Below are 513,494 nucleotides of genomic sequence, written 5' to 3'. Positions count from 1 at the left end.
ATAATTTACATACTATACAACAAAGTGTATATATAGATATAATATATAAATACATTATACGACATTGAATATACCTTACCTATTATTTCTAGCCATCTAAGTGCGATAATTAAACATGATTATGAAATCTAAAGTTGATAGACTAATTCGTTGTCATTAATAAAAGATAAATAAAATAGAATTGTGAATCCATACATTGTTAAATTTTTTTATACATGTGAAGTAGCTGTAATTCAACATCTATGAAGTTAATTTAATATTTACAAATTTAATGCTTTTTTTGTTAATTAACAGCGAAATCCTAGCATTGGAAAAACACAAATTCAGATAATCCATGGATGAAATTTATCCTGACAAACTTTGAGCGTCAGATGTAGTCACCCGCGTCTGAATAATTTGACGCGAATCGTAATAATTAATTCCAGCAGCAAAGCAAACTCGCTAAATTAATGAATTGTAAAATTACACCCGGTAAGGGGATGTAGGTCGGATTAGTTGCGCTCACACGGATGTCTTACGGTTGGAGAAGCCGGAATCAGCGGGGTAACATTATCTTCATCCCGGAGTCTCGAGCGCTCCTTAGCTAAGCGTTTCACGAATACGCCATACACGCGCGCGGTATTGATAAGATAAGGGCATAAATACCAAGTGGGAAACTCCGTTCCCAGGTTCCCACTCCGAAGTCTTAGTGCGATATTTTCGGAAAATCAATAGTTAGCGGCACTCGCGGTAATTTAACTTGGTTACTTTATCAAGTTAACGTATGTGCCGTACGAGCTTTAGATAAATAATGGGGCATGCCGCGCTCCCACCGTATTTAGGACGTGTACCCGTGTGTCAAACACTTGACGGGTTTCGGAGAGATGTTTGAGAGATGCTGACGCGTAATTAATATTGACTTACGTCTGCATGTCGCGCGTTTGCCATACTCTCAACCGTGATAAGGTTTATATTCATACGTCACGAATACAATCATTTGAATACGATTATTCGTATTTATACGTCAACAATGGTATTTGCTCGGTAATGTTTTACATCGAGAAATTCGTTTCGTAAAGAACTTTGCTCATTTTGAATTAATCCAGGCTTAGTCATCGAACATATATAATTTTACAGATAATAATGGTAGTATTAAAGAAAGAAATAGTTTTAATTCTCAAATCCCGCTGGAAGCAATTCTGACCTCCTAATGACATTATACAGCAATATATCGAAAAATATTCAACATTTGTTTGTTTACCGCCGTCACTACGAGGAGGTGTCTTGAAGCGAGGTGCAAAAAGACATCTTTAGGAAGGGATAAAAAAACAAGAATTCTGGGAGTCATGTTTAACTATAAAATGAAAAATTATCAATTAATTGCAAGCGTGAAAAAAACATCATATAAGCATAGATAACAAAATGAATACACCTTACATAACATTGATGAAGTTTTTTTATGTATATGTATACATATATAGAATAGTTTTCACGATTCATGATTCTAAATTAAAAAAAAAAAGATTTGAGAAAATGCAGAATATAAGTGATGTGTATCTCTCATCTTAATTATGGAAGCGCTTAACGTAGATACGTAGAAGATTAGAACATTAGCCTCTCGTTAAATTTTTCGCGAACGAAGGAGCCGAGCGTATAGGATTCGTCAAAGGACGCGTCATTAAAACGGGAGAGCGCATCTGATGCGCTTCCGGTTTTTACCGTGAAGACCGTAAGTCACTTCCTCGAAAAGTTTCCTTCGGGATCCTATATTTCAGTGGCCTGTAGCTTCTAAAAGGCGTGGTTAAGAAATTTTACTTCAAAGCGACGCACCTCAGTCGCGCAAGTGGATAAAAACTTTCCGACCCTCAAAATCGCATGAATAAGTTCCACTCGTGTTTTTTTCCCTTTTTTCCGTACTTCGAGCACGCGACATCACGAGGGCATTTGCATTGTGAATGCTAAGTGCGTGTATGTATGTGTGTGTATGGGGGCAATAAGCTTAACGTGGGTTTTTGTACGGTAAATACGTGGGCGACGACGATACGTCTCCCGGTATCCGCTATTTGAGCAACAAGTGTGTCGAAGGAGGGGTTTCAGGGAAGTACGTTACTCTTTGCGCGCGATAAACTTTGACACTTGGTGCCGCTGGATTGACGGGGAATAATCGCTGTCAAGAGCAAGAGGCAGTAAGTTATTGATAAAGCAATAATAGGCACCTCGACAGACCTCACACTGCTCGTAAACGAGTGTGTTTCTAAGTGCTGAAACAAATGACATCTTGACGTCTTTTTCCCATGTATAATGTATAAAATAACTTTTATACAATCTCTGTTTTTCTTTTATACGCTTCTTTTAATATATCTCCTGAAGATTATTCACTAGATCGATATCGCCATCGTCAGAAACGCGTCTTGAAATTTGTGTACTAACGTGCATATAAAAAATCGCAGTTCGAGTTTTTTTGCGAGTTTTTAATAGAAATTATTGATCATAATCATGTAAATGATAGTATATAAGACAATGTAAAGTAAATTTGCAAAAGTGAGTGATGTAAAACACTGTATCGTACAGAAGTCCATCCAAAGGCGAGGCAAGAATTCATAACTGTCCATCTATCTAGAAATTATTGATCGGCAAACCGTGGATGGTAATCTTCGTGAGTTAATCCGTAGAAAGAAAGAAAGAAAGAAAAAGAGAGAAGAAAGACAAAAACCCGAATAAAAAGGGATATAGCCATTTCATCCAGGTTATTATTATTTACGACACCGATCCGGTTCATTCCGATGGCGACCGAGATACACCAAGACATCCGTCAAATATACTTAGAACCAGGACACCCCGTCGCCGATTCTCGCGAGGCGGTTGAACGAGATTTAATAGACCGTGTCGCGCCGCGCGAAGAAAATCTTGGCCGCGAGATCGACCTGCCGGGGAATCTCGCCGGGATAACAGATTAAGAATTAATATCTCGAGAGTAGCCGGTGCCGCGAAGGAATATTGCCTTAGGTACGGTGCGCACACGCGGAATGAAAATTCTCCGCTTGTCAGACTGCCAGAGAGAAAGAAATATCCGGCGGTAACGGAGGGAGGGCAGCCGCCCCGGTGCCGACAGGGAATTCTTATTTCCTTTTCTCCTCCACCTCCTCCCGCACCTCTTTCCCGCTTCCCCGCCGCGTAAAGCGCGTTTTGCTATCCACACATTGTACCCTCCCCGGTTCAATATATACCCAGGGCGAGAAGACGCTCCCCGAAATTCACACTGCTGAAGGTGAGGAAGGCTCAGGAGGGCCGTGACGGCGCACGGGGTAAGACACGTGGCACGCGGGAAGAGGAAGTTCCAGATGTGCGAAACGACGAAACGGCGCCTCCTTGTTCTTCCTCTTTCCGCTCCGGAACCCCCGAAAATGGATAAGCTCGACCTCCAAATGGGCAAACACTGATAACGAGCGTCGTTGGCAACGGAGGTTGTCGATAGCAACGGGATACGGATGTCTTCTTAGACCAAAGAAACGCGAGCCAAAAGATGATACCAAAAGAAGTTATTATTATATAAAAAAATTAATCTTCCTAAAAATAGATTAAATTATTAATTGTTATAAAAAGCATATCTCTTTCTAAAAATATAATTGATATTTTTTAAGACCTCGTTTCTCTCGTGCGCGTTTAACAATACACTTGGATCTCTTTTTACAGCAAAATTAAATTGGTTCGCGAATCTAAAATTAAAAGAGCACAGAGTCACGACGTCACGACATCTGTCCCCCTATAGGTAACTCTGCGATTTCTGAATTTCCGCGTAATTTCCAGTGTATGCAGCTTCATTTCCAGCCTCTTATTAACGTAGGGGGAATTACTGACGGTATTTAAGCCGGCCGAACGGGGGAATCGATCGGCGACTGGTGATTAATACAAATTTGCAGTGTACAGTTTATTAACGCGAGATGAAATCGAGCGATTCGGAGAAAAAAAAACACGACGCGATAATTTCGCAGGTGTTTTTCCACCCGGCGGACGAGCCGCGAGCAATATCCGCGCTATTGCGGTCGATGGGGTATTTAATCAAGTAGCGAGATTGATATTAAACACATACGTACACGCGGGAGAGTAATATGTCGTAATACGCGACGCGCGAGGAAGGTGCACCCCGGCTGTACTGTAAATAAATTACACTTCGCAATTACACAAAGGACGTAGAGTTCTCGTATCGATCTTGCTCGAACTCCTCGTTATTGGCTCGTAAAAAGAGAACCCCCTTCCCGCCCGAAAAACATTAAAGTCAGCAGGGAACGAGTAGTAAAGCCAACGTATCCCCCCAAAAGGATGTATTATTCATGCCTCTGTGCGAAGCCCTCTAAGGAAAGTCCCTGTGGAAGCGTCCCTATTTCGGCTCGTCATATACACCAAAGAATATATGATCTCCGAACAAGTAAAAAGAGAGAAAAAAAAGAAACGAAGTCACGATGATCGAATATCACCCGTGATCGATCGTCTTTAATAGAAAGTTATGCTCATGTATTAATGTCGAGTGTTTTGATGGATGTAACCGATTCGTAAACAATCGACATGTTTCCCCTAATAAACGTGTAAGCGCGTAACCGAACGGTGCTGTTAACTAGGTAATTACATTAACCGGTTACTTGTATTGATGTCAAGTGTTTTGATGCGTAACAAATCGCGTAAACAATTGAAGTGTTTGCGCTAACATAATTTTAAAAGGGCGTATATAGAGTTGTTAACGTAATAATAATGTTATTGATAATAATTTAATTATTATTATTGAATGTAATAGTGACAATATATTGTTGAAACATTCATTATTCGATTTTACTCGATAAAAGTTCGCTGCAGTTTGAAAGAATCTAGGCAACGATAATTAAGGTCAAAATATTTCCGAATGCGAATTTGCAGATTGAATTTGCACGAGATATTTGAAAGAGAAATCGATTTCGTTATTTCTAGAAAAATACCAATGTCGTCCAATTATTAAGTTCCATTACCTTTTTAATCACTCTGCTCTTTAGTACCTACATGTCTGTTTACTTCTGTTCTGTCAGAATACATCCGTAATATATACATACATATAAGTAAACACGTATATACATCAGTTGCACTTTCCACAATTATTATTAACGACATAATAAAATACGATGACATACGGCAACACTATGACGTCGACACGCGGCGGCTCGTAGGAAAAGCCGCAGCGCGGCTGTAAATCCTGCTTCCATCTGTACTTTATAAATCATGGAAGAACGTGTCCGTACCTGAGTAAAATCGGCAGAACGGTCGCGATACGCGACATCGCCTCGCGACTTAGAGCGCGACGTCGCACTTTCCGGAGCCGATTTTATCTGTTTTTATTTCTTTTTTTTTTTCCAAATCGGGATTTCTCCGAATCTCGGGAGACCGCGCTCGGGAGACCGCGTCTCGATCGTCATTATACGAATTTCTATCCGGGGAAATGGAACTTATCGATTCGCGCACGTTCATCCACCTATAGCCGAATCCAACGGGCGATATCGACATCTCTCTGATCGCGCGTCCCTCGAAAATCAATATAAACAACGTCCGTTTTTCATTACCGATCAGAAATCCCGAGTCGGTTTTCATTTCCGGCATTAAAAAATGTTTTAATTTGACTTTTTAGCGGCACTTTCAACGAAGTAAAAATCACGTCGAATCGTAAAAAACCTTTCCGATATTGCAATATTATTAGCGTCCCTCGTCTGCGGCCGTGCACACCCGACCGCTTCTCTTTCAAGAGACGGTTACTCTACCACCCGTTTGGAGGATTAATTACACGTCGTTTCATCTCCACGGAAGCTACTTCGGCCACCTCGTGGTGCCGGGGGTAGCTTCATTGCCAATTCCAATTCGAGAAAATCGCGGAAAGTCCGGTACACTGTGCAAAGTTGCTCTCGACCCGCTTCCTCGGACTTACCGCGCCTGCAGCCTTTACGTTCGCCGTCACTTTCCAACGCAAACGGAACGCCTATTCCCCGTGCGCTTTAACGTCGACGATGCAATCCGCGGCGAGCGACAAAATTAGACGAAACGGCAGCGAAAGAATTAATTTGATATTATACATTGTCCGACCGCGTGACACTCGTGAAAGGCCGTTCTCTCCTGGCAATCGTTCCGCTACGCGGAATAGTTGGACGTTTGTTTGAAGTTTATCCAAAAGGTAATTCATTTCAACTGCCTTTTTTTTTATCCGCAGGTGATCGCTTTTTGTTTCTAGCAGCGTCATAAATCACCGCGCGATGTGAAACGTTAAATAAAAAGCCGTCTCTTGCATTCTGAGCTCTGCTGGAAATGCAATAATGTCTGGATTATAACTGGGTAGTGAAGAGAGAACACCCGGAAGGGTAAAAGCGCTTGTTACAGCTCGCAAAAGCATTTTGCAATATAACGCAAATAACGTTATATTAATATTGAAGCATACAAATATAGCTTATGATTAATTACTATTTACAATAATTTCGTCTTTTACGACAAAATAGTGACAGATTATCGGAAAAAAATAATTACATTTTATTATTTTTATATATTCTATTTCTATTATATACGCATGTAAATAATATAACTTAATTCATCGTTAAACTCGTTTCATTTCAGTTTCAATTCAATTTAAATAATATAATTTATATTCATATAATAAAGTACAATTCAAAATTATTATTAAATTTTACGAAAGTAAAATCAGTTCGTTCGCGTTTCTCCCGAATGTCCGTCTCAGTTTTGGACTCGCACGAAACGTTTTAAATGAAACGAAAACGTTTTAAAAATCGTTTCAAAGTATTTTCTGGGCGAATTTATGGACGGCGGAGATACACTCAGGATGCAAGAAGCGAATGGACCACCCTGCACCTAACATCTCGTTGTTGAAATCGAATAGGAAAACAATCGGGGTTAACGACGGAACGATTGCCCTTAAAATAAGTAACAATTTTTGCCTAACGAGGCAAAACAAACGGATAATTTATCCCTGGGTCTATTTATCCCGCTGGGATCTCCCCAAGTCCAGCCCGCGCGCGGTCTCACTCTCTCTCTCTTTCCTCCTTTTTCATAAGCTAACTTTCAATTTGCGGGCGCGAAAGCGAGTACTGTGAACCCACATTCGCGGGATGGCGGTGCCATCCTTGAAATCCATTTTCACGGATAAATGAAAACTTGCTGAACTTTACATCTCGCGCCACTTTGCATACATCTGAAAAGTTTCGTGGAAAATTAAAATTTTCCCGCTACCTCAGCTACCGCCACGAAATTTCAATTGGCTTGTCAGAAACGCGAGTCCGGGCACCTGGATTTTAATTAATGCGGCAAACCAAGATCGCAGATAGATCCCTTTAGATAGATTTAAAATTGTCATACCGTTAGGGTGGTGTATAAGCGTATTATTATCCGTTATGAATTTCGCGGAAGATTTATGAAAACATTTCCGAAATTAATTGCTACATTAAATCGTGTATGACAGATATTATCGCCGTGGAAATGATTCACGCTCTGTCATTAATTATACAATAATTTCACGGTTTTCATAGACGGGAAACGAAATAAAATGCGAGTCATTAAAATTCCCTTGGAAAAAAAAAAACCGCTCGAAACTTGTCAGACGTGAGTTTACCGTTTCCTCAGAGTTTCAGCTTCTGTCAGTCCTTAAGAGATGAAACAGTTGCAAGATGTAACGAACACGGAACTCCAGTTTTCTTTTCCGCCATTCACGCTGAAGATTTCTAATCCAAATTTATCTTTATCGCTGCTGGTGTATATTTACGGAACACCCTATGCATATCATACTCTCTATATATCTCGGGAAACAAAATAAACAAAAAACTGTTGTGAATATAAATCCGCCCCTCGATTTTATGAACACTTCTGTTTCGAATTTCGTTTATTGCAGGATCGTTGTTGGCTGTCAACAACGCGGCAACAACGGTCCTATATTGCGTTTACAAAATCCGTCGGTAAACATATCTCATTCGATATGCGTAGAAAAGTGCGACTTGTGTGTCGGACGCGAATTTAGAAACATATTTTACCATTTCCATTTCCATTATTTTGGGATTAAATCCAGAGATTTAGTCGCCAGTGTCTGATTTAACAGTAAGGCAAAATAAGAACAGCAATATAATCCTAAAATGGGGGGAGTATTACGATTCGAAGGGATTAACACTTTCGCGAAATATCAAAATTATCGGTTAACAACTATAAATTATACGCGAAACAAACCATTGGCCAATAAATCGCGTGATAATCATTTGTTTTCTAAGCACTCTAAATCTAAATAAATCCCAGAAATAATGAATATTTATTTATTAGGACCTTTATTTTGGAATGATCCAGAGATTTAGTCGCCAGTCTGATCAGGGCAAAATAAGAGCACATAGTAATATCGAAATAATCCTAAAACAGAAAGTATCGAGATTCGAAGGGATCAACCTTTGCAAAAGAGCAAAATTATCGGTTAACAATTAATTACACGCGAAACGAACATTCTGCATACAGTAATTAGTTCGCCACAATCGCTGATAATAAAATAATTTACTTTCTAAGCATAATAAACCTAAATAAATCCCAGAAATAACGAATATTTGTTATCTAGGCTCATTCAGGGATATCCTGAAAAAAATTAATTCATTATATCCGTGGCGCGACATGCCGTCGCGCAAAAAGCGAAATCAATATCGTAACAAAGTGCGTAGAAGCCATTCCGTCGTTGCGTCGGGCGACCCGGTGATTTTCCAGTAACGAACAGCCGCATTGAGAAACACTGGTCCGAACGACGCCACGTCCTGCTGCCCTTTAGTCATCGAAACCGCTCCTCCCTCCCCGGCAGCCCTTAACGCCGGGAGCCCTCGGCAGTGGTGCGTTAAGTTCGGGGGAGGATTCGTAGCCCTCGTGGGCTCTCGCCAGCCGTCCGTGACGACGAGGGTGAAGCCGGTGAAGAACGCTGGGCGCGCGGCGTGTCGTACAGTCATGCGTGAGACCGCGTCGGAGTGAGTCACTTCGCCCCGCGCTTTCACTCGCTTCTTTTCCGCGACGCTCGTCGTCCCCTGCCGATTTCGCGTAGTTGCGAAATCCGTTCGTCCCATCAGAGAGGAGAGGAGAGCGAGTCGTCGACACAGGCGCGCGCGAGATCGAGCGATCTCACCTTGCCGAGTTTACTGCGTCTTTGCCGGCCGCGCGCGCGCGCGTGCTCCGAGAGAAAATCGGGAGAAAAAGGCTGAGGCGAGTTCAGGGAAGCCGCCGATCGGGGGAGTTCCGATCCCACGAGCGGCGCTTGCACCGCTTGCAGTTGCGCGCGAGACGCCGTCGAGGTGACGTCGCGCTCGAGCGAGGTAACGGTAACGGCCCCTACGAGGGGATTCTCGGCCACGGGGATCTCTCGCGTGTTTACGCGGATCTGATTCGATCGCCCGTCAGTTTTGGGGATTGAAACGTTTACGAGGCGACGGGACGCGTAGGACTACAGCTGCACCGGTAACAGCGGCGATAACCTCTTCGGAACCAGGCGGTACGTGCTGTGATGTATACGTGTTTGCGTTGCGTTTGTACTTTCGTGACGTATATGTCCTTTTTTTTTGGTCGTTCCGCTTGGAGTTTTTATTTTGTAGTGACGCGCCGTGTCCGAGTGTCGATCTCGCGATCGTTCAACGTGAAGTTACTTACGCGGTAAAGACGCGAGAAATTCGCCTTTGTGCGGCGACGGATTCTCCATTTTGAAGTTTTCGACGCGGTCCGATTCTCCGCAAAGTTCAGTGACTGAATCTCGGAGATTCTGCTCGAGAACACTTTCTATCTTTTCAATCTCGTTTGTTTCTCTTTTTTATTCGCGATCTCGTGATCGATTACGAAGCGGTTGATCGCAAACGCGCCGTGTCTCGATAATTCGTCTTGGAAGTAACTTCGTCGTTTCGTTTCACGGCGACGCATTTTTTCCCACAGTTTATCGGATATATCACGGAAAATACATCGCGCTCGCGCGCGCATAAGGATTTCGCAATCTGTTCCGTGAGTAACTCGCGGAAGAGATCGATTCGCGATTATCGGCTTGGCCGGACGCCAAATTCGCAATTCATATCCGCGCGCAAGCGGTCGATTTCTAATCGTAAATTTTCGATTCGCGCCGGTGAATATCGCGGGGAATCAATCGGCCGGTCTAACCGTCTGAAATTCGCGTCAGACTCGCTCGATTACGAAATTTCGCTGCAACTCGATCTTCGGCCGCTCCAACTTCTCGCCGACTTCCCTCGGAAATTACGAAGCCGAGAGGTTTTTCAATTCCTTTTACGGATTCGAGCTCCGGCAAACTTAATTTTCTCAATTCTTTTCTTTTAGAAACAAATTGCTTCTTTTTTTTTAATCTCAAGACTGAGAAAGCCGAGAGGTAGTTCGAGAATATTTAGCGGACACTTCGGTGTATCGCGTATTCTGTATGGCGAAGTAATTATCGGGTTAAACAAACGCGCGCATGAATATCTGTTTTGACTCTCCGATTTGTAAGTATAGTAAGATTGAAATTAAAATTGAAATTCATCGAATGTCGAGGCTACCGGGAAGGTTGAATAATTTTCACGAAAGAAACGCGTCGCCGTGCGCCGCCGGTTGAAAAACACTGGTCGAAACTCGAAACTGCGCGCGTACCACATAGGGGGAATCGTCCTTTTTTTTACTACGCAACGCGTCTGCCCTTGAACAGGCTAAAGGAAGAAGGGAACTCGGCCGGGAGCGCGCCCGCGCGCGCGCGCGCACATATATATACAGGACGATTCACCGTTCGGTGACTTCGTGGAAGCGGTGATGCAACTCGCTCCTGGGGAGAGGAAGGAAAAGTCCGCGATGACGGTGTAACGGCGCGGTTCTAAGTCGAGCTTCACCTTGCTAACTTCAAGCCGCCTCGCCCTCCGCTCCCCACGCCCTCGTCTCGTCCCTATTGGCGCGTGTGTGTGCGCGCGAGCGCGCGCGATATACCGACATACGTATATGGTTACGATGGTGTGAGTGAGATCGCGCGTGCGGATCGTTCGCGGTCTCGGCGGCAGCCTGTAGCTTCGTCCGCGGCAAGCATCTGGTGGTTGGTATTCGCGCGCACCGGAGAAGAAACCGGAGGAAGAGGGATCCCGTTTACTACTCGACGCCGACCGTCCCGGACCGACGATGCGGCCCCTCGGGAAGTCGTCGTGGCGATGGGCCATCAGTGAAGTAGGTGAGTACGAACAGTAGGAAGTACGTATACACCGCAACGTGCGAAGACAGCGTTCCTGGCCGCGGTCGTCGCCATTTTTCGAAATTAATTTTTCGCATCGGGTGAGCTGCCGGCTAAAAAAGCGTTGAAACTTTGCTTTGCCCCGACTTGGCATAACGGTAGCGTTCTCATTGTTGAATTACAAGCGTTTTGTGAATAATTCTTCAAAGCATTTTAAACACATAATATTATTATAATATAATAATATATATAATATTATTATAATATAATAATGTATAATACTATTATAATATAATATATATTATAATATGGATAAGAAATTGAGAGATATGTATTAAAAATAATAAATAGAGATGCGCGTTCAAGACAAATTTAATTAGAAAAAATATAATAAATAATTTAATCGTAACATTTAATTTGAAAATAATTTATTTTATCTTATGATTTAAAATACATTTTTGAAGAACGTTTATATTAATACCTAGGATGATTCGGTTTGAGTATTTATCAAAAATTTATAACCAAATGAGCTACAGTTAGGATCTAATAATCCAATCCGATTTGCATCACTCATGAATATATAATCGTACTATTTTTGATATATGTCTGCAAACGTCTGCAAAGCAGACGTATATCATAAATAGTAAATAGGCGAATGTACATGCGTATATGTGCGCGCGATTGGAAAAGCAGCAATTTTATTTGTCATCAGAAGCATGCGCCGCACAACGATCTGAGAATGTATAAATGAACATTTATACCGCAAGGAAACTCATAATTTATTTATGCATTAACTCACGTAGAGCGTTAAGAATTTTTCTGCGAGCAAGTGGAATTCTATATACGTTTAATACGTTCCCCTCTGTTTCACGGCTGCACGCATTCGCAAGCCTGACTGACATTTAACTAAAAGTCGGCGGATGTTGTTCACTTAATCCAGGAAGAGAAACGCGTTTCTTCAAAAGCGAATTGACGGTAATAGGGAAGTATGCGTCTTCTTCGTATAGAGGATAAGAAAAATGGCGCGTGCAGCGTTGTACAACTCGCGTGTGATTAAATGGAAACCCGGGATCGCTGTCTTCCACGTTGATAAATCGCGTCTTCGGAATGAGCGCGGGAGGAACTCAAAAAGATGCTCCGAGAGAAACCGCGGGGCATCCTCGCGATCGATGCGCGAGGACAACAAATGATACTGCTAGAAGGGGAGCGCGCGATATCCTGGAAAATTGATTTTTTTCCGAATTGTCGAAGTGAAACGATGAAGTCGGAGGTAATACTCTTTTTCTCTCCTCTCCCCCTCTGTCTCTTCAGGTAATACCTCGGCTGCGTGCGGAATTTTTCAGCGACTTACTCCGCGACGTTTCATTAATATGATAAAATGGAACATCACGAAGATTCTTACCCGTTCTCTCTTCCCCGCGCCGCCGCATTCCGCGCTGCGAAAGGCGGGGCGAGAGATATCGAGGAAAGATAATTTCAACAAATGGATTTCGCGCGACGTCAGTTTAACGACACGCTTCCCGTTAATAATTTCGTTGCGGAAACGTGATTTTCGCTCTTCCCCTCGCACTGGCGGATGATAAACACATTTAATTTCGATCCCGCTGTAAACTGGATGTTCCGACAGACAAACAGACAGACAGACAGACACGGGTAGCGGGTTTCTCTCATTCCGGAGATACGAAATGCCTCGAATTGTTTCCACCGACGTAACGAGATTGCGTCAACCGTTGCGTACCACGATCGTTGCGCGCGGGCGAAGTCGATGGAGAGAAGCGCACGTAGATGACGTGCCCGCCGACTTGGGGCGAAGTTACGTTGTAATCTTCTTACAACCGCGGAGAAACGTCGGAACTTGGACGCGTCGGTCGCGTCAATAAACCATTAGCACGAACGTAAACTAAAAGCCGTATACCTACGGGAACTGCAACGTCGCGTCGTGGCCGTCGAAAGCGCTTTTTCCCTCAGTCCCGAATTCGCGCGTTTGCGGGAGGGAGGATCCGATTGTGTCGTGAGTTTGAAACTACTTCGATTTTTTTGTTTTTAATACGATCGGCAATGGAAATTTGGCCGCACTTTGCCACGAGATGCAATATTCATCTAGCTCTGGCATGCTATTCTCGACGTTATTGCTCAGATGAATCATTTTAAATAAAATAATTATTACTGTTATTATTACGTAATAGTAATTATATATTATTATCTATAGATTATTATTATTATCTACTCTCTAAATCTGAATCAGTGAATAGTACTGTGAATCAGTGAATAGTCACTGATTCAGATTTAGAGAGTGTAGATCAAATTAAGGTTTTCATATGTGTATCTCCTGTCGCTGCGCGAACGACAGAAACGCGAAATTAATTGATCGAAATACAAACTTAGAACTTTCTTCAAATCCAACAATTAATTTTGTATAAAATAAATTTATTTGGCTTATATAAATAGGCCACGGATTTGATGATTTAATTTTAATAGTCTTTATCTTTATCTTTAAAATATACTCTGGACTGCGCTTTGAGTTTAAGTTTAGCGAGGTATGAGTTTAGTGAAGAGAGTAAGTTAACGAGAATACTATACAGAATTTTACAAGGAAAGATTATATCAAAAGCAACATTCTTAAAGCGAATTTTAATTGGCCATTCATTCCTTTCATCTGTCACCTTAAGTAGATTCGATAATTAAGTCGTAAATTACTCGATGTTCTTTACAGTTGATCCTAGTAAAATTGTCGCAGGAAATCCGTAAAAGTTAATTGAAGAATCATTTACAGCGGAATGTTACTCCCGGAATTTTTATTATCTCTTCGTAAACTTAGACTTAAAACGATGAACATTTCCAATTTGGAATGTAAAATAGTTAGAACGTGAATAGACTTATGATTCAGAAATATGAAATTTATTCTCTATTTATTTCGCTACACAGTAAAGTCCCCTATTATGAGATAGACTCCTAGAGGTTTCTGCTAAACTAATAGGCTCTATCTGTTGGTTCCATCATGTACTTATTGCCCTTAGAGTAAAACCTATTTAGTGGAAAATTCATTATTCGATCGTGCGTCCACTCGCCTACTACATTTTTCAATTCTGCATAAACTTCCGGCAATCACGCAAAATAGATGTGGTATCTTATAATAGGGGACTTTCCTCTATTATTTATCGAAGGAACAATTCTAAAAAAACGTATATTGCAAAAAAAAAAAATTACGGTATATTGAAGATTTTTGATACTACAAAACGAACTGTCGCAATAAAGCGGCGTAAGATTTTTAGTTTTATTAATTTTGATTTTTTTTACACTTATATGTGTATTGAATCACAGTCAATTTGCACATCAATACGATGCGAGTATACATATAATTATCACCCAAAATCCTTAATCTTGAAGAATAGCATATTTCCAGCTATAACTTTAATATTATATAATATATATATCTTATATCTTTTTTACAATCTATGTTGTATTCTACTGTATTCAGTACTATTTTTATCACAAATTCTTTTTTGCTCGCTAATATAATTAATTACTCGAAGAAAAGGGTGATAATAATTTAGCGCGGTAAACTAATTTTACCGGATTATATATTTATCGCCATTTAAATATTTGATCGTTTAAATACCTATTCACGTTCCTATATGTGCGTGTGTATAAGTACATTCACCTATAAGTGCCTATACTATATTCTATCGCTGCTTTCGGAAAACGGTTAAAAGATTGTGATGGACTGGTGTCGCAAAATTGGTTATTTCAGTTGTTTGCCGTGGAGAAAATTGAAAAAGCTACGATCCGAGGCAACGCAGCCATGAAATCGCGCACGTTTAAACGGAATGTATATGTTCACGGTTATTCCGCGACAATTCCTTTTCGCTCACGAGCGGCTGTTATTTGAGTATTTCTTGTGAAAACGTACGTATGCATTCAGAATTAAAAAGATATATATATGTACATACAGAATTTCACATGATTTTTCGCTTGACCTTTCGCGTCGCGCACACCGTTGGGAACGATTTCTACGTTCGCGTTCACGTAATTAGTAGATAATGCAGGTAATGAATGATAATTAAATGGCATTGCGTCACGGTTAAACGCGGCGATCCTTGCGCGTTGCCTAGTTTCCGTGGAGAAGTGATCGTAAAATGGGACAAGAATTAATCGATGATACATTTCATTGTGGTTTTCAACGAATTTAACGATTTTCACTCTCCTCCTCCCTCTCTTCCCTATTTCAGCTTTTGTGCATATTATTACTGTAATTCAATCCCTCCGGGCGAGAACGCAATAATTTACAGTTCACAATTCGCAAATTCCGTAGTCGCGTTATTCTCAATTGTAAAAATTTTTCACTTGCAAATTCAAACTGACATGGCTTAGAAACGTCCGATGTAATCCGGACACGGCTCTGTACTGAACGTGCCATTGAATATGGTAATTCAATACTGATAGTAATAAGATAATGGTTCTGAATGAACCGGTTTGTACTAGAAACATGTATTTTACATAATATGGAAATGTCGAGATATTATGATGAAATTAGTATTCCATGAAAATTTCGTGTAATTTCTTTTTTTTACTAAAGAATTGAACTGATTAATATTCTTATTCAAATGGGCTAAATTGTTACGTTGATAGCAATCTATAATGATATTTCCTTCTATAAAGAAAGACAAGATTGCACGAAATTTGAGTGTACTACGAAGTGTGGTGGAAATAGAACTGGACGTATAAACAACAAGAAATTAAATGACACAAAATTAAATGACATAAAAGAGAAAATACCATTCGAGAAATCTTTAATAGCAATTTCGTTATATAATATTAATAGCTGAAGATTGCAACTTTTAAAGATAATTCTATTAACAATATATTGGAAAAATGAGATCTTCTTATCGTCGATAATTTCGTGTTATTAAGAGTTTATAAAACATATCTGTATTACAGAAATAATGTCAGAAAAATTAAGTTCGTTAGCTTAAAATTAGTTAACTTAAAATCTTTCCACGATATAAATACAAAACATAAAATTACGATTTTTTGCGCAACAAATAATAATAATAATAACCTTTCGATTATTTTTATTTTGTCATCTTTTGATTAATTTTATTTTAATAATAATTGTAACATACTTTTAGAAAGCATTCTGTTACCGATAAATTGATTAATATCGGATTATCTTTTTGATATCACTTATTGAGCTTTTGAGGAATTATATCGCGTATTGTGTGTCAGTTAAAAATTTTCGAGCGTCGCAATTAGTCGTTTTTGATGATTTTTATGCCGTTCTTTCTGCAAAACGATGCATATGCGCCATGTGTATTCATAACGTAACGCACAGCGACATATGCCAAACGGTTAAAAGCGCGTGAACCTGTATTACGTTTGCCCGAAATTCGGGTGTATGCACAAAGGTAACAGCAATGTGAGCGCGGGCGAAATCGCGTCACGGTCGTCGCGTCATCTCGCTTGCTACTCTCGTTTGGCGCGGCGCTGCTTGCTTTTCCGTTCACGAGCGAACGCGGTGGAAATAATTGCTTTCGCCGTATTGTGCAACGCGATCGTTTCTCTCGTATCGAAGGTTTTCTTTGAGCGTACGTAGGAGAGGGCGGGCGCTTTGTGGGGTTACACGTGGAGAGAGAACGTTGGACGTTATACGAGGTGTATCTTAATGCACACCGCGGTCCCTGCACCCGGGGGGACACCCAGCATTTTCTCATTTCGCGCCCGAGACTGTTATACCCCGCGGAAATACCGCTCCGCGCTCTCCGTGAAAATTTCCTTCGCGGTGTTTAATTATTTTTCGACCTAAAACATTCCTAGGACTCCGGCGCGCGTATATTACCACCCACTTCGCTTAAGAGGGTTTCCTCTTTACGTATAGTTGAGAGAGAAAAACTGGAAGCGGCTATAAAATTCGCGGAGAATTGTAGGTAGTCCTACTCCCTGTGCATACATAATACATATATCAGGAAGAGGTGGAAAGTGTAAGATCGAGAGTTGATTTTTAATTCAACGTACAGATAAGCGATGATCCATAAAGATCGACACGAGATACAATTACTTATTTTTTTTACACTGGCAATATTAATAATTCATATCTGCTCGAAGCAGAAGATAAAGTGTTGTTCGCGTGAAACGTGATACAAATACTACGATGTTGATAAAATATCGACACCATAAAAATATAACGCGGTGTTACACAATACACATACACGCACATACACACACGGCAAAAGCAAACTAAAGTGTCAAATTTCAAGTAAAAAGTACCGGTATTTCGATAGTGATGCTATTGTTGATATCTCCCTTAGTATCTTATAACTCGGAATAGATTCATTCTTTGATTAGGTAGATAAAAGAAAAGAATTTCATCGTTTCGTCAAGTGTAATATACTTTGTGGAATACGCGCACAGATTTGAAGACTCATACGTAGATGTAGATCGCCGGCGGAGTTGGCCGCGGAATTTCCGCTAGTTCAATTTAACTTTTCTTCGGCGAGCTAAGCGCGCTAACGAACAAATTAAGCCCCAATTTGCATGCGGGCTCGCGCTCGCGCTAGCGATCCGCGGCGACGCTGACGACTACGTGATCTCGGCTGGGTTGCGCCGATCTTTTTTTTTTCTTTTCTTGTTCTTCCGCACGACGTAATTGCCAATCACGCCCGTCGCCTTTTACACCGCACAATCGGTGCGAAACACGTCACTTAACGCCGTTTACGCTCTCGATCGAGCCGCGCGACGCGATATCGCCCGTATCTGATACTATCGGTCTCTTGATTAGTTTCTTTTATCGGGCTGTGTTCCGATTGCCGGAAAATCGATAAAGCGATCGAGGGCCCGAACGAAAGGGCCGCACGAGCCCGCTTCCTTTTTTTTTTTTTTTTTTTCAATAAATGAGTTATTCGGCATTCAGTTGAATAATAGTCTATCGACCGATGCAAGATTTAGTATCCGGATAACATACACGGCGAACAAAAGCGGGACGGATTTATATTAGTTTTCACAATCGTGATAATCGGTCGTATTCTGATCATCGTGGTTTTCACAAACGTTGATACGCTTTTTGAATGAAGGATTATATACATACGTACCCCCTTTATCATCACGATGAATTCTCACAATGCTGCAATGTAAAATGAACGAACATTATTAATATGACATTTGACTCTGATTATAATAATTTCATTTTCTTCTTTGCTCGAAATTTCCTGGCGAGGATACCAGCAGAGGTTTTCATCAGAGAATTATATCAGAGAATTTCTTTAATAAGCACATCTCAGGATTGATTACAATAAGCTAAATTTGGACTGTATCTTCTTACATTTTATTTAAGATATCAAATGTAGTTAAAAGAGAAATATATTTTGTTTCATTTTGTTCTATAAATGACTTTGTTCTCACCGAGCGAGGGTTAAGTAAAAACTAAGTAAAATTTCACGAGGTCGTCCTAGTACTTCCGCTTTTCTCCAACGCGCCTTCAAGCTAAAATTGCCCGGTTCTTGCATTCAGAATGTCAATTGACGTGAAACACTAAAAGCGTTCTTCTGCATCTTTACGCGCGACAATGCCCAACGAACACTTAACGTCGTTACGAGTTTCGCTCGGAATACTCCTTTAACGAATTTATCCGTGTCCGATTTCTTTCTTTTATTGTTTTCCTCTTTACTGCCTCGTGGCGATCAAATTATGCGACGACGGAAAATTAGTAAGGCGCAAGAGCTAAAAATATCTGAATCGTCATCCATGTTGATTGCTATTAATATATACGAAAACGTTGAAACGCAGGGCGCGGTTTGCCGTAATTTTTATCTAATCAATGATTATTGCAATACATTTTTGTTTCCCGAAAAAAAAAAATAACGCAATTAAACGCAGTTGAAGGCAGTTTTGACGTCGAAGCATCCCGTAAATTTAATCTTGCATTATATTATGAGCGAAGAATTTAATTAATTCGTTTGCAATCAACGGATAACAATTTGTACACTTCGCATCGGGGAAAAATGCATTTTTCTCATTCTACATTTTTTTTCTGCGTTCCACGACGCTTTTAAACGAGCAAAAATTATTCGCGATACGGCCGTCTCTTTCAGGGAGCCTTTCGAGATACGCGAATTTAATTTCGTCGTGGATAAATATCACATTACCCGCGCAATGATATTTTCTTTTGCAAAAATTATAAATTGATTACGAAGAAGATATATGTATAAGGAACTATTTTAGATAACTATTTAAGGTAACTCTCTTTCTCAAACGTTTTCGCGAAACGGGAAACACTTTTCGTAAAAATATTTATCTCGACGGGGACAGACTGGGAGAATATTAAAAAACTTCTTATCAAAGACATATATCTTACATATATAAGGGACGCCGTACGATGGTCGGTGCTTCAGTTTCTGTCCGTCGTTCTCGTATTTGCTCTTCGGCGCACGTTCTAGGCGCGCAGCCTCGTGATCAAAGGAGCTACTCAACGGTACCAATAATATTGCAACAGCGGCAGCCGCAACGAACATCAGTTCATCAATATTACATACTCGGGTTTGCGGCTTTCATCGTCGTGTTGCGTCTTCTGCAGCTCTTTATCGGGCCGTTGCATTACACGCGGCTAAAACGCGATCGTCAAGAAGAATCGATAGCGCGCCGCGTCCCGGAGATATAAAGGTAACTCTCTCACTCTCTCACTCTGTCTCTTTCTCTCTCTCTCTCTCTCTCTCTAGGAGCGCGTTGATTGTTATGCCGCGCCACGCGGAAAGGTCGGCCGCGGTAATTGCGTATCATGAAAGTATCGCTCGTTTACACGTTTACTAGTGTACACAGGCGCAACGAGAGTTGCGATACGGACGAGCGACTCTTTCGCGAAAGCAACAGCTGATGCTGCGTAAACACGTACGCCGAGCATTTCTTATAACACCGGCGAACTCCACTCACGGAGCGGAGTTATGAGTAGTTTCAACACCAGATAGTCGCGTGATATCTGATAGCTTATCTTTCGTCTGCCGTCTTTTGGAGCGAAAGAGGAAAACTGCTGGAAATATATGAGGAAAATTGTTTAGAAATTCTCATTCTCTCTTTCCTCTTGATAAAGATATTTAGATTACAGGCCGCTAAAAATAGAGAGGCTTCCAGATAATAACTTTGCATTATCAAGATGTTATCTTTTATTTTTATAAATCCAGGTTTGATTTAAAATAAAATTGTATACATAATTTTGAGCAAGAAATGATATTTCTCTGTAATAATAAATTGATCGACGTATATCAATCCAAAAGATAGAAATTCTGATCGCGGTGATTGCCGTAACGCTTCAATTAAAATTAAAAGCGAGATTGATAAGCACGCTATATATGTGTAACGCGTTCCAATGACATCATCGTTAGAAGAAGTGGGTTGAGATTGAGAGTTACAGGTATAGACACTACAGACAAGCTTTCAATAACCTTCGAGGCTTTGTTGACGAAGTCGTTCATACATTCTCGCGTGCGCTTGTATCGATAATTCCACATCGATGTGACATCTCTATTGTAAGCAGTGGCGTTCCATTGTAAGCAAGCCTTCCATTATAAAAAAGGCATGTGTGTATCGCGAATTTTATTTCTAAGCGTGCAAACAAATTTGTTTTTTTCCTAACATTTTATATTTTTTTTATTCATCTTAAGCTTTATTAGATTAATTCAATTTAGAAAATGTTGACATTAATTTATCACCAACTTCGTAATTATAATAGAATTTAATTTAACTTTTAACGCCGCACCGCGTAATATATTAAAAAATAAAAAACTAAATAAGAAGTCTATTATTTTTTTAATTTTTAACGCCGCACCGTGTAATATATTAAAAAACTAAATAAGAAGTTTATTAATTTATATTAATCACATAAAGAAATTCATCAATTTAAAATAAAATTGCATAAGGAGAAAAATACAAGCATTAAATCAAAGTTACTTTTAGATTGAAACGTTTTTCATTTCGCGATTGAATTAGCTTCGTAAATTACTTTTGTATGATCGTTTGCGAAAAAAAAACGCAATGCAATTTCATACTTCAAATTCCCTATGCAAAGAATTTTATTGAAATATATGTAAAGCTCACTACAATTATTTTTAGCAGTAATGTACGGTACATTTACAATTGCGATAAACAATTGTAGGTATTCTTCTTTCTTTGAACTGTGTGTATTTTCACAAAAAACTATGCATACGGACGCATACGGATAAAAATTATTTCAAAGATTATAACGAAGGACATTTGGGCATATAGAGGTTCACAATTATCTAAATTTTAGTATATTCAAATTGTACATTTAGCGAGATTGGTGAGGTGCGTGATATTAATCCCTACGATAATATTGAAAATATGAGCTTTACATTGAACTGGATCATATTTAGTATAAAATATGGGGTATGAATGCAGACTTGTATGCACTTGGAGTGGATAATCTCTCTTTTATCTTGCAATTCGCAGGACGATGTGATTCCGCGAAATCTATTAAAATGAAACCTGGATATCCCGTTGTCGCTACGGGGAATTTCGCGAAGAATAAACATCGGTATTACGTTAATTTGAAATTAACATTAAACGGATTTTGCGAATGATGAGATATAATGCGGCGTAGCCTTTTATGCCGGTGTTTAATTACGACCGCATCACCCCGTTTTCGAATTTTCGCGTCGTTAATTACCGCGCGTAAATTAGCGCGAAATTTATTTCGCTTTAACGAATGGTACGGCAGGAATGAAGAATCGGACGCGTCTGTAAAACAAGCGCTTCGTCTTACAAAGTTAATTCGAAAAATTTGCATTCTGACTTGACTTTGTTCTAATTTTATCTTCTTAACTAATTGATATTTTTGAAGAATAATGAAATTCGGTTTGTTATACAAATAAGTACAAACAGGTACAAACAGATTGTCTATATTTCTTAGGGTCACTTAGGAAGGGAGAACAGGAATACGGTACAATATCGTAAAATTGTTTGTACTTTGAATTTTATATATCCAGCAACTTGTGCAGTTCTGACAAAGAGACGGTACATGGTATCTATATATCTTCTCGCGGATGATTAGAGGGCCTTTTCCACCATTAATGGATAGGTATAAAATTAATTTCGTCAGCAGAGAGTGGCATCTACTTCAGCAATAAAAGCGTTTACCGCCATTTTAAGCAGGACCGCCATTAAAATGGAGGAGAAGCTGTAATGAGGGTTACGAGCGGATTTTGGAAAAGCCGTAAATTTAATACTCTCGAATGCGCGCATTTGAATTAAGCCGTATGTAGCTCAGAGCGTTGCTCCAGATATCATCGGCGGTTTGCGGCTTCAGACCGCATTTTAGGGCGAGAACTTGGCATAAAATTCCGTGCGTAAGTTTCGCCGTGAGCTCGAATGTCGATCGGATTGAAACATTGGTTGAATGTGCAGCCCCGCCGCGATTTTGATTGCAAACTCTTGGAGCGGTAAGAAAATCAATGAAACGAGATACTAAGAGAAGGGATAAAAAAATGTTAATTAATATGTATATAATATGTAAGATATATTATACGAGAGAGAATATTCCTGAAAGTCGATTAATTAACTGCACGAATAAGTGACGTAACGCATAACACTCGTCTAAGGATAAGTTTTCTGATTTCCATAATAATATTCTAAGGAAATATTATATATGTATGTATATGTATATATACACTATACCGTTCGGGGGTTTGAAAGCACTACCTTCTTAAGAAAAACAACAGTGGTGCCAATAAAATTCTTTAAGTGAAATTTTTCCTTGGAAAATGATTAGAAACAAATAATACTGTGTTTAATATAGTTAAAACAAGCAATAAAGTTTCTCTATATATATGACGTTTTTCTTTATATTATAACACCACTGTTGTTTTTCTTAAGAAGGTAGTGCTTCCAAACTTTTGAACGGTAGTGTATGTGTGTATATATGTATATATATAAATTATCGTGTACACGATTTCCGTCCCCATTCATTATTATTCTTGGCGCGTACACGAGAAGCTCGAATTACAAACCGATGGGTGCCCATTAAAACTGCACCAGCGGATGTTAATGAACGTTAATGCTAGAAACAACACGCGGACCTCGCGACAATGCAACGTTCGTAATGTTCCCCACTTGTACGTCGGGGTTGATCATTATATAGTTTCCCCCGGGGCTCGGGACGGGGGGCGGATAGTGGCCGGCCGCATTTTTGCTGAAAATGGAGGCGCACTCTCGATTGTTGGGTCCAAGAAGGCGGAGGTTAACGTGCAGTTACCTCGAACCGCGCGCATTGTCTGGAGAGCGAGTGCGATTGAAGTGCATTCATCGGCGATTGCATGCCGGGCGATGCACTTCGTTCTTTATCACCGCTGGTTTCGCTAGCTCGCGCTCCGGCGGTTTGAAGGCTCTCGTATTGTCATTGATTTATAAGTCTCTTGCGATAATTGAAACGAGATATTCAGTGCTTTATAAATTATAATTTAAGGAAGAAGTACGCAATCTACGATGCGCCGCTTGTATATTTTTCAGATGCAGTTATATATCTCTTTTTTGTATCAATCGATTTATTATTCCACGTATATAAATATTAAAACAATATTAATATGGATCGTCAGAAATTAGTATTTTACGTTTTACATCGAAATTGTATCAGATATTTTATGTTTTATAGGATATATCAAATCTCGTAAACTATTGATTTTTTAATGATTTTACTCTAATGCTTTTATATCCAGAATAACAAAATAATGTAATGTAACTGTGATATTAAAAGATATTATAGTTCTATTTGAAAAAGTGTCGATTATGTTCACATTTCGTAAAAAATATATGCTATAAAAAATTATAAAAATTAATAGAATATTGCATGCATTATATTTCCTATCAAAACTGTAAAACTTTTATTTAAAATAGTAGTTTTCTCGCTCTTTCTCTCTTTGTTTCCAATATATTTGGAGATTTTGACGTTTTTTTCCACTGCATGCATGCTGTTTTTTTTGTTTTTATTTTAAATACTAGGAAAGCATTAAAATATTTACGAGCTTTACAAGCTTACTCAGATATAATTTTCTGAATCATGATGACGCAGTGAATATTGTACAATACGAAGGAACCTGTATACAGATACGGACATATATTCTATGCCGGAATTACTACCGGAAGCATTAATGTTTCTAAGTGAGAAGATAAACAGGAGGTGTATTTAGATATTTGCATCTAGACACAACGACAACAACATAGCCATAGCTGTGAATTTATTTCCGGGGAAAGCGATATACGCTTCGCTACTGTGCTACTGTGCACCGCCCGATGCCGCCGCGCCGCGGCGCGCCGTCTGCTGCTGCAGCTTTCCGATGCATAACAATGTAACCGCGTGATCCGCTTCCCCTCATCAAAATAACGACCGCATAATGCAACAGATAGCACCTGTTAACGCGTCTCTAAATACCGACCTAATTATCATTTGTCAGGCAAGACGTGACGCGGTCTCGGTCTCATCCAGCACAACATTCTCAAAACTGCTAATTAATTAACCGTTTTTTCTTCTTCTCTGTGGGATGAACAGGGCGTCGCCGGCCGTTAACGAGCAATTTAAGGGCACTTAATGCAGATACGGATCTAATTAAAAAAATTTCAGGTACAGGCGACGTTTCCGCAGTTAGTTTCCGGTGCAAATGCGAGAACGTGACTCCGTTTTTCCGCCCTGCCCCAAATTAGCTCGCGAGCGCTCTTCAGTTTAATGCCCCCTTCTTGACCTCGCCGTCGCGCTCGTGGGTGGAACCGCCGTTTAACAGGTTATATCACAAAGGGCTAATTAATATGATAGCGGAACAGAAATTAATTTTTCCGCGAACCGCCCGGTCCACGCCGCTCTTTCGCTGATAACGCCAATCTTGATAACAGGGGATTTTTAGCTGTCCCTCTTTTTCTTCACTGACCAAAGCTAGATTAGATTAGGAATTTCTAATTAACAGTCGCTGGGGTACGCCCATGTAAGATCGGCTCTGTCTGACGTTACATGCTGCCGGCTTTGGCATAGATAACATCGCGGGCGCAATTGCATCGAGCGTCGAGCAAGCTTTTGAAATTCTTAACACCTTGGCTGTCGAAATCCGCGTTAGTAAATCTCCAACGAAGTAAAACGCCAGGGGAAGTACTAACAGGTGGCCATTTAAATAAAAATACGTGTAGCTCGAAAGTTATCCGTTACAATTACAGCCACCGATATAAAATTAAAACGATAGGGTGTTAACATCTTGACTGGATAAGGAAATAACGATTTAAACACACATAGAACATTGAAGCTTTTAAAAGAAATCTTAAAATTGAGATATAAGATTGAAACAAAATATTTAATTCTCGAGATGTATATTATTAAAGATTACTTATTAAAGTTACTTCTAATGATTATATTATTATTATTATTAATATAGGAGAAGACAATTTTATTATGAATTTAGATCATTGAAAAAATAGCCTTCTAGCATGATGGTTATATTAATTATGCAAGCGCATTGTATGAATTATAATGTTTAAAACTTATATTTTATATAATTTCAAGAACATATCCAAAATATAAACTCTTTTCAACGCGTTTTGATCGTGCGTCGATTATTATATCGCAATTTCAGTTTTGCAGCAAACGCCCGGAGAAGTGCATTGATTGCTGTCTCTAAACGAAATTTGTGATATTTCAACCGGTAAAACGATCCATCGCGTCATCCGGCAGGCGGTATTCGTGTGAAGTTTATACTTTTTCGAATATCTCCCAATGCACCCTTAATTGTAGCCGCTCCCTACACTCGCAACGATATTGAAACTCCGGGATATAAAAAAAAAGAGATTGCAATTTTTTGCGACGCGAGATAGCCCATTTTAATCTACCCACTGGAGCTTACGACCTCTTTTTTTTTACACAAAACTAATAATTCTACAAACGACGTGACACACGAACGACAGATGTTCAATAAAAACGATTTGAAGATATTGAAATTATTAATGCTTTAATAAAGTTACATCCCGAATGAATAAATCTTCATTTAATTGACTTGTGATTCTAACAGAACTATTGTACTTTATGGGAGAAGGTGCTATATGTGATTACATTAATAAAGATCGAGATAATATTATTTTTTAATTACCTTTACCAAGAACGGATTTAGCCACCAAGAAGGGGTTAGGGGAGGTCATTGCCTCGAGCTGTCTTTGTAAGATAAAGTCTCTCAGCAAATCAAAATTTACGTCGCGATCACAAAATATAATAAATATTAACGACATTACATTGACGAGCGGTAGAGATAAATTTGGTAAGAAAAGTAACTTGAACAGAAAAATCTGCAAGTGAAACGAAATTTCCTGACATTGTCAAGTCTCTTTAAGTTAAAATAAAAAAAACTTAATAATGCAATGTGTTCAGTATTTTGATAAGTGAAACGCGTTTATTCTTATATACGAGAGTCAAAGTCAATTAACACACTTTAAAATTTCCTGAAAAGTTCGAAAGCGCCCGTTGCGTGTAACGTAAATTTCCATTTTCCCTCGATATCCCGCCGGCTTACAAAATTTATATTCCAAACGGAATAAAGGCCGGGCGCAATCTACGATACGTGCGCACGCGGCGCGAATACGCACGCGGCGCGATACGGTATCTAATATTTTTTGCTGACAGCGCTTTTGCGGGAGCGGATTTTGGGATCTATGATTTCGCGCGAATTTTTGGGTTATCTATTGCGCGATATTATTCGTAATAACCGCGAAAAGCTCGGGGAGAATGTGCATCGCGCGAAGGGGCGCGATGAGAAAGCCGCCTGGCAAAATATGATAGCGGCTTTAAGCCGCATGAGATTTTTTTCTCACGCCGCGCCTAAGAAAAACGCAACGGTTCCGGGAGTCGGGCGGGCACGGATCTCTATATAGCACACGCACGTATCTTCTGCTCAGTCGATGACACAATATATCTTCCCTTACACGATGGGATCTTCTTGCGAGAAAAAAAAATGCTGCCGGGTTCACTCGGGTTAATATCTTCGGGGTGAAGAAACTACTTCGATAAAGAGAAAATGCGCGGCTTCCACTCTCGCTAACGCACGCAGAATTTCTTTCTTTTAATTCTTCTCGGATATTTTTTGCACGAATCTTTCCACGATCGTGTTTTTTTCGAGTTTCTAGAAAAATAAACAGTGGACGAGATACGAGTGAAATATTTACTAGAGCGTAAAAATACAATAAAAATCAAATATACGCACATATATTTCCATGAGAGAATTTTATTTTATCGTCGGAAATAGAAAAAAATAAATGATAACATTTTAAATTAAACAGACATTACCTTTCGGTGATGCTTGAATTTTGTTCTAAAAAAAAATATACCGGATAGAGAGAGATAGTTAAATATCTCCGAATATAGGCCGAAGCACAGACTTTTGCATAACTCATAATGCATAAGCATAAGAAAATGGATTGGTCTATTTCTTTATGCACATGTATATGGACCAATCAATTTTCTTATGCTTATGCATCATGCGTTATGCAAAAGTCTGTGCTTCGGGCTTAAGCTTTAACAATGTGTAATGTGCATGCTGCGTAAGCAAGGAGGAAACAAAACAAAAGCGATCCGCTAGCAATCGATATCCCCCTGTGTTACCTTTGGCCCTTGGTCACTTCGTTTTTATGAGCATCCTGCAGCTGTAAACGTTGCACTTTATATATATATAGATACGCGCTTCGTGCACCGCAATTTGGTAGGAAAGGAACGCGCGGGCCACGCAAGCAGTTCACGCTGCTGGACGGTCTAACTTTCAGAGTTTCAGGTCGCTCGAATAGCGGAACGCGAGCACGTACATGTGTATGCGTTGCGAATGTGTGAGAATTTCCACGCGCTCTTTAAAGATATCCCCAGCCATCTGGACCCAGTTTCCACCTGGTTCCCCAGCTGCGTGCATAACTTTCAAGTCACGCACATTCGTACGATTCGAAGGGTCAGAGTTATAGTCTAGACTCGTGAAAAATCTCGCGGAACTGTCCGGAAAGTTAAGAATGCAATATCGAGATTCAGCTTGTAACTTGTACTGACATCGCTGAAAATTACAGTTACATACACGTCCATAAAAGTGTAATTATTGTCTGACCTCCAATCTAATTTTTTTATCAATTTTCCGTAATGAAAGCATCGAGATATGTTATCATTTATCAAAAAGGTTTAATAAAGAATTGTCAATCAAGAAAGTATAAATCTGTGATTCAAGTAGTTTACTTGAAAATTTATTAATTAGCTAAATCTAATAATGTCCTAAAAAAGAAAAGTATTATTACTTTCTTGGATAATTCCGGAGTATTTATTAAATATTTTAGAGGCCGATATCTATAATCGCAAAGAAGGTAAATGTATTCTTTAATTTATTCTTTAAATAATAAATTTAATGTTTTTTTTTAATGGAGTAAGAGCATTACTTTATTTCAAGTGGAATAATATTGACCATTCAAATTGTCGTTAAAGGAAAGAAATAACTCGCATATAACGATTTGCTATTAACAATATACATTTGTATACATACCAATCAGACTGAAGGAAATTTTCTCGACGTTTAGGATTCAAGCAACAGTATTTCTCCGTTTCAAAATGCTTTTTGAATCTAGCCGCATCAATCGTTATCTTGGACGACGCTAATAAATCCGGAAAATAAAGCGCAAAATATGCAATAATGATTATTAACCATAACTTGAAATGTAAGGGACAGAATTATCGTGTGTACATACTGTATACATTTATTCCGTTATATTAAATATTTCATATTCATAGACGTGACATAGAATGCTTGACACAGCGTTCCGCGCTTGTTTATTTGGTAAGCGCGTCGTGTATACACAAAACCGCCGTACTACCATTAGGCCAGTCAAATTAAACCAAAAAAAGGCTTTTGCTATGAAAGTGATGCGAACTTTTTTATTCCTCTTTAGGCGTGTTGGGGGTGTTTAGAAAAGCTTATTTTTGAGTTGTCGTATCATGAGACCCAGAGCTTTTTGAGGGCGGGAGGGGGAACCAAAATTTTCGCGGTTTTTTGCATTTATCTCGTTTCGATTAATAGATAGCACTTTTTCGCTCGTGAGAAAGTTGTAGGGCTTGAAAAAAACGAAGAAAATGAGCGGTGACTCGTTCCGATTCGTCAAAAATTGAGCCCAGGGGAGCCTCCGGAAGTCGCGCGTGTCGAGCCGAGCGTTCGGAACTCGGCGCGTTTTTCGCTTCTATCTCTTTTCTGATAAATGCTCAATTTTTGACGAATCGGAACGAGTCACCGCTCATTTTCTTCGTTTTTTCAAGCCCTACAACTTTCTCACGAGCGAAAAAGTGCTATCTATTAATTGAAACGAGATAAATGCAAAAAACCGCGAAAATTTTGGTTCCCCCTCTCCCCCTCAAAAAGCTCTGGGTCTCATGATACGACAACTCAAAAATAAGCTTTTCTAAACACCCCCAACACGCCTAAAGAGGAATAAAAAAGTTCGCATCACTTTCATAGCAAAATGTCTAATTTGACTGGCCTACATTCGCGCACCGAGACTCGAGCAGGTAGGCAGTAGCGCGAGAGCTGCTCCGCACATTATTACCCCACGATCCACGAGATGCGATCGCGACGAGTTCCAGAAGAAAGCACGATTATTTCTTACACATTTAGTAACAAGTAACTCTCACTGGTCCATTGTATTAATAAATCTCTACAATTTATAAGATGAAACGATCCGTAAGCGTATCGTGGCGAAGGGTATCGTGCTTCTCTATCGAAACGGATATTTCGCGCGATTTATACTCGTTCAATGTACGAATCTTGAACCGTGTACTTTGTCACGATGAGACACGGAGAAAAGTACGAATTGAAAAGAAAGTACAAAACTATAGTATATAGACAATAGGAATTATAAATTATTTTTTCTTGATATTTAGTATCTTACTATTAACAACGCTTAGATCGAAATGTGTTTTACTTTTAAATGTGTCGAGCTTTGAATTATCCGCTGATTTTGATTTGTCTGCCATTTTCGGGAGAGATAGCGCGTGATACACGAACGGCAAGATTGAATAATCTAACGGAAAGCCATAATATATTTATTCTTTTTTTTCTATTGCTGAACTGACTGCACTAGTTTAGAATTTATCTGTTTCCTTTCAATGTGGAATAAAAAAAGATAAATTCTGAACTAGTGCATCCAGTTCAGCAATAGAAAACAGACCCAATAATTGAATTGAGTCAGGTGAAACGAATACTTGATATGTATTCAATAATGAATAAAGCATTACATATTTTAAAACGACATTTCGGTTAGCACGCAGCCTTGTTTGTCGGCATTTGTTTTTTCGCGGCGTACATCGCGCTATTGTTTACAAAGGGTCGCCGCCCCACCACTCGCGCCCCGAGACTCGAGCACTCGGTAGCGAGCGTGTCGTCGCGTTATTATTCCACGGGACACGATCGCGACAAGGAGAAAACATAATCGGTCTATGCACGCTAAGAAACGAGGAACGCTTATCGTCCGATAAATTCATACAATTCGTAACGAGAAACGATTCGCAAACGTATCGAGGCCGCGAAATTCGAGCCGGTAGACGGAATCACGCGATTACCTATGAAAAATCAACGGTGGTCAGTTCGCGAAAACGATTAATTTTCATTGTTACAAAAGTAGATTTTTCGCGCGTATTATTCATCGTAAGTATCGAATCGATAGACACATCGGAGATTGTACCGTTTCCTTGCGATATTTTCAGGTGATAACTATTTATACTTGAATTTAAAAATATCTCGTCTATAGTACTCTTCGAAATCTTCGCTGATTCGAATATAACCGTTTCATTAAATGGAGAGCGTGTAGAAACATGAATCGACGGCTCGAACGTTTCCAGTGACTGAAAAAGTCAGGATGTATATCGTTCGTTTATTTACAATATTTCGTATCGTAAATACGGGAGTGTTGCAACGAATTGTAATTACGTTTCTACCACGTTTTCATGAATAAATGTGTGAGTGTAACGAAATCTGACAAGAGGAGGAGGTCTGTGCGAGACTTCGGGCGACGGAGTAACGCCATGAGATAATTTATTTTTTATATTATTTCTTTTTCTAAAGAATTATATAATTATTATATAATTATATAATTATTTTGCGAAATATCTATTTGAAGTAGACGTATATATTTATGTGAAATAATGAATTACTTGTAAAATAGTAACAAGTTACAAATAGCTATTAATCTAGTTGCGCTACTTTATTTTCCTTCTTATCAAATATTTCTCAAATAAAATTTGTGGTCTGCGTTTGGGTCTCTCTGTATATTTCTAGCATTAATGTGATACAAACTGACATAAGAAAGTAGTAATTTGAGATTTTTTAAATGTATGTTTTATAAACGTAACTAAAATACGAACAAAAAATATTTCACTGGCAATATATATCGCAATTAATTTTATTTTACGAAAAGTAACAAGTTAAAATTAGTAAGCCAGTTTTATGTATATTCTAATTTTTCCTATCCTATACATTTCTATTTTTTGTGAATCTGATTTTATGTGCAGCTCGAAATAAAGGAATTTGATAAAACATGAGATCCGGTAATTGTATTATCGCGCATGTTACGTCGCGGAGTCCATAATAATCGTAGAATATTTTAATAGATTTCATGAGGTAATCTGTTCGCCTGTCACAATTGACAGAATATACATGTACTCTTATTGCGCTCCAACCAAAATACTACTCGTCTCAAAATATGAAACTTTATTCACATCAGACTATTTCATTTGATATGCTTTTTGATACGATATTTACGTAACGCCTGTATAATACATATGCGGGCCTTACTGCGTTGTTGGTCGATGTCGTTTCTGACGTATTTACTTTCCGAGATAATTTATAATATTATTAAAATATTATCACATTTAATTGTGAAGTTATGCACACATATCGAAAATTGCAACATGACATAATTTAATCGAATATTCGTGAAACCGTAAGTATTCGATGTAGCGAAATTTTGGTAGAAAATCGATTGTGAGAGACCAATCTGAAATTTGCCGTGACAAAATTTTATCATAAATGTTGGAAAATCATGTATAAAGTCATAAGTTATTCCCTTCTTTTTATAAATTGTGAATATCATATATAATTTTGATATTCTACTAGGTGCAATCACGTAACAATTCCGCGTGTTGTAAATTATGAAACACATCATTTTCAGTTTCATAATTTAACGTAGCATAATGCAGCATTGTGTGTGCAAAAATTATAAAACGTCTCTACTGAAAATATTTGTTCTCATTTTCCTCCAGAATGGTTTCAGTTTACTGAATGATTCTTGTTTACGTTTATTATTGAAAATTCATACTGCTACGCAGATGGTAAAAATTGAATGTAATATTCTACTTGCAACTTCAACATTTCACTGATCGCTATATATTGTTTATCACTTTTTGTTCGCTTGTATGAGTTTTAATGCGGATTTGGCTTAACGGTCTGGAAATATTCCTCCGTTCAAAACAAAAGCGTTTCATATGAGAGAGCCAATAGTCCAAACGTAATCGACATTACGTTGAGAAAATATGGAAATTGCCCGTTATAAAAGAAAGCGCGATTCATAAGTTATGAATTATGTCATCTTCGGGAGATGCGAAGAAAAGGCGGCCAGAAAATGTCATTCTCTTGTCGCGACTTTGTCTCGTTACATCGGCCAATTTCCCAACGTAAAATTCCGACGAAAAGCGTTATTGCGGGAAGGGAAAAAACCGTGGCAGCGCTGTAGGATGTGAAAAACGTCATGAGTACGTTCTTTTTTTTTTCTTCTGGCGGTACAAAGGATTTACGGATTAATACGACGAAGAAATCTTGCGGTCGCGTTAACTCCGTTATCGCGTTGTCCCTCTTCTCAACACCCTAATTTACATCCGTGTGTACGCGCGAAAGCTCTCCGAGCTGGCGTCTCGAATGCTTCCTGCTTCATTTTTCGTGCTTCCGCGAGACATAATGGGCGGCACATGCGCTCAGTGGCGCGCTCGCACACGCACACTCGCGGAACCGTGAATATTTATGAGGCATTCGGCGGCGGAGGGTGGAAGGATGAAAAATCACTGGCAAATCTCCGAGCGGGCTTTGTGCTGCTCCACGAAGTCGAGAATTCATCGGGAATGCGTCATGCGATTGCTGGAGACGTACGTCCGCGTCGAGCAGAGACGGCGATCCGCGACGATGTATCTCGCCTTCAGGCGAGCGAGTGCTGTTATTTCCGCGAAGTACGAAATCGATAGGAAGACCTCGAGATAGACCGGAGGTCTCGTGTGAAAAAGAAGATCAAACAGCTCCTCGATTCGAAGAAAGATTCGTGCGAGTAGCGGAGATTATCACATATTCATACGTAATTTTGAGAACCTACGGTTCTTTTTTAATGGAAAAAGTCTCAGTTGAAGTCGCGTAGCAATCACTTAGTAATTTATTATCTTTTCACATTTTCATCGGCTAATTTTTTAAATGTTCCTTCTAAAACTCGATCAATGTGATGATTTTAAATCTTATATTAACACGATTAATTTTTTTATTGACATGCTTATTTTATCAATGAAATCAGCGAATAAGTGCTAACTACATTTCGTATTTGATTGACCCCGATAGATTTCTCTGAATCAATCATTTTCCTTGACATGCGAACGAAGTGTCATGACAATGAGTTATTGCAATCGGATGGAGTTATCACACGTGCTCGTTCAGACAGTGCGTAAACATTGTTTATTTTCTAATCAGATTTTCCACTTGTTGCGTGAAATTAATGTTGAAGTTACATATATCATGGGAAGTCAAGATCAAAAATATATTTTCTTTACAGCTGAATATTGACATAAGAATAGCTTCTAACTCTCATTTGACAAGTCATAAACATTTCATGACGTATTCGTTGTTGTTGTATCAGAGTATCGATCTCGCGTGTGAGATTATATCTACACTATAAAATTTGCGACACGTCCATAAATAATCCTACATAAACACGTTAATGTCATTAACATTATTAAGTTTGTATAATATATTTGCATACAAGATATCGCATGAGATTCATCTTAATTTTAGTTATGTAATAAAAATTGCATACTTAAAAGTTTATGCCAAACACAACGCGGAACCATGATTCAAGGATGAGTTGAAGCAAGTAAAAAGGTTTAGTACAATATAATATTTTTATACATATATGACCCGTATTCGGTTTTTAGTGCCGATAAGTTCGCGGATAGGATATAAAAACTCCCGCTCTATAGGAACGAAGCGAAATATAGATCGCCGAAGGTACAACTTGAATCTCTAAATAGTCTAAATCATGCATAAAAATTTCCGAGCAAGTTTCTTTTTCCGAAATACAAACGTACGTGACGTAAGAAACGCGAAATCAGGATTAGAGAGGAAAGGTATATACGGACGGAGGAGAAGCCATATTATTTCCGCATGCGTTGTACAAAAGGGGAAAAGGATAAACCGTTTTAGATAACAGTAACAGTGCTGGACTGTACAATTCCCAACGCGATATATTAAACGACAACGATATGGGGGGTTTGCGGGAATCCCGATATAATAATTAAAATACACACCCGCGTAAAAAAGTCAGGATAAAGCGGGTGGACGCGAAATCCGTCCCCGCGTTGGTTCGTATTAAACGCAAACAGACCGGCAATTTGAAATATAAACATTCGCCCCGTGCGTCCTATATTCTAAATATAATGGACCGTCTCTCGGCCCGCGCAATAACCGCTATATCGCTATCGCATCCCGCACGATGCAATCGTCGTAAATGTCGGACCGTAACAGTGTCCACCTCGTCGTCGTGCGCGCGAGTACGGATGCGGGGTCGGGTGCGGCGCTCCGTATGCCCTGTTAACAGTTGCAGAATTTCGTAGCAAACGTGGCAGCATTCCCCGCTACACAAAAGCCGGAAAGAGCGAGAGAATAAACTCGTCGGAATCTTCGGAGCGTGGCGATATTTCACAGCGGCCAGTGGAGAAATTCCGGTTACGAACGTCGAAATTGCGATATCGGGCACAACACGCTGTAACGAACTAATTGAAGGGCCGACGTATCCTCGGACTTCGACGATGCATTTGTTTATTCGCTCGTCCGTTGCCCGGCTCGTCCTTTGTGTAATGCCGGGAAACGTCCGATCTTAATTGCCCGGCATTTTCCCGGGCATACACGTTTATTACTGTGTACTCCGCCGGGAGATGGTTTATTAATCGTATTGGATTGTTATTTCACGATTAGTTCGAGCGTTCCGTATCAGGAAAGATGCATCGTCCTTTAAATGTAGCAATTATGGCTTTGGGAAAGGATAACGTGCCGTGGGAATTGATTAAAGAGAAATACTTTGAACTAGCGAGAGATAAAATTGTGTAAATATTGGATAAATTTCAGATAATATGTTATACGATTGTACGGGTCTTAATTTATGACCGTTGGACGAATTATCGATTTAATTAAAATTTATAACTTTTAAACTTTTGGAATCTCTCTTAATCGATAATTTATAAACATTTCGTGCTGCTTTAAAACTCACAATCAAAACAGATCATTATAATCATATTGAACAGTTAAAAGCGTAGGATATCATACGTGACTTTTTTGTAGCTTGTGATTTAGCTTGAATATAAACAAGTTTCATATTCTTAGCAAAAATGTGCTTAATGACCTGTCAATTAATCTTTTCAATTATTTATTACTAACGAAAAAGGGTTTTCGACATGTTTTCCTGTAAGATTGCAGTAATTGCTTCATATACCGTTTAAAACTGATTACATGATAACAATGGACAACGGTGATAATAATAAATTATTAGCGGGTTCTATTGTTGAATATTTGCCGTATGCCATTGCATGATAATTCAAGCTTTTGAAATATCCCAATTAAAATGGACAGTAACGAAATAATAATGCTGCACTGCAAATGTTATTTAAGCTGATTTACATGCGACGGCTTTCATTTATCGAGGTAATTAAGTTGCCCGGCATATTAGTTGGCTACCTTTCGGATTATCTGATTGCAGAATTTTCAGAAAGAAGGATAATCGAAAAAGCCGATCCATCCGCTCCTATCGAAGAGAGTTCCATAACTCACCCTACTTTCCACTCCCACTTCCGTTCTCGCCTCTTTTCTCTTCTTTGCAAACTTTTAATCACTCCGCTTAACAACGTTAAAATCAACATCTTTTTAAAGTCTGCTTTTTACGAAACTTCGAATTCTTAATTCCGAGCGAATTGCAGTTCGATGAAAAAATTGTAGCGACCTGATTTTTTTTTGTGTATATGCGGGAAATCTATATACTGATTACTTTGTAGAAAAATTAGAAAAATTGCATCTTTTTAAATTCAAACCTTATATAGCCCACTTAAGTATAGCAAAGTTTAAATATTAAATAGGAATCTACTTTTGCAGTGATATATGACACATATCTTATTCCGCGAACAATTCGATTTGAAATGCGATTACTGGATATATATATTCAGAAATAGCGCAAGCGAGTGAGAATACCATAAATTTTAAAATGTTCACGCATTCCACATTGCTTCAAATATCGAACTTTATTATCGCTGTACTTTCTTTTGATATACCTTTCGAGATATCTTGTAGAAAGCGGGGATAAACGCTCTATAGAAGCGATAATAAAACCTTCGCGAATCGTGCCGCAATATGGGAGCTCGAGGAAAATGTTATTTGTCCTGGCTGGATTTTCTCTTCAGACCAAGTACCAATTTTCGGACAATCGAGGTATTGTTCGGGGATCATCGCGGAATCTACCGTTTGAACTTCAAAAAGGGGAATCGAAGGAGGATCTTGATCGTGTTCTACTTGTGTGCTTTTATGGAAGTAAAATCAGAATACGAAATTACTTTTCGTATACGTGAGCTCATATTGTACGCGCTGTTTTACCCGTGCGCTTTATACAATTTTGCGGAAGCCGTTTAATTGAAGGATTTAGATGCTCTTTTCCGTGCTTTAAGCGGCCTCCCCATGCTGTTTATCATATTTTTTTCAACGGCCGAGCAAAGAGAGAAAGAGTTACCGCGGTGCTATGCCGTTACGAGATCCTCTCCCGCGGCGTGCAAAAATATTCAATACCCTCTTGTCAGACAGTTAGTGAAATATTGCGCACGCCCGGTATTTCGCTATGCATTTCGCGAGACCAACTTACCGCGGACCTGCTACGGCGGTTTTCATAGGATATTTGATCGCGACAGCGATTGTGTTCACGAGCCCGGTTAGACGACGGTGAAAAGACGTCCACGTCGCGAAAGTATTAATTACGCGGGAAAAGAACCTCGCCGACGGGAGTTTTGATAATTAATTAAACGCAAATTATTTGTCGGCGGCTGCCAGGCTCATTCGTCGCAGTTATACGTTACATCGGTTCTAAGATTCCACAATAACATTCCGGAAACTTCCACGCTTTTATCGAGTGTCACGGCAATTAATTACGCGAGGTTATTTTTAATTTTGTTCGTTAGAACGCGAATATAAAATCGGAAATAATATTTAGCTTAGAAACGAGCGATTTAGTTACGATTTTGATAAATGTTGTACAATTTTTATCATTGCGTTTATCTTTTTTTTTTTACCATAATATAGAATGTAAAATAATATTTTCAGTAATATGCATAATACTTTAATTAAAAAGGTAAAGTAAAATTATTTTAATTAATTAATACGTATATAATTAAAAATGTATTTCTAGTACATGGAAAAATATAAAATTCTGTAATTTTAACTAAATCATTTGAAGCACGTAAATATTAAATACCCTTTTTATTTTTTAATATAATATTGAAGATTTTAATATAATATTGAATTAGGAGAGAGACGATATACTGGGACAGACACATTCACACACACATGTTGCATAAAATTTCATTCTATATGAGCAATTGCGAAAATTGCAAGAATTCTCAGGTAACATTTAAAATTTTGTCCAATAATCTAACTTTTTCTTCTTTCTTTCTGCAGCGCTTAAAAGGCAATAATTTTTCATGAATAATAGGAAAAGATTTTAAAACAAATGTTAATAATTAAATATGCGTTCAAATTTCCTTTCTTATAACGTACTTCTTTGGTACGTTTAGTATAACCGAAGATTTATGAAAGAAAGTCAATTGGAATAATTATAATGAGATAGAGTACATGTAGATACAAAATAAACATTTGTAATGTATTATGCGATTTATCTACTTAACTTTTTAAGTGTATTTAAGCTACCACAATTGGATAAAATTAAATTACGTCGATCTCGAAGATGCTCAACGAGGAGAGTCAAAAGAATTATTTCTATTTTAACAAAAAACCTTTTTCCGGTTCAGATTTTTCCATCTCAAGACTCTCTCGTTACGTGTACACTTCCCTTTCTCGCATGAAGGTTCTTTTCCCCCCTTGATCTCGGATCTTCGTTTGCTGCATACGTCTCTCTTTCCATCGCTTTATTATGACGTTCCATCTCTCTTCCTCGCCTTAGCCCCCCTTTTTCATGCTTTGCTACTTTGCAACCCCACCTATCACATTCTCCGGGGTTTCCCCACCTTCTCTCGAAGCATCTCTCCTATCGTATCCTCCCTTTCGCATGTATCCCCCCTTGTGTATCCGACCTCATTCTTCTCGCACGTTGCTTAACTTCCATCCCATGGATCCTTTTGTTCAAGTCCAGTCCGTCATTCTTATTAAATGCAATTCTAACGAAAAATAATTAAAATTACAGTAGAGAAATGCTAACAACGTTGTTAATTATGACGTTAACAAAAATGAATTTATTGTTATATATTCATAGCTGTAACATGTGTATTTCTCTGCTCGGTGAAGTGTCTGTCACAATTACGAATATTTATATTCTTGAGAAGGATCACATTTAATAGCTGGCTTTTTTACAGTCAATATAAAATACATACATATAGAGTGTAAAATAAACTTCGAGACTTCACGCCACAGACGATGAGAACCCCTGTTCCTGGATCTTAGAGATTGTCGTGTAATTGCTACGTAATATGCGAAGAAATATGAATGTATCGCGGGCGCGATTTGGATTAATTATAAATTATGCGAATTATTTCTCGAGATAGGCGCGCCAGATATCGCGAGGGGTGGCGGCTGTTTATCGGCAACGAGGTATCTGCATGCAAGGAGCAAAATGCGCCGCTCGCATTGTACAGCGGAACGGGGCGACAGAGAGAAAAGGGTCGCGGCAAACGGCGGCGATTTTATATTTCGCAGTTTTCCCCGGGAAAAATTCCCCGGTTGCGATGCCGATAGAGCGACGGCACCCGGCAATTACGAGACGCCTGGCATACCGTTACGGAAGAAATATTTACGCTGAAAGTAACGCGGCGCGGCGGAGCGTAGAAACGCGAATAAATAGTTCACCAACAATGCCTGGCTCTCGTCCGACTGACAGGCCTACTCTATAAATCGGGCGGTTGAAATAATATTTGCCCGTTTGCGCGCATTATTTCCGTCCCAATCTGCACGAGAGGCACTGGGGGAGCTTTCCTTTTAATCTGTTCGTGAGAGAGGCGTCTTGTTTTCGATCGAGATACAGTTCTCCAAAGTGGAAAGTTCTACAGAGAAAATTATGTGAGTTAATATATTCGTCGAATATTTCTTTTTGGCAGCTTTCAGCCTCTATACTTATTTCACGAAATACCTATACTCTTCGTATCCATCGAGGATATTCTTGACAGCTGTAATTTATATTCAGAGTATTAAGAATGAGATCTGGGGGATATTAATGGGATATCTATAAAATGTAATTTCGCTGAAGATATTATCCCGTCTTTATTTGCCAATTATTCTGCATATTTTATAAAGTCACACAGATATAAAGATAGATAAGATTATATTCGTATAAAGTATAGCGTTTAATCCACCGCGCGTATAATCGCTATAGCAAGAGGACATTTTCTTGTTTCGTACGACAATCGCAGCGTGGACACACTGATGGGTCAACATACTTTCATATATCCGTCTGATAATAGAATTTTGCTCGTCCATTAATATCGTCTTAAAGCACCGTCCCGGAAATTGCTCTCCGAGAACCGGGAGAAATAGCGTATCTCGGTTATATAAAGCCGCCGGACGCTGTAAATCCGTCGTGCGGTTGCTTAACTTCGTGTATCGGCCGTATTTATTCTTAAAAACGAGATTACGTCGTACGGTAACAAGGTTTAGCCCCGCGCGCGTAATGCGATACGATGGGCGTGTCGTAGAGGGTGCAACAACAAAAGCACGGGGTAAAAACTTGAGACGCGTGTGCTCGCACGTCTCGGGATAGAAACTGAGGATATAGTACAAGGGATAGTAGCGATTTATATATATACATAATATAGATGTATATAATGTATACATATATACATACTTATACATATGTACGTTGAATTGAATATATATATATATATATATATATATATATATATGCTGAATTGGTCTCTCTTTTTTAGTCTACGGTGTGCAGTCGAGGATTACGCGTATCATGAAAATAAATTGTGCAATAGGAAATGCTAAGTTTGTCCGGCTAAAGCCTTATAAAATCTGAGTATTATTGAATCTTTTAAATTTTAAATAATGACGATAACGAAAATATAACGCAAGATTTAGGTAAAGAGACATGGAACCTATATAGAGCACAACATTAATATTTTAGGGAAATGCCAATCTCAATCAAAGATATTTTTCTCTAAACTCTTAGGCATATGACAATTTGCACAGATCAAGTCACGAGAATTAAAATTCTACATAATATGTGAAATAATATGATCCTATCAAATATACTGGAGTCAGAATTAAAACCGTCAAGCGTAAAATTATTACTATTTAAATATTATGATTAATATTATTGTAAAATTAATAATATGAGTTGTATGCTGGATCAATTACTTTCATATGCATGTGCTCGATATCCAATTACCTTAATAGAAACTGATTTTCAGTGACCATCGTACGCGGACTGATCATTATGTAACAGCGATGAAAGTCAGTGTCATTGTAAACCGATATCTTCGGATATCTGATCGGACATGCCTGACTTCGTCATCGATCTCTTTGAAGCATATTGCGTTATACTACCTTGGCACTGTATATTTCCACTTTTATGGAATAAATGCTATTCATCCTTCGGTAGAAATATTAATGATCTTTCGTGTTGTTTTAGGGCAATCGCTTGAGGACAAATTTAAAAGCATGGTAACGTAACATAGACATTAATTCGATTCTCGATCGTAATTTAATTTATATATATATATTTTTTTTTCCTAGATCGAAGAATATTTACCTTGTCAACATTTTAAAATTATGCTAAAAACAATTAGTTGCATAAACTCGCTCTATAAAGTTGGCGAACCAGGAGAGAGAGAAATCCTGTTATAATATAAAGTTACGAAGTCAGCTACATTCTACGGTGGTTCGTGTCTAAATGGTTATATTATGTGTCGTTGCCGCATCTGCAAAATCGATCCGGCTATCATGTAACACTAACGCTTTTAGCTCTCAAGCATTCAGATTATGTTCACAAAAAAATCTAAATGATCTGAAATTACATAAACACGATGAAATATTACGGTGTATATTCGAGTCCGTACAATCCGTAGAAAAGTGTCGGAGATCTAACGAAATCCAGACTACATAATTGATCGACTCTCGGATCGCGTAACACGATTAGATCCGACGTTTACATAAATACCAGCGTGAGCGAGTATAACTATCCATTATTTACATAAAAGCCACCGCGGTTCGCGCAGTCGTTCGCAGGCCGACTTCAACGCTGCCCTGAAATATTCCCGATGACGAAACTCCGCCGAGGAGAGGAGACGTATATATCGATACCGCCTCATCCTCCCCGGCATCCCTCTTATCACACGAGCGCGCTGTGATAACGACGTGTCTGGGCCGTGGAACAATGAGCGCGAAGGGAGTCGCTCACCCGCGACGATCCGTATTTCAATACACGGCGGCCGCGTATGCGGCATAAATCCTGGAAGAATTATCCGACGACGAGGCGAATTAAAGTTATACCGTACGCCTCCGCGCGCGCGCTGAATTAATTCGCCCGAAACGTTCATACATTTTAACGCGCTATTGTGCCGCTATGTCGCGCGTAACGTAATACGCACAATAGATTGTAGCGCGGTTTACATACTGGTTATAAATGTTGCAATTGCGCCGATGGATATGCATTTGAATCCGAATATAAATGTTGCAGTCGCGGCAATAGAGTTTCTCGAGCGTTTCTTTCGACTTCGGCCATAAATCTGCGCGTCACTTTAAAGTCGATTTTCTTGAATTTAATCGAACGCTTTATTTGATCATTCAGTTATACAATATCTCTCTATTAAATTATATCTCAATTAATTATATCTAATCGGCACACACGCGTATATGTGACCCTTGTTATGAAGTGGAAGATAAAACAAGTGTCTTTTCACTTTTAAGAGCATATCTTCGAGAGGAACGTTCGTTTTATGATCTCGGTTATCGCGCCGGCACTCGATGCCGGCGCTTGTTCCGGTAACGAAGTGCAATCTCCTTTGGAACGCGCGCGCGCGCGAAACAATGACGAAAGAGTGGCGCAAGGGTAACGATCGACGAATTCCAAGTCAAGATGTTTCCCGATTCCGGAATAGTTTCGCGGGACGCAATAAATTCCTGAAGGATCCTACGTCGCGTCGGCTCGATCCGCCACCGCAGGCAGGAAAATTCCAGCGGTGACGCTGCGGGATCTAGACGTCGTCGTCGTCGTCGTCGGGATCCACGACTGCACATTTTGGAAATTCGGTCCGGGCGGAAGCCGTGCGGGCTGAATTATTAATCGCGCGTCGAACTTTTCCACCGTCATTCCCGTGTAAAACGCCGCTCACGAAACCTCCCTGGCGACTTCTACGCGCGCTCGCCCGATTAATCTCTCGTTCTTTTAAATCCTCGTGTTAAGGCAAATTGCCAATTACACTTCGATCTTCTTCTCGCGGCGACAGACACGTACCGGTATATAATTTATCTTCGCAGATCACCGTTCTCTCTACGTGACGTTTGTAACGTTAGTTATTTATTACAGTCAATGAGCTAACTAATTTTACTGCGTGCGATTACTCGCGTAAATTTATTTTTTATTAAGACGGAGTATAAGCTGCGCGAACGAAATGAACGGTTACGTCTACTTGTTATCTTATCCTAGTGTTAATAATAACTATAATCTGATTTTAGTGTACTTCGGAAATTAGTTTACGAGCTAGAAATTAACTTGCGAAGCGCTCGACGTAGTTAATTCTTTGCGAACATCTTATTGTCCTACTTTTGCCTAAATTCTCGTCTTTACACTGCATGGATGGATCTTTAAAAGATGAAATTGAATATGTACAAGATAGAAAAATAACAAGTCGTCAACACGAGGCTATAAAGTCTAAAGTTAGTCCCCCAACAGTCGAGCTATAAGCAGTTATGTATATCTGCGGCTTTTTTTTTTTTGGTGAGTCAACGAGTCAGAATTATGACCGACCTAAATCATTTTCCTAAATCATTTAGTTACTATACATCGTTAAAATTTTATGAAAACGTACAGTAGAATCACCTTCATTTTTTTTTAAATTACAAACATAAGCAAGCAAACTTGGGAAAATAATGGTTGCAAAGAGATGAATATCTTTTTGTGTTTCAATAATTTATTGAAAATTCAAGTTTTTGCGAATTAAGTTTGGAAATCCAAATCTCCATCAATAAACTCTTATTTCACAATTTAAAGAATTGCGAATAACTATTGAAATATCGTCTTTCGTGTCGTAAAAAATAAACTTCTCACGCATTCCTTGATTCGGATATAATATAAATACTATCACCGTGTATAAATCTCAATAATCGCGATTTTATCACTTTATCTCATAGTTCATCGTTACGATCAAGATTATGTTGGGAATCCGCGTCGACAGCGGCAATTCACGATAAACTGGTGGTGCTAGCGTGGAGAGAGAGAGAGAGGCAGAGAAAGAGGGGAAGCGCCTTCCGGCTTAAAGCCCAACAATGTGCGCGGAATCGGTCGCCGATCAACAAATTCCGATTCTCGCGGTGTATCTGGAGCCGGAGGATCCGGAGGAGCAGTTTGTGGGGCGCGCGCGATAAATTCCGGAAGGGACCCCACGTGGGTGGAAATACCGGCGACGACGACGACGACGACGACGACGACGACGGTGGCGCGATCGAGACATCGGATCCATTGTATGCTCTTGCTTTACCCGCAGAAACCCGATCGGACCGATATTGCGCGCAGTATGCGATATTACGCACGGCGCCATGGTTACGTGTGTAAAGGCACGACGAATGGGTGCATGTATATAGATATATAGATATGTACAAATATATATATATACACTGATCTTGTACACGCTCTCGCGCGCGCCGATCGCTTTGTATTTCGTGGGGCGAGCGAACGAGCGGAACGAGCGGCGCATGCATACCCGCAACACCGCTCGCTCACTTCACCCTCTCCAGTCTCCTGCGAGAGCCGCCGAGATTCGTGTTTGCATAAATCTTAAGCTGGTATCTATTTGGCGCGGCAGATGCGCGATGCAGCGTGTGTCGGAAGACGTACGGCGTACGTCCCGTTGCGTGCCGCAATGCGTCGCCGCACGGCACGGCACGGCACGAGCGCAGCCGGAAACGAGTTATCGAGCATTCGCCGATAATTCGAGCGGAATAACGATTTTTGGAAGAGTGGCGATCGCGCGGGAAAGAGGGAGGCAGCGATAAAAAAAGAAAAGGCGTTTCACTATACGGGTATTTTTTCGAGCCGGTAATGGAGAACTGTTCGGAATTAGAAGGACATAATTTTGTTCCGAAAGTAATTGGCCGGATTAATTCTCGTTCGATAAGGATTAATTTTAGAATCGAATTCTTCGACGTGCTATTTTTAAATGTAATATATCCTTTTTGTGTGAAATTTACACAGATTTTATTTATTGCGTTTAATCGTCACTTTGTTCGTTTATCGCGATGTTGTATTTATACATTTATTTGACTTCAAAATCGACTTTCGTTGTTCGATTAAAGTTTTTTAGGATATTTATCTTTTTTTGTATATTAATTAAAGCGTAAAAGTCAAGCGCAGATTAAAGTATTTTATTATACTTTTATGAGAACCTTTATATAACTCTTTGAACTATAAATGGTTTTATGAACAAACTTGTGAAATATTTAAGTCTCAGTCTTGGAGGAAATATCAAAGCGACAATTGATAATTATCCGACATTTGGTAGTAAATTATTTTCTGATAAGGATTTTCCATGGACATTTAGACACTGCCCTGATTTATGATTTCACTTGCAACGTAATAACAGACGCACCGAGATAATACAGACATTATCAACAAGCTTGTCAAAAATGAGTAATATAGAGGAGACTAGAATGAACAAACAAACTGTTTATGAGTTTTGAGAGGAAATCGTTTGGAACGTTCAGCAGTTAATTACAATGGAATATCATTAAAGAGATCACCGACCCGAGAAGGGAACTCATGATGAAGGGACTCGCTGTCCCCTTTTATCTACGAAGAGCTCAGGATTACCAACGAAAGAAGATTTGAAAAGTCGCGGAAACAACGATTGATTTTGCAACGTCAAATAACGGGCGTCGGCAAATCCTGCTTTATGCCGAATAACAGCATTGTTGTTACGCATAAATAGCGTGAAATTCGTTCAGCGCGAGCAACAAATATAATTAAATTTTATTGCGTATATGCATAATTGCGCGCGGCACATGTAAAGCGTCGCAAAGGTAATTAATGTAAATGAAATTTGCGGATGTAACAGGCGCGTGTAACAACGTAGCGCACTCGTGCAAGCAAGAGGTTGCAGAGTTGCTTTAAAGGGCACGACAACGACGGATGGACAACCGCGTGATGGATGAATCGCAATTACGTGGGCGTGGAAAGAAGAAAGGGAGATGGATTTGAGTGACGAATAGAGGGAGGAAACTGAGCGATACTGAAATTAGGGAAACGGAAGTAAAAACGCAAGAGACACGTAGAAAAAGTCGTAGGAACGAAATGAGCAAATACTGTGATCTGGAAGAGATACAATGTCACCTAATATTACTAATTCATATATTCCATTAATTTATATATATCATGATATATTATCTATTAATAAATAATCTGAATAATATATACAAGGAAGCGATGACCAAATTACAAATAGTTCCATTAATATGTAGTGCTCGATTAGCAAATAATTGCGCGACGATTAGTTGTGGTTATTAAAGTAATTATTAATAGTAAATAATTTGAACGTGATTTTAAGGATGGCACGGTAATTTTAATCGCGTAACTGTCTGATAGAATAATCATCGTTGCCGTACGTTTAATTTACATTTAAAAAAATGCGATTAATTAAACGTGTGCTATATTACATTAAATCGTATTAAATCTCATGAGAAGGAACATTTTGTAATAAAAACATTGCGAAGCCGAGTATTTAGTCCGTTCCGTGCGAGTCTGGTCAGCTTGCACGCGCAAAAGTAATTTTCTGTCACAACAGCAAACTGTGTTATACACACAGCTCGACGTTGCGAATTTTTGTTATTACAAAATACAACGTTGGGGCCAGCGCGGAAAGTGCGCATTCCGCGGGAGAGCCAGAATTTTATTGTTGCGCATACGAGGAAAGATTAAAAGTCTGTATTTTCTGGGGAAATTGCGGGCAGCGCGGCGGCTGGTAAGGATAAGTGAAGTGAAGTCCCCTCGCCGAAATAACACATAGCAAATTTCGCGGCCTCATTTACATACATCTGCAACGGAGAACTCCATACTCCAGCGATAATCATGATGTATGGCGCTGTTGTATCATTTGCCACACATTACGGTTGGTAAATTTGAACCGTGCTTTTTACTTTGCATTATCCCCGGGACATCGCGGAAGATTGATGCGCGGGTTGCAAGCACGGGCCCGGCAGACCGCCCTTCATGCTCGCCAGGACGCCCGAATGTTATCAGTTATTACCGCTGGCTGTACCCGGCGACGACGGATAGATAACGTATTCGGTCGCGAGACCGGGCACTGGCTGCTAGGTGCCATTATCTCGTTCAAAGAGCGCCATCAGGACTAAATCCAAATCCCGAAGCGAAGGCGGCGTGTTATTTTGGCGGACGAAAGGGGGATTGAAACGCTCCGAGAAAAATTGATGTTGCATGTGAGGCTGGTTTCCGGGGCAAACTCGTTTGGCGGTAACGGGGTCGTTGCACCCCCTCGGTGATTACCTTCAGCCTCAAAATCGACTTCCGCGACGCCCTTTTCGAGTTTCGATCCATTAACCGTCGCCACGCGGTGCTACGTAATCCATCGCTCGAACTCTTTTACGGAGAAATTGATTGAAATGAGAAATCCTATACTTATGATTTTTACATATATGTATATATATATATACTTTTATAGTTAATTTAGATGCAATACTTCCACTACATATGTCAGCAGAGTCAGTAAATCATAACGAGTGCCGTTATCGCGTAATTCCGTACACAATGCTTGCATAAACCAGGATCCGCGGCTGGTATTCCTCCAGGAATAATAACCTATCAATTTTTAAGAATTATTGTTAAGTAGCAAAGTACTTAAGTCGGGTAATTTGCCTCTTCCTCAGAACATTAAATATCTTTCTATAATAATTTAACCTTCCATTGCTCTCATGTTAGGCGAGCGCTAACATCACATCTTATTTCTTCAATTGCATAGATATGGCATAAAAGTTGACTCTGCAACTTTTTGACTTTTCATTTACAACCTTTTAGATTCTCAATAATACGAGAATTATATGACCGTTATGATATGCAATCAAATAGATTAAACTAAATTGTCATTTACTACACGGAAAGTCAAGTCGCGTTCGAAGTAGCGTATAGTAAACGCTTCTGGCTCCGTGAATGAAAACGCATCGTACTTTTATCGATTTTGACATTCACTTAGAACGTTCTCTTCCCGCAACGAGACGTAAAGTCCACCCTTTATTTGCGCAAGCGCACCTAAATTCGCGTATAGTGCATCCGGCCATAACGGTGGATGATCTCGTTACTTGAAGGAATGCGGTGGGTCGTAGACGCTAAATTCTCCGCCACCCGTTTTAACGGATGGTATTGTAGCAACACGCGTACACGCCTGCTCGAGTACGGTATCTGAACTCTTTTTAATCGCGATGGCAATTGATAACTGATCGATCATTTCATCTGCTTGCAATATTACCTAATTTACAGGAGAACATTTTAACTTTGCACTTTTTACATCGCTTCATTAACTTTCCAACGTCGTTCGGCTGGAGTACGCGTTATATACTGCGAACCAGGTCAAAGAAGATTTCAACTTTCACGAGCGATGACTTGTTTTATTACGTATATATATCTTTTCTTCTTTATTTTCGTATCACAGGTAGATAATTTGTAAGTTGGAGATATATTACGAAAGTATACGGTAAGTTTTTAAGAACGTGATTAATTTGCATTTATACGAGGTGTTCCACTTCATGCCGCATTACATTTTAATGCGGATACATCACCTGGCCAATTTTCTCGTCATTTTTCCCCTCAACGAGGTTGTCGAATCACCTCCTACGAAGTTATCGATAAAATCTTCCCCCGATACGTAAGTCGACGGCTCATTCGCTCTTGGGTAATAAATCGATCATTAATCCCGCGTGAGAAACCGGGTGAGTTTTTTTTTTGAAAAATTCGGCCGCACGCGAGATACGCCGTAAACTTGACCCACTCTTAACGGAAATATCCTGGTCTCGTTTTTAATAACCTACCCGAAGGAGATTCTCGTCGACGTTGTTTTTCCGTGAGACGTCCTGCGTTGCCGTCTGTCTGTCGGCGTTACGAAATTATGCGATAGCCCGGGAGTCCCGCGACAAAAAGAACCGTGTAAAAGAGCACGTAGAGCAGCGCGCCGGGGGTAGACTTTCTCGCTATTTCCGTGTTCGCTGTTTCTCCGCAAACGTATCTGGGGCGGCGGCCCATAAATTCTCGCCCTAATGACACCAGGACGCGGGAAGAGGATGAGGGAGGGAGAGGGTTAGAGCGAACCGGTAACAGCCAGGGACTCTGTGAAGCACTCGGTTCCGATGCGGCACGAGTGAAATAAAGTGGAGCTTCGACAGGTCCCGAAGGACGCGAATGCGTCACTCGGTTTGAAACTAATCGATTATTAAGCGCTCCGAGATCTTTATAAATAGCGAAAGGTTAAAATTATTCTCCGTCATTAAAATTCGACGATAAATTGGAAAATATTAACAATTATAATTAATTGTAATAATAATCGTACGCACTTCGATACGTATTTGCGAAAAATGGGAATCGTCCTGCGACCGTATAATTATTTATTACATTGTATATTAATTTACATATTATTACATTGTAATTAAAATAAAAGTGCGAATACAAATTATTAATTAGCACATGCTAGTTAAGTCTGGATAATCAGTCGAATAAAAATCGCGATCAATTTTATTATATTCGCCGACAGCGCTATTTCCTCGGATTATTTCCTCAGCTTGCCAAACGGCAAATATATTTGAAGAATTAGAACGGTTCGGAAGCTGAATAGCAACGAGCGAATCTAAAAGCTGTTGGGGTAGGCGAAGGGGAGGGCATACGTCGAACCGAAAGATCGATGTTGCTCGAACGAGATTTTTCCGTGCGATATGCGTGGAGCAACAGCCAACGATCGGATTAGAATAAATGTGATCTCCGCAAAGCAGGGAGAAGCGGCGCGCTTGTTCCAGAAAGCTTCGCGGAAAGGCGTTTTCATTTTTATTGCGATGTGCGGGAAAGAAGCTCTCTTCTCACCGTGGTCGGCGGAGTGCTGGAAGAAAACCGACGGGTGCAGGAAGTGCTACTGACAGCTTCGAAATACTTTACAGCATCCAAGTGGTCCATACGCGCGAGAAAATAACATATTGCGCGGTCGCGTTATAAAAATAGTGGCTCTCTCTCGCTCGTCCGCCTTTAATCTTTTCGCGTTCTAAGGGCTACGCGATATTAACATAAATGACGGACGTATATACGTGAAGCACAAGCGGGAGAAAAGCGGGGAACAAGGAGGAAAGTGGAGAAGAAATAGTTTACCCAAGCAATTTGTTTCGCTGCAAGTTACGTTTCCTCTAAATTGACAAATTCAACAGCTGGCGATTTAACTTTCGCGAAGTAATGATCTTCGTTGGAAATTGTTCCGGGCTGAACGACTCTCAAGCGAATTGTACTCTCCGAAGGCAAATATTTTCCTTCGCGTATGAGGACTTTTCTCTCTCACGTGTGAAACTATATTTCAAATTGTACCGTAATTGATACGATATCTTTGTCACGAGGTAACGCCAGTAAATCCAGCGCGGGATTGCGATTGTGAACGTAAAATTTACGAGTGCAGTTTCTTCTTGTTCGTCAATGTTGTTCGAACAATGACCCCGAGAATACTTCTCGTGTAAAATCGCCGACCAGTCACGTTCGATTTACCGGCGCCGCACTTTTTCATCTCCTTCCACTCGCCCTCTTTCCGGTCGATATTATTATATTCGTTCGCGGAGTGTATTAACTACGGCGAAACAACTTGGGCGACAAGTCACGGTACAAGATGTTATAAAATTCATATTTCTAACTCTGAATTCAAGCGTACCCGGGGCCCTGGGTGCAGGTTTGATCACCGAGATCTCCGAAGTTTCCTCGCGGCGGGCGCTAAGAGACGCTCGTTAAAGGGGCTCGCAATGTCTGATAAAAATTTCAATTTATACGCAAAAAAGTCCTCGAAACTTAGATGAAGAAAGTTCATAACTGCCCATTAGCTCGTTTGCCGTGTCTGCGGAAGCGAAGGACGAAGGACGCCTCGCGACGACCTTTCCCGCCTTTTTTTTCTCTCTTTCCTCGAGCCTCTTTCATCCCTCGTACAGGTCGTAAAACGTAGACATCCGCGTGATACTTGTTCGGGAAATGATGATCAGCGATGGAGTTGTAGCAAAAGTTGCCGCGGCAAAATACGCGAAAGTTATTTACTCAAAATAGCTAACACGTTGAATTCTGTGGGTTATGATATTACATACAATATCAAGACTGTATACGCTCGTGTATGCGGAGTGTTCTCTAAATTTTGCATGGAACTTTAGGAGTGTTTCGGATTCTCCAGAGGTTTGGAAACATCTTACAGTCTCAGCAGAATTTGATCGGACGACGTTGCTTGCTCGACAACTACACTTTACAATTAAGTTTTTCGTTAATCTTTGCCTTTGTAAACTATTTCAATTATATTGATGTACACGTCTTTCGTAATCGCAATTTTTTTTACTGTATTTTTAATAACATACTAACTCCTGTTGAACACGTTGAGATATAACCTTAGCTATTTTCGAGGAAATCGATAATAATATAAAATTTGATAAATGCAATTGGATTTATAATTAAAAGAATCGATTGCCTTGATTACCTCGATTTCTGGCTTTTTAATATAGCCATATATGAATATGATTTAACGAGTCGAAAAAAGAGTCCGCGACGGTTGATTAAATTCTGCAGCCATTTATTAATTCATACCATCAAAAAGAGAGTTCTGCGCGTACTTGACTCTAGCTATTTTATTGAGCTAATATCTGCGAAAATTTTCATTTACTGCAACGTATAGAAGACGAGAAAAATTTGCGCACAATTTCTCGCTTTTACTGTCAATCTACTGCTATAGCGATAAACTCTATTATTTTATTTTAGAGGTATTATTTTATGTAAAATATTTTTTATGGACATTGTTTTCAATTTAAGGCAAGATTTACTTGATTGCGCGCATAAACGTAGGTTCTTCGTCTACGTCGGAAGTAATGTCATAGCTAAAAGACGCGGAAACACAATAAACACGCGCGGATACGATCGATCAGGCCAATTAACGTGCGTTTAAATTTATCTATCGACGGCTCTTGTCGCGGCAATTAATTACTTATTTAATTAACCGACGATGTTTCCACAACAGTAACACGCAGAGATGGATCGAACGAGAATGTTTAGCGTTTGTCGAATATTCGAGGCGATCGATCATTGTGTTTGAGGCGTCGCCGCTTCGCACCTGGTTATCGCGATCGCGATTACTCGAATAATTAATAGCGAGTTACATCGTAATTTATTATGTCGCTATCTTGTTCCGCCGATCGCGGAACTCATACGCGGTCTGTACTTTTCGACCGGCGCGAACAAAATGATTATGTTTTATCGTACATTTCCGCGGAAGAGGACGCGAGCGCGCGCCGCCATTAAATGTAAAGCCGCACACGTATCCGTTTTATTACGAGAAATATGATTAATGAATCTCTCGTCGCGCGCGAACGCGCGACGTTAACGCGCGCCCGTTGGAACATATTCATTATTAAAACATTCGTTCGTTAAAATCTGAAGAGGATCGCGCTTGTGCGCGCCGAGTTACGTAATTACGATACAAATTATAATTTTCGGCGGAAAAAAGTTCGGCGTAGTCAGACGGAAGTTTTAGCGACACACGGTAATTAACCTCTCAAACGACGAGCAAATTTAAAGGATGAGACAAAAAACGGTTTCGTCCAATTTGAAATAAACGCGATTTTGTCCGATGGAAATGGAGCTCTGCTCAAAAATTCGTCTGGAACGAGCTCTATTTCGTAAAGAATTAATGACAATTAAGAGATGAATTAGAAGAGATGAAGAGATTAATTTGGACACGCCAGAGATTTATCCTTCCTTTATTGTACAATCATGCGTCAGATTACTTGCATTGTTAATGAATTAATTTTCGTCATAAATATTACAGAAGCATCAAATCGCTGAAGAAATCATGTTCTCCGTATTTATTCACATTTAAATTCACAGGCGTTTTAGCATAATTTTTACTGGAGTATTCATTATGAAGCCTAAATTACTCAAAGAATTCGTAAATGAAGAAAAGCGCAGGAAATGTAGCGTACCCCGCATAGCTGAAATAACAAGTCGAGTGCCCTTTGTAGGTTCGTATTTAAAGGGTTAATTTCCTTCTCAGCAAATTATATAGCGCATGTTATATTATTACAATAAATTCCTACCTTCTGTCTTTGGCACCTGAGACATTTAAGAAAAGAGTTTTCGCGAAAAAGTAACGAAGCGATTACGGCGCGTATTACGGTTTTCGTAAAAAATGTCTCTGAAGATTCTTTCGTTGGTGCTGGTTAAGAGGTCAAATTACCATTCTTTGCATAAAAATTTCCCCCGGAGGTAAAATGTAACTCCGCGGAGATGTATTCTCGGTTCAAAGCGACGGAGAAAAAAGCCGCGTAATTTTTACGTGCAGTATATCAGAATAATCAGAGTAAGGTTACTAATATACGTACTCCGTATCGCGAAATGTATTCTCTGCCGCTGTACACAATCGAGCGCAGCAGGCTCGCGAAAGCGCGTTATGACGATTCCGGGTTTCCTGTGCGAGAGGGAACAATATTATCTGCGGGCGATCGTTGTTCGCGCGAATATTCGTGGGGAAAAGCACGAGGTGGTCATGTACCCCGTAATCAGTGCAAAACGTTAAGCTGGAGTTAAACCTGGATGCATTCTGTATTAGACCTGCACGTATGTACATCTCTGCGCGAATTAACCTTTAACACACGTTAATATCGCATCCATTTCGATTAATTTTTTAAAAAGCTCGAATGAAGTCCGTATCACCGGTATTGCGGTAGATACATGTATTTTTATCCAAATACTTGTGTTATTTCGTTTAATTAATCTTTATATCGATGATGCATGTAGCTTCCTAAATACAGTTGATTGTGGTTCGTATTTGCATTAATGATAATTGACGTTATAATACCGGCCGTTGTTTAACGTGTCGAATCAAAATATTTGAAAAATATCTTATTGGAAACGTGTGAGTTTGGAGAAATGTTCACATTTCCATTTCGTGTATTATCTATCCTTGGAAATATATGATACATACGTGGTAATTGCGTGAGATGTATCTGTAAATAATTTTACCAGTTAACTCGTAGGCTACGAGAGTAAAAGAGGCGCATGTTTATTGTGCGAGAGCCTTGCGCGATAAATGGCCGTTGAATCCCAGAGGCGGACACGACGTTTCGGTTTAAGAATTAAATCCGCGACTATACGCGCCGACGACTTAGTCCCCCGCGATTTATCGCGCAACCTTCGGGGTCTTTTTAAAGCGCACAAGTGGGTCATTGTCTTTGAACAGGCGACTGGCACGGAAACCAGATTTTTTCGGTCCCCTCCATCTCTCTCGCAAGCGAACCTTGAAATAACGGGGGCCTGTTGTAGAGAGACGTCTATCTGAAAAACAGCTGGAATTCTTTTTTTTTCCCCCCCCGTTTTCCTCTGTTCTAGGCCAAGTAATTGCGCGTCGAGTTAGAGAACAAGTTAGAGAGAACTACTGAAATAGAGACGCGAGATTCTGTCTTTGAAATTTCATAATGCAAAGCACGATCGAGGTACAACACGAGACGGAAATTACATTTCGCAAAAAGCAAAATATTTACACAAACGAAGTGTTGATCCTAATTTATCTCCTTCGAAGCGCGAAATTGTGCGCGGCAACTCCAGCAATTTTCTTCCCACTTTTTAAAGCAAGTCCGACGGGCTCGCTTTTGGGATCCGTTTGCAGATGTTTTTTCGTACTTATTTTTATCTCCTTGATATCCTCCGGATCGTTTCCCTTTCAGAAGCGAAAAAGTACGAAAAAGTCGTAAGGAACGATATTTCGTGAATTTCTGGTGCATTTGGTCCCATGCGATTTCTTCCTTTTCGCTAAAGAACGTCTTGAAAGAGAGAAGCGATTTCAAGTTGTCGACATGTCCGATAAGTTGTCGACGCAAAAATCTTATCTACAAATCTCGTTCTCTTTCCATTGAATTCGTCGATCGAAATTTTTAAAAGGAGAAATATAAAAATCCGATCAGTTTCAATAACAGTTCCGTTAAATTATAGAATAATATAACAATAAGCGACAAGATTTTAATATATCGATTTTTTAAAATGTAGAATAATTTGTCATCTTTTACTCTGTTTTAAAAAGCTTTGTGGAAAAAAAAGTTTCCGGTGCAAACTCGGTTTGTCGGGCTGGGGAAAATTATTTTTTCTAATTGCGCTCTCAGACTTTCGGGAGTTTTAATCCGTTTAACGCGCTTTGCCCGTCCCTTAAATGGCTTCTCTTCAAATCTAACTCAGGATAAAGTGAATACGATATTTTCTAAAAGCACCGGTGCATTATTCCACCGGAAGCAAAGCGGATCTTAATACGTATGCACTTTGCGCCGGATATTTCGGTACTTTTTATCGCGCGCGCGATAATATCGCTTTGAGTACCGAATCTGCATAGCCGAGATTGTAAAATATACCGTACCGCATGAAAAAGTAAATGTGAAAATACGTACTCGGCGGCCGGTATTTAATGCGCCAAATGCGAGCTAGCGTGCATTAGGAGCGAAAAATATTTACAGACCGCGCGCCAACGGTAACGAATCATCCTTAGTCGAGGAATAAAACAAAATATCTCTTTAGAGATTTACGCGTTTACCCTGCGGAGCGATTACACGTCGGACCTACTTTACACGCTCATGTGGAATTCGCGGAAAGCGAATAGCTTTCTGATAACGCAACCTGCGGGTGAAATTCATCAGCGCAGAGATACCTTGTGCGTTCTTCGTGAAAAATATCTCCAGTTCTTTTTTTCTTTCAAACACGAGGCGTGGCTCGTATTTTCCATTCAGCTCATATTCTCATTAGGGGCTTCAGCCTGAAAGCAAAAATTCTATTCTACTGGAAAGTTTTATTCTAACACGAATATCGCTTGCGATAACGGCACGGAGACAAGAATCCCATGCACAGTCACATTTAACGTCGACGAGGACGAGAACGCGGACGTCCGTCTCTTCATATCTTTTTCAGCTCTTTCTTTTTTTCATACGACGAAAGAAGCGTCCCCGGAGAAACGGCGTCCCAGACGGTTGCCAAGATCACTTCCGACTCGCGCCAGAGCTGCGAGGGAAGAGAGCGTCATAGGAATACTAAATGCGCGTCGAGCACGGACATTTTTCGTGGCACGCTCTCGCGCCAGATACGCCATATTTTCAGCCTCACTCCCCTACGTAACCCCTGACCCTGTCGCGAGAAATACATACGCCCTTTATCGCACCGAGTGGCGGTGGCGGCCCCGGCGGTGAGTATCCACTCTTAATTTTCTCGCCGCGAGGAACCCTCGCTTCGGCAAGATCTCTCCCGCTTTTTCTCGCCTCGATCGTGCTTAAATATTTTCATTGCGTTCCCTTCGAACGCGGCTCGTTCAACCACTTTATTCCTCCTCTTCCTCCTTTCTGCTTTATCCCCCGACTCACCCTGAAATATCTCGCTTCTACGCGCCGCTGAGATACCCGACCCTCTCCTCGTGTTGTTTCACGTTCCGCACGGAAGGACCATTCTCCGGATGTATAACCTGTTTTATATCTGTGTGTATATATATACACATCTTTTGTACACTCTCGGTGCATTCGTAAATAAATGCTCGCCACCGATACATTACGCGCCTTCACGTGCATTACGTCTCGGTTCCATATCGCAGAGCGATGGATCCTGTTTATAGCGAAATACATGAACGACACGTTGCAGGGTGGATGTAACTGTCTAGTGTACCTGAAACGTAATCACACCGAAATTTATGTAGGACAGAAATTAAAATCGCGATTATGTAAAGTTTATAAATTTCAAATTGTGAAACGAGAGAGGATAGCTGGAAAAGAGAGCACACACGAAGCGAACGTATAAGAAAAAAAAAAACATTTATTGTCAGCGTACAATAGACATTATCAACATCGTATTTTAGCCTGGAAAATCACTCATTATGAATTAAACATATCATTTACTCAGAGCAAGTTTCGTGAAATAATATACATTCTGAAACACCACTTCTCTCCGTAACAATTACGAATAACGGGAGAATGACGACGAAACTGTACTACACGGTAACTGTGCATGACGCTGGATGTTTATCGAGTTGGAATTTACCCGGGATTATATTAGAACTTAAGCAAAAAGGCAATTATACGAAGATCATTTGGGCGGTCACAATCGCGCAAGATTAGGTCGAGTACTTTTTGCAGTCGCGTGCGTGCTAATGTTCCATTATCGAGCGGGAATGGTCCAAGAGTTAAGAACCGCTTCCCCTTTTTGTCCGCTTGACAAACGTGGCATGAATTCTCGAGCTCCGATTCCGATGGGCCCATAAATTATATAGAAGTAATAATAAATCTTTGCGTAATTGAAACATTTTACTTCCATTCCGTTATTATTCCACCGGGTGCCTTTAGATTTACGCCGAAGTGATGAAAGCGACTTGAAATAAGGAACGCATCGGATTTTTCAAGTTCAGGATAAGAGATCCCGCGGCGAGGCATTGAGGTCATCTTTGGTGGCTCGCACAATGGTAATCCTGAAAATAGTCGTGCAAAATTTTTGCTCATTGTCAGGTAAACGAAAAATTTAACGAGTTTACAAAGCAAGAGCCCCGCAGATTTTATAGAGCGCTTTAATCTTAATTGCAAGTTTTAAACATCATATTTATATTGTAATTAAGAGTATAAATATTAACTTATATAAATTGTAGTTGTAATTGTGATATGTGCTAATTGAAATCGAGAATGAGAGTGCTCTCTGTGTAAAAGCTCGAGAAATCTAAATATTGAAAAAAACCATGAATGTAAATACACGGTTATGCATGGACATGTGCACTGTGCATGGATAAACGGAAATACAAATACGCGAACGGACTTTCATTTTCTTCTTTCTGGATGTTAAACAAGCGCCGTTAAGCTTTTAAAACTTTATGTTGGTATTAACAATGATGAAAAAATATACTTTTATGCCAGACAAGTTATGAACTAGAACATAAAAAAGAGAAAATATCTGACATAGACATGGATACATTTGGTAAATGGAGTTCGCAGCTTTCACATTTGCATGTGTATCCGCATAACGAGTACCTTTTGTTATTTAAACAAATAATGTTTTGCTAAATAACAGCAAACAACTTTCCTCTTTCTCTCTCGCAAAATACATTTAGACATGATCGCTCGAGGCATGATTCCGCAACCTAGAAATGTAGCCGAACAATCTCAATGTAAACCTCGAAGCCCGAAATTGTGCTTGACGTTTAATGCTAAGTACACCTATATCTCAGAAACGCGCGATAGCCTCGAACGCGTGCTTTACGTCGAGCGAATAAAATTCGAGGAACAAACGGCCTCGTTTGCGCGCTAAATGTGACACGTGTATATATACGAACTCGGGATTAAAACCTAGTTCTTTTTTTATTAGTGAGCCGCGGTAACCCGCAGCAGCCGGATTTAATCCCAAGAGCTCTCTCGCGCTCAAAGATTAGAACTCCTACGTTTATTCCTGATCCTGCACACAACAGGCGTTGCAACACTTTATTACCACGCGCCGGGGTATAGTGGCATCATTAATTTAACCCGCTGCGCCGGGCTGCTTGACACATTGCCGAGGCGAAAATCTCATCGATAAATCTCGCCGTCTCTCAGTCTCCGCGCGCTCGGCGGGATAGCCACTTTTCAATCAACGCCGCGCTTGACGCGAAATGGGATAAGTCTGGTCAATAGTGCATTAATATCACTTTTGAAGGGCTGTGTGGAAATGACAGAGCTGCCGCGAGACGTGACGCAGAGTCGGGAAACCGATCAAAAGCTCATTTTAGCGCGCGCGCGCGCGCGCGAACGTGCAGCACTTTAACAGCCGATACGGAAAGTTTTTCCCTTGAAGCGGGAAAAATCCGTCATTTCGCTTGTAAATACCAATAAGAACATTACGTTTCAGACACGACGCGAAGTACCGTCGACAGTTTTTGAAAGTTTCTGCGGGAACTGAAACAGCGGGCTATAGGAAAAGGGGGAAGTCTGGAAAGGGGAAAAAGTGGTACTGCGTCCTAAAAGGGTGAGACACCCATAAAAGAAGAAGAAGAAGCGACAAGAACGTTACGGTAATGCTCGAGGATCATCCTTTTACGCGACGATTACACAGACGGCGTTACGCAAAAATGAGTTAAACTACCACCAAGTAGTAGTTTCGAGTAAACTTTATTTAAAACGCAGAGTTTTCGCGTTGCCCCGACTTGGTCGCGCGTGTAATTCTGTTTCTTTTTGTTTTTTGTTTTTTTTTTGTTTTGCAACATCGTCCACCGTGAAATCCCCTCCTCGTAACTTATACAACACTCCATTTACTTCGACATAAATTTTTCAGAACATGTAAAAGTGCATGTTTGAATTCGCGAATGTTTTCTCTCGACCTGCACATCCAGCAACGTGTCAACGTTACGGGAACAACACCCTCAACACCCCGGGCCGCGCCCGCCCGCACCACCACCGACCTTTCGCGAAGCTCACGCTAACAATCCCCGGAGCCTTATTGTTTCGCCGTGGAATCCATGAGGCGTACGCAGTTACCCCCACACGTGTGTATGTACGTGGCGCGATTGTATTCCGGGCTTGCATGCGCTCCGCGAAGACGTCCCTCTCGGCTGTTGTGTTGGCTTGGCGCGCCGGGATTCGCGGACGCGACGTTTCGTTCGTTGGACGAATGCGGCATATAAAATATTTCGCGTACACACTCCGCCGCGCGCATTTTCCCCGTCTCGCGTCGCGATCTTCGCGTCGGCACGTCCGCGGGCCCGCGGGCTTTCGGCAACGCGGCAGCGCATCGCGGACGGACGCTGTCGCGTCATGTCCGGAACGGCGCGCGGCGCGAAAAACGCGCTCCGCGCCGGCAAGCGGACGTTTCGTTTCGTTTCTGAGAGTCTTTGATACGTTTCGCGCGGCCGAATAAATTTACTCGTACGTACGATGTGATACGTCGCATTTATCTTTCGTATTTCGGTACACGGCGCGGTTTATTCCGACGGCACGGTTCGAAATATGGGACGTTATCTCCGATATTCCCCTCCGCGCGAGCAGCAGCGCGGGGGGAGGAATACGTGGATTTATGCGCGTCGGCGAAGAGCGAAACGTCCTTTTATCTATCCTCTTACGGAATGGACGTAGAAGGTCGAGGAAGACGGGCGTTCTCCGCGCGCGCGCGCGCGAGCTTCTCCTTTGGTTGCTCTGTCTATCGAAGTATCGTATCGCCTGGCTCGCTGATCTCGTCTCGTCTCGTCTCATCTCGCTCGTTGAGATCTATCGTATCAGTGACATATCGGTTCTCTTCCTGTCGATGCCGTATATACGTACGTCGAGGCAACACCCGCCTCCGGCACGGAGTGAAACCGGTTTCAGATAGACTTGTCAGATATTCGACAAATCCTGGCGCATCGCGTTCGTTTGTCGAGTTTAACTTGGTTTATCCTTTTAGTTTATTTCTTCGTTCATTTAATATTTTTAGCGGAGACAGACGGCAGTTACCTTCAACGTTATGTCGACAACGAGAAAAAATATTCCGTGCAGAGTCGTTAAATAAATCGTGCGATTTTTCTTCGTAAATGATGTTAATATATGAGCTATTTCTGTCTTGCCATTGTTTATCTTGCAATTAGTAAAACGTCTACCGTTTTGCTGTAATAAAAACGATATCGTTCTTATTTTTTATCTCGAGCGAGCAATCGCTCGGGGGGGGGGGGGGGTTTTAATTTGCAACTGTGTAATTTTTATTATTGTAAAATATTGCGGTGTCACGAATGACGACAGTCATGACAATGGGGAGAGTACCGCTTTGTTATAACAATGGAGATAAGTGCGATAATTATCTCGATTAACCCTACTTAACTTGTAAGTACGCTCACGGAGTAACTAAGAACCCCTCAGCGTTTTCAGTAACTGTAGGGGAAAGTACTTAATCCTCATCCCAGCAACTTTTTTTCCTAATCAAGAAGGAAAGCGATTTTCACGAAAGTAATTACTTAACAGAGAATCCTCTGGTAAATATAGACCCAAGTATCTTAGAAACCATCGAAAGTAACGAGCTAATGAACGAAATGGAATGGACCCGCGGCCTTAGGCTTTTCAGTCAGGAATATAAAAATAAACGCGCGCGGATGATACTGTCGGACGTGGGTCAAATAACATTCCACTTTTATAAATCGGAGCACATTATTTTGCAGCGTATTGAATATGACGTAAACTTTTTTTTTTTTTTTTTAGTTATTCATGTTATTATCTGAAATATTTTTTATTGAAAAATAATGCGGTAAACATCGCGCTCTCTCTTTTATAATTTTTATTTTATTTTACAAATAAAATTAAATGACGAGATACACGTGTACAACACCGAAATCGATACTCTTTCGTGAAACCCAGCGTCAGCGCAAAATTACGTGGCTCAACACAATCGTGTGTTATCGCCTTAGGTTTAACAGAACACCGTATCCCGAGATCGTCTTCGAAGATCGGCGTTCCGAGTGATTTCGCGCACGGTCGTTACCCGCGCCGCACGTAACTATGACGGATGTATATTTCATTTTAGTGTTTCTCCTTCTTTCGTCTACGTATACGTTCATTCGCGCTCCCGAGCACGCGTCCGTACACAAAACGTGCGCTCGTGTGCTTTTATCCTCCGCGCCGAGTAGCAGGAGGAGAGAGAAACCTACGTGAGAGGCAGTATCAACGTCTCGGCGCGATATTCTCACCGTGAGATATTTTTCCGCGCGAGACAAACGCGAAAAGAGACTGCCATTGTTGCGTTTCAAAGAGCGGGCCCTTGCAAATTTAATCATCCGTAAATCATCGCCGTTGCGCGAGAGAAAGAGGGAGAGAGCAACCGGGCATTTCTCAAAGTGAAGCGCGGCCGTATCTCCGCGCATATTATTATCATTATTTTATGGTCTATTCAGGAACTTCAGGAAAGTTGCGCTATACTTTTGACTCAGAGGGAATCCCTTGATTCCCGCATCAGCAGAATATTACGATCGGCTGTCTCGTCATTTAGTTTGACTACTTCTATTCAGTAAAAGATCTTCCTGATCATCGAGGAGACCGGGTGATTTTTTCAATTTTCATATTTAAAATTGGAACTGTCATTGCGCTTTTTGATGGGACAAACGTAGTAAATTCAATCTGAAAGAATTCAAAAATATTTAATATTCTTTTATTTTATTTAAAACAAATTTATTTCGAATGTGTTATCGATTTGACATGTATAAATTTATTCGATGAACTTTTTAATGCGTAGAATAGCTGTTATGAAGCCCGGTGCGATAACAATCTACGATTATTCCCGGGGTAACTAAATTCGATTATTTGACAAATAGATAGTTGCGATCAGATTAATCGTTTCGTTGCTATTTAGTCGCCTATACTTCCGCACGTATATGTATTACTTCGAGCGACACGAAAAGAAGATCGAAAATGTTTTTTCGACACCTTCGAATTCGCTACCACTTTTTTCCCTTTAAAACCGGATACACGTCGCTGCTCTCCTCGTGCCTGTAAACTATATCGCCTCGAGAAAATTCTCACCTAGAGAGAGAACGATACATCGTGCTCTACGTGGTAAAGTGCATTCCTACATGCAACCGGGTGAGAAAACGGGACCGGTCGCAAACGCAAACGTGCGCACTTGCTGCAACATTTTGCATGCGTGCGCTCCTATCATCGCGTGTGACGCGCAACGATCCAAATAAAATATGCGTAACTCATTATCCGTCTCTCTCTCTCTCTCTCTCTTTTTTTTTCTCTCTCTTTCTTTGCCTGTTTATGCGCAAAGTCACGTTTCGTGGAACGAGATAACGGACTCGGTTAATAAATGCAGCCCACGTCGGTCCAATAGGTCGAACTTAGGTGCCAATTATGCTCCGGAGTCGTCGTGGTTTTGCTAGCCCGATCTTCCGGTCGCGCTTTTATTTGCTCGAACTTGCAGCGAATTAAGGCGCCTCCCGAGACTCGTTCGTGCTCTCGTTGCAAGAGTAACGGTCGGCGACAACGATGAAATTAGTGCGTTCCACGGTGCTGACAATATTTTCCGTGAGAATTTTCCTTTCAAGAGGAAACATCAGAGTCCGATTGAAATAGTTTTACCTTTAAACTGTCGTAAATTACTGCAGTTACTTTGACCTTTAAAAGTTTAAGTTTGGCGTGGAAGAGAGAACATTTTTATTTGCCCATACAAAGACGTAATAATGAAGAGAAATTTTGAGATCTGTTTTCCCGCGATCATGTCTAACAACTTTTTCATCGTTGGTCGCATTATTGAAAAAAAAAATTGACGTTTAATCATCAAGGTTTTGCATAAGGAAAAAGCAGTCGGTAATATCTTTAAAATTAATTCTTTTATCGGAAGACAGAATGTAAAGACGATAGTTCAAAACTACAAATACTCAATATCATATCAAAATTAAATTATATTAAAAATTATGCGAAAAGAAAAATATGTTTTTTAAAAATAAATATACATTTACTTTCAAAACTGCTCGAAATTATGTGTGTACCACTTCGATGTGTATTTTTATACGATTTTTCTATAGATTCTCGGTACATTTTCTGTTCGCAATAGTAATGCGCGCGATGCGGGCGAATATCTCCATTTTTTAGCAACTTCGTTGTTAACATATTCGTTGTTGCGTAACCGTTTCTTTCACGAAAGAGATAAAAACGCCGACGAGAACGTGGGATTCCATGAGGCAAGGAAGTATAAGGGCGAGAATTCAGCCCGTTCCTCCACGTGAACAGATATTTCTATATATACGCGAAGAATTCAGTCCTTCTTTAGAATTTACTTGAAAAATGCACGCAGTGTTCTTCCGCTCAAGGAAGAATTGCTGGAACATTTGAAGTCTGTGCGTTGATTATAATTCTGTCGCGGGTGATGATGTCGCGATGAAATAAAATTGATATTCAGGCGACATTAACACTCAAGGGGAGAACATAATTTGTGCCTTATGTAACAATACGACATGTTATTAATTAATTCAATTACGCTCCGCTGTTATTTTATCATCAAGTTATTATTTTATAGAATTTAAAAACATTATTCTACATTAGTGTAATTAAAAATATATATATTATTTATGTTAAAAATTCGTTCACGCGTGGACAGTTACACACATGACAGTCGTAATAATTTTGATATTATTTTTCCGCTGTTAAACATATTTTTCATCACGGAAAATTCGCGGAACTGCATTACGTTACACAGCTTCTGGGGAAAAGTGTTTCGAAATAATATACTCGACAGCGAATATATCGTACGAATCGATTTTAGTAGGATAGGCGTAACACCAAGCGAAGAATTTCTTTCTTTCGCCTCGTTAAAGAAACGTTACTTTTCGCGGTGAGGCAGAACGACCGCGTGTGTCGTATATTGCCTACTCGTGGGTTTTTTTTTTTATACGGGGAAGTTAATATCAGTGCGCAAGGAGAGAGAGAGTCCACTTCGCTAACGCTTTATTTTCCCAAGCGGAGAGCTTACGAGGTCTACATCGTCGAATAATCGCCTATGGGCCACCGCGAAAGAACGAAATGTTTACTCTGAAAATATCTGCCCCTTTCGTGTGTGTTGCGTGTGTATCTGTGTTCCGTACGTGTATGTGTGTGTGTGTGTGTATTATACGAGAGCGGAACTCGCGCGTCAGCTGCTCGCACGGTCCAGAGCTGAGGAGATTGTCGGGCCGTGATTCTCCCCCGTCGTTTAACCCGTTTTAAACTTGCATTTCTTCTCTTCGCGCCTTCCTCAAGCAGATCCTGGTAATCGTTTCTTACTTTGAGAAATCGCAATACCGCTCTCTTTTTCCAAAAATATTACAGCGCCGTATCAGCTGCTGTTGCATTTCGAATCGGATCTGGCTTCGCATAACGATCTCCGTTCAAAGTCATGTGAATAAAGCATTTTCAAAGTCTGGCAGATTCCTCCTGGGACAGTTTGCGTAGAATATTCTATTTGGAGCCAGCCACTATACAGTAAAACTACAGTGGCACGGCGAGTCTCGGAATGTTAAGTATGTATTGTATCGTATGAATAAAGAAAATTTATTTAGCCGGCATGCACATGCATACTCGGAACAATTCAGTTTTCGTTTCAAATTCAATTGTCGTTAATTTAATTTTATCATTAAATTAAAAGATATTCCTACGTTAAATTTATGGCACTTATTTTCCGTACTGAAAACTCGATCGCACCGCTTTTCAGTGACTTTTTAATTTTTATTAATCTCATTATTACTTCAACAAATAAACCTTGAACTATAATAGAATTCTGTCAAGCAATGAAAATTCGATGATCATGAAAAAGTATTCGCAATCAAATGTTCGCTGGAATAAAATTACCTTGAAATTCGTTAATGCCTATACGCCTGGCAAAATTTAGCCAATTAATTTAGCAGCAACCCCCTACAGATTCGTAATTCGAACATATAAAGCATATTTCATTGTTAACCAAAATGTTCGTATGCACCCTGTTAAATTAGATCTACGTTTGGTATAATATTGCATTATTCGCGCCTGTAAGTTTGGCTAATTTTAGTATCCGATGATCAACGATAACTAGTTTCATTTGCGCCAACCGCATGTACGATTCGACCCGCATCTTCGAATTCATAGCTTTGCGAATTTAAATCGTGGTTCCCGATCGTGTTTTGCCCACCAGGACGATCGTGTTCGCGCGGGCCAAGGATTAATTAAAGTGAGTCAGTAAGCAAAGACCGAGAATTAATTAAATTTAAATAATGCCTTCTGTGTATGTGTGGGAGGATCCGTCCGTTAGTATATCACGGCCGTAATAATGAATTCAAAAGCGGCGTGGTCCAGTTGCGCGCGCGCGAGCGCGCACGAATGCGGCACTCCACGGGCGCATTATTCGACTTTATTAATAAATTAACATGAATTAATCGCATCGACATAGCGCACGCCGCGCCGCACGGTTGGATCTCGTTACCGATTCAGTATCATTGACAATTAATTGCTTCCGGGTCACAGAGCGGCGGCGGGCTTATTAAATATCTTTCGCGAGCGGTTTTTCGCATGCAAAACGGAATGCGCATCGGCAGCATTTCGCGAGAGCTTTCTCCTCCGCTTCTGCGTCGGCGAACGAATGATAGGGAGATCTCGAAATCCGTTGCCGTAACATCGCGGAGTATGTCTGGGCTTAAGGGATATCCTGAGCAAGTGCCCTCGGTAAATACGGCGAGAGTTTGCCGAGAGAGAGAGAGAGAGAGAGGAGAGTTTAGCGAGCCCGCTCGTGCGCGAGAAACTATGAAAAAGCGCTTAGGATAAACGGGGCGTAACAGTGGCCGGGATACGACCAACTTGCCCAATTGCCGCGGAAATCGGAGCGTGGGCGCAATCATCAAAGCTCTATCCGCCACGCGAAATGCCGGTAACGACACGTGCGTCATCGTCCGACCCCTTCTGCGGAGCTGCATAATTTCCCAGCGGGCTCGAATACCGCACATGACAAATCTGAAAGAGCTTTTGAAAATTTACTTTCATAAGATATATATATTTTTTCAATAATTTAGGTTCTTTTCGTTGGACTGGCGCGAAAAAATTTTAAATTATTAACGGTCGAATTTTTGTACGGAAAGATCGATGTAGTTTACTGAACACAAATAGACCGCGAGGATACGACGAGAACGTTGGGAACCGTTGTGCCAGATCCCGTTTTGCGTTTAAATGGCAACGATAATAAGGCGACAATGCAGGGGGAATTGTTCACTTATTAATATTTATAAGTGCAGTTTGCGTGCGGTAAAAGCGTGACTGTGGAAAAATATTGTAAATCTCTTATTGTTGGTAGAGCTATAAGGATAGAGAAGGCTTCTTTAAAATAATGAAATAATACGGCCACATAATAGAAGACCACGTTCTTTTGTTCAAACAAATTATATTCCAAAAGCATTATAACGGTATTCATACTATATTATATCCAACAAGGTGGATATAATAAGGAAAAAGGAACAAATGACGCGTCGCTAAGTATACACTGTGTGCTTGTGATATCAGGTTTTGCGCTGTGCATCTGATGTTATATTTCACGAATAGAGGGTTCTGCATCAGCAGCTTTATAGATACATGTATATGTATATAAGTGGAAAAAATGAGAATATTATAAAAAATAATGCGATCTCTTTTTCAACGTAATTCCGCAGAACGCGCGGAAATTAATTTGATGAATTGCGAATCGCAATTCCGCGTGTGCGTTCGCAAATCGCGCGTAATGCATAAAAAAATTATTAGCCTAATGCATCAAGCTTTCATTTACGTAATTATTATAATAACGAGATATTGCGAGAGCACTTAACTTAACGCGGGGAATACAAATTGAATGCTGTTATGCGTGAGATTGTACGTCGCTGTAACGTGTACGTTATTCCGCGATCTCTCTCTCTCTCTCTTTCTCTCTAAAAATAATATAAACCGATCGCTTTTCTATTCGGTAAGGAGTCAAACGTTATTTTTGCTCAACATGGCGCGGCTCGCCGCAATTTTCTCGTGTATATACATTGAAAAAATTCGATAAATCAAATGTCCCATCAATCGAGAAAAATAACTCAACGTGTGCGTCACATGGCGCGCGAATACAGCGAGGTTTAACAGGCGTAGATAAAAAAATCCCGCGGTGCGGGCGCGCACCGTCGAAGGCAAGTTCCGTTGCGACGTGTGGGCGGAAAAAATCCCCCGGATTCGCATTGCACGCTCGCTCATTGACATGTTACGTAGCGGAAGCGGAACGGCGAGAGGGCGGGCGCGGGCGCAAGAGAGAAAGGAAAGAATAACGGTGAGGGACGCGAGGAGCGAGGATAAAAGGGGCACCCCGCAGTCCTTCACTCGAAAACCCCCACGCGCGCATCATTGTGCGCCATTCGTGACGTGCGTCCCGCAGGTATTTTCGTTTCCGACGTGAAACGGCCGCGCGCAAGAGTGCCCGTTATTTCTGGATGAAGTTTCCCTCTTCCCCAGCCCGCGCCCGTCTCAGGTCGAATTTGTTTTATTCGACGCGGGAGCGTCGCCGATCGCCGCGCGCGCCGCTTAGCCCTTCGCTTCGCGCGAGAAGCCGCGAGAGTGTCTCGGACCTCTTCCGCCTCTCTTTCTCTCTTTCTCTCTCCCTCTCGGCTCGACAACCGGAGACGCGGTGAAGCTAGTCTTGCGTAAAATCAGCGCTTCTCCGGAGGTAATTGGTTTCTGTCGAAGTTCTTATCTCCGGGTGCCCTCACCCTCTCCTCGCCACGCTTCGCCTCTCGCCTTCAGGCAGGTATCGGTACGCGCAGTGGTGCTTAAGCAAACGTAGATCCGCCAAAGCGGAGATTCTACGAGACATCGGAATCCGCTCCTGGAGTATCACGTTCGAAATATGTGCAATGCGTTTGTAGTATAATACTTCTCTTCTGAGTCGCGCAAATCGACGAGTACCTTTTGCGCATTCGCATATTTTCAGCTTACACAGCTCGGAAGAAATTGCGTGAATGATTCACGAGAGTGCGCATATTTTTTGGATGTTTTTCTGTCGCGTCAAATTGCTTTGAAATGTAAGTAAATGAATTTTTCATTGCCATATAGGATAGTGATCTGATTTGCCGGAGTAAAATTTAATGAACATTTTCTAAAAATACATGTTGTACATAAATTTTTTCCTCTAGACTAGAGAAATGAATAATAAATCCTTCCTGTTAAATTATAAGAAAACTAAAAAAAGTATGAATTTTTCGTTACGTTCGAAAATCATAGTTACTGTCACAATAATGTAATTAGAGATAATCTCGTTCAATCGATAATAAGATTAGATTCAGATATTTATTTAGTAATTTTATTCCGCTCGTTATATTTTGCTACTTGCGCGACAAAAATCTGCACAATTAAGCACCACTGCGCGATATTTTCTTATAACATAATCGATGTCGCAGAATAGATTGGTGCAACGTTGTGAGATACTGAGATGGTATCGTTGCAAATAACTGCAATCAATTGTCTTTCTCTTTTTTATTTATTTTTCGTAAGCGGTGTCGCATAACGTGCGCGGCAGCCGGCAAGATTATTTCTGTAATAAGAAAACTCGTAGAAAAGAAACGTAGGGAAAGGGCGGGGAGGGGGTTAGGAATAAAAGCGGCGACGGACAGAAATTATTTCTTGTATAAAATCGGGAAGATTAAAAAGTTTAATGAACTATCGGCAAAGGAATTTACTCGAGAGCGAGCACAATTTACGTTAATGATTGCGCTTTAATTAAATAGATCACCTTTGCCGAACGTTTATTTTTTTCTTATTTTCTCCTTTGTTTAAGTAGCGGGGTGTTTTACAAAGCGTCGCTGTTTAAATTTCCCTTCCTGATTCTCGGTGAAAAAAGAAGAAGGAACGAGAGAAAAGACGTTAATGAAACGCTTTATTCGTCAGATACAAGGGACTGTTTAGATTAGTTTTTTCCGACTATCGACGTGGCTAATTGAAATAATGTATTTAACCCGTCGCATCGCTGAATTGTCTAGCACTGCGACGCGACGCGACGCGCAATCAGCGTCGAGCGAAACGGTTAAATAAGATTGCAGCAAGCTAAGAATCTGTGTGCTACGACGTTATACCGCACGGCATTGCGACGGTACTAAGCTTTATGCGCGGGAGACCCGATTGCCTGTGTTGTTGGTGATGAAGGGGTCGGTCTGGAAACTTCTTAGAGAAGGTACCTAACGCTCTGCACCTAAAGATCCTGGGTCCAAGTACATTAGCCCGGGGAATGGTCGCGTGGAGTGTAATTTACACCCGGGCGACTCACAATCGAGAAAGCACTCCCGTCGTTCGGGGCCCGGAATCACCCGGAATTAGCATTTGAGTCTCGCTTTTCCGTTGATTCAAGAATAATATCCTTCGGGGGGGATATTACACGCGCATTTGCGCAATTAAGAATTTATTACCCGACGGGGATACGTGAAAAACGTATCTCTCCGACGCGACGGGCGGTTTTACATTACGGAAAACTTTTCGCGACAAGATCGATGAAATCTCTCTCGGAAATTTCAAAGGGAAATTTTGACGTCACGCGTACGGTAGAACGTCCGCGGGACGTTCGCGGGATCTCCGGTTTCACCGGTCCCACCGACCGCCGCGGGTGATCCTGATACGCTTTAATCGCGAGGGACGGCCACTCGCGAAATTCCGGAAGATTTTCGCGAGACATTTTTTAATAACGCTCGATATAGAATTCGAGATACGGCACCGTTTTTAGATCTGGCCTGCGCGCGCGACTACTGCCGCAAGGTATCAGAGACGTAATCTAAATTGTGTTCCCGCGGGAGCTGATTCCCGTTATTGCATTCGTTGTCCCGCGGGACTTTTTTTGCGCGCTATTTCACGAAAGCACTCGACCGTATGAGAGCGCGGTATCGGAGGATGGCGCGGGGGAGAAGCTTTAATTGAGCGATTCGACCGCGTAATTTAGAGATTAAAAACATTGGCGCGCGGGGGAGGAGGGGGGCGGAGGAGGGTGGGGTACGTTGCACGCGAGCGAGCCGGACGCGCACGCTCGCGTGCATTAAAATCCCGGCGCTGTAATTCTTCAACGTCGAAATGAACCTCAGCGAATTAAACTGACGTAAATCGGTGCAACACGCTCGACGAGGAGAGCGGGGCGCAGGTTGTATAATATGTCGGCTCGATCCGACAAGCTTGCATCTACGCCTGGCGTTTACTCGGCTATCCTGTTTTACACGCCAGTGTTACATGCGATGCACAGGTTACCTTGTGTATTCATATCTTCTGATATTATTCGGTATTCCGCGTGGCGGTATTAATCCCGGATACCCATTTACACGATATCGTGTCTAGTAAACCATAAATAAAATACGTGAGCGAGAAAAAGAGAATGAAACAGAGGGCGGTATTCATAGTCGGATCTTATATCTAAGATCATCTTAAGTCTGGTCGAAAGCAGTCTTAAGACTCCGTCCAGCCAATCAAATGACCGTATTAGCAACTTAATAAGACATTACTTAAGACGGTCGTGAAATAAGATCCGACTATGAATACCGCCCAGATAATGGGAGAGAAAGTTTATGTTAAAAGATAGAAATATTTTATCTTTTAAAGTCTTAGGACTTCAGAATCTTGAACGGATCGATAATATTTTGAGACATGTGTGTACGTGCGTGATGATGACGTTATTTCGATAATGTTACTATGCAATTTGCCAAGTAACACGCGCGTGTGCGACGCGCGATAAAAGCATGTCGTGTATTTTAAAAATTTTCACAACAGTTAATACCAGTTAAAAATATTTTTAGTCAATCTGAGAAAAGGCGTGTGTATTCATTTTTCAACTCACTTTAGCAACTCCTCTGTTTGTCCTATGACACGCGCATCTCGCTTTCGGGAATGACGCGAATTAACGAGCGGATAAATATATGCTTCAAATAACGAATACGTCTTCCTCTCGTTTGACATCCTATCGCATCCTTTTTAAATCTCTTTTTCTCTACCAACACACTCGCGCGCGCTGGCCATATATCCTTCACCGAACGGCAAATTCGCGCGTACTTTTTCCAAGTTAATTGATAAAAAGCTCTTTTTCCCTATTACTCGTTAAACAGAACTGACGGGGAACACTTTATCTCTTTCATCGTGTCTATCATAATATCCGACGTGTGAAATATCGTCCCGAATAGACCGATGTTAACAAGCGTTGCGTTTCTAAAGGGTACAAGCGTATATTTGTACCTTTGTACTTGTCATTGCGGATATCGGGCTTGCGATAATGAGGTATCGAATAATATCCAGTACAGATCGGCGAAGTTTTAATGGCCAAGGTGTGCCCCCATGCGAAACAACTTTCAGCGGTGACTATTATCGCCGTCCGGTGAAACCCGCGAGATTAGCACAGAAGATACGGTGGGAGATAAATTTTGCGGAGGACGCACACACACACATAACGCACACACACACAGACGCTCTCGCGCAATCGGCCGGCAGTACAACGAGGATACCGTGAGAATACCAATGCGATTGGTGCTATTAAGAGGCTCGTTGATTTACCAAAGTACCGACTGTACCGAGGCGCGTGCGCTTCCGATCGATCGGGTCGGTCGGTCGGTCGATCGCCGTAAGAATTTCTCTCGATGGCACAATCCCCCGCGGATCTGCAATAACGCTCGCGGCGCGCACGCAATCCGTATACGGAAATCAAGATGCGAGGGCACGTGTGCACGGTGTGTACCGTGCGCAGATCAAAGACTTCAATCGGACGCTTCTCAGGGACGAGGGTAAATGCGAAACGCGGCTCAAAGGCCGGCCCCGTAAGCTTTTATTACTTCTGTCGATCGAACTTCGAACGACGCGCGATGCTCATCACCGTCGAGATTACACGCGGGAGTGTGTCTCACAGTGGGTGTATCTCCGATTCGAACGTCGCGTCGTGACGCAAATAGTTTATACGAGCTGCGATTGAAGCGAGAGAGAGAGAGAGAGAGATCTCGAACGTGAATAAGGCGCGACTTTATTCGGGGATTTTTCGGTGGTTCGGAGATTTCTCTAATTAAACAAAATCTTGCCTCGAAGATGCATATAGTTAACAAGATATTTCATATTGTAACTCCAACAACTCGGAAGAAATGCAGCGTTCAATTAAGTTGCATGCCGGAAAACTTAGATCGTCCTTAGAAACCCTTTGCTTCTTTTAAAATATGGGTGCCTCGATATTTTCGCCGGGGCAAAAAGTCGACTCTAAATTAACCAAAGAATTTGCCATTATATACGCGATGATGCGCGCGATTTTCTGCTTTTCTCAGATTATTTTAATAAAAAAACTTTTTTGCACAGGGGAGTCCCGTAAAATTTTGATCCTTTATCCTTTCATGTCGCCGAGTTAAAAGCTATCAATTTCATATCTCGTTCATATCTCTCGCTGTTTCGAAAAACGACCCCCCCAAATTCGTATTACCTTTGAGGCAGTGGCTACATTCGGCCTACACACAAAAAAAATCAAACGTTATTGTCGATCTCGCCGTTGGATTGGAGCCGGATGTATTGCCATTGCGCATTGATATTTCCGCTTGCTCTTTACAATACAATTTCCCGCGCGTCAATCAACGAATTATTTAACTATACGGGATGCGCCGACGAGAATCCCGCGTCGATATTAGGATTATCGATAGCGATATTTAATTGCCCTTTCGCCGCTTCGTTTTTTATGAATGAAGAAGCATTCCGCTCACGTAAATGGGGGAGAGCTTCGCTTTACAAACTGCGAAGAAAACCACGATCACGCGATAATACAACTCTCGCATTTAACGATCCCGATTGAGCTCCACGATGGCGGGCATAATGAGATGACTCGCGAAAACGAGTTCTTTTGAAGGCTAAAGGGGTGATATTACATCGCTTCGCCTCCTAATCCTGTAATTAATTACATTTTCGGTCCCGTTGACCCTGTTAGCCGTTCATTGATCCGTCGCTAATAGGGTCCGAGGAAGGCCCATATTTATATATTTTTTATGTAAAGCACGAACAGTACACCACGTACGAATGCTGAAGCCTCCCATATTGATTTAACAGAGTGTGCACGCGGTCGAGGCGATACGAGGGAAATTGCAGCAGCACGCTTTTCACTGTTTGCGAATTGCATCTGACGTTTGCCATAAACTAGTAGTCGTAAAAAACACGCGTGAGACACATAGGCTTAATAAAGCGACGATTGACGGTAAATATCGATTCGGAAATTGAACATGGATTTTTTCCCAGGTTTTTTTTTTTATTTGAACGCTCTTTTGCACGCTACTCGGGTGAAAAACCGGGTGTTAATCGACAACGATTTTCTCACGCTAGATCTGTATTTTCCAGTTCATTATCATAATAGGCCACCATTTAAATGCGCAATTTCGAGCAGATCGGGGAAATTGGAGGGCCGTTTGGATACTTGGAAAAGAGAAATAAATATTATATTTTGTAATTTATGACAAATATATATCGATGTATATACATGCACACTCATATGTAGATAAAGAACTACAAAGTGGATGTAAATGTACCCGAAATATGAGATGTGCTGCAAAAAGATGAATTGACTACAAGATGATTATTACTATTCGATCTAATTTGCAGCCGCGCGAATCGTCGATTGGCGCCATTAAAATTAATTAAGCTCCGTTATGGAAGGAAAGATATGCATCGATTAAATGGCTTTACCCATAGATACTGGAGTACAATACGGCCGTTTGTTTTGCTCGGCAGGCTATAGTGCTGTAGGTACAATAACCTATTCGCCACATGTGGCGAGTGGCGAACGATATTGGACACCGCCTGCAATAAAGAGTTAGCTCTCGATGCCTTTATTTATTAAGGGAAAGATCTGAATTTTTCATGGACTCGTCTATAACTGTTCGGGAAATTCTTCTGCGGAATTCCGTTTAAACCAGATTTCAAATTTGCCAGCGTGTCGACCTGCACCGTCGATCAGCAAAGTGCCCTTTGAAAAAATTATGTTTGCGACCGACACGTCGCTCGTCATCTATCCAATTTTTATTGGATTGCATTAATTTATTATATATATTTTTAAATTCATTATTACATATTATTAATTGTCATCGACTCTCGCAACATTCTTACCACATTCTTTCGTATTTATTTTATTTATATTTCTGAACGTAACGTGTTTAAAAACAAAGACGTGTATATAGTAACGTGTTTATTCTTGAAAACTACATTTACAGTACAGAAAATTTATCACAGAGAATGCGATGAGTTTGTAAAAGACGTCTTTTGTCTTCTGTATATAATTCTACAAAAGCGTCAAATGGCTCGTGATCATAACTTAGAATATGATCAATAATCTCCGAGCGGCTGATACTCCAATATGCGCAGGCTTTAATATTTGCGACAATATGTGCGACAATATGTGCGACCTACATGTGCATAAATTATATTGTTTGTACGCCGCGCGAGTTAAGCAACGATATACGTAACAAATACGTACATTAAATTTCTATCTTGTCGCTCGTGCTCGACGCCGTTTATTGGCGTCTGTCAATTGGAAGCGGCGGCGCTTGTCCCCCGCGGGATGCGAAGCGTTTATTCTTCTCGGCTGAGGATACGTTAACCGTTCCACGATTCAATTGAGATCGCAAGTAGGCATTTGTCGGGACGAGCGAGCAAATTAATTAGCTCCGGGCGAGTAACGGCGAGTCCGCCAATCGAAGCCGCGCGTTCTGAATAAACATGCTCCGACACCCTTGCCCGCCGCGCCGCCTTGCCAGAGACCGTCCCACCGACCGACCGGCCGACCGACCAAACCCACTTTCCGTAACGTTGCGCAGACCTGTTGCTGTATATCGCGTAATGTCGTGCAGCATGCACCGCGCACCGATAACACGGCCTATTTTTGGTGCGCGTCTTGAACCACCGCGAAAGCCTCTCGTAAAACGCCGACGGACGGGCGGCGGCTCCCGGCTCCGCGCCGCGCGTTGCGCCATAGAATCGCTTTTAGAATCGCCGCTTTCTGAAATCGAAAATCGCCGGACTTCCGGCGGGAGCCGAAGGACTGGATTAAAGGGACAATAATTGAATCCCATTAAGATGTAAATGAAATTTTCATTTCTCTCCGTCGCTTATCTCTCGCGAGAATCGGAGACTCCGTCTCCTTTTTCTTTCCGCTCGCGCTCGCGCTGAGATAAAACATTTACTTTTCGCAACGTGTGTCTCGCCCCGGTCTTCCTTCCGACTTTTAGTCTCGTCGCGACGAGAGAATCTCCCCTCTGACGAGAAAATTTCGCAGATTTTTAACGTGGGACGTAATTACTTATGCAGCGAAGCTTGATATATGTATATGTTCGCTGCCGTAAGTCGGGTACGTCGGGGCCCGTTTTTTCTCTCGCGAAGCGAGTTTTATTCGTTTTTTTGTTATAGCGAATCTCTGACGTAGCTAAAAATTTTGTCGAGAGTCCACGACATCCCTTTCAGCCGGTAAAAATAATTAAAATAAAATTCCGCGCGGAACGTTTCGCCCCGGTTGAATTTTAATGAGGGGTTCTTTCACCGATGTGATATATTGATATTTTTTTGAACAAAGATCACTAATAACTGTTAAGTTGTTATGTCTACAATAGCTGATCTGTATATTGAAGGCAACGAAAAAACAGCTTTTAAAGAATATGCTTTGTACGAAAATTATTAAAAAAAAAAAAATGTAAATATTAATAACAACTGTCAGCCACTCTTTTCAATTTCAAAACGAATTATTAACGTATAGAATATCTCTGCTATCCGCATGTCCCCCTGAAGCGGTTTTTTGTTTTGCAGAGCCGCATCTGTTGGGGCTCTTCCCGTGTGACTTTCTTTCGAAGTGGGGTATGTGTTCGACGTGCGTTTTACAAACGTTCGAAATTCGACACACGTGTGTTATGGACACCCCGATATGTACACCTGACCTCTCATGCGAATATTAACAGCAACGTATGGTCGATATTCCGGCGATAAGCACTGACGGCTGGCTGAAACTCGCAACCGCTCTGCAGTTCATCAGAGATCTTGGCACAACAAACACCGCGTCGTCTTTCTTTCAAAACTTGCAAACTGCACGGGCCATGAATCACGACGTCTTGTAAACGTATCCACCGCTCCCCGTTCCCCTTCCCCCCCCCACCCCAGTTCCCATACGCACCGGAAATAAGCTCCCCGGCACGACGTCAGTGAGCCGCGGTATACTGTTTCATTGTCGATAGCATCGACTTCCGAATCTCGGTGGTCGACAAAGCTGCGCGAGTTTCGCGGAAAATTTATTCTTCGCGATTATTCATCTCACGCGTGAATAGCTCACTTCCTCCAAAAATTAAAATAAAACTTTCCTTTGAGGGAATGTTTGCTCCAAAAAAGCGCAATAAATGAATGATAAATAGATGAAACAGCTGAGGGTGATATAATAGCTGAATAATGAAAAAGAGCCGAAATTTATTGCGAGAGTAATAAATGAGATTTGATAGTCCACGATTTTTTATTGGTAGAAATTTTACTATTAATTAATGAGTCGGTATGTCGTTTGTCACTCTTAACTTTTAAACAGATAACTGCAGATCTTTAAAACAAATTCTTAGTCTTCTGGAAACTAACATTGCGCTGTATTTTTACAAGTTTTATAACAATTATTGCCTCAATTATGCCATTTTATTTCACGAATTGTTAACCGTTTTACAATAATTTCAAATCTGCAATATTTTTGTTAGAAACAATTGGAAAAAAAGATTTTAAAAGCCGTTATTAAGCCATTTCTGCGTAACGATATATTCCAGATATTTTTCGCGTTATTACATTCGACTCAGTCATTTGGACTCTTCTGTCCGTGCTTTAACGAGCTATATTCCTATTGCAAAATGTACTTTTAAATTGTATTTGCTCTCGCTGCTGATTGAAACGAAAGCGCTCGGCTTGTCACGCGACCAGCGTGAAACGTATTACCATTGTGAATATATTATTCACAGATCATCAAAAGTGGATACAAAATAATAAATTAATACCGAGTCGTATTTAGCCATTGGTAAATAACGGCTTTATAACAAGCCGTAAATGAAACGCACACCGTATTTTCAACTCTCGAAACGGTATAAAGGGTATTACACTGCAATGATCAAGGGAAAAGCTTTCGAACGCTTTCAAGTGCTTTCTCGTGATATCACATCAATATTTTTATCAAGATCTTTCTCGAGAAGGAGATATCTGCAAATAGGAATATTCGATGGGAGGGAAAAAGGGACACTTTAGAGTTATAGACTGTCTCTTTGCATTTTTCGATCAAAAACAGCGCGTAAAGATGTTTTTTTAATATGATTTTATATAATGAGTATTTTAACACCTTATACATAGAAGCATATTTCGTAACGTAATATACATTATTTAAAATCATTCTTAATTAGTATATTTTTTAATAATTATATTTCTCTTATGTAGGATTTTTAGGGCCTACTCTTGAAAAAACAAAAAAAATAAAAGTATATTAATTCTTGTGATTTAAATTTCACAAAAATTTATTTAAAATATATGCCAAATAATTATTTTGTATAATTTGCGAAATTTTTAATCGACTTAATCGGCGGACAGACGGTTAAGTATATAGAAAATATTCCGTGAAATTATTAGATTAATTCGGAAACTAGACGCATAATTTTCTTCGCGTTCATAAAACAAGGAAGAACGGACGGGAGAAAGAGGTAGAGAGTGATGTTACAGAATACTCAAAGGAGTAAGTTTGATTATCAAGATGTTATATTGGGAGATAGATCCATGAAAGTTTCGCAAAGAGCGAGAGAGAGGAGAGAGAAAGAGAGGCCGCTGTTCCAATTTGTATTAATAACGTTTTCAAATGCAGGCAAATGAGCGTGAGATGTACGGAAGTCGGTGAAGCTCTCGTCGTCGTCGTCGTCGCCATCGTCGTCCTTTACGTAAACGACAAACTGCAACGTGCACAGGCGCATCATCTTCCTTTCTCCAGTTCCTCCGTGCATCCTACGCAATGCTATTAAGCTTTCGGCTTCGGCGAAGAGAGCACTTTCGTCTTAGCTAACTGCAATTTAATTTTAATTATGGTCGAGAGAAGCCGGGTTTCCCGCTATAATATCCAGCCCCAGGGGTAGCAGGCGGAGCGCCATGAAATTTTTATCTCATCGAAATGCGCAATAAATCCCGCGATAAAAATCCGCAACGGCCGCGCCTTCGCGGACCGAGGAACGAGGCGCTTAGCGGTGGAGCGAGGAACGGCGAGAAATATTCTCGACTTACACGAAGTGTCGCGTGGTATAAGAAAAAAAAAAATGCTTCTCACGGGACGCGGATTAAGATTTCACAATATTCCAGAAGCAGCGACGGTACACGCAGATAATGTCATACTAATATAAAATAAACATAACACAAAATTCCATTCACATACTAACGCATGTTCGACGTTCAACCTTTTTTTTAGGCACAAAACCAAAGAATGCAGTCACGATAAATTGGAATTGTCCTCCGTAAACTTAACAATACCGATATCCGAGAGTCCTCTTAAAAATGCTGAATTTACATCTCTATGTTACGGAGGGATATCGCGCGAGCAATTAATTACAAACTTGATATCCCTTAACTTTCCGAATCCACGTTGTAAAGTGTACTCCCCGTGTATTACATTGACACCTGCTGTAAGAGAAATTCTATCGGGACCAAAGGGGGCGATCGATCGATCCGATCGTGGTAACGAACAGGACGTTTCCGGCAGCCGTTCCTCTCGCACGAAGCACCGCGAGTTTTATGCTTTTATATAAACAAGGTGCAGGGAGAAGAGAGGAGAAAAGCCTCGTTAACCTTCTGCCCTTTTCCTCTCTTCCCTCTCTGTAATTTCACTTCGCTCCACCGTCAAAGTCCGAAAATTTACGCGGCTGAAATTTTCTCTCTCTCTCTCTCTCTCTCTCTCTCTCTCTCTCTCTACCGCGCGCGCGAAGTTGAAATCGCCACCTGGAAATTACTTCGCCGGGACGGTAAGCGGACCGGATGGCTGGCTGGCTGGCTCTGGCCAGCTATTTCGACTGACAACTTAACCGGCTATAAGAGGTCAGCAACTGCATCTCGCCGGGCGATGTCGGGCGTGTAATAGGTGCGCCCCGAAAACGCGCTCGCCCCCGTATGTCGGATCGATTCCGACCGAAAACGATGCTTATCGGAATTATGAATACCGTTTTCTGGACATGGAAAGCATCCAACGGGCGAGCGCAAATAGACGCGATAGCGCCCCGGTAGCTGAAGCTATTACGATTTCAAAGTGATATCTCTCTTTCCTTTTTCGTCTCCAAGGGGCACTTAATTAAGCTACGGAAATACCGGAGTTGCGCGTAAATGGACGTTACGGGGGAGGGATAGAGGTAGGGGCGATTGGAAAAGTTTCCACAATTTTTTCAAAGCTATCTGGCAAGGCTGCTAATCAACTTCGTTTAACTGCTTCAAGCCGACCGTCGCCCGTCGCCTAGGCAAGAAGGAAATCTTTCGAATTAAGACGGAAGGAAATGATATATTGATTAAACGGAGTGAGAGTGTGGTAAGAAAGAAACGTGTTCTGAGAGTATTGATAATCTAAATATCCGAAAATATACCAATTTAGTGTAACGTTTTACGATGCAATTACAATGCAATAAATGTCGGCAAATGACGCGCTTACACGTAACCGCGGTGTCGTGCTGCCAAGGGCAGTCCTGGGGGATGTTCCCACCCACCCCGTGTATTCGCAAAGCGATTATCCGATTGAGGATTCGATTTGGGCGAAGTTCAAGCGTGCGTTTCCGCTGGATCTGTTGCAGACATGAGCATCCTTCTCTTTAATGGCTTTCTGTTACTGGGCTTTGTCGTGGCCACGGTGCCGGATGTTCTGGTGCTGGGCTCGCCGGGCCCCACGCAAGTCGTCGACCGGGACCCGTCCGTGAAGAAATGCCGCTACAACAGGGCCTACTCGATGCTGGAGGCGTCCTGCACGAATCTGGAGTTGCACGATATCCCGACGAATCTGAAGGCGGATATACAGGTAAGATTTACCAATAAACATCGTAAATACAATTTATTCTTATGTTCTTCTTCTGGCATTACAACGTAGGATGTTTTTTCAGCCTTATTAACAATTTTCTTCCATTTACCCCTTTCACTCGTGTGTCAGGTCTTTTCTGTTAAATTCTTCGCAACAACGGGTTTTTCCGTGGTAGGGCTGTCAGCCCCACGCACCAGCCATCGAACGAAATCGATGAAATATGTGGGGTGACAGTCGGGGACTCGAACTTAAGACTCATCCACTACTACTTTTACAATGAGCCACGCGTCACCCAGTATCTATTCGGATCTCATGTTAAATTGATATAATAACTATACACATCTTTGTACGATCCAAGGGTCGAAGGATAGGTACTTTACCTTCCACATCGAGAATCTTTTCATTATCTGCAACAATTCCTATAAAATAGAAGCTAATGAAAGAGTTTACGATAAACTTCTCTAAAAATTATAGCTATAAAGTCCTTTATTTCTCTCTGTCCTCTTTCTTTTCTCCTCTTCGTTTCTCTTTATTTAGATTTTTATTACACGAAAGAAGCAAAAGGCTCAATATTAAAAGATTTTAAGTGAAAAGTCTCCACGTTGCTTTTGTACAATCGTTATATTTTTATTATCTTAATCGCTAACTTTATATCTTAATTCTTATCGTCGGAATGGTACGTGTAAGATAAAAGAGCGATATATTGTAAATATAAAGTTTTCGGGATATCTTATATATAGACACTCCCTTTCGCTCCCTTGTCAGTTTCACGTTATTTCCGTCAAAGGGGGTAAATCTGGCACAGCCTTAGTTTACAAAGGATGCACAAGGCTGACTTGCGAAACGGATTGATGTCCCAGCGGGTTAACGCATGCGCTGTCTTGTAACGCGCACTTCATAATAGCATTACAGGAGTTTCGCTTTATCAACGTCGACGATAAAATGTATATATACTTGTTGATACCTTCTTCTCGAGCGCCTTTGTTGATCACTATTTTACTTTTTAACGATACTTCCTTCTACGGTAATAGATCGCGCGCGCGCGCGCGCTTTCCGACTTCATGTAATATTAACGCGATGATGAATCTATCTCCGGGATCTCCCTCCGTACCGTACCTTTAATTCATTCATTGTTAGCGACATTACGTACGAATAATTAATTACCCTTTCCCGTCAGGTATTTCGACGGTGTATCAACGGTTATAAGCCTTTTGTAACCGAACCGAGCGAGAGATTGTATATGCATCTTTCTGGAGCTTAAATCTTTCCACCGTTTTACGGAATGCTTTATATGTCTTCCATATGCCCTGCACGTTATTTTCCTTTTTCTTTCTTCAACTGATGTCCGTCCGATACGACCGCATCCTGCAAATCCCCGTACGTCTGCAACTACACTCCTCGTACTTTGGTAAACTTACCTCCCGATGAATCCGAGGCAAAACTCCAGACATGCTAAATCCGGAGATTGGGTTGTCCAGGGTCACGAGGATGGATGCGTTCCGCAATACACTTGAGAAATTTTAGTCGGGTAGAGATATTACCGATGCTCCGGTATTTGATCTCGCGTATCGGATGTCCCGATGGAAATTCGAGAGCGACGGAATTTCACTGCAAATTTTTCTTCGACTGTAATTGAGTTTTCTTCAAGGAGACATTTCGCGCTGATAAATAATTTTTCGCAAATAGAATTTTATAAATTCGAATAGATAAATTCTCGGTTTTCATTCAACTTGAAGCAAATCTTTATTCAATTTGAATCAAACCTTAATAGAATTATTTTTTTTTGTGGTCGTCGAACTATTTTGCATCAAATTCTTATTAAGAGCAAAATTAATTGTGCTTTGAAAGATCCGTCATCGATAAATTCGAGTATATTATATTATGTGAATGTATGATCGTATGGTTCTTTCGTCAGTCGTTATAAATATACATATAATCGCATTTGCGAGAATTATATGTGAATCTGAGCAGCCGCATATATGAATCAACGCGCATAAAGAGCTGTTTATATATTCAATCGACAAAGCAGACTCGTACGCAGAATTTAACGGACGCAGAAATGCCAGACATACTAATTTCGGAGTTGGGTCCGCGCGATGCAAACCAATGTCAACAGAACATGATATCCTTTTACGAAACTCCAGAATGTTTCCCCACATGTCTCAAACGCAACGAAGAAGGAATAAAACAGATTTTTATCCCGAATTATTCATTTTACAAGCGGCTTAAATTGAAAAATTCTGATGAATTAAGTATCAAGAATGCAAACAAGCTCATTTTCTAACTTTAAATCTATCTCAGTCAAATTTATTTTAAACTGAGTTGAGAATATCTAATATAATTACATGAAAAAGTAATTGAATTAATGATACTACCAGACTTAAACTGAATTTTGGAGATTGGTTCGAGTAATTATTGATTCGTGCCGAGAATTTATTCATTTTACAAGCGGCTTAAATTCAAAGATATTTTCTAAAGCATCAAGAATGTAAATAAGTCAGTTTTCCAACTTTAAATCTATCTTATTTTAATTTATTTTACTGAGTTGAAAATATCTAATATAATTATAAAATAAATTAATGATACTACGAGACTTAAACTGGTCAATTTTTGAGAACAGTTTGACCGATACGTGTCAAGAAACTGTAACGAGCGAAAGATTGACGTGTTGCGAGATTGATTAAATTAATATAAATAAAAGGCATTAAAATATTCATATTTCTTCATTGCATTTGCATATCAAGGGGTCGCGTCAAAGAAACCATTATCCGTCGTCCTAACATCTCGCGTCCTTGCATTATTGGGTTAGCTATACGCCATTAATTCTTCTCGCTGACCGGCTAATCTGACAAGTGCATCTTTACGGAAACAAAGATCTTATTGATAAATCCCGACCTCTTTCCTTTCAACGGCATTACCATTTTTCATTCCGAAACGTTTTTTACTAACAGAAATCTGATAACTAACGTGAATGTTGTGTTAATTTCCATCTGAATAACACACTGTATACCTTCAGAAATGAGATGATATTTTTATTTATTAATTTTATAACGATATACGCTCACACATTCACATAGTATTTATCATTTGCGTGTTATTAATAATTATAATTTAATGTATCGATTACCGAACTCCGATAGCGAAGTTATATAAGATTTTAACTTTTTCCAATCCAATTTAATTCATGTTGCATACTAATTATTTCTGTTTACGCAGAGAATAATCTTTCTATAAACATGTTTTCTCGTTTTCTTTTTAATTCTTTTTACATATGCATAAGTTTTGTCTGACAATATTTCTTTTATAGGTGCTCGACGCTACCGTGAATCGATTGAGGGACTTGACGAACGACAGCCTGGCCTCTTACACGAGCTTAGCCTACATCTATCTCAGTGACAATTTCATCCAGACTATCGAGGAAGGGGCCTTCGCCAAACAGCGGTACCTTGAAGTGCTGGATCTTTCGACAAACGGCTGCGACACTCTACCGAAGAGCCTCTTCCAGCTACCGTATCTCCGCACGCTCTACCTCGCTCACAACAAGCTCACCGACTCGGTGTTCAAGGTGGAGGTCACCTCGCCCATCAAGCTACTTCAGTTGACCAGGAACAGGCTCACCAAGATCCCGCGTATCGGCCCTCAGGCGACCCTTGTCACTCTCAACGTGTCCGACAATATGATCACCTCGATCGATACCGAGGACCTGGCGCCGCTCTGCGAGCTCAAGAACCTCGATCTCTCCCGGAACGCGATCAAATTCAACAGCCTCGGCTGCGAGTGTCAGACGTTGAATGCCTGGGTGAAGTTACGTCAGATCAAAATGAAGCCTGAATTCTTCAACTGCACCGACTCACCGATCGAGGATTGCACCGTCGTGCAATTTAGCAATCGGACGTACGAGCTGTACAACGAGTGCTCGACCATCATACAGCAGAAGGTGGAGACTGAGAAAGCCCGCTCGGTCTGGATACTGGTAGCCTCGTGCGTCGCGGTGTTCCTCTTCATCGTCTTCGTGGTGCTGTTCTGCGTGCACAAGCGGAATCGCAGGCGGCGCAGGAAGCAGAAGGAGCAACAGCAGCTGACGGCGAACAACGCCAACACCGAGCTGCTGAACAGCAATCTAACGACCGGTAATTCGTGAAATAATCATCGAGAAACGTCGTACAATATAAAAATTGTGCAAGATCTTGTGTCGATGTCGAAAGAGTAAAGCTTTTATGCGAACTGCGAGAGGATGAAAGTTAAAGATCGACTTTGAAAAAAGAAATTAACGATGTTCAAATTATCTGACGACCTGTTGGTATTTATTGAGAGTTTAATCAACGGATTCAAAGAGAGAATTTAATCGGATATATCGACAGATACGTGCCTAACAGTTTGTATCTGATCATTAAATACGCATGCATTCACATGTTCAATAAATGTGAGATTGTAGCTCGAATGCTCCTGGCGGCGACTGTCATTTTCAAATACATTTACAAGTTTACAAGTTTTTCAGAAGAACTGTTGAGATATATGTTAGCCTCTTAAAGCGATATAATACAAAAGCGTTACCATCCAAAATATCGAGCGAAATGGATACTCAGATTATTTAAGACTCCGAAGAGAAGCACATCGAAAGTAATCAACGGAGAAGATAACTTCGCGAAGACTATGCTTACAAGATATAAACGCGTTAACTTATAAAATGTGTAAATGTTCTATATTGTGTTCACGTATATATATAAATAATAGTTACGATATATACATATAAGATCTATATGAATGTGATGGATTTTCAAGGACTCTGCGTGTTTTGAACAAGTTATATCATCTCACTATACTCTTTGCGACGATAGGAACTACCGATTTTAATTTCGGTCGAACGAATCTCGGAACCTGGTCGCGCTCATTATCGTGCTTTTGTGGATGTAATAGTAAAACGCCAAGGGTACATTTATTGCACGATTTACGGTACTTAAAGAAGAGCTTTCTTTCAGAGGATATTGCGACGTCAAAGTGGATTCTTTTATCCAAGTGTTAAAGATACGATGTTGATTTTACTCCCTCTGTCTCTTCTTATTTCACAATTTTGTATGAAGGCATTCTTATTTATTTCTTATGTAAGCTAAGAATAAGATTTTATGTGTATTTATTTATAAAGATATATAATGTATAACATCGTAGTAGCGTAACAAAATCTATGCAGTCTTATTTCTTGAAACCTTCGAGTTTCCTTTCGTTCTATTTCTCTAAAACATTTCCATTATGTGAATATCTAAGTACGTTACTGTAAATTGTTGTATACAATTTAAAAGATAAAGTTAAGTTACATATATATATAATATATATATAATATACTATATATATTATATATAAAATGATGCGGAGAGCCGCGCAATCCATTTTCAGAATGTAAAAGAGTATTACAGATTCGCATTATGGATGCGAAATGTCGCCCAGCTTAGTTCCTAATATTTATTTCATACGGGTGCAGAGGATCATTTTTTATTTCATCGTGATATCGTAAGGCGAATAAAATAACTGTCGTACCATCGAAATAATAATGCAACACTCACCACGTCGTGACGCGCGCATTACGATATGTCAAAGAACTTTTATACTAATTTTCACGTTACCTTTTAATATGTACGAAGAACCTTTGTATATGTATTGTATGTACAGAGAAATATTAATAAAACTCGAATAAAAATTATCCTCAACAAAATTTAATCTTTAGAAATCGAGGAGACGATCTCTCGGCTTCAGACTGACTCTCAAATTTTTCTCAGGATATCACTTTGGCGTATATTTAAGATTTCTAACTCGAAAATTGAAGACATCGTAAAAAAGATCTATTCGGATTCTAAAGATTAACTTTTACATTTATTTATATAATCTTTGATACAAATTTATATATATTGAATAGATACTTTTCAAAATTCAGCGAATTAAACTGTCAATAGAAATACAGTCGATTTCCTGTGTTTCAAAGATTGTCGGAATTGAATCTATTTTAAGATTTTTTTCCCCTCGACCCTAACTTTTATTCCAATGGCATACGCTTAGAAAATACTGTTACACATTCTATCTTATTTAAATACAAGTAGCGAAAGAGTTAGGGCAAGAGGAGAATCCCAGTTAGAGGAAAATAAGTTGATTTGGAATAGGACTTCTTAGAATGAAGGGTATCAACTGTATATTAGTGCAAAAAAGTGACGAAACAAGACACAATTTTATTGGCAGAATACAATACATTTTTAAACTGACGAGTTTTATTACAAAATCGGACTAACATGAAAATATCTATCGACTCTTAATGTGGTTCACGCGAATGCCTTTTCAATATGATAAAATAGCGTTCTCATACAAAGAGAAGGAAATTTTCCCTACAAACCGGCTCTGTGTACGTACCTAACCGATTCATGTACATAAAATACGAACAATTTGTCCATTTAAATCTTTTCGGCTTTTTTTTACGCTCTCTTACCAAAGACTTAACTTACTCTAACTTAACGTTCGCCTAAAACCAGTTAGCTGCTGTCGCTATTATGAAAAATAATAATCACGAGTATATTTGTACGGTTAATTTGCGATTTTTATTAGTATAAATGATATAAGGTTGAATACAATTAAGAAAAATCATTTTGAATGCACAGGTGGGCGCGATTGTAGGAACAAATACGTTTCCCATACCTCCCATGAAATTATCGGTAGAAAGATCTGTAGAAAGGTCAATTGGACATCGGCAGCATTCGTACAGTTCGATACACAATTTTGCGGGTTCTCGCGGCCGAAGAACACACTCCTACATTAGCATAAAAATATGCGGCGTTCAATTAAATATTACTTGGTCGGAGAATGAAAATAACATTTAATCGAACGTTTAATCGAGCGTTTTCTTCGGGATTCATTGAGGAGTGAAACTGTCCCATCTAATTGACAGACGTACATCTATCATATTTAGCTTTCCCACAGTCTCATATTACTATCTCATAGTACCTTAAAAGAACAAATACTGGTAACCCGATCGCTCTTTTGAATGTTTTCTACTGGACAAAATAAACGAACATAAACGTAATCAGTTATCACAAATAAAGAAATTATTAATCATTAAAACACACTCGAAGTATCGCTGCTTCGGTATTACAATTTGATGGAAGTACAGACAAATGCGCACAGTGGTGGTAAACCTGAACTTGTAACGCAGCACACAATAGGGAGGAAGAAGTTGAGCTGAATACAAGCGTACCATTAGTATCCGTCTGTACTCGGTAATCGTTGTATGGCTGTGGGTTTAACGGAATATAATAGCACAATTCCCTTTTTTCCTTTGTAATGAATAGAGATTGATAAATGCAAAAAAAAAAACGTATTTCATTCACATCACGAAACCCATTTGTTAAGTTTGATTTGAACTCTTGTCAGTTCAAATATATTATACAATATCTTCTCATATATGTATACATATATAATATATATTCTATTACATAAATGTAAGGAAAGTTATATAATGTTTCAACTGCAATATTCATCATTTCTGCTTTTATTCTCCTTCTCTTCGAAGTGAATATCAGACAAATGAATCTTGTATCTCATATATCTCTGATATTGTACTCTAAATTAATTTCTTTGTGTTAATGGCATGATCTCTTTTTTTTCTTAATTTTTATCAGTTTCTAAACGGCGCTTACGGAATAAGAAGCCCCATTATCATACAAGCTTTTAAAATCTTTTAATGTTATTCTTAAACTTATGGTAAATTTATGTTCACATAATGTGGCAACGCTCTTCACCTTGGGGATCGCTCTGAAACATAAAACGTACGTATATCTCATTAACAAAAGGAAACGAAAGAAACGTAAAATAAAATGAGTAATCACCGCGGACCCCAGTTCGCTTAATCCACTGCGAGAATATCGGCATGTCCATTTAGTCACAGATATAAGCAAATGAATCTCATTGTTATATGTTCACAGGGTGAAAAAGATATGCGTATGGAGAAAATACATGAGATATATATCTCTCGGTAACATTACTCTAATTTTTCTTTACAATCTCTGGCATACAATGACCTATTACTATATTAACATATGTGCAGTAATGTAAAATACACATAAATACGCTAAATCAGATTTATGTTATTTATAAATGTTACTACCGTTCGCATTCTAAAAGTAAAGTAAGCGCATACAGTTTCTCAAATGACTCTCGGCGCCAATCCGATTACATATATATATATTAATAATTATCTAAATTATTATTATATATAAATAATTATCTAATAAATTATTATTAATAACGCTGTGAAATTCGGGAGTAATTAATGTATAATATAAAAAGATGAAAATTATCCACACTGAAATGCAATATAAAAACTCAATCTAAGAATCTTGCATTCGTAGAATATATTAATATGTAGAATATATTAATCAGGATATTCAAAATTTAATAAGATATAAAGGACGCATGATCAAAATTTCTTTAAATCACAAATTATCATTAATATTATTAATATTAAGTTGAATTCCGTGTAAGATAGAAAGCTTTAAGTATTGTCTATGTAGATAATATTTAATAACATGTATATATTTGACAATAATATTTTAATTAAAGACAATGTGGTTAATTAATGGGATGGTAATAGTCTTATATAACGAAGATTATATTAATTCTCGTAAGGCATGAGATTTTAGTTAAGCGGTGAGCATCCAGGCAAAATGCTGCATGAAAACCAACAAAATATGAAGCGAAATAATTCCTATTATGAGTGCGGAGAACATTATCGATAATGTAATGTTCGAACATCTGATAGGTTATAAAACAACTTACATAAAGTGCCCATCAGAGTCGTGTGCCCTCACCCTTTAATACGGGTAGAGATATCTTCTCTATGGAACAAGAAGTGAATTGTGAAAATGCTACCCCCCAAAATTAGTCTATAACTGCAACACTTATTCTGTATATAACGAATCTCCAGAAACAAATGGGAGGTAAGTAATGTCTGAATATCTACTGTTTGGTACTACTGTTTGTATAAATATTGAATTGACCTCTGTAATGCCTTAAAAACTTGGAATAAATATTATAGCCACATTGTCTTCTTCGATGTTTAAGAATTAAAAAGCATCACTCTTCCAAGATCTATTATTCTACTAATATCTTTTTAGTTTCCCCACTATGGAAGTCTTTTTTGCATTACAATTGCGCTGCTATACAATTTGCTAAATAGAATTTCGTGCGCCGGTAGTATATCAAAATAATGCTGCAGTTAAAATATAACGCTAACGCATGTCAGCATCGTATATTATATTACATTCAACTTTTTCCCATTTTTTTTCTAACGTCTATTCTCGTTTTCGAAAAGTAATTTAAAGCTTTCATTTCACTACAACATTCAACGTGATGTATAATGCAATAAAATGTTTATTGCATCCTTACCTGCTGATGATGGAGTTCTTCTGTTGGTCGGAATCCCATTTCTCTGTGTCGGGACAAAGTTGTAGATAACTGCTGCCTCTTGCGCTCAGATGTAGCCATTTCCTATTAGAAAATTTACTTAATCCTGCATCGTATTGTATTTAATATTAAAATTAATCTTTATATGCATATAATAACGCATTATATTGCCGGAAATATCTAATTATCTCATTCAAGAGTCTTTTAACGTTATTTTAATAAAATTTATTCAAATTTTATTAATTAAAAATATTTATTTGGTGAAGAATGAGAAATGCACATTTATAGATTAAATACATAGCAAATGGGACGCACGTACCTCTCCTTCAATATTTGTCAGTGTTGTAGTCATGTTATCTGCTACGAACCACTTCTGACCCTTCATAACAATGTTGGATGGTGGCTCGTGTGTTGCACCGATATCAGCCGACCACACCATCACGTTAGCACCTGCATCGAGCTTTACGCTACGATGAAACTTGAAGGCAGTTTCCAGAGAACCGGCTTTGCGAATAATCTGCCATCCACCCAAGCTTATTTCCTGTTATAAAAGTTATATTCGATAAGAAGTTCGAGTTTACTTGAATAAAGCTAAAACGCGCATCGTTGCATCTCCACAATGTCAGAGCTTCCACTTACCTTACTGCCCTTATTGGTGAGTTTTACGAATCGTCCTTGGGGATCTGCTTCCGTAATCTCTACGTCACCCCTAGCAGTACCCGTGACGCTATAATCATTACTGCTGCGTTCCTCGGTTTCCTCCAGCAAAGTGCGTTTCCGTTTGCCGCCTCTAAGAGGAGTATGTCTAGACGGAGTTGCTCTACCAGTAGACAGAGACGTGTTCGTCGACTGCATAGGTGTGATGTTCATTCTGGAATTGAGGTAAGTTCCGCATAAATTAATCTTATCACGTAACATTTGCCAGTCAAATTTACAGAGATTATGATATTGACTCACCTAGCCTCTTCCGACTCGAGCAGCTTGCGATACGCAGCGATTTCCAAATCAAGCGCCACTTTAATATCCATAAGGTCCTGATATTCTTGCAACTGTTGAGCCATTTCATCTCGCATACGCGTTAATTCCGCTTCTAACGCAGCCAAGCTTTCCGTGTAACGAGCACGTTCGTTCTCTCGTAAGTTTTCCAAGTCCCTGTCGAGAAGCATTTCATGTTATTTTGCATATTTATTTTATAGTGCTATTTTTACTTATACACAAGTAATATTAATCAGATAATATTTCTCTATTAATCCTTAATTTCTATATTGTGCTTTTCTTGTTTTTCTCAAAGTAAAGTGTGAATTAAAAAAATTATATTTATGTATTAACAAAAATAAAATGTTTTTATAAGAGAATCTTGTAAAGATTACCTTATGCGTGAATTAGCGGAATTGAACGCTGCTTCGAGTTCGTTGATTCTTGTATTAAGACTTTCGATTCGAGAGCGAGCCTGTCTTAATTCCTCTGTTGCTATGTTAGCGACTCCGCTATTACGCTGAGCGTGAGATGTCAAATTCTTAAATTTATTCTCGTACAAAAGCTCGATCTCCTCTCGATTAGCACGCATCTGCCCCTCATACTGATCGCGTAATTCTTGCAGGGATTGCTGCAGCTTAGCCTCATATTGCTTCGAGAGACGACCGTCGATCTCCGATATTTCAACCTAAAATGCAATTACAAAGGAATAAATATTATTTCGAAAGATTCACTAGAAGATCAACAGGAAAGTACACTATTAAATTAGAAGCTGTCACATCGATTAGAAATTTATTTGCTCTTTCTTGTTCCGGTCAGATTTTATTATATCGCTGGTCTTAAAGCAATATTTATTGAGTACTTTTAGAGATGACAATAAATGATTATTATTTATTTATCGTAAAACGTAAAACGCGTTCAAGACACAAATTATAACCCTTTTTTGTATATTATACATAAATTGATAAATACCACATAAATATGCAACGTAACTAAAGTAAATTGTCATTTCCAGGCAAATTTTCGAATCAGTTTTTTTTTCCAATGCCTGCCAAATGTCAATCGAGAAACTTTTCTTACTAACAATATTTTTACAACAACACAACGAGGCTTGAAGGGCTCTATTGTTTCGCTTACTTGTCGTCTCGTACGAGTCTCTGAAATTTCTTGCTGATAAACTTGGTCCTTGAAACTGATGTCTTCTTTGAGGCTCTGAATATTGTTCTCGAGATCGATTCGCTGGAGGGTCTCTTCCTCCAGGTGCTTACGAACGTCGTCCAGCAATGCTTTCAATCGAGTCTCTTCCTTCTCCCATTCCCGCTCCTTCTCGGCCAGCTTCTTGCGCTCCGCTTGCGACTGATTGAACTGCGACTGCAAGTCGTTGCAGCGCGTCTCGAATATCATTACATTTCGTTCTGATATCTGCAGGTCCTTAGTCTTTTTGTCCAATCTGAAACAAACGATAAATATCAGTCACACAACGTTTATTTCTACTAGCGATATACCTTTCATCTTTAAGTTTATGCTACATTTCTTTAACAACTAACTGTAACTTTTAGCAGTCCGATCGCCCATCAAGATTCTCTGCAATCTGCAAGTTCTTACGTCAACGCAGGAAGTTTGCAAACCGCAACCGTGTTCGCTCGATTATGCAACGGCAGATACCATTCATTTATCATTCATTCATTATTTTAAAAAATATATGTGCACTCTATTAAATCTAATTACGTAACATCTTGCTTTCTGTGTCAATACAATATATTAATAAGAGAAAGCAAAGTATTGATAGAGAATCAAACGTTGTTTCTGATTCAAGTAGTTTTAACGTTTTAATCGAGACGCGAAAACAAATTTTTGTGAGGATTTATGAGCAAGAACGAATTTTTCCCTGACAACGACGAGTTTCTACGAAGGTTCTTTAAACATAAAATACTCCGAACCGACATCGTCTTGCTATCCTTGGCCTACTGCCTTAAAACAGGCAACATCGAATGATGCTATATCTATTCTCGTGGAATCACTTTTCTCGCTACGTTATCCTCGGAAAGCGTCAATTCGTAGACGGCTTCGCCAGGAATCCTCGTTTTACATTAAGTTGAGAGTACAGTTTGGGAGATTAAAAACAATAGAATAGACAGACAAAAGATAAATTAAACCGTATATTTAATTTACATTAATTTCTCACGGAATCTGTATCTTCGTCCCGCGAAATTCCCCAATTCTAGATAATACGGCAAGCGCTATTTTGCGAGATAATAGACGCGCAAGATCGCGTCGTGGTACAATCGGCATTCTGATTCAAATTCGTTTTCGTTTACGACATACCGCCGCGGCTCGCGAGGAGGAAGCCGCGCCGCGCGCCGGGTAGGAGAGAGCACGGCGCGCTTCTATTTCAAGCGATGCACGACCCACATTGAGAATTTTATTTTCTGCCATGGTGGCCCGGACGTTGTCTTTAATATTCACCCGGTTTCCTTCTCCCCGATTCTCAAGGCAGAGAAAAAAAAACGTGCGTTCCGGAAAGTACCCGTTCATCAACTCGAGAAATGCGCCGATCGCTAATTAACTTGTAGCGGCTTAAGTTAACGATAACGCCTAACGGTATCAAATTGGAAACGTGAGAACATTAGAATGCGATTTGCCGCAAACTGCGATCACTCGCTCTCATGAGGCCTGTTTGTTTTAGCTGAACTTCTCGCACAGTTCATTTTTCCTCGTTTTCTTTTCACATTGGAGAGAAAAAGAGAAAAGATGAACTGTGCAAGAAGTTCAACTAAAACGAACAGGCCTATGATTTTCTGACTAGTTCGTAATTAAATATTAAAACAGATATGTTTTTATTGTTCACAGTCATTGGTCATAGTAATCGATTCACCATTTGCGTCGATGAAGACGCGCTCAAAGTTGCTATTAATAAAATTGTATATCGCAAAACTGCAGCGAAAAGATTAACAGTAAACAGTAAAGTCCTGTCACATTACGAACTCCTTTATTATTATTTTTTTTAAACCGATGCCGTACGTTTACAAGCTGGCCCAAAACAAAGTTGGATACCACCGTTCTAAACAATTGCTGGGCGAGGAAGGGAGTCTCGAGTCGGAGATTTATACGCTTCTTATAGCAGGAGGGTGATGGTCGTCGCCCTCCAGTTCTGTCGCAGACCAATCGGAACGAAAATGCGAGGCGACGAGACGCCTTCAAAAGACTTGCGACGTTACGTTGCATCCAGCTATGCACGAACGAGCGACATCCGTTACACTCGTTACAGTGTCACGGGTCAAGTTTAGCCGCGGATCTATAATCTTTTGCAAAGATACTCGCGCGATAAATTGAGACGCTGATTGTGAGAGCGTGCAATTTTTAAATTTATAATTATATTCTTACACATTTTTTTATTAATATATATATATATATATATAATAAAAAATTTTTTTATACTTTATACATATTCAACATATAAGTGTTTCTCAGATGTCTTTTTTTTTCATAATCCTTTTTACAAAAGACACGAGGCAGAATATCCGCGAGGCAGAATATCTCGTTAAGAAATTGACACTACAATTCTAAAACAAGATTAAAAAGACATCATTAGATTCACAATACCAATTTCGATTCTCATAATATGCTGTCTCCTCCTTCGACTTCCTAAAATTTGGACTTCAAGACTGTCTAATTTATCCAGATAAGATGGGCCCTATACCAGTTGTACACAGACTCCTCGTATACGATCTTAAACCAGTGTTGGGCAAATTTTATTCTGAATAACGAGTAAGAAATAACAAATATAATAAATTTATTCGTTATTCGTGAATAATGAATAATTTATTCATAATTCGTAATTTTTATTCAAGAATATAACGAATAAAAAAGAAAATTATCGGTCATGAGGAATGATGTACGAATGGAAACCTAACGTTGACCTAACGTGAAGCTGTAATTTATATTTATTAGTGTTTTTTAAATAATAAATAAAAACAAAGAAATGAAATACATTTGCAATCAATAAAATAAAAATTTGTTTTAATAGAAGTTTGTCGTTATTTTCAATTAACAAAATAAAAAACAGTATAAAAGCAAGTTCTATTTATAAATAGAAAGAGAAATATAACGAAAAAGGTATATGGTCAATTTTAGTTCCCCAAAAGTGTACACTTCAAAAAGCTAGTTGATTTATAAAAAAAGCACTATAAAAAATTCATACAAAAATGTATTTTTTATTTGAAGTGCTTTTATTATTTACATGGGCTTTCAGAAACACACGTTTTTCAAACATGGTATCAAATAACCAGGAAAAGTAAGATTTGGCTGTATTTAACATTTGTGATAATTTTAAAACAAAGCTTGTATCAATTCAATATTAACAAAGCTATTTGTCTTGTTTTTATAATCTTCGAATGTCACGCAGTTTGACAAGTGTAAGCATAACGTAGCCAAAATCAGTTAAGGTAAGTCAGTTAATTTACATACACAAATCGACTTATATTTTTATTTATTTTATTTTAGAATAAAAAGTAACAAATAAATATGTTTCACGGTGAATAACGAATAATTCGAATAATGAATAATTCAATAATACAAAAATAACGTTTAAAAAAATTAATTGTGTAATCAAATAAAAATATATTCAATTAATGTACAACATTGTCTTGAACTTGTAAGATCGCGACCCTCGGCGACTCCGAAAATGGCGAGGCTTTACACGCGCCCGCTCGCGTGCAACGCCCGGCCTCACGCGACGCCTGACATCGCTAAAATGGCTGACATCGGACGCGTGATGTCATGCACGATTCCAGGCGGCACCGATTTTCGAGGCGACAATCAATTCGCGACCCTCAGAATTTCGCGTTTGCTTGAAAACGCGCACGTTGCTTTACTCGCGGCTGCTTTACTCGCTGCTTATCCGCGACGCGCGGAATCCGAGATTATTAGCGTCGCTCGGCCTCGGAGTACAGATTACGACCGTCTCGTGCTTTCGTCCGTGTCGCATGAGGAATGCGCGAACGTGTTCCCTTATCGTTTAATTGGATCACGTACTTCAACGACAACGTTACTCCACTTTTGGTGAGAGGAAAAACTGAGGAAGATATCTCTCTCGGAAAAATTCGAAGCGTTTTTCTCATTGCCAAAAATGCGAAACACGGAGTTCTCGGAAGAAAAGCTTCAAAGAGAACTTCAAAGAAGCCTTGAAGCTTTGAAGAAACACGTTAAAGAAAAATCTAGAAATATACCAAGAATTCCTTCAGATACATGTATTTTAGAGATGTAACGCTTTAGGTTTTTTGATGAATTTATTTTTCTACCGAAAACGTTACTTCAATTTTATATTTGAAGCTTATTATTTTTATAACTGCAACTGCAGCATTCGTTTAAACGTTTAAAATGTAAAGAAAAATTCAAATTGTTTCGAGAATTCCTAAGTGAATAAATAACGATAATTCTGAGAATATTGTAAGGCAGTTATCATTAAATAATATTCTTAAATATCTTGAGTTTTCTATTAGGAGATGCTCGCGTCATGCCGCAACCTTTTTTGCTCATTCAAGGACCACTGAATTTTTACGTACACTAAAGCACCGCGGGAAGAGAGAGAAAGAGACAGGGAGAAAGACAGAGGCGTTTGAGTGCCGTCTGTCGCATAATGAAACGCCGTATTCCCAAACAATTTTGGTCGCTGACACAATTCCTTTCGCGAAGGTTCGCGAGATGTAACGGAGACGAAAGAATCGACATTGTCAATGCATAATGTAATAAAAATAATAGTAAGCGACAGCAAAGTCGTGATGCTATCTTGTTGAAAGCACTTGCGGTATTAACATTGCTATCGTCGAAAACAACATGACCTTTAGCGTGAAAATGAGCCTCATGGCCGTGACTATATGTCCCAGGGGCTCTCAACCTGTACTTAACGAATTACAACATCCATTCTAATCGATGTATGTACAATTAATGTATATTCGTATGCTTCTTGCTTGCGTTATGACTGATCATTCGTTGATTATTCGTGGAACGGCAACGCTATCTCAAAGCAGCTGAAAATGATATTTTAAACTTTGATACATCAATGTCCGATGAATAATAATAACAATAATATAATGATTAATATTACAATATCATGTTTCTAATAATAATAATAATAATCTAAGTCGTGATACGTGAATATTTAGATAGGAAGCACGCATTCCGAAAATGCCACTATATGCAGGCAACTTCATATACCAAAGCATTTATGCCGCCAAGTGTACAAGTAATCTCAATATCTACTTATCTTCGCGCGATAACAAGTAACATGGTTTCATCGTGTTTGTTTTGAGAAGAAAATGTTATTTCAAAGGTGCAGGTGGACAAAGTTTGAGATTACTAAACCCTTCCCCCCCCCCCCCACCTATCCTACTCTACCCACGTAAATTAGGCATACCAGATGCATCATGGGGAATTGCCGGTGTGTTGCAACCAGTCGTAACGGTAAACCGGGAAACACCGTAATTTCGTCGTCGTGGTATATCAAACCAAACACGTTTAACTTCGACTATCGTAACTTAAGAAATACGGCACGCGTGACGATAATTATATAGAACGTGGAATTATCGCGCTCTTACGCGCGTACAAATATGCAATAGTTGCGCAAAAAAATCATTGGGCATGAATAAGCGACGAGAAAAGCATTAATTTCTTTCTTTTCCGTCTCGATTCTAATTAAAATCTCGCAGATGGATAAGAAAAACTTAGCAACTTATCGTCTTTTATCATTTTATGAATTAAAGAAATTATCTATTTCATGAAACGTATCTCTCATGAAAGATAGAATAAGACGTTCGTCGTGTTTTCCATTCCTCCTATACCTCGCTGCTTTCTCTTGGAATTCCAGTGAACAAAGGTAAAGAATCGATTAATCCTATAATGTGGAAGATCTGATAGTCGCCGGGAGAAGGAGAAGGGGGAGGCGGGGGGAGAAGGGGGTGTAGGTTTATCGCGGAAAAATTTCACTCTCGCGCGGGTCGAAAGGATCGATCGTCTCGACGGCGGGACAAAATGTACCCGACGTATAATCCCAGTTAGCCACGATCGTACCCGTCGTGCCCGTCGTACGTGACGGGCGGAATCGAGTCCAATGTTTTTAGGTCAGGTGATAACGCACCGGCGCGCTGACATCACCGCCGCATAGTAAGCGTGACGCAACCGCTCGTAGTAACGTCACGTTTACGGAGGAGCCCAGTCACGCCGTACCGGCTCCGTTCATGCTTCCCCCGAGGGGGAGGGCCCCCGGCCGTCGGCGGCCTCGTGTGCTCTCTCACCTCCGAAAATTATTTCCTCTCTATGTGAACGTCGCCTTCCTCCGTTTTCTCCATCAGCTACGCTTTCTCTTTTTCTCCCCCTCTCTCTCTTTTTGTCTTCTTTCTCACTCTACCTCCCCCGCTTTCTTGCATTCTTTCAATTTTTCGCGTTTCCTTTGATTCTACTTCCCCACCCCGAGCCCGTGTCGGACACTCGAGATTTCGATGCATCGTTTTGGAGAGAATCTTAACTCTGTTGACAAACACGCTCGACGAAAATACACGTGACGCATCGATGAGCGTCTGCGCTCGTTAATCTAATCAGAAGATCGGCGTCGATGGGTAATTGGGTATCGATGCGATTCTTTTATACTCCGGTGAATATAATACCCCTGGATCAATTAGGATCGAATGAGTTCTATACCGCGCGATACCGTCATAATTCATAATCTATCATCGCTGCCTGGCACGCAAAACAAGGTTGAACGATATAACGCGACGGCACAAAAATATCGATCAGGACAGGTTGAGAATGTTCAGCGCGCTTTGTAACACACGTTGTAACACACGTTGAGATTCAAAATTCTCGTTGGCTTGATTTTACTTTTATAATTTATTCGTTGTGAATATTCGTTTCTTGTAGCTTGCACGCGCAAAAATATCGAATAAAATATTAAACAGTCGTATAAAATCTTCCATGTTAAATAGACAGATATATTACGGATTCTCGGATCGGTATAAATTATTTAAATTTATATCGATATTAAGCAATAAGAAATAACGGGCTATTTGCGACGATGATCATAAAATAGACGCATGATTATACGTTTTATAGCGAGTATGTGCAATTTCCGGTAAATTGACGCTTATCTGATAATTCCCCAGGAATTATCGACTCAAGGAATATGTGGTGAAGAGAATGACTAAAGTCTACAATATTCAACGACAAAGTGAACTGAAATGCAGTATATAAGCTTAACCGTAACCCAAGTAGATGTATAAATTATATAAAATGGAATAATTTTTTCTGCATATTGATATCAAAGTAATACTAAAGTAACATGCTAATAATATCTACTACAGTGATAAAATGCAATTTGCATTTCCTCTGTTAAAGGAATTATACGTGTCCTAAAAAAACACAGAACTCAATATAAATATAACCAACTTTGAATTTTTGCATCATCAATATTTGGAAAGTGGAATCGTCACTATGAGTCATAATATACTCACTTCGCGATATACCCAGTGTACACATTCCATGTAATAAAAGATAATTTAGAATACACGTATAACTCAATTAGGAATTATGCCTCTTTGCCTCTTGCCTCATTTGTCATAAAAAAATCAAACGTTTTTAGATCTGATCTAAAAAAAATACCTAAGTCGAAAATGAGAGGCTCCAATATAATTATTCCAGACAATCTCTATTGTGAATTTTCCTTTGTGCATCATGTAGAAAATACGAAGTAATTAAGGAGCAGAGCGGGGAGGGGTTCAGTTTACAGAACTGATATCCATTTCTACTAATATAGATTAACTCTAATCTCGGTTTAACTTACTTTTTATTTTTTGTTCTAGCTCTAAGAATTATATCTATTTCTACTGATGCAGGTTAAGTTTAATTTTGGTTTAGCTTACTTTTCATCTTTTACTAGTTTTAAGGGTTAAAAAAAGATAAAAAGTAAGTTAAATCAAAATTAAAGTTCATCTATATCGATAGAAATGAATGTAAGTCGTTTAAAAATATCCTATCAGGAATAGGGGGATATTTAATGGAGAGGTTTTTAAGTGTGTTGCACAAGACAATCTTATTGCCGTATCTTTAACCTTTTTCAAGTTATATGACACAAAATGACCTAATCCTTAATTTTCTTCTCCTCTTAAGGCTGCGTTTGGAAACTTTACTCGGGTACACACCGCGTCGTTCTATCTTTGTTATTTACTAAAAATTGAACAAGAACAGAACGACGCTGGTGTGCACCCGAATGAAGTTTCCGAACGCAGCCTAATCGAGGAATATGCGAGACGAAGACCGGAATCGAACCCGGGAGTTAGGACATTTCCGTTACTAATCATTCGCGTTCACAGTGCTCACACGGAGCTATGCGTCATCTCTTTTTTTTTTTTTTTTAATACGGAGGCTGTATTGAGGTTATGGACCGGACGCTTGAACGCGATTGCGCGGATATTTTTATTCTGCGCATGTGCCAGAATAAGGAGTACGAACGAGGATCGAGAGGGAAATTGAGTATAGCACGGTTGCCGATGATTCACGCCTTCGCGGATCGAAGTTTCGGCTGTCTCGAACCAAGCTCACACCCTTTGAAATCTCGGGCCTCATTGTATTCAAATCCGAGTTTCACCACTTTGCCGACTGCAACACCCAATTGTGCATCCAACAATCAAAAAAATTCTCGCAAGGCGCAAGGCGCCAACATAAAACATTTTATTTCTTTTTGAATTTCCATAGATGATGTTCTATACCATTATCAGCGGAGAAAATCTCCGGATGCTCAATCGCGTCGATATTTGTTAATAACGATCCCGACTAATGCCATCTTACTTTCCTATCTATTTTGCAAGTAAGAGACAACACGGACAGATACCAATAAAGTGCTTATCACTAGACTCGGAGTATAAAATGCGACATATACACACATACATACATATATATATATATATATTGTTAGTGCTCGACTTACTTGTTCTTGAGATCCTCGTTATCATCCCACAGACGTTTGGTATCGATCTCGAGCTTGGCGCGCTCCTTGGCGGTCTCGTCGAGGAGCTTCCGCGCGTCGGACAGCTCGTGCTCGTACATGGCCTTGATGTTGGTGACCTCCCGGGTGACGGTCTCCTGGGTGGTCTGCACCTCCCGGATCAGCCGGGAGTTCTCGGACTCCAGCTGGCGCACCTTCTCGATGTAGCATGCCAGACGATCGTTGAGATTCTGCAGATCCTGCTTCTCCTGCAGCCGGGAATAGCGGGTCGGGCTGAGCGGGCTGCCGGGCCGCTGTCCGACGATCGGCGTCGACGTGCACGGCGGCGATTGGATACCGCTGCCCGACGACGACGAGGCGGCAACGGAGGCGGTAGAGGCGGCGGCCGCAGCCGCCGCCGCCGCCGCCGCGGCGGTCTTCTTGCTCGACTTCGTTGACATTATTGTTGTTGATGTATACGTCTCGTCCGGTATGCGTTCGGCTCTCCTTTATGCACGCGGCTTCACGCGCCTTGCGGTCTCGGTACGGAGCACTACGTCGTTCCCGGTTAGGCACCCTCGCGACACTGGATCACTGGATGATGACGATGATGATAACTGGAGGGAGGACGGAGAGAGAAAGAGAGAGAGAGAGGGGAAGACCGGCGCGTCTCCCGGGCCTATCGGATCGTCAACTCGCTGCCGATAGCGTCAGCGCGTCCCGTGCCGATCGAACGATCGCGCGTATCTCCTCCGTGATCGACGACCTCGCACACCTTCGCAGTCAAATGCGCACTACTGATCAACCAGCGCAGCCAACGGTCGGATTAGTGCGCTTGCGACGACGCCACATCACAAGCCGGGTTTCGCGCCGCCATTAAGCGGGAAGGAGCGCCGAGTGTGGCTATTGGCCGCGGCGCCGCAGGGACGCCACGCGACCGGCCAATCGCGCCCCGCGAAACGGCCGGACGCGCGCAGTGCCGCGCGCCGCGATTGGCCGCGTCCGGCGCCGACGACGCTCGAGTGTGGCCAGGGATGGCCAGGGACGGCCATGCGGGCCAATCGCGTCGCGAGTAATCGAGAAGACGTTGAATAGAATTCAGGCGGAATCGTTGAATCGTGATTAACGGACTTTTCGGTACAATTTAAATCTGTGCTCGTTTTAATTTACGTTTAATAAGTCTTTGTGTTTTCCGCGTATCGGATGAGACGGTTATCGGTTATACAACCGTGATCTCTACATTTCTTAAGAAATTATTTTAAATGAAGAATTTATTTTCAGGATACTGATGATAAGGATTGCCTGACATAAAAATACTTTCACAAAGATTATAAACTTTTATAAACTGTAACGAAATTAATTCCTCGAAGATAATCGCTTTCACAATTAAGAATTTATCGCGAGAGTAGCCTTTTGATAGTTTCAAGTTGAGTGGTGATGGTTTTTAAAAATAAGAAACTGCGTTTTATAAATAAATATTGCATTATGATATATTTTAACAACCAGTGGTAACAAAGGTAGGTGTCTCTTTTACGTATTTATAGCAACAGAACAGCACTCTCGTATGGTACAAGCTTCGGACCCCTGTATAACTGTTCATATATATTTATATTAATATTTGTATGTACATATATATACATTCTTTGAACTCTGAAAGGGTTCCTAACGTAACAATATATTCTTAGAAAAAAATTTGTTCTGCAGGCAACCGATGTAACTTATAAAGTTTACGACTTTAGATGACTTTTATGACTCTAAATAGACATATATGCATATGTATATACGTATACATACATATGTATATTACATGTATACACGTATATATACATATGTATATATATTATATATGAATAATATACATATATATATGTATAAATGTATATATATCTCTTGTTAAAGAATATGATTCTCTAGCGACACGATATATTAAATATATAGATATAATCTGTTACATCATCTCTTTGCGTTTTAGATATCTATATATATAATAACTATTATCATATACATGTTAAATTCGATAATATCTCACGTATAGCTTCTCTCCGCTACACACCGTGCTTTATTTGGTTTAACAGAGGAGTGTCGCTTCAGTCATCTTTGGTAGAAGCACGCATGCTTTTCTTTCTGCATAACGCTATCTCGTACAAGATAACACAAAACGTTACAACGCGTCTGTTCCCTGAGTTGATATACAACCGCATTTCAGTCTTTACCATTTTGTTACTTCATCTCTCACAGCAATTATTACACATTGATTAAGACAATCGTCTCACTAGTATAAACACAGCAATATCTAATAAAACGAAAAGAAAGTTTAAGGCCGGAAATGTGTTGCTTCTTTTCATAAATCCCCTGTCATGTGGAACGAAAATTTCTTCTTCTTCTCACATGATTTGTGTTTTAAAACTTGGAAAAATGTAGTACAAACGACAAAGGGGATAAACCCGAGATAATTTACAATTCATCGACGAACTAATTCCTTCACTTATATAAGTCAATAATTAGTCAACTTCCGAATTACATCGATCACGAATTAACGATAACACATTAGATCACAAAATTATAATAATCTGACTTAATTAAATCTAATTCATTTTCTCATCGCGCTCTCTGAATTCTTTATCGCAACTCATTCATTTCCCATCATTCTCAAAATTGTCACATATGTCAAATACTACACAAATACATCCAAGTGTGTGACGAGGTTTCTTACGAAAAACGTTAAATACTGAATAGAAATTCTTTTCGATTTTATCTTATTATCTAGTCAATAAACATCGTCATTTCTTTTTGTAATAGTCATCTGAAAAAATTAATTTAATTTAACAGAATATTTAACGCATGATTATATAAAACAAAAAAATTTCTTTAAGTTGTATAAATATGTGTCGTTATTCTCAATAACACTATCCGTAAAAGAGTGCTAAAGTTATATAATTTTCTTTTTTTAACAAATCGTACTTTTTTTTAATATGTTATTTTTCCTCTTTTTTTCGTTATTGAGGTACCACTGGTAATAATAGTTGCTTTTGTTCTCTTCGCGTACTCGCGCGTCATTTCAATTACATTAATATCTTTAATGTACTCATAGTTAAATGAGTTTTTGAGGCACATTCACCACATATACACTCGTCTTAAGCAATCGCTAAAATTTTCTTCGTATTGGCTAGTTAATCGCTGTCGTCATCCCTATGATTATCGATCGCAGAAGTGACGTTTGGAAGAAAATTTTAACGGAAGTGTGTAATAAGTTATAATAACTTACAACGTTTGTCGTCCTCGCACTATAATCACAGACAATCCCAGTTTGACGCAACAAAACGATTCACCATCTTATTCGCATCCGCCTACTTACATTTCTCTGTCTCCCTCTCTTTCCGATAGCGGTAATAAAAATAAAATTCTGTACACTGCGTAATGGCTTCTGCCCACGGGACGCGGAAACGCTTGCCGCGCGGCAAAACGCGACGCGGTAGCCAATAAACTTTTGGTTCTTACGGAAAAACAACGTTGATTGGCTACCGTGTTGCTCCTTGCCGCGCGGCAAGCGTTTCCGCGTCCCGTGTGCAGAAGCCATAATAAATTCTGTACATTGCGTAAATCCTCGCGGAGAAATGTTGATACTTTGTTGAGACCCTGACCACAGTGATATAATATCGTGTTATACACGTCCACTTCTGGTATCTATTCAATTCATCATCGTAAGAATGCACTTTTCAATTATATAATTATTCAGATAAAAAATGGACCAAGATTTAGAGAAGATGGGATGGCATAGTCATGTTATAGCTAGTTATATATCTACGTACGATATCCTAAAACTCTGGTGAGATAGGAATGATGCGATGTTCGCGTCCAAAATGAACGCAGAAGGCAGCGGTGTTATATACCGTGTAAAATGCATAGGAAACAAGGTGTGAATTCATTGGAGCGTTACTGGACCAAGCATAAGTAGGAAAACTCTACTCGACTATAATCGTGGCGAGCCGTTTCGGCCGCTTGCCAGCTTTATGTCTCCTATCGACGCCCCTTTCGTCATGCGCGGCCTGCGAGGACGACTCGAACGACTCCGTGGAATTGTCAGAACCTATATCTTTGTCCGAATTTATTATCTGTTCGAGTTTACGTTTTCGCGATCGGGTCATTGGCCCGCTACTACTGCTGCCGCTAGCCTCGCTGTCAACATCACGTCGATGTCGATGATGCTTCTTCGTCGGAATCACCTGTTGACACGACGAGTCGTGGTCGGCGTGGTTGCGTTTGGCCCGCTTCTTCGCGGTCCGCTCCAATTCCTGCAGGAGTGAGTGTCTTATCGAGGAATTCGAGTCGGAAGAAGAAGACATGGAACTCAGGTACTCGTTAACAACTTCGTCGTTAAAGTCGAAGACGCTTGGTGACGAGGTGGAAGTGTTCGCAGCGCTCGCCGTGGCGCTTGGTAGTTGCAGCAACTGAACTGACGACGGACTCGAGGAGGAGGAAGAAGACGGTCTCGACGTCGAGGAACTGGAATTGGAACGTTTGTGCTTGCGACGCTGAGCCAGCTTGGCGGCGTCGACCGCGCGCAATCGAAAACCCTCGCGATCGTGGACTGACGTCGAACTGGTGGCTACCGCGCTGTCCGCGTGAACAGTGTCAGTGACGGGCGTTACCGGGAGAATCGTCGTGTCGTGCATTGTCAACCACGGATGGTACACCAGAGAAGCCGCGGTAAGTCTGTTGTTGGGATCGATCATCAGCAGACCTTTCATCACTTGCTTCGCACCGGGGGACACGTGACTCCAAGCCTCACCGTCGAAATTAATCTCACCGGCTTTGATGCGCATCGCCACGTTAGGTGTGTCCGTGCGGAAGGGTGGGTTGTCGGACAACATGAAATACAGAATAGTCCCCAAGGACCACATGTCGCAGCTCTCGTCGTATTCTTGGTTGGCCACAACCTCCGGAGCGGCGTACGGAAGCGTGAAGCAGGGCGTGTGCAGTGGCTCACAGCTGTTCTTCATTCTCGCGAATCCAAAGTCAACTATTTTCACCGACGAATCCTCGCCTTGGTGCACGTACACGATGTTCTCTGGCTTGAGATCACGATGCACCACGCCGCGCGAATGCATATACCGCACCGCGGACGCCAATTGTCGCATCACTCGCTTCGCCTGCCGTTCCGAGAATGGCCGCGGTCGTTGCAACAATTCCCCGCCCGAAAGCAATTCCATCACGATATAGGTGTGAAGTCGATCATGGTGGACGTCTATTAGTTTCACCACATTCGCGTGACGCTGGCACGCACGCAACAGGCTCTCCTCCCGGCTGCAATCCACTCGCCTGCTGACGATCTTCACGGCGTACTCCTGCTGGGTCTTGCGGTTACGACACCGTCGACAAATCGAGAAGCTGCCATCGCCCAAAGCTGGTCCCGCTTGGTCCAGCTCGTACGTCTGGAAGAACGTGGACTCCTCGAAACACGTGCTGAGCAGGTCGGACAACAAAGGCCGCTGCGAACTGGTACCTTCCTCGCCACCGAAGATATCTCTGCTCACCACGTTGTCGGTGAACAGTATCGAAGGCGCTACGTACGAATAACCCTGTAAAATCATCCGAGTGAGAAATTTTCAAAATAATTAATAAAAACCCGCGATTGTAACGGGATATCTAATTACATATTTGTCCCGAGATAATAACAAAAAAAAATTAAAGAAGCCTACCCTGAAATGTTTATCAGGATAGTCGCCATCAACGACCGCCGGGCTGTCAACGGCAACGTTCATCTTCGTGAATTCGTCTGAAAAATTGCTGGTGTCCAATTCGTGCGAGATTTTTGGAACCAAAGGCGGCTTGATCTGTTTCTTTTCCAGACCTTCCCAAGTGAAGGCCGGTGCCGCGTCCATAAAGAAGGGATGCTCCTTAAGCTCCTTAGCGTCGCGCGGCCCACCGCCCAATCTCTGTCGTGGGTCTTTGACCAGCAAACGGGTGATGAAGTCGCTCACGTTGGCACTCATGTGGCTCGGCATCGGCGGCGGATCGTTCTTCAATATCCTCCTCGAGATTTCCTGCTGGTTGTTCTTCTCGCCCTCCACCGTAAAAGGCGACGCACCGGTCAGTAATTCAAACGTTAGCACGCCCACACTCCACCAATCGACAGCCTATGAAAATGCCATCTTGATTGTAATAGATACGTTTAAACGAGTATATACGTGACTGCATTACTGTTAATTATGTCCAAGGCACAATCGTATCTCCCCTCTTTTACATGTTATTATATACTTTTATATAACTTTATATACTTTTATACGTATAATTTTTAAGTATATGTATCTTTTTGCTTTCTGAACATTTAATTTAACAATTAGTTTGTTGCTTCTTAGCAATGAAATATTATATATAATTGTAATGTAATTATACGTATAATAATTCACGTATTATATAAATTTAATTGCATAGTTAGGGAGATATAAAACAGATAGTGAGAAAAGGAGCTGCCAAAACGGATGCGGGGATGAAATAACACGCGGGTCGGTAACGCGAAAAGGTAGAAAGGTTTCAACTCACGATATCGTGGCCGTTTGGGCCCGCCTTTACCACTTCCGGTGCCATATACTCGATGGTTCCGCAAAACGAGTAAGTACGCGCGTTACCGTTCCTCTCGTGCGGTAGGAACTCTTTGCTGAGACCGAAATCCGTCAACACGAGGTGCCCTTCCTTGTCCAAGAGTATATTCTCGAGTTTGATGTCCCGATAGATTACGCCAAGCTGTAACATGAAACATCAAACAAAATTCATGTAGATTCGGTTTAATTTATCTCCGTTCAGTTCATCGCGGACTGGTTTTCGCGTCAAGGGAAAATCTCATTGTTTGTGCGCGCGCATAACATTATTATATTAATACGTACATCATGAAGGCGCTCTAGCGCCAAGATAATTTCGCCGATATAAAATCGTACTGCGTCCTCCGTGAAGCAGTCGTGCTGATACAGGTGCGTAAACATTTCACCGCCGGCGACGTATTCTGGAAATAGAAATAAATATCTTGCATATTCGAAATTCTATGTTCTCTACGTGAGAAAGAAACGGAGCAAGCTGTTCTTCGTCGCGTTATCCAGTAATGTGACACGCGACAGACGAAATAAAAGGGAAAGACATCTTTTATTCTATCCGTAATATAAGTATGAAATTTTACATATATATATGGCTATACCAAATATTTTCTTTTATCCATTTATATAATATCTCTTACTTTCTCAAAGATAAATAATTTGTTTGAGAGTAATTGTTTATTATTTTGCAAAGGGAAGATATATTAACTTCCATCGTTTATTCAGTGAAATTTAATTTGGGACACACATACGCGTAGTATTATTATGTTCTTTCTTTTTTATTATTTATCTTTGTTTATCCTTTCTCTCTCACTGATAGATTTGTTTATTTTTTTTTCTTTTAGTTTCAGTTTCTCGTCGAGTCTCACCCAAGATCAAACAGAGTTTGTCGTCCGTTTGAAACGCATAGTAGAGAGTTATCAGGAACGGGCTGTCCCTGATAGCCTCCAGAATTTGACGCTCGGACTTGGTGTGCTCTGTCGTCTTCTTCTTCTGCACGATGGAGGCCTTCTTCAGCACCTTCATAGCATAGAGCCGTCCGGCGTCAGCACCGGTCCTCTTTCGCACCAGGAAAACCTTGCCGTAAGCTGTGCGAAAACGAAACGATCGACATTAAAAGCGTGACACGCGTCGCAGTTTAGGGAAGTTAATAATAACGGAGATCTCGAGAAATATCCGATACGGGGGGAAAAAACAGTGCGGCCGTAAAAAAAAGTATCTAAAATAAAAAATCGGAAATCAACTTACGTATATACGCAGTGTAAAGAGAGAGGTTTAAATTTGATGCCTGTAACGGTACAAATATTACAGCGCGTTACAAATGATCCGAGGGTTATTACCGTTACCGATAGCTTGAGTATTACTTATTTCCGATATTGTAAATATTATGATCCAGATACGGATACAAATATTGTCAGACGTTAAAGGGCCACGTTTCGGAAAAGACATTTCGTCGAAGCGCTCTCTCACCTCCGGTGCCAAGGACTTTCAGCAGATCGAAGTGTGTCATGTCCACTTTCTGGCTGCTGTTGTCCGCTAGATTTACTGTAACAGAAAAAAAATGACACTTTCATCAGAAAGGTTGGCATCCAATAATATCGATTGCGACACCCGTTATATCCTGGCAATTCGGCAGGATCGTTGCGGATCCCCGCTCGCGTGCTCGCGCACCGTGAAGCGGCTTTTACGAAATTTATGTAAAAGAAAAAGAACCTCTGAAATCGCGAAAACCGCGCGTGCTATACCCGGTGATCTAGTCGAACGCGCGAGAGAGATCGAGAAAGTAATATCGTTGCGAAATGCTGAAAACAGTCGAAATTGCGAGTAAAGCCCGAAATAATTTCGTGTATTTCCGCCTAATGACGTTTGCTTAACCCTCGGTGGTCACGATTCTTTTTTAAATATTTTTTATAGGATTTTTTTTTAACACGATGCCACTCAAAAAGTTAATTTTTTATAATGAGAATACGTTCTACAATGTTTAAACTTAACTCTAGAATTATTTGCGATCCACATAAACTGTTAGTTTTTGAACAGCACGCAGCTGTTTGAAAATTGGTTGGGGTCACTTTGACCTCGTGCGACTACCGAGGGTTAAAAAAGCCGGGAGCACACACCGTGAAAAAGACTTTCAATAAAATGAACTCTCAATTTGAGCTTCGCCGAGTGAGTCTAACGGCCGAACTGGAGTACGCTAATTAATAAATTTCTTCATTCCTAACGGTCACATTCTCTCCCCAACGCGCAACGTTCGCGTTCCTCGGCGACGCGCGGGTTGTCGCGCGGTGCGCGGGTTCCCAGACGCCGAGGGGGGCGAGGCAAGGGAGAGATTGCGGACGTTGTGACGCGCGCGAGGCTGACAAGGCTTCTCTCGCGAGACAATGAGGTTGCTCCTGGCATTCATTTTTCTCTCGACGCCGCCGCGTACGACGGGAGAGAAAGAAAGAAGGAGGAGAGGAGAGATAGAGGAGAGGAGAAAAACGTTTCTCGGCGCGTTCGTCGCGTGGACGACGGGGCGCGGAATGGAATGCCGCTTATTCGACGTGTGACACGCGAAGGTACGAACACCTGCGACACGCGGCTAATATATCGGCAGGTGCGACGACGCCGCGAATACACACGTGAGCGATTCGCCGCCCGTTGCGCCTCGCCTCGCCTCGCCTCGCTCACGCGTGGTTTATCGCGGTAGTTCGCACAACAAGAAACACATGTCGCTTGTAATTGAAGCAACGAACGGCGCGTCTAATGCACCTAAAAACGAAGGGAAAACAAATTCGTATGAAAATTACGAGAATACGTGGCGTTAAGCGCCGCGCTGCTGGTCGCGCGAGTTTTCAAGCCGCGGCTTTAAGGTGCCTTTTCATGTGCAGCATGCCCGCAGCAGCAAATCAGTTACGTGACCAAAATTTAATAATAATCAATATATTGTATGTCTCACTCAACACCAATTTTTTCTTGTTATGACAGAGCTATGTGTCCCGACAGGAATGTTTTTTTTATTAGGAATAATTATGACTACTTAATTGTGACTGGAATCATCAGAGTACGTGTTCTCTTTCAGCTGTGCTCTGCTGTTGGTGGTTCAGTTGAACTTGACGGCGATGAAGCAAAATATCCAGTAAGAAATTTTCAACCAGTAGCAGCGAACTACTGCGGCAGAATGCCGTGCATGAAATGGTACCTTTAGACATTCATATATTCCGAGGCAGCGGCGTCGCGATTACTTACGTTTCAGTTACCGCGTTACATAATTCGCGAAACAACTGTATCTATTCCGGCGAACGATAAGAAGCCAGACCGGTAACGATAATGACCAGTAAATAATGCATAATAACGATTTTATCGTTATTTCTTTCTTTCGTTATCCGCCATTTACTGTCAATCGGCATCGCCAAGAGGAAACACGCTCGTTTCGGTTTTGATTCCCCGCAAGAAAAACAAACGCCGCTCGTAATCGGAAAGGAACTGTGAATAATTGACGAGGTAAAAATATAAATGAGAGTAAAATTCCGCGGCGCACGCACGAGCGAGATATTATAGTCTCGCTCGCGATATGGAATCTACTTCGACTCGGTTAACGTCCATTTCTACCAATGTAGATTACCTTTAATCTTGTTTAACTTACTTTTTATCTTTTTTTCACTCTAAGAACTAGGAAAAAAATAAGAAGTAAGTTAAACCAAGATTAAAATCAACATTGGTAGAAATGGATATAAATATGTTCGCGTTTAAGTAATATTTACTTGCAAAGGATACGTTTATAAGATTTATACGTCATATCGCGGCTAACGAGCACATCATGTGGGAAAATTTCAAGGGGACAGCTGGGATTCGCGCCCGATTCCGGGGGGCCACCCAGAACGCGAGTCTTTATCGTCGAGACCACCTTTAAACCGATTCAAGCAGGCTTGAGCGCTGAAGCTGCACGTGAAATTGCACGTCGTAAGTCGGAGCGACTCTGCAAAGTACATCCGTGCGGAGTGTCCCAGAACTGCAGCTTTCTTTCTGCCAGCCACGACGAGTAGCATCGACCTGATCGTCGACCTAATCGCGATCTCTTACCCCAATTTCGAGCCACTTGCATAAATGACTATCATCTACCGAGTAATGTCGCTTTACGTTGATGGATTTTGCCCCGTATCATTTGTATACACGTGTATCTTTGTTATACTTTTGTTTGTCCTTCGCTTATCTTTCCTTATCTTTTATTATCTACCTCTTTATTGCGAAGTAATTAAGTGGGTCACAAAGTTCACGGACAATCGGAATCGAGAGAAAAAGAGAGTGGGGGATTTATGCAATATCTTCCGTGCTTATAATTTTATCTCTTGACTATTAAATTCGTAGTCAGTTTGAGTAAATTTTAAACCATTCCTAGGTCGCCATTGCTCCTACTCAAAATAATATCATTAATTTAATTGAAACAATGTTAATTTAACTAAATCAATGGAGTTAAAATAATACTGTTTTCCATTAAAATAATAAATTTCGACATACATGGTAGTTTGAATTGACAAAATGTTATTTAACTCAAGATATTAAATTTCATACTTCAATATTTAACAGTGTTTCCGCGAAACTATATATGTTATTCATGTCGAAAATAATGAAAAATACGCGATAAGATTCTCGGTGTGCAGGGAATGGAATCTTAAGAGAACGGCCCCGTGGCTATATATTAGGAAAGGATGACTAATAAGGCTATCCCCCCATCGAGCTCATTTCGTTGACTCATTCGACGGTAATGCAAAAAATGGGAATTTCAAGATTGTGGCTACGGCCGCAAGTGGGTCACGATTCTGTTACGGAAATTATAAACGGCGTTGCCACTTTCACTTTTGCATCTTCGCGTCTCTATATCCTTCCGCGGATTTTTTTTCTTTTTTTTTTTACGCCAAGAGAGAAACCCATTTCTCGGTAGGGAAACGGCGAGCGAAGCCGGAAGATCCAACGGCTAAATCGGTACGAGGAAATCATCGCTGGAGGGTTAATGCGATCTCACCGAGACCGTGCAGAAATCTCCGATACTCGTTAAAACCTAGGTATACATGTGCCATTCAGATAGTTCAGGACTAATCCTTTTCGTAGAAGTTCTCACGTTAAATAATTTATTCTTATATATAATGGTTTGACCATCTAATTAAGTCATCTCCAAAAATCCTCGTCATAATAAGAGCATAAGACACGTGTAGCCTAACGAATCGCATAATTCATCAAGATTTAATTAGTATCTCAATGCCTCCTTGCGTTTCGGAATCGCCTCAAACTGTTTTCGAATCGTTAAATGCTTGAGAATGTTCTTTTTCAAACGTAGCAGAGTAAATTATCATCAAATATTCCTAATCTATAAAGGAATCGGAGTATCTATGAGTCGCAACTAGGTGAACTAACATTTACTCGAGAACAAAATGGATCTGAAGAATATTCCACGATTGCGTAATCGCGTTACGAGAATCGAGAACAGGTGACCAGGCGGTGAAAGCACACGGCTACACAGCGGACGTGGTTCGCGGAGGTTCGCGAGGCTCGGGTGAGTAGGCCCGGGCGTCATTCCGGGCGTCCCCGGCCCTGACTGCCAGAGCCTGAGAGAGAATGCATGTCAAGGTAGCGTAGGAGATTCGCACCAGCGCGGCGTACGCATGTACCTATCTACGTACGTACGTACCTCGCGATTATCGCGAGCTCGCGGATTCGCGCACGCGACTAGCGCAAACTAGCGCAAACCCTCCGCGCAAGGAGAATCACGGACGTGGAATGACCCACTTTGCCGGAGGTGCGAGTCAAGTTCGCAGGGGACCTCCTCGCGTGCTCCCGAGGACGGTGCATCTCGTCGAGAGACGACCGATTCCCGATTCCCCTTTAGCTCCGATCTCCGATTCGGCGACGGCGGCCTCCTTCCTTCGAGCCGGCTGGCTTGCCGACTCGAGGCGCGAGTTTCGCCTCTCCGTTACCTCGGAACGGCATTCCGGCCCCTCTCACTCGCGTGAATAATGAGTTCCCTTTTTCTGACGCCCGACTGCACCGAGGGAAAAACAATCGGAGAAGGATGTGTACCGTAATCTCGCGGTGCCGGGGATGCCAATTTGCGAAATTGGCCTCGGTGCAAGAAGCGCCTCGGCAGATTTTCGTATCCGTCTCTCTCTTCCTCTGAAGTACACCGTGTCTTTTTCTCCTCGCTTTATAATGCATTAGATTAAGCGAAATGAAAGAATTTTAACGACGATATCCCTCTCTTTCTCCCACCTCCTTCACCGGCGTCGATTCCCGTTACCTTGTGACTGAGAAAGCGAGATTAGGCGATTCAGCGTCCGTTTCGAGTTCCAAGACGGTTCTCAAGGCTCCTCCGGTGTTTCGTGTCATATTCCGGCTTATTACATAATAGATGGAGATTCCATCGAGTTCCGCGGCCGCCGGATGTCTTGATTTTCTTCGAAACGACCGCGCGGAAATCGTGCGGAAAATATGGGAAGAGGGAGGAGGAGAAAAAGGACCCTCCCCTCCGTTATCGTACAATTTGCGACGGGCGTACCCACGAGCGCGACGGTGCGAGATACACCGTCGCGGAAGTTCCGCTTTTGTCTGACCCAGATAGTCGGCATTCACTCGCTATTTCGTAACGGGACCGACTACTTTCTTTCGCCGGCCGCGACGTCGGCTCGACTACGCGTGTATGCACAACAGCGTGTGTGTGCGTGTATATGTATGCGTGCATGTGATAGCAGTGTGCACGAGAAATCTCTTCCCCCGGTCGTCCCCTGCGCTCGTCGCTCGGAGCGTGTTGCGCCCGAACTTTTGCCCTTCGTGACTGAGGAATTTCTGTGGCAACACACGGGGGAATGCCCGTTTTTCAAGTCATCGACAGGTTCATTCGTTTATCAATATGGGCTCGACGCCGCGATATCGAAATTGATGAAAAGTGTCGACGTAAAACGTCGATTAGCTGCAGCATCGATTTCGTAGTCATACATTGTTAAATATTAAAGGATGAAATTTAAATCAATATCTTGAGTTAAATAACATTTTGTTTTTGTTAAGTACCATGCGTGTCGAAATTTATTATTTAAACACAAAACAGTATTATTTTTCCACTATGGGTTTAGTTAAATTAGCATTGTTTTAAAGTAAAATTGGCGATATATTGAGTAGGAATAGTGACGACTTGTAAGAATAGTTGAAAGTGACTCAAATTGAGTATAATTTGACACTATGAATTTAACAGTGTAAGAATTGATCGCAGATAAACGATCGTTTCGAAAGTGCTATGTACGTCAAAAAATTTAATTTGATAATTAATTTAATTATAATTAATTTGATAAACAAAGTCAATTACAGGTTTCATCGGCAAAGCGTGTCGCTGAATACGAATTGTTATCGCAAAATCGAAATTTCCATCTTGACCGAGTAAAATGTTATAATGCTATGAGTAAAACAAATGCCAAAGTGTACCCGAGAAATTAAAAGTAATAAAGAGAAACTCTCTTTTCAATAAATTCCTAAACATTGTAATTAAAAAGAAAAAGAAAATTATTCTTTACAAAAATATCGATAAAAATACTTATAATATAATCCGTAATTGGCAATCAAATTGACATTATTCTGCGAGAAAATGTTTTTCTCCTTTCCTCGTCAGATTCTTGACAAACAAAGAATCTGTCCTATATAGTCGCAGATTAATTAATATATAACAATAAGACAAAAAGAATCTGTTACGTGGCGCAGTCATTCCGTAATGCGAACAATAATTGCATAAACAGGCCACCGGGATCTACCCTTCGCGACGTTAACGAAAAACGAGCGGACGGCGAGGGAGGGAGGCAGGGAGGGCGGGGGAACCGCGTGGCCGGTATACCGTGGCGCAACCGTTACTTGGTACCGTACTGCCTCGGTGCTACATACATTCCACCATTCTACTCGTGGCGACCGTGGCTGCAGCGCGGCACGTGTGGGGCAGTACACGTGCGGCTCGAGAGAGAGAAAGAGAGAGAGAGAGAGAGAGAGGTTACGTCGAACGGTAGCGGTAGCAACCGCTGCCTCAATTAATTGAAACGATATGGAAACGCCGCGCCGCGTCGCAAGCATGAGCGGCGAAATCGAACGGATGGGCACGGCCGAGCACGAGGCTCCATTCATCGCACAGATCAAAACTATCTCCTCCGTTCTTGTCGCGGGCTCGACGAGATCGAGAAATTCAACATCCCCCGCGGATTCCCTGAGAAACTCCCTCGAGGAGAATCATTCGCGAATCGGGGGGCGAAAGTGAGCGCGACGAAGAAAGCACTTTCGAAATGTCGTCCCTAATCTACATTTACATCGATAAAGACGGTTCTTCGACGGCGAGAGATGTTTAAACCACGTCGAATATTTTATTTCTCTCGTGGAGAATTCAATAGGCCGCATATCGCGCTACGATTTCACCAGGACACTGTCATTGTTCCGTATACATGAAAGACGCGTGATTGTTCCTTTCACGTCTTTTCTTTTTATCGCGCTTCCATAATAAGAACTGATACACGAAAGTAGCCGTGGGGGACACCGCCGTGATAAGATCAGCGGCGTTGCGCTCTCTCGTGCAATAATCTCTTTCAAGACGTTCGATTACCTCGAGAAACACCCGATACGGACGAACCGCGGCACGAGCCGCTCCAGATATCCATTCCCGTGTTTATCGGTTTAATATCGTGCACGACGGAGGGGGGGAAGGGGCACGCTTGATATTGATCTGTTGCGATTTTATATTTAGAACCTTACAACTTACAACTCGCGCCGGATCGGCTTGTTTACTCGCCGGTACACATCTCGACCGGCGCGACGGCGGCGGGGAAGAAAAAATAGTCCCCGTCGCCGATCGCCGTGCCAACAACGGGAGATCCCCGAGTCCATGAACTCCGGACTCCTCGACTGACGAAAAAAAGTCGTGTTGAAACGGTAAATATAAGTATGGGACAATGCGTTAACGCATATACACGTAAACACCGTAAAAATATGTTTTACGTTGTTGCTTTTGAGGTACATTTTAGTCCTCCTGGCGCTATTTCCGACAGGCATTGAGAGCGACGCGTGTATTTTGTTAGAGAAGAAGGTCTCACATACACGCGAGGAGAAACCCTCGTTTAATAAGTATACTCTTTATCACGATTCTATGAATCATTTTTGCTAATGTCGTTAATCGCTATGCGTTCGCAGTACCGAATTAACCGCAACTAAATTGAAATCAATTAAAAGAAATGTGGACAGATCTTAACAAACGTAAGTACCTAACGTATGTAGATTGCGAAGGATAGAAGGCAAGTAAATTATCATGTTCAAGATAGAAGACTATAAGATAATCGTGATTATACACAACATGTATTATTTTCTATCTAATTCGAAAGGAAATAAAAATAATAACTTTTGACTGCTTCTGTACAAGGTGATTTTTACATAAATACATCTAAAAATGCAAATAAGCTTTTTACAATGCCGATCTAAATGCTACAGTCTTCAAGATTAGCATAAAAAGATTAATATATACCCATGAATTGTCTGGCATCAATCAATAATAACAAAAAGACATTACGACCGCATCAAAGATCAAGTGTAAAAACATGGAGATTCTTCCTGATCATTAGCCTTGCATGAAAGACATTAATCGTTGATAACGTATAAACGTAAACGTGCAGATTCAGCGAGGCGACATCCTTGAAAAGCATTCCGCGTCTCAAGTTTAAATGGCTAAGCGATTTTATGATTAGAACACTATCTGCGCTAGATAAATATATCCTATATCAATTGCGGACTTCCCAAAATATAAAATAGTAATTTAATAACAATTAACTGATGTAGAAGCTAGTGGCAAGATATCTTAAAAACATATAATGTCTCAGAAATAGAAAAGTGTATTCATTGCTTATCGAAAGATAACGAATTAATTAAGATAATAACGAACCCAGGACCATTGTGTATAACGCGCGCGCGCGAGAAAGAGAGAGAGAGAGAGATATATACGGGGGATTCACACAATTCTCAGAGAGGTTTATTTTAAGAACTTTCATGGGAAAAAAACGGTTTGATTTATTAAATAGCAGTTTATCAATATGAGGGCAAACCCCCGGATTAATCCTTGGTCTATTTTCCTCCCGGTAAATAGTTGAGCGTCTCCCACTTCGCATGGGAGCCCCGCGCGTATCGCGACACTTAAATATTAATTCGCCTCACGGCGTAATTATGCCAGAGGAAAGCCGGCCGCCATATCGGCCGCTCCGCGGCAACGGCGGTGACATAACGTACGTACCGCGTATTACGTGCATGTCACCCGCGTTGTCTCTCTCTCCCGTTGCATCACCGAGTTTATCGACAAGTCGCGCAAGAACATCCGCGACAACGGACACAGCCAGCGTCGTTGTCGTCGTCGTCGTCGGCGCGACGCGAATAATTGATAACGAGAATAATTCGCTCGGACCGTTTAATATTTTAACCTTCCAGGTGGGGGAATTCTCGAGACCGTGGCAACACAACGGCTCATTTCTCCCCCTCGTTCCTTATCTATAATATTTCTTCCCCCTTTCTCTCTTTTTTTTTTTCTTACGAACGCGTTAATATTGCATAATAGTTCGCTCCGTCGAACGCGAGCGACTCTGAATTTCCGAAGGCGTTGCAAATTCTTTTTCCGCGCTCAGCGACGCGATCGCGAAACTCACTGCCTTACTAAGCATCGCTGCCAGATATTTTTATCACGCGATATACACCGCACAATAATGTCCCCGCGATGATTATAAGTGTGCGCACGTGTCGGTGAATGTGTTACGTGATGGTGATGCAGTGATTCTCAGACCGCGATTGCAGATCTTTCCGACGCGACGCGACGCGACGCGGCGGATGGTTTCCAGTCACTGGAACGTGTAATCGATCTCTATATAGTTTGCGATCGGACAATATTAGATTTCTCACTGACTCAAGTTATAAACTGAAGTTATAAATAACTTTATTCACACATGTGATAAATCAAAAATAAACCTCTTCTCCGATCTCTCGCTCGACGTCTCTTTTCGAGAGAAGTCGATGCGATTTTAATAGAAAATAAAAAATATAACACTCGAATCTAAACTGTATATATCTCAGAAGCCTAAAAAATGTCGCAGAGTTCGGCAAAGTGTATATACATAAGTATTCTGTGCATATAGAAAGTTATCCTTCGGAAAGACATTAATACAGATTCGCGTGTCTAATTTGAATTTACAATTTGTAAATCGTATAACACACGTGTATTCCCCAATGTTAAATTAATCGTCTGCTAACTAGTTATTTAGCATACACGTGCAATATGCTGCTATTATCTCACTGATAAATAAATATTTATTCAGCGAGGCAAAAAGTTATTTATCTGATTGAAGAACGTATAATCGCATTGATATTAAATAAAATTAATCTTAGAAGAATGGCACTAATTGTAAGATTTATCCTCATATCTCCCGATATTCCATTTCGATTAATATTCTGATTAATATTGATACAATTATTTGTCAAGGATTATTGTAACATTTTTTTTGCGCGCTAGCAAGAAATATACTGAATCACTTAACTTAAAATGCAAATAATTTAGTTGTTGTACATTTACCTCAAACGTTAATAATTTAATACAGCGATGGAGAACTTCGATATAACACAGAGAAAAATTGTCAAGACTTTCCTATTATCTTTCTCCATTTCACTTTAAAACTTTCTTTCTCCAAAATCTGTCTAATACCCTTATTTTTATATCAGGCCTTTCTTCTTTCTTTAATTACATTTTTCTACGCAAATTGTTGTAAAAATGCATTTCAGAACCAATCGACCCGAGCAAAATCCCAATGTCACAAATGTAGTACGGTCGAATGCGATTATTGTCGAGTACACATGAACACATGCGCGATGCGGGCTCTATAAATAGAAAGATGCTTGGTGCTATATGCATACGCGAATTGCTAAATTTAGACGCTTTCAGGGATTTTTGCAGGACGCTCGTGCACACCGCCAACACGAGTACCCAAACAATTAGCGGCCAATTTGTACGGATTAGCTTAACCAGTTTTTGAAAAAGCTGCATTCGTAATAATCGTACGCTCTAAATCTAAATCGTTTCTCTCAAGAGCTTCTCCCGCGTAATTAACAGACTGTTTTAATAATTAAAAATATTCTCGCAAAACGATATAACTTTCACTTTTTAGAGATAAACGAAAAAGTAAAATTTATCTCTCATATATTCGTGACAGCAAAAATTCTTGTTTCTTCTCTTTAAGTTAAGATTCCGACCATTTTTACGAATATGTCTTCAATCTAAATGGAAGAATATCTAGAAGAATTCTGGAGACACAGTGCTAAATAATAAATTCTAAATGGAAAGATACCATCAATGTTTCGTGCTATAACCGTCGCGATTCCGTGGCGACCTTAGAACCATTTTCCCCGTTATCGATGCCAAGAACCGAAATGTGCCACGTGGCCTACTTAATTTGGCGCCCACACGTCAATTTTTTCTCTACCTATAGTAATCATTAATTATTCGCGAGTTTTCCATTAAATTTCTATTTTTAATCGAACTCTATCGGCTTCGAATATTACTTGTTTGACAGTCGTACCGTTAAAAGTAAAAAAATGTACAGCATTGATTCAAGTGCTGAATATTAAAATATATAACTTTTTTGTATTGACGTGTATTGCATTTGGTCTTAATAATTAATTATAGTTATAAATAATAGAAAATGTATCTCAAAAGTGAGATCATGTCTCAGTCTTTATACATTTGACAGAAAAACTACATATATCGTCTATATAACTTTCTCCATGACAAAATAATTCTTTATTTTTAAACAAAAGAAGTACAGCAATGTAATAAATACAATGTAAAGCAATAAATGTGCAAAATAATATATACAATATATATAAGATCACACGACATTAAACTTTAATAAACCTAATTTTTAAACACAATTTTAAACACATTAAACGCATTAAATGACTATATTTATTTCCTTCTTCTTTTACACTACTTTTTGTTTACATATATACGCACTAATCTATATTATACATTTCGTTTTGTCAATTATTTATATATGAATTTTATTATTTCGTCAATCAGGAACGCGATACGTTCTGGAATAATTCAATAAAATACGAATAATAATAACGAACAATAAGCTTAATTACGAAGCGCTAATTATTCGCGATCGAAATACGGGGGGATTAACGTAGGGATTAAATTTTGGAAAAAGGTTTTCTGTTTGCGCCACACACACAAGAGTTCTCGAGCCGAAACTGGCCGAAGTGAAATGTGAAAGTAATATGCATGCTCCTGAGCACATTACTCTCGCGAAACACGCGAAATCTTACTAAACGAGTTACGCGCCACACTAAAAACCAATTTCACTCGCTCCGAGAAATACAAGGAAAACGAAGAGTTCGCTTATCATCGATTACGGATTAGGGACACTACCACACTATATCTAGAAAACTCGCGTTACCCATATATTTCATCATTATAATTGAATGATGTTATTTATTATTCGTTTAACGATACGGCCGAACCATGAAATTTTTATCACTTCTCGCTTGCTGCTCAATTAATTTCACACGAAATCAATGCAAAATAAATGCCGCCGTGATTAGATGTCCTTTGTAAGAGAAAAAGAAGTATTGTCTTAATATTTACTCGTGCGCATTGAATCGTCCATTTAATGCATTCCTCTTTAAGATATATATTCTACTTGATATATTCCAACTTAACAACATAAAAAAATTGCAAAAATTTTACGGTTTGCAGAAGAGCAGCTGTACGTAATTAGCATAACCAGTTCTGCAACAAAAGCCGAAAGTTTGTATATAATGCAATTATGGAAATTATCGGGTAACGGTAACTAAGTTCGTCGTAAAAATCATCTGGTACGTTAATTTCTCGGATAAAACAGCAATCCGCGGCACGGAGCAATCCGCACGCTATCTTTGTTAGGGATGGGGGGGGGGGTCTGCGTGACCGTCCCACGTGCCACACTGTCATGCAAAATATCTGCATTAGGAGGCAGGTACGCGTCTAATATTCGCGTGCCCAAGAAAAAACGAATGCGACACGACTGTGTCTCGCTTGCATGCCGCGTACAGGCACACACTTCGCGCATGATCGCTAATTTAGTCAATGCTAATGCGTTCCATCGACGATGACACCAAGGTTTAAAACGGCCGTCGATGTAAAAACTGCTCGCGATAATAACCTGATTGTATCTTCTCACGGGCAAAAAAGTGTGGATAATAAAATGCGCAAATGAATGTATGCAGATGAAAGTGTAGCGGATAAGTGTGTCGAAGCTGTTAACATATATGCGGTTAAAAATTACGCGCGACGATTTAGCGTCCTTCTCCAAGGCAGTGAAGAATCGAGGGCAAATAAATGTGATATTTTAATAATAAAAAAGAAACGGAATACAATTATAGCGTAATTCGAAAATAGGCACGAGCAGCAACGGATCATTGTTAAAACTATGGCACCCCTGATTAATTTTATTATTTATAGCGAGCGCAATTTGACAGATTCATTGTCAATTTTGAGCGGAAAAACCGACACGAGACAGAGTTCCCAAGAAATCGGTGACTCCCTAAAAATTTGTCGGGTCAGCGTTCTCGACATTCCTTACACGTTATACATACATAAAGCTCGCAGAAATATGCTCGACCTCCAGACAATGTTTTTTCACGCGATTCTCTACCATATAATTTCCTCTCTCTTTTCTCTTTACATTTTTTTAAAGCTTATTATGTTATTATATACGTATAAAGCTCCTCCATTCACAAATTTATAATAATAATTTAATTTAGAAATATAAATATTAATAAATTATAATAAATCAATATTATTTTATATATAATAAATTTGACTAATACATTTTATGACATATATAATTATTCATAATAAATATTTGAATGTATTATCTACATATTATTCACATTAAATTTTGTTATATCAGAAGAGGGAGGAGGTCTTTTTATTTATAAACTTTTATTTTTATCCATCACTTACAAAGTGAAAGTTATTTTTAGCCTTTCATGAAATTTTGCATTCTTATTTCAGACAGGAAAGATTTTCTGAATACCATCAGGTCTGAAAAAGACAACAAAGATAACAAAGAAACTTAATCGGAATGCATCCTAAGGGTTTGATTTATGATCCCTTGTTTTTGACATTCTCTCTTTCTCTTTTTTCAGAAAAATTTTCTTTGAATTTTTTTTTTAAACTTAAACAAAATACCTGAATTCTCAAAGAGACTTCAAAACTACAAAGCTGAAATTGTTATAATTTATAGCCTTCCTTTTTTTTGAAACTGATGCCGAATGTTTTCTTAATTGCTTCGCATTTTATATTATAATAATATATATAATTAACAATTATTAATTAATTATGAGCAATATAAAATAAGAATTAATATACTATAGTAAAGTAAATAACATTATTTAAAGAACATTATTTATGGCGTTTAAATCGGAAGGGATTTTATTTTCGCAAATAATTTTATAACTTAAGGCTTAAATATCAGGTTGCTAGGAAAGTTCTGGCCGTTTCAGGATTTGACGAAAAATCTGTTCACTGGAACATTCGCAAAATTTCTACCGAAATCTGCCTGAGCGTTGGCGAAAGGTCATCGATGCGGACGGTGTCTACTTTTTGAATTAATCAACTTTTTTGGTTTTGTACAAAATAAACGTTCATGGTGTGGGTTCCCAAGGCGGCCAGAACTTTCCTAGCAACCCAATTAAAATTGTGAGTGTCGAAAATTTAAAAAAAGCTGTGTCCGACTGACCTGTCTTGGCCATTTTGCAGGAAAAAATTGGATCACCCAAGTTTCACAATGTCACAAACAATATCACGATACTAGAACTTTTTTGAGTTCTGGAAGAAATCAAAAAATCCGTTTTCGCGCATTGCCTCTCCCTCCGCCTACGATAATCGGAAATTCTGCTGTAGAAACCCGAATTGAGAAGCGGCCACTTTTAGCCCGTTCGATAACGGCTTTCCTGCAGCGTAGTGCATTCGCGACAGTTCAGGTTGCTTTCCGCTACACGTGCACCGGTCGACTGAGGCGACCGGACTGCAGGCCGCCGTTAAAATTTCTAAAGACCTAATAGCTTAAATTGTCCCCACCATTCAGAACTTTTCCTATCTCTAAGGGCCTAACTAACACAAGCCTTGGAAAATTCTATCCCCTCCGCTCACCGTACTGCGTTAGAGCTTCTCTTAAAATTTCCAAGAATCTACCTGGTTCCCCCACTACTCATTATATCAAGTAAGTTTTCTCTGAAGAAGAAGGACCGAAACGGTTCTACGGAACTTCATAGAATATTTAAGCTGCCGATGTGCAACTAATCGAACTCACTATTAGAGGACTTGAAAAGATTAATTACACTGGATATATCGGACGTAATAACAATTTTTTTTTTTTTACATTACAAGAGTTGAATTTTTTCTTCGAATTCTTGAAAAAGTTATGTGCACCATACAGCTGAATATTTTATACATTTCAATCTTTAATCCTACAGAAAGGCATATTTTGTCGAAGTGTCGAATCGCCTTCGTTGCAAACAAACATTGAAATCATTTTCGCGCGACTCTGACATCGAAATCCATACACGCAGAGCTATATCAACCTTATTTGCTTTTATCATCTTCTCTTATCTCGAAGCAGTCAATACGCGCTATGTCATAATGGAAAGACCAACGATAACTATATACTGCGATTGTCCACAATCATGAAAATGTGAAATGTTGCATCGAAAGCGAGACATTTGTTAAACAACTCGACGATTAAATTGTCGTCCATTGCAATTGATTGAAATGTAAATAAATTCGACTGCTTATCGTATGAAGAGCTGAAAATTGGATAAAAGATATTAAAAAAAAAAACAATCTTAATTTAAAAACAATCTTAAATTAAGATTCTTCAACAGATTCAAAATCGAGTCTTTGTCAGAATTTTTATTTAAATTTTAAAATTATATTTAACTCTACGAAACGTCATATTTCAAATAAGCAATTCATATACATCAAAACTTGATAACATTGTCGTATATATCGTGCATCGATTAATCTTTACATTACTTGAATAAACATGTTACAAAAGCAGCTAGAAATCGTGCCCATAAAAACTAACGTCCATCGTATTAACCGTATCATAAAAATGTGATTAACAATTAGGTTCATATCAACAATTCTGAACGGCATAGCAATCTCTCTTCTCTCTCTCTCTCTCTCTCTCTCTCTCTCTCTCTCTCTCTCTCTCTCTCTCTCTCTCTCTCTCTCTCTCTCTCTCTCTCTCTCTCTCTCTCTCTCTCTCTCTCTTCGTTCGAAACGAAGATACGCAAAGTTGCGCAAAAATCTCGTCTTTTTATGGCCTAATAATTCCTCGCTTGATAAATGGTGTGTGGCCGCATAATTTCGCGCTCAATAATTGAAGTATTTGCTGGTCGAGCGAATATTACAATACAGCGTTTTCGGTGGAGACACTTTCGTAATAGAAACAAGGCAAATATTACGCCACTGGATGTATCGGGTGTACGTACGTAACCGTACTCGGTACCTCTGGGCAAGATAATCGTATATCGCGTCGCGTCGTTGAAAAATATTACAGCACACAGCACCGTTTTAAGTTTACGATGAATTGCCGTGTACTTGCATGGAGAGAACGAGCAGACGACACTTCCGTCGATACATATTTTCGAACCTATCACATTTTTATCCTTCGCATCTAATTTCTATATACTTTTCTGATAAAAATAAAAGGAATTGTGTGCAAGAGACGTCCGTCAAAGATATTCATTTCGGTATACTCTTTCACTAAAATTATATTTTATTATAAGCTTAATTATATACTCAAATTTAATTATTAAACTCAAATTTATTTAAGTCTTCGATGCTCAATCTGGCGAGATCTCTTAATTTCAAATTGCGATGTAATGTTAGTCAGTCGCATTGTTAATCGCTAACATCCGTTCGCGTGCCCGAGGGGAACAAGGAAAAATACATAAAATATACATAAAAGTATTTGGGTAAAAATAACATGAAAATGGAAGGACAGAGGGATAGAGTTTATCACTTCGTACCAGTATTTACCGGTTTATTCTTCAACCTTGCATTATTTATAGAACAACAGCTGTTTGAATCCTTTGTATCGGTAACTCACGTCCCGTATGAAGCACGCGTTATTAGAGATTGATCGAGTCAGTTGCGTTATGCTTTTCCGGCATCCACGTGGAGACTTTAGTCTTATTTTCTCTTTCTTCATTATGACCTATCTTTCACGGCCATCCGGCGGCACGAGTATCTGTCGCTCGTTGTAGCTACGTGCCCAATCTCGAATCGGTTTAGCATCGTACGGAATCCTCTTTTATTTCCGAGAATTCTTTTTATAGGCACGTAGTAAGTACATGTACACGTGTAAATATGCAAACAAACGCCGCTTGTCTCGCTCACGAACTTCCTGACCGATTTAGAATTTTTCTCAATCAGGAAGTCTCATTAAGAAAGTATTCTAATTTACTTTTAACGATGTCCCAAATGTATTTTTAATTTGCCCAATTTTATCTTATCAATTCTTTAAATATCATTAAATAATCTGTAAAAATTAGAGTGTTTCCGAAATTCTTACTAAAGCGAGATCCGTACAAGATTACCTAAAAAATCAAGTATCTTATCAATCTTCTCTTTGTCGAAATCCTTTAGTTGCTGTTTTTTTTTTATTTCCGTAGAACTAGGAAATTATTGATGTTCAGATAGGGGCAATCATTCTTGTCGACCAGATGTGCCGTGTAATTGAGAGACTCTCTGCAACATGCTGTATCGATGGACACTCCAAATCGCAATCGTTTTGCGATTGCAATATTAAGTGGCGCGTACGATACAACGTGCGTGAACGCCTGTTGCGCCAAAGTTTTATGAAACTTTGGAAAACGCGGGCTCTCGAACAATTGTTTTTCGCGTCAAAAGTGCTTATTGCCAGTATGTTTGCGTACATGTTGATCATTTCTGTTTAATTTCGAATGTTTATACAACGCGCGTCTGCAACAAAAATTGTGTAACGAACGACCGTTACATTTTATCACGCAAAAAACCACGCTGAGTTAATTCTTATTTTATCAAGCTCTTTTTCGCGAAGAAAGCCTGGCACGATGTGCTCACGTTGCACGAGCGGACGTTATATTCACGTAGGTACATGTCACATCTACCCGTTTATTTTTAGCGACATGTGATATTTTTCTTTTTACGTGATACGATTCCTTTTCCATAATTCTCAGCGGAATGTATGCGAAAGAAGAAATTGCATTTGCAGAGAACGTGTCAGGCGTAAAACATACTTGCCGCGTTACTTTTATCACCGATTGCAAGATCGATCCGACTTTCATAAACAGTTTCATAAACGGCGGCACAAGCGCCTATATATTGTATTTTCACGATAGCATAAAACGTTATATAATGCACGACGGCTTGTATCATTGAAGAAGGGACAGGGAGAGAAAGAGGCTATTCTGTGAAAACGTCTGTAATGTTTGTAATTGGATATTTTTGCCCTGGCTCTCGATACGGCTTCTCGCATTGATAATAGCGGTTTATTTTTAGATCTCCCATAGCACTTGCAGATGCGGTACGGTTGTTGAGCGAGCGACGAGAATGAGCTACCACCTTTCCGCGTGTCGATTAACTTGTTCGCAGGCAAAGAAACGCCTTCGGGTTGCTGCCTTCGACATTCAACTCTTTCGTTCATAGATATTGCGCGAACAAAGAATACGAAACGGGACGATTTTTTGTCGATTTATCGACACACCGTCCCCCCGTCCGCGAGCTTCTCGCATATGTCAAATGTCGAACGAACATTGGAATCGGATATAATATTACTGACGCGAAAAACAATTCTCTAGTGGCGCGGATGCGCAACGTTTTAGTATAACGATAAAATTAAAACGTCGCGCTGTTTCTCGGAGACTCGAAACGAGCTTCCCTCAATTGAGAATAACAACACGGCTGGTTTCGAAAGTGCGCAAAACCTGAGCGTTTCAGCCGTGTCATGTCTCTCGGTGTATATACCAGGAGAAAGTGATTAAGATCTCCCCTCCCCCTTTCCTGTCGTGATATTAACTCCTCACCCTTTCGCTAAAAAACACGTATGCCGGAACTACCGCAAGTATTAGGGAGTAAAATAAAGAACGTTATTATTTTCTCAGTACGAAAATGTGTGACACACGAGAAACGATTCGGACAATGATTTAGTATGTTCCAGGAACATGTAAGCGCAAATTGTGAGCGGAAATAAAAGAAGGCAAGTGTATGTTGATAAAGAAATGATTATATTGATTGCTGAAAGTCTCTGTGAACTATAAATGTGACGGAGGAAGCGCGCGTTCTCGCCACACTTGGCGCAATCTGAATCAACACGAGCCGTGATCTTTCTTTTTCGAAACGTGATCTCTCTTTTCGGGACAAACACAAACGTCTATAAAAAAAAAAATTTTTTTCACGCACGAAGGACAATATCGCGCGGCAACGGAGCGTAAGGTCGAAGTCCGCATTATATTCGCGTCGAGAAAAGTTAACTGTTGGGTGCTCGCGCTAAAAAAAATCATGCGCACGCGCCAGAAAAAGCTCGTCATCGGATCGTCAAGGGTTCTGTGAATAAAAGATCACCCAAAAAAAAATAATCTCAGTTTTAGCGGAATCCTCTAAATTTTAGCGGATTTTACTCTTATATATGGCCTCAAGAGGAATCCTCTAAAATCAAGAGGAAAATATTCTAAGCACAATATTTTTACAATTAGAGGAATTCGTCTTGCATTTACAATCTTGCTCTTCTTAATATCATTTTCCTCTTGTATACAGATTATATTCCGTTTCAAGTAAACATATTCCTCTTAATACAAGAGGAAAACCGTTAGAATAATATGTAATAGATTTTTGATGAATAGTCCACTTTATTGACAGAGGAATACTCTTTCTGTAAAAGTTTTTGCTTAGAATATAGGATTACAGGAAATTTCACTTTGTAAATAGAATACTTTTTTTTGGGTGATAGTGAGCCTAAAACAATACGTACCTACTGGTCTTAATGCGTGAAGCAAACGTTATAAAAGTTTGGAACCTTGATTCAAATCCTTAAGATAGTACAATGGGAATTGGGAATATCTCAAGAACAAAGGAATCTGAAAAGACCTGTCATGGCTATCATTAATAAAGTTGAGAGAATAATATTGCGAAGACTATAGAATGTAGGGTTTGAGGAAGTTCTAGGAAAATCCTAGTTCTTTCTCTTTGTTCAAAGATTGCCTTTGGATTGCCTGAAACTATTGAAAATAGAAAGAACATAAAACCCCAGTGAAAGGATATTTTTGTATGTTTGCGCTTTTCTTTATCTTCCTTCTTTTTTTATCTTCCCTTCTGTTACTTTAGTCGCGAAGAAAATACTAATCCTAGTCATATCGGACTACCTGCGGTGTTGAAACAGATTTTTGCGATAAAAGTAAATTGAAGATATTTTATGGTTTAACGGAACCGCTGGGGTTTATGATTTAGTCAAGATTTGGTCAAGGCTTTCGAATATTTAGCGACAGGTAGGAACCATCCGAAGTTTTAATAGGCTTAAAAATTAAGCTGCCTGAATCTGTAGCTATGAAAATTCGTCTAATGATTTTTGGCCTTCATTATATACCATTTCCATTATAATGGCCCACCGAAGATACTTTGAATATAAAAAACGGTTTTTTAACGATTCGTTTTCTTACATACAGGTAAGATGGATGCGCAGCCACCATTAGTCCTAGATAAATTTATTAAAAAATATGTTAATTGATGTACGATAGTTCGAATAAACACGTTATGTAGTGACATTAAAAGCTATCACATTTTAAATTTATGCAATTTGAAAAAAATAATCAAATTCTTAGAATAAAATATTACAATACAGTACGTATAAAATATGTACATGGCCTTTAAAATGACAGCGCTTTTTGGCTTCGTCGTTATCAAAGGTTATATTTTAAGTATACTAAATTATTCGCCTAACATAGCCTTTGAACTAATAGTTAATAGTTTTTGCCTTAAACCGATACCTGCGAAGGTGTTATTGATCGTCAAAGATAATAAGTTGTCAATTTTATTTTATATATTCTATATACTTTTTATTTAGCGTCAAAAAAGATAAATAAATGGAAAACTTTTCTAAATCGTGTGTACAACAAATTAGCACGATAGATATAATTAGAAACTGTTAATTTTTTTAAGATTACGAGCGTTGCGAATGCTGTGCCGCAACCCAATAGCAAATGGGGAAATATCAAACAATCAGATCGATACCTAATGGGTTTTAAGAAGCCTACGGTTTATTAGCCGTACTTACATATGTATTTACGACCTGTTGAAGCCATTGCTAAATATCACGCACAGTAAACATTCGCCGGTCGACATAAATTCCGCGTCTTAAAAGAATATTGCTTTGCCTTTCATTTATTCACTCACCTTCCCATTCATCGTATCTATTTTTCAGTTTAACGACAAACACGCGTGGCATACTTGACACGAAAGACGACTGTTTTCGAACTATCGAGGGATAATGACAATGAGCCTACGATCATTGAAGAATTACTAATCGACGGACGCGCAAAGTACAAACGACGAAAAGACGTGGCTTTTTGTGAACAAAAGGATCCGTAAGACACGGTGATATAACATCTCTATCATCGACAGGGGGTGGTTTTACCTGTGTCATCAGATATTTCCACATCATCCCAGTCCTCAACGATGATGGAGGGGCTCGTTGCACACTCAACATTCGTCGAATCCTCTTCGGTGCAATCGATTATTTCGGAGCTGTTGTTGATATAATCGACCGCTTTGGTGTCTCCGTGAACGCAGAGGACTGCCTTCGAGTCCTCGTGAGCGCAGGCAGGTGCCTCGGACTTGACGATTGTCTTGGAGTCTTGGACACGGAAGATCGCCTCGGAATTCTCGCGGGCATAGGCAAGTTCCTCGGAGCCTACGCGGCCGTCAACGACTATCTCGGAGCCTTCGGCGACGTCACGCTTAACATCTTCAGGGTCCTTGGCGACGTCGTCCTTAGCCTCGTCGGAGTCGTTAACGTCAAGGTCGTTTATATCCTCGACCAGGCCGGAAGAAAAAGAGGATCCTTGCCTGCTCTCCTCCCAGTGATCCGAGCGTCTGGCCTCGTTGATGATCAAGATGCCAGCGGGGTCGACGCTGAGGAGCGCCCCGTAATGATTGTAATTACTGAAGATTACGTCGCTCAGGTCACCGCAGTTTTCCTCGAAATAACCGCTCTCCTTCTTCGACGGGACCGAGACAGTGTCGGTCGCCACGAGACTCTCCTCTTCCTCCATCGCGAAACGACGGACCCGGGGGGGTACGATGCGTGCCGCGTACGTCACTGTCGTCGCGGCGCGAAGCAATGTCAGCGGGAATGAAGACAAAAAAAAAGTAGGAAGAAAGAGGCGGGGGGCGGTGGATCGGCGATCGACATAAGTCGAACTTTTTCGCGCAACGATCGCGAAGCGTCGCGTCGGTTAAACGAAACGTAAACGCCGTCAGTTATCCTACTGACACACTTAGGGAACCACCGCGCAGCATGCGGCGAGCGACACGCTCGCAGTCCGGCTGTGGCGGCTGTTCGCACGATCGTCGGACAAATGCCGGCGGGCCTTGACCAGATTCGCGAATATCTCGCCCCGTTTTTCCCCGGGAGTGCGAGTCCGCCGAGGACGTCGACGCGTGCTTCGAAAAGCACGCACAGATGCGAGCCTATTCGCGACGTGTTGATTCCGCGTAGTTTTTCATCAGTCTGACAGAACGAATGAGATATCTGTCTCTGCCCAGAGTATCCGTGTCCTCGTTAAGTCTTATTGTTAGATAGAAACTGCAGGAGTTCTCGTCAGATACTCCGACCGCGTTTCCAGTTGATGAAGACGAGGACCAGGATGAGGATGAGAATGTCGGTCACGGATACGTCGACGCCGGATGGTTCCGGGGTCGAAGGTCGCCAGTGTGCGACACTGCCGAACGTTGACGCAACGGGAAACAATTTCGGACACCCCGTCGTATCCAGTCCCTCGGCTTTAAAAAGCTTCACTTTCACCCGTACAGTAACAGTCCGTGTTTCGATAACGCGCGAGATCCACGAAGCGTGTGTGTCCTCGCGAAAGTCTGCGGTCTCGCCGTGACAGGCGCACGACGCTATGACGAGATTGTCGGTGTCCGTTGCGCGTTACGCACCACAATACGAGCGGAGTTACACGAGGCGCGAGCGAGAATCCACACGATGTACCTACTCGCCGCGCAGGGTCGTTGTGGACTGAAGAACCTGACCGACGGACCCTACGCGAGAGCCAGAGCGCTTTATCCACCCCACCCGATTCCACCCACCCTCCCTCTCTCCCGCTGCCCGGCCGAGTGCTAACAGCTGATTTGGAAAACACCGAGGGCCCCCTCTTCAGGAACGGCTCTAGCGCGACCCCGCGCCCCAAGGTTACATAACGCGACTCTCCGAACGCCGAACTGCTCTTCGCGCAGGCAGAAATTTCGAGAAAATCGAAATTATATGTAATGGTCGCCGCGACGTGTAGTATCGCGGTCGTACGGTAAGAAAAGGAAAACAATGAAATATCATACGCCAAGCACGCGGAACTCCCGTGTTTCTCACAGGGTGGATAACCCTTTGCCCCCTATGCGCTGCGCATTGGCTGCAATATCGTACTTTGCTTCGTATAATTAATCTAATTAGCCGAATGAAAAATATGTCATTGTACGTCAAATACTGTAAAAAATACGATATATAAAATCGCATGAACAACAAGTGTATACATTTCCATTATAAATCGTGTGATTTTAACACTTATTTTTTTTATAGAAGTTTACATATCTCTTTTACAGTATCATTTTTATGGTAAAATATGAAAATTCGAGTATTTCTCAATATTTACTCGATATCGTTAATTAGAATATGTTACATGCAAAAGCAATTATAAAGATACATTAAAAAAGGATTTTTAACACAAACAATCTTTGACAACAACTAAAACGAAAGAAATTTAGAGAGGATTCAAGATCACACGGTATTTTTCAAAAGATATAGCTGGGATATTTTATCTATTCCTTTTAAAATAATTTGGTTAATAATAACAAATAATTAATAATTAATAAAATAAAAAATTTTTAAATAAGAATCTTGTTTTCTAATGCTATGAAAATAAGACTCAAGAGTTTTAGGATGTATTTTGAAGTATGTGTTTTGAAAGATACCAATGCGTTTGAAGCACTGATAGTGAGCGCTAATTTTGTTTTTAACATATTTTTTCGAACGGATGTTTACTCACGAATGGTGTATCTCCCAAGAGGTTCTCAAGGTTCTCAACCTTTTTTTATCAAGAGAGCCATATTAAAATATTTGTGATCACCGAAGGGTCGGATAAGTTTTATTTTGGAAAATCATATAAAAACAAGACATCTTCATTTTAAAATTCTCTTATATTATAACGCTGAAATTTCTTGGCCTTTGATTTCTTGGCTGTGCCAAAAAATCTTGATCATCGGACGACAAAATAAAAAAGAAAAATACGAGCATTTTGTTGCGACAATTATTAACGTTTATTAACATGAGACTTCACGAGGGCCGGATCCGGCCCGCAGGCTACAGATTGAGAATTCCTAGTGTGTACATAAAAGTTGTTTATTCAAATGAGCATATACGAGCGAAATAAGCCGGTATTTCGAAAATTTTAGAAATACCGCCCATTGCAAATATTCGAAAGCTTCGAAACTAGTTGTTGACTTTTTGCCGGAGTTTTACGTTTCGGTTCCCTTCCCTGCAATTCCCTTTCAAAAATTCACACACTAAAACGATCAAATGTTGACTGATCATCGGATGACAAAATAAAAGAGAAAAATACGAACATTGCGAGAATTATTAACTTTTACTAATATGACTTTATGATAAATAAATTAAGTAGCAAAACGTAAGATAAACGATATAAGATGTATAATGTAATAAATTTCCCTGGAAGAAATACAATAGATTCTAAATTTGTTATATTAATAATAGATTCTAGATCTAATTTTCTCGGTAAGAAAAATCGCGTTTCCGAAGGTTAAGATATGAAAAATTTATGAGAAACATTTAATATTACAATTCTGTAGGTGATTTACAGAGGCTATTCAATTCATCGTTTACAATCGTAAATTTACAAGCCGATAATGCGCTCCGCTTCAGCGTGCTCAAACGCACGGGGCTAAAGTTCAGAAAACCATCGTCCTGCTTACCTTTGACCTTTAGTAAATATTTCATGGGGCTTCAATGGTGGAGTGGTAAGTATGGAATTTTCCCTTTGGCTCAACTTTCAATTTGCCCGAATGATTTTAAAAGTTTATCCGTGATTGCTGGATTTACGCGATCCTTATTTAACAAATAACGCGATTCTTGTAATCGGTTAAAATTAAATTATATAAAGATTATAATTTATAATGATATTATTACATTGAATATTCCACCAGTACAATATCATCGTAAATTATAATAAATATGAAATGTCAATAAAAATTGGCAATTATTTGCTGCGAATTCCTATCGTTCGAAGCCCAATGCAAGTTTTCTTTCAATAAACTAAAAAAAAAGGTACACATTTAAAATTATTTACTAGACAGGAATTTCGTAACCATCGCAGGTCTTTTGCGTTTAACATTTTAGCGTGCAGTGAGCGACAACTGTTAACGAGAGATTATAATGAATTACGTACACCATAAATGATGAACCGGAGATAAAATTCGTCAGTCGTCAATCGCGCGAATTTACGGTTAAAGAGCTTCGGTGTCACGATTTAACGGCGACATTTGCGGTCGATTGGATAACATTCACGCGGGTTTGTCACCGGGAAGCCAACGTCGTCGGTGGAAACCGGCTCCGGCGATATCGTCTATCGAAAACCCGACGACGAAGACGACGGCGCGCGGCCGGCTTCGCGGTTTTTTTTTCTGCTCTCGACGAGAACAGGATTCGCGGGTGCGCTCGTAGCCCGTAGCCAAGACGATTTAATCGTGTTTCGCGTGATAACAGCGTGACTACTCCAGCATTTGGTCTTTTGCAAATAGCGAGAAAGATAGCAAACGGAATTCTCGCTGCTGTATCCCGCGGTCTAAAAATTCGCTTTATCGAAAGTAACAAATATAACGCGGAAGATTAAATAGAAATAATATATAGTGATCGGAAATTATATAAGATATATGAAAAAATCAAGCCCGTGTGTCTCAAAAAACAGTGAAGAAAGTTCAAGGACCAGCTAAACGAGCAATCGAGAGATGTTAAAATTATGTACTAAAAAGTTATAATTGATATAACTTTATCTCTCGAATTATATTATTATGTTCCGGCATGGGCAAAAAGATCTCTCAAGAACATGCTGATTATTGTTGCCGTAAACTACTGTACGCGAAGCGTAAAATTAAAATTGGCGAGAAACTAAAGGATGATTTTAAGTAAATTTCAAGAAATTCAGAAATAAAACTTCCGTCGTAAATCATTGACAATTTTTCAAAGTAAGTAAAACATATTAGATTCAGGAGTAATGGAAAATCAACTTCAGAGGATTCACAATCTCGCTGCATTTCATCATCATGCATTCATTCTCCTCTTTATTTTCCGAATAAAGAGTTAGAATTTCCAGAAGCGACGAATACCGCGAGTCATTCCGTGACTTTGCTGCTTCCTTCATCTCTCTGTGTTTGTAAAAACTCGCAACAATTGTTGTGAATAGTAACACGGGCTCTGGGTGGCACCAACGTAACATTTAAAATTAAATGTCAAGCATATAAAAAAAGTTCGAAGAGAGATCTAGGCGGGGGGGGGGAGACGGCGAGGAGCAAAGCGGAATGTTCACTCAACGAGTTCGTGTGCATTTTAACAGGTGGCGGCACGTCGTTTCTGTTGAATAAATAATCGGTTACGACGTTGAAAACCGTCGAGATACGCCGGGCCTTTAATCGTTGACGCCGGTCCACGATGTAATATTACTCCGTGCTATATACGATAGCGCGCTAACAACAACGACGATAGTACGCTTGATCATATATATCTCACGTGATCGTCGCACTCAATTCTCTCCTCCTATTTCCTTTTGTTTTTCATTTTAAAACGGCACACGTGCGCGCGCGCGCGCGAAATACTAGGATTAAAATTTATTAAATCGAACACTTAATCTAATTGCAGCACTTGATTTAATTAGTTTAACAGTGGTAGAATTATTTAACAGCATGTAATTATATAATTGATATTAATTTGTTAAATGGAAATTCAACGAGGCAGGTATTTAATATCGTTGAGCTATTTAGGTCATATTTTGGAAAAAAATATAGAAAGGAAACTATGAGATACTACGATATACAGATAAAACGATGTTTCCTCGATGAAACTATACCTAAACAAATGATGTTTTCCTGGTCCCAGGCTATAAGCATATATTTGGCTGCCTCGTGACAAACAATTTCACAGCGTTTCTACGTCATTATATGTAACTTTAGTGATGTGAGATATCTAAAAAATTGTAATTTCTCTAAACTATAATCTAAATATACCGTGACGCATAAATATTAAGCAATGTTATATAATTTACCGCACTTTTGTTTGGTGTACTCGCAGGTGAATGTTACAATAATTAATAATAATATATATTTTTTAGATGCACAATATATATCGCACATTTGTTACAACATAACTCAAAAATTGTCATTTTTTAAATTGTTTGTCAAAAAAGAACGGGTATTTGAATAAAGAGCTAATGATACTTTTACTGCTCTACAAGTTATTACAGCAAAATCGAATTTAAAAATGATATTACAAAATTTTAATGATTCAAAACATTCAAACTCATTTTCTGGAAAAATTTGTTTTTAGAGATCTGTTATTGTTGTAGCAAATGAGTGATATATAGGTGTATGTATAATATATAAATATATTATATAGATATATATTTATGATACATACAATTTATTTAAAAAAAAATATATATATACATTTATATACACATTTTATATACAGTTAGGAATATTTATTTATTACCGTGAAAAACCTACCTATATAACTTTCTAGCCAAGACGATAGTAAAATATACGATGATAAAATACTCTCTTAACCAACAATTCTCCGATAATTCGTTATCTACAGATGAGGATGGACAGAGACATTTGAGAAAAAGGTTCAATAATTTTAAAAAAGGGCAATAATTTTCTTTTCCTTGTCATTGTGTAAACAACTTAACAAGATTACTTTTTTTACTTTCAGAGGATCAGAGGTACGTTCAGAAATATCAATTAGCAGGTATGAGAACGAGAAGACAGGTAACGATGAAAGAGACAAAAGCCTTAGACCAACCGGCCTCAACAGAAGACATCTCGTGCTGTTTTTTTTTCTAAGAAATAGAAAGTGTCTGAAGTTACTGATCAACAAGAGATATCTTCTAAGCTAAAACGAACAATATACGAAAAATGCGTTCCTAACAATTAACGGATGAAAATAGCAAGGTTTCTACCGATATTTCTTTCTGTAAAGATATCGACGAAAAGAATGTCTTTTGGAGACAATAAGGCAAAAGGGGAGACATTTTAGTAATCTAAACGTCTTATACCTTCCTTCGACCAGCCGGCGCCTATATCTTTGACGTCTGGAAAAAAATTTGGAAAAGAGAAATTTGGAGAGAGAGAGAGAGAGAGAGAGAGAGAAAAGGAAAGAATGCAGCCTAACGAATTTTAGTGGCCATTGTGAGACCGGGATTATTTCCTTGATCTCGGATACCCAAACCCCGAAGCATTGCCTTTGCCAGATCTGGCGGACGCGAGTGAATGATTTTTGGCGGCGGGACAGCGCGTTTTTGACCGGATCAGACCTAATTTCTCGAACGGATTGCGTCTGATTATGTTTACATACCGCGGTTAAATATAGAAAGAGCCTATTTATCTAGCGGCGGGAAGCCACGCGCGCCTCTCGGAGGCGATCTTGACGCAACAACGCGATCGAGAGAGCGACGCGAGAGAGTTCTTCTCTCTTTTTTTTTCTTCTTTTTCTTCCTCGTTCCTCTTCGTCAAGCGGGAACGATTTTCAAACGCGAGACCGGACACGCCAGCCGGCGCAAAAACTCATCTTCTCTCGTCGTCGCAAGTTTTAATTTTATACGACGCGTCGCGCGCGCGCGCGCGTGTCAGCGGCGCTACGCCGCTGTTATTCGTCTGATCCGAAACGTTTCATAAAGTGACACACACGCCGATATATTTCCTCGCACGATGTATCCTACGATGTTACTATCAGAGTACGGAGACGCGACGGCGACGCGTGTCAAACGGGTTGCGTAACGGAACGTATTCGGGCAGCGTCAGTGACATTGAGAAGCGAGTCCGAGTCCGATAAAGTCCGTGACGATGAAGTACCGTAATGAAGTAATGATGTTCGCGGTCGCGGTGGAAGATATATCGAAGCCGAGATGCGACTTTTCGGACGGAGCTCGCGATCGCGAAGCGCGCTTCTATCGTCGAACGGAGATCCAAGTCAGAAAGAGAGTCGCAATGATGGCAAAACGACCTAAAAATCGTCATTTTTACTTCATTGCGACTTGCTGTTCTAGGAGAAGGGGGGGGGGGAAGAAATCGCTCGCACGATCGCACGATCCACGATTCGGCGGCGATCAGCGGAGATCGCCGGAGCTTCGACACCTTTACACTCTTTACCAGGCTCTCGCGAGGTGGCGGAGAAAAAAGCAAGTAGCATGGACGTACCGAATATCAACTCGTGGGTGACCGTCTGCTCCGTGCTGCTCCGTGGCATGTCGAAGGCGGGCGGGGGTGGCGGTGGAAGTAGCGGCTGCATGGCGTTCTCCATACCCTCTCGCTCTCTTCCTCCGTTCGCTCGCTCGCTCGCTCGCACTCTGTCCTCTGCTCCCCCCTTACCCCTCCCACTTGTCACACTGTTATCGTCGTTCCTGCTGGAACGTCACGATCGGGAGAACGAGCTCTCGATCCGCGCTCAATCGACGCGCATTTCGCGGCGACGACACGGTACGCCCATATCCGATCCGCGTCGGGAAACGTCTCTCGCGCACCGTGTATCGCGGTACGCGCACACGTGTGTCCGTCTCGCGCGCGTGTGTGCCCGCGGACGTACGTACGTATATATATACGTACCTGTTTGTGCGAAGTGCGCGATAATACGGCGTAGAGGAGCGAGAGCACCGATTTTTCGCGTGCAGAAGGTGCAGCAGGTACTGCAAGTCGGAGCGCGCACCGGCGCGCCTCGTCGCGCTCGTCGCACACGTATATACGGAGAACTCGCCTCGCGGAAAGTCACACAAGTTAGCGCCGCCGCCGCTGCCGCTGGCGCGGCCCTTTTTACATGGTCACCACCGCAGACCGCCCGATTCGCCGCGCCCGAATGGTGCGGACGACGGACCCGCAGCCGTGTGTGTCGTCGTGTCGCCGGACGACCCCGACCAACCCCGACCCGTGCACGTTTTCGCTACTGCGCGCTCCGCGCAGTCCGCGCCTCTCGCGCAGCCGCCGCGCGCCTCCGCTCATTCGCCGGCCGCGCGCTGACCACTCAGGCGCGTGTCAACCCGGTTTCGCGCCCCCCGATTCCCGAACGGATTCCTCGTTGGAGAACGTTCCGTCACGGCGGATTACGGAGCTCGACGCGCGGAAAGCGCGCGCGAGACTCGATCGAAACGCGTGTGCGTAAACGTATAAACGCGTCCAATAAAATGCGCGCCTATCGCGAGGTTATACCGTTATCGTTTCGACGGAGCTTGTACACTCGCGGCGGCGTATAACGGTCGAGATGCATTTATGCCGTACCTTTTGGCGAATGTTGCGTCCCCAGTGGTGTACGTCCAACTGAAATCGCGGCTCGATCCTGAGCTAAACAAAAGTACGAGGAATCTACTCCGACGTCTCCGACTGTCGCTGTTGCAACATTCGATATATATTTCGTATGATGGCTGATGCGATATAGATGCAACCATGTTCCAAGCCAACTGTTCCGTTCATGTAGATACTTGATGTCGAAATCGACGAAATAAAAGACAAAGGGAAAGATGTGGTAGCGTAGTTGAACGAGCATTTAAATACGAACGTAATTTTGTCGAGCAGAATATAATTGAGTTTTTGGAAGTTACTTTTTTCATCGATTGCTCGCGCCGAAGTGCTCGACACGGCCCTGCTCTCGACGATTTCGTGCGATTTCTTATCTCTCTCCGCTGCTTTTTTTTTACGAATCTTAAACGAAGCAGTTCCGAAGTGTCGAACGCAGCCTTCGATATTATTTGCCGTGATCGCGAAAGGACCGTAAGTACGCAGCCGGGATATCTTCTGCGATTCCATCCTCAGAGGAGGGCATTGTATACTACGTTCTCGTTAATTCTAGGTATCGATTTTTCCTTATTGATAATCAAGGTCAGCACGGCGAGCGTTTCATCACGTTGATCGTAAAACAAGAGAGAAAACGAGAAAATATACGCCGTCAGATTGGCACCACAAGTCGGATAATTAATTCCTTGATCGTCAACACCAAAATAACGAGAAGAAAAAGAGGTGCAAGAATTGATAAAAATATTTCCCTTTTTAACAGGATTACAGAATGTTATCCTGCCTCGAGCAAACTTTCTTGCGGAAGTTTCATACATAGGAAAACAAAAAATTCTGTATAACTATATATATATACAAAGTAAAATGTCAGCCTATTAACTTCTAAACCCTTTGACGGATCTAGATCAAATTTTGCACAGTTACTCTCTAAACCCCCGTAGAAAATATAGTTTGTTACCATGAACTCCCGATTTCATTCACCTACTGATACTTTGCGATAATTTAAGTTTAGTGCATTATTATACAAGTAAGCATTGCGTAATAAAGTGCACATGAAAAGTGTTCGACAAAAAAGTTAATGTAAAAATATATCCTTGAAAAATTCCACAAAAATATTGAAATGAAAAAAATGCACCAACTGACAATAGAAAATTATATTTACACAAAATACGCACTTAAAAAAATTATTAAAGCGGAAATTAATATTAATTATTATACAAGTAAGCATTGTGTAATGAAGTATAAATAAACTGCAGGATATAAGAAGCTCAGGCCAGGTAGTTAAGCTAGTATGTTATAATAAAAAAAAACCTGTGCGAGAACACTTCTTAATTTAGTATTTCCCCGTTCTCTTTTCGTTTTAACCCAAGTATCGACCCGTTGCCGGACGAAGTTATGTAATACGTAAATGGAGCGAGAGTATAAAACTATTAGGAGTCTCCAAAAACTAATTCTCGGTTTCGACTATATTCCCAGCCGTCGTATTTGGTAAACGAGGGGGAAACGCGTTTAAAATGCAAACGAGACGCGCTTTAGGTGATCTCCAGATCTCAACGAACCGAGATAACTGTCGGCGGAATGAATGCCGGCTTACGGTACGGCGTACGGCTAATACAATCGGAAAACCAGAAGTTTATCTTTGAAACGGAGTGGCACAAACTCGCTGTCAAATTCGAGTATCCGAGTACTCGCGCTATATCGCTCTCGATCGTTCTCTTCGCTCAGTTAATCGCCGAGTTACATTATAAAATATGTAATAGATAGCAAAAAGAAAACAGAGACGAACAGTATCATTTAATAAGATATGAGATCTGGAACAGGATAGAATCTTGTCGTTCGGACTGGCTTTCTCGTTTCACCAATTGACGTAAATTTTTCCATATACACTAAATGCGGTCTTCGTTAATCATTGCTTTTGTTTCTTAAAAAAGAAACGCTTTTGAACCTATCATCTTGTAGCTTATATAAGATATTACATGAAAAGAAAAACTCATCGTTTCGAAGATCTCCTATAAACACGCGAGAAGTTGTTTGTCCCTTCGAAGTTTATGAATTTTCGTTAGGAGTGACAAACAAGATATCGAAAGTAAACGAGGGGCAAGATCCTCTCTCCCGTTGGCCAGCAGTTTCGTAACAAAGCCACGATAAATATTTCGTAACAATGTTGAACCTCAGAGCCGTTCAAAGCAGCAAAGTAACACACGCCATGAGTGCGATATCGTTCGTTTCTCTTTTTAGCCTGCAGTCTGACAATGAGAAGCATAAATGATCGTCGGATCGCACAAACTTGTTCAGCATTTCAGATCAGAAAACTTCGCATGACGAAAGGGCGTATCAATCGTCTACGATTTAAGAAAAATAATTTGTTTCTCCCGGAATCTTATAACAATCGCGAAGGCAAATATTGATCTTAAGTTACTTGACAAAATTTTAATTACCGAAGGGCGGAAAGAGAGAAAAAAAGACCCTCCTGTCTTTTCTTGATGGACTTGTCCCTGGTGAAAAAATTTCACATGCCTATTTTTCAGAAATTTTGTAAGAATGGAGAGACTTATAAAAAATCCTGAAAAAATATAAAATTTCTCAGATACTTTTAGAAATAATTGGACGAGAATTTTCGGAATATTTCAGTATCTATATGTGAACATTTCTGATAAATTGCACAAATTTTCTCATATTTATTTCGATTCCTACAAAGATGTGTTGGCAGGAAAAATCTGAAATATTTTACTATTATTTTCTGTTTTTTTTTAAATCTGAAAAATTATGAGCATTCGAAGAAAGTCTGAAAAATTTTCTAGAAATTCTAATTAATAATATAAAAAGTTCTGAGACATTTTTCCACCAGGGGCATCTGAGTTAAACTGTACACATTCACGTTTTTCAGTGATGGTGAACGCCCGATATTGACATCATTTGATCAGGGTTATCTGATCGACACTTGGCCGAGTACGATCGCCCCGTTCGATAGTGGCGAGACCAGTAGCAAGTGAAAACTGTGAAAAGACTGTCCTCATCGTGCGTAAAGATGTTCGCCGAATACGCACCCTTCACGACCAAGTACTTCTATCACATACTCGTTATCGTCGTCTCATTTATCTTGTTTAAAAAGTTCTTCGAACGACCAGCCAAGGGAACCGCACAAAGTGGGACGTATGCATTCACGGCATCTGACGAATCCACGGACCCGAGTGAAAGTAATGTCGCAGCGGATAATTCTACGTGCGAGACGTTGAGTGGAGCGTGATTGTCGGTCATATTCGCCTCATTTTGAAAAGAAAAACGCGTAAAAACGACGAAAACATCTCATTCGGAGCCTTGTCGCTCGAGATCTTAATAACTTTTCTTTTTTTGTGGGCCTGTGTAATTAGCCATTTTATTGATGGTAAATGATAGAGACCTTCGCGTATCGGATTGCAAAGAAACGACGTAACGATGACAATTAAGTTAATGGTCACGGGATGATTAAAAAAACGAAGAGTAAAGTACTAGCAAACTTAGCAATATGCCAATTGTAAATTTTACGAAGTTAAATATCATGTTCAGAAATTATAAATTTTGTTAACACTACCGAAGCAGTCAAAATAACTTGTTCGTTATTTTTTCATCAGGATTATAACAGTTCATTTGTTGAAATTTTTCGCGACTTTTGTCGCAATATATAAATGATTAAATTGATCAATTTACTTTCCCCCTTCATTCCTTGTTTAAACAAATTTACGATTTGTCGTTAGAAATCCGTATTCTTTCGTATTATTCCGAAATAATTTTATGTATTTCATAAGGACGCAATAGCTTTCATTTTCTTTTCTGATTTATCGTCAATTCATACGTAGACTATATTCCAAGATACATACTTCGATAAAATATATTTTGATAAGATAAATTCTTTCCAGAAATGGACAAAACATCGTGTGAAGTGGAGGCCGCTTTATCGCGCGATCTCAAGCACATACCGTATCACTACGTCCGGAAGTCCGAAAAGGAGTTATTAGCCCGTGCGTCAGAATTTTATCGAATAGTTGCGGCGAGGCGGACCTTGAGATTCTTCAGCGCGGATCCCGTCCCGAGGGAAGTTATCCGTGAAATTATAAGGGCCGCAGGTACACTTCGGTGACACTTGCCAAGTGAGAGATTTCTTCTAAGATTCAAGATTCGAGTACTCGCGGGAGAGCACCGCACGATTCGAAAATAACTCAGCGTTTCAGATTTTTTCAAGATGTGAACAGATATTGTATAAATAAATAAAAAACAATCCATAGGATAAGTTATGCGTTAAAATACCGAAATTGAAATTTAATGCCGTCGATGGTGATCCGAGAAGTTATAGTGTTAGTGCGACTAGTGCTTAGAATAAGCTGAGCCAAGACGCTGTTCCACTTAAGCTCGCATCTTCCAAGCTACATACTCACGTTTCTTTTTATTTAGGTACCGCTCCCAGCGGCGCGCATACAGAGCCATGGACCTTTGTTGCGATATCTAATCCGACAACGAAATTGAAAATCAGAAACATCGTGGAGCAAGAGGAGGAAATCAATTACAAGAAGAGGATGGGTATAAAATGGACGACTGACTTGTCTCCATTAAGGACAAATTGGATAAAGGAATATCTGACCACAGTTCCATACCTGATACTTGTGTTCAAGCAAACTTACAGCACTTTGCCAAACGGACAGAAAAAGATTCATTATTATCATGAAATGAGTGTTTCTATCGCATGTGGAATTCTCATTACCGCTATACAGGTGATTTTAATATCTTCCTGCGATGAATATTAGCATCTCAAATCTTTTGCTCCGAAGAGTCTTTCTTACACAATTCACGAAAAATATAGTATCTATATATAAGTTAATTTATCAAGAGAAAAAGAAGTATCGATCCGAAAAATGATCCCTGATATACGAATATGTTTACAAAATTTTGAAGCATCCCATAATGAGGGTGTAGCTCGTGAACTTTGCTCGCGATATTTTTCTTGCTTAATGATTGAATTTATATTTAATTTAATTTATCATATTACTCTTATAAACACAGTACGCCGGATTGGTGACCCTTACATCCACGCCAATGAACTGTGGACCGGCTATACGCAGCCTCCTTGGACGTCCCGCCAACGAGAAGCTCGTGTTACTTCTGCCGGTCGGTTATCCAGCCAAAGACGCCACTATACCTGATTTACAGCGGAAAGATCTGTCCGAGATCTTAGTCGAGATCGATTAACGGAAGTAATAAGATAGATAAAACGCGATTAACTTGCATCTCACTGTCTCACTTGCGCTAGAAAAAAAATTAGAATATTTTATACGTTCATTTGCATGAAGAAATCGAGAATGGGAATATCTGAAATAAATAGTCCAACATATATTTATGTTAATGCTATTTTTATGAAAAAATGTTATATTTTTCGGATTACTAACTTTTTTTCCTTATATCTTACATTACATTTTTTGTGGATAGCAATTATTTACTATAATCGTAGAATCGTAGTGCCCCTTGGCTTAAAAACATCGCTGCCAATATTACAAAGTAATGATAATATTCGAAAGAAAACCTAATCCCTGAAATATAGCACCTGTTCGTGAGTTATGTCGTTTGTTATATTTCTTTCTCCTGCAGAGACAGAGTCTCGAAAAAGTATACAATGGCACGCAATAAGACTGCTCTAAACTTAATGATCCGGTTTGTATAAACTAATATGTTTATTTTCAAATTTGCATATACATAATGTTAAAAATAAGCGATATAAAATATAAATCCATCGCTCTCTAAGTCGGAAAGAAGAACTTAAGGGTGAGTCGATAGAGAGAAGTTCAAGTGTATCTAACGATAGTACAATTAGGCGGTCGTAAGATCGATGAAATTGAAAAATGAGGTTTTACATTAATCAACGAATACCAAATATCACCCACAGCGCCGTCTTAAATTAAGTACATTTAATATATAAAATATAAAAATACTGAGCTATAAATGACGAAGAACATGTAGAATATAATTTTCCTCCAGTACTTCAAGTCTGTATATGACAGCTATGTCCGCTACTAATAGCTATGTGTAAAAGCTTTTAGTATCATGATACATACAGAGAAACAGATAATATTCTATTTATCACTATTCATGGAACAAATACTATTAATATCATGATCTAGAATATGAATTTTTTTTCCGTAATTCCTTTTTTCCTATGAGACCCGGGCCCGGACCGGGTCGATAGCGAGGAGTTAAGAGTTACCGTGAAAACTCGAGATCGCCAAATTTTCATTAAATTTAAGCAATTGCAAAAGTTCTGAAAGCAACCGAATTTCAAATATCATTGACTAAGAGTAGAGCAGAATCTAGAACTAGGAGAGTATTGTCCTATTTAGCGATCTTTAATTAAATCTCTATTCGTTCGTTCACATTCAGATTAATAATATCGCTGTAAAGAGTATATATACATATATATATATAGTATATATGTATATATCATATATATATATATGTATATATAGATATATATGTCAGTTTCTAAAATGAGCAAAAAATACACTTTGTTCAGTACGAATGTAAAATCTAACGTCGTCGGTAAATCGAACTCCGTCTTTATCTTTAAAATTAGTAATCTCTTTGTCCGTTCCGCTTATGGAACCTTGCTAACAGTTGGACTGCGACGTGTCTTTATACATCTATTCGTAGAAGCTATCTCAGTTAAATTATAAATACGTGTTTCCTTACATCTTTATCTCGTTGAGATCACCAGTGCCTGAGATATCTAATGTAGTAACGCTATATATAAACGTATCCTCCTAATTATTATTATCGTTATCGTTATCATTAACATAATTTAACGGGGGGGAGGGGGGGAAATCGATGGATCAATGCAAATTTCGTAATAAATAGTAATCGATGAAGTTGCCTTACTGGGTTTTTCTTTTTTCTTCCTCTCGAACAAATTTGCGCGCAACACGCCGTATATAATACTACATGTGGTGAGCCCGTGAATACTCTCCTAATTCTCCTAATAAGATGACCGCTATACCACAGCGCGACGGATACAGCTCCGTGACTTATCTATGAAAGTGGACTTAATCACGGTGATGAAATTCGGCTATGCATAGGCGGCAAGACCAGGAGCCCTCGGGAGGTGATGCAAGAGCCGGAGACAGACAATACATGTGGTAGCCACGATCACAGTCGTCACAGAACAGCAACTGATCCTATTTCAGTTCGCCAAACCGTTAATATCAGGTGAATCTATGGTCGTATGAAGCGCGTAATGCTACTACATTTATTTTCACCGGGGTTTTCGTTAATACCAACAAATACTCGTCCGACAGCGCGTCAATCCATGAATAAACGTCAGAATTATTTATGAGAGGAGATGCGATTGCTTAAGAAAACGAGACGCGAAATGACAATGCGAAGAAAAGAGACTCTCCGATCCTCTCACGATCAAGATCGAAATAGATATCGTGCCGTTCGTTCGCGCGCGCCTCCATTACCGGGCGTGATAAAGTCATTGCTTTACGAGTTCCGCGAAAGAGAGATTGCGGGATATATATGTATATACTTACATCGTTGTCCGAGGTGCCGCAAATAGAGCAACATTTGCATTCGATACACTGCCACCTGTACTTGCGAACAGAAACGATCATGTTTGCAGTGAATTGCAAACAAGTTGGATGCCCTATAACAAGAACGTACGCACGTCAAGGAACACGCATTTGGGACGGAACGAGGAGATCGGTCGTGGGATGCGAGTAGAAAGGTGCCAGGACAGTTATCTTGTGCCGAAGAACAGTGAACTCCAAGCTATTCATTTTACTTATTTATTTTTTTCTCCCGTAAATCATCTACTTTTTTTTTTCGATGCTTTCTCATCGCAAATCGAATTTTTACACAAGTGAGAAAGAGAGCCAATGACAAATCTGGTCCACAAAAAAAGATACGACTCTAGGATGTCTTTCACCTTTCCTCAGCACTAAAAACGTCCGGAATAATGATACGTCCTCATGTTTCCGCACAGAATATTTTATTTCATGATATTTGTAATTTCCTTTTTTTTTTTTTGATGTTGCATTTTGAACATACTGTTATTATTTGGAATAATAGGTGGTAAGTAATAGCAGGGCGTACCTTGGAATAGTTCACGTTCTTTCTTGCGCAGCACAATATAAACGTCGCAGATGCACACTCTCCCTCGCTCCTTTTCTCTCTTTCTCTTTCTCTCTTTCTCGCTCTCTCACACTCTCGCGCTTTCTCGTAAATTCTCTCTTTCTCTCATTGTCATGCACACAACACGCAACTCATATAACGTATCACATTCTTTATATATATTATATATATATGAAGCCATATATATATTTATATATAACTAGTGTGACTTAAATACTATATTTATAAGCCTCATTGGGTATTGCTTAATTAAAACTGCCTAATAACAAATCTTCAATTTTATATATAACAAGGAGGAACTATATATCTGCATGCTTCCATTGTTTTTTATACCATGTGAGTTTTTCTTACGACAATCTAAGGATAATATAATATCAATTTATACAAGAAAACTAAAACGTAGTATCCTCTAAGTCTGCCATATTTAGCTATACCATGTTAAATAATAGAATATCCTACGTTGTATCATATGCTATATGTAAAGAAGCTGTAACGTATCTCTGTCGATAGCCTTCTACATTCGAGTTACATAATATATGGTATATTAGAAAGTACTCTGTAACACGAAGCTCTACGATTAAAGAAGACGGCTGGTTTCACGGCTGTAAAATCATTTCCAAATACTCCAGAAGTAAAATACATTTTGTATAAAAAAGGACAGCGTATACACGCGTCTATACGCGAGTAGGAAGTAAAATGTTGTACGAGACGTTACAACTTGTGTGGCGTATGAGTGTAAAATAAGCGACGTGTAAAAACTGCGACATACTTATATCATAATCAGTGAAAAAATGTATAAAATAATTCGAGTCTAGTTTTCGAAGCTAGTTTTTTTAACGCCGTTCTCGCGTTCTTCACGCCTGAAAAACTCATAAGGTATTACATTAAATTTCATACACGGTATCCTGTTTGTCCCTAGTCAAAATGATATTTGTACGAGTATCAAAGCTTGTACAAAACTAAGCTATGTCAGATTTCTACAAGAAGAATATTAGTCACGACGTTTTGTTTGTGACGCAATTGTCAGAGAAAGGAAGCCTAACTAAAAACGGTCGGTAGTGAAAAGAATTCCATTTATGGAAATCTATAAAATGTAAGCTTTATCCCATAATCTTCGTCTTGCTTGTTAAATATGTAATAAATATATTGCGTCATTACAAATAACGGTAATAGCAAGGAGCGGTTATACTACATTAGGTCGGAGAAGCTAATGCCCACAACTAAAGGTAATTAAGAGGCGGCAGATACAATGGAATGTGAGACACATTAGAAAGAAATCAACGAGCAGTTCTGATTAAACAAGAACGCGCGCGATCGCGTTTTTTCCTCTTTTTTCCTTTTTCCTAAATCTTTATAACGAAATCTGATAATACATCATCGCGACCACATCGAGCACTCTGTTATACATGTGTTAATTAAAATCCACGTAAATAAATTCACTACCTTAAATTACCATCTCACATGTAGCGGTTCACGTGACGAAACATTAATAATCTAGTAACTCGCTAATGTGAGGACGTAAAATGAGGTCTCTCGAGTAATAACTTGTCTAAGAGATAACGAGGATTGTCTGAGAGACAAATTGTTACTCAAAGTACACAGCTCTGCTATTCGAACGAAAGATTTTTACGCGGCGCGCGCACCGTGTAAAAAACGTTATCTTGGGCGTTATAACGAACGTCTCTCTCATTTCCGTGAATTCATTCCTCCGTGATTTTTCACTTTTGAGAGACGCGATTTTTCGATTGTAAAAGTAAACGTAATGAACACATAAACGAGTCGTTAAACAAGTACCAATCGAAATTATTCAATAGATAAAAACATCATTCTCTTGCGGTCGTTATATATTCGATCTTTCTATTCGGAATTTTTCCAAAGTCGCGGAAGGTACGGAGATCCTTAGAATTGCACTCTCTCCTCTTTCGTTATTCCACTTTCGGCGCTGCGCTCTTAGCTCGCATCGTCTAAAAAACCTCATAATATCCAACAAACGCAAAGCCACCAAAGTATTTACAAGCGTTCGGGAAAACGTAGAAATATTGAAGTGACGCGCGATCAACATCTCTCAGTATCTTACAATAAATACGTTGCTTTCATTAAAACGATTCTCATGATTGTGCTGGATATATAAAGTATATATATATATATATATATATATATATCTATATATATATATTGCATCTAAAATTCTTCTAAACCTGCCGGTGCGTTTCTCACGCCGTGCATCGCCTCCCTTCCCTTTTGATTTCTAACACAATAACGAAAATATCGGGATACACTGTCAAACAGAAGACAAACACATCCTCCGCAATACGTGCTCTGGTGGTACTGTGCAACAGGAATTTCAACAAATTTTTTGCGTACAATTCCGCGTAAAAGCAAAACGAATCGTCGATTTTGCTACTCGACGTCCAATCACGCATACACACACACGACGAAAATTTGACTTCTCTCAGACTGACGAAGACTTTTTTTTTGTTTCCTCGTAATTATTACGCATTACCGATTCAATATCTTAGAAACTAATCATTGAGATACTATAAATCACAGCAAATTCGCGTAGTAAAGGAATTCCTGAAAATTCCTATTACTCAGATGCGACAAGTTGCACCATTGACAAAACGATGTTTTGTATTCCTCGCCTTTGACTAGTGTATGTAAAGCTCGTAACCGTTTGATCCTACACTGTGCAGATAATTGAATGCCTTCTTTCCTTCCTTCCTTAATTATTGCACCCATTTGCAACAGCAATGGTTTCTTTTCTACTACCCTTGGCGGCAGTGACAAGACGCGTCACGCGACAACTGTAACCTTATACAACTCAAAAAGTCATTCCTATTATCTCGGTAAACCTAGGGCGTATTGAAGAGCATGGATCTACAAAAAGCCGATAATGGATATCTCACACTTTTAACGGCTACACGTACATCTTGTACGTGCTCGTTCGTGATTAACGCATTTAACGAAACGGTAAAGAAGAGAGATTGTACAAATGTAACGGATAAACATCTCGATTGCGCGTTTAACAATTGTAGGTACGTTTTGGAATATATACGAATGGAAAACAGCGAGGTCCTCTTTGCGTAAGGAAGGGCACGTACGCTTGCTTGCTTGCTCGTAAAATTAACGAATTACTTAATGTCTTTCACGATATTAACATCTGAAACATGGAAGTATAAACGATTACATATAGCATAAAACACGTATATATATATATATATATAATATATATACATATATATACCCAATATTCTCCGTAACCATCGCGTCGTTAAATGATCTCCAAGTCATATATCATCCCGTAAATAAGCTGCTGATCACCTCGCACGTTCGCGCGTGTCGCGAGGAAGCGTACGCAAGATATTGCAACAAGCCGATTCCTTCTCTCTTTCCTCCTTCTTCTTTTTTGAGTTGTATTTGGCTATGTGTATGCACAAGAACGCAGTGTGCGTTCTTAATAATTTCGCAAAGAGACGTAGAAAATAGAACCGTCGTTCGTAGAAATGTACGACTCTCACCGCCAATTCGGAATATATCGATTTCAATGAATACATGTGACTACGTGATTACCATCGTCGTCGTCGTCGTCGTAGTCGTAGTCGTAGTCGTCGTGGTCGTCGTCGTGGTCGTCGTCATCGTCGTCGTAGTCATCATCGTCGTCGTCGTCGCACGCCGGCGACAGTGCGAGTTAATTGTGATTCGTTCGCCGGGTGTACTTGCGCTTGATCTTTTCCTCTGGCTTACCTGAGCGGCCGCAATCGCTGCACGACACCAGCTCCTCGGAACCGCCGGTCTTCTTGTTCTCGCGCGCGTCACCCAGGCAAAAGTCGCAGTACGGGGACGGCTGGGCCGCGGACGACTTGCCGCCAGGCTTCTTCTCCGCGGTCGGTCCCCCGGGGGTGGGCGGGCCGCCGGTCGCGCCCGCGGTCTCCGCGGACGGCAGCGTGGAGACGGCGGTGCCGCCGGGCGAGGACGCCGCCGGCAGATGATCTTCCTTGGTCGCCGGGACGGTGGGTGACGCCGGGGCGACGGGCGCCTGCACGGCCGATTGCAGCTGCTGCTGCGATTGCTGCGGCTGCGATCCCGCCGTTCCCGCAGTGGGTGCGGCGGTAGGCGCCGCCGGGGAGGGACTCGAGGTATTCGAGGAGGTAGCGTTCTGACGACCCCGACGTGTACCACCTGATCACAAACCGATCAACATACCCAGTTGCGCTTTGCCGTCACAAGCTGATGACCATGCACACCGGCTTTATATAATAGAGACAATAGACAAATTCATAGTCGACTCTTTCTCACTCTCTCTCGCTCTCGCTCTAGCTTGCTCTCTTTTTCTCTCTCTCTTTCTCTCTTTTTTTTTTTATTCATAATCGATTCGGTTATGTCGAAGCATATCTTTGCGAGGACTGGGAAATAGAGATCCCCGAAATAGAGTCCGAGGCGACTCGATGAATTCATCTGAATGTATACAGAGAGTCCCCAGATCGGTTGTCGCGCGTTTCGCAATAAAAGGGGCAAAGATAGAAATCAGAAGAATGATTACGATAATCTTGGAAAAAACTAAAGTTACAAATTGTAGACTCTGTGTCAATTTTAATTTGATAATCTCACACAGTTATCACTAATACTGTTGTAATATAAAAAATCAAAAAGTCGCAAAAGAGAAATCGAGAGTAACGATTGCAATCGGGACACTCTGTATAATGTCAAAGTAATTGCTATACAACCTGTTTATGTACACATACGTATGCGATGTGTACATAAACAGTCTGTAATGCCTATTAATTTTGTCTTATCGCATTCTTCATATAACGGAATCAATTATTCTAAACTTCACAAGACTCAACCGACTGTTACAACAAAGAAAACAAATCTGATTATATGTAAGTATAACAAAGTGCATATGTCAATCAGTACATTCCATCACCAGCAGCAAAATCCAAGATATATAACGACGAAATATATATATATATCGATTCCAAGTACAGACAGATACAAACAAACGGCTTTTCAAACGTATTCGAGCTACAGGTAATTTCAAAGATATAAATAGGTATTTGATTTTCAACGAAGCCTCAACATTCATTAATAGGAGAATCGAAGCCAAAATCGCTCTAGGAGTAATACAAGCGTCAAAATAGCAAAGAAAAGAAGAACTCTTACACTTGTTAGGCTCATTCGTAAAAACTATAATCATGCCGAAGAGGGATTACAAAAAGAGCTACTGATAAAACGAAAAGAAGAGAATGAAAAAGGAACACGCATACACACATACAAAACGCTCAAGAGCCACGACGTCATAATCGCACCGAAAAATACCAACCTACAGGACTTGATGATCTTTTTCCTCTCTCTTATGTATATAAAAAAAAAAAATAAAACATTTCGCTATAATATTGTTTAGAAGCATGCTACTGCAAAATACATGCAGCACAAATAATTATCGCTTTCTTATTCATTAAAACATTCCCATTTTGATATGTAAAATGTATCCTATATGTACACAAATAAAGAAGATATACGCAAATATTTAATTATAAAATGCAAAATAAAATCGCTTATATCATACTGGCTTGAATATTATTTATATCCGTATGACATATATGTATAGATAGCTTGACACATAATATGTAATCGAACATCGCAAGAAAGTATAAATTCAATACATACATATTTCGAAATAGAAAAATTTAAAAATTAGAGAAGAAACGTCATGATATCTTATTTGCAATGCATGCACACACATTTGCAGTACATGTAAAAAAAATCTATATATATATTATAAATTGTTATATTGGGATAAGTTCTCGGATGAGTAGTTGCGTGATCGGGACAAGAATGAAGATAATGGCAAATGGGGAAGGAGGCAGCGGGAAGGGGGAGGCAGAGGCTGAATCAGGGGTAAGAAACGCGGACTTAAAGGAAAGTGAGAAAACTGAGCTGATTTTGGCTCCAACCTGGCTGGTTCGAAGCAGCGGTGTCTGCAACACTCCTAGGTTCAACTTCGGCAGGACTGGGACTTAGTTCCTTAGCAGGATCACCGGAGGAAGTAGAGTGGGAATGACCGTAATGGTAGACCAGACCGGGTCTGGTCTTATACCGTGCGCTGCATACTGCAAAAGTGCAAATACTGTTTTCCCGCAATCCATCCAATGCAACGTCCAATGATAAGACAGACCTTTCGTTTAACGGACGATCAAGGGAGGTAGTACGGGACAGTAAAGCTGACAGGGCGGGGTCAGGGATAGCATTTGCACACCTTCCGCACCAGTACACATCCCTATCCACCTACGAGTCTATATGTGGACAAGCAGTGAAGGAGTTCCAGCCCAAGAAGCAAAACTAATACGATGCAAGGCTTGATGCTTGTACTCCTACAGAATGAGCTCGCTACAGTGTGAGCCAGTACATTCTTGCTCTGTTATTATTGCAGGTAGAGCTAGTCCGAAGATATTTGGGCCGGTGACATTTAGCTCGACTGTCAACGAGAATAAGTTCAATGCTCCATTAAAATTGTGTCTCTAACACGAGCTTAGTATAACCAGACCAAATGTCTTTAGATTATCTGCTAGTCTAACAGGAGTGGTTTCAAGAAGTAAACAGATTGCAGGCACATTCGAGTTAATTCATAGACTTTGTGTTTGGAAAAGTTTGACCAAATTAGTAATGACTATTATACTCCTTCCAGATAATAACGAGATTGTTCAAAGAGTTATTTTAATTCTCTTTTTATATCTTTTTCTCTTGTTTACTTATGCTAAATACAATCGAATTCCAATAAATTTGTGCATAATGAGTATATAAGCGAGCTCTCTAAGAAAAATATGTAAGGCAATTCTCACATGTCTTTACAAAAGAGTTAGTGACTCGAGATTCAAAAATTTTACTGTTTGAATTTAAATGTTACGTGATGATTATAAAGTACCGAATGAAATTCAAGCTTTTGATTGGCATAATAATACCGTATGTTAGTAATTCATCTTTTAATCAAAGTGAAATATAGTTAAGTTGAATGACAAAATGTTAGTTTAATTAAACTGCGATATGATAAATCTTTGATTTTAATATAATAATAGTTATAAGCTGTCTGCACGGAACATTTTAATTATATATCCATCCTTTAATTATTTTTAAGCCGATTAGTAAATGTAGAGAAACAATCAAGAGCATAGACATATAAAAAGCGTATACTATTTATGCACAAAGTTTTGGATATTTGGAACGTACGACTAGTCTCTGCCTTGCACTCAGAATCATACCATGACTGCCCATACTCAAGTAAAAAACAAATTAAAATAATGAAATATATTTCTCGCATAATAAAACCTTTGTATTTAAATTTTTGTATATGTTGGTATTTAAATTTGGAAAAAAAATACCGACTATTATATGATTAATCAATCTCTCTGAACAAACAAGATTAAGTCATCGCGATAATGAGAAAATAAGACTAGAAAGCACCTTCCCGCATTACATATAGTTTGTTACGTATTTGAGTTACCATTGCCTGGACTACCATATTGCGTAAGATTATTCAACTATATATTACCATATATTCAACTGCAATTAATTTAACAATTTAACAATTTATTTCAATCTTCCATCATATTTTATATACCATAATCAAGTTGTAATATATATTGATATGAATGTAGGTGAACAAAATTAACAAATTTTTTAACGGAAAAAAATCTATTCATTTGTTTATAACTTATTTAAAATAATAAACGTCAAAACAATAATAACGATAATATTTATAATAAACTAATAACAGGAAGAATGGTCATTTGTAGTTGTATCTATGATTAAACTTACGGTCACAAACGAACGGTTTATCAGAGTCAACAGAGTCGTAGTTGGTCTTTTTACGTCCACGGCCACCACCCTGCGTTAAATAAAATCACATTATTAAAATCACATCTACAGACTGATCACAAGATTCACGTAGAGTAATTTGTATAAATATAATTTGCCTTAAAAAATATATATTTACAATATAATAAATCGGTACAAATATATGGATTATATTATATTGATATTTTACATTTAAAGTATCTATTATCTATTTATATTTGCCTTATGACTTACTTTTGTACGTTTACCGCCCGGAGTATCTGTGGAAGGTGGATGACTACGAGCAGGATGATGACCACCTCCACGAGTTTTTCTGCGTTTTCGTTTACTGCTATAACTTTCCTCGTAATCATAGTCGCTATCAGGATCAGGTTCGTCATAGGCATCCATATCTAACATGTCTTGCTCATCATAATACCAAGCGTCTTTACTGTGTTCGTCTGAAAGCATTCAATTTTTCATTTACATGAAATATTAAGACCGGTCTAAGTAAAATAATTGAAAAAGATGTCCAAGTAAAATAATTTTGATATCGATAAATCAATTTATATACAATAATTTGACGATTAATTTTATGTACCTTTAAGTGCTACCGAATCTTTGCTATCGTCATTTACATGCGTAATAGTTTCCACCCCTTCCGTTCCATCTTCCGTATCTCCCCTTGGTCCTCGTTTTGGATGTAGATAATGCATTAAATATTGCCGGCGTTTCTTTCGCCATCGTTTGCTTGGATAAGTATAAATCTGGCCGTGCAATAAGCCAGGTAATCTTTCTCTCGAGGACATAAAAAGTGCAGAGTGATTTTGCGCAACACCTGCGATTTCAAACAAGCTCTTGTACTATTGTTTAAAGACAAAATCATATCGATAAGTTCTCACAGTAATCTTAATTATAATTAATATATTGCAATTAATGTAACTACTGAAATATAAAATTAATTGGTACTAATTAATATAAATTAGGTTAACAAATTTTCTTTCTATATTTACAAAATATCATTGTATTGCTCGGTTAACTAAACTACGAATCGATACACTTCATTATCCAATTAAGTATAAGAGATACTCGATGTGGTAATTAAAAAATCAATATTATTTTTTCTAAAGCAAGCCTTTACATAATATAGTTGACATTGACAATTTCATTTTTTTTAGATAGCGACGTTTACAATGAGTCTGACTGAAAATCAATACCAGAGCACTGTCGTTAATTAGCCGATTGTTTGATTTATTCTACAACAGTCGTGTAAACGGTGTAAACGGGCTCGGAATCTTACCGGTCTGCGAGTCGAGGAAGGGCATGCGAAGACGTCGTTCCCGGCATAGTCGGCTATTGTAATTGGAGGAGTTCTCAATGGCCTCTCTGTAAGCCGTGTCGTTGAGGAAGCTGCAAAGCGGATCGATAGAGTTATCTCTCGGCCGGATAAACCGCGGCGGGGGGGGACCTGACACGGCGGGGGAAATACGCACCTCTCGATCTTGCTCAGATTACTCTCGTTCACGACTTGTATCATTCCGCTGTTGGTGTGAGCCATGGCTGGCGAGATCGCCACCGTCGTCATCTTCGGACAGTTCTCGCGTCCCCACGTCCCCCGTCGCTCGCGCGTTCGAGTCCCGCTACGCTACGTTCCGTTCCACGACGCCGTGTCCAGCGCAGTAGCGCCGCTCCGCTCCGGTTTCTTCCCGGAAGTGGAGCACCGCGGCGGTCAAACGTCGCACCGCGCGATACACGAGGCGGCGAAAATATATCTCTCAATAACGACGCGAATGATATTGGCGATAAACGTTACTGACGATGCGTAGAATTATTATCGCGCTAAAGGGAACATTGTTGATAAATAAAACTTCGCGCGTCCCGACTCGGCATCGTGAACGGCATCGTTGGTGTATTCGAGGCGCGCGCATCCTATTCGGATATTCATGTATCGTGCTGGAGAATAAAAAAAGCCAATAGTCTCGCTCGTTGTATTAGTGCGAGCTGCGGAAGAGAATTTAGAAATAAACACAATTTTCGAGATTGCCGTGTTCAAGGTTTTTAATTTGTTGTTATTTGATTGTCTCTGTATCGATACGTTATCGAATTTTGAACCGTTCGAATCCTCAATTTTAGAGAATTTCAGAATCATGAAATTAAAAATACAATTTAAAAAATTTTATTTAAAAAATCGACTCTCCGTAATGTTGTTAGCACTATTACATTTAGCAAATTAAAAATACGGAGGTAGAAAGGAGATATTTGGAGTAGTGAGATCTAATTGTACTGGAATGTATATTGTAAAAGGATTAAAAATCAGGGACTTACTCTCAAATATGTGAAAAAAAAGATACGGCAATATTTATCTTATATTATATAAATATTATTGATGTAGAGAGATGAAAATAGACTATGTCAATAAGAATTTTTAAAACTATGATCAGTTAGATTAGTCAGAGTATTGATAAGTTTTATTTATTAATTAGTAATATTAATATTTTAAACCATGATTACCATTATATAATAATAAAATGAATGTTGTAGGTAATTGATAATATATTGTATATAAATGTAGTAAAACAAAATGTGTACAAAGGATCAAATATCTGATCACATAATAAATGCCGCACATTGTGTAAAATACACATAAATTAATATCACTAACTTAATTTTCATATTTATGGAAACAGAATAATCGAGGTACAAAAAATTAAAATGTATATTTTCTTAAATACAGAAAAAATTTGGACAAAACATGGATTTAAAAAATGGATCCATGTTATCGTTAAGTTTATTATTAATTTAGCAAGATGTCGTGCAATATCTAGAAATAAATAAATTTGTTTTAATACAGATTGCTGAATTAAGATTTTAATTCGCCGCTTTGATCTCTCGTTTCTTTCAGGACTTTCAACTTCGTGATTAACTCGTCCACTGCCATTTCACCGTGAACTACGTTGTCCCTCGTTCTTATATTCACTGTGCCAGCATTACGTTCCTTCTCTCCCACAACTGTAACAAGATTCACGTTATTAGCTGTTATGGTAAAATAAACGGAGGCAGCAAGTAATATAATTCGAAATAAGATATTTCATAATTTTATTCATCAAGAGCTTAATACGTACCGAGTATAAAGTTAAACTGTGCAAGCTGAGCATTACGAATCTTCTTGTTCAGGGTGTCACTCGGATCGGTATCGATTTCGACCATAACGCCAGCGTCCCAGAGTTTCTGTTTCACTTCGTAAGCATAGTCGTCGAATTGCGATGCTACCGGCACAACCATCGCTTGCCGCGGAGAGAGCCAGTACGGCCACTTACCGCCATACGATTCAGTTAGAATTGCAATCATACGTTCTACGGAGCCAAGAATAGCTCTGTGTATGATAACCGGTCGAGTTTTTTCCCCAGCTTCGCTGCAAAATACATGATAAAAATGAATAATCCGTACTCCAACTTTTTTAATCGAAATTTAATGAAGCTTTTTTTTATAATGGATACTTACTTAACGTAAGATAGATTGAACCTGATTGGCAACTGGAAATCTAATTGTATCGTAGCGGTCTGATGAGGCCTTTTAAGCGCGTCCATGATGGTTATGTCGATTTTAGGTCCATAAAATGCACCATCCTGAGGATTAAGGACCCACGGTTGGCCGAATGCGTTCAAGCTCTCCTCCAATGCTTTCTCCGCCTCATTCCACATTGCTATGTCGCCCAAGAACTTCTCGGGTCGCGTGGACAGGCATAAATTGAACGTAAAACCAAGAACGGAATAGACGTGCCACAGAAAATCGAGAGCGCCGCTCATCTCGTCTTTAATATGCTCTATAGAACAGAATATGTGCGCGTCGTCCTGCTGGAATCGTCTCACTCTGGTAAGGCCCGTTAACGCGCCCGACAGCTCGTTGCGGTGTAGAACGCCGAAATCCGCCAATCTGAGCGGTAGCTCGCGCCACGATCTGTTGCGAACGTCGAAGATCATGCAGTGACCTGGACAATTCATAGGCTTGAGCGCAAAAGTTTCCTTCTCCACGTCGAAAGAGAACATATTTTCCGCGTAATGCTGCCAGTGTCCCGAGGTCTGCCACAGTTTGCTGTTGTAAATGTTCGGGGTGACCACTTCCTGAAATCCTCTCTTCCTGTACTCGGAGCGAATGAATTCGACCAGGGTATTGTATATGTACGCGCCACGCGGTTGGAAGAAGCAAGAACCGGGCGAAAGTTCGTGGAAGAAATACAGCTCCTGCTCCTTTCCGATCTTCCTGTGATCTCGTTTGGCTGCCTCCTCCTGAAACTTCTCCCACTCCTTCAATTGCTTGGAATCCGGAAAGCTTATTCCATACACTCTCTGCAGCGATTCCGCGTTAGCGTTCCCCTCCCAGTACGTGGACGAGTTTTTCGTGATCTTCATGGCCTTGATCTTTCCCGTGTGCCTAACGTGCGGTCCCCTGCACAAGTCGATCAGCGGACCGCATCTGTAAGCCGTGGTGGTGGGCGTCTGTATTCTCTCGTTTATAATCCGCACCTTGAATTCGTTGTACTTGAACATTTCCAGGAGATCCTCCTTCGTCATCTCCAGCCGTTCAAACGGCTGTTTCTCTTTAACTATATTCTTGTACAGACCCTCCAAATATGGGAAGTCCGTGTTGGAAATGCCCTTTTCGCCCAGGTACATGTCGTAGTAAAAGCCGTTCTCGATGGGAGGACCGTAACAGAGACAGCCGCCGTAAACTCTTTCCATAGCTTCCCCGAGGACATGAGCGCTGGAATGCCAAAACACTTGCTGACCTTCCGGGTCGTCAAATTTCAGGAGTTGCAGCTTGCAATCGTATTCCAGAGGTCTGTCCAGATCCCACAATTCATTGTTGACTTTTGCGATTACGGTATTATCTGCCAATCCTTGGCTAATGCTTCTCGCAACGTCGTAAGGAGTTGTACGCCAGGACTGCGCGGGTATCTTCTTACCATCCGGCAGAGTCACAGTAATATCTACAGGAGTTTTTGCCGCTATTGCAGCCCCGTATTCCGTTTTCAATTTATCCCATAATACGATACGGTCCTACAAAAGACAAAAATTATAAAAATAAAGACGTTATACATATAATAAAGTATAAAAACTAAGATACCGCAGAATATTATTATGATAATATAAACAATACATAATAATTATTACAGAAAAGAATTTAATTTTGAATAAATTCCTGCTTAATTTTATTTTCTAACGCATCAAGATGCGTAGAAAGATATTACAGCTCAAATTTTAAAATTATATTTACAGAAAACTTAAATGTCGTTTAAATTTTGACGTGATAACCGAGTAGATTACCTGAATGTAAGAGGGCCAAGGTTTGAGCTCCGATACAGATTTCTCCACTGCAGCATATTTCTTCTTCAGTGCCTTCATTGACTTCGCCTGGAAAAGATAGTGTTCGAAATAAAAGCCGAGTCCGAGTGACGAATTGAATGACGCAAGGGATCGCCGCGTGTCAGGTGAGAGCGTACGTCAGGCGATATACTTTGCGTGAAACAATGCTCACAGGTTACGTCAGATTATCGATTCTGATGGTCGGTTACATGTTGCAAACAAGAGGTATGTTTTAACGCGACTGTATTGTTAGACGGTGGAATAACGACGCATTTGATAGCTAACGGTGTAACGATTGTGAGAGGGGGAGTCTCGGGGAGGCAGGGAAAAAAAAACGTCTTAACCAACCCGAACATGTGTCCACTTAGTACCGCCGTAAACGGTCCTACAAACGTGAAAACGTAAATTCGTCAGCATAGTTTAGCGATACTCGGAAAAACGAGAAAAGTTCGAGTTTTATGTAAAGTGGGGGATTCGTGCCTTATCCTCCAAGGTCAGACTTTGCACGTCGGCTACCACGTTGTCGCCCATGTTGGAGAAGTCTCACGTCTCACGCTGTCCCACGCGATCAAGCTGCCGGCACCGACGAGATACTATTAAAGACCGACAATCCTGGGTAAATTTTCGTGACTGCCCGGGGGCCCGGTGGTAATTGAAGAATACTGACATTATCGACTGTTTTGGCTATTCGACTATTCCGAAAGAAGGAGTTTTACCTTATATAATCACTGTTTTATCATCAGAAATGTACAAATCTTTTATCATCGACGAGATGGTAATAGCTAAAAGTGCATGAAAGATAAAACAGAAATTAGCATATGAGTTGCCATAAATAAGAAAATATTTTATAATTTTTTCAATATTTGTATCTTTTTATTAATATTTTATAATTTGTTTGAAATAATAAACAAATTATAAAATATTTTCTTATATATGGTAACACTCTTATAAATATATGTATATGTATACAATACACATTTCATATGTGTGTGTGTGTGTGTGTGTGTGTGTGTGTGTGTGTGTGTTAATAAATAAATCATTTCCTTTTATATGTATATAACAGTATATTGTAAAGTATTTTTATATAATTGTCAATTAAATAAAAAATATAAATCTTAAAAAAATTATAAAATATTTTCTTATTTATGATAACACTAGTTTTCCGCGAATTAGAATAGAAAACGCTAAAAGTTATTACTTAGTAACATTCTAATCAGTATATCAGATTCCCGATTGCGAATGTATCTTATTAATTCTTAATGCTGGCTCATATCACAGTACGCTTGCACGGTGCGCGAGTCTTTATATGTCGCTTCTCCGAAGTGCCGCGTATACGTATAAGAATATTTTATGAATCATTAACAAACAAAGATAAACGAGTGTTTTTATGAATATATATAGAATAGAATCATTTATTTACTTCAGTTTACAATGCCAAAAGAAGGAAACAATTGCTTTTATGAAACATGTATATCAATTGCTAATTTAGTGTTAAATTATTTTATTATTTTATTATTATATACACAAGGTATTGCAAGGCATAAAAACAGTGATTGCCACTTTTTCCATAAGATTCGATATATACATATGTATGTATGTACGTATATATGTATATGTAGTTTTAACAACTATTTAAAACTTACCAATAAATCCTATCACGCAGATATATTGTATATCATATATTTGTCAGATATTCATATCATATATTTATGCGATTAATATTTAATTGTATCATCACTCTAAGTACTAGTTCTTCTCCGATTACAGAAGTTAAGCAATATGTAAGATATGTTTACAATTTGGACGAATGTCCACTTGGAAAAACTATGTAACATTTACAAAGAAAAGAAGATTTCGTTACTCTTTCCTCGCTACACTTATGCTTCTTTCATATATTCCGCCAATGCTTGCTGTATGTTTTTATTTTTATCATCAGGATTACAATAATGTCATTAATATGGTTTTACGTCACTTTACGGATTATATAATTATGACAAAAAATATACGTCATTTTTATTTATATCTACTTGAATATATTATGTTTCTTGCAAAAGGTATATTATTTATAAATTTCGTAATTTTGCGTCGGATTTTTCCACTAGGCTAGATCATCACACAATCGCTATTTATTAAGCATGTTAATTATTAATCATTCTTTATCTTTCACACAGGCAGACGGTAAAATCGGCCATTCAATACATTTTTTCTTATACTTAAATTCTTATAAATGCAAGTACTATAGTAAGTCTTCTATTTCAGAAATAGTCAATATTTTGCGTGCTTTAAAATATTAAAAAGCTTACTTCTTTTGAAACAGATTTTTCATGCTTACTTTGTTTTGAAATACTACATCTAAATTAAATAATTACATGACGTTATAATAATTAATATACTAATGTCTAGATATTACCTTAAACGTCTGGTCATGAGTATGATCAGCCAAATAGACGACATCCGTTAAATAGACGATATTTTACTATTTCCAATAATGTTATTTCTTTATGAAAATTATAAGTTAAGATATTAAATGATTTTTTTCTGAAGCTTAACAAAAACGCGATATTATTAAATAAAATCTGTCCAGTAGCATCGTCTTTTAAATAAATATATATGTCTATGACCTGCGTGTCTCATTATTGTATGCGTAAAAATACAGACAAGGCATACAAATCATGGGGATACATATTTATCTATCTAAAAAATAATATTAATTACATAAATTTTATTTAATAATACATTTCTTATTAAACGATCGATAAAAAGAAAAGTTTACAACATTTTTACTAGTTTATATTAGGGCATAACTTTTGTTACTTGGCGCAAATTATTGAACATTCTCCGTGTATACGTATATGCCTAATGATAGAGTATTAAAATAATACATATTTAAAACAAAAGAGTGATGAAAAAAATTTTTACAGATATATTATATGAATTTTTTAGCATACGCGCCCGTTAAGTATGGTAGGTACATATACATTATACATATACATATATATTTTGAAAGCCAATTAATCGCATTTAACATCAAAAGACCTACGGAATATAATTATTTCATTTCTTGCATTTTCTTTTTGTTCTCTATGTAATCGACATTGCATTATCGTGGACGCCGTGTAGATAGATTCAACCTATATTGTTCGTCGAATAGCTATATATCAACATATCGCGAGAGCAGATGTCAATTGTTTCTTCGCGACGCTAGCTGCAGCAAGCACGTGTAGGAATTATTTACAGTGTTTCGATAAAATTGTGCTCAGCAATTCTTATAACTGTATTTAAGTGTTGGTGTAGTGTTACGCAGTAGAGTAAGTATTAAGACTACATCTGAAAACAAGTAAGATTTTAACAGTTTGGTAATTTTAGGCAGGTAAAAATGTCGACTACTCGGCGTAAAGTCGGAAAGACTCATTCTAGTACTTGCATTTATAAGAACTGCGGTATAAATAGCAGAGAAAATATATTAAATGTTCGATTTCATCGTCTGCCTGTAGAAGATAGAGAGCGATTAATAACATGGTTGGTAAATAGCGGTTGTGATGATTATGCGGAAGAATCCGATGCAGAATTGCGAAAGTTCAGAATATGTAGTAGACATTTTCCAACAAATATGATATATCCAAGCGGAAGATTAAAAAAGAATGCGGAACCATTATTATATTCTGTCGATTTTGATGATGATGAATCAATAGACGAGGATATACCATGTCAGGAGCATTATGGGCAAATACGCATTTTAAAAAGAAAAATAGCAAATATAAACGCTCAGATAATCCAATTAAAAAGATGTAATGACAAATCGAAACTCATGCTTAGAGCAAAACAAGCCGTAATTGTTCGTTTACGAAAAAAAATTATGACAGGTAATTTACCAGACAACAGTATTTTGAATGCCTTATTTCGACGAGTGCAAGGTTTTCTTTTAACATTTTTAATAATGCAACTTTTTCACAAGGAAAGAACTGTGTATAATGACGAAGAAAAACAATTGGCTAAAAAAATGCATTACACTTCGCCAAGTTTATATAGAAAAATGCGCGAGGAGTTTGGTTTTATATTACCTTCAGAAGGGACCATAAAAAATTGGTTTAATGTAGTAAATTTATGGCCTGGAATTTGTAGTACCATGTTCAATTGTTTAAAAGCGAAGGTAAATTGCATGGACAATGACGAACGCAATTGTGTTTTACTTTTTGATGAAACAAAAATTAAAAAAGGTTTTGATTTTCACGAAAAACGACAAAAAATTGAAGGCTTTGACGACTTGGGATCACTGGGACATAACACAACCGTAGCAACAAGTGTATTAGTTTTTATGGTACGAGGTTTGTTACATAATTGGAAACAGCCTGTAGCGTATTTTTTAACCGGTGGAGCTCTAAATAATACTCTTTTAACATCTGCATTAAATCAAGTTATAGGAGCAATATCAGATACGGGATTAAAAGTGCGTGCTATTGTTTGTGACCAAGGCACTAATAATCAAAGTGCTATAAAACATAAAATTTCTATAGATCGTCCTTATTTCATGCATGAACAACAAAAAATATATGCAATTTTTGACGTACCACATATTTACAAATCTATAAGAAATCAACTCTTAAAATATAATATTTTATACGATGATAACAAAATAGCATCATGGAATGATATACGATTATTATGGCGATTGGAAAATGATAAAGCGACAAGAGCTGCTTGCAAATTATCGGAAAAACATGTAAATCCAAATAATTTTGACAGAATGAAATGCCGTCTAGCTTTACAAGTATTCAGTCGCAGAGTGTCAGCAGCTTTATTAACTGCAGGAACAACAGGAGGAATTGATACTGAAACTGTAATGCATACTGCTGAATTTTTTAGAATTTTGAATGACAGTTTTGATTCTTTAAACAGTCGCAGCTGTAATAGTCCAAATCCGAACGCTTGTGCTTTATCGCAAATTCGGCTTGATGTGGAAAATGATCTCAAACAATTATTAATAGATTGTTCTAAGTGGCGCACTATTACAAATAATGGTCTCAAAATACCGCCATGTTTTGAAGGACTACAAATTAGTGTTAAATCTATTTTACAATTATGGGATGATTTGAAAAGCGAAGGAATAAAATTTTTCATGACTTCTAGAGTAAACTAAGATCCGTTGGAAAATCTATTTTCCATGACACGTATGTATGGTGGAACATATAATCAAAATCCAAGTGCAAAGGCTTTTCGATTATTATTACAAAAAAATATTGTATTAAATTTATCTAAACCTGCACAATCTGCAAATTGTTTGGATGATGAGGATGAAATTTTATTTCAAAGTGTAACAAATACATCTACATCTGCATCTGCATCTACATCTACATCTACATCTACATCTACATCTACATCTATTGATCAAATAACATCTAATGCAGACTTAACCGCATCAATTAATATAGCTAACGACTTCGAGAGTGATGATGATGAAAATATATTGATGAATGTCGAAAAAATTGTTGTGGACGTATCAGATGTAGATAATGAAACTTTAGAAGCGTCTGCTATTGAATATTTTGCAGGATTTGTTGCTAAAAAATGTGTCATGAAATCAAATTGTGAACAGTGTCGTGTTTCATTTATTGACACAAATCACGAACTGACAGACGCAAGACAAACATTAATATTTTTCCGTGCATATGAAACTAATGATGGTCAGGAATTAGGACATTTATGTGTCCCTACAGCAGAGTTTTCATTTGTATTTAAACTAATGAATGCAATATTTGATGCAGGTTATCCTAATATTAGAGGAAATTATAACATATTAGATACTCTGTTTCCATTGATGATACAAGCTGTACACATAAAGTATCCAGGTTGGTTTCAGCATGATACTTGCAGCATCCATCGAAAAAATCTTGCATATTATATGATGAAAGTTAAGATACATAAAGATGTAGTTTGGTTAGGACAGCGGCTAAAAGTTCCAAAAAATCGCCTTCAACGTAAACCTCCACAGAAATTGATAAATTTACAGAGTATGTAATAATATTAATTTTACATTTTACTCGCGGCATTTTGTGCGGATCGAGTAAAATGATCGCGGCTCTTTGAGCGGAACGATTTATGAAATGTATGTGTGTATATAGAGTGCTTTTCATAAATTGTTCCGCTCAAAGAGCCGCGATCTTTTTACTCGATCTGCATAAAATGCCACGCGCGAATAAATGTCATATATAAAATTTTTGAGAGCTTCTTCCGTTCAAAAAACCGCGATCTTAGCCGTTCGGAATCGGCGTTAAAATGTAGGTCCCATATACAATGTGTATAATACACGTACGCAACACTTGTATATGAAGAGAAATCATGCTCAAATACGAGTAATAGGACTGAGAATGGATATATATATCCTCATTCTATTACTCGTGTCCGAGCGTGGTGACTTCTCTTCATATACATGTGTTGCGCACGTAGATTATACACATTGTATATGTATATATATGGGAGACAAAACTTGGAATTCTTTAAAATTTTAATGTTTAATTTTTTTAATTTTTATTTAGGCTTATGTTAAATTTGTTAGTAAATTCGACGTTATGGTCATTTTCAAAAGATTTCCAAGTTATGTGTCAATTGGCCTCCACGTGGCGTCTCCTGGAAATGTTTTCTAAAAGCAGCTAACAATTGACACGCTTATATATTTATGAAATATATGTATAAAGAAATGATTGCAAAGGTATAATGATAATATGATAAATTAATTGTCAAATATGTATAATATTTCCAGTCCGAGGAGGACGAGATTGCGGAAAGGAGGGAGGAGAACCTATCCTAGGAGGAAGGAGAGAGCCAAAGACAAATAGAAGACAAATAGAAGACTTACTATAGTACTTGCATTTATAAGAATTTAAGTATAAGAAAAAATGTATTGAATGGCCGATTTTACCGTCTGCCTGTGTGAAAGATAAAGAATGATTAATAATTAACATGCTTAATAAATAGCGATTGTGTGATGATCTAGCCTAGTGGAAAAATCCGACGCAAAATTACGAAATTTATAAATAATATACCTTTTGCAAGAAACATAATATATTCAAGTAGATATAAATAAAAATGACGTATATTTTTTGTCATAATTATATAATCCGTAAAGTGACGTAAAACCATATTAATGACATTATTGTAATCCTGATGATAAAAATAAAAACATACAGCAAGCATTGGCGGAATATATGAAAGAAGCATAAGTGTAGCGAGGAAAGAGTAACGAAATCTTCTTTTCTTTGTAAATGTTACATAGTTTTTCCAAGTGGACATTCGTCCAAATTGTAAACATATCTTACATATTGCTTAACTTCTGTAATCGGAGAAGAACTAGTACTTAGAGTGATGATACAATTAAATATTAATCGCATAAATATATGATATGAATATCTGACAAATATATGATATACAATATATCTGCGTGATAGGATTTATTGGTAAGTTTTAAATAGTTGTTAAAACTACATATACATATATACGTACATACATACATATGTATATATCGAATCTTATGGAAAAAGTGGCAATCACTGTTTTTATGCCTTGCAATACCTTGTGTATATAATAATAAAATAATAAAATAATTTAACACTAAATTAGCAATTGATATACATGTTTCATAAAAGCAATTGTTTCCTTCTTTTGGCATTGTAAACTGAAGTAAATAAATGATTCTATTCTATATATATTCATAAAAACACTCGTTTATCTTTGTTTGTTAATGATTCATAAAATATTCTTATACGTATACGCGGCACTTCGGAGAAGCGACATATAAAGACTCGCGCACCGTGCAAGCGTACTGTGATATGAGCCAGCATTAAGAATTAATAAGATACATTCGCAATCGGGAATCTGATATACTGATTAGAATGTTACTAAGTAATAACTTTTAGCGTTTTCTATTCTAATTCGCGGAAAACTAGTGTTATCATAAATAAGAAAATATTTTATAATTTTTTTAAGATTTATATTTTTTATTTAATTGACAATTATATAAAAATACTTTACAATATACTGTTATATACATATAAAAGGAAATGATTTATTTATTAACACACACACACACACACACACACACACACACACACACATACACACATATGAAATGTGTATTGTATACATATACATATATTTATAAGAGTGTTACCATATATAAGAAAATATTTTATAATTTGTTTATTATTTCAAACAAATTATAAAATATTAATAAAAAGATACAAATATTGAAAAAATTATAAAATATTTTCTTATTTATGGCAACTCATATGCTAATTTCTGTTTTATCTTTCATGCACTTTTAGCTATTACCATCTCGTCGATGATAAAAGATTTGTACATTTCTGATGATAAAACAGTGATTATATAAGGTAAAACTCCTTCTTTCGGAATAGTCGAATAGCCAAAACAGTCGATAATGTCAGTATTCTTCAATTACCACCGGGCCCCCGGGCAGTCACGAAAATTTACCCAGGATTGTCGGTCTTTAATAGTATCTCGTCGGTGGTTAAACTTTCCGCGAAAGACACAATATGTATAAACCAATTATATTTACCGCATGTTGTTCCGCCGGCGCCTGATGCCTCTTCCAGGCCTCCACCTCCTCTCAGGCTGCTCGGGATGTCACTCGTGTTCCCTCGATGCGAAGATGATGCTCCTTCCCGCGCGGATATTTTCTGTAACATAAAAATAATCGAATCGATTAAATACGTGTCACGCGCATCGAACATCTTATTCGTTATTCAGATTAATGTTTTCCTAAATTACTTCTTCGAAAAAAGTCTCTACGTTAGAATCAACTTGAATCAAATTTTTCGATTTATTTCTTTTAACTAATTTATATTCCGAAACACGGTTTAATGTAGCAACTAAATAAAAACAAACGATAAAAGAGATTCTATAATATCTTTAGAAAAAATAAAAAATAACACTTACCAGAAGTGTTAGTACGCCGATGCCCGATGCCTCTCCTAGGCCTCCACCTCCTCTCAAGCTGCTCGAGATGTCCATCGTGTTCCCTCGATGCGAAGCTGATGGTCCTTCCAGCGTGGATATTTTCTGTAACATAAAAATAATCGAATCGATTAAATAATTGTCACGCGCATCGAACATCTTATTCGTTATTCAGATTAATGTTTTCCTAAATTACTTCTTCGAAAAAAGTCTCTATGGTAGAATCAACTTGAATCAAATTTTTCAAATTATTTCTTTTTACTAATTTATATTTCGAAACACGGTTTAATGTAGCAACTAAATAAGGATAAACGAAAAGAGGGATTCTATAATATCTTTAGAAAAAATAAAAAGTAACACTTACCAGAAGTGTTGGTACGCCGATGCCCGATGCCTATCCTAGGCCTCCTCCTCCTCTCAGGCTGCTCGGGATGTCAGCTTCGCAGGATTCCCTCGCTGCTCCGATGTCATCTTCTGCGTCGTTATTTTCTGAAACATTCAAATGAACGATTCGATTAAAGGTGCGTTCGGGGAGACGCTATTAGCGCTGACAACGTCATTCTATCTCTGTTACTTACTGAAAGTTGAACAAAGACAGAGCACGCTTATAGCGCTAAAAGCGCGCTCCCCGTAAGTAACTTTGTAAGCGTGGTGTCGTTCCGCAGACAACGCGACGCGATAAGTTTGTAGCCTAACTAACTTTCGAAGCCGGGGGTGTCGCTAAGCAGACAATAACGCGACGCGACGCGATTACTTAATTTTAGCCTAACTAGGCCGTGGGTGTCGCCAAGCAGACACGAGTTCGATGTTTAATTACCCTAACTAGCTCCCGTGGGTGTCGCCAAGCAGACACGAGTTCGATGTTTAATTACCCTAACTAGCTCCCGTGGGTGTCGCCAAGCAGACACGAGTTCGATGTTTAATTACCCTAACTAGCTCCCGTGGGTGTCGCCAAGCAGACACGAGTTCGATGTTTAATTACCCTAACTAGCTCCCGTGGGTGTCGCCAAGCAGACACGAGTTCGATGTTTAATTACCCTAACTAGCTCCCGTGGGTGTCGCCAAGCAGACACGAGTTCGATGTTTAATTACCCTAACTAGCTCCCGTGGGTGTCGCCAAGCAGACACGAGTTCGATGTTTAATTACCCTAACTAGCTCCCGTGGGTGTCGCCAAGCAGACACGAGTTCGATGTTTAATTACCCTAACTAGCTCCCGTGGGTGTCGCCAAGCAGACACGAGTTCGATGTTTAATTACCCTAACTAGCTCCCGTGGGTGTCGCCAAGCAGACACGAGTTCGATGTTTAATTACCCTAACTAGCTCCCGTGGGTGTCGCCAAGCAGACACGAGTTCGATGTTTAATTACCCTAACTAGCTCCCGTGGGTGTCGCCAAGCAGACACGAGTTCGATGTTTAATTACCCTAACTAGCTCCCGTGGGTGTCGCCAAGCAGACACGAGTTCGATGTTTAATTACCCTAACTAGCTCCCGTGGGTGTCGCCAAGCAGACACGAGTTCGATGTTTAATTACCCTAACTAGCTCCCGTGGGTGTCGCCAAGCAGACACGAGTTCGATGTTTAATTACCCTAACTAGCTCCCGTGGGTGTCGCCAAGCAGACACGAGTTCGATGTTTAATTACCCTAACTAGCTCCCGTGGGTGTCGCCAAGCAGACACGAGTTCGATGTTTAATTACCCTAACTAGCTCCCGTGGGTGTCGCCAAGCAGACACGAGTTCGATGTTTAATTACCCTAACTAGCTCCCGTGGGTGTCGCCAAGCAGACACGAGTTCGATGTTTAATTACCCTAACTAGCTCCCGTGGGTGTCGCCAAGCAGACACGAGTTCGATGTTTAATTACCCTAACTAGCTCCCGTGGGTGTCGCCAAGCAGACACGAGTTCGATGTTTAATTACCCTAACTAGCTCCCGTGGGTGTCGCCAAGCAGACAATTAACGCGACGCGATAAGTTTTTTAGCCTAACTAACTTTCGAAGCCGGGGGTGTCGCCAAGCAGACAATTAACGCGACGCGATAAGTTTTTTAGCCTAACTAACTTTCGAAGCCGGAGGTGTCGCTAAGCAGACAATTAACGCGACGCGATAAGTTTTTTAGCCTAACTAACTTTCGAAGCCGGAGGTGTCGCCAAGCAGACAATTAACGCGACGCGATAAGTTTTTTAGCCTAACTAACTTTCGAAGCGTGGGGTGTCGTTCCGCAGACAACGCGACGCGGGAGTCTGGGTGGCCGAAGCCAACGACAGACTCCTAAGCAGGGCAGCCGGACCCCCGGTTTTCTGTCAGGGTTTTCCTTCCCTTAGGTCGGTTAGGAGAGCCTAAGCTCCTCCCTCACGGCTCCGACCAGCCGAGCGGACTTTTTATAGAGGCCGCTTACCTCGCGAGTCCTTAAAAGGACTCCCCGGTCCACGACAGACCCGTAGGGCTGCCGTAGATTACGGTACTGGTGTGCTCGGGTACTCCGGGTGCGCAAAACCCGCAGTGGAGGGCTCCCCCGTGCCCCTAAAGGGTCCGGGAGGACTCCCCCACCCCCTGGAAGGAAGATTTTTTACACGCTTTACTTTATCAGCGTGATGTCTTTAGCAGACAAAATATTTTACACGCTTAATTTTTTTCAAGCGTGATGTCTTTTGCAGACAAGATTTTTTACACGCTTAACTTTATAAGCGTGATGTCTTTAGCAGACAAGATTTTTTACACGCTTAGTTTTTTTCAAGCGTGATGTCTTTTACAGACAACAATCTTTTACAATTTACTTTACAATATAATAATATAATGTACAACATTATAAAAGAGTTATTACAATATACATAATTTAATTACATAATGTACACAATTTATACAGGATAAACATATATAATATATACATAATAATTACATAATATTTACAGTAAAATGCAATATAATACAATTATGTATAAACAATTGGTATTATTTATAATAAAAATTGATATTTATTATAAAATACTAATTTCTAATATAAAAATTAATATTATTTAATATTTGTTTACAATTTTTTCTATCGAATTTAATCCCCTTGTCCTTGCCTACCCGAATCCTTACCTACCCGTATTCCGATCTATAGTCCTACCTATATCCATTTTCCTACCTATCAGTTTTATAATCTAATATACAAAACATTAATGAAGACCGCGACACGATTTATAAGGGGCCTGATTTGTTGGTTATTTTAGTAGGATACCTGATGAACGAAATATCTCCAAGTGACACGATCACTTGAGATGTGAGAAAAGTGGAATTGGGAGTTTTAACACGCGCTCGATTGGGATTTAATTGCGGCTTTTCCAATCTCGCACTTATGCGAGAAAATATAGAGAAGATAGCTCTTTGGGGCAAATAAATAAGTAAATAAATAAATTATATATATATATATATATATATATATATATAATCATTTTACATGTTACCTTATTTCACCATTGCAATGTGGTCAATGTTGACCACTTACCATTAATGTATCCAATCTTCTTTCTTCGGGCCAGATGGACTTACCTTTGTCGCTCCTGTCCATATGCAATCTAGTCACATTTCGACCAGATCAAAAGGAAGGAGAAAAATTCCTTGTTTCCTTCCTTGTCGGATCATTATCGCCGAAAGATAATATTATGTTCGATTCGAATTACACGCGAGCATCGATTGTATCAAAAACAACGAGAAGATAATTTAAAAAATATATATGTATATTAATTCATAAAACTAACTAACCTAACCTAACTGTACAATAATTCAATTGAACATTGAGAAATATTTCTATCACTAATTCTGTTATCTACTTGAGAATATTGAATAACCGTTTTTAAATTTGGAATTGTAATCAAGTACCTACATAAAAAAATTTTACTTCACGTTATATATGAATACCTTAATTATATCTCGCAAAAAATTGAAATTCATAATGCGGACAAAATTAAAAAATTAATAATCGGAAAATTTCTCGATAAAAACCGACCGCGAAAACCGACCGATACAAACGGAAATACAAAGATGCGTGATTGTGCATGTTCATGCGACACGCATACCTATTGAATGAAAATGTATCAAGTAAGATACATAAAATAAATGACGTGAGATTCGAAAAAAAGAAAATTCCCGCACAATTGATATTATAATTAATCATTAATCGCGTTATTATAATTAAATAATATAATATGATTGCAAATCTTTATAAACTTATATATCGATATAAATATATCTCGTCATATTTTTCATTTTTTACCAAAATTATTTTTTATATAATATATTCATATATATTACTGTAAAATTGAATATATATAATTGTATTATATATGATCGATTCTAAAATAATTTTAAGTTTCAACGTTTCTCGACAAAATATTTAGAATCTCACGTCATATATTACTTGACCGGCATAAAGCCAATTTCTCAATCAAAAATAGATGGATAGGTTACAAAAAACATGCGTGGACAATTTATTAGGAGAATTATCATACAACTGTAAAAGTTGTATAAAAAAATATATAAAAATTTCATAGAAAGCCAAGGAAATTAAAAAAAACTAAGGAATCTTTTAAAGAAATCTATGAAAAGAAAAAGAAATAAAGTCGTAATCTCATGATAATTACAACTGGATGTTACGAGTGAAATTTAATGAAGGAAATTTAATTAGGGAAGAATATTTGAATTGTAAGATCTACGTCCGAGTTGAAATTTATGCTTGTTTGTAATTCGTAATGGTTCAGGTGTACGATGTTTCAGTTATCTGATGATCGAGCACATTAATATTCAACAGAATCGCATTACTAAAGCAAACAAAAAACGGAATAAAAAGAGTGATTCTGATTTTTCCGTCGCGATTCTTCTAGCAACGAAATTAAGATAGGAAACTTTTATGAAGAATACATATTTAAATACATATTAAAAAAGCGGTAAAAATTTTGAAAACATTTACCAGGTGAATTAATACTCAATTCTTCATTCCACAAGCTTGATGAAGAATTTGATGTAGAAGCTAAATTTAGAGATGTAGGCAAGTTCACTTGTTGTATTGCTTGAGACTTTGGATGTTTCTTTTTATAATTAGTAGTAGTTCTAAATATAAAAAAAATGGTGCAAGTAGAAACTTGCACATTGCTTCCTCATAGAGGAGAAGCAGAGATTTCGTCCAATCATTAGTTAACGTGAGAAATATATAAAGAAATATATATATATATCTATATATATATATATCAAAATCTATGTATATTACGTTTTTCTATAAGACCCGTATTCAAAAAGGAAATATAATCTGTGAAACAAGCAACTTATTCAGTCATTTTTTTAAATTGACAATTAGAGATATCATTTCTAAATGCTTGTTTCACAGATCAAATCAATCGAACAAATATGTCAAAAATTTTTTTTAAAAAGAACCCCTTTACCAATTATCGCCAAATTCAATACCAATTTTTCTTAAATGATACTCTATCAATTAAAAAAAAATTCAGCCCGATATCTCAATATTTACGAAAGTTAAAACAACCACGGCCATTTCTAAAAAAATTCAAAATTTTTTTAATTAGAAGTTTCTCGTCCCATCATCTAAAACTATTTAAAGAATATATTATTGTTTATTTAAAAAAATTAAATTATTATTTATTAAATTATTATAATTATTATTAATTAAATTATTATATCTATATAATAACTTATTAATTATTACTTTTTCTAACTTCTTCACTCATTTCATTCACTTTGTTGTTAAAATTTTCCATTTCAATAAATATAAACGTTAAATATCTTTTAAAATATATATTAAAGTACATTCAAACGTCTCGGTGACAGATTACTAAAATGACTGACATATAATATGTGAAATTATCAGCTTATACAGTCTTTTTTGACTGATACTCTATATAAAATTACATATACAACTTATACATGTAACTTTTTGAGCAGAAATCCATAACTCCTTCATCGATCTTCGCCAAATCTTAAAGAACAATGTGCAAGTTTCTACTTGCACACTTTTTTTATTGTGATTTTAAAATTTGCAAAATTTTTTTAAAAAAGAACCCCTTTACCATCATCACCCCAAAAACAGCTCGATATCTCAATATTTGCGGAAGTTAGAGCAACCACGGACATTTTTAAAAAAATTCAAAATTTTTTTAAAAAAGAACCCTTTTACCGATTATCGCCAAATTCAATACCAACCTTCCTTGAATGATACTCTATCGATTAAAAAAAAAAACAGCCCGATATCTCAATATTTGCGGAAGTTAGAGCAACCACGGACATTTCTAAAAAAATTCAAAATTTTTTTAAAAAAGAACCCCTTTACCGATTTTCGCCAAATTCAATACCAACCTTCCTTGAATGATACTCTATCGATTAAAAAAAAAAACAGCCCGATATCTCAATATTTGCGGAAGTTAGAGCAACCACGGACATTTCTAAAAAAATTCAAAATTTTTTTAAAAAAGAACCCCTTTACCGATTGTCGCCAAATTCAATACCAACCTTCCTTGAATAATACTCTACCGATTAAAAAAAAAAACAGCTCGATATCTCAATATTTGCGGAAATTAGAGCAACCACAACATCAAATGTGCACATACATACATACATACACACACACATACAGACATTTTTTTTAGGCGATATTTCGACGTTTTACAACAATCTGAACATATTGGCAGAAAAAACTCAAAAACCAATCTCTTCGTTGGTTTCTTCTACCCCTATTTCATATATAATTTTTTTAAATTTGGTTGACTAAACCCAACTTAAACGCAATCGAAAGTTCATATACGAAATTCATGAAAACAAAGCTTCCTCTATGAGGAAGCAATCTATGAGGAAGCAAAAACGTGGCAGGGCTAACAATGGCTCGATCAAAGGTCCAGCATTTCCCATCAGTCTTGCTCGTGTTTACACAACCTTTTGTAATATCCGATTGTTAGAGAATTGCTGCGACCGATCTGGAATCGAATCGAACGATACCTGCAGCAAGAAACACGTAAACGAGGGACTGTGTGTCGTAACTACAAGCAGACTGGCAAAATTAGGCCAGTTCTCGTGTGCGTTAAGCTCTCTTATTTTCTGCTATTTTCTACGATAAATACGGGTCTAAGCGGGTGTTACTATGATAACTTCCGATTAACTGCAATAAACGCGGTTCGAGAAAATAACTGTAATAATGCGTATCAATTGTAATATCTTACTCCCATGTTGCATAATACAATGTTTCCACATCTCTCCGATTTCCTTTAAATCATACTTAATCACTAATAATAAACAAATCAATGCTATCTCGTTAATGTGTATAAAAAAATATATAATTGAATTAAAATTAAAACTTAATTTCTTTAAGTTAAATATTTCTTACTAAAATAAAGCACTTCTAATTTAAGTCAAATAATTTTGTGTGCTTATATTGATTTGTAATGATCTTAAAATTTGAATAACTTAAGTATAGTTATTAATTTAATTAATATATAATTAATTAATTTTATTGTATTATTGACTCGCAAAAACAATAATCTGTAGTTGTTTTCAAACATAATATTACAACAAAATTAAAATTTTTTAAAATAATTTTTATATTAACTATAAAAATAATAACTGACAAATGTTAAGGCAACATTAAATAATATAGTGAATATTAAATTATGAAACAAGGATGAGAGAAACAAAAAGGAAAGGTATATAATACTCGAAGAAAAATAATTGCGTCAGCAATTTTATTTCTAACGGCGCTATTTTTTAGCTCGTCTTATCGCGTGTGCAGAATTTATAAACAACTCATAAATCTCCTGGAAAACCAGTTCTGGTGACGTTACGCTCGAACAGAGACGTTCACTATATCAATTAATAGATTCTTAACATTCCGTTACGTAATATAACTGACACGTCTGTCAAATTTGTGATATTTACGTGCGTGCATAACGCGTAACACGAGCAAGCCAAAAAAGCAATCTCAAGTTGTTTTATTAGAAAATTGCAGATCGAAATACTATCGTGATTTCAGTGAATTTTGATAATTCCAAGGAATCTAGAAATAATTTCTATTATATTCTTATAACTTTTACAAAGATATTCAATATGCACAACACATATATGTATGTGCATTTTTTGTCTATAGTTATGCAACGCGAAAGCAAATTTAAGTACGCGTTAAACTGACTAAAATTCCGTTCTTCCATGCCTTTCATATACCGTACGCATGTATTTCGATTGAAATGGTTCGATTGAGTAAGTCGATTCGTGCCAAACGCGATCCGCTGAAATTTGCGTAACAGCAAAATTCCTTCAGATCGCTAACGATTTAACTGGACGATTGCGGCAACGGTATATTGATGGCGTACGTCGTATATTAAACGTTGATAATTATAGCTGCTATTGAATCGCATGCGACAGAGTTTATTTCAATGCGAATAAAATAAGAAATCAGGACTTCTACATCGAGCAGGAACTGAACTTACCAGGAGATGCGAAAAACTGAGAAATGAAAATAATCTTCTGTTCAGAGATAAAGTAGAATTCTCGTCTAGTTACAATGTTACCCTTTTACATGCTGTTACCTTTTATACAATAAATATCTTTTATTTTTAAGCCAAAGCGATTTAGTAAAACAAATTTTAATTCTGTAATTTTAGCAACATTTCGAAAAAATGTTTTCTTCCTATCTAAGTTTAATAAAAAATAATTGCATAATTTGTATAATATATCTCGTAACTTCTGTTACTATCGTTTGATGGTTATTCCTTACCATCATACGGTAGAGTAAGGAGCTATCAGTATAGTGCTGCTATCAGCCTTTTCCTATCTTGCACCTTACAGGTTTCTTCGTCGATGGCGACACTTTAACATTTATTGCAGCCAATAATTTAATTATTATTTATATTTGCTAGTTATACATATTTAATAAATTTGTTATTTTATATCAAAGAAATCTTTTTTATGATAATTTATGTATATTTCTATTGGAAATAATCTTTAAAAATTCAACCATTTTACAATTTAATTTACAAATCAGGAAAAATCTTGTTATAATTAAAAAAAGCATATTAACATTGGGATGAACATAATTAAAATACAATGTCCAAAGAAAGTGTTGATTAATAATGATTTATAAAATGTATTTTTCCCTAAAAGATATATTTATTTCCTCTATTCATGCATTATTGGAGTATATCTGAAGATGACGAGATGTCGATTAGTAACAATCTTTCACCACGTCATTTATCTCTAGGAAATAATCCCTCATTTACCTGCAGCATCATCACGCACCAGGCAATTATTATAATACGACGTTTTCAATGACTCACAAAATCGCGACAGTTTCTACCATCCGGGAACGAATTTACCTCGCGGTAATCATCACCGCCACTTCCGGTGTTTCATATCGATGACGCGCCCGAAAGTCATTACTGAATTCTCTGAGGCGTAAATTTTTACAGGCATATTTATTGAATAGGGACTACTGCAGAACCTTCTCTTAGTACAAAAGACAATATCTCTTTTAATAACATTTTCATGAAATTTAATGCATTACAGAATGCATTACAGAAATGCCATTTTTCTACGTTTCTTCCATTTTTTTTTAAATAAAATAAATGATATCGAAAAATATTTTAATTTTGAAAGAAGTTAAAGCCTTCTGATAATAAAATATTTTTTTAAGATCGGACACTACATCGCAATTGACAATGCAATGAGCGCTGTAGAATGTCTCGCGGTTTCTTGCAGAATCGCGACAAACTGAAGAAAATCTCGACAACATGCGTCGCTTATTTCCATCGATTTACGTAATTAAATGTACGTACAATTAATTGTCGATCTCAGTAACGATAGTGATATATTAAGATAGTATAATCTGTGTGCATAATAATGCATTTTGTGCCATCGCATTCATCGAGCACCTTCCTGCCTTTCAGAGATAAAATTAATTGCCTCCTAGTGGAATTTTGCGATCTCACGACGTAATTTTACATACAAAAGAATTAGCCGCGTTTTAAAAGAAAGAAAGCGTAAACTCGGTCAATGTCGCGCAAAAAATTTTATTCCCGGGAATGCTTTACGCATTCTAATAATAAATTGTATCATGATTTTATTATTAATTCGAATAAACTTAAATATTAAATATTACGTAATTAATTAATTATTTCGTTAAGTTCAAAAGCACATATCTCTAATATCAACCGGAATTAATTTTTCGTCGTTACAAATAAGTTTTGGCTATTCGTCGCACTTTGCATTGACTGACATTGAAGTTAATCTTTCTCGCCATAATTAATGGTAATTTGACCAGTAGACATATCATACAATTATGTGACTTATATTGAGCTTGACCTCTATAAGGTAGCCGTCTATTTATAGTATGGTTTACTTAATAGTCAGAATTACCCATTTAAACTAATCAGATTGCGTTTCTATATATACATATATGTATAAAAAATTTATTTTTTTATTATTCAGATACAGAAGTGTTATTTAACTATATATCTGTCTGTTTTATATTTTTATAATTTAATCCAATATCTCATCTTAATCTATATTTTAATCTACTTCACACCAAACTTCGTTATTGGCAAATAATGATTTGACACTTTGTCTCAGCCATAATATTATTGCCTGTTACCTTGAATTTATACAAGAATATTCTACACGAAGAAAACTGTTCAGAACATTAACTCTTTACAAAAAAAGTCGATCAATGTTCACTACCGAGTATAACATTAATGTATACACATATTTCTACGAACGTTAAAGCGAAAAAATTATTTATAAATTCCTTCTGCGCGACACATACTTCAGGGAAGAATTCTTGAGAAACATATATTTGTGGAATAAATATCACGTGGTACTGTGCTAGACTGACAAAGTTACTTGCTGCATTGCTAAAGATTAAATTAATGTAGGAAAACGTACGTGCCGAGATTTATGCCAGAGACAGTACTGTGTATTGCGACCCGTATTAAAACTAACGTCAAATGAAAGAATTTATGAGAAGCGCTGCATTAAAATTCACGAAGAAGATCGCAATAAAGAACGTTGCAAACTGCTCTATGCAAATTTCAATGATCCCGATGTTGCGCCATCGTTGTGTCTCTCGTTAAATGAAATTTTTATTTATTTTTTATTTTTTTACCTTTTCTGCGTGGTTCGCCGCATCGAGTCACACGACACACATATCGCGGTACGTGTGTGGAAAAAAGAAGGTTGGCTCTTGCTCAATCGACGTGATTCAGAGAGTACGCAGGGTCGTGAGTACCGGGCGACAAGCAACACAATCTCCGTATTAATGACTACGTAATACTGCGAGGAAACCGTCTTAATCGCGGACTAAACAGCGGCACGCGAAAAGTTTCGTGATTGGGAAGCGCATTTCACCGAATTACAATGAAAAAAAAAACACTCAATGTAAGAAGAGACGGCAGATACGGTAGCTTTAGCAATCGCCGTTTCTACGCCGTTTACGGACGGTGAGATTTCTAATTACGAGCAATCTTCTTTCAATTAAAAAAAAAGTATGCTTTTTAATCCATGCTTAACGTCATGTGTCTTGTAATTACACGGCATTACAGACCGCCCCTGATACCGCTCGCACGTGAAATCAAGAAACGCAACGCGAATAAAAACAAAACCGAGAGACCCGCGATCCGTCGCAACCAAGGTTCGCCAAGGGATATCATGCTTCCCTTCATTTGCATTTTAAATGGAGCGAGATAAAAATTGCACGCAAAATTGCTCCTTTTACGGTCTTACTTCAACGACTGCAGTTAAGCGCGCGAACACTTTGTCGGCAGACGTTTAGCGTAACGCAGTGTGCGTTCGCGATTATCCGCGCCTCGTTTCGCCGATTTATTTAACGTAAGGCACTTTATGTAATACGCTATCTGCATTACGTATTTCCGCTTTATTTACTTCTCGGTTACAGATTACCTTGAAGACCGATACCGGCAATCCAGGCCAGTTTCTTGCTTGTTGCTCGCGATTGAGTTCATGAAATCAATTTTACCGCATCACGGAGATCGTGATTTGTTTCTCTGCTTGGCTTGCTTGTTAAAGCCCAGCTTGTTAAGTTAGGAGTTAGACGATCTATCTTTTCATCAGAAATCAGGATAAAATTCTGGTTACTAACTTTATGTGCCGTGTAATACAAAAAAACATTTAAAAATCAGAACATATACCTACATAATTAATTTTAATTAATTTATAATTATAAACCGAATTCTATCATAAAATCTGACGCAAATTATAAATTGTTTAAGCCTCGCAGTTTTCTTTATCTTTTTGCATTTTCCTTCAGCGAGATACGCGATCTTTCAAATTCTGTAAGGAATTTCTGTGTAAAGGATTTCATCGACCGTTCGAATAATCTTTACATCCGCGCGCACCTTGTCGTGTTCTGCTTTGCATAATTCTTAACAGCGTAATACCGGTTACTCATCTCGACTTTCCCACGTTTTCTCGACTCTGTGTGTCGAGAGATAAATAATTATCGGCACTCATTACGATCGCATTGTTATCGCGTGATAATACGTGACAACGCATAGAAAATTCATAGTTCAGAAATATACACGCTACACGCCTTATTAATTCCAAGGCTTCGAAGAAGGAAGTGCCAGAAAAGTCTACATCGCGAAATAACGATGAAAAGTTTTTCTTACCTTTAATTCTTATCTCTATTTTTATCTAGTTAAATTATTATATTTCTTAACAAGACAATACTGTGAATGTTTTATTTTAAACTAAATTTTACAGTGCATTTTTTCCATTAATCGAGGTAATAAATTTTTATAAGTCTGATTCTTAAACCACGAAACGTTTCATAAAATTTAAATAAACATGTAATAAAATTTGCAAAAAATATAAAAACTGTGATATATTTTAAAACCACATTTTTAACGACATAAATTCTTTAAAATTTAACTTTTCATGATTTTTAGTAACTTTGCATAATTTTCTTAAGCGTATATTTCATAATTACCGAATATCCTTCTAAATCTGAATGTAGATCGAACAAATAACAGATTTGAACGACGTTAAATTAGAAATGGTACGAGAACTCTCAGAATGAGTACCAAAGTGACGTCAAATAGTGACAATGAAATAGAAAAGATCGCACGTATTTACGGAACCGTCAAAGACGTTACCCGACGTTATCCGAGGAAAGGAAATCAGAGAATTGGCCATAACTGTATATATGAATAACAATGATCGAAAATACCGGCGACGACGTTCAATGCATTTCCGGCAATTTCATGAATTCCTTGCGACTTGTGCCACTTTAGAGTAACATTGGAGTACGGCGAATTGCGCAAGTATCAACGTAGCGTCATCTCGCTTTTTCTGTTCGCCCGAAAGTATTCTTCTGCGACGCGAATAAAGTCGATTAAGGTGTGCCCGAAAGCGACAAAAAGAATCGCGAGAGAAACACGTGGTTGCACCGTATAAACATATGGTGAGCACATTCGTGCGTACTTGAAACTAAAATTGCGGTCGGTACGTGAGACCGGTGCACGCATTATCTGCCAATGAGATTAGCATTGTCCAAGTCTAGGCACGCAGGAAACTGGTATACGCTTCTAAGTGAGATACCTGTACGAGCATAACGCCAATGGCATTGGGGTCGTAACGTAACAGAGTATATATGTCGACTTAATTTTATGAAACAAAACTTGTGTTTCCACGCTGATCCACTATACGGAAACGAAAGAGAAAACCGTCATCATTATTTATTATATTTAAATTTATTTAATTTAAATTTGATTAAATAATATTTATTACTTATCATAGTTATTTATCGTCATTTGTTACATTTAAATAATATATTTAAATGTATTATTTAAAAAACTTGAGAGATAACCAAAATTAATTTACAATTTTTTTTTTAAATGTAGATATTAAATAGAACTCTCTTTAATTTGTAATTTTTCGCTTTTAAATCAAATACTTTTCTTTAAACTCAAGTAAAGATATTCCTAAAGAGAAATTTATTTTAAAGAAATCTCGAAACTGTTTATTAGTACAACTGGCATTATGAAATATTATCTGCAATTTTAAACACAATATAGCTGATCAGATGATAACTGTAAATGATAGATCACTATAGAAATGCAAATCTCTTTTTTTCCTATAGCTCGTAGTTCAAGCTTATTCTACGCGAAGCAAGAATAACGCAAATTACAGGCATTCGATGAAGTAAAACTTAAAACCGTCTAGAAATAAATTATATGAGACCATATTTTCCTATATTATACAATATCCACGAGGTAAGAGCGGATTATGTAAACGAGTATATCGCGCTATGTACATGCGAGCAGCATCGTACGGCACGGAATATGCACGTATGCACGTAAGAACTTCGCCATAACGGCTCCAAGGTCTCGTAAACTGGCCTAGACCATTCGCAGTTGCGTACATTCCAGATCGTCGTGAGACTATCCTCTCAGCCCCGCTTGGGCGCGGTTGTTTATGCTCTTTTATACTGCGAGCTGCCGTCGTATTAATCACAATCGTTACGGATAACCCTGCGCGGTCGCCGCGCCGTCAGGGCTGTCAAAGAGAGCGCCGATCATGAAAGCCAAGTGGAACATGTAGTTCAAGATCAGCTGCCGCGCGAACGCGGCTGGCGAGAAATGTTCGTGTATACGCGGACCGATTCATATCTCTGCGTTAACTTTACGGGTTGTAACGCTCGCACGTTACACGTGTACTATCCGCAATTTACATGATTTTCTTTTTTATCTCTCTACTTTTTTATTAGCTGTGACGCGTGCAGCATCCGGAACGGTAACGTCTCACCCTAGCATTGAGATAGATTCCTTATTCGAGATAAGTCGAGTTTATTGATTTGCTAGACGTTTTTCTATATCATAGCTTATTCCCCAGGTTTCAAACAATAGTGCCTAAGAGAAAGAGAGAAATCGATTGAAATCAGGAAACTACACGTGTCGTCCCGACTCGATGAGACCCAAGCATAATTACGCGGATAGACCCGTAAGCTGTGAGTCATCTCATAATGTTGGAAATTGCACGGGAGTCGCGTTTTAAGTCAATGCTTCGCGGAACCTGTTCATCGATGTTTCATACGTACACACCCTTCGGCGACTCATCAATCGTGCGCATAGACAAATCGCATTCGGGAATAAATTTTTGCTACTTCTACGTCTGTTCGGTACAGGTGCTATATTTGCTCACGCATCAGAGAATATAACGGTCGTGTAACACGCGTGTAAAAACGCCTTCAACAGCGTATTTAGAAATTAGAGTCGAAGATCCTTGTATGTACACAATGAATGTCGAAATTGCAATTACCTTCAAGTTATAAGCGATAAAAGTTGGCGAATAGTATCGCGTAGAGAGAATTTGTACGCTTAAGTTTATAATTGTGATCATTAAGCCGAAGCCGAAGCAGGCGAGCGAGCGCGAACAAACATGACTAAACAACTTGTTTCAATGAACGGCGACAACGGTCGCAATTATCGAAGCGAGCTTGTTCATGCATTCCATGCGACAGATTGCAGTCTGTCGTTCCTACACGTGTATCGATCTATCGTTTATTTATTAATCTTAATAATTCAAGTGAAATTAATTTTTTTTATCCAGATGATTTTGGTTTCTTAATTGCTACGTATAGTGATAAGCTCAAGACATTTTAAATTTTTTTACTTTGAGTATATAACAAAAATCTCAAATATTATTCTAAAGAGCAAGATTTTTTCAAAGTCGCGAATATTTCGAAAAAAGATTGTTGAAGATCTTAAATGTTTCAAAGACACATTCATTTTTTTTGTAACACAGAACGCTTGGCAGAACAAAATATTTCCGCCCCGGCTCGGACATAATCTCTCTTTTATAAAAATCAATCAATCGTTTTCACTCACGCTTTAGTTGCTTTTAATATTTACCTGGATCTCTCCTGCGTTGTCGTCCTTCGTCCCATGTCACTTACGAGATACTTACTCGCAAGATTGATTGAATAGTCGAAAAACGATGGTATTGCACGTGCAGTATTTTGCACGATACCGTTAATCACACGAGGCATATGCGCACTTCGTTATTAAGATAGAAAAACAACGCGACGAAGATGCAATCGTTTAAAGCTATTATCCGCTCGAGACCCGCGGCATCTCGCAAATTAACGTGATAAATAAACCTTGAATGGCAAAGAGTTTTAACGTGTCGCCGATATATGTACAAACTTCGAATTTGCGCGCTACGCGATTGACAGATATTTAAATATAAAATTATAACTCTACTTGCTAATTAAATGCGTCGCGAGACGGCGTCGATCCGCGCATTTGTGACGTCCCGTTAATAAACGTCATTAATGAAAATTTTGAAAAGCGGCATCTGCAATTCCTATACGCGCGATACGATTTAAGTTATGAGGTTTACGCTAATTCTCAAATCACGCTAATTAAAGCGAAAATGTGCAATATCGAAATTCCGCGAAATATTGATAAACCGCTGCTTTTATGTACCACACACAGTTTTTAGTTATTTAAATCACTGATGTGGTCAATACTCGTATTTCGCGCTTTCAATTCGAAACTATAGCAAGCAAATTCTATGTACAAAAGTGAAGAAGAAAAGATTTGAAGTGCGATGGGTGATTCATTCAAAGAGATAACGATTACGTGAATAGCGCAATGAAGCAATTAAGTAATTTATGAGACTCCAAGATACATCGGACGAGATATCTACTTCGAGAGACAGCCGTCGCCTCGAGAAACTTACGAATCGTTAGGTTTAAGAATTGATTAATCGCACGGATTGATTAATTATAAGACGCGATCACGTTTGGGGCGCCTCGTGGTATTTTTTCCGATCAAAGATTAACGCGATATATACCGAACGTTGCCTACTGCCCGAGTCTCACTTCACGAATGCATACCAGCATTGTGAATACATACAATGCATGTGCCAGAATAATAAAAAGTCGGCAGAGGATTATAAATTATACAAATATTTTCTAGGCTCTATTCATTTCCGAGCCTAGTCATTTCAAGGCAATAAATTGTAACATTAGTTCATTTGTAGTATATATTTTTATATTCTTATATAATATTTAATATTTTAATTTTTTCTGTAATAATTGTAGGAATAAATAAATTCCTACAATTATTACGGAAAAAAATAGAAATAAATATTCAGATATTTCATGAGATTAATACGGAACACTTTACCGTTACATTAATTATCATTTTAAATAAAGGATTTTGATGTAACGTCTAATAATTAATTGTTAGAAAAAGATTCCATGATTTTTTTTATAATATCTCATTTCTCATACGTACATTCTATTTACGTTTGTAATATAGTTTTGATAAATCCATTGCCTTGACATTGAAATAAAAAAATCACTCACCGGCCGATGCGCAACAGCGGAGTTGTAAGTCGTAACCCTGCGTCGATCTGTAACAGAAGAATATTTTTACATTAAAGCAGTAGCTAAGATAATCAATACCTTAAGTAAATAATTATCGCGCCCGTTAAAATGTCATTTTAACATATCTGATTTTAAAATGCTAGTGCACGAAACGATCGCAGCCGAAGCAAGCGGTTGCATATTTCCGCATTAACTCGTATAGGGTAATTAATCCCCGAAAAAACGCAAGTAATATTACGACCGCGCGAATAAGAGAGACGCGACGTAATATCTCTTCTCACATTCTCACATCTGCCGGAGATCGAACTCCGATCGAAATTGCACCGGAGTAAACGATATTGTACGAATAATGATTCGAGTATAATGAGCGAATCAGGTCGCGCTTGAGAAAGGAATCCGTCACGGGACAGCAAAATAACGAACGAATAATAATTACTCACCTCACGGTTGCTCCGCCGTCGCCCGATGCCTCCCAGGCCCCCTCCTCCTCTCCTCACTCCTTCTCGGTTGTCGCATCTCCGTCGGCGCATTCACTCGCGACGTTCAATCACTCACTCACGCGCGAAAATATCGTCACTTATGATCGCGCGACACTTTGCACGGCACTTCCGGTATTAATCTCGCGACGCGGCGCGTACTTAATTACACGGCGACGGAAGAATTACGGCGGAGAAGCTACGAACGAAGCTGTACGATCCGCTCGACGCCCGTCGTCACCCATAATGTCCCGCAGGTAGACGCTGAGATGGCGGACAGAATTTCGTAAATCGCGCGGCCAACTTCACTCGCCACTATCGCAACCGGAGCAACCGTCGCGATGACGCTACACTTGCCGCTTATATGAGGCGATTTTCGTTGACAATTAAATCATCGATTTATGAACACTCTGTCTATCCTCCAAGATCGCCAGATATCGAAACACAATTAAATATGAAGTTAAATGTACAACGTTAATAGAGACTGCGTTCGCTAATAATTAAATACGTCGCGGCGTCACTCGACTTAGAATTCGCTCGTATCCTTTTTTACTCGTGTTCCGAAAACGACGCAACTTCATGCAGAAGCCGCGCGACACGACGCGATCAAGTTAACGGTTGAGAAAAGCGAGACCAATCACCCGAAAGAATGTAACCGAAAGTCACTATTAACGAATGCGATATACCTCGGCATCCGTATCAGTTCCGCGAAGCACACGTATTAAATGAACATTCGATATATCACATACATCGCACACATTACAGTTTTTCGTAATCTCAACCGCCTGCGCCGGTACATACGTTACTCCGCGCTGCGACCTGCGATCCGAGAGCAATGACGTCACAGTGCCGGGTCGCGGTGCCGCGCGGCAATTTGAATAGTGGGGGTAGTGGGGGTAGGTGACTAGCGCGGCGCTCGTTCGACGCACGTAGTTATTTTCCCCACTCCATCTCCACCACTCAGGTTGCCGCGAGCCGTTGGCGTTGCGCGACTCACGCGCCGCGGCCCTACCTTAGCATAACTTTTCTCGGGAATCGGGATACAACGCGGAGTAATGGCTGCGTTCAGCCGATACTCCGCTAGCCTAGCAATCGTGAGCAGTCGCTCGTTTGGTAGCGGTTTTGATTTGCAACGACCAACCGCTAACAACCGCTAACTACTAGCGCTTCTGTCCAGCCAAATTTTTCCGTAGCAAATGGTAGCAAAGCGCTCGCTGCTTACGTGCGCTAGGCTAGCGGAGTATCGGCTGAACGCACCCAATGATACACGAATCGGTGCGGCGGTTGAGATTACGAAAAATTGTAATATATGTGTGATTAATGTGATATAAAAGAAGTGTGTCGGCAGGATTTCGGCCCGTTGTTCGGTCAAGGTACTCCCTCAAAAAATGGCCGCTCAAGCAGCATATGCACGCTCGCCGGTATCACATACGCACTAAGCCTAAATACACGTATCGCCGCCATTTTATCTGGGAGTCAGCCGTCACAGTTTTTCCATAGCCAAAGCCCGGAGTTAGCGATCTCATCTGTGGATATATGTGATATATGTGACATCGAATGTTCATTTAATATATGCCTCGATGGAATTTACACGGATGCCGAGGTGTATCGCATTCGACAATAGTGACTTTCGATTACGTTCTTTCGGATGATCGGTCTAGCTTCTCTCAACCGTCAACTTGATTCGCGTCGCGTCGTGTGCCATATTGTCCTCGGAATAGAGGCAGGAGCCAAATAAACAAAGAAGAAGAAGCGTCGCGTCGTGGCCGTCGTGTCGCGCGGCTTCGCAATGAAGTTGCCGTCGCCGCATCGTTTTCGGAATTTCGGAACACGGATAAAAGGATACGAGCCGATCCGAAATCGAGTGACGCGGACGCCGCGACGTGTTTAATTAGCTCCGTTCCGACATCAGTGCTCGACAAGCCCACGAATCGTTAGGTTCAGGAATTGATTAATCGTACGGATTGATTAATTACAAGATGTGATCGCGTTTGACGCCTCGTGGTGTTTATTCCGATCGAAGAACAACGCGGTGTCTGCCACGAATGCTGCCTACCCACCCGAGTCTCGCTTCGCGAATGAAGATTGACAAGGCGACAAGGTAAAGTAATTGCGACGGTTGCGATTCAATACGGTATTGTTCCGTACAAAATAAATAAAAAATGTCGCGCGCCGGTCAATACGTCGCCGCTACGAAAACATTTAACGTTTTACGTTTGCGAGATCAAATTTATGTAAAATAACTCGAAGTAAGACACGCTGTAGCGTGTTCTTTATCGGATAAAATCTGGCGCAGAATATATTCTGTTTTTCGCATCTTAAATAATTTCGAATTATCGTACGTCGGATCATGACGTTTATTCCAAGAGTGAAATTTTTACTTCGTGCCGATCGAAAGCGTATTTATTAAATTAATATGTGTTACCGTTACCGTTTCTTGAAATTTGTAAATCTTAAGGAAAGAAAACTTTTCTTTTTTAGTGAATTAAGATATACGTTGTTACTTATTTATTTTATGGGAATTTCGATTCGGTATATTGACGCGATTACATTCACAGAAATGATAAAGCATTTCATAGATATTAATTAATGATATTTTAAGTGTTATTTTATGTTAAAGAACAATCGAATAACATCTTCATTTCTATTATCTAAAAATGCATCTACGCGATTTTTTCTCCCATCAACTGTAACTTAAATGAACCTCGTAGATGCAAGTCTTCGATAATAAGTCGTAGTGAAATTTCCGCTTACTCATCATTGCTGTGAAATAATTTATCAACTTTTTAACGTGTCATTTATCTAAACCGTATATCTTTTATCGTCAAGAATAGATCTATCATTTTTATTCTCAGCGATTTCTACGCATTGCTCCTCTAGTATATTTTTCTGTTAATGTTTTCTAAAACAAATCTGAATGTTTACAGAGTTGCAAGGAGCAAACGTGCGCTCCGATAGACAATGGGCCGCATTGAAAGGAGTCGGCAAATGACTCTTGTCAACGTGAGAGCTTCAAGTTGTCGCAATCGACGGCCGGTTGGCCCTCGACCCCCATCGTTCTGCCTCTCGTCACTACTTGACGCTCCTACGTTTCTATTCACCCTTCCTTCATTTCGTCTCAATTTAATTGACACGCTTTTCGCGAAACTTCTCGTCGCCTTCTCTCCTGTGACACCGAAGGAACTTTTAAACGGTATGTAAAAACTTCTTCATTAGAATTTTTACGAGCTTTCTTAACTCTGTTTTATATGCATAAAATTTTAACTTTATTCCTTATCAGATAAATAAAAAAGAGGCAATAAGAGCCACGGGCGGTAATTGGTGCGCAATAATTTATATTCTCAGTCAATCTTTATCATCTCATCTCTATATCATCAATATTTTATGTATTATGTATTATGAATCAAATCAATATTTTATGTATTGATTGAGAAGGCGCGCACCAATTACCGTTGCCTGGCTCTTATCGTCTCTTTATTTATCTGATTTATTTAAGAGAGCTTTTATAAGCTTTAATTCATTCTTTATCCTAAAAAAAACTTTGTCCCTCAGATGTGACAGAATGAAGTTGTTCGTCTTCTTCTCTTCGTCCTCGGCTACTTCCACCTACTCCCACGACAATCCATCTAAGCAACAGCGACACCGACGAACCAACGACACGAATGAGGTGTGCGCGAATCCCCCACCTTTTTCGCTACGGATGACCTCCTCGTGGTCGCGTTCGAACAGCTTCGCAGGGATAAATGTACACTTGACGTCGTCCACGAGGCTTTTAGCGTCGGCAGAACGAGACCGTCGCTCGTGTTAGTCGTGCTCGATCGGTGGAACGGAATTTCGTACGACGACGACGGAGAAGTTGTTGCGTGAACCAGCAATTGATCGATGGACGATCGTAAGTGATCATTATCGAGGATTGAAACGAATTTTACTTTCGTGGAGTTCGCCTTCGGTGGAACCGACGGGATGTTGGACCGCATCAGTGGCAACTTCGTAAGTCATCGTCGATACCAGGGTGACTGTCGCCTGCAGTGATTTTAAAGCGAGAAGGACGAAGATCTTTCGTTATTATTTTAATGAATGCTGTAAACAGCGTGATCTTTATACCTCAGAAAATCGCGTAATTCTAATTGGTGAAAAATCGCAAAATTTGAGGACTTTGATAAAAATTAAGTGACCTAAGTTTGAGATAAGAGAAGACTCTGTAACCAGCGAAATAATGAGTGTGCTCCTTCTAGTGTTAATAATCGTGTTTATCCAGATGAAATTTGTTTGTTTTCAAGTGTTGAAATTATCTCTTAAGTGGATTTTACATATTATGTTTATACCCTGTATTTCGTACTCGAATTAATATGGCGCTTATGGTTTATGGTATTTTGCATAAGAACGATCGTTAGAAAATATAATAGATGCAAGGTTTCTCGGCATTCATGAATCATCTCCATTCGTTAGATCATAATGCATGATACTTAAAGCATACCACAATTACATGTAACGATGACCTCGTTTGTACGCTCATTGAGTATGCTCGGATTATTTTTCATAGATCTTCGTGACGTTACAATATCGGTAATAATCTATTAAAATAATCTATTGCCGATTTATAAAGAATATTTTACTAAAACGCGTCTATTTTAGCAGAAACACAAAGAAGCAATTACTTTAGTCAGAATACCGTGAAATACTAAACCGCGATAGCACGTTAAAGAAATAAGAATGAAAGATATGTATTCTTTAATAAGCGCAATTGTGACAAATCAAGGTCATCGCATCTCGATCAACCGCAGGTGACCTACTACTGTGCATAAGCAGATATGTACCTTTCATGCTGAGAGGAAGTACGTAACGCGAAGACGTAACACGTGACCGTGAGACCAACAAATGAATTGCGCATAAATGCTCAGCTCATAATGTCATGGCGTGATTTAGAGAAACAATGAAGTTTCTATATTAACTTGTAAAAGAGCGAGAGGTCCCATAATAATTTGCGTGCGGTAATTTCTGCCACTGTAGTCCTACGTGCACGAAGCAAGGCCCCATCGCTTCGCGAATCGACTGTAATTGTTATTTCGCGAGAGAAAGCTAAGCTCATTATCTCGTACACGTTGCTATATGTCTTACTTGATGCAATCTTAAAATACTTTCGATGGCTTAATCGATAATATTTTTTGTCTGTCTTTATTTTTTGATACCGGTACCTTGTAAGTAGATAAACTGTATTCGACGATCTCGAAATTATTTAAGATTTTATTTTTGCATTATAATTCGGTGACAGTCGTTAAAAATGACGTCGTAAGGAAAGTGCGGAAATAGTTATCCATTATACCGAAGGGTCATTATCCGGGTCATTCGTTTTTTTGGCAACTACGCCGCTTTATCTTCTTATCGACATGTCAGAGCACCGCCTACCCTAAACAAGACTCATTCACACAGAAATTTTTACCCTCTATTCATATGTCATGTATACGAAGTAAACAGAAGTAGAAAATGCGACAAGATAAATTATTTGTGACTTGTCCACATAATTTCGAATGACAAACCGAAGGTTAAAGACGAGGGAAACGAGGTAAATTTACATATATTTGTGTGGACGATATAAATCAATTAGCACACACGTGTAGCCGAGTTCATCAACCCTATCGACACGTGTACTCCATTTACCAAAATATCAGAAATACATAGAGTATGCCAAACATTCAACGATATGTAAATTAAAATTAAATGATAAATGAAAATATTAATTAATATAAAATTGGAAGTAAACTCGAAGTAAAGTAAATGTAAAATTTACAGAAGTTCCAATTAAATCGAATGCTATTTTAGGAAAAAAAATATTTTAGCCGACTGATAGTCGGACGCGTTCGACGTCGGATCGGATAGTCAGACGCGTTATCCGTTGCGCCACAGGACCGCAACGGATACTTGAAATTAAAAATTATATTTTACGTGACTATTTCACCTCTACGTTCATTTATTCATGCTTCTTAAAATCTTTAATTATTAAAACTGAAAAAAATGACTTTCTACTACTAAAGAATCTATCTAAAATAAAATTTTAATAATACCATTTCGTTCTACATACGTGAAATTTGTTATCTTGGATGTTTCATAATATATTAACTAAACTTCACGAATATGCATAAATTAAAATGAGAATTCCATATGTAAATCATAATTTCGCTATAACAAATCATACTCCATCTTTACAAATAATCCTTCAACTAAAAAACAAAATATATCTACATATAACTAAACTAAATCAGGATAATGTTACGCAAATAAGTTGGTACATTGTACAATTGTAAAAGTTAATTTTATTGACACGCTTGAAAGTCAAACCGAAATGGAGTGTCAGTTCTATTACTGTCGCTAACAGCTTGCTTTGTACTTTGTAACATATTTTGCGTTCTATGATCATCCATCTGTCTATTAGAATCTTGTGTACCACTTCCACTAGCTTTCCTGACAAATATTGACTTTTTGCTTGCCGAGGCAGTATTAGTAAACTTGACGGCCGATACGGTTCTGCTCAACTTTCGCTCGTCCTCAGCCATTTTCTCTCTGTAGTCTCCCAACGTGTTCCTCATTATCTGCCTCTTTTTTATTAACGGCGCAGTGTTGCTTTTCAACGAATGTAATTGCTTGCCGAGTTCATGCGCCTGTTTCTCCTGCAACTTGCCGGTCACCAGGCTCGCCTCTAACTGCTGTATACACCAACATAGTTCCAATTCAAAACGATCCTGCGCTTCCGGGTCCAAACCGCTCGCGTTGCCGGTATCTACCGCCCTAGGGGGCACACGCGGTTCCGACACGCTCTTTTTATTCCCGCTGTTGCGTTTAGCATTCTGAAATAAATGCGACAGTTATGTTTAACTGTCCTAATAAATAAACATAAATTGTTTTTCGAAATAAAGGAATGAGGAATTACCATTGCGGATTTTGGCGGCATTTTCACAATCAGATTTATTTCCGTCGACTTACGGCTTACGTAGTTACAAAATCACAATATACCATACGTAAATCTACTTATATGTACGATTATAAAGTCTAAAATATGTGCATCCACAAGTACAGTATTTAGCAACGCACAAATGTCAGGTTATGTTCAAAATGTGTTGTGGCGACGGTGCAGCCATCTCTCACACGTAGAAGGAATTAGGAAAACGTATGGAACTCGTTATATAGGTGACGATCGATACATCGATCGAGAGTTCGGAATTTCAAACGAGGACAAAACTTCGCGGCAAAGTGAATTTTTTTGAATTTAAAAGTTCCGCAGGGATTTGCTTATCTCCTTCAAATTATGTTCACGTTCGGTATCTACAGCTACAAGCTTGTGCACGCGAATTTGCGCTCATCCTTAGCCCCTTTCCCGAGAACTGAGAATAAGAACTTATCTTCCGGTTTCTGCGTAATAAATTTCAATGAGGTTCGTGCCGATGACGGCTCGTGCTGGAATGGTAAAAAAATGTGATTATGAAAGCGTAAATAAACTCGTATGTCGCTACGTGCCGATCAGTCTTTACAATTAAGGACGGACGTACGAAAAGTGTGAAGGTAATTAAGCGGAGGGGAAACGCAACATGAAAAAGCGGACGGGTGGAAATGGAAAAGACTGGTTTGCGTATTACGATGTACATGCGATACGAAGACGTACGGATAGTTTGCGGAAAAATTAAAAAAGTACGACGTCCCTGAAAGCGAATTGAAAAGAATCGGAATTGGCGTAAAACCTCCGAATTTTTTCGAAATTAGTCTAAAGAATTGTTTATATGTAATTACATGTAAAATATGTCCATGTATATTTCCTTTCTCTTATATTATCTCTGTTATGTAAGAAAAATAATAAGAATAATGAATATTGTAGTATAAATAAAGAATAATAAAAATATTGAAAAATGATTAGAAGAATAATTTTGCATTTTTTTTTACAAAAAGTAAAAGTGCGATTAGATTATATAATATTTTATATACGATTATATATGGGCAATTTTTTCTTGTTTCCTCAAATTCTATTTTTTGACAAAAAAAACAAAAATTATCTCCAATTACTTTTTAAATCTTCTTATTACTTTTCTTGTATATACAAACAGATATTATTTAAGAGAAAGAAAACACATATATGGACATATCTTATATGTATATAATTATCCCGGGAGATGTTAAAGATTTCAGAATTAAGATCGAGCTCGAAAACTTGCGAGTCGATTTAACATACTTGAAATTTCGATCAATGCGTTACGTTTTCTTCAAATCGTCTCCTGCACGTGATAAAAATTAAGAGACAAGAGTAAAAAGAAAGAAAAAAAAGGGAAATCACCTTGCGAATACTTTCCGAGATTGGAAATTAAATATTTCTATAAACATACAAACAAATACGCTACGAGCATACGAATAAAAATGTAAGCATGATTTTGTTTTTTCTTCAATTTAGCTGTTTTTACGAGACGATCTTTCAGAGAGGGAGAGATATTTGTGCGTTTCGGTAAAAGTGGAAGAGCGGTAGAAACGTATAATATACGAGACAGTGTACACAGTATAGACGACAGGGTGACATTAATTCTTCAGAATATATTTACAAGAGCAGTACAAAGAATAACTCGATATTACACATATATATTCGTTACGTAGACTAACGAGTAATAGATATAAGCAGGTGAACAGTTTAAATATTAATTGAGGCACGTGATAATAAGGCATTTCTACAGAGGATAGACACACGGTCGTACGCACGTAAGATAGAGCATTCTTTACTAAAGAAAGAAAAGATAAATAAATGAAAGAGAGAATTGACTGACCATTCCGGGCTTCGTGGCGTATATTTAAATTATATATACATCTGCCTTGATTCATGGAGAAATATAAAGTTTGGAGAAGATAATGAGCAGTCCCCCCCTAAATTACCAGTTTGTAATATTAAAGAAATTTTCGTAAAAATAGAACTGTTGCGCAAAAATCGAGGAATAGACATATATCATTTAAATGTCCATTGACAATCTGTATTAATATTGACGTGCTTCTGTAAATTATAATAGTATAATAATATAAAAAGAACGATGCAGACAACGCAGTTAAAGATATCTAACAACGTTTTCTGAAGAACGTCGCAAAGACGTATTTGATCTCCAAGACTTTTTCCACGTGTGTGTTGTGTCCGAGATATCTATTTAAATAGAACTCGCAGAGATTATGCCGAATTATTTGCAAACCACGAAAAACTATGAATTATCTCCCGCTTACAAATGAAAAGAAAATACGCTCCTCTCAAATACAGTCAAATACGCCTATACGTATTTAAATACTCGTACATTATTAAGATAACGAGATATGTCGATTCGCAGGTTTTGTTTCAGACCTTCCCTTTGAGAAGATCAACTGTTCTCCAATGTCTATCTTACGTGTTTACAATCGTTGCAAATTACATTAGTGGACGTCACAATGAAGATTGATATTCAGTGCAAACCAATTGTGCTACACTGAATAACATACCGACTTTTATCTTAAAGTGTATATATGTATGTGGTGTGTGTGTGTGTGTATGTGCGTATGTATTTGTATGTGTGTATATATATGTACTTTTGTATATGCATGTGCATAGACGCGTGGTCGAGATCCCTAAAGTTTAGAACACATAGCTAACTGTCCGTCTGACCGTCCAAAGAAGAGAGGATGAGTCAAAGACTGAAGGGACACATTATGTACAATGCGGAAGTAATTAACATAGACATTTCCGTTAAGCGGTAGAAAAAGAAAACGGAAGAGAAAATTCTGTATGTCTTAATTTGCCCGCTCGTTATTGGAGCGACGACATCTGGTCTCCGATTTGTAACAGGTATATAAAATATCATCACATCGCGCGGTCCAGATTTAAGTACAAGATATATAATCCATATAGATTACATACTTAAGGTAAAAAGGAAAGGGCGTTGATGCGATGGGCAGCTATTTATAGACTGTGAATTCGGAAAAAAAAGAGAACGCTAATATATATCTTATTCTTTCCATCACTGTGAACACATATATCTTCACAGAATTCTAGGAACAACATCCTGAAACTGTGTGTAGCTCGTTTCCCTTCGTGTTTCGAAGTGTATTTTAGCGTAACGCGTAATCACATACATACGACATCGAGCCGCTCGCAAGAAATTTGGTTCTTTTGCAATCGCGCAAAGTGTTGTGTGATTACTCCTTAAGATATAATTATCTATGAGACAAGAAGATTCGTTACGCATTAAGCATTTCAAAATTCTTTCTTATCATCGCGCTTTCCGAGAGACACAGGTCCACAGTTAACTGAATTGTCGTAGAGACGTCAGCGTTACAAAAATATCGCATCTCACAAGGATTTACACAAGAAAAATGTATATTAAAAATATATTACATCCTCGAGAGAGAATTGCGCGTAAACGAATAAAGATTATAATATACGCGTATAATATACACAATTGTCTCGATGAAACAATGATACTAAAAGTTCAAGAAAAAATAATGAGTAAATAGAAATTTTTTTTTAATGGCAAGATATATGTATTAAAAGTTACATTTTTTTTTTCAATAAATTTGAACGCCAGTGTATCAAGATGCTGGATATGGCATATATACTATTAACCGTCATGTAATATTGACTATTGACTTTATATAATTATTTCTTATATATTTTTCCTGCATAAATGTGTTAAATATTTCGATTACTATTTATAGAAGTAGTTGCCTGCTATAGTTTTTATGCGTAATGAAGTTGTTTCAGTAAGCAACTCGACGTGTGTCGTGAGATTTTAGAAAACGCAATGAGATTGATATAACGTAGATTGGATTCTCACGTGTTAACATTACAGTTACCTAACAAAAACACAGTTTAAAGTTGGGCATTATTAACAAGCAACAAAACACGTTTTCTATGATAACAAACTTATCGAGCCGGTAAGTAATGTTTTACATATCAAATTAGAAAAGATCGCAAATCGTCGCGAAGTAATACACAGCGGAAGCATGCGAGCAACATGACGAATTAACAAAATAATTTCAGATTTCTGATTCAAGTACAAATAATGTTAATATACAAAAATGAGAGAACGCACTACACGTACAAGTCAACAATGAGAGTTGAGCGTTGAGAAAAGCTACAGGTGGATGGAATAATGCCAAAATAAAATACTGCCAAATGTAAAAACCAAGTAAAATGTATTCTATGGGCAACATCGTAATAATCATATCATTATGCTGATACACTGAAATATAACCACAATGTGTATGTGTTTACAATGTTGTATGTATGTGTGTGATGTACACAGAGCGTTATCAAATAATCATTATTTATCACTAACTCTGACAATGATTATACTGACCAATAATAGGCAATATGGTAGCATGGTCATATACAGATCAGTAATAATAACGTATAACAATAACTGGGTAATGTCGAGCACCAAAGGTATAACGTACAAACAAAGGAGCTTTGTAATTCCGTGTCCGTAGCGTATTTACGCCATCTCCATGAGCGCACAAACCGGGTTCGACGGGTTCGGGTACTCAAGTACTATTGCGTGTGGCATTGAATGTGCATAAGAGAATAAAGTTATGTCTTTAAGATTTTAGCACATAAAATTTCTCAATGGCTTCGTACTTACGTAACAAACTTGGCAAACATTATAATAATTATTACAAACATAAACCGAGTCTTTGTCTTCAACATTGTAAGTATTTCTTTTTCCTTCCTCACAAATATATTCTCCTATGATATTACTACTTAAAACGTAAAATCGGTATTCCCTTAATTAGTCAGTTATGATGGCACTATATGAATTACTTTCCTTTATTCTCGCAATTATCAGCTAACGTAACGCACGACTATAATATTGTATGTTATTACTATTACACATTATTATAATAACTTTTATACATATATATCCACATATGCATACATCCGGCTGTGTATGCATGATGCAAATCTTTTGTGTGTATGTCTGTGTGGGTGTGTGTGTGCGTGTGCGTGTGTCTGTGTATACATACTGTTCTATTTAAAATTTATACATTGTACAATGTAACTGTATCTCGAAATTAACTGTAACAGTATGATACGCAATTTGAGGAATTGTTAAACAACCTCCCCTTTAAACTGTATTATACAAATACGTGTATAACTACATAATAATGTTTAAAGTATGTCCCCCCGTCATACACTTCATCTGTTCACAGAGTGCATTTCAAAACTAAGCGGAAAACTCAATAATATGATAACTATATGTTAAAAAATATATGAAGGATCTTATAACTTTTGGTGTGATTGTGTACGTATCAAACAGGTCATACCGTTTTCAGTTTCAAAATGCACAGATACAGATAGTAACAGTAAAATGACGATATTCTTATGACGTTTAAAAATGTGATGCTACTTGGCTTTACAGATATGTCCAGTACTTAAATCTGTATTTAAACTTAATTGTGTGTGTATGTATATATATATATATATATGTATATATATATATATATATATATATATATATATATATTTATATATTTATTTATATTTGTGGTGACAACAGTTGTGGCTAGTACATATACATTGTATTTTATTTTGCTACATTGTTACAGTGATCTGGTACTTGTGCCGTGCATTGCAATTCGATTATTTGCGAACATTGCCTAAAGCCTATAATGGCCTCTTTTCCAAACAATCTTAGTTTATGCAATATAAAATGTCTAACCATCCGTAGACCTCATTTTATCTTATGCGTATGGCTCTTCTAACGATGGTCCATTTCGTTCACAGCGTTTCCAACAATTTCAATAGTCTCTGAGTTTTTAACTACAATAATTATCATTACTTTTACGTATTGAATATCTGTTGAAATCTTGAGGCACAACTGTATGATCGTAATTCACGGCAAGTAACCAAAGAGTATTTAGAATACACAATGAATATTTTTTTAAACGCAATATATATTTTAAACGTAATATATATCACACGAATTAGAAGTAATTTTATGCAATTGGACCGCGCCTTGAATTGTCCAAATAAAAGGAAAAAAACTTACGCAGAAGAATACAGCTTCAGTCACCGGGATATGAAAGTCTTCCAAAATTGATAATGTCTCTTCTCCGTATTATTATTTCAAATAATATTTCAAAATTAAAATATTTTTCAATATTTGCAGTCAAACATGTGAAAATTGCAAGGTACGAACTTGATTCTATTCTGCGACGTTGACAACAATGTAATCTGCGACGTTGACAACAATGTAATCTTCGTCATAAGTTGTGCCGATCAAGACGAATACATCTTTAATTACATCAACTTATTTTTGCTCACAGATATAACTTACACCGTACTTCATATTAAAAATATACATTGAAGTGTACGTACATGTACTTAACGTACATTTAACAAATTGCCTACTCTTATGGATTTTGTTATGCATTATCGTACTGTATGTTATGGTAAAATAGATCAGATAGTACATATAAACCTTGCATATAAAGTACTGCTCATGCTTTTCACATCACACTGTGACTGTTATAGAAGTGTCGATGTCGGAACACCCAAAATGACTTTAGATGGACTTATTATGCAGAAGAATCATGTTAGTTTCGATATCACAATAGGGCATTTCAGAGAAAGAATTAACAAGTTTTGGGTTTATTAATACTCGTTAAGATTAAATTTAAATTATATCCTGTGTGAGATAAATATATGTAAGGAATTTTAACTTCCGATATTATATCCAATGTAACAACGCCGAGATAAAATTAACGATTTAACGTTTTTTTACTTTACGTCCAAAGTTACGAAAAAGTCACAATAGAGAATATCATATTGTCATAAAACAACGTTGAGAGATTGCCTTCGATTTTATTCATGTTCCTTTTTAATGTACCGATCAAATGCATTTAAACGTAAAACGAAATTTCAAAATATAAATCCACTTGGAAACATTTATACCTGCGAGCCAGGCATATACAATCATCCTTCGTAATATATGAATAGAATATATTACAATTAAATATCAATTAAATATAATAAATTTCGTGTCAATAGGAAAAAGTTTAATAACTAGTGGAGACATATATATCTTTAATACATTAAAGTTTACTTCTTCGTTATGAAAAATAACAATTTCTTTATATTTTTTTGTTTGATAAAAAAGTGTGTTGGCTAAGAGATTGCACTTTGTGATCATCTTAAAAATTCGTGATTAAGATTAATGACTATACGCATTACGCTTTCATATTCCACATACCGATTGTTCGTACAGTCATATGAAACATTTCTAATATGCGTTAATAAAGAAAATGAATATCGAGGGTCATACCTCATCGTACAACCTTCGATTACAATAAAGGTTGCCTTCCCACGCTATTTGTCAAAAAGTCACATTATAAAGCTTACAACATCATATATCGTTTCTCGAATATACATATATATATTCGCTTAAGTAGCTTATTATTTTCAAGACTTGTTATTAACAAATTGTACTGCATATACGATTTGGGAAAGCATCCTAACAGGAGGGCCACAAATGGTGCCAGGCACTATTCATTCATATACCTGCGTATTCCATTAGTATGTTAATTACAATAATTTATCAAATACAGTTCTCGAGAACGATTCTCACCAGGATACATCCTGAGATTGTAAAACATACATTGAAACCATCTTGACACATTTTCATCTTACTGATTTCAGGAAGAAGGTAAATTCTACATCGTTATACAATTGCAACCCTGTTTTGCCAAATATCGTTTAGATTTACTTTTACGTGATTGTTGGCCGAGAAGGTCGCGTTTCTGATATCGAAAAGGATAAACGTCTCTTCTATATATAATTTCTTATATATCACAGAATGGATCTCTGCGACGAAAGATTTCTTAGATATTCTCACCTTAAGAACAAACCATTTTCGTTTTCTATATATAGAATTATATCAATCCTTCTGGAAGTTTTTGTATTAAAAAGAACTACAGATTAAGATACATAAAATTGATCATGGTTGGCAAATATAATGAAGTGTATTTAGAAATATAATTTTGGTTTCTTTTAAAATTTACGATTAAAGTTATTAACATTAATATCACTCAATCCTTCTTATCGTAAGTTTTATTTAATCACATTTTTACTATACGGCATATAGCTGTAGTATATAAACTCTCGTTACATATTTTTAGGCTTCAAGGGTTGCAAAGTTTTCAAGTTTTCTTCCTCCATAATCTTTATACAAATGTGCAAAATACTTGTGGAAAATGTATATAACGTGTATATATATATATATATGTATGTATATATCTATACGCGCGCTGTGTGTATATCTTTTTTTTTATTAATCAACACTATATAATATGCCTATCTATTGTATTACCTCATAACTCAATATATTAATTTCGAATCTTGTTCTATAGAATATCATGAAAAGTTTGAGTACAGCAGCCGATTTCCGCATGTTCGGGAACCATAGACCGTTAATAAACTCACGTTAACAGTAAAATTAGTTGGTTAATTCAAGAATATAAAAAATCTTAATGTACAAAGTAAAATATAAAATTTCCTCTCGATATAAATTCTATGACAAGAAAACCGCAATCAATAGTTTTCCGCGAACGAGCAAGTTTCCCACAAATGAATGGCTGTTGCATGGAATACGATGTCTGCGAAGCGCAATGGCAATGTTTCCGAACAAAGCATATTTTTGCAGCGCAAGATTGTATTAACGGGTTATGGCGTATTTCTGACTACTATACCATATAAAACAACAACGAATTGCGATGGTAAGTTCTGGTCTTTATAAATCTTACACTATGTGTAGATTTCCTCACAAGCTCTTTTAGATTCAGTATTACACTTTCAGAAATTTCACAATTTGGGTACTGCGTATTTGGGTATTCCCTAACATACTGTTTCCCTTCGCATAAATTTTCGTACGATAAGCATCGATGACACAATGCCATATCGCGAAAGTTATTACGAATTTTATGACATATATACAAACAACACTTCATATTATATACATGAAAATATATATATGTATCTATCATATATATAATATATATATAAAGTTTCAACATTATGGCACCGTATTTTCTTTTTTTTTTTCTTCAAATAAATGTATATTCTGTATTCAGCTTCAAAATATAAACAGATTTTTCCACTCCGCTAACGGCGGAAGCGTACCCATTCCCGTAGCCATCGTTATCGCGATAGTACGAAGTACGCGTCTCAAAAACGTTTAAAAGGAGTTTGTTTAATTATACTGGAACTCACAAGCACTATATGCCGTTGTACGTCGAGGAGGTATCAAACAACTGATGAGTGCAACAATTTAATCGACATTAAGTCGCCCAACCTTCCGTGATTCTCGAGCGTTTCATGAGCGGCCCGTTCTCATAGTCTGAACTGTTCCCTCCGTTCCCGCCACCGCTAGAATGGTTCGTTCTGATATCACCGACCGTACCACTTCCAGGCGACGGTAGATTTGTCGGTGTTATGCTACCCGAATGGGACGGAGGTGGATTACTACTCGGTCTGCTCGATACTAAGTTCAGTGTCTGAGGTCCCGGATGAGACACGTGATGTGGCGGTGGGGCACCGGTACTGGACGATGGACCGACATTCAAGTTTGTGTGGTGTAGATTGCTGGCGTTGCTGGGTCCACCATTGGACCCGCCGTGCGGGTCTCTGGGTGGACTTATCGGTTCACTTTTTATCTTTACAGGTAAAGGCGACGTGGATGGTGGCGGTGTACTGCTCGATACAGCTAGGTGAGGAAGACCACTGCAATATCAAAAGTTTCGTGATACTACGGGGGAAAATTTTTATGTAAACAGTTAGAAAACTTAAAAAGAAAATATGTTCTTGTGTGAATATGTTTTTATCGAGTCTAGCGTAGCGAGAAGCTATATAATTTTTCATCCCAACCCTGTACATATATGAGAACGTGCAATCATGCATGAATGAAAGTTAATAAAATCATGATATGAATCATGAGAATGTACTTTTAATAAATGTATCGCCCCATAAGAGTATGTGACTCAACTACGCAAACAATCTGTAGATGAAAATGAAGAACACTCCAACACTCCATAATTTAATGACATGCCAAACACTATTGTAACCGAAAAAAAACTATAGCGCTCCAGTGGTCGATATATTACGTTACAGCTACCCAGCGATAGGTTTCGTGCGAATTATTCCATTAAGTAATATCCATATGGAGAATTAATTTAAAAAGAGACAAGTGAAGAGAAGAAAGAAACAGGAAGGAATAACTACGAGAAGGTAGAAACTAATTGAAACTTATGTACGTTGAATTCGAATTTGTTTTGAACTGTTGCAGCACGTAAACGAATTGTAATCAAATTACAATTTATTAAAATGTGTGTAATATTCTATTACATGTACTTAATTTTTTAATCCGATTAGAACCGAAAATGTATCATCTGTTACCTAATGTGAATAAAATAACTAAAAATATGTCATACCAACTGGACATATAGCTTTCTTTCACAACAATAATTATGAAATATGATTTACCTGATGCTGGACATGGTGGCTGCCGAATATAAGTCATCAACAACGTACCTCTGATGAGTGGGCCATGCAAGGCCCCCGAGATCCGAGGAGTAATCTGTTGGTCCAAAACTAGAGTATCCGGCTGGTACTGTTGGTGTTTGTAACGCTACTACAGGTGTATTCAATGCAGACTGCGTATGGGCATTCTAAAAGCATGAATGCACAACATATCGTAAATTTCCTAATGCTTCTATCAAATACACAATATAAGATTTAGCAATTGATAAAGAATTTTTTCTCTAACGGTCAAAATATTTTTGGTAGAAAGAAAGAGCTTATTTTCTTAATTCGGAATCCAATTTTTAGCTTTACACCTTATGTTTTAATATTATTGTAAATTATACAAGCTTTAATTCATGAATGTGAGAAATTCAGAAGAATCATTATAAAACAAAGAACAAATTTTTTGTTTATAACACATTTAAAGTTAACAATGATGAGACAATTACATCATAATTAGTGTCGTCAGAGAGAGATTGCGCGAGTGGTGTTGGTATAACCACTCGAAGGTTAGCCCTGTGAGGATGAGGCGGTGGCGGAGGCGGAGGTTGCGGCGAATGCCTAGACGGATTGCTGCCTTTATTTGCACTACCTCCACCAACCCCGAGTGCAGGCGAAGGTCCTGGACTAGGTGAACCACCCAATGGTGACGCTGACGGAGGGTAGCCATTGCTCATTTCCAACATTCCTCCCGGAGGATACACTAGAACGAATAATTTAACAAGTTAGACGCAAATTTCTTGAAAATATCGGGAATTTGCTGTTTCAGTCTTCTGTTACTAATTAAAGCTACCTGAATCCGTCTCAGACGATGATGGACGTGGAGAAATGCTGGTATGTGCCATCTGTGGACTAGATCCAAGAAGAGATTCGCCGTAACTGTTCACTGGTACAGATACCGGTAGCGTATAATTCGATTGTCCCATTGTCTGCAATCACAACAGACACAATGCAAATTAATAATATCTGTAGTGTAGATATACATATATATAAGCGTTGTGCCGAGCAGTTCATAGCAAATTTGCCATTTGCTATTGTTCTGTCTTAACTTTGTGTAATATAATGACGCGTGTTGTAATGACACACTCATATCTGATTCTTTTCACATACATACACAGCGAAAATAGTATTATAAAAACAACTGGATAAACAATTTTAATAAAATAAATACATAAAATAAATTTCTTACAGAAATTCAGATTTCTTTACTGTTTTTTATTCAAACAAAAATTAATTCTATTTAATTATTCTCATTTAATCAATTATTAAATCAATTATTAAAATATAATCAATTCTTGCCAATAAATTATGAATTGTGTGTAATATATTAATTTTAAATTGCACATAACGATAAATATATAATAAAAGATAATAATATGTAAAATATTATCGTTGTATATGTGTAATTTTATAATCTATACACATATCTCGTATGTATTTTAAGATAATGAAATATTTAACAATTGCTTTAACATTTGTTGCAAAAACATTGTCGCGAAATCAGGAAAAAATCGCATACGTTGTTTTCTATAGAAAAATAAACACAAAAATAATTGCAAACCACATTTAAAGAAATTGATCTGTGCTTTATGATAAAATAGCTCGTACAATAACATGTTGAATAAAATATCATATTTACATATTATTTTGACAGAAATAAATTTAAGATGTTAAATTGTTTGTCTAGTCTCCATATAAATAAAATTAAGTGACAGACAGAACTGAGTTCCAAATACTTTTGATAAGATACTTTGAGAGATTCGATGTCTTGGAAATCATATAACTTATAAAATCCTATATTCGTATTCCGTAAAAATTATAAAGATTTCAGACAAGCAAGTTAATTGGCAGCAAGCGCTTTGCATAAATCTAAATAATAAGCGTAATAAAGAAGAAACTGTAACTTTTTTTGCATAAACATAAGCTCGACCCGATGCAATTGACATTTAACTTGATTTGAATATTTACCCTGCTGCCATTGTGCTGATGCCTCTGCATCATCATCTGAAATTCCTCGTCGATCTTCGTGTATTTGGCCTCGGTGCGCGGGGTAAGATTGTATTCGATCGCGTCGGGTTCCGGGCTCTCTGGAGACATGGCACCCTTATGCTCCTTCTTGTTGAGCGCCTGCAAGTGTCAGCAGACAGGTTCACGTGACCACACCGCCCGAGGGCACTCAACCTTCACATGCACGTTAATTTAACACCAAGACGCGCGCTTCTCTTATCTTACCCGGTTTACTCTCGCAATTACGCTCGCGTATAGGAAAGGAAAAAGGGATCGCCGCGTCGTCGCTCCCATCGTGAAGTGAAACCGTGTCCCGCGAAAGATGGTATCGACATGAAACCGTCGATTTTATATTCTTTACAAATAAAAAGAAAATATGTGCAAAGAACGCAAGTCATTGTTCTAAAACTGACCGGTCATCGTAAAACAGCGACACGGATTTGTATGTGTGAGTAAACGGGATGTAAATATACATGTGCTGTTTTTGAGAATATTATTTCTTTTTTAAAGTTCTTTCAAAATCGACGATTTTAAATGTCGTGACATCTGACCGATTAATTAAGCCATAGATTGAAATTCTATTAAACCAAGGATCGCCCGGATCACATCTGAAAACTGGCCCTGCTATTCCCTCGTACCCCTGAAAGAGAACCCTTTAACACGCAATAGCGGTGCGAAAGAAAATCTATCCGTGTTCTAACGTTGAAAAACAGTCGAGGATCCTTTCCGTTCCGGTTTTTGTCATTTGCGATTCCTAGTAAGCTTCTTCGACACACCGCTGTCTTGACCTTGGCATATATTGCATATGTACATATCCAGAAACGTGTGTAATATATATATATATATTCCTTTCTTCCATCGGGAGTGAAAAAGAGAGAGTTTAACGAAAAATCAGCGACGAATTCAATACTTCGATCCTTGGCGCGTCCTCGTTCATCCTGAGAATTGGTGGCGGATAAATGGGACTCACCTCGATAATATTCTTGTTGGTGAGGGACTCGTGAGGTTCGTTGTACTCGGTGTACTTGAGGAGAACCTTGTCCATGTCGGTGCTCGCATACTGGTACAGCTTGTTGCTCGAACTGAAGATAATCAGCGCGATCTCGCAGTCGCACAGTACCGACAGTTCGTACGCCTTCTTCATCACGCCGAATTTCCGCTTGTTAAAGGTCACCTGTCGCATATAAAAGCAGAGGGGGGGGTTTGTATCGAAGGTGAACGTCAGCGGGGTTTCTCGAGCCATTAAGACTGCTAAAAAGTGGCAGGCGCAGCCGAAGCGAATATTAATTCGTCGAATTGTTAATTACCCGATCAGTAACGTTACGTAAGAACGCATCAATAATAATTAGCAGGTCCGATCTTTTTATACGCGTTCTTTCTCCTTACTCCTTCTCATCTCGCGAGCATAGATTTATTTTAAGGAAAAAATGTATCTCTAGAGCCCGTGTTTACCCGAGAGACGATTACATTAATTATGCATCATTCTATATTTTACATAGAGAGGTAAAAAATAGAATTAAAACGTCTATTTAAAATATCGACTTGTAAATCCTTTCGTATTATTTTTTTGCAAGAATGTAAGACGGAAACGGATCTCTGCCGTGCGTACGCTCTAATTTTCTTGGTTGTTACAACTCCCAAAAATATGTACCAATTGCAATTAGCGCCAAATCGCTACATAAAGAAACGTCGTCTGCCTTGTTTGACCGGAATACTTGTAATTACCTGACGATTCCGTTCGTCCGTGATACGTGAAATCTGAATCTTCTTTCGACCCATTGTTGCACCACGTCTTGAATAAGAGGCAAGTCTTCGAAATCAATGGATGGAATATTAAGAACACTGCAACAAACAAAGAGAAAACATTTTTACTCCTTTGGAAATTAAAATTATATTTTACGATACATTACTAAACAGTGTAAAGAAATCGTGAGAGTATTTATATGTAAAAACATCGCAAGGTTTCATTTTCCCGCTGCTAAAGCGAATATTAGAGAGATTGGAAAATCAGTAAATATTTATACTTGTATCTTGCAGAATATTTAATTCGGGAAAAATATTTTTTGCGAGAACTTTAAACAAAAAAAAATAGAAAAAGTTACCGAGCAGCGGAGAGGGACGTTTCGCTTTGAATTGAAACGAATCCCGTCGCTCGGGTTTGCACCTCGGGATGCTACGGGAAAAGGCTAGCAGCGATAAACAAGCACGACAGTTCGCGCGGAGAGCGACAGAACTGGACCGCGCTTTAAAACCTAATATTCAATGGAAACTCGCGCGCGTGTCACTTTCATGTATCGATTACGATGCCGTGCGTACGAACAAGTTCGCAAAGCGCCGGCTGGCGTGTGCTGGCTGCAGAGAGCCCACGGACCGGCAAACAAAGTGTCGAATCGTTTACCACCAGCGAGATTGCGGCTTTCAAGCGGAATAAAAGGGAACGATGTCGTGCGCGACGTTGTTATGGGCGGTGAAGGTGTTTTTCAATTGCAATTGATAATTGAGCTACCGCAGAGCGACGAGCTAATATAACGGAATTTTTAACCAAGTGTTAAGATAAAACGCACGTCCATTTGGCAGCAGGTATTCTTAAAAAAAGGAAAAAAAAAGAAATATTTATCTCATTGTCAGTTCTCGAAAAAAATCTGTCGCGGGAAAATCACAATTCCAGGTAGCGTTACTGATGACTTATCGTTAGCGAAACGACAATCGTAAAGGTAACCAAAGCGATCGAAAGCGATTATTGCGATTTAAAAAAATCAAATGTTTAGCATCCAGTAAGTTCTGAGAGAAAAAAATTTCATTAAAAAAGCTTTTTTTAAAAAAGAAATTATCTTATATAAAATTATTTGAATTCGAAAAATTCGCAAATTGCTTTGAAATATAGTTTTTTTTTTTTTTTCGAGTAGTTCAGTCTTACTCCTCTCAGCTTCTTTCATTCAATTTTATTCGCTGTTATTAACGCAATATCTTTGATCGACGCTAGCTTATGCTGTTTATTTATTGCGTCAATATACTGTTTCATAATGCGCTGTGTCCGCGCATTATTTTTTTAATACAGTAGTTAAATATCAGATATACCTACTCCGAGTCATCAATTTTACGCTCTTATAAATGTTGCTCATTCTCCGCTATTCAAAATGCCGAGCTGTCAATCGTATTAATTCTTAATGCGTTATCCAAAAGAAGATTTGTCATTATTATTGCAATACATTCTAAAAACGCGCAACGGCTGACGATATAACGATGGACGGTAACAAATTAATCGCCGCGATATTAGCCGTAATATACTATAAATACGGAACTATTACGGTACGGCGTAGAATTAGCCACAAACGCGACCGAATTAAACTGTTTCGGGCCCACAAATAAGTTCGTCGGTGTCAAGAGAGAGGGGAACTAATTTAAGCCGGTGCAGTGTTTTTACGGGCGAAAAATAAGCTCTGGGTCAACGGATTTTGCATCGCGATATCAAATCTTTAACTTCGCGCAACATCAAGCTTTTCTCGCGTAGCGTGCCTTCCAATTAACTCGAGACTCCTAAAACGCAACTAACGTGAGACGCACAAAAGAATAAAAAGAAAAGAAAGGGACGGAAGATTTATCAAAACTTTTCTCAACAAAATCCGTGAAATTTTACACAAACGACTTGTAAAATTTAAAAGTCCCGTTAATCGTTTGCCTTACTAACCCGAGATAACTCGTTTCGCAGAGAGATACCTATATAAAAAATATTATTCCGAGATAACAAGATAACTGAACTTTTTTCAGTAACTAAACAACAGAAGATATACAGCGTGTTCAAAAAGAAAATGTCAAGGCACGTATATTTGTTTGTAAAATCTGACGCCAGGTTCTCTTCAGCGAAAGCACCAAAAAATGTTTGTCACAACTTGCCAAATTTCGGAATTCACTTCAAAATCCATTTGACAATGAGATAAATGATAACGTTATTTGTTCGCTCATTCTGAAGATTAAATTATTAAAAGCCTGCCGTTTTCACCGACTTATAGCTCGAGGACTGTCAGAGTTTCGACACCTTTGTTAAGAAAAAAGAAAATATTGACATTTTTGAAAGTAATTGCTATTTTTTTGTAGTCAAAAAATTGTAGGAGAAACATATCATTAAAGATTTCCTTTTTCGCGATCATTATTACGAACTGTCGAAAAACGGAGCTTGGAGCAGCGAGGAATTCGAGAGCGGCATCGAGATGCTGAAGGGATCCGGCGGAGAGGCGTAGCGGCAGCAACAAAAATTCAACCGCGCTAATCGCCGAGAGGACGATGATTCATCGTGCGTTATAATTCAAATTGCTTTCCAGCCGCGCGCGAACGCGTGATGTAAAATGTGAGAAACGCTACGATTCGCGTCGACAATTTTATTATCGGTGATTGGCACGATCATCGCGGGTGATCCCCCGACGTTCATTCACCTTCGGCGATTTTTCGCGCATTTCATCGTCGCGCTGGGACAACGCGAGGGACGCACGTCCAGCTGCTTGGCGTCTTTCCGGGAAAAAAAGGAGGAAACTGGACCCTACGGCGCTCGCTTTGTTCCTTCGAGTGCATTTAGTGCGCGAACGCAGTTTAGAAATGGACGCGCCAGTATTACGCGGTTTTAATGAAATATATAGAATTTATAAGCGCGACAATCAATACGGACTGTTATCGCGTTTTAAAAATAAAAATAGGTCAAAATAAATCCAAACGGAACAGCGGAGTTAACGAGGTTTATTCAACGCGTTGTGAAACATTCTAATATCGAGGATGGACTTTGTGAGATAAAAAGAAAGTCGAGAGTCTCCCCATTTTGCTTGCAAATGATTAAGATTAAGGATAAACGCGACCTTGCGACCAGAATCTTCGATTTATGTACAGTTGACAAACGGTGAGGAAAATGGAGACACGTCGATCTGTTAAAGAAAAAACCGGGTTGACCGCTTATTAAAGATAATCGGCTAACGGTGCGTGGATATCAATACGTTCAGCGTAACGCGATCGTAAAGAGGATAGAATAGATAATTGCGAATCGTACGATATGGAGCGGAAAGCAGATCTTGCTTCTTCCCTATGACGTTCGGAAGCATCGGTGCCTAGGTAATTGAAGCAATTAAAAAGGACCTTTGTATTCGTACGCGCATAGCGTACCGCGATTCGCAATGACGTCAGCTGGGAAATGGAAAGCGATTCCTTTATCTCTCGCAGCCATATGCCGTATCGCGGCAGATAGCGTTAATTGCTTCGATCCATCGCTAATGCGGTGAAAATATAACGGAGGAATACAATCCTCCCCCCCCCCCCCGGTCTGAGAGAAAAGCTCGTGGGGCCGCCCTATACCGGGCGATTTGCATTCAATAATCCTTGGCAACCGCGAACGCTCGGTTTGAATAAAAAGTTCCGCGGGAACATGGGAAATGGGATGGGATTTATTCGGCCCCGTTTGGAGTTGCTAGAACTCAGAACTTGGAAGAAACTGAATCGGCGAAACCTTGCATCTCGAATTTGATTTGGCTCTGTTCCGGGGGAATAACTCGCTCTTGTAACATATCATCCGATTGTATCCGTTGTAAAATCTTAAGCGTTTGATAAACGCGAAAATATTTTTTTTTCCCCGGTGACCTATGTCTCTTATCGACACGCTACATTCGTGAGAAACGATCGACAGTCGAGCGATGCGTGTCTCCCGAGGCTGACGCGAGGGTGGCGATTATTACTTCAATGCCATTACCGTGTCCTGAATGTGTAATACATGGTACCTACTGTGCCCTAAATTGCGTAATACACGATCGATGCGGCAGGTATGACGTTCCTTCCACGCGTCGAAAACTCCTCTTTTCGTCCTCAATAGTTAAAGAGGCCTCCCCTTGTGCCCGTCTATTAAAAAAATACGGCGCCGTACACGTTTGCCACACATTTACACAAATTGAGACGAAATTCGTAACAAACATCGATATGTGTACAATTACGTACAACGACATGAGTCCGAGTCCGAAAAGTTTGCTGAAAGAATAAATGTAAATTCGTACGTCGCATAGTTGCATTTTACTTTCAATTAGAAATTAAAAATGTTAATGAACGATTAGAAATTCTAATAGACATGTTGAGTATCTAAATTATTAAAATAAACGAAAAATCAACTCATAGCAGTTTGTGATATTTTCCCAATTATAATTATTCGGACATTTATTTCCACTTGTCAAGAAAGAAACGAACAACACTGATACACAAACGAATTTGTAAATTATTTTTATATCTATACACTTGAAATACACGGACGCGTACGTTTATCTGTGCATCGTCTGTTTCTAACAAAACGACTTTTGTGAAACTGGCGATATTTAAAGTACATCAGTGCGAATACTTGGAGTTAAAGAGAGAAGAACAATTCTGCGATATAGACGTAGAGATTCGTATTGTTATCTCATTGTGCAACGCGCTGTCCGATAAAGCAGCCAATTGGCAATGTTGTGACTCAAGAATTTTATCGCTATTGATACGAGTGAGTGACGAAGGTCACGTTCAGCGAAAGGATTTTTGAGTTCGCGAAAATGTAGATAGTCGGGCAAGATTGAAAAGATATACGGCGCGCTCTACGATATAACACGTGTCTGTAATTTGGCTGTGTAATATTACCATGCAAACGATCGGCCAGGGAAATAACGACACGAGTACATAATATAGCTACTGATAACGACGCGCTTATTTGCGTACACTTCGTGTTTTATTTCGCTCACACTTTTTTCTAGGCTCCGAAGATGTCTCTCTGCCATCCTTAACAGCAATATTTTCCCGAAGAAGATAAGAATAATAGTGATCAAGTAAAGAGCAACAAAGTCGCAATAATATTCCATCTTTTACGTTTGAAAAGACGATAATTATTTATAACTATGATTGCGCGCGCGGCGTTGTGCCCCGCAAATAATTTGGTCCAAATTAAATAAGTTCCCAAGCAGAATTGCAAACCGTATTACTGACGTCGTTCACGTTCGCTGATAATTTCTGCAGGCAAATAGTTAAACACGACGAGAACAAACGTTAATAAAATTTATGGCATCTCCCCCATTCACGCGCATGAAATTTTTATGTGTTTCATACACGAAATATCCTACATAAGAGTGTAGTAAGAAAACAACGATTTTATCTGCCCCCACTTTCCACAGACGTTTAGGTCTCTTGTTGAAAAAAAAAAACTTTGTTTATATAACGGATTTTTTTTCGAACAAGGTATGGATTACATTGTAAACAACTATAAAGGAAAGCCGTTGCTCGCATCCCGCGTGAGAAGCTAATGAATAAGTCAGTTTCCTATTCGCATACGTGCTAAACACGTACACGCGTCGAGTGCCTTGTACATGCCTTGCGGCATGCGATGCAACGTTCGGTGTCGGCGCGATACGTGGTGACGAAGGGAAAAGCTCTCGTAGAGGGATCCGATTATACGGGGTGCACTACCCCACTACAACCTCCGTCACCGTCACGACCGCCGCCGCCGCCGCCACCGCCACCGCCACCGCCACCACCACCACCACCACCAGCACCACCACCATTCGTTCGCCGAGCGATCTGCGTCAGAGGATCGATTTCTCGGCGGCGCGGTCTCGGCCGGCTTCAATAGCGGATTTGAGAAACAACGAAGAACGATAATCCGGGATGATCACAGTGCAGACCGGTCGGTCAGCCGACCGGTTACCGGGAATTACACGCCCTAAAGTTTTCCCGTCGGTTGAACGACGAAGAAGGGTTGTTGCCGGCATACGCGAGCAGGCGGCGCGTTAACAGGTTGCGACAAACAAGGAGTGGTCGTGGTGTATTCTTCAACCTTGCACAGGTGTTCTCCCCCTGGCCCCTATCCCTCCTTGCGCGCGCTGTCCTACTGCGAGTAAAGCCTGTGCGAGAGAGAGAGAGAGAGAGAGAGAGAGAGAGGGAGGGGGAAGAGAGGGAAAGAGAGAGAGAGAGAGAGTGGATGTGGTGAGCCACATACGCGCACACACATAGACCCGGAGAGCCAGTAATGTCTTGATGATAGAGAAGCGCGATTAATCGAGGCGTGCGAACGGAAGCCAATGGCAGTTGGAATAGCTGCTACAATCTACCGTCCGTTCTGGAATTTTCATTTTCCACGAGATCGCCACGACGTTTCTCGATCGGCGCCGAGCAGCTGCCGATCGATCGGACTTCATCGATCAGCACGAGGATGCGATTAACACGATTCATCTCACGATTCATAAATACGTGTGCGAGCAAAAATAGTATATTATACTAGTGTATTTTGAGCATGCATGAAAACATATGAATACGCATATGTATCCGTTTAACTCGTTAAATGCTTATATCAGGTAAAATAGTGAGGCAAAGAAAAAGAAATATCGATTAGGATTAAGAACAAATAAAATATTCATGAATAAAAATTATACTTAAGTATAATTTTTTTCTGGCACAAGATAATGTGAAGAAGATTAATAATCCAAACGCCAACGAAAAAAAAAACGCCCCAAGAAAACGGGCAAAACGCGTGATAGGCGGATAACGGGCGTAAGATGACGCGGACAAAAGCGACTCGACGATTACTCGCGAGGAGAAATCACCGATCGATCCTCGCTCTCGCACGTGTATAGAGGCCGCAATTTCGGCGGTAACTCTAACGGTTCAATTACAGGCGCCGGTGGCCCGAAAGCTGTTCAAATATTAATGAAATTTGCATACGTTATCGGAGACGGGCTCGCGGAGTCGAGTGCTCGGAAACGGCAACGCGATATATTCGTGCCTCTTCGCGTATATTTGATCGCGGCAATACACCGACGCGATACATCACGGATACGTTATGTAAGAGAGAAGATAGAATGCAACTGCTAAGTACGAATGACGAAGCGCTTCGGAGTCATCCGTTTGTACTTGCTCCTCGTGTTCTCGTCGTATATATTCGATGTACCGTGATACCGCGACGCTCGATGTATAGCTACTCGTCGCGTGATTATGTCGCGCAACCGTCCTTCTTATAAAGTTAATATGTAAAATTAATGCAAATCAGGCTAATTAATCTCTCATTTACGCGATATAATCGAAGAATGTTAAAAACTCGCTTAAAATAAAGCGTACAATTATCGTGTATGTTGATTATCGTTGATGTATATTTTCCGCATTTTTGTCTTCAGTTTTAGATGTGATACCGTGAGTGTATCTCCAATTATATCGCAAGATGGTACTCGCATTTAACTTTGAGTTTAAGTTTGAGTAATTTATTTGTTCAAGATCGCAGACTATCTTTTTTTTATCTTAGTTTATTTTTTGCTACGTTCAGACTCAGATTTTCTTTTCTAATTTTTATCAGTTTATAACTTACATTATATAGGTAGATAAAGATCATCGATGAATAAAGGACGTGTCGCGCCGTCTGTGGTCCATCGCGGTCCTTTCGGACGTAAATCGGAGATGAGAGTGACGTCGCGATTGTAACCCGCGCGATTAGATCGCGTCTCGTGCGTGCGCGATTATGAAACGCGATCTTGATATGAGACGCGGTGTAAATTGAAGCGCGACGAAAATAACGGGGTAAAACGGTGCAGCGACGCGCCGCGCAACGCCGCGCCGCGTTAATTCACGTAATAACGACAGATCGCGTGTTCGCGATGAATGGGAAAAGCTTTAGTAAATATAGTCCGTGGGGGTGTTAGAATTAGAACGGCGAGTTAAAGCCAGGGTTTTTACGTGTACGCCGGCTGCCAGATATAGCGGGGAAAGAATTAGGTATTGGTCGCGAATCTCTGTTGTTTACGTTTCGAAAGCGCGCGCACGAACGATCGAGTGGGCGAAACGTTTGTTGATTCTCGGCTAAGCGATATAAATAAAACTCGCGCATGCTAAAACCAACATTTAATATTTACGCTTCGATTATTGAAGGAAAAAAAAATGGGAAGGGACAATTCTACAAATCTCGAAGTGCGGAAAATGAGATTTACTTTTCTACATTCCTCATTTGACTCTTGATTTTATTGATTTGCATTCTTGGCGTGAAGAAACGTAAATACGTAAATACATTCATAATTATAAGTGCTAATTGGAAGCTATATTAAAATCACTCAACGTCCGCACATAAATTATCTTATCCCTGAGATTAAATTATGAATTATGTTTCCAGTGCGCGTTTTACATACGAAATATACACGAGATAGCGTGCGTCCTTAATTGAGAAATTATATCTATAGGAAAGCTTCGTGATCTTCATAATTAATAAACTAAATCGAGTGTTGTTATATGTCACCCATGATTTACGTCAACTATTAAGTCTCGATATAAGATTTATTATCGATTAACCGATAGAAAATATCGGTTTCAAGAAAAAAAAAGAGATTTCAAGGAACTTTCAAGGAAGTTCAACATTTTGCACGAAAAGAAGTCTGATGAAATCTCACACTTTTTTCTATTTTTTATAAATAGCAATAATTAGACTTTTAGAATATAAGCAATAGTTCTTACGGACTGATACTATGAGTTAACCCGGGAACAGACGCCTAATTTTTTTTGCATAAATGGTCTAGGGTGATTTTTATACCAATTAAAAGTCATTGTTATTAATTACATATTGCATATGTTCGATTGTTGTATAATTTATTAGTATTTAAGGACAATAATGTATATATAAATTTAATCAACTTTTTTTGAAAAAGTAAGGAGAAAAAAAAATATTAAAAACGAAAAAAGCACATTAAAATTACTGTAATCTTCATTTTTTCGATATCTGGGGTGTAAAATTCACTCCCGGTCCCGGGTTAAAGAACTACCGAGATTCACGGCGGATGTTCAGCGAGGAAATGGGAGCGTAAACATTCCCCCGAGTTCCCGAGTTCTCGCGGGGACAATGATTTCTCGGCGTCGCGTCGCGCGCTATCACCGTCTTGCCACCTCGGAGCGGAATCGGCCGTTCCGCGTGTGATCGATCGGTGCACGTGTGTGCTCCCCGCGCAGTAGGCACACACAGCCTGCTTTTCCAGCATCGCGAGAGAGGGGAGAGGGAGGGAGGGTGGAGATAAATTATTACTCGTGCGCGGCGCGAGTAATGAATGAAAAGCGGCATAGCGCTCGCGCGTCCACGAGCTCGCTATATATCCCCCTACGCTATCTTTACCGGCGGTCATACGGCGGATAGATCTAGGAAAGACCTCGCTCGACGTGTCTCTCGCGATCGAATTCAGTTTATTATACAAGAGCGTACACCGGCCACCCGGAGTGAGGGTCAGCGACCACCAGCCAACCTGCACCGGCCTATACATCTCGGTGCCGAGACACAGTGAAATACACAGTGAAATATAAAAAAAAACCGAGTGAGCGTAATAATATTACGACGATGTGCACAATAAGGTAATATTAGAAATAAACCGCCGGATAATTTCGCTGCGCGCGCGACAGCTGAATCGTCGGGAAGAATTAGAGTTTTGCCCTGAGCGCGGGATAACGTTTAAGTGTAGAATGCTAAACAGCTGTTCAAACACCCTATCACGGACTAATTCTTCGGTTAACGGTTTGGAACAATCCGGATGTAATGTAGGTCCATTATATTATCGGTAGGCATTATAGTATCGCCAATAACGGCGTATTGAAACGGCTATGAAAATATTACGTCATAGCTGGTGCGACGATACGCTAAGTCGCGAGGAAAACTTCAGCGATCGGGTAATTGAAGAAAAATTGGCAAATGCAAATTTAGCATAATAAACACACGTGACGTATACGCGTATGATTCCTCTCTCACGTTACCTAATACAATATATCGCTTTAAATGTCTCCGTGAAATGTTATTGCGCAACGCTCGCGACCTTCACCCCGGAGACGAAAGGGGGGGGAAAAAAGAAACTGAAAATTATGAAATTCTTATCAGAAGGCCGACACGGAGCGGGTTCCGATCGAGCGAACGGGCCCGTGTACTTAATTCATCGCGCGTCCGTTTCCATCGGCCGACGCGACGCCGACACGTGAGGCTCATTTGCATCTCGTTACATCGGCGCCGATTAATAATCGGCGCGATAGCGAGAGAGACGCCGCTTCGGCGATCGGGAGAGGGACGTTGCTACCTATACGAGATGTATACGCCGCACGCTGAAAGCGCGCGGCGCGGCGGTCCAGCTGATAAAACTCGTGCCTTATCGCGGCGAGCGATTGTGTCCCGCGACCGCAGCCGAGTCAATATCGAATTCAAAGGATTATCGCGCGAGATGCGACGGGGTCGTCGAGGCACAATGAAACGCGAGAGCGAGATACGAAGAGCGAGGTAGCGAGCGTGTATAAGAATCGCAGCGCGAACGGGATGTATTAGCGGAAATTACTTGAAGAATATATTAAGCCGATTCTCATTACTTCGACGTTACCTTGAAAGAATATTCGTATTAGTGACGCTTGAATATATAACCATTAAATTGATTAATAAGAGATCATCTAATCTGTTATTAAAAAGTTGTTACAACACATTCTATAGCGATATAGAATTGAAGTAGAAAAATAACTGTTTACCGCGCCCCTCTTTCCGCCTCCCGAGTCCCGAAGCTGTTGAAGGATACGTAATAAACTTTATCTATCTATCTATCTATGCCTTATTCTTTATATCTTATCCTTGTAGCTGATAATTTCAGACCTACGTCCGTGTGCGTGTGTACGTGTTACTCGATGGAATCTTCGCTCGACTAACAACTATGCCGGCTCGTTAGGATGTCACTTTGTCGGATCGTTTATGCGTGCAAACTTGCGCAGATTCCGCACCGATGCTCGCGCGCTAGATAGCGAACCGATCAAAACGACCATCGATGATTTATGGTATTCCGAGTAAAATAACGCGGCGCGTAATAAAAGTTAAACGTTCCCGGCGACGGCGGACGCGGTCGAAAATATTTTCACGCAAAAGGTAAGCATCGGGAATGAATGTCGCGCTGTATACCATAGCGATAAATTAAAAGATAAAGAAAATATTACAAGTCACAACCGTAACTCGAATCAAAACGGGAGTGGTAACGTTTCGAAATTATGATATTTATCTGTACTACAGATTGAACTTCGATCGATTGTTTTAACGACGATACTTGTATGTATGATCTTTCGAGATGAAACAGAAGTTAGTCTACCCTGAAATATTGAATTCTTCCACTCCACGTTCTTCTCCGTCCTGAATAAAATTGTCACGGTGCGCGCGTGTTCTATAGGTGATCGAATATTGTTTTAAGGATCTGATTGTTCTAAGTATCTCGTCGTGGGCAGGAGATGTAATTTATCACAGAGGCGTGATCCTCGGATTACACGGTGGATACCAAGCGCGCTCTTTTCTCTCTCATGTTCTGCGAAGGGAGGGCGTCTTTAATCGGAGCGAGAGAACCGAGAGCTGGGTCCCCATTATTTTCTCGGTCAACCTAACAAAGTCGATATTGCGACAGAAAAAAAAAAAAAAGAATTAGTAACCCCTAATCGATGGTTCGCAATCCTAAACAACCTTCGTATACGTTACGTCACTGATTACTCCGGTTTAATATACGTAATGTACGTTTTCCTTTACTTCCACATGTGCGTTTGTTTATAAATAACATTCAGATATACGTTGCGGTTTAACGTGAATTTTTAATAAAAGTTTCAAAAATATCTATAAAAATTTATAGGCGTGTTAAATGTACGACGGTACGATAGCAAACATATCGTTAACATAATATGGCCATAATCAAATCAATCTTTATTAGCGGAAATTTGATAGGGGGACTAAGAGATTTCAGCGAACGTTAACGCAATCGTTATTATAGTGAAAGTGACAACTATTACGATTTAAGGTTTTGAAAAAATTATACAACCGAAGAACGCACTGATTTTGAACGCAAAAAGTGCTTTTCTTTATCTTTCGATAAAATGCAGACTTTCTAAATGGTATCTGTATGGAACAAGAATCAAATTCTCAGAAAATCTCTCGTCTTTCATTTACTTTTATTTTGCCTTTCGCCTATCGTCGGTTTCCATATTACATAGCTGTATAAATTATGTAATATTTAAATTATGTAATCTCGTCGTTTAGCCCCGGCTATAAATTAGATAAAGGTGTTACTACTACATGTCAACGTAAACAATGTAATACCGCGTTCCTCTGATTGTCTTATCAGCGCAGCATTAATTCCAGCTTGAAGAATGATTAAACCGTATATCAAACGTGCATTTGTAGAAAACGATTGTCCCACCTTTACACAAAAAGTATTCAATTCTGTTGCAGTGGGTAATCGTTCCGAGCCGATATTCTAGATTATCAATAAAATAATATTGAATGTATCCCAGGAGAATTATACACCCTTGTTATTCCGATAATTCTGACCGGAGAACGTCAGACCGTGACAGATCTAATTCGGAGTGATTATGAAATTACGACACCTTGAATAAGACAGCATCGCAGATATCGAATTAGGAGCGGAATACTAAAGCAACACGGTGATCGAATTAAGGGATCAAGATACGATCGCCTTTACCGCATTATTCGCGATTACCATTCAGTGTCGTCAAATTACCGTTCCCACCACGACAAAATGGTATTAAACGGGGCGATTTTTGTGGCAATCCCGCGAGAAGAAGTCCGGTTTGGCGATAATAAAGTTACAAATTGTGTCCTGAATTATAATGTCGCGTTTCGGATAAGAAGGCGGAGATTGAATCGCGCGCGCGTTCGCGTGCGGCGGGATCAGAGATCGTGACGTGTGGGAGAACACGAAGATTATCATCCCGGATCAGAGAGAGAGAGAGAGAGCCTCGCGAAGTAGATCTTGGCCGATCCAGACCTCCCTCCGCGAGGATCGGCAGTGTCGTGGAGAGTCTCGAAAGAGACGACGAACGCGCTCTCGGCGAGGCGCGCTCGAGGCGTACCGACCTGGACGAGGTCCAAGAAGACGCACACGCATACCTAACGAACATCGATAGTGGGGGAGAAAGGTCTCTCGACGGAGATTCACCGTGACCGAAAGAGCGTGTTTCTCCCTATCCTCCCACCGCGCTCCTCCTCCTCCTCCTCCTCCTCCTCCTCCTGTCTCTCTTTCTCTCTCTCTTTCTCACCCGGTTTCTTTCCTCGCCGCCGCGCTACCGCGTTTGGTAAACTCACCGGATCTCGTAGCCTACTGGATCATCAGCGGGGCATGTCGACGACGGGAGTCAGGTCGGTCGGCCGAGTTCCCGCTGTGCCGCGGCGTATCGATCGATCTCTCCCCCGCGAGAGCGTCAACGAGAGCGAGGCCGAGAGAGTAAGCGAGCGAGCGGGCGATCCTCGGGATCGGCGCCGCGACGCGGCGCGCCGCACCGCACCGCACCGCGCCGAGCCGCGATCGCGATCTCGCTCGAGGACGCGCCGCGTGCGTGTGTCCGTCGACGACGATGATGATGATGATGATGATGACGACGATGTTGACGACGGCGAGGACGCGCACCGCCGACTAACTAAGCGAGCAAACGACGCGCGGGTGCCGTCGGATCGCCGAACGACGACGGTATCGTCGTTCGTCGTCGTCGTCGTGTCCCTCTTCCTTCTCTCTCTCTCCCTCTCTCTTTCTCTCTCTTTCTCGCTCACGACGTTCGGCCGTTCTCCAGAACGACGTCAATGGTCCCGCGCGCGCGATCGATATCTCCCCACACCGTGATACGGCACCCCCGCGGCCGCCTCGCGCGACGGAGAGACGGGAAAGAGAGGCGAGAGATCGTGAGACGGCGCGATCGTTCGCCGATCAAAACAAAACTTCCCGCTGCTGCTGCTGCTGCTGCTGTTGTCGCTGCTCCTCCACCTCCACCTCCACCTCCTCCTCCTTCCTCCTTCCTCTCGTCCTCCTCGCCGGATGCTGATTCTCTCGCACACTAATTCGCGTCGTCGATAGCGCACGCCGAACCGACAGGCACACTCGCGAGACTCTTTCTTCTCTTTCTTCCCGTCGTGTCGTGTCTCTCTATCGGCGGTCTCCCTTTTCTTTTACTTTCCCTCTTTGGCACACTCTTCAACACACAAGACTACTCTCTTCCTCTCTCACGCGGTCCGTCGGCGACGATTCAGTTCTCGCTCGCCGTCGCGATTCGTGTCGAAGAAAAATCTACCGCGAAAGTTCGCCAATTTCATCCGAGTCGAGTCCCTCCTCCGCTTTTGCCCTCTTCCTCTTCTTCGCACGTTCTCTCTCTCTCTCTCGTTCTCTTTCTCGCTTCCTTCACCTTCGCCGTGAATCACTCGCAAAAAGGGCGCACGATTATATTTATAGGGACCGTGTCTCGGTTGATTGCGTGTCGCGGCGCGTGAATTATTCTTAGGTCGTCGTGCGTGTGCACGCGTGCGTCGGTGTCACGCTCGGCTCCGATTCGTGTCGCGCGCGCGGTTAAGATAGAGGTTAGCTTTTATCCGCGACGTGATCGCGGGGGACTAGATGCGTTGACTAGATGCACGGCGTGATACGAGCGCGTTCTTTCCTAAAATATACTTTTTTTTCTCCGAAACGTGTGACAGTCCACGACGACGACGATGGCCGACGGCGAACGGCGAGGCGAAAAGACGGCGGACGAGGACTCCGACGGCGTAACACGCGCGGACGGCACTGCTCCTCCTCTCTCTACGCTGCCAGAGCGTATTCAAATTTAGACACGCGTCGTCTCTCCGCGACTCCGACGGGTGCTGCCCTGGCGCACACAGTCGCGCGTATGTACGACGATGCACGACGACGGCGGCGGCGACGGTAGCCGCTTGCGGTGAGCTTGCCGTGAGGACGGTTAAAAAACCGGGGCGGTCGCGCGCGCTTCGACCAGTTCGCCCCGAGTTCGCGGTCGAGCCTGAAATAAAGATTTGAGGAAGTCGCGCTGAGAACCGAGCGAGAAGAGAGTGTCCGTGCGTGCGAGCGAGACGGACGGAGGTGGAGCGCGCGCGCGCGGGAGGAAGAGAGAGAGAGACAGAGAGAGCGCGGAGGGAGCGAGAGAGAGAAAGAGGGAAGAACTGAGGGAGCAGGAGGGGGAAAAACGAGTCGCCGCGGCTGGTAATCGTGTACCAGTCGGTCCACCTCGCCTCTGAAGTTCGCCACGGCGAGCAGAGATACGTCGGCCGCGGCGCGCCCGCTCATTGGTCGATAACGCCGCGGACGTCAGCCGACCGCCGTCCAATCGCGCGCCGTGCGCCGCGCGCGCCATCTCGCGCCGCTCATTGCCGGCTCGTCGCTGGCTCTCGGCGCGACGACGTAGCGACGTAGCCGCGCGTCCCCCTCGCACTCGCGTGGCGCGCCGCGCCGTCGCGCGTGTTCTCGCGGCTGGCGGCGGTGCGGCGACAGCGAGACGCGTGCGCGGCGCGATTATTTCGCTCGGAGGAACGGAGGAACGGAGCACCGCGCGAGACCGCTGCGAATTTTCAACCACAGCGGCACAACCGAAAATCGCGCGCGCGCGCGCGCTTTCGTTTTCCTCCTTTTATCGCCCTTTTTAATGAACTATGTTGATAATCTCGGCCTGACCGTAGTTTCGTCAATCGTCCTTTCTCGACGAAGATTATATGGTATTTTCCTATCTATATGACGCGCATTAGTAGAAAAAATATGAAAGTTATGAGGAAAGAAATGCATATTAAAGTTTAATATCAATGTATATTCGGTCTAATTCTTCATAAATCGTGCGTAAATTTTTCTATTGCAGTGCTAACGTGATATAAAGAATTAAGAAACGAATAATAAAGGAGAGAGAAACATTTGTCTCCTCAGATATTTATTAGTGCAAAGACTTGCTCATGTAAGATGCGATAAATTTATGTAAAAATTATATAGTTGGGTAGATACTAAAATATATTTATTCCATTGCCTTAAATGTGCAATTTTTCATAACATTCTGAATATTTTCCCTTCTGGATGGGAAAGAAAGGCCAAAGAAGGCTCTTTACAGATGTATAGAGCCGCGCGTTTGCAGTCGAAACTTCATAAGGGAGAGTACACGGAGCATCGAAAAGTCGCTTTGCATATATGCAAAGCTGCCCATTTTTAAGGGTCAAATTCCTGCTTAATAACCATAGAGATATTAGAGATTCATAATAAAGTTTGGTAGACGATGAAAGGCATGAATGCAGTTATAGTTATAGTTTTGCATGAATGCAGTTATAGAAATTGCCCCAGCGTAACGATCTCTCAAATCTACGATCGCGCGAGGATTGCCCAGAGAAAATCGATACGCAATAAACGATCCGCGTGCGCGCGCGCGCGCGCGCGCGATTCCTGGTTATCGTTTCGAATGCAATCTCGCGACGCACGTGTTAAAGGATGATTAAGTCATCTCACGGCGTGAGCGTTTTCCTCGATCGGCGCGCGAGGCAAAGTGCGGGAGAGCCCCGATACCGCAAGAAAAATACTTAGCGAAAGAGAGGCAATTACGAAACGGCGTTAACAACGAGTGGCGATTACGAGCCGTTACGTCGCGGTCGTGCACGCCGATAGGAAGAGGAGACGCCGCGCCGCGTGGGTCCCGTCCGTGCCGTGTCTCGTACGCGAGGGAAAGAGAAATGAATATAGGAAAAAATAGCGGGGCGAAACGGCGCTTAAACGTCGCATTGGCGTCAGTCGATGCCGCGCGATTCGACCGGCGTGTTTACGCAAACCGCGGTAGCATCCTTACACTTTATTAATATTTCGCCGGCCAGAAATACCGCGGCGGTGTACGGTTCAAGAATCGACCTGCGTTTTATACGGAGCTCGGCGCATTACAAAGTGTGTATGCGCGCCTCGGAGTCGACGAAAATAACAATTGTGTTATAGACTGGCCGTACGCGAACGCGCGGCGACTGCCCGAGTCATGCACCGCGGTATGCAAGTGCACGATTCTATATTTAAGGCGTTATCCGCGCTTCCGCTCAATTTCCGCGTAACATTGTGCGAGACAGGTGCCTCGTCCCTCCCCCCCCCTTTTCTGGGTTTCGTGATAGTATCCGACCGAAACGGGAGGCTGGACAGGACCAGACTGATCTCTTAATGACCCTATTGTTATCATTGTATTGTCGTTGCGCAGGTACAATATATATGATAAAAAAGCTGTCTTAACAACATTGTCATTAAGAACTATACAGAATAGGGGTACAAGACACTGATTCGCGACAAGATCGCTCGCTCAGACTCTGGGACTTTCAGCATAATCCGAATGTTTCGACATTTGTATTCAAGCTCGCGATACGTTAACGCGTATAGCATCTGAGATATTCATCGAAATAGATGAACGAAAAGTCAGTCATTTATTTAAATGAAATTCTAGTTCGTGGATTAGTTAAATTGGCAAGAATCTAATATCGAAAGGCTGCGATATGTTAATCTCATCAAAGTATCTCCTGTAGAAAATGTCATAATTGCAATCAATAATAATCCGTAGAATGTTTATTTATTTATGTATAAATAGGATTAAAAGAGGGGTACCCTTTAGTAATTATAATTATACATAGTATAATTATAATTGCATCAGCAAAAGACGCAGAATAAGATGCTGAAAGAAGGATATGAGAATAACAACATTAACAACCTTAGACGTTAAGAGTAAAGATGAGATCTAACGAGAAAGAAGGCAATAAGATAATAAACGTTTAAAAGAGCTAAGAGAGACATAATGAATCTAGAGACTAAACAATTCATAAAACTAGTCTGAAAGACGAGCGAACATCAACGGTGATATTCAGTACCACAGAGCTTGCGAGAAACCCTAAAGGAACAGATAAAAATATCTGCATCGGCGGAAAATGATCATTTGTCGGTCCTCTGATGAGAGGAGAAAGAACAGGCGATTTAGAATAGTACGTTGACAGTTTTCGAAACCGCGCGATCGACATTCAAAATTCGATGTCCCGATTTCCACCGGAAATCACATCCGAAATTGACGTCGATTTGCTAAGGCGATATCGAGTGTCGCGGTTAACACGTCAGTCGGAATCGCCGACACTCGCGGTCCATCCGTCGAGGAGCGTAGACGGCCGATAGTCACGACATTTGAAATCTGTCCTGACAAATCGCCGCGAAAATAGCCGCGCGCACATTTCAGCCGGATTTTACGACACGTCATTAAAAATTTCGGAATTGCGCTCGCGGACAACCGGAGTTGCGAGTCGGCAGATCGCCTTTTTTTTTCATAGAATAAAACCAGGGCGAAATCAATATAGTAAAATACGAAAATCGTAGAATACAGACTAATGGAATAGTAGAATGTTAGACTATTGATATAACAGAACACGCGGACCTCTCCGTAACTATATATAAATTTATAAATCCGACCTCGTGAAAATCTGGAATATCAATAAAATAGCACAAGTAATTTTTTGTCGACAAACGCAAACTAGTAACGTATACAAGTAACGTATATACAAGTAACGCTTGTCATTTAACAAATGACACCAGTCGTATAGAAAGGATTATTTATAAGATTTTCAGAGATCATGACACACGGCCGTGCTGCGAGAATTATTCGAGTCGATCGCGGACTGGCATCCGTTCGGGATGCCTGGTTTAAGCCCCTGACAACTCGTGCACAACTGTTGCACTGGCCTGGATCGTACAATAAGACGGAGGATCTACACGAGACGGAGGGAATATTCGTTTCGGATATTCGTCGACGTAAAAAGCTCGCGCGGGAGCCGCGCGGTGCCTGTCGATATTTAACGAATTATCGCCGGTACGGGGGTAAATATAAATCTACTCCAGGTCGGATCGTAATGTATTATGCATGAGCTGCAATGTAGCTGTACCCCTACAGAGGTTGGACAACCTAACCCGTCGAGAAAGAGAGAGAGTGTGAGAGAGAAACCGAAAGAGAAAGAAGAGAGAGAGAGAGAGAGAGAGAGAGAGAGAGAGAGAGAGAGAGAGAGAGAGCACAGGCGAGTGCTCAATATGTCCTGGCCTATCGATCTCGCGCCGAGCGAGCGCGAGAAGACACGAGAAACGGAAGACGGATAAGTAATTAATCAGCCTAAAACGGGTCCGCGGTCGACGATGATCGTTCGCACTCGGGAGATGCATTCGGATACGCAACGATGTTTGGCGTAGTGGGCAACGAGGTCGACGGGTTGAGCAGACAGGGGCAGACTTACACGGTTGGGTACCTGGCTCGTAAGATTGTTTATCAGAATCGCGCACGCAATCACCGATCAGATATCTCTAAAATCCCTACCGAAATTTAACGTCGGATTGGATTACTTAAATCGACTATTTTTAAGTAATACTCCCATCTATATATATGTATATTATCGTGTTTTGATTCAGACAATATCAATTATCCTAAAATTATTTAATTGAGACTGAAATACGGCGAGGAAATTGCTCGGAGATAATTCGTTTCTCCGACTACATTAATTCCGTTTATATCTTTCTTTTTCTCCCAAATGTTGATACAGAAATATCATGATAGCTGAAAATTGCAAGTAATCCGTGTTTTTGGATAATTATACGCGTGATAATTACATTCGAATAATTATATGCAGCTGTCAAAACATCTGATTCTCTTTACAATTCACTAATATACATTTCTAATGTGTGAAAATTCTTATATCTGGAATTTTAACATTTATTTTTCACATATAAGGATTTTGATAGCGCAAAAATTTACAGCGTTGCTCCGAACATCGTCGAGAATATATACAGCTCGTACGGGTACGCCGTGTAAAATATCGAAAAAGAATGTCAGACAAGCGGTGCTCGGGCGAACAGGGATATTTAATTAAGCGGCATAAGCTATGCATGGCCGTCGTGCGAGATGAAGCGAACCGATGCGACGCGCCGCGCCGGACGGATCGACTGCTGCACGTTCCTCACGGTGACACTTTCGTGGAAGAAAATATACCTATCCATTCAGCTGGAAATGACAAATTAACGGCGAAGCACGGATAATAGACGAGTAACTCGGTTATGAGGTGCATTCGAGAGGAGCCATTCGTGAAAAATAACGTCGCCTTCTGCTCCGCCAGCCCCGTCGACCGATATGGATCGCGATCGACGAACTCTCTTTCTCGGAGATCTTACGAAGTCAACGTTACATTATTTTAGTATAATATTACTATCTTGATATATCCATTGCGCCGAGGTCACGATGGAAAATGTCGTGGAAGATAGAAATAGAGCGTCGTCACCTGTCTACCTCATTTTTGAACGTTATTTAAAAATTCGCAAAATGTAAAACAAATCGTGTTTAAAATCATTCCCCGCAATCGAGACCGATTTAATACCGCTGTGACCGCCCTCGATGCGCATCGAGAGTCGCGCGGGTAAAAGTATAAATTACGAAAATAAACCGCGAACCTTGCACAAAAAGATTTATCCGCGAACTGAATTTACCATGCATTTGATGCATTAAACATAGCCCATTTCTATTTGCGACCGGCGTCTTATTTGTGCGACAAAAAAAAAGGAGAAAAAACGCTCTTCTGTTCATAATATTATTAACACCATAATATTATTAACTACTTAGCACGGAGACTTGCCAAGGTATTAAATTTATCATAAGAGATATTTATTTGTTATTTATATTTTCTAATTTTTGTCAATTTTTAGCCACAAAATACTTGTTGCTAACAAACGCCTCTCGTTTCGTTCTCTTTCTCTCTCTCTCCTGCTTCGACTGTAACGTGTCTTTTTTCGGTGTTGAAATCGTCATGTAAAAAAGACCGGGAATGTAGGCGAGAAGGAAATTCCCGGGGGGGACACAGAGAAAGAGAACACTCAGAAAAAGGGAAAGGAGGAAAGAAAAAGGGGACGAGGGATGAGAAAAGAGAAAGCGTAGAAAACAGGTAGAGATGATGGGCGCGGATACCTTTTAGCACTGTAAAAGGGACGCCGGGCCCTCGTGATCTCCTTTTGCTCGACGGTGCGAAGGAAAAACAATGAACGTAACAAATACCTTCCGACCGGCGGGATCGATAACAATATCGGGGCGATATGTTATAGTCGCGCATCCCTCTCTCGCTATTCCCTTCTTCGCCACTCTGTACCACAAGTCCCCCTCCCCTCTCTCTCTCTCTCTCTCGCACACATATATGTACATACGTACATATACATATGTATATGTACACATATATATATCTCCGTCTCTTCGTCTCTCTGTCTCCATCCCTCTCTTCCTCTCGTCGTCAAACTCACGGCAGCGGCAACCAACGGTAGCAATGATATTAAATTCTTCAGGAAAATCTAGGAAAGTCCATCTTCATTATCGGATGAACCGCGCTTAACCGTGTGACCTGGTCGATCGAGCGCCGAATCGAAAATAGCAGCGGATCGAAAATGATGGGGAGCGAGACAGTTCGCGAAACGAAAATAGACGTTGGACAACGGAGGTTTTTAAAATTCAAAGCTGCAAAACAATTATCCTTTATATTTCGACGATCGCCACTTCGGGATCGATCGACACGTACCTGCCGGTAGTCCGCGGGTGACGTTATTAATTAGTAGCGCACATAATTCGGCGAGATATAATTCGTCACGTAGATATTCAGACAGACAGATACCTGACAGATTCCTTATATTTAAATACGTCTCAATTGTGTTTGTTACCGCCGAGATGTAATAATTTATTTTGTCTTGATATAATAGATTCTCTTGCCAATAACTTGCCACAGCTTGATATAATTTAAAAGAATGGACAATTATGATTAATCTCAAATCCTCGAAATCTAAATTGTATCCGTTCAATAATTATCCTATAAAAATTAATTCTCTCGTAGATATAAATCTTATATTTTTAGACTTTTGAATTTTCAGATCAAAGCTTTATTAACCTACTAAAATTTTTTACTTGCGATTAATTATACATAATATTTCGTAGAATATTGATGAGTCTAGAACTAAAATAAAATTTCAGGTGTCTATTCACTTTGCAAATATATCATTTTAAATGAAAACCTTCAATCGCGTTTTCATTATTAATTAATAATATAATTCCTCGAAAAGCCGCGGAATAATATAGACGCTTATAAAATAGAGTAAATCGCTTGTCATCAGAAAGATCCTTCTATCTATCCAGATGAGAAATTTTGTTATTTGTCAGATAGATTTCTTGTCAATTAACGTTTCCACGAAAGTTATCTTCAAAAATGAAAAAGATTTGCGATTAGCGAGAGATAGCGTGAAGTACTTAGAAAGAAGTAAATTCAATTAAGAGAATATTAAAAAAAGGCTCAATATCACAATGCTAGACGCTCCAATACCAATTGTATATGCCCTAGATCTAAGATTAAAATTAATCCTAAAGTTAATTCTCCGATAACCAATTACATAATATGCTTTAAGAAGAAAAGCGAGTCGCGGATCGTTATCGCGGTATTTTCATGTATAGGAGAGAACTACGGATTGAAATCGATATAATTCGGGAGAGAATGCAGATTTCCATATTATAAATATAATGGAAATGATCATTGCGCTTAATTGTAGCAGTGAAAGCCACGATTGGCGTGTAGGACACATTTTTCTATGTATAACACGCGAAAATTGAAACCACGGAAATATATACAGCTCGACATCAAACACCGACTTATTTCTATCCCGATTTCAAACACCGACTTACATATTCGAATATATCGCGGGTTCCTAATATATTTCCAAACTCTCTCAGGTGTATAGCTTTGATGGAAAATGGATCTCGCGGATAATTCAATAAAGTGTAATTTTTAAACAGCACAAATGGGGTCATCGTTAACCAGGGAATATTTATCAAGAAGATATTTTGAGAAAAAGGGATTACAAGCTGAGCGAAATGTACGGGGCTAAAATAATTATTTAAATCCGGGAGAAAGAGAGGAAGAAAAAGAAAAAGAGTGGGTGTGGCGGATGATATATCATGACGTTATATATCACATTGTATCGTATAGATTCTATTAAATCTGCGACCGATAATATTCGCCGAAAAGATCTGATCGACTTTAAACCTTTGCCTTTGGCTCGAAAATTGAAATATCAAAGTCACATACATCACAATATGTATAAAAGAAAATTATTCGCGAAAAGACTCGGTACACGCATTCGGAATTTTTTTTTTTTTTTTTTTTTTTTTACAAAAAAGGATATTAGCGTGCATGTAATACGCTGAAAATCCGTGCGCGGTAAAACATTTTGCCCAATTTAGAGTCGACGTTGCGATCGAGGGCACCTAAACGAACGCGATCAGTTTTAGTTAATATATTTTTCAGGATTTAATGTCAAATACATGTACCGTGAGCGAAAGTGAAGATTCCGTTTGACAAAGTCGCACGGAGTCAAATTATGCTCGAAGACTTCGCCGGAAAAGGCTTGCGCCCGCGGTTGGATCTAGGCGCGGTGTTTGTCCCAAAGCTCCCTTTCCGGAGGAGCAAAGAAACTTGGACTTCCCGTGGAAGAAGTAGATTTCGAAGGCTCGTTCGTGCCCGAACGAAAATACCAGGTGGCGACCATACCTCGTATTACCCGTTCGAGCGAGCAACACTAACGAACGATCTCTCGTATCTCTCTTTCTCTCTCTCTCCTTCTCTTTCACTCTCCGCGCGACACTCCGACTCAAGACAGGCGTCTGTTGCCATACCGGATATCCGCTCACCCTGCCTGCCGTTCGTCCCGACATCTCGAAGGGACATCTTGCTCCTAGCGAGAGGAGCAACGGCAGAAGGCTGAGAGGAGTTTGTCGAGGGTAACGAAGGGAGTTTTAACGAAACGATATATACGTATATACGTAGGCGGGATGTTCACATATTGCCGCGGTAACGCGAGAACGTGTCACGTTAAAGCCAGTATGTCTGCCTACGTTTAACCCTTCATTGCGTTTTACGCGATAGCACCCAGTGGATACTGGTGCGAATCAAAGAGTGATCGATTTTCTCGATTAGCTTCCATCCCATCGTGCCGCGACAAAAATAGAGACGACAGACGCTACTAAATATACATATCATATAAATATTCGTAAATTTTATTGTGTCGTACAAGAATCGTATCGGAGAATCTAACAGAAAATTTCAATCATGGGAGGAGTATCTGAAGGGAAAAATATTTTAAATAAATGACGAATTCTTCGTAACTTTTTTTTTTAATTTAAAGTAATTTCAATTCAAAGTTTTATATAAAAGTCAAAACCGATGTAGTTTATTACGCTATTTTCGTACATTTTGACGGATAATATACTCTTTCTCGGCTTTATTTGAGTAACTCAAATGATATTTCGATGTGAAAGGTATGACAGGTATGAAGTCATATCGCGAACCAGCTGGGGAACGAGAAAAATCGCGAGACAGAACGAGGTAACGACTATAAATGATGTGACATTATGCATGGAGCGTACGAGCTGCCGCTGCGTCAACTGTTAACGTTAAACTGAATAGGAATTGATATATTTTAGCGACACAAAGATAAAAACGGTTGCGGGATAAAACTTCGCGTTTTACATGAATCAGTAAAGAAATTTAATTCAAAATACAATTATACGAATAATTAACATAATCTCTTGGGGTTTTGTCTGCAGCCTCTTTCTTCGCTCGACCTTCGAACGAGCAACGTTTTAATTCATGTGACATTTCTACTTTGCGTTCAATCAAAACAACAAAAACGCGCAACAAAAACGCGTCATGTTCACTTAAGTAATCAAACACGTTTATATGAAATGAAAAAAAAAAAAAAAAAAAAAGGAATAGATGCAAATAACTTAACGTAGAAATACATGAGGCGTGAGTAATAAAAAGCTGCGAGTACTAAAAGGATATAAAACAATTTAATTTAACGTGCTTTAATCCACATGGTATTTGCTTCGCATTCAATCGTAACAAAAACGCGTCACGTTCATTTAGTAATCAAACACGCAGTTATATGGGGAAAAAGAAATAGATGCAAACTTAATGTAGAAATATATGACGTGTGAGTGATAGCGCGATTTAATTTAATGCGCCTTGATCCACGTGGAATCTCTCTTTCGCGTTTAGTCGTAATAAAAACGCGTCATAATTATTTAAATTTAAAATAATCGAAATTATGTGGAAAAGAAATAGATATAAATCTAACGTAGAAAAATATGACACGTGAGTGATACCGCGAGGATACTAAAAAAACGCGATTTAATTTAACGTTATTCACGTGATATTTCCACTTCGCGTTCAATCGTATAATAAAAACGTGTCATAATCACTCACATAATCGAATACGAAGTTATATATAAAAAGAAAAGAAATAGATGCAAACCTAATGCAGAAATATATATACGCGTGAGTTATACCGTGAGTATTAAAAGGATAACGCGATTTAATGAGCGAGCGGATTGGTCATTATGCTGCCTACATGCTTATTTGATATTTCAATGAACGGATTATGAAAACTCCAACCTCCAACGCACCATCGAAGCAATAACATTACATTGCATAGTTATTAAAATGTTTCAACCGCGCACTATTAATAATTCTCGCTAACGAGGGTATTAATTAAATGGAAGTCCATTCCATCGGATTATTAATTAAATCAGAAAATCATCGGTATATCATACAAGATATTCGAAGAACAGATTTTCAAAACACGCCTATACGTTTCGTAATAAAAAGAAAAATGTACGACGATAAAAAATTGCTTTTATATAACTCAACGAGGTAGTTTAGTCCACATCAGTTATGATGCTAATTTCATAATTTTTCCATCAGGAACGAGTTTATTTGTGACTTCGCGATAATCATATCATATGCCGATTACACATACGGATTTACGTAGAAAACTTCAAAGCGAATCTCACTTCAAACGTAAGAATGCAGAAATTTGCAATTGAAACGCAAAAATCGATTGAAATATCGCCGTGAAGGACCGATAAATCTTTTAGGAAGAAAATATCGGAGATCCCACCCGCGCGCGAATATCTTTCAGATCCTAATATAGATCTATCTGAGATGTGGACCTAAGTTCCATCTCCGCCCTCAATCCTTCAGAGCTATCCGTTTCGTAAGCGGCTTTCGAATCGTGTTTCGGACCGAAAGCTCTCGTCAGGGTCTCGACGGTGCAAAAGCATCGCGTCCGTCGGCCATTCGGCCGCGTCGCGGCGCGGCGCGACGCGACGCGACGCGCACTTGGCACGACGTCAAGAGAAAAGGAGCGAGACCGGGCGGGGCTTTTCGCGGCGGGCTGAGGACCGGCCCCCGTGCGCGATCGCGAAAGCCGAGGACCGCTGAATATGATTTACGACGATACAGCTATCAGTCACCATAAACGAGGAGTACTCTGCCAACCGGGGGAAAAGAGGAAAGAAGGAAAAAGAAGGAAAGGAAAAAACAAGAAACGTTGCACACTGAAACGAAAAAAAAAAGAAAGGAAAAAAAAATCAAACGTTTGTCATGGAATCCGAGCGCGCTATCGATCGCGCCTCTACCTATCTACGAGTTCGTGCGAGCCGTAAATAGTCGCGCGGATTTTCGAGTCATCACTCTTCATTTTGCGCGGCGCTCGAAAGCTCCGCTCGCAACCCGCGCGCATTTAAACCGCGCGCTGCTCGGCCCGCCGCGCGCGATGTCAATGAAACGCGTCAGATTCAATTAAGCGTGATATCAGTTCGGAACTTCGCCGACCGACCGACCGACCGACCGGGTCGACCTGACCCGCGGCTCGTTGTGTTCGTTAGCATTTTAGTCGCCGGGTTATGTAAAATGCCACGGAAATATCGTTGACGTGTCGCGGATGCGCTTCCGCGTTTCGGATAATATTGCGAAAAATCAACGGTCAACGCGAGATTGGTCGTAAGTCGTAAAACGTCATAGACCATTAAAAGGGAATAATATATCTCTTCAATTTTCCACGCGCGATAACGATATTCGAGTTATACGCGTCAAAAGGAGATTAAATGTATCCCGTCCATTTTCCCTGTAACGTTCGTAATTGGGAAACGTAATGGACGTCTCTCTCCCTCTCTTTTGTGCTTCTTATTTAAATAACTCTCTCGAAATGATCGAGTTCGAGGAACATAGTAACGTTATATAAGGATCGAATCGACATATTGCAACGATACGCCGTTATCTACGAGTTCTATGAATCCATTTATGGAAACTTGAGCTTTCGCTTCTACGTACAATGTAATACCGCTCGCGACTCGAAAGCATTACGGCAACTTTAAGTGAAAGCTGCGGTTCTCTGAAAAGCAACTAATTAGCGATGTTCATCCGCTCGATTTTCCATCGGCACGCTCTCCGCATATAAACGCGAAGCTACTTCGTGCTACGTGATGAATTCGACATTACTTCGCTAAGTATGAAAACTCACGGACGGAAAGCTTGGTGTGTTACACGAACATGCAGCATTATACCAGCAAGATTACGCAAAGGAGATGAGTTAAATCGCGTCATTTCGTGTTAGTGCTCCTCGCTGTGCGTCCACGACGGATGAAAGGCGAAAATCACGTTTTGTTCGAGTAGCAGAAGTCGCTCTCGGCGTGAACCATCTGGCCGTCGTTATCGTCTAACATAAGTCGGGCGAACGGGTATACAAAAAAGCTGAACACTAGCGTAAGTCGTTTATACGTCGCATTGTTGTGCAAAGTCGAGCGGTGTGAGTCGATAGCATATGGATTACAAGTAAAACGAAGGAGATAAGAGGAACACGAGATTTCACATATTACATCGAGTATCAAGTATCGCATATTGTATTTTGCGAGATTTCGCAAAGTTATAAAAATCCTCCTATAATTCAAGAAATGATTGCTACTATGTAAAAAAGAATCGAAGAGATCCGGTAAAGCAACATCGTATAACAGAACGGAAAACTGTTATGTATGCGAAGTGTATTGTGAGACTCTCGTGAGACTCGCCAGATTTCGTTTTATGCCAGGGATAATAATAAACAATTATATATATATAGTTGACAAAACGTGGATCGTTACGCTGAACGTAACAGACACGATGAGGGCATCGGAGCGTAAAAAATACGCGCGAAGAGTATACTTTGGTATTGCGCCTATACACGGCGTGTGTAATGGCACGCTATAAAATTAAAAAAAAAACAGCAAACCAGAAATAAATTGTACGCCCACTAACCGCGTTTTTTTCTGCATTATTAGATAGCGAGAGAGAGAGAGAGAGAGAGAGAGAGAGAGAGAGAGAGAGAGAGAGAGAATCAAGCTAGAATCTAGTCAAGGTAACGGCGAGTATCGTAAGAATTTACGTCGATGCTATCCACGGCTGATCCATGATGATACAAAGCGAGATCGTCACAAAAATGGCGAATGCGATCATTAATTCGTAAACACTCTCGCAAAGATACAATTAGTAATTCAATTTGTAACAGTCGAGAAAAGGAAAGGACAATTAACGAGGATAATCAAGAAGTCGGAGAAATTTTCATCTTATTTTTGGAGTAATCACATCAGCACTAATTGCTATAATAATTGCGGCCAATTGCAAAAAAACAACAAACTGCTGTCGAAAATAATAAAAATGTGAGCAGATCCTTAACTTTTCTAATAAAAAATAAATACGATTCGCGTCAGGTAAAATAATTTGATGAATTATGTAGATGTATTGAATCATGTAAATTATTTTCCTTGCTTAAACGTTCGCAAATTTAATATGGAATAATGTCACAGTCGTTCCATAAATAAAATTTAAAGATTCAATTTACATTTCCATCTAAACATAAGACTGTTAATTGCGCGCGCGTACAATATTAAAATATCAGCAAATATCGCTAATTAGAGAATCATTTATCTTCTAATTTCAGCAAAAATAATTCTCTATAGTTCTGTAAAAAATATATAAGAAACTTTTTACAGAATCCCTAACTTTCCCCGACATTTATTTGTTACGTCTAATTTTTGTGATTTTTCTCTTCCTTGATTCGCACGCGATAATCCTATATATAAAAAAATTACGATGAACGTGTAAAAGCAGAAAATGTTGGATTAAACTCGCACACGATTTTCCATGGAAATTGGAAATTGAATTAAGGATCATACGCTAGTAATACGAGGAATTCCTATTACGAACAGCGCTTTGTTTCGGTTGAAATTACTTGGAAGTAAATTAAATTAAACGATGATAGCTACGTGCATATATTCGCAGTGAATATGGAGGATTCATGAATTTGCAAATTCGATTGGAATTCGCAAGAGTAAAAGCCGCGGAATTTTGCAGCTTTTACTCTTTTCCGTGATCAAATATCTCGAACCCGACAAGGCAGAGATTGTTTTAAACGACTTTATTCCGCTCAATTTGTGGGAAATGATTTGGAAGAAATTAGCTGGAAGAATTTAAATTTTTACGCGAATGTAGGTTATATTAAATTTTCAATAAACGTTGCCACAGTTGCTCGTCTGTGACATTAGACTTGAAGACACATCGAGAAAATAAAAGCTGAGATGCCATTAAAAGTGACACGCATGAAAAAGCTCCGACTCCAAGCGCGATGTATTTTCGCCTTGAGGATAGAGGGACCAGTTCGATCTGTGTTAACTATCGTAGCACGTTACGGTAAAGGGTGAAAGATCGCGATTGGATCTGGCAGCCGAGGCAGCCCACATACATCTGTCCACGACGGCAAAGCCCTCTCTACGTGAGACCTCACGTCAACGAGCAGGTTTCACTTCACGGATTCCGAGAACTTGCATCGGAACTACGTGATGAAGCAACGACTTCATGACATCACAAACTGAGTAGCCGTTACGTCCGAGTAACCTATAGCCGTTGCGACTAACAACACCCGCTGCGAACGTGATTCGTCGTGACGAATGAAGGGAAGACGAAGAAGACGAAGGTGAAGATGAAGAAGATGAAGAAGCCAAGTCGAATCGACGTCGATCCTAGACCGCTGAATTCGACTACGACGGATCGTTAGAGCTGCCGGATCCTGCTAAATCCTATCGGACGGATGAAAGCGCGCACAGTGCTCGCGGCAAAGCGACTAAAAGCGCGAGTAACCGTGTACCGATCGCGAGACGCGACGTGTCGTTACGGTTTTAGCGGCGAGGACCGTCGCGAGGGAAAGAGAGTAATCTTCACGGGAGAGTAATAGGTACGGGTGTACGAGGACGAGAAAAAGAGAGAGAGAGAGAGAGAGAGAGAGAGAGAGAGAGAGAGAGAGAGAGAGAGAGAGAGAGAGAGAGAGAGAGAGAGAGAGAGAGAGAGAGAGAGAGAGAGAGAGAGAGAGAGAGAGAACGTACGGATGAGAGGTGGATCGAGAAGCGAGCGAGCCGGCGGGTGTATATTAACAAACCGCGGGAAAAGACACCAAAAATAATTCTCGCGCGCGAAGAAATAAATCCGAGGATACCGGGATGCGCGCAGGGCAAGAAGAGGTGCGCCCGTGCCGCAGGCAGGGTGGTGCCTAAAAGAAGGTTGACCGGGTGGGTTCTGGGTAGTAAGCTGAATTAGTAAACCGCCATCGGAAGCGAGAGAGCGGGTGTGTATTATAAGAGACGCGGCGAGGCGATCGCCGCGGGTAGTCGCAAAAGTGCCGCGGGCTCGGTTTTCGATCTCGGTGTCGCGGTTTCTTCTCGGAACAAAGAAAACGGAAAGAGAGAAAAATGAAGAAGGGCGAAAGAGGGAGGTGACCTTCGGGAGAGCAACCGCGAAGATGGCGAATTCGCGCACGCTGAAGGTAACCGAAAGCTAGCGTCTGGAAACTATGAGAACCACAGAGTACTGCTGATGATGAGGTGGACAACGTCGGCGACCCGGTACGCGAGGAACGACGACGACGACGACGACGACGATGGTACCGCGAGAGCGGAGAACGCGAACGGAGAACCGCGAAATCGCGATGCCGCGACGCGCCGACGGCGATGATGATGATGATGATGATGAAGAAGAAGCAAGCGGGCAGCTGCTCAGCAGCAGCAGGCAGGACTTACCTCTGCTGTTTTTAGAACTCCACTCCCAGAACTGCCGCGGGCCGAGCCGAGCCAAAACCAAAATACCACCGATATAGTAGCGCCCCTTTTCCCCCGTGGGGTGGAGGGACGCGGCGAGAAGAAGAGATGGAGAGATTGTGAGTGTGTATGTATGTGCGTGTGCATGAGTGATCGGGTGTGTGCGCGCAAGAACGGCCCACCTCTCTTCCGACGACACCCAACCAACGGCGCGAAACCTCGACGAGAGCAACGGCGACGAAGACGATGGCTAACCTAACCGACGAACAAGACGATCGCGAACATGACGACGAAGACGAAGAAGAAGACGACGACGATGACCGCGACGATGGCGGCGACCATGAAGACGCGCCGCGACAACGACCATGAGGAGGCATAAGGATGGCATCTCGACGCCATTATGGCGGTTCCTCGACATAGTTCAAAGAGACCGAGGATTGAATGAAATCAGTATAATCTCGGTGAGTCCACCTTTCGATGTTACAGATACAGGAAAAATATATCTTGAAAAAATATAAAGCGTTGTTCTACATTGAACAAGAGTGGAGTAATTGAGCACGCGACTTTGTAAGATCCACTTGTGTGGCGTAAAGTATTACATTAGTGAATCTTGCGGACGGGTTGAATTTGCGACAGTGAAAACGAGTGAGATCATTGTAAACAACTGAAAAATTTATACACATAATTTATAAGATCTACCTGTAAATCTACTGCTACACAAATGATTCTTATTTCAATAGCTTGTTTTTACTGTCACAAATAAGCATTCAGCATCACAGTAAGCTTTCGTGTATCTATAACATCGAGATTTCAACTCATCGATATTGTACCGATATTATTTTGTAATAAACTTGAACACGAAATTATGGCCTGAATAACACGATTATTAATAATCAAACTGTTTGTTATATCACCTCATGAGGCTTCGCAGATCACCGTCTTCAAGCCCTAATTTTTTAATTATTCTCTTACCTGCTTGTATGTTATTCATGCTACGAGAGATTTTCCTGCGTTTAAACTTAATATGATAATTCTTTTCTTTCAATGACGGGAGTCAGGAACAAGGCACGACACTTTTCTGAAAAGAGCGACGTTTGTGCTGTGTTTTCGCAATATATACGCAAGCGTACAGTATTGTGCGATCCAAGGATCCACGAAGTCGAGAGATCCAGAACTCTCGCGATCGTTCGCGGCCTCGAGCGAATCGATGGGTAGTCCGGATTGTTTGATCAGGTGCTGCGTGAAATTCCGACGTTTTCAGCGAATTTTCTTCAACGTGTATCAGGCAGATATAATCTTTGTCCAGCATAATCCCGATTAAAATTCTAGATTTGTATAAAAGCGAAGCAGTTCTATATAACGCGGAAGGTGGAGAAGGTGCAAAATTTTTTGTCTTACAGGACATTAGAATCATAGAAAAGTTAACATTGACGGTTCTTATATGTCCGAGAAAAAATCATCAGAAGACACGTTTCAGCCAGCACTTTAACGGTATGACGCGAAAATGACGTCATGTCGTGCGTTAAGTGAAACTACATTGGTGTCGGCGTCGATGAGTGCGTTTTTAGAGATATAACGCAACGATAGATAAAGAAAGTCCCGCTAAGATCATATAAATCTAGTTCACTGCATTCTACACCGGAATACACGCATACACGCACAAATGTTCTGCTGTATTATAATCGGAAATATAGTCGGTGCCGTTCAATAAAATTTACATTTAATCATCATCGTGAATCATTAATTCGTCATAAAAAATCACGGACACATGCATTAAACAGAGACGAAAGTTCGCGAAGCTTTACCTATATCTGTGATACAATCGCTGTGACATTTAAACCGTTCCAACCGTTACTGTGGTTGTCATGTCAGCTACAAATCTTCTGAGATCTATTTTTCCTTAACGTAAATTTTATAAGAGATCAACATTCGTCACAGTCTTTTAATCCTCAACGTTGAATATCTTGTCAAGTCACCTTCGAATTAAGTTTCTGCTAAAACACCAGCTATTCTTGTCTACTGATCTGATAATTTGAGAGAATCTTTAACTTTCAAATCCCTCCAAATAATAATGATAAGCTACCAGCTACCTAATGGCAAATAATTGATAATAATGAATTCGTAATGCTTTGAAATTGTGGCGGATGCTATTATAATATTCTGAAACTGTAACGCTGTTTTTATTACAATTTCATCGACAGCTGAGAGAATCAACATCCGGTACAGATCCGGGCTGCTTCGTATGAATATGAAATTATATCGACCATCGTGTACAAACGATTGAGCATGGACCACGCGTCGCAAATTCAGTTTGCGCATCTTCGAGGGGAATAACTAAAATAATTACGGCGCGGGAGAGTGAGGCTTCCAGAGGAGCGTGGTATGATGTCTTCGCTCGACAGCACTGGGAACCGAAAATGATGGTTAGCGTCATTAAGTGACGGTTAACCAGCGTTAAGCGGCAGGTTAAGCTATTTTATTTAGCGAAGCCTGGTTGTATAAATCAAATCGCGCGACTCCAGAGAAAGAGAGAGAGAGAGAGAGAAACGAACCTGTACCGATCCGTGACTGACGTGACATAATGTGATTCGTGACACCGAATCCGCCGTCCCTCGTATCCCTTCGCAGCATCCCTCTCGTAAATTCGAGGAGAGAGAGAGAGAGAGAGAGAGAGAGGAGAGAGAGGAGAGAGAGAGAGAGAGAGAGAGAGAGAGAGAGAGAGAGAGAGAGAGAGAAGGGGAGAGAGAGAGAAAGGCAGATACCCGTCCAATTATAAAGCCTGACGTAACATCGAAGTTTCCATAATTACTGCGCCACTACCATAGCCAGCCAGTCACGCCGCGAGATCGGCCGATGAATTACTTATGCCCGCGTTATCTCACCTCGCTCTCTCCCGCTGCCGCTGCCACTGCTGCTGCATTCGGCTACTAATCGGGTTAGCGGTGCCTGGAAGCGACTCCGAAATAGCGAGCGTTATTAATTTAAGTCACTCTTAATACGCTCCGCGCTCTCTTCCATCGGCGAAAATCTTTCCCATACGTCCCTTCTCCTCTCCCGTGCTCCACCCCCCGCTCCACCCCATCCCGCGCGGCACTCGCCGCTCCTGGCCGGCGGTTATCACCGACGTCATTGGTCCATGAAAATATTAATTCGCATGCGAGGACGCGCGACTTCGAAAGTTCGTGCCGCCAATTATCAGGAATCGATAATACTCGTATATCTGATATCTCTACCGCGGTAAAAACTTCGTGCGCGGTTAAACTCGGTTAACTTAGCGCGATTTTCAGTTGAAACCTTCGAACATATTACATTTTACACATTACAATTACACGTTCCTTCGTTCTGACGAATTTGCGACGAGATCATAAAAATATCGATCCCGACGTGCGCTTACTCCGAAATTAAATTTCCAGCGGAGCGCGGTTTTTGTATGAGAGAATTTTAGTTTTCAGAAACAAAACAGAAACAATCGGGGAACAAAATATTGTTCTATATTTATAGTCTCCTATCTGCTATCGAATTTACTGCGAGTCAGTGAAAAATAGTCTAAAATCAAAATCATGACGGTTCTGGTAAAGTGATAAACAAATATTATTTTCAATTTGTAGATATGTCTTATATGTCAACTCGGTACATAATTTACACTGATTATCAGATTTTCTTCGTTAGAAATGTCAAAATCATTTATGCGTGTCGATAAGACATTGAAATTCGATCCCAGATGCAATCGTAAAGTTCTCGAAATTCTCCGCGGGGGGGAAGAGACGCTTCTTTATAACAATGTCAATGAAACTTAATCCCGAATCTTTATTACCTTGACATTTCAACTATAGACATCCATAGCGCATTGCCACAGGCCCTAACGTTAATTAGAACCGTCGGCGAGCGTACGCCGCTACCAAAAATAACCGCACGCACGAAATGCGTCACGTCCACGTAGCGCTAATGGCAGCTTCATAACTCTCTCTCTTTCTCTCTCGTTCCTCTCTCTCTCTACCGAGCTCCAGGAACCCCGCGAGAATCATCGAGGAATGTTCAAAGCGGAAGAACACCGGGGGATCGCACCGACCGACCAACGCGCAATGGCGAGCTAACCGATCGCGGTTTACGAGCGGGTGGAGAAGGAGGGTCCCGGCCGACCGCGGCCGGCGCGGCGCGGCGATCCTGCGGGACTTTTTGCCCTCTCGGCGAGGCGCTACTCTCAGCCGAGAGCAGAAAAGTACAAAACGACATTGCTCCGGATCGGCACGTGCCACTCGATAAATCTGTCGGCAGCTGACGGCGCGGCCGGCTGCTGCGAGCCGCCCTCCCTCCCCCATCCACCCCTTCCTCTCCTCGTCTCGCGCTTTCTCCGTCTCTCTCTCTCTCTCTATCTCTTTCTCTTTGACTTCTCTTGTCGCGGTACACCCGCGTACGCACGCTCTCTCTCTCTCTCTCTGTCTCTCGTTCTCTTCGTCTCTGCGTTCACCGTACGGTCCAGGAGGGCCAGCATCCCCAACCGAGCGCGCGCACACGTGCGGCCCGTGACGCGGCACGGCGGGGAGAGGGCGACGTGACTTCTTCCTCCGCTAAATTATATTCCGCCGCTTCGGTCAGCCGCCTCGTTCGCCGCGCCAACCCGAACGCAAAACTCTGTCGCGATATTGCATGCGTGCCGCAAGGTCGAACTCTCGCAAAAACTGAACATTACGGAGAAGAGATATCTACGTTAGTTTACAAAATAATGTTGCGAAAAGTTTTCTCTGCATCTCTAAGATCAAAAAAAGCAGCAATATCTTTAATCTGAGTAATTCCAGGCCTTTATGAAATTGCTCTGATATCGTTTATTAGGTCTTCATATTCCAAAATAATCATTATTTTGTAAAGGAAGATACGAGTATCATTTTTGTGCTGCTGCGGAGAATTGAAAATTTCGCGACAGCACGCTATTCGATATACTTGCGAGTCATCCAGATTTCAGATCTCGATTGCACGTATGCAATGCAAAGATATATCGAAACCGACTTTCAAGCGACTACGATTTTCGAACAAATCGCACCGCTTCGCGGCAGCGTCGGCTCTGTCCGTCCGTGCGTGTGCGCGACTCTTTTAATTACCTGGACTGCTTTAATTCAACGCGCTTAATACATATAAACGCGCTTTCACGAGTAAAGCAGCGCGTAGCGAGAGTTTTCCGCTGGAGTTTCCACGTTCAAGCCGCGAGCGTTACATCTCGCTCCGCCGAGTACGTAGCTTTGTATAATCGTGCATACACGGTGTACCGTACGCCTAGCGGCTGCACGTGTCTAATCGATGAACGCATTACCTACGTCATCGCCTTTCGCACTGTAAACTCCGATATATACCCTGTTCGCGCGCGAGCCTTCCGACCGGGTTCGCGGTTAGGTATGAAAAGGAGGCGCCGCGCCGCGCCGCGCCGTTCGCCCACGAAAAATCTTCCGCGGATCTCGCCAACTCATTCTCAGAATGCGACGAATTAATCGCCGTCGGACATCAACGTTCTTTCGTTCGCTGCAACGCGCGCGCCGCGATCTTTCGCTTTCCCGCGATCTTTTGCTCTCGAACGTTCCGCGAATATCGATTGTGAGATTTCTCGCTGGGAAATATGTAGAACGTCTAATAACTTGGCGATTTCACGCCTAGCTGTAAGCAGGTTTACGTGATATTCTTGCACGGTTACCCTTTCCCCGTCAAGGAGTAGCGCGAGATTATTCAGAGTTTAAGAAAACGTGATAACGTAAATTAATAGATCTGATAAGTGTAGTTGTATACGCGTTAGAGAAATCTTGCTTTTGCTGCCGGTATCGTCTAAACGAGTTCTCCGTCTGACGATGCGATTATTATACATATATAAATTTCTCGCTGAAAATTATAAAGGTTATCGCAATATAATTCTGCTAATCTATACCTCAAAATGAAACGATCGGCGAAATAACATCGCCGCTCCTCGACTTTCAGCTAACAAAGCGATCGCGCGCTGGCAAATAAGGAAACTGATACACGTACTTCTTCAGCAATCCGCGACTCCGCTCGAGAGGCTAAAATGTCTCCGGTATCTTCGCGAAGACCGGTCTCTAGACGAAGGTAAACCAAGTTCGCCGTATCTCTTGGAGAACGCAGGGACGAAGTGCGTGCCGGCGAGAAGCGAAAGACGCGACGCGACGCGACGCGACGCGACGCGACGCGACGCGACGCGACGCGACGCATCGCGGCGCGCGGAGAATAAAGGGGGCCGAAGCGCGGGGGGCGAAGGGGGGAGCGGGAGGAATGGATATTGGCGCGAGTGCAACGCGCCATATTCTTTGTCCTATGACACGGCGAAGTTAAAGCTAAAATTAAACCGCCAGGCAGCAGCGGCAGCGCGCGAGCACCAGGGCCGCCGAGTCGCTGAGGCTGAGCAGGAGCAGCCGTCAGAAACCAGAGCACGTGCTTCAAGTAAGTGACGCGCGCCCTCCCCTGGCGTACCGCCTCTCACCCCCTCGCGCCTTCCTCACCCAACCGCTCTACGTGCCCCCTCCTGTCGAAATTCCCGCCTGGCATCTCGAAACGACCGCCAAATCCCCGCGATAGAGCCCTAGAGATGCTTACAGTGTGCTTCGAAGGTATCGCGATACTTGAACAACTTGGTGGAAATACCTCTAAAATATATGTCTTTATTCTAAATTGTCTTTCTTTCAAACTAAAATTCTGATGAATCAGTTGATATTTTAATGTCGAACGCGAAACCTATGGTTTAATTTATATATAGGAATTCGTTGTTGCAATTTAATTACAGCGGTGGCATTAATCTAAATTGAGATTTGTTGTGATTTAATTTTAACGGATTATTAAGTTTTAGAAGAAACATTTTTCTAAAAGAAAATGGCAAGTACGAATGTAGGTTAGTTTCTACGCAAATTATGTCGACTCTCTCGGTTCTCAGTTTTCAGCACTCGGCTCTCAAGTTGCAATTTATGTCGTTAAAACGTAGGTAGCACAGATAATCATTAAAAGAAAAAGATGAAAGAATGCAGTTCATTACTGCTTGCTTTTGCAGTAAAGCCAAGAATTAAAAGCACGTAATGGAGTTTCGCTAGTTGTAATACCTCAGATCTCTACCTTGCGTTTGACAAGACGGGGATCGAGGCTTTAAAAACCCCGGAATAACTATTATTTCCTATTTGCAGCATATAACATCATTACGTTACAACGCAATATCTCAAATTGCATGCCCTTATTCGCGTGTCCTGCTCCCCCCTCTTTATCCCTGTTCCCGCACATCGTCAGCGCTATCTTCTCATTACGCGTCAAATCCGCCATCTCGTTTGCCGAGAGCACGAGAGTAGAATATCATCTCCAATGCATTTGTATAAGCGAACACAACATCTGCATTTAACTCGGTTTACGAAGCCATATTGGAAGCCACGATATGCTCGCGATCCACGATATATACGCGCCGATTATCAAGCAGATTATCTGGAAAGCGGGTCGTATCCTATGGGGATTATTCTCTTTTGGTGCGACGGCGTTGTAATGCGCTTCTAATTGACAAGGAACCTGTAAACCTCCATCGCGATTCGAAGTAATTAATTCTGAGAGTGGTGTTCTGAGAGTGCAAAAAATTATTGAACATCGCGAAAACAATCTAAGATTCTCTCATTGAAGAGTTTTTCGAAAATCTACGGTATGAAAATAGAAGGTAAGATAAAAAAATATGCAATTCGAATATTAATTACGTGCATTTCATTCTGCGATAAGAAGTTGATTAATAAAATTACAGCTTTCTGATATAACAAGGATGCGAAAGTCTCACTGGAAGAAAATAGCGATGAATCATAATAAATAATTGTATTATATAATTTTTTATTAACGAATAATTCGGTATACATATGTCTTTCTGAACTGATTCCTAAAATCGATATTGTAAAATATCAGATTTAAAATAACTCAATTCGTGAATTTATATCTAGCGTATTGGACAACAAGTTTAAAAGAGTAATAAAGACTGGGGGATTAATTTCTGGGACAAAAACATCAAAAATTATAAACTCATGAGTAGCATAAATCTATGCTACTCTCATGTATATTAACATATCACAATTTTTACTTATCTCTCGCCTCATTACTACTTTCTCTTTAAGCAGCGTTTTTTCACGAGGACCAAGATGCGCACAATGAGAATTGTGCGTCGCATTATCGGGATAACGTTCTCTTGGCCAAACGATAAGACCCTTTTGAAAAAAGGACTGGTACATCACGCGACCAACCCCAAGCGCCGAATCTTATCCCGGAGAAAAATCTCTCTGTAGGAGAGCGAAGAACACATGTCCAGCACTCGGATAGCAACGCGGCCACGTGTGGGGTGATACGACGTTTGGTGCCAGATTTTCATGTTGCCCGCGCGCATCGATCGGGCAAGAAGAACTTGTGTAAACCGAGGGATTCCTCTCTCACGATAGATGAGCTTTCGTCGCTCTGTGACGTTTTGTCCCTTTCTTCTTTTAATGCATTTGTAATTATATTTTTTCTCGTTCAGACGTTACACGGCCTCATGGAAGACCATCGGAAGCGCACAAATATAAGTGGCAAAGTTTTATTCTCCGCTTGATTTTAAAAAACTTTTCAACGGAATATCTGAATTGTTAATCGCGGTACGGAACGAATGGCGACCAGTGAAATTTACGACGAGAGAGAAATAAAGTCCAATTTCCTTGAAAAAGTAGATTCATGAATATATTAAATTTATGTGACACTATTCGAAATTAGCATATACATTGCGTAAACACGCGAGTAAAGACGATCTTTTTTTTTTTCATCCGAACGACAGGCATGCTCCTGTCCAGTCAATGAGTCATTGCAACGACGGCATTCCGTTTGTCCCCGCGTGCACAAGCACGTAAAATATTATTCTCTAATTTACACGTAGATTTCGTAAATGATCGGTCGCTATTCGAATCCCCACACATGTTTCACATCCGGAGCACGTGGAAGACGTTGCGTCGTTACACGCTTTGCCGCTTCGCCGATCGAACACGAAATCGGAAATTCATCTTTCCGTCGGGATCAAATAATGGAAAGGATGAAGAGAAAATGCAAGCATCAACCATTTGACGCTCGCTGTAATATTGCTGAAACGTAGTAAGAAATCGAAATGAAAGACTATGCTTCTTTATTTAGTAAGTACTTCATTTTGAAGTGAATGAAATAGACTATTATCAGACGGGGTAATGTAAAAGAAAAGATTCTTGGAAAACATAATTGGGGAGGATACAAAATAGCATCTCTAAAGAAGAAAAAGAATGAAATTGTGTAATCGTCTCTATAATTTGCCCTTTTCTTAAAAAAAAAAATTGAGAGATAAAAAGAATAATATAGAATTTCCAAAAAGAAGAGATAAAGTAAGCACGATTCTACCTTTTAAAAATAATCTTAAATTTCACATGTTTGATCGAACTTCATCTTTCGGATCTGAACTCCCCTTTAGTGCGCTAAATGCCTTTTATAATATTGTGCAAATTCTCGCTCAAGGGTTGACGATGTAGTATTACAATGTGGCCCACTGCAGCAGCGTTGCTTCTCGAGCGGAGATCATCTTGAACGCAAGTGCCGAGGCGCCGCACCGCGCCGCACCCTTCCGCCGGGTGGTACAAAGCGAGCGAGGGCGAGGAGAGAGAGAGAGAGAGAGAGAGAGAGAGAGAGAGAGAGAGAGAGAGAGAGAGAGAGAGAGAGAAGAGAGAGAGAGGAGGGAGGGGTTTGTCCAAAGGGTTTTCGAGGGCTACACGAGCGCATTGGCATGGCATTCCGATAACGGAGCACGCGCGTGTACGTGGATATAGCGGTGCACGTCTCTCTCCGGCTTGCCACTTCCGTTTCGCATTTGCGACTGGCGCTGAAAAGGCGCCGAAAGAAAGAGCTTTGCCCTTTGCCTCCGCCCTACTTGCGCGGCATTAATTCGCAGCTTCATTAGCTCCGTTCTAAAGGCTTTTTAACCGGGAAATTAGGCGAGCATCATTTCCAACGTTCCTTACAAATTACGTAAAAATAATTACGTTGCGGTGGTGAATAAGTGAGGAGAAGCGCCTCAAGATCGGTTTCCTGTAATAAAGTATCGATTTTCTGCAATAAAATCATTTTTCAAAACGTCGGAAATACAATCAATTTTGATAAACAGGAAATAGGAAACCAGATTTAATAAAAGCTGATTTCATAAATAGTACCGAACATTTTCTATTAATCAAAGATTTAATGTTTGATTGCATTAGACTTTCTTGCCGACTATGTAACCTAAATCCGTCAAATCTAAAGTAAGCATTTGCAACGGGAAAAATGACATACAGATCTCTTCTTATTGGCTGTCGTATAAGTGGCATTTATATATCATTAAAGATCGAAAATTAACAAAATAACAAATTACATATGTATAAGCTATTATAATAAATATGATATAATATAAGATAATGATAAATATAATATAAGAAAATGTTCGGTACTTTAACTCTTTTAACTCGGTACTTTCGCTCTTTTAACAAATATATATATGTAATATAATATAAGTATCAAAGATTACATCAATTTATATTTGTTAAAAGAGCGTCTTGACAATAATCGAACCAAATTGTGGTCGTGTCGTGTTGTCTTGGCGATTATAATGGCCAGTAGAGTCGATTAATATTTCCATTATTGTAATATAATATAGCTTATTATTAGCTATAATTATATGCAATTCTAAACACGAATGTCTAAAAACGTTTTGAGCAATCGGATCTTATCGAATATTAAACCGTTATGCAAAAATCAACATTTATCGCCTCTTTAAAAACCGGTTGAAAATGAAGAAGGAGGCAAAGCGTGGACTCGTGCGGTCCCATCCTGAAATTTTGAAGATACCGCGCGATAAGGGGAACAGCACCTGGGTCATCATCATCGTCATCTCGTCGTCTGGAGGCCAATCTTCAGCGTGAGTTAACGATATCGACGCTACTACCGTCGCAGCTAAGTGCAGTCGCGGCGTCGCAGACGTCATGCGTGAATCACGCACACGCGCGTTCACCTCCCTTTCCCTTTTCTTTCGCGTTCTCGCTCCTTCTCCCATCACTTTCTCTCTCCCTCTCGCTCGCTCTCCCACACAGTGCACGTTGCCGCGTTAACTTGAAACGCGATACTCGGCCGCCGCGGTTCAGAACGCGAGGGCCGAGCGTGACGATACGAGGAGGCTGATCGGCGACGACCGCGACGACGGGAGGGGAAAGAGGAGGGAGGATCGTGGGAGGAAGAGATGGCCGGAAAGGGCAAGATTAACCGAGGAAACCGGTGAAAGTCGAGAAAACTTGCAGTCCGGTGTAATTCGTCAAGATAAGAACGAAAGCGAGGGGGACCGTAGGGGAATAAGAAAAGAAAGAAGTGTGACGTGTGGAGAAAGAGGCAAGGAGAAACTTGAAAGGCGCATTTGCGCCGCTAGCGCGGAAAGGGGAAGAGAGAGAGAGAGAGAGAGAGAGAGAGAGAGAGAGAGAGAGAGAGAGAGAGAGAGAGAGAGAGAGAGAGAGAGAGAGAGAGAGAGAGAGAGAGAGAGAGAGAGAGAGAGAGAGAGAGAGAGAGAGAGAGGAAGAAAGAGTGAGAGAGAAGGAGGGAAGAAGAGGGAGAAGAAGAGAGGAAGGAGAGCTGGCAGCTGCTGGGCGCGTGCGGCGTCGGACCTTTTAAGGCGCGATCACCGGACGCCCGGCGTCGCAACTGCCCTCCCCGCGTCGCTCGCGCCCTCCTCGTCCCCCTCCGACACGTTCCCCTCGACCCCTCCAACGTTGCTTCTCGCGTCCTCCGTGCGTTCCCTCTCCGCGCCGCCCCCGACACCTTCTTGAGAAGAGCACAAACCGTCGCGACGGCCTCTATGAAATCTCATCCACCTCGCGTCTCCCCTTTTCTTCTGCCTAATCTCTTTTTCTCCCTCTATCCCCCTCGTATCCTCTACATCTCCCTCCCTTCTCTCCGAGGATTCGGAGAACACGCTGTTGCTTGCGGTACTTAATCGGCGATCGAATGGAGAGATAACGATGTTTAATTTATTTGTCATTACTGTATCCATCCTGCGTAATAAAATGAAATTCGAGATATTCTCGCAAACATTTTTCTCGATATCGCCCTTTTACAAAAGACTTTAACAATGGCTGCGTTCCATGATGAAGGCTTCTTTTGAGAAAAAAATTAAATCGAAGTCTTATACAACTTCCCAGTTCCGGAGAATAAGATGGATATACTTTTTCAATTGTTGTGTGCAGGTGATTTATTATGTAAAAAGAATATTTGTGCTTTTTTAAAAAATTATGTTATAAGTTATTATATCATTCGAGTAGACAACATTATTATTAGAAAGGTATTTCATAATTCCGTTGTTTTTCTTCTTAAAAGATATTAAACGAGGACAAAGGCGCTTCTCTGCTCCAAAATTATTTTTCTATCGATACAGCGTTGGGATATAAATTATATTTTCATGCGATTATTCAATATCGTAATTCGACTGAATTTTTAATCGATAAGAAATTAAGGACACGCCAATAAAGCTCCGACTGTAAACTATATATAAATAAATAAAATTCAACTTGCAAACAGTCTGCTGGAGCTTGCCGACCGGCAACACGTAATAGCAGATCTCTCCATTTCTCATACCATCCCTTCTCTACGATCCCTCCCATCCTCTTTACAACTCCCACGCTCCTTTTATTCCTCGCTCACTGCCGGATATCGCCCGGCGCCTTGTCAGCTGACCGACACGGCTTTTCTCACGTATCGATTCGTGAGAGGTCGAGTCACGTGTTCCACGTCGTTTTCCCCATCGTTTTCGCATCTCGCGTAGGTAGATCGCGAGTGCGCAGAGTCGCGGACACAATAAGTTTCGAGATATAAGAGCGAGAAAAAAGGAGCGAAACATTCGATCCGGAAACGATCATTTTCCTGTATAATCCATCAATTTTCTTAAAGTCTCAGCAAGATATATCTTTGCTCGGTGCAAAGTTTCTTTCACTCCTCCCCATCGTCGGTGATATTTTACGATTTAATAACGATGAAATATTGACTGGTAAACATGGTAAAGTATCAAAATTCACACGGAAACAAGAATACCTCTCAGTAGCAACAGAGAATGTCCAGGAAAGTAATTCATAAATTTCAATTTTAATATCCGTGCGGAAAACCTCGTTTAGAGATTATTTCCTTAGACTCTAGGTAATACGGAAGCCATTAATATACCAATTTATGATACAAAGTTACCTCATGCAAAAGCAAACTAATCTCATCTGGCGAAATTGGTGAGATGAAAACTCGAGGAGAATGCCGGAAAGAGCACAATATAATTCTTAATCGAAACGGCTCTTCTTAAAAACACGATTGAATTTGCGAAATATTTTGAGGTATTGACGTAACATAATCACGTCTGGTGAGCTTCTTTCCACGATGAGGACGAAAGAGAGATATACAGGGCGAACAAAGATAACCCAACACTCGGATAATACCCCGGATTATCGTCTGGCGATTTAAAAAGAAATTCGCGAAAAGCTGCGCCATCTGCGGCTATACGCGTGATTTCTTTAAATCCGATCACCGGTGCATCTGTACATCGCGACATTGTAAATTTCATGTAAAATTGTCGAATTACGCTCGCTCGTTACGTGTACAACGTTATCTCGAGAAAAACAGTACGAATGTCATTGTCTTATCATTCTGATTACTGTGCTTTTATAGTAGCTTACATTATATGTATATATGTACGAACATAAGTAAACATACGACGTATCAACGTTATCTGAGAAGAACAGCAGAGAGACAATTCTCTACGTATATATATGTATAAATATAAATATAAATATATATATAATAAAAAATATCTTGTGTACGTGGAATATGCGCGCGCAGTATAAACAAAATAAATTTTCTAGAGAATCAATGCTCCCAGAGATTACCAAATAAAATCGTCTGACTGCATTTTGCGCACTCCAGATTGTAGAGATAACATAATAATGAGTATATTTAATCAAGGACTAGTTTGAAGCTTACCCGTTACCGACTTACAAATAATGAATAATCAAAGACTGCGATGCGATAATAACATAGCCAAGTTCTTTAAGAGCTCGAAAAAATTAGCCTTAATTTAAGGAAATCAAATTTAGATTGATCATCTCGAGCGGGGTAGATTATACCGTTAAAGAAGCGGGCTCGATTACTGTAACAACTTAACTCGCAATAATGTTTTTCGCTATATGTGGCTCGCGTGTCGTTATTCCGTCACTTTATTCCTATTGCAAGGGAGAATCAAGGGAGAAATTCTATTTCGGTGAATCGCACGGCGAACTGTACCTGTGTGTGCACTTGACGCCTCGATACGTCATCAAAAACGAAGTTTTGAAAAGGGCACAAGGTAACATCTTTTTCCACTTGGCGCATCAAAATTGTCACAAAGAAAAAAAGAAAAAAACACACAGTTTCTATTATTCAATACGAAAGAAATCGGGAACGTTAGATGCGTATGTGTGTGTATGTACATATATATGTATGTGTGTGTGTGTATGTGCGCGAGGATTCGTATCTCTTATCTCGATATCGAGCGCGTTCCGTTTCCTCCGCACGGTAGCAGTAGCGGAGAAAGACAAGAAGGAGAAAGGGTCGAGGGTCAGGTCGGGGAGGGAGGGTGGAGGATCCACCACCCGATCCTCCTGCCGCAGGTACACCTCGTGCACCTACGCGACGGCGGCGCGCGGCGGCGCGGCGGCGGCAGCATTATACGGCCGGAAAGGTGTATCATGCATGCGCGCGGCACGGCGCGCGGCATACAGGTAAAAGAAACGTCGCCATGGAAACGACCATGGCCACCCTCAATCAATACAGGCGACGGGGTGTCGGTCCGTTCGTTCGTTCGTTCGTTTGTTCGGTCGGCCGGTAGGTCGGTGACGCAGGCGAAAAGCCCACGTGGTCCTATCGGCCACGTGCGAGAGCGCTCTTCGCTTTTCCCACTTACGAGTACCTCTCGCGTCTCCCTGCCTTCCCTCGCCCCTTCCCTCCACCTCCTCCTCCTTCTCTTTCTCTAACCTGGATCTCGTTGTAAGTTCCAAGTTGTAATTCCCCTTTTCCCTCTCGGGCGCGAATGGTGTATTCATTCGACGTGTTTCCTTCCGCTGACGTGCCCGCGTTTGGGGTGACCGACGCGAACCGCGACGAGAAGGACATCATGTGCCAGTATCGCAAGATACTTCGACACGTGCGAATCGCACGTGGGAAAAGGGGAGACGAAAAGATTCACCGTTCGGAATTTATCTCGGATTCTCATCCAATCAGATACGCATTGAACGATATCAAACAAATTCGCTCTTGACGGAAAAGAACGTACTTACCGCGTCTGGAAATTCGTGAAAGATTCGTGAAGACTGTTCGTCGTAGTAAATTCAGTTCGTCGGAGACGAGGTGAAATAGAGATCTGATATTACTTTTATTTTAAAAATACATAAATGCGTATTTAAGAGAAGAGGCATACGCTTGCTAATATGCGAGGTGTCCCGCAACCGCTACCAATTATCGGAAATCACAAACCCTGCAAGTCAGATCAACAGGAATGTCGCTCGCTCGAAGAGACATTGATGGTAGTCGAGTTACAAGCAATTAAACTTTAAAGGTCTTCATAAATTAAACTTAGGGGGGAAGCATAAATAGATAGTGTGACAGCATCCTCCGTTCGATTTTAAATGAGCGGTTCAATAAGTCATTTAATACGAGGCGATTCGTTGCGAAGAGAAATATTTGTTTAATAATTTCAAAATGTAACGAATAGATTAATGAGACCAGGATCAAAACGAGAGCCGGTCAGAAGCGGTATTTTCTTCGCGAGTGCAGCTGACATCGATTAACCCCCGTGACTACCCTACCATTTTTGTCGAGCACGTCGCGGTTGGACCGCGACAGCGGCACAGATCCTCGTCTCTTTTTTCTGATTTCTGGCGGTGGCACGACCATTCGTGTAAATGGACACTTCTTCAATCGGATGCAGACAGCTCGCATGTTCGTAACGCGAACGGCGAATACTGCGCCGACATGTATACATCGATAGTTTGAATTTTACGATCCATAAACTTGCAAGCCAACTTATATCGATCGCAACTTTATATCTCTCTCTCTCTCTCTCTCTCTCTCTCTCTCTCCTCTCTCTCTCTCTCTCTCTCTCTCTCTCTCTCTCTCTCTCTCTCTCTCTCTCTCTCTTCCTCACCCTTATGAAATAGAACCTTATGCCAGGATAAAATTTCAGTACTTGAATAATAAATAACAATGGTGATTAACATTTATGTATAGTAAGATCGGAAATATTTTAAAAAGACACTCCAGAATTCTTTTCCTCGAAGTAGACAATTCAATAGTGTTATAGTTATGCTATGCGAACCTCTCATTTCCATTCTAGCAATATATTTTAAGAAACATTAAAGTCAGAAGAAAATATGATAGTAATCCATTTTGAGAACGTATCTCAGTTCAGACTCGGATTCGTTCAATTTTTAGCTAAAAAAGTACGAGAACATAATTTATTTTAGAGCTACTAATTGTCCTAATTTTTAATCTACATTATTATTACTGTTATACATTTTTATCCTAATGACATAAAAAAAATACTTACTAAAGGTTCAAAGATACAGAAAAAGAAATATCTAGAATACTTAATTTCCTATTCTCGCTTTACCGAAAAATTGGCTAAATTATATTATCTTCTTTATATACGATTTATATTATTTAAAATTACTTATAGACTATGCCTCATATATAGGTATATAATAAAACATATCATGAGAAATCGTAAGCCCGATATTGGGCGTCGAATCACTGTCACTAAAATTAGGATGACAAGTTGGACAAGTCTCTCATCTTCATTATATATTTATACAATATAATTATGTACAATTATATATTAATTATAACATCCGTAAGTAAAGTTTCAAATTTCCATTTCCTTCCCTCCCCTCGAGTTTATGGGTAAAAAAGACCCGTGCGATGTCACGGAGCGGGCAGACGCGTCGTTTTGCTATTTTCACGCGTGCCGCGTCGCGCGACCGTGATCGGGACCGCGATGCATATATATTTGAAAGTCGCAATATCGGCCGGGGAGGCGTCCGCCGGAGATGCGCAGGGATCGCCGTACACGTGCGAGCCACACGTGACAAAGGGTAAAGCCGGCAAAGAGAAAGAGAAAGAGAGAGAGAGAGAGAGAGACAGAGTGAAAGAGAGGCGGAGAGAGGATGCACCTTCCTCTTGCTCGAGCGCACCGCATCGACTTACGTCATTCGATAATGTTCCCTTTGCATCGGTGACCGATGCAAGCACGGCGATGAACATCGGCAAGGTGCAACGGTGGTAACTCCTGCCGGGTGAGCGGCGCCCTTATAGCGTCGCTCACTCTGCGCGTTTCACACGCGTGAAGGAGCGAAAAAAGGGGACCGGTCGGTCGGATGGACGGACGGACGGACGGACGGACGGACGGATGAACGAAGGAAAGAACGAACGTACGAACGAACGTACGGGCGTCTTGCCCGCAATTGCGCACGAGAGCCGAGGGACTTGCGTCATTTGACGCTCTGTCTCGCTCCCTGCCTCCCTCTTTCTCTCTCTCTCTCTCCCTCTCTCTCTCCCTCTCTCTTTTCTCTCTCCGACTCTCTTCCCTTTGCAGCGAGCGATACGCGCGAACATCGCAATTGACTCCTCTTGCGACGCGATGACACGTGCACACCGTTCACGGGGGTGGGCGGAAGAATGCACCCGGGGGTTTGCGCCAGCACACGCCGAAGATTTACGTCAGTCCTGACCCGACGCGCGCCCTCAAGGTCGCCGAAGGCGCGCGCGACGATCATCGCCGAAGGGCGTCCGCCGAAAGAGAGTATAAGTATAATAGAAATAGTATAACGAGCATATAGTTAATCGCGTCAGACTGCTATCAGCGTGCCTCGCGAACCCTTGGCGACATGGGACGGTAATCTTACCCAATAGTTACGTTTCTTGATTCCGCACAACCTTTAGCCCTTAATTAGTTCTTTGAAATGGAATTTCATATATTATGTTTGATAAAGAGAAAATTAGTCTTCATTATATAAATTATTGAAAAAGTTTATAGCTGTTTTGATCTCGAGAATAATAATGTCTACTACATAATAATCTTACACATGGAATTACACATGAAAGATTAGAGATAATTTTTACGAGATACATTTTGCACGAAGAAGCTTCTTTCTTAATTACGTGATTTTATGATATATACTTGATTAATTATTATCATTGAGCAAGAATTATTATATTTATTTTAATTAATAGAATTTTCATAATGTATTAAATATTCCATGCATCGCAGATCAATACGAAATTCAAAAATAATTTTATTTATATTCGATAGAGCGTCTCATTAATAATAAACAATATTATTGATTACATTATTAATAATACCGACGATAATTCTTTTGGGTTATATGAATCATAAATTATCCCAAGTTATTTTTTCTGAAAACTAACGAACAAATATTGATTTAAAAAATTACCACTACTAAAAATTTACCAATTAAATAATTATTCGTATATTGATTCCACTTGTTCCATATAATTTCCAATGTCGATTACACAATTTTCAACAACACACATTTCAATACAAATAAAGATTAAGATCTGTCAAACTCTGCAAATTATAGATAACAGACAGTTCTTAAAATTTCTAATTTTATCAAGAAAATGTTGGATATATTTATGTATGACGTTTAAAATAAGCTTTTTCCGCTGTACAGACTCTTATGGACAGTATTCGAGAGATCTTTTAATGCGCCGGAGTTGAAATAAAGCAAGAAGAAAAGTATGTCTCTTTTATTTCCATAAAATATGGCGCGAATGGCCAAAATTAGTGTATAATTTCCATCAAATTTTCCCCTAATATACTTATCTCATATATTCCATCGCGGACTTCTATCTCGCTTCTAAAAATACGAGCAAACTGAATTATTTAAGTGCGCGTCAGAATTCTAGAGTAACTGGATCAAATAAGTCAACGCTTCGTCTTGTCTAAATCACATCCAGGGTGTTTTAATTATTCAGTATTATTATAATAGTTGGGACGCTTTATCGCTCAAAAAATAATAATAGCTACTGCTATTATACAAATGACGTTTATTGAAATTCTTACAATAGCGTCACTTTTTGTGAAAAATCCAGGGAAGTATCGTCGCTTTGTTTGGCGACTGTTTTACGATACTCGCGTTAATCGTTAATCATCACGTAATATTTAATCTATATATACAACCAACGCGTATAGTGACACAACCTTTTCGCGTTAACAATGCAGCATGTAACTTCGGTATAATCTTCATTATTAATTTACCACCTGATTCACGCCAGCATAATTTCGTGATAAAGCAACACATACAGATTTTGCAAAATTGATGCACTGTCCAGAAATACGTTACAGTAATAAAGCAGCGAATAATAAAAATTACCTTTTATTCTGTATTTAACGCGGGTAATACATGCTTCATGCTGATTTCTTGTAATACGTTTAATAAAAGATATGAAAAAAGTCTCCGTGTTACTGACATCTGGTATAATCTATGTACTTGGCAGAATTTTTAAGTTTGCAAATCAACCGAAGGGTTGATGCCGATATAAGTAATGAAATTATATTTTCGGACCGCGATTATCGATTTTGGGGAACATATATTTGAAATTCGAGCAAATTCGGCAATACCGTCTTGCAGAAACGGTAGCTCGATCGTTCGTTCTTGCTGCATCGGATCTTAACGCGGAAGACCGTTCGATCAAAGTAACCGAAGCAACGCCGCAGGTCTTACACGAATTACATGAATTGACGGCTTATTTGACGCGATAAGAATTATTTCCCTTCAGATCCATACACATGTAACACATGACGCGTTCGCGGCACGCTCGCTCACGTAATAACGTTCCCAAAACACCTGACGTCAGTAAAATTGGATCCGATACCCGCGGGAAAATGATCGATGGAACCATTCTTCGTTGTTGTCGCCGTCGTCGTCGTCGTCGTCGTCGTCGTCGTCGTCGATGGCGCGCGGCGCAAATCGATCGGCGACCGCGCGACGTGCACAGCAGAGTTTCTTCTTTCGTGGAAATTTTATGAACCCACGAGCTTTTTCGGGCGCGACGAGAGAGATATCTGCGCGTCTAGAAATCAGGTCCCCGTGAAATATACATACGTGCGGTGCGATTTCCAAAAATGTCCGCGGATAATTCCGTCGTAAGTTTGGCCGCGCGCGCGATCTAACTGCACATATTAACGGCCGCGCTAAAGAATTAAAGCATGAATGATACAGAAAACGTCACGCTAACGGGGTCGTTTTAATATAACGTGCGCGCACGACGAGAATATTAGAAAACGGGCATCGATCACCGTTCGATGTGAATAGGCGTCCAAATGCGATTAAAAGTGACTCGAGAGAAGTACACCTTGAACAATCGTCTGAAAGTCGGAGACGAATGATCCTTTCTAATCCCGATTACCTTGTCTCGGGGACGCATGCTAACCGAAATCCATTGTAATACTTTCGTGATCGATCGGGAGCACCGCGCCTTTTAAATCTTTAAGATTTTTGCATCTCCAAGTGGAACGCGTTTGACGTAGAGCCGAGTATAAAAGAATGATGCATCGCCGACACGTCCGCGAAGTTATGTCTTCCGCGTTACAATCCGTTGCGGCCGACGTCGTATCCGTTTTGCGGGTAATAGTCATTCGACTATAATCTCATCGTGAACCTTGCGTAACCCGCCGCTGTGAAGTAGTCGACGTAACACGAGAGTTTACGTGCCGGGTAGGTAGGTAAGGTGCCCCGGTAGGCGGAATCTTCTGTGTGTACTAATTGATATTGTGTTTTGCGTGTTACTCGGTAAACAGGTAAACAGAGTGCGTCAGCTGGTCGATATCTTGAGCCGGTGACAAAATACGCGACACTTGGTTTCTCTCCCTTGCCTATTAAATATTTAACGAGCTAATATAGCAGTCCCGCGATACCCCGAAGTACAAAAAGAAGTCATTCTCTTTTTATCGTATCTAATCATACATTATTTCATATCTATATATATAGAATATAATATATTAATTTATTTTATTTATATATAATATATATATATATATATAATTATATTATATTAACATATATATATGTATATGTATATTTCTGTCAAGTATAGCATATGCATTAGCAAGAACCTCATATGTAATACGTAATGTATGCGAAAATCAGGTTCGATACTGAATTCGTTAGTCACGCCGCTGATGTCATTCTATAACAACATATCGGCGAGAATCTACGACTAAAAAGATGTTAGGATAATGTAATATAGATACTTCTTATCGCGCCCGCCTTGCTTATTAGAATGAGAAAAGAAGGCTATGCCGAGGAGTGTATTAACGTCGATGATAGGTATATATAAATTTGTGCAAGTCTAGTACACCAGTTGATAAGATTATACGGCGCGGTAGAACCGTTGCCTTACGTAATTGAAAATTAGATGCGCGCTCTTCAAACATTGTTTATTGATAACGGGACTACCAGTTGCCGGATAAAATATCAAACGCCAATAGAGAATTTACAAACGTACAATTTTTAATCTCACGATATTTTATAACGCGATCGTAAATTGTTATTGATAAATCGATACCATAATCATAAAAAATTACCATACGAGAAGCGAAAGTACTAGGCAAAAATATAAATATTAGGCACACACTCCCTTATAATAATAAAATAGATTTAATATTTCTCATCGAAAATATAGTATGAAAATATAGTAATTTTCATTCTTAGTATTCAAGCATTTATATTGACATATTTTTCAAGTTATGTCACAATTTATATATATGACACTTTCTAAAAATGTATATTTCATTTTAAAAAATGTTTTTCCATCTGCTGACATATTTTTACGTTTCTCCTGAAATATTAATACATTCGCACATTTTTCATACACAATTTGCGTTGCTAATAATCAAGTGACCTTCAGTCATTATATCATTATATTTTAATTGCGTTACATTTATGCAAAACTGATATTTACGTATTCGGATACAGCCAGAATTCAGCGGGCAGCAATCAATCGCGTATAAAAATTATAATATAATTGAATATTAAACATTGAATACTTTACTGTACGCGATGTAAACATGTCATTTCATAAATATCGCCCATTAACTCCTCGCGGCTATGTATATTCTATCGCCAAATCGCTTAAGAGCTATGTAATCAAACACGGACTTTGCGTTCTAGCTGCCACACGCTTTTATCGCCGAATACTTACAAGTGCCGAGTACTTATCCGATGGTAACGATTGCCCTCTTGGGTATTAATTCTCCTCAAGTGACATTGCTCTCACGGGCTCGATATATTACGATGCATCTTCATTACGATTATAGTAACGATTAATTCCAGTTTGGATTTTCCGCAATTGAAGATTACGCGGAATCTTATAAAGTTACGAATTAATCTTGAAAAATAATTTCACTTTAATCAATCGACTTTTGCCTCTCGGTTTTACTTTTAATTCGAAAAACCCGATTGAATGAAATAATAGAGATAAGAGCTAACGCTTTGAAGCACTTTTCAAGGTAATAAAAATGGAATTAAAACTAACTTTTTTAACACATTTTTTTGCATATAAATATCCGAGATAAAGTTAGGATTTGATTGTCGATCATTGATTTTTCAATTAAATAATTTTGTACTCATCAAGTTCGATTCGGATCGTATCTAAAAATCTGCCGTTACATTTATCTGCCGAATGGCAGATAAATGTAACGCATACTGACATAAATGTAACGCAAATAAAATGTAAATTGAATTATAAAAAGTGAATTATATTGACAAAATTGAGCTTTATGAATAATAAAGCTTTCATGTATCCTTATACATCCTTTTAATTATCCTCTTAATTATATTAATATCACTGCTATTCATTTCCGAGAGAAATGCTCCACGGTACAAAGCGGACAAAATACGAGATGAATTTTACGAGCACTTTTTACCTGCACTAGACGCAGAGTTAATCTCGTCTTCATTCGCACGGGGTCGACGATAACCTCGGCGCAAGAGGGATGCTATCAGTCCACCGACTGGCCCTACGTAAATGATTTTACCATCGGCCTAGAGAGCTAGACCTTGAACTTCCTGACAATCAGTACTTCAGCACGTGCATGTATCTTAAAGACTGCGGGGCCACCGAATAATTCGTCAGCGAGTCGGTATTGCCCACACACTCTCGAATAGAATGGAGCGAGTCAACGTTTAGGTCATCACATGTTGGCCCGCGGATTTGCATAGCCTCGGGGACGTACATTGTGACGCGCTTTGTGCCGCGTGAGGTCATACGAGGGGCCGCGTATTGTCGCGTGGCACATATTATACACGTTGGGTAGGTCTAGGTTTACCCTCCTTCCCCCCCCCCCTCCTCGCCACACCACGGTTAGCCGAGATATCGCGATAAACCGGCATCCGCGATAAGGCTACCGAAACGCGCGTGAAAAGTCGAACGCGTGTCTCGCGCGCCGCTTGCCTCTTCACGTCCGCCTGTTTTCCGGCGAAAAAAAAAAAAGTAACAAAGGGGAGGAAAAATGCGAGCGCGGGTGAAAAGCGCTCTTCTCGCCGAAGACTCCTTGCGGAATAACTTATGGTATGCAACGAACACGGATGAATAATATACGGATCCGAAGCGTCCTGATAGGACGATCTATAATTTCGCGACGAAATCGAGGACGAGGCTCCGTGTATAATTTGATTGATATATACGACTGCACGAGAGGTGTCCTAAATATATATTAAATCACGATGGTAGCCTGAAGGACATTCGGAAAAAAACAAACTCTAACTACGCATATTCCGTTACGATTACGCAAGGAGCGCAGCTCAGAGATTTCAAAAAGATTAGGCATTCGTCCATATAATTACGCGGTTCCGAGATCTTTGAAAGGAGAATATTTTTGCGTCTCTTTAAGATTATACCTTTGGCGCCTATCATTACTCACACTCGTCATTGTGTCATCTCTTGACTGCGTTTTCCCACGCGAACGTATACCGAAAGTACACGATACCATAATGTTTCTGGCACTGAATAAGAAGATAATTAAGACCGTTGAGAATTTGGGGTAGGATGTTTCCAGTCATCCTGCGGATACTAATTAATTGTATAAAATATCATAAAATTGAAAATTAACTCCACTATCGGAAAATTATTACGTTGTCCTGTTTTGCTTAACAAATTCAGCCTGACCTTTTTGAAAATTACTTCGTACGATATTAAACGATAAAATGACAAATAATTAATGGATATAAACAATCAATTTTTAAAGATAGGTTTTTTCGACCCAGTTTCATATTTTTTTTTATTGAATTTATAAAATATGCTTCATTGCCTGCTTTTTTTACACACAAAAAACTTTCAACAGCGTACGCACTCACATCAGATATACATGCGCATGCAAAACAAATGAGCGATAATAAAATAATGAGATATGTTCCTCTCATTTCAAATGCATTGAGTTGCATATTTTTCTTCGTATACCGAAACAATGATTGTAACGATAATTTCAAGTTGCGAGTACGTACATATATACAGAGTAGATTTATAAACATATTTAATTTTCTCTAAATTATTGCAATTTCCAAACTTAACGTCTGGAGTTTCGCGATATCTTCGTATAAGAACTAAATCCCGTCTGATCATGCATTTTGTATCGCAAGCTCATTGACGAGGTCGACGCGATATTGGGGCATCGGAAACGAAGCTGCAGCCACAACGTTGCATTCGCGCATAGATCTCTGCATTACCGATCGCGATTTTGCGAGGACGTGGGATCGAGCCCGCTGCAGATGGCGGTACGAAACGGAGCGTTTGCGCGGACACAACACGCACGTTGTGTTTTATAATATTTAACAACAACCCGACGATACCCGCGATAGAGGTTCGATATCGCGGCGGCGACGTCGCCCGTGCGATTTATCGGCTCAAGCCACAAGCGAATTTACGATGCAACTTCATTGTCGGGGGAAGAAAAAAAAATACATCTCACCCCGCGTGCCACTAAATGCGTCTTTGCAACCGCGTCTGATACGCGTAGTAAACAACATTTTACGCGTTCTTTCTCAATCCACCGCGAGTCGATGTATGACTTAATTATTTCGCGACGACGCGAAGGATTCGCGAAATGGAATTCGTCGTCGTATAGCGATGCATCATCTGCGGGGAGCTCGCTGTGCAAAACCGAGGAAAGAAACATGCGCAAAATTGATCGACGGTGGCTGGGCACTTGTGTCCGCAACTGTTATTGTTCCCGTCGCGTTTCAAAAAAATTGCCACAGACACCCGTCGACGTGTCTTAAAAAACCGAACGGCCAAGCGTTTGCGAGAAATCGTAAAGAATCGGCACGCACGGACGCAACGTACGCGCGTCGCATTTTCCCACACATCCACGCGTTATTGATCATCTTTATATGTTAAATCATCTCTCGCGCGAAAAAAAAAAAGAGCCAGCGCAGGTAGCACGTAAGGATCGGCCGACGACGATAATCGGCGATAAATCATCTCGCGTGAGGTAATAAACGGTAATCGCCAACGTCTCGGCCGAAGCAACCGGTGCCGGCGTGGTGGATCTCCGAGGCGTGGTCCCTCCTCCGCCAAAAATCTCGCGGATCTCCCGACGCGGCGCGTTTTCGACCGGCACCGCACCGATCGAGAGATCTCCCTCCCTCTCCCGTAATCTCAGAATCGGAGTCCCATATTGGAGAGAGCATCAGCTGGTTCGAATCCCCGATTCCCCTGACATCCGCGAGGCATCCGGATTGCCTGCCGACGCTGTCACCGCTGCGTGTCCTCCCCCCCCCGCCCCTCCGTCATCCCGGCCTCTTTCCCGGTCCCGAGCGCGGTACCCCAACGTCAGCCCTCGAAGTTTCTCCCCCGGGGACCCACCGGCAATCCATCGAGGAGATTACCGATCCTCCTTTGCCGTCCCGCTTCCCCCGCAGAAACGCGGATCTACCGGTTTCTCGCTACGGCCGTGCAGCAATCGGCGAGATCGTCGCGCGCGCCGTCATCTCTCTCCATCGATCCAGAGACACCCGCGAGGAGGATCAATAAATCTCGCGATGCATCCCGGCGCATCTTGTCGCGCGACCTTCGGGAGGGTTGAAGATTCTTTTTCGCTTTCTCTTCTCTTTCTCTCTTCTTCTCTTGCTCTCGCGCGCTCCGTTTCTCGCGGTCCATCGAAATCCGAGACCGAGACCGAGACGTGACGTGCGTGCGTGTGCGTGCGGCTGCTACGCGCTCGCGCTGCACGCGGGAACGTGTGTGTGTGGGTGGGCGCGCGTACATGTGCGTACGTGTGTACATGACACACATACACCGCTCGCGTTCGCGCTCGCGCTCGCGCGCGCGGGTGTGCGCGCTAAGCGAAGGCCATGTCCGACAGGCTACTCTGTGACGGATAACTTTTGAAAAGGTAAACAGGCGAGGGAGAAGACGATTTGCTACTCACGATTTTCCGTCGGCGGTCCAACCGCTCCCACACGGTTTCCCCCGTCGTGTGCGCGTGCCCCCCGGTGATTATTTGATTTTGCACAGCAACATTATTGTGCGTCCAGTAAAAAAAAAAGAAAGAGAGGGAAAAGGGGAAAGAGAGAAGGAAAGAGAGAGAGAGAGAGAGAGAGAGAGAGAGAGAGAGAGAGAGCTGGTGGGAGGAAGGGAGCGGGACGAACGACGGGGAAAACGCAGGAGGGAGGGACGAAGTTGTAGATAGAGAAAGACGGAGCGAAAGAGGGCGGAGGGTGAGGTAGGGAGAGGAGAAAAAAAAAAGACCGCACAAACACACACACACACACACACACACGCGCGCGCGCGCGCCGAGGAGAGTGCTTGGCTTGGATCAAAAGCACAATTTTCGTGACGTCATCGGCGGTCGGGCATGCGCGAACGTATTTCGGTGATTTTCCACGCACGGCGAGACACGTGCGAGACGAGTCGGTCGACGCCACTGCTGCTACCGTCACACAGCACTACATATCGTTAAGAAACGCGCGGCATTATCGCGTCGGAGCGGCGGCGAACGGGCTTCGACAAATACCGTGCGCGATGCGATTTCGCGAGGTACCACACCGCGGCTGCCGACATCTATCCATCCACTCCCACTTGTTAAGTGACGTACACTGACGTCACCGATAGTTTACCTTGAAGTTGAAGCCGCGTGACATTGAGCCGCAGGCCGGCCAATCGCGCCGCCGCGAAAATCCCGGCCCGTCGCGTCGGCCCGTCGTCCGTCGCGCGCGCGGCGCGGGTCGGGTTTCCATTGCGCGCGACAAGCGAGCGATTCAGCGAGTTCCGGCGTCGTCGCGTCATCGCGCGTCCCCGCGATCTCGCCCGACTTCGACCGAGCTCCGATTCAGATTAACGCGACCGGCGGAATTGCTTTCAGCAAAATTTCTAATTCGCCTAGTTTATCTCTAAACATTTTTTAGACTTTTGCTTCGCCAGTAAATACGTACCTGACAATAATGATCCTTTATGCAATTGTCGCGACGTTTTCGATCATTGATGTATTTGATTGTAAGTCATGAAAGCAGTAGAAAGTATTTCAGAAACATCCATCCTAGGCTGCGTTCGAAAACGTCACCCGAGTGCACACGAGTATACTCCCTTCTCTTTCTATCTCAGCGAGTTAGAAGGAGAAGGGAGTATACCCGTGTGTACCCGGGTGACGTTTCCGAACGCAGCCCTAGTCACGGCATTGTGCCAAGCAAATCGTGAATCTAAAAGGTGCTTTAATTGTACGTCAAAGTAAAGTGTATATTGTTTGAGTTTTTGACATACGAAACACCTTTTAGATTTGTGACTTGCTTGGCACAATGCCACGACTAGAGGGATGTTTCTGAAATACTTTTTACTGCTTTCATGACTTATAATTAGATACATTAATGATCGAAACGTCGTGACAGTTACATTAAATAAATTATAGCTAGCCAGTTTGGTCGAATATAAAAGATTATTATTATTAATGCGTCTCTAATCTAATCTTTCCTTTAACCAAATGCCATGCGTTTTAATAAGGAACCTAATATTAATAATTGATTCCGGGTTTGTTGAGAAGTTTGATAAAGATGCAGAATCACTTTTGGATACTGCTCAAAAACAGCTTATCTCATGTTTAAGTATTCGACTGAACAGTTATCGGGAGATTTTAATATAATTAAAATAGCAGATAGAGAATATTTGCCGTACTTTTTTTAAGTAAACGGGAACTACATAAGATTTAATCGAATTATTAGAATTCTTGGGAAACGTTAATTTTGTTGTTTTCAAACAAAAGACAAAAGAGACAAAAAGAGAAAAGATAGATATATATAAGTGTGTAATGTAGAATTATGCTAAAATTAAAAAATGTCGCTTAAAGTTAGAACGTACGTACTCAACGTGCGTCGTATCGGCGGATTGATCGCTTTCGTGTTCGAATAGAAAGATGAAGTCGATATCCCTGCGACTGTGATTATTTCTAAGTATCCCCCGCGGCGCGCGTAACCCTTCCGTTCGTAATGGAGGACAAAGTGCGCCATTAACATATCACGATCTTGTGTCATTAACATACGCGGCGATATTTATGAAGTCATTATACCCTTGAGGAAAAAAGGTGCCGGTATTTTAGAAATATACGATAAACGGTTTCTATACGGCTAAATTCACGACTAATTTATCATTTATCGTTCCAGAACTAATGAAATGTAGCGATCTATTTATTACCATCCATATATATTCGACGTTCGTCCGCGCGACGAAGAGCATCCGCCTGGTATCGCCAGAACTTTGTGCACGAGTATTTACGTTAGTGGAGCAAGGATAAAGAGATCTCCCCAGCAATGTCAGATACGATCATTTCGATCCACATTGATATATCGCAATCTAAAATCATATTCGTCCCTATTTAGAAACTATTTGCAATTTTATATATGCACAGGGGTCATTGCCAGTCATTGGTGCCTCAACAACGTGAATTTAGGCGCTTATCGGAGCATATAAATTTATGTCTTGACGTACTAATGCCATGGTCCCGCGTGTAACATACGTGACGTTTCGGCCTGAATAAATTATTCTTTTTTTCTTCTTGCTTCGAACACATTTTTATACGCGTGCTCGTTCGATCGGCATTTTTCTCGCGACGAGATTTCTTTAGGAGCGTTAGGACCGAAACCTCCGTAAACGAGCAGGCGTGCCATTTCGTCGACATTCGCGCGCGACGTCATTCGCACGCCCCGACGTGATGTAAGACGGGCGCTAAACTGCCGCGCTCGTGTCTCTCGTGCTAACCGGTAATAAACGCGTACCCACACGAAACCGCGACATTTATATGCATAATCCCGAGATCACACGCGAAAATCCGCGATACGGCCTGCCTGCAATATAACGCACGATCGAAATCTCGCCTAAGGTGGAGACCTTAACGATATCAACATCGCGATGTTATTTCTGCCGCGCACCTACTATAGTACCGGTATTTTCGAAAGAGAAACGCGAAATTTCTCGAGTATATGATTTCTAGCGTTGTCGTCGTCGCGAAATCCGCCGTTGAATTCCGTCTCTCTCTTTTCCGAAGATTCAAATTTAAATTGTACATATGTACAGTCAGCCTTCCACACAGTTTTGTACACGCGCGGGATCATTAAAAGTATTAAAACCCTATAACGCCCCTTATTCTAACGTCCCTAATGTGTGAATTTATGCGCATATCAGTGGACACACATTTCCCATGCGTGCCTTGATAATAAACGTCTAAAAAATGCGCCGCGGAGAATAAATGAAGACGGCGAAACAAACGGAAGGCGAATGTATATGGCACAGGTCTGACAGGTCGCGAAAAACATTAGGAACATGTTCGCGCGATTTCCCTTGTGAGGTAAATTTCTTGTGAAACGAAATAGCAAATCCACACTGAATAGAGAAACTCCACGCTCGTTAAATGCTGATCGTTTCTAGCGCGCGATAAGGTTGCGAATCAAGGATCAAGGAAGATGAATGCTAGACATTGTGAGTATATATAAAGAGACAGAGATAATCTTTTATGACAAATCAGTTAATGTCGCACGGTTGTAACCGTTCGTATTTTTCGAGAGCTAGGGAGAAAGAGAGAGGAATTTTTAATTGTAAAAAGTAGAAGTATCTGTAAAAAAAAGTAGTGATCCAAATAAAAAATAATCAGAGATTGATTCCTGTCATTATAAATAGATATTAATTTCGACGATAGTCTACAAACTTGAATTTTTCAAATTACGAACTGTTTGCGACAATGTTTTACAAAATATTTTTACAGTAAAATTTGCGTTACCAAAATTGTAATGTTACTGTAATATATATTGTACTTTATTCCTTTTCCTCCCTTTAAACTTTCTCCGTTTAAACGTTATTGTAAAGTTTTTATTATTAGCTACTTTCGTAATTATATAACAATTAATAAATTATCGGTGTATATAAACATTTTATCTCGTGAATTATATACATATATATATATATTTTTTTTAATTAAAAGTAAACTTTCATTTGTAGCTCTCTTCTCGTGAATTATAAATCTGATATATCGCGTCATCTATGTGCGCCTTTAAGCACAATATATATTACTAGATATATACACAGGCGAGGAATTAAATGTCCCTGTAGAACAGTTGTTTTCAGTCAGATAAAATGCTTGTTATTTCTACAATGTTGTGAACTCCACAATATGTTCGCTATTATTGTTTATGCCCAACTATGTTAGTGAGGACAATTTGAGGACAATAGAAAAGATAAAAATACAAAAATTATGTGCATCATTGCACGACTTCGTTGATGCATGGTAAATATAGCTTTTAGTGATACCTGTACGTTTATCTTGGATCCTTATACTTTGTTTCGAGGCGAGCTCTTTTTTTCTACCTTTTGTGCGAGTGCTTAGGTAATTTTGCAATTGATAGCGAAACGATAATGTTTATGTATTATGTCGTTATGCATTATTTTCTGAAAATGGTATAATTTGTATTTAAGGTGTACTTGATAACACGTGCAAATGACTTGTAAAGTTGTAGTTTTACATATGTATGTAGCAACATGAAAAACTTTACCATATTCGGTTCTTGCACTTTATTTCAGGCATTTTTTATATTTATCAATAATGTGTTATAATAACACGAAACGATATGTATTATTCCTATGAATTAATTACAAAATAACATAATGTATTTTATATTTGTAGGTATAAGAGTTAATAAATAAAACAATGGCGTACTTTAATCAAAATCACGAGGCATCTAAAGGTGCCAGAGCAAGGCAGATTGGACAATACGAGGTTCCAGGGGAGAAGATTGTAACCAAGACTGGCTTAGATATATTATATACGTCTCAAATAGATCGCGGTGTGACCGAAGAAGATGCGGAAAGAAAGATATCGTCGCTGAAACATTTACTGGAGAAAGATCCAAGAGCTGCCGACTTGAAGTGGTCCCTTTTTGTGGCGGCGTCCAACACTTACCGTTATGACAGTTGCTTAAGACCGTTTCCACCTATGTACATTAAAAACGAATGCAAGGACATTGAAGCTTTGGTAAATATCTCTGATATTTGATAGAACAATATACGATATTGATATTATGTATCATTTTCTCTACAGAGAAGAGCCATAGAGTCAGTCCCTCCTTTGCCCGTGATATGCAAAGAGCTTGGTGAGGCTGGTGCCTACGAGAATTACGGCGAAACAATAGAGTTATTGTATTGGGTATTACTACGATTAAGAGATCCGTATATTAAGAGTGTGCCGAAAGAAAGTGTAAGTACGCATATCACAATTACCGAGGTTTCAAAAATCGTAAGAACATGCTACGGTATGGCACAAAAAATCTTAGATAAGTTTCTACGTTACAGTACAATTCCATACTGAGGAAAGTGCCATTGGCGGTGCCGGTTGCAGCTCCAAATCTTATATTTCAAGTAGCAAGCGCGAAACAATCCGCAGCAGAAGAGAAATGGAAATCAAGCGCTAAAGATCATTCGACGTTTTATGCGTATCATGGCAGCCGTTTGGAAAACTTCCATTCCATCGTGCATTACGGTTTACAACAAAACATGTGCAAAGTACAGCAAATCGACATTAAAATAAATTGGAATTATTTCTGTCATCTTATACTTACTTTTCTGTGTCGCTAAAGTTACGAGAAATTAGCGCGCATTTTTAAATAATTTGCTGTTTCAGAGGTCAGAGTTTGGCAAAGGGATATACTTTTCGAGCGAATTAGGAGTGAGCTTACCGTACAGTCCTGTGGGTTATGGTTGGGGCGCTAGTCTTCTTGGAAACGAGATAAGTTGTATAGCTCTCTGTGAGCTTATTAATCATCCTGACATAAAGAGAGGAGATTCAAGTAAGCGTATACTGTATCTACGCGAGTGATAACAATTTACAGCGTATCAAGGTTTAAAGAGTAAGTTTCTAGAATAGTGTTGTGTTGCAGGAGATAACGCACAAAATACATTGAGTGATTCACTTGGTGGAAGAATACCGGACAAGTACTTCGTAGTGACAAATAGCGATTTAGTAAGAATACGCTATTTGCTCGTTTATAGTCAAGATCTCCATTCAACTAGGTAAGTTGTGTGTAACATAATGTTAATTAACCTTTATCACGCAATTATTGCTATAAACATCTTACGTCTTCAGTACTACTGATAATACGGGATTACTGGCATGGTTCAAGCAACACAAATTACTGACGTTTGTGCTCGGCTATGTCGTACTGTTAGCCTCGGTCGGACTAACGCAGAACAAACAAGTAGAAAAATATTATAGATTATTTATTCAGAAAGCAGGATTTGAATAAGAAAAGAATAAGAATGAAAATTTATGCAAATTTGATATTGCTATAAGTTGAAATCTTGACATAAAAGAAGAAGGTTGCCAAATGCCACATTTTCATAAAAAATATGCTCCATGTGCCAAGATAAATAGCGTAAAAAAACTACAAGTGCTTAAAAAAATTTATACAAGAAAAAATTTTTGTTTAAACAGCTTTTCTGTGATTTGTATTTTTGGCATTTACAGCCTTTTTATGTCAAGCCTTCGGTTATAACGAACTCGTCCACTGGTGCGTATGTGTAAAAAACATTATCTTTTATATACATTTTTGAAATACATATGTGGCAATTAAATATATATTTTATATGGCAAAAATTTATATATATATATGGTCACACTATTTTACAAAATATTTTTATTTCTACAACTTTCAATATCGCGATAGTATGATAGGAAAGTTCTCGGTGACTAAATAATCGTCTTCAAACACAACGATAAGGTTTACCTCAAATTCTAGAGAAAAAAAAGGAATTACATTGTAACTGTAATTTGCATTTCTGTTTTAATGCAATAACGTAATAGTGTTCTTACCAACTTTGAAGTTGCTCGTGCTCAACGTAGGACACGTAAATAATCTCGGAAATATCATATAAATTGGAATAGCGAGATTTGTGCAAGCATTACCTTCCCCGATTTGTATGTTTTGTATCTCCGTCGCTGTAAAATAACATCTTTGTCAATTTTCATCTCTCTCGTTACCGCAATGTATCCATTTTTACATGAACCTGGCCGCGTAATAACATTCTTACCGTCTCTGGAATATCCCTCCGCACATCCGCAAGTTTCCACTCTCACCAATTGTAACTCTATAGACTTTATAATGGCGTCGCACTGTTCGATCACTACCTACACATAATAGATAGAGGAAAGCGTTATCCTGAATGATACTGATAAGTGAAGAAAAAGAAGCCACATACTTCTCCTGTCAGAGGTTCGGAGAGTTTGCAGCATAAGGAATCTAATCTTCCCGAGATGCAAAACCTCGGTACGTTGGATCGGTCCCGAGTATTTTGCAGAGACTCCGGCATTATTTTGAAGAACACGATCTTACTATGATCCTTCTCCACCTTGGCGCTTGCCCTGTCCTCGACTATAAACTCCAACGATTTGCTCACATCTTTAGCGAGGAAGCTCCTTTTTATGTCACAGCGTATCAGGTACTGTATATTCACAAAGACGCCGTGATACGTTTCGTAAAGGGATTTGTTTCCCCTTGGCTTTAATGGCAATTCAAATGGTATTTCCGTCTTGCCACTTGGAATCTTTCCCGATGGAGCAACATCCAGGGTATATTGTACTAACTGTATTGGCTGAAAACGATTACAATTTACATAATAAAAAGTTAGTGTCTGCTGCATTCATATTAAGAAAAAAAAAACAAGTAATTCAACGGTCTCCTCGCATCAATATGCCCGCAACAAAATGCTTACCTTAACGGAGTTATAAAACGCCTCGAAGATACCGACATTCTTGGAGCTAAGCTGCAAATTCACCGAGCCTTCCATGGTGAGAAATATGCCATCGTGCTTCACGTCCGAGTTGGTTTTCAACAGTATCAGACCGGCAACCACCTCCTGCGACATAACCTCAATTTTAATCCCGAACATCCACAATTAACGCGATAACGCAATAGACCAAAATAAAACTAACCCCTTCGTGATATATCTTGCTCGCACGTTTCAATTTTATGTCTATATTGATAGACATTTTGCGGGTGGTCTCTCAACTTTCTTTTTGACGTTTGTCAAAGGGTATCCGAAAACGTCATCAGCTCATCTGTCAAGAGAAGTCGCACACCGTCGAGTAAATTAATAGTCACCAATGCGCTCGATATTCCAGTTAATTCCATAGATTTATTCCAAATGTTCAGTACAACTTGGCAAAAGAAAGGTGACAAGATACTGATAAGTGATCCACCTGCTGAAGGCAAACTTTAAAAGTTTCGCGAGTAGACAGCTGTCATCTCGAATCGTGATTTACGATCAGCTGTTCGCCGCCGACAGTCAGCCCCGTCAGCAGACGCTCGGACTGTCATTGGGCATGTGTTATAGGAATTTTCGGAAGGTCCACTTACAAATGTTTCGTAATGCTCCCCTTCTCCTTTCTTTTAGTAAAGAAAGAAGTAAAAGAAGAACGCTTCAAAGCGTCTTATTTACTTATTTCCGAAATTTCTATCGTGAGAAGAAGAGAACGCTTCAAAGCGTTCTTGTTTAGTTATATTTCCCAAATTTCTATTGTGTTATCTAGGGGAAATGGAGTAATTCTGCGATAATCCATTCCGAACAGACATAACACGTGCTCTGAATTTGCGAGAATTCTGGACAAGTCGTTAATATATCACAATTTCAAAAAAAAGCACGAAAATGATAATTTTATTTACGTATAAATAAAATTACACTAACGGCAAGCTTTTTTTCAGCGTCTACGTGGTATTCTCGCAGGAGTTAATTTCCAAAACATATATAATCATATCAATTGCAAATTAGCAAACGTGACAGTTGGTCCTATCAAGTGACAGAATTTTGGTTCGAGAACAGAATTTGGAAATATTTAGAAACATTTGGAGATATCTGAAGATACATAGAATCGATGCGAAAAACAAGGATAAAAGCGAGGTAAGATCCCAAAATAACATCTAAGAATTTCTCCTCTATACTATATACAAAAGGCAGTTTTCACGTTTCCCTTCGCTACTTTTTCGCGCGTTTAATCCATTGGCGGAGCGGCCAGCTCGAGTGCGCACTGCGCCCTTTCTCGTTTGTCTCTGGACCTTTTGGTCGTTTTTGTTTAAAAAAAAAAACGTCACTTTTTCTTCCTCAAATCGTAGCCCCGAGGCCCCGAGCGTCTCCCGAACGGAACGAAGTTCGCTGCCAGGCGCGGCCGCTCGGCCAATGGAGGCGCGCCGTCTGACAACCAATCTGCGGCCGCGAACGCGCAGGCGCGGGCTGGCGATCCGTCAGAGTCAAACAAATTCAAATCGACGGAGACGAGAGAAGTCGTTACGAGTGTTGAACCGGGGGCTCGATCCAAGCGGCTCACTTCTCGAGGGAAGAGACGAAGATTCGTGCCTGCAACGGAAACAAGGGGCCCCTTTGCGCGATTGCGACTGACAATGGCGACGAGAAATCGGAACGCGGTCACGGTGAGCACGACAACTCGATTCCGCGAGCGGTAAATCCGCGGTAAATTGGCGGTGGGTAGCAACGGCCCAGCAGTGGTCCCGATGCCTGACATCTTTAAATGCCTCTGTACTTGAAGGCGCTTAAATGCCTTTCCGGTCACGTTTTCGCGGTATAGCGTCTATCCGCGTTTATCCGCGTCGCCCTTTGAGCCTCGTGGAGCGCGACGATCTTCGCGAGCGATTCATTTTTATGGGAATGAATCTGGAGGGATGATTCGTAGGAGGTTTCTCCCTCGTCGAGAGCGATATTTATGCGACGTCGACGAGAACGAGGAACGTTATGTTTAAACACCGAGAGCGTCGTACATTAGTATCTCTTCAGTTTATTTATAAAACGTTATATAAACGGAAAGAGTTAAAAGTAGCCTGAGTTTGTGCCATTCTTCTGTAACGATGACTTCCTCTGTACGTACGACACACATACATGCTGCTCCATTCTTATTGATATTTTGTCCATGTGTGTTGAGAAAAATATTTTAACGCCAGAAAAGTACATATCTTTTTTCTATATTACGAGAACGTCGAATATCATATTTCTTTTAATTTTATCTTCAAAATTTCTTTCATATATACATATGTGTTTCAGGTGAACCATGCAAATGCAAAGGAGAATATTAGAAATACGAAGCCTTCGATGGTTGTTGTGCCATCGAAAGGGAAAAGGGCGGTGCTATGTGAAATAAGTAACAGAGTTAACACGTTGAGGGGCGTTGAGCCCGTCGATAGGATTAGTCTATTGCAAAAGAAGAAAGTGGTAGTAGGACCGAAGCAACAAGCGGCGAAGCCAGTAGCAAATGTACCCGAGAAGCCACTAGTGCAAATTGTAAAACCGGTTGTGAAAACGTCATCTACCAGTGTAAATAATGCGCCCAACGCGGTTGATGTACACCCTACGTCTGTTGCTGTTAGTCAGAAGAGAGAAGAGAGAGACTCATTTTCAACGGATCTTCTAAAGTTTGAAGACATTGATGAACAGGACAAGAATAATCCCATTCTGGTTTCTCTCTACACCAACGACATACATGACTATTTAAGGACGTTGGAGAAGAAGTTTCCCATTAAGAAGGGATTTTTAGCGGGCCAGGAAGTCACCCCTAAAATGAGATGTGTGCTGGTAGATTGGTTGGTAGAAGTACATCAACAGTTTCGATTGATGCAAGAGACGTTGTACCTTACCATCGCAGTTATCGATCGCTTCTTACAAGTAAGACGCAATTGATGTAACGTGCCGCATCGGAGGCGAACGTCTTTTAATTTTTACGCTATAAATGATTTGCATATATTTTTGTTTATATGCGTATATTTTGTTCTTGCAGCTCTACCGAAGCATAGATAGGAAGAAATTGCAGCTGGTAGGTGTAACAGCTATGTTTATCGCTAGCAAATATGAAGAAATGTATTCGCCGGATATAAGTGATTTTGTATATATCACGGACAAGGCGTACTCAAAGGCAGATATATTGAACATGGAAATGCTCATCGTGAAAATCTTGGACTATTCGTTCGGGCGACCGTTACCGCTGCATTTTCTTCGAAGATACAGCAAAGCTGGAAAAGTGCGTATATTCGTAACGCTCGGAATTTCAATTTTTATTTCGTTGCTTTATTTACGTTATTCATAACTGACGCTGTAACTTTTCAAGTAATGTCGAAATAATTTATTTCAAGGCGCTCCCTATACATCACACGATGGCCAAGTATTTCCTCGAGCAAAGCTTGGTTCACTATGAAATGTGTCATTATCCACCTAGTCTTATCGCTGCAGCAGCAATATATCTAGCATTTTTGTAAGTTATTGAATCACCTTACGTTATACCTTCCTTCCATAATATTTTCGATTAATGGATAAATGATTGCAGAGTTATCGGTAATGATGAAGAAGACGAAGGCAAGGCTATCTGGACAGATACTTTAACACACTACAGCACTTACTCCAAGGACGATGTGTTACCTGCTGTACAAGATATAGCTGCTATAATAGTTAACGCAGAGGACAGTAAATATCAAGCTGTGAGAAAGAAGTACGTCCATGTGAAACACATGAAAATTAGTATTCGACCAGAGCTTAAATCGCCAATTATGCTTTCCATTGCAGCAAGAAGCAATGAGTCTTAAATTTGTAATAAAACAGAATAGAATTTATTTCTGAACTCCTCATAATTTGGAGATATTTTCAATAAGGTGTTTGTCTGATGTATTAAATGTCATATCGATGAATGTGATCGTGGACATTACGATTCACGGGAGATTGCGTCTTACAAGAAATAAAGATAAACGAAGGATAAAGTAAAGCTTTATCGCAAACTAATTAATGTTGTGCGCGCTAGACATTTAATGCACAAATTTCTTATTGAAAAGTCTATTCTCATTTAGTCACGTAAAAAAAAAACAAAGGACATGTATTTAGAGCTTTATATACAAAACGTTTGTTATTATAAGCATGAAAATTTAGTCGGGTAATACTAATGGACTTTATTTTGGACTGCCGTAGTGAGGTATATAGCTGAAAACGTAAAATGCATCTTTTATAATGAAATATTAAATAAAGCTTTTAGTTTTTATTCCTAGTTGATTATAATAATATTTTAATTTTGATATAAGTCCTACACAAATACTTTTGATGCCACCATATGAAAATATGTGAGTATTCGAAGACATATTTCATTTTTTTCTTATGCTTTTATATATCTTATATTTTCTCAGATGTAGTCTATCTTAATTAGTATGGGAGTCTATCGTTAAGTCTTTTGATTGCTATTTTGAAATATAAATTGGATAAAAGTTGTGTGTATAAAAGTGAGAAGTAATAATTTTTGGAAATATCATATATCGCTTAGGAAATTTTTATCAATATGGTGATAAAGAAATGTTCTTTGATTTTACATTTTATATTACTATATCCTATAATATGTATATAAGATAATTAGTATATAAGTATTTGCGCCTGCCTGAAACAAAATAAAATTTTATATTGTTAAGCGATCCAAATTCTAACATTTCCAAATTTAGATGTTTAATATATGTATGACTCTATTGTAAGATCAAATACAAGTGGCTATTATATTTAGGCCTAATTAGTTGCAAATTTAATTATAATATCACAATGATATAGATTAAATTACTAACTCTATATACACGTATCTTTGTAAATAAATAACTAAATTACTATAACTTATCTTTATTGCTATAATTTTCACATCAACATCTTACGGCTTGGTCTTTTTAGATGAACTTTTTGCACAGTTCACCTTCTGTTTTTCTCCCCAATATGAAAAAAAAGAGGAAAGCTAAACTGTACAAGAAGTTCAGCTAAAAAGAAGCCTCTATATTTAATTATTTTTACATTAATATCTTATATTTATTATGTAACAAAACTTCCTTATATTCATGACTGATATTTTAAAAATATGCAATGTTTAAAAAAATCGATTTTTTACTTATTTTTCAAATACTTAATTTACATGTAAAAAAAAGTTAAAAAATAGTCAGCACGCGTGATGTTGCATCAGCCTCAGGTGGATACATTATGTAGCGTTCTGAAAAATTAAAAAGCAAAAAATAATTAAAAGCCGATAAAGGAAAAAATATCACTCTACCGCATTTTGTGAGCACTTACCTATTAATTTAATAGGTGCTATCATTTCTTGAAATTGTGCTTGTGTATTATTTTCACTTTTTTCCTGTAAATAAATTTAAGAAATGTAAAGCGCAATTCAGAAATTGCTGAAATATTGTTGATACTGATTACTTACTATGTCAGCTAAACTTGTAGGAGCTGATCTGTCCCAAATTTCAGATTTACTACTTTCCACCAATTGAAAGAACTCCCTTGTTTCAACTATAATCTTTTCTGCGCTTTCATCAAATTCGAATCGTATTAGTATTTGTATCAGCTGATACCAATCGTCTGTAAATAAACATTATTTTTTATTACATTTAAAATATATATTAAAAATTAATAAAATATTTAATATATATTATAATGAAAAAGTTATAACATATATTCGATGACGTCTTCGATAATGTTGTAATAATTTGAATTTATATTCAAGAGCATTTATACATCTATTGTGAATTTATATTGCTTCTATGGACCAACCTCTATCCTTGTACGCATTGCTAACAATTTGGTAAAGGGCATGTATTAAGCTTAAATCTTCAAATCGGCTGCCTTCCTTTAAACTGAAAAGTTTTCTCTCTTGTTTTCTACGATTCTTACTTGACCGATAGCTCTTGCTAAAAAGATATTTTCATATTTTTACTTTATATATAGATATAAGATTATACATGAATACAAAGTGTACAATTTATAGGCCTGTTCTTTATCGCTGCATTAGACTGCACTAATACTTTCTTTCTCACTTTCGCCAAACTTCAAACATATATCTATTCCATTTTCAGTACAACGAGTATACATTAGTACAGCTATAAACAACAAACCTTATATATAATGCTACAAGACAAATTTAAAAAATATATACATAAGCACCTCGAAGACGTAGATATTCGCGATATTTGACTTGAAACAGATTCTGCGATACTGATTGTGTCACTAATGCAATCTGGAATTTCTTTATTAGATTCCGGTTCGTCGCTATAGGTTTTTTCATGGGACAATTGTATTTGTGCTTGTTTTGCTTTAATTTCTGTTCTCACTATAGCAAGACGCGACTTGTACTTAAGAAAATCTTCCTTCATTTTACTCAATTGTGAAATTACATGTTCTGCGTGTTCCTTCACTCCAGGTTTAATATGTGTTTCTATAAAAATATAACAGAAAATTTGATATATTAAATTTAAAAATTCCAATTTCAACAAAAATTATTATTTTTAACTATTATATATAAATACATATTATATATATTATATATAAATTCTATATATAATACATATACTATAATAATTATACTAGATATTGATTCACTTGATTATTAACCATTTTCTAACCATTCAGATCTAAACGTCGTACATCAGATATTATTCGTATTGCATATTTCCAAGATCTTCCCTCACATAATAGCGCAACTGCTTCTTCAGCATCATTTAGATATTCTTTTAATATTATAGCTGCATGTTTATATTTCCGCTCTGCTTTCAAACGTTCAACCAGTGACTCATAAATTTTGTATGAATTTGCTGGGCTGAAAAAATTAATTCTTATGTGTATAGAACAGTATATGTAATTAATTCTAATGATGATAGGATAATATTCTTTCATGCATGTACGAAAAAAAATTGTATATCTTTACCTTAATTTCATCTCTTTTGATATTGCGATTACATCCTCCCAATTATCACTTGACATACTAAATGTTTCTACAGCTTTGTCAAGATCGCCACTTCTATAAAACATCATACCAGCTTCCATATATTTCCCTTCACTTGACAAAAATTCTCCATAAACTTCAGCCACCTTTTTATACTCTGTAGTATTTTTCTCAAACAATTTTATTGCCGCCTTATATAATTTATGATTACGTATCAAATTTAAGCATTCCTCAAACTTAGTTGGATCTTTAGACAAATGCTCTAACGCTGATTCGTAACGTTTAAGATGCACATTAATAGAATACTTCATGTAATTTGGGTCTAATTTTTTAAAATTGTTCAAGAATGGAATATATTCTTTGGGATCTTCTTTCGATGATTCAGACGCTATAAACATTGCGAGTTCTAAATCATACATGCCTAATGCAACATCATATAACGTATCGATAGTGACGAAATGCAGTAAACACTTTAACGCTCCATGAGCGGATACGGTGGAATCACGTAACTCTGATCTCTGTGAATCCTCCAACATTTTCACTTGCTTTATTTTACTAAGTGCATTTTCCAATCCTTGTCTTTGTTGATTTTTCACCAAGCTTATCAATATTGGTTGTATTAAATTATTCGCATCTTGATGTTTCTCCATGGCATCTCTTAATAATTTACAGATCTCGTCTACCTTATTAATTGTAGTTTCGTTACCTCTAGCGTCAGATTTGACAGGGCGATCCGCATAACAAAACGTGTACATCGTACGGGTGACATCGACGTTTTGTAATTCTGACAAAAACAGATTCAACCAATTTAACTTCTTATGCTGTACAAGATCTTCTACGAACTTTTTCACATTATCCAGAAATAATTGTGGATCGTGGTCGTATAATAAATTCAAGTTTATACGTTGTTTAGTCATTATGGCAAGTGCCGTCAAATAATCACAGTTATTCAGGTAACATTTTAGTATATGCACCGATAATGCCCTTGGCTGTATACATTCTAAATTTCCTCTAGGCAGCTGTAAAATTACTTTTGATTCGTACGGTATCGCCGTTATTATACGAGAACCTTTTTCGAGTCGTCTAATGTAGATACCTGTAACGATATATTTAAAGTCAGAAAAATATGCTATATACAAAATAAAAGAGATTATAAAATGTATATATTTACCCGCAAATAAAATCTCGTTCATATTTAAATCCCAGGGCTGGATAGTTAAATCCCGTTCACTTAGCTGCCTTATATTAACTTCGTTCAACAAGACACAAATCAATGTACATTGCAGTGTCGTAAGAAGCAAAAAATCAGAATGTACGTAAAAACTTGTAATATTCTTAGCAATTTCTTTTCCGTCGACCAAGAAACTATTTTCCCGAGACAGAGCAAGGATAATATCTTTCGAATCAATTTGTACAACTTCTATTTGCTCGCACTGTTCGCTTAACGTTATATTTGTCTGTTCAAGTGTTCCGTTTCTTGTGTATTTAAATATTCGATCTCTTACTTTTATGTAAGCTGTATTTGCATCGGGAGAAGAAACTATATGTTCTATTGGATAATCCAAAACATGAATTTCCCTGTAAAAAAATTCAAATTTAGACAGATATTATTTTACATATCTAATGATTCTGGGATACCACATACCGTATTTTCAGACAATCATTAGAATGCATGCCAATTAGAGATAAAACACACAAGAGATTATGGTTTTTTGTAACTATAGAGAACAACATGATGTTCTCTGTAAACCATAAGAAATGTTGCATGAAGCAATCGCGGTCATCAATTTTTAATGCTTTATCTTTGATAACGTATAGTACGTCACAAGAAATACTACATACGTTTGCAGCTACATATGTCGGCGTGGAAGCGTTCTACAATATTAAATAAATTACATAAAGCAACAAGAAATAGATTATGTATCATCATATCATATTTCTGCATCATTATTTTGTTAAGATAAATTACCTTTTTCTGCTTAAAAACCGTCAATTTATTATTACATGAAATAGTAAAGAAGTCGTTGCTGTTTACCAAGGCTGACTTATTAATATTCGGACCAAAAATAATTGCATTTTGTGACTCATTAGTTTCTAAAGATTGATGCGCCAGTGGCGGTGGGACAATTCCATCTTTGAAAGCAGTGACTAATATTTTACTTCCATCAATAACACCAGATACAACTCTATCAGCCACAGTTTCGCCTCTGCTATGATCCAGGCACCAATTAAACGAGCAGAAAGTAATTTCTTTTTTGGTTATATAAATCAATTCCTTTTTATTAGTTTCACTGCTCCATGTTACATATAGCAACGGATTCGCTTCATTAAAGACAAGGGTTTGTTTAAGATACCAATGACAATTATTTTCAGTCCACAGTTGTATCAGCTTATTGTTTGTTTTTGACTCGTGACAAACAACAGCCAAAATATCTGGTGACCAAAGCAGATCTTTTACCTGTAAGACATCTATTTAATAAAATTTGTAATTTTACAAGGCAATCTTCAAAGATCGTCCATTTCAATATTTAACATACCTTTACTTCTCCAAATTTAAGGGGCAGCACAAATTCCGAGTACTTAAGGCCGTTTTTCTCAAAAAATGCAATAACATATTTATCGTATGCTATCTGAGTTACGGCAAGCAGATTTCCCAATGGGCTCCAAGCTAGACATTCCTCCAATCCGTTGACTCGTTCATTGGTATAGCATAAAATACCCTCTCTGTTGAATACTTTAAATCTTCGAATTTTCGTTTTCTTATGCAGAAAACTAACAGTGAAAAACGCGCCGTCTTCGCGCCAACAAATTCGAGTACCACCATCATCGTGCTCATTCGGGATTAGTTCTTCCGGTTCAGCTCGAGCCGCTGCTTTACCCATTGAACCATGAAACTGAGTTTCTTTTTTGCCCCAACCAACATTAAAAAATTCATTATGCCCAAACTTTTCTAAATATAAATTTACCTGTAAAATATATCTAGTTTAATATATAAAATAAAATTGCAAATGGCGGCGAATTGACCAGTCTCTCCCTGGAGAGTCTCTAGTCTTGCTCATCAAATGCATGACAAAAATAAAATTTAATAATAAAAAAAATTTGATTTGAAACCAAATAAGTATTACCTCTGATATTACTTGGAAGTCTAATACCATAGTGATTACATCTCCTTCGCCTGTTACAACAACAACGAGTTCATGATCCGGACTGAATTTCATACACTGTAGGCCGTTACCAAAAATCCCTACTGTACTCTGATCAATATGAGTTGGATCTTTTATGTCAATTTTAACAACGTCACCAAACTCATAAGCACAGTACAATTCCTGTAGGGTGGTGCAATACTCCATTGAAACAATTTTGAGAGAAGGACCAAGATCTAGGTCGATAATATCTCCTTCAAATGGTATTATGTAGAGGTGCTTGTGCAATAACAGGTACATATCGTTGTTACTTGAATTGAGAGCGCAATGCAAAGATTCTTGAAGATCTTTTACGTCGCTCATAAAATCGATATTTCTACGATATACTTGGTGAACCGTTAGATTTCTCATGATTTTTTTTTTTATCGACTTCAAGTCAACGGTGAATCGGTTTTATTTCAATCTTTTAATTTTGGGATAGGTAGTCCTATCGCCGTGTCTCCAACTGGGAGCTTCAGTTATTTAACACAAATATTCTTCTACCTTTTATTTGTTATTGTTCTTTAGGTCACCTTATTTAATCTTACACACGTTTCTTGTGCTAGATTGCTTCGTTTTGTTTAGGAGCAAAGGCACCTTCAATCCTGCCTTTGGGTTATGTAGCGCAGATACTCTAGAACTATCCGAATCTAAAGTTTGTATAATTTTGTTGATCCTTTTCACGAAATTAAATATCACTTGGATCTTCAACTAGTCCTCGCGTTCAATCAAATGCTACACGTGTTACGAAAAAGGTTATGTCTCTGTAAACAGAAGAAATTAAATAATGAAATAAATAAAATAAGACAATTTATGTGAGGAAAAATGTGATTTTAAAATGTAAAGCGCGTATGATCGAAATTTGTTATAAGAATATTTACCTCGTTTTTCCCTTCTTTTTTTCAAACCACGCGACCAGCGGACGAAACTAACCTATGCAATAATGCAATCAACGCACAGTAGCGATGCTGCCGATGCCAGTGAATGCCGATGCTGGCGACGCGACAAGTAGCGACACAATGTACTAACGTAGGCCGGTAAATTCCTATTGGATCGTCCTGTTTCACCACGTTGCGAAATATCTGATTGGCTGGTCTAGTGAAAAAACTCCAGGCACCGGGGGTTGTGAGTGGCTGTGGTCAAACGGGACGCTCCCTTCTGCTTACCAGCGCGAGTTCTGATTGGCTTCTGCTTTCCTGCTTTCTGCTATTCTGCCGAGGTGTGAATTTTTCCGAAGAGCGTGGTTCTCGAACGCAGCCCTGCTGAACGCGTCCATTATTTTTTCCGCAGGTTCTGCCATGGTCGGTCGGTCCCGTCGACGCGCGCTCTCGTCGCACTCTAGCCGGTCTAGCCTCTCGTGACTTCGTGACTTCGTAGTTCGGTCGTTCGGTGACGCTCTCCGAGACAACGGACGAATAAAGGGTATCGGGCGAGCGGGGTGTTATCGCGTGTCGAACGAACGAGTTGAACTCGCGCGCGCGCGAGAGAGAGAGAGAGAGAGAGAGAGAGAGAGAGAGTGAACAGAGGTATACCCGCGACCCCGCGAGTGAGAGATACGGATTACGGACAGACCGGAGAAACGCGGACGAACCGAGAGAACCGGAGGAACGGAAGAGAGTGGAGACTGGAGAGCGAGCAGCGCCATCAAGCAGCGTGATAAAATGAATCGCGAGAGGCGGCTGTGAAGGGGACCATTGACTGAGCCGAACCAACAAGGACCAGCCGCGACCAACCATCGACCGTGTGCGGTACCACCGTCCACGGCACGAGTGGAAATTGAATTAGCGGGGCCGCGATCGAGCATCCCCCGTGGACCCGTGGATCACCGGCCGGTTGGGTCCCACTCTCCTCCCGCTCTTCCCCCCACCTCCCCCGGAGAGTCGGCTGCGGGGCCGACGTGAGGCCGACGGCGGCGGTGGCGGTGGCGACGGCGACGGCGACGGCGACGACTAGCCAGGAGAACGAACGAGCGCGTTAACGACGAGGTTTCTGGAGGAACACCGGAGTCGCCGAGAGAGAAAGAGAGAGAGTGAGAGGTGGTCGCGGGGAGAGAAGAAAAAAAAGAGAAACTGCCGGAGGAGGCTCGCGTGAGACGTGAGACTGCGAGCTTTTTACGTAGGGAATATCGTACGTATCCGCGTGCGGACGTTGCGCGACCGTGTGCCGTGTCGGGGCGCCGATAACGACGAGCCGGAGCAACCGGATCGCCGCTACGTCCCTCGCACCCTTTGTTTATTATACTATCCGGGATGCGCGCGATCTGTACGCTCTTTCTTCCTCTCTTTCTTTCTGTCGCCCACAAACTCCGGATTTTGCCCCCTGGATTTATCGCGCGCCCGTTTATCATCCGCGACGTCCCGAGAGGATTCACGTTCACCCGGTCACGTCGTCCCCGACACTTGGCAGCGCATACCGTGGACCTCTGCGCGCACGCACACATACACACAGAGACACACGCGCACGTAGCGGAGCACGTACGCGCGCGCGCGCGCGCGCACGGAGTCGAGTGTGTGCGCGCGTACGTGCTCCGCTCGGTGTGGCAAAGCTGTCAACGCTGTCAACTCGTAGCCGATCGTCGTTCGTCCGTTGCCCATTGACGAGTTGGCCGCGAAAGAGATTATCGATCCCCCGCCTCCTCGACACATGCCAGGATATCCGGTTTGTAAATCGCGGTGCGAGATGACCGCCGAGCGGTCAGCATTGTGTTTTGTGTAGAAAGGGTGGGAGAGAGAAGGAAAGAAAGAGAGAGAGAGAGAGAAAGAGTAAAGTACTCCCGTTGGTATGCGAGAGATGCTGGCGAGGTGGCTCGAGATGATTTTCGCGTCATCGCGTCTGTTCTTTGTGATTTAATATGAGACGATTTTGTAACAAAAGAAAAAATTACGTTTATTGATGACAATTCGTGTACGAACGTTTCATTAAGGTTCCCAGCGTGACACGAAGTACAATTCATTGCTACGTTAGTCGTCGGATTTAAATTCGCGTCGCAAATTATCATGTATTTGTAAAGGAAAGACAAGTGGAAAAGAAAACACAGGGTAGCTGTTTCATTTCGTTTACGCGAGTTCTGTAAAAAAATGTGTACTTAAAAAATTTGTTAAATTGAGAAATCTTGTTAAGTGAAGCTTTTTGAGAGTGAAAAATGATGATAAAGATCGTCGTTTTGCAGTTAATTTTACATGAACTTTCGGATTTCAATTCGAGACTGTTTTGCCGAAATGGCCAAACGGTTTGGTATATTGTATTCAAGAATAATCCTTAGTAACCTTGCAAATTTCTTTTCCTCACAGATCTTTGCATAAGCAATGGCGGCGTTACCACGAAGGATTATTAAAGAAACTCAAAGATTAATGCAAGAACCAGTTCCTGGTATCAGCGCCGTGCCAGACGATACAAATGCTAGATATTTTCACGTAATAGTAACGGGACCTGAAGATTCGCCATTCGAAGGTGGATTGTTTAAGCTTGAATTGTTCCTACCAGAAGATTACCCAATGTCCGCACCGAAAGTTAGGTTTATCACAAAAATATATCATCCAAATATAGACAGGTAAAGATGACAACATGTGATATATCTATCTTGATTATCAAAACCGTGCAAGTCTCGCTTTTATCAAGCATTTATTGCGTTTCGCATAAGTCGAGAAAAGAGGTCACGCAAAATATTATTTCTGACAGACATAAATCTAACGATAGATTGCAATTAAAATCGCTCATGTATATCTATGTTTAAAGAAATTGATCAGTTTAAATAAAAATGACAAAGGCAGGTAATCTACTGTCTCGGTACGCTGTGACGCTTTAACATGATTTATCTCGATTTGTAGATTGGGCAGGATTTGCCTGGATATCCTCAAGGACAAGTGGAGTCCAGCGCTTCAAATCAGAACAGTTTTGCTATCCATACAAGCGCTCCTGAGCGCGCCGAATCCCGACGATCCTTTGGCAAATGATGTAGCTGAACTTTGGAAAGTCAATGAAAGCGAAGCGATACGCAATGCCAAAGAGTGGACTCGAAGATACGCTATGGACAACTGATCTCAGCCTTGTCAGATCGCCCACGACAAAGCAAAAAAAAAGCGACGTTACTCCTACCTTTCCCAGACTTTTGATCACCTTACCCGCACCAACTGCGTATCCGGCACCTGTGTCCACAATTTTGCTATAAAAATAAAAGTTTTGTAAGAGTAAAACAGAATGGATATTTTCTATAACGTGGGGGAAATGCGAAGCACTGTTGGATTTATTCAATCGCTCATTGAGAAACTTCGTAAATATCTTCTTCCTACATTAACGTTGCGCAAGAGGAAGCCTCTCTCTGTGAGAAGACGCGGTGAGATATGTTACATAAGTTTGAAATTATATTAAGGAAAAGTACGCGACATACAATTCTTTCAATATATTGCTACTAGTACAATTTGCAACTTGTACTTTTCTTTTTCTTCCTAATGTATTATTTAAAGATGAGATTGAGAGATCTACGTTTTGACATGTGACATTCTTTTCTTTGAAACAAATTTATTATGTATGCTAACTGGTTGTCTCTGTCTAATACACCATAGATTTAAGTATCCTTGCATACGTAGACTAGAGAACGATAAGACCGATCTGTAATAGAGCTATTATTTATCTCACATGTCTTATAGATATTATATTAAAGGAGATACGAAAGCATTTTCAATCTATGTAAACTTAAGCGTCTTTCGACATCTACGATTATTTCGTTGCGAGGTGTAGATTATCGCGAAAGCTCTTTAATTTTCAATGTATAATAAGGAGAAACGTTCGAATACATTTGATTTGTACTAAGAAAAGTTGAGCTATAAGTGAATAGAAATCTTCCATTATGTTAATAATGATTGCCAATTAATTGCTTATAATGTGTAAATATAAGTGAGGAGAATAGAAACATTTTTTATTGTGTCTCACAATGAACAAATTCTGTTCGTTAAGATACAATAAATTTTAACATAGAGAAAATCGACTCGATTAAAATACATAAAAAGAATATTGTTTTATGATGACTGCTTACTTGAAGGAGACAATGTAAAATACATAGTTACACACATATACATATATATATATACGTAAATATTTTCCATTTGATAAGTAAAATTAACGATCGTAACGAGAATTGAACATACGCAAAAAATAGTTAAATTTACATACGTTGCACATTATGTAAGTAAATAAATAGAAAAATAGTAGAAACAATATCTTTGTAACAAAACGGTGGCAAAGGAATATAGTATATATATTGATAGAAATATTTAACACAATTATCACAATGCATTGGCTCAATAAATTAATCTTAATATTGATATAATCGGCTTAATAAAAAAAATGTCAATGATTTATACCTAATGTACGTTTTATTGCATCAAATGTGAGAAAAAGTACAACCAGTTAGTATATAGGTATCCACAAAATGAGGACATTGCATTAATGATCCTTTTTTTTTAAATAATTACAACAGAGAGGTTTTGTAATCTAAGGACACGGGAATAGGTTAAAACAATTGTAGATAATCTGCAATAATAAAGAAATTATTATTAAGAGTTTGGGATATTTAGAATAATTATTCTATTGTATGCATTATCACGTTGTGCCAGTGCGATACGAAAGATTTTCCAAGAGCTACTATGGAATAATTAACGTACATAAACTGATAATTAAGATCCAAAAAGTTAAATACCGCTATATGTACATTTCATTAAGTATAATCGGTAATGAATTATGTATGAAATATGTTAGTTCCCTCTTTTTTTACGTTCGTTTAATCATTGCTTTACCGAAATGTGTGAAACACACATGTTAAAATTTACAAAATAAAATTTTATTTTGAACTTCTATGTTGCTAAATTAGTAATAGAATATGGAAGCTAATAATATAACAATAAAATACTAACGGATGGAGAACGAATAAAACTGATTTCTTTTTTATAAGCATATATATATATATATATATATAGGCTTAAATGATATGTCATTTTGTATTTCTGTTATAACAAAGTGTATTAAAATGTCCTTATCAACATTAACTCGGTGCTAAAATGGATGTAAAAAAGCTCGTTAGGACATTTTAGAAGGAAAGAGGAGTGGCTCGTCGGTGCTTCTACTTTCCACGATATTAATAGTTTAGATAATTTTAGATCGCTTTTATGAACAAGCTTCATAATGTATATACGTCATTGCTTCACATGTCACGTGGAATATTTTGAAGAAATAAAGCCTTTAAGAGAGAAAATAAAAATAAAAGAAAAGCTATATCGTTTTCATCGTTGCATCATATACCGTGCTTCAAAGTGACAGACATAACTACGTATGAATTTGAATTCAAAATTACATTTTATTGTATCTTAGTATGGACTAGCATATACCATATACACATTCAATAGCTCACTTATAGTTTATAACTTATTATACACTCACAAACATTGATAAGGACAGTCATGAGATATCTTGTAGCATGTTTCATGACTGGTGAAGCTACAGCGCAAGCTCTATATATATGTGTGTGTAAGATATAATTATTTTTTTATTTATCATGAATGGCTGGGTTCTTTCTCAATTGCCTCATAACGATTCTGACTGCAATTTTGGAATTTTTTCTACCATTCATACTGACTTTGCACGATCATCATTCTTCACTTTGTAAGGCTCGATGATGCAAGACATGCATTGTCATCGACGAAATATTCCATAAATCAGACATTACCTGCCAATGTCCTCGTTAAAGAGGACAAGCGTGACACAAATGTCTTACAGCGCTTGGAAATAATGACACGACGAAACCTTCTCATTTCGACGAACTGTACGCTTATTTAAATTTATAAACGGAACAAGTTTACTAGATCTCCTCCCTTCGCATTCGTTCATCTATATATATAGTATAATTTACCAACAATCGTAGAAAATCTAGAAAAAAATGTATAGAAAAAGAATTTAGGTGAAGAATATCAATAGAATATCAACAGATAAAGTCAAATGAGTCTATATATTTATTAATTTACGCTCGTAAATACTTCAAGAAGCCATACTTTAATAACTTATATATACCTTCCAGTTATTAAGACAAAAGAAGTCGATTGTTTTCTTTTTCTCATAAAATTTGAGTCAACGAACGAAGACTGTGTAATGACGATTTAATAATATTACATTTCATCTCTAACGAACATACAAGTAATGACCACGCAAGGCCAGATTGACAGTACAAGTTGCAGATGTCATTATTAAAATGTGGCTAGACACATTCAGTCAGGGTGGCTTGCGATGGCTGAGTATTAACTTATTATGTGTATATATATATGTATATATATATATATACTTTTCTTTATTTTTATTTATATTTATATATTCATCTTATTCTTAGCGTAATGACTAGATAAGTTTCAGCCACCCAATATATAACACATCTTGTTTGATCCCATATATTATATTCATACCGCTTTGTGTTGCTCGTCGAATATATGGTTAAAATTTCTATGCCAAAATCCATTGCCCTAACGTATATAGCCGCGATTTATTCTAGACTCTGATGATTCCGGCAAAAGATAATACTTTCTGCATACTCATTTAGATATCTGCCCGTAATGAATGAAGGTCTCCACAATGATATATCGGTTCCCCATGATATGCAATATCGTAATATGCTTCGCTACACCCTCCTCGATGAAGTAATGGAATTACCATATATTTATACATATATTTCGTGACATTTCTCACGTAACTATCCTCACGAGGCTTTCCGTCCGTATCGATTTGCGGCGTCGTGCACCGCGTCTCACTTTCGCTTTTACATCACTAAATATCGTAGACAACAAAAAATGTTTTATTTACATGCCCTTCATCCACGTGCCTCACAGAGAATTGTCCCGTAGGAAATATCGTGTCTATGGCAAATCAGAGATCCTTGAAGATATCAGTGTAATCGAAGAATCGACTTACAATTAGATACGGAGAATCCATGTCTGTTATGTCGACAAAGCAAAGAGAGCAAAGCCCAGAACACATGTTCGATCTTCCGAAATTAAATTCTAGTTTATTTGTTACAAAATTAGCATTCCTCGTCACTTTTAAACAGGTTTACGTATGATTGTTTTTACAATATGTATTATGACACTATGTGAACACAAATTTTATGACTTACAAGGGCTGTTTAAAAAAGAAGAGTTCAAGATCCGAAGAGCGTATTCATTAGGCGAAAGATGTTTAATTAACATGCCTCGAAAATCTGGTCTTTTTGTAGATAGAAACAATTCTCAGTTTGTACAATGTCGAGAGCAATCTAATTGCTTCTATCCTCGAAAAGATAATTTTCCTCATGTTTATTAGATATCTTTTACACGATATTTCGTTAACGTCCTACTTAATCCTATGAACGCTTGCTCTTTAAATGCCCTGTATATCTGAATTATGTCAGAAGATAAATACAACGCAAGTTCAATTTTTTGCAAATTAGGATACATCGTTCCCTTAAATGATTCGCACATTCTCAGACAAAATCTGAATAATTCTTTTTTCAGTTCGTCGAAAATTATGCGTATACTCCGCTGTCTCGTCGTTACGCCTACTTAATGTACTTTGGCATTGAAATTTTATCAGACATCAGGAATCTCAAAGTTTGTCATCGCACACTTCTTGATATTTGAAGCAGAATAGCTCGAAGGTGAGAAATTTTCAGCAAAAATAGATAAAACTTAGATTATTATGGCATATAGTATTTATATAGAAGAGGACTTTTCTTCTCTCTTTTTTTTTCTAGTAATACGACTGTAGAGTTTACGTTTCTCTAGAATGAGTAATTTTTTTATCTTATTGGGTCACACATAGAAGTGAGTCAGTCTGTTATATTTTAGAAGAAACTTTCCATTGACGAAGAGTTACAAGTCGGGAAAAGCTAGATTTTCATTTTGTATGCCTATATGCAGTGAAGCCACACATTGAGTCGAATACAATTTACATATTTTACATGTAAGTATTATACATGGTGAGTGAAGACTTACTGCAAGCTGATACGGATAAGGTGCAGTCTATTATTATAAGCCATTTTACGATTAACTACTACGACTATTTTTACGAACTGAACTTTTCCGAACGCGAAAAACGAGTGAATTAAAAGAAACTTTATTCTACAAAATTAGATCGATAGGAATCGAGCGGTAGAAAGATTTCTAAGCGTTCTCCATCAATCTTTCGTGGGAAATCTGCGAAACGAGACGAGATTAGGGGTACTCGAAAATATTATTTTCCAAATTGAGATGCGAGATGCTTCGGAATGGTGTGAGAAAATTTCGAGAAACATGAAGGCTTCTAATCGATAAGTACTTAAAAAATTGTCAGCGTAATATACTTCGAACAGCTCTACTACCATGAATTTTAAGTTAAAGATTCAATTAGAGTTAACAATTCGATGAAGATGTTGAATCTCTATTAAAACGAGCGGGGAATTCACGAAATATCAAGAGAGAAAGAGAGAGCTAGAGGACGTAAAGTGTTGAAAAATTTAAAGGCCTCTATTCTAAAGTGCCTAAGTCGAGTACGGTCTTACGTCTATAAAATCTAGACTCTTAAATACACAGCCATTTCTCAACATTTATCAATATGTGATCGAAGAAGCGAGCGCGATTAATGTAACATACTGGGAACAAGATGACTTTTGCAAGTTTACAGTTGACTACCATTCGCGAGAAACAAAAAACAGGTCTCTCTCTTATACACAAACACACACACACACACATGCACACACAGGCGTGCATATTTTTCGCAAAAATGTATACTAACTTTAAATATTTATTAGGAAATTGTGCACTTACGGATATAACAATATTCGGAGCAAATAAACTTTAAAATTTTTTTATTTACCTATTTTCTCGCGAGTGACAGTCATTTATGAGGCATAATATGAAGGACTTTCAAACGTCGCTCCGAAAAATAATATCGCGCGGTGAAGGTTACGACTTCATCTTTGATACAGGTGAGTATACGACAGAATAGCATTGATAAAGCGATATGTAGGCATACATGATGTTGAATCAACATTTTTGTCCACTGACCATTTCCGTGTATTCGGCTATACACGGTTTATTTATCTCTTGCCGGAAGTCAGCTTAACGTATTGCAAAACAGATTAATCTACTCTCTTAAAAAAATCCCTCTCATATATATAGAATACGTTACTGTGCTCTTCTATATAATTACTATGGCATTATTTATCACGAGATTTACGCGTCCGAAGTTTACTACGGTAAGATAGTAATTTTAGTACAAATTAATATACTCGGGCGTCGCGCCGCAAGTATTCGCCGGCCTTAAGGATAAAAAAGATTAAATAAACACTTTAGCTTAAAGTGTCTCCGCGAGAGATAGAGGGAGATCCTTTTTATAAATGTTACTACGTCATTAAACTACGTAATATACAATTCCAGCCCTGCTCCAGCTGTTGGTAAAGAGCTTTGTGCTATTTATAATCATGTGCAACTGCATCACCTATATCATCTTCCTTGGCGCGAATAATGCGATTCTCTGTAACATCCACTTGTTGTGCACTGAAAATCAATATTTTTTTTTCCCCCCTATCGTTTTGCTAGACTCGTAATAAATCGAACGCCTGAGTAATCGCGGCAATTTCGCCGCAAGTACTACACCGCTCAGACAATAAATTAAACACCGCAATGCATTGACATAATGCATTGACCGGCATCGAAACAATATCTCGCAAGACTTCAGGGAACATATTTATGTTATAGAGAATCTCATTGATTAGAACTAGACGAATATCTCTTACAATAATCGATAATCATATAAATTATGCTTGAGTAGATATTTAGTTAACGTTTTTGCGACGTACCTATGTAGGTCTCGTTTACTAAGCAGGAGCTGGTGAATGTATCGAATCGTCCCATAAGAATCGAAAACACAAAGCGATTTGCATTGAATAACCTGTACAGTAAAGGTAGCGGATAGTATGGTAGTGGATGGTGGATGTATTGTCTGTTCACTACGCATCAGCCAGGCAACTGAACGCTTTTTATATGTACACCGGAGACTCCTGGCCGGTCAACAGCCTAAACATAGACGTGGGCATCGTTTTCATCAAAATCTAGAAAAGAAGAGAGAATGTTTCTTTGACCCTCATATATAACTGCTTCCTAATATTTTATTCTATCAAATAATAAGCACACGAAGCACACACTTAAAGCACTTTAGTTCCACGCGCTTACGTACCTCTCCCACTGACGTAGCAAGAAGATTAACAATCTTTTCGTGCGGTACAGCAACAACACTCTGATTATTGATTTCAATTATCCTATGGCCCACTCGTACTCCGCCCCGCTCGGCGATACCACCCCTCAATAGACTACATATCACTCCGTTCTGTACACTAAATCCTAACTGATATTTCGTGTCGGGTCTCTTGATTTTCACTTCGACCACAGGTGCACACGGCACGACAGTTAGCTTGACGACCGTTTGATTCTTCGAGTTCTTTATGTAAGTCTGACATGTCGACAAAGGCAAGCCGACTAACGATACACCGTTAATCGCTATTATCTGATCGCCAATGTTAAGCTGACCGCAACGTGCGGCGGCGCCGGCCGGCGCGAGATTCGCTATGACTACGGTTGGCAGCATCGAGCCCCATCCGGACTCAACAATCACAACACCGAGGATCTCACCCTTCGCTTTCGGTACCACTACCTGCAAACAGAGAGATCTTTACTCCAATGCAATTACGAAATTTTCCTTAAGTCGATCGCGATAATTGACATCCACGTCTCAATTCGCGATACATAGTTCTCCTGGAAACTATAGAGTGAAGTTAATTCAATTTTGGGAATTTACGAGAAACCGACATGTATTAATAATTCCGATGAGTTGGGTAAACCGACAAGAACTTCCACGAGCCGTTAGAGTGAGAATCGTAGTCACTCTCGAGTCAGCAAATGGAAAAGGTGACGCAGATTAGCATTCCGTAGATTACCTCTTTCTGCATCTCTTTCTTCGCGAACATCTGCAGCTCGTCGCCGAATATCTCCTGCGAATTGAGCACCTCCTGGTAATCCATCTCCTTAACGAAGCTATGATCCTCTATCCCATTTGCCTTTAGGAACTCCATGTAAGCTACTTGGAATGCTTGTCCGATACTTTGTGCTATAAATTGAGCCTCCTCGCTTTCGAAAACGTGGCATATCATCTTCGGAGTTCGGTTAATCTTCGGTACTTCTTCCATTTCATGCGGCACAAAACGACGCCGTGCCATTAGCACTACCAGATCGCCGATGTCCGCTATATACGAAATCGTGCGTAACGCGTGATCCATCATGATCTCCTTCAGATCAGTATTGAGAACCATGATCTTCTCTGTCGAGATGAAGAGGTCTACCTCCGTGCTTGGCTGAGTGTCACCGTCCGGTGCCTGAATAAGCACAACACATATCTTTTTTTAGAAAAATGTTGCATTACCACGGATTTCTATGTTCTATACATTTCACACAGAATATACGTACCAGCGCCTATCATAAGGAAGCAGCATGTGTAACAAAGTAGAGACAAACAAGTAATTAATTAAAAATATATGTGTATATGATACATACGTATAATATTAATACTTTAAACACATAAAACGCTTAATTGCTAGTAAAATAAGATAGTGCACGATAGTGTAAAAACTGTATAAAGTTGAGCATAATCATTAACGGCGCTATCACAAACCTGAGAGTTTGAGAGACAAAAGTCGCCTAACTTTGACGCAACATTTAACTTGCAAGAGACTCGTCGCTATGATTTATGAAGAATGTGCATGTGTACGCAGGTAATATGAGTATCGTAACTGAAAAGTGCATATTATGGGAAATTGCTGCGGGTTTTGTGGCCGAATAAAATAAAGTTGTCAAGCCGTAATGATGAAATGGCCGTAAGAAGGTTTGACCCTCGTCGGTGTTATATAAATCAATAGAGGGATGAAACGGTCGAACGACTGCTCTTGTAAGAGCCAAAGGGCAGTCACTCGGATTTAACAGCGAAAGGGGTGGTTGTCTGGGATGAAGGGCAATGAGGGCGGACCTTTATTTTTGTCACAGCCTCCTCCACCATGTGGTTCTTAAGGCGCTTACGCCGTTTACGGCCCCCTTCCTCTTCCACCTCCACCGACCCAAGAAACTGTAGTCTGAAAACGGTTGTGGGCCCCAAGCAGCCACTGATCGGGGCCAGTTTCGGCTGGGCCCCAAGCGCTTGTGACTCGGACTGGCCCCCACCAGAAGCGCTTCCTATAAGTTCTTCGCTCGAGTCGCACTCGTCCTCCTCTAGGCTTCCTTGCGAGGCAATGCTGCAGCGACCATACCCATGCTGCCCCCCATAGTTTAAGAGTGTTGCCTGCATCGGCACTGGCCCATCATCCTTCCGTTATGTACGCGCCAAACAAACAAACAAACAAAGGCTCTGCTAGTCACATTGCCACGCACCACCGACAGAACGAGAGGCAAAAGAGCCAATGTTCATGAGTTCTTGAGTTGCTATACCAAATACGGCTTTACTTTTCTCTTATGCACAGTGTGTCATGCTTGTGTGTCACCTCTATATCGTATGCCGGATCAAATCATTCACACATATATAAATGCATTAGTCCGGTAGCATACACTTCTGCGCACGATGCGACCTTCATTATGCAATTTTGCCTTCGGACAAGCTCACGGTGTCTGGAAGCTGTGCAACGTGCAAGCGTTATGTTATGTTACAGAATGGTAATGTCGGTACGGACGAGCACACGCGGATCCGCTATAATTGTTGTAATTTAAGAACGTATTGATAGCGACGCTGCATGTTTGGCTGTAAGTCTCTAGGTGTTTAGCCAGCAACTCAGAACTCGAAGCACGGTAAGGCTCGCGATGAGCAATCGTGTTTCTTGTTTCTTCGATCAGCCAATTTTGTCTAATTTTGTCGCGGCGAAAACGAGCAATACAAATACAAGCAATTGACCACACATAGAATTATTATTCTCCGTAATGATAATTAATTTTGACTCCAAGTGTCTTTTCGTAAGCAAATATAAACAAATCTACTTGCAAGCGTGAGTAAAGTTCTTTTGTTGGCGCTATTCAAAAGCATGAAGTAAGCACGAATTTGTGGCTTATTAAAAAGCTACATCAATGTATAACGAGATATTAATTACCTAGAAATTTTAGCGGACTATTAAGATAAACTCTTCAAAATCTTAGTCTCAATATTTTCTCATTATTTACACTGCCTACATCAGAGCGTAGCTTTAGCAGCCTTGCAATTATCATGCATACACTATTGAAAGAACTGATTAATATTACAACTCCTGCTCTTAATATTATCAATTTTTTAAATTAGAAATTATTTTTACAATGGATATTCAATCGTGAAAACATAATTTCTATTTTAATTCCTGCAATTAATTTTGCAACCAAGATATTCTTGCAACGATAAAAAAAACCGCAATCCTGGTCTACTCAACTCAACTATATAAAATCTCACTTCATGCAACAATAAGACATCAGGAAAAAAATATTTTGCGATCTATATTCTTGAAAAATCAGATTGAACGAACGAATGTATATAAGTGACTAATTACGCTCAATCTTGTAGGATACTGTCATATCAGAATATCGTAGTATCACCGGGCTATCGATTCGCTATAATCAGATATCACATCTCTTTGAAGCTCGAAGTTATGATGAATATTCTATGAAATTTCTTGCAACTTCCCAGAAATTTGCCTAAAACAGAGCCGTGTGTTATATTGCATCTAGATTGGTTTCTCGCGCGTTTCCAGTTTTCTTCCTCTCTGTCGGCCAGTTGTACAGTAATTTTGTTGGATTTTTTGCATAGTTGAGAACGTAGTTACTGATTGTGAGTAGAGCAATAGCTCCCGTGAGTGACACGGATCTTTTGTGCGTAAAGTTGATCAAGAATCTACAGGAAAGCGGACATAGCAAGCGGGCAGCAGATATATAACCCAAATATTCGCAAAGAAAAAAAGAAAGAGAGAAAGAAAGACTGACAGACATACAGAAATCACATCAAAAGTTACACTGAAAAGATGACAGTGTTCGGTGGTCAGGTGGTGGTGGTGGTGTTGGTGATGTGAGGAAGGGGGGCGCTACACTGAAACATTCAGGCCTCTTTGCACAACGGCCAGTTCACAGTTATATTTAGATTAATTATCAGATAGGTAGACAGAAATCAGCATTTAGAGATTCCTCTCTCTTTCGAGTCGTCTCAGACGATGGCAAAAAAAACTGCGTAAAAAGATAACTATTGATTAGTTATTACAGATAGAGAGGAGGTCTATCTTATCTAAATGCTGACGTTTAATTGCCCATGAGCGGAACCTAAGAGTAGGAGGAAAGAATTTACTGTTTTGTCTGCTTAATATTGACAGTTTCCTCGTAAGATTGATCAATATCATAAACTATAAGAACGAATAAAAGAAGAAAGTACATTGTACTTTATCGGTAAAAATATAGACTACGTAAACGGAAATATAATGGGTACACTATAAACACGATCTGTACTATTTTCTAAGGAGAGTATTTTGGTCAACTATGGTCTATGGTCCTTTTTGCAATACATATATTTATCATATATAGAACTGAAGTACAAACGAGTCTTAAAACACGATTTGGACAGTACTCTTTCCTGCAGAAAACTCTCAGGTTTAACTAATCACTTAAGATTCCAGCATTTTAACTATTTGAGGTAAATTAATGAGGTAAAGTCTCAAAATAATATAACACTGAAATATTTTATACTTGGTAAAGAAGCGCTTCGAAATGCGCAAATCTCTTGTGATTGTTATAGATATGTTATTTGCAATATCTTGCAGTACTTATTTCGTGATTACATCGAAAGGAAATGGCAAGTTTTAAAAGTCCTCAAAAAGTTAAAAACCTTAACATTGAAATACATTATTGCAGATGAAAATATTGCACTGTTATTCACTACAAATTAAGTAGCAAATTAAAATAGTATAAAGCAATCAGAGCATGCTGCTATATAATTTCGTTATTATTATTCGTAGTTTAATTCTAATGGTTCTTGAAACGATTTTACTCTCTAACAAATTTTCTAATGTTCTTTTTTATTTTCGTTTCAACAGTAGAAAGTCAACAATTGAGACATTTAGCCAATGTGTAACGTATTTGTATTTGATCTATATAATGTGTCTTCCAAACTTAGTGCTACTGACCTAAACAGAACACAACATATCATATGGATGCATTATCTATCAAATATCGCGATATGCTCACTTAATTAGTAGTTACTGCTTTTAAGAACAAACATTCTAAGAAAATATACGTGGCTGTTGAATGATTTACATTGCACTTAATAATTCATACTGTACTCCATAATCTTTTTTCGATGCTTCGCAAAAATCTTTAGGAAAAAAAGTGTCCTCATATACAAGTTCTATTTGTACATGAGATATGTATATATGTATATATATATCATGTATATTGTGCTTTTTTATATACACATATCTGTATATAATAGTATATACATATCTTTCGCAATTGACGTATATAATACCAGTTCAAGAGGAATAGTATGTCTCAGTTCTGAGATAAAAATAAAAAGAAGTGCGTTGCCATATACATATGTACCTTTATTCTGGAAACGGCTTCCTCTGCTTGACACATGCGAGTCGACTTCGTCGGTTGACCTTCGCATACCAATTGCGTGGATCCCAAGTATCTCGCCCGGAACAAGACACCCTCGATCAACACTGATGGATCATCCAACAAGTCTGAAAGGGACACAGACACGTACCATTTAGGATTTTTTATCCCATTTGTCTTATAGTGCAGTGTGCCGAGGGCGGCTAAGTGCTCAGAAGAACATTGAGGCAGTCTAACAGATGATATGATTGTATCCAGTAATGGATACTTTTGTTCCATGTCGTTTGTAGCTTCAGTTAACATTGCAGTCTTCATATCACATAACGATATAATTTTTAATGAAGTTATAAAATCCTTGACTTTGTAATCCTGTTGTTCTCGCGATTAGATCAACTGTTTTTTTTCCTGTTTTATTATTCACATAGAAATTACACCGTGTGTAATTTTATTTAATTTACAATACGTATATAAGCACGAGAAAAGATTGTACACAATTGAAACAGTCACAGTCACATCACATTAAAAGATTATGACACTTATGAGACTCCTCAATACACTGCTTATCAATATAATTGGTGACCTTATCGAGGAGTACAAATAGAGGAATGTAAATATCTGAAATCTCTGAGCGTGATCTGCAGATGACATATACGTACATATAATAAATTTAGAGATACACCTTGATAAAACATATCGCACGTGTTAAAAGCAGAGTTACACATGCACAAGATGGAAACATTAGATTATCAAGAAATACTATAAAAGCATTAAGTAATATTGTGCAGTAAATAATATTAATTTTGAGTTACAGCTATCATTAATAATACAGTAATAGTGTAATAGCATATACAGTACAATCTCGCTAATCCGGCACTATTAAAAACCAAATTGTGTCGGATTAATGGATTTACCGGACCACTGGAATGTAAGGAATAGAGGAGGTAAAACAATTGAGTATTTTAAAACTGTTCTAAAATCAAGAGACACCCTCGAGTAGAGACGGTAGTGTCTTGCACCAAGTACACGCGCAGCGCGAGACCGCCCCGCGTATTACAACAAACCAAACAAAATTAGAATAGTGGCAATTTATTTTCGCAAAAACTTAAACAAAACATTGTAGGCGTAACAACGTAGGCGACACAATCAGTCGTCAGTCACTAATGAGTAGATAAATATACGTAAGCGTTAAACCCGCCCCCTTGCCTCTTGTCCAAGGAATCGTGGAAGCTCGCGATAGTGCCGGATTATTGGATAGTGTCATTGGATTACCGAAGTGCTGGATCAGCAAGTTTGTACTGTACTCTAATTGTTAAACAATATAAATTTGCACATATGAAGAGAGTACCTACCATAAAATAATGATTAGAAGCGGATGACGAATTTATTATATACATCCGAGCAAGCAATAGAAAGAGAAATATTATATTAGCATCATAACATTAATAATACTTTGATATTTAGAAAATCGTTAAGGAATACAAGAATAACAATTGTATGAATAAAAATGCGACAATACCTTCTTTGTTTCTGCTCTTTTTCTTTCCCTCCTTATCCTGAAAAATAAGACAGATAATGCACTTTGATACCATAGATAGATAAGGCTTTGATAAATACGCTCGCAATTAAATCTCGTAAATATCATATACGTAATCATTTAAAGCTGTAGGATGTGCTAACCATGCAGAAACTGCCATATAAGAAAGCTAATAAACATTAACATGTCCCTATATTTACGCCTAGAAACAATAGTAGTAACAATTATAGTACAGTAGTAATAATAATAGTAATAATAGAATAGGAACTAAATGCTATCGCAATTTTATAATCCTTTTCTTTTGCGAAGCAACATATTATAACACTTGCTTTGTTTTATAAAGCATAGAAAAACATTATGTGAGTTATTCTTAATTATATATTAATTTTTTGGAGTATGAATTTAGAGCCTAAACAAGAAAAAATGTTATATAATACATAAATAAACAACTTATGTTCATATCACATTTTTTTCTTGCTTCAGTCTTTAGGTTTTTCCTTTAAAGCACATATAATTAAAAATCAACCTATATAAAGCATTTCCTTATCATTGCACTATTTGTGGATACGAAATAATCTAGTATACGATATTTTTATAAATATAACGTTAACGATGTTTCTGTTATACATTAAAATAAGCATAATAAGCGGAAGCCATAAAGGAAAACTAAAGCAATAAGATAAAAAAAAGTACCTTTTCTCTTAAAAAAAATCAGCTTAAACATTTTTCAACTATATAATAAAAAAATATTTTATTTTATTATTATTATTATTATGAATTATTATTATTGTTTTAGTATTATGAAGACTATCATCATAAAACTTGTATAGGAATTATAAATAACGTTCTGATAATTATCAAATATCTATATTCTATCATTAAAAAACGCATTAGGAGATTAATAGATGATAATGAAAATTATATTTAAGCTGATTAGTACATATCTCGTTTAGCAACAGAAGGATAGTACTGTCATGCACCAACATGTGCTATTTTACCGCAAGCTCACTAGAAAATAGATATCTATAGTCACTAATAGTAAAACAGATTCCGTGGTAGCATTTGAAAGGGCACCTTTTTCACCTTGTTGTTGGATTCCTTGAGGCTCTGAGGGGATGAGGGGGAGTTTTTGACTGGGGTCTTCTGCGGACTCGATGTAGGTTGCGCGGGAGTGGCTACTTCGCACTCGTTAGAAGACGACGATTGTATAACAGACACTACAGGAGGAGGGGAGATCGAGGCAGACGTCGAGGGTATGGGCTCGGAAGGCGCTAGCGTTTCTATCGGGGCGACACTCAAAGTTTTGGGAGGGGTTTGCTTTGGAGTAGCGACTTTCGCATTCATTGGTGGTAACATAGTCCTAGTCTTAGGCTTCCTCCACCCCTGCATAACACCAAGACGATATTAGTAGAACACCGATACCATCGAATCGCACAGAATACAGGAAAATGTAGATTATTCGTATCCTTTTTTTTTCCTGAATTTAAACGCATTAGCACCGTCTCAATATTACCTAGTAGGAAGTTGTGTTAAAGAGAGTGTATGTATATGATGTATTGTCACAAGTGCTGTAACTTATTTAGTTTATCCTAAACATCCTTATTGAGGAAATAGGATACATCGTTATAACAAGTGATGAATAAGAATAATATAGAACGACATGTTAAGTATGCCCACCTTATCGTCGTAAAATCCTTGATCATCCGTTCTCTGTTGTCCGAGCAACCGATCCGTTTCAAGATCGGTATCCGCCTCCTCCTCGTCTGGACATTCCTCAATTTCCACATCGGCATCGTCACCTATACGACGCGCATCAGATTCTTCGCTATTGCTTTCCATACAGACTCTCCGCCTGCCATCCATTATACTGCATCTTAGTTAGATGCGTTTACACGCAACACAGAGGTATCCCAAAAGGGTATCCCAAACGTATATTCGATGTCGTAAAAGGGGAACGTTCACAGTGGTAAGCAAAACAGTACCGAGGCAACATATTGGACAAATTTCAACAATTGGAATACCCTTATCCGCATGAAACAAAACATAAAATACCTTGGTATCCATATCGGACTAACGCTCGGCTCCGGTGGTTCTTCCGATGGCGATTTCACAGGTAGAGTTTTAGTCCTTTGCAGGGCCATTCTGATATCTTTGATGGCCGCTTCCACCTCGCCACAGTTTACTTCTAAGGATACACTTTGCCGTCCTTGAGGTGCCGGTGGTGGCGGTGTGCCCAGTGGATCCAATCCATCGAGCTGCAGCTCATTCGTGTCGTACGAATTTTCCTTCTTTGCGATAAACAGATCAGGGGACGTAGTCTTCAACGAGTGTAAAATATCCTTTGTTACATTTAGACTAACGTCCTTCCCGGAGTCATTCTCATTCGTGCCTAACATGTCGTTACGAGTTCTCTGTATGATCTCCTTCTCTATCTCGTTTATTTGCCGTTTCATGAGCATCACAGTAGGATTATTGTTGTCAGTATCGCTCGCGTGTCCACTAGACAGGCCGTCCTCTAACACCGGCATGCTAGTGTATATTCTCAGAGAATCCGAATTATTCCCCAAATCGCCGACCGATCCGAGAAGGCCACTTGCTGGCATCAATTCATTATCCATCATCATGAGGGATACCTCGCTGTCTAAGTCGCCGCAATTGCTGTCGCAGTCGGTTGTCTCGGGGCTCAATGTAAAATTACGCGAGTGTCCCACTTGTAAACCGACCTCAGTCTCACCAAGATCTTCACTGCTGCCAGTACCTACTGAGAGATCCAGGAAATTGTTTTCGTGTTCACCTGTCTAAAAAAAGCAGAAAAAGCCAAGTGTAAATATTTGTTTCGCAATACCACGATTAGTGATGCAAGCATGGAAAAGCCTTTTAAGCGACCACACAGTGTAGCTTAAAAACTGTATCTATAAATATCGATATATATTTAGAACCCATGTGACTACTGGGAGAAATATAATTTCCAAATATTGGTAATTAATACTTCAGAATTGTTAAAAACGTAATATTTACATTGTAAGTACTCTTTTTTTTATTGCATCCAAGTTTATTATACATAAATAAACATTATTAATCTCATGTTAAACTTTACCGACACAAAGGGAAACGACGAAACTAATGCTCTTCAAACAAGGAAAAAAAAATAATTGTCAAGGTAATGTTTCTTGCTTCATATACCGTCATATACTTACATTTTGTGGAAATTCGGCCCGTTGCTTCTTAGGAGATTCATGTACCATAACCTCCTCCGTTACGGGTGGGCCACTAGCTAATCGCTGACCAACATACGCACTTCCACCTTGCCTTCGTAATTCATAATCAAGATCCTTGTAACAGAAAATAGTGTGTTAGTCATTTACAATACACAAGCTCTTAATTTGTTCTTCATTACGTATATATTATGCATGCATGTGTCCTCTAAATATCCTTAGATTTTCACAGACTTTTCTTAAAAGCGCCAATCATTATAAATGTATTTCTCTAATTATAAACTCTCATGTTATTTATTCCAGATATCTCCGTGACAGAGAAACATCTCGTAAATATCTGTGAATTTTTGCTGCTTCAGCAGACTTACCTGGAAAGGAAAGGACTCTATATTGTTTTCCTTTTCTTTCGTCGGCGCCGGGCATTTGAAGAATTCTTCTAGCACTTTCCGTGTTTCTGAAAATTCGTACAGGTAGTCGAAGGTGCTGCCTCCCGGCGAAACAAGACTGCTTATATTATCAGCAGGCAAAGTCGACGGTTTTAAAGAGTCTTCCTCTTCCTCCTCGGCCTTTGGCGATGGAGATGAAGGATTTATAGGCTGATCTTCTGTGCTAATATTTTCTATCACAGTCTTGTCTACTACGATTTCTGCAGAAGTATCTTCCTTCTTGGAATATAAGATACAAGTATTAGATAAGTATTAGGTACACTGTTAAGCCACTCAATATAAATTTCATAAATGATATCTTCTTACCTCATTGTGATTTGGTGTCGTTGGCAATACTCTTTGCGGGAAACCAGGCCTCGGTGTCATGTACATTGAGGGTGATGATAATAAGGTAGGGAGCTGTGTATTTTCGCGAACTCCATAACGTCTCGGGCTGCCAGAATATTGAGCGATTGGCAATTCACCAATTACTCTCGCAACTTTATGATTACGTTCTGGGGAGGGAAAATCTACCTCGCAGTCGCTCGCTGGCGTAACAACCTACAAAAATTACATGCACTTGTGTAAAGTTCTCTGCAAATTATCCAATAAGTGTTTGCCTCCTCTCCCCAATATTACTTTGAAAAATTCCGAAGTATTGCGATGATATGCCGTCGTAGGACTAGGAGTACTTCCAACACTGGAACTCGGCGGTTCGGGGGCGACACGACCTCTCTGTGAATCGTCTATCTCCAATTCTAGACTCGTCGTCGTAACTTGATTCGTATTGCTCGACGCCAAGTCCAGTCGCAGCCCCTGCCAATTGTCATCGATATCGTCGAATACCACAACCTCGCCGTCGCTGACAATAGCCATGCTTCTCGCGGGGGTGTTGTGATTCGACTGATAGTCTACGCAGCTCTTCGGTAATCCATAGTCGAGATCGGTAATACTTTTCGGTACGGTATACTCTACATTATTGCTATTCAAGATTGAATCGTAATTAATTATGCGACCGCTGCGGTTGCTTTTGGGCGAGTCGTAATCGAGAATGGATTTCGTGGCGTTACGTCGCACCGAGTGCACCTCGGAGGCGAACACGGTCTCCGTCACTTCTCGATTTGCGCGTTGCTTTCTGGTTTCACCGCATCTGAAAAATCAACGGCAATTTAGTAGGAACCTTATGGACAGAGTACAAGTCCTCAGCTGATCAAATACAGATTTAATTACCGGCTTCGTAACTCCCATATGGTCTGCGAGCTAGGGGACTTGTTATTCTTCTTAACAGACAGCTTATTATCAGTCTGAATATCCTCGTTATTTATGGAATTGGACGCAGCGAGAAATCGCGACTTTCTAGCTGGCACCTTCCCTCGGCTCTGCGAGAATACCTCTCGGCCACCGGCGATTTCTATAATTCTGTGAAACAATACAAGAGCTGTTACATACTCGTGATGATTTTTGACAACTACAAAACAGCCTTAAATTGTACATTGATTCTTTTGCATCTCATCACTCAAGCTTAATGCCTGTCAAAGTTACTGACGCTCGCGCATGGGATTAATACTCCGCAAGGACTCGTTTTCGCTCCTGGCACTCTTACCATCGAATCCTTCCAATATGTTTCAACGTTCAAAGCAGGTTTCAAAACAGATGACTTATAGATACACTCTGTAGAAAATATTCTACGCGAGCTCATTTCTATCTATAAATCTACGTCAGGCTCGGATATACGGGGAGCGTTCTATAAATCTCGATGTCAGAACCGACGCAGGACGATGTTTGCACTACGTCGTATCGTCCTGACGAGCGACGTTCGTTCCGTCGTGAGTCGTCGAGTCGCGCACGTGGGACAGGTAAACGAGCCACCAAGACGTAACTCAACTCGTACGTGACAGGCGGAGTTAACCCCAAAGCTGGCGCGTGGGGTGCCCCGTGGCAGTCGTGGCACGCGGGCCGCGATTGCATCTAAATAACGAGGCCGACGTTCGACCGAGCCCGGCCTCACGCACAATTTATCAGTCTTTGGAGTAATACCGCCCGCCCGCCGTTGCACCTGGAATGCTTTATTGAAAAATGTTCATCGGGTCCGCTGGGCGCGGGGGATCACGGCGAGACGTTTCACGAGGCGAGGGAACGTATATATGCGTGTATACGTAGGATTACGTAGGAGAAAACGGGCGCGACTTTTAAGCCCGTTTAACTCCCGTGGCGCCCATCTGAGCGCTCCCGTCGCCTCTTCGAGCGACTCCGAACTCCGACTCCGGCCGGCATCTTATCTCCTCCACGATTTACGGTACGGAACCGACGTCGCGGGCAACGTCAGCGACGAATCGTGACCGACCGCGACCGCGGCCCCGAGCCACGAACAGACTCCCCCTCCCCCTCTTCTCTCTTGTATAAAAAAAACAAGAGTATATATTATTAGCCAGAATTTTACTTGGGTTTTAAGGAAATCCAAGTGGAATTCTGGCTAATAATACATATAAAAATCCAAGTGAAATTTTGGCCAATAATATATTTTTGTTTGGGAAAATTATACTATTTTTGGACCATCCAATCTGGAAGTACTATTGCTATATCTTATATCATCTACTGCTGATTATTTGGATTTTTTTTAAATTGTTATATTGCATCCGATTTATAATCATGTATTGTATTTTATTAGTAATTAAAGATTGTCATAACGTTAATTTACTGTTAACTGCGTTGTACTCTCAAAGCCCACATTTTACTTTATTTGTTGAAAATACGTACACAACAGTGAATTTCGAAACATTTTGCATGAAGACGAGTCGAAGTTTGCATGTCAGCGAAATGGGAGTCGGGTGAGCTCGGATTTTAAAAATCGCATATCGGCAACTTCACTCGGATAGTCGAATCTGTCGAGAACAGATTTTGAAATGGTCCGCTACGAAATTTCGTCGACAGAACGTCAGCAGAAATCTGACAGTATTTGCTAACAATATATGTAATAGCATCAGATTGACCGTAGAAACTGAGAATCTGTCGTTTCGTGAGCATTTAAACGATATGTATTCCATCTTAGGTGTTAACGAAGTGACAGATTCCGTTCGGATTCCGCCGACAATCTATATACCGTCAGATTATATCGGCAGGCTCTGTCGGCGAGAAATACGAGTTTAATACAGATGATATACTGGAATCTGTTGCGATATCTGAGCAAATCTGCTGCCAATCTGTTGTCATATACCGCGGGCAGTTCGCTTATTGGGCAGTTAAACTCCTGATTCGTACGGGGAAACAGAAACTTGTGCCGGGCGCGTCAAGTTTCGCCCGATAATCGACAACTTCGGGGGACAATCACGGGATAATTTCAAATTATCGGGTTATCCGCGTACGCGTCTCCGACTGCGCCCGAGCAAATACGGATCGAATAACGAAAATATCGGGAGAATAAAAGGTATACTCGTGCGCCTATCTACGTGCGGATTATCATTGTCGATAAGCGGGCCGCTTCGAGTGCCAATCGATTAGTAATGACAAGCCGATACCGCGCCAGGGATTCCTTGCGCGGCGATGCTTCGTTCACGAAAATATTAAGAGGTATTTTCATCTAACTACTACGTGCGCCCTCGGGGAACAAAATTCGATAAGATACGTACGTTATATAGCCGAATACGTGTCGTGAATATTGAGCGGTTTTAATCCTTTCACGTCCGACCTTTTTCGATCCAGTTTGATTATTTTCGGAGGTTTTTGGAGGATATACGAAAAACAAAATCAAAACATACAAATTCATAGTGGCGAATACAAAAAAAAATATATATATAAAAAATATTTTCAACTTCTGCTGAAATTGTGTACGACAGGCTTTTTGGGGTCGCCGAATACGAAAAAATGGTATTAAACCATAGAAAGTCTAAAATAGCGGATTGCCAATGGCAAAAAAAAACAAAATATCTCTAAATTCCAATGTAGCGAGACTTTTTAAGGCCGCAAAGTGAAGATTTAACGTACGTACAAGGCAAAATGAATAAAATATATAACGAAACGCATATTGATGAGAACCGCGTAATAAGGGCCAAAAGCGGCCGAAAGTTTCCGGCCTAATTTGTATCGCAAAATATCGTATTGCACTTCCGCAAGTATTAACTAGTAAAACTGCTGCTATTCCTTTACCATGAAACCAAGAAACTTAAATATTTCGCTCATACATCTTAAACAGGGCGACGCACATAATGTCGGCCCGAATAATCCGAGAAATTAATTACTTATAATATTCGAGTATTTGAATAATCGCCACGCGCGAAGGTAACATTGAGCGCCATGCGAATCCAGTTGATCCGAGAAACGGATCATGCTACGCAAATAAATCAAATCAGAAACTTTTACTTCGCTAGTAAATGATTAACAATAAAATTTTTTTTATTCGACTTATAACCATCTTTATTAATTGTAATTGTCGCGATAGTTCGACCATCGGTTTTGGTCAATTATAACCGTCACAACGTTTCAACTATAGGTTTTGGTCCTTCTCAATCGCTGTAATTTTGATGTTAATGAATTCTTTATGATTTTAAAAAAAGGATACGTATTGCAAATAATATGACTCCTAACACTTTATAATAGTACTTATCGTAATATTTGTTAATTAGACTAATTAGAATTTAAGCAATTCCCTTCAAAATGAACCGTGTTTGAACCTAATGACTCAACATTCACCAGAAATGCAACGTTTTAAACGCGCTAGGACACCGGACGTAAATTTGTTGAAGTTGAATTTCAACCCTTTAATGAAAAACTGGCGCGACTTCGCTGCAAGTCGTAGAGAGCAAGCCGTGCGATGTTATTGCCGACGGCGAAGACGATGTTTCGTCGCGAGAAACCACGCCAGGGGAAGAGAGAGGGAAAAATATTTGCCGGACGGATTACACTGTCGCGGACATATTGACTTGTTTGCTATAGGTACATCGGAACAGCCCGCGCGACACATTAACGGCCAGGCGCGAGGAAGAGAGAGCAGGCTGATATTTGAGTGACATTTCCGTCCGAGTATATCGTCGGTATTAAGCTTAAAATTAACGCCCCGTTGAATATACATGGACACGGCGCGCGGGAATCGCCGCTCGCTGTGTCCGGGCACTGTGGAAACCTCTGTAGAAACTGTATCGGATATCGAAACCGGTCGCTCGTGTCCACCGTAGATACACAAAGACCGTACGTCAAATGGACTTTCATCGTGACGACGGACACGTTTCATCGCGAGCGAACGCTCGAATTTAACGTCGCGATACGACACGTAACACACTTTTGCGTGTACACAAGTGTTCGCACACGTCGGCCTCCGCCGCCGCCCGTTATCGATTCCTCCGCCGTGCGATTTAACAGTTTAACTCGGTAATTCGAACGCCCCTCAATTAACTTCATAATTTCTATTTTAATTCATTTCGTTTTTATAAATATTGAAAACTGTGACCTTTATTTACAGTACTTTTGATTTGCGCTATTACTATTCGCGCTTTATTTTCGTCATCTAATTTTTTAAAAATACCAGGCCGAACTGATTGACATGGTTTATTAATGATAAATATAGATTTATTAATGGTGAACAGTGCAGTATAAATCGCGAATTTTATTTTGGAATAATTATATTATTCCAAATTATATTAACTCAATTCTCCGACATTTGGTTAGTCAACTTTTATATTCACATCAGCTATAAAGATGTAGAAGATGCTTTATATATTCACTGAAAGTTTTGGACTCAAAGTCTCATATTTTCTTAAATTTTGGAAAAACGATTTTGTAAAAGATATTTTGCAATAACATTTTCGTGAACACCCCAAAGTGCGTCGATTAAAATAGCGGCGATATTCGTATATTCGCAAAGTATTAATCTTTCCGTTGGTAATAAATAGAACCGAGAAACCGTCGATATTTCTAGAGTTAATTACACTTCCAACGTTAAACGTTAAACGTTAAACGATTCTCTCGATTACCTTGAATCCCGAAGCTTGTAGCTGGGGCCTCCCTTGGTCGAGGTCAAAATGTACACGGGGCTTCCCTCGGGTCCGCTGTCGTCCTGCTGCGATTGTCCCTGATGATCGCTACCCGGCAGGCTACCGTATTGCGGCGCATCCTCGCTGCGTCCGGACGCCGAGGAGGAACTCGACGAAAGCGGCTTCGTGGCGTGCGGCAGTTGGCCCTCGACCGTGAAACCGGGCACCACGCTCGCCGTCCTACGGGACAGCGAACCTGATTTTTTTCTGCCATTCGCTCGTTTCCTATACCTACGAACGTAACTTGGCACTCTTAACAATCGGCAAATCGATTAGAGGGAGTATAATTGAAAAAAAAGAGAGAGAAAAAGAAGAAACGAGTTCCCGAACCATCGTTTTATGGTGGGAATCGACAGCGCATTATTGTTTATCGTTAACTGAGGAGTCCGATGGGACGAGGGTGTAACGCGACTCTTCGTCCTGTTTCTCCAAAAATTTGGAATTATCTAAATAGTTGGCGGAAAAGATCTGCTCTCGCAAGTGTGCGACGTATATTCGTCGTATAAATCTAATTACTTTTTACTTTCCTCTCCCGACGCAGTTTTTCATCTTTATTTCCGCACGCCTGTGCCCCATCTGGCTCCTCAATTACGTAATAAACCGTCCTATAATTTCGCGTGAGACGTTAGATGGAAATAATTGCATAATATAAAAATGTACGCAGGAATGAAATTGTTCGCATATCACTAATATTCTGCTCGTTATGAGATCGTTACAAAGAGATATGAAAAGTATACTGTTTAAAAACTACAATTACATAACATTGTTTCGCGCGCACTTAGTGCTTCGTACATAAATTTTCTGTTCCCTTCTGCTTCGTGAAACGAGTCTTTAAAATACCGACGTCAATTTCAGACACGTATATTAGATCGTCTACTGGAATATTAGACTCAAATCACCGTTATCCGTCGGCTTTTTCTCGCGGTACTTCCGGAGCTACCCCGATTAACCCGATCCCGACCCTTCGGGTACTCCTCCCCTCTTTCCCCCCTTCGGTAAATCGGTTTAACTTGCCTGTCGGAGGTATCGCGCTCGAGGTCGATCATGTCGTCCGATATCGCGGAGGCGCTCGTCGACGTGTTCGTAGAGGCGATGGTGGCAGCGACTGTTGCGGCGGTCGCGGCGGTGGCGGCGGTGGTGATAGCGGCGGCCTCCGTCTGGCAGGGGCTGTCATGCGGCTGCTGGCTGCTCTGCGTGGAGGCCCCCGGGGCCGGGGGTGGGCCGCCCCTAGGCCGGCATTTCGGAAAGAGTCGATTCAAGTCGGCGTTCTCCAAGATCAGGCTTGTCATCGCCACGGCGCGTTCATGTCTCGCAGCAGGATGTCCATTCTGCGGGCACACAGAGGAAGGAATTCGCGGTGTTAAACGCGGCGTGGATGAGATGCGACGTACATTCGCGCGTTCATTTTAAGTTATACCAGACGAGGCGAGGCGAGAGAGAGAGAGAGAGAGAGAGAGAGACTCCTCGTGTTCCTCAACGTCTCGCGCGAACGTCCCTATATCTGCCTGCACGTGTGTCATGTAAAGTGTCCGATGATGTACGCGCATTTTCCGTCTCGGAGATCGAGATGATATTTCTTTTAAAAAGACTTCTTTTAAAAACTTGCTGATTCGCACCGCTAGTTTTAAATCCCCCGTAGAGGAAGATCAATTTGGAGGTATCTAAAGAGGTCATCCGTCGAAATGTGTGTACCGCTGCAGTTTCAAACCGCTCTTTCGGTATATGCGAATGAAAAATCTCGCTCTTCCCTTTGCTCTATAACGAGATTGCACTTGCGCCGCCACTCGTGTGCGCGACACCGCGAGAGCGATACTTCATACAGAGCCGCGGTGTTCAAAGGGGATTGAAGCATCGCGCCCGCTAGGGTTGGGTCAGTGATGTACACGGGCCGCGGGGTGAGACACAGAGGCCGTGATACGTCCAAATGAGCGGCCGTTGGTTGGTTTCTCGCGCGCCCAAAGTTATCGGAGACAGATTATCCGAAAGAGATTATTGCGAGAAACAATTGCAGACATTGTGGTCTGAAAATTGCTCAACTTACATCGTTAGACTTTTGGAAAGGTATACATTTCCAACACAAGCTATATATTTGATACAAAAAGTTCATTTAAAGTTCTCATAGTAAAAGGCATTCGTCTTTTTTTTAAATTGATTATAAAGTCACTCGCGAGCTGTAGAAAATTTTCGCACGAAATTCCGAGAGGGTGAATCATCCCCAATTACGCGACAATAATTACCCACTCGCGAGTTTCTTTCATCTCACAATGGGCTCGTGCGTACACATACTTCGCGCAGACGAGTGCCGGAAGTTTCCTCTCCTCGCGGAGAAATTTGCGAGCAAACAGTTATTCCGAAACTCAAGTTATTACCTCGAGCATAGCAGCGCCCGTTATGCGCAGCCGACCAACCCCGTCGCGAACTTTCCGCGCCGAATTTATTGTTATGCAGTAACTCCGATGCGAAGCGAAGTCCCGTCGAGTTCTCAACGCGCCTTACCCGCGCGATGAACTTTACCCTTTTAATTAACAGCAGTTTTCCCGCACGGGACTTATGAAAATTCCGCGGTCGACGCCCCACGCGGAATTCTCCACCGATGTTGGCGCGGTGTGCTGTTGGTTCAACCTGCTCTCTCTCTCTCTCTCTCTCCGAAAAAATATAGAAGAGACGTTGCGCATTCAGGTCCGCGTGTGAGGTAACTACGAATTCAGTTTGAGGGACAGACGGCAAATGGGAAGAGAGAGTGCCCCGGAGTAACTCTTGACGTCGTTGCTCGCTTGTAAATAAATATTTGGCTTTCCGAGCACGATGGTTTATACTTGTCGTATATCTGTAACGTATATCTATCTGCCGGAAATTGAACGCGCCAGAACTGAACCGAGTTCAGTCCTCGAGAAGCGTGTACCGCGACACAGACGGTTCCAATTTCTCTTCTTTTTCGAGGACACCCCGATTCGTCATACGGAAGGGAGGAGATACCGTACGCGTGCATGAGTCATCGTACGCGTTCAATTGGTGCGTTGCGGTGCGTGAGTCAGCGCTGAATTACGGAGCGAGCGTGAAGGAGCGAGCGACATCGTATACGTTCGTTAATTTATATTACACACCCCCCTGCGCGTTATATGTCGGCTTCACTTGCGGAAGCACGTAGCTGGCGCGAGAAGCGAGGAACGGCGCGGCGCGCTCGTTTCGAGGGAAGCGCCGGACAGGCACGCGGCATTATTAGTTTCGCATAGCTGAACTCGATTTATCCTTTCGCGTCCGCCGCGGCTTGGCATCCGACAGGTAACGTATTCCCGTCGGTCGTTTCACGTGGCATTTTCTAAACGAGAGAACCGTGGATCCGCGTTCCGTTACACGCACCCAGTTCTCTCTATATACCTCCCTCTTCCCCAGTTTGAGAATTTTCCCATTGAAAGCGGGAAAAACGGTAGGCGAAGAAAAAGTTTGCGTAATAATACAAGTGCAGGTACCGCATGACGGCTGTTGAAGGAGGCATGATTTATTCCGTATAAACGGTCGCATAACTTTGCGTAATGCGAGATGTAATGCGCTGCAAAAGTACGTACGTGGGACAATTCTACAAAAGTAGAATTTGCCACGCGAAATCCGTGTCTCGTGTTCCGCCTCGTTTTTCGTGATTCGGGTGGAAAGAATCGGGTTCCTCTCTCTCTCTCCGCCGGACGCCGATGTGAAACAGCCGGAATTACGGAAGCACGCGAGCCGGCGTACGTTGGCCCAAATAGCGTATAATTCGTGCCATCGAGTCTAGACCTTATGCACGTAGAAACTTAGAACGGGCATTCCGTTCCGTTCCGACAGTGATAAAAGTACGCTCTCGCCTACTTGGCGCGGAAACGGAATGAACGGCGCTACCCAGCCTCGCCTGTGTAACAATGGAACCTCCATGAATCTTCCATCGTATATGACAAGACATGTGATCATCTACCCTGGAATGGAGGAAGATTGCACCGACGAAACTAATTTTGCCCGAAGAGAAACGTCCGTAATTCTCGCCGCGTAGCCGGCATGAAAACACAGATGTGTGATCATCACCTCCCTTTTAATCGCATTTAATTACGAGTCCGCAAAACTCTGTTGGACTTACATAAAAAGTTTTAGGTTTTACATCACTTTTCATATCGCTTATATGCATTTCAAATTTAGCGATCTTCATAGAATCATAAAAGGTAATAGTCTAATAAAGTACAACTGGTGTACTCGAGTACTCTCACAAATTTATGAACCGATGACCGCCGTAATAAAGATCGAAAACGGTGGCGAGGCGTACGGCTTCCTTGAAAATATGGGAATACGCTCTATAAACGGTTTCATTCCTCCATTTTCAACGTAGTCTACTATGCCATTAATCTACGATCTACAGTTTAACGCAGGTTCCGAAGCGACCGGGGGGGAGGACAATGGCATATGTATAGACCTGGCTGTCCCAGTAACTCTTCGTCGTGCGATTTCCAGTGAAACTACCGGCGGCCACTATCGACTTGCTCCTGTTTTCGAACTCTATCACAGGCGCCTCCTATTGGACACAAACAAATTTCTCGTAGCTCTTAAAGAACTTAAAGGGGTCTGCTCGGGACAGCAAAAATAAGCGTCTCTCCACGGAGTGTGACTGATATAAAGAGCGTGTAACCCGCTATCGCGAGTCACACATATAAAACTAACGATGCTTATTTAAAAAGGAAAAATCTAGGACTGTTGAAATTATGATTGATCGAACCTTTTTTTAGCTGCGCTCGGATCGTGGTTCTTACACGAGCCGAGAAGTTTAATGTAGCAGAACCTGATATCAACTAGACATACATTTTTGCAAGAGTTCATTCAAAAGCACGGGTACATGGCAGACCTTAATTCTCATTAACGTCAAGCGGACTTTAACAGAGTGTTAACCCGGCTATTTGATCGCCAAGAGATCTAATATTAAACACAGAGAAATCACGAGAGAAGGCATTCGGTCAAAGAATATGCTTTGAGCCAATTGTTTACTTCAAAGGTACCGCAAAATATTGCAACAAAATTAATGGCTTCCGTGGAACAATAGACGCGCAAGAAGTCTGATTGAAAGTCTCGGAAGAAAAGTCGTATTTTTCTACAGGGATTTTTCATAGGTCTTTCAGAACTCTGAAGTCTCCGACACTTTTTTCAAGCCAGTCTCCTGACTCACCAGGAGCTTTCAGGAGGACAACGAAGCAAACGCGGAACGCTTAGCCCCGTTAATAATCCCGCCTTCATTGTGTCAAGGGGGAAAGAAGCGGCCGACTTAGCCAATGTGCGGGATACCAGCCGCACCGAGCGGCCGCAGGTAGGACGTCGATTATACGCGGTCTCTTCGTGACAGAGTTAAAATTATTTTCGCCCAGGCTGGTCGGTCGGTTAGTCGGCTGGTAGCTACTACAGGGTGAAACCGATGTTGGGCTCGCTGGCGTGGGACACTGCTGCGAGCGGGCGGTATATCGCGCGTAACCGTGTAAGAGAGCAAGAGGGCAGAGGGTGGGTGGGCGCGCAGAGGGTGGTCGAACACGAGGAAACGAGAGGGTGGCGAAGAGGCGAAAGAGAGTCGGCAGCGAGAGAGAGAAAGAGAGAGGGAAAGAGGGGAGAAAGGTAGAGAAGGAGAAAACGAGAGCGAAAGAGAGGGAGAGAGAGTGGCGAGAGGGTGGGAAACGAGAGGGTCTGGTCTGTGCTTCGCTGAGCGTGGAATCAATAGGGGGTCACTGGCACCAACAGATACAATCGGCACATTTTGAATCCCGCCGCGCCGCACCGCGACGCTCAACACGCCGCGCCGAGCGTCGTCGCATTGCATTTTCTTCCTGCTTCCTCGGGGACAAAAAACGGCGAACGGGTTTTCGTTTTTTCGGAACGATTCTCTGGGCGGTTATTTTTTTTTTTTCGGGAACGCACGACAATGGCGCGGTGTCGGGCGAGAGGCGCCCGACACCGAAGTGCCGTGCCGTCCTGGCGATCGATTATCGCGCGGACTCCGAATTCGTCTGCGTTTTCCGCACGTATCCCTCGAGTACTTCGCGCTGCGGACGAAGTTCGTTCCCGACCCTCTGTATACGACCGCCGTCGACCAGGGAGGAAGGCCAACCCTCTTAGACGGTGGCGACCCGGTGGCCACTGCGTCTCGTTTCACAGAGCCGCGAGGGGTTTTAATATCAGACTAGATAACGAAGAATATAAATTGACATCCCGCGTTTTTAATCTAATCGATAAACGGCAATTTCATACTTCGATTCAATTTGAAACTTGCAGCGAGCTAAATAGCCTGGGTATATTAAAAACTTACGGCATCGCTAAAATATTAATTCTCTAGTCACACGATCCGATATCACAACTTTCGTAATCTCGTTAAGCGGATAATTTTGTAAAATTGACTTTACGATCGGCGAATTAGTAGCCGCGTGTTATACTCAGATCCCGTCACAGTTTCTCGCGCGAGGAATTTTAAATTATTGATGCTTATTAAAAGCATCGGCCACTTCCAAGATGTATGGTACTGCCACTTCTAAGGCGTCGCTACTGAAATACTGGTACTTCCTAGATGTATCGATACATTCGATATATATCCGTATACATGGACCGCTCGGATGATGTAAACTCTTAAGTGTTTGGTCTTGAGCCAATATACAACATGCTTCAATTTATGTGGCATCGTTTCGGTCGCGAAGGACTCCCACCGCGGCGCGCTGTCTGCGAGGCGCGCTGCAATTATGGGCAATCACATTAGCCTTGTTTTCGACTTTGTCGTATATATTGCGAATTATGATTCGTACGTGTGTACAATGAGTTTTTATGAAGCCAGCATCGTTAAGTCGATCGTTAAGCCCGTCCGTATTGTCTGTCGTGGCACGCACACCATTCGCAGATTCTCGGCCAAACTCGGAGATCGATTCGCTTCAGTAAAAGTTATAAGCATCGTCGTAATATGCCACAATATTTATTCCAATTCTTAGAATGAGACACGCTGGCGATTCGGTCTTAAAAAGCCAGATTTAAATATTAATTCTCCGAGCCAAACTCCTATGAATTTTTTTTTACATGTTACGACAATGAGATCCACATTAATTCATTGTATTCATTACGAACAATAGTTGCACATACATCGAGCAACAGTCGAACTTGATTCTATACTTTCTGACCTAAATTAGACTGTATTAATACTATCTGACAATCAATTCACTTTTCAGACGTGCTCATTGTTATATCTATTTTTCCCTTTACCGATATCGTACATTCTGCTTCTTTAAAAAAAAGTCGAGTAACGGATTGAGGATAGCGGGACTGAACGTCAACCCTCTTTTGAGAAAAACTAAAATTTTCCGTTAGAGGAGCTCTTTTTGTGAAAACTAAAATACCGTGTTACTTCCCGTGTAAATTCCTTTTTATTCTCCGCGATAAGGATCCAGATATATTGTTCCCTTTTTACAAAAGCCGAATACGTATGTACAACGTCGGCAAGCAAATTTATTAGTAGACAGCGCGCCAGGCAAGATGTACGGATGCACCGTGGCTCTACCCTTTATCACACGATCTCGATCGCGATTCTCCGTATCTCGCGATTCCGTAAAAAGCCGCGGCCGGTACCTCGGGATTTTCGCAAATCCAATGAATTTCAAATAATCCCGCTTCTTATGGCCACTTAAGATTATTGACATTCGCCACGGCGACGTTTGAAACGCCCGACGCGTTTCCATAATCCGATTCAATTAAAAACAGGACGTCCTCAAGAGGGTGCAAAGGGAGTTGGGGGAGGAGAGAGAGAGAGAGAGAGAGAGAGAGAGAGAGAGAGAGAGAGAGAGAGAGAGAGAGAGAAAGGGAGAATCGGATCAATTCCACGATCGCGCGAAGCGAATAGCTCATAATTTCATGCTCGTTATCCCGCCAGGAGGAGAACTTTGATTTATCAAAAGAAAACTTCGCGAGAAAAAGAAAAAAAAGATGATAATTAGTCAACTCGATAATCAACGTAGACTTCGGGTGATTTTATTCGCGTTAATTCAGTGACGTGGTACGGATCGTTGACACGTGGGAATTAATTTAATAATTAATAGCGTTTGTACCTCTCGCCGAACTCTCTCCCCTTTCTCGCTGCGACGAATTCTCGCAGCAACACCTCTAAACGAATATATTTAACGCATATGAATAAAAGATGGATTATTATGAAATCATCGGATATCCCTTCAGTCACAGATTACGTGACAACGCAAAGTTGATCCGGAGGAATTTAAGCTCCTCTAATTTCAATTTCAGTTTTAATCCTTTCTTGATTAACTCGTGAAGTTAATAAACCTGAGCGAGCCTAATTTGATACTAACATATTGAACATTTCGGCCATTACACGTTAAATAAAATTTCGGTTAAAATAAGAATCTAATTAAGACTTATTGAGATACGTAACTCCATTAAGTATATTGACGTCGTCAAGCGACGGGCCTCTTCCTTGTGCCAACGGCGTCATTGAGTCAACTCATGGGATTTTATGGAGCCTCATGGAGTATCAGGCCTCCGGTAATAATCCTACGGATCTAATGGCTTTAATTTAAAAGATCGTGCTCCAGCCTGACGTATATTGTCGGATCGCGACGAATTATGGGCACGCTTCATACGCGGCACGTCTCGCCGTGAGATATCGCCAACGGTCGGGCACAAATTAAAGGAATAAATAATAATAAAAGGAGAGAAAGAGAGAAAGAGAGAAATGGAAGAAAGAGAAAAATGAGAGAAGAATTTTGGTAATGGCGACCTACTGACTCTTTCATTTCCCGCGTTGAATTCGAGAGAATGCCATTCTAGTGATGCGATTCTCAATTTTTATTTGTATAATTTTATTTATATAACAAGTGTAACTATAAAGAAAATTTGATGGGTCAGTGTTTTATATTCTATATTGATATCTTATTTTTATTAAATCGTACAGGATATTCAATAATTTAATTTTTAAAAAGTGACGATAAGACGTACTCTTTTTGATCTACTCTATTTTGTCATCTTTCTTTTTCAGAAGATATATAAAAATTCTTAGGAAATAAGAAAACTTTCTAGGAATTCATTTTTATTTTTCACAGAGATTATTTTATAAGTGTTTAAAATTAAGCTTAAGAACACATATTCTTGTTGCTCCAGGCATTAATAATGCGACTTTTTAATACAAAGTATAATGGAGCACTAGGTCTCGATTTTACCTTAGAAATTACATGTACATTGAGAAACGTTGTATATGTATATTGAATATAAATACATATACCATTATAGGTATAGGTCATCATGTACCAGGTATATATAAAAAGAAATCCTTTCCGTGAAAGTTATATATAGCTCTTAGTTAGAGAGATTACTGTGTTATTGAAGCAAAAAAAGTATTTGAGAAAATAACATACCTTCTAAATAAGATCGCTGAACGGAAAATAAGAAAATAATCAATAAATATAATAAAATATGACAATTATTCGAGATACAATAGAAAAGCATAATAATAATAAACAAGATAAATTAATAAACGTGTTACTGACAATGAGACAGATCGATATATGGCACGTCGAATCACGCATTGACCACGAGTTGAACGGATTAATTCTCAAAATTAAACACAAATAAAATTTTTTTAAAATGTAAAATGTAAAAAACATAGGGTTTTTCCTTTATAAAATTATGTCGAGTCAATATCATCGAGTTGGCGCCGTCGAGGACTGCGAGATCATCATTCCGAGAAGGTATTAACATTATCTTCTTTTCCGGAGGTGGATATATCCCGTTTTAGAAAACCTCGTCTATCGATCTCGCCATTTGAAACAACGTCGAGCGGAAACCGCGGAACGAGCTCCTCGGATTTGAAAGACAACCTGATATACCTCACCCACTCGTAATCTTGTAATAACGTAGAGCAGTGTGGGAGTTTTAACATTACCTCTCCTTACGTTACCCGCTTGTCATTCGGTTCGCCGCCATCGTTGACGGTCAACAGATCGATACAACGGCGGCGGTCCCTTTGGAAAAACGAAATTCAAACGATGTAGATGTCGGTTACTCGTCGATGTTACACGCCAGGATGCGCGATCGATCGATTCGGAATCTCAATGGACGGGTAAACGCTTCCTATTTTTAGCGGCCGAATGTCGCGCTGGATTTCAGGTCGAGCCGGCACGTTATCAAACTTCTTTGCGCCACCTAATTGTCGCGCATACGGCGATGTGTGTCGACTCTCTCTCTCGTTGCGGCTCTTATTACTCCTTCCTTTCCTTCGTTACTCCCTCGTTACGGGAATATGCTTAACGATTTGAAACTGGACCCCTTATCCCCATCCAGAAATAAGATTGGATTTCTTGCCGTTTGGAATGACGTTTATTATCCTGTGGATACGATAAACTGGTATCGATATCTCGATAATCAATTTCTACATTTATTTTACATTTTATTGTCGACGGTTATTTTCAATAAGTCTGTTCTCACTCTCATAAATTGCGTGCCGAGTTTCGCGTGGCTCATTAGCAGAATTTGTACTCTGATATTTCACGGTAGAATTGACAATCGATTTTGATAGAGACCTTGCGCTAAACCAGAATGCGGGAAAGACGGCGCATCGAGTCACTCCACCGCAATCAATTCTGTTCAATTACACAAATGTCGCATTTGCAAATTCTGCATTGGCGCAGCTCAATCGCCCAATTGTCAGGCGCAACAAAATTCTGTTGTTGCCCTCCCCGTGTACTCGTTACGGTACGTCATTAACGTCCGTTAGCTGATGGTTTTCAAAATTTCGCCATCCCCTCTGACGTCTCGTCACGATTATATATATATATATATATATAAGATTCACGTGTCAATATGTCTCCGGCCGTACCCGAACGTCGATACCAGGCTGATGATTCACGTCTACGAATCGCGGGGAGAAGACGACGAGACGTCCATCCCTCCCTAGCCCTATTCTCATTCCGCACTTACGCTCCGGCGAGCGGAAATACCTCGAGCATCGAAATAAACGGTCGAGGGTCACTTGGTCGTTCGAATTCATACATATTTGGATAACAAAGTTCGGGAAAACCATACGGATACAATGATGCGGCTAAAATACTTGGACCTTGTTCGTTGTTGTTTCCGTAGCAATAAATTACGCGGTATTTATTACAGGTACGTTCAATTCTCGATGAGAGAATTCTCAATTGAGAATTCAAAATTACTGAAATTATACATTTGCTTCGTACGGTATAACTCTCTACGGCTCTGCCCGCGTCTCGTATAATCTGTACATATAGCAAAAAAACGTGCCGACGGTGATTATTTATGTCCGAGAAGGACGGGGAGGCATACGAATAAACTCGTTGAAACAAAGAGTAAGGTATTAACGACGCGATTAATACCGTCGAGAGTATTTTTCCGCGGTATTGTGATTTCCGCGTTTAAGCTCTCGGCACGGCACCGGATTCGGGCGCTGAGCAAGGTAGAAGAATATAATATACGTCATAAAGGTTCCGTAGTTTAAATAAATCACACGAATAACACACTGTTCAAGAATTGAGAACGTGCAACGTCCTAAATGACACAGAAAATATATATATATATGATAAAGAAAGTATCGATCTCGAATATATTACGAGAAAACATATAAACCTGTCCCGCATCTAAGAAAATCAATTCTTTTAATTCTGCCCTCTAACGTTTGCAGATTTTTGTCATTTAAAATGTACGAGTTTTTGAGAAAAAAGCCTGACTCGCGAAATGATACTATATTTATTGATCTTTTTTCCGTTCTCTCCACGTTAATTCCTTTTATTTTATATTCTCTTTATATTGCGAACTGGGCTTGATGACCAGCGAAAGCTCGCGGATTAAACGTCCTCACGGCCGTTTCTACGCGCGCGTGCACGTCGTAACGTATTGTTAGTCCGTCGCATCTTGGCGGCGTTATTGACAATGCCCGATGCACATGCAGCATCCGCTTTAGTGGCGCGATGCATGCGCCGCTACAGCATCATCCCCAACGGCCCTGTCCTACCGCCATCGCGTATTTTTAGCGGTAACGTACAAAGTGAAGCCCGATCTCTCCCTTTCTCTCTGTTTTTTAGTGCGACACGCTTCTAACGATGTTCCCCCCCGCGAAGAAATGCAAAACCGATGCAAACTAGATGTAGAGAGTCCCCTGCCATACTCGCTCGCTATTTCGAACCAGGTCGGGGTCAAACTAGAAGAATGCGAAATTTTTACAGTTCGTCCTTTCTCCTCTCCCTCCTTTTTTAGAGAAATATACATTCACATACATGTTTCAAATACATGATGTGTCAGACGAAATTGTATCTTTTACAGCTTATATCTGCATGATTTATATTTATCTACGCAAGGATTTTTTTCTTTTCTCTCTCTCTCTTTCTATCGGAGAACAAAAATAGCCTTCATGATGAGGCTGTAACACTTTCCAAATGGGAAAGTGTTAAAGCTGAAAATTTTAATATTTAATAGTTTCCCAAACAGGAAATTATTAAATTTTTGCATTTTAATACAGCACAATGATAATATAGTATAACATACATTTTTTTTTAATATCGATAAAAACATTCCATATGTGATGACAGTAAGATCGTCCCTATACTGGCATTCGAGTAAATGCATTAGACAGCAACTAACTTTCGCAGAACTGTTATAAACGACTATCACGCAAAGAGTAGACTGTCACATTTCCATTACGAATCTATACTGCTATTTTATGTCTGGCGGGTTTTACTTGATGGGCAAAGAAGTAATGGGAAGAATGAGAAGAATTCATGGGCGTTGGAATCCCCCCGAAGGAGAGAACATGGGCGACCATTTGTTTCACTCGATTCTAAAATACGGATTGCCACGCGACGATAAAAGAACTCGCTCGAGAAGCGTCGTTAAGATCGAGCCCTTTTTCGCGCGGGCGTTAAGATCGACGAGATTAGAGACGTACGAGACTCGTCTGGGAGAGGTGAACGGCACCGCCGTTACGATTGCGACGTGCACTTGCTCGCGAAAATTCACGATAGGACGGCCGATATTCCACGAGCACCTGTCGGCAGCACGCCGCAAAAAACAGGTACGCCAAACGGAATCGACAGGAAGTCACTCCGGCGGATCGCGAACGTCGAATATTTCATATCGCTGGGCGATCGGTTGTAAAACAGCGTGCCCGGGGTTTTTTTTCCCTATATCCTAGCCTGCCCTCTTTTTCATCGGATTCGAAAAAAGCAGGTTTCCGAAAATTCTTTTATCGAATCGATATTCCTCTCGCGTTCTATTGTTAACGTTACGCCGATTTAGTCGTTAAATTTCGTTACATTGATTGTAAAATTATATTCTCCACGTATTATGGAGTTTTTAATCAAATCGAAGCCTCGAAAAAAAAAAAGTTCGGGCTTTTCCGTCACTATTGTTAACTGAATCACACACGGTAGGATTTTGACCTCTTACAATGATTCTCGTTAATCTCACTGGCAGATCCTGTTCTCTGATTGAATTTTATTCTCTGAAAACTGTTCTCATTTTCTCTCTCTCTCTCTCTCTCTCTCTCTCTCTCTCTCTCTCTCTCTCTCTCTCTCGCTCTCTTTAATATATATAAGAGAAATTTAATTTTAATACAATTTATATAATTTAATTTTATATAAAGTTAAATCCTAATGTGTGAAAGTAGCCTGATAACCAAAAGTACAGCCATACATAGTAGTTAAGCAATTAAATCAAAGGAGAGAGCCTATCTACGCGAAAGCTGACGAAATTAAATGTTACAGAGCCAGATAATTTAAAAACCGCCAAGTCGAGCGCCAAGTTTACTTGCTAATTAATTTTGAGAATGCGAACCTGTAACGAGCAACATCTAATCTGAAAGTCTCGCAAGGCATGGAAAAAAAACCATGTCGAAGAGAACTCCGTGCTTACAGTGTTTATACGTGGAGGGAAAAAGCTCTTTTGATACAGAAATCGTTTGTTTTGCTCACTATTAAATTTCAGACCCTCATCTACTGGTCCGCCTTGTTTATGTTAAACAAGATTGCGCGCCACAGAGGATTAATCAAACTTGATTGTACATCCCGGGGGGGACGTCTTGCCTGTATTAAGATTGGACGATCAACGAACTACGCGCGGATGCACTACGTGGTGTGTCGTGAATACTTGGGGAAAATCAGCGTGCGTCTGAAAGAGAGAGAAAGGAAGAGAAGGGGTGAAAGAGGGATGAAGAAGGGAGAGAGTTACAGCATTCTCGATTGAAGCAATCCGGACCTCTACGTCAACAGTTTTTACGAGCTCGAGTTTAATTAACCACGCACGTGACACACAGACACACATGGCAGGCAAGGAACGAATGCTGAATATTTTCGACTCCGTTATTTTACGTTATTCTTTATGTACGGTTGCAATCGAACCCAGACATGCAGACCTTTTCGTTTTTGGCACACGTGTAATATACGAGAGAGCAAGGTGAAATTAATTATCCGATAAAGCAGAAGGTCCACATTACTATTATTATAAAATCAAGTTTTTCTGTTGTACTACTAATCGAAAGATCGAATCGTCCTGAGATTCAGATCAGTGGAAAAAAGATATCCAAGCCGTAAGTGGTGCTCTTCGTTATCTTGTGTAAAGTCTGCGTCCACCTCCGCCCGTTAATTAAACCGACCTTCCGTCCGAACGTCCCGTCGTTTCCCGGACAGAGATCGCTCGCCGGTGATTTTTATCGCCTCGGAATAGAGAGATAGCCGGCAAGAGGGACGCGAAGCGGGACCGAGTGAAAAACTGCTACGTACCTAGATCCTCAAACTCTCCCGGTTCTCCGACGCGGAGTCGCGGCGATTCATCCGTCGTCGCTCGTGTCTATAGCTAGAAACGATCGCATCGCTATCGTAGAACGCTTCGTCAACCCGAGACTTGACGACCTACGTGAGAAACGGCACAGAAAACCCGCGTGAATCCCCCGTGTGTGGTACGTGTGTATGCGCGCGCGGGTGTATCGCTCGGCTCGCCGCCGATCATTGCACACCGCGGGCGCCGCGGAATCGGGAACGGAAAATCGATCGACTCGCCGTGTGTGTGTGTGTGTGTGTTTGTGTGTGCGTTGCGTGCGTACGTATGCGGGTGCGTATGTATTTGCATTTGCACCGTACGTCCGAGGGACGACGTTGCGAGTCATCGCCGAGGAACGGCACTCACGCCGCTCCGAGCAAAATATAACCCACTTTGGGGCCCACGATTTTAGATAATCAAATTATTTGGATATCGTAACCCTAATTAACATTTTGGTTAGTGCCCCTTAAGTGAAAATTATTTTTGCGTAACTGCATATCGACTAAGAACTAATTGAGAGAATTGACTAGTACAACTTAAAAATCTTTGAAATAGATAGAGAATAGCTAATTACGATTTTTAGTTACGCGTAATCGTGGGCCCCAAAGTGGGTTATTTCCGTCTTTAATTTTTCCCAGAGCGCGAACATATAAGAAGCCAGTGGTAAGAAGGCAGAGCGATTCGCCTATCTCGCGCTTGCGAAAGAATACCGAGAGATTAGATAAATTGACTGAAATATTGCCGGCGATTCGCTTCTCCGCTAACGTCGCGTATCCACGTTGAGCGTAACGTCGAGCTTGCACGAAACACGGGGGAAGGCGAGTCGAGCAAGGTGAGCTAGAGAAAAGATCGGAAAGCGGGGAAAAAAAACCAGGGAAGAGAATCAGATAGAAACGAGCCTCTCACTCGGCCCCCTAAATTAACTCTCCCCTGAATTAACTCCCTTAAAAATTAACGCTCCTGGAGTTTCAGAGGAAAATCCTCTGAATTAATTATTCCCTCTGAATAAGGTAAATAAGTATCTCGCTCTATTTTTCAAACTTGCCTGCCCGTTAACTTGGCGTAAAAAAAAGTTTGACGTTAAACCGGGAATGCGCGAAGCTGGAGAGAGAGAGAGTCAAAAGAGCGAATTATCCTTACATTTTCTCAAAGTAAATAAGCAGCTCAAGGAAGATAAGCGTTTTTCCTGACTCGATTCCGGCTCTCGTTCCATATCCGGAATGATTTACACGCGAGGCCAAAGGGCAGACGCAACAAAGCAGAAAATCGTTCGCTTACCTCCACTCTCGTCTCTCTCGTCGAAAGCTAAAGCAAATAACTCGCCACCTGACTCGGCTCGCTGCTAGCTCCGCATAAATTCGACATCGTGGCGGCGGACGTGTGTTGAAGCGGAGTCGCGTTTCGAGCTTAATTGTCGGACGGAGGGAGGCGACAAGACCGAGTCGCGTCGACCGAGTCCGACGGGAAACTACTTCAGGAAAAACACATACGAGGTCACGACGTCTCTCGCGGAGACGAGAGGAGGCACCGGGAACAGTCGCGATAATTAAACGCGCCGATAATTAATCTCGAGAGAAACTAAATCAGGCTCTCTCGGGTTCGCGATCTCGCGTTATTCTCGCGCGACGAAAGGTCTCCCTTACGCGTTCCGGATGAAGGGGAGGGGGGAAGGGGAAGGGGAACTCGTCGGAGAAGAATCGAGCAGCGATCGCGAGGGAACCCCACAAAGATTCAAACTCCGTTCTCCGGTCGCGTCTTCTCCGTTCTCCTCCGACGTGCGGGTTCCGGCGACACGGCGCATGCACCGGCTGCGAGAAAAACCATCGCCAGCGCGTTCGTCCACCCGATCGTCCCGTATCCCGTCCCCGCGCGTACACAGCCTCGCCGGGAGATCGTGATCGGGGAGATCGTTTTCCACGTCGTCCGAAACACGCGCCTACTACCCGCCGTGCGCGAGCGGGGACTCGAACGAACGGACGGCGATGACGCGCGTCGCGTCGCGCCGCGCCGCGCCGCACCGACGATCAATCGGGAGGCAGACCCGACGGACGCGGCCGAGCGTCGACGAGGAGGTAGGCGGCCCACGTTTCCACCGCGGGTGCACCGAGAGCGGCCGATATGCCCGCGCGCGCCGTTTACCTCTCTATCTTTCGGTAGTCTCGGTAAGCGAACCCTGAAGGGGGCCTGAAGAGTCTCTCTCCGCCCCTGGTGTGGACGCGCTCGCCTTCGGCCCCGTCGGCCCCGATACTACGTCGCCGATATCGGCCTCGCGGGCGAGGGGGAGGCGCCTGAAGGGGGAGAGCGACTCGGAAACATCCCCGCGCGAAGACTCCGCACTCCGCGACGACGTTGCTCCCTCGCGATCGTTTTTCTCTCTACTCGTATACCCGCGCATGGGTCGCTCGCGCGAGGAATATCGCGCCGTGGTATCGGGGCGGCAGGCGGGCGGATCGATTTGTCGACTCGCGTGCGCCTACTCTCCTCGACGTCGTCGCTTCGCGAGGAGAGCGAGGATCCTCCGCCGCCGCCGTCGTCGTTACCTTACTCGCGAGTCGCGCTCCACTTTCTCTCTCTACGCCGCCACCTCCGTCATCGTCATCGTCATCGTCGTCGTCGCCGTCGCCGTCGCCTCCGTTCTTCCAGTTACTTCGTACATCTCACCGTCTCTCCGAAAGGGAGAAGGAGAGCGAGAGAGACAGCCGCTCTCGCGCGGTCGCCGCCACCACCACCACCGATGATAATTACCTTTTTGTCGCGTCGCGTTCAAGGCATACACTGGTCACTGTATTTAAGGCACGGTGCACTACTGGTGTCCGCGATCCTCGGGGGGGCCCGCAAAACTAGCCGCGATAATCCGGAAGCCGCGAGCGCGAGTCACGCACACACACGGCACACGGGGTGTACCGAGTAGTGAGTACCGAGGGTGGCCGGGCACTGAACGGCCAGATGGCGCTCGCGCCCGCGCGCCACCCCTATCGTCGGAACCACCACCACCGCCACCACCGCCGCGCCGCCCCCTACCGCCCCCTACTACCACGGATCTCCTCGCTTCGCCCCCTGGGTAGGATTTCCTCGTCGCCGCGTCCTCGGGAGAGGGGGCGCTCCACACCGTCCCCGATTCTACCCATGGGCGCCGACAGAAATTTTCACGGGGGGGGAGGGGACCACGTGCGCGATTTTCTTCGGAGATATTTTATCACTACCGTTTAAAATCCCAGGCTTTTCCTCGCCGTCGCGCTCGTTCCAAGAAGCTTTATGGAAAAATTTGTTCGGGGATGTTTTTAAAGAAGAATTTAAAGTACGTATATATATATATAATGGTGTTTATCGAGTGAAAAATAATGACTTTCTCGTGCTGTTGACCTCGACGCTATTTAAAATCGCGCTGTGCAATTTCGTCGCGTCGAAATGTGTCAGCGTAATTGACGTAGATGTAAGACTGCCGAAAATAAAAAGGATCTCCGGCGTTAAAGTGACATTGACTACGTTTACACGACGACTTATAAAGTCCGGTTTTACAACTACTGTATACTATCCCATCCAAATTTTTTCTTCTTATCATAATGATCTTGATGACTTAAATGTAAACCTATTCTATTTTATATTTTAAACATTTGAATCAGTCTCCTTTGATGTAAATATATGTACTAGAAAGTAGAAATTGTAGTTTAAGTATCAAAGGAAGCTTCTATTTAAATGATATTATGATCAAAAGAGGAGAAATTTTTGATCGGATATAGTACACGATAGTTTACTAAACCCAACTCATTGAGGGACGCATTATCGCTCGGCAAATATCGCGCGGATCAGACTTACGCGGTGCAACACGATGTTTATCTTTTTTTTTTTTTTTTTTAAGTATAGATAACAGGATAGGAGTAACGCAATCCAAAGTTTACGCGGATCTAAAGTTAGACTCTTATCGACGCTTCTATTTATAGCATTTTGCGTTCCGTTATTCTTTTAGATTCGTGGCTCGTTTGGAGGAGCAAGTATTTTTTTATATAAATCAATAAATGTAAGTGAAGCTAATGTTTACGAGATATATGTATAGCGACGACGCTGCAATTTCGCTCTATCGCTCTACCCAGAGTAGAGGGAACGGCGCGAAGGTCACGCGATAAAATTTGCACCACGCAGGCATGGCCAGCCGAGTATATACGCGCGTATATCCGCGTTTTCCAGATTATTTTTCGAGCTCTCTTCCGTGTACTTTGCACACCGATATTGATTGCCCAGGATATTTTCTGCGTACTTTCGCGATACGTCCGTTCGCGGGAATAATAACTCGTATGCCAATTGAGAAAAACAGAGGACGTGCAATGTACAAACATCGTTTATTTTTATATACAAATTTTGCGTCGTATTTGTATCTTTTACATATGTAATCATTTAGTAATGATATCTCGATTACCAGAACTTATGCTATATCTTCTCTATCCACGTAATGTTTTTATTTATGTATGACTTAATTTTTTTTTTTTATATTGTTACGTTTGCCTAGACCTTTCTTATCTTCGCGCAGACATCTCGAGATCGGTATAACGGAAACAAAATTGTGCTTCGGGAGGTTCTCCTTGCGTTTCCCAGACGCAGTTTGTATGCGTTTCATCAAGCGACTCTCCAATTTTCGACGTTATAACGAGGGCGAGGGAGACGTAACGACAGAAATAACATTGGTTTCCATGCGCGGCGAGTGTATTTTCAGTAAAAATAAATTAGCAACGCGCGGATGCGCTGCACTTGCGGCAAAAATCGATAATTCGGGATAACATTTTCGAAATTGCAGTCATTCGCACGTCACAAATTATGTTTCCGCTCATGAATGATACAATTTCAAAGTAATAACCTCGCAATTATAATCGAGCTATAATATAATATTGGGAATGGAATATGACAGCAGCATGACAAACAGCTTCTATATATTCAGCACTTTATTAGAGTCTTCATTGAAATAAAAATATAAAATAAAACGCGGAAATATAAAAAATCTTGAGCATATATTATCGATAATAATTATCTTATATATTTTTAGATATAGCAATTTTATTTTTAAAAATATTCTTTATTTACAATATATGTAGATGAAACTTCAATTTTCAGTTATGAAAATTTCAAACAATCGTCAAAATTTATAATATAAAATAAAAAGAATAATAGTGTTCAATAATAATTTCTAATTTCTTTATAATAATTGTATAAAAGAAAATCTGCAACATAGATATTAATTTGTTAGAGGAATATCAATAATTCGATTTTATATTTAAATACGATTTTAAAATAACATAAGGTCATTAATTTATTCACTGGATGTAATCTCAAAACCTTAAAGTGATATATATATCTTAAATACAAGATCAGACTATATATATGAACATCACCCTAAATAAGGGAAATTTTTACATGCATATACATGTAATACACATATTCAAGATGCAAGTTTAGATATTGAGATAAATAAAACATATACTATATATCAAGACTGTGTATAACATTTCAATTACAGAAGACTAAAGAAAATTTAAGCCATTTATAAGGCCATCTCATTGCATTGATATAAAACCAGTCACGGACATGGCACCTCATTATTTTTAAATTGAAGTTATTCAACATATATTTATATGAGATAGTTTATTATTACTTACTTTTGGCGTTATAAATGCTCTTCATCATTTAATTGACTTTTATTTATTTTATATATTCGAAACATCTTCCGCTACTGCTCGCTATGTGCTTCTTGCATATTCTGTAAAAAAAAGAGGTTATGTTTATGATAACACATAAAAGCTCATTCAAACGGATTGCGCATCGATGTAATATAGGTTCACATCGCATCTGACAGAGCCGGTTGTTCCAACCTATTGGTAAACTTTACTAATAGTTAAATCATGTGTCTATCCTTGTTTAATTTGAAGGAAAAACAAAGACATGATTTAACTATTAGTTAGTTTACCAACAGGTTGGAACGACCAGCCCTTTTGTTGAAATATCTTTATGTTAATATATATTATTATTTAAATTAAATATGTTGTTATTTTTTAAAAATTTTTTGAAATTGAAATTGAAATTGAATCAAATTAAACGTCATACCTTTAAATTTCCTTGGGCGACCTCGACAGTTGGCATAATTGCTCACTGCGCTGATCCGTGAACAAGTGGTTCGCGCTTTACGATCCGGTGCGTCACAAAACTCATCCAGAAGGAAGTGTTTCAATCTGTCTGCTGTCGAGTGTACGTGTTGGCATGTTTTGTAATTCGTACCAGGCATAACGAGTCGGAGTTTTTCATCATCGCGATGTGTCAAACGCACTACGATCGTCCACAGTGATAAATGCCAGGGGTACTTAACGAATAACGCAAGCAACGTTCGCCGTGTTAACGGGTAAAATGGCGTGGTTCGGTGATAGTTTATCCAGCCTCTCCAGTTTAAAGGGACAGATCACGAATTTCACGAAGGAGGTCCTATCCGATGGTATCGTTGACGAAATAGGTGCGTACTAATGTCCCGAAATCGTAATACGACCCTAGATCTCGATGTATTCGTAATGCGTAATTTTTCCAGTAAAGGGTTAGGTTACGGCTGTCAAATGACGGTTCTACCTTACCGAGAAAACTGTTACCGACCGAGTTCGTTTAATCACGTGGTTCGCGCGAAACTGTTCTCGATCGATCCTTATAAAATCTTCTTAGCGGCTGTAATCAAAACAGTATATGCTTATTGAACAATTAAACAATTTTTATCTTTTTTGTAATTTATTCAAATGTAAAATTTTACTATAAAATTGTTATATTTAGTAATATTTTAATATAAAATATAAAATATTACTAAATATAACGAAATTAACACTGATCGAGAATTCACACATGAATATTATATCGAATAGATTTGAAAACAACAAAATTAATACTGATTTTCATTATTTCTAAAAATTTATTGCTTTATTTTTTCTGCTAAATTAATTTTATACGTGTTTCGTTTCAATTTTGTGTTCATGATCCTTTATCGACATTTTCTACCTGGATTTTTGCGGGAAAAATTTTACATCTTAGGGATTTATTTAAAAAATTACCGTAATAATTTTTTTCTGGTTATTTTCTCATGTACATATGGAGGGATAAAAACCACAGTGTTGTAAGTCAAATTTTTTTAAATATTTTCTCGTGTGCATAGATGCAATTTATATATTGTACAGATTGCACCTATGCATACGAGAAAATATTTAAAAAAATTTGACTTACACCACTGTGGTTCTTACCCCTCCATATATAAATTCATGTATATAAACTAATAATATAAGTTTCATAACACTGACTAGTACGCGAGCGAGCGCGATCGCAGTTAATTAATTTTGACTATTGTCTATTTCCATTTTCCAGACGAACGAACAAAGGCATTGAAGGAGGCGGACGAAAGATGCAGCCAACTGCAAGATATGCTCACCACGAAAGATGCGGAAGTGAGTGTATTTGTATTACATTACAAATTAGTTTATATTATATAGCCTGTATATTATATTTATATTATATATTCACAATTTCGCAAGTCTCGTGAAAAGAGATATATCCGAAGACAGTCGGGTGATTAATTTATAACTCGACACGCGCGTTTACGACTTCCTCTTGTAAACGATTCTCGCTGATAACCTTCGTGGGTGTATTTCCCACGTCGTCGTGAAAAAAAAAATACCAAAAAAGTCACGCTCGATATACGCACAGATGTCTGCTAGTCCAGATAAGGGGAAAAGGGCTGCGTTGTGATTAGAAATTATTTTAACAGATGTCGCGTTCCCCAATAATCGCGAACGAGTGTAGAGCAAACACACCGCGCATTCCGCCTTATCCGTTATAATGATGTTACGATCACGGGTCTTTCAGGTCGGTCGAAGACGGCGGGCCGGCGGGAAAAATATGTAGGTACCTGAGAGTGGAAAGAAAAATATATCTCTGATTACGAACTCGTGTTCGAAGATATTTCCCGGATTGGTGAAAGAGCGTCACGATTGTGAGGCACCTTATATATTGTACCTACCTACGACCGTTTTTTTTTACCTCGCGGCGAATGGCCGACGGGGGCTCGGTGGGGAACCCCCGCGTCCGGGGACGAGGCGTTTTGGCGGGGTACCCAGGGGTCATGCGAGATAACGCATCGAGGATCGTGAGAGGGTGGGGGACCGTTATCGCAATGCAAACGTAAGATAAGAGCGGCAAATGTAAACGCGCATCGTACGTCCTGTGTATCCACGAGGCACCACCGGACTTCCTTCTGACTGTGCTTCCTAATATTTAAGCCGGGGGACACGCGATCGTCTTGAGCGCCCGGATCCCGGATCAGCTCGCGGCGAGATTCTTATACCGAATATTTCACAGACAAATCCCTCCGCGAGCGCAGAAATCCGAACGCCAAAAGCGGTCTCTCTTTGCTTGGCGACAATCGCGATAATAACATTTGTTGCTCCGAATTTATGGGGGATTATTTATTTCCGAGCAGCCGTTTTAAACGACTTGCCCTCGATCGCTTTTCGATATCCCTGTTATCGCTTGTTCTATTAATAGCGTTATAATTTGAAAAATTATCTCAATAATATGTCGATAATAAGATCTAATAATAATAAATATTAATGCCCGTTATCGTTTTTTTTTTTTAATACTATAACGAGGTGACACGTGCACACGCATGAGAAAGGAAGAGGAATTGGCGTGTTATATGAATATGCAATAGTTATAACCTTGGTGCAATTTCTTTTTTTACACGTGATTTTAATTTATATGTGTAACTTACATAAGAATCGTCTCTCTGTCGTATGCAGATTTCTCTCCTGCGCCGGCAGAATTGCGAGCTGCAGCGAACCGTCATCGAGATAAACGCAAAGTCCAAGGAATCGGTAAGTCGATGATTCCATATTAAATAACTCGGCATTGCCGCGAGAGCTGCTAACGGTCAAGGAAAGATTTAAAAAAAAAAAGAAAAAAAGAAAAACGTCTATGCTATTTGCATTAGGCGTCGACTTTTTGCGGTATTTCGAGGCAATGTGGAAACGGTCGACACAATTATTTCTCGTCGTTGGTTAAAAGGTATGACGTTGCATGTCGGTGGGCAAACGGAAAATAGAGATGGAAACGGACAAAGAACGACGGTCGCGTCTCGCTTCTTCCTTCTCTGTCTGTCGTCCTTAATTTTTTTTTCCGTTTCGAACGGACGCGCAAGTGTAAGCGCGATTTTTCGCGAACGTTCGACGCGCTGGTTATCACCTCTTCAAATGTAAGAACCGTTCGCGATTACGTGACCTATAAACCGCGCGGAGCGTCGCGTCGCCGCGCGTCCACCACCTCTCGGGCCCCTTTCCTCGTTAACAGAGCCGAGACTCCCGGGGCCTCCACATCACCGCGATAATTCATTGTTGTTACATCATTGTAATAATAGAGCGATTCATTGTCTTTAAGTTACCCGCTGCTGCCGCTCATTAGGTTGCAAGTACGATAATACGCGTGCGCGCGCTCGCGTATTTGTACATATGTGCGAGAAGCAAATGCGCCCGCGATAACGGCAACTAGCCGTTTGGCATTATTTAGCCTTAGCGGATAGCCGATAGTAATTGTTAATAGCGGGAAGACCATTTTTTTCCCTTATCACCACCTAGATAAGAAACTCTTTTGTTTCGTTGGCGTAGAACATCGCATAATATAATTCGATGTCGCGTCGTAGTATTTCCGTTATATTTCCCGAAACCACCGTGATACCGTCTGGTGACGATTGCACGCGAAGAAGCGGCGTTTCGACACGGCGGACTTTGACCCCGCGGCGGAAAAAGGAACGTGCGTTTCTGGGGGGGAAAAAAAACAATAAGAGAAAAGAAAATGGGAGTGACGAAATATAATTAAGAGTACTTACGAAAAGGCCCGAGCGATGCTCGGTATCTTCGGCCCGAAAAACGTTTCAGATTTCTGTTTCACGTCTCAACCTTTCATTGTGTAGATTTGTAGAACGTGCGTTATAGGAACGGAAGATAAGAAGGTAACACGTCGGCTGCGTTCTTACACTTTATTACGTATCTTGGATCAACAAAGGATCGGTCTCACTTGCCGTGGAATGTGTCACGAATTTCTCCGGGAAGAGAATTTCTTTTTACTTCTTCTTTCGGGCGAATCAACAACCGTCTTTTACCCAATCTTTTCCTTCCCTTCTTTTTTCCGCGTCAACGACGTGTGTGTGTGTGTGTGTGCGTATTTGTCATATTTACATTGAAACAATTATCGGATGTTTGATATTACTTTCAAAATCGTTGCGACGCGTCAAGAGACGTGGCCTGCGTGCAAAATCGAAGAGATGTAAGTGCGAATTGCCGTAAATTGGAAAGACGACGAGAGAACGTTGTACATTAAACTTTGTATATTAAACGCCACGTCAGTCTTCATTCCTGATAATCGATAACGTGGCAGAAGTACGGGAGAGACAAGAGCACGTCGGTTTTCCAATTCCTTTATATTGTAAAGGCAGAAAATGGAAGGCAGAAGGATGATGCGATGATTCATCGTCCGCGCGATAGTTACGTGAGTAGTGCATCCAATAGTCCTTGGAGTCTCTATCGAAACGAGCGCATCAGTTCAGAAAATTGCCTAATACATTACTTGTAGTTTAAACGATAGAGAAATTTCACGTTTTTCGTTCAAAATGAATTTCGATCGATGATGACGAGTGCCCGAGGCATCCCCGCGCGTTTACACAATGAGTAATGAGACAGCTGCGCACCAAATTCCAAAAAAATTCTCAAAAAAATAGAAAAAGAAACAAAATATATAATAATATATATATATGTTCTCGAATTCGCCAGTCTCGCCGTTCTCGCCAGTTGTAACATGCGCGAGAAATTACACTTTTAAATTTGCAGTGCTAAATTATATTCAATTTGAGTCATTTTTGACCATTTCTATAGGTCGCCACTACTCCTGCTCAATATGTCGTTAATTTAACTAAAACAATGTTAATTTAATCAAATTAGAGAAAAGGCCATTACGGTCAGGACTGGATCTTGGTTGTCTAATAATATTATTCGCGTGAATTTATGTACAATTCATCGTCCTGTAGCTCGTCCTGTAGCAAACCACGCAATGTTAATTTAACTAAACCAGTGGAGTTAAAATAACACTGTTTGGGGTTAAAATAATAAATTTTGACACACATGGTAGTTTAAAAATAACAAAATATTATTTAACTCAAGATATTGGTGTATTAAATTTTATCCCTTAATATTTCACAGTGTGGATCGACTTTTTCGCGGATTCGCGGAATACCGGGATTTCTTCGTGACATACAAACAATAAACTTCATATCCTGTGATATAATAACAGAGAGAGAGAGAGAGAGAGAGGCTCGATCGATTTCGATGAGCAGTTCACGTACCACCCCCGCTGTTTCACCGCGTCGTCTCGATAACGCTCCGAAGTGCGATAAGCAATACGCGATCGGGGGTTGCTCAGTTTTTCAGCGATAGTGGCTATGGCTACTCTCTCAATCGGGTGCCTATAAATACAGGCCTACCCGGGCTCCTGCGCGGAAGTTAGCCGAAGTGCCATTTGTGCGATAAAGTTAAAAGCAGATACGAAAGGTCTTTTGGAAAATTTGCCAAGGTTAGCGATACGTCGTTATTACTATTTTACCAATCACTCTACTTTGCGACCTGGCGCCGTTCGCTTGTTTTCAACTTATTTCAATGGGTCTGTTTTTTTTTTAGCTGCATTGGCTGAACTGGGCTGAACTGGTCCAATAAGTTAGAGTGAAACATAATATACTTGTCTCACTCTAACTTATTGCACCAGTTCAGCCCAGTTCAGCCAGTGCAGCTAAAAGAAATATAGACCCAATGTCTCGCTATTCGCACACTCGTTTTTTAAAAAATAAGTTTGCGTCGTTTTTCTTTTTTCCATGGAACGCATCACTTGCTCCACTCCCCGTAATCGATCTCGTTAATTTCATGGTTTCGTAAGCAATATGACGTTGTCTTTACAATTATTGGAGGGATAAAAAATTGTGGAAGGTTGTACACCCCCTTATGGAAAAAGCTAATATAGTTGGCGAAAAAAAGCACACAAAACTATAGCAATTACTGTAATATTTACTGTAGTTTTGTGTACTTTCTTCGCAACTACAGTAGTCTTTCTGTAGTATTTTTCCGTAAGGGTAGAGTAATATCGCGCAGGAAAGAATAATATCGGTAGAACGCCATTAGCATCGCGCTGTATATATTCCACGAAGATATATATATATTATGTATTGCGACCCTGTAGTTCCACTTGTTATTTCTTCGATTTCGGTTCTCTTTCTACTCCCTTTATGTCTTTTGTCAAAAATAATTTTGCGTAACTGCGAGAGACCAAAGGCGATACCACAAGTAACACATCAAATAGTAAAATACGAGTATCTGTGATGTTTATATATATATATATATATATATATATATAGTCGTTCTTTTTGTCGTTATCCTTCCATGATCCATTGTGTGTCTCGTTGACAACGTATATCTCTTTCCTCCTTTCTGTTTAAAATTTGTATTCCTAGTTGTTTTCCCTCTGGGCGCGCAGGCGGAAAAGACGAGTCTCTCTGTGCCGATCTTCCTACGGCGATTACCGCGCGCTCTCGTCAAAATGTTCTCCCATTTCCTTCAGCTGTGCCCGCAGCAAACGCGCTACCATAGGGGCCGATAAAAAATGTCCTGTCGACGCCTGCGTTAATAACAGCGACGCGTTGTGCGTTCGTACACGATTGCGTTCTAATGGCAAACGGTCTGGTTATTTTACGCCCGACTTCTAAATAATTTTGCCCGACTGTTGTGTAACAGCGACTCTTTATGACTTCGACTTTAGAACTGTTTATTGCCGAAAGGGTTTTCAAATATAAAAAATTAATCGTCATTCTATTAACCAGTAGATTATCCGTTTATCGTTACATATTTTGCATAAACATCTACCCGAGTAGAAATTTTATCAGGCAGCCTGATGTCAGACGAGGTTCAGACGAGGTCCGAATGAGGTCCTCATTCGGACCTCGTCTGACATCAGGCTTGCCTGATACAATTTCTACTCGGGTAGCTCTTGCTACCCTTCGTCTCATTCCATCCCTGATTAAACAGTTCCATTTCCCTTCTCTTTACGGGGTGGGCTTGACTAGGTTTGGAGGAGAAGCAAAAGCATTCACGCGTTTCCACGTGGAAGATACGTGGCTCGCGGTTTGTCAAATAAATTTCACGATGTGTGGAAAACGCGACCCGACGTGGACGAGGGAAACGTTTTTCGGGAACATTTCCGTGACGTTCAGGAAGATGGAGGGAAGGAAGTCCTGATGAGGTGCTGCGACACGAAGTCGCGCGTATGCACACGCTATGCGCTCCTCACGGCACACACGGTCTTACGTGTGCATCGCCCCGCGTAACCTCCACTTAGCCCCCTTCCCCGCCATCCTCCTTCTCCTCCAGCTCTACCACCACCATCTCCAGCTCTGCTAGCTAGAGTCGCCGCTACGCTAGCTGGTGGAAGATGGAACTCTCGAGACGTACAGTCATTCGGCGACGAGCACGCGTCGTGCACCTCGCAATCGTACGTGCGCCAACCCGCGATGGACAGCCCGTTTCCTTTTCCTTCCGGAAAAAGATCATCCGGAACGATCGTGAACAATGCATCGGTATACCGCGAGTTCCTTGGAGAGCGACGCGCGGAACCGCAGCTGCACGAGTTGGGCGACGAAGTCAACGATGATGACGACGACCATGACGACGACGACGACGACGATTATTCAACCTGCGTAACGTAAGCCGCACAATTTTGAAATCATTTCCGCCGCGGAAGTTCCGGATGCGTTATTTCGCGCGATCGCGGACGAAATTCGTCGATTTTGCCGTGTCCGCGATCGAAGGGTCAACGCGACGCAACGTCACGCCTTTCAGCGAAAGGCTCGTTTTCTTCATTTTCTTCTTTTCCGCTTGCTTTGCCCACCTTCGCCTCGGGAACACGCCGAGGGAGTCGACCGGCCACGTTCTGTTCTCCATCGTGAGGAAGTAACGTTAAAAGCGCAAAATTTTCACGACGTCGCGCGACACACGCAGCTCGCGGCCGCGGTACGAAGAAATAATGTATATAGCTTAGAAATAACGTATAGACTTTTCTATATCGCGCCATTATTTCGCGCGCAAAGCGATGACCAGGCAACTTAGCGCGCGCACGCGCGCATCATCCGCCGACCGCTATTTCGTAAGTTTCGCGTCGAGTTTCCCGGGAGTTTTCCCTCCCCGCGCGTGCGCGCGCGTGCGACGAGTTTATTAGTTAATTCATAATTCAACAATTGTTTCCTCTCTCGCGCGAAAGATTAAACGCCGTCGATTTATATCGATCGTCAAAGATAACTCCATTTTGTAGTTTTATACGCGGGCTCGTATCTCCCCTTCCTCCTCCTTTTTTCCAAGCCTAAAGTTTGTCGAGCGGCATTCCGGTGCTCGGAAGATTAGAAACGCTTAGCACAGGCATTCTTTTCAATGTAAAAGTAATAACGTTTGTTTTATTCCTCCCGTTTCTCCTCTTCTCTCCATTCGACAATATAATTTGCTCTATTTGCGTTACACGTTTTACAGCTGCGATATAGATATGTGCAATAGCGAAATAACAAAGTTATCGTCGACTTTCAGATTCCCTCCTCGATTTAATGCTAATTCTATGAATAATTTTTAGAAATATGCAGAATTTGATGCACTTCCTCCATAAAACTATTTTAATTCTTTTTTATTTTAACAGGTCTAATATTATTGTATTATAAAACATAATTTTTAAATAATTATACAATTCACAAAAGAAAAAATTCTATTTTTAGAAACATAGAATTTGATATATTTTCCTTCCGTGTAAAACTATCCTTCCGTAAAACTATCCTAATCTTCTTTATTTTAACAGGTCGAATATTATTTTATTATAAAACAATTATATTTTAAATAATTATACAATATAATACTGTATTACAAAAAAATATTTTTCTGATAATTACATAATAGTACTGTATTGTTAAAAAGTTTATTTTTAGACACGTGTAGAGTTTGATATACTTCCTCCGTAAAACTATCCCAATCTTCTTTATTTTAGGTTCAATATTATAAAACATCATTTTTTAAATAACTATACAATAGTATTGTATTGTAAAAAATTATCTTTCTGATAATTATATTTATGTAACAGTATTCTAATTGTACAAAATTCTCCAAACAATATGGAAAGTAGAAACGGGAAGCTCGGGAAAGCGGAGGCTATATAATTTGGCGGCGAATATTTTCGCGAGCGTTTACAGAATGCAAGAAGGCCAATGTTGAGCATTAGAAGAGCGAGCGGTGCCTTATTTATTTTTATTCAGCCGCGGCGTTACGTGGCCACGTCGAATTTGCGCCTTTTTCGCGTTAAGCTACGGCTCGCGAGTTATCGGTAGATAATGCACGAAGGACAAGCTTACCTATGATTACTTAACCAACGCGCGACGCGCGATTATATACCCGTGCGCCCGCACGACGTTGGACGACGGTATATCGTTGCCGGTTGCAAAAATCAGTATATTACTTGCAAACGATAAAAGCCGCGTTGGCCGCGCGCTTATCGTACGTCAATCGAAATAAAAAATTCCAACTTACGTGTGCGCGCGATGCGCGATACGCGCGCTTTGATTTGATTGACTCGTGTCAATCTCTCGAAATGGAAAATATATGAAAAGGTATTGAAATATATTCTAGAGCGACCTATCGGTTCGTTTCGCGGTTTTCCGCGCGAAGTCACCGTTTCTGAAACACAAGAGGAAGACTTATCCACATGTATCGCGTACGTACGCTCGCGAATGATCGATATTCTCTCTGTTTAACTTGTTGTAATGGGACTAAATGGACGTGATTTAGGGTAACAATCAGGGGGTTCGTTGATACCCATGGAATCATTCGGATATCCTTATACGCAACGGGCGCGGCGGTATTATACGCTGTTAAATATTAAAGGACAAAATTTAAATCAATACCTTGAGTTAAATAATATTTTGTTATTTTTAACTACTAAGTGTGTCGAAATTTATTATTTTAACATAAAACAGTATTATATTAATTCCATTGGTTTAGTTAAACCAATACCTTGAATTAAATAACATTTTGTTATTTTTAACTATCATATATATGTCGAAATTTATTATTTTAACGCAAAACTGTATTATTTTAACTCCATTAGTTCAGTTAATTAACGATATATTGGGTAAGAGCAGTGGCGACCTACAGGAATGGTTAAAAATGGCTCAAATTCAATATAATTTGACATTAATATAATTTGGACGAATTTAACAGTGTATAAGATATACATGTTCGATTACGTACCTTGGATTCGGCATCAGAAAATTAAGTCTATTGACCTAAGTGAGGCACACGCGCACGCGCGCGCGCACATGCAAATGCAGTCTTGGAAAGGGGTAAAAGGATTCTGTGTAGATGATAAAAAGTATTATGGGCTATTCATTCGCCTTCGCTCGCACAATGGCGATATAAGAACGCCACGTTTGTGCATTCATCGTTTCGAAGACTTTCAAGTATTGTCGTCGGCATTAATAAACATAAGCGTTAAACCGGAGGATGATCGGATATACGTATATAAGCTGAACGGATAGAGATGGATTAAACGCCTGACGTTCGACATCGCACGAAGCGACTTCGGCGATTCCGACGATACGAGAGAGAAAGATCACTTTCTCGAAGAAAAAGATATCGAAGATCTCGCCAATTAATATCGGCGAATCAATGAGAGCGATATTGAGGCGTCGGTATCGACCGTCTGTGTGCGGCTGGCGTTCGTAAAGAAAGATCTCTTTTCTCGCGCACCGCGATCAAAGATCAAGAACGTCTGGTGCGAGGCATATAGAGGCATGAATCTTCGCGCGACACGGTTACCGCCGTATATAATTTTTTTTTCTGCCGTACACACTCGTGGGCTATACTCGCTGACTCTTCCCGTCGTCTCCGATGACGATTTCTCGCCTCGAGGAACGCGCTGAGCCCTAACTTCTCAGTATCTAACACCAGCGACGGTGTGTTATTCGCTACGCTCGTTGATAATGCTCCTCTTCTTCGCGCGCATCCTCGCCGCGGCGCTGGGACGCGCGCGCGTTTTCATTAGCGTTCCCCTGTATCTCCGGGCCGCTAATTAATCGACCGCGCCGGCATTTCGAGTACCGCGAGAGAGGCCTTCGTCGAAGAAGGACACGACACGACACGTCGGTCGATTTCGCTGATCTCCCCATCAACGAGCAAATTCTATTATCGCGCCGGTGAGCTATCGCGTCGCGCGCGCGAGCGCGCGCGAGAGAGAGAGAGAGAGAGAGAATCGACCGAATGGAATATCCATGATCGGGGCATTACTTGACACAGGATATTCGACAATGCGAGGGTCATGCGAGTCGAAACCGGAAATAGTAACCCGCGGTTCTCATTCCGTCGAACGGAAATTGCTTTCCTCCGGGGCGCGCGCCGCGCCGGACTGCAGTCACGAAAATCAGCGCGATTCCCGAATTCCGCTCCTATTTTTCTCTCCCGTCCCGATCGAAATGTCCCGGGATGTCATTTAGACGCGACGTAATCGCGTAACTGGAGAACGCCGGCGAAGAGTGCGGAGTTTTTATTTACCGCGCGTACCACCCGACCCCCCCCCCCCCCCCGAGTCCACTTCATTCGCGCGCAGATGCAAGCGCGAGATGCAGACGAATCTGAAGAACCGCACAACCGAGATGCTGTTATTTATTCAGTATTATTTGTTGAACCCTGAACCACGGTGAACATCGCGTGCGCGCGCGCGCGTGTGGTGCGTGCGTGCGTGCGTGCGTGCGTGCGTGCATATGCGCAACGTCGCGGCCACTCGGTTACGTCACTGGCATCGTGGACATTATTATGTTCCTACTGACGCAGGTACAATATGCCTGCCACGCTATTAGAGCAGGCTGCGTTAACCTGAAACCCCTCCACACGAGCGGAGTGTGTGTTTCATAACGTCGCATGCGAGAGAGAGAGAGAGAGAGAGAGAGAGAGAGAGAGAGAGAGAAAAAGCAAGAAAAAGAGAGAAATACCTGTAAGCGATATATCCCTTATTATAAGCAAAAAAGGAATGCAAAATGCGCAAAGTGGCGCGAGTCGCCCGAGAGATGCCTCGTACACACGAGTGTCGCGATCTCGCGTCCTTGCTACCTCTCCGAGGATGAAAAACGACTTCGAGGAAGAAAAATGTCTTCGCTCGCGAGCGTGTACGTGGCGATGCGTTAGCGGCCTGTTAAATCCCGATTATACATATATATCTAATTCCGTTTAATCGTATTAGGCGATAAGATCGAGCGATAGTCGACGCGTTCTCCGCCGTGGCGAAGATCCGCTTGAAAAATCTACGGGAGAAAGAGAGAGAATCGAATCGAAAGAAGAGAGAGAGAGAGAGAGAGAGAGAGAGAGACGCGCGTGTGCCTCCGACCAACTTGTCGCGCAAAAAGATCTCGAAGCGTACGATTCGAGCGAGCGCGTCCCAGTTGGGAAGAGAGCACGTGTCCCGTGGCGTTATATAGCGATGTAATAGCGATTTCATTGCCGGCCCGTATGGACATGTAGAGCAAACATCTGCACGCCGAATCGGCGTTGGAGCGCGAGCTCTATTAGAAATTCGTTCCTCCCAATCGACTCGTTCTACCGTTTTTCTTTCGTTTCCTCCTACTCCCTTTCCTCTTTTTTTCTCCCTCGTATTTTGCCATTAAAACCGCAACGCACGACGACCGCCGAATGCATCAGTACACCTCGTTAGTTTTTCATTCGCGAGATTACGATAACTCGCGCGCGTTTACATTGCGATTGATAGTAACTTCCTTTCCCACGCTTAGTATCAGGATTGCGTTATCTACGCGATGCGCCGACCGCGCGCGCGGAACGGCATTGCGACGATGTTTGCCGTGTAGATATCGGGTACGCGTACAACGACGTTGAAAGAAAAAGAGAAACGTTCGAAGAGGTGATGGCTAAAAAAAAATATATTTCGGTGCGCGTAAAATCTCTGGGCGCACCGTTGATTTGAGCAAATCCCTCACTCCCTTCCTCCCTCCCTCTTTATTCCGCGATGAACGCTGCACTCCGGTCTGAAATAACAAATTCCGTCTATTGAATTATTCAGCTTTATGGCTTTGCTTTTCATTTGCACACAAAACGTACGGACGATTTTTACGTCGGTTTCATATAATAGCTCGAGCGAGCTGAAGTCGTAATAATAATTACTTACCCGTCCGCGTCGTCCGGGACGGTTTTTGCGGTCGCGATCGTCGCATCGATGCGAGTCGATGAAAATAAACTGGCGTAATTGTATTCCACTTTTGCGATCGTCTGGATTTTACATAAATGTCGTTTGCGAGCGACGTATATCGTCGTCGCGGCGCGACGTTAGACGTGTCCCGTTCGCTCTTAACATACCGATATGGTGTTAAAACGAATAAAAAGAAAAAGGCCGCCGCGGAGGAAAGGTGGAGACTCTTGTCGCGAGCACTGTATGCAAGTCAAACGACGCATTATTCCTTGACCTGACCCAACGAAACCTCCTTTCATATTCATTAGGATCGTCCCACTTCGGTCCCCCCGCCCCGCTGCTTTGGACCACGAAACGCAACCGTCGTGTCTTCGATGCAACGCACGAATCGATTTGTATGAAAGATACCGAAGGGAAAAAAGAAATAGCTCCCGCATAACGGAAGGGTTAAACAGATGTTAAATAATAATCCCACGATAACGTACAGTGTTGGGGTGCCTTCACTGTTAAATTCCTAGTGATAAATCATTCTCAATTTGAGTCATTTTCAACTATTCCTTTAGGTCACTACTGCTCCTATTCAACATGTCGTTAATTTAAATAAAACAATGGAGTTAAAATAATATCTATTATTTTGTGTTAAAATAATAAATTTCGACATGTATGATAGTTAAAAATAACAAATTGTTATTTGACTCAAGGTATTGGTTCAAATGTTATCCTTTAATATTTAAAAGTGTTCAACGGCGTAATTTTTCCTCCGAGCACGTTCAATTGGAGAAGCTGGAAGGCGGGGAACACGTATCGCTGATGGATCGGAGTACCGAGAGACTGTATAGAGAAGAAGCGACACAATATATTATTGCTCGTGTCTGATATCGCTAATCACGCGCTATCGGACGCGGTATAAATCCCGCAAAGCCGTATCTTCCGCTCTCCATCTCTCATCCGCGCTTTCCTCTCGTCGAACGCGCTCGTCGCTCATCTCTTCGTTTATTTTTTCCTCATTTCTTTCTCGATCCGAGTTGGATGAGGTGCGCCAGATGAGAATCGACGTTTTATCGCGTGCAAGATCGTCCGCAGCACAATGCTATTCCCCGTGTCGCAGGGCCGTATGCATAACGCCCGTGCGTGCCATTAACATTTCGACAACGCGTATCGTTCACCTCGAAAAGATTTCCGTATCGGTTACGCATCTGCGTCGAAATGGGACACGCCGATCCGAATGTGTTTCCGTTTTCAAAGAGCCACACATTTTAAAGACACAAACGAGAGGCCTCTGCCATGTAAGAATCTCTAATTGTCTCGATTTCCTGTTCTATTATTGAAGTTCCTTCCTCCTCTTCCACAAAGACACGTCCGCATCTGGCTGTACACGTAGATTCTGCCGATAGATCTACGTCCAGCTTGGAGATGTAGATTAGATACAAATTGACTTCCAAATCAGAAGGAAAAACTCGCGGTCTCGACCTCTGGAATTTCGTTGAAAAAGACGGCTCGACGCGCGCATCTTCGTAATCCTGTCTTTTGTTGCAGAGGGACGCGGGTCATTCCGATGAGACCGAAGGGATCTTCTGGGACCCGTCGTGCGTCGACAATCGCAACGCCAGGAATCAGAGTCATGTACGCCAGTTGCAGGAGCAGTTGGCACAAGCCGCCGTGAAAGTACGCGAATTAGAATGCGAGCTAAAGCACGTTCAGAAGGTAATAATTGTTAACAGCAGAGTCCCCCCGCCCCCCCTCCCTTCCCCGATAATGCGACGTTATAAGTTGGTGGAAATAATATGCAGGTGAACAACGCGTCCTTCAAGGATGATATATCCGACGGACATCAGAAGGCTGAGGTCGTACGGGCGAAACAAGACATGCTGAACCGTATAATACAAATGGAAGAAAAGGTACGGAGCGATATATCAATTATACATTTTTGACATCATCTTCCTCTTACGATTCTAAATTTCAAATAAGGATGACCTCGAGTCACGGTAAAATTGAAGAGAAGGCGAAGGCTCTCGTGTAAGAAATAGAAAGCCGTACATAAAATATAAAGTTATATAATTAAAGAAAGGAAAAAAAAGAGATGTTTTCTCAGGAGTTAGATTTTTCACGTTGGAGCTCGTGCTACTTTAATCCGGTGGGAACAATTTCTTAGAAATTAATACTCGTTATATTGTTACGAGTAAGAGAACTTGTTCCCTATACTTACTTAATCTTTTTGAAGTTTCTTTATTAATCGCATTACGATTTTTTTTCGCTATCTTTGAATAGTAAGCGATCTCTCTGATTTATGAAAGATGATTTTAACAAAATCGAATGGACAATTAAAATTTTATTGAAGTACATACTGAAATTAGATTACTTTTTGAACGATATCTAGTATCGACCTTTTGCATTTTTTCTTAGACTCGGGAAGCAGAACGAAACGCTAAACATATCCAATTGGACGAAGCCAGTCTTATCAATGATTTTCGTTCGGTAATATCGAAATTGAATTCACGTGAGAAGTTCGATTTGGTAAGCGGGGCACTGAAAGCTTTACAAATCGAAAACGAGACGCATGAAAAAATTAAGGAGAAATCTAACGAGGAACTCGAGAAGGCTGATGATTTCGAATATAATCCTTTAGCTCTCAAACGTACAAGTTCGCAACAGGGCAAGCCGCACGATACGGCTGAAGAACTTTTGATCAACAAAGAAGAGATGTTGCAGAAGAGAATAGAGGAACTCCAAAGTGAAAATAACGATCTTCTGGATGCTATGGAAAAATTGGACGAGGAACATACGCAGTCGATTGGTAAGTAAACAGTAGACTCTTTTCTATAGTTTATCAATAGTTCTTGTTTAAATAATCTTATCGTTGTCAAGAACTGCAGTGACATAAATTCCGATTTTTGCGCAGAAAAACTATTGTCGCTCAAAGAAGAAAGTAGTAAGAAGCATCGCTCTCTACAAAATGCGTACGAACAACTTTCCATAGATTACAATGAGGCCCAGAAAAAAATAATCGAATTGCGAAATGATATGTTGAAACACGATGAAAATACCCGTACAGAAATAATTCATCAGTCTGTTCAGACGGATAATGCGGATAAATCGGACAAACACGTTCAAATAACAGTTCCTTCGCAAGAAGTTGACGTGGTATCAGAAACGAGCGGTCTAGACGATATTACCGAGAAAGTTAAAGCTATTTTAAAGAACTGTACCATAAGTAGCATTGAACCGGGAGAATCGATCTTTGAAGCTGTCGCGAAACAGTACGTCGATGCTAAATGGAAACTAGACGTTTTGGAAAGGAAGGTAACGGAGCTTACTAGAGATTTGAAGGAAACCGAAGAGATGAAAGATGGTCTGCAAATGGAATGCGAGGAACTACAATCTCACATTGATTCGTTATTATTAGAGAAAAATATGAGAATGAAATCGTGTCAGGGCTTAGATTTGAATTTGCCATCTATTCCCGAGGCAAGCGAAGAACGAGTAGCTTCTCTAGAAATGGATGTTGAATCTCTACGGGAAGAAGTAAAACGCCTTTCGGCTGAGAACAAGACGATACGAGAAACAAATTCAACTTTGCTCGCTATACAAAGTAACGAAGTGCCTTTAACAAACAATGATGATTCACAAATAGATAAAAATAGCAAACTGTATACATATGTAGAGGAAAACAAAGAGCTTCCAATAGTTTTAGAAAAGAGTAAAAGCTCAAACGAAGATATGGTATCGATCGGGCAATTGAAACTCGATCATGAAAAGGTGAAAGGAGAATTAAAGCTATCGGTATCCAAAACGAAATTGTTAGAAACTGATCTTGCATCTCTGCGGGATACTGTAAATAAATTGGCAGAAGAAAATAAAGATTTGTTACAGAAGAATGAACACTTTGAGATGCAATTATATGATAGGGCTTTGCAAGCACGTGACCTACAGGAAGAAAATGTTTATCTGTTGGAAAACTTGCGAGAACGGCTCGACAAAGCCAATCGTGAAAAATTAGATTTGGAAAATGATATTTTACACAAGGAAGAAGAATTGGACGCGATGCATATTCAAGTTGACATGAGACAATCTGAAATAACAAAATTGAGTCAGGATAATGACAGATTAATTAAAGAAAATATATCTCTGTCAGAGCAATTAACTGCTACGCACGATGAATCTTTGGATAAGATAGAGTTGTTGAACACAGAAATGTCGTTGCTTCAGCAAGAGCATGAAGATTTGAAACAGGAGGTGTCGATTTATAAGGAAGAATTACCTGTGCTGAAGGAAAAATTATGCAAGACGCAGGAACGTAACACAGAACTGGAAAATAAATATGCGTTAAAGATGCAAAGTGAGGAATTTGAATTACATAAGAAAGATATTCAAAGTCAAGCGATAGAAATAGAACGACATGGAAATGAATCAAGTCTTAAAGAGCCGTTCACAGACGAATTGAGCTTGGCACGAAGATGCGAGCTTTTGGAGCAAGAAATTGAAATGCTTCGTAAAGAAACACAGAAATTTGAAAAAAATACGACGGAGATATCGTCGGCAAACAAAGATAAAACTAATAAAGAGGAAGAACTTTTAACTGCTGAAGATAATTTAGTCGGAGAAAACACAGGTACAGAAGCAGAAAAGCACGATTTAATGACAAAAAATACGGATATGTCTGACGAACGACAAATGTTTAAATCAGTTGTCGATGAAGAAAGGCGAGAAAAAGATGCCGTAAAAGCGCAGAACAAAAACTTAATGGATGAAATTAACGATTTGCGCAGCAAGTTACAAACCGCTTTCGAGAATAATAAAGAGTCGGCAGAGATGGCTAAAAAGACTATTGAAGATCTTTCTCATATTATTCAAGAAAAAGACCAAGAGATAAACATTTTACAAGCTGAGATAACTCACGCGAAGAATATTATCGCGCAGTCTTTGTACGACCTTGCCGCGATAAAAAATCAGAAAAATGAGGTCGAACAACTCGTTTCTGCTAAACACAATGAAAGCTTACAATATCAAAACGAGATTCAAAAGTTGATTCAACGCGTAAATGAACAAGAGATTCGCATTCAGGAATTAATTTCCGAGCGAGCAGCGAACGAGATGCGCAACAAGGCGAATGTAGAAAATCAACAAAGAGGCCACGATGGAGTCGATCATTCCAGACAAAATATCGATATCGTCGCTCTGAATAAAAAATGCGACGCCTTAGAAGCTGCTCTGGTGCAAGAACAGTCCAACACTAGACTCCTGCAGAACCAGCTTACTGAAATTCAAAACAAGGAAGCCAACTCCGCTAAAGAACTAGAGAGACTGAGAACGCACTTGGTCGAAATGGAATCGAGTTATACGGAGGAAGCCTTGATCGCCGAGAATAATCGTCAAGAGTTAGAAGCGAGACTATTACAGGCTGAAGAAAAAGTGAAAAGTAGTTCGACCGCCTTCACATCGGCAAATATCAGGGCTAATCAGCAAGTGGAAACGTTGCAGCAACAAATAGCTCTGATTACTCAACAGAGGGATCAGATACAGGCGAAATTATCCGCCGCGGAGGACAACATTCAGCTGCAGTCTGCCTCATTGACTAACTTGCAAATAGTTTTGGAACAATTTCAACTAGGTGAGTAATAGTATTTTATACATCATTGTTACAATATATCATATCTGCGCACAATACTATAGTATAATAATTATATACAATATATCTAACATAGTTTTCAAATACTATGATGTGTTGATGATATGCCGTATTTACAGATAAAGAACGCGATGTCATGGCGGCTACGGAGAGACTTCGATCTCGTCTCGCTGAGTCATATGAGAAACAAGATAAATTATTAGATGACATGTCGAATCTTCAGGTTTGCCTTTATATCTTTCCCATGCGTTCACGTAACAGCCCGACTGAATTTATTTTCGTGCAAAACTGTATATCGCACATACGTGTGCTTACAGCAACAATTATATGAAGCTAGAGAATGCTTGAAAGCTGCCTCTAGACTGAGCGAGCAACTCGAGAAGAAGGACGAACAAATCGAGCGACTCAACGAGGAAGGTAATTATTGACCGAAAATTACGTATTTCTGGCGTTGCCTGCATCTTGTTCCCTGTTTATGGCATGATTAGTGTTTTTCAATTAAATTCTTTTATGCATCGTGAGAAGCAAGTTGAGAGAATGAGTTTTCTTTTTATCACGATATAGAAGACTGGTCACGTATTTTTCTTACACATATTTCTGCTTTTATTTTAACCCCATTGTGATTGACTGACAAAGATCGAGTTGCGCGCTACGGCACAAATTTAATAACGCATCAAATATAAATTCTATATAATACATGCATAGACGTAATGTGTAATAAAAAGAAAAAAAGAAAGCATGAGATTAACCTGCTGCGTCGCGACAACTTCGTACTGTCAGCGAAGAGTGCAACACATCTTGATAACAGTGAAAATATGATCACGCTATTCAAATATATAAAGTATAGTAAGTTGTTTTCTGAGTACAGCCGAAATTTTTCGCCAAATGCTACGAATACTATAGATCACAGCATATATAAATTAATCTGTCAAAATGATATGTAAAAAATGTCCATGTTCCTTCTCTCTCTCTCTCTAATGATAACGATACTAAAGTTTCCTAGCAGCTGCTGCGATGATAAATCGGCAAAATATTCGGACACGTGTCACGAAGGCATTACTAAATTCTTGCTCTGCAGATCTCTGAACGGAATATACGTCAATCTTATGTATGGCTTCTTTGTAAATAACATAAAGCACACGTCGCATACGAGGAATCGTTTGGATACGATTTAGGGTAGCACCGGAAGGGACGTCATTCGTATATTATTACGTAACATGTAACACACACGAACGAGGAGAAGATACGATAAAAGCGTACCGTTGCATTGTCGAGAGCGCAAATGAACTACAGTTGTAGAATTATTCGGTGTGTTCGCGTCCTGTGACTAATCTGCGAAAGCAAACACGTACACAATCCGGTGATGTAGTCAAATATCAGCTGGTAATTCTGGGATTTGTGACAGTAGCCCAGGATTCTTGCTGGTATCTGGCTACGAACTGGATCATCGCCTTTGCATACTCACATATCACGTATTGGTTGGTTCATGCAATTGCCGCTGGTGCTGGTACTACGTTTTTTTTTTTTGCACTTTACCACATGCGAGTTCTTGTTTTTTTTTTCACCCCCCATCCCTTGTTGGTGACTCTAACGAAAATACGTTCAAAAACTTAAACAGAAAAAGGACAGGTATTAACGTTACACTTTCTTTTGTACATGACGAATAAGCTCAGTTCAGTATCCTCAACGCCTGTTTTCGATCATTTATTTCGTGTTATTGTTATCTCGCAACTAATTATGAGTACGGTGACTAATTAACAGTACGATTGAATGGCTGTATACCATAGCGATTCCCCAGTAGCAATCTATTTCTGTGTGTTAGATCAAATTTGTACCTTATTATTACCTTTGCACATGTAGTAGGTATTGCCTTGTTCATTTTACATTGTCTAATAATGCAATAATCACGCAATAATGTAATTTGATAATGTATTTTATCTGCCCGAAACGCATGCAAAAAATAGGACGAGGTACAAAAGAGGATACAAAATATTTTGTAATTTGTCGGACCTGCTCTACGTGTAAGCCAGCTGTACTAACGATATTTAAACATCGAATCGTGCGATCATAATTATATACTAATTGCGACAGGTAGGATTGTTACGAAACAATTGCCACTGCTTTTGTTTACAATCCCTCTCTCAGTATTATTTTATTTTTTCTAAACAAAATACGTTGGAGCTTTAATTAATTTCTATATATAATCGTTTGGAGAAATCGAAGAGCGCTTAGGCGATTCGAGATGTAATTGAATGATAAAACCTCACGTTTAATTTCACCTTTGTTTAATTTCACGCAAGATTGCATCGTAATGATGAATTTGAGATATGCCATATGCTGTAATGTGTACAAGTACGAATATTAGATATAAATCAAGAATATTAAATAGAAGTACAAAATGCAGAAATGTCGAATATAAATGCATAAACGAACACGTAGTAATAATTTGGTAGCGATGGCCGTGGGTAATCTCATGCGGTAACTGTGAGCGTGTAAATACGAGAAGCTCATATTACCTCGTGGGGTTTCCCACCCGTTACCAAGATTCGTCAAAATTATGAGCTTCTTAGATCAAAGTCAAAGATCATTTTTGACAGTCAGAAAAGAATCGGTCGCTTTTCTTTGGCCTTTAGTAAAAAAAATTTACATGTAATTCTTTTTTTTTTTTAAGTAATAAAATTCGAGGAGTGGCAAAAAATAAAGCGTTACGTATGTAAGTTGCTCTCTTTCCCTCTCTCTCTCTCTCTTTCTCTCTCTCGGTAATTCCGTTCGAACGTGCTCCGGTACGTGACTCCGGAGTACGGATCGTTTTACTAAAACGCTTCTTTAATTCTAGTGGCATGCGCGCAACCTTAGTTTCGTAGAACGGCATGATAAACGAAGAATGCAGCATGAGCAACTTAAGGCGCAGGCGAGAGTATTGCATCAGGTACTGGTGTGATATCGAGGCAACCAGTACTTGTGTTATACTTACGCTCGTGTCTTTTCGAGCTACCAATTCGAGCCGACTTTACAACGATGGATGCCGCGCATGGTGTACATAAAAAAAAAAAAATCAGAGACATTCCGCAATCGATTCCTTAAATAAGTATCAACCACGCTCCGAAAAAGATTCGTCGGTTCTGTGCGGATGAATGCATTTACTAAACCCTCTCTACCTTCTCACTTTCCTCTCCGAAAATAAATTTTTGAAGAAATTTGCAATCCTTTACAAAAAGCGCTCGATTACAATTATTTCCTTTATTAATCGTATTAACAGTAATCGATATAACATATGTAATATTCGTTTTTAGTGGCACGATTGACAGCATCCTTGAATTTCGCTGAGCAAAAGATGAAAGAGGTGGCGGAACATGACGAGGGAAAAGTCGACAAGTGAGTAAACATATTCCTTTCATAACGAAACGAACGAAAATTATCTTCTGAACAATCTTGCAGAATTCTCGTGAAAAATCTTCTTTTGGGTTACTTGTCTTCGGCCACGTCGGACAAGCCTTCGATCCTCAGGGTCTTTGCCAACGTCTTGGACTTCACCGAGTCGGAGAAAGATAAGACTGGCTTGAACAGCGTGACGGCGCACGGCAGTCAAACCAGCAAAAATAGTGGCGTGTCTTTAAAAGTACGGACTTATTAATTTTATTATACCGATCAGTATCAATACCTGTTCGCATTTAAAATTCGATAACTTGGCCAACTGGCAGTCGCATCGCCGATACCTAATGATCTATATCTCGCAGGATCAGGAAGCATCCTTATCAACGGCCTTCGTGAGATTTCTAGAAAGCGAATCCAAGCCGAAGCCTCAGTTACCAGCCTTGCCGATCATGAATTCAGTAAGTGACAACAATAGCTCGGCGAGATAATCCTCCATTAAAAAGCATTACTTTCATTATACGCTATAATCGCAGCCGTCATCGCGACCAGGACATAACAAACAGCAGTCGTCATCGTCATCATCGCCATCGACGCAATCTACATTATTGTTGTCCAACGTTGCTCTTCCGACATTCCCAGACTTTATTCCAGCCAGAAATACGGGATCTATTTTGAAAGAGGTGCTGAAGGACAGTTGATATTAAGGGCATTGTATTAAACATTGTACAAATAACGTTAGAAATTATAATACACTCCATTGCATTTTATATCAATCCACGATAGTTATTTCTATCACCTGACTGCATCCCACTTCAATCACCTTGCGAACAATCCTGGTAATTTTTCAAGTAAACAACTGTGTGTCCATATATGTACATGTACATACATATATATAAAGAATGAGAGATTGTTTCATTTAAAATAATTTTAATGTAGCCATATAATGTTACAATGAACGGAAAGTATACTATAGCGCTGCACTCTTTCGGCGCAGCAAAGTAACAAGATTCTCTATTTATAACGGTGACATCATATTATATAAGTAATAAATACATAGTAAAGTTTCGTTGTGTAACTAACGCGCGTACTAAAGGTATAAATACAAAATAAGGCTATGTATTCAAACAAAATTTAGTGTACAAAATATAAATCTATTCAACGGTTTCATAACACATACACTATTACTATATTTTATACGAGAGAGATATATACACAGATCAGCATTTCTTCATTGAAGACTCGATCGTATCAAAAACTGGACAGCATTAACACTTTATGAAAAATTGTATATATATTTTTTTTTTATTGAACAACTGAAGCTATAAATTTTTTAATAATCCCTTCACAAGAGGCAATAGCCGTTAGTAATTAATGTTTTATAATCTGTAAATAGGGGGTGTCCTCCGTTTATTTAATCACGTTCATATTGGCTGGCAAACAAGTTTTCACATATCCCAAACGGACACAATCATCGCAATTGAAAAATTTTAATAGACATTCGATAACCAAAATTATTTCCCGAAATACATTACGTTATTATTATAAAGAGTATATCTCTATATAAACGACAATCTGGATTCAATAAACATTTTAATTTTAATAATTATCATAAAAATCAATAAATGGTTAAATGACAAAAACTTTTTAAATTCTGTCTTCGTTAAATATTGGTGGATTATTCACCAAAATTTGTAAACAATAAGATTTTAAGTAGCTCTTCAGATTTTAGAACTTTGTGAATAAAGGTCTCATTCCCTTAACTTCTTTAGCTGAATGAAAGTTTATAATTTCGCGAAATATTGAATTTTTACAGTACAGATGCATCATATTGTCTTATATTACGGCCACTATGAAACTTTATAAACATACGTCGAATATCAAAACAGCATCACTATCTACCAAAATATGTCAATAGTTGCGCCCGCGCAATTCGGCGTGGATCATATTGGTAATTACAGTTTTTCAACGATGAGCTTTGATATAATTGTTTAAATGTCGTTCGATGTAAGAACAGAGATTACCGCTTAAAACAAAAGTCAATGCATATGTATATAAGATTTAAAAACAAATAATACCGCGCGTATCGACATAATGTATAAAATCCGAATAACTTCCGGATAACGTTCGATTGATTTTCGCTCAAATTAATATTGCGTAGATAACACGTATCAGAGTATGAAAAACAACGTGATAATCATTCATAACAACGCCGTAAAATATTTCATGTAAATACAGCATTTCTGCAGGGCACGCGGTGAATATTTCGCATACGAACGCGTAGTCCAGAGACCCGGCTAATCATCTAAATTTTAATTATAACGCGTACGCGCGCGAACAACGACGTGTTAGTTTTAATTGAGTGCGAACGTTTACGTATAATATAACATGAGCGGAACACTTTTGTAGCAATTATTCTCATATGTCACGAGTATTAAATGTAAAAAAGAAAAAAAAAACGTTGTACAATGTGGAACCGTTTAAGCTCCGTTTAAGTTCCGTTTTTGTGCACCTTCTCAAGATTTTTTAGGCTTATCACATGTTTCATTATACACTAACGAGATTCAGATAATATCTTAAGCAGAGATATAAATTTCGAAGAATTTCAAATCTAGAAGCAACACGTTGTATCGAGACATTATTATTTCGATACGCAATGGAAGCACGCTTTTGACGCACAAGAGTATTCGGTATTTGATTTATATTAATCTTGTCATGCGTTGCAACGATCGATAAATATCTCAGTCTGTTTAGTTAATAAAGCGTTATTCTTCCCTAGAAAAGTTGTTCATTAAAAAGAAACCCGCGTGCAGTCCCTCTATCAAGGGAGTATTCTAGTTTGAAAGGTCGTAAAGAAAGATATTTTTCAGGAATTTATTGTAAGGAAGCGAGAAAAGCGAATAACGTTAAACTTTGCATGTTCTTTTAGCTTTATTTAAAAAATATCTTTTTATTTTCGAAGTAACAAAAATGCTCTTCTTTTTTGTTTTATCCTGGTCACTAAGAGCTCGCAAAAAAAAAAACGCATATAAATTATGTAAATGGTTGTAGCTGTTCTTGGTATCTGAAACGTAAAAATTTACTTATTCAAGAGAAATGTAGCTATCGTCTGTGTGTGAACTATTTTTAATAAAAAGGCCACCTTTTGTCCAGAATGGACATATTGGTCTGGACTGGAAATGGAAATATTTAGTTCTAGTTCAAACGATAGTCACATTTCTCCTGAATAAGAAAATTTTTGCGTTTCAGATACCTAGAATCATTTACACCGTCCATATGCGCTTTTTTTTTGCGAGCTCCAAGTGACCATAAAAAAGAACGTCTTTGTTACTTAGAAAATAAAAATATATTCTAAAATAAGGCTAAAAGAACATGCAAAGTTTAACGTTAATTCGCTTTTTTCGTTTCCCTACAAAAAAATTCCTAAAAAATACCCTTTTTACATTTAAAACCAAAATACCCCCTTAAGTATCTTAATAATCGAGGGACATTCAATATTCTAATACTCTCGAGTCATCTTTATTGATTCCAGTAGCTCGATTCTCGTTTAAATTGTTTTAAACTAACAATCAATACTAATGTAACGTCACATTCTAGCCGAAAAGACACGGATACTCGCTGCTACATAATCCTACGCAATCGAGATTTATACCATGTGTCCGATAGTTCTTTACAATTATCAACAATCTTATCTAAAGTGTTATCAGTACTCTTTTGGTCCTATTGTCTACTATACTACATACATATCAGCGTCAAAATTTCGCTTCTCGCACCGATGTATAAACGACAGACCTAAAAACGCGATCGTATATCATAATTTCATCTCCCATAAGACGATATGTGCGTCGTTGCTGTTAGGATCTTTGAACGCGTAGGTCGATTTCGAACTCTTGTCAACACCGGACTGCGCATGGAGTTGCCTCCAATTGATGTAACCGCGTCCACCCATCAGCGTTAGCACCGTTCTCTTGGGTTGCTCTACTTGCTGAACCGCCTTGCCATTTTTCTTGCCGTTCGCCTTGAGATTGGTCGCGGGCGTTGTTTCCAATCCCGATTCTACTACGCTATTGTTAGGTGTGGAGAGTTCGTAGGGACCATTACGACTAGCTATGCTACTATTACGCGATAACTTTCCAGTTTTTAGAGACAGGTTCTCTTCCGATCCGGAAGACGTGTACAAGGAGCTAGCGTGAGAGTCCACCGACCAGTTGGAAAGATCCAGCGATCTAGGTCTAGTGATTTTCATTTTTAATCTACGATCCAAGGTACTCACTTTATTTGGTATGGCCGCCAACTCTGGATCGCTTCTTCTCAACGACTCGTAAATGGGATCTATGCCCGAATGATTTTCATTTTCATAATCCTTCACATACATCAATTCACCATAAAGCCCATAAACGTCACAGTTTTCACCGGAACTTTGCGAGCTGGAGAAGGAGCTCGACAGAAATCCGCAGCCAGCACCTAATCCTCTCGGAAGCGTCTTCGAGCCTCTGCAGTCGTACTCCTTGCTGCGCTTTCTTCTCAGCATCACCGGGCTTCCGGTTAGCTGTTGTTTCAGCTTCACGATGTTGGTACTCACAGAGGAATCTAAACTGGTCCTATCACGCGATCTCTGCTCGGTGTCTCTCGTTCTCAATTGTACACTTTCGTCATCAACGTTGACGCGTTCCTTCGCGGAGTACACTGTGTTCTTCGTATTTTGTATGGCCAGTAAAAAGGTGATCGGACCGAAGTGAGCGTGATACGAGATATTGACACGACCGCTGATAATAGGCACACCTTCCAATCGGGGTAGTGGAATAGTCAGACTAATGCCCACATTAGTGCCGACCCATAAAAGACCCTTGCATGCTAAAAGCGCCGTGACCGTGACCGCGGTTTGATTATTAACAGCGAGAGTGCCGCCGCTCGAGTTGGCGGGATTACTCATCTTCGTCACTCTCAACACATTAGACGCTATATTGATATCTTGCAGGTGTTTAAATGTTTCCGTGTGATAAAGGCAAACTGTGCTCGAGTTTTTCAGGGCGACCCAAAGACCGACTCCGGAATGGGCCATGAGCTTCACGTTCCCAACGTGTTCGTGTTGCGCGCTGAAGCTCTTGATGACGTCGCCCGAAGTAGCGTTAAGTACCCACACCTTCTTGCCACACGCGGCATAAACTGACGTATTGATCGGCATCAGACACGAGACAGGATCGTTACCCAGTGATATGCTGAAGGGATCCTTGAGGCTCCATGCGCCGTCGATTTGTCGTTTGAACAAAAGTAACAAGCCCGTGCCTAAAGCTACGAAAACATTATCGCAATGATACTTGATTTCTATTACGGGTCCCGAAACGGGGTAACTGCCAATCTCTTCTTCTTTCTCGGGTTCCGTCGCGGCGTAAATTATAATCCTCCGAGAATCCGTGCCCATCCATACGAGATCGCTGGCGAGCGTGGTAAACTCGCTGGACACTCCTTTTACGAACTCGATAGCGCTCACTCTAGTCTCGACCAGATCGAAAGTGGTTATACGTTTCAAACAAGTTGCCGAAGCTGTTGTCGATTGACCGAAAATTGTTACGTGGCTAGATATACCATCTCCTGTACATATCCACAAATAATTTTGACTTCTACCACGTCGTCTCGTGGGACGTGAGTTTTCAACGGAATAATAACAACCGCAACGCACCTGCAAGCAAAATATATTGCAACATGTAAATACGTTATGTATAAGCAATAAGAGAGAGAAACAGCGATATACATATCTATTTCTTATCTCGACTTACTTCGGTCTGATGTTGCGAATGATATACGGCTTGTGAACTAACGAAAAGTGGCATTTTTGTCGACGGTCTTTGCTCTTGTTCAGGTACTTCCCACGATGGAGAGTTATTAGGATCCAAAGCTAATTGCGCCAATCTCATCTCTGTTATCCAATCCTTTTTCACTAATGGATTTTCCGTTTGAAACGTATACATTTGACCTTGTTTCGTGACTAGTTGGAGGCAACAACTATCGGCCCATACCATGTCCTCATCTTTCTGCTGTATCGACATTTGTATCGATTGCAGAATTTGCTTGGTAGTCTGAAGCGTCATCCCCTTTTGATTCAAATAAGAGAAACATATCCATTAGTTCGCGCAAGTCGATTACAACTCTTAAATTGTTTCGACCATAACAAAGGGATATAGTAGAGGATTTGTCCCTACCTCGTATCTGCCCTTTAATTGGGCCACCAAATCACTTATTCTGGACATCACTTCGTAATCGTGCATAAGATCGTTCATCTCTACACAGAGACTGTCTGCATCAGCTGCTTGTCCGCACTCTCCGCTTTTGTCAGATTTTAAACTACCGCCCTTATTCAATCCAGCGGTGAGCAATCGACTTAAAGTCGGAGAAGTACTAGTGTCTTGAATCTGAAGTAGATTCGTTAGTGATATTAGTAATTTTATATGCGTACTTGTAGGAAATGTTTGATCAGTTTACTATCACGAATAATTGACTTCAATATTCAATTGTCAAGACTATAAGTTGTGCTGTAATATTTTTATTCTATATACCTCAATATCTGACACTGGATATGTCCATTTTAACGTTAGTCGTTCGTTTCCTGAAAAGTCTTCCGTAGATCTCGGGGTAACGGAAACGCACACTACTAGATCGTTCAGTAGCAATAGCCTTCTTCTCTTGGATTTCGTTATCATGCCGTTTTGATTGAACTCCTGTAAACAATTGTTTGCCTGTACATATATCACGTTGTACTTTGAGCGCATATTTGTACTCGTTGAATGAATCTTACCAATTGCGTGACATTATCTTCTCTAATAAGGTAACGTGACGCTGAAGAAAGCGGACGGTGTGACAACTTTCCAGAAACGTGCCGCAACATTTCTTTAAACGCTTGGAATTGTTCCGCTTCACGTTTTCTTTCGTTCAGCATTTCTGCCAAACTCTCGAGCTGCGTTAACGCTAACTGCAGTGACATTCTGTCATGGTGTCCTTGCGGTGTATGCTTCAATAAATCCTAAATACAAAATATGTATTATTTTAATGCAACTGAAAGTTGTTTCTTATATGCCATACGCCATTAATATACTCACTTGTAAAAATAGGATAAATTGTGGAAACCTCTGCACGGGTTTGACCATCAATCCAAAGAAAGATAATCTATCGTGAGCACTTATTTGCTTCACCTATAAAAACGATTACAAAATTAAAGCTCAAGTACATTGAGATACTTTTACGAATCATTTCGCGAGGTAGTACCTTAAAGAAATCGGCGAGCGCGGTTTTTCTCTTCGATTCTTGTTTAGCTAAATCCATCGCCACAGAAAAGTTATTTATAAAGCCGCTGTAAATGTCAAGAACGATAGCCTTGCTAAAACTCGCGACAAATACGTCTCCCAGCTTTTCATCCTTGTCCCAGGATCGTACACATTCTGCCAGAGCAATTCTAAATAACGTATGGCATTGTAAAATTTCAGGCAGCCTATGAAACAACGTTGCAATTTTAGATTGACTCAATATAGGTGGCGAAGATTCCTCCAATGGTTTCTTGTAGTCCTAAAGATGGAAGCAATAACCAATATGAGAAAACGCCCGTCGTTCTTCATCATTGACGCGATGTCAGATCGTTTACTCGACACGTACATTTACCAGTCTCTGCAAGGTAGATACATAACTATTTTCGGAGTGTACTATCGCAGCCACGATATGTCTGCGTTTCAGTTGCTGAGGGGACAAATTTGGAGGTGGCGATGGAAGCGTAGGCGGAGCCTGTCTTCGCTGTTGCATGCATTGAAATTGTACCATAGCACTGTTCTCCTCGTCGACCTAAAATACGATTTGTTCGATTAATATCCTTTCAAGCAAAATGGTCAAATAAACAAACGAGCGATCAGTCGAGAACGAAAAGCTGTAAAGGAGATGCTCACTTCACAGAGCTGTGGCATTTGTGACGTTTTGACCGGGCTGGTCAGAGACACCGTGTCCGAGGAGTCGACGTCATAATGATGCGACGAACCTCGGCGGATGCTGAACCACCTCGAGAGGCGGCCGTGGTTCCCCGGGGACTCCAGGAGGTCTACGTTGTTCACCGGCATATTCTGAAACCGCCACTTGTCGCAAAGCGTGCGCGCCTTATGCAACGTGTTTCTCAATTGACAGTTGCTTCTGCAAGGAGCGAACGGGCGAGTTTTCATTATGGACTTTAGCTTCGTCAGCGTTATGTAACAGAGATTGAACTTACTTAATACTGATATTGCTCTTCTCGCTTTCGTCATCGGAGGAGAGATCGTGGTCCGACGCCGAGCACCAGGAGTCCTCGCTTCTCGCGGACTGCGTCGACGTGTTGGACCTGCTGGTCTCTAACGAGGAATGATGCGCGTGCGAATTCCCGCTAACCGTTTCCATCTTGCCCGGTCCTACGTCATCCCACGATCTGCACCTTGAACGAGGCTCATCTGGAAACGAACAACAAACTCACGATGCGGCTCACGGAAAGGACAACTTCGCGCGCGTCCATCTCCTGATTCGAAAGAAAAAGGGCACGGGAGAAAAAATGGTTTTGCGAGATTTACTTAATAAACTTCGTAGCGCGCGCTCTGTTTACGATGAAACTAAGGGTCCGTTCCGTTTCACGCATATGCGTGCATTTATCTATAGCATACGTAACGTTTACTATAGACAATGCGCGCATCATGCGTAGACAATGCGCGCATCATGCGTGAAACGGAACGGACCCTAAGTAATAAAATCCTGGCGCGTCATCGCGATCAAACTATAGATATCCGCTATGCGTCACCATCGAGAGAACAAGGCGATTCTTTCCGTGTTCCATCCTCCCGCGAGATACGATCGCGACGCACGACCGGCCACGGCCGTTAAGAGGAAAAAAAAACATTCCGCCAAGTGCGAACGCGAACGCAAACGCAAACGCGAGAGAAACGCAGTCGGGGGGGCCCCCCTCGGCGCGGAAGCGTCACCTCGCTGCGCGTCGCCCCGCGTTTTATTGGACCTTCCGCTGTGTCGCGCGCTCGCGTTACCAACGCCGTTAACGTCGCGACGATAATCGGGTTAAATGCGACGTGGCCGACGTCCCGTTCCCACGTTTCTCGCGTACGCGGACGGCGAGATGCGCGTTTACCGACGCAACGATCTACGACGCAATCGTCGGACACCGAGGGACCGAGAGACTGGACCCCTCCTGGCGAATCCTCTCGCGGAAACAAAGCGATCACGTCTCGCGGATAACACGTTTACGCCGCGATACGCAAGAAATACTTATACAAACGTAGAGTGCGTTCAGTGGGGGGGGGGGGGGGGAAGAAAAAAGTGAAATCATAAACCACGTAATCAATGTCAGTTTACGACGTCGCGAGGTTCTTTAGAAATTCCGAACCGAGGGCACCGGGACGACGGTAAATAAATCGCTGCTCTAACGTGCGGTGATCAGTATCGTCGATTTCTCGCTCGTCTCGTTCCACCGAGACCAATTCCACGAAGAAAGAGAAAAAAAACGAGTTTTATAACGCAGAACGATTACGGGGGCACGCGCGTAACCGGCGCGGCGCCGCGACTACGCGCGTGTGTCACCGACGCGACGGCCGCACAAAAATGAAACGCAAACGCCTACCACGCGCCGATTGCCCAATACTTTCACGTGGAAAGAAAACGCGGGACGAGATCGCGGGCCCCATCATCCGTCGCGGGGGCCCCCGATTTCGTGTTCTTGCGCTACCCACGCACCGGGGGGAACGTTGCGTGCTCGCGCGTGTAAACGTGCTCGCCGCGCGACGCGCAACGCACGCACGCTCTCGCGCGGCCGACGAAGGCTCAAGGTGGCAGGCAGGTAAGAAGGCTCGGGAGAGAGAGAGAGAGAGCGGGCGGGCGCCTGCAGGCAGGTAACGAGAGCGCGAGAAACGCGAACGCGTCGTGCGTGCGTGATTCACGGGATGCCGCGCGCGCCGCGCATCCTCCTTCGCGAACCGAGCGACGTGCACACGCGGCCGACACTACTCCTCCTCGGGATAGACGAGCGAGCCTCTATCGCGCCTCTGTCTCTCTATCAACCTGCTCGCGCGTGCCCCCGCGTATACACAGGGAAGAGAAGGAAGAGAGAAGGAGAAAGAGAGAGAGAGAAAAGAGAGACGTATGACGAATCGCTCCCTCCCGTCCGGCTCGTTTCCGCGCCGCGAACCGTAGCCGGCTAGCTTGAACCCGCTTGAACGGTCGTGTTTATCCATAATGGTATACTTTTTCGCGGTTTCTGGCTTCCGCTGATCGCATCTCCCAGAAACTCAATTAATTTACCGCGCGGAGCGTTTTATATAGAAAATCTTATCGAAAGGTCGAACGCAATGGAGATGCAACCAATATATTGCGGTCCATTGTCCGTTATCCGAAGACAAATCGGAGGGAAGCGGGGAGGCGTGGAACGTTCCACTTTCCGCGGGAGCATTAAACCTAAATGTCATAACGAGAGACAATTGTTTAACTCTACATATTTAAGGCAATCGAGCCTTGGCGACGACGCGGTCGCGTTCGTTCACAGGCGGGCGCGACGGGCGAGAGATCAGCCGGCTCTCTTCTTAAGCTAACGCCGTAATCTCGTTCCTGACAACGGAGGAGCGAGGAGAGTCGTCGGTTTACTCGGTAAAACGTCCTTTTCGTCTCTTTCCTTTTTCTCTCTCTTCTCCTTCGCGCGAGCGTGTCTGGCGTTGCGAAAGCTCGAAGCGACGCGCGTCAAGAGGATGGGAAAAATGGAGGAGAAGGTCACGCGTTGACGTTTTCATGTCGAACGACGCTCCGCGCGTCGATCGGGCCATAAATCTAAAAGCATTTCAGCGCGTTTATTTATCTAGGTACTCGCCCAATTTCCTTTCACTATCTCAACCAGTTCATTCGTGGCGGCTACGAATATGGAGCAACGGCGCGGCGTGCGCGCGCGCGCGCTTTCGAGCAATGCAATGTGCGAAAAATCCGCGAGTCCGCGTGACATTTCAATAGGCGCTTTTGCGATAAAGAGGTGCGCCTACGCACGGCCTAAGCAAGGTTCCCTCGATGCACTAGATATTCGGTATTGCGTAACGTGGACGTGCGCTTGTTCGAAGGCACACGACAGCAGAGATATAATTCTATACAATCTAATTCTATAATTAGGACACGAATTCATCTTCTCCTCATGCAGAGATCCATCTTCATTCGTCATTAGCTTGAACTACCCGCGATGTTGCCTGAGATCATCACAGATTCAAGTGTCAAGGAGATGAAATCGGGAAGTGGAGTGTCCAGGGGTTTTATGGTAGCCTATATTTTTCGCAGGGATCTAGAGAGTAACTATGCAAAATTTGGTCCAGATCGGTTAAAGGGTTTAAAAGTTAATAGGGAAACATATATAGACAGACATTCTACTTTACATATACGGATTGAGCTGCGAATTGCTTTCTTTATCGGTTGTGTAAGACGTCCTTCGATCCTTATACTCATCTCTTTACAATATCAAATATATATCGCACAAAGATAGAGTTTTAGAGATATACATGTATTAAATATAACAGAAATTAGAAGTATTTAGCTTAGTATAATTAAATAATAATTTTAATGAAGTATTTAGCTACAGTAGATTAAATAATATATTTTGCAATGTAAAGCTCAGTTTGGACGATCTATCTTTACGTCGGACTCCAGGACGGTATGTCTTTGGTTTTACAATTTTATACTTCCGTGTATTTTGATATATACTTCATAGACGCGTATCTATTTATGATTCCATAAATGTTTTCTCCGCACTACACATATAAATTCTCATACGAATTATAGATCGTCTAAGATGCAATTTGGGCAACGATAACACGAAAACTTTTCGAAAGCGCGAATTAATGACAGCTTTCCTGTTTCCCCCCCCCCCCACTATATTTCGTGACGTTTCTCATATTCGCGTTAGTCTCAGCAATGTTCAACGTGCGCGAGCAACGCAGCGATTTTCCATACCGTATCACGGGTCAGAGCGTCCGTTAATGATTAACCGATTGCGCGTTCTGAACTAACGCGAGGGGCCGACCTGATATGACCTTACGCGCTTGCCGAGTGACCCCCCTCCGGGAAACGGCGCGGCGTCGTAACGGCTCGATTGTCGATCGCTCCGGCGAACAATTACCGATCTGATCTCCGATCCAGGCGATCGACGAAAACCGAGCGCGGGAGAGATGACGATTGACGAAACGCAAACGCGCGGTGAAATGGACCGGTGAACTATGGCGGGTTGGCGTCGGTACGCCGACGCAATCGTCCCAATCTTCGTCGATGCGGGCGTTCCAATGGCCGTTCCCACTGGCGATAACTGTCGAAACTATAATTAACCGTGCACGCGGACGCGGCTACGCAAGGCCGATATGCTTGACGCAAACTCGATCATCGAGATCACACTCGTGGATCGTAAATGCCAGGGCGGCGTCAATACGCTGACCGCCATCCGTGATCATCCGTGACCGGCGTCGGATTTTTCAGCGGCGCCCTGGGGATCGCCGGCGACCGGGGCGCTATCGAAATTCTTTTTAAACGCTTATAAAAAATTAATCTGATTTAAAATTTTGACATAGCGAGATAATGATATAAAATAAACAGTATGCAATTTAACACGCTATACCCATGAGGATGGATCCTTATTTAGTCACGTTAAACAACAATAAATAAAAATATATTAGGCTCTCTTAAATAAAATCAAAAAATATAAACAAATTTGGCAATAAGAGCCAGGCACGGTAATTAGTGCGCTATTTATTATAATTTAAACCAATCAAACAATATTAGCGTACGTTTCGACCCCTTTTCTTTGTCATCCTCAACGCATAACGTTAGTGAATTATAACTTAGTTTGCATAAGTTGGAATTTAACGCAATTAATCACATTATTACTGATCATATTAAATAATATTTTATCATTGTATACTTGAAATGGAAAATCCACCGCGGCATGTAGGGTAAGCCGTACGAAACTTGTTGGGCAGACAACTCTGGGACAACACGTGATACTTCCATGTTTTACGTCCAATCGGATATTTTTATATGTAAAAACTCTGCCAGAAATGCGTAGGTATTTTCTGACAGGTTCTTTTTTTTTTCAGGAAAGTATCAAATGTCATAAAACAATTAAAACGCGATTATAAAATCAAAATTTAAGACCGCTTGCTAAATTGCAAAATAAAAGCGTCTAAAAAAAGAAATATCTCCAAGAATGTTGGCAATTTGAAATTATCGCCGGTTTCTGTTAAATTCGTAGTCAAATTATACTCAATTTGAGTCACTTTTTAACCATTCCTATAAATCGTCACTGCTCCTATTCAAGTCATTAATTTAACTAAAGTAATGCTAATTTAATATTTAAACCAATGGAGTAATAAATAATAATTAGAAGATAATAATTGAAATAATACTATTTTGTGTTAAAACAATAAATTTCGACATACATGGTGGTTAAAGTAAAAATAACAAGATGTTACCTAACTCAAGGTACTGATTTCAATTTTATCCTTCAATATTTAACAGCGATCTTTTCATGTCTAGTCCCGAGAATTAATCTACGTCTAATCCGATTAATCGAGATCGAGATCTGCGGGCTGCTTCCAAGCAATGCCAAGCATTGTCTCTCGACGATCCTAATCCTGCGGAAGATTTTAGGGAAAACGAGAGGAGAGAGGGGGAAGGGTACGAATGCAAACAATCTTTCCTATCGTCTGCGCGTCGCGCAACAACATTAAATCGTAGACTCCCGGGTAACCGTCGATGCCCCGTGTACGTCGCGTCAGCCGGAAACTGGTACCGGTACCGCTGACATAACGCAATTCCGTCAAGCGTCGACGCACCAACGACGCTTCCCGGCGCGAACACGCGAGAGATTCTACCTCGCGAGAAGCAACGACACTCTGCATCGCGATAAAGCGATCATATACGTTCGAAATGATATCACATCCGTTTCCGCTCCGGATTCCGTTCCGTTCGATCGCGAGGATCGAACAAGCGAGACATCCAGCGACGCGAAGGGACGAACCGAACGTAGGGCGAAGGCGTATATCGCCGAGAGGAGAGAGAGGAGGACCGGGGACCCCGGGGAGGTCTGTGCGCATCGCGTTGTGCTCTCGGAAAATCCGCCTACTTACATTTAATGAGGACAACCCCGTTGTGCAGTTCCTCCATCTCGCGGAGGCGAATGTTCCTTGCGACGATTTACTCGCGGTAACACACCCCCTCTTTCTCTTTCTTCCTCCCTCGCTCGGCTCACTCCACCATCGCGCCGAGCGTATTCGCGGAACGCAATCGCGCTACCACACGCGGATTCATAGCGCGCGCGCGCGCACCGAATGTACACACACGCGCGCGCACACCCCACGCACACACACACACAAAAGCGCGCGCTCGCCCGCGCGCACGCGCACGCCCCGGATGCGCGATTATTATGCGATTTTACGAGGCGAAAAATCACATCGGGCACGTGCGCACGCGGCCGGCCGCGGCCAGCGCGATTAACAACGCCGCGGCGTCCAGCGATAAGGAGGTGGAGGAGGAGGAACCGGGACGCTTCGCGTCGGGCCGCGCCGCGCTCGACGAAGAAGCGCCACAAGCGAAGCGATGCCGATGCCGTGGCGAGCCGAGCGAGAGCGAGCGACGCGAGTCAACATGGCCGCGCGCCGCGCCGCGTGTTTCTGGAGGGCCCCGGCCCTCCGCGCGCGCTCGCTCGCTCGCTCGCTGCGCGTAGCCCGCTGTACAACACTGATGCCGGAGGTTCGAGAAAGAGGCGAAGGGCACGGAGGAAACGGAGACCGAAGCGTACTCCGGCTGGGCGGGGAGGGAGGAGAGAGGGAGAAAGGAACGCGAGCGAGCGAGCGAGCAAACGGCCGTACGGCTGACACGACGAAGGAGGGTGTGCAGCCGACAAACGAGAGAGAAAGTACGAGCGATCGAGAGTGAAACGCACGAACGAACAGCCTCGGCCGCTCGCCTCGCAGCGCAGCTGTGTACGGAGGCCGAGAGAGGAAGAGAGAACAGAGGTGGACGGACGAGTCCGAGAGACGGTGAATGAATATAAAAGAGAGGAAGAGGCGCGGTGCAGAACGCACGAGAAGGGATAGGGAAAAGAAGAGAGAGAAGGAAATATGTATATGTATATATATTTCTGTGGCAACAGCTGTGCCGCGGAGTAGAGATAGTAAGAGCGATAGAGAAAGGATCGAGATAACGAGAGCGCTAGAGAAAGACGCGTGGTAATCTCGCTTCAGGCGGGGGTGAGAGGGAGGGGGGACCACCGCCAGTACCGCCAGAACACCAGGCGGTGTGTGGCAAACATTGCGAGACCCTTTGGAAGCGTATGCCGCGGCAAGGTGTACCGCGATTGTTATAAATCGGCGTGACGTGTTAACGAGGGTAATTGGACTCGGGTAATAAAAGTAATTCTCGTTCTATTACTGTGAGGGCGGTACGGAATGGAATTATATTGCGTGAATCGAAGCGAGTTTCTCGCTACTGGGCCTCTCGTCGAGGCCTCGCATTACGAATATAAATATATACACATATACATGTACACATATACAATAAATGTATACGTGAGAGACACGAATGCGACTCGACCGGTACGGTGTCACGCCGAACACGTTCGACACCATCTCTTTCGTCGCAGCATTGCCGCTAGACGGCGCCACTAGCTGCGCGATTGTAATTCCACGCGGATTATTTTTATTTGCGTTGCCACAATGAGACTGTAAACTCGAGAAACTGGCGTTTCAGAAATATTCGTTTTCAGCTGTCAGCTTTCAAAACGCTCCTAGATGAACTGTTGAATCCACTGCTAGTATTCACTCCTCTCTTTTCGCAACACATTATCAATAAAAAAAAAGACGAACAATAATTGTTTGAGCATATAAACAAAACTACCTCTTCCAGATTCCTTTATATTATACGGAAAATAATTCGGTTAATTAACATACACTCGTGCATAGATATAAATTTTGTATATTATTATATGAAGCTAGTTCACGGAAAATATATTACGGTACGTTAATGATCGCCTTGATTTATCGGAAGTAGGGATAGAAATCGCCAGCTTTTTCACGAAGTGGTGAAACAACCGACGAGAGAAGTATAATGAGTCCAAGTGAGCGTGTAGAGCCGAAAGAGGGTTACGCGACGTAAGCAGAAGAAAAAGGGGAAGCAAGGATAGATAGATAGAGAGAGAGGGGGAGAGAGAGAGAAAAATAGGGTGGGAGGGAAGGGAGGGGGCGGAGGTTTCACGTGATCTCGCATCTGCTTCTCCACCGAGTGACCCCATGGCTGACCCCTTCCAAGTACCAATAATTAACTCCATTCGCCAAATGCACGCAAGCGCACGGACCAGAGTATGAACGTACTCGTGTGTTCATACTCCGCGAGCAGGCGTTCTCATAAAAAGAAAGGCTATGCGTACTCGCGCAGTTATGCGCGACAAAACACCTTAAAATGGGCGCAGGGACAATGCTCCAATATCCGCTCTCCCCCGAGAGCATTCCGTAAGCGTTTACTTTTTTTTCGTAAATCGTAGGTGCGCTCTCCGTTTTGCCACGAGCAATCACGATTCTTAAAATCTTGCGTAATGGTTACGATATATAAAAATACCCCTCCTTTCTCCCTTTTCCCCCCGCTTCTCTCGTTTTTGAAACAATTTTTCGTTCGGCGCGCGTGTGCCTATATGGACTATATGTAAAATAAGGAAGAGAGAAATCGCTGCGCGGCTCTTTCCTTTCTCGCTTCTAAGAAACGCGCCTCAAGAAAAACGCCGTTTGTATTCTTGCCGCGCAACGAACTACGCATCGAGAATTTGTAACGGATTGCTCATGCGCGAGTAATTCATAGTCGCACGCAGTCTGCAACCGACTACCGAGTTACGATTATCATATTCACGAAACGACGAGAATGCGATAAGGACGGCAGCGAGATGGGTTATCGTATGGGTATTGGATACTTTGGCTACCATATGCCTCGTTATCTTATCTCTTGTGAACGAAATCAATGCTACTGATTGATCGGACTCACCAACGATCTTGCTGTTGCTGCTGCTGTTGCTGCTGCTGTTGCTGCTGCTGCTCCCGAAGGAGTGGAGTTTTTTCCAACCTTTCCAGCCTTTCTTCCAAATCATGGCGGCTTTCGTCCTACGCAGAACGCCGATCGGTTCCGAACCGTTCGTTCTTCCCATTCCTCTTCTTAAAGAACCCAAGCCCGATCTGTGAATCAAATTCAAATAAGACTGGTAGATTTGCTTGCAAAACTGAGCACCGTTTAAAAACACAGCGTGCGTGCGATCTACCTGCACCAGCACGAATGAAGGCAAACAAATACGATAGCAGTTCTCCAACGTACCTGTAACTCGCGGTAGAGCTCCCACTGAAGCCGCTGTCCATGTCACACCCAACGCGGGAGAGGAGATCGTCAGCGGGGCCAACCGAAGGCAACAGCTCTTCGGTAGAGGTTCCATGAGCTTCTTGCGCCATTTCCTCCTCGTTATTGTCGACCGCGGTCGGCATCAGCATCGCCTCCACGCTTAAATTGAGTTCCCCGAGCACGCGACGATGTCGCGATTGTACGCGACGCACCTCCTCTGCCACGAGCGACCGTCGCGATCCGTGTAACGCGCGATGGCATTGCTTGCTGAAAATATTTATCCGGTATAGTTCGGAGAGAGATCAACTTAATTTTCACGCGATTATTTATGTCACTGTATTTATGACACCGTCGTTATGTTGTGGTAATTCGTTCTAAATTACAAACTGTATGTATGAATACTCTGCGCTAAATGAATACACAATTAAATTGAATTCACGCACTGATTTAACCGTTCGCAAGAAGCGATAGACTATCCGTGGCCTCTCGACGACGTATGGAATAATATAGTTGTGCACTTAACGAGCGTTCTCAATTTGAACGCGCGCGCGGTTTATCTCGTCTCAATGACTTATGCGCCAGTCGAGGACGCTGGATGAATAATCCACACAACTTGTTTTCTTATTGTTCCTAACTCAATCGCTATCTCTGGCATCCGCTCCAAGATACATTGAACCGTGGGGAGTTGGTAATTGTTGTTCACTTGCGTCGCGTATTACTCGCTTGCGCCCACGAGAAGATTTATTTCGCGACCATTCGTAAGCCGCGTAAACGCGTATTTGTCGCAGGTTTCAACATTTCTCAGAGCTAATAACCCGTTCATGCAGATTATCTCTTAATGGATACTTACCCGATTTCCGATATCTCTTCATAAATGTTTTCCTCCGTGCCGTAGCAAGTTGTGTAAGTGTGTCTCTTTAAAGCATCCGACCTTATCTGCTGCAACTGTTGCTGAGATTGTCGTAGCTGATGCTGCTGTTGCTGTTGTTCTTGTTGTTGCTGCTGTTGCTGCTGCTGCTGCTGCGACAGCACCTCTATCGGATATGTCGCATGGAAATGGCCAGAATCAGACTGGTAGTACGCATACGAATAATCCAAAAGATGCTGTCGTGAGCTCGTGATGGGTGACGATACCGGTTCCATTAACGCGGTGCACGATATCTGCGAAAAACATAAAGCCATCGCCGCTGTGATTAAAAGTAAACCTTTGAACGGTAGAAGCAGCGTCAAGTTAACGATGCTTAAAAGAGATGCGCGTGAATAAATAAGGATAAATCTTTTCACGAGGGTCGCTCGCCTCACTCGTTGTCGCGCGCAATTAAACGCACGAAATTAACGTGCGTCGCTGGCGAAATTAACGACTCGCACTTGGCGAGATTTACCTGACTGTGGGGCGGCGGATAAGGTGGAGGTGGGGGAAATTCCAGGTTGACTATTCGCGGCGGCGGGACGCCCGACGTCATTCCTGGGCCCCCTAAGGACGAGGCCATGGCACATCGTTCGGGGAGCCTTAACTGAACCACCCCGGTTCCCTCCTCGCTACGTGTTCCATCGGGGTTTCTCTAGAAGCAAGGAAAACAAATGTATCTTACACCGCGTGAGTGAGTCGCGCCCGTGCGGCGTGGTTCGCGCGACGTGCCCGGGAAGACAATAGAGCCGGTTGTTCACGGTCCTCGTCGGGAGGATTACGCGGCGTTATTTAACGCACTTACCGAAACGCGAGGCGGTTGCGAAATTCGTCCGGCGAGAAAGCGAACGCGGCCGGAAAACCCCCGTCGTCCCCCACGTTTTATCGCGCGCAACGACCGAAAAATACCAAGTCGGAAGGAAGCGGAGTCCGCGCGAGTGGCGGATAAAAGACACGCGCTGGGTGGTTGATCTTTCTCGACCGGGATGCAGGACGCGTTCCATCCTAAATATTTACGCGCCATCGAGAGGTCGGTTAATCACACGCGGGGGGGGGGGGGGGAGATAATCGATCGAACGACAACGCTGAGGCTCGCGCTCGTCGTAAATTTAAAATTTTAGGCGCGGATAAATTCGCCCGTAAACAAAATTACGTGGGAATATCACCGCGAGGACGGCGCGGCGACACGAGGCACAGTTCTCTCTTTCTCGCGTGCCTTCAAGTAGTCACACAGAGGTGTGAAAATATTTACTACCCCGCGTAACGCGCGCACACTCTGGACGTTTCATAATGTCGCGATAAAAATATTGCGAGTGCAAAGAGCCACGCACTTGAGCACGCAGGGCCGATAAACGTCGATTGACCTACGATCGTAAACTTGTTCAAATTTTTTTTTCCTCTCAAAATTTAGAATTCGGAAGTCGGCAGAATCTCGCGCGCGAAATGTGGATGAAACGACGTATTGACGCGAGACTCGAAATTCCACAAACACATTCACATTCACGCACAAAATTGCTTATATGTATAACACATTATATACAATACATATTACAGATAATAATATAAAGTTAGTCATTAAAATTCTCGCCGTACTGGTAATGTAACGTCAACATTTCGATTGCTCACAACGGAGAAATTCCGGGCAGATTCGGTAGCACGTGCGAAAAACCAAAGATCTCAACTCCCGGCTGTTTCTTTTGCTATCCGAGCGATCGCTGAAATCGGTGAAAAACAAATTATTAAGAAACTGGTGAACAATACAGTTGTCCGTGTAATTTAACGATCTCGAGTCAACGTTTATCGTCAGCGATTATCTGGTCACCGACATTTAGAAGCACGTAAACTCATCCACCTCGCGACAATGAAAAGGTTCGCCTTTTAGCAGCTCTTCAACGTCGATCGCTCTTCCGACAAACAAAAAAACGGTACGGTCGTTGACTGGCGAAGGTTGTTTGTCTAAATCCTTATCCTTACTTATCCTCTCTCGAGGGTCCAATACCGTGCGTTAATCCGTTTCACGTTTGACGGATAATAGATCTTCACAGACGCACAGAAAGAGAGAACGAGAAAGAGATAGAGAAGGAGAGACGAAAGATCAGTTTATCGCACTCGGAAACACCAGCGAGAAGTCAACTACCTCGACGAGATTTTAGACGAAGGGGTTCGTCGATCCGCGCCTTCGATCGATCGTCGCGCGAGAGACCAACGCGAGACTCGGTCAAAAATCGTACGTACTTGGATCCGGTATAATTATAAAGCGGGGGATACCTCGTAGCGGCGAGATGAGAGAGAGAGGAGCCCAGCCTCGAGCCTCGAGTGCCGCGAACGGGACACGATCTCGCGCGTCCGAGTCCGAACGCTCCTCGGCGGAGGGGCCCTTTTTATCCCTTCGGATCGTCGATGGCAGATACGCAGAGAGAGAGAGAGGAGAAGGCCCCCTACGATCCTCCGGAAACCGCAACTCGTTCACGTGCCACGATTGTTCGCGATCGAGTGCCACGGAGCGCCGAGCGCCGAGCTTACGGCCGGCCGGGGCCACACACGAACCACACGCCACACGAAGAACGGAGATTCGTTTGCGCCTCGTGCTCAGCAGATAGTTTCGCGTTCGCTCATTGTTGTACGCGAGCAAGCACGCCCCCTTGAGAAGGCAGTCGACCGGTCGACCGGTCGACCGAGAGAAGCCGTAGCGAAGAGAGGAGAAGGAGGACGGAGGAGGAGAAGGCGGCGGCGGTGGCGGCGAAGAAGGCAAAGAGGAAGAGGGGAGAAGAGAAGGGACGAAAGATCGCGGAGAGAAGGGCGACGACGCAGCCGTCGTCCGTCGTCCCCGAGTTTCCGTGATCGACGCGATCCACGCGAGATACGTGGGCGTATGTGTATACGTTCACTCTCGTTCCGCGCGACGGGCGCACGTGCGCGTCGCTGATCTATCGAAAATTCCGAATAACAGGAAGCACGCCGGACGCCGACGAATCCAGGTTTCCCCCTTCCCCCTCCGCCGCCCGATCGATCGCTCGGTCGATAAAAACGACGCGCGATCCCGTCCGAGGGGAAAAAAAAATGCCGTGTTTTCGACCCGCTGACAAAAACGATCGAAGAGACGCTCGATCGATAAACGTGCCCGCGTTTCACGTCGCGCGGAACCACGTTCACGCGCCGCACGCTTTCCGTCTTCCTTTCCCGCGAGACGCGACCGGCGTCTCGCGAATCGTACACACGTGGGGTCTCACCTGCGATCCGATCGAGATCCGAGACTGGACAGAACTGAATCGGGGAATGTACCGCGGGTTTCGCACGTCGCACGACGGGCCATGAACGAGCCGCGTGCCGCGGTGCCGAATTCCCGAGTGCGCGCGCGCACGCCCGCGTCGTTTCGTAGATGGCGCCACGGTAATCCACTTGCCGCGCGAACGATGTATCCGAATATACCCGGCGTTCGTTTACTCCGTTTATCCTCTCGACGCTCGGAGGACATTTGCCTGTTGCTCTGTCTAGCGTGAAATATCTCGCGATATTGTCAAGTTCGACATGTATCCGTATAATTTTGTAATAATAAAAGGTTCCCCGCTGCAAATGCCCTCTCTCTTTCCAGGTTCCTGACCTATCTCACTTTATGGACGATAATAAATATTATACTGTCATCATTAACGTATCTCGCTGTGTATCGAGATGTTTATCATTCGACGCAGTATCGTAGTACATTTATGTTTACAGGATGAAAAGTCAGCTAGACGTTTAAACTATTTTGAAAAACTTGAAAAATTGTCACGGTTTCCACGTATTCGTTCATCAAATATATAAAAAAGAATTTATAATGTTATAACGAAATTAATATTTAAATTGAGATTAATTCTATCTATTTATAACTTTTCAAATTCAATTCACTTTTATTTTAACAAATTTAATTTGCTATTATCTTCATTGTTATGAAACACTTGGATTATCGTTGAACTTGCTTCACGAACAAACGCAGAGTGAGAGGCAGACAGAGATAAAGACGAAGATAAGTAGAAGGAAAATTTATGAAACTAATATGTTATCTCACGATGGAGAATCTCGGGTTTTCGTGTCGGGTGACACTCGAATCAATTAATTACTGATAGGAGTCGGATGCACAAGTGGCCTGATTCCTCAGTGTCATCCAAACACGCGGAATTTAAGGCTGCGGTCCACTTGACGCTACAAATTCTTTGGAGCGTTTTTCTTCTCCTTCTTTCTTCATTGAAAGAAAAGAGAAGAGGAATGCTTCGAAGCATTTGTAGCGTCAAGTGGACCGCAGCCTAAGTCGCATATCTGCGTTATCTCGAAACGTGGATACTCGAAGCTTTACCCGATCAACGATAATTTATACCTGATTTTGTCCTCGACGGCGCAATGAGGGAAACCACACGTTTCGAATCCACGTTTCTTACGCGCGGTTCCAGACGATAAGCGCACGCACGAGGAGAGAGAAATCGAACGACGATGACGACTCTTATCTCTCTCTCTCTCTCTCTCTCTCTTAGCGACTCTCTTATCTACAACTATAATATCTTGGCGTGACACAGTGTTTTTCATCACATCCATCCAGTTTATCTTTGCTCCGAGACCCGAGCGCGAGATCTCTTTATATTTCCTTTACCGTCGCGATTTCGGCAGAACCGCGAGAGCCTCGTGAGAAAAACCCGAATTATGGAAGATTCCCCTACCTGGCGACGATGCGCCGTTTCCCCGGAGCCACCGGGAGAGATACTGCGACCGGTGTCTCTGCCCGTGAAGACTTTAACAAGTGCCGGTCCCAGTAACTGCTCGGATCGCGTTCTCCGTTCTCTCGGGCAGCAAGTGCTCGGTCACCTTCACCCGGAGATATGCCAGGTATTTCCGGGGGCTACGCGAGATCTCGCGACCTTGAAACTACCGCGTTTCATCGTTCAATATGTACCACGAGCCTGAGATTTGAGTTAACGCCACGCGCGCGATAGTTTCCGCGAAGCCGAGCGAGATAAACTGTTTATTGCTCGGAATTTTCTTTCGCAGCTAATGGACGACATCAAGGCGGGGTTGCGGTACGCCTTTCAGACCAGGAACAGGCTCACCCTGGCCCTGAGTACGTCCGGTCACGGCGGCATGGAAGCTTGCCTGGATAATTTACTCGAGCCGGGCGAGACCGCGCTGATCGCCAAATGCGGCATTTGGGGGGAACGCGCGGCCGACATGGCCGATCGCATTGGCGCAAATGTACGAAATAAAATATACACGTTGAGACAGGAGACACAGAGTAAAAGAAAATGAGAGAGCAATAAGATATTCTACAATTCCTTGGTTTTTTTTTGTTTTTTTTCCCGAAAAAACGTGCATTTCAGATAAAATTTCTGGAGACGGCGTGTGGGGTACCGTTCGATCTGGTTGCCCTGGACGAGGCTCTCGAAAAACACCGGCCGGCGGTCGTGTTTGTGACGCACGCGGAATCGTCGACGGGCATGAAACAGCCTCTGGAGGGCGTCGGCGAGTTGGTTCACAAGTAAGTAGAATGTACCAAATCAGAAACTTTTACTTCGCTAGTAAATAGTTAACAATAAAGATATTTTATTCGACCTAACTGGCTGTCTTTATTAATTATAATCGTCGCGACGTTTTCGACCATTGGTCTTGGTCCTCCTCAATCGATGTAACTTTTGAAATGCAATGTATAAGCATTTCTTTTTAAATTACTGTAAAAGAATGTTGCGAAAAATATCCCCAGTCAAAAAAAGGATGCTTATATATCTATGTATATGTACTTGCTGTGTGATGTACCATGCCTAAGCGAGCGAATTTTCGCGCGAGAACTTTTGTTTTGGAATATTCCACAGAATCTGTCAGTAAAAGGCAATTCGGTCATTTTAGGACACCCTGTATATTAGCATCAAAAGTTATATCGATTCAGAAAAATCAAAACCCAAGAGAGAGAACCAATAATGGTCAAAACGTCGTGACGATTATAATTAATAAAGATGGCCGGTTAGAGCGAATCAAAAAAATCTTCATCGTTAAGCAGATTGTACTCACGATGACGAGACAGGAGCGCAACTTAAATTACTCTCTCGATGTTCGTTAACCGGCAGATACGAAGCCCTGTTGATCGTCGACGCGGTGGTGTCCTTAGGCGGAGATCCGTTCTTCATGGACGCCTGGGAAGTGGACGCGGCCTACGCCGGCAGCCAGAAGGTCCTCGGCGCGCCTGCAGGAATAACGCCCGTCTCCTTTGGTCCGCGCGCAGAGTACGTATGCCGTCGATCGAAACCGACCACCGCATGGAGAACGGGTTTCTCTGCGGTAACGACGGCTAACCGTCGTGAGATACCCGCGGGATTGAGAATGCGTTGAATATCAATCGAAATTCGTGAGTCATCCTTTCGTGGTCACCTATTCGGTTCCTACAATCGGTGAATCATATATATACATATTCGTCGGAGGGGGATGTGAATTCTCGACATTTCTTTCCAATCTGTCCGGAAATATATATTCCAGCATCCTCTTGTGATCCCGCGCGCCGGTTGCAGGCGCAAGATATCTCACAGAACGACCCGACCCGCTTACTACTGGGACGTGAGGATCCTCGGCGACTATTGGAATTGCTTCGGTGCGCCGCGGCGGGTGTATCATCACACAATAAGCGCTACGCTGGTGTACGGCCTGAGGACCGCTTTGACGCAACTCGCGGAGGAAGGGCTTCTCGCTTCCTGGGCGAGGCACGCGGCAGCAGCCGCCAGATTTAGGGAGGGCCTCCGAGATCTCGGGCTACAATGCTACGTCGAGGATCCGCGGTACCAATTGTCAACCGTTATCCCGATAAAACTGCCACCCGGCATCGATAGTGATACCTTGATTGCGCGAGCTATGGAAAAGTGAGATTGTTTCTCTGTCGTCTTTTATTTTTTGTACTGTCGCGAATTCTCGGAATGCAACCTTTTCCTTTTTTTTCCCCAGATACAAAATTGAGATCAGCAGGGGTCTAGGACCAACAGTTGGTAAAATTTTACGTGTCGGCCTGATGGGAGTCAATGCGCAGACTTCTATCGTCGATCGTGTACTTTCCGCCCTCCAGGATGGATTACAACATGCACTAAAAGCAAAAGTATAAGATCACTAACGCGAACTTGTCATAGATGACTAGTCTATGTTAAAACAGAATGTGAGTAAAGTCATACCATGTAGTTTTGGGGATTGTAAGGCTGTCTTACTTATTTAATAGCAACAGCAACAGTGATAATAATAATAATAATTGGTATTTAATTAATAAATCGTTTTGGCACAGTACAGAATAGCATCGATCTCCATTCTCTACAAAACTATCGAAGTGTGCGTCATGCGTCTCTCAGCAGCCTACCTAGTCGCAGAAATACAAAAGATTTATTTAATTAAAATTATCGCGTTGTATAAAAGAAAAATAGTAGTTCCGGTCGCCGCCCGCAATGGGTGGCACGAGAAAAGTGAATCGTTTATATCTTAGGGAGCGTAACACGGACGTTGTACTCGAACGCGTCTGTGGCCGCGGGAGCAAAATATACAAATTCGTTCTTCTCCGTAGCGATAATTTCCGCGTTACGCATATCGCATCGCCGCACCGTGACGTCACATCTTGAATTAACCGCGCTCTGTATTTCAGCGTAACAATTGGCACAGTTTCGCGCAAAACAAATCCCGGTGCGATCCGAGAACGTCCGCTCCTCGCCTCCTTTTCCTTCCCCGAAAGCTTCACGCCGAGCAACGGCAACCCTCCCACGAGCGACGTAACGCCACGTATACGCTACTTCTACCCCCCCCCCCCTCCCCCGTCTCCCCTTTCGACACAGCTGAGTCTCGTCTCAACTAAGTTTAATAAAAAATAAAGACCGAGCTTCTTACATATTTCTGTCACCCAGCGTAGACGTAAGCGTTACAGAGACCGCGTCGATTAGCCGCGTTTAAATTAAAACAGACGTGTATACATGAAGCATGTCGGTATAAAGAGCATGCCGCTTACCCAATAATTAATGTTAACTCGTTCAATATCAAGACCGATAGCTCGCGCATGGAGGACTTTTAAATAATCGTGACAATAGCAATAGTCCATGATAAACGTACGGTACAGGCGGAGAGAGGGGGGAGGGGAGATTCAGGGTAGCGCTGAAAATTACGTCGTAACGTATAAATAATTAATAATAATTATCGGTGTATAATGCTGACGCGCGCGTCGCCGGAATAAGATCAATTCCAGCCGCTCGAGCTGTACGCGCTTATTTACAAAACGTTCGTGCACGCGGTTATAGGCGACGCCGACGTCAGCTGACTACGTATGTGTATTCGTACCGAGTCGAGTATAAGGCACCTACGGTAAACGGTGAATCAACGCCTCCGCGCGCGAGATGCGCACGAGCGTCGAATAACATTTCATCATGACATCGAAATAGCGAGCGGAGCCTGCGTAAGCCGTCGCGGCCGTAACAATTGAGCCTAAGTCGAACGCGACGGATATCCCCTATTGCTTGCTTAGATATGCCTCGAGTTCTCTCGAATCGCGGTATCGGCACCACGGGTCTCCTCCGTTGGCTAAACGCCGCTAGATTTAGATTTACATCGCTCCGGTGAATTGATATTCGGTACCACGTTCATAAGTCACGCAAGGGTGACTTCGACCGAAGTCCGATTAACTTTATCGGTGAATCTCACAACTACTCAAATAATGCTACTATTTTGTTAACGTAAATAGAATCATTAATTTCTTGACATTACTTGACATCTACATTAGTCAATTTGTAATGTCAAACTATATTCAATTTGATGAGTAATTTTTAACCATTTTTATAAGTCGCCACTGCTCCTACTCAATATCACTAATTAACTGAACCAATGGAGTTAAAATAATACTGTTTTGTGTTAAAATAATAACAAAATGTTGTTCAACTCAAGATATTAGTTCAAATTGCATCCTTTAATATTTAACAGTGTGAAAGGAAAGAGTAGAGCTCGGGGACAACGGGTTATACGACTAGAAATTTTGCTGCCAATTCCGCCGGTTGAACCGATTAAGTTGCTCGGAGTTTGGACTCCAAACTTCGGAGTCGAAGTCGCCCTATTGTCGCGCTTCGTCGGGAGTATCTTACTATTCAGTTTCGCTTTCGCGCGTGCTTCCCAAAACTTATACGAAATAGCGTTACACAAAGGAATACGATTAAATAAGTAGGTATATGGCAAATCTTTCGTACCGGCCTCGTCAAAACTAACGGTCGGAAAAATAGAGGAAGATTATTACGGGGGACAACACAAAGCTTCCGATCCAATTGTAGTGAAAAATTCCGGATTGGCCGGGGAAGTTGTGGTTGGAAGAATTTTCTAGATCTGCGCTGATCGACGTATATTACGTATGTTACACATTCTGCGTCTCGATCATCGCGCAGGCTTAGTCAGCGAGAGAGACGGTCAGTGCAAATTGATCCGCTCATCCACGGATCCGGTACGATCCGATTTAGAGGATTACTTCTAATAATAAATATTACGCTTACATAGACTTAAATATTACGTACTTATAGTAACAAACGTTATCGCGTTAACAAATATTACCGCGCCTGTTCGTCGTGGAGTAACGACGCGCGGCTCTCGCCGCGTTTTCCTCGCCGAACGGTTTCATACAGGTAATGCAATGTACAACATAAATATACCTTTACATTAAGAGCGATAATTTAGGCTTACCACACAACAATCGCGAGATAAGGAGCAATAAAAGTGACGCGGCCGCGCAGCGATACCAATTACAAGACGACAATTATTAAGCGGATAGCAGTAGTAATACTATTAATAATAGAAATGACGGTAATAATAGTAATAAAATAGCAATAAGTTGGAGTTTATTAGTAAAGTATTAGCAATCGCGTAATAACTGATGCCGCCGTCGGAGGTTTTTCAGTCTTCTTTGGTTGCTGGGTAACTCGAAGAGGCTAGTGGGTACAACAGGGGCACTGTGATACCGCCGCGACTGAAAACTCGTCCCTTTCCGAGTTTTCACCCTCCTCCCCCTCGCCCCCACCCCTCACCCCGCCGTACACGCATTCGGCCGTAACGTCCGCCGTGGTTGTCGCTCTTGGCGAAGAGAAGGGCGCTCGGTTTACGTTTCTCTTCCCTCTCTCTCTCTCTCTCTCTATCTCTTTCTCTTCTTCCTCGTTTTCTTTTTTAATCCGTTGATGGGGATCAATTGATTAATAAGCGTCTGGCTGCGGGCGCTGGAGCGCTCCGGAGCGAACGACCGAGCGGTCCCGTCGCGGACAAGAATAGCAATATCCGATCGCGTTGTCCGTACCGCGTCCACGTCCTTCCTCTTATTACACGAGGCTGCCTTCTCGCGACTTCCTGCACGCGCGCGCGCGTTTGCCGGCTTCTTCGCCGCCGCCGCCGCCGGCGCGGCCGACGACAATGACGAACTTTGAGCAACGAGCGCGCATCCGTCATTCCGTTTGATTAATTACCCTCGTCGTCTCGAGTATACCACTGCTGAAAATTAAAATGACAGAGTTGGCGCGCGCGCCGTCGTTCTCGCTCAGTCGAAACGCGCGATTGAATCTCGTCCGCGAATCTCCCTCGTTTTTTGCAATTCCTCCTTCCGCTCCTCCTCTCCCTTCCTTTAATTCGGCTCGCCTCGGATGAACGCCTTGTAGTTTCCAGCCTCCCGCGATTTTAATGCGCGCGTTGTACAGAACCGTTCGGTTTGACTTGGTCTCCGTGTCGTCGAGTGTCGTCGAGGGGCCCCTCGGTTCGGTACGATGCACGAGGAGTGATCGCGCGGACGGACAATTGCGATCGTGGAATCCGCGGTCGCGGCCGCGACTGATCCCGTCGTCATCCCCGACGGTGATTACGGCGCACGCGGCGGAGCTTCCTCGTGGACCGGGGCAAGACCTCTTCTCCGGAAGACTAACCGGGCTCAGCTCAGCTCGCGCGGCGTCACGGAGTGCCGCCGCGCCGGATGATGATTGTTGCGGTGATGACGCCTCGCGCGGTGCTCGCACTGCGCCGTGCAGCAATCGTCGGCGTCCGCCACGTACTCGCCGCGCTTCAACTGATGCGCGATCGTGTTACAGAGCGACCGTGGACAGCGTTTCCTGTCGCACCTGACCTCGCCGTTCTGAAAGAAGCAGAGGGAGCGGCCCCGTTACGATCAAAACCATTTACGCGTTCGTCGCGCGAAGATCCGCGCGAGAAATGCCAGTCGCGGCGCGGAAGCGGATCATTCCGCGGATCGGCGATCCGCGACCCGCCTCGAGTCGTTCCTTTTTAATACCTCTTATGATATAACGCAGAATGATACATATACATGCGTATATTCTTTGTATTATTAACGCACATTATTTTCATATTAATAATGCTCGGACAAATATAAAAAAATAAGAACGCGCGAAAACGGCCCTCAGCGCATGGATTACATTTATCAAATATTTTATAATTTTTTTTTTCAATTTATAGATAATTTTAAATTATTATTACAATATATATTATTGTAATAATTATCTAAACCTATCTATAAATTGAAAAAAATTATAAAATATTAATTATATAAAATTAATATATTATTAATAATTTTCTTTTACATATTTTATACTCTTTTCGTGTTATCTCTTCTCGAAGGATGTATAGCATAGTTAAAAGGAAGAAATATATGTATGTAGCGAGACGCGATATTTATCTATCAACGAAAAAAACCGAACGCGAGTAATAAAAGCGAAACGCGAGAAGAACCGGTGCAACGAGCTCTGTAGGAATACAAAATCCGTTTCTCACGTTCGAGACGATTATTTTTCGCTCCGTCTCGTGACGTCGCGTCGCGACGCGACGCGACGCGAGCCAGCCCGAGGCCATGTCGTTCCATTTTCATCGTAATGGATGGACCCTATAATGGTCGGGGCCAGACGAGCGAGAGCCCGGTTAAAGGTTTTCTCCTTAAAGATCTCTCTCGCCGTGCCCGTGTCTGGATATCGCAACGAGACAACCGGCACGATGACCGTCTAACTCTAACGAATGAATTGAGTGTAACGAACAAAAGTAAAGCGAGTTCTAAGACTTATCTCTCTGCCTGGCAACAAGACGCGACCGCGAGACTCGTCCCGCGTCTCGTCGATTCGATTAAGACGATTAGGTACGCTCGATAAAGAGAGACCGTAAGAATAGCGTTTTATTCGCAAATCCAGCCTCTCGTTCTGGACCGATCCGCGCGATCAAAGTTCGAGAATCGTGGCAGCTGGTGCCGCGTGTTTATCCGCTCTTCGACCGAAGATTCCGGGATTTCTCACCTTGCAACGGCACTTGACGCACTTCATCTCGCCGTGCGAGTGCAGCCGGGGATGCCATTCCATGCCGTTCTCGTAAGGCCCGCCGACGGGGTACTTGCAACCACCGGAAAAGAGTATCTCTTCCGCTGTGCGCCGCGTCGAAGGTAAGGCCTGGTCCCTCGGTAGGCGTACGGTGTCGCCCGCCTCGGTGGTGGCCACGTCGCTACGAGGCGTCGTCGCCGGGCACTGCTTGCAGCAGGCCTTCTTGTCCGGCCTGAAGGCGATCTTCTCGTCGCACTCGAGCGGCGGACACTGCACCCGCGGGCATTTCACCTCCAGCGTGACAGCCTGCGAGACAAATGGATTTCCGATGTAAATTATGGAGGTGACCTCTCGTACCTGATGGCCGCGCCCGGCGCGTAACGCACGCGTTTCACGCGTTTTTCTCACTTCGTCGTGCCGCGTATCACAATTGATTACTGGAGCTTTTGTGGTAATTTAGAAATTTCTATCCTGACGACTGAAAGGCGTATCGAATGTACTCGTTGAATGAAGAATACTCGTTGTCTAGTAATTTGTAAAAGACGCACGCGTCTTTATCGTTCGCCGAATATATAACGCGAGGTATTTTAATAAGTGACTTTCTGGTGTCAATTGGCTAGGAAGCGATTGCTGAATATTAAATAAACTGCAATCGTTTATAAAATCTTGTCGCTGAATCATTCAATTAAGCTCATTACTAACTGCCAGACCGCAACCGCATTCTTCGGACGTGGTGTGGCACGTATCAGGTTTTTCCGCGCTGCAAAATCGCCCCGAGGTAATTTTCCCGGAATACTGGTGATTACTTTGATACGCGATTTGAACCGGAGCGTAATTATAACGTATTGGAAAAATATGTGACTTCTTGCACTTCAAAGAAATTATGCGATACAGAAAAAATATAGGTATTTCAAAATTTCACGAATATTTGTCCGCTATCTATCCACCTACGGTTCTAATAGTACGAAAAGGAGAGTAGAGACTTACGTCGCAAGTACAAACTGCACAAGTGTCGAATCCTACTGGTGGTAGATACGGATGCCAGGATGATCCCGCGAGGTGATATTGTCCGGCCAAGGTACAACCTCTCGTGGCATTGTCCTTGATCGTAGAGTTAGTTTCGGCAATCGAGTCTAAGTATTATTAACAAAACATTAAACGTCGAGGATATCGTTTAGGCAATAACTTTACTAAATAACTTTTTAATATAATTTTTTTATTCAAACGTTTTAGGCGTTATTTAACTTGTGCTCTTTCGTAATAAATGTTACTATACAATACATTTTATTCCATTCTATTCTTTACTTGCGTAGATATTTTTGTTTTGTACAAATTTCGAATTTATTTTCAATTTTAATAAATAAAAAAATTAATAAATCCCTTTACCTGCGCATATCGCACAGCAATGACCGGCCGGCGGTTGCTTGAGTTGCTTTCCCAACTCGCAAGAGATTGTCGGACAGGGTACCGTGTCGCATTGTGCCAAGCCGCGATAGCAATGACACATCGAGCAGGGGTCCGAGCTCGAAGTCCATTGCGTGCCCTCCTCGTAGAATCTGGTCTCGTGGAAGCACGCGCCGGTCTCGATATCCGACCTGGATGGCTGCAGATTGTACGCCACCACGGAGGCAACATCGTTATCAGCATAGTGCGGCAGACAGCTGAACGGTGCCCTGGCCTTGAAGGGGGCCTTCAGGATGTGGGTGACTTGCTTGTCCGTCACCTCGAGGAAACCGATGCCCGACTCGATCCTGTAGAGCTCCATCGGCGACAGCCCGGTGACCGAACCCTCCAGGGAGTATCCTGTGAATTCTTCGAGAAGTCTCCTGGCGACGGGAGCTCCCTGCGCCAGCATCGGCATCGTCTCCAAGTACAAACGGAACGTCCGTGGTTCCTGGGAGGAGGGCGGGAAACCGGCGAGCTCTAGCTCATAGTGCAGAGAACAGTCTAGGTCCACCGCGGTCCATATCAGGCCGACCGGTCCGGGATGCGTTGGCTCCTTGGTCAATCTCCGCAGCAGCACTGGCGCAGCCGTGTCTCTGGCGTCCGCCACGGGTCGCTCCAAAAGTCTGCCGCGTAACATGGAGCCAACATGACTCGCAGCGACTACGGAGAGTTCCTCGTTGAAGAGCGGCTGCAGCAGTCTCGGTCCGGGCCGATCTAGAGAACCGTTCGCGAGACCACCGACCAACGAAGGTGTCAGATCCTCGAGTTCCATCCTCCGTTTTCCCCCCTCGTCCACCAGGGTCACCAGGGGGCTCTCCTCTTCGAGTCCTATCAATTGTACTCCGTAACGTAGCGCGCCAATACGGTCCAGGAAGGCCCAGGCCAATCCGGACGCCATGGACGGCGTCTCCGACAGCAGCAACGTCTGATACATGTCGCAGGTCGCGCGCGGGCCAACCGTGCCTATCAGTCGAAGAGCCTGCGAATCATTGCGGGACATTATGCTGATCGACAACTTGCCTCGAGCCAGAAGACGAAGGTCAGTCCCGGAGATCGCGCTGCGAACTTCACCGTAATTCAGCTCATTCGACGGTTTTCTCACTATTATCTCCTCGCGGAGGACCACGTAATCCTTCTCGTGATGTTCCAGCTGAACGATCAGCGGGATATCAGCCACGTCGTTCGGCAGGAAGAGGCCGTTGAAGACGAGAGACACGTGGATCGACGGCGCCGAAGCGGACGAGGCGGACACGATCGCCGTCGCGCCCGCGCCGGCCATCAACGACCGGTCGACGCCCATCGCCGGTTCCAAGAGCGAGGAGAACTGCTCGGTCGAAAGCGCGCGATAACGCGACAGCTGACCGGTCAGGCTCGACGAGGGCTCCCAGAGGAAGGACACGTGCAGCCGTTCCTCGCGCAGCAGCTTGCGATAGTCGCGCGGCACGCGTCTCCACACGCCGCAGAGCTTGCCGGTGGCGTTCTGATAAGCGCCACCGACCGGATCGATCACCTGCTCCTCGAGGATACTGCCGGACCCGTCGACGAACTGTATGCTGCGCGGCCGAGGCGTCGACGCGGACAGATAGAACGAGTAGTAGATGTTCTTGCGATGGAACGTGAAGCGACCAGTCGCCAGGTAGTTGTACGCGCTGTTATAAACCGACGTCGGACTCGGTTCGTCGCGACGCAGGGACTGCGACGTTCTGCCCGTCAACAGGGTGCCGAAATCTGTAACCAGTGAGGATCGCTTAAGCCAAAAAGAAAGGCGACACTCCGCAAACGGCCATGATCGAGTGGACAACTAACGTAATCTCATTAGAGCCCGGGTCTTTGAGTCTTCAATATTGTTTTTGCGCAAATATAAACGATTTCAAGATCAAACGTTTGCGTATGTAAATTTTAAGAAATATTTAAAAATCTAACGTTTCAGGCTCCGCTCCTCTTCCTCCGAAGTCAGTTGCGCCGGCAGATCCTGCGCTATGTCTGCGTCTGCAACAAAAGATTTATTTCATCGTAAACGCGGACGCGAATACTTTTCTGGTCGTTCAACGCGCAGTAACTTACGTTCTCGAAAAATTAATTATGAAACTCCTTAATAGGTATTGAATTTTTCTCGGGCCAATTGTCGCGATCTGCCTTCATTCCTTTTCAAAACTGAATGGATTTTACGTTGAGAATAATTCGCAGAATACATTAGAATGATAACGAAAGCGTATTCTTGAGAGGGCACGTAAATTATACTATACGTCAGAATTAACGCCGCGTAACTCACGTGCGATATAAAGGCAAATGTATATTCGGTATATTCTACGCGCCGGGACTCTCCGGGAGGATAAAACTTCTCACGCAGGAGAATGGCGAGTCCTTTGCACTTTGCATCGGACGCATGTACCCTCTATCTCTCTCTCTCTTTCTTGCCCCCCTATATCCTCCGTTCCCCGAGCATCTCTCCTTCGAGACGGGCGTAAAAATAAAAATAACCGGTCGATCGTCGATCGTCGATCCCCATTGAGCCGATTCAGCGGCCGGTGGTGGCATGTGCACCGACCATAAAGTATGCCCGCGCGCGGTAGGAAAAGAGTCGGCTGGCGCCAACCGCCGCTACTTTGAATGCTACTTTTATGGCGCATGCCGCGCCGGTTCAGCGCCACGGAGACGTTAATTGCCGCGCGCAAAACGTACAGCACGCCTCACGCCGACGGCCGAGAGACCAGTTACTAACTAAACCGTTTCCGCCTACCTAATCGGATCTATGGCGACCGATGGCACCGGTCTGTCGCGCCATTAATATCGCCGAGAGACGGATATGAGCGATAATGTTAATTACGAGTATTAATTAGACCCACCTACCGCGTTTTTTTTTTTTTTTTTTTGCATCCCCTTTCCGTTTCGCAGATAGATTGGCCTGCCCCTCCTGCATCACAATCCTCCCCCCTCTCCCTCCTTTCCACGAGGACTTGTCGCTTGTCTCTCGTCGGCCTTCGCGACAAATCCCCCTTCAAGCGCGGCTCCAAATCGTTACGCGACCTTTGTGACAATGGTGACGTGGATTCGCGAGTCCACGATATTGCGTTTCGCAACTAGAAAGGATATATAACGCGTCATCTAACAGATATGTCGGCGGCTTATAGTCACTGGCGGCGGTTGTACTACCAAAAGTCCGTCACCTTAGGCACGACATCGTTTCGGATCGAAGGACGATCGTTACTCAGGATTAAGAATCGTCGAGGAGAGAGATATAAATGTCGCGAACTTCGGACGAACGGCGGAGCGGAGGTCGCAGATAGAGTCTCGCTCGTAAAACTGTATTCTTTCGATCTACTAGAATTTTTTCTCTCTCTCTCTCTCGCTTTCTCTCTTTTTCGTCCCGACTCCAGACGCCTACGATATCTAATTTGCTTCGCGTATTGTCGAGAAAGAGTCTCGAGGCCGGCTTTCGTGATCGCCCGTCACGGCCGGGGCCGGGGCCGGGGCCGGAGGATCGACGAGGACCGAATGAGAATCGATGCGACGATCCAATCGACGGGCTCAAGGGTCGCAGTTATGTTTCCTCGTGGAACGTAAAAGGCAGGCATCGCTAATTGCGGACAGTTTCACCTTTCATCAGTAGGGGGCAACGAGCCTCTATCAGACGGCCGGCGACAACTACGACGATCGGCGATGTGATTATTATGACGACCGTTAGACGAGGCGTGCAGAAAATAAACTTGCTGCGCGTGATATTGATGCGCGAACGTTCTATGAGGATAAATGACCGGCGCGGGAGTGGCGCGATCATCGAAAAATGACTCGCTCTGTCCTCGTCGCCGTCATCGCCGCCGTCATCGCCGCCGCCGTCGCCGCCGCTGTCCCCTCGTGGCACGGACGGACGGCGGAATTGTGGCGACAACGAGCTCTCTTTATCAAAAGTGTCATATTAACCTAATTGATAATATGCGCGCCTCTACCGTTGCATCGCCAATAGCCGCGCGATAAGCGGCCGTAAAAATTTAACGAAACGACGACCCCGTCTCTGTTTACGGACGGAATCAGCCAAAAGGAACGATCGAAAACAAACTTGTACAAACGGCGCGAGATAAAATAAAAATTAAATAGAATGAACAAAAAAAGCGCTCGTATATCTCCCGAATCGGATTCTCTCGCTTCCACTACCGCCGATCTCTCTTCCATCTCTATCTTTCCTCCGCCCGTCCCATCCGCCCATCTATTCTTATTCCCCATCGCGCGCGTTATGCCCGATCATTACGTATGCTAATATTTACATTTAGATTGCACGGCTTAATCGAAGTGACGCCATGCGGTAATATAGCCGGCGCCATGGCGCTAAACCGTGGCGTCCGTCCCCAGTCCCCTCTCGCTCCGCACCTCTTCCACCGATTACAAACTCGAGTTCCCTCTCTCGAGAGAGAGAGACCACGATCGGCCAATCTTCCCAGCGCTAATCCCTCCTCTTTTTTTCCTCTCTCTCACATCCGTCCCTTTTTTGTATCCTCTTCACCGCTAGGTAAACCGTTTCGCTCCGATTTCTTCTTTGCTCACCCATATATTTATGGATAGGGAAAAGGGGAGAGGATACCTGGTCCCCGGTTATCGATATCTCCGAAGGTACCGCGAGCAAACGCGGCAGCCGATAGCGGACGGCGATTACGAGGGTTATTCTAATGCGCGCGAAGGGAATTAACGGGTCAATTTGCGATTTCCTCGAGTAAACAAACTACGCGCGATAAAATGTGAGGCAATACCGTAAAGGCCGATAGTAATCGCTATATTCGAAGCGGAGCGGTTTCGTGCCAATTCGCGCTCATTACCGTCGCGCTGGAGCTTGCGCACGCGAGCCTTATCTGGTAGCCTTATCAGCGCGCGGGATAACATATTACTACTTTCACTGCATCGGGCGGCACGGGCCAAATTCTTCGAGAGCGCGCACCGCTCCTCCGGCGGGCGGGCGGCTGGGCAACGCATTCTATTTCTCTTCGCGGTGGCCGATCCGCGTATCGCCCTAGTCGCAGTAGAATGCGGATGGAGGAAATCGCATAGCCGAGATACTCCGAGAGCCATACGGCGACTCCTTTCCCGATAACGTATCGTAGGGAGAAGGAGGGACAATATAGATGTACATGGTGGATCGCGTAAAAATCTTATCTCAGCTTATCTCACCGTTTCCGCACTCTTGGCGACCGAGAAAAAAAAAGAGATTAACCGCGGGAATAATCGCGGCGAGGTGAAAAAAATATAATACGGATATGTATATTGCGTAACTTACTGAAGTCACCGGGACAGGATTTGCAGCATCGACCCGGGAGTAAAACTGGTTCGTCACACGTGAGTTTCGGGCATTCGTTCTTGATGTTGCGGCATTGAACTCTCGCGATGATCCGCCGTTTCTTTTGCACCTGAAAGCAGAAGCGACAACCGCTGGTAAAAATAAAATCATAAACTATTATTATGATGATTTTCGGGTTCGAGATAGAAGAGATTTCTTCTTCTTGCGTACGCGACACGCACGAGGCATCCGCGTGCAAATTTTTCGGGAATCTCCCCCTTTTACTTCGTCCTAATCTCTACTTTGTTCGCGTTACTTTTGATCGCGCCTCGGCGCGACGATGGAAAGGACGTTTGCGAGACGAAGGCGACACGCGGCAGCAGTGCGACGCAGTTGCTAAAAGTACGGCCGCGAGTCGCGTCGTTCCAGTTACGGAGAAGAATTAAGTCGGTGGTTTTATAGAGCGGCGCGCGTGGCATTCTTGAAGCGTGAAACGACGCACTTATTCGACGCGATTGACTCGACGGGAGGAAAGGAGCGAGCTGGATTATCTCGCGATCGCGACTTGGAGTTGTCAGGAACAGCCGCGACTGCTGCCAGCGAATTTGGGACGTCGCGTCGCGGCACGCGAATAAAACCTCCCCGCTATCGAGTACGACGATTTATTAAGCTCTCAAAGCCGATGATTAACAGGCTACTCCTCAAGATCGCGTCGACCCGTACTTCTCGGGCATCCCCGTGCGGGGATGAGCGGGGGATGAGCGTCCAACGTCCGCGACATCGGCGCGACATCGTTCCGACGACTTTAGGTGAGGAGACATGGCTTCTCGCTCGCGGCGACGTGTGATTCACGCGACGCGTCTGCTTCTTCCACCAACCAAGACCACGACCTATCAATAGCTCCTCATGTACACTGAAGAGGGACTGTCATTCCCCCGAAGTCTAAAAATAGAGGCCGCGCTCTCTCGCGGCTCCTCGTCCACGAGCCGAACATAACAGCGCGCCGCCGGCCGCGCCGCAGCGTCTCCCGCCTCTCTTCCGTCTCCGTTCCATCCATCTTTTCGGTCGATCGTAACATATCTTCGAAAAAAGAAGGTTTTTAACCGGTGAGAGGTGCCCGCAAAATTCGACTTGAAACTTGGACGGAATCGACTTCATACGCGTTCCTCGAATCGCTTCGGTCAAAAATATTATCTTCTCGCTCATAAGCATTCCTGTTATTGCCACATTACGAGAAGGATTAGAACTCCTCGCGAGGTCTCTAATGATCTGATCGTACTGGCGACTTTAATGACGCCGTACGTAAAGCGGTACACCGTACACCTCTCCTTGTGTGCGCGACCGTATAATTAATTTTCTCTTCTCGGTAAACTCATCAGATAGCGTCTCATTAGCATTTACACCGATTACTTATCGCTCGCTTTATCGTCGTTTAGTGCACGCATAAATTCCGCAACATTTCCACATTAAGATTTAACGATTCGGCGCGCTCGAAATTCTCATAACGACTGGACTCGAGACTCGCGATCAACAACGATTGAAACGTTCTCGGGAGTTGATCCCGAATATTTTTCAATTTCATTTAACGTAGGAGCGTAACGCATTTAACATGTTTGGAAATTTTCAAGAATGTTGAAAAAAATATCACTTTTAATAAATAGAAGGAATACAAAAAGTATGAAATTATGTTTGTACAGAATATCACGTGCTGTTAAAAATTTAGATAATATTAAAATAGTATTTGGGTAGTATTTAAGTAATATTAAAAATTGACAATTTATTTATCGAAAGTTTATGTCGGAGAAAATTAATTGAGATATATTATCAGAAATAAATATTTTCCAATCTAAGCTTTAATAATTTTCATATATAACAAAATAGATCGCGCGTAACGAAAAAGGAATAAGTGATATGTGATGATTAGAATGATACAAGAGAAAAACGAAACTAATGATAATCAAAATAATAATTAGTAAATGAAATATTTGAAGAACGTGGTAGGCGCGCTGTGTGCTAATACTATTTTAAAAAAAATAGACGTAGAGAAAAGGTATTCAAGAACGCAAGATACTTTACGAGAGAACATCACGCGGCATTTACGCGTGCATTAAACGGTGATAAGGCGCGAGATAAAAAAAAATTGGCGAACGCCAATGAAACGCCGCGCGTGAGGGAAGAAAGCTAATTGCGCACGGTCGCAAGAAGAAGCACTACGGTCGCGCGTAGCACGCGTTCGTAATGCGCGTTAAAACAAATGTTTCCTTGTATTTACAAGCGACGTAGCGGCCGCCCGACACGAATGTTAATTACGATTACACCACCGGATGAACAATCGCGGTTATCGTTCACTGCATGTAAACGCGAAATGGAAGAATTCGGTATTGCGCATCGAGCACTCGTTGCGCTGTCACGGGGAGGTGAGGAGAGGGAGAGGAACACGTACAATCGGAATATAAATGACGATTATTGCGCGATCTCGAATAAATATGTATCCGTGCGTATTTCGTGACGCACGCGCGCGCTCGCGCGAGTCGACTGCCGTTGACATTTTTTCGCGCCCCCCTCCCCCCCGCTCGCGGAGCGACGTTTCGGATCCGACGTCTCTCGACATTTGATATACGTCACCTTTGTGTCAATATCGTGGCATTTATAGGCCCCGAGATGCTAAATTATACGCCGCGCCGCGCGCAACGAACCGGGGTGTACCGTAATTACAAGAATGTACACACGATACACGAGCCGCTGCGCGCGCGCCGCGTTGAGATTTAGCCCGATAGAAATTTATCCTCTCTCTGTTTTACAAGACTTTTTATGACATACCACGTCTCTCGGTAAACATCGATGTGATCTGACTTAAAAGGAGGAGGCGAAAAAAAATAACGGGCGTCGCGAACGCAAAGTAATAAGTACTTGAGATGTGATTATAGCGTGTTTCTTGACAATAAATTCGAAGGCGAAGGATAGAGAGGGTACGAATCACGCGTCGCTCTTTATTCATGTATGTTAATAAATGCTGGCGTGGTACTGATTGTTTACTAAACACTACGTGCGCGCCGAACGCTACATGCGCGACACGCTACACATTTTAATGCGAACCGTAGTGTGAGTTATTTCCTTTTTTTTTCTTTTTTTAATAAAGATAAAAATGCTGCAACACGTACCGGTATGCACTCGCATTTGATGCAGTACATGACTCCGAAGGGCGGGCCCAAGTCCGCGAACCATGTCGAGCCCAGTTCGCGAATCTGCTTGCCGAACATGCATTCTGAAAAGAGGAGAAAAACATCGTCATTACTAATCGTCATCGGTGCCGCGTTATCGTCTAATAAACATTAGCGAGATAAATCGCATAAGCATAAATGTCATCTTATCGATTACTGGCGCTACGCTACCAGCGAGCTTGCCTTTCGCGGACATTAAACAAGACATCGGTCGGAGAGGGAAAAGAGGATATATTTTAGGCGCGAAAACGCGGCTCGCCCCATCACGCTGACGCACTTCCGTTGCCATCGTCGACGAATGAGGCGCAATTTGACGCGAGTGTAACGTAACGCGCTCGGTATGTACATTGATCCACGCGCATATTCATTCGCGTTCATCGACAATATGCGTCGCGCGTTCATTCAAGCCACTTCGCAAACCGCCGTGTCGTGTGAAATGCGGCGAGCGACGCATCATTTATCCTCGATGTAAAATTCCGGGCTCTTGTTTGCGCATTACGGACGCGCCGTGTGCAACCGGCCGGTCGATGCCGGTCGGTGACAAAGTGGACGAGTCTCTCTCCGACTTGCCGCACCGAATCCCGATTGTCGGATTGGCTTTAGAGCGCGAGACGTAAATCCCGAAGAGAGAAGAGATAAAGACGAGACCGTTATCTCCTACAACAAGCTGGCGATAGCCAGTAGCAAAACATGTAATAATACGCTTCATTAAATCGATAACGATATCGGCCGTCTCTTGCAGCCGATATTTCCTTAGACTCGTCTTCATTCGTCAGGAAGAAAAGGAAACGGAGAGATTGCAAGCTTATTAGCGATGTAATTATCTTCCGTCGCTCGTCTTTTCATTTCCGTCCGAAAATAACGCGATGGGAATCATTTGCGTTTGTATTACGCGCGCATGCGTCTCGCGGTGTCCCTATTTCTGCGAAGCAATCGTAATATTGCTTTTTTTTTCTTATAATCCACAGTTCTACATCCAATGCGAGATTGGCGGGATTGATATCAAGATTCATTATTATAAAAGCACTTTTACACGAGGCATACGTATCTTGTTTTTAATGTAACGAAGGGAAAAATCAATTTGACTCTTATACAGGTTCTACGCGGTCTTTTAAAAAGATGAAACAATCTTCGTCTTTTTTATTCATGTAAATATCAAACAAAAAGATAAATATTTACTATGTAGATATCCGTACGCCTATATGTACATAGGGCACAAGGGAGAGAACGGGAGAGAGATAATGTTGTGGAAAAAAAAATATACGTTAGCGGAATTTTCGTGTGATCATCGCTCTAAGATACTCAAAAACTATCCATTGCAAAGAGAAGAAGAAAGAGAGGGAGAGAAAGAGAGAACTCGGTCATGTGCGAGTTAGAGAAAGGGAAATGGAGAGAGGCCCGTTTTGCACGAGGTCATTGCACTGCGCGCGCTAAGTCGTTCTAAGCGCAAAGTCGCGGCCCTAAGTAACTAGGAGTCCGAGAGAGCCACGACACAAGCTACCGCATCGAAAATATGCGAGTCACGCGGCATAGCGCGGTAAGGTGAAGCGTATTAGGTCTCTCCTCTCTTTTCTCTCTTTCTCTATCTCTCTTCTCGATAGCGACGGCTCCTTCGGCTTTTCCCTCCCGTTTCTCTCGTTTCTCACCACTCGGGGTGGCTTTCTCGCGCGACGTGACACGCTTCTCCGCGTGCACGCGTGTTAATATAAATCGAGTTTCCCCGACAGAGTCCCGACACGACTGCGGCCACTTTCAGCGATCGTTATTATCGCGACTTTGTATACGAATAATCGCGGTGTTGTTTGGGTTGGAGAATTAGTAACGACGCCGCCGCCTCGCAACTCATCCGCGCGCGTACGCCTCTTGCCAACGGGCGAAATAAATTTCTCCCCTTTGTCCATGCGTATACGTGTGCCTGTGCACACGTATACGCGCGCTATCGTATCGTCCACACGTATCGAAGAGAGGTGAATTCTAATCGTGGAGGAGCATGGAACTGATAAAGCGGCAATATCATTTGGACGGAGAGTGCCTATCGGGAACACTCGAGAAGACGTAGCAATTACTTGCACTCGTAATCCTCGCATCCGTGTTCTCGGGCGATATATTCGCCGATAATGATAATGATCCGTCGACGATATGTATTAACCGACGATCGTTTCTCACGACATTCTTGAATCACGGGCGCCGCGCTTAAAATCGACGCCCGACCTCGCGAGCCGAAATCCGGAGAGAGAAAATAAAATGTAGTTCGCGCTATGCGGTGCCATGAGTACGTCTTCGCTCGCTAATATAAATAATGCGAGCGTATGGAAGAGGAGCGCGCGTGTGCGTGCAACGGAATGCGCTCGACTCGTAATCCGCTAAGGAGGCGGTTGCGAATGGCAAACACGTGCTACACCTTTCGTTTTTCGCTTTTCCACACCCTCCTCCCCCGCCGACCACTCGCACTTCTGTATCCTTCTCGGATAGATTTACGAACGTGACGTCTATCCGCTCGTACCCTCGCCTCCCGCTCTCTCCACCTCTCGCTCTCGCCTTTCGGCATCTACCCGCTTCGTCTCGAGTTTCACATCACCTTTAGCATCGCGCGCGCGCGCGCGCGCGCGCGAAATCGTTCGCTCGCGCTCGCTCGTTTGCATCGTGACATCGTGACGCGAAGCGTGCATAAGACGGTTATCCGTCGCGTCGTAACCGAGGGAGGAGAGATGCCGAAAGCGCGACAAAAACAAACGCGCGGCTCGATCGCACAGTTTAGTCGATCGAGAACGACCGTTTATCGGTTCTCCGCCAGGAAAGCAGGTCGGATCATTTAGATGATTTTCCATTAATGGCACTTGGCGCATCGCGGTAATACAATCAGCGATAAATTTAATTCCGCTAAGGGAGACTTTCGTCGGGACGGGGTAATCGGCGCGCGCGCGCGCGCGCGAGAGGATACCTGCATAGCGCTCTATAATTACGCCCGATTCCCGGAGGTGTCGAGCGCGCATCGTACGTCACGTGCATCATTTGCGTCACGGATGTCGCGCCTTACGTAACGGCCGCGTGTGTGACCGTGAAGCGTCTTCGTCTAGACCGAGAGACGCGGAGGCCCTTACCTCCGTAAGGTACCGGCTCCGGACGAGCGCCACTTTCTCGAGCGACCACCGCCTTCGCGTCGCCGCGCCGCGCCGCGCCGCGCCGACTCACGACGCCGCTCTAACGTCTCCGCTAAAAGCGGACGGGCACGGGACACGTAGGCGACGCGCGGTGCCCCGTCGTCCCGATTGTTTATGTATGCGTGAACCGCCGCGCACCCGATACCTGTCGGCGCGCAGATTTACGTGGGCGACACGAGCGCGCGGACACATCACTCACAAGCCGTACATTTTATTTCCCTCCCCCCCTCCCTCTACCCCTTGCTTCGACCCGATTTTTTGCGTTATTGAATTTCATCTCACCTCGTCGCGCATCTCGCCCGATCGGCGGCGGCGGACGTTCGGAAAGAGGTCGCTATTTGCTTCTAAATATCTTCGCGCGTGTCGTCTCGCGAATCGGTTCTGGAGCAGCCTGTTTCTCGATGCGTTCTTTCCACCGCGATCTCACTCACGCGTTGTCTCTCCTCCTCTCGCTTACGTATCTCATAAAGATCGGAGAGAAACGCGGGTATGTCATTTCATACAATTTATGTAACAGGAAAATACTCCTCTCTATTATTTCTCCTTCTCTCTCTAATTCAATTCTGCCGGTGACGCTATTCGATACACATATTTGCGCGTATGTAAAGCATTCCGTGTGTATAAACCGTTCGACAGGCGCGTTCATCTCCGCGTGTACAGGTACAGGTACAGGTATATGTCGCCCGTATATACCTACGTGATGTCACGCGCGGCTCAGAAATGCCGACCTTGCGCCCGCGGCTTAAAGTCAGTGCACGCGTAATGCGATGCATTCATGTTCGCCAAGCCTTTCGGCCAATCCCTCCGTCGGTCGTCCGACGGCCGTGCTGATAAACGACGGCGGCGGCGGCGGCGACGGCGGCGGCATATCTGCCGCGACGCGGAGTACGTGTACGCACGTGGGGTACGCGCGCGATATGTAAATACGCCGACCCCGTCAGACGAAATATCAGGTAAGACCTACATACATTGGAGGCAAATGTCGTTTTTCCTCCCGCGCGTGACGTTCAATCAACCGGTAAACAGTGTTCCTTTTTTCCTCCTTTTTTTTCAAGCCGGTCAAGAACGCGACGTAATCGTATCGTAGATATATAGAAAATCTGGGATAAGAAGCGCGTTTTCGAGAATTGAAACGAGTAATGATATTCTTCGTAACGAACGAAAGAAGAAGACGCGGTTAATTTCAAACTCTTCTCGGCAGAATGAAACTTTCGCTCCTCTTTCTATTCCTCTCCCGCGCTCTTTCTCTTTCTCTTCCTCTCGCGCGCGCGCGCGAGAAAGAGTAATTGAGTTAACTGCATTGGGATTATGCCAGAGCCTCAAGCTTGGCTTAAATCAGAACCGTGTGACGAATAAACTGCTGTTACGTCGGCAAGTGGCTCATTCGTATTACTCCAAATTTCACGGCTGGCACGTGTCGATTTTCTCGCGAGCCAAGAAAACCGGCTGCTGATTCAGTGGCCGCGGCGAGCGAGACGGGATCGATCGTCGACGCGTGATAATTGACGGAAATATATCCGTCAAAGGCGAGAAATTCTCGAGAAAATAATTAGTGCATATAAACGTTCGTTTCCGAGTACCGTCTCACGGAGAGATATCGGTCTTTCCCAGGCGTAATAATTCGCGCAGTTACACGCAAATACACGTATGCAGTGGAAAATACGCCGTGCCCATTACGGATCGTCGCCACAGCTGTGAAATAATGAGAAATGGATGATCGTCGGCCGATGACGTATACCTACTTTTCCTTCTCCCGGCCTGACGATGCGAGAATGCGCCGCAAGTACGAACGATAAATAATACATCAACGGCTTCGTTCCGAGCGAGTCAGTTCGGTTTATCGGAGCGACGATCGATCGCCACTGAGAATAAGGAAAAGGTCTTTGCCGGTTCCGCTCAAGGATACCAATCCAAATCGCTGGCTCTTTGTGCGGTGCGTCAGTGCGGAGAGAAAGAGACACGGATATCGCGCGGACTTTTTAGTAGAAAAATTTTCGATGTGCAAGAAACTTAAATTAAGCTAATGGACGCTAAAGTATTTAGCACAAACTGCCGGGATCGTTCGTTGTTCAGCTAGAATCTATATGTATCTCTAAACCGGTACGCATTTTTTTTTTCGTTATTAATACGTATGGGATAATAATAGTTTGAGATAATAATTGGCATTGTAATCGACGCGCGCGCGCACCGACGACGATGCATTTGGCACCTCGACCGAGAAGCTGATGTTTGTCGTCCGCGCGTGCACTTGCCGGCGCGACGCGGCGAGCCCCGACCCTCTATTTAACCAAGTTCGAGAACCTCGGCGAGCTTCTCGTCTGCTTAAAGTAAATTTCCGAGGAAGCCTATTTACGCGATGATGATTCCAACACTCCCGCGGCAGATGATAGATAACGAGCGACCAATCGCGAACTGCCGTTCGCTCGCCGGGGCACCCGACAGATTTTGACGACGCTTCGTCAACAGTAATTGCGCGGCACTGCCGCGGTAATGACGTAAATTAGACGATTTCGCGGTGATTATGCCGGTTTGTTCGTGCCGTTCCGCGAAATCACTCCGCACCAATGACTCGCGACTTATTAATCGTTCGAGATCCGTCACACGTATTGTGATCCTTGCGAAAGTGGGGGACGTTACCGATGAAAGAAAAAGTAATGAAGGAGACGAAATTTTTCCATTCCCGCGCGACGAAATCTCCGGTGACGAGGATCGCAAAATGTTCCGATATATGATTTAAACGATTGGTCCGGAGACGAGGTTTACTATACATAGAGCGGCGCCAGAGTAACGTTCTCGAACAGCCGTCCAGACTAAACTCATCCGCGAGAAAGAGAAACGTAACGCGCAATATTATTTCAGCGGGCAGGCCGCGGCGCGGCGAAACGTTAAGCAACGCGGCGCGATGTCGCGATATGACGCATCTTATCTCGCGCGAGTAGAAGCGCGAGGGACAAATCGAGACGACGCGCGACGGCTCGTAAAGTCAGGACGAGTCGCACGCGTCCCGCGCACGAAAGGGAAGATGTTAAAAAAAAACTGGAAAAAACGAGCGGACCGCTTAACGGCAGCGCGCGCGCATGTCTCCATTAATAAAATTAACTCTCGGATACACGAGCGAGACGATACGAACGCGATATGAACGCGATACGCGCGATACGAACGATACGAGCCGATATCGACGGGCGCACGGAGCGTATCGAACGGCGGACGCCGACTCTCGCCAATCTTCGACTTAGTTAGTAATTTTAAGTAGCTATAAGTAACGGCGTAAGTGGGAATGTAAGGCGACGTTAACGGTACTGACTAGCGGTTATACTTTTCGCAGCGGCAAAATTGGGAACTCGTGAAAAGGAGTAAAAATTCGTTGACGAATTTGACGCGCGGACCCAATTAGATTCTGTAAATACGATCTCGGAATTCGATACGATTATGCTACACACACACATACACACACAGTTAAATTCATGTCAAATTATACTCAATTTGAATCATTTTTAACCATTCTTATAGGTCGCTACTGGCCCTACTCAATGTGTTAATTTAACTAAACCAATGGAGTTCAAATAATACTGTTTTATGTTAAAATAATAAATTTTGACACACATGGTAGTTAAAAATGACAAAATATTATTTAACTCAAAAGGTATTGGTTCAAATTTTCCTCTAATATTTAACAGTGCACGCGCGCACACCATATAGGCTATGTCCGGTTGAATTTCGAGAGATACGTTGCCAATTATTATAATTGCATTTTCGCGATTATAATATCGAACCAGACTCAGATGAGAAATATCCGCGCGGATTCGCCATTCACCAAAACCAGACGTGGGTCGGATCTCGGTGCGATGCGGAAGAAAGTGAAACCTTGACTCGGACCGAGTTGATAACTCCCGCGCAACATCAGTAACCGACCATGCCTTTCGTTCATTCACTAAATCCACCTACGAGACGTACACGACGCGGATGAGATGTTTTTATCCCATTTTTTTTGTCGAACCCGCGATAGGTTCGAACGCGACCGCGCCAACGTTGCAACGTAGCGCAGCACGGCGCGCACCAACGCAGAAATTAATTGAATTACGCACTGACATCTCAATTAATTTTATATGCATATTAAGGTAGCGCTGTTGAAATAAATTTTACATTCGTACATGCGCACGACCGTGTCTAAAAGGGATCGAAAAATAATACACCTTTTTACAAAAGGTTGGCGTATACCCGCGACGCCGGTGGTAGTTTGCGGTGAAAGAAGACGCGGTAAAGAGATAAAAAAAAAAGCGCCTTAATGCGGTGCCATACGCGCGCACGGGACGGCGAATACACGTTAAACTCATATTCATACGTACGTCGACCGTATGCCGCACATACGTAACGAGGAATCTTGTTTCGTTGCGTGTCTGGTGACCTTGGGTGCACGCAGCGTAAAAGAGCAAACCGACAAATAAACGCCTTCGTAATTTTAGATTCATCAAGTCCACCGAGCGAAAGGTCTCTCCTCCCTTTTTCTTGTTTCCTCCGTTTCCCTCCCGGCCCTCACGATCGCTCCTTATCCTCTCTTACGTGTGTGTCGACCTAGCGAGCATATGGAGACAAAAAGATGCCGGAGCACTATGTCATACTTGCGCTCGTAGACGAAGGCGAGTTCTACTTTGAAGTTCCTCGGGGTCCGCTCTCGTTAATGCGTCGCGTCTATAGCCGCTAGAGATATCTTTGTCCTCGGCTAACCGATTAATTTTCCCCCGGCTTACCTTCCCCCCGGAGCAAGGGAAAGGACACGGAGCGTGTCACGTAGCGCACAGAGCGCACGTTTCATTTTAGCTGCCTCGTGACGAATTCACGAAAGCTTTGAATTACTTTCCAACTATCGTCCACCTCCGATTGTTGAGCAAGGTTATACGCGGTAAGGCAAGGCTGTCCGCTACAAGGAAACGTATAAAGCGCGAACCGCACCCACGTCATCTGAGGATAATGGCAATAGTATTTTGTGCATCCTGCCGTGCCTTGTCCGGTCGGCTCTAACGGGCTCACCGCGAATCGAGTATATCGATCGAACGTAGAAGGCGATATCTTGATCGGCGATCGCCCTAAATTGCCCCGCTGCGAAAGAAACGCGATATATTTTCGAACCGGTACTCGGTATTTACTTTGTAGAGACTTAGCCGTACAAGATCTCGTACAAGTGCGTCCGCGCGACAATGAGAGAGGGAGGAGAGAGGGGGAGAGAGAGAGAGAAAGAGGGAGAGAGTAAAAGGAATGAGCTCGGGGAGAACGAAGAAGAGGAGAAACGAAGAAGCCGTCCGCTCCGCGTCGCGGAGGTGGTGGTAAGTCGTTTTGTGTCTGCAGCTCGTCTAAATATATACGATCCTCTCTTCGGTGCGGCGCAGCCTTTCTCAAAGAAGCAGGAGAGACACGAACGGACTCTGCCACGATTTTAGAGAAATCCCTGTGCACATCGCACGAGCACGAGTGCGGCGACAAATCGCGTGACTACGGCCGATCTGACCGATCGAGGCTAGACCGAAGGACCAGAGCACCGCGCTGTGGTTCGCCTCTTCTCTCATTTAACATCTTCGACTTGATTCACATTAGTGATTATACATTGTCAGCTCCTAATTAACACGTGAACGTCTAATCGAAAATAATTTCTGGAAATTATTTCCTTCAAGGCTCGTACCATTGTATACGCAATTTTCCTCCATTACTTTAATTTCAATTTAATGTAACTAATTAATATAACATACGATTAATTCAAGAATAACATCAAGGATAATAATCAGTATTAACGTGAAAAGAGAGAGAGAGAGAGAGAGAGAGAGAGAGAGAGAGAGAGGAAGAAAGAAGTAAAAAAGAATAAAATATCTTCAATCCCAATTGAATAGTTCTCACACTCTCTTCTTTCCTTTTTCTCTGTCAGCTCCTTCCTTCTCGTTTCTGTTATAGACAATACAACACAATAATCGAACGCATCCGGAAGTTAAATAAAGCAATCTGTACGCGGGAATTATGACATCGCGGAGTCGCGTCGCGCGCGTTACGGAGCGCGATGTGCAACGCCGTCGTTTACCTACTTAAAAGAAAAAATGGCGCATTGGCTTACTAAACTTCTTTAATGCACAACGGCGGCGTTGTCTTCGTGGCTGCAGCCAATTAGCCGCGAATCTTGTACGGAGGATCGAGCGACGCGCTCCTCTCCGCGAGGGCGACCGGCGAGGAAAGGGTTTCGATCGCGCCGCCCGCGCCGCCGCCACGTGAATAAGGCCCATTTATGTAAAATTTTCAGGCGTTTTTAAACACGCGTTTCCGAGGTAATCTGCCATCGTATGAAATTGGGTAGAAATTGGTCGAATCCGAGAATGCGGGGAGCAACAACGAGACGCATAGTGATTCCTCAGCCAAACGCTCGTCTCTCTCTTTCTCTCTCTCTCGAGACAGATTTCGGCCCGAAACTTCTCGCCGCTTATACCTCCCTTCTGGCCGATCGCGTATTAAAATTAATGTTTATACACACGGACAGACCGGTTCTCAAAGCGACGACGTTTGAAAAGTGCTGTTAACTGATTTACGCGGCGTAACGCGAGGATTCTCCGGTCGAGGAAATAAAATAATGCAAAAACATTCTCCCTTTCCGGGAACTCGAAACTCGAACTTCAGGTGAATTATAAACGCCGGAAATCGATGCCGGCGATTAAAGATTTTATCGGACGAAATCTGTCCGGCTCGTCTCGTCCGTTTCCCTCTCTCGTGACGGTGGTATCGCGCGTATACGATTATCGTGTGTGTTGTTAAACCGAAGTTATATTATCGAGAGACAAGGAGACAATTTCACGGAAACGCGTCGCGCCCGTAAAAGACAGACGTTGAGTTCGACGATATTAGAAACGCGCGATCGTTCCCTGTCGCCACCTTGGCGATAAATACTAATTGAGATTAGCATCGGTGGTAACGCCTAACAGGTGTTCCGTGAGAAGTTTCGAGGCGAGGAAAGGAGATCCGTAGGAAGAGGGTGGAAATCTGAGAAGGAAAAAAGAAAAATAGGCCTCTCCGGGTTTCGACAAAAACACGTATAAAGCGCATACACAGCTATTTCTCGATTCACGCAGGTGCCACGCCATATGTTATAAGAATTTTTCTTTCGCCATTTTATAAAAACAGTTTTCAAGAAATTTAAGGGGACTTTATAATCGTACAATTATTCGAAAATCGTGGACGTTCGTAGAAAAAAAAAAAACATGAGTTTTCTCGTTGCAGAACAGTCTCTGATTCCTTAGAAGGACACTCCGTATTAAATCAGAGTAGCCTGCTAATGAATTTACCTTTAATACGCGTATATGATTAAGAACGATCCGAAAATGGTTAGTACGGTCCACGAAAAATATCAGGGTCGACAGCTTGAGCAGACTTAAGCTGACAGCCAGCAGAAATCAATCGAGGCGAGTTTGCGAACGCACAATTGGCCGGCCCCATTATCACCTAGACATCCAATTTTCCGTTGAATAGCAGCTGTAAATCTCCCCGTCATCTCCTAATATCGTAACGTTAGGTACAGCGGTAATTAAATCGCCCGGAAGTCCCTCCACCAGCGGGTGAAGCGAAGTGAAGAAGAAAATTTTTTACTATCGCAAAATTATTTGTGGCTCAACAGGTAGTTTCCTTAAACCGAAACTTTCGCGAAACTCGTTTGATTATTCGGCAAACGCGCGCACGGCATTGGGCGATCGAATTTGTATGCCAGACGATATTTGGTTGTTACTGTTTCAAAAACGTCGTCGCCAGAAAGGCGACGCCTCGATTATCATTGCAATCTCGTACGGCGGCGTTTCGTTCGGGCTCGAATTATGCGAACCTTCGGTCTTCCGTCCTCCTCGCGCGCGTAAACACGCTGGTAGACGCGACGGGCGTTTACGGTATCGACGACCGACGGGGCGTCCGATAAAGGAGAGACACGGGATAGTTAAATAAGACAGAAATAAACTAGAACGGGTAAACGAAACCCGCGTGTAAGAAGAATGGAATTGGCGGAGGGAAAAAGAGGGCACGAGCAAGCCGGTGGACATTGCTAGATCCTTATAAAGAAGAGAAACGAGCTACTCGTGTCCTCTTCTCTCCGCTTGTGCCCTCTCCCTCTCTTTCTCTCTCTCTCTCTCTCTCTCTCTCTCTCTCTCTTTCTCGCTGCAACAATTCCCAAAGATATTTGAACGTTACGTTGTCATATAGAAAACTGTTCTTTTACCGTTTACTTTTTCAAGCTCGGTAAAATATTAAACAAATAGGTGTGACACATTTTGCATTTCGAAAACTCATGAAGATAACAAGATCGGGAGATTCAATATCGATAACGACGTGCAGCAATTTGCCCATTTAAAAATGAAAGACGAACCGGCGCGGCGCGGCGAGAGGCATCGCCGTCGAAACGATTGTTATCTTACGTCAATCTCGTCAAATTCGCCAAAAACACGACGGCACCGACACACGGCACACACGGAGGCGCGGACGAAGGTCACGTTTTTTAGCGATCCCGCGGCGCGGGTACGGAGAGGAACACGTTTCACACGGTGAAAGCGTAATCTCGCGGTGGCCTGCGAGTCGCGAGGAAAGCATTATGATCAGCCGCTGGGGGGAGCGGGGCGGGGCGGGGGGGGGGGGGTGGCACGTCACGGATGTGCACTCGGTCGCCGGCGCGGCACGGCGCGCCGATGCCACCGCTTCCCCCCGTCTCTTGTTCCTTTTTTTTTCCTCCGTTTCTTTATTTTTCTTTTTCTTCCCGCGCGCGTTTCTCATTATGTAAGACCGTCGCTCGCGGTCGGTCGCGCTCTCGGAACGGAGTCGCGGAGACGGAGAGTCCCGAGAGCGGCACGTACGTACAGCCGCGTTCGCCACACGTACGACGCCTCTCTAACCTTTAAAGGACAAGAGACCGCTCCCAGGCGACAACCGGGCGAAAATCGACCGACCAGGCGTACCGTACGGGGAACGAAGATCGAGAGAAACCTCTCGGCGAGAGAGAGAGAGAGCCGAGAAGCGAGCAGCGAGACCGGAAGAAGGAAGGGGAGAGGGCTTCCGTTTGACGTTTGTCTCGGTGGTGCCCTCCCTTCGGAAGATCGTGCCGGTCGATAGGGACCGTTGGCGTTGTTGTTTGGGGTGGACACAACAGGTAAACAAGATTTATGGATCGTTACTTACCGGCGGGCCGATGCGGTCTCCTCGCCCAGTCGTCCTCGATCAAGGGTGCGACTTTTCGCGCGCGCAGCGTCAAAGGGCCGGAAGCGACGATGAATAGGATCGGCAGCATCAGACCACCGTGGAGATGCATCTTGGCGACTCTCGGTCTCTCGCGCCGGCCACCCTAATCCTCTCTCTCTCTCTCTCTCTCTCTCTCTCTCTCTCTCTCTCTCTCTCTTTCTCTTCCTCTTCTCCTTCCGCCGGTTTATCAGCCGGCTAACTCTCTCGCACACGGTCCTGGCACTCGCGCTGGTGCCTTACGCATATAGCGCGTCCTCCTCCTCTCTCGCCCTCGCTCTCCCTCTCGGTCTCCTTCCTCGTCGTCGAAGCCCCGCGGCACTGGTCTATTAACGACCGTTCACTGCACAAAACTTTTCTGCACCACGTAATCTACCCCTTCGCGCTTCCGCCGAGAAAAACAGGGAGGGAGGAAAGAGGGTAAGAGGAAAAGCGTTTTGAAAGGCTGTGTATCTCGAACGAGCGCGTGAAGCGCCGCGGCCGCCTCTATTATTCCTATTCGGCGTGTCGGCGTGTCGGCGTTCGAGGTGGTACGCGGTACGTATACCGAAGGTCCAAGACGATCCTCACGTGCGGACGTTCCGCGTTACCGCGCAAGCACACATAGGAAACACACGAGCTCTCTCGCGCGCGCGCGCGCGCGGAGGGAACGAGGCGAAGCGAACAACTGGCGAGAAAGCCTCCCGGTCTCGCGCGCCGCGCTCTCTCGCAACGCAACTCCGAGCCCGAGCCGCTACTCCGAGCGATCTCTCGATTCGCGCTCCTCTCGCGCCTCGCGCCTCGCGCGCCCCTCCGCACCACCACCGGCCGGCCACGAGAGCGCGCGATACTGCGGCGCGCGTTTTATAAGGTGGTAGGTAGCGTAGTAGGTACACGGCCGCGCTACGAGAGCGCCCCGAGAGAGAGAGAGAGAGAGACGGTGAGACACGGGAGAGCGGAGCGGCGGCTGCTTCGTCGTCGTGTCGTCGTCGTCGTCCGCTCTTCTCTCTCTCTCTCTCTCCCTTCCTCCTCTTCGTCTCGTTTCGCGCCCCTGCACTCCGCCCTCTCTTGCCACCCGCGTGTGGCTCTCGCGTCTCTTATTCCCGTACCTCTTTCGCCGCTTCTTCTACCTCGCGGTGTTACGCCGGTTCGCGTCTGATCGCGTCTGCGACTCTGCGACTGACACACGGTGCGGCCGGCACCGATTTGATTTCCCGACCACGAGTTGCGCCGCGCGCGCCAAGCGTATCGGATAGCAAACGTCCGACTGACTGACTGACTGACCGCGAGCCGTCTGGTCAACTCCTCCCTGGTGGGAGGAGGAGGAGGAAGAGGAGGAGGAGGTGGTCCTCCCGCGCGAGCGCGCCCGTGCTCCCCGGTGCCGTGTCCTCCTCCGCGCGCGAGATCGCGAGATCGCGCGAGGAACCGGGAAGCGGGATCAGCGGGATCCGCTGTCGCGAGCCACGACCGAGTTTTCGGTCGCCCGCTCTTCGAATTCCGCGCGATCGCGCGCGTCACGCGCGTCACGCCTAATATAAAACGCTTTACCACTTTCGTACGGTTGCCCGCTCCCCCGCGGCGCGGACGACGACGGGCGACCCTCTCTGCCACCGACGCTTCTGCCAACGTTAGCGTCGCTCTGTCTGGCGTCGCGCGCCCGCTCCTCTCTTATAATAGTCCGCAGCCACGTGCTATATCGCGCGCTCTCTCTCTCTCTCCCTCTCTCTCTCTCTCTCTCTCTCTCTCTCTCTCTCTCTCTCTCTTTCTCTCAGCGAGGCGACCGATTCTTCTCGCGAGGAAAAAAAAAGATTCGCGCCGAACGATTATCGCCGCGATAACCGTTGCCGTTATCTCGTCAACGTACCCGAAAACGACATGCGATATAGAAGGTGAGCTTTTTCGGTTCGGTCGAGAGAGATCGGCGCTTTCCCAGATAACCGCTTCCGGTAGGTCTGCAATGACAACTGCCCGCAGGCCGCTCGGCTCCGTCTCTTTTATAGGGGACGGCCGAGAGTGCGTCGAGTGCGGCGCGACGGCGACCGCCGACTGGGGCTGGGGCCTGGGCCTGGGGCCCCCGGCTATGCCTCGCGCGCGAGCAAGGGTTAATCGAGAGAACTCGTGTCGTCCGGCGTGTGTTACCTCGATCGCGCGCGCGGTGGGTGTATAGCGGGTATAACGAATCGCCGTCCGGCAGCCCGAGAGGTGTGCGAGGTAATGCCGCGCGTGTGGGTGCGCCGATCGGCCCCACTACGTAGTACGTGCTCGAGCCTCGAGCAGGCCGAGCCGAGCCGAGCCGAGTCAGGCCGGGCCAGCAGGCATCTCCGAGCCGAGCGGCGGAGACGCGGAGAAGCGGAGATGCGTGCGTGCGTGCGTGCGTGCGTGCGACGGACACCGCTATCTGTCTCGTCATCCGCGCGTTCAGCAAGAACGGACATCGAGATGAAGAAGAGCGACCGCGAATCTGTAACTTGTTGAAAGACTCATCCTCGTATAATTACCCTCTCGTGGAGTTTCGAGAAGGAGAATATTTCCTACTCGCGCGGAAGTAATAATAACGGCACCGATATCAGCATCGTATTGTTATTATGTTAGCATATCCTCTTCGTTTCTTCCTCCGCTCTTATTTCGGAGCGCTACGCAACAAGAAATATCTTGGCCGCGCAAGCATCTAAATTTCGCCAACGGCGCAAACACACACCTGCAGTCTTGTAAAATTTATGCAGCGCCAGGGGATTAAATTCATACAGCAATAGCATGTTAAATCCGCCCGACGGAAGACGCTTTACAAAGCGTTATGTATACATATATATGTATATATATATTTATATATACCCCGAGAGAATGTTTAACGCTTTATATCGCGGTGGAACACCGCGCGCCCTATTCTTGGCACGTCGGGACCAAACAAACAAGGAATGAAAATATCATTTTGATTACGCGCGCGACGACATTCTCGTCAGACTTTGTCGGTGAAAAGGATCCTTGGTTATAAAAGTCTCGGAAAAAGAAGCTTAAGAAACGCTCGCTTCGCTCGATATTTCCTTTCGGAATTATAAAGTCGCGAGAGATTCCGAGTATAAACGCGCGACTGGACACGAGGCGAGAGCGGGAATTTCGAAGAACGGAAAGAACGCGGCGATAAATATCGGTAACGACGCATCAATGGTTCGAGTGTTGTGAATGGAGATGAACAGGACGCCGACGCGCGATAATCTTAATCAAATTCGTCGATTCATGGCGTGTCGAGATGACGTAGGCGTTGAATAAGCTCACCGCGCCTCGCGATGCAAATCCGTTTCGCGACGTCAATCGCATATTTTAAATACGCGGTTATACCGAACACAATAAGATCACGCGCCTGTTTATTCGCCTTTTCGCGACGAAAGTGCGTCGTGACGGACCCGTTGAGTAACAGACAGAAGATCGTCCGTGTATATAACAATCTCGCGCTTCTCCTTGACGCATGACGTGCGCGCTTGTAATTCTTATTTCTTTTTCATATTAGCCGCTCGCCGATTTCGAAAAATGCGGATTAGGTGCGAAAGGAGGCCGTACCTACGGAGGGAAGGGCGAACGCGTCAAGTGTGAGTACGTGGGACCTCAAGGTGAGAAAAGAAAAATGACGAAGAGGGGCTGAGAGGCAAACGCCGCCTCTTCTTGCGTTTGTTGGCGAGAGGGGAGACGGCGCTTTCGCAGATTCCATGTGAGATACCTGCCGGCATTCTTCGTCCTGCAGCAAAGGCATTAAGCCGGATGCACATTCGTCGTGGACGACGTTCGTTCGCGGTATTCGTTTTCCAAGAAAAATATCTTCCGCCTCGAAACGAATTTTACGGCAGATTTTGTTGACGGTTGTGCGAAGGGTCCGCGCGCTCGATCCGACATCCGACGTCTCCTCCCCTTCCTCCCTCCCACCTTATGGATGGTCTTCACGTTTCCATTCGTCGCGCCCTCGAATTATTATTCTTGCCGACTAATTGGATAGAATGTCGTGCGTTAAACCTATTTTGAAGAAAAGATCGCTCGGCTCGGGAGAGTTCTACGAACGGTGCCCGTCCGCGTCGGTGTGACGATTCTCGGGCGATGGAAAGAGAGAGGAAGAGGGGAAAAAAAGGTATCTTCGCGCCTGCCACCCCGTGCGCGACGTGGCGCGGCGCCGCTTTTATCGCCGGTGCGCATCGGATGACGAGACCGAGATGTTAGCACTCCCACGCCGTTAGGCCCGTCCATTTATCCCACCCGACGTACAAAACTCCACCCTCTCCGCCTTCATTCGGCATATCTCCGATCGCGAAATAAAAGGGGGGAAAAAAAGGAAGGTGAGGAAGGGAAGAAAGGGAAGGAAGGAAGAAAATAAGACGACGCACGATGGGACGATGGATCGAGGAGGCGCGACTCCCAACTCCCAATTTCGCCGGCGATTTAAGTCGTCATTGTACGGAGCCCCGTACGGGGCGGAAATAAGAAGAAATCGCGACCGTCTCGCAGGATCATCAGTCTCTATTGTAGGATTTTACGATGGAATTCTGACGGTGCATCTTGCGCGTTTTCACACGACACGGCGGCGCACACAGGTACGGCGCTCTGCCGCGCCGCGCCGCGGCCCCGTGTGCGTGAAAAAGAGCGCGCGGAACGTGAGCGAAACGAGCGCGCGGAGATCGGAACGCGCGAGGAACGCCAGGCGGGAAGGAGAAGGAAGAAAGGGAGAAAGGAGAGGCTTATGAGAGGATCGGCTTGAAAGGATGTGGCCTGGCCCGCGTCGACTATTCATAATCGAGAATGACAAATCTAATAGATTCCCGGCGATGCGGTCCGCCGCGCCGCCGCGAGTCGCGAGGCGATGTCCGGCGGAGATGATGGTGGTGGCGGGCGCGGGGGAAGGGAAAGAAATGAAGGGAAAAAAGTAAAAGTGGTTTTATTCAAGGCAACGGATGTAACGCTTCATCGAGTTCGGCCCGCCAACGATGAAGACGGCGCGCCGTCGCCGTCGCCGTCGCCGTCGCCGTCGTCACCGTCGACTCTTGTGTATTCCGTTGTATTTAACAATAATACTCACCCTCGGGGAATGCTGTACAAAAAGAAACCCCGACACGTGAATGAAGTCAAACTACTTTTACGACAAAGATTTTCGGACAATACTCATTTCGACCGTAACAACTCATAGTCACGGTCGGAATACTCGGAATGCAGATGGTTTAGTATTGTCATTGGCGCATTTAGTCGCACAGGCTAACCGCCGGACAACTGACCGAGGTATTCAGTTCCTTAGAAATCGAAACCGTAAACCGGAACGCTCGCTAATGCGCATGGGACAAGCGAATTATTCGGCGTTCATTCCCTGCATTATTCGCGCGTCTTGACCGTCACGCTGATTACGATTAAACTATTTGTCAGCCGACCTCACTTGACTCTAGGATTCAATAATTCTGAGGAATGTACGCGATGCGACGCCGACGAGAGAGAAAGCGCTCTGGAAATGATCCTCTTGAAAGTAATAACAGATAACAGATACAGCTCGAAACTAACAATTATCTCATACATAATTAATGTAATTGTATAATCAAATTAAGGAAAACGCCGTTAAACGATCAGGACTGAATCTTGGTTGCCTAATAATATTATTCGCGTGAATTTTACGTACAATTCTTCGCCTTAGCAACGATCGTTTTCCTTAATTTGATTGTACAATTACATTAATTATGTAGAGATAATTATTAGTTTCGAGTTGTATCTGTTATTATTTTCAAGAGGATCATTTCTTTAAATTTGATTAATTTGATATATATCATATATCGGTTGTATTTCACTTATTCATTGAATATAACTGTATATTTATAATTATTTATGCGATGTATATAAACTTATGTTTATATATTTATCACTATATTTATATAATTATTATTCATACAATTTTGTATTATATTGACATTTATGTGCGTATGCTTGTTATGCTTATTGCTCGCATGCGCGTACGTATGCATGAATGTGTACAGACGCGAGAGCATTCGCAGGCGATAAAATTGTAAGTCGTATATGTGTACACGTGTGTACAAGTGCACACGTATATGCAAGAAACGGACGCAATCAACGTTCGTTGGCATCGTTAACTTTAAACTCGACTTTATATAAACATCGTGATCTGCGCGTATTTACACGAAGACGATACGGAGATACAGCGTCGAGCTATATAATTTTTTATAAACAATAACGCGCAGAGAGCGATCTTCCCGCGACGTAAAATTTCCTGCTTTAATAACGGGGCTACGCATCTGATATACTGGATACCTCTATCGTGTGCTCTGCAAGAAAACCGGGTGCATCGAAAAAAAAAATATTAGTTCAGTCAGCAATTTGATGAATTACGTGACGAAATGTTTGCTTGAACGCACAATTGCGCCAAGTTCGAGACTTCTTCGGGGTTACGCGCGTCGCTTTCGCGAAATCTAAACTGCCATGCGGATAAGTACATACGTTTATAACAAGCGAGCGATAACGCGTATCTTTTGCGCTGTTAATTAATTATGACGAAAGTGAAAGCGCGGTATCCTCGTCCTCTCGCGACTACGTTTACTTCATTTACTCAAGAACGTCGCCAACGGTCGTTGTCGTTTACGTTCGAAGATTAATGGGGCAATAGACAGCGCCGTAAACGATCGGTCAGCGAGATAATACCACTAACGCGCTATAACGAAGCGCGTGTTTTTTGAACGCGAGCGGACGCGCATCGCATCGTATCGTCGCCTTAAATTAAACCTAAGGTCACCTCGACCTCAGACAGCGATATATCGGAGCACATCCTATACACTCCAAGAGAGCAAGAGAGAGAAGGAGAAAGAGGCGGTCTCTCGCCGCGCGATTTCGCGTGGTCTCTTCGCCTCACGTCAATCTCGGCGCTTGTTCCAATCGGAGAAAAAGCGGAATATCGTTTCGCCGTTCGCCTTCCTAAAAAGATTTCCGCCACCGATCGAGATCCGCGCGCATACCGTTCGCGTTATAAATAATCGAAGGAGAGACGTATTGTGTGCCTATATTTAGGTGAAGCCAGTAGTGCGTGCCAGTATCTTGTTTGAAGCGATCAGCGGAAACAGCCTTGTACTTGGAAATCATGACCGGTCCCCCGGACGCCCGACGCTCCGGCGCGGCGCGGCGCGGCGTGGCGTTCCTGCGGAACGAACGAGCGTCCTTCTTTCCGGCGCCAAGCTGCCGCGCCGCGGTACCATTCATCTCCGAGACAATATGTCTATCTACGACCCACGAGAAAACCAAAGGAAGGGATCGTCAGCAACCCCGAGCTGAATGAAGTTATCGCGCTGTTGCGCCGGCGTTTCACACCCATGTGCCCTCAACCCTCGGATTCTCGGCGTAATCCTGGCGCCGGATACAAAGTCACGTTCCACGATACCAGAAGGTTTTTTTCTGTAGAAAGGCTCTATGACCGAGGGCGAATCTTGACCATCGTGCCGAGACACGCAAATCCATAATACGATTTGTAACTCCATTTGGAACTCCCTTTAGAAATGCGGTCGAGGGGATCTTACCCCCTGCGCGACAACGTGGTGACTTTGTGGCGCCTTTCTCGGGACATCTGCTCGGGATCCTTGCGGGGACGGTCACATAAGCTATAGATATAGAAATACATTCTACCTAATAACATTTTAAAACGGATCTGAATGTACTTTTCTCTTTTGTGTGACAAATCGTGAATTTTCTCGGCGAACGGAAACCAACGTGCCGAAGTCTGATTGTTCGTCGTCTCAAAGTGTCTCCTTTATTCCCCCATCTCACGTGTCATTCATAAATGTTCGGAACCAAGTCTCGGAATGCGGCTCGAATAATAGCTCGGCGCATTCTTTCGCTTTTGATCGAACAGCTCCATTCGTCTCTTCGCTATACTACGTCATGGACAATTCTTGTGAGATTATCCGGGATTCAAAAGTTTTGCTTGTGACGAAAATTAACCCAAATATCTTGCAACAATTCACCTTCAATCATCTAAACTACAATTTACAAAAGCTGAAAATAAGCGAGACGTGATTTTGTCACTTAACAGAAAGATGTAAAGATTGAAAGGTCTAAAATTTTTTTAACTAAGTATCGCGACGAAAAATTTAAACCAGAATCTCTTAGAAAAACTTTAATCTTTCAACGGATATGTTTACTTTTTCAGCGAATTCTTTCGCAGAATCCTCGTACAATGCTAGGGTTTCGCATTTTTTTTTTACTAATTAACATGTTTTCGGTAACGAACAGTCGTTCAAAGAGATCGGGAAGATTTGGCGTCGTCCTTTGAACGGGCGCTATACATTTCTCACGGCTAGGCGGCTATCGGTGAGGAATATGTGTCATGTCGCGTAAACAGACTATAATAATATTACACTATAAATACACAGTCTCTCGTCGGCGAGACCGTGTGCAGGCGCCGGCGCCGACGGCCGCCGCCGGCCGTGTACATTACACGCGCCGAGGAGGCATTATCCGTCCTACGTATTCGTCGGTACTCGCTCTCTTATTCCCCCCTGTCCCCTCCGCTTTCCTCTACCCTTTTCTCTATCTTTCTCTCTCCCTCCCTCACGCATGTTATCTTTACCTTCCTCGGTTTATAACTCACGTCATTATTTTTCACTCTTGCCGCTTTTATACTCTCGACTCATCTCTCAAAATACTGCGTATTCCACGCTTAATATCCCTCTGTTCTCTTAAAGGGCTTTTGCCCTAGAATATTAATAAACGCTTTATCTATTTATCTCTCTCTCTCTTTTTCTCTCGTCTCCTTTAGCCGTGCCTCGCGGTCTCTTTCGCTTGTCGCGTTCATCTTCTCCCACGAGCCGACTTCTCGGGGGGCTCCGGCGTTCCTTACCAAACTGACCGGATCGCGCGACACCGCGGCGTGTAGTAACTGGCTTGGTTGAACGACCAACCGACTCGATCTCATCTTCCCATCTCCTTTCCGTCCTCTCGGGTCTTTCTCCCGTCGCCGCCCGGCGCGTAGAGGCGTGAGGCTGTGAGGCGAGCCGTCGACACGGCGCGACGCTTTATCTTGGAAGAAAAAGAAAAACGAAAGAGACCATCATTCTCCCCTTTCCGTCTGATTCGATTTCTTCGCGAATCTGGACGAACGCGCGAATGACGCGGTTTCCCTTCCCGTTCGCGTTTTTCTGCGCACGTGCTTATTTGTTGTAGGAGTTTATACGCGTGGCATGCGGATTGCCGTGTAGGTGTGCGCACGAGGAAGTATTATTCGCGTCCCACACATTCGGTCGTTATTATGGCTCCAACAACTTCTCTCTCTTTCTCTCTTTGTCGTTTTCTTTCCGACGGAGTTAAGCCGAGTGTGTATCTCACGCGTGTAAATTACATAGAGGAAGCGTAGCGGCGTCTCGCGTACATACCGATGAACGTAACTCCGCGACCTGGTGTATCCTCGGCGTACCGGGAAACACCCTGATCTCTAGGATCAAACGGTCATATTTCTTCCGTCGCAATTCGCAATCGCGTCGCGATCGACAGGCAAACAGGCTATCTCTCCGCGTCTCTCCTCTTTCCTCTCCGACCGTATATCTCGCGTTTTTCCGACATTTCTCATTCAAGCGAATCCGTCGTATTCATATGATTGGCCTGTGAGACTATATCCCCCAGTCGCGGTGTCGCGGCCGCGGATATTGCGACCATCGCGGCGCCACGATTACCATACTATTATCATAAATTCTAATCGGAAAACGCTGTGAAATTTAAATATCAAACGGCGCCCGGCGCGTGGTGTTTACCGAGACCGGGGAAAGGTGCCGGCTTTTTCTCGGCCGCGCGAGAGGAGAGCCGCGGCTTATCGTATTTGCATTAACGACCATCCGGCGTGAATTAATGGCTGATTATGCGACATTCCTGAATGCATTTACCAGCCGCGTGCGGCCCGTAATGCGCGCACACGCGCTATTCAATTAAATAGCCGGCAAGTAGCGCGTTTTCTCTCTTCAGGTGGCCACGCACGGACGTACGTCTAATTTAAGTCCGCGCAGCGCCCACGTTCTTACGTAGCGCGGACAAACCCACATGTCCGTAAAGACACGTTAAGCGCCGCCGCCGCCGCCGCCGCCGCCCGTCGCCGCCGATCCGAACGTTTTACGATCGCGCACGCACGTCGTTAAACGACGGGAATGTTGGCGCCGTCGCATGACTTCGCGCGCGGGCGCGCGCGCGCGCGCGGAGGTGGTACATAGCACCACACAGCGTACAGCTCCGGTCTCCGGGGAATAATGCAGCGCGAGCAGTCTGCGGCGCGCGAAAGATCGGACCACGTCCAATCTGGAGTAACAAGGAGCGAGAAGCATCCCCATCTCGTCCTCCCCCTCCCCGTCCCTCCTCCCTTGACCGCCGTTCGTTCCGTCGCCGCAGCTCTCCGCTCGCCTTACCTCGCCTCGCACCCCGCCGCCACCCGCCGTCTCGTTTCGCGTCAGATAAAACGAGGTGTCGGCGCCCACGCGCCGTATCACGCCACGGAGAAATTCTCTCCGCGAGCGTCACGAACTTTTGAACGCCGTCGTTTGACGACTTCGCGAAAAATTCGCGTCATTGTCTACGGGTTTATATTATGTTGCATGTACGGCGTTTGTAGACGATGAAATCCATTTGCGGATTTCGAGGACGCGATCGCGGCTCGCCGAGGAATTACGAACTCGTATCTTCTGCCTACCTGAAATCTTCTCGACGAATATGACGGAATTGAGGTGATCGGCAGAATTCACGTCCGCGAAAAGAATGCGCTGTTAGCCCCGAGAGAAAGCTTAATTTTCTCACAACTGCTTTTGATTGTCTGTCAAAATAATCAGATAGAAAAAAATTCTCATATCATTAAGTATAATATCATTTTTCGCGGTGAATTTCATCGAGAAAATTTCGCTTTGCTTCTGGTTTTCCGCGTAAGACTTGCGAGAATCGAAATAATAGCTCATAAAGATGTTTTCAAGTCGTAGGAGACAATGTAGCGTACATTGCTTTCTTAAGATTCTCGAAGAAAAAATGTAATATACATATAGGCGTGCGCGCTTTCTAAACTTCGCTCGTCACTTACTTCTTTTTTTTTAAATCCTGAATATACTATGTATTATACATTCAATACACTCTCCTCCTCTCTTTGCATTTCCGACGGCACCGGATATGCTATCCTACATATATAAATGCTATTTTATATATTACTTTCAAGTTTCAAATGAATTATCTATTCTCCGTTTTCAGAGCAAAAAGTTTACAAAAGTTGACAGACGTTCGCTTTAGTCGCGCTTTCTATATTTCGCGTCCGATCTTTTCCTTTTCCCTTTGAATACTGTTCATACCGTCAAATATAGACGCACGTACAGTGTATTTACGCATTCGAGATCCTGAATCACCCTCGAAAACCACGCGAGCAATGACAAGTAATGAGAAATAAATATCAATATATCTTCCTTCCTAATCGCATTTCCTCGCTCGTGCTAGAATTTAGAAACTGCAGGACTGAGGACATCCCGTATATGCATGTATACTTGTTACTCTCTTGGTGCGGAAAGTGCCGCGGAGGCGAACCAATCTGCAATATCTACCGGGATCCCACCGGCGGCTATTAGTTTCGCCAGAGAGAAGCCTGAAAGAGGCCATCCCGGCCTTTTTCCTGGGACCGTCGAAAGCCCCTGTACACTACCGCCAGTACATTCATTATCGAAATTGGTACTACGTGCTTTTCGACGGTCCCATGAAAAAGACCGGTGGGCCTATTCTGTAACTTTTAAGGCCAATATAACCATATGTAATATTTGCGTTGCGCAGATATTACATATGGTAACAAAGCTGCGCAATGACAATATAATGATAACGAAACTGTCGGGGGGATGGCCTCTCTCTCAGGCTTCTCTCTGGTTTCGCGCGACAACGCGCGATGGCGCGACGTGTCGTTCGAACGGTCGCGCGCGGCGGCCGCGAGCGCACCGCGCTGTCGGCTGTCGCCGCGATGTATGCGCGCCTCGTGATTTACGGGAGGAACGTGACTGAACGTGACGACGACGGCACGGCATTCACGGCAATGCGCCGCCGTCCATGCATGGCGACGATGAAATAACGCTTTCACGAGCGCGCGAAACGATAAATCGTGGAGAACCGATCAGCGGAGAGCACGGCAATGCGCAGCGTAATTGTGATGTGTCCGTGCAATACTGTCAACGGTCAGATCCTCGCTCTTCTCTGCAGATGTTTCTCGGTGAGTTGTTCCGCGCTCTCGTTCGCCCTACCTCCCTCCTCTCTGCCCCCCCCCCTCTGACCGCTCCTCGTGACCGCATGCCGCCGCTCGAACGCCTCGAACGAAAGTATGCGCTTCGCACGATTGTCGGAAGGAACGTCGCGAGACGAGACGAGACGCCTTTGTCGCGAACGATCGATAGCTCGCGAACAGTTATCGCGGCAGCGAAACCTCTTTTTCTTTCTCTTTTCCTTTTCATTCTTTATGACTATCTGTCCATTTCGGAACCTGACATATCGCGGTCCCGAAACGCGTCGGGCGAATTAGCGCGGCCCGCGATAAAAAGTTCGTCCCCGTCTCTCGTCGCCCACACACGAACACGCCTTTCCGTTTCGCGCGGCGCGGCAATACGTTGCAATCCGTCCGTTTTCGTTCTGCACTTTCTGCACCTCGACTCATACCGTCTTTGCGGGTCGAACGTATCCGCGTTCCGTTATATAGGTATGTCTCAACTGCACTCTTCCTGCGTTCAAAATAAAATTTTAAATATGTTTCCTCTCGCTTTGGTTCGCGCTTCCTGCATTTCTTCCCCTCTCCTCTTCTCCCTCTCTCACAGCCTGATCATATACGCCTGTCTCATTTTAAATGCCAAGCGCGATTAGAAAAGTAGAAAATAAAAGCGACGTGATCTGGTTTTCAATAATTCAAATATGGACTAAATAAAATAATAAGTATACAAGAACGAGGTCGATTATTCTACGAGTTAGCGAAAGATTTTTACATGAAACAAAAATATATATGGGATTTTATCTAAAGAACCGCGCGAGTTTATCGAAATCAAGCATTTGTTTCTACTGTTTCCGATCCTACAAATCGGTAGGAGAAAGCGGCGGAAAATGCGAAGGGCGTAAATGTACAACGATCGCTATTTTGATGGCAGAAAGTGCAGCAAACGTTTGCGCGCTGCACCGAAAATTTACACCCTGTTCGGCGGCGACGGTGGCGGCCGACGATGTTCTCGCGCTGATAGGTTAGGGGAAGTGTTGGCCGCTGCCTCGTCTCTGTTTATCCGCGTTACCGAGGTGTCCGCGTCCCGCCCGCAGGTTGTCCCCAGCGCCCGCTCGACCGCGATGAGAAATTCGTAGCGGAGGTTAGACGCCGAGGTAACTGTCGATCGATCGGACGTGACAGCGCGGACGAGGCGTGGGATTTTAAACGTGGGCTTTTAAAGTCCTCGCGGCCTCCACGTCGATTTCCGCCGAGCCTGACACGATTACGACGAGCCCCTCGTATTTATTCTTTTTTTCTCTTTTCTATGTTCGCCGCGACAGACCGGTCGGTTACCGTTGGTTTCGCGCGTCCGTGAGATACGATACATGATACCGAGACGGACTTTTGTTGAACGCGTTTTGTCAAATATATTTCTTATATTCCTACTGTTACGGAGGTCCGCGGTGACAGAATGACACAGTGACGTTGTTAAATAAGTTTGATAGATTCAGGTTCTGACAGACCGTTAGTATACCCGTGCATTTTGTTACAGGTGCCAGGTGCCTAGAACACAGCCTGCAAAATGGGAAAATTGTTGTCGAAGATCTTTGGCAACAAGGAAATGCGCATCCTAATGTTGGGATTGGATGCGGCGGGTAAAACTAGTATCCTTTGCTACGTTGTTAATCTCAATTCCATAAACATATAATTTATTATCTATACTCAGTCTGTTTTAATTGATTTTTTCATATGATATACATTTATATAACTTATGCAAGATGTATTTCAATTTGACCGTTTTATGTATTCATTTCCTTAATGAAATTATATCAGCAATATTGTATAAACTTAAACTAGGACAGTCTGTGACAACTATACCAACTGTAGGATTCAATGTAGAAACAGTTACCTATAAGAATGTTAAATTTAACGTGTGGGTGAGTATCGAGCACTTTCACGAGAATCTGTAGAGATCACCTAAAGAATTACCTTAACCTCGTTTGTGTTATTAATCATATGAAATGTTTCTGTTTATTCAGGATGTAGGTGGTCAAGATAAAATACGTCCGTTATGGCGTCATTACTATACAGGAACGCAAGGACTTATTTTTGTAGTTGACTGCGCGGATCGGGATAGGATCGACGAAGCCCGCCAAGAACTTCATCGAATCATAAATGACAGGGAAATGCGGGATGCGATCATTTTAATATTCGCGAATAAACAAGATCTTCCGGATGGTAAGTTGATATTTATGGTTTTGTGTTGGTTGTAAATTAATATTTTTTAGTAGTTTTTAGTAAGTAGTGTGGCACATTGTATATATGTGCTACAGATATCTTTACATGGCTTAGCACAATATACTAATTTTCGCCTATACTTTTGTTTTCCTTTAGCTATGAAACCGCACGAAATACAGGAGAAACTGGGTTTAACTAGGATACGAGATAGAAATTGGTACGTTCAGCCATCTTGTGCCACAACGGGAGACGGGCTTTACGAGGGCCTTACGTGGTTAACCAGTAATCATAAATTATGAGCAAATATTTATTTTTTCACAAATTAGCTATATATACAGAGAATACACGTTTGCTTTGTATTTTTTATTTTTAATTTATCATGTGGAGGCTCCCGTTAAGACGAACAACTGACAATGATACATTTGACGACATCTTTTTTACGAGTAAAGTTATCACAGGTGCAAAAGGGGGAAAACAAACAATATAAAGATAACTATTAATGGTGTGTTCCAATAATACTGATACTAGATGAATAGTAATTTATTGTAAACGAGGTACCAAGGGACGTGACCTTTGTTATGCTAGCTATTTATCTTATTTCATGGAAATAATTATTGAATAGAGTTACGCTAGCGGGTTTAATATCGCTCTGTACATGTAACATATTCACACAAGTGTACTGTTTCATGAGACACACAAGTTGTACAAGTTTAAAAAGAAAAAGAAAAAATTTACGAGAATCTAGTTATGATATTACGAGGTTCACAGATTCACAAGGATTGGTATACTGTATAACTTACCTTTGCAGGATCATATCTAATATCTATGTAACTGTTATTTGAGCGGAGTTGCGTTTCTCAAGCGGAAAGTACCTCAAGTTTTTTAACGAAACGCGGCTAGATTTTTAACTTCGCAATATCTTGTTGTCAAAAGGCTATCTCTAATGTGTATTATATAATATTCATACATACATATAGCCCGTGAGTATAATACGTAAATAAATTTACCATACCTACATTGAGGCTTTATATAGTACAGCGAGATTATTTCGTTGGTAAACATTTTTGCTATTTAGAGTTCTGTGCCGAAAAATTGCTTTTAATTTTTTTTTTCTTTTTTTGGATAATGTCTTCCAACGCGCGTATTTTAATTAGCTCCCTTAATTAGCATCTTTTTCCGTTTATCTTGATCACGGGTGGTCGAAATGCGATAATATCTAATCATCAGACTTATTATGATTACGCACAAGTCACAGAGTATAGGAAGCAATGCAATAAGGAGTTATCGGTTTACTGATATTGTGAGCTCAAAAACAAAAAAAAAGCGAGGAAAGGAAACAATGTTACAAAGAACGTAACAGCATTGAATCTGCCAATATTTTTTACTGTTTAAGTGAGTATTGGATAATAAAGCATATTAGTATTAGGTCGCAACGATCGGATCGTTAAGAGCAACATTTTAAACGGATGAGATAAATGTTTCCGTTTCATTTCTCATAGCATAATCTATAAAGTAAGACTAGTAAGAATATACTTCGAGATTCATAATTGATTCATAGAAGTTTACGAGTGTTCAAAATGTTTGTGTATGATTATCGAATCAAATTGAGTTACGAGTAAATAATAGCGATGATATACCTTGTAATTCATGGATGCATTGACACCTTATTTACATTCCATGGTACATTAGCGAATTAGACTATTAGAGAAACATTTTTAGTTATATGAATGATCTTCACAATTGGATTATAACAAGAGATCTTTCCAGACGTAAGTTTGTACAACTTTCCCAACATCCGTACCATTAATATTAAGTACTCATTTAACTCACTTAAGAGATGGTGTGAATGTTGAACGCATCGTCTGTATAAAAATCATAATCAGGCTTTGGAAATGCTGAACTGTTTTCCAGAGAACGTTAGATATATTACCTAGCACTCTATGGTCACGTATTTGTACAACTTCATGAACGTAATCTCTACATTTTTTAACACTGTTTCAAGCATCGGTATTATCATGTACTCTCTCTCTTTAATGATATAAAAAAATATATGTAATTGTGTTACGTTTTATCATCAGCTTTAGCAGAAGCCATTTTCTCATTAAATGTGATGTTATGATGTTAATTGACGAAGTTTTATGTATATAAATATGTTTGATATATTCCAGTTTATGTCGAGCGTCTTATAAGATCCACATATCCATACTAATATGCTATAAAGAAAAAAATACAAATACTAATACAAATAATATAAAGAAAAAATACAATAACGAATTACATATACGCGAAAAGTTTCTCGAGGACTAATAGAAAATATTATTTCACGGCAGTTTTGATAAAAAAAAAGGTTATATAGGCAAGGAAAAAAGTCGCTCTAAAAAGACAATATAAGTTCCAGAAGGAAAATTAAATTTAAATCTCTTTACATATATCTGTTTATTAAATAAATAAACTATTTCACTTTTTAGCATTGAAGTATAATAAGTCAGAGATAATTCTAAATTATCAACTATTTTGCTTCACTAATATCCAAAGCCTGAACGTAGCGAGAATTTTACAGCATTAAAGAAAAACCTATGATTAGTTTGTAGGAGTAATTACTGTAATTTTGTTACTACACGGCCAATTATGTCCAGTAGCAATTTAATAAATTAATGTGTTGTAGAGTTAAAGATAAGTTTCAGAGATAAAATAATGAAAAGGCCAATGAAAGATTACAAATCTTGGACTCTAAAATACGTAGTTTCCAAACTCAGTTCGGTGAACAAATTATTTGGACAAATAGTTTTGTTACGATATTGCGTTGCACTGTCTTGCAGAATAAAATATTCGTAAATATTTAGAGTACAGATGTATCATTTGATACAATTTTTAGGTAATTTGATATTATCAATGTTACATAGAGACCCTAAAAGTTATTGCTATTGAGAGATTGATGCGCTGGAGATTTTTACTCAAGATACTCAAGAAAAAGCATACAATAACGTGTCATCCCTTTTATTTATACATACACATATAGATATATATACCTATTCTTTCGGTTAGAAGGAAGAATATCCAGGTGTGATTTGCCATTTAGAAAATAAACGACATTTGATAAGTACGAAATCCTTATCAGGGGCCATACAAAAAAAATTTAAGGCTCATTAAAGCGGAGTAATAAGGAATAATATTACACGTGAATCGACGCTGTCAGCTTACACATTGATCGACGCTATCAGCCAGAGAATTCCTAATGCACCACGATCGTGAATAGAATACATCCATGAACGAAATATCTGCCTTAGAAGAAAGGAAGACTTAGCGCAATAAAGGAGAAAATCAATACTGTTCTGTTAATTTACATATTTGCTATTTATTCCTATTGTTTGAATAGTCTATAGTATGTTACATTCTTAATTATATGGCCCTCGAATGTTATATTATAAAGCTATTTACATGTAATTATTCAAAATAAATTATAACTAATACTTTAGGAATCTTCATTAGATCAACGAGTAATCCGTATTCTTCAGGATAGGAAGAGCGGATTGTTCACAAAGAATTTCGGGCATTAAAATAATTTCAAGCATTAGGAGCATTTATATATACTGGTGCAACAGGAGCTTTTTGGTTTATGGTGTGTATATGGAATATAAATATATAATAAATGCAATATATAAATATATAATAGCAATTTTTACGAAATCGGAAATCGACGAAGCTAGAAAGTATATATGTACTTGTATATTACTATCATTTTTGTATAATAAAAATTTCTTCAAATTGTGCATTCTGCGGTATATACATATGTACCATGCAATGGAACGCGCAGCAACTTATAATAATAATTTCTGGGTATAGAAGATAACACTAGAGATACTTTACAGTTTAATTCTTTTATTAGTATTTTGATATATATTATTCCCAATTTACATAAGACTGAATTAATAATAAAGTAAAATAAATAACATTGTTAAAATTCAGCGAACAGTCATGGTTTTACTATTTCGATAGCCAATATGATTAGTTTGAATAAAACGAGATATTAACCATCACATTATCTTTCATGTTTTTCACTTTAGCTTCGGAAATACTTGTTATTGTAAATCGAAGTTTAATCACATATATAATCTCAAAGAAAAAGAAAAAACACGTCCATATGGTTAATGCGTGTTCTACTTTTTTACAAAAATAAAACTATATAAAATAGAATTTTAAAGCAGGTAAATATTAAAATATCAATTTTTTATGACAATATCGTCATATTAAAAAAAAAAACTTTCTTAAATTAACACTGCAATGCGTATAGATCATATATATACATATATCTTTTCATTGTGTAAAATCAATGTGGCAACATTTTGAGTTCTTAGTTACCACGGTAATCGCATGTTAATACTGCAGTTCAATTGCAAATTCGCAGATTCACAATGAGATTCGTATAATCGTGCACTTTCGCGTTCGAGAGATATCTTTTGTATATTAAAAATAAGCTAAAGTTTTTCATCGTACCAATTCGCGTGTGGTCTAACTGTATAGATTCTAAAATACCATGTATATGTTAAAACATTTGTGATATATACATTAGAGCTACAGTTAGTACATTGTAAAAGCGTTCTTAGGGCTATATGAGATTCATATACAGAATACTTAATAAATATATTTAATTGTGACTTATTTGGTTCGTGATCGTGATTCTCTCGGAGATTTCAATTCGATTAAGATAGCTTAAACACGAATATATCTGATCAATTTTGTAACGTACTTAAAAAATTGTTCTACTGTACAATCAACAACACGATTATTGTATTCCCAATTTGATAGACATCTCAAATACTTCCTATTTCGATATAATCTTGCACGGATTTATAATAAATAGTTGGATGCTATCTGCTGGGCCGCTGCTCCTCCACAAGCGCTATCAATCGTTGCCGCGTTTTCTTATTGTTTTGACACGTCGCCGAAATCAGACCGATTAAATGTTTAACTGAATATTCCTGCAAGGCGTAATCATGCATTTTATATGCTATTGTAGGCAGAGAATAAAAAATTGCCAATATCCTACATACGTAATATTTATATATGTAAATACCTTGTGCTCCTTAATCCATTCTTCGAAGCTATTTTCAGGAAGATAGTACGCTTTGATGTACAATTCAACATACTCCCTATGCGGCATAGGTCTCAACGACGTCACTTTCTCAAACTTTGACTTTAGCTGCGTGAAATCGAGTTGCATTAAAGCTCTACCGCCATTTGAACACTTTTTAGCATTGGAAAACCTAAAGCGACAAAATTACATTTTCGTCAGTTGAATTTAATTCCTTTAGAATATTAAGTACTCTTAAAATATGTAGATAATAAGTTCGTTGTACCCTTCCACCAAGGTGTGTGTGATTAAGTGAGCCACATTTTCCCATACTGCATTACATATATTCGCATTCAAAGGTATATACGTTCCAATAGTATTAAGTCTCTCGTTCAAAATGCACACTTCCTGTAAAAGAATGTCAAACAATATTTTCAATATCATAATTGACAATACTTAATAGTAAACTATTTATCGCAACACGTACCTGGATTAGCGCATCGATATAATTACTGTGTTGAGACATGACGTCCGTCACCTCCCAATTAACTTTGTTCATCAAATTCAAAATATTTACAACGTCAAACGCTTGCGACGTTACTGCCATATAGACTGGCTTTCTTAAGTCTGCGGCAGACGCTATCGTTTGCATATAAAACTGATGTAAAAATCCTCTCTGAGGACTGCTGGCAATGAGATGCTCTAAGTAAGACCTTAGGCCTTCGTACTGCTGTCCTAAAAATATCAGAGACTCGACAGCTACAATACGTTCCGTTAATCCGTGAAGTTTCTCGGGCTGTGACAAATTCACAATGGATGAAAGCTGTGGTTGTCTTACTTTATCGTAATTAGCATTGCCATTTTCTTCCATTGTATCATTCTCAGAGATAATCAGAGTTTCTCTGATTCGCGTTAAGGATAATTTTAATTTCGGACTGTATAACGAGTCGCTATTGATTTGCTGAAAGAAGATAGAGAACCGTATTCTAAATCACGTTCCAGTCACGCGAGCATAGTTAAGAATTAAGAATCGTAACGTGAACTTACGAGATCCGACGTAAAGAATAAGTGTACTGTGTAGAAGCACAGCTCGAAAAATTGTATCATGCTCTGTATGACAGTAACCGCGATTGATCGTAAAAGCTTCGACATCTGTAGATACTTGCCGCACACTCTCAGTATGCTTAACGTCGTGTTTGTGACCATAGGTCCAGACTGTTTGAGTTTGCACTTCTTTTTATTAACTTTCGTATGATCTGGCTCGTCGACATATTCATGCTTCAATTCATCGGGAATATCCTCATCGGACTCGTCCGAAAAATATGCAGGTTCAATCTAGACAAGAAAACGTGAAAGATCAGTAACATAGATTAATCATTTTGGCAGCGTTAAAATGTATTAGTTTAATGATTTTCCTACATCATGTATTAAAATATCTTCATCCATAGTATCATCCAATCCTATTGTGAACGGTGACAAACCGCCCTCCAGATATTTTTGCAGGTCTCCTGCGACTCCCGTAGAATTATCGCTGTCGCTTAAGGTCGAGCTATCTAAGCTATTCCATGCTTTACAGTTATTGAGCGAAGGTTTCAGACTTCGAAATTCCAACAATTGAGTAGCCATGAAATCGGATTTTACAGGACACAACTCCCAGCCGTCGTTTTCCAAAAACATTTTCAATTCATCCAAACGAGAGGCGTGATAATGAGAAAAGTAAGATAGGGACTGCTTTTTTATGGACTCTTGCAAGTTCTCCGATTTGAAACCACAGAGATCTTCCCCAATTTCCATCAACCTATAATTCACCAACAGTTTAACGGATGATTCTGGTTTAGTACCAACTGACAATTATCATTATACATTATCAATTTGCTTACCTGTTAACTATACCCAATACCTGAACAAACTGTTCAAACTTGGTATTTGTCAGATCTGTGTTCGTTAAATATACTGATATCTTCATCTCCACATCGTGCCATACTCGGACCATACCATTCTCTAATTTGTGTTTGACATAGTGCTTGCTTCTAGTCGCCTCTAAATCCTTAACATCAGATTTACACTCGACTTTATCCTCTTGCGCGTTATGCCAATTTACAATTAAATGATACGAATTCAGTATTGTCCACAATGATTTGCACAGTTCCGTGAGGCAAGCTATACATTTCTCACGAGGCACAGCCTGACACAATTGTTTATATTGTCTTTTCATGTCACCTCCTGCATAGCGATAGATAATGGCGAACGCCGTGTTATGAATGGCAGCAGTGAAATGCAAGTGCAATTGATCCATGGCAGATTGAGTCTTCCCTAATAACGTATAAGCTTCCTGAATAGAAGAATACACCGCGACATCGAATTCAGTGCACATTTTAGAGAGCGTATTGTCTAAGGTCCTTTCCGCTTGATCCAAAATATTTTGTAAGTTTGTATTCAGCTCAGCGATACAATGGAAATGCTTGTAAGTCTGAGCGGCACTCTGGCACTCCAAAAGAAGCGATATAGCTCCAGGATAATTCCCTTCATCCAGAAGCTCTTTCAAACGATTCCCCGTACATTGCTATATAATGTGATACAAAGTCAGAACTTAGCCTCTTATAAGGCGTATATATATATTTTTTTTTAACGACAAATGTGTAAAATATAAATTAACTTACCAGGGTCTTTATAGTATTTAAACTATTTAACAGTTCTTGGGTCACTTGTCGTCTCTGGTAATTAGCTAATATGCCTAAGCTCGCTTTAGTAAACTGTTTCTCAGCTAATTTCAGATCTGCTCTTCCCATCTTACATATTTCTAAGACGTCCTGCAGTTGTTCCTGCATCAGGTAAATCCTGTCAAATTCTGCTTTACAGGCACTCTGTTTCTGCAAGATAAGCTGCAACACTTTCTTGGAGACAACTTGATGTTGTTGCTTGAGTTTCTTATAACATTTCTCAATTTCCTTAGAGTGCAGTATCATTGGCAGTTTCTTCAGTTCGTAGCGCGACGAATCAAAGCTACCATCGGTATTGAAGTAAACGTCTTCGATAGAGTCCAACACATCTTGATCGGGTATAGGCTCGCTCTCCGTCGATTGATCAGCCTCGGAGCAGAGGTCTTCACATTTTTGTAATTCAGGTGGATTAAGTAGATCGGGATTCAAACCCATAAGCGGCACTTTAGTTGCATTCTAAAAAAAAATGATAAACGATTATGGATTTTATCTTTTTTAACAATAGCATAGCTAATATTCAAATCAAATGTTATTTCTTTTAATTTTAGCTAACAATCAGGAGTGGCTAATATCAGTACAGATTTGTCGAGACTGAATAAACTTTTTCAAATACATATAGGGTGATTATACAGGGTGTGATTATAATTTATATATATAATTCAATACGGGTCTTGAAATATAAATATTGAATTATATTCTATATCTAAATTATATATATATATCATGACATAAATATAACCGTTATGAGGCGTAATATAAATGATATCAAAATGCTAAATCCTTCAAACTGTTATTTTATCAATAATGGTTCTTGTTAAAACCAATTACGAGGATAAGGAAAACGCCAAGTAAACGCAACGTAGTTTGACAGCGAAACGTCAAACGTTGTATTGTACACATCATTTCCGAGTCGTCGCATAACCTCACTCCTGAGCAGCGCAGCGAACGGAGCCACGCTTATGCACCTCGCGTGTTACGATAATCGCGTATTCGTGAACGACGGGCTTACCTGCTTGTTAATGAGGTCGAAAAATTTTATCTTCAAATCCTCCATGATGTCGGACTGCATCGCGATCGTCAGGCCAGACGCATTCTCGTCTGTTTATACGACCGCAATCGGCTGATCCGCTGATCGGCTGATGCGCCGTACGCCCTGCGTTACCGTGACATTTCTAAGGAGCAGGAGCGGCATAATAATAAATCTCGACGGTACATCGACGGCCCCTCTCGAATCGCGGACTCTGATTCGAATCCTTCGAGACGAAAGGAGAATCGATCGCCCGCTCTTGTCAACGTACTTATGATATGAAACGGGCGATAATACCGAGATGTTGCCCGACGTCAATTCCTATTGAAGTTGGTCAAGTATACACGTCGATACTCGCAGCGAAAACTTCAAGTTTCCAATAATGAATCTTGCAAACGCCGCTACATTCAGGTATGTGCGAAGATTCGGCTCGAAAAGCCTCGATACAAATTATGAGCTAAGTATTTCGTTCCTAGATTATAATATTTATAATAAAAATAGGAAAAAAGAGAAAGAATCTGACCCTTGGTCGCATTTCAAACGTAAGTTCTCGTAGACACATGGTAGAGCATATAGATAATATTCGTATTACGCAATGAAGATTTTTAAAGAAGCAGATGGTAAAAATAAAATGGCGAGATCGCACAGTTAATTATAATTGCAACCGATATAGGGTGTCCTTCGCGAATTATCTTTTATTCATGGTTTATTATTGAATGATACAAGTATCCCAGGTAGCAGAGTGATGTCACATGACGTCCAATGACGTCTTGATACGTCATTAAGATGCTTTAATTTAAGACGTCATTCTGTTACCTGGGATAATGTGTGAATATATAAATAAATACAATAACGATTAGAGAAAGAGAGAGAGAGAGAGAGAGAGAGAGAGAGAGAGAGAGAGAGAGAGAGAGAGAGAGAGAGAGAGAGAGAGAGAGAGAGAGAGAGAGAGAGAGAGAGAGAGAGAGAGAGAGAGAGAGAGAGAGAGAGAGAGAGGAAATGTTAAAAGAGGGACAGATCAGGACACTTTGGTCAAAACGACAAGTACGTACGATTAAAATTTGTAGAATTTATAAGAATAAAAGGACAGAATTGCTCCAATTTTCTCGAATAAATGTCTTTAACGTTTTTGACTGTAGAGATACATCATTTTGGAATAATACTAATACTTTTACGATCAATTTTATGATAATATATCAAGAAAAACTGTGCCAATAATAATTTATCAAAAAATGTCAATAATTTGTGATATTCGCGTATCGTGGAGAAAAGAAAAGTGTAGTAAGAAGAAGAAATAAAATGGAAACACGCGTGGGACGCTTTAATCCACGTAATAGCTTGGATAACCGGCGAATAACCGCGTTTTATCTTCTCGAGGGATCTAATAAATAGAGGCTTCTGCACAAGTTCTATAAAACTCGACGCCAAGTTAAATTAAAAGCTAAATTAAAAAGTATAAATTTCTCTTCCTTATAATTAATTTTAATAAAAAAAACAGGCATTACATCAGAAGTTTAGAGATTTATTTTTGTCGTTTGAACGCATTTATATATTCCTTCTGAAATCTTATTCGGGCAATTCGGCATCGATGCGAGAACCGGTTTATTTTATCGCGCGCCCCTCTATGTGTATCGCAAAATCGAGTCTACTGCAAAATTATCGTTAACAGTTCTGCAACAATGTGGATTGTGGCATTATGCTATCGTGTCTAACGTATCTTCATTCAGAACGTCGCGGCGAATAGTTTGCGTAAATTCCGGGAGTTCATTCTTCGCGATTGAAGGTAATCGATATCGCCGGCGATGTTCCGTCGCGGTAAACGGTACTCGACATTACGCAACGATTATTAAGCTCATTGTTTCGTCTGGACGAAATCCAATCGAGGTAAAATACCGCGCGCCATTTGAGCAGTCGTTACTCGGAAGGATCGAGCAATTACGGCGATTCTCGACATGGATAACGACGGATTCGCCATAAAATTACTGAGCGCCGACGTATTATTGCGGGCGCTTGAAAGTACCTTGTAACGACAAGCGAAAGTTACCTATTTGGCGAAGGCAGGGGCGTAACAGCGAGCCGGGGAGGAGGAAGCGTAATAAGAGAGGACACGCTTGATGCGAGGAGGGAGAGAAAGAGGACAGATATCGGTACGCCAATTACGTGGAAATTTAATGCAATGGCAGAGAAGGTATACGGTGAAAAAGAAAAAATACACGATTTCGACGTATCTTACCTGTGCGGGCCGCTCGCGTAGCCACCCCTCGTTTACGCCCCTGGGAGTACGCGACGAGGGGTTGAAATCGATGCGACTGGGCGCAACGGCAAGCGTGGGTGTTCCAGGGTAGACCTGCGATCTCGCGTTATCCGATTGGCCGTATCCGGCGTAACCCAGCGGCCGATTGGTCGGCCAGCCTCCCACGCGTCCTCTCCGCCCTCCCCCTCCCCCCACCCCAGTCACCAACGCGAGCCGGCCGCAGGTGAGATCGCGTGGCGCAGGTGTGTGTTCGCAGTGTAGCTGTGCACCACTGTGCACCGTCACCGCGCGCCCAACAGGGATAGGTAGCGTATCTTTTCACGGGCGTAAGTGCGAGAAGGAGGTGGCGAGAGCGGAGCGGCCCAGAGGGAGCGAGAAAGCGGAAAGATTCCGAGAAAGGGCGAGCGAGGTGGGTGGTGAGAGCGACCTCGCACTCGCCGCGCCGTTAACATTCGCGCCCACGCATACAGACACATCGCGCAGCCCGAAGCGGAGTGCTCTCGGGGCGAGGAACCTTGCACGAGCCACCCCGAGGAGTTACTCGAACCTTGGTGGCGCACCAGATACCAACGGGCGAGCGAGCGACCAGGTGATTCTCGCGAGGGTGACGGATACGTCCACCGGATTCGCGTTCGCGAGAAGGAACCAGGGATTCTTCGGGGTGAAGAGAAGAAGTCCACCCCCCAGCGAGAGGTAAAAGAAGGAGAGGAAGCCCTCGACTCGTCGTCTCAGAAGCGGAAAGAAGAAGAAAAAGAAGAAGAAGAGGAAGAAGAAGAAGAAGAGGAAGAAGAGGAAGAAGAAGAAAAAGGAGCGCCTGCCTGCAACTCGCATCCGCTCGAAGCGAGGATGGTACGGAGATTCTGCAACGGTGCGGTTGCACTTGGCATCGCCCTGACGGCCTGCGCCGCTTTTCCGCGCGCCGTCATGGCGATCGACCTCAGCCGCTTCTACGGTCACTTCAACACGAAACGCTCGGGTAAGTCGACGACGAGACACCCTCGGGCACGACGGAGAATTACGGGGGACGGCGAAAGCTCGAGAAAGCACGATTCCGAGCTGCCGACGAGACCGCGAGTCTCGGGCGCGAAACCGTGTAAGACGATCGTGCGGAAGAAATCGCGCAAAAATAAAATCGCGCGCGGAGAATACGGTCGTTCTATAAAGCACATTATTCTTTTCGGGAAAACACCACAAATTGCACATACAAACTACAAACGCGTGTTGTACGAACATTACAATTTTAATTAAACTTTCATTTTGAATGATTTTATGAATTGCAGAATGTTCAAGTGAAGATAAAATGCATTTTTAGCGTATTTTTTTTTAAAATATACGTTATATTTGTTCTAAGTTTATATTTTTATAAAAGTTTGATCGTAAAATATATTTTTTCGCATCCTGCATTCTGCATATAATCGATTGTGTATTTGCAATGTTTTATGGAATTTCCACATTTCCTTACTACAATACGCCAGTATATAAAGTTATTCAAAAGAGGTAATCAAATTACCAACATTTATCAAATCTTAATCGTTCAGAGCTGTCTTTATTTCTTTTGCTTGAACATCTTGCAATTAAAGTAATATAAAATTAAAAGGATGATTTTTTATCAATGCATATTTATAATTTACTACAGCTTATGTGCTTTTACATGTTTTCAACAAATACACGTGTTAGCGTCTGACAAAATTATAACTTTGTTATAAAGCTCTCATAGTTTAATGACGACAACTTTAATTGTTTATGATAAATTTATACGCGTATTTATACATCTCATGCAATATTGTCGTCAGCTGTTTCTAGAGAGCGTAATATATTGAAGGCATATAAAAGTTTGAGAGGAAACTTAGTCTGTCCGCGCAAACATAGAGTTAACTACTGCAACTGTAGAAACTAAAAAGTTCAGGAAACTGATTTATAGTTTGTGTAGGGTTGTGAAATTCTAATTAGAGAAAGTTACTGTAGATATATCAATTAGATAAATTAGCTCAGCATGAAACTTTGGAATGAGTTTGCATAATTCTCTCGCATATATATATGTCGGAACGCATATAAAGTGTTCCACTTCCATCATCGTTTAGTAATTCCTCGATTTCTTTGGTGTCGACTCGACGAGAATGTTGAACGAAATCATTCATCACATCGATCGGTATATTTCTTATATACTTAATTATCTACTCAAATTATTATGTGATCAAACCGCGAATGATAATTCTATAATAAAAAGAAGTCAAACGCTTGATCCAAGCAAAACTTATGAAAAAGGGTCAACGGCCAATAACGAGCACAGAAAGATGTTGGTTAAAGATAAAAGCGTAAATTTATTCACAATATTATAAGTGATAAGACACATTGTATGTTTCGACTTACTGTAGGTCTTTTTCAGCAATTGAAATGTAATATAAGAATTAAAATAAATGCTACATAAATAAAAAGAAAGCAGATTAATATTAGAAGCTAAGTAATACGGAAATTAAAACATATAATAAGAAATAAAACAGTAAGCGAAACAAATACAAAAGTAAACGAGGATGCATCATATAAAAAAGCTTGTGATGTATCCTCGTTTATTTTTGTACTGTTCTATTTCTTTATTATATGTTTTAATTTCCGTATTACTTAGCTTCTATTGTTAATCTTCTTTTTTTTTTTCATTTATTCTACTATGTAGCCTTTATTTTAATTCTCATATTATATCTCGATTGCTGAAGAAGACTTACAGCAAGTCGAAACGTACAATGTGTCTTATCATTTATAATTCTGAATAAATTTACGTTTTTATCTTTAACCAACACCCTTTTGTACTCGATAATTTTGTAAACAATTAAAGTTTGTTTAACGTCCGAAATTAACTAAAAGATATGACGTGGTCGATTCGAGTGACATCGTGAAATGGTTAAGAAGCTGTGTATCATATGAGATATACGTACATATGTAAATTCTAAATGTTTCTCCTGCTTAACATTCATTGAAATTAACGGACGCGGGGGATTACGATGGAGATGTTCCGTTGAAACTCGCGGCCATATGGGGATCATGTTCCCCAACGCGACGGTTAGCTACGTGCGCGTTCGCTCGGTCAATAACGCGCATACTTAACGCGTACCGAGTCGTATATAGCACGCCAATGACATTTAGAAGCATGCGTTTTTACTCAGCTCGCAGCTATTCAGGGCCGATCTGCCGCAAAGCGGGCTTCATGCGGTCGTTGCATCCCCCGTCTTACGCAAGCCCTCGTTTCTTGTAATTATTCATAAATCTATTTATTTTTCCCTAAAAAAAAAAGGTAATGTCACAAAGTTGCGCCGACTACATTAAAATTTATAACTATTCTTTCATCGCACCGTGCTTTGATATTAAACATATTATATTCCTGAGCCCCTGTTCCTCGTAATTGTCAAACTTTAGAGTTACCTTGTTCTGCGGAACTTTTACCATTTTATTTTATTTTGAGAAACAGTAAAATGTCTGTATAGACGACTTGTTTACGCGAATTCATTCTATCCTAAATAAGAGACGAGTAAGAGATCAAGTAAAAGATGAAGTCGATGGAAGTCGTGCCCTCGTAAATTCGACGATGAAGTAAAAATTATTTTTAGAGATGAGATATGTGTTACTAGATAAGCTTCTATTCATTTTTCACCTTTCGCCGATGGAAGGGGTGAGTTTCGCAAGTCTCGTTAAGTGGATTCGAGCTCGCTTTTAAACCGTTTATAACTTGTATCTTGTATAATATGGAGAGGCGCCAACGAAGTTTCAACAAGTTTATACATGCGAAAATTCCGTAACGCGCGTACGGGGAATAAAAGTTCGAAGCGCGGGTCGCCGATCGAAATGTTCTTATTTAAAATTGATCGCATATGTCGCGCCCATCCGCGGAGGGGTATTTGCGACAATCTTATTTTTTTTTTCATGTCCCCTCGACGATTATTTCATTCAGAATGCATCGAGATCGTGGTTCGCGGTCCCGCGGGGGATGGCGGCTACTCCCCGGGGAATCATCGCATCGTTGTCGATCGGTGAAATGTCCGCAATAACATCGTGGATGAGATACGCCCACGGACATGTACGCGACTTGTCTAAACGCAAACAAGAAAAAATTGCGACGGTCGTGCAGCAATTTTAATAATCGCCTCGCGAACGTTGTTTTAAGTTCAAACGCAATCCTCTCTCTCCCTCTCTTGATATGGGACAGATGACGAATTCCGGATACGACCGGTTGATTAGTAAAATGTTTGCCTGAAACCTACGTATAAGCGTCCTGTCTAAACACGCGAGAGAAGGAGAACTGCGACGTATTATACGCGTAATAATGCTGATGGCGATCGGGGCCACACCGCCCCGAGTGGGTAGCCGGTTCGATACGGTTTTTCGATAAACACGCGGCGTGTATAGACATCGAATTCTTTAACGCGGTCAAAATTGACTGTCACGGGGCACTTTGTGGACGCGTTTGCGGTGTAAATTACGTTTACGTGCGAAACGAACGTGGGCGATTGTATAACGAATGTGGCACAATATTACACAATCGATCGCCGCTGCACACAATACGATGTTTCCCATCGTTTTTCGCGCGTGCGAAACGGAAATCGTTTCCCCCGTCGGGCGAAAATTCTCATCCGGGATAAAACGTGCGTCCGAGCAAACGCGTGGGCGCGTTTAAGTCGCTGATATTTTTTCTCGTTCAAGTGGAGTGGACGAGTTAAAGGTCTCGCACGTGAGGTATTACAAAACATTTCCTACGAGTTAAAGACAGAAGTTATTGTAGCTTTTCCGCAGCGGAACTCGCCGGGTCTTCCATAAAACAAATAGGATGTCGATCGTTGATCCCCCTGCGAAACAGGACCTCCTCCGACAGGTGTTCTAAGGGTTCTAAGGGTTCTAAGGGTTCTGAGAAAATTTCTTCTCCCTTCTAAGAAGGCTTGACACCTAAAATTTCGCTCTTTTTTTTAGCAGGGTCGGTATACATAAAAGTTTTTACTCTTTCGAGCGACTTTTATTAAATCTGATAATATTTATCTAGAACGTTTGTTTTTGTACAAAATCTTGTGGGGGGAAAGATCTTTAATTGCAGGGAAAATTTTGACGAAGGAAGTTTGGCGGAGTTGATTTTACGAGCTTTATGAAAGAGAGAAGCAAATAATCGATACGTGTTTACAATTCTTCCCGCAGTTCTATCAGATTGAGCGGTTTGTTAATTGATTTTTCAGGACCGTAAACTATACGCGCGCCGGCTGTTTGTAGCGTGAGCAATGTGGCGATCGCGTGTTCGCTCAATTATACCAAAAGCCCACCCCGCACGAAGAAGTGGGTGCTGCCGCGTTACCCGCGCCGCGCGTATTAATTCCGTTTCGGATCCCTCGCTTTAATACGTTATCGTCGTAATTTAATCATCCGGCGACCGTCCCACCGGCGAACGTAATCGACTTTCCTGAACATCCATTTCCGCGGAATGAGATTGAGCCGCATGACACACACACGCGCGCGCGCGCGCACGTTTCTATAAATTATTTGGAAAAGCATACGCGCTCTCAGATTACTTGATTCGCTCTCTTCAGAGTTTGTGTGTGCGTTTCAGAGGTTTGTCATCCGTACGAACCGTTCAAGTGCCCGGGCGACGGTATTTGCATCTCGATACAGTACCTCTGCGATGGAGCACCCGATTGTCAGGACGGATACGATGAGGACTCAAGATTGTGCACCGCAGGTGAGCTTATTAATTCTGAATTCACTAATTAATGAGATGTAATCGGTAGGGCAGTTCACTGTTAAATATTAAAGGATGAAATTTAAACCTATACCTCGAGTTAAATAACATTTTGTTATTTTTAACTGTCATATGTGTGTCGAAATTTATTATTTTAACACAAAATAGTGTTATTTTAACTTTATTGGTTTAGTTAAATCAACGATATATTGAATAGGAGCAGTGGCAAGTTATAGGAGTGATTAAAAATGACTCAAATTGAGTATAATTTAATACTACGAATTTAACAGTATTCATTTAGCATTATTAATTACACATCTCATTCTGATTTGATAAATAAATCACGTTTGCAGCACGTGAAACATACGGTCTGATTTTAAATATATTTTACACTTTTAATGTGATTTTTATCCGTCTGTTGGGATTACGGATTACCGCGTGACCTGGCTGTTAGATTTTATTATACACATACTGGCGCGGATTTCATTTTATGCATACTATATGAGAGAACGGATATGTATCCCGATATACCGCTCGGTGTGGATGCACTCGATGACGTTCCGTGCAACCGCACCGGGCAGCTGTAATACGATAAGGGAGAGCAGTGCCGCTGCACGCGTTCGATGCGTTTACGCAAGATGTTACCTTTTACCTCGCTTTCACCTTTCTACAAGTCGTACCCATAAATATTGGTTAACCAAGATTTTGCTTTTCCTCGTGGTTTTCTTTTGCTTCATTGATTTTTTGAGGCAACACAGGAAGAAAATTATTCCAATTAAAATTTAAGTGATATATGATTACGGCGCCCCTGTATTGATCCCGGGCGTACCGGGGATCTCTGTGCATTTTGCATTTGTTTCGTCTTATTTTGCAGCAGTTACGGAATATGCTTTCACGTTGTTACAGCCAAACGACCGCCCGTGGAGGAAACCGCGAGTTTTCTGCAGTCCCTGCTGGCCAGCCACGGTCCCAATTACCTGGAGAAACTGTTCGGAACCAAAGCACGCGATACGCTGAAGCCTCTCGGTGGTGTGGAAAAGGTGGCCATCGCGCTATCCGGTAAGTTCCCCGGGTTTAGATTACGACACGAATCTCGCGGTGCCAAACGCGACCACCCACACCAAACAGGATATCGTCGAGCTATCCAGCCTCGTTCCCCGATATCACTGTAACGCGGTAAATCTTTCCCACGTATCGGAAATCTATTAAAAGCAGCAATATTGCATTATATAGGACGAAATCGCGAGTATCTTAATCAGACTTCGCGTAAGAGATATCGGTCCGACGAACATTAATCTCGTATAGTCAGCGCGATTTATTCGCGCGATATAGTCAGCGCGTCACCGTCCTATCCTCGAAGGATAGGCCCGCGATCTCGCCCCTGAAACGATCTGTTTCGGCTATCAGAGTCGCAGACGATCGAGGACTTCGGCGCGGCGCTACACCTGATGCGTTCAGACCTCGAGCACCTGCGCTCGGTCTTCATGGCGGTGGAGAACGGCGACCTGGGTATGCTGAAGTCCATCGGTATCAAGGACTCCGAGCTGGGCGACGTCAAGTTCTTCCTCGAGAAACTCGTTAAGACGGGCTTCCTCGATTGAACGGTCACATCCGCCGCCGAACCGCCGCCGACGTCATCGACGAGGAGCCGCCGTCGTCGCCGCATCGCCGCCGGTGTCACGTCACCGTCGTCGCACCAGCAGTCCCTTCGTCTGATGAAGCCTAAATTATCCTCTCCGCGGATACTTTTATCTTTCCTTCGTCGCGAGTTCTTACACGCAGGATGTAGCCTGTCACTTTTCTTTTCCTTCCTATCCTTCTCGAATCTTTTGCTCTCGCTTCAACGCGACGAGCGCGATCACGAGCACCGGGATGATCGTCGAGATCTGCGTTAGGGAGCGAATGTCCGAATTTTCTGCATGACGAGTGATCAGGCAGGTTTCCGTTTCACATATCTCGTAAGCTCTATCACGTTTGGATTATTTCATCACGCGCGTCAAGCGTATCGCTGATCCACTTAGAGAAAAACGCAATAATCAGGACTGATAATTAATGTGCCACGCATACTCTCGGACCAGTTTTAATTACGTCGCGATTTGAATTCGCATCTATCATTAGGAAAAGCATAATCGAGGGACTGAAAAACTTATTAGGTACTCTGTAATATCTGCAATTTAATATTATCTCTTTAACTTCTCAAATTGAAACGTCTTATGACAAATAACGTGTTACTTACAATTAGCCTACTTTACTTCCTCTAAAGCTTTAGTGATCCTGGATAACATAATCGGATTTGAATGTAAATGTTTTGCTACGCTTTGACAGAATCTCTTACGTCCCTCTCGTTTCCCTTAGCTGCGCGTCGAGGCGCAAGCCTTTCTCGTGAACAAGTAATGAGCTTTTATCCGACCTATCTCTAAAATATTGAGCTTCCTCATGTATCTTGTAACTACTTCGCTACAGAGTTCTCTCACTCTCGTGTGCACGTGCACGCTGCTTCGCGTGTCCCGGTTTTATTCGAGCCGTGTCTTTAATATGCGAGCACGTACACGGTATCATCTTGCATAAGTGATGAGACATCGATGACAATCCTTCGCAATCGGCAGTGGCGTAACAGTCCGACGGTTGTGCATTAAAACTTTGAAACTTAGCGTTGAAACTTTTACTTAAAGTACGCGAGTTATTTTTGCGAAGACTTATTTTATGATTAACGCTTGAAATGTTCCTTTTTATGAGATTGTAATTCAGGTAAAATGTCTACGCGATAAATTAAAATTCTTAAACTTAGTCAAAGGGATTCTCTCGGCGAGATTGCTACCTTCAAGCTTCAAACATGAAAGACTTCACGAGAGAAAATTCTCAGGAAGTAATTACGTTCGAGCACGGCAGGATGATTTTTAATCAGAATCGCGATACTTCGGAAAGGTCGTGCGGAAGAAGCCGATAATGTAAAATGCAATGCCATAAAAAAAATTGGCTCCCCCAGGAACAACTTTATGTTAATTACGGATGCACAACTATTGAATCTAGATGTGCTTCGGTTGGTTTAGGGACGAGGGATTCTAGGTATCCTTAATTACTTCTGCGTATTTGTAAAAGGATCGTGTAAAGGGATAACGATTGTTCTCGATTACTCCCCTGGGGTATCCTTTTAAATCGTACTTTCCGACGGCGCTGTGCAATTTCCGTTCCGATTACAGAATAATATTGTGGATCAGTGAGAGATTTTATTCGGACAGGCGATTTTTTTATTCACGACAGCTTTTATTTGGACAGGCGATTACTGCTGAAACAATATATTGATTTAAACCAACGTTTTTTTTCGCGCGTGCGTATTTTTTTCTTAATTTTAGCTTCGTCACCGCGGTCGCTCCTGTTCGCGTTAAATTTCGCGAGACCGCGACGAACAAAAAAAAATAAATAAATAGGAAAGAAGATGAAAGTAGCAAATCCCGTGCCGAGGAAGTTCTCGGTTTATTCGGTATTTTCACCGCATCTGATTGAACCAAATTGTAATTCTTGTCTTGATTAAGGTGGTATCCCGATGGAGGCGGACGTAAGACAAGATAAAGCAGCTTTGTTTAATTAACGTTGCAAAACGATGCGGTGGGAATACCGATCCTTCTTCAAGTTAAGAGGATCAGGTGCTTTTGATTTCTCTCAGTGCAGCCGTGAACGTCACGCAATCGTAAAACACAATGCGGCGATGTTGAAATGGGTACAAAAGAGTAATAGGGAGAAAAGGAAGAGGAAGAAATGGAGCATCGCGTCGCGTTCTTTCAGGGTATGACGCGCATTTTACTTATTAGGAGAAAGAGAGCAAGATATAAGATATATATATATATAATGCTAGCGTATGATATTTTCATTACGGCAACACGATACATATCAGTACACATACATATCAGTAAATTATATTTAAAAAATTATATAGATATATTATATACATATATATTATATATATAGAGAGAGATATATATATATATATATGATGAAGAAAGTAACGGTTCACCGGATTCTCTCGAGGTAGCGTTTCCCGTCGCGCTTTCCTTTTACTTCGAAGAGAGAAAAATTAACGCGTTATTAATTTCTATATATACACACATATATACACATGCACATATATATAATATGTATAAATTGTGCAATTCGCGACAATCGAGAAATCGCGGACGGGCGCGAGTCTGACGAGACCCCCCCTTTTTTTTACCTCGAGAGAATACATCCCCCCTCGCGGGATGAGTAACGACGTAACATATCATACTTACTAAGCGTATCTTTTAATCGATACAAACGATACATTGAGACATATCTTCTAATTAATGTAATGTAAGTTTAGAAGTATATAAATATTATACATATACATATACATAGCGGATACATATCAACAGAGAAATCACTCTTTTATCAGATGGTAGATAATATTTTGGTATATAAAGATGAAAAAAAAAAGTTTAATATTCCCTCCAGATGTCAATTACGGTCCAAAGTAGGGCCTGGACCGAGGGCAAAATCCGAGGGAACTTGTGTGTTTTAGCGAACAACCGAACGGGGCATCAGACCGAGGGGTCATGGCGCGCCGCGACACCCCTTTCTCTCTCTCCTCCCCCCTCGCCCCCATCTCCGCCTCTCCGCCGCGTGCCTTGACCCTTTGGCCCCAATATTTCGAGTCGTAAGTCATAAAGGTCAAATCTATCTCCCCCGAGAGCGGTAGACCGGAGTTCCACCAATATCTGATATACATATATATGCCACGTTTCGGAGGCGCGTTACCCATCGTCTTGGAATGATGAGAGATTATATTTTCCTCTCTTCCTCCCTTCTACTCCTCCCCCCCCCCGAGTTTTATTATTATAATTTACACGTGTTGCAGATATTTCGAAAAATGGACGAAGCTGGTTTGCCAATTTGGTATTCTTTCACAGACTGTCTTACTGTATCCGATCGATATTCAAGCAAATAATATCAATGCTTCTTGATTAAACTTAGATTAGCTCTTTTAATTTAAAAAAAAAAACGTTAAATTAAGTTCCAAAATGCATTTATTCTTATTCCTATTGGATTTTCCGTAGACCTGTCGATCTTGATTGACTGATCCTGATTTAAAATTCAGACACAGCGACACAGTTGGTTTCGGGAAAATTGTCGATCCGTCCACAGCGTTTCGGTAATGAATAATGCGGTTGATCGGGGTTCTACCGTGCCCTTTGGCATTATTATCCCAATGATAACGAGGCGCTGAATGTAAATGGACGGGCTGAAAGTGACGTATCGCAAAAAGGAAGGCCACGGCACGTTGTATTTCCTGGCATACGGGAATTAATCGCTTTCGAAATTGCGTAACGTGGTGAAACGGGATTGCAATAACAACAGTCTACGTTAAATGATAAAGCGGCGGCAATGTTCCCGCACGCGCGTCTTTTTACCCGCACCAACAAATTTAGCAGCTCGCTAAACGTTCCGCGTTACATTCGAATCCAATTTCCGACAGACCCTTTGTACCGCCGCGAAATGTATTGAAAGGTTCCGAGGAAAAATACAAATAATAACGTCAAGCACAGAGTTTACGAAGCATTCTTTCCCGTAAATTCAACCACGCGCGATGGCTGACGTTGCGACGGCTCTTGTGAAAATATTTCACTCCGGCTATTATGCGCGCGAGACAGCACGGTCAATTAATTAACTAACGAAGATGCTTTTTCTTTTATATACGTTCACACACACGTCGCACGCGTTGTTTCGTTGCTCTCGTTGCCCATTTACATTGCTGCGTTCCACCGCCGTTGTAATATGCGTACGTAGCTAAGTAGACGTTAAGTTAATCAATAAATCGAAGTGATTATATAGGAGACGCATGTAATCTTCAACCTTGTCATTTCAAACCGATGGCACGCATATATATATGCATATATACGCGACCTATATGTATAAAAAGAAAAAAAACAGAGAACCTATTGACCACTTTAATTATTCAAAGATTTCAACGATGTGATAATGTACTAAAGTGTCACGCACCATGTCGTATTATCTGTATATGTTACCTTTCGACTTCTGATTGTTCTACTGCCAAAGCGTTTCTTATTATACGTCATGTTTACCACGGCAATCTGCGACATACTCTGTACACTGTATAAAGTAACCATCCGCTTCTTAAGGTTTTGTACTTCTTCTCTATTTGATTGAACGGCCAAGCGCTCTTGGGAAATAATTTTGTCGTGCGAACAGTTATATAATTGTTAAATAAAGCGAACGTTTCTTCTCTTAGTTTTAATTGCTAGTGCCTCCAATTACCGCACCGTGCCACACCGATTTCACCGTGCGTGCGAGTGTACATTTGCATTTATCTGAATTCGCAGGTCACGCCTGTATACAATCGCAAATTTCAGAAGATTTTGCTTTTTACCGTATCTCACCCCTTGCATTCGTTTGCGATTCAATTTTACTGGCGACGTGGCGCGGTATTCCGATTCTATATAACGTATGGCTTTTCCATTCGGCGGAAATACTGTGTGAATCGAACGAATCTCGCTACTTCGAATTTGCGTGCTAGAAGAGTATCGATTGGGACGTCGACGATATCACTTCAAATAGCTTGTTTTTTTGGATCGTTTAAACAATAAAATATTACGGAAACGGACTTCTGAAAAAGAGATTATCTATTTATTTTCCATACATCTATGTGCTACATCAATGTCACAGAAGGTATCGTTCGACCACATATCGTTTATTTATCGTTTATTCATATGTCCATAGAAGTTGGCAACGAAACGACCTGTTCGTCGGTCGGTTTTACCAGTTCGTATTTCTCGGTGACTCCGCCAAGACTATTCAGTTCCCTGACCAAATTCCATATATCGACTTTACGTGAGACTATCAGTTTTCGTTGATCTTTACCGTAGCTGCGCGACTTGAGACCCATTGTTCGTGCAACCCTGAAACAGATCGGGGCATTATTACCAGACTCAAGCGGCATCTCTTGCAAACGTCATGTAACTTATAAAAACGGTACATACTGATGAATCAGCATTCTGTCTTCCTTGGGAAAATCCAGAAACACAATATCGCTATTCAGACAATCATCTTTTCGTAAAAGATCTTTAAACAGTTTTCGACATTTGGCTTTTACTTCGTCTGCCTTGTAAGAATTTGTTTTCAAGCCATGGCCCTCTCGACATTTGGCTTTTACTTCGTGTGCCTTGTAAGAATTTGTTTTCAAGCCAAGACCACCTCGATTTATTTGAGTCTTGACCCTAAAAATAGAATAAAAATGGAAGAGAATAAGGGAGAAAAATGAGAATTTTCTGGAGACTAAGGGACGTTGTCGGTTACTAACGTCGCAGACATAGGTTCCATAATACCCTGCTCCGATTTTCCAAGACCACCGCCGGTCCAGCCCATTATTTTCATCAGCTTCTTTCCAACGCAATTAGATACTTTCCAATCGTCGTCGGGGGTAGAATCCTGTGGTTTTATTTCCTCTGCTGTTATAGTTACATCCGACTTTGAATCTGAGTCTTGCTTAACCTGAATTTTAAAATATATAAAAATACTTAAAAGGAAAGATAACGAAAACTGTATACAAGGGGATGAAAAACATATGTATTTCGCTATAATTTATTATAGAATAACATAAAATAGGTACCAATGATGTACTAAGAGATCTTTTTAAGACGTCCCTATTCAGATAAAGATACATGTTTATTTTTTCTTTACCTTAACCGTATAGCAGCGCTTTTGTAATTTTTCTAATGCAATGGTGGCTGCTTCTTTTTTGGCTACTTTCTTATTAGCGTTGATGCTGCAACCCAACTGCTGTGATTTAATGATATTAAGAGAGCATTCCCTGAAAAGAGACATAATGAGGAATATCCCTTGATAATTTTTGAACGTTAAATTTATATAACATATACATACATACACACACACACATAGAGCAATTGTCTTTAAAATATAGTACAAAGATATGCTCACCAGCCTTCTTCTTTCCTAGAGTAGTTGTACGTTAAGGCCACACCAGATACAGTGGCTGAAACGTCTAATATAGTATGCACATTATCACCTGGTCTTTCTAACAGAACAATATCTCTACATAAATCTTGATCTTTCAATGATACGTCTTTCTCTGTCTTTAATCTTTTAGACGGTCTTTCCTCGATATCAGGATTTTTGCAAGGCTGATAGTCATGACTGATTGCGTTGGATACAGATTCTTTTATGGCATTAGGAGGCAATGTCTTCTTAACGTCGAGCTTTTTATTTTTCTTGGAACGTTTATTTTTACAAGATTGATCCATGTGATTGGCTGTGTTTGGTATATGATTAGGCGTGTTCGGTACAGATCTTTCTGTGACAGTAGATGTTTTAGCGGCGCATCCTGATACAAAAATATCTCAATATAATCGTCACATAGATCACGAGTCATAACGGACACTGTGTATAATAAAAATATGAAAAAAACAAAAAAAAATACAAGTCACAACTCACAATTTTTCTTTATACCTTTCACCTTAGAACTAGCTGCCTGTGACGCTTCCACAAACGTTCTTTGCAACTTTTTCTTTTGCCTTTCTCTATATTCGGCCGCGACGTCCTGCGACAGTTCCTTCACTAGGTCCATCGTTACTTGCGGATACCTACAACGAATATGTACAAACTTACAAACTGGGAAATGTAACGTCCGCATCGTCGAGTTTGTGATCACTGATGCAAGGCGAGAGCAAAACATGCCTATCAGATATCGCTCACCTGCATCCTAACAGTTCGACATTGACGAACACTTGGGCTAAACAAACGAGCACGTCCTCTGAGAACTTGTCCTTGTGGGCGAGCAGAAATTTACGTCGCAGCTCCCAGTGCTCGTCGGACTCGTATTCCACCTTGTGCTGCTCCACGTCCCAATCCTCGTTCACGCTCATCTTTCACCGCTACAAATTTTCGGCAACAATGCTATACACAATTAATGTCTTCGATCAATAAACGCGATCTCGGAGCCACACAAATAGGTTAGAATATATTTGTTTATCCGAAAATACAGGATGTTCCTCGTAGTAGACGGAGGGACGTATGAATGAGAAACCTCCTCCACCGCACGTAGCGACGTCGAAGAACAAGCGTGACTCCGCGCGACACTCGCGACAGCCAATCGACTCTCCGCTTCCTTGGAGGTGTCGGAACGTGGTTGGCTGTCGCGCGATCGAGATGCGATATCGATTTTTAACGCTCGGTGCGATGTGAGCTTTATGCAGCAGCTGTGGATGCCAGGAGGACGTCAAACTGTCACGTCACAAATGTCACGATACGAGGATTAGCGGCAGCGAGATTTTGAATATCGGGTGCAATTGGGATTGCGATGACGATTATCAATTAGATCCTCGAGCGAGAGAAACGGTGTAAATATTCAATTATGTCTAACGGCAATATCACCTTACCGAAAGCCCCGAAGGACCTGTGCTTCTCCGAGCTCGATTTCGTACAGGTTCGACAAGTTTTTTTATTTTTTTATTTACGCAATGTTTACAGTATTTACGAGATGTAAATTTAATTTTCTTTCCCGTCCCTGCGCTCGCCGTCGTAGGAGAATTTCGATGTCGACACTTTCCTGCAAGATCACAGGAAGAATGGCAAACTGGAGACGATGCGGGATGATCTTGGCATGTACTTGAAGTTACTGAGATCGGCTATGATCGACCTGATTAACCGGGATTACACGGATTTCGTGAACCTGTCCAGCAACTTGATCGGACTGGACAAGGCCATCAATGACCTGCAAGCGCCGCTTGGACAGTTGAAGGAGGAAGTTATGGTAAAAAAAATAGAAAAGTACACACTTGGAACCGATACCTGAGATTGTTTAAAGGTTCAACGAGATATATTTTACAATCGGATCAGAGATCAGACATCAGAAATCTTATTTTACATATCTGTAATATTTATCTGGATCCAATGACAGAATTTTGTTTCGGCAGCAAGTGCGACAAGCTCTAGACGATGAGATTACAGCCATTTCGGCTAATTTAAATGACAATTTGAAGATAAGGGAACGTAAGCAAAGTTTGCACAGCTTGCAACACGTGTACAAGTCGCTGAGAAAACTCTCCTGCATATTATGCATGAAAACGTTTATGGAAAACCCCACGAAGATCGACGTTCTGGAACAGGCTGCAATTGAATTGAATCAATTGAAATTCCATATGTCCAGGTGTAAATCAGATATCTCAGCTGATCAAGAGAAGGTACGTATTTTCAGAAACAAAATGATGATGCATCAATAGTCGAATAAATCAAAACGATTATTTTATAATAGGAAACCATCGAATTAGAAAGCTTATATGTAACGTGTCTGAACGAGTTATTCCTAGCGTGTATACACGAGAAGAATTCAAACTTGGCGATCCGTTGCCTCAGAATTTATCTCACGCTCGACAAAATAACCAACGCCGAAGAACTAGTCAGACACGAGCTTGTAAGGCCATTAATATACAATGTGATTAACGAGGAGAACCTTCAAACTGACCCGCTTGGTCTGCAAAGCATTTATCACAGATTACTGAACATTCTAGATGTGGAATTAAAACAGTTATTAGATATCACGTTACATCCTGAGAGGTACATTATGAGTTACATTTGATCGAGCATATATAATTATTTATTTATAAATACACTAATCATTATATCGGCGTTGTAGAATGTCCGTGAAAGGATTTAATTTTCTGGTGAACAGCTTTTGGGTTGAGATCGAAGAAAAGATCGAGCAATATATAAAGTCCATTTTTGCTCCGGGAGATCCAGTACTATTTCACAAAGTATGAAAAATATTTGAAATTTGTGTTAAGATATAGAAATGTATATCTCAAGTTAACGTAATTTTAGAGGTATACAGCCACGTTAGAGTTTTTAACGAAATTGGAGATGGAGTGTGTTACGCCTGAAATTTTGGCGGCATTGAAGAATCATCCACAATACAAGAGTTTTCTCAAGAAATGGAATCTGCCGGTGTACTTTCAAATACGATTTCAAGAGATAGCCGGCAGCGTGGAGGCAATGTTAGCTGAGCCAGTATCGCCGGACTCGGTCAAAGGTAGTCTGATTTCGCTGACGCAAAAAGATTTCTCCCTTTATGCAACCGATGTGGTTTGGGATAATCTGCTAAGGATTTGGGCTGACGACATCTATTTGTATCAACTGTTCCACAGGTGAGCAACTGTTCTGCAATTCTGCCTGTGATACTAATTTCTATTGCAACTCTAACGTCTTTATAAAATTAACGCATTGTTATTGTTATCAGATTCTGGAAACTCAGTCTTCAAATAAGCTCGAGGTATCAAACTTGGTGTCAGAGTGCAATGAAACAAGTATGTTTTCACATTTAGCTTATTACAATGCGATATTTATATACAAATTTAGTTCTCGATATTTTCACGTACAGAGAGTGACCAATTTTGTGCTTATAGGTATGGCCAGTGATAAATGAAACTAATAATTCAAGTGACTCAGAACGTTCCACGAGATTAAACTTTCTAGTATATTTGTATAGTGACATAGAAAAATTGATAAATGCCCTTCCATCTTTCCTACAAATGGTGCAATCAAAAATTAAAGACGAGAATGTTACAGTATCGAAATTATTAGAAGGTAATATATAAGCACGAATTTTCTAAAAATACATTATATAATATTAAATTTATCTTACCTTGATTCGTATTTTAGATTCTTTAAGTGAAACGTCGAAGAGTCTTGCTAATCTTTTACCTTTAGTTACGAAAGAAATTGTAAATGAGCTTTCAGAGCAATGTGTAACGCACTTGAAACAAGTTAGCGACATTCCTCGATTATTTAGGAGAACAAAGCGAGACGTACCAACTAAACCTTGTCCTTACGTAAAGAGTGCAATGGTCCCTCTTACCAATTTTTATACAGATTACAGTAAGATCATTCCCGAAAATAGTCTTCTTTGGTTGGAGTTAACTTTATCTTCGTTAACAGAAAGGTAAACGATAAATTTATTTCCCCAACAATATTGTTATAAAAAAATCTGAAAATGTATCAAAACGATGTAAAATTTATTATGCATACAGTAAAAATATTTAATTTTGTTTTAGCTATTTATTATTCGTCACGGATGTGTTAACGTCTGTGCAAAAGACGGAGGAGAGTTTAAGGAGGTTGAAAAAGATTCGTGATAAATCCACTGGAATTCTTCCTTCAGAACCACAGGGAATTAGCGACGACGAAAAGATACGTATTCAGCTTAAAGTGGACGTGGACGGTTACACAAATATGGTAAGGAAATATGCACATTTAAGATAAATTTTTATGTCTAATTTATTCATTTATTTATAGGTCAAAGATCTTAATATCTCGACTGCCAACATACATCACCTGCAGGAATTGGTAGATGCTGTAGAAGCGGCTGTTAAAAAATAAAATTTAACAATAATTTTTAATTGTGTCGCAAAATGTGCCAATTCAGGAATAACCCGAAGACGCCGTCTTATCAATTACATCATTATAAGTCGTCCGTCACTGTAACAATTAAAAGCTTCGAAAACAGAATAACATCTCATATTCGAGCTGTCACAATCAAGTTGAATATTTATGATTTATAATCGTATGTGTAAGAATTTTATTTTGTTGTACATATTCCTCCGATACAATGATGTACATAAAGCGTCTTTGCACAAAATTTGCATTGTCTCTGTTGTTTGCACGATTTTTTATATTTCCTCAAATTATGTTATGATTTAATTAAGAAATTATTCATGAATCGTTCATGAATATCTGATGAAAAAGAGGAGGTATTAATTCAAATAACTTTGCATTTGTTGCGCGTTGATATATTTGTCTTTACAAAATTTAAAGGCTTGTCTATTTTCCCAATGTAATACACAAAATATAAGAACAATCTGTAATAAATTCTAGTCCCACGAGTCACTTTGGGGCAATTCGATCGTGTAGCTCACGTCCTGATGAGGATAGGCAGGATCCCACCAATTCAAGATACGGTAATTGATAACGTTACGGAGTACTACTTGATTTGTTAATGTACCGGGAGCATCCGACGTTCCGAATCCAAGTTGAAGTCTGCGTTCTCTGAAGCCGGGCATTAGATTCTCAGATACTGTTTTCAGGACTAATCCGATCACAGGTGGTAACATACTATACTTTAAACAAGTCACCTACACATAAGTTATTAAACACGTTAAAATATATTACTACAAACAAAAACTAATTTTTTCAAAAATCTACGACCGAGTCTTTTATGTTACACACCCTAAGCACTTTGCAACCTTCCTCAGGATTAACAGCTACATCTTCCAATGTATCGAGAAATTCGGTTTTTTTATCACGTTGTTTACATTGTTTTAACGAGCTGTTGCGCGTTTTGGAAACTTCCTTCAACTTAAAATAGAAATACCATACTTTTACCTCCTAAAACACACCACAACATTAAGTATTATTTATTATGCGGCGTGAAGTAAAGGATGACAAGTCCAATATAATTACACAATTGCTAGATACCATTTTACATAATTACATAATTTAAGATATACAAAAGAACAGCTATACGTTTACTTGAGCTTAAGAGTTTAAATGCGGATAAAGAGTTATTCGCAATTTACTTTACTCCACATGAGAGTGCATTTTCTTTTCACGAGAGAATGCGGCTCGTCCTGTCGTAAGTAAGACATATCGTCTCCTTCCCCTTCCGGCGTTCTAAAATAACTGTAATGCAATGCCCTGATAACACAAGCTCTTAGTCCATGTAATCTCATACATTGTGGCTGCAAGCGCTCCGGCAAGTTTGGTACGAATTTGTAATATCTAGAATTACAATCTGATTTTAAATTATTGTACAGTCATACAGATGCAACGTACAATTATATATCATATTTACCATATTAAGAAATAAATATAAAATGTTACATTTTAGAACCATTAATCTATTTAAAAAGTATTAGAGGCATAAACAGAATAAAAAGACAATAATTTGAAAATAATCTTTAAAAAAAAATTCATACATTTTAGTTCATATAACATTATCAGACTGTACAGTAAAGTACTTACGATCTGTATAAATGAAACCAAAACTTTCCAGTGGTGGTTACATAGTAAGAACTTCTGCAAATACTTGCAAACTTTCCAACTGCTTCAGGCTGTATATATTCCGAGATAATAAACCATATATCCAATGGATAGTCGATTCCTATTAAACAAACGTAGTATTTTTGTTACATTTTATCATATATGATACTTTGTACATTTATGATGCAATCGTTAGAAAAAGTTTTCATGTTTAATTAAAACGCATTTCATTTACCTTCATTTTCATCATCATCCTTTTGACATTTCGATTTCCTTCTATTCCTTCTTCCTCTTGTGTTTTCTTTTAATAAGGTCTCTTCATCTGTTTCATCCCATGCTGGTTTCTCTTCTTCTTTCGTCGCTTCTTGTTTTACTAAATAAAATTTCAACAATAGAATTGAAACAACAAACTATAATACTTATCCAACAAAATAGTTTAGTAAAAAGTATGAGGTAAATAAGTTATCTTCTAACCTTCTTTAGAGACATTTGTAACTGATTTCTTGAACCTTGCATGTATCCGTAATGTATTAGCAAAGTCGTCAATGGTCACATCTGCTGTAAAATATCAAAACAATAATTATTTACGGGCAAACACAAATGTAAATTTAAAAAAATATATAGTCTTTTATTCAACAAAACATTTGTTCAGCTCCTTGCTGTTCTAAGTTTATAAAAGGAATTAATATCTAAATATAGTTTATACGCTCTCTCGAGTTACACTCAAGATTAAATAATATCTGTGTTATATCTGTGTTTATTTCATTTTTCATAGCCATACCAAAGAACATTTAGCCTTCTGCATTTTGAGGTAAAATTTCGTACGCGGTGCAGGGTGCAGGGACAAGTAAATTTACAACGCGATACGTATAGGTGGTGTATACAAGAACACTTAACCTCCTACAAGATTGTCAGTCCTCGTCTCTCTCCTCCGGCCTGCTTTCTTTCGCAGAGCGGACATCGTGCGTGTCGATGCGTTTCAACGTGGCGCGATTAAAGCGTGCTAATTAATCAGGTACGCATTGCGAGGAAATGAGAGATCTATGTACAAGTATATACACTAACAACGCTGCCGTGGGCAATAGGCTATCGCGCTCATCACGCGACACTGATCCGACTGATCGCACGATCCCGCATCGCGGATCCCCTCGCTCGCTCGCACGCTCCGCGACTCTCATAACCGCCGTCGACGAACGTTATCGGAAGGTGGAAGCATCGCGACGAAACATATCAAATCACGACTGTCAACATCGGGACGTCAGGAGAAGCACATCCTGCACATCATGGCGACGCAGGCTGCTTATCGCATGTATACATATACATACTGTGACACATACAAAGTATATAATACAATGTACATACATGTACGTATGTGTGTATGTAATTTACGTTGACCGGGCTTTCCTTCGTGAATTTTTGTCCAGTAGAGATGTATTTGAATTTTATATATTTTATATCAATAATTCCGATAAATTATCGAACTAAACACGCGAATTTCATTAGTTGTATCTATTTTTCAATGTATTTGATACAGACTTTACTCCTACACTCTCAGAATATATAAAAAAGAAAAAATAAGATAATAATTAAGTATTTAAAAATTAAACGTATACATGTTACATATAAAAGTTAAATATTAAAATAAAAGTAAAATATCTTATAAAATAATTCTGCACCTTTTTACCTTAATACTTTCACAGATTAAGCAGAAATAAGAATTGATTTATATAAAAAGATGTTTTTATTGTACAAAACGGATATTTTATTTCAACCAGGAAAAAGATAATCTAAAGACATATTTTTATTAACAAATCGAAATTTTTTAATTCGTATCACAAAATCTATTTAAATAATCGATTTCTCGAGTTAAGAAAAGATCGATTCAGAATCGTACTCTCGAACATCCCTGACGCGTGCCGACTGCCGCGCCGCGGCGGCGCCGCGCAGTATCGACGCGCCTGCGGACAGTGCGGACGCGGTTTTTCACGTTTGAAACAGTTCGGGGGGGAATCAGGGGGGCTGAGGGGGGTTCAAAATCGCGCGAATACACACCACAACACGTGCGACATGTTCGGGTCGACGACACTTCGGAGAGCCGTGCTGCTCGTCGTCCTCGTCGCCACGTTCCACGCCGTGACGGTCTCCGCGACGCACCGACTGAACGTGCCCCGCATCCTGTTGCCCGTGTTCAACAACTTCGCGGTGAATTTCACGCTGGAGGTGACGGACGGCAGTTGCTACAAATGGTGACTATGTACCTCTTTTTTCTGTTCCGTTCCTCGCACGGCGTAGCCGCGCGAGTCACGCCGCATCGCTAATCACGCGAAATCGCTCTCGTCTCCGTGGAGCGTGAATTTTCCGTCGCACGGCACGTTGCCGGTCGCACCATAACCTCATCGGTCATCCGCGGTCCGCATCCTTTCCTTTGCGGCAGCGATGACGTAGTATAATTTCCCGCGAATTGAAGATTGTTCACGCGGCGCGTGATGCAGCGCGATCTTTTGTTTTAAGACAGAACGGGCGGATATATTTGCGCAATTGTTAATATTCAAGTGATACTTGAGTAAGTATTCAGGTACTCTTAAATTACAGCTTCAATTATGTCTGCGTACAGTAAATTTCGCGTTGTAGGGAAATTCTTTTGAAATATTTGATTCTTCTGTTTTTTTTTCTATGATCTTCTCCGCTCTCCACAGGTCAACCTCACGTTTAGACATCATCCAGCTGATCCCCATAGATGAGAACTTCGACAGGACATGTTCGCCAAAGATATTAATTCAAACCATAACGAGAGAACTGACGAGAAATACCGTGATCGTTTTGGCGGAAGATATCAATACCGGCCACTTTCTGCGATGCGACGTTATAGTGGACGCAATTTTCTCACTGAATCTCATTACCACCACGAGAGAATTGTATATCGAGGATATACCTGAAGCGTTCGAGGTACGGGCGTATGATGAGCACGGAAACGAGTTTACGACTCTGGCGGGCATAGAATTCGTGTGGACTATCGGCGACGCCGACAAACACGTGTCGTCCGACGGCAAATTCGCGAGTAACGTGTTACGTTTCATGACCTACGAGGAGTCGCAGTACGAAAGACCCATTAGTATAGATACGTTGGACAGCGTCGGCAAAAGAGGTCACATTATTCTCATACAAGGTGTCAGGACCGGCACGGCTAAGGTATCCGTTAGACTGCCACATTCGGAGTACAAGTATGTCCCATCTATAGAGCTGGAGCTGGTCGTCATCGCCAATTTGATCGTTATTCCACCAGAGATAACGATAATGGCACAGGACAGCTTTAGATACAAGATAATGCACACTCGTCAGGGTCGCCTGGAGGAGATCAGCCTGCCTTTGAGTCAGTATTACTTGGAGGCAGAGAATCCCGACATCCTGGAGATCGATAACGACCACGATTTCGCCTACGGGCGTACATTGGGACGTACGAAGGTGTTTCTACACGACAAGAATGTCCGCGAGGAGTATCCGGTTGTTCTACCTTCCGGCATAGTTAACGTACACGAAGTCGCGTACATCTCCCTTTCCGTTTTGCCGAACAGAAACTGGGGATTGGTGTTGGGTCACGCTCACGAGATCGTCGTTGAACTATACGACAGCAAAGATCATAAATTCCACATTGGAGAAGGCGTGGAAGTGTCCATGAAGATAGACGAGCAATATCTGGAGCCCAAGTCGATTACGCAAAACGGCACTTATGCCGTCGTGATACCGATCACTTGCGGGACAACGATCGTGGAGGCAACCCTACGCGGCATAATCGATGAACGTGGCAAAAGGATTATCTTCGAGCCTCAGCTCTCCACTAGGGTCGAACTCACGACACACACCCCGGTGAAGGTTCAACCTCGCGTCTTGGCTGTTCCATGGGACGTCGTGAACAAATCCAGGTGAGCATAGAGGAATTGTTAATACGCCAAAAGAATTAATATAGATTTCTTTTATCGCTACTTTCTATCACTGTATTCCAGATTCGACATAATGTTGAAGGCGAGCGGGGGAGATGGGTCGTACGTTTGGTCCAGCAGACAACCGTCGATACTGGCCGTCTCGCAGAACGGCGGTATCAGAATTCTGTCAGCAGGTACGGCGGAGGTAGTCGTCACAATGGCGAGAAATCAATATAACAGAGACACGGCGAAGATACACGTATTGTCGCCTGTAAAGCTGAAAATTGTCGACTATAACATGGAGGCGGCCATAGGAGAACCCATTCATTTGCACGTCGCGTTATTTGGGATACTGCTCAACGGATCCGACGCCAAAGAAATACCCTTCAGCGATTGCAAGGATGTCGATTTCGAGGTGCATATCCCAGACGTGAACTTCGTGCGGAGTTACGATAAGAACGTTCAACCGATCGGCGTCGCGTGCGCCGTAATAACCGTGACAAATTATCGCTACGTCGGGACGTCCGACATAACCGTTGCCTACAACGCGAACAACAACGACGTGATCGATCATTATTTGACAGATAACGTCACCGTGTCGGCATACGAACCACTCACGGCGATACACCCCGGGAGCAAGGAAACGTTACTTGCTGTGGGATCCTCGAGGTACGTGGTGTTCAAGGGCGGACCGCTGCCATGGACGAACAAGTCCCAAGATTACTCACGGGAGATACAACTGTCGAACGAGGAGATCGCCGAGGTGGCTGAATACGAGGACACGTTGAGCGGACCCTTCGACAGAACCGTGTTCAAGGTGATCTGCAAGGCGTTGGGCAAAACCGCGCTGACGTACACGGTGTCGAACGTGCCCCTGTTCTCGAACTGTCGGCACACTCACGCGTCGGAAACGATCGAGATCGTCTGCGGCAAGCCCAGGTACATTTACCTGCAGCCGGAATTCAAAGGGACACACGAAAAAAATTGTCCGATCGGTCAGAACACGGACAAGATAATCGCGCACAGCTATAAGCGTCTGAAGATCGCTGTAATCGTCAAGGACGAGGACGGTACGCGGTTCGACAATATCACGAGCTTGAACATCGAGTGGAATCTGAAGCCGTCGGGCAGCGGCACCGTAGAAATCCAGTCCAGCACGATGGAAGAGACTTGGACGGACATGGACGTGATTCTGCCGAAGAGTCACTATCAAAATATCATTTTCAAGAAGCATCACGGCGTTCTCACGATATTCGCGACTGTGACTGGCTACCAGAAGCTTGTTCTAAATAGACTGAAACTCGCGCCGGAGTGGCCACCGTTTCCCGTCGAGAATGAAAGAGGTGGAGTGGAGACTCCGCTGATAGAAGCCTCCATAGAGGCAACTCTGGTGAACGACACCGTCATCAGCCCCAGTAAATTGATAATTCTGAACGATTCGAGCATGAAGTCGTACTTGCAGGTCAGCCAAGGCTCCGGTTACTACGAGTTCATTCTCAGTTCGAAAGATATAGCGGATATTCGATACATGGACACGACGAGGACGATCAGCGTGACGCCGAAGAAGCCGGGTGAGCTCCATATAGCACTGATGGATCTCTGCCTACCCTCGAAGTTGGCGGAGGTGCGCGTGGAGGTTCAACAACTCGCGGCGATCGAGGTGGACACCGTAGATAAGATTGAAAAGGGGAAATGCGTGACAGCCGCGTTGAGACTCTACGACACGAACGATCATGTTGTGAAACTGCCGTCTCTTGGCGCGCTAGATTTCCACGCGGAGATCGACAACGAGCGTATCGAGATCAAGCAGCTGCCCGCCAACGAACAAGACGCCGCGCCCTACGAGCGAATCCTGTACAAAATTCACGGCTTGTCGGAGGGCGAAAGTCAGCTGACGTTCGTGAAGACAGGTGACCGTGAGATACGCAGCGAGCCGGTCACCGTGCAGGTGTTCGTCCCGCTGCGGGTGCAGCCGAGGAATCTGACGATACTGATCGGCACCATTTATCAGATGCAGACCGTCGGCGGTCCGCCTAACGCCGAGATTGAATTCACGACGGGGAGCGGCGATATCCTGCGCGTCGATCGCAACGGGATTCTCGAGGGGAAGTCGGCGGGCTGGACCGGGATTCACGTGCGCGCCGTTGGTCTCGACGCCAAAGGCAACAAGGTGGTCTACTCGGAGGATCGCGCCGATATATACGTGCTGCATCTCGAGGGAGTGAAGATCTCGACCCCGGTGAACAGGGTGAGAGTAGGCGCGACGTTTCCCCTCTGGGCATTCGGTATCCCCGATTATCTGACGCCGCTCATCATCGGCTCCATGCAGTTGCAGCTGAGTTTCGCGTGGTCGTCGAGCGATCCCGGTCTGTTGACTTTGCACAACATGTACGAGGGCACCGGCATCAACATCCGATACCAGAATCAGGTGTCGCTGAGGGCCAGGGCTGTGAGCCCAGGTGTGGCGACGATCTACTTGAACGCCACCGTGCCCTGCAACATGCTGTCCAGTTACAGCAAGAACGACATCATATATACCACGTTCGTGAAGATCGAGATCTTCGAGGAGCTGCGCCTGACCGAGCCGCCATCGTCGGGAAACTCGATATCGACGCTACTGATGTCACCGAATTCCGTTCTACGGCTGCAAACCAATCGCGACCGGCACGGCACGACGACCTACAGGATCTTATCGAGCACGCACGGCGACGAATTCGAGGACCCGCGCGCCTTGACGCCCGCCGCGAAGGCCGTGATCGTGGAGAAGAACGGAATCGTGCGATCCGGTGAGAATTACGGTCAGACGATTATCTCCGTTACGAATACGGAAGCGTACAACTTGAGGCAATCGTTGACGGTGGTCGTCGAGGTCAAGCCTATTCATTACATGATGCTCTCCCTGAAATCCAAACTGCGCATACGGAACGGCGAGGAGCTGAACATGTTACCGAAGGGAATGGAGCTGGATTACATCGTTGAATATTACGACAATGTAGGAAACAAATTCCACGCTGCCGAGACGAACGTTAAGGCCATGCTGAATCGCGCCGATCTAGCGTCGTTCACCGCGGGCGCGGGTAACGTCATTACCGCCAGGTTCCTGGAGAACGGCGAGCTGGTCATCAAGACCTTCAACGAGAAACATCCCAATGGAATGTTCGACTACGTTCACATGATGATCGGCGATATCATATTTCCCACGAAGACCACCCTGACGATTGGCGATATAATATGCTTCTCCATGCCGCTTCTCTCGTCCGACGGTGATCCGGGATACTGGCAGTCCTCCGCGCCCGAGATATTGTCGGTGGATCCCCTCACGGGCATAGGTCGCGCCCGAAACGTCGGCCACGCCGTTATAAAACACAGCCTCGCGACACACGTGCAGAGTGAGATAGAAGTCAACGTTTTACCAGTCGCACGGGTAATTAATCACTTAACGAAGAAATATAACATATCATAATGTGGCGCGGTATACGTCGTAATAAAGTGATTTTTTTTTTCGCACAGGTATCCATCGTTCCTTTGAGAGGAAGAAACATCACCGGCACGGAAATCTTCAGCGTTCCGCTCGTGCTGAAGAGTAAGGACGAGGAGATCAAGGAGAATAACGTGTTGGCTAGAGGCTTAGGCGGTTGTCGGACGTTATCGTCATTTGCATTGAACACGTTTCCCTACGCGTGTAACATCCAGTTCGTCTCGTCGAGTTCGTCGATCGGCGTGAAGGACTTGTTCGTCGTGAAGCCGCGATTCGATATCGTGACAGGTTGGTGCAGTCTTATTATCGCGCACGATGAAAGATAAAGATACGTTTGTTGCAACGATTTTTTCTTTTGTTTATCACAGGCTTTTATTATTGCGACATCATACCAATGAGTTCTCCGACTATAGCCGCCAGTGTGTTGGAAAGCCGTATTCAAATTAGCGTCCAGAACCGTGACATCGAGTCAGCAGCTCTGGAACTCGCTTATTTGCCACCTGTGTACGTCGACGCCAAGGAGATCACGTTTGTCACCACTCAAAGTGTTGGTGGTGTGCTATCGACATCGTTTGAGGTGTATGGATTGTCGTCGGTGTTACAGTATCTAAATGTGAGTCGTTTGTTTAAGAATCTAAAAAAAATTTTTTTTTTCTTTAAAATCTGAAAATTTTAGACTTACGCATAAGAAATAACGCAATTAAAATTATTTATTAGGTCTTTTAACTTTATTGAATTATTTATTTTTTATTAGAATTGTGTGATGCTAATAGTTAAGAATTTATGATATTTGCTAAACGTTAATATTCTTTTTGTACATCTCTTTTTAAATTTTATGAAATATAATACTATTTACATTTTTTTCTATCAGATCGCTGTACCGGATGGTGTGGCCGTCACTTGGCAATACGTCTCCAAATCTACAATACAGTACAGATTGCGTCTAATGCACAATCAGGACGAAATTCAGGGACAAAAAATGTTTATTTCTAACGATTTGACCAAGCAAAACATATCTGTAAGTAAGCTGTATGGGGGTTTTAAACGCATTTACTTGCCGGACGTTATAGCGATAGTCATTTTATGATATCACGTGTTTCTTTCCAGCTTCACATACGTGTGGCAAGATACAGTCAATTCATCCCTATGTCCGGAGTACAATGGGTGAATTACATGTATTTCCACAGATACACGCTGGGAACATTCGCCGTTATTGTGATCACCATCTTTTATGGTAAGACCAGAGTCAAATTTTCTTAATAAAATAAGCTTACGTTATTTTCAATATTACTAACGTGAGTTGTGGATTTTTCAGTCTGGAAACACAAAGTGTCAGCTGTCGATTTAACAGTCAGGAATAGAGGTATTTTTGGTACGTGCCATTCCTTTTTTTTTTCGTTTCGATATTTTATTCATTCGTTTTTCTCAATATAGCATTTGTGATATTAATGGTTTTTTTTATATAGCTGACAAATCTCCGCCGATGATAAGGAAAACAATCTGTACTCCGTGTACAACTACTCCGACTACTCCCACGACTCCCAGCCCGCGAACTCCGCCGTTAAGGCCGTTCTCGGCGTTCGAATCGTCTGTTTACGGTGACCCGCGTAGTTTCGGCACACCATATATCAGGAGGAGAGATATATGTTAGAAAAAGATATGTTAGGAGAGTTAAAATCGAATACAGAGCAGCTCTGAATTGTTAACAAAGATTCGTTAGAAAATAACGTCCGTTCTCCTATCAACAATAAGAAACATTATTTAAATTTAAGATGCTCAGTTTCATGAGAAAAATTTAGTTTTGTCGACGTAAAGCGACTAATACGGATAACGACTGATGCTTTCATTAAAAATGATTCATTATAAATTAGTATAGTAATCATTGCAGAATTGTGCCTTAAAGGGGTCAAAATTATTATCCGTTTTTTTTTATGTATGGAAACATGTCCATTTCGGGAAAAAAAACAAGCTCAGTTTTTGTGAAACGTTTGTATTTTCGCTTGACGTGACACACATATATGACATTATTGTACATATTTATATGACTTTGTGACAATTGTGTGTGCGTGTGCGTGTAAAGAATGATTATAACAGTCTGTTAACATTGCCATGATGCACGATTCTTCGTGTATCATCTTCATTTTAATAACGATATAGTTCCTAGTCATAAAACTATATATTTTTGTTTACATAAATAAAACGGCAGCCAACTTATTGTTCGATATACACGATATATCGTATATTATCACAGAAAGGAACCTTATTTTTTTATATTTTGTGAAACTGTGATATATACACGTTTGTAGGACATATGTATAGCGTAGCAATTTTTCAAGTTGTATTCTAAGTTAGGTATAAGAGTGCTTAGGAGAAATAGAATATCTAGAGTTACTCGCTTATCAAGTAAAGATCCGGTATAAAGTCCGAACATGATATAATGATTTTTGAGAAGAAAAGATATTTCACCGTAAAACAAAAAGTCCCAATATAATTGGGTAAATAAACCATTTCCATTCTTTGGACGATGGAGATTCAAATAGCAAGAAGTTGAATATATTCTTAAATAAATAAAAAAGTGCAACATGATGTTCATAAATAGTGTCACGTTTATTACAAAAGTAGATATAAGTAGTAGAACAGTCGTGTTTCTTACAATGATATAGGAAAATTTATAAAGTGACCTAGAAATTCCTGGAAACGACTCTAACATACAATATACAATCAGTGTTTTTTTGTGTTCTTCAGCAATTTCTCGTATTTACTTTTACTCGAGTACCACAAGGCGAATGGAATGAGCAGGGAAGGTAGAGTCATCACGGCGAACGCGGCCCAATCGACCTATGAAACATAACAAAACAGGATTATAAGGCGATAAAATTTAACTCTACAGTATATACATGGATTTATATAATTATAAACTGAGACTTTAGGCAATAATTATTGTAATTTTGCTATAAAGGAAACGATATATATAACCGAAATAGAATAATTATAATCTTACTCGGAAAGGAAAAAATAAGATTAAATATCGTGTTATAAATTAAGAAAATAAAAACAAGTAGTACAGTTATAATATGTACATACTGTAATATACAAGACTGTACTGTAAAATACTATGCAGTCAGCATAGTATTTAGTTTCACGTTATAATCCACATAAGCGATTAAGTTTCTTTCTAAAGTTTGTATAAATTATAAGGCTACCTATCTCGGCGATGTCTCTTGTAACTCTATTACAATATATTAATATACGATCGTTATCCAAGTACATATGTTCATACCACGTGAGATGAAAACTGTTTGTCGTAGTCCCTGTATGCCACGATGAGCCCCTCGCCAGGCTCGCTGCTCACAGCCACCTGTAGCCGGGGAGCATCTTCCTTGCGGCGATAGAGAACCTCGGCCGAAGTGAAGTTGAAATATCCAAACTTACGCGGCCTCACAACCACGGTGTGGCTCACGTTGGTGTACGGTGGCACGCGATCGATCCTAGCGTTTAACTCGCCGCTCACGTGAGTGAAGTGATCCGGATGGAACGAATTGTCTGTGATCTCGACCTCCAATGCTGCCACGTTGCCGGTGTTGTAAATAGTGTACTGCAAATTTTGTTTTCGTTACATTAGTAATATTTTAATAAATGCAGACTGCGCCAAGAGTAAAATAATATTTCGTAGAAAACATTTGTAGAAATAGGTCATTAAAGGAACGCTTCAATGTGATACTGTGTACAGACGTAAAAAACTTGAAATATAGGCGAAATCTTCCTTTCTCGTTACCTTAATAACTATGTCCATATTTTCTACCAGGTATTTGTTGAGTATCTGTTTGGACACTAATAATCTAGCGGCCTCTTCCTCCTCCTCTGCGTACACAGCTACGCACAGCGCAGCGAACGCCGCGAGCAAAATGTGCCACTTCATACTGCAAGATAAAAAAGACTTCATTAGTTACTTTGTCATCAATTTTCGCTGCGAAACACTGTTTACACGTATGAATTCACCGACGTCAGTCGCGTAGTTCGCACATCACAATACTTTATGTCAACCTTATGTAAATTTATTTACGCGTCTCGACGATTCTGCCGTTAAGCGCAATTCTGACAGATAAGTACGTGTAAAAGTAACGAAGTGAATTGTACGAAATTTCCAGAACGCATTTCAGAAATTACGAAACACGATCGTCTCGCGCGCTAGAACAGCTGTGTTAACGACTACGTTTTCTGGAGCAGAAATTCGAGAACGCGTGCGATCGTGCTAGCAAGCGAATCGGTCAGCTTTCAGTTCCGCGGGAAAAATCGTCGGGTCTCATTGAAATGAAAAAAACGTGAAAGTAAAACTCACATTTTTCTCCGTGCGGACGTTCGACGACCGGCGATTACTGTCGTTCCGATGTCTCCAAACGCGCGAAACGTCTCTCGTGTCAGTTGCTCTCAGTGCCGGACGCACCATACGACGGCGTGCGAGCCACCGGGAGACACTCGCGACTCGCGAGAGCAGTGCCAACGGCGCCTCGTCCGCTGCCACGTTTCCGACACGGGATGATAGGTCCACGTACACATCGTTATTTCCGGTACGCGCTGCAAGCGCGCGAAGATGGCGGCGCGGTGGTGGTGGCGCGTCGTTTGCTATTTTATACATTTTTCACAAAACATTCAACAACGCTGGAATATTTTATTACACGTACGGCAAGTTGCCAGCATCGTAAGGAAAAATCACAGGTTTGCGCGATTTTTCTCAGACGCGCTTTGCTATCTGGGAAAACGAGTGCCGAATGCCGAAAAATTGAACAAAAAAATAGCTAGCTATAAAACTTTAATAAATCCGGATTGCAAGGAGTTTTCAGTATCGACTGCGAGAGACAAAACGGAATTTTATTGTTACAACGAAAAAGAATGCCGATCATTTGTTGATCATGCGTCTCCTTCGATTTACAAACGATAATAAAATTATCGCCGCGTAAGTGTAAAAGGTGCAAGTGTGGAAGTATAAAGTGCCGAATGAAGTCGCTACACGCTCCACCGTCTACACCAGTCTACACCGTTGGTTGACGATCAGCTGATCGTGGTGACAGTCGCCCAATTGTTAAATGTGGTGAATGAACGCGAGTGATTCCGTCGCTTCGATTTTAGGTTCGAATTTAGAAGAATCTTGGCAAGAGGGAAAGATAAAAAAAAAAGCGGAGCAGCGCATCCCGAAAGGAACGGATGTTTATTTTAGAGGAGTAACACCGCGATGTGACGACACTGCAGATATGTTTCGCTGACGTGGGTCGAGGCACGGTATTATTAGAGAGCTACTATTTACATCTCTCAAGATGTCGAACTGACGCTCCGCGTGATATTTAAAACTGCAGACTTTCGATCGCCCGATCCGATAATCTAGTAAGCGATGGCCGCTAAATTGTATCAACCCGATCAGGAGCTGGAAACGAAAGTTAAGAAAGGTTAGCCGTTTGTCTTGGCAACTTTCCTAATTCCCTTCTGTCTCTCCCCTTTCCGCTAAAATTCACTTTTGACATCAGGAGTCGAGTAAACTCGATAATCCCCACGTCGCGATCCGCTTTTTAACGAATATAAATAGAGATCGCGATGCGTGTGATAGGTTAACATTGATACGTGACGAAAAATATGAATATTGATCCACGCGACGACAAATCTCGTTGTTGCAGCGACGGAGCGGATATCGGAGAACATGCACATCGTCGCGAACGAGCCGTCGCTCGCGTTTTACAGGCTGCAGGAACACGTGAGGAAGGCGCTGCCGCCGATGGTGGAGAAGAGAGTGGAGGTGCTGGCGCTGCAGCAACAGCTGCTGGGCCGGTGCTACGACGTGGAGTATGCGGTCAGCGCGATCCGTACCATGCACGGCGCCGGGAAGAGCTTCGAGAATACCCTGGAGTTCATCAAGAACGCGATATTCTTCAAGCAGCAGCTCAAGTATGAGGAGCAGAGGCGGCACAAGAAGGAGGGCAGCCGGGACTCCGTCTACAAGAGGCTGTCGGCGCACATCCCGACGCTGGACCACCTACCGGACGAGATATCCGACGTGGTGCGGGAGACAGCGAACCGCGTCGAGTCGATGATGAATCACGCCCGACACTCGGGCGAGACGCAACGATCGGCCACCGCCCACAATTAGAAGGGTCGGAGGGAGGGACGCTCGGTCTTTCTGTGATAACAGCTCGCTCATCCGCGAGTTTCGTACGTGTAGATTGCGACGCCGCGTATATAATATTATTGATATAATAAACATGACATAAACATTTCTACTTTTGCTCTGTTGTTAAAAGTATCGTTAATTATTATTGTAAGGTGTGCGCCTCTAGTCTTACGGCTAAAATTACGTTTTTATCGACTTTTTTTCTTTATGTTACGTTTACATTTGGATAAATATACGTTTCAATTGTGGCTCGAGTATTGCATTTCAAATGACATTACTGACAATTGCAACTGACAACTGACAACTTCTTTTGCAAAACGTTTTTGTCATTTTGACGTCAGTTAGAACATTTCAAATATCGAATTCAAATATTCATTTGAATCAGATATCATCGAATGCGCATCGGTAATGTCATCTCACTTTTAGATTGGGCAAAAGGCACGCGATTTTTTTCAGAAACCAAATCTCGCGAATGATATTGCAAACATTTATGCGGAGTCGAACGATACTTTTATTCTCGACTGGTAGTGCATCTGCGAATGTATAAGCAGAATCGCGGGGTTATTAACATACGCTGTTTTCTCGACGAGTTTTGTATGTCTTACCGGTGTATACGCCACAATCGAATTTTCCAGAGTTGTACTGTAAATTTAAAAAATATATCTACATGGATTGTTTACGTATTGCTTATGTTACGTTTAAACGAATCTTTTTTCATGCAGACAATAAAAGTAATGTAAATTATAAATTGAATGATCGATTGATTAATTTCCTTGAACTTGTATTTTTTGCAAACAGTCTCACAAAGATAAAAAATAGTTTTAGACTTGTAAGTTATATTAGATGCATTTCAATTAAAATATTATTTATTTATTAACTGTACAGTGACAAAAAAGATGCATGATATTAATAAAAAAATATTTACGTTATTCCTATATGAACTTTTAAATGACAAGAAGCAGCATATTGTTTATGCTCACGTTTATCATGCATGTTTATCTTCTTTTTCCATAAGTAAACTATTACTTATTGTATATCCCCGTATATAGGGTTCACAGTCTAGTATCTTACGGCTCATCCATTTCCTTTGGACCAACGGTTTAACGTCTCTTCCGAAAGACGGAGCCCAGTTTGCTCCGCACAAGGGCCCTAATCTTGCACGGAGGGGCGCAGCTTTCGGAAAAACATTCCATGGGTCTAGTGGACTCGAACCTGGTTCCTCAGATTACGAGTCTGGCGCTCTACCACTAGACCACACTGCCGCCCTTCTTTTTCCATAAGTATAAGATCAAAATCTTTAAAACCGTTGTTAATTTTTCTAACATCCTAAAAATTGTACCCAAATCAAATAATAGCATTAAAAATAAAATTGTAAACGAAATATATAAATTTCTGATTTTTGTGATAAAATATAAATCTTCGATGATCCTCCTCATAGATTACTGATTATTTACATAGATGACACGTTAAACATTATATATGCACCTAGGTGTAAATTATATTTTACGCGTTCAACCCTGGAATTTTTATTATCGTAAGCATACATTAATAATAAATTATTATTATTAGTATAATGTAATATATAATTAAATGAGACTATGTTTTCATGGATAACCCGCCGAATGACGCATTTTTCACTTTTCGTCATTATTCAGTCATTTAAGTATGCCATTCAAAATTTTTTACAAAATCTCGAAAAATTTCTCCAGTCACCAACGATCATTAATAAGGCGCCGGTTACCATTACCGTAACAACTATGATCAGTCGAGTCAACGTCAGTCGTGTCTGCTCGCGGGACAATTCGCCACGTGTTCGCCGGTCGGAAGTCGGAAGGGCCGATGATGTACCTACCGATCTGACAACGAGTCCGGCAAGGACGCGCGATCAATACATGACGCAACGCGTTCCCGAAATGTCGTGTAGATGTCGTAATAAAAAGGAGTTCGTCGCACCACGACGTCCACGACTGGGATTAGTGGATTATGCACTTGCAGCACGCACGGTTTCGGTGCGGATGCAACAGTGCGATCGTGGGTGACGGGAGCATGAAGGGCTGACTGAAGGGGGTGGCGTACGCATCGGAGGGGACAGTCGGGGGCTGACACGCCGCGGACGGATACCTTTTCGGCGGTGTCGCCGTATCAGCGACACATCTTGGCGGGGATCGTAACGTGAGTCAGTTTGCCGTTTTCGCCCGTATAGGTTATGTGACCTGGCGGGACGTGCGATGCTCCGACGATCGGAGATCGGGGGATATTTATCGCACGTGCGTGTAATAACGCGCGGACGAGACGAACGCGTTCGTCGATCGATCGATCGATCGACGAGCAAATTTTTTCGAATTCTGATACTGACAATCTCGGGTATTCGGGTAAGGCTCGCATATCACCCTTCCACCCCCCTTTCGTAAAAATTTAAGCTCGTTTGGCAACGGGATCGAACGATGGATTTTCGCGTTTCGTAACGGATTAGATACCATCACTGGCGCCGTTAGCGTAAAATTTTGGGGGGGAATACTTTGGAAACTAAAAAAACAAATAAATAAAAAATAAAAGGAATGCAATTTAAATTTCAACTTGTTAGGTTAATGTTACTTAACTCGAAATGATATATTTACGTACATATTGCGGGGAACGAGTTTCCCTCGTTCCCGAAACTTTCTTATGTACGTTCGTAAACATGTCCTTTAAATTAATAATAAAGAAGTCAACGAAATGGGCAAAGCTAAGTGAGAAGGACAACGGCCTTATCGAGCATAATAATAAGATGTTGGTTTAAAAGAAAATCAAGTTGATTTAAAGAAAATAATGAAAATATGATAGAGACATTGTACGACTTTACTTATTGTTAGTCTTCATCCTCAACTATAATAATTTGATATAAAATAGAATAAGTGAGTCAAGATTAAAATTATAAAAAGGAAGAAAACGTGTCCTTTGATTTTGGAGCATTTTTAAGTATAGGTACTTGCACACGTATATATTATAGTATATTCTCGTTTTTACAAGCAATTCTCATCTGTTGTTCTTATCAATGTTTATTTGAATAATGCTTGCGTTAGTATATTATATGCCCCCCCCTCTCTCTCTCTCTCTCTCTCTCTCTCTCTCTCTCTGTCTCTCTCTTTGGAAAGTTTACCTATACGCATTGGGAACTTTTCAGCAAGCGACACAAACATCGTATCGTTTTTTTAAAGCAATAAATAACAAAGATGAAGCAACACTTGTGTCGACTTGTGTCGCTTGCTGGAAAGCTCCCATTGTTTGCAAAAAGATGTAAGAAAAATATGCTGAAATTTTCTAAAAGTTTGAGGAGAGCTGTGCAACATAACATCTTGTAGCAAGATTGTGCAATAATGTCGAAAAGCGATTTAACGATTTTATTGAGACAAAAATAGTGTGCTGAAGTACAAAACAAGTTACGAAATTTTAACTTTCTACTTCTTTCTCGGACGTTAGCAGAACGTCTGTTATATTTATGTCCATAAACGTCCGTCATGTAAAGCTGCGTCCGCAAATGCTCAGCAACAGTATTGAATTTGCTTCGAGCAACGGTTTATTCAATATTTGTTACATTTTTCTAGCAACAGTTTACGACCGGAGGTTCCATCACTGGTGTACATACATATTACTGATGGAAATAATTCACATATTGTTGCTGCAAACAGTTTGCAGCAACAATTTATATATCTTTGCCCGTAAGTCCGGGTCTACTTCTTTCTAACTGAACTTCTTGCACGGTTTATCTTTTCTCTTTTTCTCTTCAATGTGAAACAGGCCTGTTGTTGCGACTCAAATCGAATCGGACTCTCACGCGTCGCGCGATCACACGACGCACTTTAACCCTTAAATGCGCAGCTTTTCATATAGCTGTTGATAGTATACTTAAAGAACTGGAATTCCCAGTTGGAGACGCGACAATAGGTTGAGGCTTATCCCGAACTTAAAAAAAAAAAAAGCTTTGCATGTATGCAAAGCGACTTTTCGATGCTCCGCGTACTTTCCCTCATGAAGTTCGAAATAAAACGCGGTTTGCAGATCTGTAAACAGCCCTTCTGATTCTTCTTTCCCTTTTGGACGGAAAGGTCCTTCCAGAAAATACTCAGAACGCTACGAAAAATTGCGCATTTAAGAGTTAAATGCCGCTGCGACGACCGATTCCGAGTCGGCTCGCTTACTGGGCGCACCGACATTAGAAATAGAGATTTTCGTTGAACGTCTATCGTCTATTATTACGCGGTTCGCCGGCTCGATTGTGCCACGTAGGGTGTACACGCATAACTTCGTCATGCATAATTTGGATGGTCACGTACACGCACGTACGGGCTTCTTTAGAAAGTGTGACAGGAAGCGATAGATTAGGCGAGCAAACTTTCGTCACGCGCGCAAATTAAGAAAAAGGCAAAACTGGCAAAATCGACCGCAAATTGAAAGATTCCACGTTCGCACGGAGGTTATGACGCCAAATACGCGGATCCCGTGGGACGCGCGAGTACATGGATAAAGCATCCCGGAGAACCTCCCAATCCTCCCATAGATTCCCTTCAAGCATTATATATGTATTAATGCACAGGTCCATTTTTCGAATTAAATGATTAATCGCGCGCAGAAAACCAGTGGAAAAAGAACAGCAAAGTTAAACAAAATATGTAACGACGAATATACGAAGAATTGCGCTTTAAAAGTGTATTAATGCGTTGAACGAATAGTAACAATCGGAATTTTTACGAGGATAGTCAAATAATGATTACGACCTTAAGCTGAAGATTACTTCAGCTAATTTTACGCTAAACGCTTCCTAGTTGCGATATACCTAGCCAACGAGAATGTTTGAGTTAATATTTAGTTAGTTAATCGTTTCCTAGTTGCGATAAGTTCCTGTGCGTCGTACTTGCGTCAATATTCGTAACGGCCACAGTGCAGATTAATGAATCACGCTGATGTTAACATCGAGACTTGTCGGACGTGGGTTCTCGTAGATTTGGCCGTGCACTCTCGACCCGGGGGAATCCCGGATGTTTTTTTTTTCTCCGTCAGCACGCGCCATGAGTATGCCGCGTGCGTTCTACGGCGAGAGAAACCGCGCCGCGCACGCAGGAACGCGGGTGCGTTAACGTCATACACGCGCCCGCTCCTCCGTGTACGTGGGACTGACTTTAAATTGCGACAAAGCTATTCCAACATTTACTGTCGCAGGCATTGTCGTGCCCAGACGAATCTGTCTGCAGCGCTGACGTGCACGTTGCGCACACACAGAAAAACAAGAAGTGTCAAGTGAAGACTTATACACGGAGATAATTTTTTTGTCATATTTTACCGTTAAATTAGGCCAAAAAGGTCGAGATAAAAAGCTCTTATAAGTAATTCTTATAAGAAGATCATAGATTGTTGCGCATATATTTGACACTTCTTTTTCTTTCTGTGCACCGACACATATACTTACGTTGACGCATTCTCTTTCGCTTTCCTTTCTTTTCCTTTTTGGTCGATCGGTAGTTCGTCAGTAACGATAAGCCAATCCGGCTTTTAAAGTCCACAGATACTGCGAGGTATCTCGCATAACGAATTCTTCTTTCGTCTCCTCCCCCCGCCCGTAGACAACAGATGAGATAAAAAAAAACAAATCTTCGAGTTCATCTGGCGCTCTGTATAGCTTCAAGTGCGTAAGCTTTTAACGATCAACAATGACTTTGCTCTCTAAATCTGAATCAGTGAAAAGTCACTGAAGTGGCATACTTTAGACTGATATCAGTGAATAGTCTCTGATGCATTCAATGGCTATTCACTGATATCAGAGTAAAGTATGCCATTTCAGTAACTTTTCACTGATTGAGATTTAGAGAATTCGAATGCACCGAAAAGGCCGATCGTATGCAGAGCGGTACCGATGATGATGTTTGATTTTACGGCGTATTTTAGGAACAGCGAAACCGCGTGACGTAATCACATTCGTGGCGTTTTAACGTTTAGAATTTGAAAGCCGCGGGGGATCTCGATGGAAGGTTTCGCCTTCCTCCCTGAAAATAATCGCGATCTGTGCAGCTTGCAGCCGAGATTGTCGTCAATATTGCGGTCACGTAGCGCAAATGATACATCCGAGAAGCCGACAGATGATCAGAATAAAAGATGTCTCATGATGTTGCGAGAACGCTTTGGCGACTTCCTGCGCCCCGCGTAGGTACGCCTGTTACGCATTCGGCGAAGCCGGGAGTTTCCGGCGAAAACATACTCCGTTAATTTCGGCCCTCTGACCGTGAAAACGTACGTGCCGCGTGCCGTTTCTGTAAACTGTTTGAAACGCGTGCGATTTATGAGAGAGGAGCTCTTCGCGATCCGAGAAACGAGACACGAAACGGAGCATGCACGTATTTTCCTTATTATTTTCATCATTCCCCGGTCGCGGTTTAATTTTAGCGCCAAATCAAACCGGCAAACGCGCAATTCTTTCGTCGACGCGTCTCTAGATCCCTCGCCGCTCGCAACTTCTACGCGGAAATCCCCCCGGTCGGGTAGATAACCCTTCCTCGTTACGCGAGGAACTCTCAGCTCTGAGAACGCGAGATCAACTTCGTTGTAATGAATCATTAATTTGATTTTGCGGCGGGAAAGAACCGGAGAACGCGCGGGATCCGTTCGCGGCGCACGAAACGATCCGACGGTATCGCGGATAAACGACCCGTTAGAAAGCGAGGTAGCGATTTCTATCGAGGCGTCGCAAAGCGCGCGCTGGGTCTTTCTCGTGATAACGCCGAGAACTAAAGTCGCCGAGAGAACAGCAGGCCGTTTTATATCTTGAATAAAACTGGATGGCATCGGGGCGCGATGCCGAAGACAAGAGAAGGTGCGATCGCCCGCCGGATTCGCTCGCGATTTTCCACTTCGCTTGAAGCCTTCGCGCTGTTCGCGCAGCGACCGTCGATTACCCGAAACCGCTGTTTGCTCGACGCGACCGGCGGGTTTCTCTCCCGCTTTCCATCTTACTACGCACTTTACGCACCGTGAGACGTGACACGAGGCACGAACGACCTTTGTTTTTTTTTCCCATAAGTTTTGGTAATATGTGCGTGCGTGCGTACACGTGCCCGCCGTGCATGGTTGTCGTCTGACTTTTGTCAGCTGCTCCGAAGAGTCGTTGACTTGTAAAGAAAAGAACAAAACAATAATTGTCCTAGGAAAAGTATCCTGAATAGAATAGGGAGGGACTTTTTGAATCATGATGCTCTAGTTATATTCTACATTAATTTGTTGTTAAGGCCGATTCAATGTTTTTACTTGTCTCAGTCCCCCTCACCCGCCCCTCCTCTCCAAGCTCTTGGAGCCACTTGGTTTGGATTTTTAGATGTCTTGAAAATTTTTTTAGCTGATTTTTTTTAACTGACTCAAATAGCCTCTCTTTATCCTAATGAATGTTGAAAAGAAATGTAAAGTTTATCTCTACTTGCGCAATCAGATTCTTGAAGTAAAATATTACTTTCTGATTATACACCATTTATTTTGAAAGTATTGCGATATAAATTTGAATTTTAACATGTATCATTTTATCATTTTGTCAATTAATAGCGTTAATAACGTTAGGTATAATTAATCATTGATTTATACCGTATGTAGTTCTTCTGTCGAATCGAGATGGATCGTCTTTCTGAATTATTCTGTATAGATGGAACACATCAGACAATCGACTTTGTACCATCGTTTGAAGTGAGAAATACTGCGTGTGTATACCAAGAATTAAAAATCTACGTAGTAGAAAAGAAATTTATTGTCGTAAATATATATGTGCGTAAGAAGCTCTCCCGCAATTGTGTTTCTCTGTCATAAATAATCGATTAACGCGAATCGCGGATGACGCACGCGATAATGTGATGATATCCAGGAATTGCTCATATTCATTTATCTACCCCAAACAAAGTTGAACCTCTCGAAGCGCGAGTGAGTTTTGCAGAGGTTTGCGAGAGGTTTGCGAAGTCGATCGTCGGCGAAGATACAGTTTGGAAAGCAGCGAGATGAATACTTCGTCGGCCGGAATCGCGCGCACGAAAGCATTTCCACTGTCGACGTGCATATACACACGATGCACAGCATGAAACTCATTTCTAATCTAATCCTATAAGGGATGTTAAAATAGCTTCAGGAAAGTGTTGTACCGTCTCAGCAGCATGTGTCCTGCTATACTACGAAGTACAGCACGTAATTTCCGAACGATTTAAATAACGATAATCCGTGTCCAGATTTTCGGTTACTACTTACAATTGATTAAACAATCTCTTTTTAGGCAATTAAATGATTGTTCTTAATAATTCTTCTTTTTTTTTTAATTGGAATCAAATTTGTTTAACGCATTCCAGTCAATCTCTTTTTGAACAGTTGATTTGAATAATTATTCTTATTTTAATTATTTGAATAATAATTCGCTTTTTTTTAAATCGGGATCAAGTTTGACTTGACGTCGGACTTGTCGCACGACATCCGTCTTCTTTTGAATCGTCGAACGAGCTGAAAAGTTTTGCACGCATGCATTATTGCTCGACTGCATTCCTACTTTTCTAATGCGCCTGCGAATTGCGAAATTGCCAGCTGTAACGATCGGATGGCTTACAACAGATCGTGCGTATGTATACCTATATATATATTTTTTCTATTCTTTGCAGAACGTTTCATATCGGAAATAATTGCTGGTTAGTCATTCGTAGTAAACTTTTACAATTAAAGCTGGATATTAGCATCGAATAAAATTTGTGTATTTCGAGTCGCAATCATGCACGATTTTATGGATACTGATCACGGATCTCCACTTTAATTCCTACACGGAGAGAATTTTCTCTTAAAATTTACCCTGAAATCATGGTAGTTGTGGGACAACATGTACCACCAAGAATTTTTATGTGAGCTATTCTGATTAATATCCACCATAAGAAATTCAACCACCGTCCTTGTAGGTTACGCACATTTGAAACACACTCCAGTTCGAACTGCTCGTGTGACACACTCACGTAAAGGATCACAATACTACTCAACACAGCTCAACTAGAGACTTCAAATAACAACTCATTGAAGCGCAAAATTTTCTATGGCGCCAGATTAGAAAAAAAATATTAGGAAACATTACTTTCGTACTGATCCTTGTATTCATTTACTAAAACTCGTTTATTTTACGCGACGAAAACACACCTATATAGGCTTTTCCCTGCTCCGCTGCAACGTGACGGCAACCAACCTCCTTAATCTGACCAAAATAGCGCGCAATTTGTTGACATTTCGATTATCTAAATTCATCGGCATTATTATATTATATATTTTATAGCATCTTACATAGGTACGTCAATAACAAACGTCCGATAAAGGATCCTCCATTTCTTATGCTATTACGTATTTTTACTATTATTATTTTGTCTCCATTGTATTATGGTAGAAGGCCCCACTAAATTCGTAATAACAGCTATTTGCAACTATAGTAATTTTTCTTGGTACAGCACGTATAGTAAGTATTTCGAATGTTTAAACCAATGGTCGTAAATTATTTATATAAATCTACGTCATATAGATTGTATATACAATAGCTACATGAATAATTGACGTTGGAAAAAAATTTACAATGTTTTCCACAGATTTACATATCTATATGTATATAAAAAATTCCCTATTTTTTTATTCTGAGACGATCGCCGAATTTATCTAAAAACGCACTCGTAAAATGGAAAATGTCATAATATAAATCTTGCATATATGATGCGTATGGATCACATAGCCATTATAAATTAAAATTAAATTTTTATATTGCGCGACTCATACGTCATAAGTATTATGAGAATTTTATACTTATAAGAAAAAAGAAACTGTGTGAATGCTTCAATATTTAATATTTAATAAAAAATATTTTATTAATGCCTCGGTTATGCTATCGATTGGTGAAGTTATAAAGGTGCCTCTTCACGTTGACGCTCGACTATATATGTATCCATAAAATATTATTACTTGAAGATATTACTTGAAAGTAATTAATATTTTACGTATTTCGAAGTCTATGTTTGATTGTACTGGGACGATTAACGACGATTCAGCGACGACGCTGAATATTCAGCGTCTCATGAATTGGCACCTTTAATGTCTTCTTATCTTTCACTTGTTTTATATTTATATCGTTCACGTAACAAATTTGAATATTTAAAGTTCCGGCGCGCGACTTTCGATGTATCGCGTATCGACGTTGTTTATTTAGATATCGTTATCGAAGCGACGAATTCCCAAACGCGTGTCCGGACGTGTCGGAATGAAGAAACCATGGATACGTCGATTCATCTGAAAACATTTTTTCCGGCAGATCGAGAAATTTCACAAATCGCATGAAAATTGCGCCATTCGGGTCGGCGCGTGCACGCGACTGGACGCGTCTGCGCCTGCGCGCCCCGAGTGCAATCGAGCGCGCGCGGAGACGGCCGAGATGCAACGCGGCGGCAATTGTGAGCGTCGTTCACGGCCGACAGTGACCGACGTCAAGTCAGTTAGTCGCAGTTAGTCGGTGGGCACCTTATAATTTGGAGGGAGGCTTTATATCTCTCGCGTCTACGGCGTCAGGCCGCAGATCAAAACCGACACTTGGTCTCTCCACGTGTCTATCGCCGGGTGGCCGGGTGCTCCGTTTGCGGTTCTTCCGTTTCTTCCTATATAGTTGAGTCGCTCGACGAATTCGTGGGAACAGTTACGGATCCATGCGAACGTGACGTCCAAATATTTTCACCGTCGAGAAGTCGACGTGCTCGACACGCGTTATCTCGTCGACTTCGTGGGATCATAGGCAAAGGTTTCGAAAAATCGGGCGATCGATAAGGCACGCTTCGAGAAAATAATATTTTGGCCGTCGCCAGGCGTCGAACCGTGCGCAACAGCGGCGGATATCGGATTGAAAATCCACGGATTGTTTTATTTTCAAATAAGGTATGTGTTCGTGCGGCTTCCGTATTATTTTTCGACTGTTAATTTTCCTACTTGATGTCTTCCGCTCAGATATCTGTAATCCAAATATATCTATACTTTGGTACTCCGAACAGTACGGATACTGTGTGCTACTCAGCTTATACAGCGTTAATTTCTATTTCGCTAAATAGACCTTTGATCTATCTTTAACGTTTATACAATCAATTATTTTGATTAAACTATTAAAAATTGAATTCCCGAGACGAAATGAACGAATCTTTATCTGGAGACAAACAATACTTACTTCTATTAAATATTGTATATTTACAGAGGTAAGTATTGTTTGTCTCCAGATAAGGGGCATTGATGAAAATATTTTTTATTAAATATTAAATATTAAAGTGTTCAGTTTCTTTTTTCTTATAAATACTTATGACATATAAGTCAAGCAAATTAAGAATTTAATTTTAATTTATAATGGCTATAATCTATACGCATTAAATATAAATATTTGTACTGTTAAATATTAAAAGATGAAATTTAAACCTTGAGTAATTAAATAACATTTTGTTATTTTTAACTACCATGTGTGTCGAAATTTATTATTTTAACACAAAACAGTATTATTTTAACTCTATTGTTTTAGTTAAATTAATGATATACTGAGTAGGAGCAGTGGTGACCTATAGAAATTGTTAAAAAATGACTCATTGTCAAATCGAATATAATTTGAATTTAAACTACGAATTCAAGTTACCTTTGTTCATCGCTGGATGTGAAAACCTCGTCGTTCTCACGTCTGAATATCTAAATTAACTTTTATATTGGTAAATTAATGATTTATTTCTGGGAATAACATATTATATAATAGCTCGAGAGACATATTTGTTAACAGAGAAAATTCAACCAAGTCTATGCCTTTATTTATTATTAACGTCAGAACTTAATTTTCTATTACTGTTTTTTTTTATTGTAAATCAATCCGTCCTTAATGAAAATTCAATGTCTGATTGTTCACACAGATGTTTTTATTTAATATTTAATGTCTCTTTTATTAAAAATTAAATATGTTAAGATAAAATTTTACTCGAACAATACAAACCGCATTCGCTTGGCATATTCTACATTTATTATCAATTTTGCAATCATATTTTAGATTCCGCAGATTGTAATCGAGCATCGACGCGAAAATAAAATATACATATACATATACATATAAATAACTAAGCGAGAGTCGTTGAATTTGCAAACTTCTAATTTTATTCTTTTTCGATCGAACGTCATCCGTATATAGTTGAAAAAAGTGTCGCTTTCTCGCTGAGGACCAACTATCGCTAATGAAAGGGAAATTACATAACTGATCTTGTACGTATGGCTGCCGAAAAAAGAGATAAAGCACCGCTTGTTAGTTAGCTGTCTAAGGGCCGATATCACAGTCTCCGATTAATGTGATCCTCCGATTAAACTCACTCTGCATCTCTTTCTAACTGTCCCCCTAGAAAGAGACGAAGAGTGAGTTTAATCGGAGGATCACGTTAATCGGAGACTGTGATATCGGCCCTAAGGCCCAGTTCCACAAACATCGGTTAACTTTTAGCCTTAGGTTAACTTACTCTTTGTCTCTTTCTAACGTCCCACTTAGAAAGAGACGAAGAGTGAGTTAATCTAAGGTTAAAAGCTAACCGACATTTGTGAAACTGGATCTAATTAATTACGGAACCATGTACATGCAAAGTAAATATCTGTAATAAAGATACGTATCGCTCGGAGAACAAGTTCGGACTCGGGCTCCGCGCCAGAACCTTACAATTAGAGGAGCTCGTTGGGGGTTTAAGGTCGGAACACAATACAAAAGCACAGGCAATAGGAACAGGGAATAGGAACAGAATGCATTGAGAGAAATATGGCTTTCGATAGGTTGAAGATCTATTGCCTGTGTTATTTCCTGTTCCTATTGCCTGTTGCCTGGCATTGTGCAAGGACCTTTATTCGTCAGAGACGAACTCCCGATTATCCTAAATAGACGCTTGCCACGGGACTTTCTGGGCTTCTTGGGACGTTCATCAATCTTCGCAGGTCAATCTTAGTGTCAGAGTATGCCCCGGCTACTCATTAGTCGCTCCGACACGAGGAAAAAAAAGAAAGGGAGAGGGATGATAGAGAGGCGCGCCGGAGCACGCACTATTCGTTGCGCTTCGTCGAAGAAAGTAAATTTCATTTACTTCAGGGTCACCCGGTCGCGGGAGAGAAACGTATCGCGGAAAAAGTGAGCAACGCGATGAAGCGACGCCGACCGCGGCGGCGGCGGCGTTGCATTAATGCGCCAGGAGAGAAGTGAACGTTCCTGGAACGTGAAGAAGTAAAGAAAGTAGCGATTCCTCAGCGTATATAGTAAAGTACGGGAAATTTCGCCTCTAAATACACTATGACTGACGAAAAGGGAAGTACGAAAGAACGAGACAGAGAGAGAAAGAGAGAGAGAGAGAGAGAGAGAAGAAAAAAAGTAGAATATGCAGAACGTCCGAGGAATATACGCACGCACTTTCTCTCTCGATTACAGATATCGAGGATTGAGTAAAAGGAATGTCCCTTTTTGCGATCTCGAGAAGCCGATAGTCCTCGAGCAATTGAAACTGAAAGAGGAATTCGTGTCAACTAATTCGCTTTTTACTTGCGATGCGATCGTTTATTACTTTTATTTTATTTTTATCCGATATAATTTGTATCGCATTTTGACGTAATTTAATTCAATGAATATTATATTTCGTAATATAAATGACAATGCAAATATGTATAGCTATATTTTTATTTGCAGAATTACAACTTATATATTATGATAATTATGATAAAATGCGATAGAAATTATTTTTTGTTTTTTTTATATACAAAATATAAAGAAATATTTAAAAACTTTTACGAGAAACACTTATAAGTTATTGCTCATTGAGATGTTTTATTTTCTTCTTTAATATATTCCACACGGTTGCGAAGTTTATGCAACAAGTCGATTTTTAAAAGAATATTATACAACTGATAATTTCGCGGCTCTCATATCATATTTATCTAGTTTCAAGTTTAAAGCGAAAGAAATTTCGGAGGTAATCAATATACATGGTTCCCTGCATAATTAGCGATGCATGTTTCATGCAGTGACTGCCAATCGAACCTGCATTACCTGTTTAAGAGGCATGTATCAATTAACATGTGTAACTAATCCTTTCCACGGTCAACCAATTTATCCTTAAGCGTTTCTCATTCCTATCTATCGGCAACATTACCATTTCGTAGGTAAATAATAACGTTGCTGACATATATAAATATGTCTAAAATGAAAAATATAAGTTCTCTACAGAAAATACGTGGCAATATTAGAGAATTTGAAAAATTATAAATATTTTGCGATATTTCCATCTTGATGTCCTATCGCATAAGCTTTTTATAGATCTGATTTTACAGTATCACTATAATTTTCACTATTATCTTCTACTATTCTATTTATAATTGTGCACAATAAGTTTATCGAGCGTAAAAAAAAAATATATATATATATGAAGGAATAAAAGTCATAGTGGTGTAAGTCAAATTTTTTAAGATATTGACTCGTGTGCATAGATGCAATATATACAATATATAAATTGCATCTATGCACACGAGTCAATATTTAAAAAAATTTGACTTACATTACTATGGCTTTTATCTCTCTCCATACATACATATTAAAACTAGGATAAACGATAACAAATTGCTGTTAAAGAAATTTGTCACTTTTGAAAGGCCTAATAAATTTTCTTCCCAAGAAAAAGAGTCGTGGTAAAAAAGTTGCATATTGTTATTCTAATTATTAATTCATGTAAACGTGACAATTTTTCAGGCGACAATATACTCTTTCGTATAAAGAGCACAGATCGTAGACAGCGAGAAAAGTAGATTCCGCGATAGTTGTTAAAACTGAGAAGAGGATAATGATCAGTCAGGTGTAGAAATACTCGCGCGAGTACTTCTCGACACTTGGAAAGTCACCGACCTTGACAGACATTTCGAGTGACGCCGGTGAATTAGTGCTCTTTCTCCGTAGTCGACAACCTGTATCATTACTGTATGCATAAAAAGATCTCGGCTATCCGGACAGGTGCGTTGGTCACACAGGACGCCCTAGAACTTGTACAGTGCCCGCGATTAAAGGGTCACCCTGCGGAGAATGCGTTCCTTCCATCCGATTCACCTCGAGGACTTACTGATTCGATGTTTCGAATGTGGGAATGACACATTTATGGTGGAACCAAGTCCGCTTGCCTTTTTTCTCAACGATTTTTTTTTCTCGGTAGACAACGATCAACTAGAAAGCGAACCGGGCTGCTTAAGATGTTCAAGAATACGATTTCGCAACTCGCTGTAACAGTATTATCGGTCGATCCCTCCGTTTGTCATCCAACTCTTGTAAAGATTTCGTTTAACTGGCCAGTCTAGTAGAACGCATTAGGACGGATTTTTCGCAAACTCGAATTATCTTAACGATGTCGTAATATATTCATGAGATTCAGATTTCATTTTTTCTATTCTTGCGTAATCCCGTAAATTTCTTTCGGGCAGTCGATATGCAGATGCTATGAAGATGAGAGTGACGAAGAAAATAAACAAAACACATGTAAATAGAGCTTGTGCAAACGGTAGACAATAGGCAGTGGGAGTAAAAGAGAAAGAGACAATGAGAATAGATACGATATGTAAATTTATACCGCACATCTTATTTGTATAGCTTGGAAATCTACTAGTTTATACATGTATATACATAATTTTACATACACATAATCTCTTTATAAAATTAAGTGAAAAAACATTATTACTGTACTTATTACTGAGCTATTCCGAGTACCCCATTTAATGACATCAATAAAAAGTATCGTAACTACATTGTTCAGCACTTTCGATTTTAATGATTTCCTAACATTATTTTAATGTATTTTAATGTAATTAACTTATATAATTGTTATATAATTGCCGAATTCTTCAACAATTCTATCTAGTATCCGATCTTATACAATTCGCAGTTATTTTTCATATCGTTGCACGTCGTTTCTACGCGCGTTCCATAGAACGATATAATGATATAATAATGGGCGTTTTTCTATTTCTCTACGTGTATGCTTGTATGAAATAAATACGAAATAATATGGAAATAAAGTTATAAAATATTTCTGAGAAGTATTTTATAACTTTATTTCCATTTTTTCTTTATTTCACACAAGCACACACGTAGAGAGATAGAGAATTATATTTCGTTTTATATAGAACGCGTGTAAAATCGACATGCTACGACATAAAAAATAACTTCGGATTGTATAAGATCGGATAATAGGTAGAATTGCTGAAGAATTCGGCAATCACATAACAATTATATAAGTTAATTGGCTAAAAGCTATTATACATTTGTTGACACTCGAAAAAGTGATGCAACGGTCACTTTCCCCAAACCTGGGCGTCGTCTGCGCCGCATATGCAAATTACGTGTCGGCATAGACGCGCCCGATCACGCATATATTATTTCACTCTCGAAAGAAACCAGTCCATTCTCACGATCTCTTATCAAAATAAATGGAAAGTAAACCAAGAGAATTTAAGAAATAAATATGTTTGAATGAGTTCTGTGTAAAAAAAGACCGTCACAAGCTGATATATCGAGTGCGAGAAATTGTGCGATAAAAGACGATTCCCTTTAATATTTTCGCTAAGAAAAAAATCGACTCCAGGGCAACGATCACGTAACTTTTCCCCTAGAACGGAAACGTGAAAAGTGAAAAATGTCATATGACTATATATCTCCTTCTATTCAACACCAATAGAATGAGATAGTTACATGAAACTTTTCACTTTTCATGTTTCCGCCCTACGATAAAAGTTTCGTGATCGCTACTCTCAGAATTGACCAAAGAAGCGCGCGATGAATCTTATTTAAATCGCCCGTCTTTTCTCCTTTTCCCTCGATAAGTTATTAATACTTGAAACACGCGATCAATATGTTGCAGATTTCGGAAGGACTTTTTTTTCACGAGAGCCATCAAAGATGCTGGCTCACGTATTCGAAAAACACGGCCGGTTCTGCGCCGGTCATCCCTTGGAGGTGATCGTGACGATCTTTACTTTGACGGCGTGTATGCTTAACATGGAGACCAGAAGTGGACAGGAAGGGGCACGCGGGGAGGACTTGCCCGGTGCCACGTACTGTCGTCACAACAAATGCAATACTATGGTGAGCAGAGATCGTCGTGTGAAATTCCACGCTTCGATCATTTTCTTAAGGACGTCAACTTCTGTCACGTAAAGTCCTGATTTTTACGATGTTTTGTATAGGTATAATATATGATTATGTTGTATTAGATCGAATTATTAAAAGATACTTATTTACGAGGGTCGGTACGAAAGTAATGCCTCCTAATTTTTTTTCTTTCGAATCTAGCGCCATAGAAAGTTTTTGCATTTCACTGAGTTGTTACTTGTAGTCTCTAAGTGACATTATGTTAAAAGGCGTTGTGATCAGTTACATAAGTGTGTCACACGTGCAGTTCAAACTGGCGCGTATGTCAAATATGTATAGCAGTCAAAGGGCAGTGATTATATTGAATATTCAATTTCTTATTGTAGAAGAAGTGAGTTGCATTGAAATCCATTTGTGTTGTTAGAAATTTTTATGACATAATGACAAGAAAAATTACTACCGACCCTTGTATATTATTTGAATTATTTCTATATCTTATGAAATAATTTTGACTGTTGGATCAAACGAAATTTTTATGTGCGCTACTGTTTCTTTTAATTCATACTTTTTTGTCTACTCTGATAGAAAAAATTCTTAACGTATGCATATTGTTCGATAGGATCTAAAAGCGGCTGACATTATAGTGATGACGATAATACGTTGCCTGGCGGTGCTATTCACTTATCATCAGTTCCGCAATTTGCAAAAAATGGGATCCAAATACATTTTAGGTAAGAAAATTAATAACGCTTAAAACAACTTTCATTGTTTATGTATTACCTACATAATTCATTATGGAATAATGATTTATATTGAAACTGCATATAAAATGTATTGGGTTTTGCATAAGTTTTTAGACGATTACGTATTTGCACAATAAATTTCTCATTATTAATTCTAATTATCCAGTAACGTTAAAGTTTTATCGCAAAAAGTTGTTGTTCATACATTCATACAGTTTATTATTACGTTGCTTGACAAACATATGTATGAGAATTAAATTAAAATTAATTCGTACAAGCTGTTCGTAGATTACACTGTTCAACAAAAATTCCTTTTTTTTCGAGCATAAGAACGAGAATAATCGTTTCCCGTAGTCTTCTGATCGCTGAATACAATTCCGTTTATCAAATTGCTCTATCCACAATTTTTAGAATTTGCAGTTGCAAAAAAGGACTATTTTTTAGTGTAAAAAATGAGTCTAAAATGAGTCTGAAATAATTTTTTAATTTAGACATCCTGAAAAACCCGTAACATAATTTAAAAATCAATAAAATGTCATATAAAGACCTTCGAAATTCAAAAATAGATTGGAAGAGGCTGTAAAGGTCACACGCGGATCACGATGCCTTTAAATATTATAATGATTTATTCATCAAGTTCCAAAAATCCAAACGTTTCGGCTCCAGTCCGAGCCATCCTCAGTGGTATAATATTAACGACATTAATAAAATGTTCTCCTTAACAACATGGCGAGTTTACTGTTTCCAAATTTTACAGAAACCTAGTGAGACTACAAGGTCCAAATCAAGTAGTCTGGAGAAATCGAATACATCGCAGAGTTAAATAAAATGGTATGAACATATGGCAAAGGGGATGATCTATACAAAGAGAACTGTACGAAGAGATCCCGTCGACACAAAATTTGTTGTTGTGCGTCGTGTCGACGGGATCTCTTCGTACAGTTCTCTTTGTATAGATCATCCCCTTTGCCATACGTTCATACCATTTTATTTAACTCCGCGATGTATTCGTTCTCCAGACTACTTGATTTGGACCTTGTAGTCTCACTAGGTTTCTGTAAAATTTGGAAACAGTAAACTCGCCATGTTGTTAAGGAGAACATTTTATTAATGTCGTTAATATTATACCACTGAGGATGGCTCGGACTGGAGCCGAAACGTTTGGATTTTTGGAACTTGATGAATAAATCATTATAATATTTAAACGCATCGTGATCCGCGTGTGACCTTTACAGCCTCTTCCAATCTATTTTATAATTTAAAAATATTTTGGCATCTTCTCTATTTGATTGAATATCACATCGATCCCATTTCACTTATTATTATTGTCAAAAATATTAAATATTTTATAAGTTAATGGTTTATGTAAGTCGCAACTTTGAAGCAATAGTTAATCTATGTTAATCATCAATATCTTTTTAACCATAATCGACACAACAAATTTCTTTTAAGAGCTGAAAGTCTGAACAAATACTTAATTTTGATTGCAATAAAACTTATCCAACACGTCACAAATCGTAGTTATAATATACCAGAATACACTAAAATAGTCTTTTTTGCAAATTCAACTGCAAATTTCTAAAAATTATGACATGGTAGAACAATTTGGCAAACTATCGCACTCAGGGCCGATATCACAGTCTCCGATTAACGTGATCCTCCGATTAAACTCACTCTTCGTCTCTTTCTAGGGGGACAGTTAAGGCCATTGCACGTAACAAAGATTTAGCCATAATCGTAAGGCCGTAAGAAAATAAACCAATCACAGTCGATTATTCTCCTCGCGCTCGAAGAATAATCGAGTGTGATTGGTCTATCCTCTTATGGCCTTACGATTACGACTAAAACTTTGTTACGTGCAATGGCCTTTAGAAAGAGATGCAGAGTGAGTTTAATCGGAGGATCACGTTAATCGGAGACTGTGATATCGGCCCTCAGCGTTCAAAACTACAGGAAACTATTATTGTCATTTTTGCGCATTTTTCTTTTGTTGAACAGTGTTATTTAACAACTTTAGACCTTGACATTAACTTTGAAATATGATACTAGACTAGAGACGTTGAATTATCATAAATACGCGATTTCTACCAAAACCGTTCTCGAAAATACAAAATGAATCTGAAATAGGCACGCGGCGAGAGAGCCAGACGGCACGAACCGGACAACAGTGTTCCTTTCGATTTTACGGTTCTCCGGAAGTAGGATTTTTCTCTTTTTTTCATGATTACTACAGATCGATACACACACCGGTGCGTCGACGACGGAACCATTCGGAACAAAATGCGTAATAATTATGCGTGTCAGGACCATTGATAAAACCGGATCTTCACGAGCGGCGCGTGAAAGCCCACGACAGCGAACAGTGAAAGTCTCATAGAAAGTGATAGCGTTTCGTCCGGAGCGTTATGCTCGATTACTGAATTCGGTTACTGGGAATTATTTTTACGCCATTTAACGCTCCGCGTAACGTTATGCGTGCAGATAATTTAATTCGCAACGGGAACACGCGCCGCGTAAATGCAGAACTGCGCCGCCGATGACATTGACACAGTAATGATCGACGAGAGATCGTTAAAGAGATAAAATACTGAGTTATATTCCCACGGATAGGTACCCTGCACATAAAAATCCTTCCGTTCACTCGTGAACGAACGAAACGCGACGAGAGCGACCTGTCTTTTCCTTACACGTCCTTCGCATCGAAATCCATGTCGGTTTCATCGCAATTTAACACACTTAATTTCGATTATCACATACTCAACAGATTTGTCGTATGCGTTTCAGGTATCGCCGGCCTGTTTACCGTGTTCTCTAGCGTGGTATTCACGTCCAGCGTGGTGAATTTCGGCCGCAGCGATGTCGCAGATTTGAAGTAAGCAGTTGCGGTTACCGTCGCTTTATATACGAGGAGACTAATGACTCCTCTATCCGCGCGATATTACATTGAAACGTTATTACTCTTCTAGGGACGCTTTATTTTTCTTTTTGCTTCTTATCGACCTATCGAAGGCCGCGACATTAGCGCAGTACGCTCTAAGTTCGCGGAATCAAGAAGAAGTCAAAGCAAACATCGCGCGCGGCATGTCTCTGCTGGGACCGGCCATCACTCTGGATACCCTCGTGGAGACCCTCCTGATCGGCATAGGATCCTTATCGGGCATCAGGAGGCTGGAGATCCTCTGCACCTTTGCGTGCCTCGGGGTGATCGTCAACTACATCGTCTTCATGACGTTCTATCCGGCCTGCTTGTCGCTCATACTCGAGGTATAGCTCAATTTGATGTTCTCGTTCTCATTGAAACGACTCCTTTCCCCGTACTTTTACAACTTTCCTCCAAATCGAGTGTATTCCGTTTTAAACGCAGAAAGCGTAACGTAGCAAAGTTGAAAAGCACAGATTTAAAAGATTAGGTCCATTATTGTTAGAGAAATCCGATGCTATCAAGTATATTTAACGTACATCATTATACAAATACCATGTTAGTTCTTTTTTTACTTGAGAATAATGTAAGCGTCGAATTTGGCAAGATTTTAGAAATGTTTCAAGGCCCCGAGATTTCAAATTTAGAAAATCGCCAAAAAGACGAAGGATTTAATTGTTTGGACAATTTATCGTATGCGATAAAAATTATATACACATTAAATTTGTATTTGTGTAAAGGACACTATTGTATTACAGCTTTCTCGCGGGAGCAATAATATGGGCCAACTGAGCGCAGACAAGATATTTATAATGCAGCCATTAAACGAGGAGGATCAAAAACCGAATCCTGTGGTGGAGCGAGTCAAAATGATCATGATCGCCGGCCTATTTGTAGTACATGCCAACAGGTATACATTTTTATTGTTTCTCGTGGTGATATAACAAAAAAAAAGGGATCTTTTCCTTCTTCTTTTCCTTGATGCAAACTTTAGAATATAAAGCGGCTGTGTACGACAATGTATATCGTACATACGCGGCGGAGCAGGAAACCGTGGCCGAAGAGCTATTGTATCTGACCCCCATTACTTTTTTTTATGTTTGCGCCGTCTTTGTCAAACAGTTTGTGACGCCTAATTTTGACGTCAGGTCAGGTTCATCTGTAAACATTAGCATTTGGATATAGACTTCTATTCAACGAAGTATCCATATTCAATGAAGCTTTCCACAGGAAGCAAGATCTTATCGAGCAAGAAGTTTGGACGTTTTCAAAGAGTTGTCGGTATCGCAGTATGAACGAAATAATCTCGCAATGGGCGAAAAAGTCATTCATAATTTCATTATTCTCGTCTCGGATATTCTCGAGTGGATATTTACAAAGATAAGAGGCGAAATCGAATGGACTCTATTTCATAGAATTCTAAATATATATTTTTAGAAAGAAATTGTGACGGTTTTTTTTTTAATCGAACTGCCATTATAAAAATTAAAGAAGTAAATCTCATATATTAGTTTGGATGTAACCTTGGATTTTCACGGTTTTACTTTCGACAAAAAACAAATAAATCTGAAAAGTCATATTTTAACAATTACAGTATTTTTTATTGATACTGTTGAAATAACAAATGTATTAATTCAACATGACGTATGTCGTTATACAATTTCATCTTTATGCAATCGTAGTTATACAATACGTAAATATTTTTCAATATTTAAAGTATCGAGAGAGCTACGCTTTCGTACGAGATCCGCGTGAATAGCAAAGCGTATTTTAATATTGCATGAGAACGTTAATAATAACGCGTGTACAAAAGATTGACTGTCGTCCATACAAAGTAAAATGAGAGTCCAAAAATAAGTGACATTATAGGGTGGTGGTGGTGGTACAGAATACTTCGAATATTCTCTTTCCGTTGTGCTACCGGTTATCATTCTGAATTACGTTTTAGTTTGCGAAAAACTGTTGTTGCGTTCGCTTCGTGTTTCGTTCAAAACGACTTTCTCTCATTTGTCTATTAACATAACTATCATTATATCGCGGTGTATATATATATATATATATATATATATATATGAGGCAGTTTTTACGTAAACATTCTAATAATTTTTTAATCTTAAATATTTTCACACAATTACGATTTGCGGTCTCAATTGTCATCTCGTTAGGATTGTGCATTTACATCTATAATTTCCATATTGCATTGGAAGAGTTTTATTTTATAGTAATAAAATATCTATTCTGCTTTATATAATTATCTAGATTGTTTTAATTTATTTATAATTTAGATTTATGTTAATTGCTTGTTCCATATTGCAGCCGCTGGCCCTTTAAGAACAAAGAAGCCGAGAACACGATGAGAAGGGCAGCGACATCCACGAGCTCGGACGCGGTAAACGGTTCCGATCACGTCGAGAGTTCCGAATTGAAGGAACACCTGATGACTTGGCTATCAGCCAGCGCGGACAACATTGTGATATTGATACTGCTGTTAGCGCTGGCGATAAAGTTCATCTTCTTCGAGGATAGAAGCGACATGGTCGCCAGACGGCTGAGATTCAAAGAAGAGGAGGAAGAGGAGGACGAGGCGGAGGAGACGACAGTGGAAGAGAAAGTGAAGCTACTTGATGGCTCAACTAATCTGGACGATATGGATACCACGATGAATATGTGGTTACGAGAACGTTTTGGCGTAACATTACCGACGACCCAAGAGCCGCTCTTTCCTCTGTCCGGCGTGGGTGGTGGCTGGGGTGATGAGAACGATGTAGAGTGCGTTGACAAGGAGGTACAGACCGACGTGATATACCATGGTGCGAGCAATTCCGAAATTGACTCACCGAAAAAGTCCGAAGCTCTCCGGAGCGTGGAAGACTGTCTAGAAATATATAAGTCAGAGGTAAGAAAATAATATATAATGATAATAATAGATAATAGATAATAAGATAATAATATATAATGTATTAGTATATATACAATATAATTATATATATTATTGTATGTGTATATAAGCTTGGAGCCAGTGCCTTGACGAACGAGGAGGTGATACAACTGGTGAAACACAAGGACATAGCTGCGTACCAGTTGGAAAAAGCGGTGGGCGACATGGAGCGCGGGGTCGATATCAGGCGTCTCGTCGTGGGTGATGCCGGCAAGTTTACCGAAGAGATGACCGATTTGCCGTATAGACATTACGATTACAGCAAGGTACTTGGCGCCTGCTGTGAGAACGTGATCGGCTACGTGCCGGTACCGGTTGGTATCGTTGGGCCGTTGCTGATCGACGGCGAGCGGTACCACGTGCCGATGGCGACGACGGAGGGCTGCTTGGTGGCGTCTACAAATCGCGGCAGCCGCGCGCTCTTGAAATGCGGCGTGATCACTCGCGTAATTACGGATGGGATGACTCGAGCACCTATAGTGCAATTCCCGGACATTGTGCGGATGTACGAAGCGATATCGTGGATAAAACAGCCGGAAAACTTTCAGGAACTAAAGGACAGCTTTGACGAAACCAGCAGATTTGCTCGACTGACGAAGATCGACCCGAAAGTAGTCGGCCGGGACCTGCATCTACGCTTTGTCGCCACGACCGGTGACGCTATGGGGATGAATATGTTGTCCAAGGGGACGGAGAGGTCTCTGCAGACGTTACAGACCTACTTTCCGGACATGGAGATACTCTCCCTCAGTGGGAATTTCTGCACCGATAAAAAGCCCGCAGCTATCAACTGGATTGAGGGTAGGGGTAAAACCGTGGTGAGCGAGGCAATCGTACCTGCGGACGTCGTGTCGTGCGTGCTGAAGACCTCGGTGCGCGAACTCGTCAGGCTCAATATCAAGAAGAACTTGACGGGTTCAGCCTTGGCAGGCAGCATGGGCGGCTTTAATGCGCACGCCGCAAATATCGTGACCGCAATTTTCATCGCAACTGGACAAGATCCAGCGCAGAACGTTAGCAGCAGTAACTGTATAACGGAGATGGAACCGTGGGGCGTGGACGGCAAGGATCTGCACATGACCTGCACGATGCCCAGCCTAGAAGTCGGCACAGTGGGCGGTGGTACTGGTTTGCCGGCGCAAGGTGCGTGCTTGGCGATGCTGGGGATCAAGGGTGCGCATCCCACGGAACCCGGTCAGAACGCCAAACAACTCTCCCGAATCGTTTGCGCCACCGTGCTCGCCGCAGAGCTATCTTTGATGGCCGCGTTGACCTCCGGGGACTTAGTCAAGAGTCATTTGAGGCATAACAGGTACGTGACTTGAGCGTTTCATTGAATTTATACTTATATGTTTGGAGAAACTAAATGAGAAATTGGATGCGGTATTATTATTAAAATCATTATTAAAATTTTTAGAACAATTTTCTCTTAACATGTAGATACTAATTATTAAAATAACTGAAGAAGTTTATTTCCAAATCATCTTAAATTTATATAGCGTTACAAAACTTTGTAAATCACGCAATGCGAATTTAAAAGTTTGACGATAAAACTCAAACCATGAATACAACTATTAATTACTGTTAATTTTTTTACAATACTAAATATTTTCTAGCAAGTAACTGATTTGCACGTTTCTCTTTCTGTTTGCAGATCGTCTGTCCTAGTTAGTAACCCGGTGCAAACTACTCACAGCAGTAGTAGTAGCGACAGCAATAGGCTAACTGTGCCAAACGTTTAGCCGTTCTAAAATTTTTGTGTAGACTTTGCGCAAAAATCTTTAGTTCGCGGCAAACATGTATTTTCATAATTTCTGTATGAAGCGGCCTGTTATTTACGTATCGTTTCGCACCTGCCTCATTAGTGTTCCAAAGAAACGGTTAGTCTGCAGTATGTTTCTGCAATATGCGATGAGATGTAGGTCGGACTATAATGTGTATATTATGTCTATGTATATATGTATATGGAAAAAGAGAAGTGACGGGGGGGGGGGGGGGGAATGATCAACTGTCTCTCCTTATAATGCTTTAATGTAAATAATGAACTTTTTGATTGTTTCGAAATGTCCATTGTATTAATCAGAATTTAATTCGTTTTTTAATTCCACGAATCGAACGCTGGAGTCGAAGAACGAGCACGTGCAAATTACAGCGAAATAAAAATGAGACTTTTATCTGTATTATTTATATGTTGCAATGCATATAACCGTAATATATAAATTGCATTGTAATTCATGTTATAATGCATAAATAGTAATTATGTAATCGCCAGATCTCTCTGATAAGCTTCGAAAAATTGCAATACAATAAGCGATAATACGATTTTAACTGACCAATGTCTTAATAAGGGTTAAACACCAACGGACAATAATTAGATTATGCAGATATTTTCAACGCAATCGCGTCTATGTCATCTGTTTAGATTTTCGTCTCGGTTCCAACAAGCGTACAATTATACATTTATTTATTGTAATAATGAACATCGGATTAAATATAAACAGATTAAGTTTTCGCAAAAGAATAAAAATTTTATTTTAATCTAATTGTCTACGTGATATCTACAAATATTGTTCAAGCAGCATATCTTCTGAATATTAAAACTTTGTTCTTTTTAAATAAGAAAAAAATATCCAAAATTATATTACTCCAATGTACAAAAAATAGCGAAATAAATATAATAATTTACATATTTCATAATTGTATATAATTATAGGTAATTTTTTTATAACGTAAATGAAATAAGTTTTAATTTTTTAACAACATATTCACATGGCGGGAAAAACTTATAAAATTAATAACAAAATACATAATTTATCATATCTTTTATTTAAATTATTTCGTGAAATAATATAAAAAAAAGATGTATAAATCGAAACTGCATTGATCAACAAAATATTCCGTGCATCCAAATTTTCGAGAGAAAAAACAAATTTCTTTTTCGAGACTCATCTACACGATCATATTCAAGGAAAAATCATATTCTCTCTCTCTCGTATAAAGTGATATCAAATTGACTCATGCTATCGCGAATGATAATATTCGGGCATTCACATTTTTTCGTACGTTTCCTCATAATCGCACGTCGTGCAAGTGTGCGTATATGTATCATCCTCCTCATTGTACGTGTCTTCTCCAAACTCGTGAACGTGCGACGCTTTTGTTGTCTTATCGTACAACGAACTTCTCACTTGCATTCGCAGCTGTTTCATCTTCACTCATCCGCAAAACGTAAAACTTGTTTTAGCAACAATATACGACATCATATTTAAATCACTTATACAAATTTAGGTACCTTCTTATTGAATTTCTTGATCTTAGCTCCCGCCCGCTTTACATCGCGCGCCTCCTTCTCCTTCAACAGATCCTCTTCCGAACCCCAAACTTCCAAAGCCCTCTGTTCTATCTGCAGATGCAGGTACAACTTCATCTCGCCCCAATTCGCGTTGTGAGGATTCTTTCGCATGATATACTTTAGCACAGGTTCCCGTCGATCGAGATCGCAATCTTTCAACAGGTATTCTTGTTTAGCTTCAGTTTTGGTGATTAAGGAGTGCTTTCCCTCTTTATCCCTAAAACGATATATAACGGTATAATATTCGCGACTTCTCATCATCAAGAGACATGAGGGAGAGGAAACCAGATACCATATAAATGAAGCCGTTTACTTCAAACACCGCTGTCATACCTGCACTTATCACAGACAGTTAGATCGAACGTTTGCAAAAGATATGAATCTCCAAATTTCTGCTGGCACTCCTCACACTCGTTAAATTTACCAATAACTGGCTCTGGCTCGGTTCTAATTTTAAGCTAAATAAATATAAATGTGTATTATTGTATAACGTAACAATGTCATGTATATAATTATGTATATACGTGTCCGCTACCATTTGCTGTTCTAATTCATCGTTTTCTTCTATCAGAAAGCCTCCACCGCTGTCGATAACACGCTGCCCTTGTACTTTTATCATTCTTCCTTTTACAGAGTCATCATTTTCTCTACAACCATATTATTAACAAGAACACGTAAGAATCTAATCAAATTCTTAAAGAAAAAAAGGTTTATTTTAAATCCAAGACTCTGAGATCAAAGAATTGAACTTTAAAAGATGATTGCATTACAGGGAAATACATTAACAAATCTCTCATGTATACGCTTGACACACACCTCACATATGGATGAGCTACAACCTTGGATTTTCTTAACAAGAGTGCTCTCTGGCGATTTCTTTCGGCTCTCTCTTTGAGCTGCCTCTCCGTCTCCGTGTTGTCTCCATTCTTGTTAGAATTACTTTCCATATTTGCGGTTGCTGTACTAGCCATTTCTTAACAAATAAAACATCAAATCCCCGTGTGTGTTTTGTGCCAATAATATGTATTTATACGCCTTTAAAGGATTATATCCTGAAAATGAACAATGTATAATCGTTTGTTTATTCCTTGAGATGATAAACATTCAGAGGATACTGTGTATAGAAATTTATCTGAGTATCTAGGCTGTAAACAAATTTATCAGAGGGGTCAACGTAATACCCGGATAGATTAGATAAAAAAATCAAAATTTTTGATAGTTTTAACAGACCGTCGAAAAGTATCATATCGCTGATGTTTGTTTGAAAAGTTACACAATTAGGATTGCATTAGGATGCGAAATCAAGATGCAAAAGTAAAGGCATTCCGTAATAGCGAGGTTACTCACCGACATTTCGAGTTATCCGTCTAAAACTTTATGTCACGCAGCGAAAACGACATTGAACTAAAAGGTCCGACTGACGAGTTATGATATTAAATATAATATAGACAGAAATAATTAAGGCCTAAGTTATTCACACGGGAAAGCTTTCAGCTCATCAGTTATGTGCCGAACTGTTCGTTCCAGCACTTCCAGCTGATTTCTTGCACCTTCTGCACTTCAAAATACACGTGGGCATAATATTATAGAGACGTATGTCCGTAAAATTAAAAAAAAAATAGCCGGAAACTAAAAGCTGCGTTATATTAAAAAGTTTCTCGTGAAAATATATAACATATTAATTTATAACATCTCCAAAATATAAATGTAATGTGCGTGTTAATTTTTAATATAAATATTTCTTAAAAAAATCTTACAATTTATCCAGAATGTTTAGTGTCATTGCAAATAGAATATTTGGACAAAATAAAATAAAATAAGTAATTTTTTTATTGCTAATCTCTTATTTCTTTTATAGTTAATAATTTAATAAAGGTTTGTATAAGAACACGCGATAAAATTGAAAACAAAACACGTTTAAAGTGGCAGATAGAAGTTTTATTAAAATTTAGTAAAATTGACGATTTTTTACATCCTGTTTTCGAGCGTTGAAACTGTATATTACAATGTCAATCGAAGCTTCCTTATTCCATTCTATTATAACTTAGAATATTATTATAACTTACAATTAGTACTAATTTACATCCACACTTCGAAGTCCGCATATATAGATCATGAACCGAATAAATTCGCAGACTCGTCGTATCTATATTAATTGTGATGTCAAGTGATAATTGTTGCATTCGTTGGGGTACTTCAAATATTCGCGAACACGATTATTTACAAAACGCATGCTGTATCGTAGACTAGATAGATTGCTGTAATAAATGGATTGTTAAACGTATTACTGGGAGGCGACAGTTCGTCGTGTTAGTAATGCTTGTGAATAACTTAATTATTAAAAATAACTTAATTATTTTAAAAAAAGAATGTTACGTCAGTAAAACTAGTGACAAGTCGATGTGATGTATCGTATCTTCCGGATTGTTGAAAAGATATATAATAAAGCATTATTGATCTGCTATACCTCAAGTTAACGAATAACTTTTGATAATTAAAACGTACCTAAAAATAGATCGCAGAATACACTTAATTGTGATTTAAGACGCATTGAAGTGGAGGAAAAACTTAATTTTGGTTCTGTTCTTTTTTTGGCCTGTTGCCGGCTACTTTTTCTTTGCCCAAAAAGTGAAGTAAATATACATAATTACGCGAGAAAGTAAACAGGAGAAAGTGAAAAGAGGAGAAAGTGAAGTGAAGAGAAGAGACAGGAGGAGAAGAGAAAGGAGGAGGAGAGAAGGAAGAAGAGAGTAAAATTGAAAGAAAATACCTTGCAGTCAGAAAAAAAAACAGACCTTTTGTATACGACGCACGTGTAAATAACTGCACTTACGTCATCGAGGATAAGACAACTGGTTCGCTTAATCCCCGACGGAAAAGTGAAATCTTCACGAATTTCTCCCTACTTCATGTTACGCATAAAATGTATCAATATTCTCGAAAACGACCTCGAAAATACGGAAAAAAAAAACTCGTAATAAATCGTCGATACTCGTCGCGGTGATAAAATATCAAGTTTGCGCTCTGAACACGTTGTGCTAGCAATGAATTGCACATGTAACACGCGTGAATCGATTCCGCCGTTCCGAATTCCGTTCCGGAAGAACGTTGAGACAGTGTTCCTTCAACTCTTTTTGCCGTAAAACTTCCGATTCAGCAGGTACAGGAGCAGGTTCACATTGATCTTCGCTCTACCGAACATGTCCATGCAGGGTCTGCCCTCGTACTGCAGCTCGAGCAGCTCCTGTATGCTGATGTCGAGCTTCTCCAGCTCGACGCCCATGAATTTGCAGCGTACAGAAAATACGCCGCTGTGCTCCGTCGGGCTTATCTCGAAGATGACGTTCTTCATCTCCGTCGGGCTCAACGCCTGATCGACCTCCATCAGCACGCCCTTCTCCTGCAACTTCCACGCGGAATACTTCACCGTCATCTTGGATCTCAGTTTGCACTGCGTGTACATGTCCTTCTGGGTCGCCTGACACGCGCGAAGCGAGCTCTTTCCAGTGTGCAGATTCTGGAGGCAGCCCTTTATGTACTCGTTGTAGAATCCGACCTGCTCCTCGTAGTACCGCGTCTTCTCGTCCAATCGCACCTTGGTCGCCCGCAGCGCCTGCAACTCCTTGTCCCTCGCGACGCGATACTTGCTCTTGTTGCAAATATCCCTTGCTATCGCCGTCACGATCGTTTGATAACCGTCCGCGCGACTGACCCATCCCTCGAGCTCGAGCTTGTTGAGATACGCGCGCAATTGCATCTTGCAGTCGTTTATGGACGAACTCTCGCGTACCGTTGGCGACACGGACGAATAATCGAACAGTTTCACGCTCATCGGAGAAGATGTGGCCTCCAAGGACTCCACGAGAGTCGGCTTCTTTAAGAACGGGATAACCGACACGAGTAATTCCTTCGCCTTCACGAAGAGATTGCTCAGATTCGTGTCGTCATTTCGCGGCACCTGGAACTTGTTGGTCAGCACCAGGCACACCTCCTGCTTACTGTATCGCGCCAAATTTGCATCGTACGTCGCTTTAGAAATGCCGAGCAACGACGCCACGGTTGGTGCCGGGCCCAAGTCATCCAACAAGTCATGCAGAGGATCAGACGGATCGGGTGCTATCTGGTCTTCATAATTCAACATCAAAGCGTGCACGTCGCATATTTCTTGCAGAGATATACAGATCTCCGGATTCTGTATAAGCGTCGCCTCCGTGTATTCGTGAATATCGAAGTGTTCCTCGAGGTCTTCCACTTGGCAACAGTATCGGAAGAAGTCCTTGAACTTCTCGTGGCAGGCAATTATGAACGGGTTCAAACATTCCAAGTGCGGTGCCTCCTCGCCGAAACCTTTCTTCGAGGTGGAGAATTGCAGCACCTTGGCTATACTGGCCAGATTTTTCCTCTGGCAGGAGGACAAAGTTCTGTCGACCGGCAGTGTGACGATGTCGAAGGTGTCCGGTGCCACGATCGCGGCGTTGATGAAGTGATAGTAAATCAAATTGCCGACCGCCTTAAGGATATCTTTCTCGGGAGCATGCGGAAACTTGTCCATCAACGTGTTGTACAGGACCTTCGAAACGTAGAGCATCCCGTAAGGGATCAGATCACGAGACTGCGTTATTCTATTGAGAAACTCGAGGGATATTCTCTTCAATTGATTTATCGCTCTCGTGAGCGATTCCTGCACCGGGATGTGTTTCAGCGCTTGTTCCTGAGACACCGTATGAGGCATGTCCAAAGACTGGCCGCATTCCATTTCCAGCTGATTCCGCCAAAGCTTATATATGTCTACCGGATTCGTCTCTATGCAGAGATCCTTTTCTTCCAGGACCTTCTCGATCAACGAACCTACAATCTGCTTTAACGACGCTTGACCGTTGAATTGTTTCGCGTAATTCACCACCATCTCGCGTACCAAAGGCTTGCCGGTCAACACGTCGGAGGGCTGATGGCAATTGCACTTGATCTCCTCTCTCAATGCGCAACCGAAGAGTTTCAGCAGTAAATAGTCTTCCCGGGTGTTCGATCCGAAATTAAACAACGTCAAGATGATGTTCTTCAGGAACAACTTGTTTGACTTGTTGCTAGGAGGCAAATATAACAGCTTGGACAAATATTGTGGATTCGTCTGCAACGCGTAGAACAGGTGCTGATAGCTCTCCAGCATCTTACGACCTTCCCTCGTTAACGATTTGAGACCTTTATGTGCCATCGTACTAATGTCACTTAAGACGTTTTGATCCTTGCCTGCGTTCTTCTCCTTTGCAAGAGTATCCAAACTTTTTCCGTGCGCCACCACATCCTAAATAGAAACGCGAAATATTTCTTAGCAAAATTCTGACTTTGTAAATATTCGATTAATTTAAGAAAATATACCTGTAACGCTATTCTGTTCTGGATCAGTAATCCTATTTTGACGAACATGCTATTCAGTTGCTCCGATAGATTCTGATTGTGCCTTATACATTGTACGACCTCGTGCTTCAATTTCTAAAACAAACGGCCATAAGAGCAGAACTTCGATACGCAGAAACAGAGATATATGCAAGTAATACGAAGATTATCATACTTGTAGTTCTAAATCCTTGTCGTAATCCTCCGCGCTGAAACCTAATACCGTTGAAAAATATCTGACCACGGGGAACGACGGTTTCTCCGAGCGCAATAAAGAGCGAAAGGCTTTCCTCGATGCTCGGCCACGCCACAGAGCTTGTATCTTAATTATCTTATCCTCCTATGTAATAGAAAATATGAAATTTTATGGAAGAAATTACTGATAAAAAATGCAATTAAAATATTCAAAGGTTCAAGCTTACGTGTCTTTTATATCGACTTAATCTATCATTCTTGTCGTTTGTTCTTGCGTTTGATAATTTACTATGACATGACTTATCATCCTTATTTGTTTTTGCATTTAAGGATTTACTCTGATGTTGTAACATAGTTTTTCTCCTTTTTTGCAACAGTTTACGATACTGTTTTCGTTGCCTAATGCCCCTCCACCACGCTTGTATCATGATAATTTTTCTCAAATTATCGTCGAAATAAGCGTATCTGTCGGCGATCTGTTTCCGCAACAAGTATCCTCTAATACAAGCTTGAAATTTAGCAAGTAATTCTTCATCGTACATCATATAATCTTCTTCACGTTTCTCTGCTATAATAGATTTAATTGTTTCCTATAAACGTAAAAATAAATTATTATTAATGTGTACTTTTAATTAGGCACGATACTTTGAGAAAACCCATACATACATTTATATCATCTATGGTGAGATGATGATGAGTCTTCGTAAAACCTATCGGACGCTCCCATGCATATTTTCCGCCTTTCAAATCGATATAAATTTTATTTCCTTTATTGGTAGTATAGCAAACATATGGGCAATTGTATATTTCACGCTACAGTACAAACAAAACTTTAAATAACGTCTATAACAAAGCATATATTATACATTCTCCATTTTAAAAAAAGTGCTCTACCTTCCGCTTCAGTAACTGCCGCAATTCCAGAAAACATCGCTCTTGACATTCTTCACTAAACCCTTTAAATTTTTCAGGTATACCAAACGTTTCCAGGCAGTTGAGAGTTTCTATCAGACTATCGTTTTCCACATACGTGTTGATGTCGCACAAAAACACTACCACTGTAACACATTGTAAATAAATAAGAATCATTTGAGTATTTGTTAAGATCAATTGTCTAATTTATTATGTTCAAAAACGACAGAAAATACGTTCAAAACCATGTGACATACTTTCTTGCATTTCCTCGATCTCTGATGTCACCGTCTTCGCTACAGTTTTGACATCATCCAGCCATAGTTCAGATCCGTCAGATTCTTTCTCAAGTAAACGTTTCTTGAGTAGTTTCAAATAAAACGGTGCGTCGTACGGATATATAGGTATATCGAACTTCTCGGTAATCATTTTTAAGGCTTTCATCATACCCTCATGGTCGTTCGTCGCCACGCCTCGATTAATTTGTTGCAAAATCTGTATAACTGTTTACACGAAAGTAATTATCATTATATTAATTTAATAGTTGCAATATTTAAATATAATTATTCGATTTATGCAGCATTTTTATTATACCTTCAAAACCTTCATCACACTGTTCGTTTACCGAATCGATGCACCTTTGAATATCGCTGTAAGTTAATATAGAACATTCTTCAGACGCTCTTAGCTTCACTTGCCGAGCTGTCGTTAGTTCTTGAGCATACTTTACTTTATTAAATTCATCTAGTTCCTGTAGCGTTTACAGCAATATGTTAAAACAATTTATTTCTATAGCAGTGAAAAAATAATTGTAGATTGTTGCTATACCTACAGTTAAATGTGCGTCAGGATTCAATAGCTTTTCATACACGAAATCTGGATTTCCTGTGTCCACTGCTTTGGTAATAGCAGCAATAGCGGATAAGACAGATATACAGGCGATTATGTCATCATAAGTGATATTGGTCTATCAAAAAGAAAAAAAATAATCGGTAAAGTTGATAAATATAAATATAAATAAAATCTACTTTCAAAAGAGTTATAGCTTTTAAATTTCCAAGAAATGTAATAAAACACAGTATAGCGTAGATAATCTTACCTCAGAGTCTATACGATCTTCTTTCATCTCCTGATAATACAACGGAAGTGCAAATTCATTGATGTAGTGAGAGATTTCTAGACACGGGGTTTGCAAGATCTCATAAAACTTTTCTTTGTCCGCAGATTCTAAAGCCATATTTAGACGTTCGACAGCCTCCTCTCCTGTAACAAATGAGAATAGCAGCTTATATCCGTCTGAAAATTATACAGTAAATTTAATTAAATAATATTAACGTTTGCGACGTTGTTGTGCGTTCTCGTTTCCTTTGTCAATAGCATTCTGAAATGTATCGGTCCAGTACTGAATGCTTTCAGATGGATATATGCCACTCCACTCGAATTTATCCAACATCAGCATTAGTTGTTCTTTATAATCTTCAACATTTTCAGAAAATATATTCTGTAAAACAATATACACGTGACGTTATGATCAAAATTTTTAATAGTTATTACATTATATGCAACAAAAGAATGCTTTCTGCTATACCTTGAAAGATAATACTGGCACTTCCAAAGCAGCTATTATTTGAGCATTGTCATGAGACAAAGACGAAGCAATGACTTCCAGTGCGCAGGAAGCTGAAATATATATTTCATCACAATAAGTTTATATATCTTTTTTTATAAGTTAAACCGAACATAATTTTATAATCATCAAAAAATTTGACACATTAATTTGATTTATTTACCATTTACATAATTGACGTGTCCTTGTATTTCTGCTTGTGTTAATAATTCATCGTATTCATCTGCTACGTAGCTGTCGTTAAGGGACTAAACAGCATAAATTGAAAAATTGTATAAATTGAAAGATCAATGAAAGTATTTAAATGTGAGCATGCAAAATTATGTAATACAATCAAATTAACAATACCTTGTTAAGTGCCGCTTCTGTTTTCGCAGCTTTAGCTTCCGCCAATGCCTTACTATACTTTTCTATGTAAGCAGGTTCAACATTACTTAACTGCATCTCTTTACTTTGAAGCTTTTGTAAAATTTTGTCGTTATCCTGAAAATACACAATTCAGTTGGTATTACCACGCAAAGTTGCTTTCTAGACGAAATAAAACAGACATATACATTATCTATCACAGCTTGATTAATTGTGACGACAGCGTCGTGAAGAGTGGCTGTATCCGTAGTAATGCTGTTAGTCAATAGACCTCCTATTTTTTGAAAGGCAGGCATTTGAATACCTTGTTTTTTCAGTTCTTTAGTAACGGTATCGATTTCTTCCTCTGAAAAAATGTAATATAAATATATAAGAATAATATATCTCCCAAAAGTGTAAAAGAAATAGATATCCAAAATGCATTTCAATCATTTCATATTTAATATCTCTGCATTTTCTAGACGGTATTGTAGAAAAGTACATACCAGAGAAATTGACTTTTCCATACAAATCTGACATTGGTGGCGCTTTTCCATATTTAAATAAATGCTTGCTAAGAGCATGGATGCAATATATCAGTCGCGGCATATTCTTCTTGTCGTATATGTCTGTCGTTTCTGGCAGGAATGTCTGTAAAAGGCAAATTTTGCGTTATCTTATTTTAACCATTAATATTGTACCAACAATATATTCTTTCATTAGATTTCAAAACCACTTTGTACATACCAACGGTAGACGCTCGGACTCCAAGCATTTTAAAAAATAATTTATATTGTCCGTATGACGAAATTGCAATCCAGCAGCTTTATATCTGCGCTGTTCGCTGTCGTAGATTTTATTCAACGGTAAAACATTAGGTGCCATGAAGTGGCCGAGTTTTGCTAGATACACTCCATTGCGAAGATTCTCCTCCAGCTCGATCGATGGGGGTAACGGCTCCCTCAAGCAGGCTTCCATCCATCTATAGAAGAAAAGTGATGCTAATATCTTTTTATCTTAACAAATATAAATCCTTTGATTCTGATAAAGATAAATAACAGACAAATATAATCAATCAATAAGAGATAATTAAATGTAGTAATTTATGTATGCGCATTATATTTACTTCTTAGCTTCCTCCAAGTGGCAGAGATAATGATACGACAGTTCTCTCCTACGTTCCTCATCCATATCCTCCGCAGATGTCCTCATGTCTTCTAAAATGTATTTATATACAATTCTAAATATTCGAGAGTTCATGTTCAGTACGTGGAATAAGAATGTATCTCATATAATTAGTACTTGAACTTTTTTCATCATAATGTCAATAGGTCTGTTTTTCTTTGTAGCTAAACTAGTATACTTATTTTCTGCACTTAAAGTAAAATAGGTATATGTTTGAAATTTGAAAGCGAGAAGGAAAGTTCTAGCGCAGTCCAGTGCAACGATTAAAAAAAATAAACAAACAAACCTAATCGTAAAAATATTTTGTCGGAGATACGCCATCCGTTCCACTACTTTCAAACTTAATCGTATATACGAGATGCGCACGTGCAAAATTATAATAAATTATATACGTGCGTAAATTAACAAATTATCTAATAATTTAGTTACGGACGCTCGAGAGTTCGACGTGCGTCGACAAGATGACAGAGGTCCGCGATACGTTCGCTAGTAGACGCGTATCCACTATTAATCAGATACGATAAAACAACGCGGGCGGTTCCTCACCTTTTCTATCCCTTGTCAAAATGCCAGTCACGTTTACCATCCTGGGAAATAACGCGGACACGCGCTGTCACACGAAAAACCGAGAGCAACAGGTGAAAAACATCGAGCGGTACGTTACACTCTCCCAAATTCAAATTTATTATCCGGCGTGGCAGGTGGCAGTGCCGATCATCAGTGCTAACAACCATGCGAAACGAACGGTACTCGAAATTCTCGAATCGCGATACCTCGACCATAAACGTCGCGCGAATATGTAGATGTGACGTGATTCGTGTAAATGCGCTATCTTCTCCCGCGGTTAGATATCAAGTTTGTTCGTTTTATTGGAATTAACTGTGCGTTTCAGCGGAAAAAGCACAGCTCAGTAAATAAACGCTCAGTAATTCTTTATTATTAATTCTACACTTACAATTAGTAATATAAAAGTCAATATTAGATACATTGAGAAATTAAAAAATTAAAACATTTTTTTCAAAAATTATTTTTTCAAAATATTATTAATTGTAGTTAAATAAAGGTGTTTCGAAATCTAATATGAAAAATCTACGATGTTAGAAAATAATTATAGGCGCACCTGGAAGATGCTCGCAATATTCTTCCTACCAAATCTAACTCGTTTTCTTAAACTAAAAGTGTTTGGTAAGAAGACAACCGATTTTATGCGCAAAATTTTCTGGGAGACAATGCTGGATCGCCGTAGTTATATATCGGAATGGGACGAATCTGAGTATCCTCCGTATCCTCACCCGCGCCATTATAAGAGATACGACCTCATCGATATTCTAGTCGACATCAAGTGGAATGATCCTGGATGGAGATACATTGAAAATTTCAGTAAGCCAAATAATTACGTTGACATAATTTATATAAAAGAATAAATAAAGATGTGTAACATAACGGCTTGCGATAACAAAATCAGAGTAACCGTCATGTTTGATCAATAATCATGAGAAACGAATTTATTCACGGCAAGTATCAAAAGCTTTTAGAACTTTATAGATAAATTAAATTTCAGGACTTGAACATGTCGAAGAAGATGATCTTTTGGCACAAGCATCTAGTTTCTTCTTATTTGGTTTTGAAACCATCTCAACGACTGTGGCCTTCGCGTTGTATGAACTCGCATTGCAACCTAAAATTCAGAACACTCTAAGAAATGAAATACTCGAGGTACTGAAGAAATCCAATGGAAGAGTTACACATAGCATGGTATGCGACTATCATCCGCTGAGTCTCTTTCGTAATTTTTTTATTTTTGTAAATTATTTTTAGTGATATATATTTTTAAATTTAATTGTATATACATTTATGGCTTATAATGCAAAGAAAATATATTTTAAGTCACAGAAAATGAACTAAAAATCAAGATAAAGTCTTATTTGACTATTTGTAATTATAATTTGAATGAAAAATTATTTTTATACCTTGTTTATTATTACCAGATGGAGCCAAACTCACTGTCATTACCGTATCTCGATATGGTGGTCTCAGAAACTTTGAGAATGTACCCGCCATTGGGATTCCTAAATTACATGGCTAAGAAAAATTATGAAGTGCCGGAGCACAATCTCGTAATTGAGGAGGGTACGCCGGTTTACGTTTCGTTACTTGGCCTACACTATGATTCAAAATATTTCCGCAATCCTAATATATTTGATCCGGAGCGATTTAACGAGAGGAACAAACGTAACATACCGGAAGACGTCTATATCCCATTCGGAAGAGGCGAACGTTTTTGTATGGGTAAGAAAATCGATTTTAATATAATCTCTATATCCTACATTAAGATATTAATACATATTTCTTCAGTTCTTCTTCATCAACATAATATAGACTACATACACTTATATATTTTGTAGCCGAGAAATTCGGACTTGTTCAAACGAGGTTAGTCCTGCTTATAATATTGAGTAAATACAAGGTGACACGGTGCGAGAAAACTTCGATACCAGTAAAAATTGATCCAAGAGGACCCATGACAGTGCCATTAAACAATGTATTATATCTCAAGGTCCAGAAAATTAACCCTTTAGCGGGCTGTGTACATAATTATGTACAGTCAAAAAAGAAAACTAAAAAAACTAAAAAAAATAAAAAACTAAAAGAAAGTAAAAAACTTTCATCAGGGACGAACGGGATCGATGTGTGGCCCCTAAAGGGTTAATACTAATGTTATTTAGAACAAAATACGTTTTTAGTTAAAATAAATATACAATTATCCTTTTACTTTAAGGACGCAATCAGTGTTTTGATAAGAAATCTGTATGATTAAATATAAAAATTAATAGAAGAGTGCCCAGAAGATGATGAAGCAAGACAAAGAAATGCTAATCCTAAACCTTTGCCAGTTTCGCCAAGAAGGGGAATGATGATAGAAGAACCAGAGCCGGTAGTTACAGGAATGCAAACACGTAATGCAGAGAAATCGGAAGGAGAAAGCATACCTTTTACTAAGAAAAAATTAGAAGAACCGCCGTTTATTGAACACATAGTCCATGCAGAAATACACAATAATTCAATAAATCAGATAAATAATAATGAATCTTTAGAAATGCACAATGATCCAATAAATCAGATAAATAATACTGAATCTTCACCTTTAGAATCGTCAAACATTATAAATAACACTCAAAACGAAACACTTGAAATAGAAACATCCTTAGAAAACATTAACAACAATGACATGAATTCTTTAATTAGCGACAATGAAAATATAAATACTTTAAATTCACAAATAACTGTACCATCTAATCTTTTAGAAATACTAAATAGTTTAACAGGAGATTGTGAAAATTATGAGATTTATCAAAATAAGCCTACGCATGTAAATTATTGCGAGGACCACACGAAAATTACAGAGGAAAGAACCAACGACGACAAACCGAAAGACGACCAGGAAGATCAAGTTACTGACGATGGCGACTCCGAGGAAGAAGAGGAGGTAGAACGAAGTGAGGAAGAAGGAGACAGCGACAGTGAAGAAGATATAGACACAACATTCAATGAACTTACGATTACAGACGAGACCTTGGACAGAACTGAAAAACAAATAATAACGCGAGGACAAAAATACAGTATAATAAATAGTCGTGATCAAATATTTATGAGAAGAGAACATTATTTATATTTCCTAACCGCAAATGGTAAACCTACTATTCGATTGAAAAACCGATTAATTAAACTTTCCGCGAAACACAATATATATAAACCAATTATATTTACCGCATGTTGTTCCGCCGGCGCCTGATGCCTCTCCCTGGCCTCCACCTCCTCTCAGGCTGCTCGGGATGTCCCTCGTGTTCCCTCGATGCGAAGCAACGTTGCTCCTTCCCGCGTGGACATTTTCTGTAACATAAAAATAATCGAATCGATTAAATACGTGTCACGCGAATCGAACATCTTATTCGTTATTCAGAGTAATATTATATTTTAAATTACTTCTTCGAAAAAGGTTTCTACGTTAGAATCAACTTGAATCAAATTTTTCAAAATATTTCTTTTTACTAATTTAAATTCCGAAACACGGTTTAATGTAAGAACTGAATAAGCACAAAGAGGGATTCTATATCTTAAAAAAAAATAAAAAGTAACACTTACCAGAAGTGTTGGTACGCCGATGCCCGATGCCTATCCTAGGCCTCCTCCTCCTCTCAGAGTGCTCGGAATGTCAGCTACGCAGGATTCCCTCGCTGCTCCGATGTCACCTTCTGCGTCGTTATTTTCTGAAACATTCAAATGAACGATTCGATTAAGTAAAGACAGAAGAGATAGAAAATTTTTGGACATAAGTGACATAGTACGTGAAAATCAATTACACTCACCACTTTCTTTCATGCTGTTCCGGCCGCAAAATCCACCCCCACCTCCGGGTCAGATAGGAGTCTCGAGCCACATTGAGACTCGTGGCAATGCAGTGTGACTTCATCCCTTAAGCAAGAAAAATCAAGAAGCATTTCAGCTATATTGCATTAATTTTACAACGTTTTTGCAATATAGTCAAAATGTTTCTTGACTTTTCTCGCTTAATGGAAATGTAATTGCTGAAAGGAATTAAAAATTATTCCCTACCTGCGTTTTAACTAGGTCCCTTTTTTTTTTTTTTTTTTTTTACGTGGTGGAAATCTTCCATCACTGGAATCCCCACGACGTCCTGGAGGCAACCCGTCAGCAGTGGCAACCAGTCACGGTGGCTGTGCCACCGATCGGGGAGCACCACTGGTCGGGGAGTGCCTCCATTCTTCCGGGGTTTGAGTGACCAGTGACCCCCCTTTCGGGAGGAAGACTCCCCCTTCCCCGGGGCGGGGCGGGGGGAGTGCCGGATTCTGCGGAGAGCAGAACATTAAAGTTCCGCCATTTCCCCGCAGCCTACCGGCTAAAACCACCACGAGTGACCCTAACAGAGGATTTATTTATTACACGCTCACTGCTGAGAAAAGCGTGATGTCGCCGAAGGCAGACAGGGGGAGGATTTATTTGTTACACGCTCACTGCTGAGAAAAGCGTGATGTCGCCGAAGGCAGACAGGGGGAGGATTTATTTGTTACACGCTCACTGCTGAGAAAAGCGTGATGTCGCCGAAGGCAGACAGGGGAGGATTTATTTGTTACACGCTCACTGCTGAGAAAAGCGTGATGTCGCCGAAGGCAGACAGGAGGAGGATTTACTTTTTACACGCTCACTACTGGAGAAAAGCGTGATGTCGCCGAAGGCAGACAGGAGGAGGATTTACTTTTTTACACGCTCACTACTGGAGAAAAGCGTGATGTCGCCGAAGGCAGACAGGAGGAGGATTTACTTTTTACACGCTCACTACTGGAGAAAAGCGTGATGTCGCCGAAGGCAGACAGGAGGAGGATTTACTTTTTACACGCTCACTACTGGAGAAAAGCGTGATGTCGCCGAAGGCAGACAGGAGGAGGATTTACTTTTTACACGCTCACTACTGGAGAAAAGCGTGATGTCGCCGAAGGCAGACAGGAGGAGGATTTACTTTTTACACGCTCACTACTGGAGAAAAGCGTGATGTCGCCGAAGGCAGACAGGAGGAGGATTTACTTTTTACACGCTCACTACTGGAGAAAAGCGTGATGTCGCCGAAGGCAGACAGGAGGAGGATTTACTTTTTACACGCTCACTACTGGAGAAAAGCGTGATGTCGCCGAAGGCAGACAGGAGGAGGATTTACTTTTTACACGCTCACTACTGGAGAAAAGCGTGATGTCGCCGAAGGCAGACAGGAGGAGGATTTACTTTTTACACGCTCACTACTGGAGAAAAGCGTGATGTCGCCGAAGGCAGACAGGAGGAGGATTTACTTTTTACACGCTCACTACTGGAGAAAAGCGTGATGTCGCCGAAGGCAGACAGGAGGAGGATTTACTTTTTACACGCTCACTACTGGAGAAAAGCGTGATGTCGCCGAAGGCAGACAGGAGGAGGATTTACTTTTTACACGCTCACTACTGGAGAAAAGCGTGATGTCGCCGAAGGCAGACAGGAGGAGGATTTACTTTTTACACGCTCACTACTGGAGAAAAGCGTGATGTCGCCGAAGGCAGACAGGAGGAGGATTTACTTTTTACACGCTCACTACTGGAGAAAAGCGTGATGTCGCCGAAGGCAGACAGGAGGAGGATTTACTTTTTACACGCTCACTACTGGAGAAAAGCGTGATGTCGCCGAAGGCAGACAGGAGGAGGATTTACTTTTTACACGCTCACTACTGGAGAAAAGCGTGATGTCGCCGAAGGCAGACAGGAGGAGGATTTACTTTTTACACGCTCACTACTGGAGAAAAGCGTGATGTCGCCGAAGGCAGACAGGAGGAGGATTTACTTTTTACACGCTCACTACTGGAGAAAAGCGTGATGTCGCCGAAGGCAGACAGGAGGAGGATTTACTTTTTACACGCTCACTACTGGAGAAAAGCGTGATGTCGCCGAAGGCAGACAGGAGGAGGATTTACTTTTTACACGCTCACTACTGGAGAAAAGCGTGATGTCGCCGAAGGCAGACAGGAGGAGGATTTACTTTTTACACGCTCACTACTGGAGAAAAGCGTGATGTCGCCGAAGGCAGACAGGAGGAGGATTTACTTTTTACACGCTCACTACTGGAGAAAAGCGTGATGTCGCCGAAGGCAGACAGGAGGAGGATTTACTTTTTACACGCTCACTACTGGAGAAAAGCGTGATGTCGCCGAAGGCAGACAGGAGGAGGATTTACTTTTTACACGCTCACTACTGGAGAAAAGCGTGATGTCGCCGAAGGCAGACAGGAGGAGGATTTACTTTTTACACGCTCACTACTGGAGAAAAGCGTGATGTCGCCGAAGGCAGACAGGAGGAGGATTTACTTTTTACACGCTCACTACTGGAGAAAAGCGTGATGTCGCCGAAGGCAGACAGGAGGAGGATTTACTTTTTACACGCTCACTACTGGAGAAAAGCGTGATGTCGCCGAAGGCAGACAGGAGGAGGATTTACTTTTTACACGCTCACTACTGGAGAAAAGCGTGATGTCGCCGAAGGCAGACAGGAGGAGGATTTACTTTTTACACGCTCACTACTGGAGAAAAGCGTGATGTCGCCGAAGGCAGACAGGAGGAGGATTTACTTTTTACACGCTCACTACTGGAGAAAAGCGTGATGTCGCCGAAGGCAGACAGGAGGAGGATTTACTTTTTACACGCTCACTACTGGAGAAAAGCGTGATGTCGCCGAAGGCAGACAGGAGGAGGATTTACTTTTTACACGCTCACTACTGGAGAAAAGCGTGATGTCGCCGAAGGCAGACAGGAGGAGGATTTACTTTTTACACGCTCACTACTGGAGAAAAGCGTGATGTCGCCGAAGGCAGACAGGAGGAGGATTTACTTTTTACACGCTCACTACTGGAGAAAAGCGTGATGTCGCCGAAGGCAGACAGGAGGAGGATTTACTTTTTACACGCTCACTACTGGAGAAAAGCGTGATGTCGCCGAAGGCAGACAGGAGGAGGATTTACTTTTTACACGCTCACTACTGGAGAAAAGCGTGATGTCGCCGAAGGCAGACAGGAGGAGGATTTACTTTTTACACGCTCACTACTGGAGAAAAGCGTGATGTCGCCGAAGGCAGACAGGAGGAGGATTTACTTTTTACACGCTCACTACTGGAGAAAAGCGTGATGTCGCCGAAGGCAGACAGGAGGAGGATTTATTTTTACACGCTCACTACTGGAGAAAAGCGTGATGTCGCCGAAGGCAGACAGGAGGAGGATTTATTTTTTACACGCTCACTACTGGAGAAAAGCGTGATGTCGCCGAAGGCAGGACAGGAGGAGGATTTACTTTTTACACGCTCACTACTGGAGAAAAGCGTGATGTCGCCGAAGGCGGACCTTAGGAGGATTTACTTGTTACACGCTCACTACTGGAGAAAAGCGTGATGTCGCCGAAGGCAGACCCTTAGGAGGATTTACTTGTTACACGCTCACTACTGGAGAAAAGCGTGATGTCGCCGAAGGCAGACCCTTAGGAGGTTTTCTGTCAGGGTTTTCCTTCCCTTAGGTCGGTTAGGAGAGCCTAAGCTCCTCTCTCACGGCTCCGACCAGCCGAGCGGACTTTTTATAGAGGCCGCTTACCTCGCGAGTCCTTAAAAGGACTCCCCGGTCCACGACAGACCCGTAGGGCTGCCGTAGATTGCGGTACTTGTGTGCTCGGGTACTCCGGGTGCGCAAAACCCGTAGTGGAGGGCTCCCCCGTGCCCCTAAAGGGTCCGGGAGGACTCCCCCCACCCCCTGGAGGGAAGATTTATTACACGCTTAACTTTATCAGCGTGATGTCTTTAGCAGACAAAATTTTTTACACGCTTAATTTTTTTCAAGCGTGATGTCTTTTGCAGACTCGAGCCACATTGAGACTCGTGGCAATGCAGTGTGACTTCATCCCTTAAGCAAGAAAAATCAAGAAGCATTTCAGCTATATTGCATCAATTTTACAACGTTTTTGCAATATAGTCAAAATGTTTCTTGACTCTTCTCGCTTAATGGAAATGTAATTGCTGAAAGGAATTAAAAATTATTCCCTACGTTTTAACTAAGTAGCTTTTTTTTTTTCTTTTTACGTGGTGGAAATCTTCCATCACTGGAATCCCCACGACGTCCTGGAGGCAACCCGTCAGCAGTGGCAACCAGTCACGGTGGCTGTGCCACCGATCGGGGAGCACCACTGGTCGGGGAGTGCCTCCATTCTTCCGGGGTTTGAGTGACCAGTGACCCCCCTTTCGGGAGGAAGACCCCCCCTTCCCCGGGGCGGGGCGGGGGGAGTGCCGGATTCTGCGGAGAGCAGAACATTAAAGTTCCGCCATTTCCCCGCAGCCTACCGGCTAAAACCACCACGAGTGACCCTAAACACCGCGTCGAGCGAGCAAGGGGGGAAGTCGCGCCGCGTGTCACTGCCGCCGGTAGACAACGCGCGTATTTATACGGTCGAGCGAGCAAGGGGGGAAGTCGCGCCGCGTGTCACTGCCGCCGGTAGACAACGCGCCGATTTATACGGTCGAGCGAGCAAGGGGGGAAGTCGCGCCGCGTGTCACTGCCGCCGGTAGACAACGCGCCGATTTATACGGTCGAGCGAGCAGGGGGGAGGTCGCGCCGCGTGTCACTGCCGCCGGTAGACAACGCGCCGATTTATACGGTCGAGCGAGCAGGGGGGGAGGTCGCGCCGCGTGTCACTGCCGCCGGTAGACAACGCGCCGATTTATACGGTCGAGCGAGCAGGGGGGGAGGTCGCGCCGCGTGTCACTGCGCCGGTAGACAACGCGCCGATTTATACGGTCGAGCGAGCAGGGGGGGAGGTCGCGCCGCGTGTCACTGCCGCCGGTAGACAACGCGCCGATTTATACGGTCGAGCGAGAGGGGGGAGGTCGCGCCG

At 41.1% G+C, this 513,494-nt stretch overlaps 31 protein-coding genes and 2 long non-coding RNA genes across 95 annotated transcripts; 16 read left to right on the top strand and 17 right to left on the bottom strand.

Annotated features, from left to right (window-relative positions):
• Positions 1–8,959: 8,959 nt before the first annotated feature.
• On the top strand, positions 8,960–86,339 carry Lapsyn (Leucine-rich repeat activity-regulated protein at synapses). 2 transcript variants are annotated; one of them, XM_071697676.1, is made up of 4 exons: positions 8,960–9,496; positions 10,682–11,188; positions 80,424–80,644; positions 83,952–86,339. In XM_071697676.1, exons 2-4 carry the CDS (start codon positions 11,140–11,142, stop codon positions 84,783–84,785), a joined length of 1,104 nt encoding a protein of 367 aa, XP_071553777.1. In that variant the 5' UTR covers positions 8,960–9,496; positions 10,682–11,139; the 3' UTR covers positions 84,786–86,339. The 2 variants fall into 2 exon arrangements, with proteins under 2 accessions (XP_071553777.1, XP_071553778.1); XM_071697677.1 differs by having other exon boundaries at positions 10,321–11,188.
• A 500-nt stretch (positions 86,340–86,839) lies between these two features.
• LOC139767926 (lamin-C) lies at positions 86,840–101,892 on the bottom strand. 3 transcript variants are annotated; one of them, XM_071697674.1, is made up of 9 exons: positions 101,034–101,892; positions 92,195–92,507; positions 91,453–91,745; positions 91,040–91,234; positions 90,722–90,953; positions 90,402–90,623; positions 90,065–90,166; positions 89,456–89,514; positions 86,840–88,432 (listed from the first exon to the last, which is right to left on the bottom strand). In XM_071697674.1, exons 1-8 carry the CDS (start codon positions 101,489–101,491, stop codon positions 89,491–89,493), a joined length of 1,839 nt encoding a protein of 612 aa, XP_071553775.1. In that variant the 5' UTR covers positions 101,492–101,892; the 3' UTR covers positions 86,840–88,432; positions 89,456–89,490. The 3 variants fall into 3 exon arrangements, with proteins under 3 accessions (XP_071553775.1, XP_071553774.1, XP_071553776.1); XM_071697675.1 differs by having other exon boundaries at positions 88,342–89,346; XM_071697673.1 differs by lacking the exon at positions 89,456–89,514.
• Positions 101,893–102,493: 601 nt separating this feature from the next.
• On the bottom strand, positions 102,494–138,551 carry LOC139767921 (ribosomal protein S6 kinase alpha-5). 2 transcript variants are annotated; one of them, XM_071697658.1, is made up of 7 exons: positions 138,417–138,551; positions 109,088–109,162; positions 108,487–108,705; positions 107,915–108,030; positions 107,574–107,774; positions 106,730–107,167; positions 102,494–106,609 (listed from the first exon to the last, which is right to left on the bottom strand). In XM_071697658.1, the coding sequence occupies exons 1-7, from the start codon at positions 138,517–138,519 to the stop codon at positions 104,993–104,995; spliced, it is 2,769 nt and encodes a 922-aa protein (XP_071553759.1). In that variant the 5' UTR covers positions 138,520–138,551; the 3' UTR covers positions 102,494–104,992. The 2 variants fall into 2 exon arrangements, with proteins under 2 accessions (XP_071553759.1, XP_071553758.1); XM_071697657.1 differs by lacking the exon at positions 138,417–138,551 and adding an exon at positions 130,354–131,942.
• A 210-nt stretch (positions 138,552–138,761) lies between these two features.
• Positions 138,762–145,082, top strand: Iyd (Iodotyrosine deiodinase). Of its 3 annotated transcripts, none has more exons than XM_071697672.1 (6): positions 139,464–139,976; positions 140,056–140,222; positions 142,384–142,556; positions 143,393–143,599; positions 143,925–144,241; positions 144,531–145,082. In XM_071697672.1, exons 4-6 carry the CDS (start codon positions 143,395–143,397, stop codon positions 144,714–144,716), a joined length of 708 nt encoding a protein of 235 aa, XP_071553773.1. In that variant the 5' UTR covers positions 139,464–139,976; positions 140,056–140,222; positions 142,384–142,556; positions 143,393–143,394; the 3' UTR covers positions 144,717–145,082. The 3 variants fall into 3 exon arrangements, with proteins under 3 accessions (XP_071553772.1, XP_071553773.1, XP_071553771.1); XM_071697670.1 differs by having other exon boundaries at positions 142,384–142,693; XM_071697671.1 differs by lacking the exons at positions 139,464–139,976; positions 140,056–140,222 and adding an exon at positions 138,762–138,898 and having other exon boundaries at positions 142,384–142,693.
• On the bottom strand, positions 144,859–157,196 carry D4 (double PHD fingers d4). 4 transcript variants are annotated; one of them, XM_071697666.1, is made up of 10 exons: positions 156,971–157,196; positions 156,778–156,887; positions 156,079–156,315; positions 155,733–155,938; positions 155,460–155,529; positions 153,602–153,757; positions 152,968–152,997; positions 151,392–151,826; positions 147,047–147,159; positions 144,859–146,689 (listed from the first exon to the last, which is right to left on the bottom strand). In XM_071697666.1, exons 1-10 carry the CDS (start codon positions 157,060–157,062, stop codon positions 146,558–146,560), a joined length of 1,581 nt encoding a protein of 526 aa, XP_071553767.1. In that variant the 5' UTR covers positions 157,063–157,196; the 3' UTR covers positions 144,859–146,557. The 4 variants fall into 4 exon arrangements, with proteins under 4 accessions (XP_071553767.1, XP_071553768.1, XP_071553769.1 ...); XM_071697667.1 differs by lacking the exon at positions 152,968–152,997 and having other exon boundaries at positions 156,971–157,195; XM_071697669.1 differs by lacking the exons at positions 144,859–146,689; positions 147,047–147,159 and adding an exon at positions 147,488–150,807 and having other exon boundaries at positions 156,971–157,195.
• Positions 157,197–158,179: 983 nt separating this feature from the next.
• On the bottom strand, positions 158,180–170,580 carry Thrrs (threonine--tRNA ligase). Of its 6 annotated transcripts, XM_071697662.1 has the most exons (7): positions 170,172–170,580; positions 169,790–169,912; positions 169,410–169,530; positions 160,802–160,888; positions 158,979–160,534; positions 158,600–158,889; positions 158,180–158,486 (listed from the first exon to the last, which is right to left on the bottom strand). In XM_071697662.1, the coding sequence occupies exons 4-7, from the start codon at positions 160,877–160,879 to the stop codon at positions 158,338–158,340; spliced, it is 2,073 nt and encodes a 690-aa protein (XP_071553763.1). In that variant the 5' UTR covers positions 160,880–160,888; positions 169,410–169,530; positions 169,790–169,912; positions 170,172–170,580; the 3' UTR covers positions 158,180–158,337. The 6 variants fall into 6 exon arrangements, with proteins under 6 accessions (XP_071553763.1, XP_071553764.1, XP_071553762.1 ...); XM_071697663.1 differs by lacking the exon at positions 169,790–169,912; XM_071697661.1 differs by lacking the exons at positions 169,410–169,530; positions 169,790–169,912; positions 170,172–170,580 and adding exons at positions 161,189–161,225; positions 161,321–161,401.
• Positions 170,581–188,347: 17,767 nt separating this feature from the next.
• Positions 188,348–192,078, top strand: LOC139767919 (uncharacterized). The gene is made up of 3 exons (XR_011717244.1): positions 188,348–189,763; positions 190,590–190,855; positions 191,215–192,078. It is a non-coding gene; the product is annotated as an uncharacterized lncRNA (long non-coding RNA).
• Positions 192,079–193,950: 1,872 nt separating this feature from the next.
• On the bottom strand, positions 193,951–196,061 carry LOC139767918 (UPF0488 protein CG14286). The gene is made up of 2 exons (XM_071697656.1): positions 194,588–196,061; positions 193,951–194,504 (listed from the first exon to the last, which is right to left on the bottom strand). Exons 1-2 carry the CDS (start codon positions 194,606–194,608, stop codon positions 193,974–193,976), a joined length of 552 nt encoding a protein of 183 aa, XP_071553757.1. The 5' UTR covers positions 194,609–196,061; the 3' UTR covers positions 193,951–193,973.
• Positions 196,062–196,210: 149 nt separating this feature from the next.
• On the bottom strand, positions 196,211–267,206 carry Mef2 (myocyte enhancer factor 2). Of its 4 annotated transcripts, none has more exons than XM_071697655.1 (8): positions 266,535–267,206; positions 208,952–209,068; positions 208,197–208,400; positions 207,188–207,346; positions 206,013–206,148; positions 205,669–205,922; positions 205,229–205,365; positions 196,211–204,421 (listed from the first exon to the last, which is right to left on the bottom strand). In XM_071697655.1, the coding sequence occupies exons 2-8, from the start codon at positions 209,003–209,005 to the stop codon at positions 203,980–203,982; spliced, it is 1,386 nt and encodes a 461-aa protein (XP_071553756.1). In that variant the 5' UTR covers positions 209,006–209,068; positions 266,535–267,206; the 3' UTR covers positions 196,211–203,979. The 4 variants fall into 4 exon arrangements, with proteins under 4 accessions (XP_071553756.1, XP_071553755.1, XP_071553753.1 ...); XM_071697654.1 differs by having other exon boundaries at positions 205,181–205,365; positions 207,188–207,334; XM_071697652.1 differs by having other exon boundaries at positions 205,181–205,365; positions 266,535–267,205.
• On the top strand, positions 246,193–250,135 carry LOC139767920 (uncharacterized). Its single transcript, XR_011717245.1, has 2 exons — positions 246,193–246,451; positions 248,140–250,135. It is a non-coding gene; the product is annotated as an uncharacterized lncRNA (long non-coding RNA).
• A 1,661-nt stretch (positions 267,207–268,867) lies between the features above and the next one.
• Positions 268,868–273,212, top strand: LOC139767913 (protein mono-ADP-ribosyltransferase PARP16-like). Of its 3 annotated transcripts, XM_071697646.1 has the most exons (8): positions 268,868–269,936; positions 270,017–270,067; positions 271,266–271,613; positions 271,680–271,835; positions 271,931–272,140; positions 272,259–272,424; positions 272,515–272,647; positions 272,721–273,212. In XM_071697646.1, exons 3-8 carry the CDS (start codon positions 271,290–271,292, stop codon positions 272,878–272,880), a joined length of 1,149 nt encoding a protein of 382 aa, XP_071553747.1. In that variant the 5' UTR covers positions 268,868–269,936; positions 270,017–270,067; positions 271,266–271,289; the 3' UTR covers positions 272,881–273,212. The 3 variants fall into 3 exon arrangements, with proteins under 3 accessions (XP_071553747.1, XP_071553746.1, XP_071553745.1); XM_071697645.1 differs by lacking the exons at positions 268,868–269,936; positions 270,017–270,067 and adding an exon at positions 270,660–270,968; XM_071697644.1 differs by lacking the exons at positions 268,868–269,936; positions 270,017–270,067 and adding an exon at positions 270,667–270,869.
• LOC139767914 (vacuolar protein sorting-associated protein 26C) lies at positions 272,840–275,007 on the bottom strand. Of its 2 annotated transcripts, none has more exons than XR_011717243.1 (6): positions 274,566–275,007; positions 274,346–274,489; positions 273,833–274,225; positions 273,665–273,761; positions 273,447–273,586; positions 272,840–273,368 (listed from the first exon to the last, which is right to left on the bottom strand). XR_011717243.1 is itself a non-coding variant. In XM_071697647.1 (6 exons), exons 1-6 carry the CDS (start codon positions 274,620–274,622, stop codon positions 273,286–273,288), a joined length of 900 nt encoding a protein of 299 aa, XP_071553748.1. In that variant the 5' UTR covers positions 274,623–274,985; the 3' UTR covers positions 273,150–273,285. The 2 variants fall into 2 exon arrangements, 1 of the variants encoding a protein (XP_071553748.1); XM_071697647.1 differs by having other exon boundaries at positions 273,150–273,368; positions 273,447–273,572; positions 274,566–274,985.
• A 384-nt stretch (positions 275,008–275,391) lies between these two features.
• Positions 275,392–279,271, top strand: LOC139767911 (G2/mitotic-specific cyclin-B). Of its 3 annotated transcripts, XM_071697639.1 has the most exons (6): positions 275,392–275,530; positions 275,743–276,057; positions 276,683–277,300; positions 277,413–277,652; positions 277,765–277,883; positions 277,956–279,271. In XM_071697639.1, exons 2-6 carry the CDS (start codon positions 276,028–276,030, stop codon positions 278,209–278,211), a joined length of 1,263 nt encoding a protein of 420 aa, XP_071553740.1. In that variant the 5' UTR covers positions 275,392–275,530; positions 275,743–276,027; the 3' UTR covers positions 278,212–279,271. The 3 variants fall into 3 exon arrangements, with proteins under 3 accessions (XP_071553740.1, XP_071553741.1, XP_071553742.1); XM_071697640.1 differs by lacking the exon at positions 275,743–276,057 and having other exon boundaries at positions 275,398–275,530; XM_071697641.1 differs by lacking the exons at positions 275,392–275,530; positions 275,743–276,057 and adding an exon at positions 276,078–276,586.
• On the bottom strand, positions 279,259–286,988 carry Elp1 (elongator complex protein 1). 2 transcript variants are annotated; one of them, XM_071697631.1, is made up of 14 exons: positions 286,959–286,988; positions 285,427–285,804; positions 284,489–285,309; positions 283,901–284,329; positions 283,333–283,821; positions 283,009–283,238; positions 282,535–282,941; positions 281,346–282,459; positions 281,044–281,237; positions 280,586–280,856; positions 280,196–280,332; positions 279,849–280,003; positions 279,713–279,776; positions 279,259–279,632 (listed from the first exon to the last, which is right to left on the bottom strand). In XM_071697631.1, the coding sequence occupies exons 3-14, from the start codon at positions 284,915–284,917 to the stop codon at positions 279,571–279,573; spliced, it is 3,981 nt and encodes a 1,326-aa protein (XP_071553732.1). In that variant the 5' UTR covers positions 284,918–285,309; positions 285,427–285,804; positions 286,959–286,988; the 3' UTR covers positions 279,259–279,570. The 2 variants fall into 2 exon arrangements, with proteins under 2 accessions (XP_071553732.1, XP_071553733.1); XM_071697632.1 differs by lacking the exons at positions 279,259–279,632; positions 279,713–279,776; positions 279,849–280,003; positions 280,196–280,332; positions 286,959–286,988 and having other exon boundaries at positions 280,722–280,856; positions 281,033–281,237; positions 285,427–285,810.
• On the top strand, positions 286,059–290,103 carry LOC139767916 (ubiquitin-conjugating enzyme E2 N). Of its 3 annotated transcripts, none has more exons than XM_071697648.1 (3): positions 286,059–286,672; positions 287,836–288,095; positions 288,373–290,103. In XM_071697648.1, exons 2-3 carry the CDS (start codon positions 287,851–287,853, stop codon positions 288,581–288,583), a joined length of 456 nt encoding a protein of 151 aa, XP_071553749.1. In that variant the 5' UTR covers positions 286,059–286,672; positions 287,836–287,850; the 3' UTR covers positions 288,584–290,103. The 3 variants fall into 3 exon arrangements, with proteins under 3 accessions (XP_071553749.1, XP_071553750.1, XP_071553751.1); XM_071697649.1 differs by lacking the exon at positions 286,059–286,672 and adding an exon at positions 287,045–287,203; XM_071697650.1 differs by lacking the exon at positions 286,059–286,672 and adding an exon at positions 287,234–287,583.
• A 771-nt stretch (positions 290,104–290,874) lies between these two features.
• Positions 290,875–333,420, bottom strand: LOC139767905 (uncharacterized). 17 transcript variants are annotated; one of them, XM_071697617.1, is made up of 17 exons: positions 333,281–333,420; positions 332,836–332,936; positions 313,400–313,713; positions 312,326–312,616; positions 307,593–307,781; positions 307,002–307,512; positions 306,690–306,923; positions 306,306–306,602; positions 305,920–306,054; positions 304,775–305,520; positions 304,400–304,589; positions 303,797–304,105; positions 302,705–302,741; positions 301,174–301,316; positions 296,529–296,963; positions 295,772–296,245; positions 290,875–295,646 (listed from the first exon to the last, which is right to left on the bottom strand). In XM_071697617.1, the coding sequence occupies exons 3-17, from the start codon at positions 313,672–313,674 to the stop codon at positions 295,575–295,577; spliced, it is 4,338 nt and encodes a 1,445-aa protein (XP_071553718.1). In that variant the 5' UTR covers positions 313,675–313,713; positions 332,836–332,936; positions 333,281–333,420; the 3' UTR covers positions 290,875–295,574. The 17 variants fall into 17 exon arrangements, with proteins under 17 accessions (XP_071553718.1, XP_071553717.1, XP_071553722.1 ...); XM_071697616.1 differs by lacking the exons at positions 332,836–332,936; positions 333,281–333,420 and adding an exon at positions 329,936–330,104; XM_071697621.1 differs by lacking the exons at positions 332,836–332,936; positions 333,281–333,420 and adding an exon at positions 329,731–329,838.
• A 125-nt stretch (positions 333,421–333,545) lies between these two features.
• LOC139767908 (uncharacterized) lies at positions 333,546–356,272 on the top strand. Of its 4 annotated transcripts, XM_071697626.1 has the most exons (13): positions 333,546–333,680; positions 334,568–334,647; positions 335,998–336,072; positions 348,041–348,208; positions 348,295–348,402; positions 348,908–349,298; positions 349,404–352,112; positions 352,250–352,353; positions 352,448–352,547; positions 355,424–355,505; positions 355,569–355,749; positions 355,868–355,963; positions 356,039–356,272. In XM_071697626.1, the coding sequence occupies exons 1-13, from the start codon at positions 333,578–333,580 to the stop codon at positions 356,201–356,203; spliced, it is 4,362 nt and encodes a 1,453-aa protein (XP_071553727.1). In that variant the 5' UTR covers positions 333,546–333,577; the 3' UTR covers positions 356,204–356,272. The 4 variants fall into 4 exon arrangements, with proteins under 4 accessions (XP_071553727.1, XP_071553728.1, XP_071553731.1 ...); XM_071697627.1 differs by lacking the exons at positions 333,546–333,680; positions 334,568–334,647; positions 335,998–336,072 and adding an exon at positions 340,704–340,982; XM_071697630.1 differs by lacking the exons at positions 333,546–333,680; positions 334,568–334,647; positions 335,998–336,072 and adding an exon at positions 340,843–340,987.
• Positions 356,273–356,412: 140 nt separating this feature from the next.
• LOC139767904 (rho guanine nucleotide exchange factor 10) lies at positions 356,413–377,156 on the bottom strand. Of its 4 annotated transcripts, none has more exons than XM_071697606.1 (15): positions 377,037–377,156; positions 374,282–374,461; positions 373,750–374,060; positions 372,879–373,166; positions 372,555–372,742; positions 363,745–363,958; positions 363,431–363,668; positions 363,147–363,329; positions 362,763–363,059; positions 362,597–362,689; positions 362,296–362,520; positions 362,057–362,218; positions 361,703–361,912; positions 361,280–361,594; positions 356,413–361,182 (listed from the first exon to the last, which is right to left on the bottom strand). In XM_071697606.1, the coding sequence occupies exons 2-15, from the start codon at positions 374,387–374,389 to the stop codon at positions 359,314–359,316; spliced, it is 4,701 nt and encodes a 1,566-aa protein (XP_071553707.1). In that variant the 5' UTR covers positions 374,390–374,461; positions 377,037–377,156; the 3' UTR covers positions 356,413–359,313. The 4 variants fall into 4 exon arrangements, with proteins under 4 accessions (XP_071553707.1, XP_071553706.1, XP_071553709.1 ...); XM_071697605.1 differs by lacking the exon at positions 377,037–377,156 and adding an exon at positions 376,075–376,772; XM_071697608.1 differs by lacking the exons at positions 372,555–372,742; positions 372,879–373,166; positions 373,750–374,060; positions 374,282–374,461; positions 377,037–377,156 and adding an exon at positions 369,653–370,302.
• A 1,189-nt stretch (positions 377,157–378,345) lies between these two features.
• Agxt (Alanine-glyoxylate aminotransferase) lies at positions 378,346–381,089 on the top strand. Its single transcript, XM_071697642.1, has 6 exons — positions 378,346–378,660; positions 378,823–379,023; positions 379,149–379,306; positions 379,890–380,045; positions 380,328–380,672; positions 380,755–381,089. Exons 1-6 carry the CDS (start codon positions 378,478–378,480, stop codon positions 380,906–380,908), a joined length of 1,197 nt encoding a protein of 398 aa, XP_071553743.1. The 5' UTR covers positions 378,346–378,477; the 3' UTR covers positions 380,909–381,089.
• Sog (short gastrulation) lies at positions 381,035–409,663 on the bottom strand. Of its 5 annotated transcripts, none has more exons than XM_071697637.1 (9): positions 409,522–409,663; positions 408,377–408,759; positions 395,976–396,079; positions 392,815–392,944; positions 389,475–389,540; positions 387,492–389,279; positions 387,093–387,238; positions 386,085–386,411; positions 381,035–384,922 (listed from the first exon to the last, which is right to left on the bottom strand). In XM_071697637.1, the coding sequence occupies exons 2-9, from the start codon at positions 408,504–408,506 to the stop codon at positions 384,722–384,724; spliced, it is 2,892 nt and encodes a 963-aa protein (XP_071553738.1). In that variant the 5' UTR covers positions 408,507–408,759; positions 409,522–409,663; the 3' UTR covers positions 381,035–384,721. The 5 variants fall into 5 exon arrangements, with proteins under 5 accessions (XP_071553738.1, XP_071553735.1, XP_071553734.1 ...); XM_071697634.1 differs by having other exon boundaries at positions 408,377–408,786; positions 409,522–409,656; XM_071697633.1 differs by having other exon boundaries at positions 408,377–408,818; positions 409,522–409,642.
• Positions 409,664–420,398: 10,735 nt separating this feature from the next.
• Positions 420,399–426,613, top strand: Arf51f (ADP-ribosylation factor 6). Of its 2 annotated transcripts, none has more exons than XM_071697602.1 (5): positions 420,399–420,635; positions 422,158–422,269; positions 422,439–422,542; positions 422,645–422,843; positions 423,000–426,613. In XM_071697602.1, the coding sequence occupies exons 2-5, from the start codon at positions 422,188–422,190 to the stop codon at positions 423,140–423,142; spliced, it is 528 nt and encodes a 175-aa protein (XP_071553703.1). In that variant the 5' UTR covers positions 420,399–420,635; positions 422,158–422,187; the 3' UTR covers positions 423,143–426,613. The 2 variants fall into 2 exon arrangements, with proteins under 2 accessions (XP_071553703.1, XP_071553702.1); XM_071697601.1 differs by lacking the exon at positions 420,399–420,635 and adding an exon at positions 421,600–421,777.
• An 89-nt stretch (positions 426,614–426,702) lies between these two features.
• Positions 426,703–432,107, bottom strand: Vps50 (vacuolar protein sorting 50). The gene is made up of 9 exons (XM_071697586.1): positions 431,644–432,107; positions 430,575–431,090; positions 429,795–430,477; positions 429,334–429,712; positions 428,962–429,249; positions 428,402–428,875; positions 428,201–428,322; positions 427,918–428,107; positions 426,703–427,822 (listed from the first exon to the last, which is right to left on the bottom strand). The coding sequence occupies exons 1-9, from the start codon at positions 431,701–431,703 to the stop codon at positions 427,712–427,714; spliced, it is 2,823 nt and encodes a 940-aa protein (XP_071553687.1). The 5' UTR covers positions 431,704–432,107; the 3' UTR covers positions 426,703–427,711.
• Positions 432,108–434,160: 2,053 nt separating this feature from the next.
• On the top strand, positions 434,161–446,259 carry LOC139767899 (IDLSRF-like peptide). Its single transcript, XM_071697598.1, has 4 exons — positions 434,161–434,891; positions 439,494–439,622; positions 440,529–440,681; positions 441,030–446,259. The coding sequence occupies exons 1-4, from the start codon at positions 434,762–434,764 to the stop codon at positions 441,221–441,223; spliced, it is 606 nt and encodes a 201-aa protein (XP_071553699.1). The 5' UTR covers positions 434,161–434,761; the 3' UTR covers positions 441,224–446,259.
• Position 446,260: 1 nt separating this feature from the next.
• On the bottom strand, positions 446,261–448,709 carry LOC139767894 (uncharacterized). The gene is made up of 7 exons (XM_071697591.1): positions 448,368–448,709; positions 448,122–448,255; positions 447,594–447,996; positions 447,336–447,465; positions 446,956–447,146; positions 446,636–446,872; positions 446,261–446,554 (listed from the first exon to the last, which is right to left on the bottom strand). Exons 1-7 carry the CDS (start codon positions 448,535–448,537, stop codon positions 446,362–446,364), a joined length of 1,458 nt encoding a protein of 485 aa, XP_071553692.1. The 5' UTR covers positions 448,538–448,709; the 3' UTR covers positions 446,261–446,361.
• Positions 448,710–448,852: 143 nt separating this feature from the next.
• Positions 448,853–452,304, top strand: Cog2 (conserved oligomeric Golgi complex subunit 2). Its single transcript, XM_071697590.1, has 11 exons — positions 448,853–449,097; positions 449,197–449,424; positions 449,588–449,854; positions 449,926–450,227; positions 450,307–450,424; positions 450,492–450,814; positions 450,907–450,973; positions 451,073–451,253; positions 451,329–451,608; positions 451,721–451,901; positions 451,962–452,304. The coding sequence occupies exons 1-11, from the start codon at positions 449,026–449,028 to the stop codon at positions 452,043–452,045; spliced, it is 2,103 nt and encodes a 700-aa protein (XP_071553691.1). The 5' UTR covers positions 448,853–449,025; the 3' UTR covers positions 452,046–452,304.
• A 135-nt stretch (positions 452,305–452,439) lies between these two features.
• On the bottom strand, positions 452,440–454,996 carry Fsd (transmembrane protein fates-shifted). Of its 2 annotated transcripts, none has more exons than XM_071697595.1 (7): positions 454,602–454,996; positions 454,179–454,262; positions 453,940–454,077; positions 453,687–453,825; positions 453,242–453,443; positions 452,892–453,050; positions 452,440–452,797 (listed from the first exon to the last, which is right to left on the bottom strand). In XM_071697595.1, exons 1-7 carry the CDS (start codon positions 454,663–454,665, stop codon positions 452,537–452,539), a joined length of 1,047 nt encoding a protein of 348 aa, XP_071553696.1. In that variant the 5' UTR covers positions 454,666–454,996; the 3' UTR covers positions 452,440–452,536. The 2 variants fall into 2 exon arrangements, with proteins under 2 accessions (XP_071553696.1, XP_071553697.1); XM_071697596.1 differs by having other exon boundaries at positions 454,179–454,259.
• Positions 454,997–455,696: 700 nt separating this feature from the next.
• Positions 455,697–464,361, top strand: Gp210 (nucleoporin 210). The gene is made up of 9 exons (XM_071697584.1): positions 455,697–455,950; positions 456,401–457,624; positions 457,706–461,048; positions 461,135–461,390; positions 461,471–461,715; positions 461,974–462,120; positions 462,210–462,336; positions 462,418–462,474; positions 462,569–464,361. The coding sequence occupies exons 1-9, from the start codon at positions 455,772–455,774 to the stop codon at positions 462,751–462,753; spliced, it is 5,763 nt and encodes a 1,920-aa protein (XP_071553685.1). The 5' UTR covers positions 455,697–455,771; the 3' UTR covers positions 462,754–464,361.
• Ssrbeta (signal sequence receptor beta) lies at positions 463,691–465,634 on the bottom strand. 2 transcript variants are annotated; one of them, XM_071697600.1, is made up of 4 exons: positions 465,442–465,634; positions 464,878–465,022; positions 464,383–464,697; positions 463,691–463,940 (listed from the first exon to the last, which is right to left on the bottom strand). In XM_071697600.1, the coding sequence occupies exons 2-4, from the start codon at positions 465,019–465,021 to the stop codon at positions 463,824–463,826; spliced, it is 576 nt and encodes a 191-aa protein (XP_071553701.1). In that variant the 5' UTR covers position 465,022; positions 465,442–465,634; the 3' UTR covers positions 463,691–463,823. The 2 variants fall into 2 exon arrangements, with proteins under 2 accessions (XP_071553701.1, XP_071553700.1); XM_071697599.1 differs by lacking the exon at positions 465,442–465,634 and having other exon boundaries at positions 464,878–465,060.
• Positions 465,635–466,113: 479 nt separating this feature from the next.
• LOC139767903 (BLOC-1-related complex subunit 8 homolog) lies at positions 466,114–468,012 on the top strand. 2 transcript variants are annotated; one of them, XM_071697604.1, is made up of 3 exons: positions 466,114–466,374; positions 466,454–466,543; positions 466,769–468,012. In XM_071697604.1, the coding sequence occupies exons 2-3, from the start codon at positions 466,489–466,491 to the stop codon at positions 467,236–467,238; spliced, it is 525 nt and encodes a 174-aa protein (XP_071553705.1). In that variant the 5' UTR covers positions 466,114–466,374; positions 466,454–466,488; the 3' UTR covers positions 467,239–468,012. The 2 variants fall into 2 exon arrangements, with proteins under 2 accessions (XP_071553705.1, XP_071553704.1); XM_071697603.1 differs by having other exon boundaries at positions 466,119–466,543.
• A 1,020-nt stretch (positions 468,013–469,032) lies between these two features.
• Hmgcr (HMG coenzyme A reductase) lies at positions 469,033–493,713 on the top strand. 3 transcript variants are annotated; one of them, XM_071697587.1, is made up of 9 exons: positions 469,033–469,431; positions 484,194–484,417; positions 485,043–485,154; positions 487,951–488,038; positions 488,133–488,430; positions 488,845–488,996; positions 490,403–490,982; positions 491,096–492,336; positions 492,679–493,713. In XM_071697587.1, the coding sequence occupies exons 2-9, from the start codon at positions 484,232–484,234 to the stop codon at positions 492,764–492,766; spliced, it is 2,745 nt and encodes a 914-aa protein (XP_071553688.1). In that variant the 5' UTR covers positions 469,033–469,431; positions 484,194–484,231; the 3' UTR covers positions 492,767–493,713. The 3 variants fall into 3 exon arrangements, with proteins under 3 accessions (XP_071553688.1, XP_071553690.1, XP_071553689.1); XM_071697588.1 differs by lacking the exon at positions 469,033–469,431 and adding an exon at positions 477,781–478,191; XM_071697589.1 differs by lacking the exon at positions 492,679–493,713 and having other exon boundaries at positions 491,096–492,349.
• Positions 493,714–493,831: 118 nt separating this feature from the next.
• Xpac (DNA repair protein complementing XP-A cells homolog Xpac) lies at positions 493,832–495,922 on the bottom strand. Its single transcript, XM_071697597.1, has 6 exons — positions 495,724–495,922; positions 495,193–495,428; positions 494,912–495,023; positions 494,710–494,834; positions 494,317–494,593; positions 493,832–494,233 (listed from the first exon to the last, which is right to left on the bottom strand). The coding sequence occupies exons 2-6, from the start codon at positions 495,345–495,347 to the stop codon at positions 494,072–494,074; spliced, it is 831 nt and encodes a 276-aa protein (XP_071553698.1). The 5' UTR covers positions 495,348–495,428; positions 495,724–495,922; the 3' UTR covers positions 493,832–494,071.
• Positions 495,923–496,292: 370 nt separating this feature from the next.
• LOC139767889 (ras GTPase-activating-like protein IQGAP1) lies at positions 496,293–508,780 on the bottom strand. 4 transcript variants are annotated; one of them, XM_071697585.1, is made up of 19 exons: positions 504,581–504,719; positions 503,976–504,066; positions 503,597–503,831; positions 503,356–503,500; positions 503,059–503,216; positions 502,853–502,987; positions 502,668–502,752; positions 502,466–502,557; positions 502,213–502,378; positions 501,977–502,140; positions 501,710–501,844; positions 501,472–501,628; positions 501,135–501,380; positions 500,860–501,023; positions 500,632–500,778; positions 500,193–500,555; positions 499,946–500,110; positions 499,753–499,866; positions 496,293–499,678 (listed from the first exon to the last, which is right to left on the bottom strand). In XM_071697585.1, the coding sequence occupies exons 1-19, from the start codon at positions 504,618–504,620 to the stop codon at positions 497,501–497,503; spliced, it is 4,980 nt and encodes a 1,659-aa protein (XP_071553686.1). In that variant the 5' UTR covers positions 504,621–504,719; the 3' UTR covers positions 496,293–497,500. The 4 variants fall into 4 exon arrangements, 1 of the variants encoding a protein (XP_071553686.1); XR_011717241.1 differs by lacking the exons at positions 496,293–499,678; positions 499,753–499,866; positions 499,946–500,110; ... (14 more) ...; positions 503,976–504,066; positions 504,581–504,719 and adding exons at positions 505,253–505,387; positions 507,803–507,925; positions 508,178–508,302; positions 508,402–508,780; XR_011717239.1 differs by lacking the exons at positions 496,293–499,678; positions 499,753–499,866; positions 499,946–500,110; ... (14 more) ...; positions 503,976–504,066; positions 504,581–504,719 and adding exons at positions 505,513–505,712; positions 506,005–507,925; positions 508,178–508,302; positions 508,402–508,780.
• Positions 505,162–507,680, top strand: LOC139767895 (cytochrome P450 6k1-like). 3 transcript variants are annotated; one of them, XM_071697593.1, is made up of 5 exons: positions 505,162–505,414; positions 505,596–505,789; positions 506,023–506,323; positions 506,440–506,576; positions 506,814–507,680. In XM_071697593.1, the coding sequence occupies exons 1-5, from the start codon at positions 505,162–505,164 to the stop codon at positions 506,850–506,852; spliced, it is 924 nt and encodes a 307-aa protein (XP_071553694.1). In that variant the 3' UTR covers positions 506,853–507,680. The 3 variants fall into 3 exon arrangements, with proteins under 3 accessions (XP_071553694.1, XP_071553693.1, XP_071553695.1); XM_071697592.1 differs by having other exon boundaries at positions 506,440–507,680; XM_071697594.1 differs by having other exon boundaries at positions 506,390–507,680.
• Positions 508,781–513,494: the final 4,714 nt, after the last annotated feature.

This window comes from Temnothorax nylanderi, unplaced genomic scaffold, assembly GCF_030848795.1.
Source record: "Temnothorax nylanderi isolate EJ_2023f unplaced genomic scaffold, tnyl_v1.0 TNYL_tig0013_pilon, whole genome shotgun sequence".
In the NCBI taxonomy this organism is placed as follows: Eukaryota; Metazoa; Arthropoda; class Insecta; order Hymenoptera; family Formicidae; genus Temnothorax; species Temnothorax nylanderi.
This window is presented reverse-complemented; position numbering and strand designations above follow the sequence as displayed.

Bases quoted from the DNA above. Each gene is read 5' to 3' on its own strand.
- Elp1 (XM_071697631.1), bottom strand. From the start codon at position 284,917: ATGAGAAATCTAACGGTTCACCAAGTATATCGTAGAAATATCGATTTT. The intron at 284,330-284,488 runs GTAATACTTATT...TATATTTTACAG, and splicing joins ACTTCCAAGTAATATCAGAG to GTAAATTTATATTTAGAAAA. The intron at 282,942-283,008 runs GTATGTGGTATC...ATTTTTTTACAG, and splicing joins AATGATTGTCTGAAAATACG to GGAAATTCATGTTTTGGATT.
- Iyd (XM_071697671.1), top strand. From the start codon at position 142,525: ATGTTCGCCGAATACGCACCCTTCACGACCAAGTACTTCTATCACATA. The intron at 142,694-143,392 runs GTAATGTCGCAG...AATTCTTTCCAG, and splicing joins ATCCACGGACCCGAGTGAAA to AAATGGACAAAACATCGTGT. The intron at 143,600-143,924 runs GTACACTTCGGT...CTTTTTATTTAG, and splicing joins TGAAATTATAAGGGCCGCAG to GTACCGCTCCCAGCGGCGCG.
- LOC139767903 (XM_071697604.1), top strand. From the start codon at position 466,489: ATGGCCGCTAAATTGTATCAACCCGATCAGGAGCTGGAAACGAAAGTT. The intron at 466,544-466,768 runs GTTAGCCGTTTG...TCGTTGTTGCAG, and splicing joins GGAAACGAAAGTTAAGAAAG to CGACGGAGCGGATATCGGAG.
- LOC139767921 (XM_071697657.1), bottom strand. From the start codon at position 130,990: ATGGAGGAAGAGGAGAGTCTCGTGGCGACCGACACTGTCTCGGTCCCG. The intron at 107,168-107,573 runs GTGAGTTGAAAC...GCATTTTCATAG, and splicing joins GCCCAAACGGCCACGATATC to GCTGTCGATTGGTGGAGTGT. The intron at 106,610-106,729 runs GTAGGCTTCTTT...ATGATTTTACAG, and splicing joins ATCCTGATAAACATTTCAGG to GGTTATTCGTACGTAGCGCC.
- Xpac (XM_071697597.1), bottom strand. From the start codon at position 495,347: ATGGCTAGTACAGCAACCGCAAATATGGAAAGTAATTCTAACAAGAAT. The intron at 494,835-494,911 runs GTAGCGGACACG...ATATTTATTTAG, and splicing joins ATGAATTAGAACAGCAAATG to CTTAAAATTAGAACCGAGCC. The intron at 494,594-494,709 runs GTATGACAGCGG...ATATCGTTTTAG, and splicing joins ACTGTCTGTGATAAGTGCAG to GGATAAAGAGGGAAAGCACT.
- LOC139767918 (XM_071697656.1), bottom strand. From the start codon at position 194,608: ATGCCGCCAAAATCCGCAATG. The intron at 194,505-194,587 runs GTAATTCCTCAT...CATTTATTTCAG, and splicing joins TGCCGCCAAAATCCGCAATG to AATGCTAAACGCAACAGCGG.
- LOC139767914 (XM_071697647.1), bottom strand. From the start codon at position 274,622: ATGTCTATCAATATAGACATAAAATTGAAACGTGCGAGCAAGATATAT. The intron at 273,762-273,832 runs GTATGTGGCTTC...TATTATGTGTAG, and splicing joins CCGAACCTCTGACAGGAGAA to GTAGTGATCGAACAGTGCGA. The intron at 273,573-273,664 runs GTAAGAATGTTA...GTTATTTTACAG, and splicing joins GGAGGGATATTCCAGAGACG to CGACGGAGATACAAAACATA.
- Cog2 (XM_071697590.1), top strand. From the start codon at position 449,026: ATGTCTAACGGCAATATCACCTTACCGAAAGCCCCGAAGGACCTGTGC. The intron at 449,855-449,925 runs GTACGTATTTTC...ATTTTATAATAG, and splicing joins TCTCAGCTGATCAAGAGAAG to GAAACCATCGAATTAGAAAG. The intron at 451,609-451,720 runs GTAAACGATAAA...ATTTTGTTTTAG, and splicing joins TTATCTTCGTTAACAGAAAG to CTATTTATTATTCGTCACGG.
- LOC139767904 (XM_071697606.1), bottom strand. From the start codon at position 374,389: ATGGCCTCGTCCTTAGGGGGCCCAGGAATGACGTCGGGCGTCCCGCCG. The intron at 363,330-363,430 runs GTGAGCATCTCC...ATCGTATTTTAG, and splicing joins AAATGCCACAGCTCTGTGAA to GTCGACGAGGAGAACAGTGC. The intron at 363,060-363,146 runs GTACGTGTCGAG...TTCCATCTTTAG, and splicing joins CCTTGCAGAGACTGGTAAAT to GACTACAAGAAACCATTGGA.
- Hmgcr (XM_071697587.1), top strand. From the start codon at position 484,232: ATGCTGGCTCACGTATTCGAAAAACACGGCCGGTTCTGCGCCGGTCAT. The intron at 485,155-487,950 runs GTAAGAAAATTA...TATGCGTTTCAG, and splicing joins GGGATCCAAATACATTTTAG to GTATCGCCGGCCTGTTTACC. The intron at 492,337-492,678 runs GTACGTGACTTG...TTCTGTTTGCAG, and splicing joins AGTCATTTGAGGCATAACAG to ATCGTCTGTCCTAGTTAGTA.
- Arf51f (XM_071697602.1), top strand. From the start codon at position 422,188: ATGGGAAAATTGTTGTCGAAGATCTTTGGCAACAAGGAAATGCGCATC. The intron at 422,270-422,438 runs GTATCCTTTGCT...AAATTATATCAG, and splicing joins GGATGCGGCGGGTAAAACTA to CAATATTGTATAAACTTAAA. The intron at 422,844-422,999 runs GTAAGTTGATAT...GTTTTCCTTTAG, and splicing joins TAAACAAGATCTTCCGGATG to CTATGAAACCGCACGAAATA.
- Mef2 (XM_071697652.1), bottom strand. From the start codon at position 209,005: ATGGGTCGAAAGAAGATTCAGATTTCACGTATCACGGACGAACGGAAT. The intron at 208,401-208,951 runs GTAATTACAAGT...TATATGCGACAG, and splicing joins CGGACGAACGGAATCGTCAG to GTGACCTTTAACAAGCGGAA. The intron at 207,347-208,196 runs GTGAGTCCCATT...TGACACTTGCAG, and splicing joins CCAACAAGAATATTATCGAG to GCGCTCAACAAGAAGGAGCA.
- LOC139767908 (XM_071697626.1), top strand. From the start codon at position 333,578: ATGGCGTGGTTCGGTGATAGTTTATCCAGCCTCTCCAGTTTAAAGGGA. The intron at 348,209-348,294 runs GTAATAATTGTT...AATAATATGCAG, and splicing joins AGCTAAAGCACGTTCAGAAG to GTGAACAACGCGTCCTTCAA. The intron at 352,548-355,423 runs GTAATTATTGAC...ATTCGTTTTTAG, and splicing joins CGAGCGACTCAACGAGGAAG to TGGCACGATTGACAGCATCC.
- LOC139767895 (XM_071697592.1), top strand. From the start codon at position 505,162: ATGCTCGCAATATTCTTCCTACCAAATCTAACTCGTTTTCTTAAACTA. The intron at 505,415-505,595 runs GTAAGCCAAATA...ATTAAATTTCAG, and splicing joins GAGATACATTGAAAATTTCA to GACTTGAACATGTCGAAGAA. The intron at 506,324-506,439 runs GTAAGAAAATCG...TATATTTTGTAG, and splicing joins AGGCGAACGTTTTTGTATGG to CCGAGAAATTCGGACTTGTT.
- Ssrbeta (XM_071697599.1), bottom strand. From the start codon at position 465,045: ATGAAGTCTTTTTTATCTTGCAGTATGAAGTGGCACATTTTGCTCGCG. The intron at 464,698-464,877 runs GTAACGAGAAAG...CAAAATTTGCAG, and splicing joins ATATGGACATAGTTATTAAG to TACACTATTTACAACACCGG. The intron at 463,941-464,382 runs GTATGAACATAT...TATGTTTCATAG, and splicing joins AACAGTTTTCATCTCACGTG to GTCGATTGGGCCGCGTTCGC.
- D4 (XM_071697666.1), bottom strand. From the start codon at position 157,062: ATGACGACGGTGGCGATCTCGCCAGCCATGGCTCACACCAACAGCGGA. The intron at 155,939-156,078 runs GTACATAAAATT...GAATGCTTTCAG, and splicing joins AGATTCGGTAGCACTTAAAG to ACGAACACAGTAAAGACGCT. The intron at 147,160-151,391 runs GTAAGCCAGAGG...TTCTTGTTATAG, and splicing joins CAGCGATTGCGGCCGCTCAG to GGCATCCAACTTGTTTGCAA.
- LOC139767905 (XM_071697609.1), bottom strand. From the start codon at position 325,003: ATGCATTTACTCGAATGCCAGTATAGGGACGATCTTACTGTCATCACA. The intron at 312,617-313,399 runs GCAAGTTAAACC...TTACGTTCGTAG, and splicing joins GAGCGCGATACCTCCGACAG to GTATAGGAAACGAGCGAATG. The intron at 296,246-296,528 runs GTAATCTACGGA...CTCTGTTTGCAG, and splicing joins AGAAAGAGATGCAGAAAGAG to GTAGTGGTACCGAAAGCGAA.
- LOC139767911 (XM_071697639.1), top strand. From the start codon at position 276,028: ATGGCGACGAGAAATCGGAACGCGGTCACG. The intron at 277,653-277,764 runs GTGCGTATATTC...ATTTATTTCAAG, and splicing joins GATACAGCAAAGCTGGAAAA to GCGCTCCCTATACATCACAC. The intron at 277,884-277,955 runs GTAAGTTATTGA...AAATGATTGCAG, and splicing joins GCAATATATCTAGCATTTTT to AGTTATCGGTAATGATGAAG.
- Thrrs (XM_071697659.1), bottom strand. From the start codon at position 161,257: ATGCTGACGAATTTACGTTTTCACGTTTGTAGGACCGTTTACGGCGGT. The intron at 158,890-158,978 runs GTAAGTATCCAT...TGTATTTTGCAG, and splicing joins TTCAATCTATCTTACGTTAA to CGAAGCTGGGGAAAAAACTC. The intron at 158,487-158,599 runs GTACGTATTAAG...ATCTTGTTACAG, and splicing joins ACAGTTTAACTTTATACTCG to TTGTGGGAGAGAAGGAACGT.
- LOC139767913 (XM_071697646.1), top strand. From the start codon at position 271,290: ATGGCGTACTTTAATCAAAATCACGAGGCATCTAAAGGTGCCAGAGCA. The intron at 272,141-272,258 runs GTACAGCAAATC...TTGCTGTTTCAG, and splicing joins TACAACAAAACATGTGCAAA to AGGTCAGAGTTTGGCAAAGG. The intron at 272,425-272,514 runs GTAAGCGTATAC...GTTGTGTTGCAG, and splicing joins CATAAAGAGAGGAGATTCAA to GAGATAACGCACAAAATACA.
- Fsd (XM_071697595.1), bottom strand. From the start codon at position 454,665: ATGTCCGCTCTGCGAAAGAAAGCAGGCCGGAGGAGAGAGACGAGGACT. The intron at 453,444-453,686 runs GTAAGTACTTTA...TTGTAATTCTAG, and splicing joins TGGTTTCATTTATACAGATC to ATATTACAAATTCGTACCAA. The intron at 453,051-453,241 runs GTAAATTGCGAA...GGTGTGTTTTAG, and splicing joins GCACTCTCATGTGGAGTAAA to GAGGTAAAAGTATGGTATTT.
- LOC139767899 (XM_071697598.1), top strand. From the start codon at position 434,762: ATGGTACGGAGATTCTGCAACGGTGCGGTTGCACTTGGCATCGCCCTG. The intron at 434,892-439,493 runs GTAAGTCGACGA...TGTGCGTTTCAG, and splicing joins CTTCAACACGAAACGCTCGG to AGGTTTGTCATCCGTACGAA. The intron at 439,623-440,528 runs GTGAGCTTATTA...ACGTTGTTACAG, and splicing joins CTCAAGATTGTGCACCGCAG to CCAAACGACCGCCCGTGGAG.
- LOC139767889 (XM_071697585.1), bottom strand. From the start codon at position 504,620: ATGGTAAACGTGACTGGCATTTTGACAAGGGATAGAAAAG. The intron at 502,141-502,212 runs GTTAATATTATT...CATTTGTTACAG, and splicing joins CGCACAACAACGTCGCAAAC to GAGAGGAGGCTGTCGAACGT. The intron at 500,556-500,631 runs GTATGTATGGGT...TTACGTTTATAG, and splicing joins TCACCATAGATGATATAAAT to GAAACAATTAAATCTATTAT.
- LOC139767894 (XM_071697591.1), bottom strand. From the start codon at position 448,537: ATGAGCGTGAACGAGGATTGGGACGTGGAGCAGCACAAGGTGGAATAC. The intron at 447,997-448,121 runs GTATAAAGAAAA...TTTTTGTATCAG, and splicing joins AGCTAGTTCTAAGGTGAAAG to GATGCGCCGCTAAAACATCT. The intron at 446,555-446,635 runs GTATGTACCGTT...GATCTGTTTCAG, and splicing joins GACAGAATGCTGATTCATCA to GGTTGCACGAACAATGGGTC.
- LOC139767926 (XM_071697673.1), bottom strand. From the start codon at position 101,491: ATGTCAACGAAGTCGAGCAAGAAGACCGCCGCGGCGGCGGCGGCGGCG. The intron at 91,746-92,194 runs GTAAGCGAAACA...ATTGCATTTTAG, and splicing joins AGACTCGTACGAGACGACAA to GTTGAAATATCGGAGATCGA. The intron at 88,433-90,064 runs GTAAGGATGCAA...TTTATGTTTCAG, and splicing joins AAGAACTCCATCATCAGCAG to AGCGATCCCCAAGGTGAAGA.
- Gp210 (XM_071697584.1), top strand. From the start codon at position 455,772: ATGTTCGGGTCGACGACACTTCGGAGAGCCGTGCTGCTCGTCGTCCTC. The intron at 461,391-461,470 runs GTTGGTGCAGTC...TGTTTATCACAG, and splicing joins GCGATTCGATATCGTGACAG to GCTTTTATTATTGCGACATC. The intron at 462,337-462,417 runs GTAAGACCAGAG...TGGATTTTTCAG, and splicing joins TGTGATCACCATCTTTTATG to TCTGGAAACACAAAGTGTCA.
- Vps50 (XM_071697586.1), bottom strand. From the start codon at position 431,703: ATGCAGTCCGACATCATGGAGGATTTGAAGATAAAATTTTTCGACCTC. The intron at 431,091-431,643 runs GTAAGCCCGTCG...ATTTTTTTTTAG, and splicing joins TCGACCTCATTAACAAGCAG to AATGCAACTAAAGTGCCGCT. The intron at 428,876-428,961 runs GTAAGTTCACGT...ATCTTCTTTCAG, and splicing joins TATTCTTTACGTCGGATCTC to CAAATCAATAGCGACTCGTT.
- Lapsyn (XM_071697676.1), top strand. From the start codon at position 11,140: ATGCGGCCCCTCGGGAAGTCGTCGTGGCGATGGGCCATCAGTGAAGTA. The intron at 11,189-80,423 runs GTGAGTACGAAC...GATCTGTTGCAG, and splicing joins ATGGGCCATCAGTGAAGTAG to ACATGAGCATCCTTCTCTTT. The intron at 80,645-83,951 runs GTAAGATTTACC...TTTCTTTTATAG, and splicing joins ATCTGAAGGCGGATATACAG to GTGCTCGACGCTACCGTGAA.
- Sog (XM_071697637.1), bottom strand. From the start codon at position 408,506: ATGCATCTCCACGGTGGTCTGATGCTGCCGATCCTATTCATCGTCGCT. The intron at 396,080-408,376 runs GTAAGTAACGAT...TCCTCTTTTCAG, and splicing joins GAGACCGCATCGGCCCGCCG to AATGCATGTTCGGCAAGCAG. The intron at 389,280-389,474 runs GTTAGATTTTTA...CACTGGTTACAG, and splicing joins AGAGGAGCGGAGCCTGAAAC to ATTTCGGCACCCTGTTGACG.
- Agxt (XM_071697642.1), top strand. From the start codon at position 378,478: ATGGAAGATTCCCCTACCTGGCGACGATGCGCCGTTTCCCCGGAGCCA. The intron at 378,661-378,822 runs GTATTTCCGGGG...TTTCTTTCGCAG, and splicing joins TTCACCCGGAGATATGCCAG to CTAATGGACGACATCAAGGC. The intron at 379,024-379,148 runs GTACGAAATAAA...CGTGCATTTCAG, and splicing joins CCGATCGCATTGGCGCAAAT to ATAAAATTTCTGGAGACGGC.
- LOC139767916 (XM_071697648.1), top strand. From the start codon at position 287,851: ATGGCGGCGTTACCACGAAGGATTATTAAAGAAACTCAAAGATTAATG. The intron at 288,096-288,372 runs GTAAAGATGACA...CTCGATTTGTAG, and splicing joins TATCATCCAAATATAGACAG to ATTGGGCAGGATTTGCCTGG.